The sequence below is a fragment of the Lutra lutra genome, chromosome 1 (genome assembly GCF_902655055.1).
Source record: "Lutra lutra chromosome 1, mLutLut1.2, whole genome shotgun sequence".
In the NCBI taxonomy this organism is placed as follows: Eukaryota; Metazoa; Chordata; class Mammalia; order Carnivora; family Mustelidae; genus Lutra; species Lutra lutra.
The window spans coordinates 182,291,068-182,867,783 of NC_062278.1; the positions used below are offsets into that span (position 1 = coordinate 182,291,068).

The 576,716-nt window shown below is 42.9% G+C and overlaps 1 protein-coding gene and 5 long non-coding RNA genes across 11 annotated transcripts; 3 read left to right on the forward strand and 3 right to left on the reverse strand.

The window, feature by feature from the left end:
• Nucleotides 1-65,178: 65,178 nt before the first annotated feature.
• On the reverse strand, nucleotides 65,179-83,534 carry LOC125088991 (uncharacterized). Of its 4 annotated transcripts, none has more exons than XR_007123830.1 (4): nucleotides 83,232-83,534; nucleotides 82,245-82,318; nucleotides 79,968-80,081; nucleotides 65,179-65,432 (listed from the first exon to the last, which is right to left on the reverse strand). It is a non-coding gene; the product is annotated as an uncharacterized LOC125088991 (long non-coding RNA). The 4 variants fall into 4 exon arrangements; XR_007123829.1 differs by lacking the exon at nucleotides 65,179-65,432 and adding an exon at nucleotides 77,446-77,547; XR_007123828.1 differs by lacking the exon at nucleotides 79,968-80,081.
• Nucleotides 83,535-83,613: 79 nt separating this feature from the next.
• On the forward strand, nucleotides 83,614-85,817 carry LOC125089084 (uncharacterized). Its single transcript, XR_007123856.1, has 3 exons — nucleotides 83,614-83,673; nucleotides 85,113-85,201; nucleotides 85,653-85,817. It is a non-coding gene; the product is annotated as an uncharacterized LOC125089084 (long non-coding RNA).
• Nucleotides 85,818-211,863: 126,046 nt separating this feature from the next.
• PDZRN3 (PDZ domain containing ring finger 3) lies at nucleotides 211,864-457,953 on the forward strand. Of its 2 annotated transcripts, XM_047746711.1 has the most exons (10): nucleotides 211,864-212,720; nucleotides 227,572-227,658; nucleotides 233,630-233,737; nucleotides 437,258-437,505; nucleotides 440,278-440,365; nucleotides 450,372-450,470; nucleotides 451,820-451,882; nucleotides 453,488-453,589; nucleotides 454,787-454,903; nucleotides 455,438-457,953. In XM_047746711.1, exons 1-10 carry the CDS (start codon nucleotides 211,998-212,000, stop codon nucleotides 457,004-457,006), a joined length of 3,204 nt encoding a protein of 1,067 aa, XP_047602667.1. In that variant the 5' UTR covers nucleotides 211,864-211,997; the 3' UTR covers nucleotides 457,007-457,953. The 2 variants fall into 2 exon arrangements, with proteins under 2 accessions (XP_047602667.1, XP_047602672.1); XM_047746716.1 differs by lacking the exons at nucleotides 211,864-212,720; nucleotides 227,572-227,658; nucleotides 233,630-233,737 and adding an exon at nucleotides 409,346-409,526.
• Nucleotides 365,531-387,313, reverse strand: LOC125109638 (uncharacterized). Its single transcript, XR_007130316.1, has 3 exons — nucleotides 387,164-387,313; nucleotides 371,366-371,592; nucleotides 365,531-365,737 (listed from the first exon to the last, which is right to left on the reverse strand). It is a non-coding gene; the product is annotated as an uncharacterized LOC125109638 (long non-coding RNA).
• On the reverse strand, nucleotides 450,516-453,389 carry LOC125109634 (uncharacterized). The gene is made up of 2 exons (XR_007130314.1): nucleotides 451,488-453,389; nucleotides 450,516-450,907 (listed from the first exon to the last, which is right to left on the reverse strand). It is a non-coding gene; the product is annotated as an uncharacterized LOC125109634 (long non-coding RNA).
• Nucleotides 457,954-513,261: 55,308 nt separating the features above from the next.
• Nucleotides 513,262-516,664, forward strand: LOC125109623 (uncharacterized). Of its 2 annotated transcripts, none has more exons than XR_007130309.1 (3): nucleotides 513,262-513,444; nucleotides 514,686-514,758; nucleotides 516,384-516,664. It is a non-coding gene; the product is annotated as an uncharacterized LOC125109623 (long non-coding RNA). The 2 variants fall into 2 exon arrangements; XR_007130312.1 differs by having other exon boundaries at nucleotides 516,387-516,664.
• The last annotated feature ends 60,052 nt before the right edge of the window (nucleotides 516,665-576,716 follow it).

Genomic DNA, 576,716 nt, shown 5'->3' on the forward strand with positions numbered 1-576,716 from the left:
TGAATTTCTTTTGTGCTCTGGTACGGAAATATCACCATCTGGCACCCTGTGTTCCATTTAGCAAATAATAATTTAACAAAGTCATAACAGAAAGGGAGAGCAGAGAAAGTGCAATTCAGATGCCAAAGACTTTCTCCAACAGCCTGATCCCCTCTCGTGTTCTCCCTAGGATTTTCTTCACATCCCCTTTCCAAGCAAATGAGAAGGAAGACTTTGAGACATCCTTTCACAGAGAGAAGAAATGGACGGAATGAGGGAGAGACTGGAATTTCTTACTTGGCTTAGGCAATGGACTTGAGATTTCTTTGTTCTTCCTGCTCAAAGGAGAAGAAATTTGGGAGAAGATGGCTTTGTCATTTAATACTCACAATTTAAGCTAGTTGGCTGTTAAGTCACCCAAGAGGGCTGCCTGCTGGCCAAGAGACTGGTGCAGCTTGAGAGTGTAGGCTGGGCCACCTGGAGTAGTAGCTCAAGAGGCAGGGAAAAGGGTTCAAGCCTGAATCTGACTCAAGAATCAGCATGCTGGTCTCCAGTACCAGCTGAACTCTTCATTACTGAGCGACTTGGGTAAAACACTTGTTTTTTTCTGAGCCTTAATTTCCCCATTTGTAGAAAAGGATAATTTTTACCATCTGTAGAAAGGGAAAGACTTCATAGGATTTATATAAGGAATATACAAGATAGTGAAGAAAGATGTTTAACGTAATGCTTAGCATGAAGTGAAAGCATATTTAATGATAGTAAATTAATGTAACCATTGATTTTTTTTTCCTTCTGCTTCATCCCAGATCTTTATCAAAGTTGGATTCTTTTTTTTTTTTTTAAAGATTTATTTATTTATTTATTTGATAGAGAGATCACAAGTAGACGGAGAGGCAGGCAGAGAGAGAGAGAGAAGGAAGCAGGCTTCTTGCTGAGCAGAGAGCCCGATGCGGGACTCGATCCCAGGACCCTGAGATCATGACCTGAGCCGAAGGCAGCGGCTTAACCCACTGAGCCACCAGGCGCCCCTCAAAGTTGGATTCTTTTTTTTTTTTTTTTGATTTTTTTTTAAAAGATTTTATTTATTTATTTGACAGAGAGAGATCACAAGTAGACAGAGAGGCAGGCAGAGAGAGAGAGAGAGAGAGAGAGAGGGAAGCAGGCTCCCTGCTGATCCCAGGACTCGATCCCAGGACCCTGAGATCATGACCTGAGCCGAAGGCAGCGGCTTAACCCACTGAGCCACCCAGGCGCCCTCAAAGTTGGATTCTTGAACCTTCTTTCTCTTCCTTCTCATCCCTGGCTCCCTGAAAATGGCTAATTTATCCAGTACCCAGCTGAGGTTCAGGGTTCCAATCTTTCCCATTGTATTGTATCCTATTACAGTTTAATTGGCTCTGCCTGCCTCTGCAAACAAAGGGTAAACAAAGTTTCGTACTGTAAATATTCTCCTCCAACTTCTTAACATAGCCTAAATCATGTGATAAGAAGGAACTTAGGGAACTTGCAAAAGCCAGAAGTATAACAAACCCTAGTGTAAAGAAAACACAAGACATTTGAAGTGTCTAAGATGCATACTTCATAAATATACTAAGAGACTGAAGATGCAAACATAAAATGGCAGGCCATATATCATCATCATCATCATCCTCATCCTCATCATCTCATGCACAGTCTGCAGCAACCAGCCCAGGAAACCAACCACAGTAACCAGCCCAGGAAATTAGCTGGCTATATATAATTCAGACTTGGAGTAATCAGACTGCTGTCTCTAAGAACAACCCAGAAAGCCAAGCAAAGCCCTTTTAACGTTGGCCCAAAGTGGTCAGAATTTAATTATCATCATCACTCTTTGTTATAACTGGCAATTTCCCTAACGTTTACCCCAGCTTACAAGTTAGGATCAATCAGAAAAAGCAGAACCTGCACCCCCAACCAATAACCTGGGATGCCCCACTTCAAGTTAGACTGGCTAACCAGCCTCCAGCCAGGGCACACTTAAAACTTTCCCCTTTTTCCATTATGAAGCTTTCCTCCCTACACCTCTGTCTGCCTTTGAGTCTGCCAAAACACAGCAGTGGTGGCTGACTCTCCTGTTATAGCAGTTCTGAATAAATAACCTCTGCTTGTTCTCATTTGGGTGGTCTTTGTTTATTTCCCACAATATTTAAGTGTAAGATCTGTTTTCAATTTTATCTTAATGAAATCTGGTTACATGTTAGGCTCTTGCTATATGGTTATCCAGCATCGTGGCCAGTCTTGCTGTGGGGTACCACAGAGGTTTAATCGCTGGCATCTCAAAAGCACCCAAAGTAAAACATGGCGCAGTGAAAAATAAGTCCAGGCCCAGGGTACCTGACTGGAAGCAATTAAAACTTTAAGAACCTCTAAAAGTGAATGAGGGCTTCCTCTGTGCAATCAGTCTAGGTCAGCTCTACAAGGATGACCTGGTTGATCTGCAAGATAATTAGAAGTATCATCTTAAAATTAATTATATAGATGAACCACTGACCCACTGACATCATCACAAATGGTCAACTCATTTCCTCTGTTTTCATACTCTCCAGAAAGCCCAAATGTGTTAGGAATTCCCAAACTTCCAGCAACATTTTTTGGGACTGTTTTTCTCTAACCTATACATACATCGACTTTTAAAAAAGAATGCAAAGATAGGCCTACATAATCTTTAATAGATAATTTTAGCCTACTAAGGAATTTTCAACTCCTTTCCCTTAAATAATAGTCTCTCTCTCTTTTTTTTTTTTAATTGAAACCCTAAGGAATTAAGTTGTTTCCAAGTGTTGAGTGATAGGGATGGTTGGGGAATAGGGAGAATGGAGTACCAGTCATACAGTGAAATATAGAAGAGAACTGTTCTTAAATTTTATTTTAAATGTCTTTTGACAATAATCTCCCCGTGCTATAGAGCCAACTTGTGTTGCTCAAGGATGAGCATCTTTGTCTCATCAATAAGTCTTTAACTCCAACAGAGGAACCATGAAACCAGAAATAGCAATAATCAACAATCCACTAGATTGTTACTAGATACTCCAATCCACTAGAGTTTAGAGTCCAAAATAAGACCAGCTTGTCTTAGATACTGGTCTCATATATTAGAGTATCTTATCTATGTGTACAAAGAGAGATTTCAACTCGCTCCATTAGCAGCCTCCATGTGTGCTTAGTAAGGGGTGTCAGTAAGCTTGGTTTCCAGCTAAGATCACCTCCCACTCATTCTTCAGATCTCAGCATGATGATCACTTCCTTCAAGAATCCTTACCCCCTCCCCAGCAGTTCTCATCCCCCTATTATGTTTTTCTTCCTCTCTTTCTCCCTTACTTTGCATAGTTTCAATTGGGCATTTCTAGTGTAATTGTTTCTTAAACATGTGTTTCCCTAATCTATAAACTTCATCAGGGTAGGGACCTAGTACAGTTTTGCTTATTTTTCCGCAGTGCCAAGTTTACAGAAGAAACTTGACTGTGGCTTGAGTGAATAAATGTATTAATGATTGACAAACATGGATGGGAAGGTGGAATGGTAAAACAAAGAGGATTAGATTTTTCTGCTCAAAAAAGCAAGAATTCAGAAGTTAATACAAACAGAAGAGCATTTAGGGCATGGTTCCCAGGTAATGGGTAAAAATGGTGGATGGACAACACGGCAGCTGGTATGAGCATGCAATGGAGGCCATGATGGTTGGTGAAGCCCCTTAAAAGATAGTAATAGCTAATGGTCAGTTTTTAGGTTATTTCCTAGCTATAAATGATGGAAGGTCATATTTGCTATAAATACAGTCTTCAGTCAGTGCTACCCAGTGAGAATGAAAAGCACAGAGTCCCGGGAAGAACTGAGGGTAAACCTCAGGATAAACATTGGATAAATGCCTGTTCTCATAACCCCCAAGTATACTAGAAGGAGATGGCCAGGGCTGACACCAAGCTAGAAAGTGCTGGTACCACTTGTTAAATAAAACATATATTGTTATGTATTACTTGTTTAAATACAAAATTACTTTCATGCTGGTTAGTTGAACTACCACCATTGGCCCCTTTCTCAGGATCTCTTAGAGTGTTTGAACCCCTTTCTAGTCCAGCAGTCTCTGAGTTAACACCAAGTACAGTAGAGTGCCTCCAGGACAGGCATCAGTTCTGACTGGCTAGTGTCTGGGCCACACTAGTTGTTAAGTATCTTGAGTATCTCTCTAGAAGTTGGCATTTGCAATGAGAAGGGAAAAACTGCATTCTGGGTTTTTTTTTTTTCCAAGGTTAGGGCAAAACTCAGCCTTAAAAAACAGAACATTAGTCAGTGTTTTAGATATTCCCACAATTTCTTCACTTGTTCAATTTTTAGAAATATTGTTCATCAATGTGATCTGATTACACTCCCTGCTCCCCGCCATCTGTGAAGTTTCTATTTCTCAATACCCTCATCATATGTTGATTCAAACCTTGTAAATGCATGTTCATAGCAGCTTCATGCATAATGGTCCCAAAAAGGAAGTAACACAGATATCCATGGACAGGTGAATAAATAAATGGGAGGAACCATGTTAAAAGAATTACATTTGATTTTTGATGCCCCTTTATCATTAATCACATAACCTCCTCAAGCACTAAATTTACACCTATAGGAAACTACCAAACCTGTTTGCAAGGTGGGGGTAGTACTGTATATTCCCACCAACACATATGAAAGGCCAAGTGGTGCCATATTATAGTATTTGATGATGATAGACTTTTAATTCTTGCCATTCTGATGAGCACATTATAGTGTCTCTTTGGGTTTTAGGTTGGATTTCCAATGATGAATAATTATGTAGAATACTTTTTAATGTGCTTATTATTCATTTATACACTCAAATTCTCTTTTTTTTTAAAGTTGGGTTCTTTGTCGTCTTGTTGTGGAATTGTGGGAATTCGTTATACATCCTAGATACAAATCTTTTGTCAGATATATGTATTGGGAATATTTTATCCCAGCCTGTGGTTTCCCTTTTCATGTTTTCAAGATGTCCTTTGAAGAGTGGAAGTTTTCACCTTTTGATTAAATCTCACTTCATCTTTTTTCTTTTATAATTATCAATGTTTGAGTTAGGCATATGGTTTTCATGGAAGTGTTAGTCTCAGAGACAATTATAAAGTGTTTATACTAACCTTATGCTAAAGAAATAAATTCATAGATTCCATAAGCTCAGTGACTCCCGTTCAGGATAAAGAAAATTACACTGGGACATATAGTTCAGTATCAAGCTTTTGAAAACAAAACAAAACAAAACAAATGATGAAGGCACACAAAGAAGACTCACTATTTTCAAAGAAGCAACCAGTCTAAGAACTGAGTTTTCAAAAGAAGCCATGGTATGTAAAAGAAAATGGCATCTCTAGCACAAAGGTCATGAGGAGGATAAAAGGAATAAAATGCTCTTAAATTTCTTGCATCATTGGGAAAATGACACAAGTACTAATTTAAGGCAAATTGTTACAAATCAAGCATGCATACTCAAAACCAGTAAAAGAATTCTAAAAGAATGCATAATTGAAAGCTGATAAAGAGAAAAATTAAAAAAAAAAAAACTTCAGTATATCAAAAAACAAAGCTAACAGAAAATAGCAGGATCAAAACCACAGATGGACAACAAAGCACACCGTAGCTAATGTAAAATACTATTTCGGTCTGTCCAAGTATGTCACCGTAGCCCCCAATCCACCATCCATCAGATGGGGTGCACTCATTTCAACTAGTAAATAAATACTTTTTTAATGCTGAATGTGTGAAAAAGTGCTCCTCTTTTCCAACTACTAATTTGTACATTTCACGGCGAGAGGTCAAGACTAGCATAACCAGCATAACCAAACTTTCCTGCCAGTATTTATTTAAAACCGTTGATGACAAATAAAACAAGAGAGGGTGGAACAGCACGAACACATTGCTTTCATTAGTTCCCACTAGACGATGCTGCAGTAACAAGTAGCCCCCTACATCTTAATGGTTTAGAAACATGAAGGCTCATTTCTCACTCAAGTGACACAAGAATGGCAGTCCACATAAACTCTCCTCCATGCGTTCTTCATTTGTGAGACCAGCTGAATAAGCACCCCTTCTCTGAGGCACTTTCTGTCTTAGAGCAGGACAGGGAGAGTGATTGTAGAACTAGCCAATAATTCAGAGCTGCTGCTCCAGAATAGCACAGGTCACGTGTACTTACATTTCTTTGGCCAAAGCAAATCTCATGGCCAAAGTTGATACCAACCTTGGGTCATGAGTCTCATCTAGGAGGGACAGGCCGTTGAGAGTGCTCTCAGAGGAATGGGTCTAGGAGGAGGAACAGTATTTAGACAAGTACTACAATCTAGCACATACATCCTATCTCCTAACCATTATATTTTTGTTTTAACATCTTCTAACCATTTTTTGGAGATTGTATCAAAACATGTAGGTTTATCTGATTGAATTGCTTTTTCTCTAAGACTGAGACTAATTTGACACAATTTTCTATCCCCTGTTTTAATATTATAATCTGATTATATATACTACATTTTATTTCCTCCTTATCGGTAAAATTAAGATACATCTGTATAAATACATATAAATACATATGATTTTCTGTGTAAATATATGTTCCCTAAAAGATGTTCTTGAACAAAGGTGTCTATTAATCAGTATTATTTTAAAATTGAGAAATACCCATTTTATTTATCACTTCTAAGCCATGTGTACTGAAGCAGACATACTTTCCTATTTTTCACAAGAGCTATTGCTCCTGGTGGTAATTCATCATGACTGGGTGAGAGCAGAGAAGTTCTCATCTGAAATTTTATATTTTCCACATAGTAGATGAATAAATAGAATAGATTCAAGACATGGACTACATCATAGAGAAAAATTTTACAAGCCAGTGTTTAACTGAAAGGGTTGAAAATAGACACATCCTTTTTAGTAATTTACCATTAGGAGGTTAAAACAGACTTCAAGAGAATGAGAATGAAAACATCAAACACCTCTGCAATTCTCTGCTCAGATTTCCCAGGTAATTGCCACCCATGGCATCATAATCCAAGTAGATGAATGAGGAGGAAGGAAATGACTAAGCACCGGTAATAGTATCTTCTACATATGCCTTGCTTTGTAGTTTACAAAGCAATTTCCCATTGGTCACGTGATTCTAACATGCACACCACCTTGTTATAAGCAGTACTGGTGTTATCCCAAGCATAGATACTAGTAAAAGCAGACTCTGAGACATTAAATCACTTGCCCAAGGTTCCACTGCATTTTAGAGGCAGAGATCGAACTTGACCACATGTCTCTGTGCCCTGCCCAATGATTTTCAAATTTTGTGTGCCTGAGAATCAACAGAGGATTTTGTTAAAAATGTGTGTTCTTCTAACTACCTTCCGGAACTTCTAATTTAATTTTTCTGGAGTGGTGCCTGGAAATTAACATTTTTTCAGTAGGTTCACAGGTGAGTCTGGTGTAGAATGAACCCATTTTTCCCAGCATTGAGCAAGGTGTGAGGGGATAGGAGAAATCTGTAGGCAGCATTTAAAATTGAATATTCATCACTGGCCTAATGAGAAAAAACTTAGCCTACTCCTTGTAGTGATATCACTGGTAACTTTAACTGGCATAGTAGTTACTAGAGAACAAACAGCATTGGTATATTTTCAAAAAGTAATTTGGCTTAGAATACCATTCAACTCAATCCCATTCAAGCTTTATGAACAACTGATTTGATTGTGCCTGAGCACAATCTTATTATCTAATAATAGTAATAGGGCATTGTGCAAGGATTGTACCCTGTCATTCGTTTAGAACAACTTTAATACTATTTAACTCACAGCCTCAACAGGATGACACTGTTGATGGATGTTACCAAATATTATTTCCTCTATCTACCAATGCGCATTATAGGCAGTTGAGTGCTTGTATTTTATAGATTGGATTTTCTTTTTATTTAGTTGTTCTACTATCACTTTGAACATCAATACTTGCAAAGTAGAATTTGTGGAGAACGGATAAATGTTTAACCAGTGAAGTCAAGAATTGTGTTGTAGGAAGACTTTTTTTTTTTTTTTTTTTTTACATTTTAGTCAGGTCCATATCAAAGGACAGTCTCTTGGAGAATGATGACCTGGTGGTTTCCTCACAAAGTCAATAGGGATCTTTCATGTCACCATGAATTTAATACTTTCTGTTGTGTTTTCCTTTGCAATCTCTTTAATTGGATTACGTTCAAGGACATATGGCCTCTTGTCTTTTGATTCTGTTGAAGAGTTCATTTCCCAACTTTGACATTGAGCTCCGGAGTTTCAACAGCAATGAGTCAGAAATATCCATATCAGAATCATCATTAATCCTTACCAGACAGAAGCAGTTGTGTTTCCAACTGACCTTCAGCGAACTCTTTAGAAGTGGGATTTACCCGTTTATGAATGTTTTTGGAGGTGAAGACAAGGTGAAGCAAGGTGGGAGCCACAATTTTAAGGAGTTAGAACCCAAATCCCAGAGCCACTAGACCAGTTCTAGAGGATATATTTGTTTCTGCCGCAGGTTATGAGAACAGTCACTTCCAGGTTGAATGCCACCCAAGAGTGCAGTAGGGCATGTGGTTATCCAGCATCCAAATTTCAGCCCTTCTCTGTCCTCTCCCCCCTGGATGAGCTCATTTCTTCCTGATTTCAATTATCACCTCAATGCCTCAGTGTAGATGACTCATGGATTCATTCAGTCACCCAGCAGGTACTGAATTCCCACTGCTGTAATAACTGTCATCATCATAGCTTGCATGTATTGACTTTACACCATTGCCAGATGCTGTGCTAACCCTCTGTGTGCCTTGAGATGGGAATGGAGTGTGGTGGTGAAGATGGTATAGGCTCTGGAGGCCAGCTGCCCGAGCTCCTTTAATTTTGGACAAAGTATTCCATTCCCTGTGGCTCCACTTCCCTCTCTAAAATGGGTATGAAAATACGATATACTCAGAGAGTACAGACCCTTGTTTCTTTTTGTTTAAAATTAAAAGATTTCTTGTAAGACATTTAACATAGCACTTTACTCTAGTACTAAACTTTCAATCAACAGTACTTTTAATAAATTATCACTACCAATATATCTTATTTTTCTATAATAACACAACATTCCTAAAATACAGTTATCACTTAATCTGCTTTAGAACCACATCTGTGTTTTTAATCATTATGATAAGGACCTCTCTGATTTATGACCTCGGGTAGTGATACATTGTTAGAAAAGCGACCAGTCCCTGACCTCTGGTTTATATATATGCAAGACAGAAGACTAAGGATAACAGTGATGACAGAAACGGATGTCAAGAGAACTCAGAATTCCCATTGTATACAGCCTTGTTCTCCTCACCCAATTTCCAAGTATTTACAGAGTCACAGAATACCAGAGCTGAAAAGACAGTGAACACCAGAGCAGAGCTGTAGTCACAGTAAAATGTTCCATTTACAACCAAGGGCATTCACCAGAGAGGGGTTAAGGGACGTGGCAACAGTCACAGAGTGGGACATGGGTATGGTTTCTGAGTCTTTGCTCTACTGCCCACAGTAATATTTCACCCTTTAAATGTGCTACCATCCCCATTTTCCACCCTTTCAAAACGTAAGCTTTCCACTCGACATATGGATTACCTATTGGCTACTGTAGGGAAGGCTCCATTTTTGACAAAAATTCTTTTGGTGTGGTGTATACCCTACATTGCAGTTCACCAGAACTACACATTGCTGCGATCCTTAATATTTCCCAGACAGAAGCTGCTACGTTCATTGGCAGCTAGTCCCCCGTGGAACCCACCATGTCGCAAATGCTCTGAAAGGGAAGGGAAGGCTTTGAAGCAAAATGGGAGGAGGGATTCTTTTTTTTTTTTTTTTTTTTTTTAAGAGTCAGTTAGAACCAAAACTCAAAGTTGTTGATCTAGTTCTATAAGGAATTGTTTTGTTACTGCTGCAAGATAGGAGAGACTCATCCCTTCATCTCCGGTCCATCAGGAAATCCTGCTGGTTTATAACATATCCAGAATCGGAACATTCTCACCAGGTCTACTGCTATTATCCTGTTGTAAGCCAGGACCGTTTCTTACTCATTTCGGAGTAGGAGCCTCCTACCCAGGTAGACTCCCTTTACTTGTGTTCCCTAGAGTGTTGCTCACAAAATACAGATTCCACAAAGAACTGGCAAAGTGATAGTTTTAAAGCACAAGTCAGATTATGCCCTTTCTATATAGGAAGGCCGTGGCTTCCACTGGACTCAGAGGAAAACTCAGCTCCTTCATCATGGCCTTGAGCTTTACTCCGCCTGGTTCCCGCTCCTTTTTGCCCTTGGCCCCATCTCCTGTTTCTCCATTCATTCCGCTTCAGCCACACTGCCCTCTTGAATTCCATGAAATCCTAGGGCTTTTGCCTCCATTGTTTTTCCGTCTGGAACAGTCCTCACTGAACTATTGGAGTGGCTCACTCTCTCACTTCCATCTGGTCTTTGCTCAGAGGTCCCCTTTCCAAGCCTACCTGGATTGCCATGTTAAATATTGTAACGTGGCCCTGCACCTATGCATGCACACAGACACATGCATGTACACACACACACACACACACACACATGCACACACCAGCACATAGACACGCATTCTGATTCCTTCTAATTATGGTACTCTTTTCCATAGTGTCTGCCCCAGGCTGGGACATCTTTTAGAGTTAAAGGGGTTGCTGGGGATAATTATGCCGAGACAGTAGGACTAAAGTGAGTCTGCCTGGGGCAGAGACATAGATTGACCCGCACCTAAAGTGCTCTGATTTTCCTCCCTTAACATTCATTGCCTTTTGACAGACAATAATGTTTACATATTTATTTTGTGTATGAGTTATTGCCTTTGTCCTCGTCTTAGAACATATGCTTCATGCAGACAAGGATGTTGGCCTCTTTTATTGATTGATGTATTATGAGTACTCAAAATAGTGCCTGGTCTCCTGGCACATAGTAGGTTCCCAGTAAGAATTTGCTGAATTGAAGAAATTAACAATAAGGGGAAATCAAAAATGATCTCACCAGCTCCTTCAAACTTTCAGCATGAGATGAATTTGTCCCTTCAGTTCTAGCAAAAAATGATTTTAAAAACGTGAATGCGATATTTATGCAAACTCAAAATTTTAATCAGAGTGATAAAATTATAGATTTGGATACTGGGTCTGGGAGAGATACTAATATATGATCTGACTCTCAATCCCTTCTTTGAAAAGAACAAAGGTTTATTTACATCGACGATTCCAAATTATTGTCTTGTTCTCCATCATTAAATGTCTCAGACTTGCTCCTCTTCCTCTTCACAAAGCCCAGGTGGAAATTTCTTCCTCAAACTTGGCAGTTTTCTCACCTTTTACTGCCCTGAGAACAAGTCAGGCCCACCATACAATGCTCCTTCCTCCCTCGTAATATTCTTTCTGTATCTTGTACATGGCCTGGAATTGCACATGTCTCATCACATACATCCTGTCTCATCAGTTTCCTGCTTCTTGGCTTCTATCTTCTTTCTCCCGGTGTCTTTCAGTGAACCATACATTTTTAGAGGCAGATGCTCTAACTTAATCATGTTGGGCTTCTCAGCAACCAGTACAGTACCTAGCATACGTTGAGCACCGTCTTTGTACTTAAATTGACAGGAATTAAATTGGATTTGATTCAGTGATAACTGTATCTTTCATTAACCACTCCACCTAACCGAACAGCCCAGTATAAATGTAACATTCCAGTCGAACTGTAACATTTTACAACAGTGCCATATCAAAGGCCTTTCTGACTTGTCATTTTCACTTAACTAATTTTGTCTTAGTTTCTCAGCTTCCACCTGACTCTGCTCGAAGCTTTAGATGATCTTTAAACCCTAGTTTCTGTATTTGAGATGGCTGCTGTTTTCCTTGTAACATTGCAAATCAATCTAAACTCAGTTTTCATTTACTAGTGTATAAAATAATATTAAAAATGAGTCCGAAGCTATCACATCCAATCTGTGTCAACACGAAATCTTCTGCAATTGTATTCTTTACAAGTTTCCGCACATATAGATATTCTTGAAACACATCTCCTAATTCTATGGTTTGTTGTCTGATCCTCTAATATTTTGATGGCTGTTGGCCAAGTTCTTTTTGACTCTGTTTCTGAACAATTTGTCCATTACTGCTTATATTTTCTGCTTCTGAGATACTCACCATATTTCATCCTGAAATGCTTTTACCCTATGCATAGTACCTTTCATCTATGCTTAACTTGGATCATACTCAACTTCTACTGTACACTTAGCCTGAAACCAGTTCCTTTTCATACCTCCAAGTCTGCTTTGGATTTTAATCTTTTAACAGTGGAATGCCTAGGAGTAACTAAAATACAGCACAGCATCTAAGCAGGGCTCCCAGATTTGCTATCAGGTGTCAGATGTCTTCTGTTTTGCCCTCCACAAATTCATGCCTGGAGCCTTTTTCCATGAAATCGTCCACTATGAATTGGTGATATTATCTGTTATTTAAAAATCTCCCCCCACTTTTCTCTTGATGGTTCGAAAATACGTAGCACTTCCCCCGCCATCCTTCCCCAGCATGTTTCTTCTGTTCAGTCTAGAATCAGGCAATTCATATGACAGGTACGCTTGATTTAAAGTGTGCTGACTCCCCTCTCCACCAACAACTCCAGATTCTATCCCCCTTAAGTCACCATTCCAACCGGAGGAGAAATAGACAAACATTACTGAAAATCGCAAAGAACAATTTCTCACCAGGTTGAGTATATCACAGGAATGATCTTCACAAAGCCCAAAAGTCACCAGGGGTCTGTTGGAAATCGTTGCAAGAGTCAAGCCCTCACAATTACCAGAAATTCAAGCTGCCTTATGTATGTGTGGAAAAGATCTGTAACATACTTGCTCTCTGAAGCACCTTAAGGGTAACATCCTGTTCACTTTTCGCCTAGATGATATCTGTATTTCAGCAAATGTCAGCAAGTCCACATACTTTGGCAGAACAAATGTTATTTTTCCTTTCATAACTGTCCTAAGAGGAATTGTGCAATCCTATACATTATCGCACAGAGCTCTCGTTGGCACATGGCCAAGGCAAAATACTCTTCTCCAGAGGAGGCAAATTGTGAATTAGGTTCATTGCTGGCAAATTGCTTTTTGTGTTCAGTTTAATTTAGTTTTCATGATTTTTCCTGAGGGCTCATCCGGCCTTGCTCAACTAACTGGTTTAACAGATCAGCTTAAGTTCAGAAACCCTCATTGTTTCCAAGATGTCAAAATGTCTTCTTATTCAGTTCCTGATTAGGACAAGTGAGAGTAACAAACCTTTTACAGGTGTTAAATTCTCCAAGACAGGTACTGTTTAGAAAACGGCTGGTGGGTGGAGGAGGAGATGGATTTCAATAAATTATACCAGGCATAATTGTACTCAAACTCAGAGGGGAGACAAAGAAGGAGGAAGGGGGAGGAGGAAGCGGGTTTTCACTTAAAATGAAAGTTACATTCTCTGGACAATGACTTCTTTAAAAATGTGTTGGACAATCCATGAATAGCAACAGTTTTACAACAGTGAACATCGAGGATCTACGTTCGAAATGAAAGAATGGGAATTTATTCAGGACTCAGGACCCAGAGGTTCAAGGAATTCTGTTTCTGATCATACAACTGACTGGAACAGTCAGCTGTGAATACACTCAAGATCCCAGATTGTTTCCATTAACGAAATATTGTTGGAATAACACCGTTAACAGATTCTAATAATAAACCTGAGGGATGTTTTAGTTATAGTTACAGCTACATAGAACACAGACACACAGAGAGTAGTTGAAATGAGGTGGGAATTCATATTTTACACCAAAGAATTCTAGGAGTAGATAGTCCAGTATTGACAGGATAACTCCCTACTCACCGAGCTTGTCCCATTTTTATGTTCTGTGATGCTATTATGTGGCTTCACTTCCCAGTGACACTCTGTGGTCAGAAATGGCGTTTGTTGCACCAGCCCTTATCCCTTATATTTACTTCCCAGGCATGAAGAAGAGGGAAAAGCAAAAGATGAACATCTCCTAGTTGGGTCCTCTGTCCTTGAAGAAATTTCCTAGGAGAAACATGTTACTGCTTAACTGTTTAAACACACTACTGACAAGATGCGAATCAGGTCTTTTTTGTCACCCTCACCCAAAATGGTGGTCCAGCCACTGAAAAATACAAAGAGAGTAGGTCTTGTTTAGGAAGCTTCAGTCAGTCAAGTAAAATTTTCATGAAACTGGAGAGGAAATCCTGTGAAGAAACCTGTTGGCCTCTTTTATCCATAATCTTAAATCTTCATAAATATTTAACAAATGGTTTTCTTCATGCAAATAGTTACTTGGTTCTTTTTATTTTTGTGATAAAATCATCCCAGTTACAAGGTGAATGATGTCACACAAGGTGACATTTTGCCGGCTTCTTGTAAAGCAGTGGTTTTGTCCTCAGCACAGGTCATGAGATTTGACAGGACATGAGAAAGCTCATCTGACCAAAATCACCCATAAAATATGACCTGAAATGTCTGCCATGAAAGCCACTCCTTCTGAATGGAGACGCTGTGCTTCCAAAAGATCTTTCTTTAAAATATATGTTATCTAAGACCAAATAACTGACACGCCATTCAGTATCCATTCATCTATTTCTCTGTATTAGTTTCCCGAATAAGTTTCATCATGGAAAGTAGAAAGCAAGGCTCTGAGAGAACAGAACTGAGTTAGATACATATACATTTTCACGAGGTGGTTATGGAAAATTCTGAGTCCAGGGGAGCTCCTTTATAGTCATAGTGGGCTTGTTGTGAGGCCGCTAGTTTATGTAGAAAAAAAGAGAGAAATTTGGGAGAGTGCCCCTTAAAAAAGAGAGCATGTAGTCAGAATTCTATAACTAACCTTGAATAAATGAATGAATGAAATAAAATACATGCACAGGATAAATTCTCAGTGTATCTTTCCAGATGACTGTTGTAAAAATGCATGAGTAGATGAACATAGGAATATATCCTCAAAGATGAATTTTATCCATGAAAATACTTTTATTTTTTTGTGCTCTTGCTGTTGCTAATATTGGAAGTTTTTTTTTTCTTTAGGATTTTATTTATTTATTTGACAGAGATTACAAGTAGACAGAGAGAGAGAGAGGAGGAAGCAGGCTCCCTGCTGAGCAGAGAGCCCGATGTGGGGCTCGATCCCAGGACCCCAGCATCATGACCTGAGCTGAAGGCAGCAGTTTTAACCCACTGAGCCACCCAGGCACCCCTGGAAGTTTTTATAATAGCCAGTTTTAGATGTAACAGAAAAAGAGTATGTGTGGTCTCCATAGCCAGCCTTGAGGGTTACTCATTATGGTGACTATCAGAGTACCAAATACAGCAGGAACACTCAGAACCACACATCCCATGCCATGCCAGGCCCTGCAGAGTGCCAAAGAGGCTCCCAGAGAAGTACCTGCTGGGCTCTTAGTGTCACCTTAACATGGAATTAGTTCCTCCAGCCCTGAAGCAAAGAGCTTCGAAATAGAAGCAATCCCTACAAGAGGATTAATGGATACAGATTTGCCTCACTTGGCCATGATCAGATGAGTAAACCCAACAACTTCACCTTAATTCTGTACCATATCACAACTTTAAGTATGCCTTTCTTGCCTGGTGTGATTAAGAATACCAGCTATTTGTTTCAGGAAAATGTGAATTCAAATGCTGCATCTCTTCCCCTTTCTAGTTGCAAGGGCTTAAGCAAATTACTTAACTGCCTTAAGCCTCAGTTTGCCCATTTTTCAAAATGGGAAAAATGCAGTTGCCTACCTTGCAAGTAATTGTGAGATTGAGGCTTAGTGACGTCAGGCACTGTGATTATTTGCTGGGGCCTTAGGGGGACTGTATTAAAGCTCTCCAGAGAAACAGAATAATCAGGCAAAATAGGGAGACAGAGGCACTGACAGAAATCAAGAATAGAGAGATAATTATATTAAGGAACTGGGGTCACACATTTGTGGGCACTAACAAGCATTAAATCCATAAGGCAAGCTAGCAGGCTGGAGATTAAGATTTGATGTGGCCTTGAGTCTGAAGCCTGGAAATTTTGGACAGGTTTCCATGTTGCCATCTTGAGGCAAAATTGCTTCTTCTGGGAAATTTAGCCATTGCTGTTATGGACAGCAACTGATAAGATGAGACCCACCCAATTATGGAGGCTGCTCTGCTTTACATAAAATCAAGTGATTTAAATGCTAATCACATCTAAAAATATTTTTGTAGGAAACTGTAGACTGGTGTTGAGAAAACAAAAAACTGAGTAACATAACCTAGCCAAGTTGGCACATTAGAATTAACCATCATAGGGACCTCATAAATATCATCCCCTTCCCCACCTGGATTCTGAACAAATAAATAAGACAACTGAATTGCAAGTTGGAAAATCCAACTGTAACTTCTATGGCAGACAAAGGCGAGGATGGGAGATGGGTTTCATACTTGCAGGTAAAGGTAAGTGTGTGCAGTGGAATTAGTCACTCCAACCTGCCACTCTCTGCCAAGTAGGTGAACACAAACAGCCCAGGGAGTGCTGCCTGCTGAGATGTACAGCAGGGTGGGGGCTGGAAAGAACTCCCATTTCTCCTATCCAGTTCACACCTAAAAACACAAGAAGGAAGATGGAGTTTTTCCTCTGCCAAGTTTCCAATCAGGTAAGCCCCTCCACCTCCCCGAACAGAGACAGCCAAGCAGCAGAGGGGTCAGAACGTTCCGCCAACTACACGCCCTACACAGGAAGGAACTCTTAAGAGTCAAGCAGAATCATGTCACCTCCCAGCACCCTCCTCTCTTCACCCCCACCATCTCTTTTTTTAAATGATGGAATTATGCTGTCTCTATTTACTAACTTAAAAATTCAGTCTATCTACTTACTAACTTAAAAATTCAGTCTATGAAATTAAACGTCTAGAGGATTCCATTTGGAGATTTGGAAAACTTAAGGAAGCTGGACCCCAGACATATCCAGAGCCCGGTAGAATCTTGTATTCTACCAACTGTGCATTTACACCACGAGCCACTGGTTTGTGTCTCTACCCTGCCACCATCCACAAGGACTTTAGTTGCAGACCAGCTGGGGTTTAAAATGTCAGGTCTGCTTTGGATCCGATGACCCCTCCAGACCAAATTCCCGATCATGTAGGAAAAATGGCTTTGTCCCTTCATAAAAACCCTCTGAGTCTCAGCCAACTTGATGCAAACGGCCTCTGACACGCTCAAGGCAAGTGGAAAGCCAGGATCTATGGGGGATCCTAAAGAGTGTCGTTTGTTTTTTTTTTTTTTTTTTTTTTTAAGATTTTATTTATTTATTTGACAGAGAGAGATCACAAGTAGATGGAGAGGCAGGCAGAGAGAGAGAGAGGGAAGCAGGATCTCTGCCGAGCAGAGAACCCGATGCGGGACTCGATCCCAGGACCCTGAGATCATGACCTGAGCTGAAGGCAGCGGCTTAACCCACTGAGCCACCCAGGCGCCCAAGAGTGTCGTTTTTAAAAACTAACCCTTCCTTTCTCTGTAAAGAAATCTGGGTGCTGAAATCTGGTGTGCTGACCTCATCTCTCTCCCCCTGGCCCAGAAGCCAGGGTTGCTCACTTCCAGTCGGCTTGAAGCAGCTTGCCTGGGCAGGACCGGTGTCCTACCGAGTATCAGTCAGAGCTCAGGAGGGGAACAGTGCTAGTAAGAGGCAGATGAAAAATTCAAGTGATTTTTGGCTGGTAGTTGGGTTCAATATGAGGGTCCAGTCGGCAGCCTAGGAGCAGTGTGATGGTGCCCCACGGAGAGGTGGTAGCAGGGATCTCCGCCCCAGCTCCTTACTTGGAAACCAGCAGAAACCGGCCAGGTTTGGTGTTTGTGTGAAATCTGGAGGAGCCCAGGGAGTTGATGTTAGAACCAAGCATCAGCCTGGTTTGGGATGCTGTATAGAACCAAGGAAAGAACACAAGATTTGTACCCTATTCTCTCATTAAGCAGCTGTGAGATCTTCAGCAAATTACATCACCTCTTGGGAAACTTCTTAACCTATCTAGGGCCACATTTTGATGTTAACTCTAAAACTACCGTTTTGCAGCAAACTTTTCGCTGGCAGGAGAAATGGCATGCTAGAGTAGAGCTAGTTTTGGGTATGGTTTAAATTTGAGATCTGCCTTATGTCCTGTGTGACCTTGGACCGTTGTTTAACTTCTGTAAGCCTCAGAGAAACAAGCAGAATCACCTCACAGGGCAGTGGCTGGAGAATTAAATAAAATAATAAAGCACTTAATAGTCTCCCAAAGACTTGCTTTCTTGTCCTTCTGTGTATTTCCTGGAGACAGACATTTCGGGAACTGAGTTTCAGATTTGGGGTACAGATAAACCCTCTTTGAACTTCTTGATTTTTTTTTTCTTGCCTATGCCAAGTATCTTATATTCTCCCTCTGCTTGTCCAGGGAAATCGCAAGATCTGTGGCTAAAAAGAAAGAGGAAAAGGAGAACGAGAGAAAGTAACCTGCTTGATTTCCTCGAGTCAATTCGTTCTCTGGTTCTTAGAGGAGCCTTGAGGTAGATACGACTAAGGGTTGTAATGTTTCCTGAGCTACCCAGCAGCTCTCGGAAGCCGCGGCGGCTCCCCGGCCCACAGGGTCCACTTCTGACTGCTGCACGAGGGTACCAAACAGATCAGCGAGGCTGCTGGGTGCTTGGAATGGAGTTCAGCCTCATCAAGAAACACCAAGGAGGGGGTGCCTGGGTGGCTCGGTGGGTTAAAGCCTCTTCCTTCGGCTCAGGTCATGATCCCAGGGTCCTGAGATCGAGCCCCGCATCGGGCTCTCTGCTTAGCAGGAAGCCTGCTTCCTCCTCCCTCTCTGCCTGCTTGTGATCTCTGTCTATCAAATAAATAAATAAAATCTTTTAAAAAAATTAAAAAAAAAAAAAAAAAAAAAAAAAGAAACACCAAGGAGGCCCAGAGCCCCAGCCAGGGAGTGGTTTTCTATCCAAGCAGGTCGTAACCTAAGAACATTTTATGCCAAAAACAAGCTCAAATCAAGTGATAGTGATACTGGTCAGCAGGGCAAGAATTATTGTGAGCGGGTTTTTGTTTGTTTGTTTGTCTTTTAAAGAAATGGAAGAGTTGGGGCATCCGCACGTTAATCCGTGTAAGCATACTTTTAAAAATATCGAAATACCATATTTCTTGAGTGTTTAATTGGCACAAGGAGCTTTTCATGCCTAGCACAGTGAGTTCCCGGTTGTTAGGTGAGGAAATTGAGTCTCAGGGTTGGCGACTAGCAAAATCACACAGCTACCTGTAAGCCTATTCTTCTGGAATTACTAAGAGGTACCCCCTCCAGAAATGGCAGCTGCCACTGATGGGGACATTGGACTGGGCACATACTAAGTTCATTGAATGTAATCATCTCCACAAACCTGTAGGCAGCTATCCTTACTTCAAGCTGAGGAAATGGAGGCTCAGATATGCAGCCCAATTCCCCAGGGGTGCACGGTAAAAAAAATCCTGTGAACTGAATCCAGGACAAAAGCTTGACAGCTATCTCCACAGGATCCCCTGAACCTCCCATAGCACTTTGCGGCCTGTGTGTTTCTCAGACACAGAGTGCTTTGTCACTTTAGAAAGGCTGTCCATAGGACTCCCTAAGCAAGCTAGCTGTCCCAGGAACCACAGGCCCCTGCTCACGACCCAGGGTAAGTTTTTGCAACTAAGCTAACAGAAGGAACCAGCGGGGCTCACTTGATATTCCATGGCCTCTGCCTTATGCACACACTGTAGGAGGACACCTCCCTGACCCCTTGAAGTTGGGTGGGCCACGTGACTCGTGCTGACCAATGAGCTACGAGCAGTGGCATTTCTCTTTCAGGCCAAAGCATTTGTCAGTGTGGGACCGCCTAGAACTCTCTCTTGCTTTTGGGTTGGGAACATTTGCGTTGGTAGCTATTTGTCGGTTTGGATCCCCGAATGACTGTGATAGTGGAGCTCCCGTCCCAACACTGACACACAAAGAGCATGAGCAAGCATGAAACATGTGTTACTCTAAGCTGTAGTGATTTGGCTGTTTAAAAAAAAAAAGACAAAACAAAACAACCCCACAACCATCCTGACTGACATGGAACCAGATCCAAAGTAGTTTTGTAAACCTTTCAAGGGACTCGGCAGGTGCCAGAACTCTTGGCATCCAAAACCATAAACTCAAGTGTTATGGTGAGCAGGTAGGACAGGGTAACTAAGTGAAGCAGCTGAGCTTATGGTAATAGAAAGTGGGAGTGACTGGGTCAAGCTGGTGGGCACACACCAGTGAAATGTGGGCCCTGTCTAACCACATGGCTTGCAGTTTCTGAGAAGCCAGTGGGATGTTTGTGATTTTTTCATAATGGAGAAAACACAGAATATGCTGTGGCCTAAGTTCACTGTACTGTTTCCCATCCCCTTAGCCTCATGTTCACAAGCAGGCTCCCATCTGTCACCCATAACCTCAAGACAGTTCTGCAAGTTATGTGCTCGGTGATGTTGGGCATGTCCTTGTAGTCCTTAGCAGTCCCATCCATAAAATGGGCTCAGCGAGAGAAAATTATTCACTCTTGATATTTCTCAATGCTTCTGCCCAACAAAATCTCATACACACTCAGATGCAACCTGGAACTTGCATGTTTCCATTTCCAGTGATGCTGTAAGATTTAACCACTGACCCCCTTCTCTACATAGCAGATCCATAAAATCAGGGTGAAGGATCTCTGGGCTCTGTCATGCCACAATTTTCTTCCATCTAAAAAGATGTGTCACTTTAACAGAAGGCATGAGGTAGTTTCTCCCTACTAGAGATCCTCAGCATCTCTTCTTCCCCTAAGAGAAACCCCGGCTTTGATGTTGTAGTTGACCGTGATCACACAGAAGGATGTCTCCAGGGGGGCACAGATCTTGTTGTGAGGTTCAAAATGGGATGATGTCTCTCACCCTGATACATCATAATGTGTCTGATCAGAGGAACCCCTAATATGTGATTGCATGCATATTTTTTCTGGTTTGTGATTTCCAGGTTCTAATTTAATTCCAATGGTTTGAATTTAGTTATCTTTGGCCTCCTTTAGCTTTATAATCCAAACCATGAAGGCAATGCTGCTTTTAAAAATGATCTCTCAGACTCTCTTCCAGTGCTGATGATGGGTGGTTTCCATTGAAAGTCTTTGTAATAAATCTTTTCCTGTGGTCACATTGTCTACTCTGGCCTGTAACTCTTAAAAATCCATCCAGACAGGCCTGCAGATGCATTTAAAAAAAAAATTGTAATATTTGTGGGGCCAGGAGTGAGAAATTGCCAATGTGTGTATGAAATAAATAGAACAAACTTTTGTTCCTGGTGGGCTCTGATGTCTCTCCCATTTTGATAGTGTGTGTGGGTAATGCTTCCATCAGTAGCACCTTTTACTGCCTGTCTTTAGTAAAGAAGGATTCCCACCCCATTTATCAGGATCCTGAGTATATGAAACTATTTTCCTCTGGAAAGCCCTTGATGTGGTTAGAATGAGACTGAAACTTCCATTAGACAATCATCCAGTTGAAATAAAATTTACCATAAAGGGCAACCCTAACATGAAATCTTTATATGTACCAAAGAGGTCTTAATTTGAAACAAATTTAAAAAAACTCAAAATGTAATATTAAATTGTCAGGAAACAGGTCCAAGGCCATGTGATAAATTGTTCACAACCCAAATGTTAAAGCTTGAAAGAGAAAAATGAATAGAATTTTTAATTTTTCTGAAATTAAGTCAAGCGAGGTAGCTACCCTGAGATGCTAGAAATTTCTGGAAGTAATCTGTTTCTTTTTAACTATCCTCCCAACTTTATATAATCAGCCTATCGAGACAATCTGTCCTTTCTCCTTACTCATGTTCTTGGAATGTGTGTTCATTTCAACAAATATTTAATGGCCTAGTGGGCCTTCTATGTGCAAAATAACTTACAGGGTCCTGTAGGGACTACCAAATAAGGAACTCAAAATTGAAGGAAGCAGTTTCCTAAAGGTGATTAATAGGCTAGGGATGTCTGCTCTAAAATACATGTTCCCTGGCCCTATCCCAAGCCAACAAAATCAGAATTTCCAGGAATCAAAGCAAGGGACTATATTTTATCCATATTCATCAGTGAAACTGATACAGAGCAGGTTTGGGTCCTACATAGGTCAGGACCTCTCTGTTGCAAGTGACAGTTACCTAGTTCCAGCTGGCTTAAAGCAAAAAGGGAACCTGTCCATTCTAGTAAATAAAAAGTCCAACAAGAGTGATGGCTTTAGGCACAGCTGGATCCAAGTGCTCAAGCAACATCACCAGAGATTGAGTGGCTCTTCCATCTGTCAACTCTTTTCCTGTGCATTGGCTTTATTCTTAAGCACAACCTAAAGCACCATAGGATGTAGTCATCATAGTAGTACGAGTAGAGGACTTCTTACTATGTTCTAGGCACTGTACTTTAACTATTTTGTCTACTTTAGTCTTTATAATGATGGTAAGAGGTAGGGAACTATCTCCATTTAACCCATGAAGAGAGAAGGATTCACACACATGTAGTGACTTATCCAAAATTGCCCAGTTACCAAAAGAGATGGAGAGAATTAAGCCCAAGGTTGTCTGGTTATAGCTCCCACTTTCTTACCCTGTCTTACACTTGAAGGTAGACTAGGCCAAGGATAAGTAAAATACTGAAAGGAAAATAGGTGTCCGAAGGAAAAGAGAGGCAGGAGAGTATAATTCAGAGGGCAGTTTTTCTTTATACTCATAAACTGCCTCACACGCTCTTAGCTCTCTGAAGATTAAGTTTTAATAGGCCCAGGAGTCTGCATTTTGGGTATTTCCCCAGTTGATTTGATACACACCTTAAAACTACAAAAATTTTGTGAGTAATTCATCACAGCTTACAGATCTGCTGAAACACTTGAATCCATGGACGGCATGTGCAGGACTATTGGAAAACTTCTGTTTCAGCAAGCGAGGTCTGGGGAATCATCCACAAAAAGGCAGAGAAAATTATTCCAGGGACCTCAGAGGCAGAAGGCTAACAAAATCTTTATGGTCCTAGCCGATAGGAGGTTAGAAGGCTTGCACTGGTGGTTTCACTAGAGGGAAAAAAAGATGTAACTCATGGAAACAAGATTTAATATTAAAAAGGATATGAAACATGAAGATAGCTGTTTAAAAAAAATACAACAGGGCGCCTGGGTGGCTCAGTGGGTTAAGCCGCTGCCTTCGGCTCAGGTCATGATCCCAGGGTCCTGGGATCAAGTCCCGCATCGGGCTCGCTGCTCAGCAGGAAGCCTGCTTCCCTTCCTCTCTCTCTGCCTGCCTCTCTGCCTACTTGTGATCTCTCTCTGTCAAATAAATAAATAAAATCTTTAAAAAAAATAAAAAATAAATAAAAAAAATACAACAGGGTGACAATGAGTCCCAGATTTCTAACTTGGCTTGTCCTAAGAAACTGGTAAATTATGGACTCCATGAACCGTGCCTCCTGGCGTTCCCACCTAATGTTACTCGGGGCTCGGTTTTATGACTTGATTTCATTAGTGGGATGTTAGCCAGCACGACTGAGCAGAGCTCTGCATACTGGGGCTTGTCCTATTGGAATGCTACCTTGAGACTGCCATGCTGTGAGGAAGCGCAGGTTGGCCATGTGGACGTAAACCAAGATTCCCAATGAACGACCCCAGCCAATCCCAGCCTCCCATGTGTGACCCACATGTGTGACCCTAAAAAAGATTAGTAGAGTCACTCAATCGCTGCGCAGAAATCTAAAAACCGATAAGTCATCGTGATTTTAGCCCTAGTGTTAGGTCAGCTCATTATGCAGCTATTGGTAATGGAAACTAACCAGAATGTATTCTTGTTCACAGTATAACCCATGGTTTAGTGATTGTGCTTCCCTCTCCCCTGGCCGCCAGAAACCTCAGAGTGTGCGTTACTATGTTTCCTTAGACCAGGATTCCTCATTAGAATTTGTTCATCTCTCTCTCTCTCTCTCTCAGGTATTGTCTTTTTTATTTGATTCATCGTATTGTATCAATTGTTTCCTTTTCTTTTTTTTTTTTTAAGATTTTATTTATTTGAGAGAGAGAGAGCATGAGCAGGGTGAAGGGCCGAGGAAGAGGGTTAAGCAGGCTCCCCACTGAGCAAGGAGCCCAACATGGGGCTTGATACCAGAACCCTGGGATCATGACCTGAGACAAGGCAGCCGCTTAACAGACTGAACCACCAAGCCACCCCTAGTTGTTTTGTTTTAAACTGACTGAAATTACTCTTAAAATAGTCAAGGTAAATATAAAATAAAGGCATGTGGTGGATATGTTGAAGAATGACTGATGAGGGAGAAATCACGGTGATTGACTACTATTATAAAAAAATGAGTTCAACAAAATATTAACATATTTTCTGAGTCAGGCCCTGTTTTAGAAGATGTGCAAGCAAACTATAGTCAAATTCTCCAAACAACTGAGAGTAAGCCCTGCAATCACCCATTTTATGGATGAATAAACTGAGGCATGAAATTTTTTTTCTTGTCCATTGTCTCACAGAGAGTGTCCAATCTAGGGTGTGAGCTCAGACCTCCCCATCTTCAGAGTCCTCAGTCATAAGTGTTCTACAACACATTCATCAGAGTCCAATGCTTTCTCTATTGTGTGGAGCCTATTGGACTGTTGTATGTGAAATTTAAAGAGAGAGGAAACTATCTTCGAAGTACTTTTTAATCTATGAGTTGTCACCAGATTGCCAAGTACCTCATAAGGAGCCAAAAGAGAGAGAGAGAGAGAAAAGAAAAGAAAGGAAAGTTGGAGACTAAGATTCTTTTGCCCGAATTGGACAAGCCCTGCATTGAAAAGAATATTAATGTTTCTACATTTAAAACAGAAACTCAAGCCCAGCTTCTGATCCCACATTGCACTTCTCAAAGCCAGTCCACTCATTGCATTTTGTCCTTTGCTAGATGCATGTTCTTTCAAATGTGTATTCTCAGACAAATTGAGTACTTTTGTAGGAGTCTATCTGAAACATTTCCAAAAAGCAAAGCTGTTTTATAAATACACGGTGTTACAGCATGCCAAGTGGTCCTCAAACGTTGTACAGCCCAGTCACACCTTGATAACCTTAAAGCACTCAAGAGCCAGAAATATCCTTTGATATGTTGACTGAACAAATGTTTCCAAATATTCTGCTTGTTCTGCCCTTTGGCTCATTGAGCGATAGTATCACCAACTTTGCCTGAAAAGTAGAGCTTATGGCATACTTTAAATGCATTATTGAACTTAGATATTAAGCTTTTATTTTTAAGTGACTGCAAAATGGAGAGCAAGAGTATTGATTCTGATGACTGAGGATTTTGAATATTAGCTAAAACCGCAAGGTTAAACGAACCTACCATGCATGCCAAATGTGGACTGCATTTACTGTGCGTGCCAAATGTGGACACATTTAAGCCTCGAAAGGATAATTTTTGCTCTTGGATGGTCAATTGAGAAGGAAAGAAACACAATTTTCGAACGTGTCTTATGGAACTGTGTCATTGAACTCTATATTGGAAAGGTAAAATGTAATTCAGAATTTTACAATTTTTGGTTTTTACTTTATAAACTGGAAGTTCAGAATTTTAAGATTCTGTTTATTTTTAACTAAAAAATTGACAACAGCACTGAACAACTGAAAGTTACATTTGTCAATTTAAACAGCCCCAAACTGTTATTTCATTGCATTTACAGATTGCCCTTTCAAGGGAGAAGTGTCACCCCTAGAACATTCTTATTCCTGTGTTCTTTACGTACCTCCTTTCCAAAGACAGGAGACTGGCCAAGGTGACCCTGTGAGACCCATTCTGTCTGATTCCAAACTTCAGTCCAAAAGACTGGCTTCCAAGTCCCCTGAAGGCACTTTGAACTTAAACAACCCAGAGAGGTGAGAAGCTGCTCTGTTCTCATGCATCCCTAACAAGGAGATCCTCACAGGGTAGCCAGGCCTGCTAAGCCGACCCCTACCCTTTCTGCCCCATGTGAGTGCTGATCCAGGTCAGCTCAACCTCTCTGGCTTCCTCCAGGCTACAAGTGACAGCCATCATTTCATGAGGACAGTGCTCTTCTCAAATCCTAAATGACAAACACACTGACAAAAATCTTTAGTAGAGTTCTGTTAAATGCTCACTCTTACTGTAGTGCAAGAACAAAGTCTTTACTACCATAACATAGCACAAATAAAACACTACCCCTGGTTTGTAATTCACCATCTGGCCACCTAAGTAATGGCCAGTCTCCTGATCTGAGTGCTGGTAGTGGGAAGTAGACTTTTCCCAATTTCCCTCTCTGTTGTTTGTCATCCTCCCTTCCCCATTTTTGCTCTGGCACCAATACTTTTCAATCACCAAGGATAGAGAGACAAAATTTTGTTGAGAAGCGTGTTCCTTTTTTCCAAGGATAAGAGAATTCAAGAGAAAAGAAAAACCATCCTGTCCTTATTTTTAAAGAATGCTTCCCTACTCCCTATGTTGAGAAAAGAGCAATTTCTTATATCACTGAGGAACAAATATAGGAAAAGTTAAGTAATTCCCTAAGGTTGCCGACAGCTTTTTCTCCCATCCTAGAATTCAAGCCACAACAAAGAGCCACTTCAAAGTGCCCATGCTACAGAGTTCTCAAATTTTAGTTAATAATAAGGTTTCTGCCTACCCTGAGTCCAGTGGGTACCAGAAAACTTTTCTGTAAATGAAATAAAGATCCCATTTTAAATATATGTTCCTCCCCATGCCCCCCAAAATATAATTTACTTTAAAATATCATATTTGAAGAGAAAACAAAGATAGCCCCCTAGACTTGATTGTTTTTCCTACATGGTTTCGGGAACTGGTGGCTTCATTCAAACCCAGAGAATCTTTTGAAATTTTGCAGTATAAGCAAAGTCATTGACTCTTGGGGAACTTTTTCTTCTAAAACGACAGCTATTGTTTTCAGGGTAAAGTGTTTAGACCAGGGTGACGGCCCACTAAAATTGCTGTGGGGTATAACTCGGCTAAGCTTTAAAGCCAAACAAAAAAATCTGAACATCCAGGTGCTAGTGAAATGACAGATGCTGAAACTGCAGTAGTTTTAAATCTTAATGGCAAAAGTAATTAAACAGAAAGGTGACCAGCAAACTTAGGAAAGGGTCAGAGATAAGATATAAATAATTCCTTCCAGCTGCAATCTGGCTCTCAGAAAAGCTGATACTATTTTTATCTCCAAAGGAAGAACATTTTTTTCTTCCTATAAACTTGTTCTTTTTATCCTCAATTGTGGATATGATAGCTTTCTCTGGGTTGAAGAGAAAGGAAAATAAAAACTTACCAATTGATCTCACAGCTCAATTTTCCTTCAAGGGTCACTTAAAATTGGAAGCATTTCATCGGACCCATCAGAGAGTGTGGGCAAGTTGAGAAGTCCAAAACCCAACCACTTCTCTGGAACTAAATGGAAAGATACTATTGTTGAGCCTCTCTGAGGGGAATGAACATTTTTCAATTGTTTGGAATGATGTAGCCACATAAATGGCTTCTTTAATCCCCTTATTTTCTCCCTATCCAGAACCCTCCAGAACCCATCCACAACCCCCATTCCACCACCACCATTTCCAACACAACCCCCACCATCCCTGCTGCAGACCCTGAGTAGGGGGGCTGCTACAGTGAGGACAGAGTCACCTGGAGAAAACCATGTAGAAGATTATGCAAAGGTCTAGGTATAAAGCCCAGTTCTGCCTTCTCCTAGCCCTGTAATATCAGTGAGGTCACTTTCTGAGCCTTGTTTTCTTAAGGAGAAGTACAAAGGTGGTTTGTGAATGGGGAGACTATCCCTGCTAACCTTGGGCTGTTGAGAGGCTTCACTCCCATAACCCATGTAAAGCTTCTGGCATGGCCCGAGACAATAAGAAGGATTTAAGGTTGGCTCCTGATCAGAGCCCCTCTCCCTACTCAGTTACTACCTCCACTTTGATCAATCCCAGCAGCACCAAAGTACATTTAAGAGGGAACATGGGAGAAAAGACGAGAGGCAACAGGAGGATGAAGGCAAATCCAGAAACCTCCAAGTATTCAACACTCTGCCCTCTTTTCACACTCTTGTCAACAAGAGCAAACAGTGGGCATACCACCAATAGCAACTTACATTTATTGAGCACTTAGTATATTTCTGGCCCTGCATGGGAACTATTCACAAGAGATACCATTGCTCATTCAGCACATGTAATATGAAGTTGTTGACAGTCCTGTCCACTCTTCATTTCAAATTCCATTTTCTATTTAAATTCTGGAATCTCTTTGCTTCTCATACTTGGAACATTAGTGTTTGGACCAGAGGCCAGGACCTGACACACTTACTCCTAAGATGTTCACTATTGGTAGATTTTGTTCATTGTTGCAGCCTGTTGAATTCCATCTGCATTCTGGCCCTACCACTGATACTCGCTGTAACCCTTGCCTTATGCCACTCACAGGTTCATGAAGTGTAACTTCTGAATGGTTGCCCATGTCCGTAATAAAGCAGACTTCTGCCTATGGTTCATACAGCTGCTCTTTAGCCCACCAAGAGGACTTTTTTCTTTCTTCTTATCTTCACTGAATTTGGGGGGATAATTTCCACAACATACTCTAATTATAGCAGTTGTCTGGGAAAACCAACCACATGGCTCCTAGAACTCTTCGGGCCATCAAGCAGCTATAGCCTCTGCCTGACAGAAGAGACCCACTCCCCCATGAGAAATCATGTGCAGTGTACCCACTCTCAGGGGGCGATAGGGCACCATCAAATCCAGCTGGTTCTTATCTGGTCAGCCCGGAGGGAGCTCTCAGATCCACATATGAAAAATTCTCCAACCAAAAAAAAAAAAAAAAAAAAAAGTAAATAAAAAAATAAGAAAGAAAAAGTTGGAATTCTAGTGGATTTTTTTGGCGCCTTAAGAGAGGGGCCAAAATTTCTGCTCTCTTCCTTCCTTACACTCTCCTGGGTAGGAGGAGGAGCCTGATCATTTTTTCCTTTGGTTCCCCTCTTGAGAGTCTCTTCTTTCTTCTCAGGTCTGTGATAGTATAGACCAGCCTCAGCTCTCCCTCTTGGGAAGAATCAGCCAGCATTCTTCCTTTTGCTTCCCTCCTTGGCTTTCTCTTTGGGCAATCCCTCTTCTCTGTGGCAAGTGTCATTAGTTTCTGAACTCTATACAGGTATTAATGTTAGCAATTAGGGGAAAAATCAGGATTATTTGGAATACCTCAAATCATAAATTGTTATTAAATATATCCAGCATTCTTGATATACATAACTCATTATTAGGAATTATTAGGAATACCAAAAAATTGTCTAATAACAATTTAGCAGAAATCACAACAAACTATAGTCTAGATTGGATACCCAAATGCTAGAAAATACTGGGGACATTACTGGGGAATTTTAAATGCGAACACTCTACTCATCTGGTAAGATGAACAGCTCTACAAAGAAGTGTGTGTAGAAATTGACAATTTAAAGATCTTTTTCTTCCCAAACTTATTTCTTTGAATACCAATCACAGGTTTACAAGAGAGGATATCAAGGGAATAATCTTAGCATTCACCTTATTTATCAAAAGAATGTACCATTTGCAGGAGAGAATGCCACGAACATGTATTTGTAACATGGCCCGGCTACAAGCAAAACCAGTACGATTGTGACTCCTTCTTTCCTCCTCACCCCATCCCAGTTACTAGAAACATTGACTTTGACCTTCAACTCTGCATGAACTTTTCCTACTCTTGCTTTCTTCTTGACATCACTGGATTCCTTTGTAGAGTAATGTCTCTAAGTGATGCCATTATTTTATTCTTAGAATTATGATACATTTTTCTATTTTCCTGACTTTTTAAATTCTTTTTTCTCAGGATGTGAGATTCAAGAACAACAACAAAAAGAAATTTCTTTTTCAAGAAATGCCAGGAAGGAATCTCTACATGCGAACTGTTATTTTAATGGTTATCTATTATTTTGGCATAACTAGGAATATCTTTTCCACTCTTATGGAAGTAGCACCTTCATTTTCGTTTGTGGATCTTCCCTGGCTGTACTCTGGGGCCTCAATTCCCCTGGTAGCAAGAGATCTACATTATTCTCTCTAATGGCTGCAGGTTGCTCATTGACTATGTGTACATGGTGTAGCTCACTGGTCCCTTATTCAGAGCCATTTAGCAGTTGTTATTTGTGGGCACGGAGCTCTGCTAAGATGATAAAGACAGAATCAAAAGATAGTTGATGTTGTGTCTACTCATTGGAAAAAACAAGATTATAGGAGTTTCACTGGCTCCATTTTTCCCAACGTCCCAGTCACTTAGTTGGGACATTCTAATAATTTATTAATTTTCCTTGGTGTACCAATAATTCCTTTGCTTGGGACCAAGAACACCGATTCAACTGGCAAATAAAACAGACTCCAGAACTATTTGCTTGGGCCAAAGTATTTGATCAAATGGCCCATACCATGTCCATTCAGGACATGAGGCTACCTCTCTTACTTTGGGATTCACAACTTTTTGCTGCCTACATACACTTGGCCTGGAATAGGCTTATCTTACTAATAATCATCTGATTAGATTTCCAGGGTTTGGTGTGAGACTTAAGAGAATGAGTCAAAAAACATCCACCAAACCACATATCTTTGGTTCTAGATCTAAGAGTAAATTTTTGCCCAGGCAACAGGAAATTCTTCCTAGGCCTAAGGGGCCTTTTCTAAAGAAATATGTTTTTTAAGATTTTATTATTTATTTGACAGAGAGAGAAAGGAGAACACAAGCAGGGGAGCCCAATGCAGGACTCGATTCAAGGACCGTGGGATAATGACCTGAGCCAAAGGCAGATGATTAACAAACTGAGGCACCCAAGCACCCAAGAAATACTTTCTTTGGTGCACCAAGTATTTTCTCTTAAAATAATTTTTTAATTAACCTATTAATTAAAATGTATGGATTTCACTTTTTTAAAATCTAGATTTCCATTTTCTTTTAAATGGCTAAAAATATCAAGAAATAACCTGTGTTTCTAAATGACAGTCCTTTAAATGGGTCACACATTCTCACTGAGCCCAACACTATGCACTAAGCTTTGCTTTTCTGCATTTATCTGCCCAACCTCTATTGGTGACTGAGTTTGTAACATCTGCTCTGTATGATCTAGCCAAACTCAGTAGAGAACTCAAGTTTGAGGCCAAATCCTCCTCTACATATGCAATTCCCTGTGCATCTAAAAGGGTAGTAGGTGGCCAACTGAGGAGAGGATTCAAAAATATAGTAATGGGGAGCCAAATGAACTTTTGATCTTTCTTATATCCAACAGGTGGTTATTGGTTGGGGTAGAAGATAAGTTGCTAAAACAGAGAAACAAAGCAGGACCAACCACATCAATACAGTAGCTCAAACAAAACAGGTTTCTTTTTCTTGAAATATTACAGAGGCAGCCATAGTTTTCCTTTTCCTTGAGAGAAAGGATGTCTCTGTCCTCCTCTCATGTGATTTCTCACCCACCTGATTAAAGATGGCTCACACTCCACATCCAAGATCCAGCTCATGAGATGGGGGAAGAGAAAAATTCAGAGGAAACAAATTGCATTTAAGGAAGTGTCTCAGAAGGCACACCCTACTGCTCCTGCTCTCACTCTCTTGGTGAGAACCTACCCTCTGCTGTAAGGCCTTTGGGAAAAACACTGGAAATCAGAAAGAGCTTTCTTCTTAGAGAACACACTCACACACGTGCAAACACCACTACCACCACAGCCAGAGGCATCTGTCCATAGGCTTTGAATAGTCCTTATTTTTTTTTTTTTTTAACCAAACAGCAACAGACAAAAATGAGGAAAGTATCTTCCTATCAACTGGATTAGACACCAAATTTTGGCTTTCGATACCTCATTCTCGTTCTTCCTATTCATTCACCTAATAGGTAAGACTTCTATTTCTAACAGCATGGAAATTACACATTTTCTGAAATGCTTAGAGTGGAAGAAGTCCCTCCTCATCTGATTTTTATCTATTTTTTTAAAAACCTTTCTTAAACACACACACACACACACATACACAATACAAAACCCATACTCTGTGTGTGTGTGTGTGTGTGTGTGTGTGTGTGTGTGTGTGTGTGTAGTGAATACCACATCTATTAGGGAAGAGGTCAGAGAAAAGTATAGTCACACAGTGGTCTCTCCTTATGGGTTCTCCAAATCTTTGATCAGAGTTGCTCAGCAGTCGCTTGGATCATCTGGTTTTTCATCCAATAGGAGACTTGCATCTGCCATTTATTTCTCATGACTTTAAGGCTACCCCCTAGGGTGATCATTCCACCAGGAACGTTTTAAGAAACTTTGCAGTTAAAGCCACATTTTAAGATGGCTCAAAAAAAATCTCTATTATTCACAGGGAGCCATAGCTTTCATGTATTTTTCAAATTTTATACTAGTGCCAGAAACTTCATTTCATAGCCCCAATATATTGGAGCAGTAAAATCACTGCTGCTCTAGGTAAAGCGGGAGTCAGTGGCCGTGAACTCCAGCTACTGACCCTTCCTGTTATGCCTCACAAAAATCCTTGAAGTCTCTTTGAGGAGCCCACTATCCCTTTGTGAATACTGTGTGAAAACCATATTTGACGGATCTTTGTCCATAGCCTGAGGTTCAAGATGGAAGAAATAAGGGAAAGACATCCAGGAAAATGTGAGCCTTTTCTATGTAACAGCAGAGTAATCTGCCAATTCTCTTAGTTCATGAGAGTAGAAGAACGTGGCCAGCTCAGGCATTGTGGGGACAAAGCAGTGGTGTGTTGTTAATAGACTCACGCAGTTTTTCGTGCCAGACTCGCTTGTACTCACAGCCCTCCTCTGACTTGCATCCTTTTAAAATGTGAAGCAGATGCTGTTTTGGGATCTAGTGGGATCATCACAGCTTATTAAATGAGAAACCATGGGAAGCTCAGGTTCCCCATCTGTAGAAGAACAAGGTGGCTGCTTTCTCTGCCCCGGAACAGTCTTGCCCCCTTGCTTCTGTGACTTCACCAGAGAGGCCTCTCTGACCACCCACCTGTCCTTCTGGCATTCTCTGTTCCCTTACTCTGCCTTCTTTTTCTCCACAGTGCTTCTCACTACCTGACATCATGTGTATTTATTTGTTTCTCATCTCTCCCTGTACCAGAATTCAATTTCAGGAGAGCAGAATTATTATTTTGTTCTGTTTGCTGCTCTCCCCCTGGAGTCCAGGGGAGTTTTTGGCATTTAGTAGGTGGGCAGTAAAATGAGTTAGTTGTTGGGTACCTGGGTGGCTCAATGGGTTAAAGCCTCTGCCTTCGGGGGCACCTGGGTGGCTCAGTGCATTAAGCCTCTACCATCGGCTCAGGTCATGATCCCAGCATCCTGGGATCGAGCCCGCATCAGGCTCTCTGCTCAGCAGGGAGCCTGCTTCCCCTTATCTCTCTCTCTCTGCCTGACTCTCTGCCTACTTGTGATCTCTCTCTCTGTCAAATAAATAAATAAAATTAAAAAAAAAAAAAGCCTCTGCCTTTGGCTCAGGTCATGATCCTGGGTCCTGGGATCAAGCCCCGCATCAGTCTCTCTGCTTAGAGAGCCTGCTTCCCTTCCTCTCTCTCCGCCTGCCTCTCTGCCTACTTGTGATCTCTGTCTGTCGAATAAATAAATAAAATCTTTTTAAAAAAATGAGTTAGTTGTTGAATGAATCATGAGATTGTTGCAGAAAAGAAAAAAAAATACATGTAAAATGTTCCACATGGTACCTGGCACACAGAAGGGCCTCAGTGCAAATCAGTTATTTGACTTTCCTCACCACATGGAGACTCTAAAGATGAAGATTGACTACATGATTTCATCCCCTGCTTCCCTTCTTGCTGGATCACTTCAATCTGTTTCCCAAGTTACAGCAAGGACCGCCACAACAAAAGGAGGCACATCCACACGGTAGGTATTACATTCCAGTTGTGCTCAAGTCAGCACAAGAAGTGAAACATCACATACAGTTTGAATTACCCTTGAAGATTCATTAGGAAGACCTTCTTTGCAAGTCCAACCAGCCAGGTTTTCCTCCAGCATCTCACCGGAGTAATGAGTCTTTGGTTGATTATCACATGGAATATTTGGCTTGTACTAGGGCCTATGATGTTCCAAAAACAATAATAAAAATTTAAACCCTGATAACATTTAACACTGGTCTCTTTTAACACCAGGATGTTACTCAGCAAGGTGAGATTCTAATGACATGGGGGGGGGGGGGGGGTTCCTGGGGTCTGAAACCAAATGTAGATAAAAACTCCCATTTTCTCAAAGGTACACCACACATGCCCTTAACAGACTGGAAGGTGGACCAAAATTATCATCACTGATTCATTTCTGTGTTTCTTCCATCTTGACCCTTATCTCCCTCTACGCCCTCTGTCCCCTCCCCCATTTCCTTTCTCCTATGTATACAGCTGAAATATTATGAGTTAAAGGTATGCGTTTACCAAATCACTAGTAGTGACAAAAGACTGTTATGCTCAGAACATTTTCTAGTTGGAAGGATCTTTAGAAGACATCCAGTTTTTTTTGTTTTTGTTTTGTTTTGTTTGTTTTTACACAAGGTATACAAGAAAAGTGGAAATAATTTGTCTAAAATCAATGAGTTGTGGTTCTGGAACCCAGTTCTGTGACCCCCTGGTCCAGTGACTTTTCTCCATCTTATTTATCTGCCCCCTAGTGTATTACATGGAACCCTTCTCCCTGTCCTACTCCTGAAACTACTCACCAGAAGGGTTGTAGCCACCCTGACTTCCCTCCTTTCCTGGCTCAGGATCCTTGATGCAGGGGGCATGCTTCTTCCCCCATGCCTCCTCCAGTCCCTTGTCCCTTCCTCACTGCTCCAGGAGTCCATTGGATTTCCACAAAGCCTCTGGAGCCCTCACTCGCTGCTCTGTAATTGGGCTGGTGCCCACCTCCTCCATCGCCTGGCAGCTACTGTAATTCTTGGTGGGAACCATCATTTATGAAGCCTCTGGCATGGGAATCATGACAACATAGGGCATCAGAGCCTAATATTTTCTTTCTGAGTCACGTTGAGCAGAGGCAACTTCCTCACACAAAGATCAGAAAATACATCCAGACAGACAGCATGAATGAATAATGAAGAGGACTTAGAGACTCCAACAGTATAAACAGGACTGCATTTTTTAAATAATAAGCATTCGCATATGATGCCAGATGATTCTTGTAGATTAGATTGTGGCTCTGAATGACCTCACATTGCACTTATGCCCCGAGGCAGGTTTTGACGTGGTGAGACATTACACAGAACAAGTTTGCTGCCATAGAACCAACAGAGTTCTAGAAACTGACCACTTAGAGGTTGGACTCTTCTTTGTGTTTTGATGAATGGTTTCGGGCTGGTTTCCCAATGATCGAGCACAAAGCCACCACTGCCATTAGGGCACCTCCTCTCCATCTACCCCTTTGTTCACTCTCTCACATCACACACACACACATGCATGCATAACCACACTCAATGCTCCTTTCAGAAATAAATATGGGCATCTCATTTCCTCTTCATCCAGCCTTGCTCTTTTACATATTCTCAAGGGCTGTGGCTATGGAGAAAATTGTAGAAACCAAGGTGGAAGTGCCTTGGGGGCAAGGTTAAATTGGAGCAGTGCTGTCCATGTACTTGTCCACGGTCATTTGGTGGAGTGGGGCAGTATTTACCCACTGCTCTCTGCCTTCAGAGTTCTCTTTGCTTTTGATTCCTACTTGTGATCTTAAGTCTCTCCACATGTTTCCCAGACTCTCCCCCACGCTTCACCATTCTATTCATTCAAGTGGGAAGAGTGAGGGAGAAGAGAAGGGAAAAAAAATTGTATAAAATTTCTAAATGTCCAACCCTTCCTTCAATCTTTGGGCTAATGCCTGAGGTAACAATTTTAATAGCCTTTGAAGTTGTAAGTGGGTTTGAGTATATTTTAGTGGGTGCCTTTACAGTCTGACTGATGACATTTGTTAACATAGTTTTGCTCCAGTGGTTTCTTCTCCTAGCAGTGGGATTGGAAAACCTTAATACATGAGGGTATTGAATAATAAGTGGATAGTAATCAGTGGGGACATGGAATGGTGCCCAAATCAACAGTGTGTTATTTTTAGAGCATTCTCATGATAGGATTCATCTTAAAAGCATTTCTAAGTGTTAGGATCTAAAACTATCACCATGATTTACTGAAGACATGGAGAACACATGTGACTCTTGTTTTGAAAATGACAGTATGTGGATACCATTGTTTGCTTTTTCCCCCTTTCAGTTTCTTACAAAATTGGTGGGCATAACCAAAAGACCAACATAAATTCTCACTGGTACCCTGCTGTCCATGTTCAAAGACTGGGAGTATTTGGTGTAGATGATCTATGTACCAAGGTGATATTCTAACAGAGACAAATTATGTTCAAACATCTGAAAGTCATCATTTCTATGCATATGCAGGCATTTTGAGAAAAATCTACAAGAGGATCAAAAACAAGATTAAACCACATCTGTTTGGATTTAAACAACATTGTCTATGTAGTTCAAAGTTGTTTCCTTTTGTATAAAAAAAAAAACCTGCCCAGCTGTTTTTTATCTTAAATTCTTAGCCTTTATCAAAGGAGTGTTTTCATTGGCTAGCCAATGTTATTTCTAAAAGTTGAACTAGTTAGGAAAGGGGGTTAAGAAAAAGAAAATATGCTTTATTCATCTTGGTTCTAATCCCCAGAGCCCTTTTTTGGCTCTGGCAGAAAACTAACGCAGGGGTTCAGTTCAATTCTAGATAGAAACGCTATATCTACTGTGTGTCATCATGTCATAAATTAGGTGTTCCATCGTTTTCTACACGTAATTGATTACAATTGACACTGATAAGAAACATGAAACAAAAAGTGAATCCTCAGAGGCATGAATTGTTTAATAAATAAACAACTGACTGTGGGGGTGCTCTGGGCGTTGGGATGAGAAAGGGAATGTGCTCGAAAGCCGCCACCTATCAGAGGATGGTCTTACTTAAGAGCGATGTGGGTGGAGAGAGAGACTGCACCGGTAGTGTGTTTCTTTTGGACGTCTGACACATTTATAACATTACAATATCACATCTGGTGATAAAGTCTTCCTATTTCATGAGGAATAAGCAGGCTCCACTATGATGTGCCACTAGATGGTTCGTTGGGAATGAAACTTGAAAGCAAAAAATAAGAATGAATCAAAGGAATATGGTATGACAACCCAACCACTCTAAGTAATCACTTAGCTGCTTTGTGGTTAGAAAATTCTTCATGTAATGTCCAGCTGTTTTTACCAGGTTGACTAGACAGCATAACACAGACGGGTTTCCACAGAAACGCACACAAATGGACTCTATTGTACTCTCTATGACCCGTTTATCAACAGTCAAAAGGTAACTTGAAGGAGGATATCGTTGAAAAGACAGATTTTCATCGTAGGATTTATAATCAGTTCTCCTTGAGGCACACCAGAAGTGTTCTTCCTTATCAAACACAACCAGTTGTAAAGTTTTTCATCATAGTTCATGTCAAAGAAGCAGTTTCACTCTTCCTTAGTTTTGTTTACCATAAAAACATATTTTTGAGACTGAATAAATAAATATGAAGCCCTGGGCATAAGTGCAAAATCCATTGCATTTTCTCCTTCATCGGCTTTTAGCCACTTCTTGTTTCCTTAATATATTCAAAATCCCCAGTGGAGCTCCAGGCTTGGGCTCTAGGATCCTACAGCCTGGCTTCAGACCTGACTTTTGCCACTGACTAGCTAAACAATTTTGGCTACTTCACCTCAGTTTCCTTATCTACCCCATGGAGGTAAAAACACGACTAATCTCATCAAATCACTGGAAAGATTAAAGGAGAAAAGACATGCAAAGCACCTGATGCAGTGCCTAGTCATAACAGTTGCTGGAAGCATTTGTGTCACTGTTATTCTTCGGGCTGTTCTAAACCATCTCTCCTTTCCTCTTTTCCTCACCCCCTGCTGCCCCACCCCATTGCTCCCCTGAGAGCTCAGATCATAAGCCAGGTTCCCACATGGAACACGCAGGTGAAATGATCTTGCTGCTTGCATCTTAAGATCGCTCCCTATGTTCACCTCTCTCTGTTCCTTAGCTACTTCTGGAAAAGTCATGCTCTCCCTTTCTGAGAGTAACTCTTCCATCTCTAAAGAGAGCACATGACACGTGCCAAGTGTGAGCCAGAGGCAATCACCTCTCGGCGAGAAAGGCCGCCATGACTGGGCGGTGCCAACCACCCTCGATTACAGAAAGGAGAGGGACAGAAAGGGTGTTTCATGTATGCCACCAAGACCTCCAGTCTTGGTCCTGGCCCTTCTTTCCTCTGAGATCTGACTTCGTCATGTGTCATCCTTCTCAATCACATTTTCCATGCCTCTGTCTTGGGAATCAGTGAAACAACATCAGAATAGGCCTACCTGCGACTCTGTCGCATTCCATGCCCCCCCACCCCCGAGACTTCTGCTCAGTTATTCTCGGTCAGCACCTCCTATTCAACAACCTTCACAGCTCCTATTACTGACAGAAAAAATAAGCCACTCTTTTTAAAGCTGCTGGCGGGGGAGGCGGGGTGAGAATCAGAGTTTTACAGCCTTATCGTAGAAGAAAAATGTTAAAGTCTTTTTAAAAGTAGATAGAATTATGAGGATTTCTGTGTCAGACACTATGCTAAATGCTTTGCTCATTCTCTCAATCTTCACATGCATTCTGTGAGATAGGTCTTATTATTGTCTCCATTTAATTAATTAATAAGGAAGCTCAGGCTTGGAGAGATTAACCTTGCTCAGGGATTCATGGTGCAACATATTGCTGTTTGATCATTTAGTGTGTTTCTTGTCTCCTGCACTGCTCCTCACACCCACATACATCTTGGGACCAGAGAAAACCCACTCAGTGCAGAGTAGGTGCCTGGTCAGTTCCTTTAAATCAAATGGGCCAAACATATCCCTTAGCAGTCAGAAAGTTCAGCTGCATGGCTTCTCAGCGCATCTCTGATCTTCAAAGCTTACATTCCATCGGCCTTTTACTTCTCAAAGCATCTTTGCATGCTTATTTTGTCCTCAAAACAAGTGTATAATCCAGCCTGAATGGTCCCATTTTGTGGATATGGAAAATAAAGGACAGGATGGCCAACGCCATACAGCAACAAAGTCCCTGTGCTAGAAAATGGACACAAGATTCTCCCAACTTAACCAAAAACTTTTTAAAAGATTTTAAAGATTTTATTTATTTATTTGTAAGACAGAGATCAAAGGTAGGCAGGGAGACAGGCGGGGCGGGGGCGGGGAGCAGGCTCCCTGCTGAGCAGAGAGCCCGATGACCTGAGGCTCGATCCCAGGATGGTGAGACCATGACCCGAGCTGAAGGCAGAGGCTTAACCCACTGAGCCACCCAGAAGGCCCAAGCCAAAATTTTCTTAAGTTCAAGCTTTAATCCCATCTCTGGAGATGCCTGGAACAAGAGCTCAGAAGCTGCCAGAAGTTGGGGAGGTCCGTTATTTCCAAGTCAAACAGCCACTGAAGTCATTAGTGCGAGAGTGTCCGCCCCCAGCATGTGGCTTGTCTGCCCACTTCTTGCCTGGGAGGTGATTTGAGGACAGATTCTCAGCTTCACAGTGAATGTCCTGGTTTTCCTGAATTTATTTCACAACCATCCTGGATGTTATTTCAACACAGTTTATCTTCCTACACAGTAATATATCCCTTTATAATTTCAAGGCAGATCCGACCTGGACTGGGGCTTTTGAGGCTTCTGGACAAAGGTGGCACTGAGGCTTATTCAGGGATTTGAATTTCAAATGGGCAGAAGAGGGCTTGGCAAAATGCCTTCCCCTGGGAGGTTGGATGGAACTGCCAGCAAAGGAACATTAATACTGCTTCTTTGTTGGCCTGATCTTCATCCAGAGAAAGAACAAGGAAGCACAAAGGTGTTTCTCAAAGCGGTAACAGGTAATTCAACGGTTTTCAGAGAGTATTTTTTGTCTCTTGGTTCTAGAAAGGTGTGGTTAAGGAGATCTTCAAAAGAGAAATAAGGAAAAAGCCAGCCAGCTCAATCTCTGGTCTGGCCAGCTTTGGAACAAGGAAGCAGCTGAAAGATTTTGTTGGTCATTCAGATTTAGTTTTCTGCGCAGAAGGTTGACTCAGAGTTGGTTAGTTGGTTCTGTTCCAGTACTGGTTTTGAATCTTCTGTTCATGGGGCTTCTATATTTATGTTGCACATTTGCGGCAAGTATAGTCTTTCATTGACATCCGTCAACCAGCGTACCTTGTCCCCAGAACATAGATCTTCCATTCCTTCACAGAAAATGTTCTGTGAGCATCATGTTTGACAAGAAACAACAGGAATTGATTTTGAGCCATCAATCACTTTTTCCCTGTAGCTGATAAACTTTTGAGTTTGTGTAAAAAACAAAACCCAAAAATCTGAAGTTTGGTACCATCCCCATATCTTCTCAAGGCTGGCTCCTTTTTTCACTCTGATCCTGTCAAACTGTACCTCCTCCAATAGACTTTCCTTCCAATGTAAATTCCAAAATCACTTCATAAATAAGAAGTTCTGTTCAGATATGATAATGGTGGTGAGGTTTGTATAAAAGGAAAAAAATGGTTATTTATTTTGGAAATACATTGTGAAATATTTATAAGTGAAATAATGAGGCAGAATTGGTGGAGACAGAGAGGAAATGGGATTGACCATGGATTGGCAGTATTGAAGGAGGCTAGGGTTACATGGGGGTTGTTTTCCTATTCTCTCTACTTTGTGTGTTTGAATTTTTCCATAACAAAGAAATCTGAAAATAATTTTTTTAAAGATTTTATTTATTTATTTGACAGAGAGAGATCACAAGTAGACGGAGAGGCAGGCAGAGAGAGAGAGAGAGGGAAGCAGGCTCCCTGCTGAGCAGAGAGCCTGATGCGGGACTCAATCCCAGGACCCTGAGATCATGACCTGAGCAGAAGGCAGCGGCTTAACCCACTGAGCCACCCAGGCGCCCTGAAAATAATTTTTAAATGAATATAAAGTACTCTCCCCTCAGTCCCACTACCTACAATAGCTTTCCCTGCTTTGCTTTGTCCTACCACCTAGATCTCAGAGGTGATCTTCTCAAAGTATCATTGGTTTACTTCACCATCCCCCACCAGAATATAAGCTCCATGAAGTCAAACATCTGATCTGAATTATTCATGTCTTAGTAAGAGCACACATGATGAAACATTCTATATGTTTCTATAGAAACAATCTATAATCTACATAGATTTATATCTCATATAGTGCTCTAACCAGAAGACCTGGGGCAATTTTCGCAACTTACTGCATTTGTTTGTTTGTTTGTTTGTTTACCTTCCACATGGAGATAATTTCTCTTCTTCAGGAATATTGTGTGCACTGGATAAATAAACCAAAAGGGTCAGAAGAGTTTTCAGTTTCTAGCCTTTTAGCAAATTAACATCTTTTAGTTTTTTCTTTGTTTTCTGTTTGAGGTATTAGTTGATAATTACAATTTATTCATCTCAACCATTTGGGAAGATTGGGCAGTTAAAGGTTTTTCTCTTCGCATTTTTCTTAAGATTTTATTTATTTATTTGAATGAGAGAGAGAACAAGTAGGGGGAGCAGAGGAGGGACAGAGGAAAAGGGAGAAGTAGACTCCCTGCTGAGTAGGGATTCCCTATGCAGGGCTTGATCCCAGAACTCTGGAATCACGACCTGAGCCAAAGGCAGACACTTAATAGACTGAGCCACCCACGTGGCTCTTTTCTCTTCACTTTTTAAACTGAGAAAGCAAAAAGTCTAATTTTGGCTTTACCAGTTCTGACCCGATCTATAAAATTCTTTTTGCTGATTTCGCCTGCAAAATGGAAAACCAGAGCACGTGAATTGGTGTAATCATTAAGATGAGAGAGAGAAAAAATATTTGGAACCCCGTATAAATGCCCAGCCAAATTTTATAGAAATCCCAAACACATTTGAAATATTCAGCAGTTCTCCTAAGGCCTGATGACAGACTTGATGGTCTTAATTTTTCTCTAATATGTAATTCTCTGTTATAGTACTCTACAAAATGCTGCAGCATATCATTAATGCTTACAAATGTCATAAAAGTACACAGAGCAGAAAACCTCCCAGCTAGAGAAATTTTACAATCTGCAGATAGAGGCAGTTAAGTTTAATCTAGGGAGCTGGAAGGGGGGGAAAAAAAAAGCCAGAATGGGTGGGTATCTTGTAGAGAATGTTCCTACTTGTTCTTTTGAAGTGGGAAGAGAGTATTTAAGAATTGACAATGTTTGACTGTAGAGGAATATGCAAAATAAAGTCCAAAAAGTACTCCTGGTAAAGGGAAAAAGAAACAGGAATAAGGGGATGGAATTCTGAATAAAAAACAAAAAACAAAACCCTGTGTTGAAAATGGTAGAGGAACAAAATAGGGAAATAATGTGCCTGCAAAAAAAAAAATTTGAAGGCAAATCTTGGTTTGAAATTGTTGGAAATAAAAGAAAAATTAGCAAGGTGAAAATGTGGGAAGCTATATAACATGGACCACCAGATGCATTAGAATATGAATAAAAGTATGATCTCAGGATTGAAAATAATCTGAGCTGCTAGAAGTCTGTGATGGTTCTTTCTAGAGTTAAAGAGTAAATGTATTTCAGTTGTTGAAATCAATCAGTGAACCAACAAATATTTAGTGAGAACCCGCTGCAGGTCAGTCACTGAGGATATACAAAGGCAAGGCAGACTGATGGAGTCCCTGCCCTCACAGCATTTATAGTCAATGAGAAAGGCCAAGTATTAATTAAGACCAGTATCTCCAGAAAATGAACTGAATGAGGGTAAATCAGCAAAATAACTGGTCAGGTAGTCTCAGCACTTAATAAAGAGGTCTATCCAATCTAGGGCGGTAGGGAAACGTATAGGAGAGCCACAGACAAGTCAGTGCCATTTATTCAAGTTTGAGCTGAATGATTGAGAATTGGCTAGGTTACCAACAGGGGAAGGTTTTCTACAAATAGCAAATAGCTTGTACAAGGGCCCTGAGGCAGGAGAAAGCAGGTTGAATGTGTAAACTGAGAAAAGTTCAATATAGATACAGTGGAAAGAAATTGGGGGAAAAGTAGCTAAGATGAGTCAGGAGGAGTAGGTAGGAGTCAGAGCATACAGGGTCTCGTGGAACATTTAGAACAATTGTTCTGTGAGCAACAAGAAGTTACTGGAAGTGAGACCAGAGAAAACATAATGACTCTTGTTGTGAGAGTCATCCCGTAATGACGTGAATTACAGTGGAAATGTGCTAGAAAACAGACCATTTAGACACATTGGTCAAGACATCCAGATACCTCCAGAACTACAGAATTCTGAGAACTCTTTGTGCCCTGTGATTGAAGAGTCGCAGTGTATCCTGCCAAAGGGAACACAAACATACACAAACACACAAGAACAAAACTCTGGAGATCATCTCTGGAAAACAGACAAAATAATTCCAAACCACATCTAAGGCTCAAGTGCTCAAGAAGAGATGTCGAATGGGTCGGGCCAACCCACCCAGAGGCTTATTGGGCAATTGCAGTGAATAGCTCCGAGTGGAAGAAACATCCGAAAGGTTGGCCTCTCCCCAAAGTGCCGCAAATGGGAGTGGTAGACTACCACCCCTGGAAATTCCGGCTTGTGGTCAGTTGTGTAGGAACCTGTTTAGCATATCTTACGCAGGTTCCACCCATTTGCTCAAGACGAAAACCTGGGAATCCTTCTACTTTCTCGATCCTTCCTCCTCTATTCCACACACCGAATCTTTCAGCAAAGTATTTGTTATCCTTACTTCCAAAATATCTTGACTGTGTCTCTAGTGATACAACCTTGAGGAGAGCCACTAACATTTCTGGCCTTGATGACTAATATAACATCCTAGTCCTTTGCCATCCATTCTCCAGGTAGGAGATGATGATCCTGCAACCTTAGATATGGTCACTTTCCTGCTCAATATTCTTCAGTGGTTTCCTCCCACACTTAGAAGAAAATCATTCTTTTTTCTGGACTATAAAGCTCTGAATGATCTGGCCTTCTGCCTACCTTTCCAACCTTATTACACAGCTTCCAATGTTCTCTCAAACTAGCCTGGATTCAATTCCTTAATGTGTTGAACTCATGATATGCTAGAAATATGCTAGAAAACAGGCCATTTGGACACATTGGCCAAGACTCAGAACCACAGAACAGTGTGTGGGACAAGGGTCTTCTGTGTCATCTGGGAGGTTATAGGAAATGCAAATTCTCAGGTTCTACTGCTGACTTACCAAATCGGGATTTTGGGGGGTGCAATCCAGACATTTATGTTCTAACAAGCTCTCCATGTGATTTTTTTTTTTTTTTTTTTTTTGAGTGCTCAAGTCTGAGAGCCACTACTCTAAAGATTTCTGTTTCCTGGGCCTGAAATACTCCATGCTTTCAGGGGAGAGTTCACCAAAAACCAAAATAGCAAAGGTTGAAAATGTAGAAATGTATTTCTTTTTTACCAAAAAATCTTCGTAGGTAAAATGGGGCTGAAACAGGATCACCAAGTACTCATACTCCTACTATTTTTCTTACTGCTTCACCATTCCTAGCCTCTGTTCTCAAGTTCACATCACGATTCAAGAGATCTCCCCTGGTTCCAGCCATCATCACTTCATTCTAGGCACCTCAAAAGAGAGAAAGGAAAAGGTGATGACCTTCCCCTTAAAGATACTTCCCGGAAGTTGCACACATCACTTCCCTTTGCACCTCTTTGACCAGAATCTTCCTTACATCGTTACACCAACTACAAGGAAGGCTCTCAGGTTTATTCTGAGTGGTCTCTCTGCCCACCCACACTTTGGGATTATACTGCTAAGGAAGAAGGGAGGAACACATACTGGGAATAATTTTGAGACCTCGCTGCATCTCCCACTCTACTTATTCTTTCACTTACACGTGTCCTTCTCAAAAAGCCTAGCCACTGGGATGGCGTGAACCCCATTCCATTGTTTTCTCTCACTGCACACAAATAATTCCCTTTCGCCTCACAATAAAATTTGTACTTATGTCCGTGGCTCATGAGTGGCTTATGAGTGGCTCCTCTAGTAGACTGTAAAAACCACATGTATTTTATTCAACATGTCATCTAGCACCTAATACACAAACCTTGTACATAGCAGGCCCACAGTCAATGTTAGCTGAATGAATGAATGAAGAAACAAAATAATCCTTCCATTGCAGATTGAAAGTGTTGTGTGGGGAAGGACAAGAGCCACCAGAGAAGAACTTGTGCCTGCCCCTGCCATCTGGCCTGGCACTCACTCAAGTTAGGGGACTTCTAGTTCCAGCAACATAGATACAAAATCCCATCTCTGCTATAAACCTATTTACTCTCAACCAGTGTGATAGAAGCTAGGAAAGAAAAAAAAAAAAATCATGGCAGAGAGAAAGCTCAAATGCCGTAACAATAAATCTAAATATATTAGTAATCACATTTAAAAAGATGAGTACAATTTGCCAGTTTCCTTGCACAAGGTCTTACATGTAGATTAAAATAAAACTCATAGCTTACAAGAGGAACATGTAGAACAGAACATTTGAAACTAAAGCAATATACAAATACATAGAAAACCAATATTAATCCAAAATAGCTTTTATAGAAAATACAAATATCGCATTATATAGATAAGAATAAAAGAATAAATAGAGTAAACAAGGATGTTATGTAATGGCAAAAAAGGAAGATGGAATTATTCTGAGCCTACACATACCTAGCAGAATCTCAGAATGTAAGTCAAAAATTAATAGAAGGAAAAAGAAAAATAATCCAGTCCACAATCAATAAGGGAGATCTAACACATCTGCTTTAGAAAGCATTCTATCAAAAGCTGAAAATTAATAAAGATATAAATGCTATGAACAGAATTAACAAGTTTGATGTGATGCCTGTTTAGCACTCCACCCAACAATATTACTTTTGTTTTTCTTTGAAAATATGTGCAACATAGATTTTTAAAAATTCAACATATATGAGGCCACAAATATTGCAGAAACTAAGTCATAAAGATATCAAAGGATCAAATACAGATCACACAGACTGTATTCTCAGACAAGAATACAATAAAATTAGAACTTAAGAAAACAGGATTAAGAAAAAAAAAAAAACAGGACAGTCACATACCCAAATAAACACATTTAGAGATGATAAAACATCCCTCTGTTAGCAATTAGCAAAAGAAGAGAGCAAAAGAAAATTACTTAGAAATAACTGGCCAAAATCTCCATATCTATAATGGAGTCAAAGCTCTACTTGGAGGGAGATGTACCACCTTAAAAACATGTATCAAAAAAAATAAAAATGAAAGGCCAATGAGCGGTGTTCACCTCAAAAAGCTGGGGGTAAAGAAAGGAATAACAAAGAAAAGCAAGCAGCGGGGCGCCTGGGTGGCTCAGTGGTTAAAGCCTCTGCCTTCAGCTCAGGTCATGATCCCAGGGTCCTGGGATCGAGCCTCACATTGGGCTCTCTGCTCAGCGGGGAGACTGCCTCCTCCTCTCTCTGCCTGCTTCTCTGCCTACTTGTGATCTGTCTGTCAAATTAAAAAAAAAAAGAAGAAGAAAAAAAGAAAAGCAAGCAGCTAGAAAGAAACAATGAATATAAGAGCAAAACTTAAGGATTAATTCTTCTAAAAAACAAATACTAAGGAGGATGAGCCCAACCTAGTTCTAGCCCCTTGAGACGCTAATAAAATGACAAAACTCTAAGAGAAGAGACTCTTGATCAATGTGATGAATGAATGATCGGCCAACAGGTGAGCTGACTTTCATGAGTATAAGGAAAGGGATGGGATCACATAGGTAAGAAAGTGGCCCAGTGCCTGCAACTCAGTAGGAACCCAGTGAATATCACTTTGTTTTCTCAATAAACTAAGACATGAATTAGAATGAAGTGTTAATGGACAAGGACAATTCAGTGCAGTGCTTTCAAAATGCAGAGGACTTATTAAAGAACAAATCTTAAGTGCAATCCTTGTATGTAAAATGAAAATAACAGAAGGACTCTGAATAAAAGTGATGGCAGAGGCAACCCCTTGGTCACGATGTCCCACTGGCCATTTGAACACTTCTAGAGAATTCCTAGGACCGCTAGATGCCGGTTTCAAAACCAAGAATTTCATTTATTGCCTAATTCAACAGATCTCTTTTGAGAGCGCCCCCTCCCACCCCCACCAAGCCCAAAGCACTCTGGTCTGCAGGGCCTTCCTGTGTGAAGCAAGGAGCGGTTCACATGATGCGGATTTAAAGGAGACCAGTTGCAGGATCCCTCTTTAGACCCCATGAGCCTTCTGGTTTACAAGAAGTAGAAAGCTATCTCCTCCCTCATCCTTCTTATAGCAAAATGCAAGCCTGGACTACATCCACCATCATCGGTGTTTCTGTTAAGGTTTTTGATTGCCAGGTAAGAGAAAACTCTGGCCAATAGCCATTGAAATCCTTGATTGGAAGAATATGGATAATTCACCAAATCTGTGGAAGAGATGAACAACGATGCACAGGGAAAGATAGGAACCAGGACAGTTCTAGCTTTTGGACAGTAGACATCAAAGAGAGTTTATTCAGACAGGTGCTGCAATGAGATGAATCAAACTCCGAAACCCATCTTTCATGTGTCTCTACTTGAGATGCACTTTCCAACAGAGAGACTTCAGTGGGCCCAGCCTCTGAGGAGACGACCTTCCTTTTGTGTGACCCTTGCTTTGATCTTTGATACTCAGCTCTCTGCAGCTTTCTAGAACCGGTCCATGTTCTAAGTCTAGGCCCTAGCTTCCTGCTAAGTCTGTCAAGCTCTGGTATTCCTTAGATAAGTTCCCCTCCTTTGTTAGGATAACTATAGTCAGGGTCTGTTGCTTACAAAAGAAATCCTGACTAATGGAAAGGGCCTTTGTTCAAGGGGTTGTGGATAGTTAATGTCCGTATCTTTGCAAGACTGGGTACATCACAACATTGGTACAATAGGCTAGAATCTTATCAACAGATTAAGGTTTTAAGCTAAAAATAGTAGAGGTTATGGACTTACCCTGACTAAAAACCTCTAAAGGGAAGGAACCTTTGGCAAAACCCAAGAGCAAAGCTGTAATTTCTGTTATTGGTTTCTGTTGTATATTTGGACCCAACTCTGTCTTCTGAGTGAATGGTTTTCATTGATTACAATTGTCGTCTTCTTGCCTCTAATTATAAAATCTTGAAATCAAAGCAGAGGGGCCTGCAGTAAACCTCTTTCCCTGCCAAAGTGAGTTTGTCAAAACAGCAGACAAAACAGAACTCAATTTGATCATCCCAGGAGAATGGAACTTAGAAAACCTTTGCCAAAAATATTTTCAGAGCAAGGCTTCAATCAGAAGGTGCCTTTTATCTTTGGAGACATCAGTAAGCTGACCTTAAGAAAATGTAGCTGTGCTCTCTCTAGCTTCAAATGTGTGGGAACCAGACGTATGTCTCCATATGCCAAGATTTTTATTACTGAACTAACCCAAACCCCTCAAAGAACATCGTAAATTCATAGTAACGTGTCCATGGAGACTTCTACCCAGTGAACGTGTGGGAAAATACAAATATTGTCGAGGCCAGTGTTTGCCAAACAACATCTGAGAGACCATTAGTGACCCAGGCAAGGGCCTGCATGGCTTTTTCCTCAGTCGGTCCTTGAATTTCTACATTTATCAAACCAACTCTACATATAGAAAGTTAGCCCCAAGGGAGTCACTTCCTGAGAAAGAACAGAGCCCCACAAATCTAGAAGGTGTCTATCTTAAGAGAGATAATGAAAACCATGGCTTTGGGGAATCAGAAAAAAAAGTCTGCAATATCTTTGGAAATCATATGGATTCATCCTTAAGGCGCTTTACCCTAAAATATATGCCAGGAAGTGGCCATCTGATAAATAGCACTGGGGATCTGGCCAATAAACATGAAAAGTTACTCAACCTCCTTAGTCTTCAGGGAAATGCAAATTAAAATCACAGTAGGATAGCACTACACCCACTAGAATGGCTAAGTTAAAAAGACTAACCATACCACACACTGCAGAGCATGGAGGAACTGGAACTTTCATAAACTGCAGGTAGAAACTTAAATCGCCTTAACAATTTTGGAAAACTGTTGGCATTATCCATTAAAGTTCAATATATAACACACTCTACGACCTGCAATTTGACTCTTAGGTATATTTTCAACAAATTTATTCACACAAGAAACATGAATGAGAATATCTTTAGCAATATGATTTGTAATTGCCATAATATGACCTGAGAATAATCAAATTGTCCATTAGGTATAAAAGATAAATAGATCTATGCAGTCGAAACTATCCAGCAATGCAAATGAACAGGCTACAAATGACGTCGATGAATTTTAGGATCCTAATATTGAGTTAAGGAGGCCAGACAAGAGAATGTGTATGACATTATTCCATTTATACAAAGTTGAACCAGGTATGAGCACTATGGTGTTAGTTATCTCTGGATGGCAGTTACCTCTGGGGAGGAAGGAAGAATTTTTTTTTAATATTTTATTTATTTATTTGACACAGAGAGATCACAAGTAGGCAGAGAGGCAGGCAGGGGTGGGGGAGCAGGCTCCCCGCTGAGCAGAGAGCCTTACATGGGACTCCATCCCAGGACCCTGAGATCATGACCTGAGCTGAAGGCAGAGGCTTAACCCACTGAGTGACCTGGGTGCCCCGGAAGGAAGAATATTGATTGGAAAGGGCCAGAGGGGAATCTTCTGGGCTATCCAGTGCTCTAAGTCCTTGATGAGTGGGAGTTCAATGAATACCCTGTGATAACTTACTAAGCTCTGTGTTTATGGCTTGGACACTTTTCTGTATACAGACACTCCAAAATAAAAGTTCTAGGGGCAGCTGGGTGGCTCAGTTGGTTAAGTGACCAACTCTTGATTTCAGCTCAGGTCATGATGTGAGGGTTGTGAGATCAAGCCCTGCCTCCCGCTCTGTGCTCAGTGGGGAGTCTGCTGAGGATTCCCTCTCTCCCTCTGCCTCCCCACCCCTCCCATCCACCACCTCAAATAAATAAATAAATCCTTTTTTAAAAGTTCTTAAAAAGTTAGTACTAGAAAGCACTGGAATAAGTATTTTTCCAGGCTTCAGCCGGAAGAGAGGCATGGTGGTTGAACTCTGAACAATCAGCTCCAGATTTGTGGCTCCCTAGCCTCACTTTCCTCAAATGTAAAGTAAAGCCTAAGAATCCCTAACTCAGAGGATTGCCTGAGGCTTTCAAATGTCCTGTTATCTGCCTGTTATCATTTTTCTGAGCCCTTCCTCCAACCCCTTTACCCCAGATAATTCCTACTTGTGCTTAAGAACAAGCGTGGTCATTTGCTTTAGTAGGATGGTGATTGCTATGCATTAATGATACGATTGACGATGCTGTCCTCTCCACATCACGGTGGCTTTGGTCAGAGTACCTGCTTCCATACAACAGATGATGATTCACACTGACAAAAACCAAAAAGATTTCTTAAAAGACGAATAAGAGGCTCCAGCATCACTGGAAAAGCTGGTGAATTTGGAGAAAAGAAAGCAGCAAAAAATAAATAAAAGTAGCTGAAACTCTGCTTCTGAGGGATTTTGATGCGGACAGTGCCAACCCCATCACTGCCACCATCAGAGAAATAATGTGCCGTGTCTCCTCCTTGAGGCAGAACTGACTCAAAATCTAGCAAGGTGTTATCTGATTGGCAAAACTTGTGTCGCAAGGCCGTAACGTAGCCGCAAGTGCTGCTGGGAAAAAAATACCCAGCGTTTTTAGTTTTTAGAGTTAGATGGGGTCTTTGCTCCTTCCAGAGCGATAAGGCATTTCTCCATAGAGAAAGCAAGTCGAATGCTAAGAGGCCAAAATGAATTGCAGAAGTTAAACACACCATGTTTCTTTGTTTACTTTTCTGACTTCCCCCAAAGGCAGCAAGTATCTGTAAGGCCAGGAACCATATCCACCTTGTATCATTTCATCTTTGCCCTCAGCAAAATGCCCAACACGGAGTAGACCCTGAGTAGACATTATTGAACAAATGAATAACTAATAGAGTAGTTATAAAATGTGTAACATAGGGCGCCTGGGTTGCTCAGTGGGTTAAGCCGCTGCCTTCGGCTCAGGTCATGATCTCGGGGTCATGGGATCGAGTCCCACATCGGGCTCTCTGCTCAGCAGGGAGCCTGCTTCTCTCTCTCTCTCTCTCTCTCTCTCTCTCTCTGCCTGCCTCTCCGTCTACTTGTGATCTCTCTCTGTCAAATAAATAAATAAAATCTTTAAAAAAAAATGTGTAACATAGTATGTAGTGTACAATATATGCAAGATATTGTAAGATAAAACAGTGGGTCCTTTGAAGATAGGGACCATTTCTTATTCTGTTTTGTGTCCCTATTAATGCATCAAATAGTATGGGCTCGATATTTGTTGAATGAATAAGTTAATGAATTAATGAATCCGTGTCAATGCAACTCTTCTCTGGTAGGGTATATCCAAGTTGCTGTTTAGAGCAAAGATTGGTTAGAAGCTCCAAGATTAAGCAATGACCCAGTGAAACAGCTAGATCCTGGAGGACAGAGATCAGAGGATGGTCTTCCTACCAGCAGTTACTACAAGTCCATTGAAATTCATATGTATATGTATAATCTGTAAAGCAAAGTTAGTATAAGTGCTTCTTTTCCTTTCTTCATCTATTTCTCCAGGCTCATATCGCTTCCCTTACTTCCAACTGCCTCGACATGCAGGGGCAGTGTGATTCTTACTATAAAATCATCAGATAGAGTCTAGATCCCTCTGCAGAGAATCAAACTCCTTGAACATCAAAATTCCATTTCCATATTGCCTTTTGGGCATTTATGGCTGATGAAAATGAGTATGGGTTAATCTCTCCGCATTGGTTATAACCGGAATTTTCTTCAAGATTTTTTTTTTTTTTTTTTTTTTTGCTTACCAGTATCTGACTCAGATCTATCACCAAATCCCAAAGTTTGCCCTAACTGCCTATCTTCAGGTATAGCCATCAACACTGATCTAGAAACAGACTTGTGGCAGGGAAGAAGAAATTCTGTAAGACCTGACTGTGGTCTGTGATGATGGGTAATCCCATCAGAATGCAGCCTGATACAGTCATTCATCAGGAGTGAGAATGTGAATCAGAGAAAAGCCAGCTGAAACTATTACCGGCTTGTACCAGCAGGCAATTCAGCTCAATGAGGAAGAACTGAAAACCCCAGGGGGCTATATTTATTTGCAAACAAAAAGGAAAAAAAAATGTGAAGGATGGTGATTTTTTCCTTCAAGTTTACAATAATTCTGAAGCTGTTTTTCAGGTATAAGGCTAAGAAATAAATTTAAAAAAAAAAATAGATAACTGGGATCCTACAGCATCTGGAATGTTTGTTCACATCTTGAAATACCAGCTAACTGCGATGATCACCAGTAGATGGCAGCATTACCCCCACCATTTTGCTCTTCAACTGTCAAACTCCAAGGCTATCAACATTCGAAAGTTAACAATCACAAATTGCTCACCAGCTGCCCAATTTGTTGGCTGTTGTAACCTTTCTTTTATGATACCCTCCTCTTTTAAAAGAAATCTATTTAGCCAATCTATCCTTTAAATGTGTGCACGGTACTAAGATACATTAAGAATAAGCCAACTTTTTTTTTTTCTTTCTTTCCATTGCCTTTTCTAGAAGCAAGTCTTTGCATGTCTAATTGTATGGAGACAATTAACTATTCTATAAAATGTTGCCTCCTCCTATCTTGTATATACAACCACTTACATACAAATTTACTCACCAAGTACCAAAGCCCTGCCCAATGGAATCAGAAAAAATGGGGGGGGGGGGTATTTTAAGCACATTGTGGTTCCGATCCTGGCTATATCCCTTAACTTCGCTGAACCACATTTTGCTGTTGTTTTGTTTTGTTTTGTTGTGTATAAAGATGAAACTATTAGAGTTAGTAATATCTGCCTGGCAGGATTATTGTCATAAGTATACACAGTAATTGAGTTCAGCAAACGGGGACCGAGCCCTTACTGTGTGCCAGGCACAGGGGATAAGTAATACATTGTTTTTATCATCAAGAAGATCACGGTCTACAGTGTGCTGTCCAATACAGTATCCACTAACCATGTGTAGCTATTTACATTTAAATTAAGTAAAATTAAGTAAAATTAAAAATTCAGTTCCTCAAGGGCACCAGTCACTTCATGTGACTAGTAGTCACCATACTGGATATTGCAGGTGTAGAATATTTCCATCACCGCAGAAAATTCTATCGGACAACGGCGGTCTGGAAGGCTAAGCAGACTCATAGAGGTTGATAATCCTTTTGAACAGCACTACCAGACATCAATACACAAAACAGGGAAGTGAAACTGTGGAGCAAAGACCTCTTTCCAATGATGTCAAAGAAGATGGAGAAAGAGAGGGATGGAGACCAAGATAGATATCCTTTTCATGTAAGTCTTTGCATAAAAGATGATGCTCCAGGAGTAGTCGGAGGAGTATCAAGGTTCTTTCGGGAAGACTTGAGGGGCGGAGGAAAGGTCCCGGAAGAGGCAGATCATGTACAAAGGCTCTAAGGAAGACAAAAAAAGCCACAAATATGCCTTGGGAATTCAAGCTGTTCTGTGTTATGGAAAGATAAAGACTGAGGGGCAAAGGAAGTGACATAGGAGGGGATGACACCAAGGAGGGGGCCTTCCCCACTCAATTTCGAGTGTTTACAGTGAACACTTCAGATGGCTTAGGTTTCTCTCCCCAGTGTACGAGAAAGAACTACCGCCCTTGTTTCTACAGCTGAGCTCGGGGAGAGGCAGCAAAGAGAGAGGGAAAGGTTCCTGACTGATTCTTTCCACCACTGCATCCGAGTGGAAAATGAAAGTAACTCCTCTTCCAGTCCTGTACAGCACCTCCCAGAACGAGGCTGCTTTGCTCACGTATTCCTCCGACTGTGAGAACAATCCACGAACCATGTCGCCGCTAATACCGCTGCCCCCACCAGTGCCCATGGACATGCCTCCCCCCGAGTGACTGTGGAATGCCTGCTACCAAGGTTAAAACATACTCAGGCCTCTCAGGAGTCCTAGCTTTGAACCAATCTCCAACTTTTTGTGGTTACAGTTCATCGTTGGTTGGCAAAAATGTGACTTCCTGGTTTTAAGATAAAAGACTTGGGGTGGGCGTGGGGAGAAGACTAAAAACTCTACTTGACATCAAATGGCTCTTGCAACATAGTTGAATGAGCAAAGCAGAGACGAATCCTAATCACCCTGATTACAGTTCTGAATTTGTACACACTTGTAGAATTTCAGAAGGAGGAGGTTTGCTGGAAATATGTTTGGGGTTTCACTAGCAGCTGGACATTTGGGAAAGACTTGGGGGTTTATGCTGATCTGCAGCACAGAGCTGGGAGAGAAGGGCCATGATCCCGGGGAGGAGGAGACAGAAGAGGAAAAGAAAAAGGCCGTTGTAATGGATGTTCCAAAAATCACAGAGATGAGGTGGGGCTGGTGGGGGAGGGATTGGCCGAGCTCTTCATGAGGTTTTATTTAAGTTTGAATAGAGATAATCAGTTCTGCTGTTTATTTCCATACCAAATTCTCAGGGGCCAGAACTCTGTCACATTCCTAACACAGATAATTTTAGCAGCAATCTTTCTGGAATAGAAAATGTGCCAAAGACACTTCCTGCTAAAGAGTTTCCAGGGGAATCCAGAAGAGCCTATCCTGGGCTCCTAGAAGCAAGACAGCTTTCCTTCTCCCTCTGGGTGGCCAATTATTCCTGTGACAACACCTCATACTTTTCATGTGATGGCATTTGACCAAGGAGAACCCGGAGCAGGATAAATGCTCACCCACCTGACACTCAATCTCTATCTCTCTATCAGCCCAATTAGAAACGTGGGGGAGGGGAGCTAGCACCAGGGAGCACCTCTAAAACCTTGTTTTCATGATGAGGAGGCAATAAGCGTGGTTTTTTAAAAGCATAGGGTTTTGGCATTAGGCACCAAGCTGTAGAACACTAGTTGGGCAACTTGGACACGTGACTTTTCTCAATTTCTTCATCCATAATATCTGAAATCTCATAAGGTTGATCTCATAGTGTCTGTTTTGAAATACTGTGAGCTGTGGTTTCTGTCATGATGATGTCACACACAGACTGATTAGCATAGTACGGGGCCCAAAGGGATTGTTGCTCTCTTCTCATCCAGGGATTTATTTTCAGTTTCCTTAAGAACAAATGATGTATACAGCTCCCCCTTTTTTTTTTTTTAATTGTGCCAAGATCACTTAACATGAGATCTACCTTCTTCACAGGTCTTAAAGTGTACAATACAGCAGTGTTAACAGGCACGGTGCAGATCTCTAGAACCTAGTCATCTTACATAATTGAAACTTTTTTTTAAAAAGATTTTATTTATTTGACAGAAATCACAAGTAGGCAGAGAGGTAGGTAGAGAGGAGGGTGGGAAGCAGGCTCCCTGCTGAGCAGAGAGCCCAATGCGGGGCTCGATCCCAGGACCCTAGGGTCATGACCTGAGCTGAAGACAGAGGCTTTAACCCACTGAGCCACCCAGGTGCCCCCCATAATTGAAACTTTAAAGCAGTTGAGTAGCTACCCTCCATTTCCCCTCCCTGGGACCCTTGGAAAGCTCCATTCTATTCTCTACACTCAACTACTTTGTGTTTCTCGTATAAATGGCATCATGCAGGGGCACCTGGGTAGCTCAACTGGTTAGGCATCTGCCTTTTGCTCAGGTCATGGTCTTGGTGTCCTAGGATCAAGCTCTCCTTCAAGCCCTACACTGGGCTCCCTGCTTAGTTGGGGGCAGGGGAAGTGGTCTGGTTCTCCCTCTCCATCTGTTCTTCCCCAGCACTCATGCTCTCTTTCTTGCTCTCTGAAATAAATAAATAGAAATCTTTTTTTAAAATGCAGTATTTTTCCTCTGATTTGCCTATTTCACTTAGCATAAGGTCCTCAAATTTCAACCATCCTATTGCATGTGGAAGGAGATCCTTTCTGAAGCCTAAATAATATACCTGTGTGTATATCCCATTTTCTTTATCCATTTACCCACCAGTGGACATTTAGGTTGTCTCCATATTCTGGCTTTTGTGAATTATGCTGCAGTCAATTTGGGAGTATAAATATCTCCTCAAGATGCCAATTTCAGGGGTGCCTGGGTGGCTCAGTGGGTTAAGCCTCTGTCTTCGGCTCAGGTCATGCATGATCCCTGCGTCCTGGGATGGAGCCCCACATCGGGCTCTCTGCTCAGAGGGGAGCCTGCTTCCTCCTCTCTCTCTGCCTGTCTCTTTGCCTACTTGTGATCTGTGTCTGTCAAATAAATAAATAAAATTTTAAAAAGAAGAAATGTCTGTTCAATTCCTTTGCCCAGTTTTTAAGTAGCTTATTTGTTTTTTGGTAATGAGTTGAGTTTCTTGTATATTTTGGGTATTAATTCCTTATCATATATATTGTTTGCAAATATTTTCTCCAGTCTGTACGTTGCTTTATCACTTTGTTGTTTCCATCAGGCTTTTTAGTTGATCTATTCCCAGTTGTCTGTTTTTTCTTTTGTTGTCTTTGCTTTTGGTGTCATATATGAAAAACCATCGCCAAGGTCAATGCCATGAATCTTTTCCCCTATGTTTTCTTCTAGTAGTTGCATAATTTCAATTCTTATGCTTGAATCTTTAATCCCTTTTAGTTGGTTTTTGTCTATCATGTAAGATAATTTTTTGCATATGGTTATCTGGTTTTTCCATTACCATTTGATGAAGGTACCCAGCCTCAAATTTAACTTTTAGGGAGGGAAAGATTCCTCATTGTCAACTTCAAGGCTAACATCGTTGTCCTGTAACTTTCCATTATTAGTCTACAATCATTCATTAAAATTCTTCTTAAACTTATTATTCAACCCATTATCACCTCACAGGTTCATTTCATACCTGTGTTATCTGGCAAGGGATACAGCACTCTCTTTCGCTGGAGTCAGTATGCTTTTCTTAAGCTGTGAATGGATTCTCAACAGAGGAGAGAGGTAAGGCCTTGAGAAAGGGGTTGCATGTTCACCCTGGCTCTGTGTCCTCACAGCCCACCCTTCCAATTTGGAAATGATCCAATTGTTATTGGTGTTTATACTCTTTCCTTATATGGAGGGCTCCTCCCCTATTCCTTATTTACTTTCCCTTCTCTTGCCCTTATCCAGAGCAGCACCTATTCTGTGAGAACATTTTTTCTCTAACCTACAAATTGGGTGGAAATTTTCCAGGAGGAGATGTCTACTTCTGCACAGTGGGAGAGCAGCCCTCAGAACTCAGGTCTGGATGTGGCCATTCCTGCCAACCTAGCCCAGGCTATGTGCTCACTTTCTTTCCTGTGTTTGGTTGTACCATGCCAAACCCCCTACAACAATACCTAACAATGCCAAAAAGAGGAAAAGAAAAAAAAAATCTGTTAAGAAACTGAATCTTCTTCCCTTTACACTAAATTTAACAAGAATGTTTAACCACTTACTTAGCACCTTGAAAGCCAAATTGGGAAGATAACAAAGGATTGTCATAACTTCAGGTGTGCCTGGGTGGCTCAGATGGTTAAGTGTCTGCCTTTGGCTCATGTCACAATCCCAGAGCCCCAGAACAGAGTCCCATGTCGGGCTCCCCGCTCAGCAGGGAGTCTGCTTCTCCCTCTGACCCTCCTGTGTCTCCTGCTCACTCTCTCTTAAATAATTTTTTAAAATGTTTTAATAAATAAATTCTTTTAAAAAAAGGATTGTCATAACTACCATTCTTAAGAAGCATTTGAGCTGTCCTCTGAGGTTGACGATTATATGGGGAATCCTCAGGCTTAGAGCAGGGATCTCAAATTCAAGTGCTTATAGGAGTCCAGCATATAATGTAAATGAGGGAAGCAAGAGAATATAAGAAATGTTTTTACATAATTCTGTTTTCATTCTTAATTCTACTTTTGACAGCAAGTGTATTGATTAAAGACCACTGCTACTAGCTCTAAGTGTTGACTAGTAAGAAGTCACCAAGATCTGTGTGGAAAACTGAAGAGGGCATACACTATTAAAGATAGCAGTCCTGGGGCGCCTGGGTGGCTCAGTGGGTTAAGCCTCTGCCTTCAGCTCAGGTCATGATCTCAGGGTCCTGGGATCGAGCCCCACATCGGGCTCTCTGCTCATCAGGGAGCCTGCTTCCCCCCCTCTCTCTGCCTGCCTCTCTGCCTACTTGTGATCTCTCTCTCTCTCTCTCTCTGTCAAATAAATAAATAAATAAAATCTTTAAAAAAAAAAAAAAAGCTAGCAGGCCCTCCTCATCTCCAGCTTATTCCTGGTCTCTCTGTGAAAATGGGAGCTGGGTGCTTCAGTTTTTCAAGAGAAGCCAGAAGTCTCAGATTTTTATGTTAAACCTTCTAATTTTTGAATATTGACAAGTGAACTAATCAATGCAATTAGAAGTCAGGCTATTGGGTTCCATTATGTAAAAAGTATAAGTAGAACTTGGGGATGCTGGTAATGTTCTGTTTCTTGATCTTGGTGCTAATGACATAGGTGTGGTCTTTATGAAAATTCATGGACTCGGGCACTTGCATATGTGCTTTTCTGTGTAGGTTATACTTTAATGAAAAGTTTTTAAATGTGTTGGCTGGTACTTTAATTTTTAGAAGAATTTTCAAACATTATCTGGGCCAACATCATGTAGGCCAAATAATGCCCATCTGTGGGCTGAATTAAGCCCTCAAAGTCGCTGTTTATATTCTTTAGGTTAGAGAACTTAGAAAGGGGGAAATAATTCTAAGTTTCCTAGGACTTATTCAAAGGCAGGGGAGGAAGGAAAAGGTCAGACAAGGCTGCAGCATGCATAGACGTATTTCCAGGGCACTGTGGCCTGCTGTGGCCCAAGTACCCACAGAGAGCAGTCCATATCATGGAGGTCACACCCTTGTCACCCTCACCTGCAAGAGCCTATCTTCATTTGACTTGCCTGTTGGTTCCCCTGGTCTACCATTATTGGGGCCTCCAATTCTTGCTTCACTGAGTCTCCCCTTGTGGAAATTCAGGTCTCATGTTTCCTCTCATTGAAATGAAAGCAGCACCTTGCAACCTAAGCTTTAGTACAAAATGAAGGTAATACGAGAGAGCAGAAAATAGACAAGCTTTGAAGTCAGACAAAACAGAGTTCAAAGATGGCCCTGACCCCAACTAGTGAGGATTTGGCCCTAAGTTTTTGTTTTCTCATATAAGTAACACTGACATGAATTCCTGTTCCCTAAAGGTGAGAAGTGTCTAAGTAGATACCTAGCAGAGCAGTGTTTCTCAAACTTTAATATGCAGGAGACTTTCCCCAGGAATCTTAGAAAATGGAGATTGACTAGGATTATGGTGGGATCTGAGATGATGGATTTCTGGCAAGTTCCAAATAGTCCAATGCTACCAGTCCCAGAACCACACTTTGAGTAGCAAGGTTATAGAGTGAGTGCTTGATCATTGTACTTCATCGGTACTGGATCCCCACTCCCACCTTCCATAGAAACATAAACTCCCCACGAGGACTGTGAGATGGGAAGTTGGAGGTGCTGTTATAGATACTGATGTTGTTTGCTTGGCATGTGTTTCCAGTAATTTCTGAGCCCCTGGTTTCCTTTGCAATGCTGACAAGAGACTCAAAGTCTCCTCCATGATGACGTTCACAGGGAGAAACAGGGAGTCCCTTCAACCCGTGGCAGTGGTGAACAGGGCTCCTGAATTAGGAAATGAGACAAGAAGAGTTAAATGTGTTCCTCTCTAGGAGACTTCTCTTTGTTTCCTCAAGATGACTTCCAAATTTGCTGGTTTGTTTTTTCATCCAAATGTTTTATTCCATGAATAGCCTAACAATATAAATGTGTTTCAAGTGCATGAATAAACAACATAATAATAAAAAGCACATGACTTTCCCAAGAATTTATCCCTGCAGTTCTGAGTTAACCAAAAGACAGCAACTTTCACTTTGGGGGAAGGGAATAAGGACAAGTTTCAAATGTGCTTAAGAGACTCAGAGAGGAGAGGAAACAGGAGGGAACGAAAGAAATATTGGCCTGCACTCCTCGTCTGTTCCCCAGAACTTTTTTGGAGGATTGGGGAGGAAAAGGGAAGCTATTACAGAAGAGATAAAGTGGCAAGAAAACACACATCTGGTTTTGTACTGGTTTTAGAGACAGGAAGAAGAATACATTTTCCCTAGGAATATGAGAAAGAGCACAAGGTTTGGAATCAGGCACAGTCTGGAACAAACTGGCGTCATCCCTTTTCACACTGCACACTGTTTCCTCAGCTGAGTCTAAGTTTCTTCATCTGTAACACAGGGCGTCAAATATCTACCCTACTGAATTTTTCTCAGAAGATACTAAAAATCACACGTGGGAAGTACATTGCTCAGTAACCACTTAGCTTAATTGTGTTCAGTAAATAGGTGTTTACCACCTTCCTTCTCTAGGGGACTGAAGCTATAGACCCTGAGGCCAGAAAGAACACCATACCTTAATTCCCCTGACCCAGCTAAGTCATCAGGCCATTTGTTTTGATAGGCGGATATTCTACCTAAAGATGGAAGACAATTCATGAGATGTGTCCAAAAGAGCACTGCCATCAGTTTTGCTCAGTATCTACTTCCATCCCAGTGGTCAAGCAGTCTCTCCTTCAAGCCCCACTTACCCAGCCCTTACTGATGTCCCAGCCCACATGCCTCTGACACTGTCAGGTTGCCAGCCTAAGATCTAGGTTTAATTGACTCACTAGCTGTAGGAACCTAGGCATATCACTTAAGTCTACTGGGTCTCAGTTTCTCCATCTGTAAAACAGGGAGACAATGAATATAAAATGAGGCATTAGCTCAGCGCCTGACGCATGGAAGGCACTTTGCCATGTTAGTTGTTATTGTTGTTGGTGGTGTTATTTACACTGTTTGTGGGTGAGGAAATTGTCATTCTAGGTGAATGAGTGATGAAGCCAATCTTTTAAATTTGCCAGTTGTGTGGAGGAAAAGGAGGCTCCAAAATGCAGAATAAAAGGTGTCTGAACCAATAAAAAAAATGTTTAAATTAGCTGACTCAAAGCCCATGGTCGTTGCACAGCAACAAGCTGCTAAGCACCAAAAGAAGGCACAGAAAAGTTTAAGAACAGATGCAGCCTTATATGTGCTTGCAGGTGCCCAGGCATCAGTGAATCCTGGATGTAGCAGAGTGCTGTGAATGACAACCGCAACCCCTGCTTGGTTAATTACCTGTCAGTGTCAATGGCTACTTTTCTATCCTGTCAGTTTTCCCCTATGCAAGGACTTCCAAGTACCCCCACCTATAAGCCCTCAGACTTGTTCTGCTTTAGTAGTTTCTCTCTCCAAATGAAAGATAAGAAAGTCACCTGAATAAGGCAAGATGAAACCCCATAAATACCAGAGGTAATGTAATGAATTATTTGATATTACTTGATCATCATATTTGTTTAACTGGCGTCTCTGCTCACGATCTAAGTATTCGTTGGTTTCTTTGGATTTGGACTTTCCACCTTCTATTTCAGGGTCTTGGAACTGCAAGACCCTTATCTAATGTGCTTCTTGCCCTTTGTTTCCTTGACCCAGCTCTGAGGGTCTCCTGATTTCAGGTTTCCCTACCTTTGTGGCTTTGACTCCTCCCATGATTCCTTGAAACCTGCCTCAGTTTTCCCAGCACCAGCCCTTCAAGCTGCATTCACAATTCATTGCAATAGAAACTCTGTATCTTCTTTAAGGCCAGTGTCCTATGCCTTGATTAAAAATTTCTCTCTGAGTAAGAAAACTGCTATAGTGATTCTGTGCTTACAATCTGACCTTCCTACTATTTAATGAGAAAGTACAATACTAAGTGAAAGGGAAGTGATAGTAGGTAAAACAGAGGCACAAAGATTAGTGCTTTTGCTTTATAGTTGATTACCTAGCCCTGTGGCTTAAACTTTCTCACTCTTTTGTTTTTCCAGCAACTTCCCCTTCTTCATGACCTCTAAAGAGTATCTTAGGAGCCCATTGAATCTCTCTTGTCCTCTTTCTATATTTACTCCCTAGGTAAGGGAGCCTCACTTTTAAATACCTCTGTCCTCTGTGTCTCCCAAATGCATCTCTCCACCCCAGGCCTCCCCTTGCACTATGGACTTACACAACCACCCACCACCTAATCCATCACTCCAGTGTCCAACAGATACCATACACTGAGCAGGTCCAAGCAAACTCTTCTCCTCCAGTCTTTTCTGTCTTACTTAAAGCATCTCTACCCTTCCCTTTATTCTTCCTACATAACACAGTTCTTAGGTACAGCAAATCTTATGGGTTCTACCTTCAAAATACATTTAGAATCCAACCCCAGTATTAATCACCATCAGTTCTTCCCAAGACTGTTGCAATAGTTTCTCTATTGGTCTTCTGTTCCACCTCTGTTGCCTGGCAGTCCTTTCTCAATAGAGCAGCCAGAGAGAGCCTAGTAATTCAGAGCATGGTGCTCCTCTTGTTGCCCATTGCTTTCAGTGTAAACCCGACATCCTCATGATGGCCTGCAGGTCCTATGTGATCAGGCTCTCCCAACCTTGTCTTATTTCCCCCTCCTCCTTTCACACATCTCCCTGATACATTGGCCCTTCAGCTGTCCCCAAGCATACCAAATATTCTACCCCAACCCAGGGCCTCTGTACTTACCCTTCCCTCTGCCTAAAATACCTTCCCCCAAATATCTGCATGGATCATCCCACATTTCATTCATGGATCTGTGCACATGTTCATGCTACCATAAGGCCTTTTCTGGTCACCATATCTACAGTGTCACCCACATTCCTTAGCCCCATCATTCCTATCTAGCCCTTACTTCCTTGGTCTCTCCTGATACTTGTCACCACCAGCCTTATCATACACTGATAGATTTATTTATCATCTACTTTCCCAAACTGACTCAACACTCATATACACATACTCCACAAGCACAGGCACTTTGTCACTGTGTCCCCAGAGCCCCACTAGTTACTGGCATATTGTCAATATTTAATAAATAACTGCTGAATGAATAAACATTATTAATAGCCTCTCTCATTTTCTCTGTGAGTCTAGGTAGTTCACCTAGAATGAGTTCATTCTAGAACTCATATTAGGAGCCATGCCTTTTAAAAAAATATTTTAGTTTTATCCAAAGGACACAGCAACATAGAAACCTGCATATGACCCTGCCTTCCTGCTGATCCAGGCCCATCTCAAAGCCACCTCTACAGGACTAGCTCTTTAAAATGTCTATGTTTTCACATCTTTCATATTGTATTATTCCAAATTATTTCAGTTGCCAGTTACAGAAACCCAGTCCAAATTGTCATAAGGTTAAGGAAGAAAAATGGAGGTGGGGGTTTATTAGTAGAACTGAAAGTCACAGTTCAAGAATAGTTGGAGAAATGTGCTGGAAGGGTTTTTCAGGGATGCACCTCTTTCCTTCTGTTGCCTTTGCTTTCCTCTGTCTGGTGTGATTCAGACTGATGTTCCCCAAGTAGGGCTAAAGATGGTCATCAGTATCCCTAAGCTTCTATTCTACCAAGTTAGCAACCTCAGCATCAGAGCTCACCTTAGATAGGTTCAGCGCCACCCAGATTGAATGGCCTAGGAGAGTTTGGGGTTTCGTCAGGAAAAGTCAGCTTGCTGAAGTTAAAGTAACAAAGTGGGGTTGCTGAGCAGATGAAAAGCGTGTGTTCAGTACACTGATTTCTCCTCAAATTCTTATCTTCTAGCACCTCTGTCCTAACCCTGAAATACCTAAGGACGGAGAGGAGGGCTTGCTTCTGTGTATCTCCAAGATCCCATGGGGGGACACACTTGGAATAAACAAGCAGGAAATGTTTGTAAGAGTGACAGAATCACCCCAAAGCCAAGAAGCTCAACACTGAGGGGTGATGTGTTTTTAAGTATTTTCCATCCCAGAAAAATTTGAATTTCCTTTCAGAGTCTCCGTTTCCTTATTTGAACAAGTCCCCTCGATCCCTGCCTCCTTCCTTGCATGGAGTCTGCTAAAATCTTACTGCATTAGCTATCTCTTGCTGTGTAACAAATCAACCCAGGACTGAACAGCCTGAGAGCAACTGCATTTTTCATCTCATAATTGCCATAAGTGAGAAATCAGAGTCCTCTGATGGTGTTGAAGGTATCTGCCAAAACCTCCAGTCATGTCAAAGCTCTGCCAGGGAGATGTCTACTTTCCAGATGACTCACGTGGTTTTTTGCAAAATTCAGTCACTTACTGTCTTTTGGACTGTGGGTCTTAGTTCCCTGTGAGCCAATAGCTCACAGGGAGGCCTCCTCCAGTTCCTTGTCCTTTGAGCCCCTCCATGATGCTACTCACACAATGGCAGCTGATTTCCTCAGAGTGAGAGGGAAAGAGCAGAGTGCCAGCAAGATGAAAGTTACCGTCTTTTGTCATGACAAAAGGAGGTCATGACATCCGTCATCCCTTTTGCCATATTCTGTTTTTTAGAGCGAAGTGCTAGGTTTAGCCTGTACTCAAGGGAGTTAATTACATGAGGGCACAAATAGGAGGAATATTTGGGGATAATGGCAGGCTATCAAAAATGCAAGACACTGTTGTGTCCCCTGCAGTTAGCCCCAGTAGTTTTTCATGTGATGACAGTTCCAACACTGACTGACTGACTGCACAGTGCCTCACTGTGACAGGCTTCTGAGGCCTCGTGGACTCAGTGGGAAAGAGTACCATCATCGATTAGTGATGTCTGCCATGGGTGAGACATGGGGGAACGGAAGCCTAAATCCACATAATGCTGAGCCCCATTCTAACAGCGTCGAAGCAAGCTTGCCCTGACCTAATAGACATAACAATTTCTCTCTGGCACCAATCAGAAGAAATGATGCGCTGGTGAAAATTCACCTATCTGATAGCTGAGGCTGAATCTGCTCTAGTCAAATAACACAGCTTGAGTTACTGCGAACAACCGATGCCTTGTCTTACTGGCTTTTTTTTTTTTTTTAAACATATGCCCACATCCATACTGAGCCATTCTGTTCATTTGCATCCAGTTTCCCACTACAAACATGTTTAAGAAGTGGAGGAAGGCATATTTGTTCTGCTTTTTGGTTTGGTTTTAAGGGTTGGGTGAGGAGCTTGGCCTGGTGGCTGTGATCGGTCCCAGAGTTCCAGGGTTCCAAACGGGTGTCACGATGGCAGGTAACCAAGTCTCCCCATTCTCAGAACTGGTAACTGTAAAGCCTGGACCTGTGGGTAAAGCAACAGAGAGAACACAATCACATTTCGCATGGTACTTTCTCTTCCTCGAAAGAACTAGCAACATGTTTGGTAAATGGAAAAAAACAATAAATAAAATGAAACAAGTCTGATTAAAAACATGTTTGTAAACGCTCCTTTCTTTTTCACTTAAGCAAGAGACTAGAGCTGGTTTCCTTTGACTTTACCCCAGAATAAGTGTGTTTGGAATAATGCAATAAATGGGAGAGAAAGAGCAAGTGTCTCTTGCCTTAAAATATTAAATGATGTTCCCAAAATGAAAATACTGCTCTATTCACTGAATGTTACGGCAACAGGGTTGTGTTTCACAAACTTCTTTAGAAGGCCTGTTGGCTAAATTTAGTATTGCCGTGTCCTTCCTTCTTTCCTTCCTTCCTTCGGTTCCTCTCCTTCCTTCCTTTTTTTTCCTTCTTTCTTTTCAACCCAGTTGTATTCAAGGCTTGGGAGTTGACAGTGGAGTCCACAAAATGCAAAACAAAGAACCAAGACCAAAATAAGTTGTATGTGTGCTTTATTTGAGAGTTTATTTTTGTCCCTTCTCTTTGGATTGCTCTGTGTGCCGTGAGGGAACCAGAGCTACCCTGAGACTGAAATTTGCTGAGAGAAGGAAATCTCCACTCCCAAACTCCTCCAAGGCCCTCCAGGAAACCAGTCTTCCCGGGGTTCACATGTTCGTATGGCCACATGTCAAACTCAATCTGTTACAGGGCGTACAACCCCCCAAATCAGCATCTCAGGAAATGTAGCCTACATCCTGTGGCCATCTGGAGCCGGCTTCACCGAGACGTCTGTTTTTCACCGGGGAAGTTGCAGAAAGGGTTAATCAATCACTGTGCCAGTTCAAACACCAAGCTCCCTCCTACCTCCTACTCGCAGCCGCTCTCCCTCCCCAGCCCCAGAGCCGGCTGAACGAGGCCCCACATCAAAGCTGGAAACTCGAAGCAAATGTGCCAAAAGCCCAAATGGAAGTGGTGGAATTGGAGATGCCTTTATTAAGTGTCACTTCTTAATCCAGCCCCCAACCAGGCGGAGGCGACGACTGTCACACCCAAAGCAGGATTTAGACACGCTGGGTTGGGTGGAGAGTAGGGCTCCCCAGCGAGATTTCCAGTTCCCCCCTGAAAGTTGTTTCTTTAATAACTCACCTTGAGAATGTGGCTGGACCAAATGACAGCAGCGCCGCCTCGACGGGGTTCCAGAACAAGCTATGCCCTGGTGCCCTCCCATGGACTCCCTCGGAGACGTGAGGGCGGTCAGTCTGCTCTTCCTTCTTGAACATTTCTTTGAATTGGACACAGATGATAATGCCTCCACTGTTGCATAGGTCCTCTGAGAAACTGAGGCTGGTGGGTTCTGTTACCTTTCTTGTCCTGGTTCTTTACCCTGTAGTGAGAACATTGTCATTATCCCTTAGGGTCATGAACAGGCGTGGTTACACTTCCACTTTCCCCATCTCTTGCAAATGGGGGCTTCGCAGTCAGATGGGCTTGAGTGAAAAATCATAGCTGTGGTGCGGTGTGCCTGCAGGGTTCACTTTTCCTGGTCTCCACTCTACCCTCTGTAAAATGGGGACAAATCAGCATTCCTTGAGGAATCTGAGTTGCTGAGAAGATTCGTGAGAAAATGCGTGTGAAGGCTCAGGACAGCACTGGCCTGTTAATAAACACTCTATGTAGCTGCTTCGTGACTGTTGTCGATCACATATTCATTCAGCAAACATTCTCCAGATGCCCTCTCTGTGCTAGACACTGGCTTAGGCACTGGTGGCAGTGATGAACAAAATAGGCAAGATCTCGGTTTCCACGGAGTGTGTGATCTCATCAACAGAGAATTTAAAGCACACGAATGAGTAGACAAGAACACGTAGAGGCTACTGTGATAAAGTCCTGAGGCTGTCACATGGAGACTAGAAGCTCTGGAAAGTTCCTCTGAAGAGGAAAGGACTGAGTCCAAGATCTGAGTCTCAGGAGACACGAGGCATGTGAGTATTCCAAGCAGAGGCCATGATTCAGGACAGAGCTTGGCATGTAATCTGTGGACAGAAAGAAGGCTGATGTTCTCAGAGCACAGGGAGAAGGACGTGGCAGTGGCCTTATTTCTGTACAAATTTGAAGTGTTCACAGGACTCAAGGAGTAATTTTGTACTTCACTCCCTACCCCCCTTCCTTCTCAAATCTGCCCGTCTGTCACTCAGGACAAGGGCAGAGTTCCTTGATCCATCCCTCTGCCGCCCAGAAGCCCCCTCTGGCATTCATAAAGGCACAGATTGTTTCCAAGAGAAATGCAGAACCTCAGAGCCAAGCAGCTTTGAAATCTCTGGAGGGAACTTCACACACATGCCAAAGAAGGCAAAGTAGAAACATATCTTTTTTTTTTTTTCTCCTTTCCCAGAAGTAAAATGGACATTGTGACTGTTACAATACACGGTGACTGAAATCTCAGCTTCATTCTCTTTGGTTTTTCATGCCTGCTACAAAGGGCTAAACATCCAATTACTATCTGCGTCGCTTTTCTGTGAGGTTCTGTGTGTTCTGACAGAGAGAACACGCCATGAGGAATTGTGTCCCACGACTGGCTTTTCAGCTCTGCACCTTCATCGCTGTGTGACCCTAGTTAATTTACTGACCATCTCTGAGCAAAGCCTCTCTTTCTTCATCTGCAAACTAGAGATCTTAATATTTGTGCTGTAAGAATTCCGTTAGACTTAGTAGGCAGAGCACTTAACATTGGTCCTGGCAACAGGTAGGGACCCTGAGCGAGGAGGCATCTGAGCAGAAGTAACAGTAATGTAAGTCCCTCGCTCAGGGCACAGCAAAGTGCTGCCCATGTGCCAAATGAGGACTACCACAGTTTTTATAAATAAAGTTTTATTGGAACACAGCCTCACCTCCTTGTGAATCCTTTGTCTGCCACTGCTTTCCTGCTACAACAGCTGAGTTAAGTAGTTACAACAGAGGCCATAGAGGGCCCACAGAGCCCAACTTACTCTCTGGCCCTTCGCAGAAAAAGTTTGCCCATCTTTGCTCTTGACTCCAAATGTCGATGCCTTTTCTAGTGTTTTGAGATGCCTGAAACTTTGTTCCGTGTCACAAGTTGTCTTGTGTTCTCTGTCGTGACTTGCTCATGGCAGGCAGTTACTACAGTGATTCGTTTGAATTACACACACACACACACACACACACACACACACACCCCTATTTACCAATCTTGGTGTTGCTCAGCCTTTTATTCTTCCCAGAGAGCCTTTCCTTCTGTTGCATATTCTTTTTTTTTTTTTTTTTTTTTTTTCAGACCCTTTCGGCCCCTTTATCTGTGTGGGGCGGACAGATGCTGTAGGTTTGCAGTCACCCACGTCACCTTTGCCCTTTGCCGGATCTCATGTTCCTGGGTTGAGCAGACCCTGCTGACCAGCCGGCGCCTGTGCCTTCTATCCTACCCTCTCCGCCCCTCCCCCGCAGGTGTCAAACTGTGGAAGTGGCTATTGAGACCTTCTAAATGTCCCCAAGCAAGAATTGCAAATAATAGACCAGCCAGTAGGGGTCAGATGGTGGGATGCTAAGCCAAGCAGCCGGGACTGTGCTATCTATCTTACTCTACCACCCCTCACCCCCTCCTCCTCCTAACTCCATGTCCTGCCACTTTAGCTTGGCTTCTTCCAGCCTAGACCCCCTGGCCTCCTTCCAGTTCCTCAGTCACCCGCAGTCACTTGCTCTAGCTGTTCCCAGTTGGAGTACCTTCCCTCAGACAGGGGACCTTCTCTCATGAAACTTCTCCTTGAGTGCTGCCCTGACCACCACACTGAATACTTCAACCAGCCAGCCCTAGGAACATTCCTGCTGGATCTCCCAGGGGAGCTTGAGTTCTCCCATAGCATTTCTGACCTTCTGCCATACTCTACTGCGTGCTTATTATGCTCATTGTTTATCACTGATCTCCCCCATCATAGTCCCCAAGAGCAGGGATCGTGATGTGTTTTGCTCCTTGCTCTATTCCAATCGAGCCCAGAACTTACGTATTTACTGATTTACCAAACACACTGCACTTATTCTGTGCCTGACACTGTTCTAACCTCTTTAAACATACCTACTTACTTATTTAGAGCTCTTACAGAGCTCTTAATGGTGGGTACTCAATAAATCATCGCAGAATTGGGAGACTAGAGAGAGACAGCAATGGTTCTGGAGTCAGACAGAGTGACATCCCCGCCTGCGCTCTTGACACATTCCTGCTGTGTAACCCTGGGCAAGTCACTTGAACTCTCTGAACATCAGTTCTTTTTCGCTGAGAAAAGAGAAATGAGAATTCTCATTCGAAGAGTTGATGGGAGGGTTAAAGAGGACGTTGTTGGAAAGGTCTTGGTATCATTTGTGGCACAGAGAATGAGCTAATGGTGGTAGCACTTTGGTAGTGATGGTGCCGTGTCACTAAGCAGTCTTGAACTGCCAGGCAGGCCGTGATTTCTTGTTTCTATCACCATCCCTCTTTCTGCAAAGAGCAGCAAGACTTATTAGGATCATCCATAAATGTCAGTTCTTCAAGCCAAATTAAGGAAGGAATTGGAAAAATTTTCTTGGGTGAAGTTTCCTTGAAATTATGGGAACTATTTCAAAAATTTCAGTTCTAGTAGCTTTCGTGTGTGTGTGATATTGTGGTAAGAACACTTAACATGAGATCTACCCTTTTAACAAATTTTTAAGTGTGTAATACAATTATTAACTGTAGGTACAATGTTGTACAGCAGATCTCTAGAACTGGGTGACTTTGTATAACTATAACTTTCTACCTATTGAAAAGTTCTACCCCATTTCCTCCTCCCCACAGCCCCTAGAGACCACCATTCCACTCTCTGCTTCTAGGAGTGTGATGATTTTAAATACATCGTATAAGTATTTGTATTTGAGATACTGCATCTAAGCGTTACAGTGTTTATCTTTCTGTGACTGATTTTCCCACTTAGCATGAGGTCCTCCAGGTTAGTCCCTGAAGCCTTGGGTGGCAGGATTTCCTTCTCTGTTAAGGATGAATAATATTCCACTGTATGTATGCTGCCTTTTTTCATACCCTCAAAGAAAACCTAAGAATGAGTAATTTAAATTTAAAAATGGACTTATTTAGCTATTCAACAACCATTTTGTGTATTTATTGAACACCTGATGTGAGCTAAAAGCTTTGTCCCAGAAATTGAGGACACATGGTAATTACTCTACTTTGGGTAACCACTATCCTACAGGTCACACTGGTATAGTGACGATGGATGGGCTAACCACATGATAAGTGTTCTGATGAGGAAATACAGACCCAACAGACATGCGCATCTCCTGTGGTTAGTGGCCACCGATCGCTATCTTTCAAGTCCCAGATACTGTGCTGTACACTGACGGGTGTTCATATTGACGGTGTACCTGTGATGTACTTTCTATCATTATTCACTTTTTGTAGGGAGCAAATGAAGTTTAAAGAGGTTAAACTGTCCGAGACCAGTTAGTAAGAGACAGAGGCAGGAATTAAACTCCAAGCTCAAGCTCTTTAACCAGGCATAGATCAGTAAGTGGCTGACACTAGTTCTTCCTACGTATAGTTGACGGGCACTTTCGGAGTTCATTGCCTTTTTAGAATGTGTTTTCTCATCTGTACCACTGTAAGACCATTAGAAGAAGTACAAAAGACAATAAACAGAAAGTCATGAGCTAAGACCTAGCCCATGGTTTGCAATAAATGTTAGTTCTCATCCCTCTTTCTTCTTAAATAACTTTTTGATTGTAGAGTCCTAAGTGGATGTAAAAACATATACACCAAATAATTACATTAATAACAGCTAATATCAGTGAAGTATTCCCTATGTGCAAGGCACGGTGTGAAATTCTTCTCATGGATGAACTTACTGTTATCAGCACAATAACCTTTTGGGTAGTTGCTATTATTATTATCTCTTTCTGCGAAGGAGACAGAGGCACAGAGATACTAGATAAATCTCCCAAGGTCACAGAACTCTTACAGGGCAGACCAGGATTTAGTCCCTGGTGGTCTGGTTCCAGAGCCTGCTCTTAACCATTCTGTCATCTAAATGCCATCCAGAAAAGGGTGGAAGATACCCTTAGAAGTGGTTACTGGTGGTAGTGGTACCACCATTTTTAAGATTCTAAAAACCTAGGTGATTTACTTGTTCTCAAAATAATGCAATAGTATTTATACATTTATTTTCACACTGGATAGATTTTTCTGCATCATTAGCCTCATGTAGCTGATGGTCCCATACATTTCCCTTGTAACATCAGTCAATCTCATGATAAGGTCTGCATTATTTTTCTTAGAATGTACTCCTCTCACCCCTCTCCCCCCACCCCACCACCATCAGCTAGCTCAGCATTGGTACACAACCAAGTACTGTAAATGGGCCCCCAGATCATTTCAGCAAGCTTGCAACACCTCCCAACATTTGTAATAGAGCTCGTGATTTAATTTTGGAATGAAAGATTGGGAAGCTCTCTCCATACTGCTACTCCCCAAAGCCACTCAGATATTTCTATGTCATTAACTAAAAGTCATGTCCACTTTCTCAATGATTCTGTCCAACTCAATAAAGCATGTCATCCAAATTACAGAAAATACTTTCCATTCTCCCACAGGATTACCCCAAAAAGACTTAAAGACAAGGAAGGAGGAAGGGAAGTCATTCCTTTGTGCTCCTTTTCAGAGTTGCAAACCTCAATCAGGGCCCCCAAAACTTGAGTTACCTCATCTGGACGCCGCTTTGCAAATCAATTGGTCCTTTCTCGGGCAATGAAATATTTGCTAACTTCTTCTAATGAGTGTGGTTTTGCAGACTGTAATTTCTCCGCAGCTACATTGCCAGGGCAGGTTTCAACAGAAATATGCAAACAATAAAGCACGACAGGGCACGCAGAGTTGGGTCATAAAATGCACGTCCCCTGTGTGCTGTGAGGCAAGATGCCAGCGGCCTTGTGCCCTCAGCCACCTGTGTGCGATTCCAGCCGATCATCTGTGACTCACTGGAGGCTGATCAGACTGTTTCTGTCCCGAGGCCATTTTATTATAACATTCGGTTGTGAATTTCATTAAGTTTTACAGTCCGACACGTGTGTGTTTATAACAAAAGCTATCTCCCCTTGTGGGATGACATTGGTTTTTATAAAACAAAAATTAAATCCAAATCTAAGCTTACGGAGGTTTAGAAAAATGTGTGTGAAAAACAATAGGAGATAAATTGTCAGCATTGACCAGCATGAAATGTAAATCAGTGTCCAGGGGGAGACTTCAAGAGCCATTTCTGGCATCACTCACGATGCCGTAGGAAACGTAGATGGGGACGTCATGGAGGCGTGCTCTATGGGCCACTGAGTAGCTGGATACTGAACCCAGCCAGGGTCAAGAAACACCCAAGGAGGAAAATACAGAATTTTGCCCAGGCAGCCAAAATAGCAGTATTTCATTCTTCATTACAGAAGCGGGCAGATCTGAGTTACCCTCTCCCTCAGTGCTAAGGGAGAGTCAGGGATCCCTGCCTTTGAGCTTCGCGCCCTTCTCAGGGTGATGCTGATTCAGGGGAGGCACAGGGACCCATTAGATACTGTGTTTCCCCTCTCTGTCTCATGGTACAAAACAGTTAGGCCTCAAACCCTCTAAGAATGGCCATATCTTATATTTGGGTGAATTGTTGAGTTCAGGAGCTGGCAAATGTTCCTGGTCGGAAGCCAGTATACATAGAGTAAATATATTGAGCTTTCCTGGCCCTACGGTCTCTGCCCTTAGTCCTCAACTCCGCTCCTATAGTCCAGAAGTGGGGATAATACATACATGGAGGAACATGATGAGGTTTTAAGAAGGATTTTTTTCTTTAACTGAAATTTGTATTTTATTTATTTTCACACATTACAGAACATTATTTTCTTTTTTAAATGAAAGCATGGAAAAATTTGAAAACCATCCTTAGGTTACAGATTTGGTCCATACAAAAATAGATTTGGCCTATGGGCCATGGTTCGCTGATCCCTGATCCCTGATCTATCAGAACCCCTGGGGTGGACGTGGGAGATTGCTACTGGGTAAACTGGCCAGCTTTGCTCCTTTGCTTCAGTAAGTCTACTTCTCCAGTGGGCTGGAACAGAAACCTTCAAGAGGTCAAAAGCCAGTGGCAACTTTCTCATTGACATTCGGATATTTAATAGTATACTCAACCTGGTGCAGGTGGGTGGTACAGTCAGATAAGCGACTGACTCTTGATTTCAGCTCAGGTAGTGACTTCAGGCCCATGAGATCAACTCCTGCGTGGGGTTCTGCCCTCAGTGTGGCATCTGCTCGAGATTCTTTCTCCCTCTTCTTCACTCATGCTCTCTCTCTCTTTCTAAAATAGATAAATAAATCTTTAAAACATAATATACCCAACCAAAATTTTTGTGGATTTTTGTGGAGATCACTAAGTATATTTACTTTTGACTTTTATAAAGGTAGTTAATAACCATTGTTACCTCACCTGATCTCTAGCACGATCTATTTCTCCCTGCCTATGTGGTCCAAAGCCCTATTCCACAAACCTTAAGAAGAGATACAGTTGCTACAACTGAAATCAAGTTAGGGCAAATTCTCTTGTTCAGCCAGTAGTCACTCCTCTCCCCACTCCAAGGGAGAGGTAGTCTCCCCTCACCCCACCCCCTTCTTTGATGTTAGGTTTGACCAGATGACTTAATTTGGCCAGTGGAGGAAGAAAGGTGGCAGTTCAGGCATAGGCCATGCGAGGAATGGCATGTTCCCATCAGCCCTTCAGGAGTTTCTGAGCTCCTGTATGAGATGATTATGCCCCGAAGAGCAGCCGTCCCTTCAGCTTGACCCCAGCATGTGAGACCCTGGAGTCAGCCTCACTTTGACTGACAGCCTTGAGCAGGGCCACCCCAGCTGACCCACAGACTCAGCCAGAAGCAGGGCTGTACCCGCCAAGCCACAGTCCAGGGAGCCAGAAATGAATGCTTACGGTTGCATGTCCCTGAGATTCGGAGTGGTTTGTTTTGCAGCATAATTAAGGCAATAGCTGACTAAAACACAAGTTAATGGCAGAGCTGAGACAAAACCCCAAATTTCCTAAACCCAACCTGCTTTACTTGCCATTTAACTAGAAGGAAAATAAATTCACAGAAGACAGCTCCTGGCTGTAGGATATCTTGTTGGTGTGGCCTCACAGTCACCATTTCCAGAACAAGACAGATCGGGTATTTGTGGGGTGAAATTATTGACGAACCCTATTCTGTGTCAAGCCCTTGAGCTCGCCTGGCATGTGTGCCACTCCTCAACCACGTCCCGATGCCCATGCTCTTGGCTTCTTTCGTGTCGCCCCTCCTCCTTTATATAATTGTTGTATTTCTTTTTCTTTCTTTCTCTCTTTGTTTTGACTGCCAGCAAAGCTTGGCACACTGTGATAAAGAAACCTCTTTTTGTTTATCTTGAAAATGGATGTGAGAGAAAAAGATCATGTCTCTAAGTGGAAAGGCAGTGTTAGAGAGAGAGAAGGAACATACCCTTAAATTACTAAAGAATGATTCAAGTCGCATCAGAGGGCACAAAAGAAGCCCTTGGGAAGACTAATGAAATTGGGGGTGTCTAGAAGTTTCCGTGCTCATATGCACATCTTCCATCTGTCCAGAACCAGCTCACTTCGTGCTCTTGAAAAGTTGTAAATTTGGTGCTAAGCTCGATTTAATGATTGGCCTAAATAGGGTCGATATTTAGCACAGAGGTTGTATACTTGAGAAGGACAATTCAGAAGAAGAGAAAATGGATTCAGTGAACTGCCCTATTTTCCCCTGTTGTCATTAATAATTTTCCCTGGGCACAGTGGTTTAAGAGGATAACATGTCTAGGAAACCATTTGGGTTTTTCCCTGTTGGTTCTGTAGCCATTAAAATCATTTTAAAAAACAATTTCAAAGGGGTGCCTGAGTGGCTCAGTCAGTTAAGCATCTGCCTTCAGTTCAGGTCATGATCCCAGGGTCCTGGGATGGAGTCCATTGTCAGGCTCCCCACTCAGCAAGGAGTCTGCTTCTCCCTCTTTTTCTGTGTGCTGCTCTCCCTGCTTGTGATCTCTTTCTCCCTGACAAATAAATAAATAAAATATTTTTAAAATAATAATAAATAATAAAAACAATTTCAAAAACTAAGTATGTTCCCTTTATTTTTTTTAATTTAATTTTTTTCAGTGTTCCAAAATTTATGTTTATGCACCACACCCAGTGCTCCGTGCAATACATGCCCTCCTTAATACCCACCACCAGGCTCACCCAACCCCCCATCCACCTCCCCTCCAAAACCCTCAGTTTGTTTCTCAGAGTCCACAGTCTCTCATGGTTTGTCTCCCTCTCCTGTTTCCCCCAACTCACTTCTCCTCTCCATCTCCCAATGTCCTCCATGTTATTCCTTATGCTCCACAAGTAAGTGAAACCATATGATAATTGACTCTCTCTGCTTGACTTATTTCACTCAGCATAATCTCTTCTAGTCCCGTACATGTTGATACAAAACATTCTTTCTGATGGAGACAATATTCCATAGTATATATGGACCATATCTTCTTTATACATTCGTCCATTGAAGGGCATCTTGGTTCTTTCCACAGTTTGGCTACTGTGACCATTGCTGCTATGAAGATTGGGGTACAGATGGACCTTCTGTTCACTACATCTGTATCTTTGGGGTAAATATCCAGTAGTGCAATTGCAGGGTCATATGGTAGCTCTATTTTTAATTTCTTAAGGAATCTCCACACTGTTTTCCAAAGTGGCTACACTAACTTGCATTCCCACCAATAGTGTAAGAGGTTTGCCCTTTTTCCACATCCTCTCCAACACTTGTTGTTTACTATCTTGTTAATTTTGGCCATTCTAGCTGGTGTAAGGTGGTATCTCAATGTGGTTTTGATTTGAATCTCCCTGATGGCTAGTGATGATGAACATTTTTTCATATATCTGTTAGCCACTTGTATGTCTTCATTGGAGAAGTGTCTGTTCATGTCTTTTGCCCATTTTTGATGTGATTAACTGTTTTGTGTGTGTTGAGTTTGAGGGCCTCTTTGTAGATCTTGGATATCAGCCCTATGCCTGTGTGTCATTTGCAAACATCTTCTCCCATTCCATGGGTTGCCTTTTTGTTTTGTTGACTGTTTTCTTTGCTGTGCAGAAGCTTTTGATCTTGATGAGTTCCCAAAAGTTCATTTTTGCTTTTATTTCCTTTGCCTTTGGAGACATATTTTGAAAGAAGTTCCTGTGGCTGATGTCAAAGAGGTTACTGCCTATGTGCTCCTCTAGGATTTTGATAGATTCCTGCCTCATGTTGAGGTCTTTTATCCATTTTGAGTTTATCTTTGTGTATGGTGTAAGAGAATGTTGGAGTTTCATTCTTCTATACATAGCTGTCCAATTTTCCCAGCACCAATTATTGAAGAGACTGTCGTTTTTCCACTGTATATTTTTTCTTGCTTTGTCGAAGATTATTTGACCATAGAGTTGAGGGTCCATATCTGGGCTTTCTACTCTGTTCCACCAGTCTATGTGTCTGTTTTTGTGCCAGTACCATGCTGTCTTGATGATCACAGCTTTGTAGTAAAACTTGAAATCAGGCAGGTGATGCCCCCAGTTTTGCTTTTCTTTTTCAACTTTTCCTTAGCAATTTGGGGTCTTTTCTGTTTCCATGCAAGTTTTAGGATTGTTTGTTCCAGCTCTTTGAAAAATGCTGGTGGAATTTTGATTAGGATGGCATTGAAAGTATAGATTGCTCTAGGCAATATAGACATTTTAACAATGTTTATTCTTCTGATCCATGAGCATGGAATGCTTTTCCATATTTTTGTGTCTTCTTCAATTTCTTTCATGAGTGTTCTGTAGTTCCTTGAGTACAGATCCTTTACCTCTTTGGTTAGGTTTATTCCCAGGTATCTTATGATGACATGATACTTTATATGGAAAACCCAAAAGACTCCACACCCAAACTACTAGAACTTATACAGCAATTCAATAATGTGGCAGTATACAAAATCAATGTGGCAGGATCGAAAATTGAACAGAAATCGGTTGTTTTCTTATACTCTAACAATGGAAAAATAGGGAAATTAGAGAATCAATTCCATTTACTATAGTATTAGTATATTCCCTTTAGATTGCTACCAGTTTCCTAGAAGCATCAATAAAGAGCCATAAATAGGGGTCCTTCTAGACCACTAATAAATGGAAAGATAAAAGCCAGAAAAGCATCTGTAAAGCAAAGTTATGCTTTGAGCATAGTGTAACTCAGCACTGTAAGAAAAGAGCAATCTTGAAAATTAATGGTCTCCTTCATCATAAGTAAAAATGGGTCAAGTCTGCTGACTTTCCTGTGGAAGTAAGAAATTATTCATGCAATGTGATCAATTGTCCTCAGTACGACAATAAGGGCAGGTAATGTACTGGGTCAAATATTGGGACCTCAAATAAAAGAAAAATGGTGGTTTTTAAGCCTGGCGTTTTTTGTTTGTTGTTTGGCTGGTTTTTTGCTTTTTTTTCACTTTTTCTTTAGTTTTTTAAAGATTTTATTTATTTATTTATTTGACAGACAGAGATCACAAGTAGGCAGAGAGGCAGGCAGGGAGAGAGAGGAGGAAGCAGGCTCTCTGAGGAGCAGAGAGCCCAACGCGGGGCTCGATCCCAGAACCCTGTGATCACAACCCTAGCTGAAGGCAGAGGCCTTAACCCACCGAGCCACCCAGGTGCACCTCACTTTTGCTTTAAAAAATCACCAAAGTAAAGATGAGGCAAGCAACCCCATAGCCATTATTGACATCAAAATGAGATTAAGGCAAAGCAAAATCATTGGTGTGTTCTTGTTGGTTGTGCCTGACACCCAGGTTCTGGGGGGTGGGGGGCAAGTGAAGCCCCAGTTCTCCCACAGTCCCCGACCATGCTGCACTCCCTGGTGTGACTTACACCGATGAGCGCAAAGGGAGGTTTACCTTTTCCTAATTCACACAGACACCCTCTAACATCACTAAGTCAAGCATCTGCCGTAGGGGGTGCCATTTTCCTATTCACACAAACGCTCTAATGTGGGCTAGTGGCCTCCCAAGCCAAAGCAAAGTGATTGCCAAATACTACATTTGAGCAACAAATAATACTTAGAATTCTCACCGGTATTGTCAGCATGGCAAAAAATCACGGAAGTGTTCATGAAATTGTGTTTTAATTCTGGGCCTTGTCCAACAATATCATGGAGTTCTGTCAACTGAGCAATAGCATTCTTGCTTTTCATCCACATGGTTTTGCTCTGTGGATGCCATAGTTTGCTGGCTGAGAAAAGACTGGGCCCAGGATTAGTGACTGACGAAATGGTCCTTTGGAAGAACCTACCGAATATGACTAAGCCCATCTAGTTACACTGCTGGTTTATTCATTAGGAACCGGTGTATCTCTTTTAAGCCCAACCCAGATGAGCTTTTAGTTATGGGATGTTAAAGGAGTCCCAAATACTGGTAGTGGGATTTCTTATATGTTCTTGAAGATTCATTCAGGTTTACTCAAACTCTTCCTTACCATATCCATAGTCTGGTAGTTTTCTATTTAAATTTTCTCATTGGAATAACTTAACTCAATGGAATATTTCAAATGCAATACAATTAAATGTGATATAACATTTCTTAAGGGCAATTTTACTTAAAATAAGGCCTGGAAATACTAGATCCTTTTGAACCGGCAGTTCTTGGCAACCTCTTGGCCATGTCTCCTTTCATAATACTCATCTTCATTCAGTCCTTTGTTCTAGAATTTTCCTTCCTGTCTCCAAGTCTCTACACCTACTATTCTTTCTCCCTGAGATCCTCTTCCTTTCTGTCTTCCCCTAATTATTTCCTGTTCATCCTTCACATCCCAGCTCCAGTATGACTTCTTCAGTGAAATCTTGCATGACTTCCCTAAATTATTCTTTCTGCATTTGATTCATAGCCTGTGTCTTCCATAAGTAGGTCAACAAATCTGTATCTCCAGAACCTCAACCAGGGCCCATCACTGAGGAAACATTCACCAGTTGTTAGGATCTAAGTGTTTTGTGTCTACCCCACAAATCACGTGTTGGAACTCTACCCCTCAATGTGATATTATGGGGAGGTGAGCCCTTCGGGAGTTAATTAAGTCTGATGAGGTCTTTAGGGCCTTCCTTACAGAAAGAGGGAAAGATACAAGAGCTGGCTTGCTCTCTCTCTCTCTCTCTGTCATGTGAGGACACAGAGAGAGGCCAGCTGTCTGCAAGTCTAGAAGGAAACTCTCACCGGGAACTGAAGCTGCCACTACCTTTCTTTGGAACTTGCCAGTCTCCAAAACTGGGAAATAAATATCTGCATTTTAAGTCCCCCAGCCTGGTATTTTGCTACAGTAGCCCAAGCAGATTCAGACAGCAACCATTCATTGACGGACAGATGAATGAAAGGGTGAGAGGAAGAGGTAGAGAAGGGAAAATTTATCTGAAGGAAATAACCAGATACCTGTTTAGGATTTAGCCACCAGGATAAGATGAGACCAGTAATGATGAGAGCACCAGGCAGGAAACCAGTACTTTTCACATGAGTATTCTACATGCCTCCACCAGAAACACCCTGCTGTTAGAGGGATGGCCTCAGCATATTGTTAGACACATGAAAAAGGTTGGAAGGCAGTATTTACTGCATGGATCGCACTTTCTTTTAAGAAAAGTATAATAGAACAACACAAATGTGCACAATAATCTAGAACAAGGACTAGAAGCCATCAACACATTAAGAATAGCTGTCTCGGGATGGTATAAATCTGGACAATTCCTTTCTTTTCTTTTGCTCACCCATATTTTCTCATTTCTCCACAATTAGCATGTGCCACTTATGGGCACCATATGTTGCTTTCCTCCCACACAGGCTCCATTTTCCCCTCATGTCTACTTTGAGGCAGCCTCAGTAGCTTTTTGTGTTCTCCAAAAAAGAATCTGCTTAAACTGTGAGCACTGGAGAGCAATGTAAATTCTGTGGAAGTTTTTCAGTGAGACAAAGAGGATGCTTCTACCTCAGAGCCCACCGTGATGATCTCAAAAAGGTCCCCACAAGACAGTCTCTCCTATCCAGGCTCTTTTCTAAGTACCCAGTGGGTTTCCCTCTTTCTCATCCCACCCCCACCCTCGTGTGGCTTCTCAATCTCTCTTGGCCCCTTGCCTCCACTGCAGCTTCTGATTCTTATAAATGTAAAGTCACTTCCTTCTTCTGCATGAAAACTTGTCCCGGCCCCACACTTGCTCCACCTCCACAGCTGGTTGAATGTAACTTCTCAGCAAAGGCCACATTTCCTCAGTTAAAAAAATCCTCAAACCAGCTGCTGAGAAGACACAATTTCATCCATGTTTTTATGCATAAACAATAAAATTTAAACCATAATTATATAAAGATGAAAAGGTTTGTGTGTGATTTATCATTTTCCCACAGAGTACTCTATCACTTCCTAGTGAAGACCACTGCTAGCCTTTAAAGCAGAAAGATTTCAATGAAGAACAGAAGTATAGACCACAGCCTGATCCAAGATTTTGCTGATCTTTCAGGAACATGATCCACTACACATTGGTCTAGTTATCAAATTTCCCATCATCCTCTAGACATTGGTTTTCAGATTCTCCAAGCTGGTAGAACTTTCAAAAATCTTCTTGGTGGAATTATAGGGCATCTTAAAGGGCTTGGCACAAATACAAAAAATAAATCTACCAGAACTCCATTTTCTTTCAGAAGTCCCTACTGTTGAGCCTTAAGAAATTCACAGGACCCCGTATAAAGCCACAGTTCTTAGTAATTGACCAGAAACTAGAAAGGGGCTGAGAATGGCCAAGTTCTAAAGCATTTTCCAATCATTCTAATGCTAATTCACCCAGTTTCCATCCAGAGCTCCCATATATAGCTGAAGTCAGAATTCCTTTCCTTGTTGTAAATAATCAGATGTAACCTTTGTCAGTTTTCAGTAAAAGCAGCTTTCTCTTAACTATAATACGCCAGGTCCTGTGCTAAAGTTAGCATGCATCCTCCCTTCCAGTTCTCCCAATAATCCTTTCCACATTGTACAGATGCCATTCCTGTCACTATTTTATTGGATAGCTAGGGGTTAAATGACCTATATAAATTCCCATAGACAGTGGAGGTTGTGCTTGAAGCAGTGGCTGACATCAAATCTACACTCCTAACTCTTTGAAACATTCCTGCTTCCCCTATAAATTTAAATCTTCTCTGCCTTCATTGTAGCATATAGCTAGAGAGAATTACATGATGTCCTTAGAACAGATGCACTAATATTATATTTGCAAAGAAAGGTTTTCTGTTGCTCTGGCCCACTTATTTTTTTAAGTGACCCCTATTAGATAGCAGTTAAACATCTGTGTTCCCAGATGGTTGGGAAGAACATCATGTGTGTTTCAGCCCCTGACACTGGAACTCCTAGAAACCAAGGAGAGTAAATTCAAGGACTGTTATTATGGAATATATTAATATATCATTCCAAAGTCATGGTCTTCTGAAATTAAAATTGTCATATCCTGTATCTGGTAGAATGTGTGTATACCTACACAAGAGCATAAAATTGTAATTTTCCCAAAAAATTGTTAAAAAGCATATAATAGTGCTCTATCCTTTCTTAACTCTGTAAGCTCAAAAATCTTTAAAATTATTTGTCCTTTAGAATCTGCTGTTAAAACATATAAAGAAAGAATGTACAATTTGTTCTACAAGATAGAATTTTATGAATACAAAACTTCTTACCTTTTCATATAAACATGTAGGCATTTTCTTCCAGGTCAGACTCCATTAACCCTCATGATGTCTTCATACAAGAACTATTTGTAATTCAGCAAAAGACAAAACAAAGTTTTGATGAAAGTGGTAATACTTTGGGGTTTCATTTTGCAAGTACAAACTCAAGGATAAAATTTAAAGAGTATCCTAGTTACTATCCAAAATCTTGACTCCCACTATGAAATATTATTGTCTCACACAGAAATAAAGTACAGAGGGGGGAATTTTTTGACTCACCAGTCTTTCTAATTTTTCTTATATGTGTGCTTATGGTATCAAAAATTAGATATCCAGAGGTACTTCTTTAGCCCTGCCATCCATCCAATTCGAGTTCCAATTTTGGTTCCACTGGACACTAGCTGTGTGACCTTGTGCAAGTTCTATAACCTCAGCTGCTATGCTTATAAAATAAGTATTATAGAGTTAAAGCATGGATGAGATGGGATAATATTTGCAAAGGTCTAATGTCCAGCAGACTGCCCAGCACACAGTAGGTATGTAATGCATAGTCACTGTCATGATTGTGATCATTTCCAACCTTCCTCTAGCCACTTCTCAAAATCTTATTGCCCTCTGTGAATGCAAATCCACTAGTCCTACCCTCATCCTACCACTATGGGATACACAAAGTTCTGGTCATTAACAGCCACAATCCTCAACATGGTATTGTTTAATGAGCCCTTTGGGTCTTCCTTGGCACTCTAAATTTTCTACTACCCACCTAACTCTTGGGCTGAAAATGCTATCTTGGGAAGATCTTTCACATCATGCAAATTTCTGAGATACTACCTAATACTAAGTCCTTATTTTATATTACCTAACTCTCATAAGGCAAGGATTGTTGAGAAAGAACAACACAATACAGATAAGTTTTGATGAGAGAAAAGGACAGGGAAAAGAACTTAGCAAAGTTGGAGTCAAGGGAACACATGTCGGAGGGATCAGCACGCCTACCATTTTTTATGTAACAGAAGAGGTCCCTTGTTTCCTACCTCACCAGTTCAGTGGCTGGTTGTGAGCACCCTTCCATTCACAGTCTGGCTCCCCTTCCAATGCTCAGTCACCAGGACCGAGTCCACATCCATTTTCCCCAACACATACACACCAGACCTCATGAACAATTGTATATTATATTCTCTAGCCCCTTAGAGTAGTACTTTCTGAAATTGTTCACGTGCATGAAAACTGCTTATAGACCTTGTTAAGATGCAGGTTCAGTTTCAGGAGGTCTAGGGTGGGGCCTGAGGTCCTGAATTTCTAACCACCTCCCACGTGATGCTGATGCAATAATGAGGAAAAGAACTCTGAGCTTCCAGATCACTTTCCTGGTGACCTCATGAGTTCTGACAACAAGCCGGTGCAAAGGGAAGGCATGTATTTCATCTCTGTTTCACAGGTGAGGAGGATAAGGTGCATGGCAGTTAGATGCCCTCTGAAAGTCAGGTGGGCAGACATTCAGTCTGAAGCCAGCATTCTTCCAGCAGCACAGTGTGGCCCTCACTTTGATTCTCAGGGCCTTAAGTGTCATTACTGACTTCAGATCAACTCACAAATACATCTTGGAGGAAAGCGAGTGAACGGTGTAGCTAGCTGACTTTTCTCTCTCGTGTTCCTAGATCTGTTATCTATTCCATCTTGCCCGCCTGTTGTCACACTATGCCTCTTGTCCGCTCATAATCTTCACTTTGTGAAAGCATATGGCACAGATGGGCCACTTCACAAACAAATACTAACTGATCTTTCATTTGGGCAAGGCACTGAGTGATGATCTAGGGACAACAGGATAAGATGTGTCCCTGCCCTCAAAGAGCTTTCATGATATCAAAGTCCGACGTCTATGCCAATCGCTAAAGTAAAAGGCAAGCCATGGCAGCACGAGACATGATGTGACAAAAAGAATAAGGGAAGTGAAATGAAAGCGCCAAGAAGAGAGCCATTCGTTTCTGGAGCAGATCAGGGGAGATTCTTCTGGAGACTGTATTTGTGGGTTGACCTTTAAACTAAAGCAGGATTTCGACATGTGGGAAAAAATGTGGAGGAGGAGGAGGAGAAAGAAAAGACAGATTGCAGGCATGAGTAAAGGCTCACTGGAAGATTTTCTCGTTTGAAATGGTTAGTCTCCCTTGCTTCCACTTGTCCATCAGGCTTGTCCATCTGTAACAAAGTCCACAGGAAACGCAATACCTTTCCTCTAAGGTACTGGTGGCAGAGTGTAGTCTGGTATCACTCCCCCTCGAAATGGAACCCGTCCAGATTCCCACATCTCATTCTTCCTGAGTCCAATCCACCTCAGGAGAAGTATTACTTTTCAAGAAGGGACTTAGAGGCTCAGATAACAAATCTCTCATTGGTGAGTCATGTTCTTCTTGGCAATCCAGCAGCCCATGGATATTTCCTTTCCAGCCTCTTTCTTTTCCAATCATCCCTAATGGAAACATTGCCTCATGCCTTCCTTTGCCAAATCCTCTGGCTCACCTGATGCCCAACTTCCGGGATTTCTTGCTTGAATTCAATTTCTGTCTCCCATAAACAAATCACCCAGGCTATCTTCCTTGAGCTATTTGGGTACTAAGCATAGAAGATGGTACTAAGTTATTGCAAGACAATCTTTACTTTTAACATTTTTGGGCTATCCAGTTTAGAAACTAGCAATAAAGAAGGTGAGACAGGCAAAGCACTAGGCAAACAGTATATGGTCAATACATATTAACTGTTGTTGATATTACTGGTTTCCATTTACCAACATGGTTTTGATGAGACCCAACTTCAAGTCGTTTTTCATTTTGCTTAACAAGTGTTCCTTTTTGTGAATTCTCTCCTGATATCTACTTTCAGGAATGTGGAACATTCTAAACAATCTCTGTTATTTCAAAAAGTTGCCTGAACCAATCCCATGTGAAGAAGAAATCCTCAAGAAATAATAGGTGTGTCTGCTTTGAAAGAAAAGGTTCCAGCCTTGTAAATATTGCCCCAGCATCCTTTACCACAACCATTGTTAAAATTTCAAATTACCCCTGACTAGCAACTCTTTAAAATATTCCTATGTGGGGCACCTGGGTGGCTCAGTGGGTTAAGCCTCTGCCTTCAACTCAGGTCATGATCTAGGAACCTGGGATCGAGCCCCACATTGAGCTCTCTGCTCAGCAGGGAGCCTGCTTCCCCCCCCCCCCTCTGCCTGCCTCTCTGCCTACTTCTGGTCTCTTTCTCTGTCAGATGCATAAATAAAATCTTAATAAATAAATAAATAAATAAATAAATAAAATATTCCTATGTTATCTTCAGCAAAGTCTCTCCTTGCCAACATTTTATAAGCTCTTTAAATGAGGGAGAAATCATAGCTACCATCCCTATGGTGAAGTCTTCCTTCCTCTACAGAAAGCATCTGCCAGTTTACCAGAAGTCACTTCCCATCCTTGGAACTCACATCTCAGAATGACGTATAATGTACATGTATTTAGTAGAGAGAAGGTCTATCTGAAATAAGGAAATGTGTATTTTAGGAAGAGTAAGTGTAATCCTATTACTTTGAAATAAAAGTAGCAAAAAATTTATTAAACTACCACTATGTTGACAAGTTAAAATTTCTAATTAGTATGCTAATTTGTAAATTGAGGTCTCTAAAGTGCCCATATTTGAGGTAATCTTGTAGTTGGAAAAGTTTTTCTATTTTTTGACTACCATATTCTTTTTTTTTTTAATGTTTATACATTTATTTGAGAGAGGAAGAGAGAATGTAAGTAGGAAGGGCAGAGAGAGAGAGAGAGGGAGAGAGAATCCCAAGCAGATTCCATGCAAAGCACAGAGCCTGGCACAGGGCTCAATCCCATGACCCTGAGACCAGGGCCTGAGCAGAAACCAAGAATTCAACGACGCTTAACTGCACCACCCAGGCACCCCATGACTACCATATTCTTTTACTGAAAACCTCACAGTTGTTCAGATCAAACAGAATCTTAAATTAGAAGCTATGAAAATAAATATCTTTCTTTCTTATTGGTATTATGTTAATTATGAATAAGTATGAAAATCAATACATTTTTAAGAAAGTAATCTTCAGTTCTTCTCTTTAAGGAAATGCTCCATGAACATATTAGTATACCTCCTTTTTAGTTTATATATATTTTTGCATAATTGAGTTCATATTTGTAATTATTATCATTATAGCATTTTCCACTTAACTAAATTTCTTGGAAAAACTTCATTTCACTAACTATATAGTATTTTTAAATGCTTATGTCTAAACATTTGTACATTCTCTTATTAGTTTATATATGTATTGTTTCTAGTTTTATATTGTAGATAATTCTATAATAAACACTTGTATATAAATTGTTATCTGTACTCTTATATACTGAAGAGAGATTCTTAGAAGTGAACTTATCCAATCAAAAGTACATTTTTTTAACTTGTCATTTTGTCCTAGTTTTAAACTTACAGGTGAGATGGAAGGGAAGTACAAAATAATCCCTTACATGCCTTTACTTAGATTTCCCACATTTTAACATTTCACCACATTTGCTTTACGAATCTCTCTCCCCACCTTCTCTCCCTGTCCCCCTCTCCATTTCCCTAACCCTCTCTTTTTCCCTTTTCCTTTCCCTTCTGCCTTCCCCTCTTTCCTCCAAGCTCTCTTCTCTCCCATTTAAGAGTAACTCGCAGACATGATACATGTTAACACCTAAATGCTTCTGTGTATATTTCCTAAAATTACAGATATTCTCCTATAGAAGCACATATAAAAATCTGATAGAAAATTAACATTGGTGGTATATATTGTCTAATTTAAAGAATTTTTTTTTAATTTATTTGACAGACAGATTACAAGTAGGCAGAGAGGCAGGCAGAGAGAGACAGGAGGAGGAGGCAGACTCCCTGCTGAGCAGAGAGCCCGATGCGGGACTCGATCCAGGACCCTGAGATCATGACCTGAGCCGAAGGCAGAGGCTTTAACCACTGAGCCACCCAGGTGCCCTAATTTAAAGAATTTATGCAGATTTCTCCAATTGTCCTACTAATGGTCTTTCTAGCAAATAAAATCCTGGATCATACATTTTCTTCAGTTGTCATAAGCCTCTGGCTTTCTGTAATCTAAAACAATGCCTCGGGTTGCCTGGATGGCTCAGTCGGTTAAGCGTGGGACTTTAGTTTCGCTGAGGTTGCAGGCTCAGGTCCTGATCTTAAGTCCTGAGATGGTGCCCTGCATAAGGCTCTGCGTTCCACAGGGAGTCTGCTGGAGAGTCTCTCCCTCTACCCCTCTCCCACTTGCTTGCACGTGTGCATGGGCTCTCTCTTTCTCAAATAAATAAAACCTTTAAAACAATTCCTCAACTGCTCTTCATCTTTCACAGTATTGATATCTTTAAAGAATAAAGGCCCATGGTGTTGTAAAATGTCCTTCACTCCAGATCGCTCAAATATTTCCTACCAAGTGGTTTCAGGTTATGCATTTGCCGCAGGAATACTGTAGCTGGGGTGCTCAGAGCATCATATCATAAACCCTGATGTGGGTTTGTCTCATTACTCAGGATGTCAACTTTGACCCTTTGGTTAGAGTGGTGTCTGCTATGTTTCTCATTTGTGAGGATACATTTTTTTCTCCTTCGTAATTAATACATATTTTGTAAAACTAGGGAAATATTTATTACTCATCAAACTTTGACCCATTGGTTTTAGCACCTGTTGACTGTTTTAGGTTGAATTCATTGTTACTGAGATAGTTGCCATATGGTGGTTTTCTTTTTTTTTTTTTTTTTTTTTTTTAGTTGAATATTTTTTTTTAATTTTTTTATTTTTTCAGCATAACAGTATTCATTATTTTTGCACCACACCCAGTGCTCCATGCAATCTGTGCCCTCTACAATACCCACCACCTGGTGCCCCCAACCTCCCACCCCCCACCCCTTCAAAATTCTCAGATCGTTTTTCAGAGTCCATAGTCTCTCATGGTTCACCTCCCCTTCCAATTTCCCTCAACTCCCTTCTCCTCTCCATCTCCCCTTGTCCTCCATGCTATTTGTTATGCTCCACAAATAAGTGAAACCTTTATGGTGGTTTTCTGATGCCATCCTTCCTTCTGCATTTCTCAGTTATAGTCTCCTAGAAGGAGAACCCTTCCTTTTCCTTAACTAATTATAGCTATATGGACTCATGGTTTCCTATTTTATTTAATTGGTCATAGTCTATTATTATCTCTACTTTGATACTCCAAGTGTTCCAGATTTAGTTAGTGGGAGTTCCTTTATGTTGATACCCATGTCCTTTTGGCATACTCCCATAAATCTTTGAACACTTCTTACTTTCAGACATAGCATGAAGTTCCAAGTCTATATTGTTTTTTATTCATTTTTGTTTGTTGCTTCTCCCCTAGAATCAGCTATTTCTCCAAGGGGTCTTAGTTCCTTTTAGGGGAAAATGGCATTTTGAGACCAAAATAGGAATTCATGTGGCCACCAAAGTGTATTCATTCTAGACTCTTTCAACCTACAGAGCTGGAAAATACAAATTTGTATATCCATACATTCTCATGTATATGTGCATATATGTACTTGTATCCATCTCTAGAACTGTATCCATAGCTATATATGTTAAAAATAATGAGTGTTACATGACCTACTATTGGAATGACTGTCAATTCCAATTTAACAGAATAAGATTTATTCTGATTTTTGCCCTTTTTGTATTTGTAACTCTCTTCTCCAAAATCTTAACTATTGCTCCTACTATCTGCTGTCTGTTTGCTCATCTGTTCATCCTAGTTTACACAGAAAGTAGTTTCAAAATTGCTATCCCATAACTCTGTGGAAAAAAAGAAAATCTATTAAGGGCAGGCCGATCCTTATTAATCAACCTGAGGATCACTAGTCCAAATAAAATGTTCAAAAAAAATGCAAACTTTTCACAAATCTCAATATATATCATCAAATCATTTTCTACAGTTACCAGCAGTGATTAAGAGTAAATGACTGAAAGTGGCTTACCGTTGGGTAATGTATGTGTATAATGAATGTAGCCATTCACACCCACATAAAAACCAAAACAAGTGTACTGAGTCAGTTAAAAAAATGTTACTATCATTAATTGTATTTTTTTATTCCTCTTGCAAGGTATTATTGGAGGAAAAATGATTTTGAAACCCCAAATGTTTTCTGTGAACTGGCTCTGGAGTTAATACCACAGAATTTTACCAAGTACTGAGGAGACCAAACCGTGGGCAGTGCCTCTGGGACGGGGATGTGAGGAAGCAAGTTGGGGTGAAGCTGAGGACGTACAAGACTCTTGTGCACACATACACAATTACCAAAGGAACCATCTTTGCTCCTTCCCCCTACCACCAAGCTCCAGGCTATGTGTTTTGGCATTTGTATAGCCCTTGCCCTGAAAATTCACTTTAATCTGAAATTACTGAATTGAAATGTGGGGCTAGAAGCCAGGCCAACTGTGCTGTGATTTGCCACCTACTCCAATGCCCCTTCAGGAAAGCCATTCAATAATTCAGAGAAAACCAATGCTATTCAAAAGTCCTATGGCTCTTACAAGCTGAGTAATAAATATTAAGTGAAATCACAGGTATATGAGAACCAGATTCAGAATTCAAGTAGAGGATTCATATATGCTTGGGTAATCCCCTGGGTTTCTTCAAAAGGACTACCAAGATTCATAAATTAAATGAGATGCACTCAATTCTCCTTAATTTACTTATATTTACATAGACTGCTCCATGATAAAGCTTCCTGGCTTCCTGGCCATTCCCAAACCAAGACTATACCCTACACATTTTCAAGTGTGAATTCTATAGTAAACCATATCTCAAAAACAAAACAACTAGTTCCTAAAACCCTTCCAATGATAAAAACATTGGAACTGATCTTTATAACATGGGTATGATATGCCAAGCACCAGGAGGCAGAGCCTCTTGTTATTTCCACTTAACACATCAGGAAACTGTGGCTCAACGAAGAAAAAATACCCAAGAACATGCAGGTGATAAGTGGACAAACCAGAACTGAAACCCACCTCTTTTCCTTTCCAAAATCCAGGATTTTAACCCACACACCACAACTCCAGTGAAGACATACAAGGTGCATCCTGCTGTTGTCATGGCAAATCAACATAGTGGCCCATCAGAACAAGGCTTTGCAATGGCAATGATTCAGTCACTCAAGTAAGTATTTTGGTTGACATTATAATGAATAATTATCTTGGCTGATGGTTTGGGGCTTTTTGAGAGTTCATTTATGTCTTCACAGAATTAATCACTTAACTGACCAGACTAACTGATTCAACCAATAAGTTCGGCATCATGAAAACATACTGCCTGAACTGAGATTCACAATATGAAGTTATAGGATATGTTGAACTGCCAAAAAGTACAATAAAATAAAATAAGATGGAGTTCGGGGCTATGGATTTATATTGAAGACAGTGATAGTCATTATACTGGTCTAGAACAGTGCTTCTCTCACATTAATGTTCATACATATTACCTGGGATGCGGCTGGCATACAGATTCTGACTTGGTAGACCTGGGTGGGGCATGAGATTCTTTGTCTCTAACCTACCTCTAGGTAATCCCAATGCTGCTGATCCATGGACCACACTCTGAACAGCAAAGTTCTAGTGTTGCTCCCCAAGCCACCCCACCATGAGGGTTATCTGAAGCCCCTTTGAAAATTGCACATCACCAGGATCTACCCCATCCTGCTGACTCAAAATCCCTGAGTCCAAGAAAGCTAAATGTCTGTTGGGCATACAAAGTGACTTCCATCCTCAGAAATCTGGTCTAGATGACTCTAAAAACCAAATGTGGGACTCTCCTATACTACGAATATGCAGGAACAATGATTCATTTTAAAACCTAAGTCTTTCAATATGTTGCATCAACTGATCTATGCTATTTATGCTTAGTGATTTGTGAAGCTCTCATTGTTTAATGAGCTATATGTATATTAGGCCGTCTTAGTAACATGAGCCCTGTCTGTCTCAAAGACCCAGCTATAAAACTTCACTAGGAAATGGATTAAGGCTGACAGATACTATACATATGCATACTTGAGGTTGGTATGTATGTATGGCTAGGGTTGTATGCGTACAAGAATGTTGGTTATTCAGTGGTTAAAACTGGAGGGGGAGACAGAAAAGAGCAAGCACAAAAGTTATAAGACTTTACAGCATATACATTTACAAAACTATAAATATTAGTAATATTTGACTCTTTGAAACAGTTTTAATACAGTTAGCCAATCCTGTCAGAGTTGTGCCAGATTCTCCTTGTTTCAATAATATATTTAAATGTCCATCTTATAATTAACAAACTGACACATAAATGTACACACACACACGCACACATATGATGGTGGCAAGGAATGTTTTCTAGAAAACCGGAGAGCGTGTTTGTCTAAGTTGTTGTTTAGGGCTCCCCTACTTAGCTCTGGACCAATTTCCCAACCCCAAGGAACCCCATCCTTATAAAATAAAATTGTTGAAATTAACAAAATTATCTGTATTCGATTATTTAAGTTCTACATATACTATTATTAACTATATTCTTCAGCCTTCTGAGACAAGGGAAAAAATACTTTCTGGTATGTAAGTTCAAAGAAATGGACCTCTTACCAGACGTGAGCAGTTGTCTTGGGAATGCAGATTTATGAAAATTGATAGCCTGTCTTTGTCTGGCAAAACAAAGTGCCTTTCTTTCCTACTTTGTTTTCTCTCTGTGTAACAGAGACCAATTTTTTTCCTTTTTTATTTTCTGAGGTGGGCGGGTGGTGGGATGTGAATTTTTAAATTAAACATACCTCTCAAAACTCCTTTGAGCCCAGAAGAAAAAGATGTTGACCTTCAAGTTCAAGCTGAAATGAAGACTGAAAGCAAATAAGTTGGGGTAGAAGGAGACAGATGTTCAGATTGTATGTTTAAATTGATGATGAGTAAACAGGTTATTATAAACAAAGCCAGACAGCTGGATATGGTTAGAGAGTGTTTATTAAAAAAAAAAAAAAAGTCAAATAAATAAAATATAACTTCTCTTTTTAAAAATAAGAACATAGGAAAATGCTGAAGAAAATAGTACTGTTCTATTTTGGTATCAGGGAGGCAGTATCCAGGATTTTATATTTTTTTCATTTCCATAAATTGTGTTTATAGTGTGTTGCACTTACCTAGGCTTACTTAGCATATGCTAAAAATAATGAGAACTTTTCATCTCCTGGGACATGTCACATGTTCCCCCAGTTACCCTGCTTTCAGTTTCAGGGCAGTGAGCAGGACCACTAAAAAGGTAAACGAGCAGCTGAGATAACACTACAAATTCAAAACGTCACTTGAACATACCCATTCAATAAGGAGACAAAGGGGCCATGATGGCCTTTTTTCCGTGCCCTAAAAATCTGGAAAGCAACTGGGTTTTCTATCACACTTTTGGGGGTTTGAACAGCATCCAGACATCTGTAAGACGTGTATTTTTAATCACATCTGACTTTCACTCCCAAGCCTTGTGTACCAAAACTTGAAACCACCTACAAGTCTGTAAAGAAACCCCCGCCCCCAAACATGTGAAGTTTCCAAAAGCATTTGTTCCCAATTTCCACAGTTTGGGTTAGAGTACTTCCATAGGGCTCCCTGACTCTTGGAAAACTGGAAACCTGGCTTGATTTGGCTATGTTTCTGTTAGCTACCCCGTTCCCAAGAGGCTTGCTGTAACTCTCTTTCTCATCTGAGTAATTTTTTTTTCCATGTGCCTGGAATGAGAGAATAATTTTACAACTAAATAAGGAAAACATTTATTGAGCATTTATTAGGTATCAAAGTCAGGAAAGCTTGGTGGATAATATTGTGTCTGCTGTCACTGAGCTTATTGTCTCTAGTTGAGAAAGAAGACACAGGCAGGTGAAATGGTCAATAACAATCAAAGATGAAAATGACTATATGGAAAAGAACACAAGACAAAGTTATGTTGACTACTATTGCCAAAGGATGGAGTATAAAAATGGCAGAGAGAGCATTAAGAAAGAGATGCCAAATGAGCAAAGGATTTTAAGAGGTTGACCAGATGTACCAATTTGGCTGTATTGTGCTATCATATTGGCTTCTTTCATTTATGAAAGTGTCCCAGTTTGCATGAGAAATTACATGGTCACACCCTGTTTATAGAAGAGATACAAGGAAGAGAGAGTAGGGAGGATATTCCAGAAGGAAGTAAATGAAGATTATGAGCAAGATCAAAGAGAAAAGAACATATTGGTATTGTGCCAAAGCTCAGTGAGTAAAGCAGTATGTGTGGCAATAACAGAAAAGCACAATTGCTACCAATCCACTACTTCATAAAGTTATACAAAAGAACATTCTGGTACACAATAGAATAAACAGAAAATAGAAATAGGAAAGAAAAAAGATTCATAACTGCCTCTGATTTCTCCCACCCAGTGTTCACCATTAATGTTTGGTTGGATATGATCTGAGAGATTTCTTTTTCTATGCAGATGTCATCCAAAATATGGCACCATGTCATCCATATTTATCTCAAATATGCCTTACTCAACTTCTACATTATGAATATCTGCCTGTGTCAATAGATTTATTTTGTCTTTGATAATTGTTTCATAAAGTTCCGTTATACAGATGAATTGTGATATCTTAGACAAGTTCCTAGGTAGGGTATTTGGGACCTTCAGACTATAATTTTTTGCTAGTTGAAAACAGCATTGCAGTGAATATTCTTATAGAAAATCTGTGTGTAGTTACCTGATTACTCTCATATAATACATAATTAGACACAATTTCTAAGTAGATTTTTTTCCCCCGAATCTCTAAATTCACAATGGAGAAGCTGAATCAACCAGGCCATTCATCTGTCGTCATTTTGTCCCCAGCTGACCAGAAACAATAATTTTGCCCACTCTCTGACTTTTCTCCATTCTCATTACAGCCGTCTTAGTGTGAGGTATTGTGATAGCCTCTTCATTTATCTTATTTCCTCCACTCTAGCTCTGACCAAAATATTCTCCACAATGCAGAAAAACAAGTTGTTTGAAAACATTGCCCAGGTTATGCCATTCCTCTGCCTAAAACCTCTTAGTTTGTTCCAGTGAAACTCACAACCTAAGCTCTCTAGCATGATGCTACATGACCCAACCTGTTCCAGTCTCCTGCCCCAAGCCCATTGCCTATTACACTTCAGCCCCTGTGGCCACCTTCAAGTTCCTAAAGCAAGCCAAACTCTTTCCTGCTTCTGGATCTTCACGTATCTGTTCCTGAAATACTCTTTTCCTGTATAGCTTTGCTCAAATTATAATTGCACTAATTTGTTTCTAACTAGCTTTTGTTCAACCTTTTTCAGTAGACAGTAAATTCTATGGTGACGCTAATGAAATTAGTTTTGTGGTTTTTTTTTCACTGCTGATGTGGAGGTCCCCCTAATAAGGTTGATTGGCATATAATAGGTACTCCGTAACTAATAGAGAGGTCAATAGATGATGAATGATATCAGTGGCCCCAGACCCAAAGAGCTGCCCCGAAATAAGACTGTGTCTTCCATTTTTTTTTTTTTTCAGCATGGCATTCTAAAAAAATCTAGCTAATTGTAGTACGTATGTAAGCATTGTTGGTATGAGATGACAAACGCCAGGAGAGGAAGGGCCTGGAAATAGACTAATGTTATCAGTAAACTACCTAGAATCTGGCATCTTAGATACTCCTTTAGCCCTATGCATGGGCCATTTGTTGGCTGAAAGCCAAGCCAAGGCCAAAATTGAAGCAGGCAGTCAGAACACTACCAGCATGACTTTGAGAAGGAAAGAAACCCTCTGTAATCAGAAGTTACCCTAGGGGCTGGGATGAGTGACACAACACAGCCGGCTCAGGATGACCAACAGGATTAGCTGGGTCAAGGCATCAGCCAGCCAAAGCAGCCGCGACAGGCCCAACAGATGCCAAGGAGTGATCGTGTGTCACCTCTGCGCATCCCCATCTGTTCGTTCGGCTGACCCTAGAGCTGGCCCCAGCTTTTTTTCCGAACTCCCAGGCAGCTGGGATCCGAGGAAAATGAGTATCATGCAAGAGTGTTTAGCAATTGTGTGTCTGATGTGTGCTCATAAGTCATGGAAATGACCAAGGCGAGGTGTCAGCTTACAGTTTCTGCATGCTTCTTACTACAAAGGCTATCCTCCACAGTCAGGGAGAAGGGAGATGGTGGATGGCAGAAATCTCTGCACAGGTAATTTAGGGGATAAACAAATCAGAGGAAGCTGGCCAGAAGTCTGTCTTGAGCTGTGCCTTCACGATACTGCAGGCTCACTTAGACTGAGAGAGATCTCCTTGGGCCCAAGGGCTCTGGATTTTGAGTGGTAGCTTAAAATTGACCCCCTGCAGTTGTACTTCTGTGTGACCCTCTTAACTTTGCTGAGTTTCAGTTCCCTCATCTGCACAATGGGAATCACAGCCCCTCACAGCTCTAGGGGGAGGACTAAATGACACAAAAAAAACAGCTCAGTGCATGGAAAGTTCTGATAAATAATAGTTGATTTTATTAATGTTGATACAAGGTTTAGAAAGAAATTAGAGAATCTTCCCCAAATTCCCGAGGTTTTGGAATCCTCCTGTAATGTTAGTTTTCCCTGCGTCTCATCTAGTCTAAGATATTCTCTCAGATCTTCCCTGGTCAGATACTTTAGTGTCCTTTTCTATCTCATAATGAATGCTGACCTTGATTGATTGCTAATGGCTGCCTAGAGTGAAAAGGGTATGCTGTGATCCATTGGCAATGTCTGTCTCAGGATGAGCAGAGGTGACCTGAGTTTCTGATATTTGCTATCCATGAAGAGCTGGCACCAATATGATATGAAATTTCTACTACCAAGACAGTTTACCCTTCTTCCTGAGGTTATTTCTGGCCTTGGCAGGAAGCACTTACCTCTCTACCTTACCCAAACATTACTGTATGGCCTAGGTTCCCTCTTCTAGATGACCCTACCCCCATTCCCAACAAGAAAAGTGTAAAACAACCATATGCTACCAAATGCATTTTTCTTTTCCAGCATCTCTTTGATTCTCTTTCATGAATCTGAGTCATCTCTCCACACCCACCAGCGATCCCAGCTGAAATTACTGTTTTCTATAGCACTTCAACTTTTCATATCCTCAGGACCTGCTTTCTATCTGATTCAGAAGTCTTTGGAGGGTGGGGGGCACCCAAGCCTTCTCTCCCGCACGGAATTCTTGTTGAAATGTACTTTCTCCTCCACATCAAAGTCCATTGGAAACACAGAAACCTCAGCCCGTCAGGGGTTAGATACATATATAAATACATCCATCAAATTCTCAAACCCTGGTCTTTATCAAGAGTAACTCTTTTATAGGGGCATGAGAGCACATTTCATAAGGCTGCTGGCATAATCAGTGGCCTCACACCCCGCAGGGGTGACGATGGGCATTCTCCTCGACATTGCCCCGCTGTCCCTGCTGTCCATGCTGCGGTCTGTGTGCTCTCAAGGCCTGCGCGCCCCATTCCTAACCATTGCTCAGTCGAGGTTGGTTTAAGGAACTCTTACTGAGTAGCCACAGAATCTGTGCTCAGCAGGATGCAGGCCACAGGTTCTGCAGCAAAGGAAATTCCATTGCAGAGGCAACGTCAGCCAGCCCCAGAAGAGCCAGCTTCCTGGGCCAGAAAGCTGAGCTGACAGACAGATCCGAGGAAGCTCCCTGCAGCAGGAAAACTCTGGCAGCGTTTCCTTTCCCGACTCTTGCCTCAGTCAGGGAAAAAAGACCCAAATCATTATGTCTACAGGACGATTCTCGAAGCTTGATTCAAAGGGAACAGGAAGGGAGAGGGGGAAGCATCTTGTTTACAATACAGGTTCCCACCTACCGGCCAGACCTGTGATCCTAGTTATCCCTTAGGTCAGAACCTAGGAATCTGAATTTCACCTACACATGCTCACGTGGGGAGGCATACATAGGCTGCGATGCTTCGGCACAGGAAGGTTTTGAACTGCAAAGAAAGAGTTAACTGGTCAACTCTAGAACTACCTTGCTCTTCACAGACCAGTGAAGAAATGTGTTGCTTGATTGCTGAGTAGAACAAAGTTTCATAGCCCCGACTTCCCAGAGGCAGGAAATATTTTCAGCTCTTATTCGTCCCATGACAGCTCTTTTGTTGTGGGGGCTCTGCTGTCCACATGCAAGCTCTGCACCAGTCTCAATATGCAAGTTAAGTTTCTCCATCTACTGTCATCTTCTTGGATGGATACATTCCATCGCAACATCTGGTGCTGATAAGACCCAGTGGGAAAAACAGATTTAAATCATATCAGTGACAGTCCCTCTTGAAGCTTAGGAGATTGAGAATGCCATGCTCTTTTTTTTTCCCCCACTTGTAGTTATTTTGTACCTGCCTTTGTTTTACTTCTGGTTCCTTTTGGTTGCAAATGACAGAATTTCCTGAGATGAGTTTAAGAAAGAAAGAAAAAGAAGGAAGGAAGGAAGAAGGGAGTATGGAGGGTTATAAGGTGCCAAGGGTAGTTTTTGCAAGAAGGTGGAGAATACAAGCAGGCTACCCAGGGATCTAAAACCAGGATCTTGGCAAACATCGGTAACCATAGCAGACGTGGTTGACTCTCTGCCCAGCATTCTCCTTGCCCTACCTTCTTCAGAGAGTCCCAACTCCCCTCCACACCCACCATTTCCCTGCAGGGCTCAGCAGTCTACAGAAGATCCGCCCAGCTCACACTGTTGAATTGAGAGGTCCAAACCACTGACTCCCCTAGCAGATTTATAGGATTTGTAGTATCCCCTGTACTTACCATGAAATGAAATTCAGGGCTACATATTTTATAAATTCAGTCTAATTCCCTAACTGCCATGTAAAAAACACATAGAAGCTTCATTTAATAAAGTTATATGCATTTCAATCAGAAAACGCCTAGCCTGACTCCAATAAGTATATAATAACAAGTGGGAAGATTGTGCTCGAGGGAAGATATAGTCTGAATCTGAAAACTTTTGAGTATACACTAGGGTTTCTCAACCTTGGCACTGTGGACACTTGGGGCTCTATAATTATTTGTTGTGGGGAATGCCCTACTAGATGTCAGACCTTCACTCCACTTTCCAGGCAACCAAAAAGGACTCCAGTCATTGCCAGTGGGTGGTGGGAACAATCAGGTCTGGTTGGGAGCCACTGGCATAGACTGGATATAAGGTGTGGGTTGTTTTTTTTTTTTGGTTTTTTTTTTTGGTAACTCCAATACAAATAACAGTGCAGTTGTCAGTGATGTGATTTTTCTGAAGTGGTAACCACTTCCTAGTAAAGTTCCAACTAAGCGTATGGTAAGGCCTCCCCTCATTTCACCCAATGGCTGCACGAAACAAGGCTCTATGTTTATATGTAAATTGGAGTCATTTAATACAAATAATTAGAAACAAGGACATTTCCATTTGCATATCAGGGAAAAATAAAAATGCTTTGGGAACCAATCTGGCAGTTCTTTAAAATCTTAAACATAGAGTTACCATATGACCCAGCAATTCCACTCCTAGTTATATTCCCAGGAGAAATGCAAACATGTTCCTAAGCAAACATGTGCTTTGCAAAAACTGGGGCATGAATGCCCAAAGTGTTATTCATGACAGTCCCAAAGTGGAAAGAACTCCAGTGGCCATCAACTCATGAATGCATGAATAAAATGTGGTATATCCATACAATGCAGTAGTATTTGCACTAAAGAGAAATGAAGCTCCAATACATGCCACAATGGGGTATGAACCTTGAAAACATGCCAAGAAGCCAGTCGCCAAAAGTCACATATTGTTTCGTTCTATTTGTAGGAAGTGCCCAGAATAGGCAATCTATGGAGACAGAAGTAGATTAGGTATTGTGTGTGTTGAGAGGGTGAGGGGAGGCTGATTGCTGTGGGAGTCTATTTGCCACAGAGAGAGGCAATGGAAACATTCTAAAATTGATTGTGATTAGAGCTGCAAAGTTTTAAATAATCTAAAAAAATAGATTGTATATTTTATATAGGTGAGTGCTATAGCATATGAATTATAGCTCAATAAGGCTGTTATTTTTAAAAAAGATTTACTAATTTATTTTAGAGAATGAGCACAAGCAAGGGAAGGAGCAGAGAAAGAAGGAGAGAGAGAATCTCAGACTCTGTGAGGGGCCCAATCTTATGACCCTGATCTCATGACGTCAAGATCATGACCTGAGCTGAAACCAAGAGTCAGTAGCTCAATTGACTGAGCCATCCAGGTACCCCTCCATAATGTTGTTATTTTTTTGAAAGTCCTACAGGTAAGAGGGCAGTTCATTATTATATGATTCTGTATTGCAGTTCCCTTGCCCTCCATAAGACATTTAGCTTCTCATCTACTTGTTTCCCCAAATCATTGTGAGGAAAATAACAGCCTCTGCAATGTCCTCACGGGGCTAGTTTCAGCCCAGTGGAAAACCATGGACCACTGGTCTAAGCAATTTGCATAAATGAATTCTTCCTTGCCAGAGATTGGTTCAGGAATTCAGACTTAAACCAATCAGTAAATGTTTTTGGTGGTCTCACAACCTTGTTGGCCCGATCAGACCATAGGAACCCTTTTATCCAATGGTTTGGGGCAGAATCTGGTTTTCTCTCTCTGACTGCACTTGAGCAAAGACACCCATACTCTTAATCGTCTCTGACAGCCATCTTGAGATGGCGAGTGGAACCAGCTGTAGAATGAAGCCAGCGGTGTGGGTAGAGGGTGGAGAGAAAGAATCTGGGACTGTTGCTAAACCATTAATTAACCTGTCCTAAATCCTAGCTTACCTTTTGATTTTCTGTTCTGTGAAATAATACATTTCCTTATCATTTGGACCATTTAGAGGCCTCTTTCCTATGAAATAGGAACCAAAGTGGACAGAGGACAGGGAAAGAGATATGCTACTGCCCTAATACAAGCTGAGATCCCAGGACCTCTGTCCCTTCCTGGGAAGATTTCCAGCTCTGTCCAAGAAGTGCAGAAAGTGGCATCAACCATGTCCTCAAGGGAAGGAAGATACTAGTGAGTGCCCCAGCTAGGAGGACTGGGTTCAAGGAAATTGGAAATTGCAGAACAATTGGTTGACCAATAGGCTGACTAGAGGACCAAGGTGAATGGAAGAGCTGAAGAAAACATATTCAGCTGCTAGGATACTCAGAGTTCATCTCTGCCATTTCTGGAGATGGATAATAGCTTGTAGCTATTCTGAAGCTTGCCTTTTATTTATTTAAACAAAAAAGTTGACTTATGACCTTTTATTGATGTGTCCAATATCTGAAGTCTTTATAATGGTGTTTTTGCTTTTTATCGTTTCTGCTGGTTCTCACTCTTGGTGCCTTGTTTCCCTATGTGCTTGATCATTTTTAACCGTACGTTGGTCATTGTTCTTAAAAAGTGTTTGTAGGGATTCTGTGTGACTTAAGTGGAAGATGCCAGGCTCCCCAATCATCTGAATGTCCTCAGCCACATACTTAGATACATAATCAGTCCAGGATACCTTTAACTTCCTGAGTTGAGACAACAATAGACTTTGTGACTGAGGAATGTATCATCAGCATGAGTAGCTGTATTCCCACTGTGACTATGCACGGATTCCACACATGCATAAATCTAAGTGCTCCAGATGTTATCACACTTAAACTTCACAGAAACCTCATGATGCAGCTCTTGCCATTACTCCCCTAGTACAGAGAGAAAGCTAGGGCACAATGCACTAAGAAATTCTGAAACCCACGGCCCTATAGCCAGCTAATGGCAGAGAAACTGAAGTCTTGTAAAGCCCAATACTCCAGAGCCCACAAAGATAGTGAGTACTTAACAAATGCATGTTGATGATAGTTATCCAGGCCAAGGTATTATTCTTATGAGTTTAAAAAAGGAAATGGAAAAAAAGATACAGGTTCCGCTGGATTTAGGTTTTGAGATGAAGTCCTCCAATCTCTGCTTCCCACCATACACTATGTGGATGGATTTTGTGTGCCTGTAAGTGAGACATCCAGCAAGATGTGGAGAGGCAGTCAAATGTTATACATAGAACAGCAGGCCCGGGCCATGTTCCAAAGAGAGTAGACCTCTGAGAATCACAAATATACCACTGAATTCACAACTAAAATGTAAAAATAGCTTTCAGGAGGAGAGAAAGTTTTGCAGAGGAGTGTCAGTAACAGCCTGGATAAGTTATGTGGGAATAAAAATGGACAGAAACTTCGTGGCGCTGCAGGCTAATGCTAGGTCAGCAAATAAATATGCACCGAGGATTCCCAAGTGTGACTTTCTGCAGAAGCTCATTAGTCTGCTTCTCTGCTGAGATTCTCACTTACCCATGGGCCCATGCCCTCAGTTGCTCCAGAGGGTGCCAAGGCAGGTCGTTAAGCCACTGGGCCAGGTCAGCCAAGGCACTGTTGCTGCCTTAGGTCTGGCCTTCCTCCTTGTTCACCCAGATGATTGGAATTGATTCCAGACAGGACTCCAACCTCTAGCTGATGGCAAGCTCTTTCAGGACAGGGACTATTGATCTTTTCATCCTTAATCCTCAGCACAGTGATGACAGAATTACCCACTGGCTCAGGTCACAATTACCTCTTAATCGTCTACTCTCTGCCTCTCGTTAATGACATAATGGTGAACAAAATCTCCGTGGTCCTTGTTCTCGTGGGGTACATGGTCTAGAAAGGGGCATAGAGTAGTCAAATAATAAAAGCCAAGTGCATAATTACAAAGCCTAATGAATGTTTTAAAGGAAAGGAATCAGGACATTGAGAATATGATCTTTGCTAGGGGCTCAGGGGAAGCTATCAATGAAAAGTGACATTTGACCTGAGGTCCAAAAGATATATAATTTAATTAACTTAAGAGAAAAATATTTCAGATGAAGGGCACTATACCTGCAAAGGCCCTGTGGTCAACGAAGGGGAGGCACAGAGTAGTTGATCAATAAAAGTTGGTTATATGAATGAATGGGTGCCTCAAAATAAGAACTGGCATCTCTTAGATGTTTCCCATCATGCTGTGTATTATTCTAAGAGCTTAATGCATATCAACTCATTTAACTTCCACAACAGAGGCACTTGGGGGCTCAGTCAGTTAAGTGTCTGCCTTTAGCTCAGTTCATGATCCTAGAGTCCTGGGATTAAGCCCCACATTGGGCTCCCTGCTCAGCGGAGAGCCTGCTTCTCTCTCTCCCTCTGCCTGCCACTCTGCCTACTTATGCTACCTCTCCATCAAATAAATAAATAAATTCTTAAAAAAATATAAAAACACTTCCACAACAACCTTATGTGGTAAGTAGTATTATTATAATATTATATAATAAGTAGTAGTATTGTCTCCATTGGATAAATGAGGAAACAGAATTATAGAGAAAATATCTAACTTGCCCACAGTTACACAATTAACAAACTGTGCCACTGAGATTTGAAACCCAAGAATCTGGATGAAGTAGAAAACCACTGCTTTCTTGGTAGTCCGCAAAATCACTGCAATCATATATGTCATTAAGTGGAACAAACAGGATGAGCTGAAATAGTGAACATCAGTTCTAAAATTTGGTCTGTAAAATTCAGAAGCGAAGTCCTTGGAAAGATGTGAGCAACTCTAAGGAATATGGAATAGACGGAAGAGTACAGTGGAATTCAAGAGAGAGTAAGGCCCTCTAAAATCAGTTAAAAATCCGCTTTAAAAAAATGTTAAAAAACTGTGTAAATTCACAATGAAAGGTAGAGAAAACAGTAAAACAAAAATATCATTAACTAAATCAAAGGAAAATGTAAAAATTAGAATATTAGCACACTCAGCATTATTTCCTCTGAATATTCTTTCTTATATATGCATACTTTAAATATCATAAACACCATTTCTTGCTGTATTTCCACCCCCCTTCTGCAATCTGTGAATGGACTCCCGTGATCTTTGTCTCTAGGTGGAAAATACATTGGGAATTTGGAAACCCTGGAAAGCCCCTCATAGCTTCACAGTAATGAGTAGCCATGAGCCCTACTGGGAAATCCATTCTGGATGAGCGTTAGGAGTATTTCCTCTCTAATGTTCACAGATGAATGAATCCAAAATCCAGGTGAATCTCTAAAGTTGCGGGCCCAGGTGGGCAGACAGGCAATGACTTTGACATTGTCAGTCACCTGCTCAACACATCCAACATGACTTGTTATACCCCAGGATCCTGCAAGTAAGGTTTGCCCTTGCATTGTTCCCTTGATGTTTTTTAGCAAGTTGAACATTCTAGGGTACTTGAGGCTGCTAGTTTCCTTTAAATCTTTTCTCTCTCTCTCTCCCCTTTCCCTTCCTGTCCCTCCCTCTCTCTCATTTCCTCTATCTTCTTTGTCCCCTCCTCCTTTCTCTCACGTGTCCCTCCTGCTCTTTGGCTCTGTCTCTATTTTTTTCTTTCCTTCGATTCTCTGCCCCTCTTGGCCACTCTTAAGAGCAAACACTGGCAGGCAGTGAATCATTTTTGCGCCCACTGTGAGAATGTTTACAACATATTGAAAACTCAGTCTGTGGTTTAACATCGTGTATATTTTCAGAAGACCTGACTGGTGTCCAAAGGCAGTGTATGGCTGTGAAACCCACAGAGGGCTCTATGGATAGGAACAATGCCTCGGGATGCCGTCCCAGCTCTACACACTCCCACTGCCTCAACGATCGCGCCATACGTGTAGCACCAAAAGGATAAAGCTGCTGATCAGGTTTATTTCCTAACAATGCTGATTTCATGACCAGTGGCTCAAAGCCTTAAAAGAAGAAATTTAAAACTAGCTACATAGGACCAAAAATTCTAAGAAAACTCTATCTGTGGCCTAATTAAATTATTCCTCCTTCCCACCCAACGAAGCGACCCCCAAATGTTTTAGATACATGTACTGTTCCTTTAGAAGACAGCTAATCTTGAATATATTTTACCATGAAATATGAACATAGTAATTACAGAATTTTCCATTCAATGTCCCCTATCATATTCCTAGCATATTGGATTCTCTTGGAATAGCATTTAACTGTTTTCATATGGGCTTCAGCCGACATCCTAGAACATTTGAAATAGCCAATAACTTCACTGCACCAAAACTTAGTCAAATGCTTTCTCTTTTTTTTTTCTTTCTTTCTTTCTTTTTTTTTTCCCCCCCACAACTCCAAGTTTTAAAATAAGATTAAGGCCAACCTAATTTTCTAAGCACCTCCTGCAGATTTATCGGCTGATAGCAAGTCTGAGAGGTATTCAAGCCAATTAAACTGGCTCTCACAGTTTTGCTCAGTGGATAACTATGAGGTAGAAGTGTCTGGGAGGTCTTTTTTTTTTTTTTTTTTAATCTGGGGCTGAAATCAGAGGGAGCCTTGCAGCCGGATTGCTGTTTGTCGGGGTGGTAAAGACACAGCCCAGTGGTGTTCATCAGAAACTGTCCTAGGCAACAGCCCTACATGAACAGACAGAAACCTGAAGCAGAGCCACTCCGGCAGTGGTCAGTGGACAGAGAGGGGCCAAAATGGGGCTGGCCTGCTTTCTCAGATCAAGGCTAACCTTCCACGGAGGTTTCCATTTTTGGTGCTACAGTAAATCCTTGTTTTATGAGTGACTTCTATTGTCTAGGTGTTCCACTGGCTCACGGTAAGCAACACTGGGCCTGTTGTTCCCATTCATGGGGAGATGCTGGAATTTCAACAACACGGAGGGTGAGCCAGCCCCAGGAGTTATAGCCTCGTTTAACTGGATTTGGAAAACTAGTTCAGCGAGGCTACAACGCCCTTGGTCTTAGACCAGCTGTTTGCTTTTTGTTTTTGTTTTTGTTTCCCCTCTGTCTGGAATATAAGCTGACTCCCTTTGGGAAATGAAAAGGATAAGAAAAAGGAGAGGGCCCAGTACATTGTGGGGATGTATTTGTATTGGCACAAGTCTTATCTTTAACAAAGAATGTCTTCAAAGTACCCAGCATTTACTACCGGCCCTGGCCCCTATATACTAGCCTTGCCTGTTGGGGTCTGACTTCAGCCCTACGACCATGGTCCTCAAGCTCCACAGGACACTGGAATTGCCAGGAGGGTTTGTTAAAACACAGATTGCAGCCTCACCCCCAGGGCTGCTAATCCAGCAGTTCCAGGCGGGACCTGAGAATGTCCCTTTCTAATAAATGCCCAGATGGTGCTGGTGCTTCTGGTCTGAGGCAGACATGGCAAGAACCTACTACATGAGACAGTGAGTTCCTTGTGGGTAAGAATTTTCTCATTCATCCCTGTCTCCATAGCATCTTGTCCTGTGTCTGGCACAAGTATAAATTATTAACTGAATCTATTCATTTAACTAGGATTTATTCAGGTATCTACTGTTCTAGATACTTAGGGAGTCTACTTGACGAAGATGTTTCTCATGCCTAGAGAGTTTCCGTCCTCGTAGGCCGGTCAGGGAAATAACACATTTATTAAATGATTTCACTGCGAAGTGCTGTGATGAAAATTAAGGCAGGACAAAAGGAGAGAGAGTGGTGGGGGCGGAAGTAGCTTTAGGTTGGGTGTCAGGGAAGGCCTCTCTGAGGAGGAGTAGATGTTTGCAGAAAAATGAATGAAATAAGTGAGCAAGTCATACAAAGATCTTGTGAAGGAAGGTTTCAGGTGGAGAGTACAGCAAGTACAGTGGCCCTGAGGCAGAAGTAGGCTTGGCTCTTCAAGACAGAGCAAGAAGTCCAGAGTGATAACAGTGGAGTTAAAGGAACAATAGTAGTAGATGGCAAGATCAGAAAGGTAACAGGAAGGCTCAGCTTGAGTCTTAAAAGCGATGGTAGGGAGTGTGGATTTTATTCTCAGTTTGTTGGAATGGCAATAAAAGGTTTGGTTCAGGAAGCACTATTACAATTTTATTTTAAAGGACATCCTGAAGGAAATAATAGAATCAAGGAGGCCAGAGAGAGGCTACTGCAATAATCCATGCATAGAATAATAACTTAGACTAGGATGTTGGTAAAAAATAAGACAAGAAGCAATGAGATTTGGGATCTATTTTGCCGGTAGGTCCAACTGTAATTGTTGGTGGATTGAGGTCTGAAGAAAGGAAGAAATCAATCATGACTCATAGTTACATTTTTTTAAGTGAATGCGGATGGCATTTACTGAGGTAGGAAAGAGTGAGACTTGATTTGTTCTGTTTGGGGCAAGTCTTATGCTGCCATGAGACATTCAAGGGAAGATGTTGAGTGACTACTTGAGTCGAGTTTAGGAGAGGGTCCATGTTGGAATAAATATTGGGGATCATCAGTACAGAGATGGTTCCAAAGCCATAATCAGTCAGGAGTGCATGCAGAGAGAAAAGAAAGAGGATCAAAGCCTGAATCCTGCAGCATTAACATTTGCAGGATGGGAGGAAAAGGAGGAGCCTTAGCTACGTGTTTCAAGAAGGAAGAGATGGGGGGTGCCTGGGTAGCTCAGTGGGTTAGGCCACTGTCTTCAGCTCGGGTCATCGTCTCGGGGTCCTGGGATCAAGCCCCGTGTCAGGCTCTCTGCTCAGCGGGGAGCCTGCTTCCCCCTCTCTCTCTGCCTACTTGTGATCTGTCTCTCTCTGTCAAATAAATAAATAAATTTTAAAAAAAAGAAGGAAGAGATGGTCTACTGTGTCCAGTATTGTTAAGTAATCAAGTAAGACAAAGACTGAGAATTAACCATTGGATTTGGCAAAAAGGAGGTCCTTGACAAGAGCAATTTCAGTGAAGGGGTGAGGATGAAAACCCAACTAAAATGGGTTAAGGAAGAATGAATTATATGTGAAGAAGGGAAGACAGTAAGTCCAATGAGCATTTTTTATAAAAGAAACTCAGAAATGGGGAAGTAGCATAAAATGGATATATAGACTTAAGAGGGTTTCTAAGGAAGGGAAATTGTTCCTTTCCTTTCGAAGGAGATCGAGAAGGACCTCCTCCTCAATCCAAGAGAAAAGGAGAAATTGAGTATGTAGGAAGGAGCTGATTCACCTCCAGGAAAGAAATGCTTGAACAGGTGAAAAGGAAGGATCCCAGGGTGCAGGTAGTGGGTTAGACAAATAGAACCAGAAGCGCACATCGAGAATGAGAGCACAGATACAGCACATGTTTAGAAGCAAGTGAGAAATGGGAGTTCCTTTCCACCCTGACACTGGGGAAAAATGAAAGTTTATTGAGCATGGAAGAGTCATCTAGATAAGTAAAAGAATAAGGAAATCTAACCAGGTTGCTGAACTATACTTCACATTTGTGGTTATGAATGTAATGTGAATCCCATCAGTAGAGTTATATGCTTCCCTGCTGGGGTCCAAGCTTGGAGGAGGCAGAGGGTTAGCTTTGAGATATAACCAGGGTTGAAGTGAATCAGGTCAGGGGCAAGGAATTTGAAGATGTATGCAAGGGAGTAATGATAATAATAGACCATGGAGTTTTACTGGGTAGGCAGGAAAGAAGGTGAACTGGATCTACTGGATCATTGGCAGGATAAAGCCACAGATGTCACCTCTGCAAACATACAGAGTTGGGTGGTCAGTTCATTCGTACAAGAAATGAAATGAGGCAGTTCATATATGATACATACCAAAAGAATGGTTCCAACATTATGTATACCATAGAGTGACACAGAAGAAAGAGGTCATTGTGAATGAGACAGACCCTCAATGTAATTCATCAAAAATTTCCTGAGGATCTTCTATGTACTAGGCTCAGTCTCCTCTGATTGGGAGGTATCAGTGAGCAAAATGCAAAGATCCCTGACTTCCTGGTGCTTATATTCTGGATAGACAACAAACCATAGACATAAACATAGGTAAAACAAAGCATTCATTAGAAGATCATGGATACTACCGAAATAGAAAAGCAGGGAAGAGAAAAGAGACTGGACATTGCTTGAGGTTAGGTTGGGCCTCACTGAGAAGGTGACATCTGAGTGAACCCATGAAGGACCTGAGAGAATTAACTGTGCAAATATCTGGGGGAAGAGCATTCTTGGCAAAGGGACCAAAGTCAAAGCAAAAGCCCTCAGTGTACCTACTAGGATGCTCTAGTGATAGCAGAGGTCACTGTAGTTGGAGTGGAACTAATAAGGGTGAGAATAGAAACAGGCCAGGTCAGAGAGGTGATGGTGCGAAAGCAGGGAGGTAGAGCAGATCTCATCAGGTCTTTCTGGCCTTTTTGCGCACTTGACCTATTACATTCATGAAATGGGATTCTTTGCAGAGTCTCATAGAGGAAGGGCCTCTTCTTTTATTTTTTTAAATTTTTTTATTTTTTATAGACATATAGTATATTTTTATCCCCAGGGGTACAGGTCTGTGAATCACCAGGTTTACACACTTCAGAGCCCTCACCATAGCACATACCCTACCCAGTGTCCATACCCTCATCCCCACAACCCCCCTCCCCCCATCAACCCTCAGTTTGTTTTGTGAGATTAAGAGTCACTTATGGTTTGTCTCCCTCCCAATCCCATCTCGTTTCATTTATTCTTCTACCCTCTTAACCCCCCATGTTGCATCTCCATTTCCTCATATCAGGGAGATCATATGATAGTTGTCTTTCTCTGATTGACTTATTTCGCTAAGCATGATACCCTCTAGTACCATCCACGTCGTCGCAAATGGCAAGATTTCATTTTTTTGGTGGCTGCATAGTATTCCATTGTGTATATATACCACGTCTTCTTTATCCATTCATCTGTTGATGGACATCTAGGTTCTTTCCATAGTTTGGCTATTGTGGACATTACTGCTATAAACATTCGGGTGCACGTGCCCCTTTGGATCACTACGTTTGTATCTTTAGGGTAAATACCCAGTAGTGCAATTGCTGGGTCATAGGGTAGTTCTATTTTCAACATTTTGAGGAACCTCCATGCTGTTTTCCAGAGTGGTTGCACCAGCTTGCATTCCCACCAACAGTGTAGGAGGGTTCCCCTCTCTCCGCATCCTCGCCAGCATCTGTCATTTCTTGACTTGTTAATTTTAGCCATTCTGACTGTGTGAGGTGATAGCTCATTGTGGTTTTGATTTGTATTTCCCTGATGCCGAGTGATATGGAGCACTTTTTCATGTGTCTGTTGGCCATCTGGATATCTTCTTTGCAGAAATGTCTGTTCTTGTCTTCTGCCCATTTCTTGATTGGATTATTTGTTCTTTGGGTGTTGAGTTTGCTAAGTTCTTTATAGATTTTGGACACTAGCCCTTTATCTGATATGTCGTTTGCAAATATCTTCTCCCATTCTGTCAGTTGTCTTTTGGTTTTGCTAACTGTTTACTTTGCTGTGGAAAAGTTTTTGATCTTGATAAAATCCCAATAGTTCATTTTTGCCCTTGCTTCCCTTGCCTTTGGCAATGTTCCTAGGACGATGTTGCTGCGGCTGAGGTCGAAGAGGTTGCTGCCTGTGTTCTCCTCAAGGATTTTGATGGATTCCTTTATCACATTGAGGTCCTTCCTCCATTTTGAGTCTATTTTCGTGTGTGGTGTAAGGAAATGGTCCAATTTCATTTTTCTGCATGTGGCTGTCCAATTTTCCCAACACCATTTATTGAAGAGGCTGTCTTTTTTCCACTGGACATTCTTTCCTGCTTTGTCGAAGATTAGTTGACCATAGAGTTGAGGGTCTATTTCTGGGCTCTCTATTCTGTTCCATTGATCTATGTGTCTGTTTTTGTGCCAGTACCATGCTGTCTTGATGATGACAGCTTTGTAATAGAGCTTGAAGTCCGGAATTGTGATGCCACCAACTTTGGCTTTCTTTTTCAATATTCCTTTGGCTACTCGAGGTCTTTTCTGGTTCCATATAAATTTTAGGAGTATTTGTTCCATTTCTTTAAAAAAAAATGGATGGTATTTTGATAGGAATTGCATTAAATATGTAGATTGCTTTAGGTAGCATAGACATTTTCACAATATCTGTTCTTCCAATCCAGGAGCATGGAACATTTTTCCATTTCTTTGTGTCTTCCTCAATTTCTTTCAAGAGTACTTTATACTTTTCTGAGTATAGATTCTTAGTCTCTTTGGTTAGATTTATTCCTAGGTATCTTATAGTTTTGGGTGCAATTGTAAATGGGATTGACTCCTTGATTTCTCTTTCTTCTGTCTTGCTGTTGGTGTAGAGAAATGCAACTGATTTCTGTGCATTGATTTTATATCCTGACACTTCACTGAATTCCTGTACAAGTTCTAGCAGTTTTGGAGTGGAGTCTTTTGGGTTTTCCACATATAGTATCATATCATCTGCGAAGAGTGATAGTTTGACTTCTTCTTTGCCAATTTGGATGCCTTTAATTTCTTTTTGTTGTCTGGTTGCTGAGGCTAGGACTTCTAGTACTGTGTTGAATAGCAGTGGTGATAATGGACATCCCTGCCGTGTTCCTGACCTTAGCGGAAAAGCTTTCAGTTTTTCTCCATTGAGAATATTTGCGGTGGGTTTTTCATAGATGGCTTTGATAATATTGAGGTATGTGCCGTCTATCCCTACACTTTGAAGAGTTTTGATCAGGAAGGGATGCTGTACTTTGTCAAATGCTTTTTCAGCATCTATGGAGAGTATCATATGGTTCTTGTTCTTTCTTTTATTAATGTGTTGTATCACATTGATTGATTTGCGGATGTTGAACCAACCTTGCAGCCCTGGAATAAATCCCACTTGGTCGTGGTGAATAATCCTTTTAATGTACTGTTGAATCCTATTGGCTAGTATTTTGGTGAGAATTTTTGCATCTGTGTTCATCAAGGATATTGGTCTGTAGTTCTCTTTTTTGATGGGATCCTTGTCTGGTTTTGGGATCAAGGTGATGCTGGCCTCATAAAATGAGTTTGGAAGTTTTCCTTCCATTTCTATTTTTTGGAACAGTTTCAGGAGAATAGGAATTAGTTCTTCTTTAAATGTTTGGTAGAATTCCCCCGGGAAGCTGTCTGGCCGTGGGCTTTTGTTTGTTTGGAGATTTTTGATGACTGTTTCAGTCTCCTTACTGGTTATGGGTCTGTTGAGGCTTTCTATTTCTTCCTGGTTCAGTTGTGGTAGTTTATATGTCTCTAGGAATTCATCCATTTCTTCCAGATTGTCAAATTTGTTGGCGTAGAGTTGCTCATAGTATGTTCTTATAATTGTTTGTATTTCTTTGGTGTTCTTTGTGATCTCTCCTCTTTCATTCATGATTTTATTTATTTGGGTCCTTTCTCTTTTCTTTTTGATAAGTCTGGCCAGGGGTTTATCAATCTTATTAATTTTTTCAAAGAACCAGCTCCTAGTTTCGTTGATTTGCTCTATTTTTTTTTTGTTCTCTTTCATTGATTTCTGCTCTGATCTTTTTTTTTTTTTAAGATTTTTTTTTTTTTTGAGAGACAGAGATCACAAGTAGGCAGAGAGGCAGGCAGAGAGAGAGGGGAAAGCAGGCTCCCCGCTGAGGAGAGAGCCCGATGCGGGGCTCGATCCCAGGACCCTGGGATCATGACCTGAGCCGAAGGCAGAGGCTTTAACCCACTGAGCCACCCAGGCGCCCCTCTGCTCTGATCTTTATGATTTCTCTTCTCCTGCTGGGTTTAGGCTTTCTTTCTTGTTCTTTCTCCACCTCCTTTAGGTGTAGGGTTAGGTTGTGTACCTGAGACCTTTCTGGTTTCTTGAGAAAGGCTTGTATCACTATATATTTTCCTCTCAGGACTGCCTTTGCTGTGTCCCACAGATTTTGAACCATTGTGTTTTCATTATCTTATGTTTCCATGAATTTTTTTCAATTCCTCTTTAATTTCCAGGTTGACCCATTCATTCTTTAAAAGGATGCTGTTTAGCCTCCATGTATTTTTGTTCTTTCCAAATTTCCTCTTGTGATTGAGTTCTAGCTTCAGAGCATTGCGGTCTGAAAATATGCAGGGAATGATCCCAATCTTTTGATATCGGTTGAGACCTGATTTAGGACCCAGGATGTGATCTATTCTGGAGAATGTTCCATGTGCACTAGAGAAGAATATGTATTCTGTTGCTTTGGGATGAAATGTTCTGAATATATCTGTGATGTCCATCTGTTCCAGTGTGTCATTTAAGGCCTTTATTTCCTTGTTGATCTTTTGCTTGGATGATCTGTCCATTTCAGTGAAGGGAGTGTTGAAGTCCCCTACTATTATTGTATGATTGTTGTGTGTTTCTTTGATTTTGTTATTAATTGGTTTATATAATTGGCTGCTCCAACATTAGGGGCATAGATATTTAAAATCGTTACATCTTCTTGTTGGACAGATCCTTTAAGTATGATATAGTGTCCGTCCTCATCTCTTATTATAGTCTTTGGCTTAAAATCTAATTGATCTGATATAAGGATTGCCACCCCTGCTTTTTTCTGATGTCCATTAGCATGGTAAATTGTTTTCTACCCCCTCACTTTAAATCTGGAGGTGTCTTCGGGTCTAAAATGAGTTTCTTGTAGGCAACATATAGATGGGTTTTGTTTTTTTATCCATTCTGATACCCTGTGTCTTTTGACTGGGGCATTTAGCCCATTAACATTCAGGGTAACTATTGAGAGATATGAATTTAGTGCCATTGTATTGCCTGTACGGTGACTGTTACTCTTTATTGTCTCTGTTCCTTTCTGATCTACTACTTTTAGGGTCTCTCTTTGCTTAGAGGACCCCTTTCAATATTTCCTGTAGAGCTGGTTTGGTGTTTGCAAATTCTTTCAGTTTTTGTTTGTCCTGGAAGCTTTTTTTTTTTTTTTAAGATTTTATTTATTTATTTGACAGAGAGATCACAAGTAGGCAGAGAGGCAAGCAGAGAGAGAGGTGGAGGCAGGCTCCCTGCTGAGCAGAGAGCCCGATGAGGGGCTCCATCCCAGGACCCTGAGATCATGACCTGAGCTGAAGGCAGAGGATTAACCCACTGAGCCACCCAGGCGCCCTGTCCTAGAAGCTTTTAATCTCTCCTTCTATTTTCAATGATAGCCTAGCTGGATATAGTATTCTTGGCTGCATGTTTTTCTTGTTTAGTACTCTGAATATATCATGCCAGCTCTTTCTGGCCTGCCAGGTCTCTGTGGATAAGTCTGCTGCCAATCTAATATTTTTACCATTGTATGTTACAGACTTCTTGTCCCGGGCTGCTTTCAGGATCTTCTCTTTGTCACTAAGACTTGTAAATTTTACTATTAGGTGACGGGGTGTGGACCTATTCTTGTTGATTTTGAGGGGGGTTCTCTGCACCTCCTGGATTTTGATGCTTGTTCCATTTGCCATTTTAGGGAAATTCTCTCCAATAATTATCTCCAATATACCTTCTGCTCCCCTCTCTCTTTCTTCTTCTTCTGGAATCCCAATTATTCTAATGTTGTTTCGTCTTATGGTGTCACTTATCTCTCAAATTCTCCCCTCATGGTCCAGTAGTTGTTTGTCCCTCTTTTGCTCAGCTTCTTTATTCTCTGTCATTTGGTCTATATCGCTAATTCTTTCTTCTGCCTCATTTATCCTAGCAGTGAGAGCCTCCATTTTTGATTGCACCTCATTAATAGCTTTTTTTATTTCAACTTGGTTAGATTTTAGTTCTTTTATTTCTCCAGAGAGGGCTTTTATATCTCCCGAGAGGTTTTCTCTAATATCTTCCATGCCTTTTTTGGGCCCGGCTAGAACCTTGAGAATCATCATTCTGAACTCTAGATCTGACATATTACCAATGTCTGTATTGATTAGGTCCCTAGCCTTCGGTACTGCCTCTTTTTCTTTTTTTTGTTGTGAATTTTTCCACCTTGTCATTTTGTCCAGATAAGAGTATATATGAAGGAGCAAGTAAAATACTAAAAGGGTGGCAAAGACCCCAGGAAAATACGCTTTAACCAAATCAGAAGAGATCCCAAATCGTGGGGGGGAGAAAGGGGATAAAAAGAGGTTCAGAAAAAAAAGAAAGAAACAATTAAAAAAAGAAAACAAATAAATAAAAAATATAAAAAAGAAAAAATATATATATTAGATAAACTAGTTAAAAACGTTAAAAAAGAAAAGGGCAAAGGTTAAAAAATATTTAGCAGAAGAAGAAAAAAATTGAAAAAAAATTAAATTAACTGCAAGACTAAAAAATCATGGGGAGAAAGCTATGAGTTCCGTGCATTGCTTTCTCCTCCTCTGGAATTCCGTTGCTCTCCTTGGTATTGAACCTGCACTCCTTGGTAGGTGAAATTGGTCCTGGCTAGATTTCTTGTTCATCTTCTGGGGGAGGGGCCTGTTGTAGTGAATCTCAAGTGTCTTTGCCCAGGTGGAATTGCACCGCCCTTACCAGGGGCCGGGCTGAGTAATCAGCTCAGGTTTGCTTTCAGGAGCTTTTGTTCCCTGATTGCTTTCCGTAGAGTTCCGGAGGATGGGAATGAAAATGGCAGCCTCCTGGTCTCTGGCCCAGAGGAGCCAAGAGCTGGGGACCCCACTCCTCAGTGCACCCTCAGAGAAGAGGGGCCTCTTATAATGTGCATTTGAAAGGACACACTAACTGCTGGGTAAAGGAGAGGGGGTAGATGGTAAGAGCCGAGGAAGGTGAAACTGTTAGAAGGCTCCTGCTGTAATTCAGGAGTGAGATGCTGGGAGCTTGGGCCTGAGGATTAACCATGAGAACATCCAGATTGAGCCAGATTCCGGACATGTTTGAAAAATAAAGCCAATAGGATCTCCCCATCATGGAGGCCATTAGCTTTAAGAAATGGACAGGATTAGTTGTTAGAGAAAGAAAAAATGAAACATAAGGCAAAGTCAAGAGATAGAAAACACCATGAACTGGCAGGCCATAGTGAAGGGAACATTTCTTTGGAGTAGAGAACAGATATAGGGAAGGAGGGGAATGTTGGCTTGGGGTTAGGTGTCAGATGAATTTGGTGTGGGTTAAGTATTTCAGACTTCATGTTTAATGGGAGATATTGAAATATCTTGAGGGTAAGAGTAACATCATAGAATTATGGATTAGGGAAGTAAATTGGACCCTGGTAGGCACTGTGGTAGCATCTCTCACAGATGTTCTAATGACATGAGTATATAAACCAAAGTAATAGCAGGATTATGTAAGGGTAGGGAGAACAGATTTTAGCAACAGACAAAGATGGGCAGGATGCTGGCCTCATCCTATTTGCATGGTCAAATTATTGGCCATGGTCAAATTATTGGCCTCTATGGGTCCCCTTTGGCTAATCTGTAAAGTAGTGATAACCATACCTAATTCAAAGGGTTACTGTGGACATTAAATGATACAGTGAGTATTAAATTTATAATCCAAAACCCGGTATAGAGTAAATACCCCCAAAATCACTTGTGACTGTTGTTAATAGTTTTAATTTCAAATGGATGAAAGGAATTAATAAAGTTCAAAAAAACAAGGGAAATAGAAAATCACCATCAGAACACCACGGCAATAGTTCTTGCTTGTAAGACCCAATGATGAATGCTAAAATCGGTGGGAAAAAAATTAGGATAAATCATGTATTTCTATAGCCTCAAAGCATTTTCTCTAAGACACTTATTAATTTCAAGGGGAAAAGGAGTAACTTTACAGTGGCAAAACCCAGAAGACATATGATCCATGTAGTAAGGATGGACATTCCCATTGTCATAGACTGGAGGAAACTAAGAAGATATTACAACTCAGTGCAATGTGAAATCCTACAACTGAAAAGAAGGGAAGAAGGTTATATTTGAATAAAGCCTGTAGTTTAGTTAATGGTATTGTACTAATGTTAATTTCTTAGCTTTCATAAGTGTGTGATTGTTGTATAAATATTAATATTAGGGGAAGCTGGGTGATAGGTGTAGAGAAATCCTCAATACTATTTTTCAACTTTTCTGTAAAACTAAATGTATTTTTAAAAATAATTATAGTTTTTGGGGCTCCTGGGTGGCTCAGTGGGTTAAAGCCTCTGCCTTCAGCTTGGGTCATGGTCCCGGGATCCTGGGATCGAGCCCCACATCGGGCTGTCTGCTCGGCGGGGAGCCTGCTTCCTCCTCTCTCTCTGCCTGCCTCTCTGCCTACTTGTGATCTCTCTCTCTGTCAAATAGATGAAATCTTTAAAAAAAAATAATTATAGTTTGTTTTTTTTTTTAAATGGGGCACCTGGCTGGCTCTGTGGGTTAAGCCTCTGCCTTCGGCTCAGGTCGTGGTCTCGGGGTCCTGGGATTGAGCCCCACATCAGGCTCTCTGCTCAGCGGGAAGCCTGCTTCCCCCTCTCTCTCTGCCTGCCTCTCTGCCTACTTGTCATGTCTCTGTCAAATAAATAAATAAAATCTTTAAGAAAAAAAAAGGGGTTTTAAAAAAATAATAATTATTATAAAACATAAGTGGGAGAAGCTGCCTTTAAAGGGCATCATGAAAAGAGGTATCACCAGTACTTGCTGATTGGTTAGCTTTGAAGATTAAAGGGGTAGGTGGTGACTCAAATCTACCTTGAAGATTGTTAGAGACATTGGGTCCAGAATTGGGAAAAGCCATTAATGAGGGCCCACTTATGTGAGTTTAAGTGTATGTCAGCGGGTGTGGGCATGGGCATAGCATGTGAGTATATTAGTTAAGGTTCTCTGGAGAAATAAAACCAATAGAAAACAATAGGATATATTTGTGGAGAGAGAGAGAGCGCGATTATAAAGAATTGGCTCAATTGGTAAGTCTGAAAAGTCCAGACGCAGAGGATCCCATGGTATAATTCCTGCCTGAGTCTGAAGGCCTGAGAACCAAGGGAGCTGATGGTGTAAGTTCCAGTCTGAGTCCAAATCCAAAGGCAGGATATGACTGATGTCCCACCTCAAAGAATAGAGAGAAAGAATCAATTCCTACTGAGCCTTTTATTTTATTTAGGCTTTCAACAGATGATTGAGGGATACACAGCCACACCGGGGATGGCAATCTGCTTTACCATCCAGAAATACCCTCACAGATACCACCCAGATTAATGTTTAACCAAATATCTGGGGACCCCCATGATCCAGTCAACTTGACACATAGAACTAGCCATCACAGTGAGTATATATGTATGTGAGTATGTGTGCATGTGTGTATTGAAAGCGGGGGAGGTAATCACTTCCATTCTAGACATGTGTGCTAGTGTGTCTTCTAGGCAGCAAGATAATGAAAGTATGAGGTAAGAACACAGAAGATGCAGGGCAGAGAAAAGCAGGATAGGGGTAAACTGCAGAGAATCTTCGAAGACAAATGTAGAGACAAGATCTCTAACAAGGGGATTTAGAAAGGTATGAGGAGACCTTGGTGGATAATTGAATATTAGTGACTTTCTGTATAAAAATGAGAGAACATTCAGAGAATGGCCGAGATGAGGTCACAGAAGGAGAAAAAGTATCAAGATTGTAGAGCATTGTAGGCACAAAGAGAGGAGACTGCTTCAAGGTCAAGACAACCTTGACCAATGCCGTGTCAGATCAGGTAGAAAAAAGATGGAGAAGAAGTCAGAAGAGTTGATGAGTAAAAGGCAAATGGTGATTTTTGAGGAGACCAGTTCATCAGACCAAAATAGACAGAGGCCAGCAGGGTAAATGGGGAGTGACCAGAGAGGTGGCTTCTAGATCTGGAAGCCATAAGCATGATCCTAAGTAGATCTTCCAATTTTAAAAGGAACTAGGAAATCTGATTTTCTTTCACCCTCTTGTTGAGTAAGTATTTGAGTGCCTACTGTGTGCTCAGAGCAGCAGATAAACAACAAACAAGAAAAACATGACCACTGCCTTTGGAAAGCTTCAATCCCAGTATATTCTGCCCCCTGGCATTCAGGTTTCTCAAAAGATATGCCAACACAGCAAGCTTTGAATTTTCTTTCTGGAAGAGCTTGAGAAAGACTCTGGAGGAATTAGCAATAATAGATCTTTTTTTAACACAGTGCTAATATTGTGGTTGACATGACAGTAACACATATTACGAGATCCAAGCTTTGAACATTTGATCCACAGGTCAATTTTCTAGATGCAACTTGTTTTGCTCCTGAATTTGAGGAAATCTGCTCTTTTGTTCTCCACTAAAAGCAAAGCCCATGACACTATGCTTAGTCTGACCAGATTTCCAAATTTCCCATCATGAACTTTATGAGTAATACTCTTTCTTTGAAAACTTCACTCATAAATTGCTGAGTTTAATTTTACAAATAACAATGAACTTGCATAGTAAGACAACAAAATGTGTTCTTTTTTATAGCAGACAATTTACAGTTCTCAATTTTATCTTGTTTTATAAGACAGAATTTATACCTCATTCAACTAGAATAAATACATTTTACTTCTCATGCTAAGATGACAAAATGCTTAAGCAAGAGCAAGGAATATTCAACTGTAAGGTAGGTCTTGATTCACATAAGCAAGGTGTATATATCTTCAAGGGAAACACCTTGTCTATTTGTGGGACCTTAATATGTTAAGTTGAACATCTAGGAAGAGAAGATCTAAAATTAGTTTATCACTTTCCTAAAGTCCCCGAAGGCTTTTAAATGCTGCTGTATTGTGTTCTAAAATCTCAGTAATAAAGAGCCCAAGAAGTCATGTTACGAGTTCATGTTGCTCTGCACGAAATCTACAAACCTAATGGAAATGAGAAACTCCAGTGTTATCAAGAAAGGATATCTCATCTCCTATACATTTCCAAGGACAAATCAACAGCTTTTAGAAATGCTGGCCTACTACTACTTACGACCTATAACCTGATTTCAGTCAAGTTATATAACCTCTCTGAGCCTCAGTTTCCTTAACTATAACACAGGAATGGCATACTATTTCTTATTTCTTATGGTTGTTGGACTATTTGAGGTTATTTATAGCACAGTCATAGCACATAATAAATTGTCAAATAATAATTACTTTTATTACTTTCCCTTAAAAAGATTTGACCAATTTGTTATATTTATTCATCCTTTGGTCCTTACCAACAGAACCCTAAGCAATGAATCTAGCTGAAGAAACATTTCACACATACTCCCTTATACATAGAAACATCCAATGAGATAAATGCAGAAATACTGGACAGGGGCAATTGGACTAGCCCTTTTGGCCTTGCTCTTCTCTTTGCTTCTACTCAGCAAGTTGACACAATGGCTGGAACTCCAGCAGCCACCTAGTGACTTAAGGATGGAAGTTATACTTCAAAGCTGGCAGAGAAAAAAGGGGGATAGCCAGATCCACAACAATTCTATGGATCTCCCATACCATCCCTAGACAACTATTATCAATGACTTTTTTTTTTTTCTTAAAAATTTTATTTATTTATTTGACAAAGAGAGAACATGAGCACAAGTAGGGGGAGCTGCAGAGGGACAGGGAGAAGCAAGCACCCCACTGAGCAGAGAGCCTGATGTGGGGCTCAATCCCAGAACTCTGGGATCATGACCTGAGCCAAAGGTAGATGCCTAACTGACTGAGCCACCCAGGCGCCCCAATAATGATCTTTTAGAGATCTTTTATTTTTCCTCCTGGTGCTTTTTTAATTTAATTTTTTAAATTTAAATTCAATTAACCAACACATAGTACATCATTAGTTTCAGATGTAGTGTTCAGCAATTCATCAGTTGTGTATAACACCTGGTGCTTATCACATCATGTTCCTTCCTTAATGCCCAATACCCAGTTATCTCATCCCCCCACCAAGTTCCCCTTTAGCAGCCCTGTTTTCTCCCCATGGTTGAGGCCCTCATGGTTTGTCTCCCTCTCTGATTTCTTCCCATTAAGTTTTCCCTCCCTTCCCTTATATCCTTTGCACTATTTCTACATTCCACATAAGAGTGAAACCATATAATAATTGTCTTTCTCGGGGCGCCTGGGTGGCTCAGTGGGTTAGGCCGCTGCCTTCGGCTCGGGTCATGATCTCAGGGTCCTGGGATCGAGTCCCGCATCGGGCTCTCTGCTCAGCAGGGAGCCTGCTTCCCTCTCTCTCTCTCTCTCTCTCTCTCTGCCTGCCTCTCCGTCTACTTGTGATCTCTCTGTCAAATAAATAAATAAAATCTTTAAAAAAAAAATAATTGTCTTTCTCAGTTGACTTATTTCATTTAGCATAATACCCTCCACTTCCATCCATGTTAATATAAAAGGTAAGTATTCATCCTTTCTGATGGCTGAGTAATATTCCACCATATATATTATATACCAAATCTTCTTTATCCATTAATCTGTTGAAGAGCATCTCAGCTCCTTCCACAGTTCGGCTTTGTGGACATTGCTGCTATGAACATTGAGGTGCAGGTGTCCTTTCATTTCACTACATCTGTATCTTTGGGGTAAATTCCTAGTAGTGAAATTGCTGGGTCATAGGATAGCTCTATTTTGAACCTCCATACTGTTTTCCAGAGTGGCTGCATCAGCTTGCATTCCTACCAACAGTGTAGGAGGGTTCTCCTTTCTCCAAATCCTCTCCAACACTTGTTGTTTATTGTCTTATTAATTTTGGCCATTCTAGCTGGTGTAAGGTGGTATCTCAATGTGGTTTTGATTTGAATTTCCTTGATGGCTAGTGATGATGAACATTTTTTTCATGTGTCTGTTAGCCATTTATTTGTATGTCTTCTTTGGCGAAGTGTTTGTTCATGTCTTTTGTCATTGTAAGTGCAGTAATAAATGGTAAGCTGAAGGAGTCTCAGTGTCAGATTGAGAAGCAGAAAGGGTGGGAACCATGATGAACTGAAGGGCACCTGCCATCTCTAAAAGAGGAACCTCCTTTCTTGGCTCCAGCAACTATTTCCATGCATGTTTTCAAGAAAAGCGGGAACTAATATTTTTGTGAGAAACACCCTGACTTTTACATTTTTCTAAAATTCTGTGTGATTCAAAGAAATAAAACACCTTAGTTGACCCAAATATGCCCAGCCTACAACTGAGCCCTAATGAAAAGCCAGAACTATAGAAGCACAGAGGAGGAGTAAAATTGAGAATATAGTCATTGAATGTGTTCATTCATGTAGCAAGTGTCTATTAGGTAGTCTTCCTATGTGCCCAGCACTATGCTAAGCACTAGATCTGAATGAAAAACCAAGAATAAAGGGAGGAGATGGTAAGGGATTATTAAATCCAGCAAAAACTTTGAAATCTAATGGGAAGGAAATTATAAAATCTGTTGGAAAGAAGACTTTAAAAATCCAGGAAAGGAGGCAAAAAATTAAAGGAGAGTTAAGAGTGAAATGATTGGTAAATGTGTAGCCTTCTTCCCAAATGGAAGGTGTGTGGCCAGGCTACAAGTATTTTCACCCTATGGTACTCACACTCTCCCATGAGGAATAGGACTGACTGTGTGACCAACAGGATATTGCAGAAATAATGAGTGTAACTTCCAAAGCTAGGTCATAAAAGGTGCTCTATCTTCTAGTCTTCTGTCTTGTTCTCTGTTAGACCACTCACTCTAGGGATAGCCAGCTGTCATGCCACGAGAACCCTCAAGAAGCCCCATGGACAGGTCCACGTGCTGAGGGGCTGAGGTCCCCTGGGAACTGAGCCCTCCTGGAAATCATCACAAGAGGGGCCATTTTGACAGTGAAGCTTCTAGCATCAGTCAAAACTTTCAGATGACTGCTACCCCAGGTGCAACAAGAGTCTATGGGATGGAAACACCCAGCTGAGCACTCCTGAATTCCTGACCTACAGAAACTGAGCCAATAAATGTTATTTTAATCTATTCAGCTTTGGGGTAACTTGTTATGCAGCAGTAGGTAAATTACACAGTAGGAAAAGTAGAGCCTTTGAGTATAAATCACCCATCCAAAAAAAAAAAAGAGAGAGAGAGAGAAAGTTCAGGTCAGGGAGAGAGTGTTAGAAGAAAAGAGTGTAATGGTAAAAAGCATGGCCTTTTGAAATAAGTCAGACATGAATTCGAAACCCAGCACCCAAAACCATCAGTGCAATGTCATCAGACAAATATTTAACATATCTAAGCTTCTGTTCCTCCTTTTATCTGTGTTCTCAGAATAATAATAACTACTTCATATAGTTGTTGTAATGATTAAAAGGCAGAATGGCCATGAAATATCTGCTTGGCACATGGTAAACACTAGATAGGCTTATGTTATTACTGTTAGTGATCATATCATTGAAGGCAAATGTCACATACTCGTCAGAGCTGGCATTGCCAATCTTTTCAGGGAAAAAGAGTACCATTTTTATCTCTCTCTCCTATTTTCTTCTTTCTTTCTGTCATTCTGAAATACATCAGAATCTTGATTAACTTCTTTAAAAATTTATTTAGTGATGTAGCCTTACTGTCTACAATTTTTTTCATTTTATTTTATTTTCACTGTTCCAGAATTCATTGCTTATGCACCACACCCAGTGCACCATGCAATACGTGCCCTCCATAATACCCACCACCAGGCTCACCCAACCTTCTACCCTCCTCCCTTCCAAAACCTTCAGTTTGAGTAAACTGAGCTCTGTGTATCCAGAACATTCCAAGGAATCAAAGTATAGAATATAAAGTGAAGCAATAGATCTGGGAAGAACATATTTGAAGAGAAATTAAAATTGTTTCAAGAAAATGATACTTCTTTTTTCCCTTTTGAGCAGTGTAGACCTCATGCTTAGAATGCACATAAAACCTTATCTCACTGAGGGCAGATGGCTAATGTCAGTTCCGTGTTTATTACTTTGAAGACAGTAAATTTCTTCAACAAGAGCTACTATACACTAAGTCATATTTTTAAAGTTTTCATGGTCTTGGTCTCATTTATAAAAGCAACTCATTTATAAATGGATGGATGGATGGATGAATAAATGAGGGAAATAATTTTAAGCAAAGTAAGTTAGCTTCAGTGGAATAAAACTTTTTTTTCCTTTTTTTCACATTAATGATATATGACCTACCCAAAGAATAGGACCTAATCCTTGCACGGTCAGCAACAAGTCACCACAAGCAAGAATTAAAGTTTGTTGTTACTAAAGATTGACAAAGTTTACACACTGGTTGTCAGATGTCGCTATTTTTCTTGGTGTAGATGTTGGTAGCATTTGAAGTGTTTCTCCTGTTTGCTCTTTTCTCTCCAGGCAATCAACACGCTCTTGAAATAAAATAATTACATTCCCTTCAGAGTGGTTCAATGGTTGGACCAACCTGATCTAGTTAATTAGTTAATAAAAGGGTCTAAACCAGAAACCTAGTCTCTTGCTCCCAAACTTAGTAGGGATTTTTTTTCTACAATACCAAGTATTTTAATGACTTTCTTAACTTGTGTCACCAAGTCAGCCATCTTCCCCTTCCACACATCCTGGTCATTCACAACATTTTCCTCTTACTCAAAAACCTGCACTGGCTCCCTTTTGCCACCCCTGTCAATCCCAAATACTGTTACCTATCTTGCTGCTCTTCTCTTACACAATTAACTGATTTTCCAAATGCTCTTCAAAATTGACTTTCACACCAAGCAAGACTGCTGTCTTGAGGCAAATAGATCTCCTAACAGGGACCATGCCGATATACTCTAGTCTGCGTGCTTCTTATGCCTCAGTGCCCTGCTGTCCCTTCCCCTGATTTTTTTTTAAAGATTTTATTTATTTATTTGACAGAGAGAGAGATCACAAGTAGGCAGAGAGGCAGGCAGAGAGAGAGGGGGAAGCAGGCTCCCTGCTGAACAGAGAGCCCGATGTGGGGCTCGATCTCAGGACCCTGAGATCATGACCTGAGCTGAAGGCAGCAGCTTAATCCACTGAGCCACCCAGGTGCCCCCCTTCCCCTGATTTTGAAATCTTTATAATCCCTCTGAGGAAATTCCACTTCCTCTATGACACCTTCCTCAACTCCTCCAGCTTGTCTAGCTTTCCACAGGCTAGGACTCCTCCCGTTGTGCTCAAAATCGGCACCTTTCAGTTCAGAATTTGCTGTTTCAGTGGGACCCCCACATACCCATTTGGCATCCTTCTCCACCTGCTCTGTGCACCTGGAGGCTGACCTGTTTGGTCACTGTCAGTGGTTCTCAAGGTGTAATGCCAGACTGCAGCAGCAGACTTCTCTGAAAACCTACTGAATCAGAGACTCTGGGGAGAGGCCCCAGCACTCTGTGTTTTAGGAAGCCCTCCGGTGTTTTGGACACAGGCTAGAGGTTGAGAACCCCTGTTCTACAGCCCCAGCTCTCCTCTTCTTTGCCTTTGCATTTGGGTTAGGTCAATGTGTGACCCTAGCAAGAAGGAGAAACTATTGAAATATTGGGACCATTCTGGCAGGTTCCCTATCCCTGGTACACACCTTTGAAGCCTCTTTTTTTAACTTCACTAAGCCTTCTTTTGTTTATCTTACCATCCTGTTTAACCATCCATTCTCTTCCGGGACCCTGATTGCTATACCATCCATATAATTCTATAATCAATATAAATTAAATGTCCCAGGTATACTCTTTTCCTTGCCTTCCTGCCTCCCGTCCCCTAAACTGTTGACCAATGAAGTCCAGGGTTTTTCTTAATTATTTTTTCAGAACCCTAGACTTCTTAGGTAACATGTAATAGAAGCAGAATAATGGTCTCATGAAGATGTCCATATCCTCACCTCCGAAACCTTAGATATGCTTCTTCCATGACAAAAAAGACTTTGCTGATGTGGTTAAGTTAAGGATCTTGCCATGGAGAGATTATTAGGACTTATCCCAAGGGGCCTAATCTAATCATATGGCTCCTCCTAAAAGGGAGGCCAAGAGTCCAACGTCGAAGCAGATATGGCAAAGAAAGCAGAGGTCCGAGAGAGTGGGACAGAGAGCCTTGAAGCTGCTCTGCTGTTGGCTTTGAGGGTGGAAAAAGGGAGAATGAGCCAAGGAAGGCAGCAGCCTGTAGCAGTGGAAAAGGCAAGGAAACAGAGTCTCCCCTGGAGCCTCCAGAAGGAATGTAGCCCTGCAAATACCTTGACTAGAGTCTGGTAGGGTTCATTATAGACTATGACTTCCAGGACCAGAAGAGAATAAATCCATGTTGTTCTGAGCCACTAAGTCTATTGTACTTGGTCACAGCAGCACTAGGAAAGTAACACAAATGGCTTGGAGAAAAGGGGTGTCTTGATCAAATATGTTTGGGAACTCTAGCATACTGTACCCTGAGAAATATTGCACCAAAGAACCATTTCAAAATTCTTGAAACCTACTGCATCCCACACTTTTCTCTAGGAAGACTATTAATATTCCACAGGCTGGTAGTGGTAGTAGTAATGGCACATAACATCTGTGGATTGCTCTACATTCCAGACACCGTGCTACATGCTTTCAATATCAATTATCCAATAGTCTAAAGAGGTCATTGTTTCTATTACTCTTAATTTGCAAAGTGTGTAAACTGAGGTTCAGAAAGGTTGTGAATTTGGTTCACGGTCACGCGGCTCATACGTGGTAGACCTCAGATCCACAACATTACCTAACTCTAATGCCCATGTTCTCAGTGTTCCATTCTATCTTCCTAGTCTTGGGAAATACTGAATAGACCCAGGCTACCTTCTGGCTTAAGTGAAAACCCTAATGCGTGATGCCCAACATCTTTACCATTACTAAATGTACCCCTGCTGATAGTTTAAAATAGTCCATGTTAATGCCATTGCCAATTATCATGGCCTTGTGAGAATGGAAACCTATTTCAGTCTGGTTTGAAATCAGCTAGACCACTGGTGTGTGTATAAAGTTGAGGCAACGTCTTTCTGTGAAGGAACGGCTTTCTGATATAAAGCAGCTGAAGTGTACAGATGTGCCATGGCCACAAAGGACTAGTACATTTAAATATAACTCGGTAGAGAGCCTCCATTCAGAAGTCACGAGCCTGTCAGCATTTTCCTGATTTGCCCATAAAAATTAATTATTGGCTGAAAGTAGCAAGAAAGTCTCAGAATGTTAGGTGGATAACGTTTTTGCAGGTTATCTTAATAGTACATAATGTTAGGGGAATTTACGGAAGAGAGAAGCTCATACAACAGAGTTAAAAGAATTTTTATTTCTAAATAAGGAATCATCATTTCAAATAGTCTTCATAGGACCTTGTGCTTTAATTTTCTAAAGATTTATTTATTTGAGAGAGAGAGAGCATGAGACAGAGAGAGATCAGAGCAGGCAGGAGGAGTAGAGGGAGAAGCAGGCTCTCCACTAAGCAGGGAGCCTGATGCGGGGCTCGATCCCAGGACCTTGGGATCATGATCTGAACTGAAGGCAGGTGCTTAAGTGACTGAGCCACCCAGGTGCCTGGACCTTGTGCTTTAGATGTGTGTTTTAGTAGATACATATGCTGTTTACTGGAATATTTTACTGAGAGGAGCTTTAATTTCTTTTGTGATTACTACAGAAAAAGTTTGTGCCTCTAATTCTTCTAAATAATTTTTCTGTCTTTGTTAGTCTGTATGTTAAATATTGTGGATTACCTTAACATCTGTAAGTTCTCATGAACACTAAGCAAACTTTAAGTTTGTCACTCTATTTTAATAATTTTAATTTTTAATTTAATTTAATTTAATTTAATTAATAATAATTAATTTTTATGCAAATTTATACTAAGAGACTTTAAAAGGAAAAACTCCTACCTGATTTATAATTCTTTATCCCCAAAATAAGTAAGTCTAAATACAATTTTTTAGTTTTGGAACAGAAGCAAGACACTGGGAGGAAATCTGAACATGGTCTGGAGTTTAGCTCCTCATAACGCATTTATGTTCGTTTCCTGGTTTTGACAAATGTCCTGTGGTTATGTAAGATGTTAATGTTAGTAGAAATTGGATAAAGGATATATAGGAACACTGTACTATCTGACAACTTTTTTTAACTCCCAAATTATCCCCCCAAAAAACGTTTATTTTTAAAATTAGAGAATGTCACTCATGTCCAGTCAAATGAGTCTGATAACCCATGTGCTGACAAGAGTTCAAAGGACATTGGAGTGCTAGCATTTCACTCTTCCCAACTCCACAGCCTCGTTTAGACACCAAACATCTAAATATGTGTTTAGCCAGGAAAACAGAGCCAATGAGCAAAGCAATAAAAGGTCCTGTGGTTGATGCTTCTAAGACTGATGGCTGGTTTGTTTAACCAAATTCTTTTAACTTGACCCACATCCTCAGTGATGAGCTGACTCTTTGCGGGTGCCACAGGGTACCATTCAAAATAAACACAAAACTCAACCTCAAAAGGTCACCTCATGGCCCATATAGATCTGACCACTTGGAACTTATTTCTCTTCTATTTCTCCATTTAGATTGGGTGCCCTTCTGGAACAGGAGCCACCGCTGAACCCCACCTGTCACCTCACAGAGTGGATGCTCAAACACGATTTGATAATGGGTGAGTCAATGAATTAACTAGCTGGTAATTATATACAAAGAGGCTTGCAGGATGTAAAGAAAGGATTGGATAACTCTGAATAGGCAGTGAAAACAGAGCTCTGGGACCCATATGTATATTTTTCAATCAATTAGACAACAAAATTCCCAGTCGCCTGAGTCATAAATGTGAATTCAGAACTGAATCAGCCCAGGCACAAAGAATATGAGGGATAACTCTCTCCTTAGGAATTAAATCATTCAAACCAATCCCTGACAAAATGAGGGTAAAGAACAATACTCCCACAGTAAAACATGACCCCACATAGTCAAACATTTATTGGACAGATCATTTTTAAGACCCAGGGACTCAACACTGAATAAAATAAACAGGAGCTTTTGCCTCATGAGGCTCCCAATCTGAGAGTAAACAAGGGACATAAGTAAATAAAATGACTACAGGTGGGTGGGTGTCCCTCCATAGCATCAGGTCCGAGGAGGGAGATGCCTCGGGATTTGAAGTCTCACATCCCGGGCAGGCGTCATGAACTGACGGAACTTGGGTGTTGGCAGGGCGATGGTAAGCATTATAAGTAAAATGATAGGGAAGCTCTTTATTAACCAAAAGCCCTCTAGAAAGTCCTGGAATGCGATGTATTTGTTCATGTCAGTGTTTCCCCAGTCATTCATTTATCATACTTTCACTGGGCACCTACTTTTGCCAGACACGGTCACAGAGACGCAAAGATAAAGGGAACGTCAACACGCCTCTCAAGGAGTCCACAGGCCAGAACAAGAGACAGCAAAGGGTTTCAGTGAAGGCCAGAATGCAAATGTTTTTAAGCTTCATGGGCCATTAAGGGTCTTTGTTGCATATGCTTCTGTCTTGTTTGTTTTTGTAAAACTTGGTGGATATAAATGTTACCATTCTTAACTCGACGAAAACAGCCTACTGGCCCATGTGACCTACGTCGCAAACTGCTGATCTGGAAGCCTGACAGAATAACAACTATGCAGCACAATCCATGCTGAAATTCAGGGCTGGGTTGTCCATATTGGCTACTTTCTGATGTCATTCTCTGCGAAAAGTCCTGTGCGTTAGCCTCCGCGTCTCACCCCATTTTCTCCATGGAAAACTGTGAGGGCAAGTGTAGGAGAGGTAACGTCATCGGCTTCCTCCTTCTTTCTCATTGTCCAACCCCTGTTGGTTTGAAGTAGCGATATGACTGGGCTAAATACTTCTTTCTCAGGCTTCTTTGTATAAGAAGTGGCCTTACTGGCCAATAGTCTGTGACCAAAATGCCACTTGGGTTTCTGGATAAATTTTTGTTTTCCTAATGAAAGAAGATGCTATCCATTGCCCCTTGTTCCTGTTTACACTGGTATCTGGAGAGACAGCAGCCATCTTGGCACCAAAAGGCAGCCAGAATGTGAATCCCTTGACCCTTTTATCAGATAGGCTATCCTTTAGATCACTGAGGCTCTGAGCCAACAAGTGTGACCAAAAATGCGCTCTCCAAACACCGTTACATATTTTGTAGGCCACTTTCAATTGGGTTTTCTGTCACTAATTGCTAAAAGCATTCTTGGTTAAGTAAGTTCAGTCATCTACAAAACATACCCCACAGCATTTTTAACAACACTGACATGAGGAGTGAGGTCCCTGGGCTCTTTTATCATCATTGCCATCTTCCTCATCATTACCCCCACCATTAATATTTATTGAACATTCACCTGTATTATTTTATTACCTTACTATTTATCAGTTCTTCTCTAATTTATTATATAATTATTATTTAATAACCAAACCAATATTCAATAATATTAAATTATTATTCAATAACCAAAGTATCTATCAGTTATCTATGTATTGTGTAGTATCACAACAGCGCTGAGGCAGAAGTTATTACTATCACTCCTTTGAGATGAAGAACCTGAGTCATCTGTTCACAATCTCATGGCCGGGCAAGGATTTGGAACAGTCTGACTCCTGAGGCCTTGAACTTAACCCCTGCATTTCATTTCTTCAACTCTGTCACCCATCAGTCAACACAAATAATAAGTAGAAAGCTTCAGTCCTGGAGTCAGCTTATTCAGTGTGTGGCTTTAGACCCAGTGACCGCGGTTCTCAGACAAATCCCAGAAATAAGCCTCAGCCTTTGAAACTAGCAAAGTCGAACAAGCCTGTCACTTAGTTTCCTTTTTCTCCCCAGCATTAGAAATTACTGTCAGTGGGAACATGCAGTTTTCCTGAAGGTGACAGCTCAAGTAGTTTGGTATTTGAAAATTACTGTTATTCGTTTTAGCATGTGAGTGATTTCTTCCAGCCTCATGGTTTGCAGAATTTTTCTGAATCTTTTAACTAATGATGAGATGACATATTTTGTTTTCAATGTTCCTCCAAGATTCTATCCCTAGTAAGACACCTGAATTTTAAACATCTTTATTGAAAAAATAAGCCCTTGATATAGTCTTCCTGCATTTTTATCCTCTTTATTTTGATGCTACAAGGTTGGTCATAAAGCTGAAAGAAAGAAATTGAAAGTCATTAATATTCATTTTTTTCATACATTAAATAATCAGTGTTCTGAAGAATCTGGCAGGTAGGTTGGTCTGAGGGCTAATCTTTTGTTTAACTCTTGGGGGACGATTATCCTTGTCATATGAAAACAAAGAGAATGTTAATTTATGCAGCTTTACATGGGGCTAGGGCACAAAGATGTAAAATAAATAATACTCCTGATAAACATCATCATCATCATAGCAAAGTTTCAGATGCAGTCCCAGGTAGTAATATAAACAGTTGATAACTTATCTCTCTTTTATTATGATAAAATACAGGTAATATATAATTCATCATCGGAACCATTTTTAAATATTCAGTACAGTTCATTGTCACTGAGTACATTATCATGCACAACCATTATCAGCACCCATTTCCAGAAGTTTTTCATCTTCCCAAAGTGAAACTCTGTACTATTAAAATCAAATTCCCCATTCCTCACTCCGCCAACCCCTGGCAAGCACCAGTCCACTTTTCTTTCTCTGTGAACCTGGCTACTCTAGGATCCTCATGTAAGAGGAAGCCTATAGTATTTGTCCTTTTGTGCCTGGCTTATTTCAACTAGCCTCATATCCTCATATCCTCAAGGTTCATCTACGTTGAAATATGTGCCAAAATTCACTTGCTTTTTAAGGCTGAATAACAATTATTGTGTGTACACACCATTTTGTCAGTCATCTGTTTATTAGTGGACACTTGGGTTGCTTTTACCTTTTGGCTATTGGGAATAATGCTTTGAAGGTATGAAAATGCCTAAGTCCCTGAAAATCAATTATTTTGAGCATATACTCAGAACCAGAATTACTGGACCATATTATAATTCTATGTGTAATTCGTTTATAAACCGCCATACTGTTTTCCACAGCACTTGCACATTGTACATTCCCCACAACAGTGTACAAGAGTTCCAATTTTTCCATATCCTTGTCAATACTTACTTTTTTGGTTTTTTCTTTTTCTATAATATCCATCTTAATAGGTGTGAGGTGTGAGGGGTTATTTTTATCTCCATTTTATAAGTGAGAAAATGAGACACACAGAGATAATATAGCCTGCCTGAGATGGCATATTTATTATGCAGGATGGGGATTCACACCCGGTAGATGGTGGTCCAGAGGCCACACTGTTCTCCATTGACTTTTTAAAAACAAGAGCGGCCATCATTTAATGAGCATTATTATGTGCCACTCATGACACTAAGCATTTTACGTGAATTATTTCATCTAATCCTCACAAGTAACCTGAAAGTACATTCTTATTGTCTTGACTTTTCTCACAAGGAGTATGGAAAGATGTTAAGTATATTGTCCAGATTTACTAAGCTAGTAAATGACACAGGTGGGATATGAACCCATTTCTCTCATCCAGGACTTGAGCAATTGATCTCTATCTCAAATTTAATTTTAGGTAAGTGATCATCCTGTTAAATTCTCTATCTTTCTTGTGTACCCTCTATAGAGAGATTTTCCCCTCCTTACAGTTAATAAAAGTCCTTCAAATTGTATTTCGTAGTGATATGGATCTGTTCATTGTCTCAGAAAGGCTTATGCTGGCATTTGAATGCAATTCCTCACGGCTTTCTGATGAGCTCAGTAAGTTGAAACATGCACACCTAACGTAACATTCCTTCCCAGGTAGAGTAAGTTGGCAGGACCTGACCTTCCATGGAATCTGTGACTCTTAAAAAGCCTGTCACTTATCTCTTACTCCCTCCTAGTTACCTAGTTTTTGTTCTAAAGATATTTTCTTCTGACTGGTCATGCTGACAAAATAAATAAATAAATAAATAAATAAATAAATAAATAAATAAATTTCTCACAGCCTGTCTCGCTAACTCCTTCCTCAACCCATTGTCATGTCTTTGAAGCAGATGAGCAAATTTTACCATCTGTACTCTTTGCTATGCCCCAAGACCAATGCTTTGGTGTCCTTCAGGAAGTCTGCTAACTCTTTCCAACTATTAGTGACCTGGCTTTGTCATACATGAGTCCCAAAGAAGTGGGAAATGCTATTCAGAATAATGGGACATAAGCATGGTTGAGCGGTTATGAGCACAGACTTTGGCATTCACTCAGCCTAGGTTCAAATCTACTCAACCACTTAATAGATGTTTTATTTTGGGTGAGCTATTTTAACATCAGCTTCTCCATCTATAAAGCCTGGATAAAAAAAGTCTCTGTGTCATAAAATTTTAAAAGGATAAATGAGATCATATTCATTAAAAAAAAAAACATAATATTTGGCAAATAGTAAGCTCTCTATAAATGTTAGCTGTTCTGTTAAATCTCACCAACTAGATGATAGCATCCCAAGGGTAGAAATTAATTCATAGTGACATACCCAGCATAGAACCTTATACATAGTGGATGATCAAGAAAAATTGGGGGATGATGATTTCTCATCATTTTGATGGGCTAGCCATGACATTTCCAATATTGTGACTCCAGAATCACAAGTTTCAAGACTAAGAACTTGAAGGACAAGGGCAAGGAGGGCAAAGAGGCTAGGGGAAGCAGGCACAGGAGGCAGGCGCACACAGGAATTTCAGAAGTCATCATCCTGTGAGATCCAACCTTAAGGAGTGCTCACACTTGATGTAAGAATGAGTTGGCTGGAGTCTCTGTGTGAAGAGACAGATTGTTGAGCAAGGAGCTGCATGTCTGCATGTCTAAACCATTCCAGCATCTTGCCCACCTGAGGAGTTGTCCTGACTCTTCTCCCCAGTGATTATTCTGCTTTTCCACACCCACACGCTGGGAAATTTCTCCTCTCTAGGACATCCTAGGCCAAATCAGCTCCATTTGTACTCTGAATGCTGTCAGACCTGGGAGCATTTTGCTTGTAATTGGAATGTTGCAGGGTTGTACTAGAAAGCCTGCCCAACACTTACATCACTGCTGGAATTTGAACTCTATTTCTTTACTTGCTGTTCTAGAACTGAGCTTCCTAGTCTAGTAGCCACCATACACAAGTACCTATTTAATGTAAATTAATTAAAATTCAATAAAATTTAAAATTCAGTTCCATTAGCCATATGGCAAGAGCTCAATCACCATATCTCGCTAGTGACTATTGTATTGAATGGAACAGACACAGAACACTGAGGACATCACAGAAAGTCTTATTGGAGAATTGCTCTAGAAAATAAGATCAAGCATCATGAAACAAGTCATTCTCTTGAAAAATTGTCATAGTTACATGAGAAGCAGGGGGAGCTCTCATTTCTCACGTATACTATGGTTATTTTGTAACATGTTATGAATTCTTTGCTCTACGACCTATCAAAGAAAGTGTGGACTCTAATTCCCTTTTTCTTGAATATGGACCAACTTAGTGACTTACTTCTATTGAACAGAATGAGATGGATCTGATACTGTGGAATTTTGGAGCCTATGTTAGAAAAAAATGATAGAGCTTCTGCTTCTCTCTCTCTCTCTCTCTCTCTCTCTCTTTCTCTCTCTCTCTCCTGTTATGCTACCTCTTGGAATCCAGCCGCCATGCTATGAGGAATCCCAGACCACATGAAGAGGCTACATGTAGGTGCTCTGGCCAGCAGTTCTCACCACAGCCCCAACTGACAACCTGCTTATACTCCAGACGTGGGGTCCTCTGCAGACTTAAGCCTTTGGGCTGCCACCATTAATATTAGGTAGAGCAAAGACAAGATATTCTCACTATAGCCTATAGATACCTGAGCCCAATGATGTTTTGTTTTAAGCCACTATATTTGCAGTGCTTCACTGTACATAAATAAAAATTTGAAAATAAATATTCTCAAAAAGTAGTACATTTTATGTGAAGCATCGTTATTGAATGCAGTCATAATGAAAAGATGTTAGAAGAACCATAAGAATCACTCTCTCCAGTACCTAATTGAAACATCAATGGTGAGAACATGAGACGAACCAAAAGAGTATGAAAATGATAATGCACTTTTGGGAATGATAACTGTTGGGTGCCTGGAAGGCTCAGTCGGTTAAGCCTTCTGCCTTCAGCTCAGGTTATGATCCCAGGGTTGTAGGATCGAGTCCCACATGGGGCTCCCTCCTCAATGGGAAGTCCATTTCTCCTTCTACTCTTCCCTACTGCTTGTGCTCTTGCTCTCTCTCATGTTCTCTCTCTCTGAAATAGATAAATAAAATCTCTAAATGAGCAAAAAAAGAAATGATAACTGTCCTCACCATCCAACGACAGAAACTGCACCTTCCTCCAGTCCCACTCTCAGGGACTAAAAACATGGCAACATTTTTGTACTTGCCCCTCACAACTTTTGGATTGTTGTCCACTCTGCAGTTCTATGCAGGGGTTGTAATCTGGCTGGTAGAGGACTTTTCTCAGTATTATACCTGCATAGAGCCCTTGATGCTTTGAATAATATTATGTGTGTTCATTTGAACAAAATGATAACTACTACTAAGATGCTTTGGTTCTTAATTTACATAAAATTGGGGAAATGTTCACTGTCCATGTAAAAATTATGCTTCTTTCTCTGCTTTAATTTTGATTCATTTTCTATTTCCCCACAAGTGGCCCCTAAAAAAAAAATAGACTTATGTTCATGTAGCTCATCTGGAAGTGTAGGATGAAGAGATAAACACAGGGAAATGAATGAGACTAAATACCCGGATGTGTCACTGACAATCCTAACAAATGCTAGGGAAGTCTGGGTGCTTCATGCCATGGGGCTTTCAGAGAAGCTGGACGAAATGTGTCTCAGGTCCATCCACCCTGAAGGAATGACAGAAGCAGCACTGACCAGGGCTCCTCTTCTCTGTGGATCAATTATTGCCCCACGCACTGTGCCTGCGTGGGTACCACATGGATTTCCAAGAGCATCCCACGCCATAGCAGGAAAGCGATTCTAGAACAGAAAGCAGGAGGCATGCACTGGAAGCCCAAAAGAAAGCATTTTGGCAGTGGCTGAAGCATCGGTGGAACCGCGGCTTACGGCAGATTGGCCAAAATAAGAGGGGAAGATAAGAACAGATAAGAAGTTCTCAGGTGACACACACACTGTGTGCGATAGAATTTACCCTTTGAACCACCCAGCTCTGTGGTTACTCTCTCACTTCAAATAATTACCCGGTTTCTTTAAAGTGGCAGCCACCACAATCTCTGCAAAGACTTAATGCAAGGGTGGGGGCGAACCCGCCAAATGACAGCTGCGGCCAGCCCTGAGGCCAGAATCTCTATTCCATAGACCTCTTTCCACCAGCCGTTCTGGATACCCTTCCCCCTTGGCTAGCACTCCAGCTGGGATGTTTTTCTAGTAATGACTCAAATATCCACCTTCAGAAGGTCTGAGCCCCGTAGTTTCCTTCTAGCCCCTGTGAGACTGGTTATTGCTCTTTCCCATAAGCTATTATCAACAGGTATGGAAACATACAGAGACACCCCGAATGAATGCACTGGGTTTCAAGCTTACTTCTCACTGCCCCCATTATGGAGCAGCACCTCCAGCCTCTCATGGTGAGAAGAGTCAATTATACTGACTGTGACGGTGATTCTTTCCTCTGCCTTCTGGCCTCCTGTCATGAGAAATTGCAAGTTACCCACACCTCAGTTAGATAACTGAGTTATCTGAACACACTTCAACTAGCTGATCCTTTGAGAGAACTGTATCTTTTGCTACACATAATTTACAGAGGAAGCATGAGAAATAAATGCATCCAACGATATAATGTGGTTTGAGAAGAATGGATGTTCAGGCAGAGATGACCTGCTTTATTTAAGATGGCTTTCAGCATAGTGAGCAGACATAAATAGCATCCCTTGGCACTCTCCACGTAGGAAAGTATACTGGTGTATTTTACAATAATTATCCACACCAAGAATTGCAATAGAAACCCATCATAGCAGATGCCTGGTTTTGCACTGCATCTCATTAGGATGGCTTGCTTCCTATTCTCATCAGAGCTGCAGTGGACAATTCTACGCACCATGGGCTGGTAGCGGACACTCACCTCAAGAGCATGGCCACACCTTATATCCTGCCTTAGCAGCTTCTGGCTCTGCTGGACTCTACTGGACTCAAGGCAAGCCCAGTCTCTAAGTGTGGGGAAGTTAATGCCCCCGGGGTCTCTGTCACCCAAAAAGGAATGAGAGCTAGTAGATAAATGTTCCAGCTTCCCATCTTTGGAGTAAACAATTCTGGGAAGCATTCCACATGTATCTCAGCTGTTCCAGCACAATCAATGTCCCATTTCCAAAAGTGACAGCCTCAATGACTGCTGTTGGCTTTTGTTCCTTCCCTGTTTTATCCTCCTCATTCCCTCATTCTTGATCTTGGATCTTGGGATCACCTCCTACATAAACTTATGTTTATTTCAGAAAAAGATATTTATCAGGAATAAATAGGGGGATTTCATTGATAAATAGGTCAATTCTCTAAGAACACTGAACATGATAAACATGTAGGCATCCAACAACAGTGTCAAACATGTGGGGCAAAAACTGATAGCAGGGGCGCCTGGGTGGCTCAGTGGGTTAAGCCGCTGCCTTCGGCTCAGGTCATGATCCCAGGTCCTGGGTTCGAGCCCCACATCAGGCTTTCTGCTCAGCAGGGAGCCTGCTTCCTCCTCTCTCTCTGCCTGCCTCTCTGCCTACTTGTGATTTCTCTCTGTCAAATAAATAAATAAAATCTTTAAAAAAAAAAAACTGATAGCACTGCAAAGATAAATAATGAAATCAACTATTATGGTTAAAGACTTTGATACCCTCTTTTGGTAATCGATAGATTAAGCAGGCAGGAATTTGCGGATCTGACCAGCACTCCCAGTCTACTCAATCCAACTGACACCTATAGAATGCTCCACCCAAAAACAGCAGGATACACATTCTTTACAATCTGGAATGGAACATTCACCAAGGAAAACCACATTCTGAGCCATAAAACCAAATCTTTTTTTTTTTTAAAGATTTTATTTATTTATTTGACAGAGAGAAATCACAAGTAAGCAGAGAGGCAGGCAGAGAGAGAGGAGGAAGCAGGCTCCCTGCTGAGCAGAAAGCCCAATGCGGGGCTCGAACCCAGGACCCGGGATCATGACCTGAGCTGAAGGCAGCGGCTTAACCCACTGAACCACCCAGGCGCCCCCATAAAACCAAATCTTCACAAATTTATATTCTCAGATTACAATAGAATTAAAAAATAACAAAACCCCCAAATACTTGAAAATTAAATAACTCACTTCTAAATAACACATGGTTGGAAAAAAAAAGTCTCATAAGAAAGTCTAAAATATTTTAAGCTAAGGAAAAGTGAAAATATAACTAATTAAAATTTGTGGAGCTCAGTAAAGGTCATGCTTAGAAATTCATGGCATTCAATGCATATATTAGAAAAATAGAATCATCTAAAAACTAGTAATTTAAGTATTCATATTAGGCAATTAGAGAAAGAAGAACAATCCAAGCCAAAATGAAGCAGAAAAAAAGAAGTAACAAAATCTAGAGAAATCAATGAAATTGAAAACCAGAAATAGTAGAGAGAGTCCACAAAACCAAAAGCTGATTCTTTGAAAAGATCAAACAAGTTGACAACCTTCTAGCTAGGCTAACCAAGAGAAAAAGAAAAAAGATACACATTTCTGATATCACAAACAAACAAACAAAAAATCTCTACTGATCCCATGGACATTAAAGGTATAATCAAAGAATATATGAACAACTCTCTGCCCACAAATTTAATTACTTGCAGCAATAAACCAATTCTTCAAAAAGCACAAACTACTAAAATTCACACAAGCCATAAAAGATAATCTGAATAGGCTCTTATTTATTATAGTAATTAAATTAATAATTAATAAAAAACCACTAAGCTCAGTTGGTTTCACTAATAAACTCTCACAAAACTGTAAAGAAGAAATGATACAAATATTCCACAGTCTCTTCCAGAAAATAGAAACAGAAAACTGTCCAACTCATTCTAGGATGCCAGTATTACTCCAACACCCAAAAAAGATAAAGACATCGCAGCAAAGGAAAATTATAGATCAATATCCTCAACAAAAATATTGCACGTAAAATCCAATAATATAGAAAATCATACAAAATTACCAAATGGGATTTATTCCAGATGCACAAGATTGGCTCAACATTCAAAAATCAGTTAATCTAATCCATATCTAGGGACTACGGAAGAGAGATACGATCATAGCAATTTATGCAGAAAAAGCATTTGCAAAATCCAGCACTTCTTCATAATAAAAACTCAGCAAACTAAGATGAGTGGGGAACTTCCTCCACTAGATATAGAATATCTATCAAAGAACTCTAGACTAACATGGTTACCTTCTCTCTAAGATTAGGAACATGCATGGCAAGGATGTCCCTTTTCAGTGCTCTTATTCAGGTATGCTAGAAGCTCTACCTAGTGCTCTAAGAAAGGAAAATGAAGCGTATTCAGTTTGGGAAAAAATAAAGCTGTCTTTGTTCACAGATGACATGATTGTCTATGTAGAAAATCCCGAAGAATTGAAAAACAAAACAAACAAACAATAATAAAAACAAAACCTCCCAAAACAAACAAGTGAGCATAGGAATATTGGAGGATACAAGTTTCGTATACAAAAATCAGTTGTTTTCCTATATACCAGCAATGAACAATAAGAATCCAAAGGGTTTTTTTTAATTACCATGTATGATAGCATAAAAAATAAAATAATTAGATATAAATCTAACAAAATATGTACAGGATCTATATGTGGAAAAGTATAAAACTCTAATTTTAAAAAATCAAAGAAGATATAAATAAATGGAGAAATATTCTGTGTTCATGGATTAGAAAACTCAATAGTCTTAAAATGTCAATTCACCTCAACATGATGTAGGGATTCAACAAAACCCAATCAAGAGCCTAGCACACTGATGTGTAGATATCAACAAAATTATACTAAACTATATATATAAAGACAAAAGACCTAGAATAGCCAACACAATATTGGAGAATAAATACACAAATTTAAGACATACTACCAAATTTCAAGACTTACTAAAAAACTATCATCACCAAAAAGCATGACATTATGAAAAGACACATGGTTGAATGGAACAGAAAGAGAGCCCAGAAATTGATTCACACAAATATAGCCAACTGATCTTTGACCAAGGTATATAGACAACTCCATGGAAAAAGAAGAGTGTTTTCAACAAATAACACTGGAACAACTAGATCCATAAGCAAAAAAAAATTTTTTTTAATTAAAAATCGATCCAGATGCTGATTTTATGCCTTCCATAAAACTTAACTCAAAATGGATCATATAGCTAAATTTAAATGCAAAGCTATAAAATTTCTAGATCAAAATATAGGGAGAAAATCTCTAGTGATTTTTGGGTTTGACAATGAGTTTTTAGATATAACACTGGAAGCATGATCCATAGGGAAAAAATTGGTAAAATGGACTTTATAAAAATTAAAACCTTCTGCCCTGTGAAAGACACTATTAAGAAAATCAAAGTCAAGTCACGGCCTAGGAGAAAATATTTACAAAAGCCGTATCTGATAAAGGGCTTGTGTTCTTAAAACTTAACAGAAAGGAACACAACAACTCAATTAAAAAAAAAATCAGAAAACGTGAACAGAGGCCTCACAAAAGAAAATATATGTGGTAAATAAGATATATATGATAAATGAGCATATGGAAAGATTTATTAGGAAAAAAGTTTCATTGGGGAATTACAAATTAAAACAATGATGAGATATCACTATACACCAATTAGAATGGCAAATTTTTTTTTTTAATTTATAACATCAAATGCTGACAAGAATGCGGAACAAGATCTCTCACTCATTGCTGGTAGAAACGCCAAATAATACAGCCACTTTGGAAAACAGTTTGGCATTTTCCTAGAAAGCTTAACATAGTGTTAGCATAAAATTCATCAATCATCTCCTAGGTACCCACCTGATTTGAAAACTTACATTTTCACAAAAACTGCCTGTGAGCATTTACAGCAACTTTATTCATAGCTACTAAAAAACTGTAAGCAGCCAAAATATCCTTTAGTAGGTAATATATTCACCAACTGTGGTACATTCATATAATAGAATATTAGCATTAAATGCATATATTTGAAATTTGCATGTATTTTGTAAAATGCATCTACTTGTCCTATTAAATCAGGAAGGAAGGAAGGAAGGTAGGAAGGAAGGAAGGAAGGAAAATGAATGACTCTTAAATGCATATTGTGTGTAAATGCACCATATTCTATGACTCCAATGAAATGACTTTCTGGAAAAAGCAAAACTGAGCAATGGGAAAAAGATCAGTGGTTACCAAGGGCTTGGTGAAAAGGTCAGGGTTGAAAGGAGGAAGCATCAAGGAGTTACAAGATGGTGAAACTATTCTGTATGATCCTGTGATGGTGGATACATGATACTATGTTTGTCAAAGCCCATTAAGCTTTACAGTACAAAGAATCAACCATAATGTATGCAAATTTTCAAGAAATTATTTAGGAGATTGGAGATCCCAGGACAGAATACAGAATGTGATGAAGCAATCTGACAGCATTACAAATGTATGAGAAGATCTCTCTAAAGAGGGTTGGAGAAAAAGGTGCTGACTTAACTTTGGAAATGTACAGGATCTGTAAGTTCATCATAAAGAAGAAAAGAGAATGGGTACAGAAACACTCTACGCTAGTAATAAAGTTGATTAACATAGGAGTGTAGGTTAACAATTCTGGTACCATCAAACATGTATATTGAAACTGAATAAGTAAATGGATGGTGGGTAGTGGAAGCTATCTGTTATTGTTGAATTGGAATTTACAAATAGGAGGAAAGAAGAGGCAAGAATGACCTGTGTGATAATGGATTGGTATTGGAGACATTAGTATGAACTCATGTTTGGCTCACTTTACATACAGAAAGTTGCACACAGAAATAATTATACATATGTACATATGTAGAAGTTACTAAGCACACATATATTTCCTCACTCTGTCAGCTAGGAGTGCATAGAAGCAACAGTACCAGGGTAGCAATGAGCTCACCCAGGGTCCAGATACTGATTTCTACTACCATTCTCCAATAAAAAGGAGCTCGAGCTCCTTAGAGAAATGACTGATTCAAGAACTAGACAGAAGATATACAAGATAAGCCTAGAGAACCTTGTAGTGCCAGGAAGTGAGAAGTACTAAAAAACAAACAAACAAACAAACAGCAACACATACCCAGCACATGGGTGAAGCCATGTCAAGGACATAACAGGAGCTAATTGAAAGAGCTGTCAGTGACCAAACCTGGAATAACTTGAGCAAATGATAAGAAAAAGGAGTGCTGGATTGCAACTCAAAGTATGAAATAAGTATCCATGAATTCAAACTGATACAAGTAAATGGTTGAATGCATTTAAAAAAGAAAAAGAAAAAAAAAAAAAACCTCCTGTGTAGAAGAATTCCAAATGCTTCATGCAGATGTTCTCCTCTCAAGGAGATGGAGCATCATTTCCCACTCCATACGTGTGTGCTCCACATACTGACTCCCTTCCCCAGACTGCAGTATGGAAAGGATGACAAAAGAGGGGCCCACCTAACAAATACGACCTCATCCAGGAGATCAAGGTCAATATCAATAGTGATCTGCCATGTGGTAGTGTGTACTCTTGATATAATGTGAAGAACATGGCACCGAACCTCTGTGGTCTTCCTCTCAGAACTACATAAGGGCAGTCTAATCATGAAGAAAACATCAGACAAATCCCAACTGAGGGACATTCTACAAAATACTTAACCAGTACTCCTCAAAACTGTCAAGGTTGTCAAAAATCAGGAAAGTCAGGGGTCCTTGGGTGGCTCAGTTGATTAACTGTCCCACCCTTGCTTTTGGCTCAGGTCATGATCTCAGGGTCCTGGGATTGAGCCCTGTGAGGAGTCTCAATGGGGAGTCTGCTTGAGATTTTCTCTCTCCCTCTGCCCATCCCCAACTCAAAAATAAATAAATAAATCTTAAAAAAAAAAAAAAAAAAGGAAAGTCAGAAACACTGACCCAGCCCAGTGGAGGACAAGGAGACATGAAGACTAAATGCAATGTGCTGTCTTGGATGGGATCCTGGAACAGAAAAAGAACATTAGGTTAAAAGAAAAACCCAAGTGTCAATATTGGTTCATTCATTGCAGCAAATGTACCATGCTAATGTAAGATTTAGGGGAAACTGTGAGGTATATGGAGATTCTCATGCTATTTTCATAATTTTTTTAATAAATCTAAAACTGTGCTTAAAAAAACAGTTTGTGTTTTTAAAAATCTATTTTTTTGATAAAATATAAAATATTTTCAGTTTTATTTCAATTCCCGTTAACACACAGGGTTAAAGTAGTTTCAGGTATACAATATAGTCATTCAGTCCCTCCAGACCTCACCTGGTTCTCATCACAGGTGCACTCCTTAATCCCCATCACTGATTTCACCCATCTTTCCACCCACCTCCCCTCTGGTAATCATCAGTACATTCTCTATAGTTAATAGTCTGTCTCTTGGGGCACCTGGGTGGCTCAGTGGGTTAAGCCGCTGCCTTCGGCTCAGGTCATGATCTCAGGGTCCTGGGATCGAGCCCCGCATCGGGCTCTCTGCTCAGCAGGGAGCCTGCTTCCTCCTCTCTCTCTGCCTGCCTCTCTGCCTGCTTATGATCTCTGTCTGTCAAATAACTAAATAAATAAAATATTTAAAAAAAAATAGTCTGTCTCTTGGTTTGCTTCTCTTTCTCTTTTTCCCTTTGCTCATCTGTTTTGTTTCTTTTCTTTTCTTTTAATGTTTAGTTAGCCTCCATATAGTACATCATCAGTTGGAGGCAACCCACAGAATGGGAGAAGCTATTTGCAAATGACATTACAGACAAAGGGCTGGTATCCAAGACCTATAAAGAACTTCTCAAACTCAATACCCCAAAAAAACAAACAATTCAGTCAATAAATGGACAGAAGACATGAACAGACACTTCTCCAAAGAAGACATACAAATAGCTAACAGACACATGAAAAAATGTTCAACATCATTAGCCATCAGGGAAATACAAATCAAAACCACAATGAGATACCACCTTACACCCGTTAGAATGGCAAAAATTGACAAGGTAAGAAATAACAAATGTTGGAGAGGTTGTGAAGAAAGAGGAACCCTCTTACAATATTGGTGGGAATGCAAACTGGTACAGCCACTTTAAAAAACAGTGTGGAGATTCCTCAAAAAAACTAAAAATAGAGCTATCTTATGACCCAGCAATTGCACTACTGGATAGTTACCCCAGAGATACAGATGTAGTGAAAAGAAGGGGCACCTGCTCTGCAATTTTCATAGCAGCAAAGTCCACAGTAACCAAACTGTGGAAAGAGCCAAGGTGCCCTTCAACAGATGAATGGATAAAGAAGATATAGTTCATAAATACAATGGAATATTACTCAGCCATCAGAAATGATGAATACCTACTATTTGCATTGACATGGATGGAACTGGAGGGGATTATGCTAAGTGAAATAAGTCAAGCAGAGAAAGACAAATATCATGTGGTTTCACTCATAAGTGGAACAAAATGAATAGCTCAGAAGACCATAGGAGAAGGGAGGGAAAGCTGAAGGCGGGGGGTGGGGGGTGGATCAGAGAGGGAGACAAACCATTGAGAGACTATGGACTCTGGGAACCAAACTGAGTGTTGTGGGGTGGGGGGGAGGTGAAGGGATGGGGTAGCTAGGTATTAAGATAGGGCATGTATTGTGATGAGCCCTGGGTGTTATACACAACTAATGAATCATTGAACACTACATCAAAAAAATCCATTTCTTAACAGAGCAAATGGAAGGCAACAAACTGAGTAGAAGCAGCACAGTATGGAGTAGGGGTGGGAGGTCTGGGCAAGGGGAGAGAAGCATGGGACTCTGAAGGCCCTGCTCTATTTTGAGATCTTTTCCTATTTGGTGGCATGACTTCTTAGAATCTCAGTTTTCCTCACTCATTATCATAATAGTAGTTAACATTTTAGTACAATTCACAAGATCAAGAATCCTCTCTGGTAAATCATTGTATCCCCAGTGCCAAGAACGGTATTACTATCTCACAAATATTCAATTATTTCTCATTGAGTGAATGAATGATGGAGGGAAGGAAGAAGGGAATGGAGGAAGGGAGAGAGGGAGGTCGGGAGGGAGGAACAGTGGTCTGTGCTCTCTATTACTTTAGGGGAGATACTCAGTAATGCATGTTGTATGGAATATTGTTCTTCCACATTGGACAGCTAGGACACAGTGGCTTAGAGAATTTCTATTTCTTGCCCACACACAAACAGAAAGTGACATAGGCAAGTTCATACCAAGCCATCTGGCCCCAAATCCCCACTCACTTAACCCATACCTTCCGGGGCCCTTAATTTCCCAATGCAAGAGCAACTTGAAAGGAATCTGCCCTTTCTCACTCTTCTGCTGCATGGCTCCCCTGCCCTGATGGAGTCACACTAGAGCATTTCTGGGGCCCCTTCTATGGGAACAATTACAGGATTCCATAGAACAGAATCTTCTCTTCCAAGACTCACCCCCGCCTAGCTCTGTTTTTGTTTGCTCCCCACCCTGTACTATTTATCTCCATCTGAACTTTGCTTAGATAAAAGCACCTCATCCATAATTTTTCTTTCTCAGGATCCTGCAGGGGAGACAGAGACAAAGATAAATGTCTGACCTCCACATTCATTTTTATGATAACAATAATCTTGTCCTGCCACACAGAGGCCCCAGCCTACTCAGCGGGTCCAACTTTGAAGAATAATGGGGGCGTGGAAGGCAACAGAACAGAGACCTTTCCCTTTAAACATCATGATGATAAAAAGCTACTCAGCCCAGATAGCATCAGACAGCTCCAGCCCAAGGAAGGTCTCTGCGCTGGAGTTCCTGGTTCATGTCGTTGTTGTTTTACCCCTAAGTTCAGACCTAATTGTAAGATAATGACTTTAGAGCAAGATAAAACTCGGGGAGAATGTCAGATTGTGGAGAAGAAAGCTTTTATTTAAATTAAACATCTTTGATGGTAGAAAAAAATAGGGCATATGTCAATTACTATTTTATAGAAATCATCTAATTGCTAAATCCCTCCTTAAGCACAGCACAATTTTTTGTTTTTGTTTTTGGAAGAGGAAAGAGCAAAGATGAGTTCTTTTCATTAAAGATTCCAATCCGTCATCTTGTGTATTTTAAAATAAACCGATGTTTCAGTAAAAAAACAAAAAAGCAAAACAAAAAAACCCTGGGCTTTCAATATACTACCCAAGATAAAATCTTGCCTTCTGCACTGCATAGCCACTTGAATTTTTTTTAAATGCTTTTACAGTTTTTAGAGAAATTATAAGCTCCACACATTTTTTTCCTGAGTAATAAAACAGGGGGATATGTTTGCAAGTCATAATGTTCCATAAATGGCTCCAAATTTACGGTTGCACTATAAACTATATTAGGCGATCCAAACCTAGTTTGTTGCATTCACTAGTGCTTTCAGAGTCTATAAATTAGAGAGGTAAGCCATGTAAACAGCAAATGAACAGTCACGAAATCACCCTAGGACAAGATGCACACGCTGACTTTTCAGAACATTCTGTGTTTCTCCGCTCTCAGGCATTTCTAAATAAATCATCGGCGGAATGGAATCAAGACTCCCTTTCTTAAAAGACACCCCGCAGGCAAATCGACACTGATGTCACATTCCAACCAAGTAAAACGAGGATGACTAAGGTGATCCATATGGTGAAGGTTCATCATGTGACACCTGCCCTGTCATCAAGGGGCAATTCTGTCTTCCTGTCAGAACCCTTCTTTTCAAAAGGTCCAAGGCTGCCTTGCAGAAATTGCTACAGATCCAATAATGATAGATGCTATTACTGTTATTATTATTTATTAAAATCTCACAAGGTCTAGAAACTACGATATGCACAACAGATCAATTATTCAAGCTATCCTCACAATCCTATGAGAATTATTATATAGGGAAACTGAGGCTCGGAGGCTAATTACTCGGGTTATCTGATCTCGAACAAAACAGCTTAGTCTCCCTGCACCCAAAGCCAAGGTATTAGTCAACCACAAAACTGTTATTCTGAGACAAAACTCAGTCCTTTTGAGCATAAGCAGATGATAAAATGTCCTGAGTCAGCTTGATGTGCATTTTTTTCAGTCATTGTGAATCCGGTTTATCAAAAATAAGAGCAATAGTAATAAAAAGGAGGGGGAAAGAGTCATCGCTTTTTTGAGAGGTTACTTTGTGCAAAGCGCTGTGCTAGGCACCACACATGCCGGATTTTACTGGGTCTTTATCACAGCTCTGAGAAGGAGACCCATGCTCACCCCATTTTGCAGGTGAGACACCTGAGGCTTGGAGAGATACAGAAACCTTTCCTGGGTCATGTGACTAAGCGAGCCAGTGTGGTTCTATAAACAAGAATCACCTTTCCTAATGCTGAGTGAAATAAGTCAAGCAGAGAGAGTCAATTATCATATGGTTTCACTTATTTGTGGAGCATAACAAATAGCATGGAGGACAAGGGGAGATGGAGAGGAGAAGGGAGTTGAGGGAAATTGGAAGGGGAGGTGAACCATGAGAGACTATGGACTCTGAAAAACGATCTGAGAATTTTGAAGGGGTGGGGGGTGGGAGGTTGGGGGCACCAGGTGGTGGGTATTGTAGAGGGCACGGATTGCATGGAGCACTGGGTGTGGTGCAAAAATAATGAATACTGTTATGCTGAAAAAATAAAAAAATTTAAAAAAAGAATCACCTTTCCTTTTACTGAGAGCCCGCTGTCCTGGGTTTTGTTTTGTTTTCTTTCAAATACTAATCAAAAGCTGCAGAATCTCACCTTTCAAATAACCACGGCCACAAGTGTCCATTTTCCTTTCTCTCATCCTGCCTGTAATGAACATTTGTTGTTTTTGTCTCTCCAAGAGGCCTTCACCCTTTTTCTAGTATTGGAAAGTGGTTCTTGTTTACAGAGTAACACTGGCCTGCTTCTCAGTCCACGTCTCAGAAAGTCGAACTTGACTTCAGTGCTTAGATTCAGCCTTGTTTAAACTTAATTTGCTTAGCATTTCTGTTACATGAGCCAGCTAACCCCCTAGGCTTAACTTAAGCCAGTTTGTCTAGGTTTTGTCTCTTGCAAGCAACATAGACCTGAGCTTTCCCAAGCCTCAATTTCAAGTTCAAGTCACAGTTTTTATAGAAAGATTGAAATTACTTGCCATCCCTATCCCACTCTGACTTCCTGTGTCCTCCTCAACATTTCAAATAAATGAGCACTAGAGCAGGTGTTTTTCATAGAAGGGATCACATTCATTGGTTTGCATAGTTTTTGAAACATCTCAGATACAGACAACACTTTCCCATTAGCCACATCAAGACAAAACCTCCAACGTTGCTTTTCTTCTTCCCATTGTTGATAACCAGATATCTTACACCTGTCTCTGCCTGCCAAATCCTCCTTATTGTTCTGAGGATTAAGGCCTGGCATATGGAGTGTGCTCAGTATTGATAGCTACGATGCTTGTAAGCACTCTTCTCAAATGATGGAAAGGCGGCCAAGGAGAAGAAGTAGGCATGTGTGTATATTTATGACACAAAATAAAAACAACAGATAAAAGTCATGTAGGCAGGCATAACTGTCTAAGAAATATAACTTTGAGCAATCATATTTTTAATAAACTCCTCTAAATGATTTTGAAATATAGAAAACCATAGCAAAGTTTAAGACCCAATGACTGAACATACTGAACATACAAGGGAAGAGACGGATGATAAACCCTACACTTGCGTTAATCAATATTAAGATACATTATGGAATCCTCAATGCCACCTTTAAGCTAATGGCTCCCGAGTTAACATCAGCAGGTCAAAAGTCTCCTCTAAAGTTCAGATTCATATATTCAACTTCCTGCTTGACATGATTTGAATAGCCATCTCAAATAGAAGTTTTGATTTCATCATCCACACCCCCAAGTCTCCAGTCTTCCCTGCCCTGGTTAAGAATGCCATTATTGACCTATTTGTTCAGGCCAGAAATCTTTGACTCTTCTCTTTCCCTCACACCCACATCCAGTCCAACAGCAAGTCCTCCCATAGTACCTTTAATCAGTCTACTCCTTGAACCTTCATGGCAGCTACTCTATTCCAGGCTGCCATCATGTCCTACGGACAGCCTCAAGGGCCTGCTGACTATCTTCTCTGTTTCCTCTCTTACCCACTGGAATCAATCCTCTACTCAGAATGCAAAGTAAACTTGGAAAAATTACAAATCAGATGCTTTTTCTCTTGTGTCTAACCCATTAGCTTCCCACCACAGACTTAGAATAAAACCCAAAGTCATTCACTTGGTCTACACAGACCTACACACTCTGCCCACTTCTCTTCCTGATGCCATTTTCTGTCAGTGTCCTCATCCAACACACATCCTCTACTCTGGACACCCTGAGCTCTTATCCCTCGAACAAACCAAGTTCATTCCTGGACTTCCGGGCCTTTCTATTTCTTCCCTCTTTCTGGAAATCAGCTCCCCAGTTACTTTAACTACCTCCCTTTCTTCAAGGGAGGTTTTTGGGTTTTATTCTAAGTCTATGGTTTGTTCACCCCTGCCTCTCCCATGCCTTGGAGAGATCTCCTCATAGCAAAACCCAATAAACATTTGTTGAGTTAGTTAGTGAACCAAGTGTCATTTTCAGCCCCAGAGCTCCCCTTTTTACCCCACACCTTTGGGAAACACACCACTCACCTGGAATTTCCCCACAGATTGAGGTGTTAATCTTAGTTAGAGAGACAAATACGTAGGTCTCACACGTAGTGAGCATTACTCAGTGGCAGGTATTAAGCCCAGCTCTTGACCAGCAAGATCTCATTAATTCTCAGGACAATACTATGAGGAACTTAATTATAATTGTCCGCATTGTAGTGATGAGGAAGCTGAGATTTTTAAAAGAAAAACTTTCCTGAAGGCTTAGAATTGGAAGAGTCAGACTTGATCCCAAGTGTGCTGCCCTCCTTTATCCCCAGCACACTCAGCAAGCTTCTCAGCATCGGGGCGGTGGGGGGGGGGGGACGGACAAAAAGTTACTTCCTACTTTTTAAACTCTTGCTATCTTGTTTTGTTCTTAATGAAAACATGCCAAAATAGGGTGAAAAAAATATGGACTATTTTAAATGTGTTCACTTAGCAAAGTTATGCTTCTAATATACAAAACACACACCCACAACTCACAATGAGGTGTAGCATTACTATTTACAAGGTGAAAATGGGATTATTAAAAAGAAAGTGGTAGTTAACAGTGAACTACAGTTGGGAAAAGGCAGTGACAAGACACACAAAAAATAGCATCTTCTTTGAATCTTGTCACTGTTCCTCTAGGACCTATGCACAACCTCATTTGGCAGTAATAATTTGAGGCCCCTCATGATGGGGCACCGGCATGCTGGGGCACAGGTGGAGGAGAGCTGGTTAGCTAACCAGCTCTCCTTCACCTGCCCCCCACCTTCTCCTGATGCTGAGGAGAACTTAACCAGGAAGTCCAGAGCCACGGGGGCCAAACATTGATCTGTGGGTTTAGAATCCCCACTGATTGAGAATCCCCACTAAAGAGGCCTTCCGTACTAGTGTAACCACACAATCCAAACATGGGACACACATGTACCATTTCAACTGCATTACAGGACAGAGGGGATTTATTCTTCTGAGTTTCCACTTGCTCAGCCATAAAGCCAAGCCCAGACGACCAAAACTGATTCACACTTTGGTCACACCCGTTTCTTTTTCAGCTAGGGAAATGCTGAGAGTAAATGTTTTAGGGTTTGCCTGCATTCTGACTCACACATTTCAGAATTTTCTTTTGCTTTTCTGTTTGGATCTTCTTTAAAGCAGAATTAGGAGTCAAAATTAGGTGCTGTCTTTGACTACATAGGTTTCATACTGCACAACTGGGGGGCGGAGTCACCATTCATGGAGACCACAGTGGGATCAACAGCATTGGTTTTGATGTCTGGGTGTCTTGTAAGCTCTCTGAAGCCTCTTTTTTTTTTTTTTTTTTTTTTTTTGCTTGTAAATTAAAGATAAAACCTGCCTTATTTACTTCCTAACGTTGTTTGAGGGTAAAATGAGGTAATAGAGGTAAACATATCTTGTGAATTGCAAAGGTCAGTAGATTGTGTGAAGCATGGATGGGGTGGGGAGGAGGGAGAACTCCGTTGTTAAAAATGGCGCCATTACTTCGTCTGTAGGATGCAGCGTGTCTAGCTATCCTGTAACTCATTCATGGGAATCTGTGTTCAGGCCATAAACAAACCGACTGAATTACAGGTCTTATACCATCCCCTCAAAAAAAAAAAAAAAAAAGTGCTAGTAAAATAAAATAACATAAGCTTGGGGTTTATTTTTGTTGTTTCGTTTTGTTACAGTGATGCTGTTTAAACATTCCGTTAAATGGCAAACTGGGGACGCCTGGGTGGCTCAGTTGGTTAAGTGGCTGCCTTCGGCTCAGGTCATGATCCCAGCGTCCTGGGATCGAGTCCCGCATCGGGCTCCTTGCTCAGCGGGGAGCCTGCTTCTCCCTCTGCCTCTGCCTGCCACTCTGTCTGCCTGTGCTCGCTCTCTCCGACAAATAAATAAATAAAATTAAAAAAAAAAATGGCAAACTGAAGTCCAAGGTTATCTTTGAGCAGGTAAGTCCATAACCACATAAGCTGAATCTAAAGTTTTAATCAAGGAGATGTCTCTTTCAATCAGATTTTGGTACAGTCAAATAAATGTTGTTTTCAGAATACATTTGATGAAATGGATATACTAATCAGGAGAAAAGTAAAATAGCCAAGCAAATCAGACATTCCATCTTAGCGGAGGCACGACCAACCCAGAAGCAACAATAAAGTCCTGCCAACAAACCTGATGTTATCACTAGGGAACCAGAAATTTCTTGAGCCATGTTTTGACGTTCCTTATGGAAAAAAGACCAGTGGGATGTACCCAGGAAATGAGTCTAATACAAGGCTTTGGCTATCTGCATGGTTTTTGAAAATCAAACTGCTCTAAAATGAGATGGAGACAATCACACTCTGGGTTGCCTTCATTTAGTATTTTCAATTAGTAAAAGAGTAGACAATTTCAGCTGCTTAGAGTTCTCCACTCAATAAAAGCAATTAGCAGTTACATTATTTTTTTAATTGATCTTCATTCATTAGTGCCAAATGAGAGAAATAATTGGGCTCTAATTACCCTGGCATCTGAGTAAGTAGTAGTATAATTTTCCATTTGGCTCCAAAGTATTCTCAATAATTAAGTCATGTCTCTCCTGCTATCTAATTTATTTAAGAACCTAAAAGAAGTGAAAGAGTAGGAAAAAAATAAAAACAACACTTATATATAATAATATATAATAATATATAATATATTGGTTATTATATATCAATAATCAACCCTTATTGATATGCAGCTTCCTTCACATATGCAGCTTCAGTTTGGTTTTAATCAGAACTGAGATGTAGTGCCAAGTTCAGAGAGAAAGGAGGCAAATAGCAAACTAGCCATAGGAAGAATTCTCCTGCATTACTTATTTGTGATGAAAATTCAGAGCTTAAAATTGTTGCATGCTAAGATGGACAGAAAAATAGAAACCAACCCACGGCATGCCTGGGTGTTTTTGTTTTGATTAACGTCAATTTGATTACTATCCAATCCCTTTAGAAACCTAGATAAAGATGTAATACTAATAATTATGATAGTTATTAACTTCTATTTATATAACCTTTATAGGTTTCAAAATACTTTAAAGTACATGATCTCATAGGAACCAGAAAGGAAGCATAGCTCCATGCTTAACATGCCAGCCCTGGGGTAGTACTGCCTGGGTTGCAATCTAGACTCCCCCATTTCCTAGCTTAGTACAACCTATTGCAAATTAGTTCATCTCCCTGTGGCTCATTTTCTTCATCTGTAAAATTGAGATGATAATAGCATCTCCCTCGTCGAGTGGTTACAAAGAACACATTCACTAATATATATGTAAATACTTAGAATGTTGGTGTATACTTCAGCTCACCGTAAGTGGTAGCTAATGGGTGAGGATTTCAGAAAAATTATAAACCCAAAGTCAAATAACATGGGATAGAAAAAGAGTTGGCAAACTCTAGCCCATGGACCTAATATGGCTCATTGTCTACTTTTGTATGTTTCACAAGCTAAGAATGGTTTTACGTTTTTTGAAAACTGAAAAGAATAATTAGTGACATGTGAAATTATATGAAATTCAAATTTCAGCATCTAAAAATAAGGTTTTATTGGAACAGAGCCACACACATCATTTGTGTATTGTTAATGGCCATACCACAATGGCAGAGCTAAAATAGTTGTGATAGAGACCTGTGATAGAGTCCTGCAAAGCCAAGAGTATTTACTGTCTGGTCCTTTACAGAAAAAGTTTACTAATCCCTGGTATCAATGTTAAAGTAAGCATCAAGATCAGAACCCCCACATGGTACATTAAGGATGAGGGGAAGAGAAATCAATTTCTAGGAAGAAGGAATTAGAGCACTATTTTAGAGTTAGTCAGACCTGGTTGGAATCCTAGTCCTATACATCTGTGTAACCTTGGACAAATCACTTAAACCTGTTGGTGTCTCCCCCCTTCATCTGGGAATAGATTATAATAACAATGCTACCTTTCTCACAAGATTGTTTTAAGGACTAACTTAGGTAGCATATTTAAAACACTGAATATCTGGAAAGTATTCCTAGGTGGAGGATGACATAGAAACAGAAAATACAAAATGAAGTTCAGGAATTGAGATTTAGAGAACCAAGTCAGAGTTCAGGAGAGATGGAGGTCCCAGTTAGGAGGGATGGGAAAGGGTCATCTTCAAGGGTGTAAACTGAGCCCAACTAAGGACAGGGAGACAGAATTCACCTGGACATGCCTCACAGTGTGACCTCCACCCTAGGCCTGAAGCTATTTCCCCACTCGGGTGTGATATGTGGTTACAGCTATTTCTATGCTCCATGTTTTTCTCCAAGGCTGTAGTCAAGACAAGGAGCCTATAGAGCGGGGTGGAAGAAGTGGATGTGTCTGGTTAGTTTTGAGGCAACAATGAGACATTCAAGGGTACTTGAGCAGCAAACAACTGAACTAAGGAATGGAGACAGAGCTCTCTCTTGAAAGCTACTGGGAGAATAGCAGTAGTTGAAGTTTTCAAGGATAAGATAAGATCAAAGAAGAACATATGGAGAAGGAAGGCGGGAAGCCAAGAACAGAACTAGGACAGACATGGTTGTCTACTTAAAAGCCATTTCCAGCGTCTTGTTGCATTGCTTCCTCCCACCATAGAGTCTGTAAAGCCAAATGCTCATCTAGCTGACTTAGTCACAAAACTCCCAAGTTTGAAGGTTTGAAACCCAGTCAAACTAGTTTTAATTAAAATGGGAAATGTACCCTAAGAACACAAGGCCATTTCAGGAATTCAAGGACAAAAAGAGCCAGATTTTACAATGGACTCTGTTTGGAAGTTGATTCGGTTCACTAAGTAGAACTCTTCATTTCCTGAGTTCTGAATCAATTGAGAAATACTGTCGAAGATTCAACAAATAGGAGGCCATTTCAACTTTTGTTCACTCCTATGTTTTGGAACCTAATACAGCATCCACCACATGGCAGGTACTGAGTATATAGTCACCGAATTTAAATGAGTGAATAAATGAGTAAAGAGGTTTATGTTTCTCACTCCACTCAAAAAATACCTTTAATATAAAAGAATAAAGCCCAAATGATTGAATTTCAAGAACCAAAGGCAAACAATAAGCACAGTAAAATCTATTGCCCATTCTACTCTACTTTCATAGCATGTATCATAATGTTTAATATAATATTTTTATTAATGTGTTGTCTCACAAGATAATAAAGGTCACAAGGGTAGGAGTTCTGTCTGTTTTGATCATTATTTGGCACAGAATTAACAAGAAATTTCTATAAAGGGGAAGAGAGTGTTTTCATCATTGCAAGTTGTACAGTGTCTGTCACAACTATACAGTGTCCCTGTTGTAACACAGAAGTAGTTGTAGACCATATGTAATGAATACGCATGGCTGTGTTCCAATAAAACTTTATTTGTGGGGCACCTGGGTGGCTCAGTCAGTTAAGTGTCTGCCTTTAGCTCAGGTCATGATCCCAGAGTCCTGGGATCATTGAGCCCAGGCTAGGCTCCCTGCTCAGCAGGGAATCTGTTTCTCCCTCTCCCTCTGCCCTTCCCCTCCTTCTCATGGGCTAGTGCACAAACACACTCTATCTCTCTCAAATAAATAAACGAAATCCCCCCCCCCCAAAAAAAAAAAAGTTTACTGCAAAGACAGTAGGCAGGACATATTTGGCTCACGGGACACAGTTTGCTGACCCCTAATTTTGCATATACTTGGCATTCAATAAATAATGAACAAATATCCTGTATCGACTCAGTATCAGCTCAGGGTGATCTCATGTTGCCTGTGCCCTACAGACCTCTGTGTAGATGACATCATTCCCTTCCCCCTCTGCTGCAAATGCCATCAGGTTTTATCCACTTGATCTGGTGGTCAGTTGAGAACCAGCAGGAATTGAGTAGGACAGACAGGATGAAAAAAAAATGTTTTTTAAGAAAAGAAGAAGAGTTGGAGGTTCTAGTTTTAGATTTAGAATTAAAGCAAAACCAATCTGTCTCAACTATTGTGGCCCACATATGAGAAAGTTGCATAACTGATTTTATGAAAAGACTACTTGAGTTTTGAGGTCCAAAAGGCCTGAGTTTAAGTTCCTCTTCTGTTACTCCCTGGCTTTGTGACATGATGCAGTGCTTTCCCATGTCAGTTACCTGGTCTGTAAAATGGAGATCATGAAGCCTTAGTAACAATGCAGTTATCAGGATTAGATAGTGTGTGTAAATGTTTAGATCGGTTCATGATTAAAAAAAAAAAAACATGCTCAGCAAATATTATCTTTGTTAGTGCTTATTCTATTATGGCTTTTACTCAGTTTTGAAACTGTTTCACAAAATAGATTTGTTCTTCTCCCAAAGATCTATAAAATGGCATTTGGCCCTAACCAACTTTCATGAAAAATTCAAGACCTTTTCACAATATACACATTTCCTTTGACATCACTACACAATGCAGAACATGTGTGTAGTTACAAAGGAGAAAAAAAGGCTTTGTGGCATAAATTATTGATATGTTTTGGAGCATATGCAAAATGAGACACGGGGGAGGGAAATAAAGTGAATAAGGAGATGAATTTGAAAGAAACTCGATTTACAGGCACAATTAAATCCCTATGAAATAATCCCAGCCAAATAACAGTAATTTAAACAGGCTGACTATAAATTAGAGAAAATTGAGTTCACTAAAATTGTTTATTGGCAAGAGTGGAGGTGGTTATTCCAAAGCCGTATACCTCATGTTACCCTCCGTAAACGACTGGGTTTATCTTTAATGTGAAAATAATGTTGATGTAATTCAGCATATCTTATTGGAGAACAGAAAGAATATTTGCCTTTTGAGTGTTTTGTAGAAGCAAGCCAAATACCAAATTCTAAGAAAATAAACCATCATTTGGTTAACCCCCCTTCCTTGTGCATGTGCACACACACACACACACACACACACACACTTTACCCTTGTAATTAATGCATTACACTGTTTCCTGCGAGTATCTCAAGCTATAGAATTTCTCAATTAACACAGCTTCCTGTGAGGAGATGATATGTAATCCTTGCAGGGGTCCTCAAGTATACTCTCACTTCCCTTCCAGTTGTACATTTCATCTATCCTTAAAAACAAATTTCAAACTTGAACCATAGAAAGTGCTTCTCCCTAAGTAGACATTTCCTCCAAGTTGAGAACAGGTGGATTTTACCAAAATAAATGGATTTGCAAATAAAAACAGAATTACTAGTCTTACCATATTTGGAATATCATTCATCTCAGTTTTGCTTCACCTTTTTTTCCTTCTTTCCCATCACTCCTGGAATCTAAGTGGCAATACAGTGAGATGCTCCTATCATTTCTTAACCTGAATTTTTGAGAAATAGGATTGCTTCCAACAAGACAGGGTGTATGAGAAATTAGCAGAAAGGAGCAGAACCAAGTCTCTTTCTACTCCCTGAATCCTAACAGCTCAGAGCTCATGTACAGAAAGCCTGTCTCATAATGATTTTGATACACATCAAGTTCCCTTCTGACTTTTGAAAGTTTTGGATGCATTTTAAATTTGCAGGCTTCCTAAACACAGCAAGTCCTTGACTACAAAACTAATTTTTATTTTACTACTCATTGATGGGACTGTCTTGCCCACAGAAACGGGACCTCAAACTTAAGTGGTGGTCAACAGAATATAAATTAATGAAACAGATCAGATATTTCCACATTAAATGCAGAGAAGTGTTCTCTACGTCTACAAAGAAATACACTGTTTCCTATCTCTCTGGAAAGATGTGGTCATCTCTCCTTTGTTTTCACATTTCTGAGTCATGGACGCAGAGGACTGTTTCTTCACTCTGCGTGAAGCACTTGCACAAGCTCTGTGACAAATGGCGGCCTGCACTGTGGTGTGGGAAAGACAGGGATGAACAGTCGGCTTGGTGGTGAGCGGGAGAATGGAGAGCCACACCCTAAGACAGTGGCTGCTGGGCAACATGGTAAATAGGGAAACAGGAAGGTTTGTTCCTTACTTAGAATGGTACCTGGCACCAAGTAATCATTCTACAAATATTAGCTGCCATTATCATTATTATTGTTATCATTGTCATCAGTTTGAAATGGGTGGAGTTGGGCATGAAAATTAGCCCTGAGTTGGGTCAGTAGTTAGTGACTGAGTTGGATTACAAAAGTGGTTTATTCATTTTTGTTTGTCCATTCATGCCTCAAGCTTTTTGTTCTTTGATTCCTTCTTCTCATTTTCTCTCTCTTGCTAGTCTGTGTCCAGAGGCTCAACCTAAAGGTCTCCTTTTGATCTGTCCCTCCCCCAGCTAGAATCCAAGCTCCTCACAGCCCATTTAACCCTCAGTATGCTGGAGCAGGCTTGAGAGTAGCAGTTGCTACAGTTGGGGAATTTTCTAAGCCAGTTGTTAAACATCCCAGTTATTAAATTTAAACTTAGGATTAAACAAATTTTATTAAAAGCAAAGGTTATGCACCTCCTAATTATTTTACTACATTTTATTACTCTCTGTGTTCTTGAGGTTACTTAGGAGTATCTTATCTGAATGATGGAACTACTACATAATGATGGATGACTACATGTCTCTTCCCAACTATATGTTCAGTGATTTCAGGTTGGCAGCTTGAAATTGGCCATAATGTGTATATTTACACTGCGGAAATCAGCAAATACTGCTAATCAGTGCTTCCTCCAAGTACACACCCCATAGTCTGGTGTGAAATATTTACAGCACAGCATTGATTTTCGTCTTCTTCTGAACTCTTATCAAAATTTTTCTTCATCTGTACCTCTTTTGGGACACCAGGTTCTCCTATCATTACAGATAATTGGTTATAAATCATAAAACTTCTTTTAGATTGTCTGTTCCTGAGGACAGAATAGAATTTTAGTATATGCGCTGCTGAAGCAAGCACGAGGGCAGAATAGATATACTGTTCATGTTTATATTGTTCAAAACATCTTGCACAGTGTATATTCCATATTTACTTATAAATGGAATTAGTTAAAAGTCACAACTTAGCTCTGGGAAGAGGAAATCAAGCATCACGTTTAAGTAAAATATAATATACTCTTCTCGTGCATGGACCAACTTAGAACACAGAGAGTTTGCTACAAGGAGGCCATCCAGGAGCTTATAACCAGAGAAGGAATCCGTGGAACAAGGTGAAGGGTTTCCATCTGTTCAGTGGTGCTATGGATGGACAATGGCAGAAGGACATCAAATTTAGACATCGTTAGTTTAGGGATACTCTGATAATACTGGCATCCTTTTTTCTTCTTCTCTTGGGACAAAGAATTCTCCTTCACAAATCTCTTCTGCTTCCTCAGAAAATTCTTTTGAGTCTTTCCAGTAATTTGGTATACAGCTTGTCAGAATAGTGCTACAGTGATCTTCTACACCAGTCTTGAGTATTTCAGATGTCAAATAATTTCTTTCTGCCCACCCACACTATTTCTAAGGGCAACCACCCCTGTGGAGAGTCATTGTTGCCCTCATGGCCCTGGCTTCTCCCAAAAGACCTCATTTCCTCAGCTGATGGGCTCAGGGATGGATAGCTGCACAATAGGCTAGCCAGTGACACACCAAATGTGAAAATGTTGGCAAGTCATGTCATTTCTCTTAGGGATTCCATCTGGGAAATGTGGAGAGGTTGAGCCCATTAGAATTGGTAACTGAAACAGCACCACAAAGGGGCTACAAAGTTAGAACTGGTGCCACAGCTAGGGGAAGCCACATTAGAAAATGGCAGAATTTTTGAAAAAGCAGAAAAAGCATTTGGTGGCTAAAGGGACTTCCAGCAAATAGAGGAAGACAGAGACTATGAGAGACATGGTGATTGTTGCCAGGTCATACAGCTATTTTAGTTACTTGTTTAGCCGTTATATTTCATACTTTTAGATACAGAAAATAAAAGTAATTTTTATCTAAGGTCACAAATAGCAAATAGTTTGACTTCTCAATCCTAGATCAATCATTTACTAAAAAGCCTGAATTTAGCTTCTAATTCTCACACTAAGCTCTGAGCAGACATTTTCATCATTCAGTTTAGAATGATTGAGTCTAATACTTATACGTGCATTTTGCAAGAGCCCATTACAAAATGCTATTCAATGATATTGGTAATCAGTTTCCTTTCAAAAGTCAAAAAGGAATCAGTGACATTTGTCATGTGAAATCCAAATTAAATGTCCACGAAACAAACTTAATATTTTTTTAAAAGGATCTAGGATATAATTTTGGCCAACTATAGCCATCTTGGATTCTTGTACACACAGAAAATAGGAAACTAGTTTAAATACAGAGACATGGTTAAATAAATTAATCCCATTATGGAAATTATGCAAAAAATTATGAGGACAAGACAAAAAAATATAAAAAGTGGAATTTCTTCAATGAAGCTAGAAAGAAATTTAACATAGAGTGCCAGATTTTCCTAACAATATCAAAAATCAAATATTGCAAGAACTTTACTTTGGCTTTCAGTGAGTTGTATAATAAAAGATACACAACCCAATTAACCCAAGTTCTTAAAGAATTTCCAAATTTACTAATAAAAACCAAGTCAAGCCAAAAAATAAATAAGCAAATAAAACTTGTGCAAATATTGCTCAACTGTTTATATCTATCAAAGAATAACTTCACCTAGACATGAAATTAGTTTCTACCATGATGGACAGTGTTCCAGGTATATTGGGTTAAAAATCTGAAGTTAATGGAACAAAAAACAGATGATTCCTTTATTGCTTTGCTCCACTCTTGGATTCATATTGAAGCTATTTGTGCTCAGTTTCCTAAAGCAGGCTTTATGGAAAATATCATGGGTGTAATTGCACAGTGTGTGTTCTTAAGATGTACATTGGTTATTTTGAAATAAACTCTACCTCCAACATGGGGCTTGAACTCACAACCCCAAGATCAAGAGTCACAGGCTCCACTGACTGAGTCAGCCAGGCACCCCTCATGGGTGTAATTGTTAAAAATTATTCAATATGGGTCACCTAGTTGGCTCAGTCATTTAGATGTCTGACTCTAGACCTCACCTCAGGTCTTGATCTCAGGGTTTTAAGTTCAGGCCCCACATTGGCTCCCTGCTGCACATGGAGTCTACTTTAAAAAAAATTAACCGGGGCGCCTGGGTGGCTCAGTGGGTTAAGCCGCTGCCTTCCGCTCGGGTCATGATCTCAGGGTCCTGGGATCGAGTCCCACATCGGGCTCTCTGCTCGGCGGGAAGCCTGCTTCCTCCTTTCTCTCTCTCTGCCTGTCTCTCCGTCTACTTGTGATCTCTCTCTGTCAAATAAATAAATAAAATCTTAAAAAAAAATTAACCAATGTTTGTGCAAATTCTAGGAATCATCACACTTACAGAACTGTTGATGAGAATAGAAGACAATGATTTTAATTATGTTGTGTGCTTTGCCAACACACATTGCTTGAGTCATGGAACAGTTTTAAAAGATATAACTCCCAACTCAAGATTTTCTTGAAACAAAATGAATCCTTCCCACATATTCAGTAATCAAAACCAAAAAATGGCAAAAAATGATTTCTATTTTTCATCACTATTGCTCTACATATGAACAAATAAATTTGAAATTTTAAAAAGCTTATTTGTATCAACTGCTGTTGTTGGATAAAATAGTTTATGGATGTCAATCACATCCAGTTGATAGAATTTTTCTCAGGTCCACATTGAACATCCACAGACATAAATCACATTCTGGGCCATAAATAACACCTTAACACATTTAAAAGAATATACACATCATTCATTCTCAGACCACAGTGGAATTAAACTAGAAATAAACAACAGAAAGATAACTTGAAAATCCCAATATATGTGGCTAGTAAACAACTTACTTCTAAATAACACATGGGTCAAAGAAGAAATCTCAAGAGAAGTTTTAAATGTTTTGAACTAATGAAAGTAAAATTACAACTTAACAAAATGGGTGGGATACAGCAAAAGCAGTGCTTAAAGAAAAAATTCATAGCACTTAATGCATGTATTATAAAGGAAGAAAGTTCTAAAATCAATAATCTAAGTTTCTCCCTTGGGAAACTAGAAAAAAGAAGAGCAAATTAAATCGAAATTAAGTAGAATAAAAAACATAGTAAAAATTAGAACAGAAACCAATGAGATTGAAAAAAAGAAATAGAATCAACAAAACCAAAAGCTAGTTCTTTGTAAAGATCAATAAAATCAATGAAATCCCTAGCAAGACTAACAAAGGAAAATAGAGGGCACAAATTACTGATATCAGAAAAAAAGAGGCATCACTACTGATCCCATGGAAATTAAAAGAATAATAGTGGAATAATATGAGCAGCTCAATGCCCATAAATGTGATAACCTAGATGAAATGAACCTACTGCTTGAAAGACACAATCTGCCAAAATTCACACAAGAAGAAATTGATTACATAAATATGCCTATATTTACTAAAGAAATTAAATCAATAACTAATAACCTCTCAAACCAGGCCCAGAAGGGTTCCCTGGTGAATTCTTTTTTTTTTTTAAGATTTTATTTATTTTAGAGCGATCAAAAGCAATCACAGAGGGAGAGGGATCACAGAAGCAGAGGGAGAAGCAGACTCACTGCTTAGCAGATCGCCTGATGTGGGGCTCCATCCCAGGACACCGAGATCATGACCTGAGGCAAAGGCAGCCACTTAACAGACTGAGCTACACAGGTGCCCCTCCCTGGTGAATTCTATCAAACAGTTAAGGAATGAATTATACCAGTTCTCTATGGTTTCTTTCAGAGGAGGGAAGCAGTGGGAATACTCCCTAATTTATTCTATTAGGTCAGCATCACCTTAATGTCAAAACAAGACAAAGACACTACAAGACAACTAGAGACTCATAAACATAATGCAAAAATTCTCAACAAAAATATCACCAAATAGAATCCAAGGAAGTATTAAAAATTTATACACCATGATCAAGTGGGATTTATCCCAAGACAGTTAATCAATGAATATAATCATCTTATTAATGGACTAAAAAAAAAAATCACATGGTTATATCAAGAGACACAGAAAAAGCATTTGACAAAATCCAACACACAATCATGATAATAACTCTCAGTAAACTAGAAATAGAGGGGAATATTCTCAACTAGATAAAGACACTGTATAAGCCTATAGTTAGTAGCATACTTGGTGGTGAGAAAGTTGAAGCTTTCCCTCTAAAATCAGGAACAAGGAAATAAAGTCCCCCTTCACTGCTTCTCTTCAACATTATACTGGAAAAATCCTTGCTAATGCAGTACGGCAAGTAAAAGAAATAAAATGTATACAGGTTGAGAAGGAAAACATAAAACTTTGCTTGCAGATGGTATAATCTATGTAGAAAATCTGAAAGAATTAACAAAAAAAACTTCCTGGAACTAATGAGTGATTATAACGGGTTTGCAGCATACAAGGGGTAATATACAAAAGTCCATTGTTTTCCTAGATAACAACAATAAACAAGTGAAACTTGAAAATAAAAACACAATACCATTTACATTAGTACCCCAAAATGAAATACTTAGATGTAAATGTAACAACATATATTCAGGAACTCAATGAGGAAATCTACAAAACTCTGATCAACAAGATCAAAGAAGAACTAAATCAATTAAGAGATATTCCATGTTCATGGATGGGAAAACTCAGTATTGTGAAGATGCCAGTTTTCACCCTCATCTGCATACTCAATCACAATTAAAATCCCAACATGTTAATTTATGGATATTAACAAACATATTCTAAAATTTATACGGAGAGACAAAAGACCCAGAATAACCAACACAATATTGAAAAAGAGCAATGTTGGAGGTCTGATGTTACCTGACTTCAAGACTTACTATAAAGCTACAGTAGTCATGACAGGTGGTACTTTTTTTATTGAGATAAATTGACACATAACTTTATATTAGTTTCAGGTATAAAACATAGTGATTCAGTATTTGTGTATTTTGTGAAACAATCACCATAATGAGTCCAGTACCATACCTAAAGAATTTTTTTCTTCTGATGAGGACTTTTAAGATTTACTCTCAGCAACTTTTAAATATGCAATACAGTGTTTTTTAACTTTAGTCACCATGCTGCACATTATATCCCCATGACTTATTTAATTTTTACCTGGTTGTTTGTATCCTTTGACCCTCTTTACCCATTTTACTCCCACCCACCCTAATCCCCCTTCAGCCACATATCTATCCTTTGAATCAATGAGCTTGTTTTTGTTGTTTGTTTTATTTTTTAGATTCCATATATTAGTGATCTCATATGTACTTGTCTTTGATTTCATTTAGGATAATGCTCTCAAGGTCCATTCATATTGTCACAAATTGCAAGATTTTATTCTTTTTTATGGCTGAATAGTATTCAAGTGTGTGTGTGTGTGTGTGTGTGTGTGTGTGTGTGTGTGTGAACATCTTTATTCATCCACTTACAGACACTTAGGTTGTTTCCAGATCTTGGCTATTGTACATAATAGAGTGAACATGGGAATGCATATATCTTTTCAAATTACTACTTTTGTTTTCTTCAGATAAATCCCAGAAATAAGATTGCTGGATCATATAGCAGTTCTACTTTTATTTTTTGGGTAAATTTCATACTGTTTTCTATAGTGACTATACCAATTTCCATTTCCACCAATAGTACACAAGAGTTCCTTTTTCTCCACATCCTCACAAATGTTTGTTATTTCTTTTCTGCATATACAATAGCTATTGTGCCAAGCATGATTGTAATATCTCATTATGGTTTTTATTTTCATTTCACTGATAATTAGCAATATTGACCATCTTTTCATGTGCCTGTTATCCATCTATATGTCTTCTTTGGAAAAAATGTCTATTCAGATCCACTGCTTAATATTAAATCACATTGTTTGGGAGTTTTTGTTGTTGTTGTTGTTGTTGTTATTCAGTTGTATTAGTTCTTTATATATTAACCCTCTATCAGATATAGGATTTACAAATATTTTCTTCCAGTCCATAGATTGCCTTTCATTTTGTTGATGATTTCCTTTGCTGTGAAAAGATGTTTAGTTTGATGTAGTCCCACTTGTTTATTTTTGCTTTAGTTGCATTTGCTTTTAATCAGATTTAAAAAAAAAAATCATTACGAAGACTGGTATCAAGGAGCTTACCATTTTTGTTTCCTTTTAGGATTTTTTTTGGTTTTGCATGTGGCTGTCCAGTTTTCCCAACAGCATTTATTGACTAGATTGTCCTTCCCCTATTGTATATTCTTGCCTCCTTTATCAAAAATTATTTTGCTATGTATGTGTGAGTTTATTTTTGGGCTCTTTGTTCTGTTCCATTGATTTATGTGTCTGTTTTGTGCCAATACTACACTGTTTTGATTACTTTAGCTGGATTGCTTTAACTATTTGTGGTCTTTTGTGGTCTCGTTGAAATTTTAAGATTATGTGTTCACTTTCTGTTAAAAGGCCACTGGAATTTTGATAAGGATTGCACTAAATCTGTATATTGCTTTGGGTAATATAGATATTTTAACAATATTCTTCCAATACATAAGCATGGAATACCTTTCCATGTATTTGCATGTTCTTTGGTTTTCTCATCATTGTCATAGTTTTCAGTGTACAGGTCTCTCACCTCCTTGGCTAAATTTATTTCTGGATATTATATTCCTTTGATGAATTTGTAAAGGGTATTGTTTCTTTATTTTTTTTTCTGATATTTTGTTGTTAGTGTGTAGAAACACAACTGAATTTTGTGCATTGATTCTATATCCTGAAACTTTTTTGAATTCCTTTGTTAGCTTTAAAAATTTGGGAGTTTGGGTTTTTTTTTTTTTTTTAAGATGGAGTCTCTAGAGTTTTCTACATGTAATATCATATCATCTGCAAATAGTGGCAATTCTATTTCTTCCTGTCCAATTTGGATGCCTTTTATTTCTTTTTCTTGCCTAATTGCTTTGGCTTAACACAGTGTGGTATTGCTGGAATCTCTCTATATAAAATATAGTATTCAGAAATAGACCCACATAAATATAGTCAACTGAATTTTGATAAAGGAGCAAAGGCAATGTAATAGAGCAAAGATGATCTCCTCAACCAATGGTGCTAGAACAGCTGGACATCCACATGCAAAAATAATTAATCTAAACACATTCCTTACACCCTTCAAAAAAATTACTCAAAATGGATCAGAGATTTATTTTTTTAATTTTTTTAAAGATTTTATTTATTTATTTGACAGACAGAGATCACAAGTAGGCAGAGAGGCAGGCAGAGAGAGAGGAGGAAGCAGGCTCCCTGCTGAGCAGAGAGCCCGATGTGGGGCTTGATCCCAGGACTCTGAGATCATGACCTGAGCCGAAGGCAGAGGCTTTAACCCACTGAGCCACCCAGGCACCCCTGGATCAGAGATTTAAACATAAAAAGCAAAACTATAAAACTCCCAGAAGATAATATAGGAGAAAATCTAGATGATCTTGGGTATGATGGTACCTTTTTAGATATAACACCAAAGACATGATCCATAAAAGAAATAATTTATAAACTAGACTGCATTAAATTTAAAAACTTCTACTCTGTCAAAAACAATCTTAAGAGAATTAGAAGATAAGACACAGTCTAGGAAAATATATTTGCAAAAGACATATCTATTATCCAAAATATGCACAGAACTGACAAAATTCAATAATAAAACAACAAACAACCTGATTTTTTAAAAAAGTTGTATTTAGTTAGTTAGTTCATTATGAGAGAGAGAGCAGTGGGGAAGGACAAAGGGTGAGGGAGAGAGAGAATCTCAAGCAGACTCCCCTGATGGAGCCTGGTGGGGGGCTCATGACTTGAGATCATGACCTGAGCTGAAACCAGGAGTCAGGGGCTTAACTGACTGAGGCCCCACCCCTTTCCCCCAGTGCCCCAGCAAACAACCTGACTTTTAAAATATGCCAAAGAACTTCACTAACACCTCATCAAAAATATACAAATAATAAATAGACCAAATGGCAAATCTAAAAAGATGTTCCACATCAGTATGTAATCAGGGAAATTAAAACCATAAGAAGATATCTCCACATGCCTATTTAAATGGTCAAATTCTGGAACACTGATAAGATCAAATGCTAGTATGGATGTGGAGCAACAGGAATTCTCATGCATTGCTGGTGGAAATGCAAAATGGTACAGCCACTGTGGAAGATAGTTTGGCACTTTCTTCCAAAACTAAACATGCTTTTACCATACAATCCAGCAATTACAGTTCTTAATATTTACCCAGAGGAGTTGAAAAGCTATGTCAACACAAAACCCTGTACACAGATGTTAACAGCAGATTTATTCATAATTGCCAAGATTTAGAAGTAACCAAAATGGTCTTCAGTGGGTGAATGGATAAATAAACTGTGGTATAGCCAGATGATAATACATTATTTACTGCTAAAAAGAAATAAGCTATCCAGCCATGAAAAGACATGGAGGAAACTTAAGTGCATATTACTATGTGAAATAAACGAAATTGAGAAGGCTTATTTCACATACAGTATGTACTGTCTAATTGCAACTATATGACATTCTGAAAAAGGTAAAACGGGGGCACCTGAGTGACTCAATGGGTTAAGTGTCGGCCTTCAGCTCAACTCATGATGCTGGAGTCCTAGGATCGAGCCCTATATCAGACTCCCTGCTCAGTGGCAAGCCTAATTTTCCCTCTGCTTCCTTCTCTTCCTCTCCCCCTCCCCCAGTTCATGCTTGGTGTCTCTCTCTCTCTCTCTCCCATTCTCAAATAAATAAAGTCATAAAGAAAGACAAGACAAAACGGTGGAAACAGTGAAAAGATTAAGAGTTACCAAGTGTGGGGTGAGGGAGAGATGAATAGGCAGAGCACGGAGGATTTTTAAGGACAGTGAAAATACTCTGTAGGATATAATGTTGGTTATATTGCCCAAACCCATTGAATATACAAAGCAAAGAGTGAATGCTCAGGTAAACTATGGACTCTGCACGATGACCATGTTAATATCCTTGGTTAAAAAATGTACCATTCTGGAATGAAAAATTCGAGGAGGAGTCAAGACGGCGGAGAAGTAGCAGGCTGAGACTACTTCAGGTAGTGGGAGATCAGCTAAATAGCTTATCTAAAGATTGCAAACACCTACAAATCCAACAGGAGATCGAAGAGAAGAAGAACAGCAATTCTAGAAACAGAAAATCAACCACTATCTGAAAGGAAGGACTGGCGGAGAAGTGAATCCAAAGCGACTGGAAAGGGGGAGGGGCCGGCTCCCGGCGAGCGGCGGAGCAACGGAGCACAAAATCAGGACTTTTAAGTCTGTTCAGCTGAGGGACATCACTCCAGAGGCTTAACTGGGGTGAAGCCCAGGCGGGGTCAGCGCGGCCTCAGGTCCCGCAGGGTCGCAGAAGGATCGGGGGTGTCTGAGTGTCGCAGAGCTTATCGGTATTAGAATGGGGAAGCCGGCTACAGAGACAGAGCCGAGGAGTGACTCTCAGCTCGGGGTTGCCTTGAACAGGTCGCAGGCTCGGTCAGCTCGGAGCGTGGCCGGAGGCCAGGGTGGCAGGAGTCATTGGGCGCTGTTCTCTGAGGGCGCACTGAGGAGTGAGGCCCTGGGCTCTCGGCTCCTCCAGGCTGGAGACTGGAGGCCGCCATCTTCATTCCCGTCCTCCGGAACTCTATGGAAAGTGCTCAGGGAACAAAAGCTCCCGAAAGCAAACCCAGCAAACACGAGCGGATTACTCAGCCCGGCCCCAGGTAAGGGGCCCCTTACAGGCCCCTCCCCCAGAAGATCAACGGGAAACCCAGCCAGGACCAAGTTCACCTACCAAGGAGTGCAGTTTCAATACCAAGGAGAGCGGAAGAATTCCAGAGGAGAAGAAAGCAAAGCACGGAACTCATGGCTTTCTCCCCATGATTTTTTAGCCTTGCAGTTAATTTAATTTTTTTTTCAATTTTTTTTTCTTTTTCTCTTCTTCTGCTAAATTTTTTAAACTTTTACCGTTTTCTTTTTTAACGTTTTTTAAATAGTTTATCTAATATATATATATTTTTTCCTCTTTTTATATTTTTTCTTTAAAGGCTTTCTTTTTTTAATAGTTTCTTTTTTTTTTCTTTTTTCTTTCTGAACCCCTTTTTATCCCCTTTCTCCCCCCTCACGATTTGGGATCTCTTCTGATTTGGCTAAAGCATATTTTCCTGGGGTTGTTGCCACCCTTTTAGTATTTTACTTGCTCTTTCATATACTCTTATCTGGACAAAATGACAAGGCGGAAAAATTCACAACAATAAAAAGAACAAGAAGCAGTACCAAAGGCTAGGGACCTAATCAATACAGACATTGGTAATATGTCAGATCTAGAGTTCAGAATGACGATTCTCAAGGTTCTAGCCAGGCTCGAAAAAGGCATGGAAGATATTAAAGCAACCCTCTCGGGAGATATAAAAGCCCTTTCTGGAGAAATAAAAGAACTAAAATCTAACCAAGTTGAAATCAAAAAAGCTATTAATGAGGTGCAATCAAAAATGGAGGCTCTCACTGCAAGGATAAATGAGGCAGAAGAAAGAATTAGTGATATAGAAGACCAAATGACAGAGAATAAAGAAGCTGAGCAAAAGAGGGACAAACAGCTACTGGACCACGAGGGGAGAATTCGAGAGATAAGTGACACCATAAGACGAAGCAACATTAGAATAATTGGGATTCCAGAAGAAGAGGAAACAGAGAGGGGAGCAGAAGGTATGTTGGAGAGAATTATTGGAGAGAATTTCCCCAATATGGCAAAGTGAACAAGCATCAAAATCCAGGAGGTTCAGAGAACCCCCCTCAAGATCAATAAGAATAGGTCCACACCCCGTCACCTAATAGTAAAATTGACAAGTCTTAGTGACAAAGAAAAGATCCTGAAAGCAGCCCGGGAAAAGAAGTCTGTAACGTACAATGGTAAAAATATTAGATTGGCAGCAGACTTATCCACAGATACCTGGCAGGCCAGAAAGAGCTGGCATGATATATTCAGAGTACTAAACGAGAAAAACATGCAGCCAAGAATACTATATCCAGCTAGGCTATCATTAAAAATAGAAGGAGAGATTAAAAGCTTCCAGGACAAACAAAAACTGAAAGAATTTGCAAATACCAAACCAGCTCTACAGGAAATATTGAAAGGGGTCCTCTAAGCAAAGAGAGACCCTAAAAGTAGCAGATCAGAAAGAAACAGAGACAATATACAATAACAGTCACCTTACAGGCAATACAATGGCACTAAATTCATATCTCTCAATACTTACCCTGAATGTTAATGGGCTAAATGCCCCTATCAAAAGACACAAGGTATCAGAAAGGATAAAAAAAACAAAACCCATCTATATGTTGCCTACAAGAAACTCATCTTAAACCCGAAGACACCTCCAGGTTTAAAGTGAGGGGGTGGAAAAGAATTTACCATGCTAATGGACATCAGAAGAAAGCAGGAGTGGCAATCCTTATATCAGATCAATTAGATATTAAGCCAAAGACTATAATAAGAGATGAGGACGGACACTATATCATACTCAAAGGAACTGTCCAACAAGAAGATCTAACAATTTTAAATATCTATGCCCCTAACGTGGGAGCAGCCAACTATATAAACCAATTAATAACAAAATCAAAGAAACACATCGACAATAATACAATAATAGTAGGGGATTTTAACACTCCCCTCACTGAAATGGACAGATCATCCAAGCAAAAGATCAACAAGGAAATCAAGGCCTTAAATGACACACTGGACCAGATGGACATCACAGATATATTCAGAACATTTCATCCCAAAGCAACAGAATACACATTCTTCTCTAGTGCACATGGAACATTCTCCAGAATAGATCACATACTTGGTCCTAAATCAGGTCTCAACCGTTATCAAAAGATTGGGATCATTCCCTGCATATTTTCAGACCACAATGCTCTGAAGCTAGAACTCAATCACAAGAGGAAATTTGGAAAGAACCCAAATACATGGAGACTAAACAGCATCCTTCTAAAGAATGAATGGGTCAACCAGGAAATTAAAGAAGAATTGAAAAAATTCATGGAAACAAATGATAATGAAAACACAACGTTTCAAAATCTCTGGGACACAACAAAGGCAGTCCTGAGAGGAAAATATATAGCGGTACAAGCCTTTCTCAAGAAACCAGAAAGGTCTCAGGTACACAACCTAACCCTACACCTAAAGGAGCTGGAGAAAGAACAAGAAAGAAACCCTAAACCCAGCAGGAGAAGAGAAATCATAAAGATCAGAGCAGAAATCAATGAAATAGAAGCCAAAAAAACAATAGAACAAATCAACGAAACTAGGAGCTGGTTCTTTGAAAGAATTAATAAGATTGATAAACCCCTGGCCAGACTTACCAAAAAGAAAAGAGAAAGGACCCAAATAAATAAAATCATGAATGAAAGAGGAGAGATCACAACGAACACCAAAGAAATACAGACAATTATAAGAACATACTATGAACAACTCTACGCCAACAAATTTGACAATCTGGAAGAAATGGATGCATTCCTAGAGACATATAAACTACCACAACTGAACCAGGAAGAAATAGAAAGCCTCAACAGACCCATAAGCAGTAAGGAGATTGAAACAGTCATCAAAAATCTCCAAACAAACAAAAGCCCAGGGCCAGACGGCTTCCCGGGGGAATTCTACCAAACATTTAAAGAAGAACTAATTCCTATTCTCCTGAAACTGTTCCAAAAAATAGAAATGGAAGGAAAACTTCCAAACTCATTTTATGAGGCCAGCATCACCTTGATCCCAAAACCTGACAAGGATCCCATCAAAAAAGAGAACTACAGACCAATATCCTTGATGAACACAGATGCAAAAATTCTCACCAAAATACTAGCCAATAGGATTCAACAGTACATTAAAAGGCTTATTCACCACGACCAAGTGGGATTTATTCCAGGGCTGCAAGGTTGGTTCAACATCCGCAAATCAATCAATGTGATACAACATATTAATAAAAGGGAAAGAACAAGAACCATATGATACTCTCCATAGATGCTGAAAAAGCATTTGACAAAGTACATCATCCCTTGCTGATCAAAACTCTTCAAAGTGTAGGGATAGACGGCACATACCTCAATATTATCAAAGCCATCTATGAAAAACCCACCGCAAATATCATTCTCAATGGAGAAAAACTGAAAGCTTTTCTGCTAAGGTCAGGAACACGGCAGGGATGTCTGTTATCACCACTGCTATTCAACATAGTACTAGAAGTCCTAGCCTCAGCAATCAGACAACAAAAGGAAATTAAAGGCATCCAAATCGGCAAAGAAGAAGTCAAACTATCACTCTTCGCAGATGATATGATACTATATGTGGAAAACCCAAAAGACTCCACTCCAAAACTGCTAGAACTTGTACAGGAATTCAGTGAAGTGTCAGGAGATAAAATCAATGCACAGAAATCAGTTGCATTTCTCTACACCAACAACAAGACAGAAGAAAAAGAAATTAAGGAGTCCATCCCATGTACAATTGCACCCAAAACTATAAGATACCTAGGAATAAACCTAACCAAAGAGACTAAGAATCTATACTCAGAAAACTATAAAGTACTCATGAAAGAAATTGAGGAAGACACAAAGAAATGGAAAAATGTTCCATGCTCCTGGATTGGAAGAACAGATATTGTGAAAATGTCTATGCTACCTAAAGCAATCTACATATTTAATGCAATTCCTATCAATGTACCATCCATTTTTTTCAAAGAAATGGAACAAATAATCCTAAAATGTATATGGAACCAGAAAAGACCTCGAATAGCCAAAGGAATATTGAAAAAGAAAGCCAAAGTTGGTGGCATCACAATTCCGGACTTCAAGCTCTATTACAAAGCTGTCATCGTCAAGACAGCATGGTACTGGCACAAAAACAGACACATAGATCAATGGAACAGAATAGAGAGCCCAGAAATAGTCCCTCAACTCTATGGTCAACTCATCTTCGACAAAGCAGGAAAGAATGTCCAATGGAAAAAAGACAGCCTCTTCAATAAATGGTGTTGGGAAAATTGGACAGCCACATGCAGAAAAATGAAATTGGATCATTTCCTTACACCACACATGAAAATAGACTCAAAATGGATGAAGGATCTCAATGTGAGAAAGGAATCCATCAAAATCCTCGAGGAGAACACAGGCAGCAACCTCTTCGACCTCAGCCGCAGCAACATCTTCCTAGGAACATCACCAAAGGCAAGGGAAGCAAGGGCAAAAATGAACTTTTGGAATTTTATCAAGATCAAAATCTTTTGCACAGCAAAGGAAACAGTGAACAAAACCAAAAGACAACTGACAGAATGGGAGAAGATATTTGCAAATGACATATCAGATAAAGGGCTAGTGTCCAAAATCTATAAAGAACTTAGCAAACTCAACACCCAAAGAACAAATAATCCAATCAAGAAATGGGCAGAGGACATGAACAGACATTTTTACAAAGAAGACATCCAGATGGCCAACAGACACATGAAAAAGTGCTCCACATCACTCGGCATCAGGGAAATACAAATCAAAACCACCATGAGATATCACCTCACACCAGTCAGAATGGCTAAAATTAACAAGTCAGGAAATGACAGATGCTGGCGAGGATGCGGAGAAAGGGGAACCCTCCTACACTGTTGGTGGGAATGCAAGCTGGTGCAACCACTCTGGAAAACAGCATGGAGGTTCCTCAAAATTTTGAAAATAGAACTACCCTATGACCCAGCAATTGCACTGCTGGGTATTTACCCTAAAGATACAAATCTAGTGATCCGAAGGGGCATGTGCACCCGAATGTTTATAGCAGCAAGTCTACAATAGCCAAACTATGGAAAGAATCTAGATGTCCATCAATAGACGAATGGATAAAGAAGAAGTGGTATATATACACAATGGAATACTATGCAGCCATCAAAAGAAATGAAATCTTGCCTTTTGCAACGACGTGGATGGAACTAGAGGGTATCATGCTTAGTGAAATAAGTCAATCGGAGAAAGACAACTATCATATGATCTCCCTGATATGAGGGAGAGGAGATGCAACATGGGGGGTTGAGGGGGTAGGAGAAGAGTAAATGAAACAAGATGGGATTGGGAGGGAGACAAACCATAAGTGACTCTTAATCTCACAAAACAAACTGAGGGTTGATGATGGGGGGAGGGGGGTTGGGAGAGGGGGGGTGGGGTTATGGATATTGGGGAGGGTATGTGCTATGGTGAGTGCTGTGAAGTGTGTAAACCTGGCGATTCGCAGACCTGTACCCCTGGGGATAAAAATATATGTTTATAAAAAATAAAATTAAAAAAAAAAAAAAGAAAAAATGTACCATTCTGTTGAATGCTCAAAATGATGGAGGCTATGCATATGTTGGGGCAGATGGTCTATAGGAAATTTCAGTACCTTCTTCTCAGTTTTGTTGTAAACCTAAAACTACTTTTAAAAAGACTTTATATACAGGAGTGCCTGGGTGGCTCATTCAGGTAAGCATCACCTCCTGATTTGGGCTCAGGTCATGATCTCAAGGTCATGAGATCAAGCCCTGCATCAGGCTCTGCACTCAGCAGGAAGTCTGCTTGAAGATGCTCTACCCCTCCCCCTGCTCTCTGTCTCTCTTAAGGAATTAAATAAATCTTTTTAAAAAGTCTTTATATACAAAAAAGCTTATGACAAAGCTAAACAATTATGAGAATTTATGTTAAAATGTAAACTTCTCATAATACACACCAGTAATAATGATTTTATACATTTTCTAACATGAATCAATCTGCAGAAAATATTAAAATTGGTAGCTTTATATAAATGGACTATAAAAACTATAAAATATTGAAGATATTTGTTGATATTAAAAAGTGAGTGTTGCTTTCAACTTATGTTATACCTTTTTGGATTTGACAAAGAGTGGCAAATTTACTTAATTTGAATGCATGTAAGTCTGAATTCGATATACTTTTATTTCAAAGTCAAATCAATTCTAAAAGAAATGAACCCGTTGTGTCCATCTGGATGCAAATATTAAGGGAAATCATTTTTTTGATATTCAATTCAGTTATTAGAAAATGTTTAGATATGTTTGGAACAATTTAGAAGAATCTACTTTTTCAACAGCAAATTTGATGAAACCTGAATATAGATCAAGAATTTCCAATAAAAATATAATACCTAAATTGAGACGTGCTTTAAGGTATACACCAAATTCAAACTCTTGGAATGAAAAAAATATGAAGCATCTAATTAATCATTTTTATATCAGTTATACATTGATATGATAGTAATGTAGCTATATATGAATAAATGAATGAACTATTAAAGTTAACTTCACCTATTTGCTTTTACTTTTTCAAGCATGGCTCCCAGAGTCTTTAGAGTGGGAGACTCTATTTCTGTGGGACAGGGTTACTCTAGATATATGACACCTTCACATCAACATTTGATGCATTTACTGTCTTATTTTTTCAGTTATTAAGAAAGCATTAAGATACTCAAAATTTAAATTATAATTTCTATTTTTTTTTTTTTTTGCTGAGGAATTTCACAAAATTTCAGCTTGAACATGTGGAATATTCTATCTTGATTTGAATTTATTTTTGAAATCAATTTGATTTGAAATTACTTTGATTATTTTGATTCAATATTCATTATTTTGGAATATTTCATTTATCTTACCTGACCAAGCAAATCAGCAACTTGGACTGTCCTATAGCTGAAAACTAAATGAGAGATACAGAATATTTTGAAAGGTTTTCCCTTTTTTTTTAATTGTGGCAAAATATACGTAACATAAAAATTTTCATTTCAACCATTTTTAACTATATAGTTCTGTGGCATTAAATACATTCACACTGTGATGTAACTATCACCACCATCCATCTCCAGAGCTTTTCATCTTCCCAAACTGAAACTCTGGATCCTTTAAATACTAACTCTTCATTCCCACCTCTCCCCGCTCTGCTGTCAGCCTCTGACAATCATCATCATTCTACTTTCCATCCCTATGGATATAACTACTCTAGATAATTCCTATGAGTGAACTCGCAGAGTCTTTGTCTTTTTGTGTCCCTGAAAGTTTTAGTTGAATCTTCCAGTAATATATTTCAGAGTTGATCCCAAATCCCATTCCCAGGGGAACATTAACTATGCAGAAGAAAGGACGAAAAAATTTTCCTCTGTAAACGTTTCGAGGTGGTCAGTTTCCATGAAAGTTCTTTTGCCTAAGGGAAAATTACATTTAAATCAGGTAAATGCTTGCAGCTCTGCAGGGAAATGAAGGTAATATTAGAATAATCTATAAAGGACGGAAGGAAATCATTCATGAGACCTGTGATAATTCTGTACAATATGTAGCTCACTTGGCCTTTCATAATTGTGTTTTAATGCTTGGAATATATTTGCTTGCTTGATAGAAGAGACAAGTCAAAAAGTGAAATTCTATGGCATCTCTAACATTTAGAGTACTGAAGTTCAAATCATTCCCAGGATGAACATGTGTTGCCATCATACTACAGACATCAGTGTTTTCTGCTACGAAGAATGACAGATGGATGGCTGGATGGATTAGATCAGATATTAGTTTATATAAAATACAATGTAAGCCGTGGGCTATTCACATTTTTTCACCCATTTTTCCCCCCCAGGAGTAAAGTCAAATATTTTAAAATGTATCAACAACCAACTCCTTCTGTAATTATACGTTTTCTTGACTCTCCAATAATTGTTTACATAATCTGTGCCTGTAAACACTTAAATGCGAGTTTATGTGTTTATAAACAACTGAAAAATGAAGGGACAATGGACCAGTGTGAGGAAAATCAATAAGCCTCTAATTAAATCCCTCTGGAAAGACATCTTGCTTTGCCTTGGAGGTTCACCAGAGGGTAAAAGAATTCTTTTTTTTTTTTTTTTTTTTTTTTTTTTTAATGGGGGTGAAGGTGAAATGATAGGGAAATATACTGAACTGAGTTGCAAATTAGTACCCAAAAAATCCCATTAAACAATTGAAAATGTAGAAATAAAGAAAAAAAAAGGAAGTGGCTCTTGGTATTGACAAATTGGGGAACTAGAAAAACATTAGTATTTTATTGATATTTTACAGTTGACAGTAAGGCTGGGGGGAGGGTGTCTGTGACTTGCCCAGGGCCATAGCTGGTGCTAGAGTGGGGCCCCAAGCCAGTCCTATTCTTTTTCGCTCCATCCCACATTGTATCCAGCCCACATCTGTTCCTGCAAAACAAACAGAGCTTTCATTTATTTTTCCCTTCATAAATGCAGGAAGTATCTGCATTTCCAAAGAAAATATTTGTGTATCTTTAAAGTGGATTCTAAGACCAATTGAATACACAAATTAAAACAAACAAATATATTGGCCTGTTGGCCAATGCCTTTCTGAGGCCCCAGTATTGCTTTACACATGAAAACAGGCTAAAAGGTTTCAGTCTGATGAAAGACCAATTCATTCAATGGTGTTATCTTGTTTTTGAAGGGCGTTATGCTCTACCATTTCTTTTTCGTTCATTTCATCAAATGGAGATGCTGTCTTAGCAAAAACCCAGCACAACAAAGCAGAATGCAAGAGGTAGAAGTAATTGGAAAACCTTAAAGTTGTGTTTCAGTTATTTCTGAAGGAAAACAGGGAGGTGGACAGTGAGCATTTTTAGGGTCTTAGTTTCAGTTCCACATGGTATGGTAGATTTGTTAACCCAAAATGTCAGCACGGACTTGGAGAACCATTTTTCATTTAAGAATAGCCAACCTAGCTTTCTTTTTTCATTTTAATGGAGGAAACACAAAAGCGTCTCATGGAGCCACTATGAAAGAAAGCTCATTATCTCAAGACCATGTGACATCCTCAGCTCCATAACCATACTAAGCTAAAGAAATTAAAGAAAAATAATGGTAGCTCCATGCACTTCATAAACATGATTAAAGTCGATGTAGGTGGGTATAAAATAAGCTTGGGTCTCTGAGGTTTCTAAATTTGAAATGACTGTTGACTTTGCGGCTATGAGGACTTGTAGCCCTAATATCTTCCCCAAAGTCATGTTGATTAATTGGTTAATGTAAATTCCAAGGAGTCTCATTAGTTAGATTAAAGAAATAGCAGTAGGTCATGTTGACTTTAAAATTAATTATGGAATTTAATCATCAGTAACAACCATGAAATTCATCTTTGTAATATTTTCCACAGGCCAAAGAAAATAAAACATAGTAAACAAGAAACCACCATAAATATTTAAATGCTGCCCTCTCTAGTCTAGACAATATTGGAGCTCTAAAAAGACCATTTAACTGGTGTTTGGGTGGTTTCCTTCTGCTGTTTCTGCTTAAGAAGCTTGTACTGAGGTATCCAGTCCAACATTAGCCTCTTCATTCATTGCCTGCCACCAAATCAAGACAAAGGACCGCCATCAGTAATTGCTGTCAACAGCAGCTTGGGACCACAGTTGCAAGTTAGGCTCTTCCTCTGCCCCACACACTAGAATTGCTGCTGGGCGACCTGGGTCAGCCTGAAACCTGCTCTGCAGAGCTCTCATTCAGCTGGATCATTAGACTCCAGGCCCAAAATCTGTCAGGGTCAGTGCCAAAAATCTTGTGTACAACATACTCCTCCCACCAGCATGGTTCCTGAGCATTTTCCTCACTTCACAAGAAGCCACCTTGCTGATGGCAGAAGTATGTAACAACAACATATTTTTTTGTTAAACTTTAGCCTTATTGGCTCTGCCATCACAAATGGATCTCAATTCGAATTCTTTCCGGGACCTGGGATATTCCATTTATATAATCTATCCCATTCCATGATCATCTCTCACCTAGATACTAGAATGATATCCTTTCTTACTAGTCTTTTTGCTTCCGTTCTTCCTCCCCTTTACTTGTGATCTATTCTTGTTCAGCAGAAGAAAAATCTCTTCAGAATATAAATCAGAGTTCATCAATGTTTTAGCCACCCCCCTCCACTTTAATGGTGTCCTTAACAATATCTACAGTAGCCCCCCTAATATCCATCCAGAGCCAGCTACAAAACATGAGACCCAATGCAAAATGAAAATGTAGTGCCACTGTTCAGAATTATTAAAAATTTCAAGAGGGCGACAGAAGAGTAAAAAAAAAAGCAGTGTGGGGCCCTTTCTAAGCATGGGATCTTGAGCAACTGCATGGTGACATGACTGTGAAACAGGCCACGTCTCCACCACCACCATTACCAACTTCCTGACCTATCACATCCTTTTGGCAACCAGTACACTGGAGTGCTGAATCCTGCTTTGAAAACAGAGCTGCACAGATAGCTTCCATCACTGCAGAGTAGTTGAGTTTCTGAACACACCTTCCTGGCATTTTTCCCTTCCCGTAGTCACGGTCTTTAAGCACTTTGGAATGCTAGAAGAGCCTCGGAGATAACACCTTCAACCACATGGGAAAACAAAGAAAAATAGGAGTATCTCACTCCATATTTTTCTAGTATATACACAAGGGAATATAATTTATAGTATCAAAACAAGTTCTGTGGTGTTTACCTTTAAACAAGAAAAGAGCAAAATGACCCACAGAAGAAAAAGAAGGAAGCTACATATACAGAGGTTGGACTGGCCAACCCAAGTTGCTGATAATAGCATATCTACCAGCATCTAAAGCCCTTTTCTTGGCTTGGCCCTGCTTCCTGCTTTACAGGAGTTTGTCTCATGTTGAGGTCAATTTAACACTTCCTTGAACATGTTTTTTTTAAATAAAAATAATAATAAGAATTGTGATTTTTATCAACCTCCTCTCATGTACCCAGCAATGTATTAAGTGTTATACCATCACAAATACACATTCAGGGGAGCACCATTATACTGACTTTATAGATTAAAAAAATAAAGTTTAAAGAAGTTAAGAAATTTGACCAAGAAACAGTGCTGCAGCCAAACCCAGGACAGCTGGGTTCCCAGGTCTGAGTTCTTTTCTATACCATGTAGTACTTTCCACGTTAAACATTTCTAAAAGTATGGCCAATGTACTACCTGCCTCCAGATCACCTAGACTCTTGTTTAAAATATAGAGAGCCTCAGCTAACACTTAGAGAATTGGATTCCCCATGGTTGGGTCATAGGACTGTGTGTGTGTGTGTGTGTGTGTGTGTGTGTGTGTGTGTTAGCAAGTCCAAGGTGAATGTTATGCATAGTAATTTGAGAATTGCTGCTCCAAGCATTTTCCTTCTTCATTGGTTTTCTGGAAGAATCTTACCACTCATCTGTTGGCCTAGGAGTGCCCTAGTACTTCTTCTACCTTAGCTAAATAATGTGATAGAACTTAGCAAGGTATAGTGTGTGCCAGTAGGGCTCTGCAATTCAATACAATACACAGAAAATAAAGTTAAACAATCTCATACAACAAAACCCAAAGCATATCATTTTCCCGCACATGATTTAAAACAAGATTTTCAAGGCAGGGTCCTTAATGCTACAATATCCCCTTTGCATGTACCTCCATGCATAGAAGGGCATTTGTTATATAACACATGTGACATTTCACCGTGCAGCAGAGAGCTCTGACAATCTTCAGCCACACAGAAGACTGGACCAGAGAGGATAACATGAAACAGGCTCTGAGATAAGAGTCATCTCTAACCTGAGGGTCATTCACAAGATGGCATGATCAGCATCAAATTCCATAGGTTATCCTGAGCTTAACTGCATTTTGAGATCCTGCCACTAGAGATTACAAAGTCTTACTAGGTAACCCCTCCACCGATGTTTTCCTTCCCCTCATTCATATTTTGCTGTGGAGTCCCAGCTCATATGTACTTCCCAAACACCAGGTCATGATGTCACATTATTGAAACTGCATTCTGATTTAATTAATTATATCATTTCACGTAAACATTCACCTTGTAGTTTCACTGGGGTCTTATCTTCTAGGGTAACATATACTGGTTTTATCTCCACTCTTAATAGCAAAAGATGAAAAGGAGGGAGAGGCCAGTTTATGGGAATAATCATCTGCTTTGTGAGGTCAGCAAAGAAAGAGGAAATAATGGAATCTGGCCCCAGGATGTTTAAAAAGTAGTATGGAAGACAAAACACTGCCCCATAAAGCATCTTACAGCAAAGATCATGAGCTTCGCCTTGTGAGGCCAGAATTCGTCCAAGTACAAATAATACATAGGCAGGAGAGAAGCATTATCAAGTTTACATTTTCCAATTAGCATTCAGAGCATCAAAGCTGTGAGGAGATGTGAAATCCCTTGCACGCTTATGGAGCAGAGCTGAGGACTGAGATGAAATCATCATGTCTCTCTGCAGGGGACACTCTCACTTTCCAAGGCCTTTGTTTAGAATCCTCTTTGCCACAATTCAGCAAATCTCTCTCCCTCCCAGGCGCTGTGCTGTAACATACATGCTCCAGCCGGAAAATGCCTCTTGTCACAGCTGAGCTTTTCTTATCTCTAGGAGGATTGAAGCCAGAGTACCCTCCAATGGCTCCGAGACTGTTCAAGAGTACCAGAAATTTAGCTTGATCAGACCTCTGGAGTGGGGAACTGTCAAAGAGAGAAGAAAAGTATCTGCTCACAGTCCTGTGTCCCCTGTGTCCCCTAAGCACTCACTCTCGAGTTCAGCTGTTCACTCCTGCCTTATTCCATTAGAGATTAATTATGGCTACAGTCACTTTCCTTTGAGGATCAAGGACTGGTTTGGGGAAAAGAGACCTTTAATCACTTCTCAAAGGCCTCTTCACGTGCCTTAAAGAGACCTGGATTTGGAAGACCGAAAAATTGTAGTTCAATGAGTTTGGTATCTGCTGAAAATGTTTTTGAACAGAAGATGAAAGGCATTTGCTTTCCTCAAATATATAAACACAATAAATGTCAATATGAAAGATTAATGGGAAAGGCATGAACACTTATCATGGCGTAGGATGTAGGAATCCAAAATAACACTACCGGCCATCAGACAACATGCCAGGTACCTCGGTGGACCGACCATGGCCTAAAGAGCAAAGATACATACTATCTTTGTATGGTAAAATGTCTTTATTTTATTTTAATATGGTGGAGTGAATTTAATTCCAGTCAAAAGAACAGTAGTGCTAAGAAGTTTTGTTTGGCATCTAAGTAAATCTGTAAAAAGGTGAAGGACACGCACCCAGCAGGCATAGATCATTAATACATTCTTCCCAGAATATCACTGCTCTGCATGGTTTCCACAGAAGAAGCTGAAGTTATGTAAATAACATTACTCTAAATCCCTCACCAGAGGTATTCATATAAAGTCTTTATTGTAGCTATCTCCATGACCATGACCATGTAGAGTAGAGATATTGCATTGTTGACGATCAGATAATGTAAATTACATTTGCTCTGAAATAGCACTGGTTGTTGCTTTTGAAGCCAGCCAAGGTCAAATTTGAAAGATGGAGAACATATGCCCCTATGGCTTCGGAACTAGATTGCTGTCTGCTTAAAACCTGAATTCCTTGAAGTTATCCAGAAGACTGATGGTAATGGGAAAAATCCCACATACCCTTGCTTGTAAAGTACTTAGATGTACTTGCTCCGGGAGGTGTGCGGCATTATTTCACCTGGTGCGACTGAAACTGGAAAATAAGGTATCTGACGTGTGCCAGGAAAACAGACACCGAGCTAACAAGCAGGCATCCATTGGCACTTGGGAAGACCCAAAGGGCCACTAAAATAATACCTTTAATTTGTGTTGTGCTTCATATGCAAAGAATTTCATATGCATTTTTCTTTTGTAATCTCAGTTAATCTGGTAACAAACGTGCGAGTGACACGGAGTTAAGAGTTTTTTTTAGAAGACAGAATCCAGATTCCAGGCTATGGAGGAGACACAGCGATGGATTATTATCTAACAAGATTAAGTGTCATGAAGTAAGTGTAAAGACCAAACAGTCAGCTGTGTCAGGGTGAGGAGGGAGATTTAAGAGCTGACGGAAGCACTGATGGAGACAACTCAAGGGTCTTGGCTGACAAGAAGCTGAGTTAGAGTCATTCATGACCGTGGCAGGAGAAAATGTACATTCCACCCCTGCCTTTGTTACTAGGGTCTGAAATGAGGAAAATGGCATCCCACTCTACTATACTTAGAGTATTGAATTTCATTGTGGGTCCCTTACTTGTAGGCTTTCTCTGTGCCAGGCACTGTGCTAAACCCTTTCTGTATATCACCCTATTTAAACTTCAAACAACCCATGAGGGATCACTGTTATTATACCTCTTTCACACCTTAGGAAACAGGTTAGAGAGTGAAACGGGCATCCACCCATGTGCCTGCCCATTATCCATTCCACCTTCTTTCTTTCTTTGGTAACTGTCTCTCCACCATTATGTACAGTCTTGTCAAACATCAGCCCAATTCCAGGCCAAAGGGTGGAAATGTGAATCAAAACAAACCCATAGCATTACCACGTCCAAGTACTTGACTTGTGAATGCAGTAGAACAAGGAAACAAAATGGTGATGTTGGTAAAACCCAACATCAGTACTCTGAAGAAGTGGCCCTACCACTTTGGTCCTCAGGCTCTTTCTATTTCTGAATTTTTCAGGGCCTGATTATTTTTCATCTGATCTCTCAGCCAATTCATATAATTCTAATAAGTTTGTGTTTTTATTGTTTAAGCTAGCCAGTTGCTATTGCTTATTACCAAAGAACATTAAGCGCCTTGTCAATGTGAACAAGTCATTAGTGGTCAGGTCAACAAATCAAGGTAAAAAAAAGTCACTGAAAACTTTCAGACTGACTCCAGAACCACACAGTTACCTGCTACACTGGTCCAGCTCCAGTCCCTGTGAGAGGAGAGCTGACACACCAAATGGAGGAGAGAAAGGGGGAACCAAAAGGAACGGGGATCGGAAACCATGTGTAGATCACTGATGGAATGAGATTGTTTATTCTGGAGGATGATTTGCTTGGAGATAATTAAATATCTTCAAATGACTGGAGGATAGTTGTTTGGAAAAAAGAGTAAAGATGGCATTAGTCCTTTACTCATTCACTCTTTTCATAGCACAATTTTATTGAAACATGTGAGGTTACAGAAGGGAATAAATGCAAAACCTGTGCTCTTCTGGGGCTTGAAAGGTAGTTAGGGATTATGGACAATAAAACATTTTGGAAATAATTATATCGAATGTCAGGAGATGATAAACACTATGAAGATAGTCAAAGCTGGGGGTGAAGAGTGGTTGTGATATTTGAGACTGAGTGGTCAGAGAAGTCCTCTCTGAAGTGGCAACACTTGAGCAGAGATCAGCATGAAGCAAAGGAACCAACCACGGGATACCTAAAGAAAGAGCATTCCAGGCAGGGGGAATAGCAGATTCAAAGGCCTTGGTTCTTTAAGGGATGTCCAGAAGTAAGTAGAGAGCAGTGACTGAAGGAGAAAGAGGCAGGAGAATATGAGAGGAAGGAAGAGACCAGGTCATGTTGAGCCTTGTGTGACTACAGTATGGGTCAGTTGGGAAGCTGTCAGCAAGTTTTGACCAAGAGAGGATCATGGTAGAATATATTTTGAAAGAGCATCCCCCTTGGGTGCCATGTGGGCAACAGATAAAGGCAGGCAAACATGAGAGCATGGGAATCAGTTAGGAAATGACTGCAGTAGTCTCTGCTAAGGAACAATGGTGGCTCATTGGGTGGCAGAAGAAGAGATGAAAGTCATAACGCTCAGCATAAATTTAATGGTAGATCTGATGGTGTTCACTGATATTTTGTAGAGTGAGTATAAGAGAAAGACAAGAGTAAAGGATGACTCTCAGATTTTTGGCCTCAGCAACTGGGTGAGTGAAGATGCCACTTACTCTATGGCCATGGTAGGGCTGAAATAGGACTGATGGTAGATGGATTGGGATGCTAGGTAAATGAGGACTTTCCATTAGTTGTATTTGGCAAAGGAAGGAATGAATATCTTTACAGATGATGAGTTATCCACACAGGAGGCTCCCACAGGTAAGCCACATGACCATTTCATGGGGACTTTATAGGGGGATTTGAATGCTAGTAAAGGGGTAAAACTATATGATCTGAAAGGGTACTTCCAATCATGAAATTATGTCAACCATGTGGTTTAGGGAATTAATAAGTAACTCATTACCTATTATTGTTCACATCTGTAGAATACAAATTTGTACTTGATTTCTTTCAAACTTGGGCACATTGGGGAGAGCGAATGTTGATATATCCATCCCATGACATGTTGTTTATTACTTCAGCCGAAGGCAATCCCTTTTCGAAGTTAGAACATCCTGGGAAGAAAGCAAAGTGTAGCTTGTTATTGTTTCTCTGTCCTTTTCTTTGCTAAGGGCAAAGCTGGAAAATTCTGTGCATCTCTGTAGTCTGGTAAGGTAGCAGACCGTAAAAGTGATGGCTGAGATCCAGTTACATTTTGTTCCTTATGTTGGCCATCCTTGGAACTAAAAGAGATTTTAAAAGGAGTTCCAGACACACCAACGGGAAGAAATAAAAGCCAGGCTTGCTGACTTTTTATTTTTTGTAAGAGAAATAATTCCTATAAATTCAAGGAAAGGCCACCTAGGTTCTGTGAGGCACATTTAGAACTGATTCCACATTTCCAGGTGGCATGAAGATTCCAAACTCTTTGTGTCCCCCAGATTTGATCATGTTCCCAAGTCCACAGCTCTCTAGACATGCTCCATGTGCCACTCTCAGCAGAGGAGGCCTGGGACAAATCCCAAAGTAGAAATTGTTCTCAGTCCTATCCCATTTATATCAAGGTGTAGAGGAAATCAAGGGGGAAACGTACGCTGTATTCATTTTATTTTTATCTTGGCTGTCCCTATCTTCCCTTGCTTGTTTCCAGGAAGATGGTTCCCTTTTCCTCACCAAGACCAACCTGACAGCTTGTATTTATCTGGGCTTGACTCCAATAGGAACTTGCTTCTCTAATCACCTGCTCTTTCTGTCTCCTTCCCATTCCGTTTAGCTACTATTGAACACCTTTGAACCCTTATGCCTATCACTGGGCTGAGGCGTGTTAACAGGAAAGACAGCTCTCCGCTCCCACTGAGCACTCTTTGTTCTGATCTGTGGAGAAGGGATTCCTGCTTCAATGTGTGATCTCTAAGTGTGAAGCTCTTTCCAGTTCTTTGTAGTGTTAAGGCTGGACACCCCAGTGGCAATGGTCCTTTATGTAGCAGAGCACCACTGAGACATTTTGGAAATGCAGAGGAAAGTCTAGACATGAGTTAAGAGTAAGAGAGGAAGAGCTCACCTGCTTGTTATGGATAATTCACCAAAATTTGTGAGCAGCTCTGACTGTCTGCTGGGGAGGGCATTATGACCAGCAAGAAAATTCTCTGGGGATGCCTGGGTGGCTCAGTTGGTTAGGCAGCTGCCTTCGGCTCAGGTCATGATCCCAGCGTCCTGGGATCAAGTCCCACATCGGGGTCCTTGCTCGTCAGGGAGCCTGCTTCTCCCTCTGCCTCTGCCTGCCATTCTGTCTGCCTGTGCTAGCTCTCTCTCCCTCTCTCTCTGACAAATAAATAAATAAAATCTTTAAAAAAAAAAGAAAGAAAATTCTCTGGAGTGAAGAGTGGTCAATAAGATTGTAGAGAGTTCTAATGCTGAATCTGGAATCGTATCTGGCTATTGCCTGTGATTATCCAAAAATTCATTCAATCTCTACTGTTTTTCATAACATTTCTGTTCACAGTGCCTTGGGGGAAGGAAGGAAAAATAATTCAGTCCAGAAAAGAGGTGTGAGAGAGAATGACACTCCCAAAAGACAAGATGAGGGGCCATGCAAAGACAAAGCAGAGAAAGGCTAGTGGGGACTGACCCAGCAGCTCTTGTGGGCATCAGTGAAATCCCTCCTTTCGATTTGAATTGATTTGAAAGTGGACGGAAGATTGCATTACCTGGGGAATGCAAAAAATAGTAAGATATTGGTCCCAACTCCTCTGAGAGATTAATATCCTCCCTCTCTTGCATACCTACCCTACTTCATTTTCTACTTCTATTAATAACTCCTTTATCTTTGTGCAGCATTTATACCTGTATACATTTCCCTATACTACTATGTCATGAGTTCTCTGAAAGTGCGATTTTTCATTTATTCAGCAAACTTTATTAAACGCTTATTGTATACTAGGCATGGGGAGAGCCTCTGGTCATACAAAGATAAAAAAGACATGAACTATGGATTTATTCTTGTTGAGTTCTTGATATGGAAAAACCAAGGGAATAAGAGAGAGATGTTTTCCCTTCATGTCTCTGTGTGCCTTGGAAGAAGCCAGGCTCATAACAAATATTTAACAAATATCTATGTTGACAAGGGACATAAATTAGGCTATCAAAACACCCAAGAGAAGAAACCACTGGAAAGAAAGAAATCTATCTAAGTTACTGGATGACATGAGAATGAATGCACTTGCTTCTATTCTTTGGAATTATATGGATAGTAGAGACTACTTTGTGTAAGAAGGTCGGTCTGTGTATGTTTTATACTTTCTTGATATTGCTTCAATATTTCATGAGACAAGAGCTCATTCTCATTTCATCTCCAGCTATTACCCCCAAGAGCTCAAAAAAATGTGCTTTCCACATGCAATTTAAAGAATCCAAGACAACAATGAAAATTAAAAGTTAAAAACCATGCATAGAATAGATGACACAATGCTACCAAATCACTGAAAATTCAATAAAGAAAATTGGACAGAATTCTTTCTTAATACTGTTACTTGGCTTCATCTGAAAAAGTTTGACTCATATTTTTAATAAAACTTTTTTCCCCCCCTCTTGCTGGTTTAATTCTAGGCTTCCAACACTTTCAAATGTTTTAAACCAGATGAACAGTGTATGGTCAGAAAGGAATGCTGGATGCAAGAAAAAACATGGCACATGGCAAAAAAAAAATATTAATGTAGCCACAATGATTCTGGATAAAAATAAGCAGAGCAGAAATGTAGGTCATTGTCTGTGATCCCTGGGGAAACTCCCAGGAGAGATTCCGGTCCGGTGACGGGAGATGCAGTAGGACTTGAGTGTAAATATACATTATGGTCCAGTTCCCCAACCCTGTACACAAGTCAAGATTTTGGTTACAAACAATGGAAACATCTCTGGTTAGCCTAGTTAGAGAAGAAATTTATTGGAAGGATATCGGGTAGCTCATGAATCAAAGAAGACAGAGATCCAGCTCAGGCAAGAACCAGGAGAAGGCCAAGTCTAGCCACAGGAATGATGCAGTTAGTTAGTGTTCCACCAAGGCCAATGTCACTACCCCTGAAGCCATTGCCACACATGGCTCCCTCCATGGCCCTGGGGTCTGAGTGCTGCAGCAAATATTTGCTACCTAACCCCAAGCCTTTGTGTCATTCTACCAAGATTCAAAGTCCTGGGCTTCAGCACTGGATGGTCAGTGCTGCCAGGGAGCAGGAGAGGAAATACACACCCTACCTTCTTGGCTTTTGTAGTGAGAAGTGGGCCTTGCTTTGCTCCTATCTTGGGAATCCCCCCATAATAGAATATTCAGATATCATGCATCCAGAATGGCAGAAGGGCACTCCCTCTGGCCAGTAGGCAGCGGCCAGGGCTGGGATTGTGTCAGAGAAAGGGCAGAAGTTCAGCCAGAGATGCTTCCTCAAGATGGAGGTTGAAGCTGCATGGGCAATAGCTGAGAAATGGGGAGAAGTGGTTTCCTGATGGGGCTAAATAAACAATCAGGAAAGATGTGATCAGAGACCAGTGGGTCACAACCCACTGGTTGAGGCCGAAGTCTGGAGACAGGTAAGCAGTGCTCGTGCACAGTGCTTCTGCTGCTCACAGATATTGGGAGAGGTAGTAGATCCTGATGGTTAAAAGGGCAGAAACAAGCTATTGCCCGATCCCCTTTGTTCTCCCCAAATGCCCACCATCTACCTGCCAGCTGGTCAGTGTTTCCCAAATCATGGTCCATGTACCACTAGTGCATGAGAGGTGATTTTTAGGTGGTTGTTGAGTAAACTTTTTTTCACGATTATGCATTTATTTTAAGTGCATTCATGGATGAGAAGGCAACATTCATTTACTCTGTGCCAGCCTCCAGTCGAAGTCCTTTACACAGTTCAAGTTCATTTAATCCTCCCCCAAATCCAAGAAGGTGACCATTATCATTACTACCTATATTTTACAGATGATAAAAGGGAAGTCCCATGAGATAAAGTAACATGCTTAGGGTCATGGGGCTATTAAGGGAGGGAGGGTGGATTTATACCTGGACCGTCGGGCTCCAGAGTCCTTGCCCTTTTACACAACTACTGGAGCATTTTTAAACGAGGACCCTAATTTCACCTTTCTTCTTTCTAGTGAGCGTGTATGTTTCTGCTCCCAGCAACCTGGAGAGAGTAACAATGGCTAACATTCCATAGTGTGTGGCATGTCAGGTACCTTTCCAAGGGATGTGTCTGTAATAAACTCATAACTAGGAATCAAAGGCTTTTATTATCCCCATTTCACAGCCACAGAAACTGAGGCATTAAGAAATTAAATTCCTTTCCCAAAGTTACCCACTTAGTAAGAGGCAGAGCTAGGGTCAGAATCCTGTCTATGCCCTTGACTACTTCCTACATTGCCTCACTACATTGCTGTCTGAGACACAGGTACCACTATTAACCATGTTAGAGATGAAAAAGGTGCAGCTCAGAGAAGGAACTTCTCCTGGGTCAGGAGTTAGCCAGCTTTTCCTTGAAAGGACCGGAGAGTATGTGCTTTTGGCTTTATAGGCCTGAGTCTCTGCCATGATTGGGTACTGTGTTCTTGTAGGGCAGAAGCAGTCAAAGCCTAAACAAGTGGGAGTGGCTGTGTTTCCATAAAACCTTAGGTACAGGCACTGAAATCAGAATTTCATATAACTTTCCTATGACAGGATTCAAATTCTTCTGTTTTTCAGCCATTTAAATGTGTAAAATCTATTCTTAGTTCATGGGTAATCCCAAAGCAGAAAGCAGACAGGATTTCTACATACCCTAGTTTGCTAGCCTAGGCTGAATTGTGTCTGTGTCCAAGCTTCCACTTGGAGAGAAGGGACAAGCCCAAGACTACTCCAGTGACAGCTGTCTCCTGGCCTGTGGCATCCCTGCGGGTCAACTGTTGACAGTCAGCAAAGTTGGAGCAATGTGGTGGATGGAAAAGGAGACAAACCATACCAGTTCTGCAAAGAAACTTGTATGTTTCCAGCTAGATAGAATCCAAAAGTAATGCTTTTACAGCATATTTGATAAAACATCCTCTGTCCCAAAAATTCTGCAGCTGTTTTGTTTTGTTTTGTTTCAGGATCTCGATGAAATGAATAGTTTTAAACTATGGCTTGCATTTTCCCCTTTACCCCAAAGAAAATAAAACTGTAAAGGCATGACTTTCCCCGAGAGGGCTCTTTGCCCAGTCAGCCATGTCTTCTAAAGGGTTTGACTTATTGAAAAATAGAAACCACTCATGGTTGTAAAACCAGTGAACCTCTTTCCTTTATTTAACCTACTGCCCTTGAAAATGTACTTTTTTATGGTTCGCACGTGATCCAACTCAGCCCGCTCTCAGCTATCCTTTCGCATGAGTTATGTGGAGAAGCACTTCAAAGAGAAACGAGAAAGGCTGCATTAGTACAAAGTAGCGGTGTACTCAAATCTAATCTCAACTCAGAACTGAACCCTACTGCCAAGGACAATAGTCTATGATTGAGACAGGAATTTCCTAGTGAATGCTCTGTTCATGTTGACTCTTCCTTTAATCCTTTTACCATTTATGCATTCACAAGTTCTTGGAAGGCTTTGTCCGCCCTCCGGCTACAAGAGCCTCCTTTGCCTTCCTGAAGTAGAAGTACCTGGGAATTCCTGCACCCCAGCCCCTGGGGGGGGGGGGGTGCAGCTCCCAACCAATGACTGATGGGTGTGGGGCTTCACCTCTGACATGAGACTTGATGTGTCCAGAACTCCCCCAGGGGCCTGGGTCACCACCAGTGAGTGCGTGATACGGCATCCTTGTTTGACTTTCTTCTCTTCCCTGTTTCACAGTGCATCCTTCCTTTCCTTTCCTCTGGAAGCACTCCCTAGTGAATCACTTTCACACAAATGCTCATCCAAAGCTCCTTTTCTGGGAGAGCCTGAGCCATGGGGCAACAGCAGGCTCCTTAAAGTTCTGCCTTCCAATAAACTTTGATACTGAATCCCTGACTTTGCATTGCTCCACAGAGTTTTCCAAATGCTTCTGGAGCATGTTCTATATGATCCCCCCAAGTAATATGATCCCATCATACAGGCGAGGAAACTGAGGCTCAGAGAAGTAAGCAACTTGCCCCGAGTCTCACTGATAGGACATGACAGAGACTTCCGCATCTGTGAGAGTAGCACACAAGTAACCTGTCACCAGCTTACTGTTGATGGAGTTATGACCATTATTTCAAATTAAATGTTAATAGGATATTTTCTCAGGTAAGAGTATAGTCTCTTTTGGGGGACAAGGGTAAAGAGCTGTGTTTGAAACCTGATGTATTTCAAGTGCTGGGATAAAGGCTACGGATACCCCGTGAGCTTTCATAAAACTTAACTTTTAGCAGGGGGATGAGCAAGTAAAGAGAAACTCATTATAATGGTTATATCGCTCTGAATAAAATAAACAAGGACATGCGAAAGGGAACCTTAGAACTGAGTCTCTCCAGATCAGAGAAAGCCTGCTGAGGAGGGGACTTTTAAATAGAGAACGAAGGGTGAATAGAGAGGAGAGAAGCAAAAAGCTGAGAAAATGTGCTCCAGGATCCTGAGAGCCACCCTTGGTTTGAAAAGGTAGAATTGAGAAATTGGGGTGATTGTCTTGGCAAACAGAGAAGATGGTGAAATTTGAGGTCAAACTCACGTCTGCCAATAGGTGCTTAATAAAAATAACTACCATTTCTCTGGCCTGTCCCTTTGTCTGAAATAGTCAGCATTTGCCCTAGTTTTGAAGGGTCCTCTGGAGAAGCTCAAGGGGTTTGCTTTGGCTCCACGTCCACGGTTAACTGGGAGAAGAAATGCATTTATTAGCAGTGGCCAGCCATTAGACTGACTCTTAACAAGCCAGCCTTAACACCATGGGCATTATTCATGGCTCTGGGCCAGGCAAAGTAGCACTAGGACTGGTCATCAGTCCCCTCCCCTCAATGCTATACCTCATGCTATGCTGTGGGGCATCAATTTCCTTACCTGTGATATGTGGATGTAGGACTAAGCCAATGGTTCACAGTATTTTTAATGATGGAGACCCAATCCACATTTTAAAAAAATTTTTGATGTACATAAATTAATAGAGTTATATAAATTTTAAAAATTATATCCTCACATCACTCAAAATTCCCAAAAATAGTCATTTTAACATTTGGTGATAATTACATTCAATATTTCTCTATGTGTATAAGGAAAAGAGGAAGACAGGACAGCAGGAAGGGGGGAAAAATGGAGGTAATGAAAGGAAGGAAGGAGGGAGGAATGAAGAGTAAGAGGAAAAAAGAAACATTATGAGTTAAAAGACAATCCTGAAGATGGTGAAGCAAGGAGAGTGCCTGTGCGGGAGGGAGGGGCAGAAGGAGAAGGAGAAACAGACTCCCTGTTGAGCAGGGAGTCCTGAGAGGTTGTGGGGGGAGGCTCAATCTCAGGACCTTGGGATCACAACCTAAACCCTTGAGCCCTGAGCTGAAGGCAGATGCTTAACGGACTGAGTCACCCAGGGCCCCCACCTTCTATTGTCTTGATCGTCTTAACACCTCTTCTTCGAATCTTCGTATCTCTTATTTGAAATATTTTCTTAGATTATCTTGTATATAAGTCCTCAGAGGTTGTTTCTGTCATCTTTTGTATATTTCCTCTTCTTCTCTTTATATGGGGATACCTAGGTACATAATATAGTTTTTCTTGTTTGTATTACTTTTTCATTTTTCCAGTTTTTATGTGTAAGCTCCATGTGGATCTTTTTCTTATGACTCATCTTTGGATGAGTCACATAACTTGCTGAAGGCAGTGGGGAGTGGTATAAGTAAATTAGCATTGAAACAATGTGTAGTTTCCATTCAAGTTTATGGTCTATGATACTTTCTCGCCAAATCGATAATTTTTTTATTTCCTGAGAACGCATCTCCTCATTTTCAGTAGCCCCCAAATTAGAACTTTGCACCATGAAAGCCTTAATAAGGGTCAATTTTTAACATTAAAAAAAAAAAAAAGAGTCGGGCGGAATGCTAGGGACTAGGCCTGTACAAATTGCCAGGACCTGGTGGTCTGGAGGTAGAACTGGAGAAATTTTCACATAAAGAATCCATGGATTAAGAAAATACCTAAAGACCAAAAAAGCCTATCTGAATTTACTAACATTATAAGTGTACTTGTGTTTGGGTACACACAGTAGCATGTGCAAACATTTGACAAAGATGATGGTCTTTACTGATGTGAGGGCCATCAAGAAAAGATCCTTGATTAGGAGGAGCAATCAAGAATACTATTTTGGAAATGAACATTTGAGATGTTTCTGAGTGTCGTGGTAAGTACACCAGGAAATAACGTGGTTCGTGCGGGGCACCCAGGAGAAACCGGACAGGGCTGTGCAAAAGCTATTTCGAGTCCTATGAGCAAAGGAGTCAACAGAGAAAGACTAAAGAAAGGAGCCCAGTGCATCTTAGCCATTTTATTAGTTAAAACTCCATAGCGCACATGTTGCAAATCATTAGATATTGTCACATTGGCCTTGTTTTTACTGACTTTCGACTCTCCTGGTCACCCACGACAGAAAGCCTGCTCAACTTATATTAAGCAAAAAAGAAATTACTGGCTCAAACATGCTTAAGGCCAAGAATCGGTATGTTTTCAGGCCCAGATGGATCCCGAAGGTCGTATGCATCACCAGGATGCTGTCACACATATTTCTTAGCCTTCTTTTCCTCTGTGTTGGCTTCCTTCCAGGCTAAAGAGAGTGTATTCATTGCAATAGTCCTAGAAAAATTAATGGATTTCCTCTGATTGTATTACCTCAATGTCCTAGTCTATTTGGGCTACTACAACAAATACCACAGACTGGGTGACCCATAAACAACATTGATTTCTCACATTTCTGGAGACTGGGAAGTCCAAGATCATGGTGTGAGTAGATCTGGTGTCTGAGCAGGGCCCACTTCCTGGATGCCATTATTTTGCTATCCCCTCATATGTTGGAAGGGGCAAGGGAGCTTTGTGGGGCCTCTTCTATGATGGCACTAATCCCACCCATGAGAGCTCTGCCCTTATGACCTAATTACTTCCCAAGTACCCTATTTCCTAATACTATCACATATATGAATTTCTGGGGGGAGGGTACACAAACATTCAGTCTATAGTACTTGTTTCATGTGCCCACCTTATGTCAGTCACTACACCCAGAATATGCTTACTGGCCATGTTGGGTTCCATGCCCATCCCTAAATCCAAGAGATGTGCATTATACATTGCCCTGAAAACAGGGGGTATACAGTAGCTCAGAGGAAAAATCAGAATGCCACTTTCAGAAGAGGATGTCAGTGCTGCACCAGGAAAAGCAATAGCCATGCTTAGAGATCACTTCTGTCTCCAAAATACACTGACTACATATAGATGTCTGATATGTCCATTTGTCCCATCAGACAATCAACCTAAAAGTTGACTTACCTTTAGTAGGTGGCCACATGTGTCAAACCGTAGAGGTAATCATGGGTAGGGATGAGGGTGGACCAATGAAGGATGACCCCAAAATTCAGAGGTCAAAATTAAAAGGTCAAATTCTTAACCTCCAAAGTAAGGATATAAGCAGGTAGATGCAGGGGAAGTCAGATATGAAGGTAACGGTTACGGAAATGGTCAGTCTCAGGATTTTATTTTTTTTTATTTTTTTTTTAAAGATTTTTTATTTATTTATTTGACAGAGAGAGATCACAAGTAGACGGAGAGGCAGGCAGAGAGAGAGAGAGAGGGAAGCAGGCTTCTTGCTGAGCAGAGAGCCCGATGTGGGACTCGATCCCAGGACCCTGAGATCATGACCTGAGCCGAAGGCAGCGGCTTAACCCACTGAGCCACCCAGGCGCCCCAGTCTCAGGATTTTAAAAGGAACGGGGTGACATGACGTGTATAAGGTCACCTTTACAGCTTTCCCTTGCCCCCAAGGCCAGTGGGTGAGAATTCTATCAGGGATGGGGACCTGGGCCCTGATAAAAAAACAAACAAAAAAACCTTTAAATGTAAGTATCACAAAGGATAAGTTTAACACAAACCCATTTCTTACATGGGTCTTACAGACCCATTTCTAAGCTTCGTGGGAAAGGGTGTGGAGATAGGTGAAATATTTGTAGCTCAAAAAAATGGAGCCTGACCCAGCTTCTGTGTGGGCGCGACAGCCTAGAAACCACAATTGTGGTAATAAGTCTTAACCAGCCTAAGTCCTATTCAAAAATGCTAAATCAAACCCAGGTCCAGACTGCAGCTTGCAAGTGGCACACACAGAGTAATTAGGCTTGTGTACTCGCTATTGTCTTTCTTCTGAGCCTGTCGTATGAAAACATACAGCCAGAACCACAGGGGGCTGTAACTGGGCACCATGTCTATGTTTTAATTCCATGCACTTTCCCTTTCTCCACTAAAGCACAAAGTACAGAGCAGAGAGAAAAGCCGAGGGTTTGTTTCCACGTGTCTGGGAACATTTTGTAGGCACTAACTTCAGCAAAGAGATTTCTTCGTCTTTATGGTTTCAGGAATTGGCATATCCAAGGTGGATTCCCAAACTTTGAAAACGCAAGAGCTGAGGAAAGGTAAGAAAGTCAGAAGTTTAAAAGAGGTTTTTATGCTTGTTTCCCAAGAAGAAGAAGACCTCATCTCTGCTTGGTTTTCTGCGCAGAGGTTGGGGGGAATATGCAGAGGAAGGAAGCCTAGAAGCGGGGAAAGGAGGCTTCAGATCAGAGACTGTGGCTCTTCGTATATGACCTTGCAGAAGTCACTTAATTACTCTGGGTTTCAAACCACCTGGAAAATTCATAAAAGACAAGCTGGCTTAGAAAGCCAGACACTCAACTGAATAAAGTGTGAGTGAAGAAAATGAGAGAAACAATTTCAGGCCAAAAGAAAAAGAAGTTAATGATTTTTTTTTTTACAGTAAATATGTCTTTTCTCTTCTCCTGTTATTAATTTGAAATAATTTAATCATCAGAACACCTTTCAGAGTTTGAAATATTATGAATGTCATCTGCTGTGCATTCACATTTCGAACTTTGTTTGCTTCATTTGAAGGGAAGAGGATAGAGGACAAACGGATTTAAATAATAGTTACGTCTAATGAGTCATGTTTGAATGAATTTTGTCTGCAAATTATGGAGATGTTATTTTTTGGAGCTGTGATTCATTTTCCATTGACTTATGCTATTGGGGGGTTCTTTTTTTTTAATCTCATTAGAGCAACAAGGGGCAATTTTTGTTGTTTAAGGCAAAGAAAGAAGTTATATGAGTTCAGATAATATGATGAATATAAGGAAGAAGACCTAAAAATTATGAGGGCATAATCACAATACAAGTTTATTTCCTACTTACAGAAGTGTCCTGTGGGAGTGTTGACCGTCAGCTTCCCTCACTTCTAAATGGTGATGGAGAGACCTAGATTCCTTCCATCTCCAAGTTCATTCCTCCTCAGAGTTGATTCCCTTGTGAGTCCAGCTAGAGGGAGGGGAAAAAAGAACATGTAGGAGGCATGCCTGCCTCTTAAAAATGTTGGCTCTGAAGTGACACAGGCCAGTTCCGCTCACACTCCATTAGTGAATGAATGTGAGTGACACGGGACATCTCAATGCAAGCACTGTTCCAAGTGTGACAGCTGGCTGTGCACCCATGTCCAAGCCATATCATCGTGGCGTGGATGGGAAAATGGATTTGGGGTGGACGCCAGCATTGGCTACCTCAAGATTCTTCAGTGTTCCTACTGTGTGGGATCCTTGGGACCTCACCCTACAGCATGGTGAGTTTAGGGTCTGGCATCAAGCACCCAGGAGTCTGAAATTCTGCTTGGTCACTCACAAGTCCACAGGAAGTCTTGGGTAAATCAGGATCTCCATTTTCTCATCTGTCAAATGGGGGTAATAGTATCTACCCCATCAGGGTTGTTATCAGGACTAAATAAAGTAATTCACACATTCTTTACTAAACTTTTGTCACAGAGTAAGTACAAAGTAAATGGTAGAAACCATTATCACGACCCAACTAAGGATAAAATGCCTGGATGCATAGTTCTGCTTAGTGTGTTAACTTATATCTTGAGATGCTGTGATGCATTGTGCTTATTCTTATCTTCCCAGCCCATCCTCACTCCTATGTGATTCACAATTCATCCTGTCCTCTCCTATTCCAAGATTTTTCTTAGCCATTTTGTCTACCTTCCATCCATATATCCATGACCCTACACAACTTTCAGAGAAGAGAAGGGAGAGAGAGGAGGAAGCCTAAAGATTTCTTGAGTAAGATACAAAGGTTCTGGAGCGGTGCGGGGGTGGGGTGGTGTGCAGGTGGTATTTTGTGGTGCGTATAAGCATGGGCACGAGTTTGCAAACATGCGTTTGTGGGTACATGCATGCACATAGTGAAGCATGAGGGAAGTGCAAGTGTCAAGGTGTGAGGGGACTGCTCACCCTGTGTACTCCTAGAAAGATACTCTGTCCCTTACAATGTCTGCCTGGGGCTCCCTCACATGTTTAGATCAAGGTAAAGGGGTGAAGTCCCATGTGGCCTGGTTAACAGAGCATAGTCACTGTGTGTCCCATACACCAGCCTGTCATCTCAAGGGGGTCTGTGACCTGTCTTAGGGATTCTAGGAAAGACTGACTGAATGGATCATAGAAATAGTGAATATTCATCGAACCTCTGCCATGTGCAAGGCACCGTGCTCCTCAGTCCAGCACACCTTTAGATAAGCGGTACTAGACCCATTTAAAAGCTAAGGAAACCAAGGCTCAGGGATTATATGACTGTTCTCAGACATCCTAGCGTCCTAAAAACTGGTGGAACTAAGTCTTATGACCAGATTTGTTGCAAAAGACATTTCCTTTGGTCTAGTGGTCAAATATCTCTGGCAACCATTATACACATGTGCACACAACTAGTGGGTGTTCTAGTAAGAGAGGACAAGGAGGGTACCTTTATTTCAAACAGTATTTAGGTTCACTTACAGAATGCTAAGGATCTTGAGAAAAAGATGGGAAGGTCCTTTGAAGCTGCAGAAGTCTAAAGAGTGGGATTGAGAGAGAAGACAAACTCTGAATAGAGAGAAAAATATAAAGGAATTAAGTAGACCACACACATCTCTCTTAATGGCTTGTGCTCGGGGAGCATCTAGATCTAGCTGAATGTTCAGCCTCTTCGCTTGGACAGTTGGAGGGGCTGGAGAGTGTAGGGGGCACATACTTCTCTGGATGTGAATTTAAGATGTGATTGTAGGGATTATCTTTAACTTTACTTAAAAGAGTATAGTGCAGGGTTAATAAATCATATCACACACAACTTCGCAGGCCAAAAAGTACAGGGTTAACATGCAAGCAATTGCAAAACCAAAGGCAAAGTACAAATCCATATGCTGCTCTGAAATGCAGAAACGGACTAACTTTAGCAGATGTTTTGGCTGCTATGGAAGGAAGGCAGGTCCCCTGGTTTATGAGAATTCTGGGGCTGGGAAGTAAGGAGACCCCATTTCTCCCTGGCTGCTTCTTGCTTATCTTATAACCAGCAATATGGACTCCGTTCCCCCAGTCAGGACCATGGCAAGACTCTTGTTTGTCTCCTCGACCAATTCTAGTCCCTGGTTTTCCCTGCAAAATTACAACGTCCCATGAGGAAGCCAGTTAGCAACCATTTCTTTATTTATGATGTGTGTCTATGAAGGGTAAACAGTGTATCAGTAAGTACAATATTGCTGTCTAGGAAAACTACAGGGGACTATCTGAGCATTATTTAGTGGGAGGATAAGTGGAGGGTCCTAAGGAAATGATGTTGAAGCTGACACATGAAAGCGAAGTAGGAGATAACTGTGTGAGGAATGGGTCAGAACATTTCCGCTAGAGAGAACACTACGAGTGAGTCCTGAGCAGTGGGGGAGAGGTTCTGGAAGGTTTAAGGAGAGAGAGAGATGCTTGACATAGCTGGTGAAGTTGCTCTAAAACACTGCTTCTCAACCAGGAGTAATTCCATCCCTCAGCAGATATCTGGCGATGTCTGAAGATAGTTACAGTCGTCACACTTGGGGAGTGAATGCTATTGGCATCTAATGGGCAGATGCTGGGGATTCTGCTTAGCATCCTACGATGGCCAACCCAGCACCCTAAAACAAGGAACTGTCCTACCCAAAATGTCAGTAATGCTCAGGTTGAAGAACTCTTCAGTAGAAGATCCTAATACAAAGGTTTAAACAAAAGATTTTATTTTATTTTTTGTACTGATTAACCCAGACACACTGATTCGACTGATGTGACCAGCTCTATAATGCCATGAAGCTAGGCCCCCTTCTCTCTTGTTGCTCTGTTTCCCCATAGGGCACAGGTTGGCAAAGTTCTCTATAAAGGACTGGAGTGGCAATATTCTGTCTTTGTAGGTCATATGGTCTCTGTCATAACTTCTCAACTCTGACACTGCAGTATGAAAGCAGCCACAGACAATGCCGAAGTCAATTGATGTGACTATGTTCCAATCTAACTTTATTGACATAATCGTGACAGGCTGGGTTTGGCCTGTGGGATACACTTTGGATATTCCCCTGGTCCTACTTGCTTAATCTGCATGCCAACCAGTAGGAGGAGGAGATATGGGGGGCAAGCTTATTTTCTTCTGAGGGACAACATCACTTCTTCTCATGTTCTATTGTCTAGAACTAAGAAAGACTAGAAATGTAGTTCTTGCCTGGATAGCCTTGGGCCCTGGGGAAATTCAGCCTTTTTTTGTTTTGTTTTTGTTTTGTTTTGTTTTTAAACACAAGAGGGAATGGATACCAGGGGACAATTGGCAATGTCTTCAATTGCTGAAGAACAGAACTAAGAGAGAAGCACAAAATGAGGCTGGCAAGAGAGGCAGGGTGAGATCATGCCCAGCCTGAGAAGTGAAATATAGGGTTACAATTCTTCTCTTAAAAGACAGAGGAAACTGTTGAATGGTTATAAGCAGCAGTGGTTCAGAATCATTTTTCCATTTTAAAAAGAGCACTCTGGCAGTGATATGGAAATGGAAAGGGGCATGGTGGGATGCAGAGACACAACTTAGGAAAATATTGCTGTCACCCAAGTAGGGGAGATGGGGATTAAGATGAGGATGGTGGCAAAGACGAAGTAAATGGGTGGGAAAGAGATTTAGAGGGGAGAATCTATGGCTCCCTACAACTCACACTCCCTTTTTAAAATAGAAAAAAAGCAGTTCGATGGTTCCTTTTTTAAACAATGAAAAGCAAACTTGATCACTGTTTTCGTTCGGATCTAACCCCAGCCAGCCCGTGTCTACTACTTTCCTCTTTATCTTCCAGGGCTCAAATGCCCATTGTTAAACTTCTTCTCTGGGGAAAAGCCATCCCGGGTCTCCCAAGATGAGCCTCTGGGCTGCAGTGACTCAGAATGTGGACACAGAGTTCACAAATCCCAGTTGTAATGAGTGGGCAACTCTAGTGCTTTACATAAGCAAAGCAAGGAAGCGGCATGTGTTTTGAGACTGACTGGCACCAAAGGAGACAAAAGCCTACAGTATAATTATGCCAAGCATATAATATGATGCAATCGGTTACTGTCTCCAATATGCCCCACAGTACAGCACAAGGGCTTAGAATAGTACAATGCTCCAGAGCTGTGTGTCTGTGCCATTGGAAGTCTGAGAAAGCCATGGCACCTTCTCGTCTGTCAGTCAACAGTGTCATGGGCATTTATTGAGCATCTACTGTATACCAGGGACTGTGTTCCATCTTGGGCATATAGAAGTGAGAATAAGACATGTCTGACCTTATGATTTCTTCAGTTAAATAGCTCTCTAGTTTCTGCCTAAATCCTTGTAAACAGAGGATGAACAAATATCTCACTGGTTTATTTGAAATGGGTTCCCAGTAATGAGGGCATCTTCACTGGCAATCTCAGTTAGAGGTTCTGGAAAAGATCCTTTGGCTTTTGCACTTAACATGGTGGACACATTTATCTTTGAAAGACAGTGTCCTCCAGTAATTCCCTTTTAAGGAATTGCCTTAATGACTGTTGGCACTATTTTTTTTCTAAAGTAAGAGGACCTCACATTCTTCTGATGTTCATTTGTTTTCAGGGTTGTTAAAATTGTTATGGGGACCAACTGGCTGATTCAGAGAATAATAAATAACTCCAAGACAGCGTTCATACGTAGTTCCAATATGGCGCCTTTTTTCTTCTAATTCCTTTCTGGTGAAGTTTGTCAGCAGACTGCTTTTGAGTATTACTCCCTCCATCACCCCATATCCATAGTCTGTGTACAAGTGCATTAGGATCCTTGCATTCCAGGGATCTGGGGCAGAGAATCTGGGCCCAGTTTGTAGATGATAACTTTAGGAAGCATGGGCAATGCCGGTTTACTAGAATGTTTCCTTCCTTATAGTCATTAAGTTAGTCCTACTGTTATTTAGCAGGATAGATACCTGGCACTGTGCCAAGGCCTTTCCATAGGCTTCCTGATTTAAATGGTATGCCACTACATCTACATCAACCCTGTGAAACAGGCACTCGTAATGTCTCCCTTTCACAGAGAAGGACTGCAGTGAGTGACTTGCAAAGGTTGTACAGTCAGTAAGTGGAAGAACCAAAATCTGAACATAGGTTTTTCTGACTCCCAAGTTTATGATACTTTACTGTCCCCTTTGTTACAAGTATCAAGATTAATTGAACATCTATTTATTATAAAACCCATATCAGTCTGTTTCACCCTGATGGACTTAATGGGTTCAAGTTGAGCTGATTTTTGTCTTGCCCAAATGGCAGTGCATTCATAAAGGAGAGCAGTAGGCACACTAAGGCCTGTGGGTCAAAGCCAGCCCTTTTGAAAATAGAGTTTTATTGGAATAGAACCACAGCCATTCATTTACATATTTTATCCAGCTGCTTTTGTGTTACACCATTACAGCTGAAGAGTTGTGACAGAGATGACATGGTCAACAGCGCCACAGGTATTTACTCCCTGGTTCTTTACAGAAAAAGCTTGCCAAGCCCCAATATGGAGCACAATCACATGTATTGTTCCTTCGATGAAATTCTCTCTACTGAGTAAAATGGTGTTATTCACTGACTTAGGCTCAGTGTGACCGTTAAATTTGTATGTATATATTATTTAATTCAATACATTTTTATCAACTGCCGCATAACAAAAAGGTCGGAAGCCTGTCTGTGGGAGATTTGGGCATGAAAAATAAAAGGTACCTTTCTCAGTGAAAGTGTGCAGTGTGGATCTTCTTGCGGCTTTTTTCCCAAAAGGCCCTTTTAAATTTTTGCGACAGTAGTCCTCCTCCCTTGTCCTCAGTTTCTGTCTCTGTGGTTTCTGTTACCCATGGTCAGCAGTGCTCATGGAAGCCAAGAATCCTCCTTCTGATGCCGGGTCATGTCCGTAGTAGCCTGACGCTACGTCACAACACCTACATCACTCACCTCGCGGCACGTCATCATGTAGGCATTTCATCCTCTCATATCTTCACAAGAGGGGAGAGTAGAAGACGATATTTCGAGGGAGACAGAGACCACATACCTGTAACTTCTACTATAATATATTGTTATCATTGTTCTGTTTTATTAGATAGTGTTAATGTCTAACTGTGCCTAATCTGTAAATTAGACTTTATCATAGGTCTGTATGTATAGGAAAAAAACATAATTTTTATAGGTTTAGGACCAGTCTTGGTTTCAGGCATCCGGGGGTGGGTCTTGGAATGCACCCCCCTCAGATGAGGGGGGGCCTACTCTATCTGGAGTTGTGTGCAATTCTTAGACCATCACCCACAATTCCATTCACAAACTGGGTAGTTCCTGTCTTGCTAGTTAAGTACTGCCCTTCTGGAAATAACAGACACAAAGCATGTATTACAGAAGTTGGAAACACACTTTCACTTATCTCCTACAGTTGAAAGAATCATCAGAAACTTTGTAGTTCTGGAATAGGAAGAACACCCATCCAAGCCAGCTCTCTCCAAGCTCTCCAATGGCAGCTTTATCTTCATCTTTAAGCTTACACAATCCATGGATAAATTATAAGTTACTGTGGAGATTCCCACCAATGACAAACTGACTCACTGTCCTCCGAGTTCTTTCATCTTTTTGGATTCAACTTCTAAGGCTCTGTGTATTCTGTCAAGATGGAGTGTGCTATTTGCCAAAATTACAGAGATTCCGCCAGCGTGCGGACACATTTTCCATTTTACCTGTATAGAAAAATGTTCCCATTGCTGAAGTTTTTTCCATGATTGCTTTTTGCCCCTGTAGCAAGCAGCTCATGGTCAGCTTTGTGAAATGTTTCATGTCTGTTCCTGTGCAGCCATGAAAATAGAATGAAAGGTTGAAGTGACTTTTGTTTGTTAAAATATAACAAACGATTATCCTAGAAACACCATACCATTGTAGGACTATTTTCAGTAATGTTTTGTTTTAGCTTTTTCATTGCCAAGTGCCTGGTTGATCTGGGTACCAAAACCACAGTTTCAGGACAAGATTTCAAAGAATGGTAATGTCACATTTCTCTTGGTTGGCTGACATCTCAAAAATGTTCTGCCTGAAGTCCTCCCAGATGAAAAGATTATTCTTTTGTTATAAAAATGATAAAAAGGAAAGGCAAGGAAAAAAAAATCCTAAACAATGGACAACTCTCTCTTTTTTGGTGGGGGGAGGGCTGAGGGGAACAACTCTCTTTTTAAATATAATCAAATAGAATTTACCTGAAAAGCAAATGTGTGTTCTACATTAGATAGGGGGTAGTGGCGGGGGGGGGGGGGGAGCACGGGTGGTGCATTCTGGAAATCATTAGCTTGAGAGTTACAACTCTACATCTTTTGAGCTTAGTTGATGCCAGTGTTAAAGTGGTTACATTTTGCTATTAAAAAGGCCCCCATAGATAAAACAATGAGCACAACTCTGGCTATTTGAGGCACAAGGTGACAAAGGAAAGTGATAGCATACTTCGGGGTTTGCTTGTCAAATCTACCAGCAGTGGTTGGTACATGAAAGCATCCCCATGGAGTGGGCTGTATTAGAGTATGAGCCGTCATGCTTGCAAACAGAAAGTCCTAATGCTGCTCCCCTCCCCCGCCTAAAATAATAACTTAGCACCTGTGTAAAGTCTTCAGAGGTTTCTACATATAAAAATTAGTTAATTAGCAATTATTACCATATGTTAGGTGAGCACAGATTATTATTATCATAATTTTACAGACAGGATAAATGAGAGTGATGGAGAAGGTGCCAGGAGAAAAATTACAATTAATGAGTTCCTAGATCATAGGCCTAACCTGTAAGGAGGTTAAAGAGCTTGCTTATTTTAAGGAACACACTGTAAAGTGAAAAATACTGGAAAAGCAGATTTTCTGAGTTAAAAATGTCCTATTAGTGAAACGAGTGCTGGGGCTCTGGCTCTTATTTATGAATATTTCCTTTTATGATTTTTTTCATCTTCCCATACACCTGTGACAACTGAGCCATCTTAAAAATAAGATCCCCATTAAAAATAATGGGGATTCCCTGTGCTCAAAAGGACTCACTGTTCAGATCACTTTCTTTTCTTTTCTCCTTAGGAATAGTCAAGGGTCTCTGAGGTTTCAGAGACCTGAAAAGTGTTTTTGGGCCAGTAAATATTTGGGTAAGTTACATAGCCAATCACCATGTTTTATGAGTGTCCAATGTGAGCCAAACACTGTCCTAGGTCTTGGGGATATCCAGCACTGACCAACATGACAGGCATCTTTTCAACTTTAAAAGTTTAAATTTGGGGCGCCTGGGTGGCTCAGTAGGTTAAAGCCTCTGCTTTCGGCTCAAATCATGGTCCCGGGGTCCTGGGATCGAGCCCCGCATCAGGCTCTCTGCTCGGCGGGGAGCCTGCTTCCTCCTCTCTCTCTCTGCCTGCCTCTCTGCCTACTTGTGATCTCTGTCTGTCAAATGAAATGAATAAAATCTTAAAAAAAAAAAAAAAGTTTAAATTTGACTTTAGGAACTGTACCTTCATGTGAATCACTGAAGGGAGAGGGTCCATTGTTTTATGAAGTCATTCTGAATGTATTAAAAATATTACATGGCCTCATGTGTATTTGGTTTCTCTTCATAGGTGCTGCTGCAAGGCAAGGTATAGCTGATAAACATGAGGGAGTCTGACTGGTGTTTTTGAAATTCATTCCAAGACAATGGGTATATAGACAATGCTTTGTCACCCCTCCCCCCACCCAGGGTGAGTGATGACTCCTGTAATAAGGCTATAGTAGGCATAAATTTTTTGCCATTCCAACATCACTATATCCCCTGCCTTCTTTTCTTGTGGCCTGGGTGTAGTTGTCCCCACTCCCTGGTTCAGGAATGGACAGAGGACCTAAGGCAGGCCAAGTGTCAAGCCTTGGAAATGTATTGGAACTACAGGGAAAAGAATGTTCTCTCTGCTGGGGTTGCTATGCAAACCTGGGCTGCAGGGGTTCTTTGTCTAATCATGTGAGGAGAGCCTGCCTAAAGAGAAGGCCAGTCCAGGGGAAAGCAGAGTAGATTCTTTATACATTCATGTGAGTACCTGGATTCAGCTACACCTGAAGCCATTTTTACCACCTGAAATTTCCAATGATATGGCCTTGGCTTTTTTATTTTTATTTGTTACTTTTCTTTTAAAATCCCTGAGTCACTTTGAATTGAGTTTTAGGAACTTGAAGGTAAAAGGAGTTCTAATGCAATTCAAATCAATGATTTTTTTTTTAAATACAGCTTTTGGTATGGATGAGAAAATAGAAAGTAGATTTTACAAAGATATAGATAATACTTTAATAGATATAATTTTGAAAAAAGTTTATGCATATATAGAGAGACACATGCAGAATGCTCTCTGTATATCTGATATACATCATGCCCTTCTTCCTTATCAACAGATCTCTATTCATATTTTTATATTTTTAAGACACCTTTATTGAATACTCAGTATATGAGATACACTTCACAAACCAGAAAATTCACCCTTTTAAAGTGTATAATTCAGTGGCTTTTAGTACTTGCACAAAGTTATGTAACCATCTGTGTGATTAATTTTAGAACACTTTCATCACCTCGAAAAGAAATCCCATACCCATCCCATGTCTCCACCTCTCAGCTTCTGACAAGCACTCATCTAATTTGTCTCTCTATAAGTTCTCTATAAATGGAATCACACAATATGTAGCCTTTTGTGTTAGGCTTCCCTCATTCAGAATAATGTTTTCAATGTCAATCCATGTTATAGCATGAATCAGTAATTTGTTCCTTTTTATGGTGACTGATATTCTAAGTGGATATACCAATTTTGCTTACATATTCATCAACTGATGGATATTTGGTCTGTTTAAACTTTATGACTCTCAAAATAATGCTGCCACAAACATTCACATGCAAGTTTATGTTTCCAGTTCTCTTGGTTATTACCTAGGAGTAGAACTTCTGGGTCATCTGGTCACCCGATGTTTAATATTTTGAGTAACTGCCAAACTACTTTCCAAAGCAGCTGTCCCATTTTACAAACCCACAGCAATTATGAGGGTTTTCTACATATCTTTGTCTACACTTCTTATTGTCTTTTTGACAGTAGCCATCCTAGTCGATGTTAAATGATATCTCCTTTTAAGACCCTGTGATATACCAGGAAGCAATGTGCCTTCATGAAAGAATTTATTTCATAAGTCTTTACACAAAGGGATTGTTGCTGAGATGTAAGATAACATACTTGGACAGGCTTCCCAGAAAGGTCATAAAGAAGGCTAAATTAGGAGGGGTAATTTTTGGTCCACCCTTCTTTCCTTCATTTTTCCTCCTGGACTGGTTGGGTTCTCCAGTGAACATCCTGGTCCATGAAGTGAGCAGAAAGGATTGTCCCTACTGATGGTAGACCAGGAATATTAAAGAATCCTAAGTCCTTGATGACTTGGAAGCCATGGTATCAGCCTTATGCTACTAACTATGGATCATACTTTTTCATTTGAGGGACAGAGAAATTTCTTGCTTTTAGACTTCGTGGTTATATTGATGTTCTATCTTCTTCAGCTAAACTTAATCTTTTTCTCTCCTTTATGTATGTGTATACACATATGTATTTATGCACATACATACACACACATGTATAGATTGGCTAGATGCACACAAAACCTATTTCTTCTTCCACCTGAGAACACACCTAGACCACATTTTCCAGAATCCCTATTAGTGTGGTCCCGTGACTGAATTACAGTGGCTAAAACGTGGGTGGGAGATCTTCTCTTCTTTTCTTCCCATCTGCTGAATGGGGCAGGTCTGAGGAGAGGGCTTAAAGCAGGGCAAAGCCAGTAGATGGAAGGAACCTGGACCCTGAATGACCACATGGATATCTATATACGAGGGCAAGAGTAAGAAAAACATTCTTTGGTGTTAGGTCTTAGAAAATTTGGAGCTTGCTTACCCCAATTGAATTGCATACACATCCACATTTACATAAAATCCCAGGCTTTACCTAAGGTTACTCAGTGATCCAGCCTAACACTCATCTCCGGACTTGTAGTCCAATCCTTTCTCTGCTGTACTGGGTTACAAAGGTAAGTGGGCATCTGTGACTATAGTATGTTTCATCACATGTCATGTATTTAGAAGGTCATCTAATTTCTTCGAGTTTTCATTTCCCCACTTTCTAATGAGTATTTTGGACTGGATAAGATACCTGATACATTTGTTTTAGTATGAGAACTGCTGGTGATTTCATTCAGCTGGCAAATTTGGGGACCCTATGAACTCTCTAAGGTAAGAGCTAGGGCCTGTGTCCTTTTTCATATGTCTTGTCATCTATGTTCTCTACGTGATAGTGGATCAGTATCTGTGGGATAAGAGAGGAGCTCCTGTCTAGCTCCAAATGTCTACGATGTCACAAGTCTGGGATCACACTTGTCACACATACACACACCCACCTTGTCTGTATCAAAGCTGCTCAGTTCACAACCAGACAGTGATCCAGCTCTTCCTGTTGGAGCTGGTTTTTCAAAATTCAGAATAGATTTTGTTGTCGGAATAATTTCTAAACGATGATAGGCCCCAGAAGCCTATTTAACCCACACTGTGATACAGATACCTCATATAGCAGCATCAGTCTGTGCTTACGGTTTTAGAAGCAGAAACTTACATGGAGTGGCAAAAGGGAGCAGTTCAACATTTAAGTCTCCACTAAGTGTGAAATGCATGGGAGAGAATGTGCACATGGTGGCCTTCTCTAGAATAGAACAGGGTAGGGAGAGACGGGACATCAATCAAGCTGTGCCCCTGTGCTGCCCAAAACCTCTCTGTGCCACCCACCACTCTCAACGTCCTTTCAAACCCTTTAGTCTGCATACCCTGCCAGCCCTGAATGTTTGGATCCTACCCATTTCTTTGCCCTTACTTGATTTTTCCCCCTTTATCACCCCGTTTTAAGTTCTAGGCAAGCTCCATCTACCTTGAATAAACTACCTGCTTGACTCCCTCTGGACCTCTGCACTCTCTGTTGCTTCTGCCTGGAATGTTCTGCTGTCTATTACCAGCTCATTCTTGCCCTTGAAGCAACAACTCACCTTTCCTCTCATCAGGGTTCCCTATTTACAAGGGGCACCTCTAATTTCTCTCTGGCGTATTCGCTTCTTGTATAGTCTTTGTTGTTGTTTTGTTTTATTTGTTTTTTTGTAAGTCTCTTTACCAGTGCTTCACACACGTTGAGTGTATACATACCATGTGGGGATATTGTTAAAATGCAGATTCTCAGGCAGCACATATCCAGGGTGAAGCTTGAGATGGTGTAGTCCCAGCAAGCTTCCGGGTGATGTCCAAGCTTCTGAACAACACTTTGATCAGCACTGCTGTAGGGAACTTCCGTCGCCCCATTATTATGTCAGTATGGAGTCTGTGTATTGATACTTGCCTCTCTGCACGCTGGAATGAGGGCTCAGTAAGGCAGCATTGCCCGTCTGGTTCACCCCATCCCAGTGCCACGAAAGCAGCATCCTCGCATACAGTAGCTACTAGCTAACTATTAGGTAAATTAAGATATTCCAAGTGTGACGAATGTTACATAAGTCAAAGTACCTGGTGCTGTAGAAGCTGATCCCATCTGGAGGGATAGGGCAGGAGGCCTCACCACTGTGCAGAACCAGACTTTTGCACAAATTTGTAAGAAGCCTCTTTGTAGCTCCTCCTATTCTCTGGCCATTGCCCCCACTGTGGTAGCTCACCCTGACTTACCCAAATTTCCAAGCCACCAGGATAAAAAATTACCTAGTCTTCTACTTACTAAAGGCCAAAGGAAACACTGAGGCCCCCAGGATGGCTGACATCACCTGTGTGAGGAGGCAAGCAATTTTCTGCTTGAGGTGTGTCACACATGTTTGCCTGTGACGAATACGTCTTACTACTCTCTGGTGGTATTGCTACTTGGTATTTGGTTTATTAATTGGATGGTGCTATTTCAGCTGGTAGAGTATAAGTATTTAAGCCTTGAGAAGCTGCCAAAAAAAAAAAAAAGCAAAACACTTGACATTTTACTTTCCCTTGTACTGAACCCACACATTATTTAAAGCCTAGGGAAAGCTAAAGGTTGATAGGGGAAGAAAGAGGTAAGAAATGTCAGGGGCATGGAGGGATTTTCTACATCATTTGTAAGTGTAATGACTGCTGAGGAGTTAGGGGTCCTGCAGGAGGCAGCATAATGCTCATGGAGGTTAATATGAGGGTTCTGGAATCCTTCTGTCTATATTCTTAACTGCTGCTTTGATAACTTACATAATCTCTGTAAACCTCGGTTTCTCATCTGCAAACTGCAGCTAAGGACACACATAGTTGGTGGTGTGCTGTGAGGCTTAATGAGAGAGACAAAGGTCCAGTAGTGAGCACAATGCTTGGCATGGAGGACCAGCTCAAGAAAGGGCAGATATTATCATCTTCTGATGAAATACAATAGAAAAGACAATTAGAACAAAATTTAAAGCCAGAGTGATGGCGAACATAGCATTTCCATTAGGCTTTCACTTTCACTTAGAAAGTGCTGAATCAGACTATAGAAGGAAGGGGTGATGGCAGAGATGGTAGATGCCAATAGGAAACCTTTGCAAGGTGACCAAACCACCCGTCCCCGAGGAATCATCTGCTTATAAACATTTAGCTGCTTCTGTGACCATTGAATAAGACCCTAATCCATATCAGAAAAACTAGCTACTTTTCTTAGAGGGCCTGCCAGACCAGTGCCAAACATTCACTTTCCGACCCTGTGTAAATTCATGTTTAGGAGTGTGCTGCCTCAACTTTCCAATTTAACAGCCCTCTCTCACTGTGCTGCACTCACTAGGTCATTCTACAGTTAGCAGAGGACATGGGATGCTAGTTCTTGCCTGACTTCAGCAATTAATGAAAGGCCACTGCAAACCAGTGGTTCTCAATCTAGGTCAATTTTGACCCCAAGGGACATTGGCGATATTTGGTTGTCATATCTGGGGGGTGAGGGGGGGTGAAGCTGCCACTGGCATCTACTGGAGAGTAACCAGAGATGCCGCTGAACACAGTACCATGCCCAGAACAAGCCCCCACCACAAGGTGGAGAAGTATTGCCATTCACTGTATTTTTTTTTCTTTTTTAACCTTTCTGGTTCTCAGTTCCCTTGTTAAATTTAGCCACTAAATAATATATATGACCCGACAACTCTGACATTCTAGGAGGGTTGGTTGTCTTTTTTTTTCTGACCTTCATTATTTTTTATTCTAAAATTAACCAGTGAGGAGTGGCTCAGACAGACTTTGCTTTTGCCTAAAGAGACCGAGCCACATTATGCTATAGCTTCTTTGTTGCCTCCACTGTAGCATTTCATCAACCACCTCTCTGTGTGCTGCTGGGGGTGGGGGTGGTGGGTGGCTCCTAAAAGAAGCTGACACCCTGAGCAAGCACTCATTTCCCATTTATGGTGTATGATGAGCTTTCCCTGTTTCTCAAAACCAGTTTGGTTTGAAGATTATCCCCCTGTTGACACTAGCCCACCCTGTGAAACTGACAAGCCCACACACCTTTGTTGAAAGAATGCATTTCTTACTCATTATCTGAGAACCTGTGAGCCACTTAATAAATATACTGATGGAGGATTCCTGGCACATGCTTATCTGAACAAAGGCCAATTATATTCCACCCCATGTACTATCAAAGAAATGCATTAATCGATTAAAGCAATGAAAAGAAAGCCTCTACCACAAATAGACAACAAATGCCACCAACACTGATTTAAGAACCTGTCCAGTGACCTCAATAATGCACTGAAAAATCTAGTCAGTGACAGCTTTTTAAAGGTCAGTTCAAAACAAGTAATCCTGTGGACATCAAGGCAATCCTTTCACTCTGGTGAAGCAGTTAAATAGTGAAGGTCAACGGGGCTTTAGCAGCCAGATAAAGGAGAGAAGTAAAAGCAATTAGACAAAATGGATGCTGTAATCCCACTTTCTAGACCTCAGAGCCACACTAAACACAGAGATCCAACTTTTCCACTTTGCTCTTCAGAAACTGGCAGCAGAGTCCACATGAGAATTCCATAGCTTGGTTTCTTTCTTACTGGTGCTAACTACATGGTTTTTTTGTTTGTTTTGTTTTTTGTTTTTGTTTTTGTTTTTTTCAAGCAATGTCTACAGCCTTGGGAGAGAAAAAAAAGAAATCACCAAATCCATGGATGATGCTGTATATTTATCATCTAAATTGAGATCCCTAAGTATTCCTTCAACACACAGAAGTATTGCTGAAAATTACAAGACTTACTTCGCTGCTTGAAAAGTTGCCTTAGAGTGGAAGAAAAATGTGCAGGTTCATGGATGGCCACTTTCCAATCAAGTGGAGGTACACGGATCGGGGCATCAGCCTTTTTTGGGAGCTCTTTTAACATGTGGATTCTCAGGCCCCGCCCCAGACCTACTCGATCAGAATCCACATCACATTAAAATTTGAGAAACACTATTGTAGGAGATCTTACAGGACGATTTTTTTTTCCTTCTTCCAACCTTAGTTTCCCCGATTGGAAAATGGAATATACACAAAGGAAAAAACAAAACAAAACAAACAAACAAACAAACAAAAAACTAAACTAAACTAAAGGAACACAATTCACAGGATTGGGGAAGGGCGGTGGGTGGGTAATGGGGAACTTCTTTAAGATCTCTACTTGTGAGATTTTTCATGTTGTAGGGCCAGCGTATATTCTTTTGTAATGCAGTAAAAATAATTTTTAAATGGCGCTAATACTCTCACAGCATTGTGCTGATGATTTTTAAAGGGACCGATTTAGAAGCGCGGACACTTCACAAGTGTTAGTGAAGTGGACCAACCAGCACTCCAGCCTCTCCCAACCCGACAGCCTAAGAGCAGCCCTAGTCCCCGCAATTCGCCCCTGTAGATTTGCCCTCCGGTCCCGGCAACCTTGGGTTGACCAAACGCTGGGGTCCGCCGAACCTCTGATCGGAACTGTAGTTGCAGGAGCGTTCCACAGGCTCTGTAACTTTCCCTGGAATGAAATAAATAAACACCGTAAGTGCCGAGATAGCGGGCCTCAAAATATTTTTCGTTCTCTGCAATCATTCAAGAAAAGAGAGGGCGGGGGAGGAGAATAAAATGTCGGGATCTGTCCGGGAAAGGGCTCCGGGACAACTCGTCTGGGCCACTGCAGCAGCCTCGGTTCCAGACTTAGTGAGCTTTTCTCGGCTTGTGTGGGTATCTTATAGCGAAAACTTCAAGAGAGCAGTCGCCGGGTAGAAGCGCTCAGGCTGACGTCCTGGGCGGGCCAGTCCGCTCGGCGAGCCTCTGGGTCTCCCCATCCTCCTCTGCCTCCCAGCCTCCTCCTCGTTGCAGGGGGCGGGCAGGAGGCAGCCGAGGCAGGATGTGCGTGCGCACGCGCTCGCGCATATACGGCTGGAGGAGTCCTGTTCCTCGGGCATTTTCCGAGGAAGTCTGGAGCAATTAGGCTCAGTCCGGGGAGAGCGAGCGAGCGTGCGGGCGGCGCAGCCGGCGTGTCTGGGCTGCCTCGCAGGGAGGGAGGGGGCGGCCGGCCGCCCGGCGGCGACCCCGGGCCCCGGCCGCCACCATGGGCTTCGAGCTGGACCGCTTCGACGGCGACGTGGACCCGGATCTGAAGTGTGCGCTGTGCCACAAGGTCTTGGAGGACCCGCTGACCACGCCGTGCGGCCACGTCTTCTGCGCCGGCTGCGTGTTGCCCTGGGTGGTGCAGGAGGGCAGCTGTCCGGCGCGCTGCCGCGGTCGCCTGTCGGCCAAGGAGCTCAACCACGTCCTGCCGCTCAAGCGCCTCATCCTCAAGCTGGACATCAAGTGTGCGCACGCGGCGCGCGGCTGCAACCGGGTGGTCAAGCTGCAGCAGCTGCCCGAGCACCTCGAGCGCTGCGACTTCGCGCCCGCGCGCTGCCGCCACGCGGGCTGCGGCCAGGTGCTCCTGCGGCGCGACGTGGAGGCGCACATGCGCGACGCGTGCGACGCGCGGCCGGTGGGTCGCTGCCAAGAGGGCTGCGGGCTGCCCCTGACGCACGGCGAGCAGCGCGCGGGCGGCCACTGCTGCGCGCGGGCCCTGCGGGCGCACAACGCAGCGCTGCAGGCCCGCCTGGGCGCCCTGCACAAGGCGCTCAAGAAGGAGGCGCTGCGCGCGGGTAAGCGCGAGAAGTCGCTGGTGGCGCAGCTGGCCGCGGCGCAGCTGGAGCTGCAGATGACCGCCCTGCGCTACCAGAAGAAGTTCACCGAATACAGCGCGCGTCTTGACTCGCTCAGCCGCTGCGTGGCCTCGCCGCCCGGCGGCAAGGTAGGCTCCTGCCACCAGCCCCGACCCCCCGCGGGGTCCCCTGGGTACCCCGGGCGCCTCCCGTTCCCTTGGGGCCCGGGATGCCTGGAACTTCCCACGAGCATCCCTACCTCCTCCTTTTCCCACTGCTTACCAGCCGTATCACCATGAGCAGGTCCTTGAAGCAGTTTAAGCTTGGAAACTATGGTCCCTAAGGTTTAGGCACGCAGGATGTAAAGTAGCTACAGCAGAGCTTCCAGGGGTCTGGAAGGACTAAAAAGAACCCACAGTCAGCGTAGAGTAAGAGTGAGCAGCGCCGCTCCGAAGTCAGAATGGTGCCCAAAGGTTTTAATGTTCAGATAAGCTAGGTGATCTTGGGGTAGTTGCTTGACCTCTGTTAAGGCTGAAAAGTTGCTTTATACACGTGGCAGACAGGATGAGATACTGACAGACAGGGTGAACTATATCTATGCATCCCTAGGAATTCCAGAAAGAGTAAACGAAACACACAGTTCTGAGTAAGTTCAGAAGGCTGCCAGAAGGCAGGCCCCTGGAGTCAAAGCTGGCTTTAGATGCGGGCTTTGCTGCCAGCTAGCTGGCTGACCTTGAACAAACAGTTTAGCCTCTCTAAAGTTAGAAACTGGTCCCTAGAGATGTGACATGAGGCTGGGGGGAGGCGGGTGTGGGGAACACAGCCATGCACTGCCTGTGGCGTTCATCCGGGGATTCCAGAAAAAAAAGGAAGCTCCGCCAAATATAAACTAAGAATTGAGAGCAAGTCCTGTGGAATCGGAACTGTTTTAGAATTTAGGCTTTTTTTTTTTTTTTTTTTTTGTTAGCCAGCGGGTGAGTGAGTGAGTGACAGTGTGGCTTATGCTCCATGTGCCTCAGTTTCCCTAAATGTAGAATAGGTAGTTGTCAGCCTTCAGGGAGAGAGTATGTTAAAAAGACCTGGCACTGTGAGAGAGTGAATGCTCCATAAATGTTGCCTGCAGTCATCTTTAACATCTACCCCTGGGCCATCTGGTGCTGGTCCTTGGTGTAATTATAATGGCCACTACTCTGGAAGGCTTATTTTGCTCTAGGCCTTATGCTAAGTACTTTCAGTTGTTTCCTTCTTAATCAAGTGGGGCAGGTGTGATGCTTTTCATTTTGTAGATGAAAAAAACAAGCTCCAGTTGACATTCAGTGGTGCCTGGGTCCTAGCTTTTCCGTGTCAGAATTGTGTTCTGAACCCTCCTGCCTTGGTCTCTCCAGCCCCAGGGCTTTTTTTTTTTTTTTTTTCCATTTAAGATTGTATTTATTTATTTGAGAGAGAGAGCAAGCAAGTGAGAGAAGAGCGAACACAAGTAGGGAGGGGCAGAGAGGGAGAAGCGGACACCCTGCTGAGTGGGGAGCTGACATAGGGCTCCATTCCAGGACCCCCAGATGGTCCTCTGAGCCGGAGGCTGATGCTTAACCGATGCTTAACCGACTGAGCCACCCAGGCGCCTCACCAGCCCCAGGTCTTAAGCACTATTGTGTTGTGTCTCGGTGTAACCGCAAGTCCCATTTTTTTTTTTTTTTTTTTTTTGAGTGTTTATTATGTGCCAGCAAATGTGGGATCCACTTTACAGGCATTATCTGTTTAATCCTTTGAGGAGGAGGAGGCAGGCTCAGCGCCGTCATAGAACTGGTCCAGAGTTATACTGTGACTCGGGACAGAGTGGAGATTCAGGTTCACATCAAGAGTTATCCACCTTGGGATGTATGGACACTGTGTGCCCCATTAGTCTTTGTTGTAGGAGGCTCTCTTCTGGATTGTACCGTGTTGAGCAGCATCTCTAGCCTCTACCCAGTAGATACCAGTAGGACTCCCATCCTGCCTCCAAGATGTGACAACTAAAAATGTCTTCAAACATTACCAAGTGTTCTCTGAGGTTGGGGTGTGGATGTGTCAAACTGCCTGTTGCAAACCAGGGTTTCCCTGCTTGCAAAGTCCACACTTGAGACAAATGCGGAGGAGCACCGTGCTTCTCTGTGGTTGACTATCCCCTGTGGCTGCCTTGGAGTAGAGCATATTTGCCCCAGGGGCCCCCAGGGGCCTGTATCTGCTTTGCCTCTCGCTGAGCTCTCCCAACCCCCCCTTCCATACGTGCACACCAGGCCTGTGAGTTTCCCTGTCTCCCCACCCCCCTCATTCTGGCCCACTGGCCTGTCAGCTGCAGTCTCAGCAGCCGGCCAGCTCTGGGCGAAGGGCAAATATTTACAACTTGGAGGCTCACCCAGGACCGCACAGCATACAAAAGACTGGTGTGAGCCTGCGAGTCACCAAAACAGAGGGCAAAGCTTGGTTTTTTAGCAGGCGCCGCGTTTGGGGCAAAGGAGTTCCTGAGATTTTCTTGTTTATGCTGTCACGCGGGCTTCCTGCGTAGTTTTAAGTGACGCTTATTTATAAATAAGCCATTCACTACCCCAGAGTTTATACATCATTCATTGTTAAGCTAGTTTATTATTTCTTCTTGCCTCTCTGTTTTCTTTCTGGAGTGTTTGGGTAAACCCTCTCTCAGAACCCAAAATATGATACTTGAATCTGAACTGTGGATTTGAAGCTGTGAGGGGAGGGGGGATAATCAAGGGTGTTAAGTGTAGGGACAAGATGTTGCTTTTTGAGCTTACAGAGAGAGTTCCCTTCTGGAGTTGGAGCCCTCCTTGGAATTCTGTGCACCTCAGCGCTAGTCTCAAGGACAGCCAAGAATGGTCTGGCCTGCAGTCTGCTAGAGTTCCTTTCTCTGGCTTCAGACCCTGGCTGGCCTCAGCTGAGGCCTTAGGGAAGCTTGTGGCTCTCGCCCTAAAGTTAACCCTCCGTGGCCCTTGCTGAAGGCTTTTGCTGTTCCTGTATCAGCCAGAAAACCCTCTCCCACTGCGAGCTGTTTAAGAACTTGTTTATTTCATTGGGCTGACTTTCTGCTCCTGCTGGGTACTGTTTATTCTCTTCCAAAAGGCAGAAGGATTTATATTGCTTGGAAACTCTCATGCACAACACTTTTTTTTTTTTTTTTGTAATAAGTCCTAATGTTTATCTCTCTGTTAGAAGCTGAAGTAAGATAAGAAATACTCAGAAGAGTTTTCAATACCATCTCTTAAAGTCCTAGACCTTGTTTCAGAAAATGATCTGGCATGCTTTATTTATTTATTTATTTATTTTGATCTGGCATTATTTAAATTATCTTAACTTTCAGGTTTTTGACACTAGTTGAGTACGGAGGGTTTGTCTGTTCTGTACCTCCATACACTTTGTGTCTCCGGGGCTGTGCTTCTCAAACCTACCTCCCTGTGATCAGAATCACCCAGAGAACTTGTTAAAACCCAGGATTCCTGAGGCTTGCTCCTACAGCTGTTGATCCATCACAGCTGGTCTGGAGTTGGCATTTCCCAAGCTCCCAGGTGATGCTGGTCTGCCTATCACCTGGAGTAGTTACTTAGTTGGATTCAGGTATGGACGGAGACAAACAGGTATTGGTTTCCTCCTTTTAAGAAAGACCAGGGTAGGGGCACCTGGGTGGCTCAGCAGGTTAAAGCCTCTGCCTTCAGCTCAGCTCAGGTCGTGGTCTCGGGGTCCTGGGATCGAGCCCCACATTGGGCTCTCTGCTCAGCAGGGAGCCTGCTTCCCTCCTCTCTCTCTGCCTGCCTCTCTGTCTACTTGTGATCTCTCTCTCTGTCAAATAAATAAATTAAAAAAAAAGAAAGAAAGACCAGGGTAAAGTCCTAGAACCCAGATGGCCTCGCAGTTATACAGTAGGTAACCACAGCCTGACAGGCGTCTTGAACCACTAGGAAGCCACGTCTGGGCACTGGCAGACTTGGTGATGGGATGCTTGAGTAAGTTGAAGAGCTTTATTGCTTGCCTGTTTTCCCACCCTGACCCTCCCCCCCCCCCCCCCCCCCCCCCCCCCCCCCCCCCGCCGATTCTGAGAGCAAAAGCATTTCACAGCGGACTTCTCTGGCTTTCTGAGGAAGGGACACTTGTGAACATTTCTTGGAGATGTTGAAAAACCGGAGAAGCCTTGTCCTCGATCCCTTCTGCTGTTTTACTTCTGCATCCAGCCCATCAATAAGTCTTATTGATTTTACCCCCAAAGCACTTCTTGTACCTTTGCCCTCCTCTCCATCCCCATCCAGTGGTCACCATGGTGCAAACCAAAGTTTCCCAACTCTGCCTATTAACGTTTCGGGCCAGATAGTTCTTGTGTGCACGTTGTGTTGGGGGGACGGTCTTCCTGGTTTCATGGATGTTTAGCAGCATGCCTGGCCCCTGCCTGCTAGATGCCAGTAGTACTTCCCAAGTCGTGACAGTCTCGGAGTTCTCCAGACACTGCCGGCTGTCACCTGGGGAACAAAATCGGCCTTGGTCTTAGCCACCATCATCTTTTGCCTGGATCACCACTGCTTCCACGATGCACCTTTTCGATCCCCTAAAATGACCTAGCACCAGGAATCATCTCTTCAAAATGTCAATCTGATTGTACTTTATTTTTGTAAAAGATTTTGCTTATTTATTTGACAGAGACAGTAAGAGGGGGAACAGAAGCAAGGGCAGTAAGAGAGGGAGAGGCAGGCTTCCTGCTGAGCAGGGAGCCTGATGCGGGGCTGGATCCCCAGACCCTGGGATCGTGACCTGAGCCAAAGGCAGACACTTAAGGGTCACCCAGGTGCCCCTTGATAGCACTTTAACTTCTTAAACCCTGCATTTGCCTTTCAGTTTCTGTTGCATGGCTATAAGGTCCAGTGTGCTCTGGATCCTGCCAGCCTCCCCCTGTCTGCTTGTATTCCTTGTCTCTTCCCAGCTTCAGTGGGTTCTGGCAGTTCCATGAATATGCCCCAAAGCTCCTTTTTGCCTGCCACCCACTTCTGCACCCACCTTTGCACTCGCTCTTTTCTCTACTTGCAACAGTCTTCCCAGCTAATCACTAGGTAATCTGCAAGTTTTCCAACTCTTCCCTCCTAACCCCTGCTTTTATGTCAGCACTTAAAGTTGGTTCATCACTAGATAACCTTTCCATCCTTTCCATCCGAGCTCAAGCATCACCACCTCCACGAAGCCCTATGTGATCTCCCAGACCAGGTCTGGTGCCCTGAGATGTTCACATTGGTACTCCTCCTGCGTGGCATTCATCACAGCTGTAACTGAGTAATTGGAAGGGCTCTTTATTGTGTCTCCCCAGGAGGGAGCATGTCCATCTTCTTCAGGGCTGTGTTCTGAGCATCAGATTGATGTACACTGTAAACTCTCAGTATGTGTTTGTTCAGTGGGTGAACTCAAAATTGGAATGACTGTCTTGTCAGCCATCACAGCTTTTCAGATTGCTAACCAACACTGCACTTGTATTGAAAAAGAATGTGTTTTTCGGTGACACCCCCCCCCCCCCCCAGTTAACAAAATTGTTCCCAGGTTTTTGGGAGGCATTCTTTTTGTTCTACTAGATCCACCCAGATCAAATTGTATCAAGCACCAAATCCCAGAAACGATTTTGTCCATTTCAGAACTCCTGGAGGTAAGTAAATCTAATAGACAATTGTATCAAAAGGCGTTCCAGATGTCCAAACACTTTGAAATGTATCTATCAGAGTGTTAACCTTTCAGTATATTTTCTGTTTCTGGAAAGCTTCAGCAAATAACCATTTCATAGTGCCTCTAACAAAACAGCCAAGTTCAGCTAAAGGGAATTGTGGGCTGTCAATCCATTTCATTTAAGTGTTATAAAGAAAATTAAGATTTGGTTTACAGTGTGTTTGCTGGATTAAATGGATTTGGATTACACTGGATTAAATGATTATAACAACTTTTGAGTTAAGAATTCTGATGATAGGTATTTTTAAGTGGTTCTTTCTGCACTTGGAAGTGTTGCTTGCTTCTCTAAAAATGTTAGATGCCTAAGAATCTGTAAGGCAGTTATGTGTTAGACTGTAGACCAAGAAATATTACTTAGGATGCTTTGTGTAAGCACATATATGAGCTTCTCCATCGTTTTCATCAGGTCGAGCTCCTTTTTTTTGGTAAAAGGCGCAGATGATAAGACAGATTAGATAAAAACTAGTTTAAAGCCAAAAGTTCCACAGATTCTAATATAAGCCTGGGATTTGAACCCAGCGGCTGACTCCAGGGTTATACACCATTACCATTATAAGAAAAGCATTTTCTCCTGAGGCCGTGTTTCCTGTGAGGTCTCATACGTGTTTCTAGAGGACTGTTATTATATGCAAACCCTGTGTTAATTGGAGGTGAAGGCACATCATTTTATTTCATCCTCAGAAAGACCCTGTGGGGGTAGGTACCCACAAAGCATTACCTTCCATATTACAGATGGAGAAGCAGAGGTTTGGAAAAGTAATCCCCCAGCACCTTCCTTTGGCTCCATTTAGTTGGTCTGATGGCTTCTGGTCCGTGCTGATGAAGTATGTTCTTCTCATGCCCTAACTCCCGTTCTCATAGTTCTGGTGTAGAACATACAAAATATAATACAGATCCTATGAAAGAGATTTCAACAAAAACAGATAATTAAAGACGTAGTATCCTGGGTGGAATAGTGACTCATTTCTCTAATTTTCATGCTCATGATTTAGAGAGTGGTTGATGTCAGGAAGAAAGTGCAGTCCTTCTTTATGTATTCTTGCAGTTTAGCCCCTCACATTCTAATGCACAATGTGCCGGACGTCATGATAGGCACCTGTGGATACAAAGGTCAACTTGAACAGCTTTAAACCATGGGATCAATCAGACATGCACTTGAGTCTTTGAAAACACAAGTCTTACTGTTCTTTGTTCACTGAAGCTTTCTAGATGTGGATTAGCTTCTGTCCCCCCGAACTAATGGGGTCCTAATAAGCCTGTTCCAATAAAGAAGGGAAGTGGTATAACATAATGATTAGTTTTGCAAAGAAAATAACTAACAGATGGACACAGGCATCCATCTTTCTCACCCATTCCATATATATATTCGCAGGGAACCTGGGGGACAGAGACACCAAGCAGGCTGTGTGTGACTGAGCCCAGCAGCAGCTTCTTCCCCGGGAATGGGGAGGGATGAACTGTTTTGTAAGCATTGGTTATGCAGAAATGAGTCTTAGGCAGAGAGGCCACCCTTAGACTTTTTATAGAAGCTATTGTCAGGTGTCCTGTGTCTCTGCTGTACACAGATCAGATACAGTCCTTTCCGGATGTGGGTCACGGTTGGTTGTAGGCCTTGTGTAAACAGGCAGGCTTCCGAGTACCCTGAATCGAGTTGGTGCTTGGTATGTGGTTACTATCCAGACCCTGGAGTCAGTGATAATAGGATTCATGTGTTTCCTCTGTCTCATTGTTGAGGGCCTCTTGTGACCTCCTGTAAGCCGTAATTGTCTTCTCTTACCTCTTAAACGGGATAATATGTAGGCTGATAGAGCTGGTTTTGGGTTAAACCAGATGATGTATTTTAAGTGCACAGTAAGACTTAACAAGCATTTATTGAACATCTATTAAGCGCCTGGCACCTGTAGGTTTTATAGATTTTCTTTAAATAAGGTGCTTAAGAAACGTTAGAAATCTGAAGTGGTGTAACGGAGAAGATGGACGGGGGCTCTTGCTCACAGGGCCACAGTTTTGTTGTGAGCCTCATGCTGCCCTGAATGACCAGTTCTAGTGGTAGGGACTGGGTGAACGAGGAAGGTGCAGGTCAGTGGCACTGTCTGGGTAGCAGCCCTGGACTGGGAAGGAGCAGGTCAAAGCTCGTGAACAACATGAAGACTAAGGGATTGTTGGGTGTATTTGTATCTGTCTCTCCCTAACACTGACAAGGCTCAAAAGAGGGGGGCCAGGCAGATCACCTGCCTTCCTGTAAGCAAGAACTTACAATGTTATACCTGGGAAGCCTTGGGTGCATTCACATTTGGGAAGGAAAATGCTTCAGAGTGGGTCATGGATTGACTATTGGCATTTCAAAGCCTGAAGTACCCCATACTTCATCAAATGGAAATGTGCAAATGTGGTAGTACTTTAAGTAAGATTGTTCTTGCTTGTTTTTTGGTGAAGCCTTGCTTGTGGAAGGTCATCAGGAAAGAGATGAGTTGATGATAAAAATTAGAGAAATAAACTTGAAATCAAACTCCTGGGAATAGAGAAATAGGTATTTTGGGATTTCTCAAATTATTTAAACAGCCACAGACTGAAAAATGCATACATATTTTTTTGGTCTAGGGAATACTTCTGTTCCACTGGTTTTCAAAAATAACTTGTTTGGCTTATGGATGAGTTTATTTATATGCTGAATATTTATATTCTGGAGGTAGAATGACTCTGGAAAAGCTGTTTCTTTGTTCCTTTCTGTTTCTCCATGCCCTTTGCCTCTTCCTCTTTGCACCACCTATCTTGGGACAGATACATACCACTAACACTTCCACTGGCTATCCCAACCATTTTCAGCTCATTTGTGTCAACCCCGTGACTGCCTTCGGTTTGAGGCTTGAAGAGTTTCCTCTGCTGTTCTTCCTCCAAGAATATCCCTTCTTTAGAACTGGAGTTTGAATTCTCTGGAGGGGAGGAGGTTGACCCAAGCCACCTCACCACAAGAAACATGAATTGAATAACAAAGAGGAAAAAAACATTTTAGTGTAGGGAGTGAAGACACCCTCATCTCTTCTGTATGGAGGTTCCCGAAGTTCCCGCAGCCGGCTCTGCCTCCTGGTCTCCCAGCCCCCTCCGCTGCTGCACACTTTTGTGCTATCTTGTCGCTAGCCTACAGACAGAGCTGTTTCCCAGCTGCGTGACTCTCGGAGAGCTTTGCATAATCTGAGGCTGAGAGGTGTCCCGTCACCCCAGATACACAGACTAGCGGTCAGTCAATTACAGTTCTCAGAACCCGCTGGGCAGCTTTCCAGTCCAGCCAGTTCTCGGCTGTGAGTCCCACAACAGCAGTAATTGGGGAACACCCAACATGGGGCGGAAAGGAGTGTTTAGAAAGAATTCACATTGACAGTGGCATGGATGGGCTCTGGGGGCCACCACACAGATGGCACGCATCCAAGCTTCCAAGGCCAGAGAGTTGGGAGGAGGACGGTGACAGAGCCATACTAAGAGGAAAAAGGACCTTGCCTGTAGAGGACAATTCATGTTCTTGGACATTTAAAAAAGGAATACAACAGAAACAACAACAAAACCCAGCCACTGTGTAAGATGACTTTGACAAAGTACATTTGATTTTTGCCTTTTCCACCGTGACTTTCATTTTCCCCCCAAATTCTTGTCCACTTAGCCCTTGAGTTGAAAATAAGTTTTGATCTCATACGTACTTGTTTGAATATGATAGCAAAGCTTATTTTCAGAGCCATCAACTATTGTGTTCCTGTGCGTTGAGCTTCCATTTCTGCTCGTGACTTACTGGGATAAGTACTGCGCACTGTTCATGCCGTTATTTAGGGTGTGGTGGCCCACGTCTCCTTCTCCAAGGCTGAGACATCTCTGTTTTTTCTCAATTCTAAACACTTCCCAAAGAGACCCTGTACTGCAGCAAGGGCCCAGCTATGAACTTGCTTCTGGGGTGGAGGCTGGGGAACTTCCAGCCTCACCCTGAGGAGACCGGGCTGTCACTGGACTCCAGAAATTTCCTTTTCCATCTGCCACCCAGCTTTTGGTGAGAGGTCTCTGTCTCCTGAAGGGAAGAGACACCTGCCATCAGGGAAGAGCAGGAGAATAGGGAGAGCACAAAGGAGAGCTGCCAAGGAGGTGCCGTCCCCTCTCCATTTCGGTTGTTGTCGACTGTCCTCTACTCTTCACCTTTTCTTCCCAGCCCATCAGAGCACTGATGTGGTGGGACGCAGAGCAGTCCAGTGCCTTGGCAATCCCCAAACACCCTTAGCTCCCCATCTCCCAGCTGCTTCTAGCTTTGCTCTCTCGATCCAAGTCGACAGATCCTTGGGCTTACTGTTGTTCCTATGCTGTTGGGAGCCAACACCTGCTCCCCCATCCTCTTTGTTCCCATGGCCCCCTACCTCAGGCCTGGGTGTGTCATTTTTTTTTTTTTAAAGAATTTATTTATTTGACAGAGAGAGATCATAAGTAGGCAGAGAGGCAGGCAGAGAGAGAGAGAGGGAAGCAGGCTCCATGCTGAGCAGAGAGCCCGATGCGGGGCTTGATCCGAGAACCCTGAGATCATGACCTGAGCTGAAGGAAGAGGCTTAAACCACTGAGCCACCCAGGTGCCCCCTGGGTGTGTCATTTGTCTGATTTCCCCTCCTCATCCCTGTTTCTCAGCAGGACAATATCCTTTACCTGTTCTAGCTCTGCTCCGCTGACGGTCTGGGCTGAGCTGCTCCCACTGTGGTCTTGTCTCCTGCTGCCCTTTCTAGAATAAGAACTGTCTATTGGCACTTAATCATCCATCTTAGAATGTGCCACTCTTTCTCCAGACTTTGAGGGAGGAAAAAAAAAAAAGACACATAAATGGAAGGAGCTCCCATCAGATGGCCAGATGGTACAATGGATATATAATAATCCTATTTTACTTAACTTCAGGCCCCTGCTCTCCCAGACTTGCTTGAGTTAGACTAAGTTAATTTGGGATTAGACATTTTTTATGGCTTGGATTTTGTGGCAGGGTCATTTTTGTGCTTAAAGAGTGTCATGGCCTCAGCTGAGCTGCAGGAATGTGTCCACCAGACACTGTGCTCTGTTTGTATTTTGAGCACTTCTGTTGGCCAGGCACTGTGCTGAGGCCCTTGTCAGCGACTCTCTATCTCATTCAGGCTTCTTCATAACCCTGTGATATGAGGAGAAACCATTATTATCCCCATTCTGTGGATGAGGAAACTCAACTAAGGTTCTGACCCTGGAGTCCCAAGATCTTAACCATTACCTCATTCCTGTGTAGGGGGGAGCGTAATACTCTTATGATACCCTTCACGGCATAATAGACACTCTTAATCCCTGCCACTATTATTACACAGTCCAGAGGAACCTTGCTTAAAACTCTAATTACAAAACTAATTAGATGTCTAATCCTTCATGACATTTTAATGTGAAGGCTCAGTCTTGTGAGGCAAAGGGATTTTAGGATATGGGGCCAGAATGTACCCACAGAGTACAAAGAGCATGGACGTTGGAGTCCCGTGGACCTTCATTCCTGGCTCTCCCTCCTTGCAGCTGTGTGATCTTAAGCAAATGTTTTGGAACCTCAGTTTCTCAGGTGTAGAGCCTGGATACAATGCCTGCTTTAAAAAGCTGATGTTTGAGATAATCCTTTATTGATGTGAGTTTGAGCTCTTCCCCTTCTTTGTTTTACTTCATCAGGCCATTGGGAAAATTTCAAAGCATGGGTTATGACAAACTACCAAAACAGATCAATATTGGTTAAATCTCCTTTAGATGAAAGAGCCGCTCATTAACATCTTCTCTGTCAAAAATAAGCAAAGGAGCATCGATGTGAGCCTTCGCCCTTGTTCCATATTTACGTCTCTTTAATTGGTGGAGTATAATTTAATGAGAATTATTTAAATGCTCTTTATCCTGATGCATTTTCAGCTCAGGAATAGGTTAAATGATAAACAGGAATTAATGTTCACATGTTAAATATGCTGTGCAAAAGTCCAGTGATTAAATTCTCTATTCATGTTTTTTTTCTGAAGAATTAGAAATTAGGGTAGTTAAGGTTGCTTTCAGGGGAGGAGAATGGAAAGGGAAAGCCGGAAGCAAGTTCATGGTGTCTGAGGAAAAGTTAGATGGAGAAATGAAAGGAATTTAGCCTCGGCAGAGCTTTTCTTTTCTCCTGTTACTGCTCCCAGCATCGTGTGTTGAATCTTCCATGTGGTAGTTCACTACTGCAAATCAGTCCTCAAATAGGCAAGGGCACCTAAAGCCTGTTGTAACCCTCCTGGACAGCAGACTTTGTCAAGATGCTTGCAGAAATGAGAGCACTCCTTCTTTCTTTCCAGTGATTGTGACAGGCAAGGAGGTGTAGATGGTCAACCTGATTGTTCAGAACGTTATTTGCAAATAGCTGTTGGCCTAAGGAATGGTGTGTCTCGGGCATTGTCTCACTTCTTCCTAGAGAGAGATCTCTGAGGCTGGGTACAGACTTGGTGGTGTCCGGGCATCTCAGGTTGGGTCTTTGGGAGAGAAATAGTTCAGTGAATAGTTGGGAGTTTTGTTTTGACATCAGTTTCCTGAGTAAGACATCCTATCATGAGTTCCTTTAAGGAACTTTTTGGAACTCCAACAGTTGAACCATCTTGAGAAGGACCTAAGATACTGCTAGGCTCTGTGGCATTCTTTTCTACATTCCACATGAAAAGGGAGTGGTGCGGAAGAGTAAGTGGGGTCCAGAATCAGAGAGCATGGGTCTACATCCTGGTGTGACCTCTTACTAGCTCTTCCCACCTGTATCTTGAGGGTGGTATTCATGCGAGGTGATGAAATTGGTGGGATTTATTAAAGAAAATAAAGCAGTTACATGTTTAATATCATTTCTGGTACATAATAAGCTGCCAATAAATGTTAGCTGTTATCACTGTTAATGCAGTATACAATTTCTTTGTTTCTCTTTCGTTTTTAGAAAGAATAAGTGGTTATCACACAGTAGATTTAAAACTGCCCTGGAAAATTTGTCCGCATGTTCTAGTCCATGCATCATTGCAGATTGTCAGACTGGAGGTATCTGCCTTGGATTACCGAGTAACTGTGCAATTTCTATCATTAATTATGAAAGCCAGAAATGTAGCTGTGTATGATAACTCACTCAAATTCCAGTGTATTTCTAACTTTTCCACCCCTCTAAACATAGCAGGCCAAGAAACGGACTTACCAAGATTATCCTTTCCCAAGGCAAAGAGATATGAACTCTTTGAGTTTGTGAATGCTTACGTTTACATTTCAAAGCTATCAGGTTGATCCTGAGTGTTTATTCTGTTCCAGCAGCTTGACAGTTGCTGCCTGTTAACTGGTGCAGGTCAAATTAATCAGATCGATACCATTGACACACAGATGCTCTGGATGGCGATGCTGTGGATTGGAAATATTTTTTGAAAAATCAGTACGTTATTATAGAAGCCTTGTTGCTTTTGGTGAGGTGCAGTAGCTTGAAAGAGACATGTTCTCTTTATATTAAAATACTCTATGTATCAAATAAGTGAGCTTGTGGAAATGAATATTTTGTTTCATCGTTCTTAGAAGACACCTAGTTCTTTCATTAAAGACTTTTTTTCTCTCTCTCTTTTTTTTTAAGATTTTATTTATTTGACAGAGTGAGAGCACACAAGCAGGGGGAGTGGCAGGCAGAGGGAGAGGGAGAAACAGACTCCCCGCTGAACAGGGAGCCCCATGTGGGACTCGTTCCCAGGACCCCAAGATCACGACCTGAGCTGAAAGCAGATGCTTAACCAACTGGGCCACCCAGGCACCCCAAGACTGTCTTTTTTTAATGAAAAATTGTCATTGTTGTTTTTACAAGCCTTTAACAATGGATGCTTAGGGTTATGTAACATTTTTGAAATTTTAACAAATTTCAAATATTTTTATTTCTGCTGTGCACTAGTCATGAGACACAGTTGTGGTTACTAAGAACTTTAAGCATGGAGGTAATTTTACGTATTGAGGCCTGTTGGTCATCTACTTGTATTATTTTCTTTTTCTTTTGGTTCTGCTGGGCATCCGTCTGCTGCCAGCGTTTGGCAGTGAACCCTCCCTCAGTCCATGGCGCGATGCTGCAGGAAAGCTGTTGGCGCTGGCTGTCAGAAAGCCTGGTTTCCCTTGCCAGTGTGGCTGGGGCAGATCCTCGAATCCGTGCCCTTCACATGGGGTCGTTTCTTTCCACAGGAAAAGTAGGAGGAAAAGGTTTCATCAGGAGGCCGTAAACATAAGAATAAAATCTATTTTCGGATGAGCTGTTAGGGTTGGTTAATGGAGTATTTCACATTTTCTAAAAATGCAGCATTTAAGTAATACCGTGTTTATGCAGAAACCGTGAGCGAAGCGTTTGCGAGTGTCTGCGGTCCGCACCTGCGTCCTTCCGGTCTTCGGAAACCCTTCCGAGGTGCTCCGGGAGCTGACGGTGCCTGTCAGAGCTTGGTTAGAGGCCGCGTACACAGAAAGGGAAATCTACTTTTACTCACGTGTCTGTTCCTTGAGTGTTAGCCGAGGTGCCGAGGCATCTGTGTCCCTCGCGGCTGTGGAGCGTGGCCTGTGCGAGCTGCCTGGGTGGCCTCTGCTTGCGTGACTTCAAGGGGCTCACGCCGACCAGCCCCCTCTGAACAGAGTGTTTTCTGTTAAACAGCCCGGCATCTCCGATGGCCTGGACAGTAATGACTTTGTGAACCGGCCCCTCTCCCCCTCTCAGAAAGATGCAGGCTCCGTTTCCCCTCCACGTTTGCGTCGGCCTTTCCACGGCCTGCTCTCCCCTCAAGCCTCCCACACACAGATGACTCTTGGCAAGGCTTCATGCGCTCAGACTTCCGAGAGCGCTGCTCCTTGAACCTTCCGTGACAGAACACGAATGCTGCTGTTGAGAACTTGAGGAGCAAACAGTAAGTCGCTGTCTAGACAGCCGGCGTGCGATGGGCCGGTCGGAGGAGGGATGCGTGTGCAGACGGCGGAGTCGCTGGTAGGCGATGTTCATCAGGCGTGCGTGGACGCCGCCAGACATTCTCACGTGGGCACCGCAGGGAGCGGCGGGGTCTACGCATGTCCGTAACCTCCTCGGCACGGGACACTGTTTCAGCTGGGGCCCTAGAAGTTTCCTTGCTTAAACTGCCCGAGAGACAGAGCAGTTTGAAGGATGACCTAAGAGTCCTTGAGTCCACTTAGGTAGAGAGAAAATTGCCACCATCGATTCCCTGTTGGTAAAATTTTGAACTCATTTGTTCCCTGCAGGGTGAAGAAACCAAAAGTCTGACTCTTGTCCTACATCGGGACTCTGGCTCCCTGGGATTCAATATTATCGGTGGCCGGCCGTGTGTGGTATGTTGATTACTAAAATGTGCTTTTCCTTGCCCTGCTGCAGCGGGAGGAGGGGTCAAGGTTGGGCAGGGTGGGGGGGGGTGGGGTAGTGAGGGGTAGGAAACCTTGCTTACCTCATTCTGCTTTCTGTAATTAGAGAGTTCATTGTTTATCTAACATCTTCATCCTCAGGGATTTTTATTTAGCTGTGGTCTCCTAAAATAGCATTGTCCTAGAGATACAACAGCTTATCTGAACTGTTTAGGTTTGGGGGGGGGCATGTCTGGTGGTGGAGCCGTGGAGCTGCAGGAAGCTGTGGCAGATGCGTGCACTTAGAACTGAGCAACGGAGCTGGAGCGTGGGCTCTGGGACCGGAAGTCGGAGCTGGGGCTCCGCTTGGTCAGCTCTTCCTTAGACAGAGACGACTCCCTCATTCGTGGGCTGTCGCAGCATCCCTTTGCTTTTTCTCCCCCTGCAGCTCTTTTGTCCACCCCATTCATCATTAGCTCCTCCTCCGGGAAGGAGAGGCCAAGATTCAGACCAGTCAGTTGAACGGGGAGGAGCATGTCCGCGGAAAGGACCCTAGGGATGGGACGTGGCAAGGGGCATGTTGCAAGATTTCACCTTTCACGCCAGCTTATCTGAATGGGCATCATCTCTTGCTTCTGTCTCTGGCAGATCATTTCCTTGTTTGTTACCTTCAAAGGACAACAGTAGTCCAAGGGAAATTGGATTCCTTCATGCAACAAATAAGTGTTGAGTAGGGGCTGTTTGGGAGGAGCTGGAAGACACTTTGGAGCCCAGGGACACTGGGTCTCTGTGGTCATTGAGTTTATGTCCTGGTGGAGACATTAGGCAAGAAACAAGTAAATGTCACAGTTACAGATTGGGAAATGTGATGCAGCAGAAAAATGGTAGGATGGCAGATAGTAGGTGCCAAGGAGCAAGGGGCATCACTGGCCAGGGGGATCAGGAATGCGAGGAGGAAATACTAAGCTGAGTCTTAAAAGATAAGGAGATGCCAGGCATCCAGATGTGGTTAAACTCTGTGTCTGGATCTGGCTCACCCCTGGGTAGGAGGTATCCTGGGGCAGGGCCATGTGAGCTGTATTCTGAAGGATGAGTAGGAGTTTGCTAGATCAGAGGCCCATATACGATGTTTCTTTAAGCACGCTTAACTGTAAAAAAAAAAAAAAAAAAAGTGAGCTTATTTAGTTAGTTCTAGATTATATATTTGCTGCTGAACTAATTCTATGTGACTTGTAAAAGTTTCATGCAAAACGGAGCATTTTAAATGATGAAATTAAAACATGAGTGTGAATACAGTTTTTCTTACGTCCTTTCGTCGTGCCAGTGCCCTGCATTGCACAGGCCCACCTGGGGAGAGCACTGAGCTAGAAGAAAGTGAACAGGCCCAGGGCAGCCCGCGTGAAGCCTGGAATAGCCCTGGAGTTGGCAGCTGGGGGAGCTGCAAAGAGTACAGCACCGCAGGAGTCGCGGGGCGGGCAGGAGGAGGTCAGGAGACCTGGAGAAGATGGGGGAGTGAGCGTGAGGAGGAGTAGCCAAAGGCAGAGTTTTGAAAACACACATTTTATTGTAAGAAATGATAGCTTAGGGATAGGCAATGCACAGTCATCAGTAAGTGATGGACTGATGTATTATCTGCCCTATAAAACTTAGCTACAGGAGGGAACCATTGAGACAGTGAGATTAAACTGTGAGAAGAAAGGGATGGGGCGGGGGTACCCCCAGTTTGCTGAGCCCCAGGGATGGGCACACAGGGTGGTTTGTTGCATTGTCTCACTGAAATTCTTAAGACACTGTAGAATTTATGTCCTGTTGCTTCCTTTTCTTTTTCCTCGTTTGCCAGTTGGCTGAGCAACCAGGCAGCATGTGATGGTGCTGGTCTGCTGGTATCCTGGCTGTGGGGGGCAGGGGTGGGTGGGGGCACGTGCTCCAGCAAAGGGGAGGGATGAGGGAGCGGACTGGGACTTGGATGTCTGAGTAGATGGTCCCAGGAAACCACAGGACTGGCACCGGTCTGTGTTCCCCAGCTTACCCCCAGAACGTGTTGTAGCACGTGCTTTGCTTTACCACTGAGCATGAGTAACAGAGGCTTTCCTTCATTTGGCTTCATAATTATTTAACCTCCTCTCCCCACTGTTACCAGTTTTAGGAAGTGACTTCAGCAAACCCAGATGCACTTTACTGTTAGTTGTCGCAGAAACTTCCGAGGCTGAAAGGACGCAAACCAGGAAGGTCCCTTCTCTGCCTCACCAGAGTGTGTATAGGAAAAAGGAGCCCAATGTTTGAAAAATGCTTAAAATGGGACTCCTGGGTGGCTCAGGTCATGATCCCAGGCTCCTGGGATCAAGTCCCATGTCAGGCTTCCTGCCCAGCAGGGAGCCTGCTTCTCCCTCTGGCTACTCCTCTTGCTTGTGTGTTCTCGTTCTCTCTCTCTCTCTGACAAATAAATAAAAAATTTTAAAAAATGCTTGAAATGGAGAGGCATGCCTTGTGTCTTTGGTGATGGTTGGAGAACTTACTACGTGTTTGTTTTCTGTCCTTCCCGGGAAATGAAAAGACACTCCCAGCCTCATTGGAATATGGTGCTTTCTTGTGCTTATCAAAGTACATGTTTTAGGTTATTTTTTTTCTCCTTTAAAAGGCTGATTGCAAGCCAGAGTGAATTTTGTAGCTTTCGTAAGTGTTCTCAGTTCATGTGTTCTTTTTGCAAGAACTACATGCATGTCCCTTGGAGGAAAGTCTAATTCCATATGCATGTGGTTGCAATAGTGTTGTTTTTTTGTCTTTTTAAACTTGTCCTGATTAGCAGAAGTCACATAATGAACCCTAAATGTATTCTGAACTGTTGCCTGGAAATCTGGCAGGTCATTGAGAACATGCTAAAAAGCCAAGATGAGCAACAATGCACACTCATTGTTAGTACTGGAAGTAGAATGCGGTACACATGACATGTGTGTTTCCCAACGATTTCTTGTGTTAGGAGCTTGGTTGGGTTGTGACATAGGCCCAGCCCTGGCGGGCGCTGACATAAAGCTTTTCATTGCTTGATACACTGCTCTTAGTAAAACCACATCATTCATTCATTCATTCTTAAGTTTCTAAAGAGACGGCGTCGAGTTTGGCGTATCAGACCTTTCACTTCAGCCTTTGGCACATACACTTCATTGTCAGGTACCCCTGGGATGAAAACAATCCCTTTTATTTTTCCTTTTCTCAAGCCAGCAAAACAAAACAAATCCCAAGCCTTGTTAGTTCACCTTGATAAATAGCTCTGACTTAAAATGTATTAGGAGGGGAGCCAAACAAACTAAGGAGCAGGGAGACGTCTTTTAAGAGACACTGAGTTAGTGTCTAGTCTAGTTATCTATCTATAAGTCTAGTTATCCAGGATGGAACTGATTTGGCTTTCTCTGATTTGGGGCTCTCTGTATTTCGTTTGCATTCTGTTTCTACCTCCTACCACTGTCTTAATTTAACCTGAATTTTGCTCTTTGTTTTTGCCTGTTCCTCTGTTTTTCTTTTTTTTGCTTGAACTTACTTGCTCTCCTAAGAAGAATTACTTGTGCATGATGTAGTATTCTGCAAAACAAACCAAGCCAAAAATCCCCTCCCCCTTCTCCGGCTTCCTCTCCAGCCAAGAAATGCAAAGCAATTAATTCAGAGTAAGCGCACGGATCTCTTTTCTTTGGGTATATTGACATCACCTCTTAGGGAATTCAAGATTGTCCATAAATCCTCTGTGGTCCATTGAGGCTCTTTGGGTTTGTCCAGAGGAATATTCCATAGCCTGGAATGTGGAACTTTTGAATTCATGTGTATTTTGTAGATGGCGCTTAGAGCTTATGTAAGGGAGTTGACCTGTCCTCCGTTTGAAATTGACCTATGCTACTTTTTAGCTATGTGCCCTCAAACAAGTTGCTTAACCTCTCTGTCTTGGGTTTTTCATCTATGAAATGGGTAAAAATAAAGTATTAATGTTTGTGGATATTGTGAGGATGAAACGGGACACAGAGTGCCCACTACCTACGTAGTATACATTCAGTAAATAGAAGCTGTTGCACACAGCTGTGTACTTCTGTTTGAGCAATGCATGTAGGGTGATCCACGAATGCCCCGGGATGAGTGCATTAATAAGGCCGCTGTGAGAGACAAAGGAGGCAGGGAGAAATTCAGACAGTGAAGGGTTAGTGTGTGGTGGGCCAGTTCAGGGTGCTGTGATGCTGGGCAGGGCTGCCTTTTGAGGATAGTTGATCTAGTACAGCACCCACATCCTCCCTGACCCTTCTCTCTCGGGAGAGTGTTGATAGAATCCAGATGGCAGTTTAGAGACCTATCTTTGTCATGGGGGGATTAATGTTGGGAAGAACAGTTAATGCTCATTTTAGGTTGTGATTTTGGTTTCTTTTGAATCCTATTTATAACATTATAGAGTGTGCGTGTGTCTTTGAGAGAAAGGGGGGAGGGGGGAGGGAGGGAGAGAGAGAAGAGGTACGGAATGTGCGTTTTCTCACCCTTAGCCGTCTCTCTTGCACTGGAAAGGGTTGATCAAACCACATTTAAAGTCATCCCTTTTCTCTTTAGAATATAGGGTTTTCTTTTTCTGTTTAAAGAGAAAAATTGGGGGCACGTGGGTGGGCTCAGTGGGTTAAAGCCTCTGCCTTCAGCTCAGGTCATGATCCCAGGGTCCTGGGATCGAGCCCCGCATCGGGCTCTCTGCTCAGCGGGGAGCCTGCTTCCTCCTCTCTCTCTCTCTCTCTGCCTCTCTGCCTACTTGTGATCTCTGTCAAAAAAAAAAAAAATAAAGAGAAAAATTTTATATTTTCATAGTCACTTCTTAGCAAATGGAGTTTATATGTATTTCTATGTATGGAAATTACTGTTAAAATAGATCTTCTAATGGCATTAATGGCGAAGAATTTACTATGATCGTAAGATTTGGAGTTTTTCTGGAAGATCCTGAAATTACTTTTCAAATGCTTTTGTTTGGCAACAATACATGCTTGTGCCATTTAACTTACAAATCCATCTGTTCATCACCAGAAACTTAATCCACACACTTGGATAGAATTCATCCCAGTGCTGTTTGGAAAGAAGTTCATGAACAAGCTGTGAGGGTTTTTTTTTATGGGTTTGTTGAACCTTTTGATTTTAAATAAAGGAAGGAGTTTGAGCAGTGAGCCGTTGCCTTTCCCAGAAAGTTTCGGTACAGACTTTGAAAGATCTAAAGCAATTTCAGATTGGAGATGAGAATTTATTAGGCTTGGGGGGTGGTGGTGAGCTTTTCTGGTGTAAATCTGAACACATATAAAACACCTATTTTCGCAGTCAGATTATTGGCTATTTAAAAGTTTGAATAGTACTCTGAGCTGGGGAGCTAGTACTCTGAGCTGGGAAGACACTCTAATGAGCTATCAGTGCATAATTTGGCAGCATCCATCCAATCTATGTATCCTTGAACTTGATGTTTCCATTACTAGGGATTTGCTCCAGATACATACTGCAAAGGATATTTTGTAGTACAGGTAGGAAGGTATTGGAGACCGCATTGCCTCTGGACTTAAGTGAAAGAGGCAAGATAAGATGCACAGGGTGGGGAGAGCGTACTCTGTGCACACGCATACCATCTGTGTGCATGAGAAAGGATCAGAGACATGTTTAGGAAAGTGATCTATGAAAAATGTTTCGCAAAGGATAAGTAAACTGCAGATAGGAACTACATGGGGAAAAGGACCCTGGGTAGGGGGTGGCAGTGACTTCTTTTAAATACCTTTTGGTATGGTTTGAGGTATTTTACCATGTGTATATGTTAATTTTAGATTGAAACAGAAATTAGGGGTAACAGATGGGCCTTCACCCCACTGCCACTTTTGACATGACCAGGAGTCCATTGCAGTGTAAGAGTGTAAGCTTTATTTTCATGACCAAGTTAATGCCTAGCATTCATGTGTGTTTTTTTAACCCACAGGACAACCAAGATGGATCATCCACTGAAGGAATCTTTGTATCCAAAATAGTTGACAGCGGGCCGGCAGCCAAGGACGGAGGCCTGCAAATTCATGACAGGATTATTGAGGTATGTGAACGCTGGCTAGTGTCTTTTAATAGGCCAAATGCCATCGCGTCTTCGTCTCGTTGGGTGCAAGATGTTTGCTCGGGAAGGGAGGCCTAAGCTGGTGGATGGCTGGTCAAGAGAACTCTCCCGTTGTGTGGGACGATGGAGAGCGCTGATTGCCTCGGTGTTAAGATTTGTTTATGTTAAATATAGAGAAGCCAGATTATGAGTGGCATGTTCGCAATTTGGCTGAATTCCCGAGGCCTTGCATCTGTTTTGTATGCTTCAGTTAGAGCTCTGTGCGAAAGCCGTTGGAGAGTTGTGTGTTAGTTAGAACCAGATGAACAAACCTCTGTTGGGCACATTGTGTCGGCGTTCGCGTCGTTCACCAGGCGAAAATCGGGGGCCGCTCTGGAGGTCTGCTCGCGTCTTCCCGGCTCATGGCACACAGTTGTTGCTACAGATGGATGCACTGTTCTCTCTGCTGGGTTTGTCTGTCATGTGGAGTACGAGGTGACTGTCCGGGGATGTGTGGGCAGAGGTCGACGGTCAGGATCGTCACTCCCATCGCCCCGAATTCTTCATTTTCAGGTCTTCGCGGAGCATTTTAAGCCTTTATAGAGCAGGTTCATGGATTTGCTCTGGGGGGAGGAAGACCTCTCGCCTCACCACCCAGCGCACTGGGATAGGGTCACACAGCGTCCTCGGATGCCCCAGGTTGCCCAAAGGGCAAGAATTATTCGTTGCCTCATGGTATGGGCTCTTGGTGCAAAGTTGGACACAATGGGCTCCTTTTTGCCGACCCTTTTGACTGCTCTTTTGATGGGTCAGTACATGGATAAGTTGTCAGGTCTCCTGTGAGGAAGAAATAAGATAGGAGAGTGCAGGATGGTATGTTGAATCCCACAAGAAAGGCCCCCCCAGGCCATAGCCACGATAGGGCAAGTTAGAGGGGGAACCGGAAAAACCGCCCTGACGCTGCTGACGCTGGCTGAAACACATCAGCAGGGCGTCTGTATTTCTTGAGTGTTTTCGTGGTCTGTTTCCAAACCTTGGATCGAGTGGGAACTCGGACAGTGAGATAAGCTATATGCCAAGTTCACATAAGCCACTGGAGGTTGGCCACATGCTTCTCCCGGGGAAGGGAGCCTGGAAGACAGAGAACAAAGTCTCGCCTTCCCAGTCTTGTTTGGATGAATTTCACGATGTGCAAAGCAGTACACTTGAGGAGCATTTATATCCTCGGGAAAACATACAGTTCAACCTCACAGGGAATGCAAACTGAACATGTTAGGGTCTAAGATTCATTCTTCTGAGGGAGCAGGTATGTTGTGGTAACGGACATATGAAAAGGATGCTTGATTTTGTTTTCAGGACATTATTAATATTGTTACATCCCCATTGACTTTTCAAAGCATTCTGAAACTTGGAGCTCTTTCTACTGCCTGTTTTGGGGTCCCTCTTTGTACTTCCCAGGTCAGGGAAGTGGATTTTCCATAACAGGAATTTGCTTGTGTAAGAGCACTTTCTTAAGAGCTCAAAGGCATACTTACTTTTTTTTTTCTTTCTTTCTTTCTTTTTTTTTTTTTTTAAAGAGAGAATACATTTTCTGAGGCTATTGTTCAGAAAGATAAGTATAGCTTCCGTTGCCAAGGGTTTGGGGGAACAGCCAGTTTCTCTAAGTAATGGAATTTCATTGCTCTTATGTTTTGCAAATGAGAAATCTACAGCTGGGCAGGATTTTCTCTTGGCAAAGGGGGGAATCCGTATTTGAATTGTGGAGGACGGTTTCTGGTAAGTCACATTCCTCTTTTGGATAGTATGTAAAATATTAATCACAGCCCCGTGTTGAGATGGAAAAGAAGGGTGAGCACAATAGAGCAACAATATATGTGTCACTGCAATTGACACACTGTGCCCTTTTTGGTTAAATCCTGATCTCTTTTGACAGGATACAGTGATTCCCATGACTGAAAAATATATACCCTGGTTCACCTCGTCTCTGTCGGAGCTCATTACCAGGCATGAATTTGATTATTTTAAGTGTGCCTGTGTTTCATCACAAAGGAGAGTCAGGCACTTTCTAGTTTTCCACCATATTTCTTCCTTTTCAGGGGAGTGGGCAGACGACCGCAAGATCTCCACTGTAAGAACCTTTATTTTTGCAGGAGGGTGCTTTTATCTTAAACTGATGGAGACTCACTGAGTCTGGCCCTTAGTGCAGCATCTTTAGCAGTTCCTCTGCTCCTACTCCTCTCTCTGCCCTGAGACCGGAGTGGTGGTCCCCCCCACCCCATCTCAGAGGCAGGCCCTCTCCCTTCATTTTTTTTGTGACAGTTATTTTCTCAGGGCCACCCATCCTGCAATGAAATGAAATTTGTAAGTAATATTTACACACACACACACACACACACACACACACACACACCTAATTGTAAGCTCTCTATCAGCCATAATAGAAAAATAAAAGGAAGGTAATTGATAATAAAATACATCCTCAGGATGTAAACGGACGGGCACAGCGACATTGGAAGACCCCATGATGCTGCAGGTGCTTGTGCCTCCTTGTAGACTGAACACGAGGTCCCCGCTGTCAGGGCTGCCAGCGCAGGTGGGTGGTGCTGGGGACTCGGAGCCCTGGGGTCATGTGATTTGGTTTCCTGCACTGGTGAGCAGGCTGTGGTTAAGTTTTGGCACTGCGAAGTACAGTCTTATTGTGATTTGCCCACGTGTGTGTGTGTGTGTGTGTGTGTGTGTGTGTGTGTGTGTGTGTATTTTTAAAATTGTGTTAAAATAAAAAAATTGTGCTAAAATATACATAACATAAAATTTAACCACTTTTAATCTTACTTTTCTGTGGCACTAAGTATGTTCACATTGTCGTACAACTGTCACCACCATCCATCTCCAGAACTTTCTCATCTTCCTACAGTGGAGCTGTGCCCCTTAAACAACCCACCACCTCTCTAGCCCCACCTCTTCGAGGCCACCATTTTGCTTTCTGTTTCTATGCACTTGACCGCTCTAGATACCCCATGTAAGAGGAATCATACAGTCTTTGTCTTTTTGCATCTGGCTCATTTCATCCAGCAGGATTCCCCCTCCAGGTTCGTCCATATTGGAAGATGCATCAGAATTACCTCTTCTTTCAGACTCAGTACTGTGCCACTCTGTGTATAGATGCATGTATTGCATTTTGTTTCTCTCTCTGTCCATTGACAGACACGCTTGGTTTACTCCCACCTTTTGACTGTTGTGAATAGTACTGCTGTGAACAGGGTGTACATTCTGTATATATTTAAACTGGGGGGGGAAAAAAAGGAAGAACCCTTAGTGTTTAAATGTAATGGAGAGTTAGGTTCTCCACTCAGATAATTCTAAAGCATTTGTTATTTTACCTTCCTGACTTTCTGGCAGAATATGTGGAAGTCGCAGTAGAAACATAATAATTGTGCAGTGCCTGGGACTCTGCGCATTGTGGGACTTCTAGCATCTCTGGTCCCCACCCTGATTATGCCCATGAGTGCCCCCACCGATTTCCAGCATGCTCTCAGGACATGAAGGGGGTACCAGGGAGAATCCCTGGATTAGATCTTAGTCCAACACTTAGGGTGTAAGGTGGGCTACTCAGAGCAGAGTTGTCAGCATTCCCCTGTTCCGGCCTGACTGCTTGGATTCCATCTCCGGGGGCTCTAAAGGCCTGATAAGAAAGGCTGAGCTGGCCCAGGCTGGAAATCTTGGGCCCCTCGGATCAAGTGTCCTCTCAGCCCACATGGTTGCAACTTTGGAGTATGGCTGATGGTTTCTGTTGACACCTCCTGTCCCCATCTGCCCTGGATAGGGACAGACAAACAGTTGTGCCCACCCTTCCTCACATCTGACACTGAGATATAGCAACTTCTAACTTAGCATTTGTTTCTGATTTTTTTTTTTTTTTTTTTTTTTTGCATATGTGTCTTCTCCCTGTATGCACTAATGAGCTGCCTCAGGCCCTTTTCATAACTTCTGACCTCACCTTTAGTTACATATACTCAAACCTTATTTAGAAAACTTAATTTCTCCATTGTACTTTTTGTACTCGTTCTAAACCATAAATGCCCCAGTGGTTCTAGTTTTTCTGTCTCCGAGCCTCACCTGCTTTCTGAATTCCCTTTTGAAGGCAAGGCAATGGTCGTATACCTCAGTACCACCAGATTTCTCAGAGGAACTATGCTTTTCTTCTTTGTAATAGCTTGAAACCTTTGGAAAAAATCTTCCCAGTGCCCCCTGAGTGTGCATTAACCAACGTAAACAGGTTTCATCACAAATATAATGCTTGTTTCTGTAACCTTTAGAGTCTACTCTGGACCAATCACATTTTCCCCAATTCTACTGTAAGTGATTTCAAGAAACCAAAAGGTGGAAAAATCACATATAGTTGACATTATTTTCAAAAATCCCTTTGGGATGTCCCATGTGGGCAGCATACATCTCTCCCTAAGTCCATCCAGCTGGTTTCCCCAGCACTGGAGCATCCCGCCGTCTCCTCGGCTGACTACCATGTGAGGCATTTGACTTCTTATGCAAATACCGCATTTGGGTGAAATGCTCATGCCAAGAAAAGCACAGAAGAACCAAAGCCTACTAAGAAACTAGCGAATTCACTTGGAGACATGTGTGATCGATATGTTCATTTCTTTCCTCACTCAGGTTTTTTTAGCCACATGGCTGATCTAGCAGGTATGTGGCCTTATGATGTAACTCACTGAAACTCTTAAACCTCTGTAGAGGACATCCGCAGGATGTGCCTTTTTTTTTTTTTTTTTTTTTTTTTTTGCCAGTTTTCAGGTTTCTGAAGTTGGAGAACTGAGCTTGTGGCTGCATTCTACGAGGCTCCCATTTGGTAGTAAGTGTGCTTCTGTAACAGTTGCTGGATTAAATGAATGTCCTGTTGTTCTCTGAGAGAGCAGATGTGATGGGGTACAGTGAAGGGGTGGGGGGTTGCTGAGAACCATTATTTTGTACAGTCTTCTGTGAAAAGTGTTCTTGGTGGAAGCGTCGGGATTTGAAGGCCCAGCGTTGTGGTCACGGAGCTGTGAAACCTCAGTGGCTTTGGTGTAAACCAGTTACTCTGTTGTGTTTGCTGTGGGTTTAGTTAGCCTGTCATTGCTGATAAGGCTGGGTTATGGGATTGGCAAGAAAGGTTTAACAGTACCTTCCCTTCCAGAGCCAGACTCTGATAGAACAAAATGAGGTTTCACCATTTGTTACTGTTAGAAGTTACTGTTCTGAGACACACAAAAACTGCAAAATGGGCTATGAATTCATCTGATGAAGCATTTATTTAAAAAAAGAAAACTTAGGTTTATAAAGATTCTCTTTTTTTTCCTATTAACTTTTTTGACATAATTTCAGACTTGTATAAATGAATTCCTATATCATCTGTATCCAGATTCCCCAGATACTTACATCTATTACATTGACTTGAATCCCCTTCACTCTTAATTCCTAAATACATCAGTGTGTGTGTGTTTTTTTAGCAATAGGACATTCTCTTACATAACCGCAGCACATTTATCTAAGCCAGGAAATTACCATTTGTGGAGCCCTGTTATCTACCGAAATTATTCAGATTTCACTAATAATCCCTATGATGTCCATTACAAGTGAGAGGAAATCCCAGATCACAGATTTTATTTACTTGTCGTGTTTCTTTAATATCTCTTACTTTAGTATCTCTTACTTTAGTATCTCTTACTTACTTACTTTAGTATCTCTTACTTTAGTATCTCTTACTTGATAGCACTTAGTTTCTGTCCTGCATGCTACTCGTATTTGGAAGAACACAAACCAGGTCTCTTGTAGTGTGTCTCTCAATTTGGTTTTGTCTGTTGCTCAGGAGTGTGGATTTAGGTGGCACCTTTTGAGCAAGGGTACCATGGAAGTGATCATGTGGCTTTCTCAGCATGCCCTGTTGGGAGTCATGTGATGTCAATTTGTCCCTTCATTGGTGACATTAATTTGGACTGCTTGGTCCAAGTCCTATCTGCCAGACTTCTCCACTCACTATCAAGTTAATTTTTCCTCCTTTACCTTATATCTTATGGGGGATATTTTGAGGCCATGTGAATATCCTGCTGTTCCTCAAACTTGAAAATACTGGTTTTAGCATCCATTTATGGTTTTTACTTGAATTGATTATTATTAAGACAGTGGACAAATGGTGATTTTCTAACTGCATTCCTCTGTGTTTATTAGTTGGCTTTCCACTATAAGAAAGGGTATTCTTTCCCCCCTATTTTTATCTGCCTTTTTATCTGCATTGATCCATTCATTTCATCCGTCCATCTCAGTATGGACGTATAGATTCTTATAATTTGGTTGTCCCGTGGGCCAGTTTTGGCCAGACAGAGCCCTTTAAAAGATGGTACCTATATCCTTTTGATGTGTTCCCATCATTTTTTGAGTACTTTCTTTCTGTTACTACAGGATGTTTCTGCTTCATTCTGTACTTGTCTTGCCCCAGTTGTGGCATCAGCTACTTTTCCAAGCAGCTCAGGCTGCATTTGGTGAGGTATAGTGTTTGGAACCATATTGGGGTGCTAGGCTGATCATTATGATTGTGGTTTCATTGCTTTTTTAATTAATTTTTTGAGAGAGTGCACATGCACGAGCGTGTAAACTGAGGTGGTGGGGCGGGGAGAAGGAGAGAGAGAATCTCAAGGAGACTCCCCGCAGAGTGGGGAGCCCAGTGCAAGGCTCAGTCTCATGACCTGGAGAGCATGACCAGAGCTGAAACCAAGAGTCAGACACTTAACCAACTGAGCTACCCAGGCCCCCTGGGTTTCATTACTTCTATGCACTCTCAGTAGATAGAGCTGGAAAATGTAAATATGCACATATCAACACACACACACACAGTGTCATCATCATCAACATTAATACCTCTGCATTTATTTCTTTATTCATTCTTCTTTATATATTTGAAAACTATGCCTTTATCAGTATCTCTAGTTCCATTCCAAGTCAGCATGGCTAATTCTATTCTTCCTCTTTAAATATTTATAACTCTTAAGAGAGTCCCTTTGGAAGTAGTGATGAATGTACTCTTTTTCCTTTGACTCAAATCTCTGACCTTTGCTTCGATGTTGTCAGTGAATTAAAAATTGTTGATGAAAATTGTTTAAAATCTTTATTATTTTGGTTTGATTTTGGAGAAAAAAATTTGCTATAAACTAGATGATTGGGTAATGTATTTTTTTAAGTGTAAGAAAAGCTGAGTATTTCTTGTGTAATTGTATACAGGAAATTACTACTACTAAACAGGCACAGATAGACACAAGCCCTTTCTGGGCACTGTTAGAAATAAACACATGAGCTTTTCCTGGTGTCTTTTGCAGTGACTGATACCCACTGACCATGTTCAACAGAGGAGAGGAGGGAATCCTGGGGCATTTATTTTCTTAGAACTAAAACCTATTCATGTCAATTTGAAATTTCTAACTATTGCCTCATTTACCTAAATAATGTTTTGATGAAGGAGACTTGGTATCATCTAATCCATATTGCAAAGACTCTTTGTTACCTGCAAAAATAACCTGGTTTTAGAGACAACTTAATAGTATGGATTCCAACTCTCCATTTCCAGAGACAGAGATGAGAGTTTTATTTTACATACCAATTTTGATGGATACACAATGTTAAACCCTGGATTGTCATGTGGAAAGGTTTTGATGTCCTGTCTGGATTGGATGGAGATGAGTGTGGTGGTCATTTTTATTTTTTAAGATTTTTTTTTAAGTAATCTCCACACCTAATGTGGGGCTCAAACTTACAACCCCAAAACCAAGAGTCGCACACGCTAACAACTGAGCCAGATAGGAGCCTGAGTGTGGTGGTCATTTAATGATAGTTGCCATCAGCTCAGAGAGGAGAGGGATGAGGTATTTGCTAGAATGGATCCCCTTAAGGGACGTTTTTGGAGTGACTGTATTATCATTTGCAAGTCATGACTCTGATTTCATTGGCATTGAATGTACTCAGTTATCATGTATCAGTCAGTCTTTTTGGTCTTCACATGTAAAATAAAGCAAACACACACACACACACACACATACACACATACATACATACATATATGTACACACACATATATATGTGTATATATATATATATATTTTTCTCCTCCTGCCTTTGTGTTTAATTTTTTCCTCCTGCCTCTGTGTTTAATTTTCATCTTACTTAATGGCCTATATTACAGCAATGGAAGATCCTGGCAAAATGATTTAAGGTACCTCTAAAATGCAGCTGGTTCTTTTAGTTCTAGAAGGTACATATTGAGGTGGAAAAAGCCCCAAGATTTAGATCAAGACACCCAAGTTAACTTGAACCCAAGTTCAAGTCCCTACCCAGGTACCTACTCTGTGGTCTCAGTATCCTCAGTGCTGAGCCTTGACTTCTTCATTTCTAAAGTGGAAGAGCATTACTGGCTCCCTTACCTGTCACACTCTGCAGGTGGATCAAGGAGATAATATAGATCAGGGATTTTGCTGTTAAGTATAAATGTGAAAAATTGGCTTTTTTTTTTTAATTAAAACTCTAGCATCTGACACAAGAACTTAATACCAAATCTAAGGATAGATGTCAGCAAAAATAATTTTGAGAGGCACCTGGGTGGCTCAGTGGGTTAAAGCCTCTGCCTTCGGCTCAGGTCATGATTCCAGGGTCCTGGGATGGAGCCCCGCATCGGGCTCTCTGCTCAGCAGGGAGTCTGCTTTTCCCCTCTCCACTCCCCCTGCTTGTGTTCCCTCTCTCACTGTGTCTCTCTCTGTCAAGTAAATAAATAAAATCTTTAAAAAATAATAATTTAGGGGGCACCTGGGTGGCTCAGTGGGTGAAAGCCTCTGCCTTCGGCTCAGGTCATGGTCCCAGGGTCCTGGGATCGAGCCCCGGATTGGGCTCTGCTCAGCGGGGAGCCTTCTTCCTCTTCTCTCTCTGCCTGTCTCTCTGCCTACTTGTGATCTCTGTCTGTCAAATAAATAAATAATCTTAAAAATAATAATTTTTGAGATCTGTTTTCCTCTTGTTCCGTGTTTTAGCAAGAATGTAGTGTTGCTGCTGTAGGATTATTAAGAAAACTCTGATCTATTTCAGGGAGTCATCCTCTCCAGAATTAACACTATGACCAATTAAAGCCAAATATACCACCTTAAATCCCTGCCTTTAAAAAAAATTCTGTATTCATTGTTTCTAGAGACTATACTGATGTATTGACTTTGTTAATGTTTATTAGTGTTGTTGTTATTGTCTCATTATTTTGCTGTTAAAATTAGCTTTTCAAAAAAAAAAAAAAAAAAACAGGTTTCAGTGAACATCTTTGTAACAGATATCGCTGTACACCAGCCAGATAAACATACAGATCAAGAATGGGACATATGGCATGACGCAATTTGTGTGTTTTAAAGGCATTTATATATATTAGTCTTTTCATAGGAAAAATACTCTGAGCTAATAAACATTTTATAGTTATTACAGTAATTTTGTGGGGTGGGATTATGGGCAGTAAGTTTGAATTTCTGAAGTCACATTTCTGTAATGTTGGAATTCTCCAAAGTGAGTATTATTTTTATAATCCATAAAAAAGCAAAGGTGAAAAGTGTGATGAGTTAGAAGTTTCTGCTGAGTTTTAAGTGTCACAAGGCTAACTGCTGCTTGTATGTTTCCTTTAAAAGGTTAGTTGACATTCTCAGGGAGCCCAGCTGGCTCAGTGGGTTGAGTGTCTAACTCTTGACTCAGGTCGTGATCTCAGGGTCCTGAGATGGAGCCTCACCTTGGGCTCCCCGCTCAGTGGGGAGTCTGCTTGAGATTCTCTCTCTCCCTGTCCCCCCCACCCCGTTCCAGTGCTCTCGCTCGCTCGCTCTGAGTAAATCTTCAAATAAATAAAAACAAAACATGATGTGACATTCTCATTTCTGAAAGCTCACAGCATCTGCCTCAGGCCTGGAGATGGGTGAACAGCTAGCTTTAGGCTGAAACTCTGGGAACAGGGCATTGGCTGCTACACACACCCCCCCCCCCCCGCCCTGTCCCAGCTCAGATGAATCAAAGTTCACTTCCTTTGACACCGTGTTTGGCTCCACAGAAGGTTTCAGTCTATCCCTCATGGCCATTTCTTAATAAAAAGACTTAATTGGATCATTTACAAAGCATTTTAAAATCAAGAATATATTAGAAGGGACTAGTGTCCCCATTAATTTTTTTGAATACAGATTAGGTTAAAAAGGCAAATTTTTGGTCATTTCCCAAGGATGACAAAGCAAAACCACAAACCCTTGACAAACAGTACGGATAAGGGGCGCCTGGGTGGCTCAGTGGGTTAAGCCTCTGCCTTTGGCTCAGATCATAATCTCAGGGTCCTGGGATCCAGCCTCTCAGTGGGGAGCCTGCTACCCCTTCTCTCTCTACCTGCCTGTCTGCCTACATGTGATCTCTTTCTCTCTGTCAAATAAATAAAATCTTAAAAAACATTACAGATAAGATGCATTTTTGGGGTGCCCAGGTGGCTCAGTCAGTTGAGTGTCTCACTCTTGATTTCAACTCAGGTCATGGTCTCAGGGTCCTGGGGTGAAGCCCCCCACGTCAGTCTCTGTGCTTAGTGGGGAGGTTGCTTGAGATTCCTTTCCCTCTCTCTCTGCCCCTCCCCACCACACGTGCTCTCTCTCTCTCAAATCTTTTTTTAAAAGATGCATTTTATAGTCGCTCATCTTTACACATGGTATCTAGACGCTTACCTTTAAGTATGGGGGTTTTGGGGACAATTTTATTAAAAATTTTTGTTTTTCTGTCTTTATAAGAAAGGCAAGATGAGTGTGGTTATACTGTTAGTGAATTTGAAAGGTATATTGGGATGGTCAGACATAAGTGGTAAGCTGAAATGTGGGGCATTTGCTTCCTGAGAGGCACTGGGGGACTCTTCAAAGCAACAGTTTAATATGATTTTGGAGATAAAAAGTAAGCACAGTGCCTGTAGATTAGGGTGCTGTGAACAGGAGGAGGGAGTGTTGAGTTAGAAATTGTCAGTGCAAATTGCAAATGAGAAGACTTGGGGCAGTTTGGTGGCTGTGAGCACTGCTCTGCCACTTTCACTGGGGATTCTGAATGCCCCGGGGTGGGAAGCGGCAACAGCCCGGCTTCCCCTAATGATGATTAATGGTCCCCAGGAGTCTCACAGAGGAGACCAGCTGGTACGGAGCTCGTCTGTCTGCCCTTGCCACACAGAGTTCCACGGGGCTCCAAGGAGACCTTTGCCTCTTACCCTGTCTTTGTCTGTTTGGATACCCATTTGAACTCCAGAGAGTGTGTCCCACCCCCTTTCTCCTGAGGGTGGCACTCCCTGCTGCCTTTTTGGCTCTTCTGATTCTCTTAATTTCCATCTCTCATCACTTCCTCTTTCCTCCTGGTCCTAGTGAGTCATTTGACAGCTCTCCGGGATCAGGAGAACTGAAAGCGTGAGTGTTGGTTTTACATCTGCTCTTCCACCTCCCAAAAGAGACATTCCAGTCCATTTTAAAATATGCCATATATATATATATATATATATATATATATATATATTTATTGTGTGTGTGTATACAAATATATATATACACACACACACACACACATATATATAGTTTTTCAACATTTGGGAAAACTCGGGAACAGAATCCGTTTTGGCAGTCTCTAATCAAAGAAGGCAGTTCTTACTCTTTTCATAGAATGATTGTTGCTGAGAAATACTATGTCTCTGGACACACTGATTTGAGAAATCATTAGCTAGACTCCTAAAACTTCTATCTAAAAAGTTACTAGGTGTTTATTTAAACATTTGGGAGAAAAGTGATTATATAGAGTGATCTATGGATTGTGACTTACTAAAAATCTTCATGTCCTATGAGTTTTGGGGATAACAGTGAAGAGAAACCACTAGCCAGCATGTTTGCTTTTTGGATGTGTGCTGAGTTCTTCCTAGCCTGTGAAAGGTCAGGATCCTCTCCTTTAGAAGCTAAAATGTGGTCGCTGGCTCTAGGGTGTTTACTCATGAGACCAGTGTTTGGAGCAAGATGTCTGACACTAGGGTTTTAAGATAGCTGGGGAGTGTCTAGAATGGCTAAGAGTCACAGACTCTGGAATCAGTTCCACCATTACCTACTGTTGGCTTTGAAAGTAAAACTGCCATTTTTCCAGCCAAAGAGGGGTTTATCTGGGAATAGTAGAGAATTCGAATCTGGGGCAAGCAGGCTCTGGAAAAACCATAGGCAAGACCAAAAAGCAAAAGAGAGGAATTCATTTTATGGAATAGAAGGAGGAACTTGGTAAGTGTTGTTTTGAGCTTAAGTCTCTTTTAGAGGGAAGCAGGAATTCTTGGTGGTGATGGTGTCTTATTGGCTGAGTCGCAGGGGCAGTTGATTTCTTATAGGAGATATAACATACATATTTCCCTGTTGGGATTCTTCTTATAGAGTTCTGTAACTGACAGTTCTTTTAGTAACTGATACTGGGTAGTGCAGCTCTCCCTACCTCTCCCAGCCTCTCCTTCTAGCATCTCAAGTCCACTCTGGTGAAGTTTCCCTATATTAATTTTCATACTACCCTCGTGACCTTGGGCAAGCTCATTCCTGGCACTGCTTTTTTTCTGTTAGATGTGGACACAGTTACAGATATTACAAGGTTGCTGTAATAAAGAAAATAATGTATGTGTCTGAATACTATAAATTTGGCCCGAGAATAAACACTCGCCAGGTGGTTCGCTTTGCCGGGTTCTTTCCTGTAGCTCTGTAGAGGCTGGCCTAGAGGGACCTATCAGTGAGCGCGTGCTTTGATGATGACAGTTCTACGGCATAGTTTTGTGACCCTGAAATTACAGTTGTGAGTAGATCATTTTAATTTGTCTTAGAGTTCTTTTTTAAATTAGTGACCCTTGGAATCTGAACTGAGAAAGAGCTGTCACTTCCTAAAGCTATAGAAATCGCAATAATTGATCAATCAAAAATAATTCTTAATTTACATCATAGTGTGAACAACATGGTAATTCATTGCATATGTGCTGACTTCAGTGTTCTAAAAATACCGTAAAACAATTGCATGGTTAAGATCAGCTATTTTTAAAATGCCAGACGAGAATAAGATTTCCATTTTTATATTGACTCACAAAGAATATTGGGATTTTCTTAAAATCGTGAAGAGTCTCTATGACTACATCTTCCTTTAAGATTGCAAGTTATGTTAAAAGTCCAGTGGTGCCCAGTGAAGAAAAAGAGGCTTTTTTTGACAAGTAATTTTACCTCTCTTTGCTTTATTTAGGTACCTGAAAGATCTTGAAAATATTTGTGCAGTGTTGATAGCTCTCTTTTGGGGGCCTAGCATTATATTTGTCACTAGGAAATGGATAAAATTACAGTATTCTTTGTACTAGATATTATATTTTACATTATTATAAAATGACATGTTTGTGTTTTCTGTTGTCTGAAACCATTTTTTATAGAGTCTTAGCTTTAAAAAATTTTTTTTTCTTAAATGAGAAACTTTCATAGATTACGGATGATTATTGCTTATTATATTTGCGATTTCCTTGGTGTTTATGAGCGATTCTAAACATTTCAAAGAGGAAAGAGTGCATTTGTATTGTGCTCATTGTAAAGGTGAAGATGTTGAAAGTTGAGAGAATTTCTTAGTGTGGCAGATTTGGGAAAGAAAAATGGGGACAGGGGACATTTTCAGAATTTTCTCTTGAGACTTCGTAAGCATATTTTGTAATTATTGCCTTTTCTGAATTACTTTGCCCTCTCCCGTGATTAGCACAGGACCCTCCATGTATTAGGTTTTGGACATAGGTTTGAATCGATGTATGTGTTTAGTCGTGGATAAGAACATGGAAGGAGGACCTAAATCCAGCTATGGGTCACATGGGTCACTTGTGAGATTTTGCTTTTCTTTTGTTTGAATCACTCCTTGGAGACCCAAGACCAATTGAATGGAGTTCTAAGCTGTTTTTTTTTTAATACAATCCCCATTTAGTAACCTTTGTTTATAATTTGTAAGAAATGAAGGGGGAATCCGGTAGGCAGACGGTATTATGTAGAGGCAAAAAAATCTTTGTTTTGCCAGAGTGTCTTAATTACCTATGAACTCTACTCATAGGTAAATGTAGGTTACTCTTCCTGATACACTCAGTCTTATAAGTGAAATGTAACAAGTCTCATCTGCTGAACTCCTTAGATTTAATAGTACATACAGGGAATTATACTAATTCAGAGAGAAGAGGACAAGAAAGAAGTGGTTACTTCTTTTGAAATCTTTCCCTTTCCTCTTTAGTTTTTTTGACAGTTAAGTATATAGAAGTGTCCGTTCTTTTTTTGCCATAATTAGAACATTAAAGACATTCAGTGGGAGCTGTTGGTAGCCTTTCCTTAGAGTTGATCCTAGTTCGAAGTGAACTTGTAAAACTTGAAACAGAGATTTAAGGAGAGAAAAATCTGGTAAGCTTCCTTTCCTTCCAAATCCATTTATTCCAGTTTCGATTAAGCGTGATGCATGGGAGAGATACAAGCCAGAGGGTATAAAAACAACGTCCTCTGACTTCCCTGAAGCACCAGCCATTAAACTTTTATACAAATATGCAAGCGAGGAAGTTAGTCCTTGTGATGTACCATGAAGCGGGGGAGAGATTCTCCGCTCATCCACAGAAAATCAGAGCGGTGGATGGTCCGTTGAGCCTGCTCCGCATTTCATGCTGAGCAGTAGCCGAAGCAAGAGTTTCTCAAACTGTAGTCCTCTACCACCTGCTCAGTTTTTGCCCTCTATGCACCACCTGTTTTTGTTAAATACTTAACATTTTTCTAAAAGCAACAGACTTTTGTGTAACTTAAATTTACTCTGAAAGGAAACTGAGCCATGATTGTGGAAAGTCATTTTCAGGTGCTGTAAAGATAGCAGTGAAAATAAAAACAATAGAAGGGTAGAGTTGGTGAATTTCAGCTTGTACTTTTGCTGGCTGATCACAGTTCGTGAGCCTTGCTTTCTCTTTAAGAATGAAATTATTCTATGGGATTTCTCAGGATGATGACGGGGAGCAAGCCCTGGGAGAGACTTGGGGTGCTGGAGTCTTCATCTGAGTCTCGGTTAATGAGGGTACACATGCTGCAAAAATACATCAGGATATTCACTTCCGGTTTGTTCACTCCCTGTGTGTATGTTACACCTAGACAGTTGTATTTCTAAAAATGTTATGAACATTTAAGCCCCAAATGAATCTGTCCCCTAGGTGGAAGCACATCGGCTAGAGATGGGCAACAGAATGGTTTGCTTGTGATGTCAGTGCAGGTCTTTGAATAGCATAGTCCCAAGAACCACCTACAGTCGTGTCACCTGCCCCTGACTTCATAATGGCCTAAGTAGGCAGGAGCCAGTCTGAGCTGACCGCTTTGTGTAGCTACTGAATTGTGTTTGGTCTCCAAAATCTCCTCATTGCTCAACCAGAATCCACCAACGGAGAAGGATGATGCCATCACTGATAAAGAATCTCTGAGGCAAAAAGGTAAATACTAGTGTCATAGGGTCCAACCCAGGGAATCCACTTTGGATTGACTTTTGTGTGGATTTATACATTTTCTGAAAAACTGTGCTATCATTATGCATTCTTTTTTTTTTTTAAGATTTTATTTATTTATTTGACAGAGATCACAAGTAGGCAGAAAGGCAGGCAGAGAGAGGGAGGAGGAAGCAGGCTCCTTGCTGAGCAGAGAGCCCGATGTGGGGCTCGATCCCAGGACCCTGCGATCATGACCCGAGCCAAAAGCAGAGGCTTTAACCCACTGAGCCACCCAGCTGCCCCTCATTATGCATTCTAATTCCAGCTCTCTGTAGTGTGCTCATTTGTCAATTGGGGCAACCCAGACATGGAAGAACTGTTCGAGCTCTGGAATGAATAAGTCATGGGGATAAAAGGATAGAATGGGCACCCCGGGGGGGCTCAGTCGGCTAAGCACCTGACTCTTGGTTTCAGCTCAGGTCATGGTCTCAGGGTCATGAGATCAAGCCCCACGTCAGGCTCCACGCTTAGTGTGGACTCTGCCAGGGGTTTTCTCTCTCTTTCTCCCTCTGCCCTGCCCTTCTGCTCACTCTCTCTCTCTCTCTCTCCAAAATAAATCTTTAGGGAAAAAAAAGGTAGAGCATAGGAAGTACAGTCCGTGGTCTTGACGCAGGGTTGTGTGGTGGCAGGGTAGCTGTTCTCGTGGGGGGCCAGCATCATGTACAGACTCCTCAGAAAATCACTGTCCTGTAAACCTGCAACTAATGTAACATTGTGTGTCACCTACACTTCGTTAAAAAAAAAGAAAACAAAAAACCAAACCTGCTGGAACAGCTCCTTGTGCTAGACTGCTTTTCCAGAGACCTACGGTTTGAAATAGGCTTTACATACAAGCCCGGGGGGGGTGCTTGCAAATGGGACTGTGTCCTTTTTCCTACGTACAAAAATTGAACAAGTGTTGAGGAGAGAGACTTACCCTCACTGCATGCAGCAGTCTGGTATTTCTATTTCATTCTTTTCTTTATTAAGGCTCATTGCTGCCCCCTTAGATGATTTCATGACTCACTAAAAGGCAGTGGCCAGCAGTTCCAAAGTGTTCTGCATGGGAGGACAGAGCTGAGCCTTCCGTGTTGACAGCAGGTGTCCTTCTCTGACACTATACTCTGGAGTCTGTCAGATTTGCTGAGGGCCTAAGCCCCAGCCCCTTGCTGAAAGAATGGCTCAAATATGATACTAGAATATGACTTGTCTTTGCAAAAATAAGTCTCATTCCCTGTCAGTTTTCCACTTAGGAACTTCTTGCCTGAGGCCAAGTTCACGGGCTCCATATGTTACCAGATGCCTGCTTGGGTCATCACGGACTTGCCACAAAGGGACCTCAGCTAAGCCTTCAGAAGCCTAACTTGTGTCTAAGAGTGGGGCTTTCGTGTGCAGGGTCATTTCTTCTCTCGTTGAGGGCGTTTGTCACTGTCTAATGTTTGATGTGGCCGCTCTGCATGGCATGTGTTGTCTTTGCCTCCCAGGATCTGTGGGGAAGTCTGTAAGGTGTACCTAGGCAGACTCCTGAATCCTGCATCTGTTTGTACTGGTGAGGTGTCCCTGTGAGACTTGCAGTTCATTAGGAAGGGACCAAGGAGGGTCCTGTGTGAGTACAAGCTCCTGAGAGGCAGGGACACATCGCTTGGGCTGTGTATTTGCCATGCTCCTGGGTCCTCGCACTGTGCTGCTGGAAAGGATTTGATCTGTAACTATCTGTTGCTGGGCTTGGAAATAGATTTTCAAGTCACGTGATCACCTTCTGAGGGTGAAACTGCAATGGGAGGTCTAACATTAGAAGCATTAAAGGCAGGTGACAGTGTGTCACGAGGTCTTGGGGACATTCGATACTTCCACACCGCCTCCTGCAGACAGGTGGAAACTGCCAGCTGTCCGTCCAGGAATAGCAGTGGCTTAAAATAGACCTCACTCACAGTGCCAGGGGCAGATTTAGGAGTAGGGAGTTCCTTTATTTGGAAGCAAGGGAGTAAATTGGCCTGCTGGAGAAAAGTCATGAGGAAGTCCTATTCTTGCTCTTTCTTTAAAAAAAAAAAAAAAAAAAAAAAAAAAAAAAAAAAGGTTCCATAAGAGAATCAAGAGTTCAGTTTTTTTTCAAATATTTTATTTATTTATTTGACAGACAGAGATCACAAGTAGGCAGAGAGGCAGGCAGAGAGAGAGGAGGAAGCAGGCTCCCTGCCGAGCAGAGAGCCCGATGCGGGGCTCTCTCCCAGGACCCTGGGATCATGACCTGAGCTGAAGGCAGAGGCTTTAACCCACTGAGCCACCCAGGCGCCCCAGATTTTTTTTTAAGCAGTCGTGCTTTTTGCTTATGAAACCACAGGACTTGCTGTCATGTTCAGAAATTACGTGACCCTGGTTGCCTCTGTCTTCTCTCTCTTTGACCTCGATCTTGTCTTCCTATAGGATCCTGTTTGAGCAACATAGAATCGACAGTAACTTCCAGCCAGTTCTGGAAGATGCCTCCAGATGCCTTGTCTTTCAAGTGTGCCGTTTTCTTAGATCAAAGTTTAGCCACTATTGTTGCCATGGAATTTTCATACATGTTCCAGGAAATTATTCCTTTGCCACAAGTGCTTGATTAAGCCAGCTTGTCAGTGAAGCAGGAAACCCCAGTAGAATTTTCTGAGGACTTCTCTGGAGGGGAGTATAACTGCAGCATTAAGGGAGGGCCTTGGGAAAGGGTCTTCACTGCTCCTCAACCCCAGTCCACACCCCAGGAGGGATCTGATGAGGGAAGGGTTGTTTGAAACCCATTGAAGTAAACAGATCTCTCTAACCTTTCCACCGTTACCTTTCTTCTGGAACACTGGAGATTTATGTTCTTGTGCTGAAGTAGCAAGGAATGGGTGACAGGCTGAAAACAGATGAATGTCCTCATAGAATGAATAACAAGCTAAAAACAATGTAAATGCTACTATAAGTGAAGACCTCAGAAGTTTCTTAATAGAAATTTCCCGCTGTGTTTCCTAATAACGTTTGCTAAGGGAAACTTAAAAACGTGAATTCCTGTGTTTCAGAATGCTAAGCCTAATGAGATAGAGCAGCTACCTTGTGTTTTCCTTTAAACGCTGGAGCCAAGGAAAGAAGCTAATTTGGGTAGAGCTGAGCTTTGCTTGTACGTTTCTGTGCCAGCCCACTTCACCCCAAAATGTTACCTCTCTCACATTCAGAGTTTACTTTGGAAAACAAAACAAAACAAAACAAAAAAAAACAACTTTGTTGTTAAAGATTTCAAAAAGGGGAGATCAAACAGGGATAAAGCAGTTTCTCTTTTCTTTCGCGATGGGGGATGGCAGAATTCACCCAAATGTACATTTTTTTTTAAGATTTTATTTATTTTATTTGACAGATAGAGATCACAAGTAGGCAGAGAGGCAGGCAGAGAGAGAGAGGAGGAAGCAGGCTCCCTGCCGAGCAGAGAGACTGATGCAGGGCTTGATCCCAGGACCCTGGGATCATGACCTGAGCCGAAGGCAGAGGCTTTAATCCACGAGCCACCCAGGCGCCCCCCAAATGTACATTTTTAAAAGGAAGTGATGTCTGTTACAGAAGTTGAAGGGAGAGCGGTAAACAAGCTTTGTGCATAACGAGCCACTTCTGTTAACATTTGGTGATTTTTTAATGCATTTCACGTAATATTTTGCTTGGCTTCATTACCCAGATGAGAGTGCCCTGTATTAGTAATAGGCTGCAGTATACTGTTTGCATTTCCTTTGGAGAAACTGCTATGAAACGTTGTGGTTTAAGGACGTCCCATAAGTAATACTAGGAACTAACCTGGAATAACTTGACTGTAGAGGGATCGAAAGAAGTGTTTCAAGGCACTTCAAGAAAACAAATACCAGGTGGTTTTATTCGTAATAATTTTTTTTTCTTTTTCTTCTAAATCCTTTTCATTTATTTTCTTATATACACACACACCATTAAATAGAACATCCAGTTAAGAAATAAAACTTGCTGACTTTTGCTAGGAATGCAGTCATTGCCTTAATTGAGCAAAGCATGTGTAGCACTCAAGTTCAGCTCCAGAGTGAGAGGGGGTGTGAGAAAACAGTACCATCTTTCCCGGGAGGAAGCGGCTCTTTTTTCTCTTAGTTCTCTCTTACTTCCTTCGAACCCCTTGGCGCCCAAAGTTCACTAGTGATCACGGAAAACTCTCCTCTAACAGGGAGGCCAGATCCCATTTCTTACAAGCAATAAAACAAACTCTCTGGTTGTCAATGGCCTGGTTTCTTTTTTTTTTTTTTCCTTCTTTTTCTTCTTTCCTTCTCCCCCCCTCACTGCACCAGACAGAGGAAATGTTGTAGCCTTGCTAGCGAGAGGAAAGAGCTGCCTCATCACTGGAAGTGAGAACATAAAGCTCATGGTTGATGGGTTAATGTTACTGAGCACCCACAAGACAGGGCCAGCACTTGAGGTCTGTTAGATCTTGAGGGAAACAGAAATGCCATTTTGGTTTAATTGCAGTGAGTCCTAAAAGTGGTGGGAGACACCTTGTTCAAAGTTCCTGGCTTCTGGAGACTGGAAAGAAGTTATTTGTTTCATGACATTAGGGTCACCTGTATGTTTAATAAGCTGATCATGGAGTTCTCATGATCAGAGCCTGACGTGGGGCCATTTATTCCATTATAAGGTAATGAGATATTCACTGTCTGAGCCACCCACCTTCGAGGCAGGTGCCATTGGTGACCCGGTGATGGACTGTGGTTCAGGTGAGTCCGGCCCTTGAGGCCACCTTGTCCTATTTCACTTGTGGCATTATCTCCCTGCTGTGGCTGAAACTTAGTTTCCAGTGCTGGAAGTGCTTGTGGGAAAGGAAGAGCTCCTGGCCGAATGGGGTCCTTGCAGAACATAACTGGCTGGCTACATGGGGAGAGGTGGGTGGAGAGTGCTGAATATCCTCAGGGGACTGGTTTGCGATGTCCAGGTGAATGCATTCATATGTGGCCACATGAAAAGGCCTGGGAACCGGCGCTGAGAAAATTGACTACTGGCTCGAGGCTGTTGTAGCTGTGTGGTTGATCAGTTATTACATGGTCTACACAGATGTTCCTGCAGAAGAGCTACTTCCCTGAAACCTATCCATAACCACAGCATTGAGCAACAGTGTCCATAGTGGATAGGAGTAACTAGCTGCGTGGGTTTGGATCCCAGCTCTGATACTATTAGCTTTGTAGCCTTGGGCAAGTTCCTTAACTTCTCTGGACCTTCATATTCTTGTTTGAAAAATGAGGATGATGGCCTTTATCTCGAAATTTCTGTGTGTGGGTTAAATGAGTGAATATATCTCAAGGTTGTAGAAGCTCTTAGAAGCGTTCTTAATGCGAGGTGAGTACTCAGTGATATCACTTTTACATCATTCTTACTGAGAGTTTCCATTTGTTGAGTACCTGTTGTGTGGCTGCGAGTGACTTTGGTTATCCTGATGAATTTTGTGTCATTCACACAGCCCTGCATTAGCAGATGGCCTTGTTCCCACTTTACAGCAGATACCGTTGAGACTCAGCTAAGTGCCTTACCTGAGGTCTCACAGCTGACAGTTGAGGATGACAGGATCCAAGTCCCCATCTGGCTCTGTCACATTTCTGTCTAATCAGACCCCATGCTAGTGGAAACATGTTGAAGCCCCATTAAGTGGAAAGCATATTAAAAAACAACATATATGGTGCATATATATATATATATATATATATATATGTATATGTATACACACACACATATATAAAATGTATATTCTATATGGATATTATATGTAAAGTATTTGTATTTTGTTTAAAATATATTTTAGTTTAGGTATGGAGAATAATGGAAATTTGCATACAAGTTGTCAGCAGTGGCCTACCATGGAGGGTGGAAGGGGGTGGATTCTGAAATTTTTTTATTATAATATTTAGTTCTCTTTCTTTCTTTTTTTTTTTTCTTTCTTTCTTTTAAAAAAACCCTCTTATTGAGCACTTGGATGGCTTAGTCAGTTAAGCATTTGCCTTCAGCTCAGGCCATGATCCTGGGGTCCTGGGATCGAGCCCCATTTTGGCCTCCCTGCTCAGCAAGGAGTCTGCTCCTCCCTCTGCTGCTCCCCCAGCTTGTGCTCTCTCTCGCTCACTCTCTCTCAAGTAAATCTTAAAAAAACCTCTTATTGAGTACACTATCACCCAAACTGTAAAGTTATGTGCAGGTGCTCAAATCACTGAAACAATGAAGTTTTAAAATGAAAAAGACAGTTTTCTGCCTACCCTCCTTTCCTTTTCCTCCTCTTTTCCTTGAGGTAAGCAGTGTTTCTGCCTGGCACACATCCTTCCACAACCTTCTGCATAATTATGTAAAAATAGAAATGTACACACACATATGGGATGTTAGATTTTTCTTTTTTAGATCATTATCCTTACACCAATGGAATCCTACTGTACTCCTATTTTATTAAACCTTTAACAGTGCATCATGCACATACCACCAAGAGATACAGATTTAAGACATCGGTTTTAATAAATGCATGCAATTTCAAAATACTAATGTAACCCCAGCTGATTCTACGACACATGTATTGATACATCCTTCAATTATTTTGCAGTTTTTGCCTCTGCCAACTGTCCTGTAATAATGTCCCTATATAGATTTCCTTTGGTCCTAGAGCTTGGACTCCCAACAACTATATACAGTATACATTCATATAATTTTTGCAATTTTACTTTCTACACTGAGCAGATACTTCTTTATAATCAGAAATAAAATTTCAAGGAAAATAAATAGAACTAGATTTTCACACATTCACACCCCCACATAGACATACTGCTCTGACTCCAGAGCCAGTGTGAAAGACTTCTCTTCCAAAAGCAGAGTCACATTTATTCCAAGACTAATGTCACATTGTTGGGTGTTCATCATTGGGTTTCTGTGGTAAAAGAAAACACGTCAGGACATATGATTATGGCACAGAGAGTGTTTTTATTTTAAAATTTGGGGGAAATTGGCAAACATACTGAGCAAACCATCAGTTCTCTTTGGCTACTCAGCTACTCTAAGAAAGCTACACACACACACACACACACACACACACACATTCTTTGTATGAAGAAGAATCCCTAAGTTACATTGCTTCTGCTTTTGCAATGGCTGTTTTATACATGGGAGTATGTTTGCACCTTGAAAATTTATTCTTAGTTAAACCTCATACTCCAGAATTTATCCTCCCTTTCCCCCAGAAAAGGGCATTTTACTGAAATACAAACAGTTGCTGGTTGCTTCTGGGCTGTTATGTGGAAACTGTTGACCGGATCCTGTAAAGGCGGCTGTATTGTATTTCAGAATTAGTTTGAGGTAAACTTTACTGTTATGCAGAAAGGTTTAGTTCAAACCACTCTCTGGAAAAAATAACAATTATAGGACATAGTCACATAGTGGGTATTACCAAACCACTAGTACAGTATATGAGGAGGTCCGTATGCATTTTTTGTAGTCAGGATGAAGTAAAAGTCCTATTTTGAGATGTAGGCTGGATGTCAGCATATTGCCTCACAGGTGAAACGGCCACAGAAAAGGCCCTGGTGTTACTTGAGTAACTAAACCTTTTGGCTGGAGTCCAGGGAGGCCTTCTCCTTTTTGTGTGGAGTTCCCGTCGTGGCGAATAGTGACATCACAGGCTCATTGTGAGTCAGTGGTGAGCAGGACATGGGGCAAAAGGAATGGCGGGTGCTCTCAGCTCAGGAGGAGGAAGAGGAGCCAATATGCTGATGTGTTGGTCTACTTTAGCCAGCGAGCTATGTGGGCCGATTGCACCAAGGAAGAGGACTGTGTGAGCTCTCATCTCAGTGACTCTTTGTGGTTTGGAGGAGACAGATCCTGCAATAAAGGCTCTGATGAGAGTTTTGGATCTCCTTGCCAAAAATATGCATATTCTCCTATTCTCTCCTTCCTTCGCTCTCCCATGCGTGCGATCACACAATTTCACAGGACTCAGCCTCCTTGGAACCCATCCATGAACTTGTTAAGAATTTTTAAGTTTGCAGGGTCCTAGACAAAGCTCTGAAAATCATTATTTTCCCCTCTGTCACGACCAGCTCAGTCCTAACATGGGCTTCCCATTTTCCAACTGGATAAATGAGCATCCGTGGGAACACTTCATGGACTATAGACTTTGAGGGTATAAGGTACCAAATAACATGGGAAACCAATAGATGCTCATTTGGGGAGACAGGTAGGACCTTCCTTTCTTGGAATAAATTCATCTGGAGTCCTTGCTTCTCTGGCGGGGGGGTTGAAACTCATGACTTTTTCTGTATAGGTCTCAGGAAGCTTAGTGTAAGTGCAAATCCCTCCCCCCAACCCCCACCCCCACAGTAAACTTATTCCCTACTAATAGTGTAGACCCCATGGAGCAAATACTCTACCTGACATTCAGGGTTGTTGAGATCACAGGAATAGTTTAAAACTACCAGGAGGTCCAAGAACAGCGATGGCAGTGACGATTTATGAAATAACCTCTGAGTTGTTCTCTTATTATAGTCAGATCGTCAATGGCAGGCTTCTCCTCTTGGAGTGTCCGCCACTCTGATGCAGGGGAAATTTTCAGCATGCCTCCTTCAGAAAGGCAGGATCTGCACTTGAGAGTCTGTCATTTACAGATTTGGGCGAGTTCTCCATACCTAGTTACCTTCATTTTCTCCTCTGAAAAATGAAGGTAATGGTAGTACAGTTAAAAATAAGCTTGCAGGGGTGCCTGGGTGGCTCAGTGGGTTAAGCCACTGCCTTCGGCTCAGGTCATGATCTCAGGGTTCTGGGATCGAGTCCCGCATCGGGCTCTCTGCTCAGCAGGGAGCCTGCTTCCTTTCCCCTCTCTCTGCCTGCCTCTCTGCCTACTTGTGATCTCTGTCTGTCAAATAAATAAACAAAATCTTTAAAAAAAAAAATTAAAAAAAAAAAAGCTTGCAGGCCGTCAGTAAACAGAGAAGAAGTGCTTGCATAGGCCTTAGCACGCGCGTCCAATGTGCTGAGTAACTGGAAGTGTGAATTGACTATTTATTATTATCCAGCAATAGCCGTCTATTGGTCTCTGACCCCGTGGAATGGGCCTTCCACATTCAGTGTGCCTTGGAAGATTTCTGTCTTTGGATAGGCTTCAGGTGTTACAGAGGTAATATTCAAAATCCAGGGGCCAGGGGCTGGCTGAGAAGAACTGGGTTTAACCATGTAGCTTTCTTTGTTCACCAACAAAGAGCCCATGAAATCATTGGACACCACTCCTGAATGAAGAAAGATTCTGTCGCAAAATCTCCAGGTCATTCACCGAAGTATTAATGTGCCTCCTGTCCAACCAGAAGGAGCAGGAAGTGACGAGGGGACGGCAGGTTCCTCATCAGTCGCCAAAGCAAACTTAGATTCTTGGCTGCTATTAATTTATCTTTCAAATAAGGGGGGAAATCCTCTGGATCCTTACTGACTTGACAGAGTTTAAACACTTCACACATCAGTCCTTCTCTCTCTCTCTCTCTAAGCTGCTTTGTGGCTTTTTATTTTATTATTATTATTTTTTTGTAACTTGTTCTCTCTCCCTGTTACCTAAATATTTTCCTCCAAAACAAGTCTTAAATTTCTTTGTCCTGTATGAAATGGGAGTACTTAGAGTAACTAACACTACATCGTAGTAATGGAGGACTATATCATGCAAGATCCCAGGAGTAAACAGATAGCACCCCTAACGGAGGGTAAATCCAAAGAGGTAAGTTCAAGGATTATTTTCAAGGGTATGAGAAGAATGTTGGACAGGAGTTGGCAGATTTCTCTGTAAAGAGCCAAGTTGTAAATATTTTCAGGTTTGGGGGCCATATGGCCTCTGTTTCAGTTACTTCGCTGTTCAAGTGCAGAAAGCAGACATAGACATCAACATAATGAATGAGTATGGCTTCGGATAAAACTTTATCAAACAAAATAGGTTTTGTGCAGGATCTGGCTCCTGGACCCCTGGTGTAGGGGGGCATACCGGTGGGGCAGTATCCTGTGCGAGGAGCACTGCTGTGACCTAGTTTGGCCTGCAGTGCAGAGCAGGAAGGACTTACCAGAACCTGGAAAGAGGGGTTCCTGTGGAGAGGGCTTCCCAGATTGGAGCTGTTTCCCTGGAAGGACACTGCTATCAAGAGACTACCCCACAAGGAGGGGCAAATACCCAGGCCTCATTTGTCCTCTCTTTCTTGCTTCCCTTCTGGTGTGCCCCATTGACCTAAGCCAGCAGAGCAGAGGGAACACATCGACCAGTTCTGTAGAGTGTCCTCCCAGGGATCAAAGAGTAGGGTGGGAAAAAAGGAAGCTGTCTGACCTGAAACACTAATGAGCCTGGATTTCCCCACTTCCAGTGGGGGCTCTGTAAACATGTTTTTCCTGTTGTTGCTTATTAATCCTAGTCATCATAAACATCTAGATGTTTGATTACATGGAGGGTTTATGTGCATTCTTTCAGTTTACAGTCTGAAGAGTAAAGGAATTAAGGCAGTAGGAACAGAACCTTCTACAGAGATCCCTTTGGTGCAGAAGTTAGTCATATAATAGACTGACATTCCTTGGGTCAGTCAGGCTCTCTTCCACATTGTTCTTTCTGTAAGGTTACTTTTGGAAGTCATTATACTAAGCTGTCAGCTGGGTTTTGAAAGTAGGGGAAGCCCTATTTGCTTGAATGAATGAATGGAAGGATGGATGGATGAATATTGACCTTTTTTAATAGAATGAGTCACCAACCATGCATAAGAGAATGACTCAATTTGAGGAAAGTACTAATTTAAACCTGTCCCAAAACATAGCATCACACTGTGGATCAAAGTAGGGTCAGGGAAAGCGAATGTCTTTGATAAGTTTGCAATCCGTACTAATAGAGGTCTTAAAAATAAGTATCTTTAGAGTCCATGTTGTGCTTGGTTTATCCTCACTGTTTTTTATTCTTTATAATTCAGTTTCTTGATTCTTTGTCTAGAAATTCTGCTTATCTTGAGGACTTTGACTGCTTTATAGCTCTCATAGCTATCACTCAATGCATACTAACCCACACCAACAAGAGAGTGAGTCCGTAATGTCTCACTTTTGCAGGACACAGGATAGTTTTTGGTTTCTGTTGACAAACGTAGTTAGGGAGTTGAATTAAGCAGAATTTTAAAAGGCAAAATGTCGGTGATTTCAGCAGGTACTTCAGGGGACTTCGTGTTTGGTGCTGTAGCTTGTATTCTGACAAGCAAATGGACTTGAGAAGATAAATTTCATGGCCTCTGGCGGGGTCCTAGAATTTGACTTGCATCACCCCAGAAACTTCTTTCTCTACATTTTTGTAGTTTGGATCACGTACTCATTTTTATATTCCAAAACAGGTACATGAAAAGCCGCTGCTAAAACATTACATCTGTGGCACTGAGGTTTGGTACGCTGCCACCCGGAGAGGTCCCCAGTTGTCTTCACTGGGACTGGCAGTGGGGGCAACACATAGCTCGGGGCTTGAGGATGTCTGGCTCAGCCAGTATCCCTTACTGTGGTGGGTGATGGTCCTTTACATCAGCTTTAGTTTTCAATGAAGATGGGTATCACTGCTCCTGAGGTTTTTCAACCACATTATTTTAATGGGAGTCAACATAGACTTGGTTTTCTAGTCCTTAACCCTAGAAGAGCTCACCTCCCCAGTTCTCGGGGAGGAAGGGTAAAGGAAAGATTCTGGCAGAAGAGGGGCCATTCTCTAGCCCAGGGTGTGTACTTGAGTGCATGTACGTGTCATTTCTTCTGAAGGACATATTCTTCCTTGCAAAATGACAGCAACATAACAGTGATTTCATTGGGGTTTCCTCCCCTTCTCTTACCTCCCTTCTTCATCCTACTGCTCCTTTCCTTTCTTTCTGTAATATTTCATCCTGACTTTGAGATTACATGACCCTTTAAGGGTTTTTGGCAGTCAGACATACTTTTGTAGAGAGGGTTACCGCTCAGTTATTATACAGAAATTGATTTTGAGTGACATAATTGGAGAGCTGTGGAAGCATTCTGATGATCCTGGGATATTAGTCTGTTCAGTCTCCTGCTTGTAGAATGAGAAGACAGAGACACATAGCACTGAAGGACGTGTTCCCACCCATCATCAGGTGGCAGAGCTGGGCCTGGGAGGAGGCTTATTTGCCGCGGTGTACTTCACACAATGCAGTGCCTGGTCTTGTCAAATGCTTTTCTGTTTCTTTGTTCTGAACTTTTTCTTAAAAAGCGTTAAGCTTCTGTAAGCCCTTTGTCTTTTAAACACACATCTCATTTTGGCCCAGCTGTAAACATTATCGAGTTTAATGATGAGTTTTCTGTTTGACTTGACTGCCCTTTCTCAAGTTTGTCCTTGAGAATATCACCGTATTAGATGTCTGGGAGCAAAAGATGAGATGCATGTTCTAGGCGAGACTTTTTCCTGTGTAGAGCTTCGCTGTACTGGACACAGATGTCCAAAGAAAATTTGCCTAGGAAGTGGGATCCCCAAGCACTCTTGAAGGTGTAATGTGTTACCCTAGAGTGGCTCATGCTGGGGTTGCTTTTCCAGAACATTGTGGGCACCTTTGTAATCTGTGAACAGTACACATACTGTCCTTGTTCTGTAGTTGTTAGTGAGCTTTCTTAAGGCTTAGCTGTGTAATTATAAACCCGTTTTTTCCTTTTAAGTACAGTATAATGCCGTTTGTGTTCATTGTTTTTATAGGCAATCATGTTGAATTACAGAAGCACTCGTATTCTCAAGAAAGGTGAAATCCTTCAGAGCTGGGAGATTTTCTGTATATTAACTTCTTAGCTTTTCTTTTTTAAACCATGACGTTGCTCTCTCGTACCACACTTCAAAGGAGAGATCTCTTACTGCAGGACTTTAGTGAACTGAAAGGCATAAAACTCAGTTACACCTGACGGCAAGCCCTAGTACAACATGTGTTGTAAATAAAGCAATTGTTTAGCACAGGACTGGACAGCCAGAGAGAGAAATGGGCTAGAGGAAGGGAAAAACTTGAACTGGTTTTGAAAATGGCCTTCTTGTCTTTGAGGCAGAGTTGGGATTCGCTGCTGCCTTTTGGCTATTTTGCAGTCATGGAATGTGCTCATCTGACTGCACTCATTGATTTCATTTCTGTTTTTAAAGAAGTGCTGGGGAAGGAGAGTGAGCTGAGAAGGCCTTCTTAGCTGTCCAGGCTCACGCTGCCTAATTAGCATGGTCAAGTACTCTGTTCAGTTTTCTAAGCTTTATGGAGCTTTAGCCAAGAAGCCACTTCTGTCCTGGGGCAGGTTTTCTTGATGCTGAGATTAGCAGTCAAGAGGCTGGAAGAGAGGGAGTTAGAATGTACTTGGAGGGCAGCCTTTAGCTCCAGAAGGTAATTAACATTGGACATTTTGTTCTCTTTATAGGCTAAGTGTCAAATATCGGACAGGGCTATCCCCAGCTTGTTAATCCTGGCAACTGTTACTTCTCTCTGATGCTAGAATACAGAGTATTTGCCCATTTAATTTTAAGCCTTCTTGCCTTCCCCCGTCCACTCATGTCTAGAGGGTGTACTAAGAATCTAGCTACATATTGTTCCTGGTAGCCGAAAGTGTGTGTTTGTGACAAGGCCTTCTGTGGAAATGCCCTTCTGTATTTACTGCCTTTTTTTAAAGCATTACAGCCTGAGTTACTCTTAGGACCCAGTGTGGTAATGACTCATTTGTATGGGAGGTCGATTTTACATTATTTTGCCTATTTACAGGGCTTTATAAGGTATTGTTGGAGGGCTTGTATAGCTTTGGAAGAATGAACATGGCCCATAACATTTGCATTTGACTGTTGAATAGGAGGTTACTCTCTGTAAAGGGTCCTATAGGGAGTGCTTTTGGCTTTGGGGCCATATAGTCTCTATTGCAACAATTCAGCATAGACATCTGAGTGTAAAAATAGCCATAGACCACATGTAAACAGATAAACTGTTATTACGTAAAACTTTATTTAAAAAAAATGGGAGTGAGCCAAATTTAGTTTGCTGGCTCTGGTTTGCTAATCTCTGCTAGAAAATACTCCTTCTGATACATAGATCTGGCTTTGCGGCTAGATTTCATCTTCGAGGCCATTGCCCCTCAGTTTCCCCGTGGTTCTCCCAGTCACCTACATTCCATTGTCACTTGCTACACCTCGTCTTAAAAACAGTTCATCCTGGGGTGCATCATAGATGCTCTGTTGTTCCCAGGCAACAGAAGGCCCTAGAGATCATGCCTAGCTATCAGCTCTGGGGGCTTCTACTACCAGCGTTGGTCACCTTAGGACCTCAGAGAGGCCTTTGGGGACAGCAAAACTGATCAGCATTTATACAAGCCAACCCTGGTTTCCAGCCAACTATCAACAAGCTCTGTATCTTGCTCTAGGATTTGAGATAAGCCATAGTTTCTGCAGCACACTGTGAGATACAAAACGAGAGCCCAAAACCCCCCTTTTGCTAATGAGCTTGTGGCATTTTCTTAGTTTATTTGAAGTCTCCAGCCGGAAAGCTCTAGAAACTATCTTCTCAAAACTCCAGAAGTTTTCCCAAGTTACCTGTTAAACTACTGATCTTTATCTCCAAGTGTTTTTTACATACATACATACGTGTGTGTGTGTGTGTGTATGTGTGTGTGTTTAGTTTTCCCAAATATGGGAAGGAATCTGGATTTTTAAAAAATTTTTATTTTTTTATTGTGTTATTTTAGTCACCATAAAATACATCATTATTTTTTTGATGCAGTGTTCCCAGAGTCATTGTTTATGTACCACACCCAGTGCTGCCTGCACTCCATGCACTCCATGCCCTCCTTAATACCCACCACCAGGCTCACCCATCCCACCCCCACCCCATCCCCTCTAAAACCCTCAGTTTATTTCTTGGAGTCCACAGTCTCTCATGGTTTGTCAGAATCTGCATTTTTATTAGAAAGTTGGGGGGAGGGTACTTGTGCAAAATCAAGATGCTGCTGCTTTGGCTGACCTCTCTTGGGTTGGTCTGATTATTTGCGGTCTTGGGACAGCTGTGCTCCTTTTCAGCACTGCTGTCTCCCTGCTCACAGGACTCAGGTGTGCCTGGACCTGGAAGCAACCAACAGTGGTCGAACGAGATGCTCCGTGACAGCCGGAATGCATAGTGTGATTTATGGGGGTGGTTCACACGGAGATCGCCAGATAGCTTGAGTCCCGACATCCACATGAGGCCTGGAGGCCTGTGGCAGAAAAGTACACTGGACAGGAGCAGAGGGAAACCAGTGATATTTTAAGCATTGTGATGAATCAGTCCAGGACTTGCTTTCTTTTTTCTCTCATGGAACAGAACACAGCATTGGATTTCCACATAACTGAGTTAGTAACTAGCAGTTTGATACATTGGAAGAGCTAAAATTTTTGAAAGAGACCTAAGAGAGGAAGAGAATCCGTCCACGTGACCACACATTAAACAGGTCAACACTTAGGAAACACATAGCTGGGAGCCAACAGATTTGATGTTTTATTTATATTTTTTTTTTACCAAGCTTGAAAAGAGAGCATGACTGGAGAGACTTGAACCCCAGCTACTTCACTCCACCCAGCTTACCTGTGAGAGGAAGACGTTAAATGAAGTGATTTTTAAGATGTCTCGTCAAAATTCTGTTGACACCAAATTAATTTTCTTTTTAAGATTTTATTTATTTAACACAGAGAGAGATATCACAGGTAGGCAGAGAGGCAGGCAGAGAGAGAGGGAGGAAGCAGGCTCCCCACTGAGCAGAGAGCCCGATGCCAGGCCTGATCCCAGGACCCTGAGATCATGACCTGAGCTGAAGGCAGAAGCTTTAACCCATTGAGCCGCCCAGGCACCCCCGAATTAATTTTCTGAGGACAGTCATGGTGTGTCCCTTGTGCTGAGTACAACATTGCCCATGACGCTTTCACCAAACCCAACCCTGTCTTCCCCTCTTTGTCCTGACCCGTCAGTCCAGGGGTTGCCCAAAACCCTGCGAGAGAGGAAGCTACGTTGCCGTCTTTACCAAGCAGAACTGGGAAAGCATCTGGGACTGTATCAGCTTTCAGAGCACAGCTTCTGCTCTTGGGGTTCTGAGCAGCCACCTTAGAAGTGAACCCCAGGAGCAGGGTCTGCTGATGAGCTAGGCCCCACCTGCTCCACGGAGATGGATGGAGTTCTCCAGGCTCTTCTCCAGGGGTAGGGCTCTCCCTCCGGCAGCTCTGGCTTTGATTGAAAAGGTATGCGGCCCTGTGGAGCTGACTTCAACCACATGACATTGGTCTTTGAAAAATGTCCTTCAGCACAGCCCCCGTGGAACGTGTTTACTTAGGGATTTTGGCCCCTGCTTGGAAGCGAGCACGTCGCTTGAGCTGGATTGCCTCTCACGGAAGGCATGTGCTTTGAATGCGTCTTCCACTCATATGCCTAAGGATTTATAACGAAAACAGAGTCGTTCCTGAATAAAAGGACATCCATGTAGAAAGCAGTAATGGTTGATGCTATCTGTTTTTTAAGATAAGGATTTTGTCACAAGGGCAAGATTTATGGTGGGAATACTGAGTAGTGGTCCTGTGGCAGGTGATAAATCACTTTTCTCACCACTGGTTATTGAGAAGAAAGGAATACAGAGACCTTTTTTTTAAAATAGGAAAAGCAGAAGTATGCCAGAGCATGTAGTTTACAGATGTGATAGAACAGTTGCAGTAGAACTGAAATTGTGGGGGTGTGTGGTGTTGAATGAAATGTTTTCATTTCATTACGAGGACAGCTTTTATAAACATGCAACTTTTCTGATACAGAATCTTAGGGTGAAAAACTCAGTCCATCCTTCGGACAGAGTCAAATGAGGTTTTTTAATGGAGGGTTTTCACGCACCTTGAACACATAGCCGTGGAGATAGTAGAACCCAGGACCTTTATCTTCTCTTGACTTCCTGCACAGATTTTCTTAGCAGTGCCCACAGCCAGGGAGATCAGCAGAAATAGGCACAGATTCATTTATAGGATGTTAAGGGTGAGAACAAAGGAAGTACCTTGAGAGACTTTGGAGGAACATGAGTCCCAGAGGGGAGTTGAGCTTGGGGTCGTCTACCCTGAGTATGTTCACCCCTCCCCATCCTCCTCCTCTATTCTCAGTGCCTGGGAAATGGTCCCATTGCCACTTGGGCAGGTTGGGGTGGGGGGGGGGCCCTCCTGGCCTCCTCCAATGCTTTCTTGTGGAGAGGAAGGCTCTGCCCCTTGATTAGTCAAAGACTCGCCTTTGAGGAAACCCAAAGCTAGACAGCTGGCCAACTGGAGTGGTAGATTTTCTTACAGAGGATTTATGCTCTTCTAGAGGGCTCTGCTAAAGCACAGGCCATCAGTAGGTGAGGTGTGGCTTCACAGCTTTAGTTATATAATGGGGCATCTGGGGACAGATATGGTAGGATGAGAGGACTCCATTGCCACCCAGTGTGAGATCAACCATGAATTCATGTCCAAGCATCTTATTCATGTGCTGCTTTTCCTTTGTGATGAACACAACAAATGAAATATCCCTGAAATTATTGACCTACCATTTCATGGTCTTCAGTTTGTTAACGTCTCAGATGTCTTTGAGATGGTATGCTCTATGCGTTAGTCAATCAGTATTTGCTTGTTTGTTCATTCATGTGTTTGTGTGTGCATTCATTCATTCAAGAAATACTTAAGGCCTTGTGCATCCCAGTTACTGCCTTCAATGCCAGTACGAAGCAGCAGAGACAGGAGCCCTCTCCTGATGGGCTTATTATCCTAGTAGGGCAGAGCTGGCAGTAAGCCAAACCAAAGATATACTGTGTCAGCCGGTCAGTGAGTGCCTGGAAGGAAATGAAGCAGGAGGTGGGGACCAGAAGTGATAGAAGGCTAACAGAGCATTCATTATGTTCTCTGCAACTCTCAGGTGTCAGCGTCTCCCAACCTTGTCCACCTGTTACCCTGACAACAGCTCTCTAAGGGGCTGAGCAAGATCCTCAACCCCCCCCCCCCATTTATAGATGAGGAGACCAAGGCACAATGTTTAAGAGAAAACCAAGATGACATAGGGGGTGGATGTCGTATTGCCCACATCCCCTGCCCCCAACCCCTTGATCCCTCGTCTTGACAGCTGCTGCCCCCAGCCCAGCCCAGCCCTTGGCCCATGCGACCAGGCGAAGCGTCAGTGGGTATCTCTCTAAATTTGCGACTCAAAGGTGCGGTGCTAAGTACTAAGAAGGAAAGAAACGAACTCAGGTACTGCTTGGAGACGTCCCCGAGTAGTGAAGAGGGTACCTCGGAACACTGTGCCACTGTACTGGGAATGTCCCGGGAGCCCTGAGTACGGTGGGCCTTGGGACGTTGTGCTGAGGTGGCGTCTGTCCCAGGGCCGGGATGCTGATGGCAGTGGCAGTGGTGCTGGACTTCTCAGAGAACTCGCTGAGGCGCTGAACTGCTACCAGGGAACGACGAGCAAGGCATTTGGTGCAGTGGGAACCGTCCGAGTAGAATCCAGAGTCTTGGAAGAACGTGACCTCCAAGAGGAAGGGCTCTGTACTGTTACACAGGAGTCCTACGTGCGGCCCTGCCCTCTGCTCCTCCTCACAGAAGGTCCTTATCCTGCTTGTCTTGATGTTCACCTGAGGTGGTCCCGTGTGAAACTCAGTCTTCATTTCCCGCAACATGCATCAGCGTCCTCTTACTCATCTCTAGGGACTAAGATTTTTATGAAGGACCTTCAGAAATCTTGTTACTCCCCATGATGCAAGGAGAGCTGGAGATTCAAACCTAACTGACCAGGTGAGGCAGCGTGATGACAAAGGGCCTGTGGTTTGGAGCCCCATGAATCTGATTCTTTCAGCCGCAGTGCCTTCATTGGGCAAGTTCACTGACTTCTTAGGGGCTCAGTTCCTTCCTCTGGAAATGGAATAACGAGACCTACATCCTGAGGGTTTAGGAGCTAAGGAGGAAATGCATCTATGCTCCCTGCTTTCCACTGCCTTTCCCTTGCTGCTCTGTAGATCTGTTAAAAACTGTAGGTCTGGCTTACCTTTGTCCAAGAGAAACAGTTTTCAGCACACAGGGCTTAGGGTTCAGTACTTAGGGACATGCTTGTCATTTGTTTCAGTGACAGGACTGTAGTTGCCTCTTGGTGATTGTTTAATTTTTATGTAATCATGTGGCAAATATCACGTATTTATAGCTGGGGCTATAAAGAGAGTACGCCACAGAAAGGGCCTGGTTTTCTGCCAGCAAATTCCAAGCTGCCTTTGCTGCCATGTGCTCCCATATCATCTGAGTGGCCCAGGAATCCTCCCTGCACTCTTCCTTGGCCTTTCTCACTTGGGTCACTATTTCGAAGGCAGTTTTGCAGAGTAATTTTGTCAGTTGTTATGGCACTGACGTGCTTTTGCCAAATGCTGCAAGAGAGCCGTTCTCCGCTGTGAAGTGGAAGGAGTCCTGTGGACCTTCAGGTATCTCAGGATCCAAAGCTTCTCAAGTCAAAACTCGTTTTAATTTCCTGCTTCCAGAGATGCAGTATGAAACAGGAGACAGCAACGAGGGCTTATTTTTAGAGCAGCTGAAGCCTTGTGTTTTCCAGGGGAAGGTGACTCGTAAGGGCACTTTACCATTGGTAGGGCTTTTAACTTTGAATGTCAAAAGAGGAGGACTCTGTCGTCACAATCAGCTGCAGGTAGAAAGGCAGGTTAGTGATGATCTGCGCCTTTTACAAGCAAGACCGCTGAGGTGGTTTGTGGCTTGGGTGCCAGAGGCTGTTTCTTTTCAACTCCTAGTTTCACATGACTGTTCCCTGGGTTGGCTCCTCTTTCTCTCTGAGATCACAGCTGGTATGTCACCTGTCAAAGAGACCTTGATTAATTCTCCCATTGGAGGTAAAACTGCCTTCCCCACCCCCACCCCCCGTTTCCTTTAGCCCCTTCCTTATTCCCTGATTAGCATTAGCCTCAAGCTTTAATTTTATTTCCTAAAATAAAATTTTAGGGTTTTTATAAGCATTTATTATTTAATATTATCTCCACCATTAAAACATACACTCCATGAGCACAGGCCCCTGTCTTTGTACCTGCTGCCCTACTGTGGTGCCCAGTACACTTGGGGCCCCTTTGTTGCTATTTAAGCAATGAAGGTAGTAGCTGAAGTTTGAAAAGTCTAAGCCGTTCATTGAAAGTTTAAAAGGCAGAAAGCAGTCTGGTGGAAGATTGATGTGAGGTATAAGCATGGTTATAAAAACGTTTTCATCAGTGAACCAGATTTATACTTCTAATATGTGTAGAGTTCTCTGAATTTTGTCTGCCAGATAAATAAGACTAGTTTGGTTTGTTTGTGTATGTATGTATGTATGTATTTATATTAATCTTATTAAATTATCAGAACATGTGTGTAAGTTGGGGAGAGGGAAGGGCAGAGGGAGAAGTAGAGAGAGAATCCCAAGCGACCTCCACACTGAGTGTGAAGCCTGATACAGGGCTTTCTCTTAGAACCCTGAGATCACGACCTGAGCTGAAATCAAGAGTCGATGCTTAACCAATCTGAGCGACCCAGGTGCCCCTTGGCTTTTGTTTTGTTTTGTTTTTAATTAAATGGACTCTGAGTAAGAAATAGTTTCAGTGTTCGTGTAAAATTGATAAAAAAAATTTTTTAATGCCCTGAGGAAATTTTAACCCCTGGGGAATTCTTTAAAAACTTGGAAACCCGGGCCATAATTTTTGGACTGTGATTTCTAGGAACAGTCATACCTGGCATTTGCTGATGGATGTTGTAGTTGTAGTCACTTTAAAAAAAAATCTTTTTATCTCATATCCATATGCAGTTTAGAAGGTTTGTTCCTAAAACCTCATTTCACAGGTTGCAGAGTCTAGCACATGGGGATGTTGAAGACATTGTTCACTTGATAAGCAAGTGTCTGCACACATCACAGGTGAGCTGTGGAAGCTGTGTCCTCAGCAGTCAGTGTCTATGCTGTTCAAGCGAAAAATTGTTCCTTTCACATCTTGCCATTTGTGGTAAGGCAGATCAGCCCGTTTCTGTATGCTATTTGGAGTTGACATCTAATGAACAACTAGATTTTTCTCTAATGATTTTCCATGGGTCTAGTTCTATTATTTTAGGTCTTTTTAGCCATATGTAATGGAGCTTTGAAAACACATTCATAGGGACAAGGACTGGGTGATTCCCAGATCAGTGAGCTGAGCAGGTCAGTGACTTTGTCAAAGACTCAGGCTCTTCTTGGTCATCCTTACCATGCCAGCTTAGTTTTCCTCATGGTCACAAGAGGGCTGCCACAGGTCCTTGCCTCACATCTAGTTGAGACAGCCTCCAGAGACAGCAACAAGACATTATTTCTTTGTCTCTTTCTGTGAGTGTGAGAGATGCTTTCCTAGAAGTCCTAGGACAGACTGAACCTTCCTATTGGCTTGTTAGACAGAATGGGTCACACCCCAACTCAGTGATGAGACAGAATTTACTATGATTGGTGTGGCCCCATTAGGATTCATTCATTGTGCTGTCACAGGAAAGGTCAGAAAGAACCAGGTGGGCAGTAAGTGGTCACTCCCCTTCCAGGCTTCTCCTCCTGGGATTCCCGCTTCATAAATGTGTTCATTGCCCTCAGATAAGGAGCATTTTATGAAATTGGAACAAAGGGACAGTTCTTTGGTGGGGAATTCCCACATAGATTCAGATTTTCCTTCTGGGAATTTTGTGATAAAGCCATTTGTTCAGTATTTTATGAAATGAAGGCTGTACTCACAGGTCATGGGAATCTTCTGATAAGATTATCAAATCACATTTTAGTCTCAGTGTGGTAAGTGAGCATGACTGCTTATCAGTTGAGATTTTCTGCATTCCTCGTGTTAAAGAAGAGATGTCATTTTGTGTATACCAGGAAAGGAAATTGATTTGAGAAAGTCCAGCTACAAAGTTGAAAACCAAACCATCCCTCCTCCTTTCTCTCATGACCAGAATATGAAACGTAAGTTAAAATTGTCAAGCCATCATCATGTGGCATCTGGAAATTTCAAGCTTGGAGTACTTTCCCCTTTTCCCTAATTAGGCTAATACTTTGAACATTTTGGCTGTCCATTGTTTGACCTTCATAAAGCGAGACACGTATTGGGTTTATTTTTACTTTGCTCAGATGTCATTTATTTCTTTGACATGAAAATTCTTGCCTCACAGGATAAGCTGCAGAAAATGGTTTGAGGGATGAAGACAAACCTGGCTTTTATAACAGGGATGTTTGTCACTGGAAACAAAGTTTATAACAAGCAGCATTGTTTGGAAACTTGTAGGATTTGTCCTGTCTTCCTAGGGTATTACAGAAGCTGAAATCAGCATACAGGTTTATCAGTTTTATTTTTTTAATATAGCATTTTTTATTCGTTTTATTAACCACAAATCACATTCTATTTAAAAAAGTAATGTATAATATATTACTGGTTTCAGAGGTAGAGGTCAGTGACTCATCAGTCTTCTAAAACACCCAGTGCTCATTACATCATGTGCCCTCCTTAATGTCCATCACCCACTTACCCCATCCCTTATCCCCCTCCCCTCCAGCAACCCTCAGTTTGTTTCCTATGCTTAAGACCTCTTACATAAGAGTTTGTCTCCGTCTCTGGTTTCATCTTGTTTTATTTTTTCCTCTCTTCCCTTGTGATCCTCTGTCTTGTTTCTTAAATTCCACATATGAGTGAGAATCTTAGGATAATCATCATCCCTGATTGACTTATTTCACTTAGCATAATATCTTCTGGTTCTATCCATATTGTTGCAAATGGCAAGATTTCGTTTTTTAATGGCTGAGTAATATTCCGTTGCGTATATCTACCATATATTTTTTATCCATTCTTCTGTCAGTGGACCTGTGGGCTCTTTCCATAGTTTGGCCATTGTGGACTTTGTTGCTATCAACATTGGTGTGCAGGTGCCCCTTTGGATCACTACATCTGTATCTTTGTCAGAACCCAGTAGTGCAATTGCTGGGTCATACGGTAGCTCTATTTTCAACTTTTTTTTTTTAAGATTTTATTTATTTATTTGACAGACTGAGATTACAAGTAGGCAGAGAGGCAGTCAGAGAGAGGAAGAAGCAGGCTCCCTGCTGAGCAGAGAGCCCAATGTGGGGCTCGATCCAGGAACCCTGGGATCATGACCCACTTTAACCCACTTTAACCCTGAGCCACCCAGGCACTCCTATTTTCAACTTTTTGAGGAACCTCCATGTTGTTTTCCAGAGTGGCTGCACCAGCTTGCATTCCCACCAGCAGTGTAGGAGGGTTCCCTGTTCTTGCCAACGTCTGTCGTTTCCAGACTTGTTAATTTTAGCCATTCTGACTGGTGTGAGGTGGTATCTCATTGTGGTCTTGATTTGTATTTCCCTGATGACAAGTGATGTGGAGTATTTTTTCATGTTGTGTGTTGACCATTTGGGTGTTTTCTTTGGAGCAATGTCTATTCATGTCTTCTGCCCATTGCTTGACTAAATTATTTGTTCTTTGGATGTTGAGCTTGATAAGTTCTTTATAGACCTTGGATACTAGCTCTTTATCTGATAAGACATTTGCAAATATCTTCTCACATTCTAATGGTTGTCTTTTGGTTTTGTCAACTGTTTCCTTTGCTGTGCAAAAGCTTTTTTTTTTTTTTTTTTACAGACTATGCCTCCTATTGGTTACAGCTGTTTTTTTGGTTTTTTTTTTTTTTTAAAGATTTTATTTATTTATTTGACAGAGAGAAATCACAAGTAGGCAGAGAGGCAGGCAGAGAGAGAGGAGGAAGCAGGCTCCCCGCTGAGCAGAAAGCCCGATGTGGGGCCTGAACCCAGGACCTGGGATCATGACCTGAGCCGAAGGCAGGGGCTTAACCCACTGAGCCACCCAGGCGCCCCTGTGCAAAAGCTTTTTATCTTGAGGAAGTCCCAATAGTTCATTTTGCCTTTGTTTACCTTGTCTTTAGAGACATGTCTAGCAAGAAGTTGCTGCGGCTGAGATCCTCTAGGATTTTTTTAAAATATTTTATTTATTTATGACAAAGAGAGATAGCAAGAGCAGAACACAAGCACAGGGGAGCTGGAAAGGGAGAAGCAGGTTCCCTGCTGAGCAGAGAGCCTGATGTAGGGCTCAGTCCGAGGACCCTGAGATCATAACCTGAGCCGAAGGTAGACGCTTAGTCTGAGCCACCCAGGTGCCCCTCTCCTCTAGGATTTTGATGGATTCCTGTCTCACATTTAGATCTTACATCCATTTTGAGTCTTTTTCTGTGTATGGTATAAGGAATGGTCCACTTTCATTCTTCTGCATGTGGCTATTCAATTTTCCCAATACCATTTGTTGAAGAAACTGTCTTTTTAAGAACGTCAGTTGAAGAATAATCATTGGACATTCTTTCCTGCTCTGTTGAAGATGAGTTGACCATAGTGCTGAGGGTCCATTTCTGGGTTCTCTATTCTGTTCCATTGGTCTATGTGTCAGCTTTATTCTTAGACAGTATTTGGAAACATGAACTCCCAGTTCATCCAGATTTTCCTCTTTTCATATGAGGAAACGTGGGCCTAGAGAGATTATTGGTGGATTCATTTCCTTTAGCCCCAGAGAATGCACAGCACGTACAGAATTGTATGGCACTGTGCATATAGTTACTGTAACAATTCTATATTTAGATAACTTTGATGTTGTGAAAGTCACAATTGGTAGTGGCAGTAATAGTGATGATGAGAATAATAAAAATCATAGGCTGGCACTCCCTGATGTTTACTGAGCACTTAATGTGTGCTAGGCAGCATGCTTAGACCTCAACGGCATCTTCACGATTCCCGTATAGTAGTCCCCATTTTAAAGATGACGAAAGGGAAGTGGAGTTGTTAGACTTGCCCGGTTGCACACAGCTGGTCAGGAGGAGGGCCAGGATTCCAGCCCATGTTTGGCTGACTGCAGACCCTAGGATCTTAACGATGAGGCTTGCCACTGATCCCAGCAGGGGACTGGTGGTGGTTGTGACCCTTAGAAGGAAGGTTCCCAGTTGGCATCAGGAGTGACCTGGAAGAGTGAGCAGCCCTAGGGAGGACTGGTTCATCCAGGGCATGGGCTACTGCATGGAACAGGAAACAGCTAGAACTCCCTCTTCAACTCAACAGAGGAAGAGCAAGGGACAAAAGAAGCCTCAGAGTGTTGGGCCTTGGAAAGAGAAGTTGGTACAGGTGCTGGAGGGAGCTGATGGAACGCAGATGGCGCTGGAGTTGTGGTCACCACTCCCCATGACACACACCCCAAATTGAGGCCATATGGCTACTGCTGAGAAGAGACCCAGATGCCGGCTTAGATAACAGGTGGGGCTAGGCCACATGGACAGATGGGGAAGACAACAGCCAAAGCCCCACAAGGCAGGCAGGCAAAGTCTCAGGATGACAGAAAACTCAACTCAGATGGGAAAAGAGAATTTTAGAGACGTGACAGTCTCTGGTCTGCAACTCTAAATCACTCAGCAGGCACTGCCAGGCCTAGGACTGGAGATTTGGGATGTAGCATTGCACAGGTTTGGCTCGAGAAGGCATGGCTCAGGAAGCAAGACCCAGAGCCAGAAGAGGGCAGAACATCCAACATTGCAGAGGCTCGACCTCTGAACCAGTAACCACACTCAGGACAGCCCAAAGCCCAGGGAACAATGTGCGTGTTCCTGAGAGTGCATGTCGTGATCATAATGACATCAATACCAATGACAGGTCACACCAAGGTTGGGAGCCCGCGCCCTGGAGGTGAACTGCCTCAAGAACCAGCGCCTGCATCTTCTTGCCGTGTTACCTTCTAGTACATTGCTTTCTCTCTCTGGGCCGCCTTTGCCTCTTAGGTAAATTTGGGATAATAATAATACTTCATAGATTTACAGCAGGAGTCAGTCTTTTCTACAAAGGAACAAATGGTGAATATCTTTGGCCTTGGGGGCCATATGGCCTTAGGGTCTTTGTTGAGATTCTCCCATGCTGCTGTAAGTTGGTGGAAAATTCAGGCATTTGAAGATCTATTATTTGTCATAGAAAATTTGCAGAAAAGTCCACAGTTAGGCAAGTGGCCCTTGGCTTTATAAATGAAATTGCATAAAATGATAGCTATACATTTATGTTAGACTTCGGACTCCCCATTGTCAACACAGTCAAATGCAAAGAATGGCTAACTTTTTTTTTAAATACAGGGTTTTAGGCTGGGTAGATGTGATAATACAAGGCCCATTCTTTCTGCACGTCTGCCAGGCTTCCTCCTAAATACTGCTTTTGATTTCTCTAGCTCGTCTACCCTTTTTTTTTTTTTTTTTGCATAGAAAATATAATTTGGCAAGTTGCAGCCCATCGTTAAATGAGTACCACCAGAAAGTCTGCAACTGTGTTTCTCATTTACAAGGAAAAGGGTTAAGCTGACTTAGAGATGTTGTATGTTGCCAGTAACACTTAGAGGAGATGCACTTCATTTTTAAGGTGAGAAACAACTGAGAAACAAGTCCTGGAACCTTTTTTGGTAAAGAATTCACTTCCCCTCTCCTCAGATTAAAAAGGAAAAGAAGTAAAAGAAAGTGCAAAAAGCCATATTATGAGCTGTCTATTCAGGCTCTGATTTGGGATAAGAAATGCCCGTATATATCCATCATGCCCCTCATTCTGTAAATTTCAGACACTGTTAAATGAAATGAAAGCCAGGAAGAGTAAATGCCCTGCCTAAAAGGGGCACCGACCTCGGTGAATACAGGTTTGGGGTTGGACAATAATTTTGTAATCGTGTTCTGTAAAAGCAAAGTGAGGTCTGAGTAATGACATACTTTGTAGTTTTCAGGGAATGGGGCCTTTTTTGTTTAATTTTTCAAAGGGACTCTGGAAAGCATCTCTAATTTCAATCTAATGGAACACCTCCTAACATCAGGGGTTGGTGGGGTCAGGGTTTTAGAGGAGTCGCATCCCATGGTCTTGTAACAGAGCGTTCTTATGCCCTCTGCATAGCAGACATCCATAGGTTTCTTTCATTAGTTTTGACTCTGATTATTATGAGGAAGTTCTCGTGATTTATCCGTCTGGCGTTATTTCACCAAGCATCCATTAGTTCCTATTACTGCGGTCCATTCTCCTCTGAATGTGAATGCCGTGAAGACTCCCACTTTCCTGTGCTGGTTTAGATATTAGAAACCAACTCAGATGAGAAGATTTATTTATGATGCTGGCAGTGAGGTTTGGCATGCAGAGTGGGTCTTATTGAAAGTGATTAAGTTCACATGGCTACCTCAAGAAAACAAGACAGCTTTTCCAGCATAAAAGATGATTTGGGTTTTTCTGTCCTATTAATGGTACCAAGTTGTAATGATTTGTTTAAAATTGCACTAAGAGGGCTCCTGGGTGGCTCCGTTGGTTAACAAACTGCCTTCAGCTCAGGTCATGATCCCAGAGTCCCGGGATCGAGTCCCGTATCCGTCTCCCAGCTTCACGGGGAGTCTGCTTCACCCTCTGACCTTCTCCCCTCTCATGCGCTCTCTCTCACTGTCTCTCTCTCTCAAATTAAGTAAATAAAATCTTTAAAAAATACAATAAAATTGCACTAGGAAATAAGTAACTTTTTAAAAAGATTTTATTTATTTAACAGAGACATAGCGAGAGAGGGAACACAAGCAGGGGGAGCGGGGGAGGGAGAAGCAGGCTTCCTTCCCAATGTGTGGGTCGATCCCAGGACTCTGGGATCATGACCTGAGTCGAAGGCAGATGTTTATCAACTGAGCCACCCAGGCGCCCCTAGAATTGTTTTTTTGTTTGTTTGTTTGTTTGTTTTAAAATCTGGTCCAGGAATGGAGACTTAGTACCTTATGTATTCAGGTTGAAATTTTGCAAACATGGGCCTCTCAAAATCTAGACACGTGCCGATTCAAAGACTGATTGCGGCATCCTTTCCTGTGTCCCATCAGGTGAAACATGTTATTTCTCAGAAGTAGTTTAGTATTTTTCTCATATATTACCAGTATCCTGACAGGTGAATGGACTCGTAATGCGAGATGCTAAGAAACGAAGCTCCCCCGCTCAGGCGTCTCCATGTTGGGTGTCCTTGTGGAGTTTCCATTGGTGAAGAGGACAGACAACATCCACTGTCTGGGATGCCCTTAGCCTCTGCAGCCCAGCGGTCACTGCTGGGTGCCGCAGCCTCTCCTTCTCTAGAAATTCTGAGTAATTAGAGCAAGAAGGCTCGTTCCATCAGAACCACTGGACAAAAAAAGCACTTGCTCTGGTCACAGCAATGGTAAAAAGGAAGAAGGTGTGGTGTTTGTCTAAGGGGAAGCCCTGTTTCATGAAAGGTAGAAAACTTTCAGAATATTTGCTACTTCACTTGAAAAGAACTCCACAAAAGCAATTTAGTGGATGTGAAAACAAAACATTATCCAGCTCACGGATCAACTGAATCTCATCCAAAACACGTATTTTATTCAAGGATCCAGTTAACCAGTGCGAAGTGTAAAGAGTTCCTAAGGGCAGGTAAGATAAGAAAGTTATCGTATGAAGCTTATTATCTGTATCCCTGTAGAGGACTTTTATAGGCTACTGGATGAATTCACTTACTTTTCAAATGGTTTCCCCAGAGGAGCTATTTACATAATTGTTTGTGCTCTTCCTCCTACTCTCCCTGTTGCTCTCTGACAAACATCATTTAGATCTAGCTGATAGATTCAAGTAGCACAGATGGGCCAGACCCACTCCATGCATGTGAGCCATGACTCTGGTTTACCTTCGTTTGGAGTGAGGGGGCTTTCTGGACCAAGGATCGTTAAATCTTAATAATACAGTGTTCCCCACCGTGAGTGATGGTCAGCCCTGGCTGTACTAACCCAGAAACACCCCTGTTCTAAAGCCTTCGTCTCTATCCACTTAATCTGATGCTGACGCCAAGGGACCCATCTGCCATAGACCATGTTCCATCCCAAGAAGATGGGAGGAGGAGCAGAGTTTACAAAGCTGCATATAAAACTCGTTCAAATGGATAGGTTGGGTATTTCCAGGTACGGAGCAAAATGTATCTGACATGCCATTAGGCAGGTATGTTGAAGTGATTTCCCACTTTGCCTGCCATGTGTACCGCGACGCAGGTTTTCTTACGGCATGTCCTGTTTCTCAATAGGAAGGAATAGGACCCCTGCAAAAATGAAGTTCACAGAATATGTGTAAATTGCCCAGTGTAGTCGTTAACGCCTAAAAAGGACTCTACAACGTGTTTTTCTTGTCTTTGAGATTGTAAGAGAAAAGGTCTTAAGGTTTTACGTGACAGATTTTCAAGCCTTCTGCATTAGAGGCATGTTACTACTCATGGATCGCCGGGTACCTGGAGAGCAGGCACTGTCTGGTGCAGACTCTGTCCCCTGCGAAGATGGAAGTTTGAATGTTCACCGTGCTGATCAGATCGAGTCAGGGATGGTGCGCGGGGCTGCTGCTTCCACCTTGGCAGAACATACTGGAGGTGATTTATAAGTGCACTGCCTGCTCACATGTGCTCTGTGAGTGTAAATATTGATTCTAAGGAAGAACTAAGATAATGCTGTGGTGGGGGACATCTCCTAGTCAGTTGGAGTTTTGTTTTATTTTAATGGCACACATATGGAAACTGTATTCCAGCCTTGGCCAGACTTCATTCAGATACCAGCGTCAGCTCTTCTACCCATATTGGTATTTTTTTTTCTTTAAATTTTTTTTTCTTCTTGCCTGGGTGGCTCAGTCCATTAAGCATCTGCCTTCAGCTCAGGTCATGATCCCAGGGTCCCAGGATTGAGTCCCACATCGGGCTCCTTGCTCAGCAAGGAGCCTGCTTCTCTCTCTGCCTCTGCCTGCCTCTCTGCCTGCTTGTGCCCTCTCTCTCTCTCTCTCTTCTCTCTCTGAAAAGTAAATAAATAAAACCTTTTAAAAATCTAAAAAAAAATAGCTTTACTTACATCCATTCTTTCTACGTGTAAACTAATTTTAAAAAGAAATAATCCTCCATCAATAAATAAGCAAATCAAATAAGAAATAATCCTTGCCTTGTTTAAGTGGGAAATTATTATATGCAGTAACTCGAAGGTAGCTTTAATGTGCAGAGGAGATAGTCTTCAGATTAGCTGATGGCTCCACGTCTAAAGCCTGCAGCCCTTGTGCAGAAGGGAGAAGAATGACACGTGAGGGCAAGATGTTTAAGAGGGATTCACACCCATCAGAGAGGTTCTACTTAGTACAAACTCCGTAGACAAATTCTGAAGGCTTATATTTCTATGTTCAGCTAGCCAGCATTCGTTTTTATGTAGTGTTCAGCGATTCATTAGTTGCATATAACACCGAGTGGTCATCACAACATGTGCCCTCCTTAATGCCCATCACTCTGTTACCCCATCCCCCCAGCACCCTCCCTTCTGTAACCTTCAGTTTATTTCCCAGAGTCCAGAGTTTCTCATGGCTTGTCTCCCTCTCTGATTTCATCCCATTCAGTTTTCCCTCCCTTCCCCTATGATCCTCTGTGCTATTCCTTATGTTCCACATATGAGTGAAACCATATGATAATTCTCTTTCTCTGCTTGATTTATTTCAGTTAGTATAATCCCTTCCAGTCCCATCCACGTCAATGGAATTGGTAGGTATTCATCCTTTCTGATGGCTGAGTAATATCCCATTGTATATATGAACCACATCGTTATCCATTCATCTGTTGAAGGACATCTCAAACCTTCCATGGTTTGGCTCTTGTGGACATTGCTGCTATGAACACGGGGGTGCATATGGCCCTTCTTTCCACTACATCTGTATCTTTGGGGTAAATACCTAGTAGTGCAATTGTTGGGTTGTAGGGTAGCTCTATATTTAACGTCTTAAGGCATCTCCATACTGTTTTCCAGAGTGGTTGTACCAGCTTGCATTCCCATTGAATCTATTAAATCCAAACCCACTGAAAGAAATGAGCCAGAGAATGGCCATTCACAGCATCTGGCTTCTTGTGGTTACCTGTTTGTCCTGATTGCTTGGTGTACCTATGGGCGTCTTGAAGATAGCAACCCTGTCTTAGACACTCCTGGAACATTTTTCTTGTATTGTCCCCCTAATGATGTGCAGTTAGTGGACACCGTCATCACTTACTGGGCCTCGGTCTTCCCAGACAAAGCAGTCCCATGTCCTTGGGAGCATTTTTTGTTGTCTTGCATAGGGTATCAAATAATGCGGACCTCAGGAGTTCCTGGTTTCTGGGGTCAGTGATGAAATTCGCAGGTTTCTGAGAGTACATGTTTGAAAAGGCTACTTGTAAAGCTTCCATAGCATATTTTAAGTAAAGCTTTTAGCCTCCTCCCCACTTGCATTTGCATTTGGAAGGGTCTAAGAAGCTAACAGTGTTTGCCTTGGACTGGATTCACTATAGGCTTGGAGTCACCTGCTTCTCCCCTGACCTTACTATCCGTCCTGGGGACCCAGCCCCTGACCGATGGAGGGAGCCTGGACAGGAAAATGAATAGGAAGGACAGTTTGCATGTTCACACTTCTGGCCCTTGGTGTTCGGTGTGCTTGGGATGGGGCAAAAGCCAGTGAAGAATGAATCATTTCATTCATTTTTATCTACTTTTCTGTTTTGATTGAGTAGATACTTTAGAACTTACCAAATTTTAACATAATGATATTTTTGAACCATTAGAGTGATACTAATGTCTTACAAAGACCTCTAGTATACTGTGCAAAAAAATAAAATACTGTGCAAAAAATAGAATATTTATGCTAGTATTTAGTCCTTTTTAAAAAATTATCTGTCTGCTAGCTTTGTGGATACACTCCTGGAGGTTTTCCCCCCTACATATTTCCCCCCTACATACCCTTACATACATTTCCCCCCTACATATTCCCCCTTACAAAACAAAACACTTTTCCCTTCCAGTATAGTGCTAGCCAAGAGTTTTAGTTTCATTATATAAAAATAACTGGTTATACTACAGTGGTTTATTTTTAGAAGCAGAGTTTCTATATATGATTATTCATTAAAAAATATAGTAAAAATAAAAGCATTTTTTCGATTTTGTGAAAATAATGCATTTTTATTTCATAGAACATACAGAAGATTATGTGAAACCAACTAGAGATAACCAGTGTTAATGTTTTGGTGTTTCTTCTACTCTTACTTTTATACATTGGGGAAACATATTGCATTAAACCTTTTAAGTTTGCAAAATTTCATATTTCCATTTTTTGTCTTTAAGTTGAACAAAACTCACTGATTAGAATTAGCAAAATGATTTGAAATGATGACGCCTGAAAATATTAATACATTGCCTGCCTTTGTGAATCATTACAACAGTCTCCTGTATCTTTAAACATTTTTTCAGAAATATGTTAATCAAAAGACACAAGATATGACATTTAAATATTTAAATATTAAATGGAAGAAAATAGCCAGACAGCTGGATTAAGAATGTTGAGATACATCCCAGACTTGAAATTGGCTTTTATTTTCAGCCACTAGTTTGATTACATAGTTTTGTAAATATGAGGCCTTGGATTTAAAGTGTGTCATTATTAATCTAAATTAGGAATAAAGAATAACCATATTGAATTTTATTTCCACCACAGAAAGGAAGGATTCAAATCATAAGATGAGAAATTGTCCTAGAAATCCAACTTTCTGACTTAAAACTAGTGATCAGTTTCCAGGCAGAGATAATTCAGATTTTATTAACTTGAAGCAGCTGTTGCCTTTAATGCAGTACTTTTTTTTTTTTTCTGGAAATGGAAAAGGTCTTATAAAATAAAGAATACTTGTGTTGTTTTTTTTTTGAAAGCAGCTGGCTTCCCATCGTTGAGCTGTTTTTGAATTGAGAAAGCCCAGGCTCTGGATGTTTTTCTTGTAAAGGAGCTAGGAGGGAGGGGAGAGGTGGTTCTGTCCATCCTTTGCAAGGTCCAGCCACAGCCGTGTGGGGGCCATAGGAATGAAGGACAGACCCCTCCTTCCTCTGCCTTTTCTATATTTCCTTCAACAGCAGGCCTGCTGCTGTGCGGCTCTCTGTCCCAACCCTGCCCACAGGGCCTCAGTAATGTGAGAAGCAGGCTAGTACAGCAATCTCTCAGGCCTTGTTGGGGGGAAGGCAAGAAGGTGGTGGCGTTCTGGGGGCAGCAGAGGGAGAGGGAGGCTGTTCCCTGGTCAGGTGCACATAACTCCAGGTTAGCAGTGGCATTCTGCACTGGGCGCTTGGAGTCACTGCCCCCAACATCCTCCAGCGGGACAAACAGGGAAGACCCTTGGGGCTGGAAGCTACTTCCCTTCCTGGACTGCTTCTAGAAACTTCCAGGAGTCCTCTGTCCATAGAAGAGAAGCTTGGGTGTCCTTTCTTCAGAGTTGCCTTTAATTTCTGGCATGAACTCGTCTCCCAAACACTGGGTAGTTTTTCTGACATGGTTTATAGTTAATAGTAGTATTGGATTTAGTGAATGTCTTCTTCCTCCTGTTTTACTCATCATTTTATCCTCAGCACCAGGCACTGTGTCTGGCCCACAGGAAGCTCTTGGGAAATAGTGAAGGAAAAAAAAAAAGAGGCTTTTTTGGACAAGTAATTTTACCTCTCTTTGCTTTATTTAGGTACCTGAAAGATCTTGAAAATATTTGTGCAGTGTTGATAGCTCTCCTTTGGGGGCCTAGCATTATATTTGTCACTAGGAAATGGATAAAATTACAGTATTCTTTGTACTAGATATTATATTTTACATTATTATAAAATGACATGTTTGTGTTTTCTGTTGTCTGAAACCATTTTTTATAGAGTCTTAGCTTTTAAAGTTTTTTTTTCTTAAATGAAAAACATTCATAGATTACAGATGATTATTGCTTATTATATTTGTGATTTCCTTGGTGTTTATGAGCGATTCTAAAAATTTCAAAGAGGAAAGTGCATTTGTATTGTGCTCATTGTAAAGGTGAAGATGTTGAAAGTTGAGAGAATTTCTTAGAGTGGCAGATTTGGGAAAGAAAAATGGGGACAGAATTTTCTCTTGAGACTTCGTAAGCATATTTTGTAATTATTGCCTTTTCTGAATTACTTTGCCCTCTCCTGTGATTAGCACACGACCCTCCATGTATTAGGTTTTGGACATAGGTTTGAATCGATGTATGTGTTTAGTCATGGGTAAGAACATGGAAGGAGGACCTAAATCCAGCTATGAACAGTCTTGTGTTTTACACAATAGCGGCTTTAAATTCAGGAGTAGAGGACCAAAGTTACCCTTGGTGCCTCCCTGCCATCTTTCCATATCCCGAAGCTTGTGCTTTCCATAGTTTCCCCTTTGCCTGCCATGTAAATGCAGTGTATGTTTCCTGTCAGCTTTATCTTTCCAAAGCTGTGGACTCTGAGATGTGGCATTGACTCAGACTCCAGTAATGTGGAAGTTGTAGGCCATCCTGCTGGACCAAGTCTGAAGATGATCCCTTGTTTCTCATAAGGAAAGGGTATGCCAAGGAGAACGATAGTTGTTACAAAATGTCAGCGGGAAAATTTTAATTACTTAGGAGAATAGAACTATTCGGAACATCCTGAACTGTAGGAAACTCTGCAAATGAAGGTTCTCCCTGTGGGTTTGTGGATTCAGACTTGGCTCTGAGTTTCGATAACCACTGCAGCTGTTCAGTTTTGTTGTTTTACTCTGGAAACAAAGGTGCTCCTTCTGAAACTTCTCCATGGCCTCATAGTCCTCATTGCTTTGTGGTCCCAAGGGACATGGCTAGAATTTTAGGAACCACTGCTTGTTATGGGGAAATAAAGTAGTGGCTCTAAAATGTTCCTTTAAAATGTCAGTGATTATGGTATAATTATCTTCCCCGAAAGAAAAAAAATAATTACTGGCTCTGATTCAAAAAATAACAACACTTTGGCTATAAATCCCTAATTGCTTCTAAAAAGCAAAAACAGACATGTTTAATTTTTCTATCCCCTCTGCAACTTATCTGCTTTGTCTAGTGATTAAAGCAGGCGACAGCCAGTTAGGCCTGTTGGAATCTGGTCCTTTCCCTGCCTCTGAGGGCTTTGGCTGGCCCTCACAACGTGCTTGGCCCTGTTCAATGCATCAGTAGAGAAAACTGCTCTCCCTACCATGTAGCCATCTGCAAAGATTCATTCTACAGAGAAATCACTAAGAAACTGATGATGTTGGTGTGAATGACAGTATGGTCACTGCCTTATCACGATTAGTGACTGTGGATGGGAATTCTGGAATTTGTCTTACTTCTTTCTCTTAACCTTTATGTTTTGAAGGTCTTTCAGGTTGGGATGTGTAGAACATGACTCCAGTTTTTGAAACCATTGCCTGGTTTTCCATGGAATAGCCATATCTCTGTGGATGTCCATTGAGACTGTTTCTAATTTTTCCCTGTTACAAACTATGCTGCCGACCGTGCTCACGGGAGCCACCACGATGGCGGTAACAACAGCAGCAACGATTAACAGACATTTACGAGGTGCTTCCTTATGCATTGTTGTTGTCATTGTTGGTGTGTTGGTTTTACTCCTCATCACAATCCTGTGAGATAGGTATTCTCATTACTCGTATTTTACACTGGAGTAAAATGAGGTCCAGAGATGTGTTCGAACTTGACAACCACAACAGAGCTACTAGGTTTCAGAGCTGCCGTATGAATTCAGGTAGAACTTTGTAGGTGTATATAAAACTGTTAAAATATGAGTTCCCCTTTCTTGGTTCTGCCTCCTGCCCAGATGGTGGCCATTAGTCACACCTGGACCTGGGCACTGCCTTCTTCCATATCAGAGCTGCCTGTGTTCTTCAGCTAGCAGCGCTGTGCTGATGATGCCCAGACTTCCAGCTCCCTTTGCCTCTGCTTTGCTTTTCCAGCTGCCAGTGAGACACTGGCTAACACTTGTAGGTTTCTTATTCCTCAACCTCCATTCTCTGTCATTCTTGTCTCCGCTAGGCCCACCTCCCCCACCGCCCTGGTCAGGATGAACTTTCCTGTCATTCTGTCATGCAGATTTCAGTATCCCTCCCCATCCTTGCCTGTGCCCTTTTCATTGACCAAATCCTACCTGTCCTTTGCCAGAGCTCAAGATCATCTCCTCCCTGTTACCTTTACCAGTTAACCATCCCCACCTATATTGACATTTCTGATGTTTAAGGATGTGAGTTGTGGTGTCACAGTGTCTGGGGTGAAATACTGGATCTGGGCTGTTTAGCTTCGCTGGCCTTTAGCTTTTTCATCTATAAAATGGGAATAATAGTTCTTCGATCATATAACTAAAGAATAAACAAGGCGATTTTGTAAAAAATGTTACTTTTTCATTATTATCTTACAGTCTCAAAACCCTTCTCCCTCTTTAAGGTCATAACCTAGCCTTTGCTTATTCTAGTTCAGGTGTTCATTTTGCCTCTTTACATTATGGTGGCGAGGGTCATCTGATACTGGTCTGTCGGCCAGAGAATCCAGCCAGGGTGGGAGCAGATCGTAGGTGCTGTGCATTCCCGAGCAGAGCGTTGCCGAGAATGAGAGCATCATGAGGCTGAGCAGCTGTGCTCCGTTTATCCACGAGCGAAAACATTCACCTACATTCTGGAGAGCTGTTTTCCAAACACCACATTTCAGTATCTTCAGATTCCAAACAGTTTATTAATCACACTTCTTCCAGTCAGTGGCACGATTTTCCCTGGGCAGGTACTCTGTAGGCAGACATCTCACTCAGTCCAATTAGAATTTGCTGAGTAACACAAACAGTGATGTCTCTTAGTGGTATGTTTTATATAATCTTGCTTGGTTTTGGCAGAATCTACTTGATTAAAAAATAAACTGTCCTTTTAAAGGTTATTTTAGACATATGCACATACACACAGAGAGCCTGTGTACATACCCTGTAAATATCTGCTCTTTGTAGTTCATATTCCTCCCAGGGGAGAAAATAATTTTATAGGGTCATGAGGAATTAAGTGAGATAATTGTGTGAATTCCTCATGAACCTACTGCCTAGATCTAGTTATTATCCTATTAAAACTAGACATTAGGACACTTCATGGGGACGGAGCAAGTTTTGAGTGGTAAAAAAGGTACCTGGGTAACGATTTCCTCATTGCTAATAGAGGGAAGAGTTACTCTAGTTACATAGCTATGTAGAGTTGTATAGCTACTCCAGTTGTATAGCACTTACTGTGTTCAGGGACTGTTCTAAGGTATGGAGCGAGACATGCACCTGTTTGTTCCTTTCATTCTCATAAGAAATCCACGAAGCAGTGTTCAGGTGAGGAAGCTGAGCTCCAGAGAAGATGAGTAACTTAGGGGCCGGAAGAAGGTGCTAGAGAAAAATGTCAGAAAATAAATGTGCCCCAGATGACTGGGGTCTTTGCCTTTATAAAACTGACCCTGAGCTCAAGTAGAGAAGACTGTCCACAGAGAAGGAGAGAGAGGCAGTAAAAGGGACTGGAAGACCGTAGGCGTCAATTGCTTGGACGTGGGTGTGTCTTTTGGCCCAGCCACCTTTTAGAAATGTGGCTGTAAGGGATGTACTAACCTTCTCTGGGCCTCAGGTTCTTCACTGGTACTTTAAGGGAAAGGTAATTGCCATTGTGTTGCTATGAAAAATAAATACGACAATGTGTAACAAAAGGTTTAGTAGTTGACTGCTTCAAGGGGCTAGCTTCCAAAAATATGTCCCTTACCACTTTCTGGACCATCTCTGTGGGCTTCTAATATTGCAGGGAGGAAAATAATCATGTGAGTTTCAAATTTAGCCAAGGAAACCTGGAACAATTGGAGCCATTACTTACACTCAACATACAGTTCATGATTTTTGCTGCATTGGCTTTTCTTTGCCTCCTCTTTCTCCTTTTCCTCTTGCTGCATTGAAGTTTGCTTCAGTAACCATCTCTAGAGAAATAGAAACATTGTCTTACCAAGGCACAGTGGAAGGGACAAAGTGAAACAGCTGAAACTTGGTGAATCCATAATTTTGGAAAATAATTTAAAAACAGGGTTTCTTTGTAGTTTGTACACTATAGACTATATTTTTTGTAGACTATATTTGTAGACTGTATTTTTGTAGACTATTTGTAGACTATATATATATATATATATATATATATTTTTTTTTTTTTTTTTTTTTTTTTTTTTTTTGCAAGAGTGGTCCATTTTGTGTATGGGTTTTGTTGTGCTTCCTTTTCTTCAGCTTATTTTTCATCAGGTAATATACTCAGGATTTAAATAAACTCCAGTTCCATGAATAGTGACTAAAACACAGATGTGGGCCTACTCTAAAGAGTGTTGACGTTTTGCCATAATGGCTTGAAACTTTTTTAAGGGGGTAAATACTGTGGAGGAGAGATCCTACCCTTTTCCCCGGCTCTGGTTGATCCCATTCCTTCCCTCCTGAGATATAAAAAGAAGGTTGTGATTTTGGTGTATGACTTTGCTATCTCTGTGCATTTTTAAAGACTATCTTCAGAATTAAGACAGATGTTTTCTTAGAGGGCAGGTTAGAGGGATGGGGTGTCTGGCTGATGGACATTGGGGAGGGGATGTGCTGTGGTGGGCGCTGTGAATTGTTTAAGACTGATGATTCACAGACCTGTACCCCTGAAACAAATAATACATTCTATGATAATTAATATAAAGATGTTTTCTTAGATTAAAATTCATACATGAAAAACAAATTCCTTCCTTCCCTACAGTAATCCTCAAGTAAGTAACATAACTACCCCCATTTTGCAGATGCTGAGACCGAAGCTTCAGAAAGTAAGAATGATCTCACTAAGGTTACAGAACTCCTAAGGGGAGCAGCCAGGGGAGGAAGCGGCTGGTTTGCCTTCAGAATCGGCTCTAAGCGCCGTGTTGTGGCTGTTTCTCTTCCTTGTGGGCTGTGGAGGTCAGGTGAACAGAAGCTACAGCGGAATCTAGAGCGAACAGCCTATAGTGGTGAGCTGACAGTCCGCAGTCCGCAGATAGAGGGTTTAGTGGGACGGGATGCTCAGTGTGGAATTTAGGGCACTGACAGAGCAGAAGTGTGCCTCTGAGCCTGTGAGTAAAGAACCAGAAGACAGAAATGTGACTGTTGAGAGCAGGGCTTCCCAAGCATGATCTTATTTGACATGAGTTTGAAGTGAGGTAGACATCCCAGTCCACAGATGGGGACGCAGAGTCCGAACAGGGGGCTCCTTGCCTCGGTTGTGCCCAGCCTTCCTCGAGGACTGTGAGGCAGGCTGCTGGAAGTGGTGCGTCCTGCCATACCTGGCCTGTGGGAAGGTGAGGGTGCGGCCACCCCTGCACTCCGTTGCCTGAGACCCCGAGAGCCAGACCTGCCCTGCACAGAGCGGTGGGGCAGGGAGGTCAAGCTGGCTTCCCTGGCTGGGCCTGGGTTCCGGTTGCCCTAGAACCGATGTGAATGCCATGGCACTCGTTATCCACCCCAGACATGAACTGTGATGCTGACGGATGCAGAGGAGCACACCGCCGTTCTCAAGAGCAGCCACGGCTCTTCTGGACTATTCAGCTAGAACTTGCTTTCAGATACTCTCAAAATAAGCACTAAACAGAGGGGTTTTGCAACATTCTGCTTCTGCGGAGCAGGGACCCTTTGGAGCGTCCATGTCCACATGACCCTTGTGCTGACCAGTGCTGGTTTCCGAGGTGGGCCCAGATGCTGCCTGTTTTTTCTGGAACACTAACTAAGGCATCCCCCTCCTAATCCCCATCACTGGATTTCTTGGCATTTCTTTCTACTGCACAGATCGCAGATTGGATAGTAGAGAAGGGCCTGTTGGGGTGGAAGCCGCAGTCTGTAGGTCGGCCTTTATGCTTAGAATGTAGGACTTCATCCGAAATCACGATGTTGCTTTGGGGTCGCCACTTGTAGTGTTGGCGATGTCTGCTGCGGTGAGATTTAGCTGGAAGTGGAGCAAGGCGGCACTCCTCCCCACCAGCAGTGGTTTCCAGTTGTGACGGCACACTCAATCAGCTCAGGAATGTGTAAGGAAAGGCTGAAGCCCAGGCCTCACCTTCAGAGAATTCTGGTTCAATCGGTCCAGGGTGGGACCAGGTACTGAGAGGCTGAAAGGCTCCCCAGGTATTTACAAGGTACAGCCAGGACTAAGAACCAGTGCCATTGAGCAGTGATTGTCAAGTGTGAGTGTGCAGCAGAATCTCCCGCAGGTCTTGTTGGAATACAGGCACCGGCCCTCACCCTCAGAACTTCAGGTTTAGTCAGTGGGAGGTGGGCCTGAGGTTCTGCATTTCTACCTAGTTCCCAAGTGATGCTGATGGAGTAGTCCTGGGAACTCATTTTAAGGACCACAGGCCTAGAAGGATCTTTCCAATAGCTTTACATGACTCTACGAGAGAGGAGAAAAAAAAAAGGAATGCTAACACAAATACCTAGTGTTGCTTTTAATAGAACAAGTGCTTTAGGCACAAGTGTTAAAATATTACACCTCCCCATTCCTAGACAAGTTGGGTCGTAAGCTTTTTTTCTTTAAATCGGTTAAATCCTAACTGGCAGAGAGCTAGAGACCCAGGACCCAAAAGAACTGGATGGGAGGATGCTTAGAGTTAAAAAGAGAAGAAAATGTTGCCAGGGTCTACGGAATTGTTAGGCTAGCAAATGAGCTGTGGATGCGAGAGCTTTACTGAGACACCTAGCTTGGAAACAGATGAGTGGCAACACTTAACAGTGCCCTGGGCAGCATGAAATGTGGCACAGTAATGCAAAGATGAATTAAAACAAACAAACAAACAAACATGGGATTTAGCCCCCAAAAGAGGACAGTTTAACTGCAAAACGTATAGTCTATGACTAAGCATATGTATTTCTTATTTAAAAGGACACCCTAAATTTCTTTTTATCCGACTCTCGGAACTTCTCCTAGTCCCCTTTCATTCTCCACATTTTCCTTGGTCGTTTAGTGAAAAACCCCTTACGAAGTGTCAAAAGTTCTGGGATGCCATCTCTGCCCTCTGCCCTGTCCCAGGAGTCCTCTCGCTGCCCTGCTGCCCGTCTGTCTTCGCCTGACCTTTATGCAAGAGCGAGCTTGTAAAAGCAGCAATTCTGTGTCCCATCCTTGTGGCCTTCCAGGATTGGGCTTTGAACCCAAGCCGTGGCGCAGCTTGACTCACTCTTCCTTCTTGCCATGCGGCTTCTCTTGAGTCAAGTGCCCAGCGCTAGCTGATAGAGAAGAAAAGAGCCCATTCTGTCCATCTGACAGACCCTTAATTAATAGTAATCATGAACACTGAAGTCATGCACTGGCGCGGCATTCACCATTGTTGTCTTAGCTGTTCCTGCACTTGACAAACAGAGCACCCCTTATTCTGCAATTACATGAAAAATAATGACATCGTTTCAGTCTTAAGGAAGGAAATGTTCCAGTGGAACCACTGGTTGATTGAGCTCAACATTATGATCAACAAAGTGATTGTGCCTGTGTTCAGGGGCGAGAAGAGATAGGCCACCAAGCATGTGACTTCTCAAAAGAAACAGGGCTTGAGAGGGGATGGTCCCCCCAACAGCCGGCTAGCTTTGTGTTTGAATGGAGGGGCAGGTGCCTTTCTCCATACCCTTCTCCCTCTCTTCTGCCACTCCGAGTTCTTGCTCATCCGTTCTTGGAGCTATCTTTCTCATGTTGGCTTGTTTGCCATTTCTTTGTATGACTTCCAGCATCTGCTTTCCTGCTTTTTGTGTTATATTTTGTCTTTCTGCTTTGCTGAGAATCAATTTTTCTTGACTTAGACACGCTGGCTTTCTGACATGTGAAATTAAAACAGTCGATCTAATTTTTAGCCAAAACAGGTGTTGAGTGGTTGACCCTATCAAGTGGCTCACTCCAGAAACCTCGTTTACTCTGAGCTTCTTTATTACCTCCTCATAATTCATTAGCTTAATAAAACGCATGTGTGAAAGGGCAGGGGGTAGAAACCGCAGCTCTGTGGTGTGTGGATATCAGCCTGCTCCCTCCCCTGCCCCCACCCCAGGGATTTGGGAGGGTTGAGCTTGACAGTGGGAAGGTCCAGCCTCCAGAATGTGGTGCTCCGAAGAACCTCAAATTAGTGCATGCCCCAGAGAAGGAGTCCTTCTTTGCTTTGGCACATTGGGTATGCCCCTCTTACGGAAACACCACCCGCCTTCCCTTTAGTGGAATCCTAGGGACATAAAAGTTTTTATATGTATTACTTTATGGTTCCCTACAGCCCCAAAATATCCAGTATTTTTTGGCCTCTTACAGAGAATTTTCAGGTCCTCAAACATCATCAAAGAAAGCCCCAGACCCAGGTCCTCAAGTTTAGGTATGTCATACTTCCTCTCACTGGCATCCTAGGTTGGCTGGTGGCTACCAAAGGCCCATAGAGGATGGGGTGGGGTGATTATTATCCTCGTCTTAATTTAGGTTTAGCAAATGTCTGAAGCTTTCCCCACCCTTCACATTTTCGCCAGAGCCCAGACTCATCTTGTGGAGCATTCCCCCCACCTCTTCATTCCTAAACCCCTGTGTATTATAAAGGAAATGAAATCCATATGTTTCTGATTCATTTACATGTAGCTCATCAAAATGTAGTTTTGTAAGAGCTCTTTGGTGTCCAAGAAGCATTTGGAGCCTTTTTATGAGACTTTTAAACACCTCCCTCCCTTTCCCCTTAGAACCAGGAAGTTGGGACTTGCCAAGAGTAAATAAAATCAAATTTCAGGGTTGACTCTGTCTCTAGTCTGACCCACCAAACTTGAGCAGACTCACAGCTTCAGCAAGAACAGAAAAGACTCTCTTTACCCCTTTTAAGGTGGCACAGAAGTGGCACTAATCCTACTTAAACCCTGCATGACCGTGAATTTGGTCTGGTCCTTAGTTTTTCTTGGAGACAGCCGACTGACTCCACACAGCTCAGCCTCTTCCCTCTGGCCCACTGGGGAGTAGATGCCTGCTGCAGAAGCTCAGAGGAGTGGTTCCTTGCACTGTTTCCCACCTCTGTCCACGAGAAGGTCACTAATTTAAATCTTGATGCCTTTGCCAGCCATGGATTCCTAGCAGGGCTCTCCTTTGCACAGTGACTTCTGTTTTGCTGGGAGGGAGACCGAGGCACCCACGGCTATAAACCAGGCTTTAGGGCAGCATTGCTGTCATTTAATGACCTTTTTGAGTGCTTTTCTTCATCAAGAAAGGCTTACAAGCTTTGCGAAAGAAACTATTGCCATTAAGACTCTAGAACAAGCACAGAAATGAAAGTCATCCACTCGTTCAGATGTGACATTGATGCTAAGGTTGGGTCTGGAGAAGTGTGCTTGGTCTTCCTGTACTTAGAATTTGATGAAGTCCTGGGTTAGCTTCAACATGAAGATGATGCCATTATGTTTGTATATACATTGTGTGTGTGTGTGTGTCTGTGTGTGTGTGTGGGTGAGTGTGTGTGTAAGAAGGGGCCATTCTCAGTGGAAATTTTAAAATACTTCCCAGCAACTGTAAAATGTTTTAGGCAAGTTAGAAGAGTCTGAATTAGGTCTTAGGCAACCTTAAAGTCTGAGCACACCAACCAAGAATCCCACAGCAGGGAGAAATCCGTGACCAGACAGACATGCATTAAAGCTGTGCCATCACTGGCCAGAGGACATGGCAGCGGGGTGCTTGGTTCATATGGTTAGTGAGAAGCTCTTATATGACCCAATGCGATGGCTGTGAGTCAGTTGCAAAAATGATTTCAAAGGGCTTGAAGTTTGCCTGATAGACAGCGAGGACCATTGGCTCCATGAGCGGTAGGTGAGATTTCCTTCATTGTACATTGCCTCCTACTGGTCCTTCCTGTCCGGTAATACAGGCCTCCTCAGGTTAACAGATGATCAAGCACTCTATTATCTATTTAATTCCCCCCTCAGTCTGGAGTAACTTTAATTTCTAGTGGAGAAATAGAAGTTGAGCTACATCCATTGAATTCTGGCCAGTGTGATTCATTGATTGATTTATTCCTTCAGCAAATACTGAGGGCTTTCCCTGTGCCCAGCCTTATGCTAGGGGCTGGGAAATGTGTCTAGGACAGAGAGTTTTTCCCTTCACACAGCTTCTGTTCCTGTGGATATGTGTAGCTCACATTCTAGTGCTCACATGGGGCGTCACAGAGCCAGGTGCTGAACTTGGGCGAGAAGGAGGTGATGATTTTCCTCTCTACTCACACCATGGCTGACTTCCTTCAGAATGTCCCTTCCACCACCATGTGGAAAAAAATGCCATAGCACCCAGCAAAACCTCCATGCTAAAATTGAAGACTTTGAGGGAAAAAGCATTTTTATCAGAATTTTGGTATAGCCAAGAATTTTAAAGATCCAAGATCTTTAAAGGTCTTCCAACATGTTATGAGTAATTTCTAGTTGAGGATATCTCAAGGACTAGAACTTCAGGGGTGAGCCATATGGAATCTCTCTCTTTTTTTTTTTTTTTAAGATTTTATTCATTTATTTGACAGAGATCACAAGTAGGCAGTGAGGCAGGCAGAGAGAGAGGAGGAAGCAGGCTTCCCGCTGAGCAGAGAGCCTGATACCCGGCTCAATCCCAGGACCCTGGGACCTTGACCTGAGCCAAAGGCAGAGGCTTTAACCCACTGAGCCACCCAGGCACCCTTGGAATCTCTTTTTGTTATAGGTCACAATGATAAAATATTGGCAATTCCTTATGGTTTTGTCTGATAGATTTTCTTCCTCTTAGTACCTCATATATAATAAAGACTTAATAAACGTAAGCAAAATTGCTTTACATGTCCTAGGCACTGAGGCATTTCTGAGCAGTCTAAACTATTTGCTCTTTGTCCATTTTGCACTTTTTGTGTGTAGCTAAGTTGTAGAACATTTTTATTAGAACTTACTACTCATCACCTTCATAGCAGTAGCTAATAGGATTTTTCACAGTGCAATCCTCTTTCCTCCAAAGGATTTCTTAAATTCTCTGATCCTCTGATTATGATCTTACCAAGAAGGATGTTACTGGTATCACCTCTTATCACCAGTTAAGGTGTTAATGAGAGGAGTCCTGAAGGCACAGGGGATAAAGCAGGTGCATATTCAGCCCTATTAGCCCTGGGGAACTTCAGCTTACCTACTCCCTGGGACCTGTCCCGAGATACCAGGTGTTTGGCTAATGAGCCCAGAGGGGCTCAGTGGATGTGAGTTGTTATTTTTATTACTACTATTAAATGTCAGTGTAGTCAGTGATGATTGCAATAGCATTGTATGGTGTCTGATGGGAGCTACACTGGTGGTGAGCAGCGCATAATGTATAAACTTGTGGAATCACTATATTGTACACTCGAAACTAATGTAACACTGTGTATCATCTGTACTCAGAATTTAAAAAACAAATGTCAGTATAGGTAGGCATGCTGTAAAATGAACAGGATATCTAAGCGGATTAAAAAAATTTTCCCTTGAAAATGGTTTTTGTTGTTATTTGTATACATTTGTGTAAGTATTCGGAGGTGGGGAATACATGTGGAGATTTTGATGAAAAAGTACAGTCTTGGGCTCTGTTCATATCAAATCTCATGCCCATTATGCAATCTGTAAAGAAACATGCCATGGGTTGGTGGCTGGCATGTAATAAACCTAGAAAATGTGTTTAAGAGTAACTCCAGCATATATTTCCTTCCTTCTCAAAATAAAATAAAGTACCTGATTTTATGAGATTTTTCTTAGACTCTTTCAGAAGCCATCCTACTAACTATTCTTTCCAGGAGAAAATCCAGGTAGTGGAGATTGCCGGCGGTCCTTGGAAAAAGTAGTGAAACTGGGTGTGTTGGCACCATGGCGTGGTGGTACCTTTGCACGTCTGTCTTTCTCTGCAGTAACCTTCAGTGTACTGTTCAGATCGACATAACAGTTTAAGGAGTGACTGACTGCTTCAGTCACTAGAGCATGTGACTTGATCTGTGTCCTGAGTTCAAGCCCACCTTCAGGCATAGAGCCTGCTTAACATCAATCAGTAAGTAAAGGCAACAAATATATGTAACAGTTTAAGATACATTGTTAAATAAAAAGCAAGGTTTAAAGCATAGGTGTCCTGTGGTCTCACCTGTGTAAAATAACAACCCCCCTGGGGGTAAGTTGTGCCCAGAACAATTTGAAGAAACCCACAGGTAATTGCAGTGGAGAAAGGCGTTGGGTAAGCACAGGAAACTTGAACTTGTTGATGGTACATGTTTTATTCTTCCAGGTTTTTTTGGATAATGAGCATGTATTTATTTGGATAGTAACAATTTAAAGTGCTGAATCCGAGAGAGGCAAGTGATGTTTTCTTTCCAGTGTGCTTGTTAACGTACAGTTTTAATAGTCTGTTCGAGATGTTAAAGCACGAGATAGCCTGTGTTTCAGCCCCAGGGACGGACTGTGCTGAGCTCACTCCCTCCAGTGAACTTCATTTTGAAGTAAAATCGTTGGGCCGGTTTTGTGAAAGCATGCCTGTGGTGTGTGTCATTGCCAGCTGCATGGAGAGCTATCCCTGGGAGTAACTGTGGAAGAGGCAGGAGCCCAAAGGAAGACTGAATCCTTTATCTATTAGGAATGCCTCTATTTTTAGGTTTTAGTTAAGACTGAAAAAAAAAAAAAAAGGAAGGGAGGGAGGGTGGGAGGAAGGAAGGAAGGAAACAAACAAACAAACCCATATGGCCAAATCACATATGCAAGCATGTGAGAGTAGATTTAATGAATGAGCTGCCCATGGTGTTTTCAGCACGATTCCATTTTGCCTAGTTTGTACGAAAGGGAACCCCCTCATCTCTCAGACACCACCCCGTCTCACTGTAGGAGCTGCCCTTGGGGTTCTGAGGAGCGGGTGAGCCAGTCAAGGTGGATAAGGCAGTTCTGTTGAGGGCCGTTGGAAGATGCCATCTCCTAGGTACCCACCTCACAGTGCTGACTTCTCAGCTGCGGGGCTCTGGGTTATCCTGCCTGATGAACTTGGATCCTGGGACCCCTCTTGGCTCTGGATGCTGTCTCAGCAAGTGGCTGCTTCATTGTATTTGAAACAATGAAAGGTTGGAGACCTTGACATTCTTCTGTAGATGTCATGTTGACCATTTTAAAGCTGTCCGTGGATATAAGCTTTGTGTATTTGCAATAAAACAGGTAAAATATGAATTCAAGAGTAAAACTTGAAGGACCTGAAGTGCCAGATGCTTGTAATGCCCATAGCAGAAAGGCACCATTTGTCATGACTGACTCCACTCTTGAAGGTGACATGTTTTGGGTTCATGAAGTACAATTTTGACGACATCCCCTGTAACTGTGTGAAGTTAATATGTGTGTTTTCTCATACAGTGATTGTCAACAAGTGGGTCTTAGAATGATCTTTTATTGCACCTTGGTCCATGTGAATGATTTGTTTAGGTTTAACTTACAAATCTTCTAGAAAAATCCATTGCTAACGATTCACTGATACAGAGTGATTGGGCTGGGTTGATGTGGTAGTGGGGGAGGGCCTTTGTTCTTAGCAACACAAACATACCCCGGCACTGCTGACCTGCTGCTTTCTGGTCATCCAGAGAGACCAGTAAAATATGTCTGCTGATTCCTCTTGTGCTCTACATTTCTCTGTCCATAATTATTTAATCATGCCATCAAAGTGGGAATTTTCTTGTGTACTTTCCTCCCATGTCATTTATAGAACTTTGAAGACCTGCCTCAACATTGACCCCATTGTTCATAGTTCCCTCTCCAGAGAAACTGCAGATTACTCTTATCTTCTGTTTGTTTTCCCCCCACAAGTTTAGTTTCTGATGACATCTCTTTCATCAGAGCCCTAGAATATTTCCAAAGAGTTTTCAAAAATTAGTCACTCGGGTACTACTCTTTTAATATCCTACTCTGTTGAAAATATGTCAAGCACCCAAATGTTTCTAGAATTTACAGAATTTTAGATGGTTTCAGAATGGTGGGAGAGGAAAATAAAATCAGATGTGGCCGCTACACCCTGGGCTTAATGACCTATGAAATGTTTTGAACTGAACTCCACAGTGTAAATACTCAGTGTTTGAAATGGCTACATTAGCCACTTAGGGGAAATCAGTGTGGGTTTGGAGACACCTGGCAAGACTTTGTGGCAAAGGTGGGACTTGAACAGATGGTTATTAGGGCTCTCAAAAAAAACAAAACAAAACAAAAACTCTCAGTTTAAGTCCTTAAGTCCAGAGTGTGTGCATCAGATAACAGAAGAAAGACTGGAAGGAAAGTAACAGAATGCCAGCCCAGTGGCAATGCCATATTGATCTAGAGCCTGAGCCCTGAGCCAGAACACCCAGCTCTTCCTTTTACTGGCCCTTGGACCATGGATCGTGTAACTAAAAGTTGCGATATCTCTCTTTCTGCCTTGGTTTCCTTATTTGTTAAAAAAAAATCATTTTGGTACATAACTCATAGGCTTAGGTGGATTAAATGAATTCATCTATGTAAAGAATTTAGACCACTGTCTTCTGGCTTACAGTCAGTACTCAGTAAGTATTAGCTAAATTGGGCATATTTGAATGGTGAAATTATGGGAAATTACAGTTTGTTCTTCATAGTCTTAAATTTCTTAATATTTTCGACAGTGAACATGTGCCTTTGATAATCAGAAGAAAAGTATTTTTTTAAAGTAGGATCTCTTAGTAGGTTTTAAAAATGTACGCACCACAGGTGAGTCACACTTAGGTGACTGCAAAGCCATTTAGAGTATATTTTCATGAGGTGAGGCAACATTTTTGCTGACATTCAACTCAAATGCCTTATTAACCTCCATAAATGGAATTTATAAAGTTTATCACAAGTTCCCAGAACCTCTTTGCTCCTCAGGATGAGTTAGCATCAGGATAGACTGGTCCGTGACCCCTATGCTAGTAATGGCAAAGCGCCTTTCAAGATTTGGGTAAATAGGTGTCTTGGAAGGTAATTTAATTAACTGCAATTGTTTCCAAAAAATAATAGTTTTTGAACCACCTCAGAGTAACTATCACCAAATTGTAGCATCCAATCATTTATATACCTTTGAGCTCTATCATTTGTAAGATAGCATATGTACCCAAATGTAGACCAATTTCAGCATCTCCCCAAAGAGAAGAATAAAGAACAGCTTTTCTCCTGTGTTGTTTTAGGAGGGGCCACCTCATTATATAAACTTTTATAGATACAGATGAAACAGTCAAGTGTTAATTCATAACGTACAATGTTTTAACTCCATATTTAGGATCTCAGATAAGTCACACATAAAATAATGTCTCTCTTTTTATTTAAAGATTTATTTATTTAGTAAGAGGGAGGGTGAGTGGGGGTTGGGCAAAGAGAGAGGGAGACATGCAGATTCTCTGCTGAGGGGGGAGCCTGACCTCAGGCTCCATCCCAGGACTCTGAGATCGTGACCTGAGCTGAAACCAAGAGTTGGCTGCTGGACCGACTGGGGCACCCAGGCACCCCCAGAGTAACGTCTTATCATATTTTATAAAACTGCTTCATTAAAACTTCCCTTGCATGTTTAATACCAGTGTCTTTGTCCTCTCCTGAGAGCTGCTTTTCTCATCCTGCCGTTTTCCAGAACATACCGTCTGCGTTTTTGTCTAAGTGGTTGGAGGCACAGTACTTCTTGAATCATCTCGATCACAGGACCTTTCATTGCAAACCATAAATCCTTATCCGGGCAGCCTTTCAACGTACTTTCCCATTCACCCTATGAAAGTGCATTTGTGCTTTCCACAATTAACCATTTATTGATTGCTTTCAAAATTATTCTTTGAAAGACTGATTCCCAGTGAATCTGACTTAGAATTACATCTAGAGAGACACCCACCAGGAGTAAATAGTAAGTCTCTGTCATTTTTTTTTTTTGCCTCTGGTTTCAGTTACCTCTTGCCATGTACAAAACCATGTCCATGTCTGTTGCTTAAAACAACAGTGACATATAATTCCTCATGGTTCTGTAGATCGTGTGGGCTGTTCTTCTACTAATCTCACTTGGATTGTCCTGATGGCCGCACTTACAAGCCTAGCAGCTGGTGCTGGGTGTTGATGTATCCCTCTTTCTGTGTAGTCTTTCCTGCTCAAGGAGGTAACGCAGGCTTTTTGATGGGCGGTCTCAGAGCATCAAGAGAGAAGAGTAAAACGTGCAAGGTCTTAAGACCTCACTCAGAAGTCACCTGCTGTCACTTCTCTGACATTCTCTTGGACAGATTTGCACCAAGGAACTCGATTCTACCTCTTGATGAGAGGAGCAACAGAGAATCTGTGGCCTTTCTTGGACCACCACAACCTCTTTTTTTAACTGATTGTCTATAGTGAGATCTATAAGCATTCCAAACATCCCTTGGTTAAAATGTATTCAAGCTACCCTATCTTCCCTAAATGTCACTTCCATAAATATGTTGTGGTTCAAAACTAAGTCGTTAGGAGAATGACCTGTAATGTGAAAACCTTTTTAAAGGCTCAAACAGGAGTGGACTGCCTCCTCTGAGAAATAATTACCTGACGTTCTATTTTAATAGATACGGTTAAGTCAGTGAAGTCTTCCCTGCCCTTGAAGAAATACAAGTTCCTGGCCAGCCTTGAAGGACAAGGGCAGACTTGGGGAAGTGGTGGTGCTCCCTTAGAGGGTGGGAGTAGGACAGAGCTGTATACTACTCCAGTCAAAGCCCATGGGGCTATTGTAAAATTAACATTTATTTAGGAATATGCTTTTTTTTTTTTTTAAATCAAGAAAGGCTTTTGTCCAGTATGTGTCTTTGCATAAGCCATTAATGTAAGGAACTTGTGAGACACCTTAAGAAACACAGCCCTCTGGATGAGGAGATCCACCATATCCCTGTGATTAGTGAACCTCTCCTGTGCCTCTGCTGGGCGGCCATGCGGGCTTAATGACCAGGTCTCAGAGCTTGCCTTTACCTACATCATCGTGAAAGATTAAAACCAGATGAAAAATCTGGTGTTCTTTGCAAGAGAAAAGTGGATGCGAAACGAGGCTTGCACAATCCTTAAGTGCTTTCTGTTGCCAAGGGTTAACTGTGTTGCCTCACATAAGGAGAGACCATGAAACTACTTGGAATGAGTGGTAGCATCAGGAAACCACAAAAGAAAGGGCTCGACGTCATAAGTGCATTTTTAAAATGCACAGGACACCGTGTTAAAGTCAGTCTGCAGTTTTTGAATTATGCTTCCCGTAAAAGTACATCAGGTAAATATGTGTAATTGGAGTCCCTGGTGTTCTGGCTAAGCTCATTTTAAAGAACCTCAAAAAACTAGATTGCCTTTTTTGAGGAGTATTATTTTGATTTGAAAAAGGCTCTTCTCTACGGGTGAGACAGTGCACAAAACTGAGAGAAAGGGAGACCGCTCATTGTGCTTGAAGTATGTGTGAAGTGTACATGTTCTGGGCCAGGAAATGAAATCTCTGCTTTCATTCAGAAGCAATTAAAGGATGTCTTTGTGGCTGCTGGAAAACAGATGGAAGACTGCTGGAAGTCTAAAGTATAAAATGAAGGTGGAAAATTACAGTAGAATACATCGCTGCATATCCTAGATCTTAATGTGACAGACAGCCCAGTCCTGGGACAAGTGAACGCACTTTGTGCACCTCTAGTTGTAAACAGTGCTTTGTGGATTCCACGTGGCCACCCCACTCAAGATTTGATAGAGCGTTAGAGAGTCACTTTGGTCCCAAAGCCCCAGTGGTGAAGTGAATGGTGCTATTGAACATGACTTAGGAGACACAGTTTCCTTAATCACCTAACTGTAATTCAGTGACTGGAAGGAGGGTCCTGTGTGTAGAGTGCCACATGTGGTCTTCAGATGTCCCTGTCCTTAAATCCCCCATGGTGGCAGGTACTATACAAGGAGAACATGAAAGAAAGGCCTCCTATGTCTCTTAGGTAATAGTTGGATCCTGTTGACCATTCTTTAACTAGTATTGTCCCGATTCGGTAGTGCTCCCTAAAAGACTGAAAGTCAAGACTGTTGCCTGGGGCTTGTTGATGGCCAAGTATCAACCTATTCCCAAGTATTCAGCAGTTCTGCATCGTAGATTAAAGCCATCTGGTCAGTTAAGGCAAATTTATCACTGCATTGGAGTAGACTAAGTGCTATAACAAATAATCCCCCAAATTCAGAGGTCCCACATAATAAGTATTCATCACTTGCTCCAGTTGAGGGCCAGACATGGTTCAGTAAGGGCTTGTGGTCTGTCCTTCACCAGGAACCCACCTTCTCTGGGTCTTCTGAATCTCTTCACTTGGAAAGCCAGTGAAGATCTGCAGGAGAAGTTTCTTTCTCCTGGGCTTGGAAGTGATGCAGATCACTTCTGCTCCTGTTCTGTTGGCCAGAACTCTAGTGCCATGACCTCAGCAACCTGTTTGGAGAGGCTGCATGGAACAGTGCAGTGTCTGTGAACACTTGGGGGTATGGGTCCTCACCTTTCAGTGGAGGACCAGAGGAGAGGGGAATCGCCCTCTCACATGTGGTTACAATAGGGGGCCTTGCCAGTGGACCTAGAATGACTAGGTCCAATAAAAAAGGCTTGCAACGTGGAAGAAATTCTCTGCAAGTGTAGCATGTCTCTTAGAGTGGTCAAGACCACTGTGTACTTCTACACCCGGTAAAATAGTGCCCCTTGGTCATATTTCCCTCCGGGTCCATTTCCTCTCTGGTCTCTGATGCAGTGGTTCTTCAGCGTGGGAAACATGTCCCTCTGGAGAACTTGCCACTGTGGGGGACTTAAGGATGAGGACATCTGAAGACCACGTGTGGCATTCTAGACACGGGACCCTCCTTCCAGTCTCTAAATTATGGATATTGGCTTAAAGAAACCTTTGTCTCTTAAAATAAGTGCTCAGTGTTCAGGATTCGAAGCAGCTGGAAATCTTTGCAAAGGTTTCAGATGTGTGTCTGAGTATTTCTTCACTGGGCACCACACATGCTCCAGAATGACACACATACCTGTCATGCCAGCAAAGCCACATCCTCAGTGTCGGCCCCAGGAGAAGGGATGGCTGGGCAGTTGGGGCGGGCTCTGCACCACCGCCAGTTTTCTGCTGGAGAGCCAGCTGTGGGAATCTTCCCTGTACTTCCATCTGGTCAGCCCTGACCATTGAAGGGACTCTCGTAGAATTTGATAAGGAACACTGAATCTTTAGATCGTATTAATCAGTCAACTTAACGAAACCTTCACCATCTCTTGGATATACATTTGGTACCTGTGAGTCATTAAATAGAACAGATGCCATGATCTGTCAAAAATGGCTGGTGTAACCTGGCTATTCAGAGACCTGTACCCCTGGGGATAAAAATATATATTTATAAAAAATAAAATTAAAAAAAAAATGGCTGGTGTGCCCTACGGGGACACAGACATTTGTATTGATTACTGTGATGAAAAGTTGTAGCCCAAACAAAGAAATTACAGTAACATTTCTTTGGGGTTTTTCTTGAGTCAACTCAGCATCACAAAAAGATTCTGGCTTTTGTATCAATCACGTTTCTTAAATCGTGTGTGTGCATTTAAGGGAGCCTGTCTAGATCGTATCACATTTTCTTTTTACATTGATGTTACAGTATATATAATTATGGAAAACCCCAGATTCATATCCTTGTAAATCCTTCCCTTACCTGCAGTTAAATCCTCAGCTGAGGTTACTTCGGGGCATACCTGGAGTTTGCGTTGCCTGTTTGTACAGCGTCCCACACATGTTGGGGGCCTCAGAAACCCCATTCTGGAGTTGGCTTCAAGGTACACAGTACGTGCCAGGTCCACACCACATGTAGCAACAGATGACATGGAGGACAGTTTAGGAAATGGACGTTATGAAATGTGCGATGACTCTAATTATGGGCCTATATGGACCTTGATTTGTTTTTACTCTGCCGTCTGCCCATGTGAATTGTCAAGTGAAACTTTCACAAGATACTCTGTCCCCAAAAAGCCAGTTCTATGGATGTGTGTCTGCTTTTATCTTGCCCGGCACCTTTGCTTTCTCTTCAGATATTAGGAGTAAGGAGAGGGGGTCCATGATTTGGCCTTGCCATTAGCAGGCCAGTTAGTCTCCATTCAAGTGTAGAGAGTGGAGACCTTGCTTACTGTTAGGGAAGTACCAGTTCTTTGTTTACTTGTTTAATGACAGCATAGAGTGTGAGGAAATGAACAATCATTGCAAATTGACCATCAGAGTATCATCCTGCTTAGGCTAAGTCCTACAGAACTAACATCTTCTGAAAAGCTCAGCTGCTTGCAGCAACGGTTTGTTTCTTGCTCTTGCTATGTTGTCCATCCTGGGTCAGCAGCAGCCCTGTTCCATGTGCTCAGCCTTCTAGAACCTAGGCTGAAGGAGTGACCCTCTAGCTGGGACATTTCTGTCTGTAGGCAGAAAGAGAAGACAACATGGAGGAACCAGGTAATGGTCTCAGATCTTCTGCTCAGAAGGGAGCATGCTCCCTCCTAGCCACGTTTCACTGCTAAGGGATTTGATCAAGTCTGACATGACCAGCACAGGGAAGGATAATCCCCCCACAGGGAAGGGCAGCAAATATTCTGAGCGATAGTTTAGCCCACTGCACTTGGCATGGTGACATTGATTTTCTCAGTGCTGTCCTTGGTGAATGAGAAGTGTTTTGTAGTAGTTGGGGTTGATTGAATGATACACTATTAGAAACACAGAAAGGGAATCCCCACTCTTTTCTAATCCTCATTACCATAAAGATGATCAAGAGTCTTCAGTGTCCAAAGGTGTTACCTACAAGATGTAAGGAAAAGACCAGGCAATGTGGGACAAGTGTGGCAAAATGCGAGCCCACAGGGGAGGTAGGGCTGCCTGGCCAAGGCCAGGGGCCTTCTGCTATCAGGTTCACGAACTCCTTGTAAATCTTGACCCACAATTTTCTGAACCTACTGAGATCTGATCACTTTGGTCTTTCTTACTTCCTCTATACATCTTCCTTACCAAGAACGTGCCATCCCATGAGGTGAATGGAACGAGTCTGTTCCTTTCAACAGCACTCTTTTAAGAGTCAGTATATTAACACATGGAAGATGCAGTTGAGTAGCTGCAGCATTCACCTCCGAAGACGTGGAGGTGTCTGAGTGGAACATAGAAGAATGGAATCTGAGCCTCCACCGGAGTCTTGACTGCAGGTAGGAAAATATCGTTGCCCCGCCAGTGGAATTAGCTTGGCTGCAGAATGAAGCCGAGTGTGAGATTCATTCACTCACTGATCCAGCCATTCATTACTGTATGGCAGATGCTGTTGTAGGTAATGGCACGGGAAGCTGCAGGGACACTGGGACACCCAGGAACCCTGCTTTCAGGCACTGACATTCTGGTGGGTGTGGTCATTAATGATCTAGCATCTGTTCACTTGTATATTCATTAGTTACATACAAAAGATAATGCATTGATTAATTATTAGATCCTGAGGACTTGGCAATTAAGGAAACGGGCAGCGGTCCCGCTCTCATGGACCTGCCATTCTAGCGGTGGAGAGGTAGAATATAAATTAGCGGGTCAGTACGCAAGATGTGCAGTGATGCTGGGCTAGGATAAAAAGTAAAGGGAAGGAAGGAAGGGCGTTTGATCAGTGGGGAGTAAGGACAAGGGACTGCGTGTGCTGCTTGGTATGGAGTGTTCGGGTGAGGTCTCCCTGAAGGGGTCGCAAGGGAGCAGAGACCCAGAGGCAATGACTGTCATATTCGTGAAAGGTATTCCAGAGTGAGGGGACAAAGAATACAACGTGGAAGCCCTGCCAGTACCATCCCTCGCTGATGTTTTTGCTTACCTCTGTCCTGGGCTGCTCACCTGGTCTCTTACACCTTCATAAGACCCTCCTGCTTCTAATGCAAAGGTATCTGGTGACTTTCACACAGACAGCGATGGTGGGGGTGTGTGGATGTCTGGTGGATATTGTGTCTGCAGCATACGCCGCTGAGATGACACTGGTGGGCTATTTCTGCTCCTTCAAGTACACTGGACTGCAGCCCCACAGGATGCCAGGCTATTTTTTTTTAAATAAAAAATTGTCCTTGGAGATCATAATACATTGGATAGAGGTTTTTTTCAATTTTTTTTCTTTGCATTTGTAGTTGGAAATGGGTTGATAAGCAGTTAAAAACTCCTGTGGTTGTGCAGCGCTGTAAATAATTTGAAACTTGTTCTTGAATGGGTTAGTGTGAGAGGGAAGATCTGGAAGTTCTGTGAGCAAGTGTGTCCTTCACAATGGCTCTGTTGTCAGATGAAATTAAGGCAAATAAAAATCACAACTGGCCGTTGCACTAATTTTGGATTTGGTTGCTTTTGCTTTAATTTCTGCCAAAAATAAGCATTAGGAAAATATGGAAAGTTGCTTAAGTTAATTAAGAAAGAGTGCTGGATGAAGTTATTGGACTTCTTTTGTAAAAATACTGCATTTGATGTTGAACCTTTTTTCTTGCTTTGATGTTGAAATAATAAGATTAAAATCAACTTTTTTTTTTTTTTTAAGTAATCTCTACACCCATTGTGGGGCTCAAACTCACAATCCCAAGACCAAGAGTTGCATGCCCTATTCACTGAGCCAGCGGGTGCCCACAAATCAACTTGTCAACAAGGTAAAACCTATAGATACAAGAAAGAATCAGTGAGTGAAATCTCCTGAAAATGTTTGTCTTACTCTCTAAAAATTATTCTTATTATTTTTAAGAGCCATTCTGCTTGCAAATACAGTTAGTGGCCAGATTGATGGCATCTCCCAGCAGGTGGCACATCCCACCGGAGGGCTGAATCATACATTGGAAATGTGGTCGAAGACACTCTTTTCTCACTTCCGAAATGACCCCATTGGACTACTGAGCTCAGAACAACAGACTTGGCAGTGCATACCCTAGCAGGTCACACAGAGATCCATTAAGGCTACCTTCCCCAGGACCTAAGAGGACCCTCCTGCCAGGTCAGCTTTGTGCTGTTACTGTTTCTAGGTGCAGGTCCTGTGGTTTGTGGGAAAGCTGGTAGAGTTTAAAGTTGAGACTCCAGTTCAAATCCTGATGCTGCCTGGCTGGGAAAATTTAAAGACAAGGGCTTCCCTCTCCTAAGTGTCTTTCTTCTTTTTCATCTTTCCAGCTAGAATGGTAATATTACAGTTTGTAATAAGAATCAAAAGGAGATGGTGCATGGAAAGCACTTAGCCTGGTACCTAGGACGTGATGGTATTTATTATTGGTTCTTTACAAACACTAGGGAGATGGGAGTTGTGACCCAGGTTTCCTTGCTTTTGGGGGGCGGGTCATTTCCACGACTGGCATCCCACAAGCTGCATGTCACTAAGAGAGATGTTTGGTCCACTTATCACTGTGTCTAAAAATGTTTGGAATTTGATGCCAACATCAAATTGAGAGGAGATTCTTACAGAGAAGCCTAGGTTTCTGGCTTTATTAGAAAATTGAGACTGTCTGGCCATATGACCCTTGCTGTGCTCCTCCCTGCATAACCAGCAGTGAGTGGGAGCTGAGAGATGGTGGCTTCGCTTAGGAGGAGATGAGATACGCGGACCACCCCTCCCTCCTTCATGTTTCTGCCTGCTTCTTGAGGGCACCTAAAGGGTTAACAGTACCCAGTCCAGACGTTTGGCTGACTGGACTCCATGAGCAGATGTGTCTGTGTTGTATGTCACTGACACTTTTGGAGGCTACAGATGGGCTTTGAGATGTGTCTGGCTCTGAGGAAGGAAGGAAATGCCTTGTGCACCTTCTTGTGGCTGAAAAACAGGTGCCTCCTTCCAGGGAGGCTGTCCGTTTGAGTAAAAATGCAGTTTGGGCAGCAACTCATCAGTAGTAGTGTCTGGGAAAGGGTTTGGGGCTGGGGTTGGGAAGGAGGATCAGCTCCTACAACCAGCCCTTGAGTGGGGTGACAGTACACACCCAAGTCAGTCAAGCATCATCACACAGGCAAACTTGGTAATGGTAGAGGTCATGAGTGGGGAGAATTATTGTGATGCCATCAGCTGAATAGGGAATATGGCTTAGGATGGAGAAGGCAGGATTCAGTCGATTCAAAACAAACAGGATAATTCACTATCAAGCATGATCTGGAACAGATCAGCCCTCTCAATTTGAGTCAGTTAGTTAAGAATTGTGTAGGACCAGATAGATTCGCAGGTGTACCAGAGAGGAGGAAAATGGAGGGATGGACAAATGGCAGAAGGGAAGTGGGCGGTGCAGGTTTCCATTTATGGAATGAATAAGTCACAGGGACAGAAGGTACATCATTGGGAATACAGTCAATGGTATTGTGATAGTGTTGTATGGGGACAGAGGGTAGCTATGTTTGTGGTGAGCCCAGCATAACATAGAGACTTGAGGCATCGCTGTGCTGTTTACCTGGAACTAATGTAACATTGTGTGTCAAATGTACCTTAATAAAAATTACAGTCTCATTATAATCTTTTGGATTTCGCCAGCTTTATCTTCAAAGCTTTATACTTTTCTGGCCTTCCTCACAACCTGCTAAACTTATCACAGTTAAGTGACAAGAGAGTTGTCCATTGACCTACTTGTCCATTCAGTGAATTTGTGATGTCTCTTCCTTAGAATTCCAAAGTTTTGGGGTACCTGGGTGGCTCAGATGTTTAAGCTTCTGACTTTGATGCAGCGGGCTCCCTGCTCAGTGGGGAGTCTGCTTGTCCCTCTCTCGTAGCCCCCCCGGCTGCTTGTCCTTCCTCACTCTCTCTCACTTTCTCATTCTCTCACTCTCTCTCTCTCAAATAAAATCTTAAAAGAATTTCAGAATTTTGATTGATTATGTTTTGAAGTACATCAGAAATAAATATAAACTGAAGATATCTCTGATTTTCTCCCTAAGAAAGAAATTCAAGACTTATGGCTTAAATTTTTGTAAAAAAATTTGATCTCTGTTATTTAGGAGGCATGTTCTACTTCGAATGACATCTACAATTCTGTAGGCCATTTGGGTCTTCTACTTGACCTAGATTTAGTATAGCCTGGTACGCTGAGACCTTTTAACAAGATCACTTTGATTACTTTGACTTTTTTTTTTTTAACTCTCAAGGAACCAAGAATCACCTTGGTTTTCATAAAATGTAAGTACATTGGCATGGATCTTGAGGGTATTAATAAGCAGTTCTCGAATAGCATTCATTTCTGTGCAAGATTTTCTAGGGAACCGATACATAATTGTGGTTTTGTCCTTTGGTAGTCGTCTTAGGTAACCACTTAATTTTTATTGCATAAGTATGAAGTCATAAAATGTGTCTACACCGTGCTCAGTAAAAGAACCAGACCTCTCTTGACATCTTTGTCGCCCCTGTTCCAGCCTACCACTGTCGACTTCAGGCTGGTGGGGAGCACAATGGAATAGAACCACCGCGGTGGCGCCAAAATGTGCCTGCCAGAGTGGGAAGGGGTTATGTGTTCTGTGGCTTTGCCATGAGCTTTTTGTAGCGGTTATCAGCTGAAGGAATGAAGTAAACAGGTAGGGAGTAAAGTCACGTTAATAATGTTGATGATGTTGACGGCAGTCTTGTACAGAGTGCTCACGTGTCACATGCACTGTTCAGAGGGCTTGCTGGGCATTATTCGTTGAATTCCCACCACCACTTTACAAGGAAGGGATTCTTCTCCCCTGTTGACAGGTGAGGAGCTTGAGGCACAGGCTGATGAAATGACTTCCCCCAATTAGGGCAGTTAGTGAAATGGCAGAGAATTTAGACCATCTAGTCTGGCTAATGTTCTGAACTCCTGCGGTCCCCTTTATAAGAGGAGCTGGTGAAAGTTCTCTTCTTTTTGGAGAACTCGTAAGTCCATCAAGACGATCTAGTTCTACCCGCCCCCCTTATTTCAAAAAGGAGTTCTTAATTTCCTTGTCATCCCCTTGAAGACAAGCACTGTCCTACTGTTCCTTATCTTTGCTGTTCCCTGGAGCCCCCTCGCGTAACAGAGTGTGTTGCTGATGGAGTCAGTATTTGCTGGCTTGACTTGGAAATGGGTGATCTGGGCTCTGTCTGGGAGCAGTGAGGCAGGAAGAGCACCAGGGCACCAGAGGCAGCAAATGCAAATGGCCAGGGGTATAAAGTAACAGGCGGGGTAGGGTTTTTGAGGGTCCAAAAGAGCATGTAGCACAGACCACGGGCCTGCCATCTGCACCGGGTGTCCGGGTGCCCTGGGCTTACTTCCCTGTTAATTCTTTGGAAGAGCAGATTGAGGTACACACACCGAGGGGCAGAGGTAGAGGTCGGATAACTTCTACAGTCTCTGCCTTAAAGGTCTTGAATAAGGCTGCTCCAAGCAGCCCCTCGAGGTCATATTTTTGAGGTTGCCAAGTTCAGGTTTAATGGAATAATGAATAAAGCCCAAGTGATGTAGGAAGACTGTGTGTAAATTTCTTTCCAGCAGAGGTGCTTAATTTTTATTTGCACTCACGGACCTCAGTCCCAGGTATTTGCTCCCCAGCCCTAGCCATGGGGACATAAAACAAAAGCCTCTTAAATGTGTTTGAATATATATTACTTGTATATTGCTCTTGCCAGAGTTCTTTTGGTGACCATACATTGCTCAGCAAGTTTTATCCCTGTTTTGGTTAGATGTTTCTAGCAGGGTTTTTTAAATAATCCCTATTAGCTGTTTGTTTCAAAAAAGTTCTTGACACTAAAAATACCCATTTTTCCTTGTGTCTGTCTCCCTTTCTCCCGCTGCAAAAGGCAGTGATACACAGACCTCTGTGTCAGATACAAAATCCAGTTAGAGAACCCAGTTGGATGGGAAACATTCCTGATTCCATTTCATTAGCCTGTAAAAATGCTTCATTTTGTTACTCCGTTTTATTTTAATCGCCATTACATGGCAGTGTTGGGATACCAACATCATTAGTAATGCAGCCAAAAATAGAGTGAAGAATGATGTTTAGTGTGTAAATCAGCAGAAGTTGGAATTATCTATGTAACTTCATGATTGCATATAAAAGATCTTCAGCTTCTGGAGTCCTGTGTTTATTTCCAACAGTTTCCTCGAGTTTCTGATCTTGGGCTGGAATGGGGCCACATTCTCTTCTTGTGGCATCATTCTGATTTGAGCAGAGCTATACTGTGTATTTCATGACTTGTCTAATCCTTAGCGATCATTCCTTGCCCATTGCCCTCTTGCCCATTGAAACACTTTGTTTTTTGTTTTTTTTCTCTACAGTGGTAGTCTTCAAACTCCTTAGCAAGCTTTCCTGCCCTTCAGAAGGGAAGCCGTTTGGTTTAACCTTTCGGCACACTGAATAAAACAGCACTGGGCCTTTGCAGGATTAACCAGCAGAGTTTTAAACCAGCTGCTCAAGCATGCCCGTTTCTCAGGCAGGTGGTCTAGACCAGGAGGAATCCAAGGTGACTGACCATGTCAATAATAAGGAGCGATCTTGCCTGCAGCCTTTCCAGCCTGTGGTGGGCAGCCCTTGACCTCACAGCCCCTCTGCCCATTGATCTTGACCTTCATAGCACTGAGTGATTTGTCCAGGTTTCTTGTGTCTGGACACAAGCCAGGGCGCTTTGGGCAGTGCCTGGAATCTGTGCTCATGAATGGAGCCTTACTTATCAGCTTATCACGGGGAAGTGTTTTTTACATTTTTCCCAATCCAAGTAAATAAGGGTTTATTTCCATTATTTGGTTTTTAGGTCATGTGGTCTTTCTGGGTAGTCCAGGACAAGGCATGAAGTGTGATTGTTTTAGGATTCCCCTTGTATTCTTGGAACAGTGCTAGCCCCTATTGACCAGAGTTCTGGTAAATGAATCTTTCTAATATTGGGAGTGGGCAAATTCTATTAATAATTAGTTGGACTACTTCAAATAGCTCAAAGAAAAATAGCTACTTCCCCTGAAACAACTTTATTCATTAGTTTGAGAATTCTTTTTTTTTTTTAAGAGGGGGAGGGGGAGAAGGGGGGCAGGGGAGGACAGAGGGAGAGGAAGAAAAAGAATTTCAAGCAGGCTCCACACCCAGCATAGGGCCTGAGGCAGGGCTGGATCTCACAAGCCTGAGATCATGACCTGAGCTGCAACCAAGAGTCAGATGCTTAACTGACTGAGCCACCCCATCAGTTTGAGAATTCTAAGAATAGGTCAGAATGTATGATTTTTTTTTTCCCATGCTATAGGTTTAAGAATTGGAAGTGGCCAGGTTGGCAGATTCTAGTTCGGATGGGATTTTTGATTTTTCATATTGTATCATAAGACAATGTAGAAAGGCACAGGGAGAATGGCCTAATACAGTACCTGTTGTAAATCCAAGGATCTCAGCATTCTAACTACCCTATAACTTGAAAGCAAAATAGTTGTTTCTAATGGATTTTATTTTTTTCTCCTCATGGACTCTTAGTTGATGAGATCTAGGATAAGTATAGCTTATGGCCTTAAAAATCATTTACTGGTTTATATCCCCTGGAGAGGATGAAGAAATAGGTAACAGAAATTACACTTTTTTTGAGGACCTAGTTAATGCCAGTCCCTGTGGGAAACAATTCTTCCATCTATTCCCTCCTTTCATCTCTATTATCCCCATTTCACAGATGGGAAAAACCAAGGTTCAAAGGGCTTATGGGACAGCACAGGAGAACATCCACATCATACCATATTCATAATCAAATATACATTGTTTTATGTCTATAGATTTGTTCTTACTTGCTTTGTTTTTGATTGTTCCTACCCTCAACAGGTTGGTGTGGAAACTCTCAGGAGATGTACTGGAAATAATGCCCTGAGTTGAGGCTGGTGGGGCTGGGACTCCAGAACTGGTAGTTTCTAGAGTGTTGTGAGAGATCAGAGAAGGCATTGATAATCTCTCTAATTCCGTCTCTGACGTGGATGTAGAAACACTTCATGAGTTGTTGCAAGAATACTCAGATATATTAGAATGTATTGCTTTAGTAAGTATTTGAGCACGTTTTTGTATGTCACCTGTGCCTGGTACTAGGTATACAGTGGTGAATAATAATAGTGTTCCCTTACAAAGTGCTTCCTGTGTGCCAGGGGTCATTTTAAGTGCTTTACCTCTATTACCACATTTGAATTTAACCATAGAAGACAGGAATGTAGGTGTTATTAACCCTATCTCCACCTAAGATGTTGAAACCACTGCCCAGAGAAGTTACGTGACTTACTGAGCTCACACAGCCTGTGCGTAGTGGAGCTAGGTAGGAACCCAGCAGTCCACCTCTAAAACCTGCATTCTAATTGTGACATTGTAGTGTCTGTGCTCTGCTGGCACTGAGGGTCCCTGCACCCCCCGCCTCCCGAGGAAGCTCAGAATCCAGTGGGGAAAGGATAGAACATAAGCAAACACGAAGAACACGAGAGTGGCACTCTGTGCTGAGTGCTAGGAACAGAGGAGCTGGAGAGATGAAAGGGCCAGGCACGTGGAGCTCAGTGAGGCTGGTGAATCTGGCCAGGCTTCTCGGGGTCGGTGACATTCGAGCTGAGATCTGGTAGAATTACATTTGGCCAGGATATCAGCCGGGAGCAGAGGGCTTCAGCAGAGGGGACGGGATGTGGTGTATAAGCCCAGAGCCAGGAAGAGTCTCTGTACCAGGGGGTCCCGTAAAGTAGCTGCTCAAAATGACAGAACATGGTTACCGAGAAAGAATACTTAGATCTTAAAAACTACTCACAATCAGTAGAAGAAAGATTCTGCAGCTGCTCCTGGGGTTGTCGTGTTTTCTCTCTTTTATTACATATGTTCAAATGTATAAGCATGAAAGAGATTTCGACTTTTTATGAACGCCTTTAACTGGCCACATGTCACCGTCCCCTCCCCTCTTCCAGATGCGAGAGAACAGAAGGAGAAGGACAAGTTTTGAAGTTCTGCCTCCACATATTTCCTTAGTGGTCTTTTATGGGGCTTGGTTCCTTAGAAATCTGACATGTATTCATTAAAAATGATGTTCTTTTGCCTTTATATACATTCTTTAAAAAAAAAAAAAAGATTTAACGGAGTCTTAATTCTGAGCAAGAAAGTCCTCAAAAGAGCATAGTAATTATAAATGCTGAAACACACAAGGCATAAAATTAATGAATGCTAATTTATTTGCTCTGTTTTTCACAGAGCAGCATCAGGCAGACCACCAAAAATGTTTCCTGAAAAATCTTTCTGTGAGTACCTACCCGCGCCTTTTGATTCTGCCGCAAGAGGCAACATTTCTTTTTTAAACAAATCACATGTCTCTTGTCCCTCTTGGGGTACATTTTACCTCCTGAGCTACACCAGCTAGTTTCCCCAAATGTAAAGTAGAATTATGTTCACTTTTAATTTCCATGACTGGTTAACCATGGCACTAACCCTTGCTATTCCTTTATAAATCGCAATTAATTAAACTAGAGCTTGCCAGTGACAACATACCCTTCTAAATATAGATTTGGGCTCTGTGGTCCTGTCCAGGAAAAAAAAAAAATCCCTTTTATTAGAAATTGCTGATCTCACATCAAAGCAGTATGAGAAGATCAAGTTCTCTTTCATTTTTAATAAAGGGGCTTTCTGATCTCCCAGGGCACACCTGACCACACTGCAGCCAGCCCCAGCAGCTGTGATGAGTGGCCTATGGAGGTCACAACCTACTTGCAAAGGTCACTGCTTTTTCTGGACCTGCTGTGTCTTGTGCGGCTAATTTGTGAATCAGGTGGAACTATACATCTCCCTGTGATTTCCTTTAGGCTGCTAGCACTAATATCCATCAGTGCAGTTGTTAAGGATTTTTTAAAGCCTGATTTTGAATATCTTTGGGAGAAAGGAGTTTTGTGTTACAGGAAGGGAAAATATGTACATGGCTTCTATTTTTTACTTAAATTTCTGTGTGTTTTTTTTTTCCCCCGCAAATCTGCAAGGTAGACTGTCTTCTAGTCTCCAAAAACCTTGGATACATTTGCAACCTTAACTGTAAAAGGGTTGGTAGTCTTCAGTTGCCTTTTCTCCCTTCTGCAGGATTATAAATTAAATGAAAAGTGAGCCCTTCTAATCTAAAATGTTTCCCCAACACCAGAATGCAAGTTTGCTGTGAACAGAAAGGTTCCTGGGAAGGCTAAGTGTGGCCTCTGGTATCTATCAGCGTGTAAGAAATATTTCACAGTCCTGAACCTATTCCTTCCTGATTTGTAAATCCAAAGAATCGACTCCTAGTCTTTGTCCCTCCTTTTACAGGACACGTTGGATCTTTCGCCAGGGTCTCCATGAATGTGCTCCCTGCCTGTTCGTTTCCTGCTGCTTTTCCAAAGCCGCCTGCTTCCTTTCTGCCAGTTGCATCTGCTCAGGCCTAAATGAAAGCAGCTTCCAGAAAGCACTGGCCAGCGTCTGAGCAATGGGAGGGCTGTGTGTTATTCTGGTGTGTGATACTGAGGTGGAGGTTTGTTTGAAGCTCTTCCATCCCTCTAGTTATGCTGTCAGATTTCTCTTCAGACCATTAACCAACTGTTCCGCTTTTGTGGTCCTGTTTTTCACTTACTTGAAGTGTTATGATCCATATTTTTTCATGACATTCCTTTATGCCCCTCAGTAACACACTGTATTTTTCTGCAGAGAATTATTACACATTTCTTTTGCTGTTTGGTGTTTTATGTTTACGTATGTGTCTGTGTGTACATGTGTGTATGTGTACATATGTGTATATATGCATATGTCTATAGCTATTGTACTGGGTGACTAAATAGTTTTATAGTTCATTATAAGGCTTTCTGAGGAAGTCTATCATGTTATTTCTAGATCAAGAGAACTTTCTCTTTCAAATATCTCTTACCATTTTTTTTCTTGTCATATTTCATTGGCTGGAATATCTTTATCATAAGACTCTAATGTTTTATTTAGACACTCATCCTTAAGGTTCGAGTGAATTGGGTGCCTGGGTGGCTCAGTGGGTTAAGCCTCTGCCTTCAGCTCAGGTCATGATCTCAGGGTCCTGGGATCGAGCCCCGCATCAGGCTCTCTACTCAGTGGGGAGCCTGCTTCCTCCTCTCTCTTTGCCTGCCTCTGTGCCTCCTTGTGATCTCTGTCTGTCAAATAAAATCTTAAAAAAAAAAAAGGTTCGAGTGAATTCATAGTTATGTCCTAGAGCAATAATTCAACTTTCATCATTAGACATAATAAAAGCTGTAGTCTAATACAAGTAATTCATTTCATTTATTTTTTAAAGACCTATCTGTTTATTTTAGAGGGAGAAATGAGCAGGGGGAGGAGCAGAGGGAGAGGGAGAGAATCCTCAAGAATGGGGAGCTTGACACTGGGCTTGATCATAGGACCCCAAGATCATGACCTAAGCCAAAACCATGAGTCGGACTTAACCGACTGAACCACCTAGGCACCCCATAAGTAATTCATTTTAGAGGGGAATATCAACGAGCTTGTATCAAAGTGAAATAGTCCTCTAAAGACAATGAAGAAAATTAGAGTAGTTTCATTAAGCAAATGCTTACTTACTAGACGTCAGGTGTAAGCTTAAGAGGTAAAAATGCATTGTACCATTTGATTCTTAGAACAACCTTCTGAGAAAAAAGTCTTATGATGCCCATTATACTGCCAAGGAGACTGAAGCTTAGGAAGTAGTAACCTGTCAGACCTTCTTCTAGAATGGTGAGAAGTACAAGCTCTTATGGGCCCAGAGTCTGCTGCTTTACTCCACTAGGATGTATTGATGATTGTGCCCCATGGTGGGCAAAAATGTCTTTTGTTTTCATGTCAGTGATTAGAAAGTCTTAAAGAACTCTACTCGTGAGGAAGATTATATTCTGATAAATATCTCATGTTAATCTCATTTTGTGTTCCTTGATAGTAGGGGTCAGCAGACCTTTTCCATAAAGGGTAAAAAAAAAAATATTATAGGTGTTTTGGGCCATGCTATTTCTGTCACATCTACTCAACAGTATTAATAGAGCCCTGGAGCACCTGGGTGGCTCAGTCAGTTAAGCTTCTGCCTTCAGTTTAGGTCATGACCCCAGGATCCTGGGATCAAGCCCCCACATCCTTGCTCAGGGGGGAGCCTGCTTCTCCCTCTGTCTGCCACTCCCCCTGCTTGATCGCTCTCTCTCTGCCAAATAAATATATAAAAAAATACTGACAGAGCCCTAAAGTAACTGTCAATAATACAGAACTGAATGGATGTGGTTGTGTTCCTATAAAACTTTATTGATGGACACAAACATTTCTTTTTTTTTTTTAAGGTTTTATTTATTCATTTGACAGAGATCAAGTAGGCAGAGAAGCAGGCAGAGAGGGAGGGGGAAGCAGGCTCCCTGCTGAGCAGAGAGCCCGATGTGGGGCTCGATCCCAGGACCCAGAGATCATGACCCAAAGCCAAAGGCAGAGGCTTTAACCCACTGAGCCACCCAGGTGCCCCTGGATCTACAAACATTTCATGTAATTTCACACATCACCCCAAAAAATTCTTTTTCTGGTCATTTCAAACCTCATAAGCCTTCCCACAACAGCCACACAGCCAAAATTTACTCAGGAGGCTACAGCTTATTAGCACACTCAAGTCTTAGAACTTCAGCCAATGGAAAGGTGTGCCCATTGACCGGCACATCTACAAATCATCCTTCCCGTGACACTGATTGAACAGGTATTTCGGGGACTGACAACTGCACGGCAGCCCCAGCTTGGGCAGTAAGGATACAGAAGATGATTAAAATAACCTTTGTTTTCCAAGGGTTTACAGCCTCCTTAGAGAGAGGGGTAGCAGGGTAGAAGTGGTAAAACATAAACAATTGCGACACAAGGTGAAACATAGACTCAGAGCAGAGTGTGCGCAAGCTCCTGGTGAATTACTGGTTCTCTGTAATCTCAGACCCTCTAGAACTGCCTCCCTTCCCCCTCAGTGTCTTGCAGGGGATAAAGTCTTTTGGGAGAGATTCACAAGTTTTTAGGTCATCTGATGGAATTCCTGAGCCCACACTGCTGTGCTGGAGACGACTCAGACACCGCAGAACAGTGAGTAAACCAGCATCTTTTTAATCCAGTGCTATCTGCCCACCACCCACTCCTCCCAAATGCACATTTTTAGTCCCTCTGAAACTTGGTGAAGCTTTGCTCAGCTGATCTTGCTCCTCAAAAATGAGAATGAGTGGGGGGGGGGTTGTGACCGGCCCTGGAAAAGGTGTCCAGAAGCATGAAGTCTTACATCAGGCTATGTAGCAGGGATGGGGCCAGTGGCACTGCAGGCACACTGACCAGTTTAAAGAGCCTACCAGCAGCAGAACACTCCCCAGGGACAGAGCACTTGGGCAAAGCTTCCCTGTGCTTGTCTCCCCCACCCTTTTTTTTTTTTTTTCCTTGCTGACATGTCTTTCTTGAATTAAACTCTTGACTCTCCCATGCCAGTAGTTCTTTGGTTGTGTGTCTGCTGGTTTTTTCCAGTCTCCAACTTTCAAACCAGGTGCAACCCACTTTTCTACCAGCCTCTGTGCTTCTTAAATGTAGAGCTTCTGCAGGCCCAGTCCTTAACACCCTTCTTTTCCAGTGTTTATGCATTCCTCTCGACTGATCTTATCCTCACTTGTGGTTTCACTACCATCTGGGTGCTGATGGCTTTCAGATCAATATCCCCAGCCAGACCTGTCCCCTGGCTTTGTGTGTCTTCCTCCAGCTATCTTGCCATGAAGCTCATCTCTTCTTCTGCAAGACCTGTTTGCCTCTACTCTGCCTCCATTTCCTTCTCTCTATCTCTCTATCTCTCAATCTCTCTCTCTCTCTCAATCTCTTTGTACTTAACTTGCAAGTTTCTGATAGTCTTTCTTTTCCTTTATCGTATTCTTCTGCTAATATAGACCCAAGTATCTGGTAGCCTGAATTTGAAGGTTGGCTATAAGGGCAACTTGAATTCCATTCAAGGTGTCTTTTACTTTAATTCACTCATGATGCAGCTTGTAAATGGCCCCAAGGATATACACACAATAGAGTGGCTACAGGTAGCTCCCCCCTGCCTCTCTCCTACCTGATGCCAGTGATAGCTTCTCAAATACAAATTATGTATTCCTTCTGCTAAAAAAACTTTCTATGGGTTCCCTCTGCTTTAAAAACTGCCAGGTATAGAATGCAGGTTTTGCACTGCACAGCCCTGGGAGGCATCATTCTCATCATAATCTGTATGAAGAGTGCCTCCTTCGGTTGTTCAGTGCATAGCATGTTTTACTGTACATGGCAGCTCGGGCGCACGGGGTCCAGCAACAGCTACGCTTGAAATTTTGACCCACCACGATAGCCGATACAACTTTCTCCCCAAATGCCAGTCCCAGAGTTTCTGTCTCAGTAGGTCTAGAGTTGGGTCTGAACATACATGTTTCTGTCAAGCTCCCAGGTGATGTGATGCTGCTGATGCAGGGGCCACACTTTGAGAACCTCTGATATAGACATAGCTTGAGATGACAGAACTTTTTCTCTTACAACATTTTACTCACTTAAAGACTTTAGAACGCGTCTACATGTAAGCTACCTAATCCAATTTTGTAAGAGCTAGAGTTATCTGTGTTTTATAAAAACAAATGATCAAATGATTGCATTTACCCATTTCTTATCAACATTGAACTGTACAAGTGGCACATGAGCACATTTTTCTTGAAAATCTTTGAAAAATTACAGATCTGTCCAAAGTCCCTTTTGATTTCCCCTCATCCCTGCCCCAGAAATCTCTTACCAGTTGGTAAGACTCCATTAGATTCCATTCTGCATTTACTGGTAGAATATACACATACTGGGGTGGTCCCCCTCCACGTACCATGAATCACATAATAGTGGGTCTTCTGGCCTGCAACTTGCTGTTTTTTTTTTTTTTTTTTTTTCGGCAGTGTTGGACATTCTCTCCATTCTGGTGCACGGGGATTTTGCTGACTCTTGATTGCCTCTCATTTCTATTGCCTTCTTTTCCACCCCGCTCTCTGCCAGGGACCCAAACAACAGTCCAATGCTCTTGAGCTTCTAAGTGGGTTTGGCCATGGGAGTGCTATGCAGGATATCAGGGTGAGAGGAGGGAAAATATAAGTTGGGGGATCATGTCTCACCTTCTCTCTGAGAGGTTATCTCAGGTTGGCTATGGCTGTAGAGGGAAGCTTACTACTCAAGGCACACTCTGGAGGAAGTGGGCCCAGACATGGTAACAGCCCACTCCTCTTGGTCCTGTGGTCCTCCTCCCATACCTGTTATGTAAGTCAGCCCTGTTTATGTTAAATATATCATCTGTTTCCTTACTACAGAAGTATACCTCACTTTAAGTTGGCACGCATGTGTATAGTGAGATATACATAGAATATGAAAGTAACCATCTTAACCATTTTTTTCATGTTTTCTTTTTGTGGTAGAATGAGTGTATAACACAATATACGTTTTAGGTGTACAAAATTATAATTTGAGATCGATATTCATGATAATGTGATTACCTCCAAAATTCTTGTTACCATTCATCACCATACACTTGGCCACCTTGGCCCATTTCACCTGAACTTCCAACCCCCTTCCTCTCTGGTAACCACTTATCTGTTCTTTGCATCTATGAGTTTGTTTTTGTTTTGTTTTTGTTCACTTATAGGTAAAATCATACTGTTTATGTCTTTCTCTAATAATTTCACTTAACATTATATCATCAAGTACTATCCGTGTTTTCACAAATGGCAAGATTTCATTCTTCCTTGTGGCCATGTTTCTCTATCCATGGCATTCAGGGCGTCGCCATATCTTAGCTACTGTAACCAATGCTGCTGTGAACATTGGGGAACAGATATCTTTTTGAATTAGTATTTCTATATTTTTCAGGTAAATATCAAAGAGTAGAATAGCTGGATCATATGGTAGTTTTTTATTCTTAATATTTTGAGCAATCTCCATGAACTGTTTTCTAGAGTGGTTGTACCAATTTCCATTCCCACCAGCAGAGCACAAAGGTTCCCTTTTCTCCACGTCCTCCCCAGTGCTTGTTATTTCTTTTTGATGATAGTCAGTCCAACCAGTATGAACTGATACCTCACTGTGGTTTTGAATTGCATTTCCTTGATAATTAGTGATTTTGAATAGCATTTCATGTGCCTATTTGCCATCTATCAGTCTTCTTTAGGAAAAAGTCTATTGAGATCCTCTGCCCATTTTTGAATTAGGTTATCTTGGGCCTTAAGTATGAATTTGTTACACATCTTGGATGTTAACCCCTCTTGGGTACATAATAGGCAAATACCTTCTCTCAGGAGGTTACTTTTCATTTTGATGATGACTTTCTTGCCATGCTAAAGCTTTTTAGCTGTAGTCCCATTTGTTCTTATTTTCTTTTGTTTCCCTTGCCTTTGGAGTCAGATCCACAAAAACATCACTAAGACTTATATCAGGTACTGCTTATGTTTTTCTTTTAGGAATTTTATGGTTGCAGGTCTTATATTCAAGTCTTTAATCCATTTGGACTTAATTTTTAAGTATGGTCTAAGATAGTTCTCTGGTTTCTTTCTTTTGCATGTGGTTGTCCAGTTTTCCCAGCACCATTCATTGAGGAGGCTATCCTTTTTCTGTTGGTTCCTTTGTTGTAAATTAATTGTATATGTGCAACTTTATTTCTGGACTCTTGATTCTACCCTATTGATCTGCAGGTCTGTTTTTAATGCCAGTACTGTATGTACTGTTTTGACTACTATAGCTTTGTAATATAGTTTGAAGTCAAGGTACATGATACCTCCAGCTTTTTTCTTTCTTTAAGATCACTTTGGTTATTCAGGATCTTTCTGTGGTTTTACACAAATTTTAGAATTATTCCAGTTCTGTCAGAATGCCATTGGAATTTTGATAGAGATTGCATTGAATCTGTGATGGCTTTGTGTAGTATGAACATTTTAACACTATTGATTCTTCTGATCTATGAACATCAAGTATCTTTCCACTAATTTGTGTCTTTAGTTTCCTTCATCAGTGTCTGATAGTTTTTGGTATATATAGGTCTTTCACTTATTTGGTTAAATTTATTCCTAGTCATTCTATTCTTTTTAATACAGTTGTAAATGGGCTTGTTTTCTTCATTTCTCTTCTGATAGTTTATTGTTAGTGTATAGAAACACCACTGATTTCTGTAGATTGATTTGTGTCCTGCAGCCGTACTGAATTTGTGTATTCTAACAGTTTTTTGGTGGAATCTTTAGCATTTTCTGTATAAAGTGTCATCTGCAAATAGCAACAGTTTTACTTCTTCCTTTCCACTTTGTATGCCTTTTATTTCTTTTTCTTGCCTGATTGCTGTGGACTTCCAACATTATGATGAATAAAGGCAACAAGAATTGGCATTCTTAACTTGTTCCTGATCTAAGAAGAAAAGTTTTTAGATTTTCACTCTTGCATATGATGTTAGCTGTGAATTGGTTGTATACAGCCTTTATTATCTTCGAGTATTTTCCCTCTCTGTCTGCTTTGTTGAGAGTTTTTATCATAAATGGATGTTGGGTTTTGTCAAATGATTTTTCTCCATCTATTAAGGTGATTGTATGATTTTGATCCTTCATTTTGTTAATGTGGTGTATCATGTTGGTTGATTTGAAGATGTTTGCAAATCAACATTTGCAGATGTTGAACCATTCTTGCATCCCTAGAATAAATCCTATTTGAGCATATTGTTTAATTAATTAATTAATTAATTAGAGACACAGAGAGAGAGCCCGCATGAGCTGGGCTAGGGGAGAGGCACAGGGAGAAGCACACTCCTGCTGAGCAGGAAGCCAGAGTCAGAGCTCCACCCCAGGACCCTGAGATCATGACCTGAGCCAAAGTCAGACACTTAACTGACTGAGCCACCTGGGCATCACATTATATAATGCTTTTAATATATTGTTGAATAAAGTTTGCTATTATTTTGTTGGGTATTTTTGCATCTGTATTCATTAAGTATATTAGCCTGTAATTTTCTTGTTTTGTAGTATCCTTGCCTGGTTTGTATCAGGATAATGCTGGCCTCGTAAAATGAGTTTGGAAGCATTCCCTCTTCTTCAGTTTTTCGGCATTTTTGAGAAGGATGGATATTGAATGTTTGGTAGAATTCACTAGTGAAGCCATCTAGTCCTAGACTTTTGTTTGTTGGGAAATTGTCAATTACTGATTCAGTGTCCTTACTAATAAGTGTCTGTTGAGATTTCCTGTTTCTTCATGATTTAGTCCTGAAGATTATATATTTTTAGGAGTTCATCCATTTCTTCTAGTTGTCTAATTTATTGGCATGTAATTGTTTATAATAGTCTCGATGATCCTTTTTATTACTGTAGTATCAATTGTAATCTTTCTTTTTTCATTTATTTTATTTGAGCTCTCTTACTTCTTGGTTAGTCCTTCTAAGGTTTGTCAGTTTTATTATCTTTTCAAAAAGTCAATTTCATTGATTTTTTTTGTTTTTTGTAGGGCTTTTGGGAGGGTTTTTTGGTTTTTTTTTTTTTTTTTTAGTTTCTGTGTCATTTATTTACACTCTCATCTTTATCATTTCCTTCCTTCTAACTTTGGGCTGTATTCTTCTTTCTCTAATTCCTTAAGGGCAAAGTTAAACTGTTTGAGATCTTTCTTGTTTCTTGAGGTATTCCTGTATAGCTACGAACTTTCCTTTTTTGAACCACTTTTGTTGCAACCCATTAAGTTTGGCATGTTGTATTTCTGTTTCCATTTGTCTCAATGTATTTTTAAAATTTTTTCCTAGATTTCTTTAGTGACGCATTGGTTGTTCAGTAACATGTTGTTTAATCTCCTCATTTTGATGGTTTTTCCAGTTTTATTTTTGTAATTGATTTCTAATTTCATACCATTGTGCTCTGAGAAGATGCTTGTTATGAGTTCAGTCTTGAATTTAATGAGAATTATTCTGTGGCCAACCTTTGATCTGTCCTGGAGAATGTTCCATGTGTACTTGAGAAAAATGCATATTCTGCTGCTTTTTGATGGAATGTTTTGCGTGCATCTATTAAATCCATATGGTCTAATATGTTGTTTGAAGTCCGTGTTCTTTTACTGATATTCTGTCTGGATGATCTGTCTACTGGTGAAAATGGGGTGTTAAAGTCCCTTGCTATTACTATGTTGCTGTCACTTTCTCCCTTTATGTCCATTAATACTTCTTTTATATCCTGGTGCTCCTGTGTTGGGTCGTATATATTTATAAATGTTATATATCCTTGCTGGATTGATTCCTTTGTCATTATGTATTGTCTTTGTGTTTCCTTGCAGTCTTTGTTTAAAGTCTGTTTTGACTGCTATGAATATAGTCACACCAGCTTTCTTTGAATTTCCATTTGCATGGAATATTTTCGTCCATCCCTTCACTGTCAGTCTATTTACTTACTCCTGAAGTAAGTTTCTCGTAGGCAGCGTGTAGATAGATCTTGTTTTTTACCCACTCAGCCACATTGTGTCTTTTGAATGTAGTGTTTAGTTGATTTATATTTAAAGTGATTATTGATAGGTATGTATTTATTTCCATTTCGTTAATTGTTTTCTGGCTGTTTCTGAGTTTCTCTCTGTTCCTTTCTTCTTTTTCTCTCTTCCCTTGTACTTCATTGGCTTTTTTTAGTGTTATGTTTAGATTCCTTTTTCATTATCTTTTGGGTACTTGCTATGAGTTTTTGCTTTGCGGTTACTATTACATCCACATACAGCCTCCCATGTATATAGCTGCCAGTCTGTTTTAAGCTAACAGCAACATAAATTTGAGCACATTCCAGAATCTTATATTTTTACTCCCCCCCCACATTTTGTATTTTTAATAGCACATATTACATATTTTTATTTTATGCCTACTTTAATTATTGTAGTTTTAGTTAATTTTATTATTTCTGTCTTTTTTAACCTTCATACTTTCTTTATAAATGATTGACTCATTCTACCTTTACTATATATTTACCTTTTTCAGTGATATTTTTACTTTTTTATGGTTTCATTGTTTCATTTTTTATGGTTTCATTGTTGTGGTTAATGTTATTTCTTTTCAGCTCATAGAAGCTCATAGAAGTCTCTTTAACATTTATTTAAGCCTGGTTTAGTGAAGATGAACTCCTCAAGCTTTTGCTTATCTGGAAAACTCTTGATCTCCCTTTTCAATTCTAAATGATAACCTTGCCAGGTAGAGAATTCTGGGTTAGAAATTTTGTCCCTCAGCTCTCTGAGTACGTTCTGCCACCCCCTTCTGGTTTGCAAGGTTTCTGCTAAGCAATATGCTGATGGCCTTTTGGAGTTTCCCTTCTACATAAGACTTAATCAGGTTTGGGTTTTTTGTGGGCTTTTTTTTTTCTGTTTTGTTTTTTGGTTTTTTTCCTGCTTTTAAGATTGTCTCTTATCTTGAACTTTTGCCATTTTAATTCTGATGTGTATTGGTATAGATATCTTGGGTTCATTTTATTTGAGACTCTATGCTTCCTGCACCAGGTGTCTGTTACCTTTTAAGTTAGGGAAGTTTTCTGCTTTTATATTTTAAATAAGTTTTCTGGCTCTTTTTCTTTCTCTTCTCCATCTGGGACATCTATAATGTGAATATTGTTTTATTTGGTATTGCCCTAGTGTTCCCTTAAGGAAACTTCTCCTTTCAGAATGTTTTTTCGCTTGGTACTCTGTTTGGGTAACGTCCACCACTCCATTTCCCAGTTTGCTGATATATTCTCCCGCTTCATCCAGGCTGCTCTTGAGCCCCGCTAGCATATTTTTCCATCCAGTTACTGTATTCTTCAGCTTTGTAACTTCTGTTGCTTTTTTCTTTTTTCTGTCTCTGTTAAAGACTTCACTGTGTTTTTCCATTGTTCTGCCAAGTTTGGTGAGCATCTTTATGACTGTTCCCTTGAACTGTTGATCAGATAAGTTGCTTATCTTCAATTCATTAATTTTTTTGGTCTTCCTTTGTCTCTTCATTTTTCCTGACTTGATTTGTTTGTTTCTTTGTATTAAGTGAAGAAGCTGGTTCTCCCAGGCTTGAAGGTGTGTTTCATTCTTTTGTCTTTGTAGTGCCTTAGGGGGAGTAATAGCCTTCCAGCATTGTCTTTGCAATGGTTTCAGTCCTATAGGTCCAGAAATGCAAGCCCCTGTGGCCAGCAAGGCCAGATACTCAAGGTTGTCCTCTGTGAGCTGCAGGAACCTCCTGGGTCTCAGGGGCTGGGGCATTCCTGCTCATGGGGTCTAAGAGGGTGGAGGCCACGGTAGCCTGGGGGGACAGAGGCAGCAGGTTGAGCAAAGGTGCTCGTTGTGGCAGAGTGGGAGACAGGTGGCTGAGCCAGGTCTGGTCGATTATAGGGCATTGTGGGGGTGAAGCAGGTGGCCCTAGGCAGGTAGATGGAAAACATCAAAATAACATCTGCCCACACTGTGGTAACAAGGAAGAAGAGGAGTTAAAAAAAAAAAAAATGGTGATCACTAGCACCTCTGTCCTGGGACAAAGCTTCCTCTGACCCCTGCCCCTTTAGTGCACTTCCTAGGACTAAACTACCTATCTTCCTCACACACAGCCAGAGGAATGGAGTCTCAGTTTCGTGCAGCCCTCTGGCTTTCCTGTATATTAGCCCATCCGGTTTTCAAAGCCAGTAGCTGTGGAGGCACACTCTTCTGGTGCAGGTGTCCATGGGCTGGAGTGCCTGATGTAGGCAGGGCACACACCCCTCCTCAAAGGAGCTGTGCATTTGTGATATACCTCCCTCTTGTGGGACACGGTACCAGGGATAGGAGTGGGGTCCTGGCCAGACTGCTTTTCTGCTCCTCTTATGGGTCTGGATGTGGCTTTTTTCTTTTTTCTTTTTTTTTTTTTTTTTGCCTGTGTGTGTGTGTGTGTGTGTGTGTTGTGGAAGAGCTGTTCTGTAGTCTTGGATAAGATTGTTCTATATGGAGCTGTAACGTTGTTGTGTCCTTGGGAGGAGGTGAGCCTTAGGACCTTCCTATGCCATCAACCCGAGCCCTCTCCCCTGGTGTTAATGATTTTTAAGGTGCAATGCAGTGGTATTAAGTACATTCACATTGTTATGCCCCCACCACCACTATCCATCTCCAGAACTTTCTCATTGTTCCAAACTGAAACTCTGCTCACTAAACAGTTCCCTTTTCTTCCTTCCCTGCAGCCCCTGGCAGCCGCTGTTCTCCTTTGTGTCTCTCTGAGTGTAACTGCTCTGGCACTTCTAGAAGTGGAATCGTACAACGTTTGTCCTTTTCTGACTGGATTATTTCAGTGAGCATAATGTCCTCAAGGTTATCTATGTTGCGTTGTATGTTGGAATGTCCTTCTTTTTTTTTTTTTTTAAGATTTATTTATTTATTTGACAGAGAGATCACAAGTAGGCAGAGAGGCAGGCAGAGAGAGAGTGGGGGAAGCAGGCTCCCTGCTGAGCAGAGAGCCTGATGTGGGGCTTGATCCCAGGACCCTGGGATCATGACCCGAGCTGAAGGCAGAGGCTTTAACCCACTGAGCCACCCAGGCGCCCCTCCTTCTTTTTTAAGACTGAGTAATACTCCTTTTACATCTCTACCCACTTTTGTTTATTCACCTGCCCATGAATGCTGAAATTCTTTCAACTTTCGACTGTTGTGAATAATGCTGCTGCTGTGACAATGGGTCTCCAAATATTTCTCCAAGACCCTGCTTTTTATACTTTTGGGTGTATAGCCAGGAGTGGAATTAATAGATCATACAGCATTTCTATTTTTAATTTTTCGAGAATACGCCATGTTGTTTTCATCTCTTATTATTTATATTGTTTACTTTGACCCAAAAGACTAAAACTCTTGGAGTTGCTATATCTGCCTGGTATCCCACATCTAAGAAACTTATTTTAGTCATGTCTATGAGGTCACCTGCTTTTGTTTATACCCATTTGTAATTTCAAGCTGGTAAATGTTTTGGTCCACAAAATATATTAACAAAATGCATTGCAGAAACTCTGCATCATCCTGCCTGTGAAATATGAAGCCAGTTTTCAAAGCAGATGTGTAAATTACAGATATGGATTCAATTATATGGCATACCGAATATTTTGATTGCCATGGCTACACATTCTACGAATACTCTCTTAAGGTTCTTCTGTGTCATTTTGGGAGTATTCTCTTGAATGTACCTCAGTTGCCCAGTCTGTCCAGGCTTTTAAAGAGCTTGCAGCATCCTTTTGGGCCTAACCCTAACTGTGCTATTAAGTGTGGGGGCGTTTGGTGGCTTATCTAACACCTTATTCTTCTGTCACTAAGTGTTAGGTGACAAAAGTAAAAGCATGTTCTGCAGTGGTCAAGATGAGAATTCTTTTCATCTAGAAAGAAGACCTGTGTGGAAAATCCTTGGTAGACCAGGGTTATAAAATTTTAAAGAGCTATAATTTTCTTGGAGTTGTATTATAACTTTCCCCAAAGTTAGTCACATGTGAATTATTTTACATAATAACAGGTAACATTAATAAGTACTCACTGTAGCCCAAGCACTTAGCTCTTGGATTTCAATGCCTGATCTTATTACTTTAATAACACTGAAAGATAATAGAATCATCATCACTTTCATTTACCAGATAAGAAAATTGATATTCAGAGAGGTTAACGCAGTTACTCACAGTCACGGCGGGGGTAAATGGAGGACACATAATGTAAGCCTGGGTCTTTCCACCTCATTACACTTTCTGTTCTTCCACCCATAGCTGTGTGCAATAGGATAAACACACACACATAGACACGTATACAGACACACACACGGACACTTACACATAGACACACACACACCCTCCCCCTAGACACTTGGACTGCTTCAACCCCCACTTTATGGTGGCCAATGAACACTCCCCCTCAGATATTAAATAAAATAAGTATTTTGGTTTTCTCCATGGTAGTGGAATTTGAGGAACCAGGATGGATGGAAGTTCTGCTTGAACGCCAGTATGGCTGTGATTACTGCTCAGCTCAGCAACTTGAACTCAGTATGCCATTGTTTGAAGTGTTTCCTGGACTTGGAAGAACCCTCAGTGCTGTAGTCTGTAGGCAGATGATCCCAGCAAGCAGCACAGCAGGACCATAAATGGATTTGCAGAGTTCTGCTCCAGAAGGTTTGGGCAGGGGTCCAGAAGTTTTTGTACAGCAGCAAGTATAGACCTCTTTCTGGAGTGTTTGTTTTAAACATCAGACTTCAAGGATAAGTTTGCCCAGGGATGACTTTCCATTTTTCATTGACACCTATGGATAGGTCTGAATCTGAATTTTTTTTTCTTTGCCCTATATACCCAGAAGTCATAAGGAAAAATATTGATAATTGGACTGTACAAAATTCAGAAGTCACATATAGAGGCAAAACTATAATAAAAATTAAACCAGCAGAAGCAGACAAGGGGCTGCTTTCCTGCTTTCCTAATATGCTCCTACCTGTCAACAGGGAAAAGACAAATAGAAAGTTAGCCAAGAATAGAAAGTTAGCCAATAGAAAAGTTAGCCAAGAATACCATCAGTAAATGCATGAAAAGGTGGTTGACTTCGTTCATAATTGCGATGATGTTGGCAAAGCTAGACCAATCTGATCATAGGCAGCATTGATCAGTGCGTTGACATAGACATCCTCATAAACTGTTGGTAGGAGTTTAAATTTGTGCGGCTTTTGGTAATATCTATTAAAATTAGAATGTGCTTTCTGGCTCATAAATTTCTATTATTAGGCTAGGACAAAATCACAAGAGGATGGCCAGATACATGCACGTGCATACATGCACGCATGCGTGGGCAGGCGAGGACGCTGCTTAGAACATTATGCAACGGAAAACGAGCACCACCACAAGATGTCCCTTCCTCCTGAATTAGAAACACAGCTGCTGATTAAGTGACAATACATCTTCCGTGGGCTGCCCTGTTGAATAAAGTACCTCCACCGGGTCAGTAAAGAACACCTAGGCGTCTGTCATCTTTAGAGCCCTTCTGTGTCACTCAGCTAATGAGTATTTAAAGGGTAAACTCTTTTCTGGGTGGCTGGGTATTTTTCATGCAGGGATACAGTATTGGCGGTGGGGGGGGAGGCGTTGCTTCACAATCAGATCAATTAAATATAAATCTTTTTTTTTTAAGATTTTATGTATTTATTTGACAGACAGAGATCACAAGTAGAGAGGCAGGCAGAGAGAGAGGAGGAAGCAGGCCCCCCCGCTAAGCAGAGACCCCCCCCCCCGACGCAGGGCTTGATCCCAGGACCCTGGGACCATGACCTGAGCCAAAGGCAGAGGCTTTAGCCCCTTGAGCCACCCAGGCACCCCTTACATATGTCTTTTATCCCTTTCTTACTTGCAGTCTACCATAGTTTGTTTGCTGTCTGTAAAATGGGTTTATGAATAACCTCTTGCTTATAGAGGTGTTAAAGGTTAAATGAGAGAATGCCGGTGAAATGCTTATCTTCCCACCTAGCATCCGTCAAGCCTTTGCTGGTACCTGTCATTTCTGTTGGACTATAAATGCACACATTTATTCCAAGAGCATGTGCAGTTCTCCCTGGATGAAAACCAGGCAGCTCAAGTGGTTGATTGTTGGGGTTCTGACAGTTAGGTGGGTTACCAGACCCCTCTTTGCTGATGAACAGGAAAGCATGCAAAAGGACCAGAACTCAGGACTTTTGGCTAGTTACCTGCCTTGGGGTGCAAAATACAAAGGATCCGTATGTGTTGGTTGAAGTTTCTTAGGTCAGATATTGACAGAAATTGTTAGAATGTGATTATAGTTATGTATTCGTGATCCTCATGGCTCAAATCAAGACCAGAGAATTTGCTCAGATAGAAAAGTCATAAGTAAAACTCAGGACAACCACCTCGTTTCCTCAACCATACCAGTCTTCCATATTACCCTTCTGCTATGTTTTTTTCCAAAGAAAATCTTGATAGAAGGATACTTCATCGTTACACACATGCACAATACTCTGTGTAATCCTTTTGCCTATATCTGCCTTTTGCCCTCAGGCCTGCCCCAATGAAAGAGTAGTTTGGGGTCATCTCAGACTTTTCAATGCATTAATTCCAACTTGAACTAAATAGGATAAACAGACCCCAGACCTCATATCGTGGAGACTCAGCTTTTCAGTCTTTTTTATAATCTGCCTTTCAGCATGATCAAAGCAGCATCCCCTCCCCCATCCCACGAGTGCCCTTTGATTGTCTTGCTTATCCCAACTGAAGGTGATTATTCATTTGCATCCCTAATCACCCTCTTCAATGTATTGTTCCTAAAATTAGATCAAGTACCCCTAAATGATTCCCTTGTGTTTGCCAAAGGCAGCCTGACCCTTTAAATATGGGAGGCCGGTCTGTGCAAGTGCTAACCAGAAGGTCCCAGAAAGTTTTGTATACAGAAACAAATGAGATTCTTCTAGTCAGTCCTTTACTTTAGACATCATCTCCTCAGTGAGCCTAAATTTTGTGCGGCGTCTGTTTTCAAGAGTGATAAAAATTAGTTCATTCGGGAATAAGAAACTCCACTATTACCAATTACCTTTCAACTGTGGGTCAAAATATTTTCGTTTAGTGGGAAAGCAATATTGATTTGATGGATTTTTGCAGTAAGGGTTCAGGGATCTGAGAAAATTGCAGGAGCTTCACTCTTGTGTCTTAGTTCCTGGATGTGAAATGTCTTGGTTTGAGGCTGGGCAAGGTGACACCTTTCATTGAGTTTCAGCTCTGTGGAGGCGGAGGAAGGAAACAGTGGCTGTTTCTCTGCGGACCTGTGAATGTGAACAGGTTTGCTTTTCAGGGGCGCTGGTTAAACAACTTCTTAACTGGCCAGGATCCAGCACATTATTCATTAACCTGAGGCTGAGCGTCTGCTGCCTGGTGTATTCAGAATTAGTTTATCATTACCTTTAACTACTGCCTTTTATGGTTCCGAAGAGCTTCTATGAAATCTCTTATCACCGCCCAGCCTAACCTTCATTAACCAGGGGCCGGCACGCTGATGATTCTTAGCGGGACCAGGGTAAGCGGTTTATGGTCAACTGAGGAATTTTTAATCACAGCTGCTTCCAGAAAAATAGGAAGGACCAGCAGCTCACTCATTGCCGTCTCTGGACCATGCTCACAAGTTTATATACTTGTGACCTACTTTCCCACTTAACTCTTGGTAACCCTGGGTCTCTGCATTTTCTTTTTGACTTTGGAGGACTCAGGGTTGGTGGAGTAGAGTCAGGGCACCCTGGCAGGCAGCCTGGGCTTGAGGCTTCCTCCACTGCCTCTTAAGAGTTCCATTTCAGTGCCCCTCGTGTTAGCTCTGCTCCCAGCCAGGCTACCACTCCCTGCAGTCTGCCCTGGAACCTGGAACCTGACCTTAGTCATTTCCCTAGATGTTTTCCAGCACTGCACTCTCTCCTGGGTTGACAAACTGTCTCTATAAACTGCTCTGAAGAAGGCCCTTCTTTTCCTCCTTGTAAGGGTGTGTGTGTGTGTGTGTGTGTGTGTGTGTGTGTGTGTGTGTGTGTGACATTTTCATTTTTCTCATTATCAAAGTACATACTAAATAAATGAAAGCAATACTTGTCCTCCACATAGTGGAAAATCTGGAAGAGTTAGAAACTAGGAATAAAAAGCTTTTAAAAATCTGATTTTCAACATGCAAGCTGAGCCAGTTTTCATTTCAGTGTCTAAAAACAGCTTTTTAAAACGTTTTAAAGGGCTCAACATGTTCAAGTTATGTGTAAGGGTGAAAGTCTGGCTATGAGGCCTGAAGTTTGCATTTCCCCTATAGCTGAAGGTTGAATAATCAATTTATTAAAGCTTTTCTAAGCCTCCAGAAGGATTTGTCTGGGTCTTATTTATTCTAATAGGCAAGTTAGGGAAACTTAGGTTTAATTTATACTTCAATTCAGCATTTTAAAAAATCTTTTTAGAAAACAAGCATGATTTGGGCTTTATTTATGGGGCAGAGAGCTGTCCCCCCTCAAAAAAAAAAAAAAAAAACCAACCCACAACACTGAAATTCCCTTGTGACGCTATTAAAGGCCTTCCTTGGGTTTTATGTTTCTAGGATATTGTCCACATAAATATATGCAGCGTTCAAAGAATGTGGATGACTGGTAGCGTGTATGTTTTAGCCTTCTGAACCAAGGGTTGATGAAACTGGTTGAAGAGTGTTTTACTGAAACAAGACAAATATTTACGAACAATTCAGAATCCCCTGTTTTGAAATGTAAAGTGTGGTCCGAGTGGAGCCCAGAGTTCCAGGTGTTTCCTGTCTGCATTTGGAATGTTCAGCGGCTGCTCTGGTCTGCCCCAGCTTTAATAAGAAACTAAGAATCACGCAGCTTCCCCACTAATGCCTGAATGGCGGAAAGTGCTCCCAGCAACATACGTGATTTAATGAGCACAAAGCCGTCTTGAGATACGTATGTATGGGTGTATTCTGATCTATTACATTTGTCACTTAATTAAAGAAAAAACAAACTTGTTTACAGAAGGAGTGTGTTAACTCCTACAAACTTCTCAGCTTCTGCTTCTTAAACACAGGCGTACTAATCAGAGGTTTGCTTTCTGGCTTCGCCAGCTTCTGTGTTGCTACAGTCCCTGGTTTCTGTGAAATAGAAATATTATGTATTCGCCCAGACAGTTGGAAGCCGTTCGTATAAATACCGGCCGTTGTGATTTAACTGTCAGCCCGAAAGGCCTCTGCTTTGGAAGGGCTTCTTTTAAAACTGAGCACAATGAGATGTCTGTTTGAGATGCGGCTGCTGAGCCTCAGCCCAAAAGCATGGATTTGTTTTCCCTTTGCCAGCAGAACGGCTCTGGACAGCATGCCGTGCTTTGTCCGCTGGTGCTGTGGGTGGTAGCTGGGGCGGTGAGAAAGGCTGCCCTTTTCTCCTTCCATCTCCTGATCCCACCCCAGGCTAGACACCCTGAAGACCTGATTTCAGCATGAGACCTACAGCCATGTCCTTTCCTTAAGGAGCAGAGGGAAACGGAGAAGGGAAAATCTTGCCCCACGAAGGATGTCCAGACACGCAAGCAAGCCCAAGTGTGGACTGCAACCAGGGTTGGAAGCGGATCCGGGGATACCTAGGGTTGGGGAGGCAGTGGCTTGGAAAGGAGGGCCATTTCTCTAGCTTAGACAGGAAGTCCTGAGGGAATAGTTGGTACCTGCTTCCTGCTTTGGCCCTTCTTTTCTCGGTGGCTGGAGCCTTCTCCATAGGCTTCATTCTCCCTAATGGTGAGCCTGCAGGAGACCATGCAAAGACAAGGACTTGCTTATTCATGTTCTTTCTAGAAGTAAGGGATGGGAGAAAAAATAGAGAAAAGGAGAAATGAAGTCGTCCATATTCCTGCCCTCTCAAAAGTAGCCACTGTGACCATGTTGCCACATTTGCTTTCCGTGGCCTTTTTTCTTTCTCTGTTTATGTATTAAAAGGTAACAGCTGACTATCCTTCTCTTCACAGTTTAACTTTAGAACTGTAAAATGTTACTTATAGAAGTAAAGCCCTCCTTGGATCATAACCCTTTCCACTCCCGTGCTAGACCCCTCTCCGCCCAGCCCTTACTGTGAACTCGATATGTGTTCTGTCTGTCTGTATTTTCTGCTTATGGTCCTTTTAATTATCCTTCTGGTTCAGGCTCCTTCATAGAACACCCACTTTCTTCCTCTCCCCATTATTGGATTTCTAGGTTGTTTGCACACATTTTGCTTTTCCAAGCGATGCTGCTGTTGAGTTTCCTTGCACATTCCCCCTTGTGCTTTGGCGCTACCCAGTTCTGGTAGTGCTGGTTCTTGGGCACAACGTTGTATGCAAGAGCACTAACTTCACGTCCATCGCCCCCAACTGTATTTCCTATGGTTGTGCTTGATTTCTGGCCAAACCGATTAATCCACAGGGAAATAGACGGAAGAGACAGGAGGCAGAAAGAATGCAGTAGGAATCCTGTTGAATCCTCACGCTACAAAGACGGTTTCTGAGCAGGCGGCACACTGAGTCGGTGCTTTCCTGATTGTCACCATCCTTGCCTCAGATAGGAAACATTTGTTTGGGGGCCTCTCCTCTCCGCCCCCAACCCCGGGTGTACAACAAATGAATCAGGGCAGAAGAGACAAATGGCTTTTTGTCCGTTGCTGCTTCTTTAAAGATCATCTGTTGTTTTCAAAACATTTGCAACTATTGCTTTCAAGGAAAGGTGGCAGGAGGCCCCTGGGGTCCCCAGGTGGAAACATTTGTAGCCCTTTTCAGAGACATGCTAGGGAAGTGCTCCCGGTGCCAGGACCAAGGGCAGGAAGTTGTCTGTCTGGTATTTACTCAGGCGTCTTCTGGGAAGAATTGATGACTCAGTTGGAGCTGAAGTTGCCGCCTGCGATTACTGAGGAGGTTAGGAAAGAGGATGTTTTTCCTCCCAAGGCCTGAAAGCCCGAGACCCTAATTTAAAATGACATTTTGGTGTGTCTCTTCCCAGGAGACGCTTCTGCCTTCCAGGGCTCAAAGACTTCTCTGTCAGTAAGTTAATAAATATTGACAGGACGCCCCGTTGAGCCATAGCAGTGTGAGATCCAGAAGGATGACTGGTCACCATCTCCTTCAACTCCTTGGCTTTTAGAGACGAGGAAGCTGAGGCGGGAGGACGTAAATGAACAGCCAAGTCTGCAGATGGTAGAGAAAAGAGGGGACAAAGCAGAAGGTAGACAGCCAGCCTTTTCGTCCTTCCAAGGGCAGGGACCCCTGCGTGGCTCGGTGTCCCACTGGAGCCACCCTCCGAGCCTACCTAGCACGGTCTCTTGGTAGGTGTTCGGTGACCGTGTCAGCCCGGGATCCTCCCATCCCAGGGTGGCGGCTTTCCAGCCTGAACGTGAAGGCAAAGGCACTTCCTCATGGGGGTCTTGGAAAGTAAGAAAGGAAAAGTCAAACACGTGAAAAATGTAAATAGCAGAGGAAGCCTGTGTGTTTTTAAAATTATTATTTATATCTTGCTTCCTTCCACAAAGGATTTAAGGCATCTTATGAGCATTAAGGCCCCATAGCCGAGCCCTCGTGAGGCAGTGAGGGAGCGATCGCCAGCCACGCAAGGGGTACGGGTAACAGACGGTGAGTGCGGGAGTTGGGTGCAGTCGTCTTGGCCTCTGCAGAACGTTCTTGTGTCCGTCCGTCTGAACCGCGGTCGTGATATATAAATAGACCCTCAGAGGGACGCAACAGGCTCTGTTGTCAGAGGTTCGTTTATTTATTTTCTTTTGGAGGAGGAAGCCTTGGTTATGGCTAGGGAAGTGGACAGCAGAGAGAAAAATACTTCTCCAACTTCTCAGCTTTGTCTGCCATTCCCTTCCCTTTCTCACACGTGTAGCAGAAAGCCTTTTATCCATACATTTCCAAAGACCTTAGAAAGATCCTGCTTACGTTAGCCATTAAAATTTAAAACAAGTCTTACCTGGGAGCTAGCTCTCTACGGTGACTTAAAGGGCGCACATTAGAGGCTTCTTGGCTTCAGGATGGAAAACTGTTCGCTCCTCTGTCGCCCCCTGGTGGTCCCAGGGGTCACCGACGGTCCAGGAAGAGGAGCTGCGGATCTGGTCCTGCTGAGGCAGGCACCACCATCCACCCGTCCGCCTGACCTGTGGCTCAGATGTGAACCATGATGGCTGAACTCTGTATGGAGAAACTTCGGTTGGTCTTTCTTCTCTGGCTCACATGGTTTTCTTCTGCTTCTCTGCTGCTGTCCCCAGTGTTCTAGACGTGACTCCAGACTGATTTTATGCACAAGGCCTTGATAGCCAAAGAAAGGGCAGCCTTCCTGGGCAACGGATCTGCCCCAGGCCTTCCTTATTCAAGGCTGCACAGTGAGAAGGGTTGTGTGCAGGGGGTTACATGCAGGTCAGCTGGGCTGTACGCCCATGAGGCAGAGAGGTGTCTTCAAGGAAGTTTCTAGTCGATAGCCATGGGTGTTGTGAGGAATGGAGAACAGGGTGGTAGGAGCTGTGTCTTAATTACAGAATTTAAGTCCGACTTAGGAGCACTAATACCTGAGCACCCCTTCCTGTGTACAGTCCTAGAGATTGGTGATTGCCTCGTTCCAGTCCATCTTTTCTTGGCCAAGTGGTCACCTGCCAACAGTCATTTCTCATTTGGCTGATTCTCATTAGAGCTGACATCACTGAACTCCATAACTTCCCCAAGTTACTGAACTGATACGGTCTCGTTTCTCAAAGCATTGAGACAGAGAAGTCTGATTGATATTCTCTCTCCCTTTCCCTCTGCCCCTGTCATCCAGCAGTGTGGAGGAAGAAACCCATTACTCCTTTATACCTTATTTGTACCTTCTGGTGGGTATCTGTGTAGGTGTGTGTACACCTAAGTGCATTAGAGAAAATGAAAACACAGACACCGTTTAAATTTTCTTGAGAGAGCACTGGGGGTGGGGGCAGCTAGGGGCAGAGGGAAAGGGAGAGAGAATATCAATCAGGCTTCATGCCCAGCATGAAGCCCCATGCAGGGCTCAATCTCATGACCCTAAGATCATGACCTGAGCTGAAATTAAGAGTCAGACATTCAACCAACTGAGCCACCCAGGCGCCCCTACACACACACAGTTTTAAAAGAGATCATATTTTTCCTGATGTCTTGTAGCCTGTTCCTACTTAGGGTACCATAACGATACCCTTTGTCATTGGATAGTTCAGGCCTCAGGGCTTTTTGATGGCTCTGTAGTAGACTTGGGGCTGTGTTGTAATTTATCTGGCTATTGTTGTTGCCATTTTTGCATTATAAACGATGCTATGTTGAAGGTCCTTATCTGTAAATCTTCAGTCCGTTTATGCATTTTTCCTAAGTTTCTAGAATTGGAACATTTGTCACCTTATTGTGACCCTCAGAAGGTGGGGGCCACTGCTTTCCCATAGGTAATATCAGGCCTGTGGATCTTCTCCCTGCCCCTTACTAGTTCTGGGGTATTTTTAACCTTTACTCTGTTGATAAGTGGGAAAAAAAGGCACCTTGTTATTTAAATTAGTACTTGTTTACATATAGAGTTGGACCTTGTTTCTCTTACTCATTAGCCGGTTGTATTTCCTCTTTGGTGCAAGTCTTGTAACCTTCCCATGTTTTGGTTGATAGGTTCATCTTCTGTCTTACACAGAAGAGCTTCATTTATATTAGCGATACCAACATTTTCATCTTTTCTTGTAAACATTGACTCCCATGTGTTTTGCCTTTTCTTGAGATTCAAACAGTACAAATAAACCATCTTTAATAAACATTGCTTGTTTAATAAATATACTAAATGCAGTGAGTTTCAAGCTTCAAAGATGTGAACAATTATATAGAATATCTTCCACAAAATGGACTGTTTGAAAAGTCTTATGTCTGTTGTTTGTCTGATAGAATATGTTTTGGCTGATACAGTTAATCAGTGGTCTGCAATTTTTGTTTGGGAGTTTTTTGTGCAATATTGTATCTACCTAGTTCATTGTGGCTCAGTTCTCTTAAAACCAACAGTCACAAACCTGACATAGTGAAGAAAGTTGCATGAATGACATTCTTTGACCTTTTTTTAAAGGATTTATTTATTTATTTGAGAGAGAGCAAGCACGCTTAGGAGGAAGGGGTAGAGGGAAAGGGAGAGAGAGAGAATCTCCAGCAGACTCCACACATAGCCCGATTCAGGGCTTGATCTCACGACCCTGAGATCAGGACCTGAGGTGAAACCAAGAGTCGGACACTCAACCCACTGTGCCACCAAGGCACCCCAGAGGTATGGCTTAGTTCTTAAATCAAAAGAACAAAATCTTTGCTTTCAGTTCTGTGTTCTCATAGTTGTCTATTCCAAATTTGCCTCTGTAGGGTGTGGAGAGATCATGGAATAGGAATGGGTTTGGGCTGTAATCAGAAACTTGATGAAATGCCATTTCTAAAGAGCCAAAAGCACTTGTTGGAGTTGCTACAAAACCCATTCCCTCCGTGTCACAAGCATTGCATAGAAACGTTGTTTTGTTTTTTTCCGTGCTTATTTTGAGTGACGTTCCCAGAGGTCTCTCTGTATATTTCTCCATATACCGATCAGTCATGTTGTGGATCCATATCTGAAAAACTAAATTGTCATTACTCTTAAATTACCATGTGCATACACATACATGGCCCCCAAATGGTTATCTTTATATATGAAATCTGATAACTTACATGGGTATGGATCCACTTAATAATAAACAGCATACTGTGGGGATGGGGGCAGTGGTTTGTAGTTCTAGTGAGTTGTTGAGTCAGAGCATTACTTCATTCCTTGAAAATGAAGGGCTCAGAAGACAGAGTCATTATAAAATACGTCGGATCTGTAATCACCAACTAATAATGATTTGGCAGATGCAGCCTCCATTAATAATGGCTGCCCAGGAAGGAGCGTTCAGATGCACGCCAGGCTCTGACGGAGCCCACTAGTGTGGCTGAGATGTTGATTCCAGAAAAATAACACTCTCTATTTGGAATCAGGAAAGTTGTCATGGAGATGAAAATCTTCCTGGTACCATAAAACCCCGCTTGTCATCTGACTGGAGCCCCGTATTTGCACAGGTGGTTTTCCTAGCCCAGAAAGGCTGAGGAAAAACAAATCTCTTCTTCCTGAATGGCGCCTTTATGTGTCCAAAAGAATATGTTTCCTTTCTTCAGCCCCTCAATTAATGACCCATTATCAGCTAATTAAATCACATGTAAATTTTATGTGAATTCATTTGTTACACAACACTGGTTAACTAACCCCATATTCCTGTGTGTTTAACCATATACGTGTTCTCATTAGTGGTGCGAATGAGGTGCACTGGTTGGTCATCCAGGGAAAACAAGAATGTACCTACAAAAGACAGATACACATACACAGCCAGTAGTGTACTATGAATGTCTGCTTAATAAAGAAGGGCAGAAGTATGAATAAATGAGCGTCTGGCACATACAGTGTGATTTGGGGGATGCCGTATTTGCATTTCTGTTCAAAAAACGAGTAATACGCTGGGATTCCTGTTTCACTGAATTACGTTTCAGACGTGCGGTCATATACGTAACACAGAAACACATCTGTCCAAGTTCTCTCCCTTCCCCCCTTGCTTTCCTGCCTGCGTGTCAGAGAGCAGAACTTGATCTATGTATAAAGTTTACATAAAAGCTTTAATTGTAGGTTTTTTTTAATTTCCATCTGTGATGCCTTTCTGCCCCAAAGAAGTTCAAAGCTTTTACCAAGTTTCTTGAGACAGACTCATGGTTGCACCAAGACAGTTGAGTTCAGACACTGTAAATGCTGTGTTATATATTTGGAAATGTACTTGTATTCTGTCATTTAAGACTTTGTAGAGTGCCTAGGGAAAAGCATTAGATGATGTCCTCTATAATCAAAAAGTACCAAACTAAGTAATAGATGGTCTTTTCATTATTTGTTAGGCGAAGCTGAAGAGACCACAATGGGAATGCTCTTTGGAATGAAGCATTATGGATAAAAGTTTGATTTAAAATGAATAAATTGCTTTTTTTTGAAGCCCAATATTTAAACTATGAAATCATACTTCCTTGAGGTTTAAAAATAGTTACCCATGTGTAATGTTAGAACTTGGTTATGCATTCCCAGATGTTTAACCCACCTGTCACTTGTAAATGGAACTCCCATCAGATTTATGACCTCAGTAGAATCTTCTAGGTAAATAATGTACGACTTAGACATTTGCTTTTAAAAGTAGCACCTAATAGAAACAATTCTGAAGGAACCATTAAAATCTAGAATTAGCCTATAAAGAAAACACAGCTATCCAAAACTTGCTTAGTTTCTTTCTAAAAGACTGAAATACCAAAATTCTTAGAGATGACAGTTTTTGTTTATAATAAAACTGAGATCAAGAACACTTTGAAATAAAAATGCCTTTATCTAAAGCAAAACTAGCTGTTAGTTTAATGTTTTCTGACCAGTAGTACCCATATAGCCAACCCCAATAATGCAACATCACAAGTGTGTTTGCATCTCTTTTGTCCATAGGAAGAATTTCACTTTTTCTTATTTATGTTAAAAGCCTCTGAGAGACGGTCCTCTGCAAAGATCCCTTGTGTGTAGAACGTTGGCATAGCTATGCCAGAAGGTGGCGCTCTGATACCATACCTCTTGGTCATTCTTTCTGGCTGAAGAGAGGCTCAAGCCCCGCTTCTGTAAGACATCACACAGCTCATCTTTAGAAATACCTGGACCCTCGAGGGACTTGCCTTACATCTGGCCATTTAACATCCTTGACCGAGCTGTATGTTGAAAGTTGTCACTTCTTACAGTTGACTGGCTTCATGATGCCAGTTCCCGAACATAACATACCACAAAATAGGAACTCCTACCAAGCAGCGTTACTTAAGTGTGTGTGGTGGGGGAGGGAGAACCATTCTCATAAAAGATCATTCAGAAAGGTGGATATTAAATATAACCTTGAATGAATGTTGAAAAAAAATAATTATACTTATTGACGGCCTAAACTTAAAGAATACAAAGTCTCTTCCTTTCCCTTCTCAGATGTAGCTGACAATCCCCCGTCTTATGGGAAGTCGTTTATTTAGACACTGAAGAACGCCATTATGGAAGTGGAATCTTCTCTATAAAAACCTATCATTTGGGCAGCAACCAGGTTATAATTTTGACTGAAAACATATTTCCTTCAGACAAAAGGTTTTACGCTTGATTCTGTGCGTCATGACTCAGCCAAGATGCATGTGTGGTAGCACGTGATTTTCTCTCCTGTTGCCTACTACCGTGTTTTTCCTCTTTCCTTAATAACATGACTCTTAGAAAAGGGTCTCATTTGCTCTAAAAGCTGGAGATAATTCAAGGAGCTTCATTTTTCTGACAGCTTGTTTTAGAGTTTAGATGACCGTGTCAGCCACTTTGTTTCCACCAAATATGGAGGCAGAGGGTCAAATTTAACATGGTTTCCCTTTGACACCCTATAGCCTCCTCTCTGCCCAACACTGTTTGTGCTTTTTCCGTAATAGGCACACAATGGATTTGTTTTAAGTGAATCATTGCTAGGTTAGAAGTGGGAGAGACTGAATGTTGAAGGAATGGTTAAGAGTCTTCTGCAGTCATTGGGGTGAATGATGGTGACCCATACAGAAAAGTGGAGAGAAGTTGGAGATGGGATGGATAAGCCCTGCGTGGGAGGCAGATTCCACAGAACCTAGGAATAAACAAGAGCGTATTTATTAACAGTGACTGGGGCCCTTAGTAAAGGGCATCATCTCTGACATCCACTTCCCAATTGAGAGTAGAAAGGACTTGGAAAGATGCCCTTAGCTCAGGAGGGCAGTTGGCATGAATTTAATCAGAGATGAGAATCAAGTGGAGAAATTGGTTTGCTTGTTAAGAACCCCAGACCAAACCATGGCGGCTGTGGTTTTGTGTTTGGATTTTGCAACTGGAATCAAGTTCATGAAGTCATACCAGAATTTCAGCAAGAGTTTATAATAACCTGTCCAAATAGTTCCGAAGGTTACACGATCTCTGAATCACCTATCTGGACTTGGTAGGGAGGGAGAAGGGTATGTGGATTTCATAAGGAATGTATGGCACTGGGCCTGCTCTGGAGAAAATTGGAATCTGTCTTGGGAGACCAGACTTGCACAAAGGAGGCAAAATGCAGCCGTACTAAAGAAGAAGAAACAAACAGGGCTCAAATGAGCAGAAGGCTTGATGGAGGGACTCACACTGGCTGCAGTGTATAGGTTAGGCATCACGGAGAAATCAGAGCTTTAAGACGGACAGATTAAGAGAGAAAGAGTGGAGCTTTCTTAAGAAGGCGTGGCTCTGGTGGACAAAGGCACATATGGCGTGGTATATACCTGGAGGGGGTTTAAAGCAGACAGTCTTGGGTGGAAGTGGGAGCTGACAGGTGGGCTTGAAGCTGGGTTACTGAGTTGCCAAAATAAAAGGATGAAGAACTTGCCCTTAATCCAGTCTACAACAAGAACCATTGTTGGGTGGGGGCAAAGCTTGTTGAGACCGTGTTTTAGGAGGATTCCTTGGGCAATGACCCTGGAATAGACTGGGGCCATGGCTCTTAGCATTCAGCAGGCCTGGTAATTCAGCTCCGAGATACTCAGGGCCCAAAGTGAAATGCGACATACCTCACTTGGAAAACAGGGTGGAGGACGGAGATAAAAAAGAAGTGTAAAAGGCCAAGTTCAAGTTCAATCTTAAGAACAGATTTTTTTTTTTTTTTTTTTTCTAAAAAAGCAACGAAGGCTTCCTCTGCTACTCTTTGAAACCCCCATTCCTATGGAGGCAGGGTTTTTTCCAAACAAAAGAAATCTGACAGTTAATATTGAGAACAATGATACTTGGCAGTATCCATTAGGTTTTCTCCATGGTGGACTCTGTCTAGGACTGAACATGCATTAAGCCGTGTAATCATCACAGCAACATAGAGGTAGGTGCTGTCATTACCCTCATTTTACAGGCAAGGAATTTGCAGTGTGGGGAGATTCTGTAATATACCCAAGAAGATGCAGCTGCAGTCAGTAGCAAACCTTGGTGTGAGCCCCCTAGCACCCTCAGATTCCCGACTCCCTCTGGTAATTCAACAGAAGACCGCTGTGCCCTTGCTTCTCCCACTCCTCCTCCAAGCCCAGACCTTTGGCATTTTGGAGGATGCCACAATGTTGATATTTCTGTGGTTTCTTAACCACCTATGGGTCCTTCAATTAGGGTAGTTCCAGAAAATCCAAGGGCTTGTAGTCATCCATATCCAGAGCATGGACCCGAGAGCCTTGTACTAACCGTAGTAGATGGGCTGGACAGCGTCATGATTCAGGTGCTGAGCTGGTGTGAGGACTCACCAGGGAGACTATGGCAGGTCAGGTCTGAGGGCCTGGGAGGGTGGCTCGTGCACGGCCCCGGCCTAGGCTTTGTGATCTGAAGGCAAACTTTGTGAGACTGGCGACTCCCATCCTTCCCACAGTGCACGTCTTTTCCATAGCAGGGCCTGGAAGCATGACGGGAACCTGGTCTGTGTTGAAAGGATTAAGTCAGGAAGCATGCTTTTGGTGGGTGACTGAAAAAGGTCTAGGAAAGTCAGATTGTTACTGAGCATGAGAACACACCACTTTGTCATTTGTTCCTTTCCTGTGGTGCGGCTGGGATTCGCCTAGCTTCAGCGCATCTTCCCCACACGGGAGCTGAGCTGGCCTCCCAGGATGCCAGGATGGTGCCACCTCTGCTTTTCCCTCCAAAAACAGCAGCAAGTCTGACCAGGGAGACTCCCAGCCACCGGCTGGCCTCACCCTGTCTGCGCTGTAAGGGCAGCTTGCCTAGGAGTACTGGAGATCTGGAACTGTTACCCTCCTCTCTCGGTACCGCTGCTGTAAAAAGATAGGTTATGACGAAGAGCAATTATTCATTGTGTCAGGGGGAACATTAAAACAAAAAAGTGCGGGGCACCTGGGTGTCTCAGTGGGTTAAAGCCTCTGCCTTCGGCTCAGGTCATGGTCCCAGGGTCCTGGGATCGAGCCCCACATTGGGCTCTCTGTTCAGCAGGGAGCTGCTTCCCCCTCTCTCTCTGCCTGCCTCTCTGCCTACTTGTGATCTCTCTCTGTCAAATAAATAAATAAAACCTTTAAAAACAACAACAACAACAACAAAGTGGGAAAATTACTCAAGCACTCATTCTCCCACTTTCCACATAGGTATCTAGGTTTTTGTAAAACCTTTTGAATCAAAGTGGTTTTGAAACTCTTGTGTCCTTTTTGGAGGCCCAGATCCCAGTGGTAGCTTTAGTGCAGTGTCCAGGTGCCCTTACGAGACTAACCCCTGACCCCTACACCTACCCCAGCTGCCGGGGCCAGGACCTTTTCGAGTTAGTCAGGATGCAGTGTGGGGTCACCCATGCATGGAGCCTAAACAAGGGAATAGTGGTGCCAGGAGGCTGGAGGAAAGGGGAGGGTCTAGGAGGTATTTTCAAGTGGAATGACAGGCCGTGATGATATTTACCACATCTGGAAAATGAGGGGGAAAGGGTGAGTTTTTGTGTCCATGTAGGGCAGAGGCAAGTATAAACTGGGTGCCTGACCTTAGCGTCTCCCCGGGAAGTTCAGAAAGAGCAGCTCCCACCCTAGAGGGGAGGAAGGAGTTGGAACCATGCAGACTCCCTGCAGACTCCTGCCCATGCTCTCACTCCGAGTCTTCCCTGCTCCTACTGCCCTTTCCAGTCTGTCTTCCGGAATCAACCTGTCACACTCTCAGGGAAGGATGGGAGATTCCTGGGGCTCTTGATGCCTCCTGAGAGTGTTTGAGCCCCTGCTGGAGGCCCAGCACTGTGCTGGCTTACAAGGTTCTATGGCCCAGCTGCATGTGAGTGTTCTCTCTGTCCTTCTGTTCCTAAGATCAAGTCCATTCCCATGCAACACCACCCTTGTAAATCTACCTAGGGGGTAGTTGAAACAAGATTTAAACTGAGTTGGTAACTATTTAAGCTGGGTGATGGATACGTAGCATTTCATTATATTATCTCTCTACTTGTATAGATAGTTGAGTTTTTCCATAATAAAAAGCATTAGTGAGGGATGCCTGGGTGTCTCAGTCCATTAAGTGTCTGCCTTCAGCTCCGATCATGATCCCAGAGTCCTGGGATCGAGCCCCACATCGGACTCCTTGCTCAGCAGGGAGCCTCCATCTCTCTCTGCCATTCCCCATGCTCGTGCCCTCTCTCCCTTTCTCTCTCTAACAAATAAGTTGAAAATATTAAAAAAAAAAATCATGAGTGATCATCCTTTAACGCTTGAGCCTTTTAGATTTGCGGTTTTCTTAAAGCTGGATACGCCTATAATATCAGCAGTGATGATGAGGCATTTGCTTTAGAAAAGCAGCTGAATGTACCAAAAATTTGATCATTCATCTTCAGAATGATTTTCATATATTTCCTCACTCTTGATAAATAACCCTAAGAAAAGTAGGCCTGAAATCCCACCGAAGCAGTGTCGACATTTACCTAACAGTTTCCCTGTCAGACACGTGTGCTATTGCTTTCCAAACATACTTTTCCCCCTCCTAAGTATAAAAAGCAAACCAGAATAGGGAAGTAAATATTCCTTAATGGCCACATTTAAATTAATCATATGCTTCCTTAAAGAAAGCAGAATAAAAGCTCTACACCCAAATACTCAGTGGTATCTACCCAATTATTTTGAAGCTTGGAAAATAAGGCCCAGAGTGTATATTAGTCACATCGTAACACTGTAGTCACCATATAATTTAGTTCATACACTTGTGAATCTAAAAACCTTAAAATTGCTTAATGATTCTGTTGTGCACTGTGGCAAATATGGGGGGAGGGGAAGTATATTTGGTAATGCTCACCAAGTTGTTGATTATATAATAAAGCCTCCCTGTTACATGTTAATTTTGGGGAAAGATAGGCTGTTTATTAAAGTTTGAAGTAAAATGTTTTTAAAATCATATAGGGTTTTTGAGTCTGTATCCTAATTTAACTTTTCAATTAACTTTTAAAATAGCTGAATAGACATCTTTGTTGAGAAAATCTGAATGTGGATGGCTGTTAGATTAAATTAAGGAATCATTATTGTGTTGTGTGTGGTAATGGCATGGTAGGTTGTTTTTTTTTTTTTTAACCCCTCTTTGAGGTACAATTATGAAGTCATTAAGTAGAACATGACATGGTCTATGTGATTTTTTTTTTTTAAGATTTTATTTTGAAAGAGGGAAAGCACCTGTGTGTATGAGCAGGTAGAGGGGCAGAGAGGAGAGAGAGCATCTCCAGCAGACTCTGTGCTAAGTGCACAGCTTGACGCAGGCCACAGAGCCTAACACAGGGTTTGCTCTCACAGCCCAGAGATCATGACCTGAGCCAAAATCAAGAGTCAGATGGTTAACCAACTCAGCCATCCAGGCACCCCTATGACTTTTTTTTTCTTTTTAATTATTTTTTAAAGATTTTATTTATTTATTTGACAGACAGAGATCACAAGTAGGCAGAGAGGCAGGCAGGGAGAGAGAGGAGGAAGCAGGCTCTCTGCAGAGAGCCCGACGTGGGGCTCGATCCCAGGACCCTGGGATCATGACCTGAGCCAAAGGCAGAGGCTTTAACCCACTGAGCTACCACGCACCCCATCTCCCTATGACTTTCTTAAAAAGATGCCAGGAAATAGGAAAAATGAGAGTGGGTCAATGAATTCACAGCGACAAAGAAGTTGCTAATAGTTCCAGTTGTGTGTTGGGTACCTGGACTTCATTAGGTTATTCTCTCTGCGTTTATGTATGTGTCAAGATTTCCACAATAAACTGCTAATAACATATCAAAGGATATATAGAAAAATTGGAATATATACCCCTGGAGAAATGAAATGGGATAATTGCTCAAGAGGCATCCCTAGTCTGGAGATTGTTGGTAAGAGTGGTGGGTCTGTGGGTATTTCATTCACTATTCTTTGTAGCACATTCGCTGCATATAGGTGTATTACTTTGTATATATCATACATTCCATTTTAAAAATAAAGTTCCTCGGGACGCCTGGGTGGTTCAGTTGGTTAAGCAGCTGCCTTCAGCTCAGGTCATGATCCCACCGTCCTGGGATCGAGTCCCACATCGGGCTCCTTGCTCGGCAGGGAGCCTGCTTCTCCCTCTGCCTCTGCCTGCCATTCTGTCTGCCTGTGCTCGCTCTCTCTCCCTCTCTCTCTGACAAATAAATAAATAAAATCTTTAAAAAATAAATAAATAAAAATAAAAATAAAAATGAAGTTCCTCTTTGTGGAACAGTTACATTGTTTCAAATACAGAGCTCGACTGTGACTTAGTGTGTTTTGGACTATATGCTGACATCAGCAGTCCTTATAATTTATACATCATCAAAGAACAGGCATAATACACGATGCTGGAATTCTTGGGTTGGGGGAGAACAGGGTCTCTAGTTGTGTAAAACATAACTGTTGAGTACTAGCTATGGTTTCTGTCTTAACTGGGCAGCCTTCCTAAGTATACAACAGTTTTTGGAAAGCAAAAAAAAAAAAAATAATAATAATCAAACTCTTTAAAAATGGAAAAAAACAACTTTGGTTTATGACAGTTTTTCTTTGGAGCCATAGTTTTGTTTGTTGTCCACCTTGTGTGTGTGTGTGTGTGTGTGTGTGTAATAACTACCCGCCTGAAAAAATGAGTGTGAATCAGCCCAAGAGAAATCCTTGACTATTTTTATAAAAGAGGGTTTGTACCTGGATGTTCATTACAATGTTGTTTCTAGGAAGAAAAAAAAAGACTCAGAAACATTCCAATCAAACAACAGCAGAATAAAGTATGGAATTTAAAATAATGAGACAAAGAGTTGTTTGGCAGCATTTGTGGAAAGACACGTACATACCAAGCAGTATAGACATAGAAGGAAAAAGATCTGGGAGGCACATCCCTGTCAGGGGACACTGGTTTCTTCTTGGAAATGGAGATGAATGGAGGAATTTTGACTAAGTCAGCCATGTTTAAATTTTTCACAAGCAAAATGTTTCCTTGTATTATTTGGGCAATTAAAAATTAAGTGAAAGGTAAGATACCTGCTACGTACATCTTCCTATCGAAAGGAGCTCTCTGTTTGTAAAGTGACTTTTTTTTTTTTCAATTTAATTAGTTTTGTAATGTTGGATTTCTTTTCTTTTTGGTTTGTGAGAAGTAAGCTTTGGCTTATATTGTGGCTTGCTGAAGAACCAAAAACCATATTCTTCATTAAGAAAAAAGAAGTTAAAGTCTTTAGATATTGTCTTTTGGCTTTGAAGGAACTAAATAAATACATGGGGTTACATAAGTGTCTTTAAAATAATGCAGAAGAGAAAGGTCATAGGTGGGCAAAAATTACTTTATAAATTAAGGTTCTTAAAGTAACTAAAGGATTATGTCCAAAACCAACAGCTCTTAAATATTTGATTTCAATGAATTCAATTCATAAGCAGTTGCCATGAAACTTTTGCAAATACTATTTCATAGGTTAAAAATAGTTCCCTTTATAAGTGTTATATGAGGTATTTGAATTAGTTTATTGCTGTTTTGGATGAGAGCAAGTGACTTAACATAAGGTAGACACAGATTTTGTTCACACCTCTTCCGGGAGTAGCTGTCTGCAAATGTGTCAGGACTGTCCTGCTCTGAGCTTCACAGTTAATGAAGGGAAAGTGAGTTATTTTAGGGAATGGTTAGATTTGGACATGTGGTCAAAATCAGTTGTCTAATGAGTCATGTCAGAAGCTAGGAATACACAGATAAAGAAAATAGCCTTTTACCCTTTAATTCTCTAATTTGATCTTTTGGTTTACAGTAAGAAAACCTTAGTATGCATTTAAGGTATTTAGCTAAAAGTCAAGTGGTGCCCAGTGAAGAAAGATGATCGTGGTCAGGATTCTTGAGAACGCATGTGTCAAAACCTCAGGTTAGCCTCAGCAGTAAACAAAACAAAGGACACATGGCAGTTCATTGGCTCCTGAAATGGAAAAACACAGGCTCAACTAGCTCCAACTCTTTAACTCTTCTCATCCAGCATAGCTCTCTTCGCATTCTTAGCTGTGCCTAACTCTGGCTGGTTTCGTTTTGGGCTGCACTCTTCCCACAAGGTGGTAAACATGGCTCCTAGCATCTGTAAGATTGATCCCACCAGCGCAGCACTCCCAGGGTAAAAGCAAGGTCTCTTCTTGACCATTTCAGCAAAAATCTAACAACAGTCTCTCACTGTGCCAGTTCAAGTGTGTACCATCCTTTAACCAATGACTTATGCCAGCAGTTTGTAGCCATCTTATTGGCCAGGCCAGAGGCACGTGCTCATCTCTGGAACTAGTGATGGGGTCAAGTTCAGCCGAACCATGTTGAAAGAAGGAGGGAGGGATGGTTGCCTAAGGGGAAATAAGGAGCTCTTTGCCAAGTAGGGATCAGGGATAGGCAGAAAGAGTGATATGTTGCAGAATGACCAGGTATTTGAGCCTGCAGTCTGTGTGGTTTTTGACAAGGGCTCCAGTTATGTGTGCGCGCGCGTGCAAACACAGGCACATGCACCTGCGTAGACATCCTTCTCATCTATTCATCTACTAGGGTGCTGTTTCGAGTGGTGGATGTTGAGTCATGAGTCCTGCTCTTTCAGGTTTAGAGATGCTTCTGAGATGGTACACGATCTCCCGCCTTACAGTTTCAGAGTCAGTCATAGGCGCCCCATGGATGAGGTCATGCATATTGTCATTGTCTCTCCTACCAGCTGTTTTCTTCTGTAACGTAGCAGGACGCTCTGCCATCACACCTGCCCTCCCGTTTCCATGGGGCCACTCAGAAAGACACTAGAACATGAGACCACAGAAGAGACCTTGGGCATCACACGGGTCACTGAGGCTCCACCTGGGCCTTTGGGAGCCTTCAGCTCCAGGAGAGGTCCCTCTGGGGTGCTAGAAGAAGCTACAGAATAAAAAGGGAAAGCCAAAGAGATAGGAGCCCCCGACTTACCCTCTTTCTTTCCCTGCCTACAGATTTCAGTTTGCGTAAAATCATAGACGAGAAATCTTTGCCAAGTTTTAAGTAAAAAAAGAAAGGGCAGTGCTTATTTTTGTGGATTCCCAGAAAGACCAGATGGCTTAGAGCCTGAGTACCAGCCCACTCCCTCCAGCACGCCTCCATTCTTAAGTATGCCTCGCCTTTCCACCTTGCTGTAGGATCCCTTCCAGATGCACCTCCTCGGTCCCCTGTTGCTGAGAACAGCACCGTGCACGTAGGCACTCGGCGAATGGCCTCCACTTGGGCTTTGGACAGGTGGTCAATCTCGCGGTTTCCAGAGCACGTTTGCGACCAGGGTCATAAACACAAGCACCTCCAAGGGCCAGGGAGGCACAGGGCAAGTGTGTGAGGTGGGACACCGTGAGGGGCTCGCGGGCACACAGCCTGGCTTCGGACAGACAGAAGCCACAACCCAGAGCCAGCCAGCGATGGCCATGAAGACACACAAGCCCGCTCCTGCTGGAGCCTCTACGTTTCTGCAAGAGAAGACAGCAAGCCAAGATTTTCTGTGAATCATTTTATTTTTGGGTTGGAAACCAATTTACAAGTTTCAGAGACCCCTTTCATTGGTGTCCAGGCCTGCTAGCACCCAGGAAGGGGATTCCAGGATTAGAGAATGCAAAGATTTCTTCACTGCTGGCTCTCCGACTCTTAAGGACGGCTCATCACAGCAGTGTGTGGGTCTTTCTCATGGGGAGAGGAGGTCTGGAGAAGCATGTGGTGGAAGCAGAGGTTCCCAGATCCATCCATGAGCCACAGAGCACCCGGAGAGATGGGATGCTGGCCCTCCGGTCTAATTGAGACCTTTCCACACGAGCATCTTCTGTTCCTCCCGGTGACTGGAGGAACTGTCAAGACACTGGTAGGAACTGGAGGACACTGGCAGTGTCCTCGCCTGAATTAACAACTCCCTTCTCTTACTACCTCACACTCACAGTTCTAAATCTGTCTGAGCAACTGGCGTGGAGCCAGGCGGCAGCATCAGTCCTCGTCCTCACACGTGGCTGCAGGAGGCCAGTCTGTGGCAGGTGGGGCCAGCTCCGAGCCCAGGATCGGGGGGTGAACAGCATCAGACATCAGGCTTCCCCTCGTTGCCTTTTTCTCTGTAGGAGAGGTTGGGAAAGGAGCTGCTGGTGCCCCATTGAGTCATTTATAGGCTAATCTTCATGCAGTCCCTGGAGGAGGAGTGACATGGGCCACAGGAATTCATCCTAAGCACCCCGGAGAGAATTTCAGTGATTTAAAACACGCATCCCTGTACCGCGAGCGGGAGCCCCCTGCGTGGAGTAGAGACACTGCCGGCAGGCCAGGAGGTCGTGGCATGGGAACATCTAGGAAACAGGACTGCTGGGAATCGTAGCCGCCTACCTGAGCCTTCCTGCAGCTTGCTGAACTGACCCTGACCTTGGAGGGTTTGCCTGGCAGGGTTTTACTGGCTCCTAGTTTCAGTCTGAGACAGGAAAGAGAGAGCGGCCCCTGTGCATCTGGGGACAGCTGTGCCCGTGCTCATGTCTGGCCAGGGAGCCCTCAGAGTCTGCTTTCTTTGGCAACATGTTGGGCGCCGTCGCTTCAGTTCCCTTGGAGTTCACAGCCCCTGCCTGTGCTTTTTCTTTAAGGCAAGGGTTCCGTGGCAGCAGGCCTGCCCAAGAAGCAGGCCTTCCCCAGAAAAGGTCATTTTCATCTGAATGTATCCTCATGTCAGCCTTTTCTCCTTAGCTAGAATTTCCTGCTGATTCAGCAGGAGGGAAGAGTAACCCCATGCCCCCCAGTTTTATCCTGCATGCATCTGAATTTATAGTTGGAGAACTGATGAAGACTCAAACCTTGGTTGGGCCACAGGTACATACGTGGCTGTGAGGGTTTTGCCTGCATTAGCCGCTCTGGGGGTTATGAGTGCCCGTGCCCTGGAAGCAAGCATCACTCTTGGCAACGAACGATAGGAGAGGCTCGGAGTGTTTCTCAGCTGGGCCACATGTGATCTGAAAACCTTTAGGATGTACTGGTTATACCTGAAGAACAAGAATCCTGACGAGGCCCAGCATTTCCTCTCCCCTTGGTGGCCTTAAGGGGACTTGGGATTTCGTGTGCAGGAGTGAGAGGCGGTCTCTGACATGGGATGGTGGGTGCTATTTCAACCATGCTGAGCCCTCCAGGCTGTGCTGGGCTCTCCCTTTCCATGGAGTGGGGAAAGCAGGCCTTACCGCTGAGCAGGGAGAGGCATGCCCTCGAGCAGGGCTGCAGGGGTGCGGGGACCTGAAGATGGACTTAGCCGTTGAGACAAAAACAATGTCTTCAAGGTTCTGCAGGGCAGGTTGTGGCAATTAAAATGAGTTCATCAGCGGGTTTTTCGTCAATCCATAGGTTCACAGATGAAGAGATGGGATGAGGAGTAACGTGGCTTGATTCCACAACCTATTCATGAGATCCCATCCACGCTTTATAATCACATCTGGGGGTTTAGATACCCCAGGAACATTCTGCGCCATCGCCGCCCTGGGTGCCTGCGGGAACACCGGGAGCTGCCAGCCAGCCCAGCCAGGACAACCTCGGGTGGCACAGTTAGTCCTCAGCCGTGCCACCCCCAGAGAGCCCTCCTCCCACCCCTGGAAACTACTTCTGACAGAAGAGGGTAGAGGGTTTGATTGAGCAGAGGTTGAGTATCTCCTCTGCTGGGGCTGGGCTACAGTGGTGAGCAGGTTCAGCCTCCTGGTTTGGAGGGGCCGGTGTAGAGCGAAAACACAGGGCCCCACGGTTTGAGAAAACTGAAGAGAGGGTCATTTAAAGGCACAAAAATATATGCCATTTGGGGGCCATGGGGTGGCTCAGTGGGTTAAGCAGCCATTCTTGATTTCAGCTCAGGTCATGACCCTCAGGGTCCTGGGATCCAGTCCTGAGTTGGGCTTCGCACTCAGTGTGGAGTTGGCCTGAGATCCTCTCTCCCTCTGCCCCTACCCCAGCTCACATGCGCATGAGTGTGTGTGTGTATGCTCTCTCTAAGATGAATACCTTCCCTGCTTGCATGTGCTTGCACTCTCTCTCTCTCAAATAAATCATTAAAAATATATATGTATATTGGGGCACCTGGGTGGCTCAGTGGGTTAAAGCCTCTGCCTTCGGCTCAGGTCATGATCCCAGGGTCTAGGAATTGAGCCCCACATTGGGCTGTCTGCTCCGCGGGGAGCCTGCTTCCTCTTCTCTCTCTCTCTGCCTGCCTCTCTGCCTACTTGGGATCACTGTCTGTCAAATAAATAAATAAAATCTTTAAAAAAAAAAAAATATATATATATATATATGTATGTATGTTGCATTGCCATCATATATATATGATGGCCATATACATATATATATTTTTTTTCTTTTTTTGCATGCCTTTTGCTTTTCTCCCATGGTCTGTCTACCTGCCTTGGTGTTTTATTTGCTGTTTGATGTGTTCCTTCAGGCATGGAGCTACACACAGGACACATGCAAATGCAGACCCTCACAGGCTCCTGGGGGGCCCTCCCTGCATGCTGGCGCACACACAACCACCACTGGGTCCTCCTCCTGCCACTCACCTCCCCAACGCCCTGTCCCCCCACTGGGCAAGGGAAGGTATCTCCCCATCTCGTGGGCCTGCAGCCCTAAGCCCCCACTGACAGGTGATCCACAAGGGAATTGGAACCAGTGTGCCAAGATGTGGTAGGCCTACCAGACATAATGGGGAATGGCAAGCCCAGGGAGGCAGGCCACTACCGTGTCCCACCCCTAGGTGTCACAGTCACATACACCTGACTCAAACCCTCCCCAGGCCCAGCCCACATCAAGGCTGGAGGTCAGCAGCAGAGGCAGGGAGGAGGGGGCCAGCAGGTCTCAGAGCAACTCATTGTGAGCCAAGCCTTCAGCACATACTGTGTTGTCTTACCCAGTTTCATTTTTGAAACACAAATTCAAAGATAAAAATTATTAAGGCTTTCAAGATAGAGCATTAAGCCCCAAATATGGGGAAGCACCCTCATGAGTAAATGAAGCTAGTCCTACAGGTTAAAAAGAGATAGGATGATATCCATCCACCCTCCCATGTCCAGTGAATATAATTCCTATTAAAGTAAGGAAGAATAAGACCAAGGCAAAGAAAAACCAAAAAGGTGACAGACTACTAGAGATGGTAAGCAGGTGGCTTTTTAGATAATGGGTTATTTAAACAAAGACCAAGCTATGATAAGGTGGCAATTAAGGCAAGAGTTGGGAAGAAGGTTGTTCTAGCCAGGACAGATAGCACATGCAAAGGCCCTGAGGCCATAAAGGTCCTTGGCTTATTGGAGGAACTGAAAGTAACTGGCTGTGGCCTGAGGAATGACAAGGAGAGCAGCATGGGAGAAAGTGGAAAAGATTGATAGAGAATCGATAGAGGTATTTGGGGACAGGCTAAGTTTAGTTCCTCATAGCCACCTTTTCCTTAAATCATACATGTGTCTTTGTACACCTCATCCTCTTTGGTTAATTTCAGCCCAAGAGGCTCAGCTTTTTCACCCCAAGGAAACTTGTAGGAGAAAATTTAGACTTCTATTCATTTCCCTCAAAGGGGGATTTGATGTAGAAGCTAGTGGACCTGTGCTGGCACATGACTTGGCAATTAATCTAAAAATCAGACAACACTTGGTGCCTTGCATTTGCCCTCATGAAATATAAAAGCCTAATGCCTCGATCACAACCTTATTGAAAAGCGCTTATCTAAAATTGGAGGAAATCAGCCTGTAGTAGGTGTATGATGTGTTTTTTCCTGCATGCTGCTGTGAGATAAGAAAATGGTTTCTGGGCTTCTCAAGAGGCGATGTTTCTGGGAGGCTTTGTCCTGTTGAGAAATAGCCTCAAAGTTGAGTACTTTAAATAATGAGCAGTTAAAGCCTCACAAGGGGCAGTGAGGGAGAAATCACTGAGAAGGTCACATGGGTTCCAAAAGTTCTCTGCACTTAGGTCAGATAGCAACACAAAAATTATTGGCTTACGCAAGAACCATTTTTAGACCTTCACAGAAATTCAAGATTGTAAATGTTTTAACTACTTAATGGTGGTGGCCCATTTGTTCTGAATTAAAAGAAAAAAAAAAGTTTCTTTTCAGCCAAAGGAGGCTTGAAGGTCAGGAGAGGAGAGAGCTCTGATATGTCTCAGTTTCAGTGGTAATTAGGTGGGATCAGGTAATTGTGACGTCTTCCATCTTGTGTAGTATAATGAACTGATTAGTTTACCTCCCAGAAAACACAGAAAGGGAGGACACCCTTCTCTTGGGAGTTGTGCAGACAGTTTTGGTCCCTCTCCTCCATTTTATTATGTAAGGATTTACTGTATTGATGTTATTTTTCTAGGGGTAAAAAAAATCTTTTTTTTTGTCTCCTTTGTATTTTTTTCATTTTTTTAAAGGTTTATTTATTTTTGAGAGAAAGTGAGAACAGGGTGAGGGAGAGAGGGAATTCTCAAGCTGATTCCCTGCCAAGAGCAGACCCCAATGTGGGGCTCCATCCCCGGACCCTGAGATCACGACCTGAGCTGAAATCAAGAGTTGGCTGCTTAACCGACTGAGCCACCCAGGTGCTCTGTATCTTATTTTTATTTTATTTATTTATTTATTTTTTTAAATTTAAATTTTATTATTATTACTTTTTTAAACATATAATATATTTTTATCCCCAGGGGTACAGGTCTGTGAATCGCCAGGTTTACACATGTCACAGCACTCACCATAGCACATACCCTCCCCAATGTCCATAACCCCACCCCCCTCTCCCAACCCTCCTCCCCCCATCAACCCTCAGTTTGTTTTGTGAGATTAAGAGTCACTTATGGTTTGTCTCCCTCCCAATCCCATCTTGTTTCATTTACTCTTCTCCTACCCCTTAGCCCCCCATGTTGCATCTTCTCTCCCTCATATCAGGGAGATCATATGATAGTTGTCTTTCTCCGATTGACTTATTTCACTAAGCATGATACCCTCTAGTTCCATCCACGTTATTGCAATTGGCAAGATTTCACTTCTTTTGATGGCTGCATAGTATTCCATTGTGTATATATACCACATCTTCTTTATCCATTCATCTGTTGATGGACATCTAGGTTCTTTCCATAGTTTGGCTATTGTAGACATTGCTGCTATAAACATTCGGGTGCACGTGCCCCTTCGGATCACTACGTTTGTATCTTTAGGATAAATACCCAGCAGTGCAATTGCTGGGTCATAGGGTAGTTCTATTTTCAACATTTTGAGGAACCTCCATGCTGTTTTCCAGAGTGGTTGCACCAACTTGCATTCCCACCAACAGTGTAGGAGGGTTCCCCTCTCTCCGCATCCTCGCCAGCATCTGTCATTTCCTGACTTGTTAATTTTCGCCATTCTGACTGGTGTGAGGTGATATCTCATGGTGGTTTTGATTTGTATTTCCCTGATGCCGAGTGATATGGAGCACTTTTTCATGTGTCTGTTGGCCATCTGGATGTCTTCTTTGCAGAAATGTCTGTTCATGTCCTCTGCCCATTTCTTGATTGGATTCTTTGTTCTTTGGGTGTTGAGTTTGCTAAGTTCTTTATACATTTTGGACACTAGCCCTCTATCTGATATGTCATTTGCAAAGATCTTCTCCCATTCTGTCAGTTGTCTTTTGGTTTTGTTCACTGTTTCCTTTGCTGTGCAAAAGCTTTTGATCTTGATAAAATCCCAATAGTTCATTTTTGCCCTTGCTTCCCTTGCCTTTGGCGATGTTCCTTGGAAGATGTTGCTGCAGCTGAGGTCGAAGAGGTTGCTGCCTGTGTTCTCCTCAAGGATGTTGATGGATTCCTTTCTCACATTGAGGTCCTTCATCCACTTGGAGTCTATTTTCGTGTGTGGTGTAAGGAAATGATCCAATTTCATTTTTCTGCAAGTGGCTGTCCAATTTTCCCAACACCATTTATTGAAGAGGCTGTCTTTGTTCCATTGGACATTCTTTCCTGCTTTGTCGAAGATGAGTTGACCATAGAATTGAGGGTCTATTTCTGGGCTCTCTATTCTGTTCCACTGATCTATGTGTCTGTTTTTGTGCCAGTACCATGCTGTCTTGATGATGACAGCTTTGTAATAGAGCTTGAAGTCCGGAATTGTGATGCCACCAACTTTGGCTTTCTTTTTCAATATTCCTTTGACTATTCGAGGTCTTTTCTGGTTCCATATAAATTTTAGGATTATTTGTTCCATTTCTTTGAAAAAAAATGGTTGGTACTTTGATAGGAATTGCATTAAATGTGTAGATTGCTTTAGGTAGCATAGACATTCTCACTATATTTATTCTTCCAATCCAGGAGCATGGAACATTTTTCCATTTCTTTGTGTCTTCCTCAATTTCTTTCATGAGTACTTTATAGTTTTCTGTGTATAGATTCTTAGTCTCTTTGGTTAGGTTTATTCCTAGGTATCTTATAGTTTTGGGTGCATTTGTAAATGGGATGGACTCCTTAATTTCTCTTTCTTCTGTCTTGTTGGTGTATAGAAATGCAACTGATTTCTGTGCATTGATTTTATATCCTGACACTTTACTGAATTCCTGTACAAGTTCTAGCAGTTTTGGAGTGGAGTCTTTTGGGTTTTCCACATAGAGTATCATATCATCTGCGAAGAGTGATAGTTTGACTTCTTCTTTGCCAATATGGATGCCTTTAATTTCCTTTTGTTGTCTGATTGCTGAGGCTAGGACTTCTAGTACTATGTTGAATAGCAGTGGTGATAACGGACATCCCTGCCATGTTCCTGACCTTAGCGGAAAAGCTTTCAGTTTTTCTCCATTGAGAATATTTGCGGTGGGTTTTTCATAGATGGCTTTGATAATATTGAGGTATGTGCCCTCTATCCCTACACTTTGAAGAGTTTTGATCAGGAAGGGATGCTCTACTTTGTCAAATGCTTTTTCAGCATCTATGGAGAGTATCATATGGTTCTTGTTCTTTCTTTTATTAATGTGTTGTATCACATTGATTGATTTGCGGATGTTGAACCAACCTTGCAGCCCTGGAATAAATCCCACTTGGTCGTGGTGAATAATCCTTTTAATGTACTGTTGAATCCTATTGGCTAGTATTTTGGTGAGAATTTTTGCATCTGTGTTCATCAAGGATATTGGTCTGTAGTTCTCTTTTTTGATGGGATCCTTGTCTGGTTTTGGGATCAAGGTGATGCTGGCCTCATAAGATGAGTTTGGAAGTTTTCCTTCCATTTCTATTTTTTGGAACAGTTTCAGGAGAATAGGAATTAGTTCTTCTTTAAATGTTTGGTAGAATTCCCCCGGGAAGCTGTCTGGCCGTGGGCTTTTGTTTGTTTGGAGATTTTTGATGACTGTTTCAATCTCCTTACTGGTTATGGGTCTGTTGAGGCTTTCTATTTCTTCCTGGTTCAGTTGTGGTAGTTTATATGTCTCTAGGAATTCATCCATTTCTTCCAGATTGTCAAATTTGTTGGCGTAGAGTTGCTCATAGTATGTTCTTATAATTGTCTGTACTTCTTTGGTGTTAGTTGTGATCTCTCCTCTTTCATTCATGATTTTATTTATTTGGGTCCTTTCTCTTTTCTTTTTGATAAGTCTGGCCAGGGGTTTATCAATCTTATTAATTCTTTCAAAGAACCAGCTCCTAGTTTTGTTGATTTGTTCTATTGTTTTTTTGGTTTCTATTTCATTGATTTCTGCTCTGATTTTTATGATTTTTCTTCTCCTGCTGGGTTTAGGCTTTCTTTCTTGTTCTTTCTCCAGCTCCTTCAGGTGTAGGGTTAGGTTGTGTACCTGAAACCTTTCTTGTTTCTTGAGAAAGGCTTGTACCGCTATATATTTTCCTCTCAGGACTGCCTTTGTTGTGTCCCATAGATTTTGAACCGTTGTGTTTTCATTATCATTTGTTTCCATGAATTTTTTCAATTCTTCTTTAATTTCCTGGTTGACCCATTCATTCTTTAGAAGGATGCTGTTTGGTCTCCATATATTTGGGTTCTTTCCAAATTTCCTCTTGTGATTGAGTTCTAGCTTCAGAGCGTTGTGGTCTGAAAATATGCAGGGAATGATCCCAATCTTTTGATACCGGTTGAGACCTGATTTAGGACCGAGGATATGATCTATTCTGGAGAATGTTCCATGTGCACTAGAGAAGAATGTGTATTCTGTTGCTTTGGGATGAAATGTTCTGAATATATCTGTGATGTCCATCTGGTCCAGTGTGTCATTTAAGGCCTTGATTTCCTTGTTGATCTTTTGCTTGGATGATCTGTCCATTTCAGTGAGGGGAGTTTTAAAGTCCCCTACTATTATTGTATTACTGTTGATGTGTTTCTTTGATTTTGTTATTAATTGGTTTATAGAGTTGGCTGCTCCCACGTTAGGGGCGTAGATATTTAAAATTGTTAGATCTTCTTGTTGGACAGTTCCTTTGAGTATGATATAGTGTCCTTCCTCATCTCTTGTTATAGTCTTTGGCTTACAATCTAATTGATCTGATATAAGGATTGCCACTCCTGCTTTCTTCTGATGTCCATTAGCATGGTAAATTCTTTTCCACCCCCTCACTTTAAACCTGGAGGTGTCTTCGGTTTTAAAATGAGTTTCTTGTAGGCAACATATAGATGGGTTTTGCTTTTTTTATCCATTCTGATACCCTGTGTCTTTTGATTGGGGCATTTAGCCCATTAACATTCAGGGTAACTATTGAGAGAGATGAATTTAGTGCCATTGTATTGCCTGTAAGGTGACTGTTATTGTATATTGTCTCTGTTCCTTTCTGATCTACTACTTTTAGGGTCTCTCTTTGCTTAGAGGACCCCTTTCAATATTTCCTGTAGAGCTGATTTGGTGTTTGCAAATTCTTTCAGTTTTTGTTTGTCCTGGAAGCTTTTAATCTCTCCTTCTATTTTCAATGATAGCCTAGCTGGATATAGTATTCTTGGCTGCATGTTTTTCTCGTTAAGTGCTCTGAATATATCATGCCAGCTCTTTCTGGCCTGCCAGGTCTCTGTGGATAAGTCTGCTGCCAATCTAATATTTTTACCATTGTACGTTACAGACTTCTTTTCCCGGGCTGCTTTCAGGATTTTCTCTTTGTCACTAAGACTTGTAAATTTTACTATTAGGTGACGGGGTGTAGACCTATTCTTATTGATTTTGAGGGGGGTTCTCTGAACTTCCTGGATTTTGATGCTTGTTCCCTTTGCCATATTGGGGAAATTCTCTCCAATAATTCTCTCCAGTATACCTTCTGCTCCCCTCTCTGTTTCCTCTTCTTCTGGAATCCCAATTATTCTAATGTTGTTTCGTCTTATGGTGTCACTTATCTGTCGAATTCTCCCCTCATGGTCCAGTAGCTGTTTTTCCCTCTTTTGCTCAGCTTCTTTATTCTCTGTCATTTGGCCTTCTATATCACTAATTCTTTCTTCTGCCTCATTTATCCTAGCAGTGAGAGCCTCCATTTTTTATTGTCCCTCATTAATAGCTTTTTTGATTTCCACTTGGTTAGATTTTAGTTCTTTTATTTCTCCAGAAAGGGCTTTTATATCTTCCGAGAGGGTTTCTCTAATATCTTCCATGCCTTTTTCGAGCCCGGCTAGAACCTTGAGAATCATCATTCTAAACTCTTGATCTGACCTATTACCAGTGTCTGTATTGATTAGGTCCCTAGCCTTTGGTACTGCCTCTTGTTCTTTTTTTTGTTGTGAATTTTTCCGCCTTGTCATTTTGTCCAGATAAGAGTATATGAAGGAGCGAGTAAAATACTAGAAGGATGGCAACAACCCCAGGAAAATATGCTTTAACCAAATCAGAAGAGATCCCAAATCATGAGGGGGGAGAAAGGGGATTAAAAAGAGGTTCAGAAAGACAAAAAAATAAATAAATAAATAAAAATGAAACAATTAAAAGAAGAAAGTGAATAAAGAAAAAATATAAAAAGGAAAAAATATATTAGATAAACTAGTTAAAAAACGTTAAAAAAGAGAAGGGTAGGGGCGCCTGGGTGGCTCAGTGGGTTAAGCCGCTGCCTTCGGCTCGGGTCATGATCTCAGGGTCCTGGGATCGAGCCCCGCGTCGGGCTCTCTGCTCAGCGGGGAGCCTGTTTCCTCTTCTCTCTCTGCCTGCCTCTCTGCCTACTTGTGATTTCTCTCTGTCAGATAAATAAATAAAATCTTTAAAAAAAAAAAAAGAGAAGGGTAAAAGTTTAAAAAAGTTTAGCAGAAGAAGAGGAAAAAAATTGGAAAAGGAAAAAAATTGAAAAAGGAAAAAAAAATTAACTGCAAGGCTAAAGAATCATGGGGAGAAAGCCATGAGCTCCGGCTTTGCTTTCTCCTCCTCTGGAATTCCGCCGCTCTCCTTGGTATTGAAACTGCACTCCTTGGTAGGTGAACTTGGTCCTGGCTGGGTTTCTCGTTGATCTTCTGGGGGAGGGGCCTGTTGTAGTGATTCTCAAGCGTCTTTGCCCCAGGCGGAGTTGCACCGCCCTTACCCGGGGCCGCGCTGAGTAATCCGCTCGGGTTCGCTTTGGGGAGCTTTTGTTCCCTGAGCGCTTTCCGTAGAGTTCCAGAGGACGGGAATGAAGATGGCGGCCTCCCGGTGTCCGGCCTAGAGGAGCCGAGAGCCCGGGGCCTCACTCCTCAGTGCGCCCTCAGAGAACAGCGCCCAATGACTCCCGTCACCCTGGCCTCTGGCCGCGCTCCGAGCTGACCAAGCCTGTGACCGGTTCAAGGTAACCCCGAGCTTAGCGCTTACTCCTCGGCTCTGTCTCTGTAGCCGGCTTCCCCGTTCTAATACCTGTGAGCTCTGCGACACTCAGACACCCCCGATCCTTCTGTGACCCTGTGGGACCTGAGGCCACGCTGACCCCGTGCGGTCTTCACCCCGGTTAAGCCTCTGGAGCCATGTCCCTCAGCGGAACAGACTTTTAAAAGTCCTGATTTTGTGCTCTGTTGCTCCGCTGCTCGCCGGGAGCCGGCCCCTCCCCCCGCGGTCTATCTTCCCGTCGCTTTGGATTCACTTCTCCGCCAGTCCTATCTTGCAGAAAGTGGTTGATTTTCTGTTTCTAGAATTGCTGTTCTTCTTCTCTTCACTCTCCCATTGGATTTGTAGGTGTTTGCAATCTTTAGATAAGCTATTTAGCTGATCTCCCGCTACCTGAAGTAGTCTCACCCTGCTACTTCTCCGCCATCTTGACTCTTCTCCCCTGTATCTTATTTTTAAAGAAGAACTTGGCCATCTGATGATAAGATACAGAATTAAGTACTAAGTGCCATCAAGTGCCTTGAATTTCAAAACCTAAAACTGTTTCTTAGGAAACATCTAAGTTTGCAGATACAGAAGCTAATAAAAAATGGTACAGCAAGTCGACATTCAGATCACTTCCATTTAGAAATCGATATCAGTCAATTTTTATCATATTCACTAAAGAACTCCTCAAACTCAACACACACATAACAGATAATCATATCAAAAAATGGGCAGAAGATATGAACAGACACTTCTCCAATGAAGACATACAAATGGCTATCAGACACATGAAAAAATGTTCATCATCACTAGCCATCAGGGAGATTCAAATTAAAACCACATTGAGATACCACCTTACACCAGTTAGAATGGCCAAAATTAGCAAGACAGGAAACAACATGTGTTGGAGAGGATGTGGAGAAAGGGGAACCCTCTTACACTGTTGGTGGGAATGCAAGTTGGTGCAGCCACTTTGGAGAACAGTGTGGAGATTCCTTAAGAAATTAAAAATAGAGCTTCCCTATGACCCTGCAATCACTTTAAAAATCCATTTGATTTCCATGTAAATAGGACATTTTGAGTATTTATATGTTTAACCAGTTTATTGGTGGTAGGGAGTAGTATAAAATACAATGAACATAAACTTTGGAGGAAAAGAGATTTTCATTCCATGGGGTAGATTTACCTTAGAATAGACTATAGGTTTAAGGATTTTTCTAAAGCTAATTTATTAATATCTTTCCAATACTTTAAAAATATTCAGTTTTTCTGATATGAAATTAAACGTTTGACCTCTGGCATGTCTGATAATAAGGTTTAAGTGTCATTTCTACCAGTCAGCTGCCGGCAGCTTCACAAATAATCACAACACAAATATCTATCAGCTCTGCCTCCCAGCTTGGCCAACTGAGGAAATTTTCGTGGACTGGATAAATTAAATATTTGGCTTCTTTGTTTCTCTTCTTTGTTTCTTTTTGTTGTGGCAGAATCTGAATAGCTTCACATTTACCATTTCATCTATTTTAAAATGTACGATTTGGCGGCATTAATGACATTGACAAGGTTGTACAACCATCCCCACTGACGGTACCCGAAACGTTTTCACTGTCCCAAACAGAAACTGTAACCGCTAAGCCAGTGTGTGGCTTTTTTTGTCTGTTGGTTTAATGGGGTTGTTTTCAGGGTTTGAAAAATCATATTGGTTGGCTGAACGATCATTTTTCTCCCAGTCTCCTCTCCAGCCCTGCCAGCTCTAAAGCCATGGAAATTCCCAGCTGTGTACTTGTGACTGGATTGGAATCCCACCCCTCCCATCCATGGGCTCTTACACAGGCCATAGAATTTGGAGTTATTGCCCATTGAAGCCGGATTCAAGCTGTTGACCTAAAAGTGAGCCATTTGCAGCCACTGGCATCTCCCCGACCCCAGTGTCTGGTAGTGAGTTGATTTTTCCAGTTCCCTGGCCACACCCGTCCATCCTTGCCCTGTGCTGTTTCCCAGCTCCCTGTCAGCTTGATCCACTTATTTCCTCTGATGAAGATGAAGTTTTTTTTTGCACAAAAGCTGCTCAGCCACATCCCTTGCTGTGTGTTGGCAAGGGCCCTGGTAATAGCTTTAAAATTCACTTAAAGAAATTAGAAACAAGGAGTCATGTGCCATCATTGCCAGACACATTGTTAATTACTTGATAAAGATGCTGCATGGGCTGCCTTGTGGTTGTAATTATAGGTTTTTATCAAGTTTGCGTCACCTGTAAGTTTTTCCAAATTTCTTTTTAAACATTAGGAGCAGAGATGGGTAGATCAACACACATCAGATTACCTACTAATTTTCCCAAAGTTGACTTATTTAATTGTCATCTTTTGCATGCTAACCACATTTCTTACAGTGCCTGTGTTCAAAACAAAACAAAACAAACAAAAAAAACCCCCAAAACACCAAACTAACCATTTTTCATGATCTTACCTTTTAAAATGAGCATTTCCTGCTACCAGTAAGTTTGGACTTGACAGAGATCTCATTCAGGAAGTTGTTGGAAGAATGAGATACCACCATCTATCCTGAAGCTAGGTCTTAATTCTTTGTAAGGCAAACTGTATTTGACTTCGAAGCTCCCAGACATATAGTAACCAAACAGTGGTAGGAAAACTCCTTCTACTGTGAATGGTCTGAGGTAGGAACTCGATCCGAACTCCTGAAATGTCCTTCTGTCATTGGTTCAGAATCTGTAATGGCCTCATTCTACAAAGATATAAAGAGGATTTGAGGAATGTATTTCCTATCCCATCATGTTGATGAGGTTAAAAATTAATTTAATTTAATTTTTAACGATTAATTCAATAATTCTTCGTTATCCTTACTTTACGAGTTCAGAGAACTGAGACCAGAGAAAGTCATGCTTATTTGCATCACTCAGGTATATTTGTTGGAAAATGGAGGAAAGGAAGAAAGATTAGGATGTATGCCCTTTCTGGCTTCATTTTAAGGTTAAATTCACTCTATGCCCTTTCTGGCTTCATTTTAAGGTTAAAATCACTCCTCCTGTTGTAATCTAATTGCACTTTTTGCAGGAGAATGTTTGCTCTCCCTCTTCCTAGGTGCCCCCCATTCTATGCCACAGAAGTCCAAGCCTCCTTTACAACCAGCTTCTCAGACTTGAATATGCAAACCCATCGCGGAGAAACTCGCTAAAGCGCAGATTCTGATTCGTTTACTCTGGAGAGAGAGGCCTGAGATTCTGCATTTTTAACAAGTCCATGCGTGATGCTAATGCGCCTGGCCTGGAGACCCCACTGGGCATAGCAAGGCTCCGGGTTTCACTCCTTTCCCAGGCCACCTTTTCCTCCCCATGATGGCACTGCCTCATCTCTCTCTCTCTCTCTCTCTCTCTTTGACTGTCATCTTGGAAAGAACATCTGAAAGTCATCTTGAAAGACCATTCTGTCCCTGCTTTCTTTTTTGACTTTCTGTGTCACAACCTGGCTTCTTTCCCTAGCTCTGTCCTGAAGCTCTCGCAGCAGATGACACCGTAGGACTTTTCTGCCATCACACCCACCAAGCACTGACGGTTCTTTCCCTGGGTCTTGAGGCATTGGACCAACCACCCCCCAAGCTCCTCTGACCTCAACTCTCTCCTGCACACTCTGGGCAGTCCTGACTTAGGCGACTCCAAGTCAACCATTGTTCTCCAGAACCCAGATCTGTACCCTGTCTTTCGGGACATCTCTGCTCAAATGTCAGTGTACCTCAAGCCTAAGGTTTATAAGCCACAGTCCTGCTTTCCCTCTTACCTCCCAAGTCTTACTTGATGTCCTCCTTATCCACCCACAGTCACTCAAGCTAGAAACTTTGGAAATGTTCTGGACTCTCCCTCTTCACTCACCTGTCAGTGCCTGCCAGTTCTAACTTCCGGTTATTATCTCTCCTATCCATCCCCTCCTCTGCATTTCCACCACAGATTTCCCATCACTTTTGCCAGGATTGTTATACCTCTTTCCTTAGTCCCTACCTTAGTCCATTTTCTCCTTCCTGTAATCTTTTTGCTACACTCTCTCCAGGAGTCAAAATTCTTCTAAAACTGTGCTGCGGTACATTTTTTCCTTATGGAGGCAAGTTCTTCTGGCCGCTATATTGTTCCCATTACTTAGCCTCATCCCCAAGGCCCTTCCCAGCCTCTCCCAGCCCACTCACCTCTCTAGTCGCCTCCAACCAAAGCTTGCCACACCAGCCATCCTGTGTGCAGATCCATCCAGGAGTGCCATGGTCCTGTGCCTCTGTGTCTACTGTCCCCTCCATCTGGGACACCCTTCCTGGCATTGTCAGCGAAACCCAACTCATCTTTTAATGGGGTTGTACTTGTCATTCCTACAAAACGGACAAAGAAAATTGACGTTCTGTCCATCCTCTGAAAACAAATCAGGGAAAAAGCAAAAGCAGAGAGTGTTTCACTGCTAATTCTGAAGCAGAGTTTACTGATACCATCAGTGGACTTTTTTCCCACACTAAATTCTTGATTAGGCTGTGGTTCTAAGAAAGCAGGACCAAATGCTTAGTAGACAGTTATATTCCTAGCTTCTTGCTAAATCCTTCCACATTGTTTTTCTATAAGGCTCTGTGTTGTGAACAACACAATCAACCAGCTAAGCGACCTCACTTTATAGCACATGCAGTAAACTTACATCCCCTCCACATTCGCCCTTTAAAAGAATAGGCATATATTTGCCTAAGCACAGTGCAGCCACGGTACCCAGACAAGAGATAGTGACAGGAAGCCAGAAAGAGCCTTATCATAGCCGTCATCATAACAACTGGTGAGCTAAAAAAAATAAATTTCTCCTCTTCTGGAAGCTCATCAGTGTTGGTGAGCTCAGGACACATTTCTTCCCCGGGACAACTGACAGCACTGTGAAGACATCATTGACAGAGCACCCTGGGCGCAAAAGTGTGCCCAGCCGAAATGCTTTATGTTAACTGCTGTTTCTCGCATCCTCGTTCTGTTGACTTTGCAGGCAGGGAGAGTGAGTTCAAAAAAGGCACGTCTTTATGGCTTCATACGGACCGCTTCAGAATAAAGCTCTTCACTTAGGTATTTCTTGGTGACTTTCTCCCTTCTGTGTGCTTGGGTCAGCCGCTCAGGTGTCTGGTGTATCTATAACAACCATAATAATCATTTCTTCTCTAATCACCTTCTCTGAAGTAGAGGGAAAATTTCATCTTCTACTCTGGATTATAAAGCAAAGGCAAGGTATGCATGTTTGTTCTCTAATGCACAAGAACAGTTGACTTTACTTATAACAAAATAGGAAACCATCAGCAGCAGTTCCCTAAGCCCTCTGGTGTCCAGGGATCAGTCATGCTGGCCGTAGTGAGGAAAGTCGGAGTGAGGTTGGATACTTAGGAGTGCCCCAGGGTGAGTATGATGGTTTCTGGATCTACCCAGCAGAAAGACTGGAAGTGTTCTGTCCTCAGAAACCATGTAAGTTCAAGATCCATCAAAGGCTGTATTACTGTCTAGGGGTGTCTGACAACTCTGGGTCCTTTCATAGTTGAGGGGCGTCCCAGACAGCCCTGTGGGCGCCTCATTCCCTGCATTGTCTTTAGGTACTCGGTTGAACTTGCTCAAGGCAATCCCAAAATAGACCAGAGCTTTCTCTTAGTACATTCCAAGGGTATGTTAGGGTGTATGATGTTTCAGAAAAGTTGAAGACTGTCAGTGTCACTTTTAGGAACCAGGTAATAAATGTCTGCTTTAGCCATTCTGACACAACCTAGTGGAATGGCAGCCAAATAGAAGAGGGTTTGTCTGTCTCAAGGCCACTGTTGAAGACGATGAGCATTTGTGACTCTCCATTGGGTTGCTCTCCAGTGAGCTCATCTCCATTTGCCTTTCCTTGGGCTTTCCTCTGAAGAGGAGTCCAGGGCTCTGAGATCCCATGTTGCAAATCAAAACGGTGTTTTCCCTTTGAAATAGATTTGTAACAGTCTAATGAACTAGAATCCTGTGATGGTATTAATGTAATTGCTCTTGAGATAAATTATGAGTTCACTACAATTAAACAGACACAATTCTGTGAATAGAGAACTTCAGAAGGGAACAGCTGACTCTTTCATCTTTTGGCCCATCCCTGCATCAGATGTGATTAATCACTCACTGCCTTCTTACCCTTGGAGCCCCCCCTCCCCTATCCCGTCCTCCCGCCACATCCACCCCTGCGGCTCCAGAGACTTCACAGTGTCACTCCAGGCAGCCACTGCCCATCAGTCAGAGGCACCCTTTGTGTTGAAACAATTTGCCATGCTTGGATAATGGGAAGGATGTCCCATTACCCATCCTGGGATGGAGGACACCTGTGTTCAATCTAGATGCTTCTACTCACAGCTCTGTGGTTTTGCTCATCTTTTTCACTTTTCTTGGACCTTTCTGTCCCTCTTCTATAAAGTGAGGGAGGTGGATTAGAGAATCTCTGATGTCCCTTATATTTGTAAAATTGCACTATAAATTCCATGAACAACCCGTTCATAAATTTGAATATTTTGTTTTATTTCTTTTTCAGGGGTAGAAGTAAGAAGGAGTGGTTTGCGTCCCATGAACTCAGTGGGTTTCCATATGTCCAGCTCATGGTCTTCTAGGAGATAGATGCCTATCATCAGACCTTTTTATTAAGTATAATAAATTGTATTATCTCCATTTTTCATTATTTTAAGGTTAAGAGGAGAGATTATTCTCCAAAGTGCTACACTCCTAGATGGGCACTGTGACCCGTTTACCCTCTGACACATCTCATCACCATACACAGTCCTCGTGGCAAAGGGCTCGGAAGCCTGGAAGGATAAATTAGGTATGCCCATATAGGTGAAGAGCACAAATTCCGGGGTCAGGACAGAATGGGCCAGGTCCCACCTCTGTCATTTATTAGACTTTCATGGCCTTGGACAAGTCATTTACCCAAATGCTAATTCCTGGCTGTAAATTCAGAATAATGCAAGTACTAATGTACAACATTGTTAGAGTTACATGAACTCATGCATATAAATAGTCTGTAACTGTATGAAAGCAAAGTGTGGAGGCTGCTTGTCCTGTTACTGTCCTGGGGCAGAAGCTGTTGCAGGACATGTAGTTTGGAAAGCCGTACATACACAGCAGCAGGAGCCGCTATAAATATACTGAATTGGGAGCAGAGGTGTGGGTCCAACAGCACTTTCTGAGCCTGAAACATCATCTGGTTGCCACTGAGGGTGCGGATCAAGGAAGGGAAGGTACTCCCTCCTCGGTGTGGTGTGGTAAGTGGTAGAAATACCTGTGCCTCTTGTCAGGGAGCCAAGGGCTGTTGCAGAAGCAAGCGTGGACTGTGTGGGGAGCAGATTAAGGAGGAGGTCCCAGGAGTTCTTTCTAAGTCAGACTTGAAGAGCTGACTAGAGACCATGTCCAAGAAAGAACAAAGCAGAGCCTGCTTTCAGCGTGGTTTACCAGAGAGCTAGACAGACCAGCTTCAGGAAGCCTTTCCCAGCAGAGAAACCCACGTGTGCAGAGGACAAGAGGTTCGATAACCTGCTCACCTGCATCTTTACCTGACACCATTTCGGTGGGGGCAGACTGTAAAGGGTCCTGTGGGTTTCTCAGCAGCGGGACACCGCATCACCAAGGGCTCCCCTGCGTGCTGCACTCTGAGAGCCGTGAACTCTGCTGGACTTTATAACCTGTGGGCCACAGTTTTGACCACAGTGACTTCAGCGGTGGCTGATCTCGGGCTGGCTGGCCTTCATGCCCCACTGGTGTCAGGATCAGGGTGCTCTCCGACAGGCAGTCACAGCAGCCAAGGGCAGACACAGTTTGTCTCGTGAGCAGGAGTATTAATAGAGTTATTAATAGTTAGACCCTGGCTGCAGGTCTTACCCTAAGGATGGTGGTTTGAACTTCTCTGTAATTGGATTGCCCCCAGTAAAATCACATTACAAACCCAAGGGTTTATTGGAACACCTGGTGCCAGCATCTGTATTGGAAACTGTATTCCAGTGCACTGCCGGGACCCTTGCAAATAACCTGATTTCCTTCTCTTCCTCCCATCGTCTGCCCCTCCTACTCAGTCTGTCTCTCTCGCTTTGCCAGATCACACGACATGGAGCCCTATATGACTGTGGCTGGCGGTTTGTTGGTTGGTTGTTTTAAAACGGATACAAGAGAGTCTACAACATTTGTGGAGACAGAATGAGTCTGGAGCATGGGCATGGGGCTGGTTGCTGGGCCTGCTTCATCCATCTGATCAGACGGTCTGAGAAGGGGGAACAGGAAAAGTCTGGGGCCTTTCAGAGATGCTCTTATTGCAAAGACCGCTCTGAAGCCCTTCCCGGTGGCCACGCTGCTAGGCATCAGCTTCTCGGGCGGAGCTCCCCTGTGGATGTTGGGTTGGAGCAATTCCGACGGGGGCCTGCCCGGGGCTCCCGCTGGCTGGTGGCTAACTCTGGTAGGTGTTCTCGGGGAGTTACAGGGACATGGCCAGCCAAATGACAGTGGAAAAGGAACTTGGGCGGTCGACTGTGGGCAAGTGTATACAGGCAAAAAGCGTCTCCTTGGGGTTTGGTTCTACTAATGCTGCCTTCACAATTTGAAAACACCAATGAACAGGAGGAATTGAACTTTCCTCCTCATGGGCTGAAAGAGAATGGATGCTCTCAGTGGCAGTTTTCTTTGAAGTTGCTGGGTTACTTTGATAAATGATGACGATGTCATAAAGAAATGAGTTCGCAAAAAGCCAGTGCCTTTTATCAGGCTTCCTAACCTCAGAGGAGGAGAGAATTCTTCAAGGTAGAATAGGATTCAAGCCACATTTGTTAGTTTCCCACCCCATAAGTGCTCGTGATACGTCCATCTCAGGAGTGAACAGATGTTCATTCAGCCCTGAATTGTGTAGAACCCAAGGTTCTACTCCAAAGAGGAAAGCTGTATGTTGATTAATCAACTGTATGAGACTTGGTCAAGATGTGTTTTTAAATAGTATCAGCATGTAGTTTCTGTTATTTCTCATTAATTTCATAGAGTATCTTAAAGAGATGATAACCCCACCTGGGATGTACTCCAGGCAAAAAGCAACATGCGTCAGAGGGCTGGACCTCTCTTTGACTGTTTTTAATTCTACAGCTAGGACGGAAGCTACCAACAGAAACTTCCATTAGTGTCCCTGCAGGTTCAGGATTCAGCCCGAGTAATGCACACACACCTTTCTCTTACTTGATTTCATCTTAAAGATGGGCACACATTTACTGACTCATGGCAGCATTTAGCCGGTTTCAGGCTCAGATATCCTCGGTATTCAACAATTCTTATACCAAATAAAAATCCTGATTTTCTTATAGGCTCTTTTGGGTTTTTGTTTTTGTTTTTGTTTTTTAGCATTTGGGAATAGTGTTGGCTCTGTTAGTATCCCATGCAAAGAGGATTTTAATCCAAGACCATAGATAATCCAGGAATTATTTACTTTTTATCATGTGTGTTTCATTTTGTTCACTGAATTCTGCGCTATCCAAGAAGCTTCCTGATTTTAGAACACAAGCCTTGGAACCAGAAACACTTGGAGTCAAACTCTTTGCTGCTTCCCTGTTGTGTGATCTAGAGCAGAGCACTTGCTCTTGCAAAACCTTGATTTTCTCCTCTACTGGGAGCATGAATAGTCTTGAGAGCTAACATTTAGAAAGTCCTGACTGTGTGCCTTCTAAGTGCTTTATATGTCATCTCATCCTCCTACAACCCTGCGAAGGAGCACTGGGAATCCTAGGACCTGCTCAGTATGGTGTGTGATGGATTAAGTGAGATAGTTCATGAGAAACATCGCACGTGCTGTCTGGTACGTTACAAGAACTCCGATATGTGGGGTCAGCAGTGGTTGTGGTAGCTGTCAGTGGCTGTGTGACAAATAATCCCCCAATGTACTGCTTCTACAAAAACTACAATTTGCTGTCCTACCGTTTCTGAAGGTCAGGAATCTGGGGAAAACTTACCTGAGTTGTCCGGGTTCATTGTCTCTCGTGAGCTTGGAAATGCTGTCCACCTGGACGGTGGCGCTCTGAAGGCTCGACTGAGGATCTGTGTTGACGCGGTTTACTCACCACGACTGGCCGTTGCCAAGGCTGCTTCGGGTCTCCACTGGCCATTGGTGTGAGGCCTCGAGTTGCTCAGCATGTGGGCTTTTCCGAAGGGCTGCTCAGGCTGTGTCCACGGGCTTCCCCTGCCAGGGCAAATGATCAGCAAGAGAAAGAAAGAGACTGAGCAAAAGACAGAAAGGGCAGGGTCTTTTATAACCTGATGTCGGAAATGACATACCGTTGCTTCTGCCCTACCTGGCTGGTCACACAAACCAACCCTGGCACAGTGTGGGAGGGGAGAACACAGGGTGTGAATACCGGAAGGCAGCATGAGGGTGCCATCGTGGAGGCTGATATTTGTGCCACGGTGGTGTTCGTGCTCTGTTTCTGAGTAAGGTGAAGCATGTACCAAGCCGTGAAGGGGGGATGCTGACCAGAGACCCTAGGAAGACTTCTCCAGAATTAAGGATGTACCACTGAAAACCCACTAGCCTGAGCACTTGGTATGAGTCTACTTGGTAGGGTCAATGCAACTACCATGTGTGTGTGTGGGGGGGGGGAGTATTTTCTTGACTTCTTATTTGCACACCCAGAGATGGTGCCAAATACTGTGTTTGCCCTCTGCCATTCGTTCACCCTTGCTTTTATTTTAATATTCTGGTACATATTTTTTGATTTCCCTCCACCGCAGGCATGGCTCATCTTATAGTCCGTTCTCAAAGTATATAGCAACCCCTAGCTAAAGGTTCATTTCATTACAAACTGGCTGAAGGCAGTGAATTTATATTCAATCACCAGTCTGAGTGTTTTCCCCCAATTTTCTGGGGACGGATTCACTGCAATATTCCCTTAAATGGATTTTTTGGCCTTTCTCTCAGGCCTGCATTTGACATTTTCTCAAGAATGTTTATTTTTTAATTTACAACTTTGAGAGGTTTATTTTATGAGATGGGTTTTATGCAACAAAATATAATGGGTTCAGGGGTGGGGGAACCCTGTGAATTTGAAATTGACTGCCATGAGGAGGAATTATTCATTTCATTTGTGGGAGAAAAATGACAGCTCACATGAAAGTAGAAAGGTTTCAGGTCTCAATTCACAGACGGAACAAATCGCCTTTCATAAGTCAGCACGCTTGGCGTTTTGTATTTGCTGTAAATATCTATTTGTGAGGCTTTTGGAAGGACGTGATTAGGATGGGAGCTCTCACTAGAGGATTTTCGCAGGGTCCACTCGGCCAAAGGGGCCTTTTGAATTAAAACAAAAGAAAATGAAGGCTCTTGCCTCATCAGAGCTCGGAATCGGATGAGCATGTCTTTATTCTCTTTCTTCTTCCTAGGACTAGTGATCCCTTCTGTTTTTCAAAAAGAAAATGCTTGGGTACTTGATGCCTGGGCTCACTCATTTTAATCATATAATGGTGAAATATTAACTTATCAAAGTGTTGGAAGCTTTAATAACCATTCTGCCCCAACTCTTTGAGCAGAAAGGGCTAGAAAATTCACCATGCTCCCATTTTCACCCGAACGCCCCCATACCACTCCATTAATTTCCAGGCATCGCCCTTCATTAGCGACCCCGTGGCTGAAGGACTGTGTTATGAGGCTACAGGGTCATGAACTGCACCATCTACCCCTTGGTTCATTTCACAGCTTGCTCCTTTCTTAATGCCTTACGGCTCATTTTTCCCCCTTCACTTGGCAAGAGGGACTGTTCCCAGGGCCTGAAATGGATGGGAATCCCACTGGTCCTCTTTTGTTTAATGCCTCTCTATTCTCTGAGCTTAGAAGTGTATACTGTCACTGTAATAGTAGCACTCGCTCTGCACTCTCACCATAAATGAAGCTTAGATTGCAAGGAAGTTACGGATCTACAGTGTTTTTAATGTAGGTGTTTTTCTTGCCACATCCATTTTTAAATGAAGATGGAGCACAAGACAGTGACCTAAGTGTTCATCAGATTTACTCTAATATGTAAACCCTGTGGTGGAAGAAGACGGTATTTGTCGAGTTTAATCTGCTATACCTTTTTAAATAAATAAGGTAATTATGAGATGTGGGTATATTTTCCCCACTGAATGTCATTCACAGCAGTCTGCTTTAGAAACCCTGTGTGTATAAAATTAACTTCCAAAGCTGATAGAGCCAGGGAGAGGGCCCACCTACTAAGCACTGGGATTTCTCCCATCTGTCTGGATGATGAACTGTGTTACCTTTGACCTTTTCCTTTGGTGATTGGCAGGCTGGGGAAGACTACAGCTACTTTGACAAGTGCCTACTAAGGTGACTGTGGGAGCAGAAATAAATTTATGTTTTCCCATAAAAGAGGTGCTAGGTGCATAAAGGAACTATTGAGAGACATTGAGGGAGGGTTAAGGACATAAACTCTAGAGCCAGGCAGGTTTGGGTTTGAATCAAGGCTCTCCTGCTTACTAGGTGTGTGATTAGTATGTTAGTTATTGTTATTTAACAAATTACCTCCAAACCTAGTAGTTTAAAACAACAAATGTTAATTCTGCTGTATGGTTTCTGAATGTCAGGAATCTGAAGTGGTTAAGGGCTGAGTAGTTCTGATTCAGGGTTTCTCCTATGGGTATACTCGGGTTGTGGACTGGGGCAGCAGTCCTGTGAGGCAGGTCAGGGCTGGGGTCCCACCTCCAAGTTTACTCCCATGGCTATTGGCCTCAGAGACTCTACCATGGTGAAGGTCTGCTCATGACACTATATCTGGCTTCCTTGAGAGCAAGAGCAAATGAGCAAATGCCCAAGGTGAAGGAAGCCTTTGTATCTTTTCATAGCTAATCTTAGAAGTGGCATTCAGTCACTTCTGCTGTATTCCATTAGTCACCCAGACCAGCCTCGATATATTGTAGGAGAGGACAAGACTGTGAACACCAGACTGGGCCCATTGGGAGCCATCTTGGAGGCCAGCTACCACAACCAGGCAAGCCGCCTCACTTCTCTGAGCCTCCATTTCTTCATCTGTAAAATAAGGAAATAATACTTCAGTGGCTTCATAGTGAAGATTGAATTTGAATCAACATACCTTATCTGAATCCTAATAAACTCTCAGTATTATTTTATCATCATGATCATAGTTGTCAGTATCTACCCTCTACCTTTCTATAGTGTTTAAATGGGCCTGTATAACACCAATTCCTGTTTTCTTTTTCTCCTTGTCATTAATGATCCCCCCACTTCCTTGAATTTCACCCTCTTTCTTGACTGCCCAATGAGAATCCATCAGAATGTCAGTACCTAAAGTCACATGGGTAACCCTACTGAGTTTTCTCTGCTGCCAGCACACAGAGGATATGGTGAGTGGTAGAAATGGCGAAGAATCTGCATGCAGTAGTAGCCGTTGAAAGCTCATTAAAAAGAGTTGAGAAAATAAACATTTCCTATAAAAGAGTTTTTGACCAGAGCGCTAATACTGGAGTTTGGTAGAAAGAGGACAAACGGGCCTATGAAGAACGTAAGAGTGGAAAGCTGTAGAACATGGCTTCCCTTACTAAATAGAGACCACCTCTATTTATGCACCCCATTAGAAATCAGATATGATCTTAGGAACTTTCTCTTGTAATAAAGCTCATGTGCCCACATCCAGGTTTGCTTCGATTTTTAGAGGGCTTCCCGGCTCCCATCCATTCACCCCAGGTTAATCAACTGAACCTATAGGAAAAGAACAAGAATACCTAAAGGCCAACACACTATGTCAAGTTTTAATGCATATTTTAACCTAATGTGAATGGCAATTTGGTGTTCCTTAGTACACATCCAACAATTGTTCATACACCCACACATACTAGCCTTCCGGTGGTTTTGACGATTTCCTCGCCACTGTAGCTCTCTGAATGATGCCAGCTACCCATAATTTGTTTTTCTCAGCCATGATGTAATCATTAAGTTGCCGTAATGAAGATTGAAGGTTTAATAATGGGAAGTGTTACAAATTCCAATTTAATCATTCCTAAATTGATTAGTGACTTTCCCCAAATGCCTGGCCGTGGAAAAACAGAGGTTCTAAGAGAGACAAAGTGCTGTGGTCCAAGTTTGATAAATGGCGCTTTGGTGTAGCTGTAATTGTGTTATTGAATTTACTCATCTTCCAAATGATGTTTGCATTGTCTCAGCCATGTGTGGAGGGCCAGAGAAAGGTCATTAGAAGCTTCAGACCGAGGGCATGTGTGGGTTACGGTGGTTCTGAGCAGTAACATCGAGCTTAGTCAATTAAAAGAAACACCCAGTGCAAGATGTCCAGAGCCTCTTGCCACAGAACAGTCAGTGGCAAAATCCCAAAGGCCTATTTAAAAGAATCTGAAGATTCTGTAAGTAAATGTCTGCTCTTGGCCTGGGGCTCTTTAGCCCCTGACAAATGACACGGGGGAGCCTCCACGAGCGGATTTGCAGAAGAGAACACCTATAAACAAATGCGGCGCGGACAGCCCGAACAAAGCCAGAAGTGCCGTAATTAGATGACGGCCCAGGCCTGGCTCACCGAGGAGATGAGCGGTGGTGTTTTCTGCCTTGATTTACTAATGCCAGATGTGAACTTTTTAACTCTCCGCAAATAGGTTTTCCTCTGTCCTGGTCATCTTCAAGACAGCAGATCGGTGCTATACTTCAGTTCAAAAAAGATTGAGAAAAGTTTTTGTTGCTGTTTTAGTTTCCCACGGCCCACTCATTTATCCCTGTCTTTGCCCACATTTCAGATGGACATGAATATTAATGCCACTGGCGTTTCTGTGTGTAATAAATATCCCTCCTTTTTTCTCTAAACGTATTTACATCATACAAATGTTAATGGAACTATATAGTAGAAACTTGAAGATGTTAGTTTTACAAATCCATTAGAATTCATGTGAATAAACATTCTAAACCTTCGCGGTAAAGCCGGGAGGCCATTTTGCCTGGGACCTAGAAAAGACATGCCTTGAGGAGGTGGATGGAAGACAGGCCGACGGGGGCCCAGCTGCCAGTTGGCATGGGTGAGGGCCCTGTCATTACATGGCAGTAAGCCAAAAAATGCATATGGCGGGCACAACTCAGTGGACAAGCCACCTCAGACAACTCAGCCTGCTTTCCACTCCTGCAAATACAGTATTCTAGAACCCCCTGAAAACATGCCATATGCCTTTTCCCAAGTCTGCTTATGGATTAGGTTATAAAATAGGAACTGTGTTAGTTTCCTAGGGCTGCCATAACATTCGTTTTCCTCACCCATGAAGTCACAAACTCAGTGACTTAAAGAGAAAGTTATCATCTCAATGTTTTACAGGCTGGAAGTCTAAAAACAGGGTGTTGGCAATGCCATGCTCCCTCTGAAGGTGAGAGGGAAATTCCCTCTTGCCTCTTTCTAGCTTCTGAGGGGTCATCAGTCTTTGATGTTCTGTCTTCACCTGGTCTTCTTCCGATATTTCTTCCCATCTGTGTCTAAATTCTTCCTTTTTTAAGGACACCAGCCATATTGGATCAGGGCCCCACCCTGATGACTTCATTATAACTTGAGGATCTCTGTAAAGACCCTGTTTCCAAATAAAGAAACAGTCCCTTCTGAGGGACTTGGGCTTAGGAATTCGACATATAACGTGTTCTGGGGGAGACATTTCAACCCATTACAAATACTAAGTTCAAAAATTGAAAACCAGCATCTAAATTCCTTCTTGTGACTTAGGTCAATTTGCAGTGTGTTTCTCCTGTTGGCATGAAAGCTTAATTTTCTGAATACTTAGAGGGAGAAAAAGAGTAAGAATACAAAAGTAATACAAAAGAAAAAGAATAGCATGTACTAAGAGTGGACCCTAAAAATGTCAGGTTTTGACTGGTTGGTTGGGTAACTGACTCATAGGGTCTTGGGTTCTGAATTTAGGCCTGCATTAACCAGCTCAGATGGCTTCAGCTCCTGGTTGTAGATTTCTTCCAGCCCTGGCTGGCTTCTCTAGATAGATGTGCCATTGTTGCCAGAAGGGCTTGTCAGAGAACATACGAGTATCTCCCTCCCATTCCAGACTGGCATCCATGGGAGAGGAGAATGGGGCTTTGGAGAGTTACAGTCCTAGATTCAAGATCCTGCCACTATCTTTTACTGGCTGAATGACCTTGATCATATTACTCTATTTCCTGAGCCTTTGTTCCCTCGTTCATACAAATCAGAGTTTTAAGTTCAAATGAGATGGTGTGAGCAAAGTACCTAACCCATAGCACGGGCTTAATAAAAAGTCAGTTCTTCAAAGTGGCCCCTGCTTTGTGGAGTCCCAGAGCATGCTGGTATCATTGTAATAATCATGAACACCGCACTTCGTAGTTTACAAAGCAGTTTTATTTATTATTACATTTAATTTCTGTCTATTGGATTGAGCGACTCTATAAAAATAATAAATGCTTCTTTTTAATTATTCACAACTGGTGGCCATAACTGTGGCTCTTTCTGTGTTAAATATTTTTTAATTATTTTTTTTTTAAGGAAACAGCTACTGTTAGTAATCTCAGAGTTGATATCGTCCTCCAATGGAGTCGGTCTCAGCTGAAGGCAATTTTGCCAGTGGGGACTATTTTGGCCATGTATGGAAGCATTTCTGGTTGTCACAGCTGGGGTCAGGGGTCCTGGTGGCGTCTGGCAGGTAGAGGCCATGGGTTGCTAAACATCATACAAAGCACAGGACAGTGTCTACAAACCTAGAATCATCTGGCCTAAGACGTCAGTAGTGCCAGGGTTGGGGAACCCTGCCTTAAGGTCCCAAGTGCTCACCTTCATTCATCGAATACACTCAGAAAATGGATCTTTGTTGTTTTTGTTTTTGTTTTTTTTATTCCAACCTGCAAAGAAAACTATTTAAATCAGAAGCAATATTTTCTAATGTTACAAAAAGGAAAAAGTTAAAAAAAAAAAAAAACCAACAGCTTAAGTCAATAAGCATTTGATGAATACACATCCCTATCGTATTGTGTTGCTGATAAGTGACAGCTGTGGAAAGACCCAGCACTCAGGCCAGGCTCCAGCATTCAATGGCTCAAGCTCTTAGGTGCCCTCACCGTCACAGCCGTGGCCCAGTGAACCGGCACACAGCACTGGGCACTTTCACTCAGAGCTGACCAGAGGGTAGAGCTGTCCCCAAGAACAAGGCTGCCCCGACATGGTGGCATCCTAGATCACTCCAAATAACGTGCCCCCCAAAATACCAAAGAACTGGTGGCTGGAGTTGCTCAGACTTAATGTATGTTGAAGTGCTGAATCTGGTGGGTGTGTTTTGTTTTGTTTTGTTTTCCCTGAAAGAAGATAGCTGTGTTGTAGAATCCGAATGCCTGGTAATAATCATATTAATCATAGGAACCAGGCATGTGCCTAAAGTTGCTGTGCATTTTGATTGAGTCTCACAGCAGCGCTTTCGAGGGAAATACTGATTCACCCATTTCAGAGTCAAGACTCTGAGAGCAGGGGATGAGCCCAGGTGAACGCAGCTGCTCGTGGCAAAGCCAGGGATAAATCTAACACGGCTGCCTCCTGTCCCCCAGCTTAACTCCTGGTTCATATTTCCATCGGTCAGCATGGTGAGAAAGTTTGGGAGGGAGGTGCCTTGAATAATTGAAGACCATTGCCTGTGTTCGAGTTGAACGTAAAGTATTTGGCATCTAATTTGATCTCTCCCCATGGTCACGATGCCTCTTGGGTATAATCCTGGAAAACTTTGTTTGCCTTCTGTAGCCCCACAGATAGGATTTGTGTTCACCAACCATCAGGTGTTCTCATAGGCACTCAAGAGTTTTCCTATAGGCGTGGACCTCATCTCTGTCATTCCCAAATATGCTTGAAGTGACTCAGAGGAAGATACATTTGAGTGATTGTGTTTTTCAGGGAGTAGGGAGATAAGAGGTGCTTAAAACAACACAAATTTATTATCTCACAGAAGTCTGCACTGTGTCCTGCTGGGTTAGAATCAAGGTGTTAGCAGAGATATCTTCCTTTCTGGAGGCTCAAGAGAAAGATCCATTTCCTGGCCTTTTCCAGCATTTGCAGGCTGTCTGCATTCCTGGGTTCGTGGCTTCTCCTCTGTCTTCCAGGCCCACAACGTTACATTTCTCCATAGTCACATCATTCTCTGCTTCTCTCTTCTTCTTTTTTTTTTTTTTTTTTTTTTTGGTTGCAGTAAAATACACATAAATTTTGCCATTTTTACCATTTTTTAAGCATGCAACGTTCAGTAGTGCTAAAAATATTTACATTGTAGTACAACCAATCGACAGAAGTTTTCATCTTGCAAAACTGAAACTCTGTGCCCAGTAAACTCTGTTCCCTTCTGCCCTCACCCCTGGCAACCAGTACTACTTCTTTTGTGTATGAATTTGACTACTTGAGATACTTCAAACAAGTGGAATCATAGAATATTTGTCTTTCTGTGACTTGCTGATTTCATCTAGCATTACTAACTGTTTTAAGTGAAAATTTTCTCTAATTTCTGGGAATGGAGAATCAGTGATGTTTGTCATAGAAGAAGAAATAATTGTAAAAATGAATTACAGTGAAATTCCATTATTAGATGTTAGCTGGGTTCTAGTGTCCTTTGGGCACTCTGACTTCCTGCCTTGCTTTTAGATTAGCACATACTAGCCAGGTACAAAAGCTGTATCAGCACCAAACTGAGATTCCCTCTTTTTCATATTGGAGACTCAGACTAGCAAGACAATGGAGAGAGTAAAACTCTCTTTTGTTACGTGATTCAGTGTTAATTCAAAGCCTGTGTTTATACTAATTGAAAATAGCTCAGGTGCTACTGGGAATCACCAGTGTAGCACATCCCAGAAAGAAAGAAGAAATGGACAGGAACGCACAAATAGTTTCCCCAGAGAAGCAAATGTTGTTGCTGGAGAACGTGGAGCGTCTGTGCTGTTGAGTGCACTGAAACAGAAGAGTGGCTTTGCCGTCCTTCTTTCCTTCACCGGGGCAGGTTCTCATTGATTGTCAATTATGTGTCACCAGGTGGTAACAAAAAGCAGTTTAATTCCCCATGAAAATTAGGACTTGCCCTGACTCTGTGCCTTTCCTGCTAGTACCTGGTGCCTGTGAATGCTCATAAACCCCTTCCTGGAATCCCCTTGAGATCGCCAACCTAAAAATGAATCTCCAGTCCATGCATGCACCATCTCTGCAGCTGGGCGCAGATGTACCCTCAGACGAGGTCTGACAACAGTGTCTGGATGAGAGCTACAGACAATGAACAGTGTCTAACTTAGCGGCAAATCCAGGGTGAATTCCTAGGGATCCATTTTTGCCCATCTTTGGAATCTACCCAATGCCTTACCAAGAAGGAATGAAATGATGCTCAGGAGACAGGGGGAGAAAAATCCTTGTTCTTTTCCTGAAAAGCTGTTGTACGTTTCTGTTCTGCTTTTTATGTACTAGAGTATTCTTTCTTGCATTCCTTTGTTAAAATCTAGTTAAAAAAGAATCCAGAGGGGCACCTGGGTGGCTCAGTGAGTTGAAGCCTCTGCCTTCAGCTCAGGTCATGATCCCAGGGTTCTGGGATCGAGCCCCGCATGAGGCTCTCTGCTCAGCAGGGAGCCTGCTTCCTCCTCTCTGTCTGCCTGCCTCTCTGACTACTTGTAATCTCTGTCTATCAAATAAATAAATAAAATGTTTAAAAAAATTTAAAAAGAATCCAGAGACTTCATTGGGGGGTATATAGAGTTTTTAAAATTTTTTTTAAAGATTTATTTATTAGGGAGAGAGAGCATGTGCATGCACTGGCACCCATGAACGGGGGAGGGGCAGAGGGAGAAGCAGACTCCCTGCTTCACAGGGGTTCCCAGCTCAGGGCTAGCTCCCAGGACCCTGGGATCATCACCTGAGCCAAAGGCAGACATTTAACTACCTGAGTCACCTGGGCGCCCGGGGTATATGGTTTTAAACAAGAATTCTGTTAAGATCACAAGTTTTTGGATTCCCATTAAGGCAATTGGGCCTTCCCTAAAAATTCATTCTAAAGTTTCTGTGTGTTTAGGGAAGGGATGAAGATAAGCTAAGACCCGTCTCTAGGTCCTGTGCACTCACACTGTGAACCAGCCCTACCCCCCACTTTAATGGACTCACTAAGGATTCTCTCCTGGGTCTGAATCCTCGCCTGGAGGGCCCTAGGCATGACCACATATCATTAATGAAGCCTGGTGTTCTAGGTGAGGTTTTTGTTGTCATTGTATCAACACCTCTCTGGGACACAACTACCCTGAGTGGCTTACCTTTCATTGCTATTATTTCTTGTTGCTTTTTTTCTTATGATCGCAGATATACTGTTGCCCTAAAAGAACTCCAGGTGCTTTTACTCCCTTTTATCACATTCTCTTATAGTCTTATCCAGTGAAAACTGTTTGCTTGGGGAGAGAAGGAACTTTTGTTGGTCATTTTAGATAGAATACCATATGTCAGATTTGTAAAATCTTGTTAACATTGTGTTTTCTTCGCTTGAGAATTACCCTCTAGTAGGGGAAAATGGAACTGCCAATTACAGCAGCCTCCTGCTGTGAAAAAACTGGTGTTATATTCCCAGACATCAGGCTGTGCAAGGAGAGAGCCCCCAGTTGCCTTTTGCTTTCTTGCCTGATAGACAAAGCTTTAGAGTAAAGCGTAATTAGCTTGACTGACAATCAGGAAAATACAGTCTTCAGTATCTGTTTTTATTTTAAGGTCGTCTTGTTTTGGAGACCCAAAGCCAAAGCCACTTTACAATTCATTCCTTGATGTAAAATTCAGCCAAATTGGACCGCCAGAATTTGTTTAAAATGTTCAGTGTGTATTTCAAAAGAAAGATAAATGAATCTGTGTAGTGACCGAAGAAACTTCTAGTGTATCGGACTGTAACTATTAGAGAAGAAACCATAAATCCCGGTGGCAGGAGAGCTAGTAAATTTTTTTAAGCTGACTCCTTTGGGGGGAATTTGGATCCTACACTAAGTTCTTAATTTTATCGGGACGGAGGTATTGCAAAAAGAAAATCGTTTCTCTGGCACTAAACACAAATAATATCCAACAATAATTGTGACTTCCCAGTAGCCGCTCTCTGACCCTCACACCCAGCTGGCGTCATCCTGGGGAAGTCCAGTGGCATGGTTTTGTTCTTCAACTCTGGTCCTTTCAGAGGTATTTTTTAGCAAATTAGAAAGGGATACTTTGTTTAATTAGGGTTTTGTTTTCCAAATCCCCTCAGATTCGGTAGCCCGGAACCACCTGTCCTAGTGGATGTTCATACCCTCTACCCTCTGCCCCCTCATACTTCATACCCTCTACCCCCGGCCCCCCGCCTGAGGAAGTGGATTTTTTTTTGCCATAGGGGATGCTGGATCTGAGGGGAGGGAAGAGACATGGGTAGGAAGAGCGGTTTCAAGATGCAGAAACTAAAAATACATGAAAGAAAGTATCTTTCATTTTTCATGAAATAGTTACTGAGTATCTCCTAAGTACCAGCTGCCAGGCTAGCCTCTGTGGGGAAAGCAGTCAGTGCTACACCAGTTCTCTGTGGATACTCTATTACAATGTAATTAAGATTCATCATGTGACAGTTCCATGACCCGAGGACCACTTAGAACCTTGTGATCAGGGGTCTCTCAAAACCTAGCAAAGCAGAATGTGGGTTTCAGATTAAAAAGAAAGAGAGACCCCCTTTTCTATTTTTTAGGTTTTACATCCACTTACGATAAAAGTCTTTATATGCCATATAGATACGATATGTACAGTAAGTAGTTGCACATGAATGGTACATTGGCTCCCTGAGCTACTAGCTGGGTTGTCCTCGGGACAAAACCTCTTGACGCTGAGTAACCAGTAAGCTCCCAAATACTGTTCCATATGGTAGTCTCAGAGGTCTGCTTCTAAGTGTTGTTAGATCTTTCCTTCCCAAGTCTGACAGAGTAAGGTAGAGCCTGCTTGAGGTCACAATGCAGTGAGCCCCAGGAGAACAGGAATTCTGCCACTGCTACCCCAATAAGATAACGAGTTCTTCCTGAGGCTTGCCTTTTCCCTTCGCATGTGTGCACATCTGTCTTGCCAGGCTAGGACTTGATCCTTTCCTTTCTCTCTGCCATTTCCTTTCCGTCCTTGGTGATCCAAACCAGGACAGACCAGTGCATGCAGGATGTGTAATACTTAGTCCCTCCCTCGAAGCCTCTCATTTTCATTTGCAGAAGCATGACCAGTAAAAGCTTATGGCAAAAGCATATTGAAAAAGTTAAATGTGATAATGGAGGCCAAGTGTACCTGGTATCTGGTGGTGGCCACTGCTTTTGTTAATTGAGAGAATGGGACAGGACTTCCAACACCACAGGCAGAGGGATCAGAAGGCCAAGTGAAGGCTTGGTTTTCTCTCGACATGCCATTATACCCAACCTAAAATGCTTGAGACTTTTTGTGACATTATACAATAGGATAAAAACTTCTAGCCCTTAAATGGAATCAAGTTCCTTTTTAAGGGTTCACAAGCTATGTGACACTTCTGTGACAAAATTATGATTTGACACTTCTAGAGCAAAATTACCATCCAAACTGTTCGAGCTGATTACCCCTATGTTGGAACTACAGACTTCCATGGTCAAAAAAAATGTGAGCACGTAGAACAGCATCACTGCAGATTCATAATGCCTTTGACATCTTGCTTTTCATATCATTAAACGAATGCACATCACCATTTACACTCAAGCAAAGATGATATACAGCATTGATGCGTAACATGAAAGATGAAACCTTGATTTTTTTCCTTGTTAATGAATATTGAGCAAATAAATAGAGCATTTCAGGATCCTGGAATCTATGGGATTCTGTGTATTTATTTTCTTCATTACTCTAGCCACAATGTCACCCAGGAGTATCTCAGAGATGACAACCAGGCAATTAAAGACGAGTCTGTCCAGGCTCTGGCCCTGCTAGAGTGAATTATGGCCCTCTCCGTGGCCGCCCCATGGCTGAACCCCTGTCCTCAGGGAAGCTCAAGCCATAGATGACGTGGCCATTGCCGTGACATGTACTTTCTCACATGTGTGCACATGTCTGTGCTCTGACATCTGCTGTCCATAGAACCATCCAAATGAGTTAATATTATCTTCAGGTCTTTCTGAGAAAGCAAGCCAGTAATCCATGGGGGGAAATTTTGCATTTCTTTTCCTGATGACCACAAGAACTTTAACTTGTGTTTGGGGGTACAGAGGCAGAGACAGTGTCTCTAAACCGATGCGTAAAACAGACTACCTACTTTTTTGACGTAAACACATTTGTGGGCATCAGTGCTTTGTACATTGATGAGATGAGTTTCACTAACATGATCTCGCTGGTGTTTATAAAACAAAGTGGGGCAAGTGTCCAGAGGATTCCTCTAAAGATTTCTGGGTTCTCCACATTTACAGTACCTATCATGAGTTCATATAGCTTCCTGAGTTACCTGTAGAATTGGCCAGGAATGGCTGCGACATGCTACAGATACAAGTGTGCACAGAGCCGAGGCCTGACCAATGGGTAGCTCTATTCAAGCTTGGCTGTTTTTACTGAAATAAATCATTGGGTCAGGATTTTCAGTCATTTCCTAGCATGATTAGACAAGACGCTGTACTGGTCTCTCTCAGCGGCTTCATTCTGAGGCCACTTTGATACATGTTATAATGAGCGCTAGGATGTGTAACATGAATCCCTATAGTCATGGGTAGTCCATAGATAAACTGTGTTAAATTCATTTGTTGAGTGAAAATAAACATTGTTGATTTCTTTCTTTGTTCTTGATCAGCTAAGAAAACTCGGGAAGAGTGTGTTTATATCACATTCAATGTTAAACTTTTCATTTAGAAAACATGATATCGGGACGCCTGAGTGGCTCAGTTGGTTAAGCAGCTGCCTTCGGCTCAGGTCATGATCCTGGCTTCCTGGGATCGAGTCCCACATCGGGCTCCTTGCTTGGCAGGGAGCCTGCTTCTCCCTCTGCCTCTGCCTGCCACTCTGTCTGCCTGTGCTCACTCTCGCTTCTCTCTCTATGACAAATAAATAAATAAAATCTTTAAAAAAAAAAAAAAAGAAAACATGATATCATAAAGAAAATGATTGGGATACATTTGCCAGGTACATAATATGCTCCCTGAAGAGAATTTTTAAATTTCTTAATTCATAGAAAACCTGTGGTTTTCAGTGCATTGTTAAGATGAATCACGATTTGAGGCCTCAGACAGTTGGTCCCATTTATTTTGTTCTTAATGACCCCGACAGATAAGGAGCTAGTTAGCTTGTTGATTGGGTCTGTAATGACCTTTAGCCATCACGATGGAAAAGAAAGCTCCTTCCCTTGGAGGATACAACTCACGACACAGGCACTAAGGATCACTGGAGAGAATGTTAGCATTATGGTAGATCATTATTTTCCCAATCATTATTCTCTCACTGATTGGTAGTTTTTTTCAGTGGGATTATTTTGCTCATTTTCGTTTGCTGTTAGTTTCCCAAACCAGCAAACTTTTGGTTGCCTAAAACACCAACAAAAAAATCCCCACAATGTCTGTTTGAGAGTTCTAATAACGGATGGATCCTACCATCTTCCCTGCACATTATCATCTACCTTCTTCACTTGAAACGGGTAACACACTGCGCTCTCATGGGAAGGCCATGCCTGGACTCACAGAGACAGACACACGGATGTGATTCCTGACTACCACATATAATCAGGCTGACCTTGGGCAGCTTGCTTAATTGCTCGAGTTCCAGGTTCCCCACCTATGAACTAGGAATAAAAGAGAGTGCATGGGGCACCTGGGTGGCTCAGTTGGTTAAAACCTCTGCCTTCAGCTCAGGTCTTGATCCCAGGGTCCTGGGATCGAGCCCCACATCGGGCTCTCTGCTCAGCAGGGAGTCTGCTTCCCCCTCTCTCTCTCTGCCTGCCTCTCTGCCCACTTGTGATCTCTGTCAATTAAATAAATAAATATATAATCTTTAAAAAAAGGAGAGTGAGAGTGCGTAAGTCTTAAAGCTCTTCTGAGAATCGAGATCATGCAGCCAAGGCTTCTAACACCGTGTTTGGTGTATGATAGGAGTTCTGTAAATTCTGCTTTGCCATTAAAACCTCAAATATGCAGAATGTTGGGAGACAATTAAATGGAAAAAAGGATTCACGAATATCTGTGCTGAGACACAGCATTCAGGCATAGGGAGTTACCTGACCCTGTAAGAGCAACATTTGAGTGTGGGAGAAAGCACCACTAAGAGGCCATCAGTCCCTGAAAGACAGGTGTTGACATCAGACCTGGGAGTGGTCAGTAAGGACCATCACTGCAGGCACCGTAGTAGAGCGCGCCCACTGGGACCACCCAGGTCCCTCCCGTTCCTCTGATCCTGTCCATAAGGAAAGCAAACCCGCCCGAAATAAACTGCAGCCAATAGATGAGGGCCACATTTGGAGGCTGCACTATGTTTAGAGTCCTTCATGGGAGAAGAAAGATAAAAAGTAGGGCAGCGGGAGGCGGGGGGTAGGGGGCTGGCCAGGGCAGAGCATGTCTTTCCCCATTGATAACCAGCCTCTAGGTCTCTGTACCGGAGTGCCTTTCCAGCTTCCATGGCAGGTCTGCTGCCGCCTGTCCTGGTCCACTTTCCCGGGGTGGTCGGCATGGGCTAACAGGATAACGGGAACCACTGCCCGCAGGACGGGGCCTTATGGAGAGGTTAGTGGAAGCCCAGGCCCACATCATACCCCCACTGGGTTCTCACCTGAGTCACACAGTCATGCACTGGGGCCTTTCTTCACCAAACACATAGTGTCTCTTCATCAACACCCTTTCCCTGTTCCTGAGTCTTGGCAGCTCTCGGACTGTGAGCTAAAGCTGAAGTGTATTCCCCTCCCCACTTCCGCAGAAGACTTTTCTGAAATAAACATTTTGTTGTAGTATATCAGGACACATATAATTTCAATGTTAATATATGTGTTCCATGATTTCCCTTTTTAATTTGCCCATGTCAACGATGGGGAGACCATCCTCTCAAAATCAACAGAAGAAATCCATGACAGAGAAATCAGGTCTTTCATTATATTATCTCTTTGGCTGGATTTTACATCTTCCTCAGTGGTGGTGGGTGGGTGGGTGGTCGGTCAGAGCTATCTTTAAAGGAATTGACCCAACTTATCAAAGGACCGATAAAAGGGTGCCCTTTTTCTTCCATGTCTATGTGGAAGTGTTATTTGGTTGGGGACCTAGTCTCTTTCCTGTCTATCAGTAATTTATTGTTGCAGAAAAAAAGGTCAACAACATCTGTTTCAAACTCAAAAATATGGCCATTTATTTAAAAATCTTAGCAGTACTTACAGCTGATAGTTCCTTAAATATATGATTTTTTTACCAGTAGACATTGTGCTATTTTGTGTCAAACCTTTCTTCTACTTTAAATGTAAGCCTTAATTGCATCTTAAAAGGATAAAATTGGTTTACTCATTCAGTACTTTATCAGGATGAGAAGAGCTAAAATGAAAGCTGCTCTGATATCAGGGTTGAACAAGTAAATATTTGCCAATTCTAGGCAAGTCTTATCATCTCACCTTAATTCACCAGTGGAGAGGGTATCACCATGATACCAAGAGGCACACAAGCGTACATGTACACACACACACACGCACACACACACACACACACACACTTTCTCCCTCTTAGATACCCAAGAAGGCAACGTATATCTGAATCTAAATTGCATGGACAATATATTGGATTTCTACCTTAACACCATTCTAAGGAACCAGAGACCATCTTCTGACTACTGGTAATTTAGTTTTAAATGTATTTCTCCCTACGACTACTGCAACTGGTTTTTAAGAAGCTCAGAAGAAACAGTTATTATTTATGCAGGGTTTGTGCTCCCTCTGCTGGTTCTGTAATTAACTAATAAGTCTAATTCCCATAACTATGCTGATGTCATCAGTTATTTTTGTGCCTGGACATGGAATTACCCAAATCAGCATGTTCTGTTCAAACATCATCAGGAAAATTAGCAGGGGGCCAGAGGAAGACAGTTAGCCTCATGAAGAAAGTAAAGAAAACGTACATTTTGATTTGTATGAATTTGTGTCTGAAAAACGTAAATGCAGTTTTATGCTTTGGTTGCTCAGTGCTGGAGAAAAGTGACCCATCATTGGTAAAAGTGGGATATTACATCCCACCTTCTCAGCGGGCTCTGGAAATAAATAAGGCATCTTCATCATTGGAACAAGATTTATTATGATATGTTTTACAGGTGAGAAAAATAGAAGCCCAGAAATGATATATGCCTTGCCTAGTGGAAGCCGATCTGGGGGTAAGAAAGTAGATTTCTATGGCACAGAGAGGCAAGTGTCTTGGTTTCCTGGGTCTGCAATGTTTTTCTTTACACGTGTGGAGATAGTAGTGTCGCTGTTCCATAATGTTAACACGGCACCTGGAGGCATTAAGAACTCAGGCTCTAGATTTGGATCAACTGAGGTTTCACTCTGGTTCCAGCAGTTCCTGTGTGATTCTGAGTAGGTTCCCTAACCTTTTCATCCTCACCTTTCTTGTCTACAAACTGGAAAGACAATCCTAGGCAAGTGTTTTACCTCATGGAGTTATCATACGGATTAAACTAAGTAATGTCTGGTGCGGAATGATGCTTAAAATACCAGTGGTGGTGATCTGAGAATAGTCTTTGGTCATCCCTCGTGGTGATTGTTTCCTCGACATGAAAACAGCTGCTTTTCCCAATCATAAGAACTTCAGTTTATTATGAAAATAAATTTGGGGAAGGGAACTCCGAAATGGTGAGGGTCCAGTTTGCTAGAAAGGTGTGGGCACTTCTAGACAAACAGCTTGACCTAGGAGTTGCAACATTGGATGGACCTCTAGGAGGAATCAGCTGGTGCCCCGAGTGTAGAGTGTAGAAATTCAAGACAAATTTCCTAGGGATGATAAGCCAATCAGACCGAAACATCAAAATTTAAGTAATGTTTTATGATAATAATAATGCAGAGACTTCAGATCAGCTGCTAACCCAGTACACAGAGAAGAGATTTGAATAAACATTCTCTGGACGTAATGTGTTCATTTATTCACTCATTGTTTCATCCACCTATGTAGTTCTGTGTAAAATAATGCAGCACTTTGCGTGCTTGTTCCAGAACCTCCTGTTTCTCAATTAGCACCGTGTTCTAGCCGTCTCCCCATGGCAGTAAAGGTAGATCTTCCTTATGGTCATGGTCAGTATTATTCTTGGCCCACTAGGTCCTTAGCATTTATAGATACTACTCCACCCAGCTTAATGACTGTGTTCTCAGATAATGCAGATTAATTCCAGTAACCACCTGAGCAACGCAAGCAGAAGAGGCAAATCTGGAGTGAGGATCCATGTCATCCTCAAAGGGAGACATCAGCAGCTCTCAGACTACCCACATCAGCCCATTTCTGTTCTTTCAAGGGAGAGTTTGTTTGGAGGCTCGTTGATGTCGCAATGGAGTGCCCTGCTCAGGTGAGCGTAGGGAGGGGGTTATTGTCAATGGGCTTTGGGGGTGAGAGAGGGAGGCAGCTGGAGACTGAGAGAGTCACTGCCTCTGCCTGCTCGGAGGTTGTCTGGGCTCTCGAATTCTCCGGTTCTTGGAGATTTGGCTGAGAACCCTTGCATCTGTGTCCATACATGTAATTTCAGCCATGTGTGTGAACCTCTTCTGAAACATACCTGCCTGTGACACAAAGCCGGGCTTACCATCCTGCCCAAGGAACGCTGTATCCCTATTTGTTTTCAAGCTGGTTTAAAAATAGAGAGCGTTGTGCTAGAAGAGCTTGCTGTGATCTGATTATTTAACTATAATTTGTACCTGTACTTTTCACAGTCCCTGGCTGCCCTCTGCCATCAAAATATTTGGAATTTAGTCTTTAAACAGTGTAGGCCACTTGGGTTGTTGATTTTAAACATGCTAGAGGTTTTATAATGGTTATTTTTGTTGGCCAACACTGACCACTCTGCAAATGACCTGTTGATGTTGGACAAGGATAAGAGGCACTGAGCACAATGCAGGAGATGGAAAGAGATCAAAAGGAAGGAGCGTGTTCGCTTAGCAACAGTGCTCCGTGGGTTAGCGTGGAGATCAATTGTCTGTGCATGTGAGGTTTGCAGAGTTGCGTTATTTGGCCCGTTGCAGGGATTAGGTGTTCTCTTTGGGGAAATTCAGGAGTTTCTCAAACTGTGTATTTGATTACAGTATCAATGTTGTTGACTTTGTAAAATCATTGTGGATCATATAAAATTACACATAAATTTATATATATATATATATATACATGCATATATGTGTGTAAGTATGTATGTGTGTGTGTATCTAGTTGAGGCAAGAAGGAAACAACTTTATGTATATTAAAATGAGTGTTTCTGTGAAGTCAGTCCCATTTCTGCCGGCCGCTCAAGAATTCACAGTGAGTCCATTCATAGGCCTGCCTGCTGGCAGAGGACGTAGCATACTTTGTCCCAACTGTTTTCTCTCATCACTGTACTCCTTGGCTTTCATTTATTCAGTCTCGAGAGTGTCCGTGTGTTCGTCGCCCATTTCCGGTGTCACTTCTCACCGTGTATAAGTCAGATAGGAGACAAGAGAACATGCGTGTTTGACAGCTGCCCAATAAATTATACAGAAGAACAAGTTAAGGACAACTGCAGAGGACTGGGGGGGGAAAACAACCCACCAGCTATGTGGCTGGTTGAAAAGAATTTCCTTTGGAAAGCTTGTGTTGTTGACAGCAGTTGTTACTTCATGAATAACTTATAAAATTATTCAACCGTACCCTCTTAGTTGAAGCGTTCGCTTGGTTTGCCCGGGGGGGGGGGGGCGTTGGGGGAGCAGCCCTGAAGTCACTCAGAACTTGAAACCAAGTGAACTTTGGTAGCCAGAAAGAGAGCTGAGAGGACACGTGTGCGCCTTGGCACTCCCAGGAGTAATGCATGAGTCACAGCAGTGCGGGGGTGGCAGTGGGACTGTGCGGGAAGCCCGGCCCAGCCACAGCCATTAGGCCTCCCGTTCGGTTCCCTGGAGGAGCACGGGGTTCCTGGCTCAGAGCCAGCTCTTCTGGGCAGTAAGGCAGAAGCAGATTTAACAGGAACATCCAAGTGTATCTTCCCCCGTCAGTCTGCAGGACTCTGTGTGGCCAGTAGTTTGTGGCTTCTTGGCAGAAGATAAACAAATGACCGTCACCCCATCAGAGGCAGAGAAAAGAAATGTGTCTGTGGCCCAGTCTAACTCCCCGCACCTCCCCTCCTTCCACCCCACCGCACCTCTGCCTGAGACCCCACCGTTGACCCACCATATTGACTCAGCCTTTGTGTTAGTCATGGGTCCCGCCCCGACCCCAGGCGAGCATATTTGTGGGGTGATGTGGTGATGAAGGATTCATTCTGCAGCCATGAGGCCATTTGTCCTCCTCACGTGGGAATCAGGCTTGCTGCTGCGGCCTCAGCTATGTTCGAACCATTGGGCAAACTGGCCCATTAAAAAAAAAAAAAATCCAATAAACATGGCAGCGTGTGTCTTCCATTCGCTATAGCCAAGACCTGATCGTGTTTGGCTCTCACCGTTTTCTCCCTGTGTTCACTGTTCATACGAGCAGTGGCTTTCTGTTACTTACGAGAACCAACTTCCCACTCAGCCACACGAGCAGAGTTCTCTTTAAATCTGTCCGCAGGGCTGTGCGTGTGTGATGAGAAGCCAGAGTGTCTGTGGGATTGAGCAGAGGGAAAGCCAATGACCTAATGTGGTAGTAAATGACGACAGCGAGAGTGAGAGTTACCTGGCGTAAGCAAGCTGGTAGTTGTCTTAAGCAAGGGGAAGTGCTGTTTTAACGCAAGTGGGCAGATGTGCTGGGGAAGGAAACGTGTTCACCTAACCCAGTCGCCTTTAGATAGGTAGTTGGCAGCTCAGCCCCTCTTTGAAACCAATTTAACTTTGGTATTTCTCTCCCATTTGTTTACTCTCCTTCGTGATCTTGTTTGGCACGTCTTTGCACCATGACCAAAGTGACAGATTTTAGTCTCTGTTGGATTAATCACTGTGTTCTTTGATCCATGGCATGTGTTCCCCACAGACATTTAAAGTCAACATACTCAACATTTGTGGTCTGGAGGTTCAAAGTTGTTAGCCAAGCTGATAGACTGGTTTGGGCATTTGCATCCAAAAGACTCTTGCTCCTCCTCTCTCTCTCTCTCTCTCTCTCTCTCTCTCTCTCACACACACACACACACACACACACATGCACTCACACACATCCACTCCCAACAACACAAATATTGACTGTACCAATCATTCATTAGCAGTAAAAATTTGAGAGCAATTATTTTTTTACTGCGCTTGCCCTGAAAGACACCATTAATTACCTTATTGCCTGTGGACTGGAGCCAGTTTCGGTGTCCCCGGAGTCTACTCCCCACCCGAAGAAGGATTTGCAGCTCCAGGGAACACGGCACAGGACATCGTGTGGCAGGCAGCGCACGGAAGTTGTGTGTTGACTTCTGAAGTGAGACATCAAGACGTTCCCTGCCTCGGTATTGGATTCCTCCCTGTGTGGACCTCTCAGTCAGGCCTGGCAGTGACGGTAGATGTCCCCGACGGCCAAGACTCCAAGTGGAGGTGGGCGTTTGTGGATTTGGCATTATGTCAGCTTCTTGGTTTTTCTGTGTGTTTTGTTTTGTTTTAAGAGCATGAGAAAGGTTTCAAGTCATCCTAGAAATAATTATCAGGGGGAAGGACATTGTTGACCATCAACTTGGGGGGTCGATGAACCAAGGTTCCTGATGGGTGGCATCAGCCCATCTTTCCCCAGGAGATTTTAGTTGTGATGTTTCACAGATGGTTGTGACCCAGGTCACATACTCTTAATGCTGCTGGGTGGTTTTCCTCCTTCTCCTAGTCTCCTTAGTAGAAGTACATGAATGCCTTCTGAAATGTAAACCTGTGCCCTGAAAGAAAATGGCCATGAATTTCTTCTCAATCTAGAAAGCACTACAAGCCATTCGTAAAGTATCTATTTATTTATTAGAAGTGGGCTGTTCCTTTATTAAAAATGTATTGATCATACGAGTGGTATGGCCTCTCTCCCCACCAAACGGAAATGAACTGCGACTTATTAATGTGTCTGATTACATGGTAGGGCCTCAGTATCTGGTGGTTGAATTCATCAGCCTGAGTCTAGCTGTTCCACACCACTTGTTTTCAGAAAGCGTGTGAAATATGATCCTAGTCTGAGCCTACAGTGTCCCCCATTTTTAAAGCTAACTTGAAATAGCTGAGTAGTAAGTTAAACAAGAGCTTGAGGATGTCCTCTGGGTTCTCTAGGGTAAAGGGGAATTGCAGGGGAGAACATTTATGGGATACGGGGCATCTCAATCCAGCTTGGAGGACTGTGGGATGGATCCACAGCGTGAGAGGCCAGGCTCAGGTTAGAATTTGGGAAATCGTTTCTGAAAGCCATGGCCATTGGAGCTCACAGCAGAACTGCGTTGCATTGTTTCCTTCCTTGGAAGATTTTTAAATTTTTAAAATGTGAACGGAGAGTGAAGGAAAAGGCCTCGTGGGTTCAGTGCCAAACTTCCTCATGTTACCACCTTCTGGAAGAGCAGCCCGCGGGTTGTCCTGCCCGGCTGCTGCTGGTTGGAAGTGTGAACCGGAGTCACCACGAGGGAGCCAGTTTTGGTTTCTGAGCCAACTGCCTTCTCCACGGAAAGCATTTGTTAGAACGGGTGCTTCTTATACCCCAGACTGAGGTTATTTTTTTAGCCAGGGAAAGCCAATATGCGGAAGGGAATAATGGATTCTTTCACAGACTGTGCCATAAGAACAAAAGTCCAGGTTGCCACTTACTATAGTTTAAATGATCGATTCTAGTTTGCTTTGATTAAATTACATATTCAATTATTTTTGTTTGAAATTAAAAGCTTGATTATATTACCGAATGCTATGTAATTTTATACACGCCATTCACTTATTTAACAATGAGGCACAGAGTGTGATTAACAATGTGGCTGCCAGTGGGAAGAGGCAAAATAATTATTTTTTCAATATACAAGTCCTCATCATGATTCAGAAATCAATATGCATCCGTGGAGGGTTTGTTCTCGCCGTGGATTATGGACTTCAGGGTGGCCTCCCCTCATTTCCCTATGAATGTAAAACCTGGAGATTTTGGCTGGCCAGGCCAGTTTTTATTTCTCTCTCTCTCTTTTTTAAAGACTGATGTTTAACTACAACCACTGGGACCTAAATCAGAGCATCCAGTGCCCAAATATGAATATTAATCAGACGCCAGGCCACGGAGCCCCTCTCTGAGTTTGACAGTTTAAAGGATCAGTTAGTTAATTAGAAGATGACATGGCACGCCAGGTCCCAAGGCTCTGTCCTGCCTTCTGTCTCCTCTTTTCATTTTCCTTTTTGACAAGTTGGATTACATCATTACTTGTAGTTTCACTTGTTATCCCCACCGTGAAATAAGAATATTTTAAGCTTTAATTATCCGTGATTTCTTCCTGCTCTCTCTCTCTCTCAAAGACCAGGCTTCAGTAAAACTCAAACACACAAGCAGAGGTTCAAAAGCCCAGGAACATCATCAGCCTTGTGACCCCAGCCATGCCGTACATGGCATCGTCAAGAGAAACTGAACCTGCTTAATAGGTACTGGAAGCTGGTAGTGGTGGTGGAGGTGATTAGCTTGAAATAGGAAGATGCCCGTTGGGACTTTGATGTCACATCACAGTCAGCGTGCTCCTGCTAGCACTTGGGGACCTCCTGCGTGGAAAATGGGTGGGTGCCCAGGTCTGCTGAACCATCGCCCCTTTGGGCAGGGCTTAGGAATCTGCATTTAACCAACCCACAACCTTGCCTACCCAGTAATGGGGGATTTCTGGTGCACCCTAAAGTCTGAGTGATTCTGTTCTAAATGTTTTGGCGTTTTTCTTGACATGATACTTTTCAGAAGGCAAAGTTGGCATGTGGTTCCTAGAGGAGCCTCATTCCCAGGAGGGGGAACGAAGTCCAGACCCATGTCCAGTTCTTCACGGTGAAGCTTTTTCTGATGTCCCAAGTGGAGTTAACTCTTTCCCCTGTTCTTCCCACACCACTCCTCCTGCAGCTATCAGAGCACATCTGAAGTCAGTGGTGCCGTTCAGTCTGTGTGTCTTTGAGCCTTAAGGACACTGAGCCACTCAGGAGAAGCAAGAGAGCCTTAGTGTCCTCCCTGACAGACATTAATGATGAGACTTTAAATAAGAACGAACTGAAATCTTCTGTTTCCTGGGAGTGCTATGAGCCAGCCCTGGTACCGAGTAATTCAGAAAAGCTCTCTCAGTGGTTTTCTCAACAGTCCTGTGTGCTTCAGTGAGGACACGGACACTCAGGCAGAAACAAGCCAAGTCCTGGGGGCTGAGCAGCATTCCAGAGTCGGCAGTCTGAGCCCCAGTCCCTGACTCTTCTCCCCTCTCTGCAAAACCTCGCGCAGTGGGTGCTTATTTACAGGTGATGAAAAGAAAGGATATTTTTAAATGTCAGAGGACATTTCTCAGATGCCGCACCTCCATTGACAGGAGTACACACGGAAGAGAGGTGGGGAGCAGAGAATTTAGATCTGCTCATACTTTACTGACTCCTGGAAAGGCTGGGACTTTGGGATGTGTCCACATTCATTTAGAAGCCAGGAGGAAGAAGAAACACATGCATGAGACCCTGGAGGGATCCACGGACAGCGGGAATGTATGCTACCAGGAGGAGTTCAGAAGGACTAGATGGTTACCAGGGTCAGACCGGAGAGGGAAAGCAGGGCCAGTGGTGGCAATTTGCTTGGGGCGGGGGGCAGGGGCGGCGGGAAGCATCAGCATAGTGGCCAAAAGCTGGGCTCACATCCCAGCTCTGCCCGTAAGCAGCTGGGTGGCCATGGCCACAAGGCCGCCCCCGTGTTTCTGGGCTGCAATTCCTTTTTCTCCCAAGTTGGTAGAGGTAAAGCTTGGACCATGGGCCTCGGTGTCCTCCTGCTTAGATAGGTTGAATCGAGGACTTACAGAAGGCTCTTGGTTGTGACATTCGAGAGGTCCTTGTGATCCTCATGGTGAGAGGTGTTTATCTGTACGAGGGACAGATCATAAGGACAAACCAAATCGCATGGGGTCGAGGTGAGAAAGAAGAGGGGGTATCCTCTTGTAGACGCCTCTGTCAAGAAGTGTGGCAGTGAGCAGTGGGCGGAGGAGGAGGTTGGGGCCCCACAGATTTGAGAGTCTTCAGGATGAGGAAACCTCTGTAGGCCTGGTGGTTTCCAGAGGAAGGGCAGACAGCTGGGGCTGGGTCAGAGAGCACAGTGGGAGGGATTGTAGCAAGACCGTCTCTGTGAGTCTAGAAAACCTGAGTTCAGAGGGAGAGAGGCCCCCATTCCCTGTAGACAATGGAGGAGCCAAACAACGGCAGTGGGATAGAGCCAGGAAGTGCACAGAGTTTGTTTCTCCACCGACATGGAGAACTTGGGGCCAGGGAATGAATAGGGAGACAGATGCATGGATTGCATAGACACACATGTTTTCATGAGGTTCCTAGAAGCAGTGATGGCTTAGCCAATGTCAGTCTGAACCAATGAGGAGTCCTCCTGTCCTGGGTTCAGAAGGGCACGAGAAAGCTGGGAGTGAAGGTGGGAATAAAGGAAAGAGGAGAGGCAGGAACTGGGGGTGAAATGGTGCCTCATTGTCCATTGTTCCGTGCACCCTGGTCAGCGCTTCTTCCTCCAGGCAGGGAACTTCCCTGTCACCAGGAGCAGGCCGGATGGCACGTATGTTAGTGCCCATGCCTGCCGTGCCTTTAGGGGTGCGGCTGCAGAGAGCCCGAAGGGATCGTGCAGCGAGTACTTGGTCAATATCAAGTCACTCTGTTTTTCAGTTCTTAGATTGTGTCCCGTCATTCTAAGGGGATTTTTTCCCAGTTAAGATACTAACAGATTGAGGTGCCTGGGTGGCTCAGTGGATTAAGCCTCTGCCTTCGGCTCAGATCATGATCTCAGGGTCCTGGGATTAAGCCCTGCATCGGGCTCTCTGCTCAGCAGGGAGCCTGCTTCCGCCTCTCTCTCTGCCTGCCTCTCTGCCTACTTGTGATCTCTGTCAAATAAGTAAATAAAATATTTACCAAAAAAAAAAAAGATACTAACAGATTAAAGGTTCTTACAAGACAGTGCATATATTTGACCATGTGGTTCGTCAGGCACTTTTCCCCTTGATAACTTGACTGGTCTGTGAGCCGCCAAGTGGCAGAGAACTAGCAGTCCTTGGCGTCCACGGTACAGTTAATAAGTCAGCGTGCGTGGCGGGTGAAGGGGACAGTGGCGTGGTGTGCTCAAGCAGAGCTGTGAGGGGACACACTCTGTCTACATGACCATGTATTTGCTGCTCTTCCTGTAACGAAATGCCTCTCTCCAAGGTAGGTCTTGGTAGAGGGACTCAGGAAGAAGACAGGCAGAACTCAGGGGGCTAACGGGGAGAGGGGGGGCTTCGGGGCAGAAGGTGGAAACTGAAAGAAGATGCCATTAGCGTTCCCGGGTTCATCCCATAAAATAAATCATGGTTTCAGAATACCCATTTCCTGGTCTTCTTGTTGATCTATCCAGCGTAGCTCTGCCTACCCCACGGTAGATAAAAGATGTGGAGGTCCCAGGCCTCTAAACATTTGGACGCCCATTAACAGGTTCTACACCTTGGTATCTCTGGATATTACTGTCTCGCTTCAGTAAGCCCACTAATATCAGATATATCCTATCAGAGACTATTTTAAATCACTTCAATTTTCTCTGCCCTTGGGCTCTGCCCATAAGACCAGAATCTGAAGTGGATGAGTGTGGCCTGTGATCTAGTGTTTTACTCCCCCCCCCCCCATTTGTATTACAGGCAACTTCATTAGCTTTTGGATGCCTATAGATCAGTTTCAGAGACGAAGTACAATGTCAGATAGTTTTTACCCAGTTCTCAAGTATATCGTTGTTATATTTTCCCAGAGAAGTGTTAAGAAAAATTAGTATAGCCCTTTGTGAGAGCATTTTTCTCTTAAAACAAGTCATTGGTCATAATACTGTTTGCTTAGTTATTCTCCGAAGTGCTGTTTTATATCGAAAGTAAATCCAGGATAGAAGCTTGATAAGTAATGTAGCATACAACCTGAGCAGCGTAAGTGAATTACGAAGCCCTACTTTGCCATGTTGTTGTTCTTCCTCAAATACGTCTCTTCGTCACTACTTTTTCATCTTCTGAGTGATTTTAAAATAGCGAATTAGCTTCCTGTTAGTGCCCAAGTCATCCATCCAGCTCGTGCTTTTCCTGTATCACAGATTCCTTCACACAGGAACAGTCCAGGATCCTGTGGCTCGATTACGGATCGTTGGGAAAAAAACAATCTATGGCAGGGGTGTGACCCAGATCCTTGAGCCTGGCCGAGACCGAAACACAGAAGCTGCGTTTCACTGACCCACTTTTGGCAGTAGTTCAGCCTGGCATCTGCCAAAACAAAGGACCACGAGATTTGCCCATCAGCACACCCAGTTCTGAATTCAGATCTGGGCTCTTTCTTACTACTTCCTGCCTGTACCCTGTGTCACCCTCTCGCCATTTTCTACTCTCCCACCTTCATGCCCACAAAGACAACAGTCCCAGATCACCACCTCAGACATGGCTTCTGTCCTACCATTTCTTTGCCTTCGAGACCACCATCCTCCTGGACATCCTTCCATGGTCCAAGGACCCAGCTCCAACTGCAACCAGCAAGTTCTCCCTCACGCTATTTCGCACGCATTGTTCTCTCTGGGTTGTTATTCCGATGTCCAAATTCCCTCTGTCTTGCAACAGCCAGATCAGACCCTGCCTCCTCCACAGAGGCTGTCTGAATTACAGCAGACCCAGAAGCATGGCCCCAGGGGGCTTTGTGATCACTCTTTCGTGGGGGGGGTCATCAGGACCAGTGGCCCCCGTTGTCTTCAGCCTCTGTTCTCTGCAACTCAGACTTCCTGTTGCCCCCTTTATAGTTCAATCCCATCTTCCACAGGGAGTGATCTGCTCTCTGGGTATAAAGACAAGGTTGTACAATTTTTCTGGGTCTGCTCCGTGGGTAGGATGTACAGTTCAGATGCTCGGTAAATACTTGCTTATTGATGAATCACAGTAACAAAGCCATTTATTGGTCATAGAACACTGTGGCATTTCTGCCTTAGGAAATTGTAGCTTTTCCCAGAGGAGGAAGAAGCTGGTCACAGTCACCATTCTGTCCCCAACACTGAACATTTGCCAGTTTAAATGGTTTGGAAGACCGAAAGGCATGGCCCCAAGAAACCAGCACACACCTGATGGCAGCAGGTGCGGTAGGAGCACCTAGGATCTAGAGATGAATTTGGAGGGGTGAAGTTGGACTTGGCTTTAATATAAATGGGATTTAAAAGCTTGGAGTTCAAATTGGGAGAAGCCGAGTGTGCAGAGGGCATCCTACTTAGAGCCAACAGGCTCAATGAAAGTGCAGGGAAGGCTGACAAAACAGGCATGGGAAAGGTCATGTTGGGGCTGAAATTCAGTGCCAAGTAGACGTTCATTCCAAAAACAGGTTAAACATGGTGGCATATAGTCGTTTGTGTGGGATGGGAATGGACCTCTTTTCTCATTTTCCATTCATGATTATTTTTAATAATAATTTTTATACATTGTAGGTGATCATGGTTTCCCATTTACAGGAGGCATAAAAGTTTTTTGTTTTTTGTTTTTTTTTTTTCTCAAATAAAACCAAGTGAGTAGCTTTAGAGGAAAATACAAAGTAAATAGTGTTGGGGCCATATGTCAAAATGGAAAGACTCCCCTTCCCCCCGTGGAAAGTTGCTGCAGAGAAGCTGCCTAGGCACAGGACCACAGGATTGTTGGAGCCTGACCCGGTGGGAAGCCATCGGTGAATTTGGCAAGAGCTGCCATAGTCCCAGGAGAGCCGGAAGTCAGACACAGGGCAGCTCTTCCGTGAGGGCTAGAATTTTATGTTCCTTGTTTATCACTACACAACAGTGTCTGGCTCATTGCGGGCAATTAATGAGAAGGTGTGAATCAGCATGTGGTAGGTCTGAAGCGAGGCTTTTCTTTCCACCCGTGGCACGGACTCGGGCTGCTGCTTTCCTCCCACCGTGGCTGGCTGGAGCTGGGGAGCTGGGAGCAGCCTGGTTCCCACGCCCCCTCCTGAGTGAGCTCACGGGACCTGTGTTGGTGGAGGAGGGAGGCAGGCTACGGAGCGGCCAGCCTGTGGGCTCCAGTGGGGGTCTCCCAACCAGTCTCTCACGCTTTCTTTGTATATTACCAGCGCAATAGGGCCCTGGGCACCCTGGTGTCCTCCGGTGTAAACCGGTCCATGAGGATGCCTGGGAGGGAGCTGGGGACCACAAACCCCCAGCCCCATCTCAAGAGGACAGTCTTTACTCTGCTTCTGTTTGCCACACATGTGTCAGATTTGGGGGATTGATCAAAAGATGTCCACAAAATACACATTTTAGGTGAGAGTTCCTGATTGTGTTTTTACTTAGCCCCGATCCAAAATTCTGAAGAGTCTGCATGGGTCCAGCACGCAGTCTGTGACCTCTGAGGTAATGAAATGAAGTCCTGTCTCTTCCTTTGCCCAAGGTTTTGTCACATTCAGTTGTCCCTTTATGTGTTTTTTTTTTTTTTTTGCCTGCTATTTTAGTGATTTCTCTGAATCTACAGTAACACAGTTGGTGCCCTTTTCATGTGTCCTGTAGCCTGAGTTCCAGATCTCTCCCCCTTTCCTCTTGCCGAATGTCCTTCATCTTGGCCGTTTGGTCCTGTCACTTGCTTTCTTTCTCTGTCATCCGAATTCAGGCTTCACACAGTTAAGCCTGGCTTAAGCCACCAGGACTTTGAAAGATGTGCTTGCCCCCATCATAATTCCCCCAAATCCTAGCCTGACGCCCTCTCCAACTATCTTCCCTTCTCCTCAGCTTCTGTGCTCACTCATCTGTCTTTGTCACATCTCTTCCTCTTCCGTCTCTCCCTGCCTAGACTCCAGGCCTGGAATCTTCTTTCCTGCTGTCAGGAATCCCATATCCTGTGGTTGGAACAGACCCACATGGTTCTCAGCCAGCCTGAGATAACCCCCAGCACTTCTAGAAGCCTGGCCAGGGTCACAGAGCTACAGAATCCGTCCTCCCCTCATGCCATTCAGAATATAGCCTTTGAGGGGTCTGTCATATGTAAGCGGGCACAGTGCCTTGGGGAGGACTGGACACATTTCACATCCCCTGGACTCAGGAGGGACACCTGGGATCGGGCTGCTGGGTGGTTGAAATATCAAAAAGAAAAAAGCTATCCAGCATGAGATAGGAATACATCACAGTTGCAGCAAGCATGCCTTGTCCTCTTGGGCAGGCCAGTGAGTTACAGATTTTGTGTGTTGAACAGGATCATCACGGGTACATTGTGTGGCTTATAGATTTTTTTTCTGTAGCAGTGCCTGCCACTTCCCAACAAGGACCTGGCATTCAGAGCCTCTCTGCATACAGTATTCCTGATGAACCTGTAAGGTGGTGGAAGGGAACTGGACACACAGCAGCTCGTGGGCTTGGGGTTATGCAGTCTGAATCCAAATCTCATCTCCACTCTTACTGGCCATGGGCTCTTGGGTCAGTGGCTCTGCCTGCCCACCCGCCCGTTTCCTCCTACGTGACTTGGGGAGAAGAGCAAGCACTGCCTCCTCGTGCTGTCTGTATCAAAGAACTCTTTGTTCACTCGGTCAGCGTCTGGTTGGCAAATTTTGGTTCCCAGGCCAAATCCAGCCCACAGCCCGTTTATATACAACCTGCACTGGAAGAATGTTTTCTACATTTTAAAGTGGTTCTAGAGGTGCCCGGGTGGTGCAGTTAGTTAAGCATTTGACTCTTGGTTTCGGCTTAGGTCGTGATCGCACAGGTCATGAGATTGAGCCCCGCATTGGGCTCCACTCTCGGCAGGGAGTCTGCTTGAAAAAGTCTCCCCCTCTATGCCCCCTCACTAAAATAAATAAATCTTGAAAAAATTAATGAAATAATAAAATGGTTCTATAAGTTTCTATATACTATTCTCAGTTTGGCCTCTTGGCCGACAAAATGTAAACTATTTACTGTCTGGCCCTTTGTGGTAAAAGTTTGCCACCCTCTGCACCCCCTGCACCCACTGCTGGAAGGGCTTTGGGGCCCCTGGTGTGTCACTTGCCTTTCGTCTGGTTGCACACCCGTGGGCTGTGTTCTAAGAACCTTCATAGGCCTTCTCTTTAGTGAGTCCTCTCTCCAGAGTCCCGGTTTGGGGGGCTGGGTGCCACACGTGGGGAAACCACGATCCCGGGAGACTGTGAGTTTCCTTCCTACAGCCTGTGAGTTCTTCTGGATTGGACTGAGTTGACCATTAGTCTCCCTTCCCCCATGTGGGGCCAGTAGGTGTGTTCCGTCTTCTCTGGGAGGAACTCACATGCATGTAGAGAAGATTTGGATGTTGTTCTAGGCATTCCAGGGGTCCTAGAGATGACTTAGTCAAGAGTCCGCCCTCCAGGAACCTCAACTATAGTTGGGGAAACTGAGGCATGCACTTACTCCCAACAATAAGACGCACTGGCACCACCCCAAACACAATGTGCTTTGGGGCCTTTGAGGAAGAAATGCATCTACAGGGGCATCCCAGGACTGCAAGCCCATCAGAAAACTTGAATTTTCTGTTGGAAGCTGAGGGCCCTTGGAGCTCTTCCCCACTGGCTGCCTTCACCCAAAATGTTCATATTCCAGCCGCCCCGTGACAGATCCCCGTGGCTCTGGCTGCATCCTTGTCCAGTGGTTTTGTGGTTCGTGAGGTAGCTCTTGGGGCCTGGTGCTCATCTGACTGTGTGGCATTTGAAGGGCAGCTGTCCCGCTGCCTCCGCCCACCTCAGGGCTCAGTGGTGCCTCCGCTCCTGATTGCTTGCAGTGGAAGCAGCGGGCTGTGGGGCTCAGGCAGCCAGGGTGTTCACTGGGCACCTGGAGCCCAGAGGACATGCCCGAAGGACGGCAGCACCTCAGTCAAAAGGAGAAACATCCTTTCATGTGTAGAAATAAGAGTGGAAGTCCTCAGCAGATATTCTGAACTTATGTAGCTTTTCAGAACCAAACCACTCAAGGCTGCTGGGAAACGTTTCTCCAACCCCCACCCCCACCCCCCTCCGCTGTGTTGCTCGTGTGTTCTGACATCCTGGCAGTTGCTTTTCTTCTTTGCAACAATGATGTGCTCCTCATCCACACCTGGCTTTCCAGGAGTTCTTCCTCCTTGTTCAGGGATTAGTTCGAGAACTCACTACGTGTGATTCAGACAGGCCTTGGGAGTGTCACCCTGACAAAGGAGACAGTTCACTAGAAGTTACTAACCCGCTTGCTCAACAGATTATGAGTTGAATCTCTGGCATGACGTGGATGGGAGGCCTGTAGGAGTAGCTTTTGTCCCGCACAAGTAGCATCTTGGTCCCTTTGGGTTGTTCAACAAAGTGGCATCGTCCCAGGTTAGGGTACCAGCGTGCTTGGGGGAGGGCTGGCTTCCAAGTCACAGATTGGGCTGTATTATCACACTGCAGAAAGGACTAGAAGCTCTGTGGGGTCTCTTTTTTAAGAACACTGAGGGCTCCACTCTCATCACCTCAGCACTTCCCAAGGGCCTGACCTCCTAATACCCATCACACTGGACATTAGGATGTCGGTGTATTAATTGGGGAGGGGACACAAACATCCAGACCAGAGCCAGCACAAAAAAATGCTTTTCGCAGGTTTACGGCCTTAATCTCCTTGTGAGTGTTGCACTCTATGTCCATTTTGGTCACCGTTGTGTTCTCAGAACTCAGGAAACTGCCTCATAGTGAGTGAACACTCAGTGAATATCAGATACCGAATTTATTTATGAGAGACTGATTGAGTACCTGGGGTTGGGGGGCAGGGGTGGGCCTCCAAAGCTGCATTTGTCCTGGTCTTCTCCAGGGCCCCCTCCAGGGAGGAAGGGAGTGTTGGAAACACAGAAGGACCACGCAGTGTGAAGCTTGCCAGAAAGAAGGCAGCAGAAGAGGTGGGGAGACTTGAGGGCCACACCTAAGGCTGCAGAGTTTGGGCAGTGCAAGCCGACAGCCTGCCGTGTGGATGGACATGAGGCGTGAAGGACCCTGACGCAGGAAGCACTGCTGGATGATAGAGGACAGAAGAGGCCGGGCAGAGCTGGAGGGGTCAGGTCCACAAGCTTGGGCACTTGGACTCTGTCTGGAGGTTGGTGGTTTATCCGCCATGTGTGTGGGGTGGGGGGATGATTCTAGCTGCATGGTAGAGTAGGAAGGACTTGAAATGAGAGCAAGAGTCAAACCAGGAAGAAACAAGTTAATGAGCCCGCAGGATCCTGAAAAAAGCTGAAAATGCTTAAGGAAACACCAAGTCGGTGGGCGGGGCTCTCAGAGATTGAAGGGAGGTGGGACTGACTCCATAACTCTCTCGTGCTGGTCCCCGCCGAGACTCCAGTTCTCAACATGAACTTGGCTCCATCACCCCACCTCTTTTTTGTCATCGCTCTTCCCAGGATGTTCTTCTGTAGTTTGATGACCCCTGTGCCCCTCATACATGGGGAACAACAGGAAGGTCAGATGACAGGTATCAGACAAAACGGGCACCCCAGTCTGGGTGCCAGAATAGTATGCCTGAATCAGAGAGATGCTTCCACAATTAAGCAAACATAAGTTCTTGTCTCCATGTGCTACTCTTGCAGCATCCTTGATGTCTTAAGGAAGTTCAAAGAATGATGATAGAGGCTCTTCCCCGGGCACCTCCGGCCCTTACTATATGTGCCTCTTCTGTGTGTCTCTCTCTGTGTGTTCCTCGGTGACCCTTCTTGGCACTGGATTTTTCATTACCACAAAGGCAGGAAGAGGCAGGCGTCTGATGGCCCAGAACCCCCGAGAGGCGTGCTCTGGGCTCTCACGAGCTCATTAGGCACTTTCTGATGATGTGATTACGAACTCGAAAAGGACATCCAGCATCTTCCTCAAACAATGTGTGTCTTTGTGCTGCCTGGAGTTTTTCATTTTTCCTGGGACAGCTGTTTTCTCAAAAACAGTTCTGTAGTAAATAACTTCCTGTCACTATGGTCCGTGCCCCTCTGATCGGCCTTGGTGTGGAGCCCAGGACAGATGAGCCTCCTTTGACACAGTTGTGTTTCTTACTCTGTGGGAGCAACGTTTTGAAAATGAAACTATTCTCGGTGTACTAGATGATTTTGCAAAGGAAAGTGTATTTTTTTTTTAAGATTTTATTTATTTATTTGAGAGAGAGACAGTGAGAGAGAGCATGAGCGAGGAGAAGGTCAGAGAGAGAAGCAGACTCCCCGCGGAGCCGGGAGCCCAATGCGGGACTCGATCCCGGGACTCCAGGATCATGACCTGAGCCGAAGGCAGTCGTCCAACCAACTGAGCCACCCAGGTGTCCCAGGAAAGTGTATTTTTAAGGCAGATCATCAGTTTGGTAAGTCTTGTTTTAGGCATAATGGGTACAAGTGTTTTCTCATTCTTGAGTCCAAATAATGGTAATTAATCGTAAGAATGGAAGACCAGCCATAAGTTGAATTTGAATTAGTATTCTCTCCACTTTTCTCCCCACCCCGAAGCATGGGGTTCTTAGACACCAGCTCACCGCCATCCGTGTCTTCTGAGAGTGGTGATTCTCACGGATCACGCAGGCACCTGGGGCGGGTCCTCCGTACTGTTTTACAGAGTCCATGAGGTCGAACTGTGTTCCTAAAAACATCAAGATCTTATTTTTTTCTATTATTCTTGTTCTTTTAGGAACGTACAGTGCAGTAGAGTTTTCTAGAAGCCCCCCTATCACATAACAGAAATGATTGAATGCAGAAGCAAAAGGCCAGCTGTCTTCAATTAAGCTAGACATAGAGGGCTTTGTGAAAATGTAAAACAATGCCATTCTTCCCAAAAAATTCTTTTTATTTTGGAAAATATGGTAATGTTTCATAAAAATGTTATTTATGTTAATACATAGTGGGTTTGTTGTTGCTATTTTAAATGAACGAAGGAATAAATATTTTCGTATTTCTGTTTCTAACATGATCAACGTCGATAGGTATAGCCCAAATAAAGACCAGCTCTTCAACTTTCTCAGTAGTTTTTTAAGAATGTGAAGGACGCCTAAGAGCCAAAAGTTGGAGAAACTTTTTCGCAGTGCAGGGCGGTATGTGGTAAAACTCTCCTGGCTTGGGAATGAGATTTGAAGTTTTCCAACAAAGACTAAAGGGATTTGCCTAAGTTCCCTATCCCTTTAGCAGGAGCCCATTTCTACATTTATCTGTGGATATGCAGGAAAAACGTGCATATAAGCTAGTGTGAAATGCAAAACCTTCTCAAAAAAATCCAGTCCACCCCCTCGGGTAGGAGTTTGGGAGACGTCATTCAACCAGAGGACGTGTGTTTCCCCAGCCCCTTCACAGGGCTGGCCCGCAGGGCAATGCAGACACCTTTCCTGCCCTCGGGAAGCCGGCATCCCTGTTTAAGGAGACTTGAGTAACAGATAAGCATAAATGAACAGGAAGACTGAGGAAATGAATGGAATGATACCACACAGTCATTTGGAGGATAGAGAAATAGATTCACACAAGGTGGCCAGCAAAGGCTTTTTGAACGGGACTTGGTTTGAGCTGAGACGGGGCTGCTGGGTGGCTAGGAAGGAGAAGGGGGTGCAGTCTGGAGGAGGGAATCCTGAGGAGAGACACAGCTTGGTGGGAATAAAGGTGAGCCCCAGAGCCCTAGGAGATGATGGTATAGAGAAACTGATGGGCAAGGACCAGATTTCCTAGGTCATTGGAGGTCTAGTGAAGAAAGTGATTTTAATCCAACTGTGATGAGAGGTCATTGTGGGGTTTTCAGGCAAGTGGAAGAAGTGATCCTGTCTCTGCTTTATGAAGATGGACCTGGCAACCTTGTAGAGTGGGAGCCCATGGGTGGGCAGGAGAGGAAGCACCAAGTGCATCGGAGGCTCTTAGTGTCATCCATCTGGAGTGGATGGCACGCCAGGGATGATAAACAGAAGTGGACAGAACTGAAATCTCACTTGGAATCAAAGAGAGCAGACTTACAGAGGGGGGAAGGCTCTGGGGACTGGGGCAGCGAACAAGCATGACTTCCAGCTTTGGCTTGACAGCCTGTGTTTTCTCACGAGGCTGCAACAAAAGTCTGCAAGGTAGGTAGGTAGTTGTAGAGCTATTTAAGGATTAGGAAACCGAGCTCCCAGTAACCTGCTCATGGATCCATAGGGCCCTTCCCAGCATCAGGGCAAGTCAGAGGTCACTGCCACTGCCCAGCCCCATCTGTGGCTTCTTTTCCCTGGTGGCATGCTCTAGCCGGGATAGGGACACCAGGTGTGGGTCTGAGATGAAGATTCCCTCCTCCCCCTCCAGCAAGCCAGAGCTATGAGTTGATCTGTGACAAGTTGTCATGCCTCATCTTCTGGGTCTGAGAAATGGGACCAGATGTATCTGCTGGCCACCAGCCCAAGTGGGATTTTATTTACAGGTTTACTCACATCACAGGTGTGTCTGGGCTCCTAGAGAAAGGGAGCATTATTCTTCAGGCCCTGTTATGCCTCTTGGCAAGACGTGGGAGTCCTCCTGAGAGACAGTTCAACCTTCATAAAATCGAGGGGGGTGTGAAGGTTTGGAAGCAGTTGTGAGAATTTTATACCTCAGTGATTTGCGTTGAAACAATAGTACCTGTGCATTTCGTTTAGGCGGTGGGGCGATGATTTGAAAACAGCAGGTTTTTGTTTTGAAAGCCATCCGTCAGACTTAGTGGGTCAGAGGCTGAATAAAGGGAGACAAGAGGCAAGGCAGCAAGAAAAAAAATTCTTAAATGCTCTGGGTCATCGCAGCTCCCCGCTTTCGTGACACACAGCACAGATCAGAGCTATGACGGTCTAGGTGGCCATGGGATTATCAGATCCAGACCCATAGTAGCCGGTGACAGTTAGCTGAACGGCATGGGCTCTGAGGTATCTGGAGCATCTCCTAGCTCCAGAAATGGTATTAGGCTGGTTGCTTCTCTTCCTTCCAGTTAGCTGGGCAGCCCTTTAAGAAATAACTTTCTGTTTTGGGAACTGCGAATGCACTTTAGCGGTGATTATCTGCTTCCTCACCTTTAGGGGAAACTGTCTCCTTACAACCCCCCGGTGACTTTGCCTACACACACATAGTTCTTGCAATTTAAATTTTTATATTTTATTCATATGGGGCACATTTTTCCTGCAACTTGGTAAAGAGCTAAATATTATATGAATATCATTCAAAACATGTGCCTTCCATAAAACTTGTTTATATGCCATCATTATCCGCAGCATTAAATACATTTTATATCATCAAAAATTTTATGATATATTTAAAAATGAATTTCTACTTAGCTTAAATGCATTAGGGATCATCCTAAGAGACCTTGCTAAAAATGCAGTCCTATTTATTTGTAACTGCCAGAAAATGGCTTACAAAATTGTTAGTGTCTTTTATTATTCCCTACCACTGGAGCACTTGCTTGTTAATTAGAGAAATTTCAACTGTCATAGTTGGCAATTATAGCTTCTGTATCATTGTCTGTTATGAATAGTCAATGAGAGCTGATTAATATGCATGAGCAGCAGTATATATACCGTGTGCATCGGACCACAATCCAGCTGCCAGAGTCCCTCAGAGGAGGGAGTGGTGTGTGTGTGTGCGTGTGTGTCTGTGTGTGTGTGCGTGCGAGTGTCTGGGTGTGCGCGTGTGTGCATGCTGCGAGGCAAGGAGGGGAAGCGTGGATGGGGAGAGAGTTGTTTTCAGCCTTAGAGAGCAACGCCAATGTGAAGTGTAGCAGCCGTCCGATGCACCTGAGGCTCTCTGAGGATCCCTTCATGCCTGCACGCAGGACGCTGCTGTTCCCGGGTGCTGGCAAGTCCTGAAGCCTTCCTCGGACGTTCCTCTAAACATGGGATGCAGTTTGTGCAGCCTGCAGAAGCAAGAGGAGCAGTACAAATTGCTCTATGAAGTTTGTCAGGTAACGCGTTGCCTTTTATTCTGTGGGCATGGACCGGCACTCACCTGGCAGAGTGTAACTTCTCGGAAAGGAATTGGGGCTGGGGGCGTGTGTCTGTGTTCTGAACGAGACGGCTTCTCTGACTCGCCCATACATCCTCTGTTCGGTCTCCTCCGTGCTTTCCCTCCCAGTGGCACTTAGGGGCCAGCATTTGAATACTTAAATAGATGCTGACAGTCACAAAGTACGTTTCCATCAGTCATGCCACAAAGCTCCTTTACAACTGACCGCTCTCTGGAGTGTCAGCGACTGTCTTAGGAAGGGTCAGAGCGTGGTCACCCTTTGAACAAGTTGGAGAAGACGGGGATGATGATTGATGCGTGTGTGGTTTTGTCTCTGTTTACAAATAGTTCCGAGGCGCGCCTTTCAGTAGAGCACAGGCGTCTACCGCAGACTCAATACTTTCAGCAGCGCCTTGTCCTGGGACGTGTGGTTCTGATTTATGCTTCACACTTGCCATTTCTGTACCTCGCCCTGTGAAAATTTTAAGAGCTTCAAGAGCAAGTGGCTTGATCTTGGGTGCTGTCATCCACGGCAGATGACTTCTCGAAACTTCTACATCATGAGTGACGTGAAAATTCAGTCGAGATGAGATGGGACAGTTAAGGCATAACCCAGAGAACTTGCCTAACATTTGTGTTGAGTGTTTTATTTTTAAGTATTCAAGTTTTATCCTGAACTGTGAGGTTTTTCGACTGTCGTTGGTAATCTAACTTGACAGTTAAGTGTTTTCTCCTTAAATCATTCTAACTCCTTCCAGTTTTTCTTCGTTAATCAAAAAAATTAGAATCCTATTAAAAATGGGGTTTTTTTTTCAGTTAGAATGACAGAAAAAGGTCGTTATGGTAAGGAAACAAAGGTATTTGTTCCTTAATTTATCACAGTGAATGGGGGTATATTAATATATTCTCTAAAGAGCCAGACAGCTTAAAAAAAGAATTTGATTAGCCCTCACTTGGGTACCATTTTTGCACAAGCCACCAGAGGGCGCATAGCATTAAAAAGACACAGTGTAGCAAGGCTGCTTCTGTGCGTTGGCTGCCTCTGTGGACAGCCTCAGGATAGAGGGACCCTGGGTAAAGAAAAGATGTGTGCGCACGCATATGTGTCTTTTCTCCACTGAAGCACAGAGAATGTCAGAACAAACCTTTTGGGGCTTGGTCATTCCCCACCTCCCTAGCCCCTGGCAGCCGCCCCTGTACAGAGCGCACATCTCTTACAAAAACAAGCATCTTAAATCGGTGTTTGACATACACTTTTGACCTATGACTTCACGCTTCGCAGTTTGCCGGACTTCTGTCCTTTGAAAGCAGTCTTGGGTTGCACATTGGAAGCCTGGGCTAAATTTAGTGCCACTGGCAGTGGAGGGCTGGCCTCCATCCTTTGTGTGGTCATGTGGTGATATTGTCATCTACATTGTGCCAGGTTATCATGTGCGATGAGCACTGAGCCCCCCCCTCCTCCGTGAGTGAGGCATTCAGAACCAGAACAGAACAACAGAACCATCACCAAGGTGGTTGTGTGGCAGACATGCACTACTGTGTATATAATACAGTGCATAAAAATAGAGTCTTAATAACTTGCTGGGCTTTTTTTCTTTTAACTATCAGTGCACAGAAATATCACTTAGTATTCATTGTCATAGATGTGTTTAATTACACTGGTACCCTCCAAAATGTGGTCACCCTACCTGGTCTCCTGCAGATCTGTGTTAACTCGGGCTTTATTCATCTGGATTAGGTAGGCTCTTTCCCAGTAGCCCCCACCCCCACCCCCAAAAGAAAGAGCCTGGATTCTGTTTGTTTGTTTTTACTAGGTGAATTTATGTGGAAATATTTCTGGCCAAAGCATCATGCAGTAAATTGCTGATAAATGACTTCCATCTGGAATACACTTTGTCAGCAATTTAGGAAGCCATGCAGATTTATTTTCAGGAAACTCAAACTACTTTTCGGACCCATTACCCTTGTGCCAACTAAGTAAAATCCCCTTTCTCCTATTCTTTGGGAGTCCTGAACCGTAGCATAAAGGAATTCACAAAACACTTGCAGGAATTAATAACTGCATTCCCCTTCTTATTATGCAAAGCCTTATTAAAAGCAGAGAAATTAAGGTTTCCATAAATTACCATTCCAGAAGGTCCAGTATGTCTGGCTTTGGTAAGCCCTCGTAACAGCAGCACAAAGAGGATCAAATATTCTGGGGCTCAGACTTTATCCTTCCCTCATCCAGAGATAATTCAAAGAGATGCTCTTCATTAGGGCCTTTGGCAAGCTGCCTACAATTTCTTTTTGGGGCTGCTGTGAGCTTAATGATGCAGAACAATGGCTTTGCCTCCTGTTGCACACATACCTTATTGTACCTTTAATCACATTAGAAAAACACCAGCAACACAGGAAGTTGCCTGGCTGTCAGACAGCGCTGCTAGAAGTGCACACATAGCAGCGATTCCCACCACACAGTATCCCCAGGTGTCTGGGGATCTCCGGAATATTTCCTGGGGGGTATGGGGCGAGCCTCCTGCCCACCCTGGAGGTGTCAGATCAGCCCAGGTATAGCAGTCTTCGTGCTTTCCTTGTAACTGTAGCGTCCTGGGGAGCATCAAGACAGGACCTGTGCCTGTGGGACATCTAACATTTAAGTTAGCGAGTGCTTCCTGCTTTGGAAAACCAGCCCATCTCGGGAGACCACTCAGAAGCACTGCTGAAGCATAAAGACAGAAGCAAGAAAAGAAGATGCTCTAAGGTTATCAAGGGGCACAGTCTTCTGCTTGGACAAATTCACTGCCCAGAAGATCTCACGAGCAGGGGGTGATGGGGTGGGGAGCCTGACAGCTTTGGAGCTATGGCCAGAACCTAGCTGAGGCTGGTCCCCTGGCTATAGGGAAGGGGTTTGGGAGCAGTGTTGGCAGGGCTGGAGAAGTCTGTGGCTCCGCTGGCTTGGTGCCCAGGACCCCATCACCAGCCAGGCATCAGCCATCCCCCCAGCTGCGTCCTTTCAGGACAAGGGAAAGGCCAGCGTGTGGATGCTTAGAAGAGAGTTTTCAGATAGAGGCTGGGGGAAGGGAAAAGGAATAATACACCAGACAGTATCACTCATTCCCTCCGCCTCTCCTAAGGTCGACCAGATGCTCTTTGTAGAATAGTGACCTTGGTTCACTTGATTGGGTCATAAGAAAGTAATACTGTTTGGAACTTGGGCTTCAAACTGAAATTTTAATAATGAGTACGTTCACTTGCACTGTACACACGGTTTCAAGATGGAGAGGAGAACATAGGAATTGCAGTGATGGCCATTGTGGGCACCACAGCATTATTGGGCACTTACTTTGCACCCGTGCTGACTGCACATTTCTCTGTCAGATCCTCACAGCAGCACCAAGAGGTGGGTCATACTGTTAACCAATTTTGGAGATAAATCGAGACACAAAGGAATTAGGAATGGGGGTGGCAGCAATGCCTGTGCTGGGATTCCAAAGTCTGAATTCTTCTCTTACACAAATCATTTTTTATCAAAACCAGTAAGGAGATGCCTGTATTATATGGGACACCTAGATAAATTTTTAAAAAATCATTCTGAAGTTTGTGGAGTGAACAGGGAGGCCCTGTATTCTCCAACAGGGCCATGTGCTGCTTGGCCTCCCCGTCAGCCTGGGAGCACTTGGGTCTGTTCTCCTACAAATGAGAGGACTTGAGACAGGGTCTCGGGTCCCTCATGCCAGGGGAGAATGGTGGACGGAGAGAAAAGTGTTCAGGAGGAATGCAGCATTCCCACCCACTTCCCAGGCCGTTCTAAGAGTGGTTCATTTGAGAGTGGTTCATGTTCTTTTGCATCTCACGGTAACAACAAATAGGAGGAATCTCTGCCTTTTATGCTCCCTAAAGTTGTTGATTTGGGGAACCAGCCAGCTCGTGGTATGATAAAGCATGGACAGAGCTAATGGTGATTAATTGGATGAACTAAACTTGACCTCCATATGGAAGTGTTGCACGTGGTTTAGTTTTCCTGTGAGAGTGTGTCTGCTTAAACAACCTATCAGTTCCCAAAACGTTATTATTAGAAGCAGCTTTGTAATCTGAATTAGTTGAGGTGTGGAAAAAGAAAGCCCATCTCTTCCTGCCTTAATGGCATGGCACCGTCTGTGGCCGAAAGGATCCCTTTTTTTTTCACGGGAGGCATTTATCCATCACTTAGGCTTGTTTTTTCCTTCAGTCAACAGTGGACCATCAAACACTTTGATGTCGATGAAGCAGTGAAAAGGAAAGGCTTAGGGTCTGAGCAGGGCTGACTCCCCTTTCTACCGATCTCTTCTTTAGGTACAACATATTTGGTGACCGTATTGGTGGTTTCTTGCTCTCCTCTTAGGACTGAAGTTAGTTGGCCACCACCCCAGCTCAGGTGACTTTGTGAGTGTGCCCATGAGTCCCTGCACACCGCCGTATCCCTGCACTGAGCCCCCATGAGGTCCTGTGCACCACCATACCCCTTCCCTGAGCCCTCCCTCGAGGCTCTGCTCATCATTCTTTTCCTTGTTTCGGTACTAATCTGTTAATTCGGCCTCCTCGGTTACACTGTGAAATCCTGGGCGGCCTAGTCACCATCTGTACCCTCCGCATGTGATCACTTGAACACACTGAATTTTGTACGTGTCGGTAGGGCACGAGGAGCAAGAAAAGAAACAAGGGTGCTAGTTAGGAACCCAGAACAAGCTGTTGGAAGAGATGCCTGTGCTTCATCCAAAGAGGGGCCAACGGAGAACACAGGGGATACGAGACATTGCGTTTCCATTCATTTGGCCAATGTGTTTACCCAACCAACCCCATGCTGAGTACCGAATTTCCCACTCCCTACTCACTGGCTCCCCAGTGCCCCGGAGATAAAACTTCCTTCACTGCGGCTTGCAGGGGCCTGTGTGCTCTGGCCTCTTTCTCCCCTCCAGCAAGCCACCTGCCGCGAGCCCATCATACATCCACTCTGGTCCTTACCGGTTTCTTGCAGCACTCAGACCCCACGTGACTGCTTCTGTCTTCACACCTTAGACTAGCCATTCCTCTCCACCTGAAACATAGCTTACCAGCTCATCCTTGAGGACTCGGCTCAGATATCTCTCTTCCCCAGCGATCTTCCCTGATCTGAGAAGTTCCCCTCCCCCCACCCATGTTGACCTCTCTGCGCACAGTTTCTTTCTTTTAAGTAGCACTTATCATAATTCATGTACTTACTAACTTGTCCATTGTTTCCAGCTCGTAGTCCCCAGGAAAATGTCAGCCCCATGAAGGTGGGGACTTTGTCTTATTCTCTGTGACACCCCAGGTCCTGACATATAACTAGTAAACTATTCAGGACATGTTTACCAAATTAACTTCTGAATGAGGAATGTATTAAGTAGGTCCCACTTTGGTCCAGGCAGGCTTTTAGCAATGACGAATGAGTCTGCATCCTGGGATTCTAATGGCTTCCATAGATTCAGCTGCATATCGCCATGAGGCAGGTGGTACGCAGCCACAGGGGAGACGACTGCCCCTCTCTCTCTGCTCCTGTGACATGCCTGCCGTGGCTGGTAGAAAGAAACATATGGAATAGTGAAAAAATGTAGCTTTAATAAATGACTTCTCTTGCACTCATTAATAATGCAGGGAGAGGTCATGGCTGCACTGGGGGCGGAGGAGAGCAGGCACAAAAGAATGCCATCCGCAGGTCCAGAGGCATGCCAGAGCCAAAAGAACCCCCCTGCCTTGTCTGCCCAGTGTGGGATGCAACAAGGAGCACAGCCTTCACTCTCTAAAGCTCATGAAGCCGGGCTGCTAGCAACATTACCCTCTGTAGCGTGGCAGGTGTCATAACATTGGTGAAATGTCATCGGATTCTGCTGCCTAACGGCGAGTGCTGCGCTGGCGAAAGTCAGGCATGAATTTGTCTACTTCCGATGCCCTGCTTTCCTATTTCTTCATCAAGGGCATATTGAGTGGTGTGTGTTTGTTGGTTAACTTTGGGGAGAGGGCCCCTTTTCCAGTCTACTGGCCACCTGCTTGGCAGGATAACTTTTTTTTTTTTTCAAAACCATTTTATTATACCCATCAGTCTACAGTACAGAATATGCTGGAATTATGCAGAAGTGGAAGGAAGTTCTTGGCATCAATGTTCAGTTGTGGGAGTATAAGGATCTCAATCTGAGAGGCGGTGAGGATCAAGGGGTGCTTTCCCGACAGTCTCCAAAAGTTTCTTCTAAGTCATTCATTCTCAGAGTATGGTCTTGGAGCAGCAGCATCACTATCACGTAGGAACTCGTTAGAAATACAGACACTCTAGCCACAGTCCAGACCTACTGAGCTCCAGCCCCTGTGCCGGGCGCCAGCAGTCTGTGTTGAACAAGGTGTCCAGGGGAGTCTGATGCTTACTCAAGTTTCAGCACCTCTGTTCCAGGTTCAGCCTAAAATATCAGAAGAGGGAGGACTCTCCAATTACCTAAGCTTTGGGGCAGATTTTCTCCATTCTTCCTTGGAAGGAAGAAGCGGCAGGACACACTCCTATCTCAGACACTTCCATTTAGATCAAAATGTAACCATCTGTTGGTGAATACAAAATAGCAGTCGTTTTATTCTGGCGAAGCAGGGCTTTTTTCAAGTAAGTTGTTCTATAATATCTAGTTTACAAGTGGGGAAATGAAGGTTAGTGAAGCTTTGCCTAGTAAAGACATATAGGCACATGCGGACACATACACATGTACACGTGTGTACGTGTGTGTGTATCTTCTGCCAATTAACCTTCAATTTTCTTCAACCGGTGTCGCTTTCAGAATCACCCCAGATTCCAGAATTTTCCAGCATCTTCTTAAGTCATACACCCTCCTTCTCGTATAAATGCTCCCTTTTCTGTAGTCAGTGGGAAATTCATTTAAAGTAATTCCCAAGGGGCGCCTGGGTGGCTCAGTGGGTTAAAGCCTCTGCCTTTGGCTTGGGTCATGATCCCAGGGTCCTGGGATCGAGCCCTGCATCGGGCGCTCTGCTCAGCGGGGAGCCTGCTTCCTCCTCTCTCTCTGCCTGCCTCTCTGCCTACTTGTGATCTGTCAAATAAATAAATAAAAACCTTTAAAAATTTAAAAAAAAAAAGTAATTCCCAAGAACACAAATGAGGTACACAGAATCCTCCTGCCCGAAGAGAATGTGTGTTTAGAAAGACCTTGTTAGCCAAACGAATCCTCGTTTGCAGAATCGTGGGTGAGTAAGTGGAGCAGGGAGCTCCTTCTGATGGTGAGCTGGGTGGCCATCACTATGCTGCTGGCTCACGATTTACAGACCCTGCTTCTGGAACATGTTCAGGTTGCAGGACGCAGTCCAGCTGTCTCTGTTGGGGAAACAGTACCACTGACCGATCCTTAGGAACTGTCTTAGTGTACATTCTGATGTGTTATGCCAGAGGAGAAACACTTCTAGCAGTCTTAATAAGTATTGCCTGATTATCCCCCAGATAAGCCTCTTTGTGTAACACCACCGGCAACTAAGTGTCTGTCTCACCTTTTCTCCCTTTCCCATACTCACTGGGCATTAAAGGCATTCTCACTTTTTTTCTATTTGGTAGGAAAAGGGGGTGGGAGAGGACTGCACTCTCAACTGTAACTTGCATTCCTACACCAGTTTCAAGGCACGAAGTTCCTCTAGGGCACTGGTTCGCAAACTGGAACATGAAGCAGCATCTCCTGGAGGCAGTATGAAAGCACTGAGTCCCCTGCCCCAGCCCCGGTTTAGATGCTGCTGGTCTGAGAACCACTGCTATGAGAGATATGTGGTTACATATGGATGGATGGACGGATGGACGGGTAGACAGGTGGGTGGATGGATGGATGGACAGACAGGTGGGTGGATGGGTGGATGATGGACGGATGGTTGGATGGATGGGTGGATTGACGGACAGACGGACGTGTGGATGGTTGGTTGGATGGATGGTTGGATGGATGGACAAACTGACAGACAAAAAGATGGACAAAAGGACAGGAGGGAGGGAAGGAAGGCGGGCTTTAAGGTGAATGCTTCTTGATTTTACTAATGCCAGACTGTCATGGTAGAAGGGTTCTTGCTGCTTCACTTCCCTGTCAGTACTTGGTATCATTTGGCTCCTTAATTTTTACAATGCTGTGAATACAAAGAGGTTTCTCACTATGGTTTAAATTTGCTGTGCTCTTGATTATTAATGAAATAGAGTGTTTTATTTTTGATGTATATATTGACCATATTCGAGTGTGTGTGCGCGCACGTGTGTGTGTGTGTGTGTGTGTGTGTGTGTGTGTGTGTGTACAGTGCCTGTACAGGTGTTCACCCCCGGTTCTCTATTGGATTTTTCATCTTTTTTCCTTTGGTTCATAGGATTTTTTAAAGCATTATCTGGATACCAGTCCTGTATCAGGTACGACTTCCAGACCTTTTCTCCCAGTCTGTGGCTTGTCTTTGCCTTCTCTTTATGATGTGTTCCAGTGAACCAAATCCCTTCATTGAACATAGTCAAATATATCAGTCTTTTTTTATGGTTTGTGCTTTCAGTCTCTGTGAGGAAGTATATTTTCTACTCTGAAGCTCTAACACTGCTATCCTATATTTTCTTCCAAAAGCTTTATATAACTTTCGCCTTCCACGGAAGGCTATAAGGCGGGAGCTGACTTTGTTTTAGGATGGATCTCCTTGTACCAATGGAGAAAAGCCCATCTCTTCTGAATCAAAGGGCAGTGCCAGTTTCCCTTTGTGTTTGGGGCTGTTTCTGGCCTTTCTTTTCTGGTCCATCAAGAGTCTCCCTGCACCAAAATCACACTAAGGGTGTCTGTTTTTTTGTACTATAGTTATCTAGAAACACTAGTCCCCCTGGGAGAAGGTCCTTCTCTGGTGCCGTCTTCTTGTGGTCTTCTTGGCATTCTGTCTGTCCACAGACATGGATGTTCAGTTTGTCAAAGTGACATATTGGTAGTGCTCTTTTCTCAAAAGGGGGGATGGGCTTACAAGTATGCAGCATAGCATTCTTTATAATTATATGCCTTTTAATGTATACAGTACATTATTTTATTTTAATAAAATTTATTTTATTAAAATTTATTTACTTATTTATTTATTTATTTTAATAAAATAAAAATATTAAGAAGAGCCCCAAGAAGAAATATCATATATTATAAAAAGCTTCTCCCCTCCCCCAAATTCTGAAGGAAAGTACATCAGTAATAGTAATGATGGGGAGGAAAATGTTGGTTGGCTCTCAAGGTCTTTAAAAAGTATTAAAATACTGCCTTATTTTTTCCTTAAGAAAAAACATTCTTCATGTGCGCAAGAATTCTCTCACCCTCTACCATTTGTTGTAGCAGAAGACAGCTGTAGGACCACCATTATAACTTGGATCTTTACAAAAACATTGCTCAAGAGTTGGCATGTTTGCATGTCTGTATATAAAGAAGTCTTAAGCAAAAATGTTTTCTGTTTTTGTGAACAAAAAAATGCATAAGCCATATAATGGAGACAGACATTCTTCACAGCATTAAACCAATGAGAACAGAGTTAATTTGTCAGACGTCTGGGAAAATAAGTTTCCTCCCAGTGTGTTAAGCAGTGTCCCACAGCTCAGATGAGTTCCTGCTTTACCATACATGACCATTCTTTATTCCCCTCCTGTGCCCAAAAGTGTCCCTGGTGGGGCACATAGCATTAGAAGTGACATGTATTCTAATAAGAGGAAACTCTAAGTAATTAACAGGAACCGACGTTCCTTTATCAAGCCCCTGTTTACTGTTTGGGGGATCTGGAAAACCTAGGGAGAAACTGCCCTCTTTCAGCACAGTATTTCCACAGGCATTAGGAGAGGAAGATCTGTGTGTGTCGTTCCCCCCCCCCCCCCCCCCACCGAATCACAATGGTATTTCACACCTGGGATTCTCTTTTTATCTAGTTAGGAAATGCCCGGGTGGGCGTGAATGACTTTTATCTCCTACCCTCTCCCTGTTGGATACCAGCTACCACTTGTTGCACTGACCAGCATGAATCCCTGTGTTCCCCATGCATTATGGAACCGTAGCCTGTAGCGCCTGTTTCCAGGGGCCCAGGGTTTTCTCCTTTTCCATTGTCACTCTAGCAACTTTCTAAGCCTAAAATTTGGAGTATAAGCTCAGGTATCTAGAAACTTCCCAGGCATTGATGTTTGAGTTGTTAGGCATGTCTGTCTAATCGCTCCCCCAACCAATGGAAGGTTCTGGTGTGGTTCTTCCCCGGAGTGGAATTGAGAGCAAGTACCTGTTCCCCCTTACAGTGCAGGGAGGGGGCAAGCCTCAGGGAGAAGGCACGGTGAAGAGCTAGCACATCTTTTTCTCAGTTGGCCGTCAAGGTTTAGAAGCAGCTGTCCTCCATACCCAGCCACAGTTAAGAAACGTCCAGAGAAAGGAAGAAGCCATTCCAGCATTGTGTTCTCTGTCCAGGGAAGGCTAGACAGACACATTCCAGTGATTTGGATTTCTGTGCTAATAGTGATGATAAGTCACCATGAGCTGCAGTGCTCATGGTCCGTAGATGCGTGTTAGACACAGAGCTCATGTGATTCTAACACAGCCCCTTGGAGCACAGCTCTTATTGTTACGTCCATCTTATAGACGGGACAACTGGGGGTCAGTTAGAGAAGCAGATTGATGTGCCTGGGATCACACAGCTCCCATGGGGCAGAGCCAGGGTCCTAGAACAGGACTGTTGGTCTCCAGGACATGTCTGAACAGCGTCCCCAGCATTGTACTAAATATCTGGCACCATGATAGTCCAGTGTCCCTGTCCGGGGGGCTCACGTTCTGGGATGGCAGGAGGTCAGAAATTAAATCTTACGTTAATGAGCATATGACTGTGTTATAAGGTAAGCTTGAAGGAATTTGGATCTGCCACAGAAGTATTGTCAAAAGTGTGGACCAGGAAACTGTGCTCTGTTTTCTCCTATATCAAAGGGAAGTTTAAAAAAAAAAAAAAAAGAGTTCCACAGCTATGGGGGTTACATGGTGTATTGGTGTGACACGTCCCTCCAGGGAGGTTCATCTTACTGTCTTACTAAAGCAGGAGAGGAGTCCCATCCGCGAGTTATCCCAGTGGTGAGTCACCCTCTTGTGGTCCAAAGGCCAGTGTTTACTGAGTGCTGGCTTGGTTCACTGGGCCATGTGTCAAGGGAAAGACTAAAGGCAGCCTGTGCTCACAGCACTCACATCCTGGCCCCCGACGCCGTGCTGTTAACTATTACATGTTGTCCGACAAGCCAGTTACGGCTCTGGGGACCAAGGGAGAAAGCCAGCATTCCTAGAGGAGGCGGCGGCAACCAGGCCTCCAGAGTTGGGTGTAAAAGGGGTCATCATCATGCTGGAAGGTCTTTGAGAGGTAGGTCAAGGGACGGCAGTGGCTCCAGAAAGGGCAACTTGTGTGGACCTCATTGGCCACCACTGTTGCTAAGTCATTTCTTAGAAAGGAGCAGTGGCAAACAGGGCTTTTGAAAGAAGTATGAAAGGCCAAGACTCCCCAAGAATTATAACGCAAAGGTGAATACACAGTATGTTGGGAAGAAATGCTCAGATTCTATCATTTGTTCCATGTGTTATTTCTTGAACACCTCTACTATGCCAAGGAGGGGAGCCACTGGCGGTGATGCAGGGGTTACAACACCGACAAAGTTACGAGCCTCCCGTTCTTACTCCCTGGAGGTGGAAGGGGTTGGACACTGCCAAGTTATCACACAGGTGAACACACACCAGTAAGAAGCCCTGCAGGCGGCCAGTGCCAAGCCCCAGGGGCCGCTTGTTCAGGGGTGAGGATCCAATCCTGGTAGCCGGGCTGGGCTTCCTAACCATCTGAGCCCACAGCAGTCAGCATGAGCCAGGCAGAAGCTCGAGGACAGAAAGAGGCCTGGAGCTCTAGGAAGAGCATTTCATGGACGATACCTCCCCGGGCATATGTTTCCTGTACTCTCGCGCATCCCAAGAGGGTTCACCTTCTGGGCTGCTGTCCCAAGCTAGACCCTTACTTGCTGAGTGAAAGCAGATGAAATGCTTTGAAAGTATGAAGCAAGTTCTGTGTAGATGGGGGTAGGACTACGCCAAATATTTAAATAAAGAAATGCTTTGGAAAGGCATCACTAATGTTAATCATAGCCTCTCCAAACTAAACAAACTAATGAAAGAGACAGGGAAGATATGTTGTTCAATAACAGATTTTTAAAACATATAGGGTTAGACATTCATAAAAATAAAGGGAGCCTGTGCTACCCAGATAGAGTGTGTGCACAAAGCCTAGGATGGCAGCTAGAAGGAGTAGACAGCCAGAAATTTCCTCTGGAGACACATACAGAGGATGTTGCCAATGGAAAACGCATATTTTGGTGAGCGCATCTATGAGGCAAGATGAAATGAGGTCAGAATAAAAGCTCCCAGAGCTTCAGACTCTCAGTTTCTAACTCAACTAAGAAAAGGTTTAAAGGAAAAAAAGCCCTGACCCAAACAAAAGTAGGGGGAAGAAATCTTACTGTTGCCTCCAGCATCTAAAGAAAAACACTGTGTCCCATTGCTGTGCTCTGCCATTCCATGATGGGGGTCCCTGTTTTTGCTGCCGGTGGTCTGATTTTTTTTTTTCTCAGACCCACGCAACACTTTGCTGAAACGTAGCCGCAAGTGCATTTCCACTCAGCTGGGCACACTTGCTAACTATACTGGAGGGAAAGAACTAGAGAGCGCACCCCAGTCCTCTCCTTCTTCCCTCTGACAACTTCACTCTTTCAGAAATTTGTTGTTAGATTCTTTTTCTGGCTTTACTTTTGACATAATCAAAATCATGTATACGTATTTCTCTCTCTCTCTCCCTCTCCTTCTGTCTCTCTGCTCCCATCCCTCCCTCCTTCCCTGTCTCTCTCTCTCTCTCTCTCCTCCCCAAAATCCCCACCTCCCTCCCTCTTTGTGTGTGTGTGTGTGTGTGTGTGTGTGTGTGTGTGTGTGTCCCCTTCCTTCCCTCCCTACTTTTCTCTCTCTCTGGAAAACCCCTACATTTCCTCATATTCTAATTGCATTATCAAGTGTTGTGTTTGGATCATTAATTCCTTCCCAGATGATTTGCTCCTGGTAGGTTTCTAGCAAATTCTACCCATGTCTAATAAATCATCTTAGAAAATGCTGCAGGTTCTTCTCTGTCATAGGGATGAGAGTCCACATGCTAATTCCTGTGCCCTGCAAACGGTTTTATCCTCCTTCCTCTCAGCAAAACAACCCTGTTAGCTTCTTCCTTAAAACTCACTAACAACTTGACAGCAGAAGAGAGACTCCATAGTTGTGCTTTGGCCAAACCTCTCACTGGAGTATTCCACAGCTCACCTCACTGAGACACACTCAAGGTTATTTTGTCATCTAAACAAAGTTCTCCAAGTGGCCACAGGCAAGGGATCCTTCTCCTCTGTGTCCCCTGCTGGAGCCGAGAGTCAGGCAGATGACCCACTCCCCGGACGTGATGCTTCTCTGTACCCAAAACTGAGACCAAGAAAAGGAAGTCAAGAAGTTTTAACAGTTGAGCGTTTTTATGAGGTGAAAGATGTGGGGGCATAGTTCTTCCTCTCACCATTTGGCAGAATATTGGGAGCAGGGGGATTGTGGAATTGTGTGTAGAAAGGCTAAGTTCATACTTTCCATAAGCATCTCTTATTTTTTATTTCCATTAGGATCAACAAACTTATCATGGGCCTTCTGTATCCTGGGAGTCCTGTGCAGCTCATTCTTGTAATTACTCTGCCATTCTCATTGCCCAGAATTTAATCACCAAAAAAAGCGAAGATCAATTATGATAATGTGGGCATATTTTAAAGCCCTCAGTGTCTGTGAAGTTGAGAGGAAGAGTCATTTTATTCCCTATTTTAGAGGTGATAAATATCCCAGGATGTCATCATTATTCTTTTGGTGCCATTTATAAATCACATTTATAAATCTTTGAGGAAGAAGTACCACCTTAAGTTTATTTTTGATTCATAAAGGTTCTAAATCTTACCGATTTCTGTTCCTTCCACACCTCCAGAGGCCATCATTCCTGTTCACTTACATTGGTTCTGCTTTCAAAGCCAGTATTTCCAGAGTTCTGCATTAATGTCTCACATTGATCATTTGGTAACTCCATACTCCTGCGGAGAGAACTTGACGAGAATGTATATAATCTCTTGATACAAAGTTGTCTCTGGTTGCAAGGGAAGGTATCTGCAAACTGTGATTCTTTTGGCAATTCACTAGAGATCTATCTAGGTTCCTTACTGCATTTAAACACTCCCAAACGGAATATTCTTATACATAGGACAGATGAAGTAGGAGCTGGTAGGATGAAGTGCTTTGTCTTTTAGAAATTGTATTTAAATTTAGAAATCTATCTCAACCCAGCAGGAGAGAGACATATTTTTTCCTCTAACCAAAATTTTCCTGAACAAATCGAGCAACAGTTTGCAATTAAAAATAGAGAATTTTGTCACAGTTCGGGACAAAACAAGAGGTTAGTTTTTGTGCTTTAAGCACATCGATTAGATAAGCAATGAATTGTTCTTGTTTTGTTGCAGTGAATTTATATCTCACACACACACACACACACACACACACACACTGTCCCTCTCCAAAATGAGTCTGTTGCTACAAGTTAGGAAAATAAAATCCAGAGCTTGTCCACCCAGTCTGAGGATGCTTGCATAGCAAGGGCCATCCTGCTAACTGCAGACTTCAATTCTGCAATTTTCCTCCTGGGGATAATTAAGAGGGAAAAGAAGATCAGGAAAAATTTTCATTGCTGAAAATTTCATGCTGAAAATTGCCCATCATAATATGACTTTGAAATGTTGACATCCAATAAAGTTTAAAAATCTGGGAATCGTATAATTAGATATGGTTTACAACAGCTTTAGAACACCAACCATATGGGAAGCTCATGTGCAGAGCAAGGGTCTTCCCCTGCTGAAGCAGAGGACTCTGCGTCCCATTTTGCAGAAAGAGTTGTTGAAATATAAGATTGAGTGGCTTTTTTAACCCGTTGGCACAATAAACCATTCTTGGGCCTATAATCTAAGCTCATTATGGTATTCTAGCCAAAGAATAGACATGTAGGATTCCAGAGCCATAGGAAGCAGAGGCTCCAACAAAATGGTAGCTTCCACTAGATGGGAACAACAGGTGGTGACACAATGCCCTCACCATGCACTTGGGAGGGAGCCCCAAGAAGGGCCATGATTTAGAACCCAGGACATTACAGGAAGTCTGTAGTAGGACAAGGAAAATTCTTGAGAAGCCTAGGACCTGCTTGGATCCTTATTCATTTCATGTTTTTGAAATTTGCTACTTGGATGTGTTTTGCCATGATATTCACACCTCGAGTGATTTATCTTAGCAAAGCAGGCTCTTTTGGAGTTAAGAAACCAAGTTCAGGCTCCCCAAACTACATTTAATCGTTCTGTGACCTTTAGACATGTCACTTACCCTCTTGAGTCTCAACTTCCTATGAAAATGGAAATAACTCAAAGGGTGGTCCTAAATCTTTCTTTGTTGTCCTTGGGCCACTGCAGATACCTGTTACCTAGTCTCTGCCACTGCAGTCTTCACACAGCAGCCAGGTGCTAGGGTCATGTTTCTAAGAGGCAAACCTGAACATGTACCCTCTTTGGTTAGGTCTCCACCTCCCCCTTTTTAGTTGCCTCAGAGTCAGAGTCCTTTCTGTGGCCTCCAGTGGTCAATGTGATCTGTACCTGCCCACCCTTCCAGTCCTATCACATAACAGTCTATATTCCACCTGTTCTCATGCAGTTGTGCCAGGTTTCTTCCAGCCACAGGACCTTTGCACATGCTCCTCCTTCTGTCTGGACTATGCCCTTCTCCCTTTCCACCCATGTAAATCCTGTCCATTCTGCTGATTTATGCTTGACATCTCTTCCTCAGAGGATTCCCCCCTCATCCCAGTACTGGCCTCCTTTCCAAACCCAGGCAGGTTCTCTTTCCTTCTCTCAGTTATAGGATCATTAGCTCTGTCTTCTTCACCAGACTATGAACTTAATGGGTGGCTCTCATTTCTGGTTTTCTCGCCAGTGCACTGGCAACCCCAAGCAGGATACCAGGCACATGGTCATCTCCAGTATTTATTAGATCAATAAGCACATGAATGAGTGATTGAATATAAAATGATTAAGCATAGTGCATGGTACATAGAAAATATTCTGAATTAATGATGACGTCTGATATTTCTAGGAAGTAAAAAGTAGGATCCCTAACATCAAAGGGCTTTTTAGTCTTTCAGTTGTATTTCAAATCCCAGCCATACTTTCTGGTTTTTCTCTGGTGTGGATCTTTTAAAAATTCTATTTAGTAAATTAGAAGTGTTTGAGATGATATATAATAATTTATTGAGGAAGATAATTGTGGACAAGCCAACTAATGATTATTTTATGTGAAAACAAAAGAAAAATTAGCCCATTCTCTCAACATCTGGTGCCAGTTTCATTTTCATGCTTGGACTAGGCCCTTCTCAATGGACTTTGCTTTAACTGCTAAGACCACAAGGCAGTCATTTACAACATTTTCTTTAAGGATTCTATCCCAGTCATTTTCATGGAAATTTTACTACTAGCTTGCAGGGCAGAAGCAAAAAATTAGTTTTTATCTAAGTCCTATATGTCGTAATTTTATTTCTTGGAAGAAAACAGAAAACAAAAAAGGTTCCAAAGCACAGTTGAAGTGACATAAAAACTTGAGACACAGATCCACAAGAGCCAGGAAATTCTGTCAAGTGCATGACTTTAGCTTTCATTTGTCCTGGCATGCATCGGATTGTTTACTGACATTGGTGTTATATAAAGATAGTAAGGAAATTTCATTGTCTTATCAAGAGGAATAAGTAAGACAGAGGTCATTAAGGTCAGTGAGCTTCTTGCAAAATTTGTTCTCTTGGCCTGGCTTCTATAAGATTCATGGGCTTCAATATGCCTGGTGCTACTGGTTTTCTTATTACCGCTCAAGAGTTTTCTGTTTTAACACAAGACTCACATTACATTCCGCCTAGTTGGACCATTTTAAATGGTGTCCCATCACTGGGTTTCACAAAATGCCTCAGGACATGTGTAGGACAAACATGCTAAAATTTGAAGGGACAGCTTCGTAAGAAAAGAAAAAGAAAAGAAATGAGAAAAGAAAATAGATTCCTCTGCCTTCATCTTCTCTGCAGATAAGTAGGAAGGGGTGGGTGAGTGGAAACTTGTGTTTTCTCACTCTGCTTGGTAAACATGTCCCATGACCAAGGTGAGTTTCTGGGAAAGGTCAGCTGGCTTAGCCACATTGGGTCCGTGTGGCCCAGCTCACCTATTCGCCCAAGGCACCAACAGCAAATGTCTTTCTTGGGTGAGGAACTTTGAAGAACTTGACTTCCTCATGAGAGCTTTGAGTTTCCCCTCTGAGGCTCACTCGCCCCCCGTGTGATGATGACTCTTGTTCATTCCGCTCTCCCATCCTGTTTCCACCTCATCTTACCTCTGGGCTGGGGTCAGACAACAGTGCTCCAGCTACGCAACTCTGTGGTAAGAGGGATAGAACATATGCTTGAACTTGGGCAGACGTGGTTTAAGTCCCATATTTACTGCTTATGAGCTGCATTATTTCAGATGCTGCTTTTAGCAACTTGGGCTTTTATTTTCTCATCTGTAAACATGGAAAACACCTCTGACCTCACCAGTGACCTTATTGAGAGGATGGGATGGGCTCACGCATAGAAAGCATTTAGCACAGGGCCTGGCCCAAAGCAGCATGCACTGCAAGTAGTTCAGAATACCAGATCCTTGAGATGGACACTAGGATCCCTCTACAAATCCGTCTGTGTCTTTCCCATAGACATGAGTGTGACATAAAATCTTTTTTATTGATGTTCTTTTTTATTTAAGATTTTATTATTTGACAGGGAGAGACACAGTGAGAGAGAGAACACAAGCAGAGGGAATGGGAGAGGGAGAAGCAGGCTTCCTGCCAAGCAGGGAGCCCAATGCAGGGCTCGATCCCAGGATGCTGGGATCATGACCTGAGCCGAAGGCAGATGCTTAACAACTGAGCCACCCAGGCGCCCCTTTATTGATGTTCTTATATAATTTATTTGCACTAAAGTTTTTTACTGAAATTTGATAACTGGAATGTTACAGAACCACATGGGGACTGGTATCTCCTGTGAAAAGTGCTGACCCTGAGCCAGACTTTCTTCACATTGAATCTTCACAACTCCATTCACAGATGAGGCACAGGGAGAACGTGTCTGAGTTTGCAGGGTTATGACAATGGCTGGCATTCAGCACTATGCTGAGAGCTTTACTTTGCACTGTTAAGTGGTTACAGAAACCCTAGGAGGTAACTGCTTTAATATCCTCCATTTTCAGTGGGGGACACTGAGGCACACAGAGGTAGAGTAATTTACCCGGTCTCACATGTGGTGAATGATAGAACAGAGATTCAGACCCATGTGTGTCTCACCCCAGAGCCCAGACAGTGGTCACTCTTACCCACTGTTACTGAGCTTTGCGGTCACCACTTTCTCAGTGGGACATAGAGCCTGGCACTTAGTGGGTTCCCCCAATAAATTTTCAAATGAATGAAGATAAAAGATACCTGATATTTATTGAGCATGCACTCTGTGGGGACCCAAACACTAATGACTTTCTATGTGTGGCCTAATGAATTTGAATAACAAACCAATGAGTTAGGTCCTCCTGTTGACCCATTTTCCAGATAAGAAACCTGAGACACCAGGAGGTTGACTTGCTCAAGACGATATAACACGGAAGTGACACAGCTCACATTTAAACTGAGGAGGCTAGACCCTGTGTAGAACTCCTTCCTGTTCTTATGCACCTCCATGCTGTCTCCGTTAGGATCCTGTTTGAAACTTTGGCATCCATGGTTACGTGAAACATCATTAAACACTTCTTTTTACATCATATTTTAATTTCAGCATGACAATGATTGTTTTCATGGAGGAGTCTTCCTACATGTCCTTTTCTCTGATGATGAGAGGCTGGAGGGTAGAGTTTTATCCTAATCACTGCCCTCATCTTTGAGGAAAACAGCTAACAAATTTACAAGGTCTGTTTATGAGACCGATACGAAGGTTACACCAGGGAGATGGAAATGACATAGTAAAGTGGTTTTCATAAGGCCTTGGGTGTGATGCTTGCAAAAACGGAACCACGCCTTTCTCCTTTGAGTGGTGGCCGTATTGCTCTGATAGTAGAGGGTAAGGCCAATATGGATCATTAAATGCAATAAAATGGACCTGTAAAAAGAAACACGGCTAGCTCTGAACTGCATCTGCCAATCCAAGTTAGAAGCCACTGGCCACTTGAATCCAAGGTCTGCAGATACACAAATGCTTGCTGGCCTCCCGATTTCGTCAGCCAGATAAAGGTCATTTTACACCATCTCCCTCACGGGAGATCAGCTGAGTACATAGACGTGCCGTGCTTAGAATAGTGGCCGGCGTGGAGGGAGCACAGGACCACTGTTGACATGATGATGGCCAGAGTGCCCCAAACTCCACGTTACTTCCGCTCTTCTGGGCTCTCATCAGATGGCGAGGTGAGCAACGGAGCCCGGAAAGATAATGCCTGCTCTCCCGGATGCTGCAGCATGGTGGTACTAGGGGAAGAAACCTTTTTCCAACCCTTTTGGGGTAGGGCTGGGGTAGCTGAGCCACCACGTAGTCCCCTCTGCGTGTCCAGAGGCACGGTCGTCACGTGCATCCATGACACCTCCTCCTGACCCGGTGACAGCCCCAAGTGGGACCATGGCCAGTCCTTCAGGCACTTCAGTGGGGATTAGAAAAAAGCTCCCTTTTCTCTGAGCCCACCCACCCGCTCCCCTCCTTGTCTGGGCACCTTGCTCACAGCTTAGTCTGCACAACCCTAAGCAGGGACCCAGGAGAGAGACAGGGTATGAGGGAGGAGGGCAGGGGGATAGGGAAGGGGAAAAATTTTTGCATTTTCACATGTTCTGATTTTCTGTGAGGTCTGTAACTTTGGTCTTTCTTGTCTCCTTCCCCTATATGGGAGGTTCCGTGTTTTCACTTGAAGTGGTCCCACCTTGTCTCCTATAATACAGAACCCACAGAGGACAGGAAAGCTTGGGTACAGCCACCCTGGTCTTTGAGGATCCATGACCTTTCTGAGCCTCACGTTTTACATTCTCCAAAAAAAAACAGAGGATACTTTACCCTTGACATCACGTCGGTCCTTCCGAGAATGATGCCACGTACATTTTATACTGAAAATGCTTCTCACTAAATATGTGCATATGTATATGAAAAACACAAAAGGCATATTGTATTTTCCTTTGACATGCGGAAATTCTAAAGGAAACTCAACCAGATTTGTATGTAGCTTAGCTAAGCATAGACGACCACAGAGCAGAAGATGTTGAATTTTGGTTTAAGAATAGAAAGGAGCATGAAATGGTAGCAGATGTGCCCAGTGGGGGGATGCAACTGTCTACAAACGAGTGAAGAGGTCACTCCGGTGGCCTGCTGGCAAGTCTGCTGCCTTCCAGCTGCTGTGCTGAGGTCCGGGTGTGCAGGGAGCGAAAGGCACCATTCATGCTCTCGTGGAGTTCAGAGCCTGGTGAGAAAATAGAGGCAAGAAAAGTAACTATGTGATTGCATATCAAGAAAATGCTGTGAATTCTACTTGGTGACATCTCATTGTTTGAATTAACATCACTAAACTCATGTGTGGAAGTGGACAACAGGCAGATGGTTGGACCATAAGGGCTGGTGGGGGTTCTTCCAGATGAGCATAAAGAATAAGAGAAGGGCAAGGATGGTTGGAGGTATTTGGAAGAATGTCTCCCAGGAGTTAATAGTGATGGGCTGTGGAATATAATTTGCCATTTTTAACTGGCTTTAAACCTGAAACCATCCCATGCTGCAGGGGCATGAAAGATAGGACTAGAGAAGACACGTTCCAAAGAACTAAGGAGTCCTAGAAAGGAGGGAGATTTAGCGATAGAAACACCTTCTTTCCAAGTACTCGACACTGCGCTTTCCTATAACAGGTTGAGTTGCCTCTTTAAATTATCACCTTTAAGATGATGTAAAAATGTCCATGTTAATAAGTTGCTGAGTGGTTCAGATATGCCATAGTTTAATGGACATTTGGATGTGTTCACTTAAAATGGGACTTCGGCGTGATGACATCAAGGCTCCCGAAAAGAGAGAAACAAAACATTGTCAATTAAGGTAGATTTTTTTTTTTAACCTTTAGGACTAATACTACCTTTAGAAAAACTAAGAACATAGGTGACTTTTCACCTCTCTTTCTTTAGGACTTGTTATCCATTTTATTATTCAGAGGCTATCACCAGGAATATTCTCCATTTAGGAAAAAAAAAGTAAGGGATTTTAAAATGCGAGATACTTAAGTTAGACATAAGGAAGGGTCCTCTAACAGGAAAACTACCTAGACTGTAAGTTCAGTTGTTCAAGTGACTCAGAATGTAGTAAGTCAGGGGTGGGGGATGGGGAGGAATCTTCCAGTTACAGAAATACCAAACCCAGGGAATTAACATCAGGATGCATTTAGAAATTACTGTGGACAAACTCTAGTGTGGTCCATGCTAGAAATCAAATGTGCTCCTTCAGATTTAAGTTTTTACATCATAGGAACTGAGATCTACAAATCTCCAGAAGGGTAATCTATTTATACATGACCTCACAGAGGAAGTGAGTGCTTTCCACAGAAATACATTAATTTAAATACCATTTGTTTATGAAGACTCCTCTTCCTTCTTATTAAACATAATGTCTACATGTTAGACATTATCCCTTTATCCAGCCTAGAGCAGACTATATATTTGAACTAAATGAAAACACACAAGAAGTTTTCTCAATGAAAAAAAAAAATGTTTTTTGCTTCAACCCAAATCAGAGCTTGAAACCTTTTACTTTTTGGTATTGTAGTTTATTATTGTCTGTTGGTTCCAGTGGGATCTAAGTTTTAATTAGTTCGACAACATAGGTGTGATATTTTACAGAATGAAATCCCTGCCCCTGTATTTAATTAAATGAACCCTATAAAAGTTGTGTTTTAGCCAGGGGCATAATTGAGAGTAGGCTGGATTTAAAATTGCATTAGCGCTTTCCATTGGGGTCACTGGTACACGCGGTGGAGAGGGAGGTGACTGCGGTACCTCAAACCTCAGAAACCACATTCTTCCCAAAAATAGATACATATTTTCTAACTTAGAGACAGCATTGTATGTCTTTTCCAAATATTACATATTCAGGTATCCTGAACCGCTCACCATTGAGTTGGAGGGCACCCTTCAAGCTTTATGGGAGCATCTTTTGGAAGGCGACACTAAAGATACAGGACAGGACTTGCACTGATGGCATTTCTAGGTACACAGCAGTAGTCTGGCTTCTCTCTGGGCTATGGGCTCATTTTGTGTGCCAGCATGTGTAGTCTCTGGGAGCAAACCGGCCACCTCAGCAGGTCACATCCTTCACCAGGTGTCCTGGGAAAATGCCGTCCACGACACATTCCTTGTGGTCGTTTCTTGAGTGGCTCACACATGCTGGGGCCTCGTTTTTAATTCTCCCGAGTAGCGTCCTGTCTAAATAACCCCAGCAAATACTTTCTAGGGTATCAAATGACTACAAGGTGGACTGAGGGGTTGTCCGTGAGATCTGCCCCCAAGTAGAAAATCCCCCCCCACCCCCGTCTTGCATCACCTCTCAGGGCCGTGGAAAAGACCGTCACAGGTGCCTCATACAGAGAGCAGCAAGCACGTTAGCCCAGCCTCATCGGAACCAGGCAGGGATCATTCCATGCCCACAGAGTAATTGTCTTGTCTCAGGAGAACTTACGCTGAAGGACCTCTCGAGGGTTCCTTAGTGTCATGTCATGTTTGTGGCCGCGATGTTTGCCATGAGACAGACTGATTGGATTTTCACCATAATTGCACCTAAGTCCCGAGGGGCCAGCCGGAGCCTTAGGTGAATAACTTAAGCCTTTAATTTATAATAAAGATAAAGTTTGCAATCAGCATTTCTGGTTCCAAAACATTCCATTTACTTGGTTTTAGAGCTGCATAAACTGTTTTAAAAGCAATCTGCTCAATTGGGCGAGTTAATGATATTTAATGTGACCGGGCCAAACGTCACCGGATGAGCACTGCGGCACATTCCCTCTGTAATTGCAGCCATCATCACGGCCGCACCGTGTAATGTAGCTGTAATGCTAATCCCGGGAATAAAGGCTGTCATTCTCGGGTGGCTGACAGCGCACCGGCGTCATCCCCTCGCAAAGGCTCTCAGGGATGTGATTCCAAGATGACAGTGTAATAAGTGTTATGTGCACAAGGTAATTCAAAACAAATTTGGCTGCAAAAATGGATCGTCTAGGATGGTAAACTCCCACATTGTCTCCTTGTCCTTTAAGAGAATGTAATGATCCCTAAAATACCCTGTCAAAAAGCTTGTGTGGGTCAAGTCTTACAAAATTTATCTCTTACCCGCCCCCCCCAAACCCTCACTGGAGAATCCCAGCTTGAGGACTCTAGGATATTAACGTGCATGTTGGTAGTCCAGGAACAGGAGATGGGCAGGGAGCTCCTGGATACACAAATGTTTCTTAAGACTACCTAATTAGGCTGCATTTTGCTTCTTTGATTTATAGATTATTTTCTCCTGGGAAAATGTGACTGTTCTGGTATAGGATCCCCATTAGCCCTGGTATCTTAGTAAATTTCTTATTATTTGCATGTTAGTCACTCTAAGTAGATTATCTTGTTAAACTTCATAATAACCTTAATAGGCACAACACTGTAATTACATTATTTTGTGGATGGGGTAAGTGAGACTCGGAATAGTCGAGCTGTTCAAAGCCCACAGTCAGGATTCCAGCCCTGCCCTTCTTTTCACCCGTGCAGACCTGTGCTTTCCATCCCTGAGCTGTAACTTAAGGAAGGAGGAGCTCACCTAGATGGTGCCCAGGCTTCAAGGGAACTGTGTTTGATTCACATACACATATGATACTGAGCTTCTGAAGTTGTTCTCATGGGCACAGGTGTCAGAAATGCCTTTCTGGGGAACCCTGCATGGCAGTGACATCCTGGAGTGGGAAAAGAGGTCATTTCGTGGTCACCCCAACATTCCAGGCCTTCCTTGGGTTTGCTGCCCTCTTTCTTCACTCTAGGCAGTAGCGATGCGATGGGTGTCGTTGCATCAACACCTTCGAATAATACCAACAACGGGACGGATTCAGAAAAGCCTTCTTGTGTTTTGGAATTCTGTGCATAGAGACACAGGGCTGCTCTTTGCCCCCGTGAATCCTCTTAGCCTAGACTGATTCAGGTAGGTCCGTTGCGTGTCTTTTTCTGGGTACCATTTAAACATCTGCTCCGTCTCATAGCATTGATTTATAAAATCTACCTAAGTAATAGGTAGTAACATTCCTGCCTAATTTTACAGTACATCTCTATAATAGTTACACCTACTGGGATGTTTTGGGCTGCAAGCAGTGAAGATTGAAGTTAAAATGGTTGATGTATAAGGAATTCAGTACTGAATATGAGAAGAAATTTGGTGTTCAGAGGTGTTCTAAGCTTGGTTAGTTCGTTTGCTCAGTGCAACCATCAGAGACCCTAGCTGCCCAGTTTTTCTGCTCCGAATCCCTCAGTATGTTGTTAATTTGGCCCCAGAGATTGGCTCTCAACATGATCCCAACATACTCCCAGGCGTCCAGGCAGCACATGCAGATGATTTGCCCAGAGGCAGCAGGGGGCCATCCCTACCTGTTTTAAAAACAAACAAAACTTCAAAAGCTCCCTAGCAGATTCTTCATGGTCTCCTACCAGCCAGAAGTGTGTTGCATGCCCATGCCTAAATCCATCACTAAGGGAACAAGAGCACCGTAATAAGCCAAAGTTAATCAGACCCACACTGGCAGGCTCCCCGGGAGGGAAAGCTCTCTGATCTGATGGAAGTAAAACAAAATCCCATCTTCCTGAGCTGAGAGGAAGGTGAGGCAAGGAAGGCTGTCTGTCAACCAGGTAGCTAACACTGTCTGGTGTTGCATCTAGAAGACCTGATTGTACATGTAAAAAGTTGACTCCTAGGATGGGTTCTTCTTTAGATGCAACTAGAAGGATCCTGAAAGAAAATCTCATGTTCACTCCCTTTTGGCAAAAGCCCTGGTATTTATGTATGAATAGAGAAACCACAGGTTATAAGATCTTACAGGATGCATTCAAAAGTCTTCATGTCTGAGGGTGCCCGGGTGACCCAGTCAATCATCTGTCTTCTGCTCAGGTCATGATCTCCAGGTGCTGGGGTGGAGCCCTGAGTCAAGTGGGGCTCCCTGCTCAGCAGGGCATCTGTTTCTCCCTCAGCCCCTTCCTCTGCCCATGCTCACTCTCTTTCTCAAATACATAAAAACTTAGGGGAAAAAAGTCTTCACGTGATAGTTAGTTGGGAGTAATACTGCCTCCGGTACAAGCCATCCCTGGTGACCACCGAGGGCAGGAGACAGCTGGGCTAGCTGGCAGTGGCCACGCCCACATCTCCTAGCGTGCTGTCTGTGGCGTTAATCTAACCCAGGGACAGTCTGACTCTCACACTGCACATTCCTGTAGTATTTGACCCTTGGCGTCAGGCAGTAATGGAAAATAGGGCTCAGAGAGTTCTGCCAGAGCATGAATCTCACAGATCTCCAAGTCGCTGTTCAACCAAGCCCCCCTCCCCTTCCCTCCCAACCCAGGCCCCGAGTACTCTGGGCTCTGAGCAAGGAGGAGGCCAAGGTGGTCCGCTGGTTTGGAAACTGGAAAGAATTCCTTTGTGTCTGTTTGTCCTCTTCTCAAAGGAGAGGGGGGAAGACAGTTGTGAGGTTCAACCCTGGCGTCCCCAGTCCTCCTGGGCAGAGGATGGAAGAGTTCCGTGTTTTCAGCCATTCCCCTACTTCCTGGCGCACTCGAGTCATTTCCTAGCCCAGAGTTCTTGTTCTACCCAAGTCCCTAGTGTTGCAAGTAAATTACTTAAGTAGATTGACTCCAGATCATTAATAATCTCCGCCGGCGCGATGCACTTGGGCTTCATTACAAGGAAAGAGTCTCACATCTATTCTTCAACCCAGCAGTTGTTTACAAGATCCGCGGTCCTGAGAGTTCTTGTCCCTGCAGGGCCGGAGTGGAGGGGCTTAGCAAAAATAGAAAACAGCTGCCTGATCAATACTCGTGTTTTGCTTGGACAAAGAGAAACCGACGTGCTCTCTGCCTCAGAGGTGGGACCTAATTGTCATTGTGCTTTGAAGTACAAGATACTGGGGGGTTAGGGGGAGGAAGCGTATGCCGGACAGGAAAAGGTTCAGTGTTCATTTTGACATTTGTAAATAAATACTAAAAACATGCCTATTGTAACAGTGGAGTATCAGTCTAAGAGATTTATGGTCAGGAACCCCTATGTGAAGTGACACGAGCTTGTGAGTGTTGCTGTCCGGAGATTTGAGAAGTTCAGGAAGTTTTGCAGAGGTACAGCCCACAGAGTATGGTTCCTGTACGATCACTTTGTATCTGACTTTACAAAGCAAGCCGACCCCCTGGGAAATAATACTAAACTGTGAGCCGGGGACCATTTCTGCAGTGTAGTCGCTAGACTTTACCAAACTCCCGGAACATAACATCCTAGTCCTTCTCTGTGGGGGACGGGAGGAGGACGAGGTAAATTCATGAGTTGGACTAAGAGGTTTCTTGGAATGACTTCATTTTCTAGAAGTAAGGTTCTGGCTTCTGTTTTCTCTTGTGTAAGCTGTGCTAAAGATAGCCACGTTGAGTTAGCGGAGTGGATGCCGCATCCCGGATTCTTGCCAATGGTATAAAGTTGTGACCCACCGCTAACGAGCTGTGTGGGCTCATGTGGGGAATCTGCAGTTGTTAGAGGAGGGAGATGAGCATAACATTGGCTCTGCCAGCTTCCCGGACTGTGTTGAGGGAAGTGTTAAGTGGTAGCTTTGGGTCAGTCCTGCGGTGGACTGTGGACACGCTGTAAGTAAAGGCACGGGGGATGCGGCGGTGCCTCAAGCTGTACACAGTGGGAAACAAGACCGTATGAAGCTAGCGATGGTTCCCCACATGTCGGCCAGAATGCCAGCCGTCCGTGCACCACGTTGACACCTGCCATGTCCATCTATTGCCCGGATTATCATTTACTTAATATATTAGATTGACTTTGAAAAAAAGAAAAAAAAAGCAATTTATTTAAAAAGGAAACTTCACATCACTTCCGTAAAAGCAAAGCTAATGTCACCTGATATAATAGACCCCATTAAAGCATAACAATGTAATTAATTTCTAGTTAGCTATTATTGGCTGATAAAGGCTCTGAGCCCAGAGGCTGCTCTTTTCTCTCACGGGCAAGATTAGCAGGTGATGATACCGTGTGAAAGACATTCCAGTAGGAAGCCAAGACTTCCCCACTGTGAGATTTATCATTTGATGCCAGATCTGTATCCCTCCAAACTCATTCCCATCCCACCAGGCATTCCTTAGGAAAGAAACCTAAAACAGGGAGAATTGGAATTCTCTGACACCGTCAAGTTCTTCATTTTAGCTTGCTTACACGGGGTGCAGTCTTTCCAGCTTCTGCTTGACTATAATCCTCTCTCACCCTAAATATGTTTTTCCACAGGTCAACGGTAAAGACTTATCCAGGGCGACTCATGACCAGGCTGTGGAAGCTTTCAAGACCGCCAAAGAGCCCATTGTGGTACAGGTGTTGAGGAGGACGCCTCGGACCAAAATGTTCACGCCTCCGTCAGAGTCGCAGCTGGTAGACACAGGAACCCAGACTGACATCACCTTCGAGCACATCATGGCGCTCACCAAGATGTCCTCTCCTACCCCACCTGTGCTGGATCCCTATCTCCTGCCAGAGGAGTAAGTCACATGGTCCTGTGGCACTAACCCGTTAAGAACGGTAAAGAAGTGCAGTGAAGTTGTTTTCTTCCCTTCCATGTGGTGGAAAACATGAGCGGGTCTTACAATTTTCCTCCAAGTTGCTCATGTTTAACTTTATTGTTTATAGAGGCAATCAATTGAGTCCTGCTCAAAACCGCCCTGACATATTAATTACTTTATTATAGCCCTGGAGCGGAGTTATTCAAATTATATTCTAAAAACGAAATTACTTACAAATGTCGTAAAAGTTATTTCAGACTAAAATTTAATCACCGCAAATGGCAATGTGAAGGTTTTGTGTTCTAACTAGAGGGAATGCTGATGGTTCTCTTAAACAGACAACAAAGTGAGTCGGGAGTATAAAGAGAGCCCTGAAGGGTGTGCCTTCTGCTTTCTTGGGTCTCGTTTCAAACCTGGATCCATGTTAATAAGCCCACACGTGCCTCATATAAATACCACATTTACCGATTAACTAACAGCTGCGATCCGGCATCCCGAATGAATTACTTTACACATGACTCTCCTCTTACCTTACTTCCTGCCAGAGAGAGAGAGAGAGGAGCTCGGAGCCTTCAAGTCAGATGAAACTGATGTTTGAACTGATAACTAGCTGGGCAGCTGGGACAATTTACTTTATCCCCATTTTAATATAAGAAAAGTGGTGATAGCACCCAGTGTGTAGGAGTTGGGCTAGAGGAAGTAATGTGTGGGAAGTTCTCAGCATGACATATGGTAAGCACTCAGGAGGGAGTAGAATCGTTCATTGAGTTAGTGAGATGAAACATCTAGAGAAAAAATGAAGAGCGAGAAATTTTCTGAGAGAGACCACTTCTGAGAAGATGTCTGCTTTATCGTAGAGCTCATAGTGTGTGATTTTGCCTGTGTGAGGACGGGATGTCTACTTCCCCACCTGAGTCTCTCTAGGTGATGGGAGAGTCACTCCTGGGTCTTCCTGTCTTGCTCCGCTTCCGATCATTGACGTGATGCTTTATTTCCAAGGGCATCTTATCCCTCCTAGGGCGAACGTCTGGGTGCTACATGTTGGGTTTCAGATAGTAGCTCAATAGCTGGAGTGAGCCCACATTCCCTGTGGTTCCTCCAGATTCCGGACAGAGACTTGCCTTTCATCCCATGGTGTTACCCACTGACTGTCACAGGAACCCAGGGCTAATTCCCCAGGCCTGACAGAGTAATTTCAGCTGCAGCTGACAGTGGGGATGGGGGACGAGGGGTTCCCCTCTCTGGCATCCGTGCTCAGCGTGCACGGGAGTGTGCACAGATGACGGCCCCTTCCGTGCGGTGGGGAAGTGCATAGGCACCCCTTCTCCTTAGCTGAAGTTGGCAGCGACTGAAAGTCAGGTCTGTCTAACCTCAGCTCCCAGCGCTTAGCCACACGACTCTTCTGTGGCCTCCCAGTTGCTCCTGGGAAAGCATCGCCTGATTCACTGAACACAATCATTCAAGCCAACCCTTTGGCTTTATAGAGCAAAACTGCCTCTCAGTATTGATGAGGGCTTTGTAGCCACTCCTGCCTCTCAGATGTTGAACTGTCACCGTGATGGGCCTTTTAGAAGCCAAACCCTTAATTTCCTCTTCAGTCTAGTTAACATGACATGACTTACCCCCCTGGGGCAACTTGAGAAATGTCAGTAGAGTCCAGAGGTCAGGCCTCTCCAGGTTCTGGCCCGAAGGTCAGAGCAGGGCAAGAGCGTACATCAGGACGGAAAGGGAGGTGTTAATAGGATGCTTGAAAGCCCAGGCCTTCCAGCGGCATCCTCAGTACTACAAGCCCCTTAAGTGCTGGCAGGATATTTACGGATAGGTCCAGAGAATTGAAAGCCAGTCCTTGTTTGGCCATTCGTGTCTGATCTGGTATTTCAAAACTAAGTGCCCGGGAGGGAAGACCAAAGCCCATTGATTTCTGTGCTGACCTTTGAGGACAAGATGCTTTGAGTCCCCAGGCAACTGTCAGGCTGAAGCCTTCCCGCCATGTCTGGCCCCTCTCAGAGCTGCTCACCAAGCCTGTTACCATCCCCACTGCCACGGCTCCTGGAGGTCCCAAAGAGGCCGTGGCTTCTGGAAACAGGTTTTCACATATGTTGTCCCAGAGAGACTCAAGCTTCCATCCTCTGAGCAGTGGTGTGTATGCATGTCAGCTCCAATACGGGTGCATTTCACATGTGCACATAGGTACATTCGTTCATTCATTATGTACACGTATGTGCGTACTCAGGTTTCATGTCAAACCTGCCTTGTCATGGGACAACCACAGAAGTTTGGAAAGACACTGTCCTAGATGACAGCCTCATAGTTTTGGTCCCAGCCCTTTGGACTGGACTCAGTGGCCAGCACATATCTTGGAGTATTGCCTGAAGTCCAGCCTTTTCTCCCCAAAGACAAAATGGAACAGTGAAGCAATAAACAGGAGAGAGGCGCGTGTCTGCTGCCTAGACACTGAGTGAGACAGGAGGCCTGTTGGCTCATGGGACTGGTCGGTGGGAGGATGGTCACTGGGAGCAGTAGAGGCAATGCCACTGTCCCCTGCATCTTCTCTGAGGAGGATGGAAGCGTTCAGTAGGGGAGGTCCTGTGCTGCTGAGAAGCATGGTCAGAACAGGGGGACTTGGGCAAGACAGTGCCCTGGCCCTGAGAATAGAGGCGGCATGACAGCAGGCCCGGCGAGGTTGGGGGAGAAAGAAAGCAGCAACCTTCAGCCATAAGCAGGCCATAAAGGTGTCTCTTCTGTTCTCAGGCATCCCTCGGCCCATGAGTACTGTGACCCCAGTGACTACATTGGCGGCATCCATCAGGAAATGGACAGGGAGGAGCTGGAGTTGGAGGTAAGGACGTCCTTGTCTCCATTTAGGAGTCGTTGCTAAGACTAACAAGGTCTCTATGAGCATACACGTAGTTCATGGATGTTAATGAAAGAGCCACTATGGGTGGATTTCTTTCAGAAGAACCACTTTGAGTCATGCCATTTAAAGGCATAATTTGGCTTTTCTTCCCTGCCTCTTTTTTCCCTTCTGTTCCCCTTTCAAAACAGAACGTAACAGTCTGACCCCAAAGCAGAAACGTAGGGGTTTTCTTTAAATTAAAATCACTTGAAAGATAGGGTAGCGAGTCCTTTTGTGGATCTGTGAACTGAGGTTCTCTCCTCTCATCAGGCTCTAAACTCCATCCGTTCTTGTAACTGCAGGGGGCTCCCCGACCTTTTCTCCTCTTAAAGTCATGGCCACTTTGACTCAAAGGCGAGAATAGGTGGATAATTAGAGTGGGTGCTTGCCCACACCAACACAAAAGGGCTTACCCGATGGTTTCTAACATTGAGCTTGAAAAAAATTCGGTAATCCAAAACTCTGCTTAAGTTGAGGCCATATCTGACTCAGATATGATTCTAGGTGATGTCTGAGGTCACACTAGCCTCTAAGGGCTTTTAAATTTATTCTTATTCAAGTATAACTAAGATACGGTGTTGCATTAGTTTCAGGTGTCCAACAGTGTGACTCAGCAGTCCTGTAGGTTACTCAGGGCCCCTCTGAGAAGTGCACTCCTTGTCCCCGTCACCTGTTTCACACAGCCCCTGGCCCACCTCCTTTAGTAGACCTCCGTTTACAGAGTTCCAGCTCTCATTTGTCTTTTAATAAGAGAGATGGAAAATAGAGCAAAGTCACCTTTCAAGATGTGCTTATTTATACTTCTGGGCCAACACTGGTTCCTGTATTCCACTGTGTTTTTGAAAAATATAAGAGTTTTTTCAGAACTGACTTTATAGACTAGGATAATTGGGGACCTTTGGAAAGATTCCTGATGTCAAGGGTAGGCCCTGTGGCTCCATCAGAAGGCCAGCCGGGAAAAGTCCAGTAACATCTTACTCAACCGTGGCTGCCCGCTGTGCTGTCCGGCCCATCCCACCGACATGCGTGAGGCTGACGGGTTGCTGTGAGTGGAGTAGGTTGGGGGGCAGTGACGGAGGCGGGAGATGAGTGGAAGGTGGTCGTGATCCTGGAACTCTCCTTTACAGTTTCCAAGGGGTTTTGTGCCAGAAGAGAGGACAGGGATCAGTTGGCTGCTCCCTACAGCCTGACACAGACCGATCGGTGTACTTGGCAATAGAGCCATGATGGACTCAGAGGCATTGTTTGGAAAATCTGAATTTCCCGCTAAATGCCTATGGTCACTGTGGAACGGTGGTCATTGTGACTCAAAACTGCGGCCGTCCCTGCACACTGTCTGCCATAGACTGCAGTATTGGCCTCCCACTGATTGATGTTGTGTGAAATGTAGCCTTGTGCCCTTCCGAAAACCAGCAATTCTGCCTATTATTTACAATTTCTCAGCTCCCCAACTTCAGGGCTAGTTCATGGAGCAGCCAGTGCCTCCCCCAGGTCTCTAGTTCTTAACATGTTAACTAACACACAGTATGTGCAAATGGGGTTCCACATCAACTGTGTTTGAGAAGTGTCTGAGTGAACCACAGTGAACAGATTTGGGTTCCAGAGGACTTCTCAGTCCTGGATATGTTCAAGGGCATGGTAAATGTCCTATGAAGGGGAACAGATACAATAGACAAAATTACCTCAACATTTTTTTTTTTTTTTTGATCGAACAACTTCTCTTTGGCCAACTACATCTTAGCATTTCCTGGGTCTAGAGTTCTCTGGAATAGGGCTTTATAAGAAGAAGGTTATTTAATAATAGTTATAAGACAAGACTACATTTTGATGATCAATGTAACTGTGATAAAGTCAAAGTCTTTAAAAAGCTATAAAATATCTCAGGAGCTAGATTTTTAGAGTCTGAGTGACCTCTGAATAACACAGGGGTTAGGAGGGCTGACCCCCTGTGCAGTCAGAAATCCATGTCTAACTTCAGACTGTCCAAAAATTTAACTATTAGCCTACCGTTGACCAGAAGCCTTACCGATGACATAGACAGTTAACACACACTTTATCCTTACAGTCGGGTAAGCCAGAGAAAAGAAAATAAGAAAAAATACATTTTCAGTATTATATTTATAAAACAATCCACATGTAAGTGGACCCATGTGGTTAAAACCCATGTTGTTCAAGGGTTGGCTGTATGGTGTAGACTTGGTAAGTCATGGACACTTTGTTAAGCTCGACTCCATACTAGTGATCTATTTTAGTGTCTAATGCCTCAGAGAACCTGACGGAACCTAGGGTTTCTTCCTGGAAAAATGCTTATGTCTAAAAGAGCTTGCAGATGCTTTCTGGAAGGTCACAGAGCTCCCACAGTATCTGCCCCATTTGACCCATTCTGCCCTACATTTTTTTTTCTTGTATCTGAATACCACAAGATCACTGTTTGCTTTCTGTTCTGCTTTAACCCAACTCAACTCATTGTAACTAAGGTGAATTTATTTTAAAGGCAATGCACTATGACTGCCTCAGACAGAAAATTAGCATCAACTGCCATAAAGAAAAGGTTCTACACAGTACATACAGTGGCCCCCAGGCAATGTTACCAAATCCTGGTGTGCATCATTGATGGGGCCCAGTGAGGCCTGGGGGGCCTGGGGCCGGTTCACCCCAGCCCACCTCTCTTACTCAGGAGATCAGCTAGTGTTAAAGAAGTGTTTAGACTAGCCCAGACGGCAGAGTCCATCTTCCTAAAGGTGGTAACCTTCTCAGCATGAACTGCCTTGCTTTTGGTAGAAGGCACTCTAAAACAGTTCCCTAGAATCTTGCTTCTCCAAATGTGGTGCCAGGACTGGCACAGCATCCCCTGGGAGATGGCAGGAAATGCAGTCTTGGCCCTCAGACCTGCTGAGTCAGAATCTGCATTTTTAACAAGATCCCCAGGTGTCTCGGTGCACACTCAAGTTGGAGGGGCCCCACCTAGAAGTAAAAAAATCCAAGTTTCCATTTGCTCAGGGGGCAAAGCAGCAAGGCTTTGGTTGTGCATTCCATTCTGTATAGACTTCTTTCTTTTCATGAGCAAAAAGCAGAGACAAGCGACCCAAATATTTGGAAAATCAGTTGAGTGTTTTATTTTTTTTGCAATGCAAACAAAGTGAAATTTGATAGTAAAAAGTGCCTGTTCCAAAAAGGTCTCTCTGCAATTTTCCCTGAAACCTGTTTTCTTTTCTTTTCTTTTTTTGCTGAGTGTTTTACATTAGACCTTTGATGCCATGAGACTTTACGTCCATGATTATTTTCATTTCGACTTGCCCATTTGCACTAATCATCTGTTGCACAGAATACACTGGAGCTGGAAATGCAAAATCAGGAAGTCACCACCCTGCTTGCCTTTAAGGAGCTCACGTCCCTCGCAGTTCCTAAGCCCTTAGGATTATTAGACAGGAGGCTCGCCATCTCCTAAGAAAGCCAAAATATGGTCATGGGTGCACGCCAAGTGGGAAGGTTGCTTTCCCCTCTGGACTTTTGTCCTTAGCTGAGATGTCACCAGGTTATTTTTGTTAAGTAAGCACATCTCACAAAGTGAACCTGGTGGTTTGGGATAAGAGGCCCATCCTGAGTCCTGTGGTAAGGGCGTGGAGTCTTCCGGAAGCTCAGTGTGGCCCCTTCCCGGGAGGCACTCTCCCGTAGAGAACAGTGTACCTCCAATGCTTTGCCCCATTGCAGAGGCACGTCCTTGGATGGTAGTCTGGTCAGCTCCCAGATGCTCAAACGAACCTCAGTGCCAAGAACGGAGTTTCTAAAGCAGACCCAGTTTTTAGGGAGGTTGGCACGTACCTGTCATCCATGCTTCTCACCAGGTTTCATAGAGCAGTCCACACTCTGTCTCTGCTACGTTCCATCCTCTTCTATCCCCTGCCCCCGACTCTGGGGTTAGATTACAAAAAGAGCAGCGTGTTTTGAGTTAGGGGGTCAGTCTCAACACACCACCCGTCGTCCAAGTTGGATGAGATCAACATCCATACCTTTTGAAAAATAACTTGTTCCGTGGATACTATATAGGAGGAAAATATATGAGTGTGTTGGGATATTATAGAAGCAAATGCACAGAGAAAAACAGATGTTCTGTCTTTTAAAGCACACAAAATGATCGTATTTAGGTAAGTGTCAAATCCCTGTTATTGTGAAACTGTGTAAAGCTAAAAGGATTATACCCAAGTATGCCCAAGGGTTGAGCAGCCACATAATTACCCATAAATTTTCAGGTACTGAACACCTGCTCTAGATCTTCCTGGAGGCAATTAAGAAGGAAAATAGATGTTTGAAGAAGGCTTTTTCCTTAATCTAGCATGTTAATTTCCCAGTCGGTTTATCAGTAGCCCCCCTCACTTCCAAGCTGTGAAACTACCCTCACCTATGTTGTGTTCTAATGATGTCATTTTGGGGTGAGAAAAGAGAAGAAAAGCTACAGTTTCAACAGGGAGACTAAAATGACCTCCAAACTGGGTTTCATCAAGTAACCGAAGTAGATCACTAGGGAATTGGGATTATGCTGGAGGCGATGCAGGACATCCCAGCCAATCGATCCACTTGTCTTCAGCCTTTCAGGCGCAGCTCAAGAACTCCTCCAGGAAGCCTTCCCTGGTCAGCCCTGCCCTCATGGAGTTGGCCTCCTCACCTAGTCCCAGTACATTTGGCACTTGCCTGTTCTTTGCGCTACCGTCTGCACACCAGGACCTTCTGCCTGCTCTGCTCTCTGGCCTCCCCGCCTAGAACAGAAGTTCCATGAGAGCTGGGCTCTCATCCAGCTCATTCGTGGCTCCACTCCTCGTGCCTAGGATACTCGGCACATGGCAGACACCCCGTAAACATTTGTGGAGTGGAGGAATAAATGCCTTACCTTATCTCCAGTGAAGGTTCTCAAAGGGAAGTGCAGCCTCTCTAGAGACAGCTCTGCGTTGCATGTAGCCCGCCCCATGCATAGACCCATAGACAATGGAAATGATTTAAAGATGTTGGCACAGCAGTTCTGAACCGATAAGGTAGAGGTATGCTGCAGTGACCCGTCTTCCTGGTGTGGGATAAGCCACTGAAATTAGTCTTTGGGATCCCCTCTGATTAAAGTGGCTGACGTTGAAACAGAAAGCTTGAATCACCCAGGTGGAATGGCCCCATTAATTCTCTTAATTGGGCTATCGTTTCAATTTCATCTGAAATGTCAGGCTTAGCAGTTCATTTTTATCCAAGAGTCCATCTAGACCAGTAAGCAACAGGACACCAGTGGTAGGGGAGCTATAATCCAGATAATGCTAATACATTATTCATACCGGTTTGATTAATGGTCTTCTTTGAAATCTTATCTCCATCATCACAGACAGATATATATTGATAACCTCTAAGCTTTCAGTGATGTGCTCAGTTGGGTAAGACTCTGCCTTTAGCTTTGAGGCAGAATGCAATGTTGAGAATTGACAAGCCAGCCAGTGAGTTTGGAGAATTGTCTGCTCAGGCCCCCAAATATACCATATCTGGTTGGGAAATTGTAGAATAGCTGAGATGTTTCAGAGAAGTGAAGTGACTTTCCCAAGGTCGCCTGGCTTGCTCATGGCCCAGCCAAGATGGTTGTTCATGTGGACTTTTTTTTTTCTGCCTTGGAATTGCAAGCTCCTTCATTCAATTCTGAGGCACCTACTGTGCACACTACATTAGGCTTTTCTTTACTTCAAAACTCATGATTCAACTATTGCCTTAATATAATCTTGATGAGCAACCAAGGTAAAACTCAGATTTACACACAGCTAGGACAGTAGCAGTTTTTACAGTATTGTTTTCCAAGAGCTTCTGAAAACCTTTTATGGCTCACTCTTTGCCTAACTATGAGCATCTAGGCTCATTCTCCAATGTTGAACTGTCCCTTGGAAATTGAGTGACCAGAGCTAAGTTGTACCATCTGCCTTCTAAGTGAAGCTTTTCTGGTGTTTGTGTAGTGTTCCTCAGAAGATCCAGGTAACACAAGGAGACGTTCTAGGCCAAGCCACCCTTCCTAATATCAATGTCAAGAACATACCTGGAGTAAACCTTTCCTTTCCTTTCCCACCACTGAGAAATGTAATACCAGCATAAGTCTATCCTGTACCACTCATCATTTTTAAAACTAGACCACTTCTAAGATAGAAAGTTATTTCCAGAGGACTACTCCCTAAACTAGAATTACACTCCCCTTCTTGAATCTGTTCTAAAAGTCAAGTCCTAAAGTTTGCTTCACAGCCAACTGGAATTGTGAGTGGAAAAGAAAGCTTTAACATACTCAGGGCAAGCATAGTAAGAGTTGGTTCCTCCTGTGCTCTGCCCTCTCATGGGGTGTGTGTGTGTGTGTGTGTGTGTGTGTGTGCGCGCGCGCGCGCACACACACACACACACGTGTGTTTGATGCCAGAGCCAGCTTCTCATCCATGTCAAGGATGGAATTCAGCTTTTGTAGTATTTAAGTCAAATCTGACCAAAGTGAAAATGTGATTGTAGCCACGACAGTCTGTCCTGGGAGGATTTGCAATGGGATTTAAAGGCTAAATGCAATGTTGGCTAAATCTCTGTGCTGTAGGTAGGAGCCCTGCACTCTCAGAGTATTGCTAACTGGGAATAGATCTGGTAATGAAAACCTCTCGTCTCCCATGCACAAATGTGGAAATGTTGACCATCATGTATTATGTGTCATTTCCAGCAGTGTGTTGGAAATCTATTATTGATTTGCTAATCACTTATGAGGTTAATAGCAGCATATAAAAATGTGTTCAAGGACAGCATAAGGGATTATCCATGATTCAGGTATCAGAAATTCAGGTGAAACTATTTTAAAGCAACACTTTAGGATGTATTCCTTTCCAGCCTGACATCTTGTTCTAAGAAAGTTTCCTCCCTGGTTTTAAAAGATTTGTTGAAAGGAACTGGCAGATTCAGAAGAGTAAAGTACAGGGGAAAAAAGCCTCCCACCAATAACAGCATGAACTGATGTCCACATTTATAGCTTCATAGTTCTCCAACTATCTGTCAGTCAAAATCCTGACCAAAAAATAGAGTAGAAATGCTGTTCAAGCTAGGTTTTTTGTTTTTTTTTTTAAATCATTTACCCAACACTTGAGACAGCAGATTGTCTACATTTTGGAAACCAAGCCAAATGAATGTAATCCTTTTTTATGTAGCAGACCTTCAGCTATCCCATTCCTTAAGAGCCTTCCTTTTTCTGTCTTGAATAATCCTAGTACATTATGCTGTTCTTTTCCAAGACAACGATTTCCAGACTTTTCACTTTCCTAGGTTTTCAGATGGAGCCCTCACTTCTAGATGTGTGTTGGAGAGCTGTGCTTCTCAGACGCTCTATACTGAAAAACCAGGAGGACCAACCAGCTTCAGTGTGTCACTGATACGTGGTTCTACCATGTGGCACGCTATATAGCTCATCCTGTATAAACTTTGCCACTTGAGCCAGCACCTGAACCAACACACACTTCGGTCAGGAAGCCAAGCTTGCTCATCTTGTTCTTGGGTATTATGACAATATCCAAATGCTCTAGTAGTTTCTAAATCCTTCCCTCAGTTTCTGCACTTATTCCTTAAAATCACACTTGGAAGCTCACTCTGGGTTCTAGAATAAAGCCCAGTGGAACTTTGAAATCCATTATGCTTAGAAACTCACCTTGGTGGCCAGTTGCTCAGAAAAAAGCTGTAACTCATATCACCATTTGTGCTTCTGTTAAAAGGACTATCACAGCATTTATTGTCTTTCTCATTTTCCTTCCTCCAGCCTTTCCTGTTCTCTCCCTCTCTCTGCTTTGGTTGCCCATGGACCCGTTCCCGAACCATCTGGCGTCTGCCATGATAGCACAGCGCTCGGTGGCAGCATTTGCCTATAGTTGTGCAGTTGGACCCAAACAAACCATCATGAAATTCCACTGACACACATTAACTGTGATAAGGGCCAAAACGGAAAAAGTCTTTCCTTCTAACCAGACCCAAAGGAAGTGTAACCTGAGACAGAGATGTGGGCTTGTGTTTGAAACGTAAGAGGAGGATGTGTGACTGGTAATATTATGTGAGGTATGCAAATGGGTTACTCCAAACTATTTGGAAAGAATCGGCCCTTGTAGTTACATGTGACCTTCAAACTCCTGCTTCCTCCCTTACTGTGCTGCTCAGTCCAGTTCTCAAAACAGGAGGAAAGACATTTCCATCCAACTGAAGTATCAGAAATTAATGGGATTTCGTTTAATGAAAATTTGCCATATTGCTAAAGCTATAATTAGGAAGTCAGTGAATTAATTAACATATCAATATTCAGAAAACAAAGTTACTTTATTGGGGAAGGGGCATGTGTGAGATATAACCCCTCTGCTACACGCAAGTGCTGGGACTTGAGGCAGGTAAACATACCTGCAGTAATTATTTTACTACCGTTTCCTATTAACTCTGGGCCAAGTACTGTGCTGAAGCTGTCCACGTGTCTTACCTCACTGAGTCTTCCCCCACCCGAGGCAGCAGAATGGCATTGCCTAGTGAGGAGACAGGCTTAGATACAGCCACAGGCCCATGATGGAGGTACCAGAAAATGTAGCTTTGGGATCTGAACCCAGGTCTTCCTGTCTTCACAGCCCCAACCCTTCACCATCACATTACTCTCCATACATCTGCCAGAAAGACTGCCGAAAGGAATCTGTCCCATCAGGGCAGTCCTCACTTAAATCTTTTTCATGGGTTCCCACAATGGCAAAGTAAGATCTGGGCTTCTCATGCTGGCCTGTGGAGGGGGTCCTCCTGACCTGGTCTGGCCTCATGCCTGGCCATGCTCAGCCCACCTCTCTCCACTTTGCACATAGGGCTTTGGCATTTGGCCCAGGACATTTGCACCTGCTGTTCCTCCACCTTGAAAGTGTCCACGGTGTTGGGACCTTGCCTTTCACAGGGGAGGTTTCAGGAAGTATCTGCTTTGAACTTCCCCACAAGGACGACTGCATTCTTACCACCCACCAAGAATACTGTGGAGAGAGGAAGTGGTCCCCAGAGACCATGGTTTCCGAGACCCAGTCTCTCAGCACCTCCCCCCTCCCAGCTGGTGAGCAGGCGACGTAAAAACCAGACCGGGAGACCTGCTGGAGACCTTCTCAGGCAGCCCTTCAGACAGGCCTCAGCTTAGCGCTGCAGAATCTCACAGGGGCAGTTGGCAGTGTGGCAGAGGGGACAACTTGGCTGGTTGATACTTTCAGAAAACCCAGAACTTCCTCCCAAGACTCCAGCAATTTTCGGAGTTCTGACTTCATTCTGCCGCATAGACTAACTGGCAAATACAGTGGTGTTCCCTGTGCTCATGTGTCTCGCATTTGGGCTCACTTTGCTTTTATCTTATTTAATTTGCAGTAATAGCGGCTGAAACTAATTTCTCGACTGTAAATATCACAGCTGTTGTGGAAAGCATTAATTGCACACTATCACGTTACCCTCCTTTCTTGGATCAATTTATGTGTAATCTGTTTGCAAGTTCTATTACTGTGAATATTAAGGGAACGCAATGTGAAATAATCTAACCGAACACATTGGAAACATTTGTACTGAAATGGCTGGATGGTTTGGGGTATGGAAATAGTCTCGTTTGTGGCAGACGTTGAAAGAAGGCTTTTTAAAAGCCCAACCCCAGAAGTCTTGACACTGAGTGAAATATAGGTTATTTTTCTTTTGGGGGATCAATAAAATAACTATTTTCAAAATGACTTTATATTGACTGAAAGGTCAGATATGCCGTGGGCATTGATCCTGTGTCCATAATCACTTTTTGTTTAGTAAGTTAACCACTCTATACAGTCAAATACAAAGAAACCCAGTTCATCATTGAAACAAAGTATTTCTAAAGCATTTGACCCCTCCCAGCTCTCCCTGCCTGCTGGAAGCTCACTGCAGTGGCCTTTTCTTTGTCTAGGAAGTGGATCTCTACAGAATGAACAGCCAGGACAAGCTGGGCCTCACCGTGTGCTACCGGACAGATGATGAAGATGACCTTGGGATTTACATAAGTGAGGTACGAAGGCTGAGCATTTATAAGTATCATCCCAAGACCAGAGGAGGTGTTTGGGTTTTGCTTTATTGGGCTTTTTCCTGTTACATGTTAACCAGCCTTCACTCTGGCTCATTGACAAGTCTTTGGAAAGACCCAAATGTCTTTCTCCCCTTCATCACATAGACCGTGAAGTTACATCTTTACATGGGGGTTAAGTTCAAATGTCAGTCAGCATATAAGGCGAAATTACACTTGAGAAGCCTGCAAATCGGCCAAAAAATGGAGCCGTTTACACGGTTTTGTGTGTTCAACCCCGAGGGGACAGCAATTCACATTTCCTTTCTCATGTCCATTAAATGGGATGGTGGATGGAATCATTTACACTTTTTAAAGTATTTCTTTATTTTTTCCTTTTTGTTGACTGTGTATATCGCTGCACTCATGTAAGTTAAATATGACTGCAATGGACAGAGATGGAAGCTATTGTGATCTTTTTTTTTTTTTTAAAGATTTTATTTATGTATTTGACAGAGATCACAAGTAGGTGGAAAGGCAAGCGGAGAGAGAGGGGGAAGCAGGCTCCCCGCTGAGCAGAGAGCCCAATGTGGGGCTCAATCCCAGGACCCTGGGATCATGACCTGAGCTGAAGGCAGAGGCTTTAACCCACTGAGCCACCCAGGCGCCCCTATTGTGATCTTTTTAGAGAAGACAATGCGGTGTGATACAACATAGATACTTAACCCGAGGGTCCCATCCACACGAGCACAGACACTCAGTTTTGTCAGGACATGAAACCTCTCTCTGTGGGATGAGCCAAGGGATGTGTTTACTAGGCTTAATAGTTATCCCTTTGGGTGTACTTTATTCACCAAGCTTAAGATGGTCCACCATTCCTGAATTTGGGGGGATTTTTCCCATACTTCATCCCACTTGTCTCAATTATATTTCATTTTTTAAAGTTACTTTCCAAAATGGAACGATTTAGGAAAATAATCAAGGTAGGGTCGCTCATCAGCATAGGCGTAGGGTCTGGTTTACCTTGTTCTGCATCACACTTTGGTTTTCATTTCGGTGCCTGCGATGAACGTGAGCTGTGCCTCTCCATCCCTCAGGTCGGCAGGGTCTGTGCACACCACCCTGTCACAAGGAGGCCATGCAGGGATCCAAGTGCCCGCCCAGGAAAGGCTTGGAAACAGATTAATCCACGTTTGCCTCTCCTTGCATGACACCAAGTCTTGTTTATTTCTGTGCAAAACAAAAACAGGGATAAGCAGGACTGCGTGTCAGACAGCCTTTGAGAAGTGCTGCTGTTTATTCTCATATGTGTCTTCAGTATCCACTCCATGCTGACCTGTCCGTGTGTGTTTCAGATCGACCCTAACAGCATTGCGGCCAAGGATGGGCGCATCCGAGAAGGAGACCGCATCGTCCAGGTAGGTCAGCCTTCCATCAGAGGCCTCGTCCCTGCCTGTCCCTGACGAGCACATTTTATGGATGATGATAGTGGCTTTAGGGTTGAAAGTGCAGAAGACATTAAAGAACAAGGATCACCAAGTCAGATGTACAGGGAGGCCAGAAGTTAAATTAATGAGTGAAGCAAAGACCCTGCAAAGTGACACGCACCAGGGAGTGGTAAGGCCTAGGACAATTGGACAGCGCTGCCCCAGCACCTTACAGAAGACGCACCTTATTGCCTTCCATTCTTTCTGCAGGGCCCAGCACAGCACTGCCAGGGCCCAAGTCAAGCCAATAGTCTGCAACTTGTGAACCAGAATAATTCTCATTTTTTATTTCTCTAAGGAGTTATTCTGGACCACGAATGTCAAGTTTGGTCTTGTCCTTAAAATAGGAACATCTTTGGAAAATTTAGTAAAATTGTTGGAGAAGCCTTTTAAATTTCATGACTTGACATTTAGAAGGGCTTCTGAGGATAGTTTCTTTACCTGAAGCCCTGTTGCTCTTTGGAGTCCAAATGAGACTGCTTGTTCCAGCTACAGTCTTCTTTAATCTCCCAGAAATGGAGATCGTTTGGTCCACTGTGTCCACAAGGCTTAGCTTCTACCTCCCCTCATTCCTATCTTACCATTTGTGTTCCACTGTGTTTGTATCTGCCATGACTTACTGCACTGTGAGTCATTTATCTTCCCTTTTTCCACTGCTTCGTCTGCATTTCCCCAGATTTCAACCCCAACCTCAGCTGCTTAACGACCATTCGCTGGTGAAGTAACCCATACCTTCATTCCTAAATGCTCTGACTCATCAGCAGTCCCACCACTTGGGGATGCTGTCCTTTTCCTTTAGCTTTTACTACGGGGCACGGAAGTCCTGGGTTCCAGACATGGCCCTGCCTACCTCCACGGGTCACTGGGTTCATTCACCCCAACCAGTAGGGTCACCCCCTCTGTTGCCTCTTGGTTCACTGGCCTGTGTTGGATGGAAGGGTCCCCTCCCTGCTCTTGAGACCATTCCTCTGTGCCCTGGAGCAATTTGTGAGGGTCCCTCCTGCTAAACTTTTTGTCCAACCTAACGAAGTTCAAGTGACAAACTGGGCACACAGACCACCACGTATAATGCCATTTCCTTGTTTGCCCTCAACTTCCATAATGGTCACATGAGACCTGCTGCTGCTTTTTCTCCCCTATTATCTGAAAATGCCTATAATAATGCATTAGTATATTCCCTTTATGTTCCTGCCTGAGTATTATGTCTGATTAAATTGCTCAGATGTTCCCTCTTCACAACATGGTGATTTTTCTCAGTCTGCCTTCTGGAGTCTCAGCCACTTATGTTCACATAGTTTCCACATTAGTTGCCTTGTACACCTGTCACGGCTGACTGATAGACCAGTCTGAGCAAGGCCTTTCCTTCGGAAAATGAGCATTCTTTGCAAGCTCCATGGAAGTTCTCTGCTCCAGCTGTGACGGCTTGACACACGGAGGCCTGGAACAGTATAGAATGATTTTGTTATGATCTCATTATACTATTGTCCACCCCTCCATTGCCTCCTCACCCTTTTTTTTTTTTTTTTTTTTTTTAAGATTAATGGGATAGAGGTACAGAACCGTGAAGAGGCTGTGGCTCTCCTAACCAGTGAAGAAAACAAGAACTTTTCCTTGCTGATTGCAAGACCTGAACTCCAGGTGGGTCCGCTTCCTGCATGAGAAGCTGGGTCTGTGTTGCTGCAACCAAAAACCCAAGTCCACGGCACTGTAGACCACTGCCCAAGTATTGGGTCTGAATTTGAAGGCACTTTGTACACCCTGAAAAAGTCGTCTCACTTGATATGACCTAAAATCTGTTTTATGTTTTAACCGTTTAAGGAGGGCACTGACATCCAGCCTGACATCACACTGTAGGCCCAGCAGGCTCATTAGCGTAGGAATGGTCATGAAGAAGAAAACAAGGGAGAGCCAAGGTCATAACCATCTAGATGTTGGCATTTGCAAAGCCTGACAGGTGTTCCAGCCAGGGTCAGTGCGGACCTCATCTCCAGCTGCAGAGTGGAGGGAAGGTATAGCACAGTAGCTGTGGCTAATAATAGTGCATTGCTGCTAAATCTTTGATGAGAGAGTAAATCTCAGGTGATCTCATCACACACATACACACACACACACAGATTTTCCTCTGTGAGGAAATGCTATGTTAATGAGCTTGACTCTAGGAATTACCTATGTTGATGTATATTCAGTCATCACCATGTATCTCTTAAACATAAAATACAACTTTTATTTTAAAAAATGAAAGCACCATTGCTCAGAAAACCTTTTCTCAGTGTCTGGCTTTGGGGGCCATATAGCCTCTGGTGCCATCACTAGACTCTACTACAGTAGCACAGAAGTGGCTGCAGACAGTCCACGGGCGGCAGGCCACATCTGACCCCTGAGTAGTCTGCGCTAGGAAGACTTGGGCGTGATCAAAGCGAGGGGTTTTGCCCCAGACAGGTAGTTAGCAGAACCACGTTCTGTGTTGAAAGGAACGCTTCCAGCACCGCAAATAGTTTGTCTTCAGGGCCTGCTAAACCCATGTGTGGGCCAGCCAGCAGGGGCAGGGCTAGCTGTCCAGGACCCCTCCTAGGTGGCCTGCTTCCCTGAAAGTAGCCCCTGTGGATGCAGGAGCATCCCCTGGAGAAAAGACAGCGGTGGCCAGCAGAGACTTTCCTAGGGTGGAAGGGCTCTTGACCATGAAGGAGGCCAAACAACAGGCACACTGCGTTTTCAGGCCTCCCAGAGAGAGCCTAAGAAGTCTTTGACCCCAAGTTAATGTCCTTTCTTTTAAAAAGTAAATGAAAGCAAAAGGAATCCTGTCTGAGGCCGGTGTGGGCTGCTCTCTCTCTGCAGCTGGACGAGGGCTGGATGGACGATGACCGCAATGACTTCCTGGACCAGCTGCACATGGACATGCTGGAGGAGCAGCACCATCAGGCCATGCAGTTCACCGCTGGTGTGCTGCAGCAGGTGACACCCCCCCACCGCCGTGCCTTCCCCTCTGCACACCAGCACAGCCCAAGCCGATATCCTCCCCCACCCAGGGAGTGGGGCTGGGCTCTGAAAGCACAGTAGTCATGCTGAGGTCCAGCTGACGAGCTATCTGCTTGGAAAACACCTGAGCCAGCTTTAACACACATTAGGAAGCATGAAGTCATGTTTTCAAAAGTAGAACAATTCCGTCGGTGTAGCCTGAGCTTCTTAGAGCTCTGTAGCCCTATTCTGTGCCACCTCTGTGGTCAGGGTCCTGAAAACGCACTGCTGAGTGGTAAGGCCCTCTGTGCCTCCTGCTCCCCATTCACTAATACCCTCGTCTTACAGGTGGGAGAACTGAGGAGGTGTTTAGCCCGGGTGGGTCTGCCTGATGGCGAGGTACGGAGAGCATCCGCGGCCCCTCAGCCTTAGAGACGCAGAGCCTGCCCCGACCAGCAGCCCTTGTCCTGCAGGGCTCGTGGCCGCTGCGGTCCGCACCTCCCTCACCGTGGCCGTTTGTTCTTGTTCCAGAAGAAGCACGAAGAAGACGGGGGGACCACCGATACAGCCACCATCCTGTCCAACCAGCACGAGAAGGACAGCGGCGTGGGACGCACCGATGAGAGCACGCGCAACGACGAGAGCTCGGAGCAGGAGAACAATGGCGACGACGCCACCGCCTTGTCCACCCCGCTGGCTGGGCAGAGGAAGCTCACGTGCAGCCAGGACACCCTGGGCAGCGGCGACCTGCCCTTCAGCAACGAGTCCTTCCTGTCGGCCGACTGCGTCGACGCCGACTACCTGGGCATCCCAGTGGACGAATGCGAGCGTTTCCGCGAGCTCCTGGAGCTCAAGTGCCAGGCCAAGAGCAGCAGCCCCTACAGCCTGTACTACGCCAGCAGCCCCCTGGACGCCAGCAAGAGCGACCCCGAGAGCGTGGACAAGGAGCTGGAGCTGCTGAACGAGGAGCTGCGCAGCATCGAGCTGGAGTGCCTGAGCATCGTGCGGGCGCACAAGATGCAGCAGCTCCGCGAGCAGTACCGCGAGTCTTGGATGCTGCACCACAGCGGCTTCCGCAACTACAACACCAGCGTGGACGTCCGCCGCCACGAGCTGTCGGACATCACCGAGCTCCCCGAGAAATCCGACAAGGACAGCTCGAGCGCCTACAACACGGGCGAGAGCTGCCGCAGCACCCCGCTCACCTTGGAAATATCCCCAGACAACTCCCTGAGGAGAGTGGCGGAGGGCGGCGGCTGCGCGGGCGGCGAGGGGGCGGCGGGGAGCGCGGAGGCCTACGGGCCGTGCTCCCGGAACCTGCTCTCCATCACCGAAGATCCGGAGGCGGGCGGCGCCAGCTACAGCCCGCCGCCGCCCCGAGAGCTGGAGTCCAGCCCGGCCCCGGAGAGCAGGGAGCGGAGGCCCAGCGACGACGGCGGCAGCCCTGGCCCGAGCCCCAAGCTGGGCGGCTCCTACCTGCCGCCCTTCCCGCACTCGCCCTACAAACACGCGCACATCCCGGCGCACGCACAGCACTACCAGAGCTACATGCAGCTGATCCAGCAGAAGTCGGCCGTGGAGTACGCGCAGAGCCAGATGAGCCTGGTGAGCATGTGCAAGGACCTACACTCGGCCGGCGCGGCCGAGGCCCGCATGGAGTGGAAGGTCAAGGTCCGCAGCGACGGCACGCGCTACATCACCAAGCGGCCGGTGCGCGACCGCCTGCTGCGGGAGCGCGCGCTCAAGATCCGCGAGGAGCGCAGCGGCATGACCACCGACGACGACGCGGTGAGCGAGCTGAAGCTGGGCCGCTACTGGAGCAAAGAGGAGCGCAAGCAGCACGTGGTGAAGGCCAAGGAGCAGCGGCGCCGGAGGGAGTTCATGATGCAGAGCCGGCTCGACTGCCTAAAGGAGCAGCAGGGGGCCGACGACAGGAAGGAGATGAACATCCTCGAACTGAGCCACAAAAAGATGATGAAGAAGAGGAACAAAAAGATCTTTGACAATTGGATGACAATCCAAGAACTCCTAACCCACGGCACAAAGTCCCCAGATGGTACAAGAGTATACAATTCCTTCTTGTCCGTGACGACTGTATAATTGTCCCTCCCGCGTGGTGTACATACGACAGAACGCTACCGGTGGGGTAGAAATTCCTGCCTCGTTCAATGCGGCAAGTTTTTGTATATAAGATAAATACGGTCATCCTGTTTATAGTCACGACTGGCCAACGCTGCAACTCACTCTGGGTGTCGATAGCTCTATTTTAAGCGGAGAAAACCACCCTTAACTGTCTTGGAAGGCAATGGTTACAAGCAGAGCTTTTTTTCAAATAGCAATTGTACTTTTTTACTTGCTACCTTTTACATAAAGTGTTTAAATTTCAAAAAGATCTTTTATTAAGCATACTTTCACAGAATAATTTGTTTAAACTATATTCATATAAAAAAGTTAAACACGCTTTTTTTTTCCTGCCGAAAACACAAATACAACCGCCAGTGTGTATTTTTAACAGAACCCTATTTTATAATGTTACTTTGTTAAATGTGTTTCATATGAGTGACCATTAATATATAATTTAGGTCAAGGCTTCAACTCAAAACTCCCAAACTGTGTGGTTTAGGATTTAATACACATAACCAAACCAGCAGTGTTTAGAGTTGGGATACACATTTAAACAAACATTTTTTTTTTTTCCTGGTGAAAGTTCCCAAGAGCGTAAAGGTTTTACCAGAAAGCAAAATATCATGCAGCTTTATGGAAGTTTAAAGCATGTTTGCAAATATTGCAGCCCGATGGAAGAATTTGCATGTAAAGGAAAGTTGTGGATGGAGGTGGTTTGTGGAATTTTAAGTGCTCATTGTAGTAAACCTTTGCTTTGTAGATTTGAAGGGACAGAGTTTTACAAGCAAGCTCATGAAATCATGATTAGTTACAAACACTAAGTAAAATGAAGTTAAAATAAATTATTATTTTCTATTTGATATGTTTGGAAGTGATTCCTCATTTTTGCAGTGTTGCTTATAAAATAAAAGCCTTTCACAGTGTTTCTTTCTTTTTCCCATTATATTATCTACTATCTTGGGAATATTTGACTCTTTCAAATCATCCAGTACCTTCATTCTGCCCAAAACCCAAAGACCTAAAACAAATGTCTGTCAGTTAAGAAGAGGGAATAAAACTCATCACTGAATCCTGCATTCTGACTGCTGTCTTGCAGAAAGCCTCAAGCCTGGCCCGGTTACCCTGTAAGCAAGAATGAGAAGGAGCAAGTTTATCAATCAGGGTCACATTTACAATGAAATCTCTCTGGTTTATTGCAGCCATTACTGCCTGCCGATAAAACAACTCTGGGTGGCTAGACCCAACTTCCCATTTCTGCAAACTATCTCATATTTTCACAGAATAACCTAGGTCACCAAAGGGAGCAGGTTTTTAAAACTGGTATCTTCCAGAATCCCAACCACTGAGCCACAAAAAGATGATGGATCTTAAATAATGAATTTGCTACAAATGGTTCCCTGGTTATAGTTGACACCAATTGCAACTGTAAGACTTACTGAAAACACAAAATAAAAATAGGATTAGGAAGGGAGTCCATTTCATTTGCCATGTTGCCAGACATCTAGTTTACACACTGATCTGACTAAAAATGTGATTGAAGTGACCAGCTGGTTAGACATCTCACAGATAACTCCCCTCTATGCTCCTCCAACCAAAATTCCTCCTTGGGGGCTAAAATCTTGAAGCTAACTCTTAGTCGCACTTACAATAATTTAGTGAAGGAAAGACATTGAAGTGTATAAGATGTCTGTTCATTCCCTCTTCCAGACCAGGCACTACAAAGACAATTAAATCTGCTGCATTACTCTCATCAGCCCTCCAAAGACAAGTTTTCTCAAAAGGTGGACTAACAGGGCCATGGTTTTCCAATATTCTCCCAAGTTCACCCGCCAGCAGAAGTGGTCCTCGGTTCCCAGAAGCAGCTCATCTATAGCGCTCTTGCCTCACACCATTTTTCACTGTTTCACAAAGAACAAACATGGCTGCGAGACACATGGAAATATGTGGGTTTCTGTGGGGAAATAGCTTTCCTCCCCTGGTGTGTTCTCACGGAAGTCAGAGGTACGTATGTAGCCACAGGAACAAAGAGCTCTAGCCTCAACAGTCATGTGCCATGAGAGTGAAGCTGAGGAGCTTCTCACCAGAGCTCCCCTCCCGCCTCCAAATGAGGGGTCAGCCAGTGCCACTTAATGAAAAAGTGCAGGGAAATGGAAAGCAGCATACATTTAAATCCAATTCTAGATCGTACAATTACAACTTATATTTTAAATCACTTTATCATATAAATACATTTGGTCATAATTTGCAATGTGAGAAGAAGTTTCCAAATCTAATTTGGCAAATCAACTCCGAAAAGAAATTCTGGAAGACACCCCAGAAATCGTCACTTTATCCACCAGCAAGAGGCTCACGGAGACAAACGTAGCTCATTCAATAAACAAAGGGGGATCTGAATTCAGAGCCCACCTCCCGTTCCCACAGCTCTTAATGCCACGGCCGCAGGGGAGAGGTAGCTGTCATATCCACAGTTCGTTCAGATGCACGTGACCATGTGCCCTCAACCAAAAAATAAACACATTTCACCAGTGGATTCCCTGGAGTGACCATAAGCCAGGAGACATGAATCTGCCATTTCTTCAGTGAGTCTGAGCTCCCAAGTGCCTCTCGGTGTAGGCATTTCCGAGCCGGTGGGTACATGGAGGGATTTTCCTGGGTCATGGTGACAAGAGACAATTTACAACTTTTGCTCTCACTGGCGTAAAACCCTGGCTCCTGTGTAAACAGAACTTCCGCTGTAGCCGACAGGCCGCCCTCCTGCCTCAGCTGCTAATACTCTGATTTCCTTGGCCCAGAGAAGAATCTGATGGAAGCCAAGGATTCTCCTCACCGAAAAACCTAGTAAGTTGTGTATCATTTGGAGGCCTTCTGTGCCCACAAAGTCCATTCGTGTTCCTCCCCTGTAGTTACAAAAACCTCAACCTGAGACCAAGTGAACTGGACAATCATATGGATTTATTTTGCAAGCTGCTTTTAGTCACCTCTGACGGCACTGTTTGATCGGGGCACCCGTTTTTAATATCGAGGAATAAACATCTGCTCCCTTATAACCATGTTGCTGATGGCAATTAAAATCCAACCAACCACTAGCACCCATACTCCCCCAGTCATCGTGCTGATGGTTATTCCTCTCCTAGCTGAATACATCTCAGGGCTACAAGGACAGATCCCCACTTCTCCCTAGCAGCCACTCCACTGGCTGGATAACTCAAGTTTAAACAATACTTTCAAAATTCACAGGGAAAGAAATGAGAGTTCATGGATGATTCCGTGCTCCCATACCATCCAATACAGGAGCCACTAGCCCTAGCGGGTTGTTAAAATATGGCTAGCCTCAACTGAAATGTTCTGAGAAAATGAATTTAAAAGATACCCCCCAAAAAAGGACGTAAAATATTTCAATTTTCATGCATGTTGAAATGATAATATTTCACATATGTTGGGTTAAAGAAAATACTTTTAATTTTATCTCTTTTCACTTTAATGTGGCTCCTAGAAACATTTGGTTACGCATGTGCCACATATTCTATTTCTATCCTGTAGCACTGATAGAGACTCTCAACCACACGTGTGCAAAGCCACCCCGCCATCTCACCCCATCAGTGGGGTGCTTCAGCATGGCGGTGGCCTCAGCCATGCTTTAAACTCCGGTGATGCAATCCGCCTAGATGAGTGTAGAGAGGGGCTTTGAATTTGCACCCAGGGGATGCCAAACCCTTCACCTGTCACCACTGTGCCTCCATCCGCTTCTCAAGAAGTCACTTACAGTCTGTTCAAGTTCTGCCATTACTTGTAACATAGTCATGATTGCAATAAAAGAAACTGCTTCAAAATGATGGGCGTTTTGCTCCGTTCTCTTTGAGTTTTAAATTACAGGGTATTCTAATTCTCCTGGCAAGAACATAGGACAGACGACACATAAAAATTTAGGAATTTGGGGCACAAATTAAGCTTTTCATCTTTTAAATGATAAACGGGAGATTCCCAAGTCAAAAGAAGCACAAATGTGATGAGAGGACGGCACACATTGCCTGGGGAATACCAGTTGGAGAACTAATTAGTATTATAAACTGAAGTATGAAAATTTACCAAATAATTATCTCCTCGTAGCCTTAGAAGCAGGTTACAGGTTACTTGTTAGCGAAATTGCCTAAAACCAAGGAAGCAAACACAGTTGCACCATAAGCAAATGCAGCTCCCAGTTTTATTCGTTTCCCAATTGTTTTAAGCGCGTTCAGATTTCTGCAGAGCAGCAACTAATTAAAAAGAAATCACTAAAACCCGAGATAAGATGCAAGAATTCTCATGGCAAATGCTGTAGTCTTCAATTTTGATTAAATGTGAATTCCCTAAAGCAGTTACGAAACAGAGTATGGTTCTTTGGGTTTCATTCAGATGGGTTTTCCTGCTTAAATGATCCATTTTGCCCAGCTTCCAGTTTCAGCTAATCCTGAAAGAGCGCGGTCGGCGGGGTCATGTGATTTGCCAGTAACGTGGTTTTGCCTCGCAGTGGTAGAAAGCTGACCTCCGTGCACTCAGCTGCTTTTTAAAATGAAAAATGGGCTATTAAGGGCTCTTACTTTGGTGGGGCTACGCAGAATTAGGCTGGCTCACCGGTTTAGTGAGTCTTGCCAAAACCCTCAGAAACCAAATGAAACCTCCCTAAATGAAAATCTATTAGGATTAGGTTGAACCATGTGTTTAGTCCTCCTCCTCATCCACCACCCCAGATGTGATGGGTTGGACTTAACACTTCTACCTCCGAGGAGCTGTTACCAGCCCCGTGCCCCAGGAGCTACATCATGACCCAGCATGGATGTGTTCAGCCAGCACTTTTCTGGGTCCCCAGGGTTAAGGCCACAGTGAGTTCTCCTAAAGCTCACAGTCTAGTGGAAAAGAAAATAATAATCCAGTCATCACACAAATATTTAAAAACAAAACGTCAGCATGATTAGAGTTGGGGGAGGATTGGTAGATGGGAGAGCTAATGCCACAGAGTTCAAGGTGGGTCTCCCAAAAAAGTAACGGTTGAGCTCAAAGCCAATGGATTACTGTGAGTTAACTAGGAAAAGGAAGTGGTTATATCCCAGGCAGTGGAAACAACATATGCAAAGGTCCTAAGGTGGGAGAGACGTGGCTTATTTAATTTAAACAAATTAACAACAACAACAACAACAAAGAAAGCCATGTAGCTTGTGCTCAGAATGCAGTGGAGAAGAGGGTATGTAATTAAGACTGGAGAGGTAGCAAAGAACCCAGTTCTCCACTCGACCATAAAGACCCATTCCCAGTGGCCAATACTTACTGAGCACCGAACATGTGCTGGAATTTATACTGAATGGTTATGTGTGCTAACTTGTTTAAGCATAAACAGCCTATGAGATGGGTGGGAGTGTTGTCCTCTCCCCTGCTCAAAGTAAAAGAGCTGGTACAGGGTGAAGGGGAAAGGTAAAACCAGTTCTTTCCAACCACCCTTTCTTTTTTCTTAAGGGACTGTAGTTTTATCACCAAATACCCTGAACTGACAACCAGATAAAGTGGTCAATGACAATGAAGCAAAACCTGTGGATCGCTGTGCTTGGAAATAGCATTTCCATGACAGAGAGCTCATAGATTTTCCCTGCAAGACATGCTCATATTTCAGCAAGTGCCAGATGCTTGTTCGCATCTTAGCTGGAGCTTACACAACAGCAGTGTATTTCCTACAGGTCTGGAGGGCGAAAGTGTGAGATCAGTGTAATCAGGTTCTGGTGACAACTCTCTTCCTGGCTTGTAGATAGCTGTCTCCCCATCGTGGGGAGAGCAGCAAGCTCTGGTCTCTTTCTCTTCTTATATAGACACTAAACTTATAATAAACTTACAATAACATATATATATATATACATATATATATATATATATATAGGCTTTTTATAAGTTTATTTTATATATATATATTTTATATATAAATATTATATATATATTTATTATATAAATATATTATTTATTATATATATAATAATAAATAAAATATATTTATTATTATATAAAATATTTATATATATAAAATATATATTTTATATATATATATATATAAAATAAACTTATAAAAACTTATAATAAACCCTCACGATTTCATCTAACCTTAATTAACTCCCAAAGGCCTCATCTCCATATACCCATACACTGGGGGTTAGGGCTTCAACAGGCATGAACTCAGGGGTGGGGAGAGGCACACGACACTTAGTTGGTAAGTATCAATGTGACCTCTGTTGATCGCTGTGTGCCCTTCTCCAGTGCAGGTATAAATCTGTCCGTAACCCTGTTGCTTCTCATTTCTATACTCCTGCAGATGATAAACTTAACAAGCTTAGTCCATTCACTTCTGCAGAGTTGACCAGTGGTAAGAACACAACTCCCTTTCCAAGTCTGCCTTTTCCATCACCCATCATGAACATACAGATCAAGGGCTAAGAAAAAGCGAGTTTCCTCCTTCCTTCCTTCCCGGCTAAAAACCCGGCCTCCCAGGTCTTACCACCGTCTGGAGATAAAGAACCTGGCCTGATGAAATGGTCCCACTGAGTGTATAATGAAGAAGGCAATTTAAGTAGTTTTAGGGCCACACAGCTGCTCTGATTAGCCAGCCTTTAGAAACACCTCTCCTGAATTGTGACCCGCTGTGTGAACCAACAGGATGACTCCGTGTCAGAGGGCAGTTTCCCAACCCCTGCTGCCAGTCATTCCGCTCTTCCTTCTGTAAGTGATCCCAAAGGTGTCCTGAGCTGAAGCTGCAAGTTTCCAAAGACACTGAACATCCACCTCCATCACGCAGTTTCTCAGCGCTGATGAGCTAGAAGCACGGGAGCTAAATACATCCTAATTAAATATAATGTAAGCCTTTCCCCTTTCTGAGAAGTAGGCATTTAAGACAAGGAACATGGGGTTTGCAAATGCCTCGCATTTACCCAGAATAAACAAAACCCGCCCATGTGGTTGTAGAGCAGCGTCTTGGGGAGAAGGGTATTGGATCTAATGAAAAAATAATGAGTTTCTAAGAGTTACCTTCACCATGACCTGAGCCTCGTTACAAGCACTGAGGGACTTGGTTACCTTAAGAACATGGTATGCTCTTATGCCCTCTGTCTACATTCCAAGTCAACATTCTGAGGAGTACTTTGGTGAGGAGGCTTATATTTGAACAGTGTTTTGTATTCAACTTTTCAATCTTCTGACTCTTTTTGATGAAGCCTTTTCAGGAATGCTAACTGCTTCTATTTTCTACTCCCTTAACCCTCCTGCTTTTCCCGCCTCTGCACCAAAGTCACTTCCTTAATATCCACCCAAGGTGTCATGACCTGATTTCCTTAAGAACAGTTTATACACCAGGCTTGGAATTCGTTCCTTCAATTAACATCAAGCATAATTCCAAAAGAAGCATAGAGTTGTACGATGAGAGCCAAGGCCATATATAAATGTGTTTCTTAAAATGCACAAAAGCTCATGAATACTCAGCTCATATAAAAAGGAAAGACCTGCACATACGATGGATCCACTACCAAACACAATGGACATGTTCAAGATCTCGCCCCAGGGTGAGCCAGGACACCTGCCTCTCAGAGCAACGCTTTGGGAGATGTCGGCAGACAAACCCCTAAAACAAGTAGCCACTAACTTATATCATGACAGATGCTTCCCTGTTATCTATCTTGAACACAGAGATCCCGTTAAAACTCCAAAGTACAAAATTTTGCATATAATTCAGGGGATTCACAAAATGATGTACTGTCTTAAACAAAGTCATGACAAATACTGACTTGCTCTCCTCATCCAGACAACCTCATGTCCTCCTCGTGAACTTGGATTTGACAATGTATTCTTAGATGGGATACCAAATGCATGAACAACGAAGCACAAAATGGATACATTGGGCTTCGTAAAATTAAAAACTTTGTGCATTAAAGGACATTATTAAGAGAGTGAAAGGATAAAGAATTGGAGAAAATACTTGCAAATCATATGTCTGAATAGGGTTTATTATCCAGGGTATAGAAAGATCTCCAACCATATGGGGTTGGGGGTCCACCTTAAACCAACTCAATGACAAAAAAAGAACCCGATTTAAAAATGGGCAAGGAGGGGCGCCTGGGTGGCTCAGTGGGTTAAGCCGCTGCCTTCGGCTCAGGTCATGATCCCAGGTCCTGGGTTCGAGCCCCACATCGGCTTTCTGCTCAGCAGGGAGCCTGCTTCCTCCTCTCTCTCTGCCTGCCTCTCTGCTTGCTTGTGATTTCTCTCTGTCAAATAAATAAATAAAATCTTTAAAAAAAAAATGGACAAGGACTTTAGTAGATAGTTCTCCACAGAACAGGTACAGATGGCCAATAAGCACATGCAAAGATGCTCAACCTCACTAATCATTAGGGAAATGCAAATCAAAACCACAAGGAGATACAACCTCCTATCTGCTAAAATGACTACTATCAAAACCAAAACCAAACAGAAGAAATCAGAATACATACATTACTGGTGGAAATGTAAAATGGTGCAGCCATTCTGGAAAAACAGTTGGTGGTTCCTCAAAAAACTCTATATACAGAATTACCACATGATCCAGGAATTTCATTTCTGGATAGAAAACCAAAAAGACTGAAAGCCAGGACTTGAAAAAGTTAACATTCATAGAAGTAATATTATTCATAACAGCCAAAAGATGGAAACAACACAAGTGTCCATTAAAACAAAATGGGGTATAATCATGCAGCAGAATATTATTTAGCCATGAAAAAAGAATGGCGATCTGATAAATGTCACAATATGGATGAATGTTGAAAACATTATGCTAAGTGAAATAAGCCAAACATAAAGAGACAAATATAATGTCACTCCAGTTATATGAAATATATAAAATAGATAAATTCACAGAGACAGAAAATCAAAATGTGGTTACAAAGGACCAGAGGAGAGAGGTGCAAAATTATTGCTTAATGTGTACAGAGTATTCTGTTTAGAGTGATGGAAAAGTTTTGGAAACAGATAATGGTGATGGATGTACAACATTAGGAATGTAATTAATGCACTGAATTATGTAGTTAAAATCACTGAAATGGTAAATTTTATGACGTGTGTATCTGTGTAATCACAATTATAATCACAACTAAAAAATAATTCACGTCTTCCGTCAAGCCAAATTACCTTTGGCTTCTTGAGAGCATTGACTGTTGTAAGCATTGTTGAGATCTATGTGTATTTCCTCAATCAGAAAACAAATACATATACCGATTTTTATTTATTCGAGTTCACACTTTTTGCAAAAGCACTATTAGACACCAGGTGAGTTCTGATCTGAGGTAGCATGGATCCAAGGCAAAATGAGGCCAGTGCCCCTTCATGTGAGCTAAGGATACTTTTATTAATTGAGGTGCTGAGGGAATAAGTTTTACCAATATCTCCTGGGCTTGTGGACTGCTCACGCCTGGGCAGGGACTCATGCCTACCTCGGTGTTACAGATCAAATACTTGTACCTCTTAAATTTCATGTGTTGAAATCTAGCCCCCCAAGGTGGAGTTAATAGGATGTGGGCCCTCCGCGAGCTGATTAGCTCATGAAAACAGAGCCCTCCTGGATGGGATTCGTGCTCTTACAAAAGAGACCCCAGAGAGCTCCCTCCCCACTTCTGCCAAGCGAGGATACCGTAAGAAGACAGCCAAGTACAACACAGAAGAGGGCCTTCACTAGAACTCAGCCACGCTGGTCCCCTGATCTAGGACTTCCAGCCTCCACCATGTGAGAAATAAATCTCTCCTCTTTTTAAGCCACCCAGGCTTTGGTATTTTTTTTAACAGCAGTCAGAATAGGCTAAGATGTTTTGAAATGAACAATTGAAAATGGTCCGAAATACCAAAACATTCTTTCGAATACTTCTTAAGGTGCCTAGCTGTAAGTTACAAAGACACTTTGGGCTCCACCGTTACTGGCAGGGGATGAGGGTCTATCTCCAGGCATGAAATAAAGTTGGTTGGCTTGCCTCTTGTTGCTCTCATGAGATTACACAGCACAGAATTCTCTCTAGTCTAGAAAACCTAGGCACTGAGACGGCTCCCAGCAAGAATGACCTCACTGCCCAGATTCTAGGAGCTCTTTTTAAAAGATTGCTGAGAAGCTTAAGTGCCACGGGGTCTCCGATTGCAAAATCGTTCTTCCTAGCACTCATTCCATATTTGGGGACACCCACCATTACATAATCTCCACCTGTCTGTCTCTCACTCTTATCTCTTACACACTCACCTACTCTGTAATCTCACCACACATCATAAATCATTGTTTTCGCTGAAATAATCGGACTGAACACATGAAGTTCTCACTGGGGAACAGAGACGCTAACTCAGGTTCTCCTTGTCCCTCCTGCCAAGATTTCTCATGCATAGTGGAAGTGGCTGGATTAAGGGGGTATACACAGGAAGGAAGAGCAAAGAGAGCTTTTTTCTTGCTGCCTACTGGCCTTTCCTCCTTCAGCTATCTACAGAGCACCTACTATGTGCTGGTCACTCTGCTAGGGCCCACAGCTACGCTGGAGACAAGGCAGAGATGATCCCCCCTCAAAGAAACTCAAGGAAACAAATAAAGACTATCAAATCTTGATAAGCAAACAGGCACAGGTCTGAGAGGAGAATTACCCACAAGACCAGTGGTTCTCACAGTGGGGTCCCTGCATCAGCAGCCCCAGCATCACCTGGAGTATTGCTAGAAATGTAAATTCTGGGGTCCCACCAAGACTGGCTGATTCACACGCTCAAGAGCCAAGGTATCTGTGTTACAAGCCCTCCAAATGACTCCATCAGGCACATGCTGAAGTTTGGTGAACACTGCAAACAAGCATGGGTTTTGACCATTTGGGTGTTTTGGTTATTTACCTCTAATCCTCAGAGCAGTCCCTGGACATACAGGGCAGTCTGTAAAATATGGCAAACACATGAACCACTGGGTTTCTTTACTTTTTTTTTTTTTAAGATTTTATTTATTTATTTGACAGATAGAGATCACAAGTAGGCAGAGAGGCAGGCAGAGAGAGAGGAGGAAGCAGGCTCCCTGCTGAGCAGAGACCCCGATGCGGGGCTCGATCCCAGAACCCTGGGATCATGAACCTGAGCCGAAGGCAGAGGCTTAACCCACTGAGCCACCCAGGTGCCCCTGGGTTTCTTTACTTTAAGTAAGTTCTTAATACTTTAAGCTGGGTTGTCAGAGAAGATCTAAGTATTTGACCTGAGACCTAAAGTTCGATCCAGACTCAGCCATGTAAAGAGTGTGGGCAAGAAGGTTCTAAGCGAACTGTGAGAACCAAGTGCCAAAGTCCTGGGGTAGGAAAAAAACTTCCTTCAAAACCAGACCGTCTGACAAGCCATGCTGTGCAGGTCAAGAGTCCCATCTCTGACTCTGGGATCCAGACTCTTACCTCTCCAAGGAACGTAAGACTAGGTCTCTTCTGAGCTTCACCCGCAGATGAAAAACCTGACCCCTCTGCAGGCATGACCACCTTTCTAGTTGGGTGTGCACGCAAAGCCCACCACACAGCACCAAACTGCAGACAAGGCCTTTGTTGACAGAGCCTGCCCTGTTGTCCTATCAGAATGACCTCTCAGTGACCCTGGACAAAAAGGCTCCCAGGTGTCCCCCAGAAAGCCAGGCTGGAGAACTGGGTAGTGTGCAGCAGCTACGACTTTCAACAGTACATTCTGAAGCTCGTCCTGTCCTCATCATTTCCACCACCAAGAAAGCACATGCCAACACACATTTCAGATGGCATCATAAGCAGGGCAGCAAGTGAGAGAAAGCAGTGACAAATATGACTGCAGTGACTCAAGCTGCCAGGAGCCAGGGGAAGGCGTTGGGACAAGTCAACGTGGATACTTCATCATCAATACCCAGCCGAGTTCCAACTGTGGCAGCACACAAAGCCGGCAGCCAGGGAGACACGGAAGAGGGAGCTCCCCTCCTTCCCTGCAGCGCTTACCTTCATCAGCAAAAAAAGATGTAAGTTTGGCTCTAATTATGCCCACCGGGAAAATTATTTTGATGTTATTTTTTAATGTTAAAAATTAATGGAATATTAAAAGATACTTTTTAAAATTTAAGAAGTAAAAAAAAATTGTTTTGGATGTCTTTAAGGTACCCACAATTTTGTCACTTAGAGCAGAAGCTTAGATTTCAGACTTCAGGTGAGGGGTCAGCAAACTTTTTACAGATCAGATAGTAAATATTTTAGTATCTATGGGTCAAGAGACAAAATCAAGAATGTTAACTGGATACTTATATAGGAGAAAAAATGTGGCACCTGACTGGCTCATTTGGTAGAGCATGTGACTCTTGATCTCGGAGTCATAAGTTCAAGCCCCACTCTGGGCATGAGCTTATATTTGGGAAAAAAAAGAAGAAGAAGAAGACGGAGGAGGAGGAGGAGGAGATGAGGAAAAGGAAGAAGAAGAAGAGAGAAAACAAATTTCCATTATTTTTTATTGATGAATTTCCAAGTATGTAAGTGTTACTGTTAGTAGTATAGGCCTACTAATGAGAAGAATGCAAGGATGGTGGGACATTTTGCTTACTTAGGGTTCAAAGTTAGTGCTCCTGTCATCACATTGATTCCAAATGTTTACGGTAAAAACCATTCTTAATTCATGGGCCATACAACAAGAGGTGCAGGCTGGATTTGGCTCATGGGCCATAGGTTCCTAACTCCTAGCTTAGGCCAGGCACTGGTCAGGGTTCTCCAGAGAAACTGATCCAATGGAATATAAGTATGTATGTTTGTGCCCATTTGTGTGCACACATATGTATGAATGGGGGTGGGTACTGATTAGAAGGAATGGGCTCACATGGTTGTTGGAGGCAAGCAAATCCCGAGATCTGCAGGGTGAGTGGGCAAGTGGAGACCCACGAGGGCAGGTGGTTTGGTTCATGTCCAAAGGCTGACAAGTTGAGACCCAGGAATTTCTACTGTTTCAGTTCAAGTCTGAAAGCAGGAGACAAGCTAATGATTTGATACAAAGGCCATTAGGCAAGAAGAACTCTCTTACTGGAGGACAGTGAGCCTTTTTGTTCTACCTAGGAGTTCAACAAATTGGACAAGGCCCCACCTCCATTGGTAAGAGCAATCTGCTTTATTCAATCTGCCAACTCTAATGCTAATATCACCCAAAAGTGCTCTCACAGAAGTGCCCAGAATAACGTTTGACCAAATTTCTGAGGACCTCATGGCCTACCCAGTCAAGAGGACACGTAAAATTAATCATCACCATGCACACTTGCAGACTCCTCTTGCAGAGCCATGCCTCTTTCTCCTTCCCTGCAGTCCCAGCTGCCAACAAGCCACAAGCGTCCTGGCAAACTGCTTCCCTCAGACTGTGAGGGTGGGAGCAGCCTTCCATATACCAGCACGGGCACAGCCCCCGGATGAGGAGGAGGGGTGAGGAGGATGAGGCAGCTCTGGTTCTGAGGTGTTCTGAGGTGGACCTGAGGTGTCCCTAGAGATGCCCGCAGTGCCTGCAGCCCAGCCATTCTCAGGCATGCCCCTGCCTTGACATTCTCTGAGGGACCATTTCTCCCCTCCCTGAGCGCCCCATCTTTTAATTCCTCGTAGAAAAACAACTTCCTCTGTAGGTAGTGTTTACAGACATTTCTTTAGGCCCTTTTCTTTTTTTACTTTTACCCAGTGCAAGCTCTTCTAGACTTCCTGCCGTAAGTGTTGTAAGAGACTCCCTCAACAAGCCACCAGCATGTTCTACGGGATGGCCTGGCTGGGATGAAGCAAATGCATTTGCCCTTGATTTTTATACATGGCCTCTGCCTACCTCCCTGGTGTTGGATTCCCCTTGGGGGAAGGAGTCCTCTTTGGGAAGGGAAAGGCATTCTCTGAGCCTTGGATGGCACTATTTGGTTTCAGGCTGAGGCCCAGAGCCAGTCTCTCCTGGTTCTGACCAGAGGCAGCTCTTGCTGAGGTCATGACCATTTGATACAGACCTTGGCCAGCACCCAGAAGGTACACGCAAGAGGGAACCCCTCAGGGGGCTGTAGAGTGTGGGTGGTTTGGGCTTGGTCTTTTTACATTCCTTCTACGTTTATTAGTTGCCATTTCCTGCAATGCAACCCTCCCTCATTTTATTCCATTGAGCTAATAATTTTTTTAATTCAATGTTATATAAATAATAACTATCATTATTTTTTTTTTACCCTCTTAACCATTTTTAGGTGTGCAGATCAGTGTCAGGTATGTTCACGGATCTCCAGAACTTTTTTCATCTGTAACACTGGAACTCGATAACCATTAAGCAAGAACGTGCCTTGCCACCCCCCTTCTCCAACGCAGGGCCTGTTAACTCCCTCTTCCACTTTCTGTCTCTAGTTGAGGTACTTCATTAAAATGAATCCTACAGCATTTATCTTTTTGAGACTATGTTATTTCACTTAATATAATGTCTTCAAGATTCATCTAGATTATAGGATAGGTCAGAATTTCCTTCTTTTTAAAGGCTGAACAATATTCCATTGTACATATACATCACATGGTCTTAATCCATTTATCTGTCAACAGACAGTGGAGTTGCTTCTGCCTCTTGGTCCTTGGGAACAGCGCTGCTGTGAACATGGGTATGCTAATCTCTCTCTGAGGTCTTGCTTTCAATTCTCTCAGATGTATATCCAGAAGTGGACTTGCTCAGTCCTATCATAGTTATAGTGTTAATTATTTGAGGAAAACCACCACACTGTTTTCCACAGCAGTTGTACAATCTTAAAATCCCACCACAGTGCTGGAGGGCTCCAATTCATCCACAACCTCCCCAAAAGCTTGTTGTCTGTCTGGTTGATGGTGGCCATCTCAATGGGGTGAGGTGACACCTCAGTGTGGTTTTGATTTATGTGTCTTTACCAGTATGGACTGTGGCCCCATCTCCCATCTCTGTGATTTCTTGGTCTTCAGCACTCTGAATTTATCCTTATCTGTGATTTAGGATGTTAATACTTACACCAATCACTCATCCATTCGTTAGAGAGATATATGCTGAACGCTTATGGTAGGTTAAATGTTATTTGATGGGCTAAGGCTACCATGTGAACAAAACAGAAAACAAATCCTTGCCCTCTTGGAGCTTACCTTCCAATGTGGAGAAACTGACAAGAAACAACAAAGGAAATCATAGAATGCCTTTGATGACATGTGCTTCAGAGGAAAATAAAGCAAGAAAGGAGTAAGGTAGGGAGATACTGTCATTTTGAACAGGGTGGTCAACAAAGGCCTCATTGATGTGTGTCATCTGAATGGAGCTAAGAATGGGGAGGGAGGACTATGTGGGTATGGGATGAGTGGTGGGCACTCCAGGCAGAGGAGACACCAAATGCAATGGAAAGTTTAAGGAACAGCAAGAACACATGTAGGGCTGGAGCAGGAAAGCGAGAGGGAAGGGACTGGAGATTCTGTCAGAGAGATGAAGGCAGGTGCTGGGAGTCCAAGCAGGAGTCCAAGGGAAGTGGAATGTTTCTATAAGCAATTAATGAGACAATTTATATAAACTTGCCTGATGCTCTATAAGCATTAAACAAAGGAAAGATACAAATGTTTGCTGTTCCTGCTGCTGTATAAACTATAGCCTCCCACAGGTGGTGGTGAGGTAACGTCTACAGCCCCCTTACTTCCACTTTCCATCAGGAGTGGTGGATGCCATGGTATCATCACTACTCTGGTGCTCCCTAACACTCAATGTTATGGGTTGAACTGGGTCCCCTCCCCCAAATTCATAGGTTGAAGTCTTAACCCCTGGCACTTCAGAATGTGACTTTATTTAAAGACAGGGTCTTTATAGAGGTAATCAAGTTACAGTGAGGTGGGCTCTAATGCAGTCTGACTGATGTCCTCATGAAAAGGAGAAATCTGGAGTTAAACACAAACACAGGAGAACACCTTGTGAAGAGGAAGGCAGAGAGAAATCCAACACATCTACAAGTCAAAGAATGCCAAAGATGGCCAGCCAGCCACCAGAAGCGAGGAAATGGCCATGGGATAGACTTTCTCCCACAGCTCTCAGAAGCAGCCAAATCTACCTACATCTTGATCTTTGAAGAGTTAGCCTAAACAGTGAGAGAATAAATATCCATTCTTTAAACCACTCGGGCTGTAGCACTTTGTCATACCAGCCCTAGTGAACTAGCACACTCAAGCATACAACAGGGGCAAAATGCCTACCTGGGTTTCACTTTATCAGAGTGTTTCCTAACACTCTTGGTTTCTTCCAAATAGGTTCACTGCCTGCTTTTTTCTGAGTAGCTGTTACAAAAATAAAATCAGACCCAGTCTCAAAAGAGGCAAGTACATCACTACCCCGGGTCAGCAAGTGGGAGGAAGAGGAGGTAAAGACAGATTCCCAATGAAAGAAGAACAACAAGGCACAGGAGATCATAGATTTCAGGAGCCAGAAGAGCCACTTGACTTCCAGCCTGCCCCTGGAGCTCCTAGAAAGGTAGGGGGCTGAAGCTAGAGGAGGTTATGCTCCCCTCACCGCTGGTCCTGGAAGCCTAAGTCCACTACAAAAAGGCCTAAGAAGCTAGGCTGAGAAGATGTGTCACAGAACCCCAAAGGGTGCATGCAATGTGGTAGGGAAGGAGGGAGAATCAGTGAACCTCCACAAAGAGAACTCATGCAGTCACCCCTTGGCTAGGTAATTGGTGGTAAATGTCAAATGCTTTTCTTACAAATAGAAGCTACAATTAGGATTCAATTCTGCTCAAAGGGTCAACAGCACAATCTAGAGTATTTTCCAGGGACAGATGCTAAGAAGTGTTATAACACAGTCATTTGCAAAAAAAAAAAAAAAAGTTATTCACAAAAGTGGTGGTTTAAACTCTGTGGAAACAGTTTGTTGACTACAGGATGTTTTAGTGACTTTGATACGATAGGGGACTTTATGAGTCTCCAAAAAAAGAAAGAAATACAATCTACAAAGACACCAGTTTTATTTCACTGCAATCTTTTCTTTCTCTTCTTATATTTCCTTTCACAATACCCAATCAATCACATTTCTGAGAATAACTCACTAAGAAACATAATTGGGAACTGCTGGTAATAAACTTTGAATTATGGATAATTTTAGAGATACCCACAGAAGAGAAAGTCGTCAGCCGGCCAATATTGAGTTGGCCAGAGCCAAGGCTCATAGCACCTTGCAAAGAAAGAAAAAAGGTGTCACTGTCATTTTCTTTTAATAAGTCAGTCTCTCTCTGGGGTAGAAGTCGCTGGAATTTACCAGAACCATCTTCCAGCTCTCCTGCACCCAAGAATCAAACTATCATTTAAAGAATTGTTAGACAGTAAAGCCAAGCAATTACTTGAAGGAGAAAAACTCAAAAAAGCTTAAAATGTGATTAGCTTCTGATAAGAGCATGGCATTGAGGTGACCATAAATTGTTGATAACAGCATTAAGTAGGTGTGTCAGTTGGTGCAATAGGGTCAGAAAGCAAATGGAAACAGAACTCTTTCTTATTAGTTCACTAAAGATCCCTTCCAGCCTGGGGCACAGAGATAAGGGTCTCTACCTGGAAGTCTCAACAAGACAGTGACAGGGGTTTTATCAGGGCCTTAGGTCATGCAGTCTTAGAATTACAGAGAAGGAAGTGGGTTCAGCCTAACCTTCTGTCTCTAAAGTTAAAGAAATGCAGCCTAGTGGAGCTCGGTGGTACTGAAGGTCACACAGAGGGTTCTTGGGCAACCAAGATTTCGAAAGAGCAGGGCCTTTTACTTACACCCCAGTGCTTTTACCTCTCCACCATCTTTTCTTGATTGTGGTCCCCAAGGGTGTAAAAGTCAATTAAATTCAAGGAGAACCTGTCAGATGTCTGGTAGCAGGTACATACTAAGAGAATAGCAATAACAATTTTTCAACATTTACTGAACACCTAAGATGTACCAGTTATTGAGCTAAAATTTGAATCTCAGCTGGCTCTTAGACTACCCTCTGAGATATGTGCCTTTGCACTGGCAAGGATATCAACCTTCACCAAGGCTCAATGATACATTCAAGTCCCACTCAGAGCTGGGGTGCACCCTCAGGGCTCACTGCAGAACCAACGCTCTTTGCCACTATCTATCTACATGCCCTGCTGAGTACTCATGACCTTGAAGGCACCACTTGAAATAAACCAGTAAATGCCTTTTAGGACCGCCTTTCCCATTTAAGGATAGTCCTAAAACCAACAGTGTGAGAGTAACCTCATGAGGTCACTTTGCCTCAGCCCTGGGTCTCAGCAAGAGACCACATACACCATCCCCCAAACAGTTCCTTTCTTTTTCTCATGCCTGAATGAGAGCAAATTTTACAGTTTCTTACACAAGAAATAGAGTGGCTTAAACCCACAGTAAATTTTTGTCTTATAGTTTTGGAAGCCAAAAGTTTTAAATCAGGGTGTTGGCAGGGCCATGCCCCCTCGGCAGGTGCTAAGGATGGGTCTGCTTCATGTGTCTCTCTCAGATGCTGAGGCTCATGAGCTCCTTGGCTCATAGACGCATCAACCAGTCCTGAGTCCAACAGCACAGGACCGACTTCCCCTTGTCTTCCCTATGTACATGTCTGTCTCTGTGTCCAAGCTTCCTGTTTATAAGGACACCTGTCCTATGGGATTAGGGCCCACCCTGGGAATCCCACTTTAATTGAATTACCTCTGTAAAGACCAGCTCTCTAAATAAGGTCTTATTTTGAGGTATTGGTTTCCTGGGGGACATAATTCAGCTCATAACAGTATTCATGAGTCAAATATGGCCTTGTGATGTAGAGAAGCCAACCAGATAGAATTTTAATATCAATAAGAATATGTATGATTTTAAGTGCAGGGGTCAATCAAGTTCAAGAATTTTAAAGGTCAGAGAACTGCAAACTCCAACAGAGTCTGAGTGGATGTGTAGGATCAGTAGCCTGGGTTATGGAGACCTTGGTATAGACTAACAAACATACAGATTGTGCTAATCAGGTACATGGATATGAATCTAACTCCCATTCCAGCTGGTAATTCTGGTTACTGGGGAAGTTCAGGAACCTGAGAAATGAGTTCACATTTGGTTGGAGAAAGACAGACCCCCAGTTTTTGAAATAGCATCTGTTACCTGGGTAAGCACCTTTTAAATAAAGACTTAGAATTAAGTAAAGGAATGTCTGTGAGTAACAAACTCATATGATTTTTTTTTTACATTAGAAAATCTGTGCTTATTTTCTTATAGAATTTTGTGAGAGAAATAAGTTGGAGTTAATCAAACACCCTTAGAAACTCCTGTCTAAGATACACACTTGATTAACGCAAGCTTGCAATTGTGATCTCCTTTAAAACAGGATTGTAAGAGTTCAGAGATTTTAAGACTCACCATATTGACATAAGCTTAGTTTATGAGAGTTATAAGAATTGCCTGAGTACTTAGAAAGTTTTGAAAACTCATTCAATGTCCACAATAGCCAATATATGGAAAGAACCCAGATGTCCATCAACAGATGAATGGGTAAAAAAGATGTGGTATATACAGACGATGGAATATTAGCCATCAAAAAAATGAAATCTTGCCACTTGCAACAACGTGGATGGAACTAGAGGGTATTGTGCTAAGTAAAATAAAAGTCAATTAGAGAAAGACAATTATCTTGTGATTTCACTCATACACGGAATTTAAGAAACAAAACAGAGGATCATAGAGGAAGGGAGGGAAAAATAAGACAAGACAAAATCAGAAAGGGAAACAAAACGTAAGAGACTTTTAACCATAGGAAACAGACTTAGGGTTGCTGGAGGCAAGGGGAGTGCTGGGATGGGGTAATTAGGTGATGGGCATTAAAAAGGTATGTGATGCAATGAGCACTGGGTGTTATATACAACTGATGAATCAGTAAACTCTACCTCTGAAACTAATAAGATATTGTATGTTAATTAATTGAATTTAAATAAAATAAAATAAAAAGAACCAAACACTCGAAAAGAGCCAAAAAAAAAAAAAAAAGAAAACTCATACAACTGAATAAAATGAAATTCTTAAAAAGGAAATTGAATACAGTCAGCTAATAAATTAAGTTTAAAATGTTTAAAAAGGTTTACTTAACTAAGTTTAATAAAGGAGCTCAAATAGTAAACAAAATCTCCTTTAATGAGCTTGCTAAAATGTGAGATTTATAAATAGGATAATGAGATTTAGAATTTGGAATTAAAAAGTGTGAGGAAAAGTTAAAGCGTAATTTTAATAAATTGAGCATTTAAAAAAAAAACAAAACTACTGAATAGTTTCTAGGCCCTCCAGGATGTCATAAAACTCACATTATTGCAAAGAAACAAACTCCCTAAGCCCAAAGATCAGCACAGAAATAATAGGAAACTCTTGTTTTTTGGAGTGTGTGTGTGTGTGTGTGTGTGTGTGTGTGTTTTCCTTTTCATTTGCGTCCTTTCTTACTCACTTGCCTCACGTCAGTCTAATGAGCAGAAGGACTATACCCTTTGCTGGATACCCTGGGAGGCTAGAGAATCTGCAGTCACCCCACCGCATGCTTTCAATTTGGGATTGGGGGTCACCCCGCTGCCTCCCAATGAAGTGACCTTTCTCCTAGTCTTGCCAGGCTGGAGGCGACCTTGGCCTGTATTTCCCACCTCAGGACCCACGGGAGGCGCAGGCTGGGCTGAGTGGCCTGGCTCCCATCACACTGGCTGCTGGTGAGGAAGTCAGCGAGAAAGCTCGTTTGCTCCCCGGCTCTCTGCAGTGAGTGCCTGTGTTGGCAGCATTCTGGGCCCAAATGACACAGAAGCGCCCTGGCTCTAACCGAAGGGCCACATGAGTGGCAATTCCAAGCCCTGACTCATGTGCCCTCAAGAAAGGTCAGCCCACAGCCTGCGTCTCGTACACAGCTCTTGTGATGTCTGAGCAACTGTCAGGGGAGAGGTAAAAACTGGTTGACTTTAAGCCTCGAAGAGAGGGGATTAATCCTAACAAATGGGGTGAGGCGGGGGCTTTGGATAATGACGGGAACGCATTGATGGTGTGTCTCTGCACACCGAGGCGCACTCTTTATGGCCCTGCTAGGGCAAGGATAAACCACAGGCCCCATAATAGCTCCCTCCGAAGGGTTATGATAATCCTAACTGTTGTCTGAGCTGAGCAAGTAACAGTGAAAATGGATGAAAAGTATATGTTTATGTCCTTCCTATTAAATCCAGAGCTATAAACACAAGGCACTAAAGTTGATAGCAGCACTGACAAATGCCTCCTTTGGAAGAGCACCAAGAAGGTTAAAACAACAAAGAAAAAGGCAACAGCTCTTGGTCCTGAGCTTCTCACCCAGCTTTCTCCCTGCCCCTGCCGGTTCCTCCCCCTACATTCAGTTTAACTTCAAAAATATGCCGCAGGTGTGGAAGGAGGATGTGCGAGAGCAGATCTTTCTCTTTCCAGGCTGGGAGTTTTGCTCTGAGGTGACCTTGGAGCCAGTCCTGAGTCCAGACACTGCCCACCCCCCCAAGTGCCACCCACATGTCCTCCAATAATATTCTGCTCTTTTAGCTAAAGGGGAAACCCCTGTTGGGCCCTGAGAGCTCCGAAGTGAGCATATAATTTAGAATTTCCCTGAGATTCTCAGAGAAAATATCCAGCACTGGGATGAAGATGAGACAGATGAAACACACACCTGGGGTGCAAAATAGAAGGGGGTAGTGAAAAACCAGTAATAAGGATAAATAACATTTTAATGCACTCCTTTTTAAACATTAGAAGCATCAGGGGTGCCTGGTGGCTCAGTCATTAAGCATCTGCCTTCGGCTCAGGTCATGACCCCAGGGTCCTGAGATCCAGCCCAGGAGCCTGATGCCGAGCCCTGCTCGGCAGGAAGCCCGCTTCTCCCTCTCCCACTCCCCCTGCCTATCTATGTTCCCTCTTTCGTGGTGTCTCTCTCTGTCAAATAAATAAATAAAATCTTTAAAAAAAAAAAAAAAAAACAGAAGCACCAAACTACAGTCCTGGTGTTGGTCACCTGCTTTTGTAAATAAAGTTTTATTGGAAGTTCAGGGCCAGGATTAGGGTAAAGCAAGTGAGGCGGAGTGGTATAATTACAGGGTCACATCCTGGCTTTATTGGAAAATTCAGTATTTTGTTCATCATGGATTTTGATGTTTTAAAAATATCGAAGTACTATTTATCTTGATTACTGAGCTCTTGGCACCCCCTTAAATTCACCCCAAGTGAGTACCTCGTACTATTTTATCCTGGTCCCAGCCCTGCAAAGCTCACCTCCCAATTTGTCTACAGTTTTCCCAGAACTTGTTATTACTCTTACTGTTTACAGACACTCTTCTAAGGACTCTGTTAATACATGTATTCTCTCATTGAATTCCCCATTGCATGTTTAAGTGGAGGCCCAGAGAAGTCAAGTAACCTGCCCTCAGTCACACAGCTTGTCAAGTAGAGAAGCTGTGATTTGCCGCAGAGCTCAGCCACCACTCCCTTCTCCCTCCCTGATTCTCTTTTTTGGAGGGGCGGTCTCCTCTTTTCCATTTGTAAATGTAGTCTGTCCACTTTCTCAGCACACGGTGATTTCTTAATCCAATTTACCCAGGCTTTATACTGATAAGTTATTTCTACCATCAGACACAGATGGCTTTATAGGAGACCAGCCAGCTAAGTGCACTGCAATAAAACTTGTTTTCCTAACCAGCTAGATTGCTTTACGTGATGAGATAAATATTGTGCTAAGAGCAACTCCCAGCCCATCTCGGGGAGGGAGCTGTTGCCCCACTTGGGCTGGCTAGGAATGTACCCCCCCCAACCCCGCCCCAGCAGAGGCTCCTTTCCCTTGTGCAAACACAGATATTCTTGCTCGCCCAGCAGGCCCTGAGGTCTGGACGTGCCCCCTCACCCTCTTGCCGGTGGCCCCATCCTCTGCTCTCTCCTTGAGCAGTTGCCACAGACACCCTCTACTCTTCCAACTCCTGCTTCTCTTCTGGAGAAGGAAGGATGCCAGTGATCAGCTCCGCGTGGTAATTACAGGTGGCGCCGTAAGCCCATTAGGATGAACTATGGTTCTCGTCCTCACTGCTAACATTTATCAGGGCCCTGGCAGGCGGGAAACAGGCTGTCCCCCTTCTCCCCATGCCCAGGGCTCACATATACTACATGACCGAACAGGCTCCCACGACAGCATTGCTCCAAGTGCGGTCAGCAGACACCCCCAACAGATCGCAGGTGACCCAAGAGAAGGCGATGGACTGAGCCGCTTGGACTCCCGTGACGGCAAGGCCAGGGAACCTGGGCCTATAACAAGAACCCCAGGCTGCATGTGTGCATCTCCACTGGGAAACCCGTTCTCATCACCCCCATTCAAAGAGGGAGGCTTGGAGATGTTGTGTCATCTGTCTAATGTCAAATCTAGATGGGGTGGAGTCCCCTGGGTCCCAGCTCTGTCTGACCCCAAAGCTCGAGCTCTTCACCCCGGCTCCATGGAAGCTTGCATTTTTATTTCTGCTCAGCCTGTCCCTTGTCACAGTCACCAATACCATCCTGAAATGTTCTCAGTTTTGTGGGAGTCACCGTAAAAGAATCATGGCCCAGGTGAATGATTATCTTGTGTTTCCTGGAAAGAAGAACCTGAGAAAAGGCATTGGGGACAGGGGATTTATTTGGGAAGTGATCTCAGAAAACAGGAGAGACTGGGCAGGGAGAGTGAGGCACAGGGGAAGAGAAGGCCAGGGTAAGGGAGAATCTGCCACTGGTACTCCTATGAGCACTGGGGGCTCCGAGCTCCTGAGACCTCCTGAGCAGATGGCATGCCTCCCAGAAGCATCTGGAAAAGTGGGAGGGCTAGGACATTCCACTCCCACCTCCCTTTGGTTTAAAGGATGCACGAACCTCCAGGGGCACGAAAACACATACACACCATGTGCATGCATACTTATAGACGCAGCTGGCTGCTGGGTATGCCAGCCGAATGAGCCCCCATGGGAAGGCCCTGGGGCACAATGAAGAGATGGGTACACTCGGGGTGGAGTGTGTGGCTCAAGGTGAACCTGAACTTCCACAGAACAGCCCTCATGGCTTTGTCTGCAACCGGAAGCAGGTTGAGGGGATGTGATTTGGGGACCAGAGTTCCCTGCTACCCTGATGGACTGAATTCATCACCGTTCCCATCAATCAAGAAGATAGCACGGGGAGATGACACAGCATGTTGAATAACCCACAAATCATGCTAGGACGTGCTTGGCAAACGGACGCTTTGCGATGGGAGACAAACTAAGGATGACCACCTTTAACGAACTCCCAAGCCGACGGCATCTCTCTGGTATGTTTCGTTCCCCAGTATTTCCCTGGCTCTCTCACACCTTCTCCTCCTTCTCCAACCCCACCCCTCCCCCAAACCTCACACCTCCCTCCTTTTCGCCCTGTGCCCAGAGCCAAGGTCCTTGCTGGTACTTCAGGAAGAAGCTGGAAACAGGAAGTCGAGAACTTCACCGCCACGCCCATCAGCTGATCTGCGTGCAGACCCCCATCTCTACTCATGATTTCTGTTCTAGTCAGGGAAATGTTGTTATTCCTGAAAATAAACGTGTCCTCAGGATGCTTCCCCTTCCTTGGAGCTCAGGCCCGTCCCTTCCCATGTCAATGGCACCCTGCTACTGGATCATTCCCGAAAGCAGACACACTTGGAGAGCAGTTCTCACCCTTAAAAAAAAGCAAAAAACAAAAACCTCCTGCTTAACCCCAGGACCCACAACAGACACCAGAGCATTCCCCAGCTCCTTTTCTCACCAGTGGTCTCATTCTCTGTCACACTGTTTCCACTTCCTCAAAACCGGTTCCCTTTTTCACAGACTTGACTGGACAGTTGTCCCCTAAAGTGAAGCCACACCTCAGCATGACTGGGGACCCTCATGCTAACCAGGCCAGAGAACCCATCCCTGACCTCATTATTCCCAGTCTCTTGGCACCTTTCAGGGTACCTGGTCGTGCTCTCCTCAAAACCCTCTCTTGACTTCCAGCCCACCGTGGTCTCTGGTCTCTCTGACCTGAGAGCTGCCACTCAGGGTCCTAATGTGGTTCTGTCCCCTGGACTTCCAATCTATCCACACCACCCACAGGACGGCAGCAGAAAATCGGGGTTCCCTCATGATCTCTGTCTAGTCAATTTCAACTACTTCCTACAATTTTAAACATCACCAACAGGCTGCTGGCTCCCAACTTTTACCTCTCAACACTTAATGTCCCCATGTGACTATGGAAGACACCCGAATCTCAAAATCAGTGCACCCCGGGGACTGGTTAAGGCCCTAGGTCTTGACCTGCCCGGCGCTTGCGTGAGTGTATTCACTTGACAAAAATTCATCACTGATGTTGGTTGTGCTTTTCTGTCTATAGTTTATACTATAATAAAAAGTGTATTTTTCTTAATTCACATTCCAGAACCATTCTCTCAATTGCTTTTTTCTGTAAACGTGTTCCTTATATTCTTCCAAAGAAACCCCAAATCCCAACATTATTCTTGATTATTGTCTGTCCACATCCAGTCCAACGGTAAGTCCTGCACTCTCTGTGGTCAAAACAACTTAGCCCGGCCTCGCCACCCGCTCAGGCCGTCAGCACCCCTCCTCGAGTTACAGTTTCTCACAGGCCTTGTGGAGTCCATCCTAGCCCCTATCTTCCATCCTGCTCCAGATGGAGCAGCCAGAGTGAGCAGACAAAAGCTATAACTGAATCACGCCATATCCCCTACTCTCCACTCACGGATGACAGCTTCCTGAGCCCAACCACCCATCCTTCTGAAGTTTCTTGACACCATCAGTTTCCACCTCCAGGCCTGTGCTCTAACTGCCTCTGCTCTTTGTGTTGCCCTGTCCTTTGGCACTGCCGGTCCCCGTGGTCAATCAGAGATTGGGCGAAATGTCCTCTTTTCACAGAGGCTTACCCCGACCGCCCAACCTAAACTGTCCCCTCATAACTTTCCAGCACTCATCTATTTTATTTTCCACAGAGCACTTAAGACCACCTGACAAGGTTTCTATTCTGTCTCCCTCCACTGTCTAGTGATTTCCCCCAAAGCAGAGATATCTGTTAGCCTCTGCATCTCCCTACCCCTTTTTAAAACAATGCCTGGCCATATGGCACATGTTTAATAAATACATGTTGAAGGGCACCTTCAACAGTTGGTTAAGCATCCGACTCTATTGGTTTCGGGCTCAGGTCATGACCTCGCAGTCTTGGGATCAAGCCCCACACTGGGCTCAGAGCTCAGCGCGGAGTCTGCTTTGGATTCTTTCTCCCCTCCCCGCTTCTTCTCTCAAATAAATATAATCTTAAATATATAGAGAAATATATATAAATATAAAATATACATAAATATATATAATATATAAATATATATAAGTATAAAAATATAAATATAAAATATATATATAACGTATATAGAGAAAAAGAAATGAATTTGCACAATGCCTCATCAAAATGCACAGAGCCTAATGAAAATATTTACCTAGTCAATCAATCTCTCTATCTCTAGAAATACATGTCACTCCCACTTTTCTGTTACATTCCTTAGAGATCTAGGGACCTTATGATAAATTAGCAAAGAGTCAATGAGACTTCTGGAAAGCACCAATGAAACTCATGCAGTTATTTCTGTTCCTTCCAAAATCTCCCTAGAAAGGTACAAAAAGCTATGAACTCACAAGGACAAAAACAACAGAATATAAGATGTCAATAGTTGAAAGAAAACAACACAATTATTCTCGACACAGAAAGCTTGGACCTAAAAGTGTATGGCTTATGGGAGAAGCAACAAGGATGCCGGTTTGTAACGCTGAGCCCCAGAAAGATTTAGGAACTGAGGCACCAGTTATCTCCAAAGGAAGGAGCCATGGAGGAGGCTCAAAGATCGTGAAAAGGACAGTGAGACTTCCAGAGAACCATCCTCAACACCTCACTGCTAGGCTAGGACCCGTTCTGACCCCCAAGAGTTAATGGGATTTTTATATCTGAGATATCAAACAGACATGTTTTCCAATCATGAAATCTCAAGGCACAACAAAGACTCCAGTATGGCACTGAACAGAAAATAGGAATGCAGCAAAAGTCTGCACACCGATAATGAGATCCCTGTCCTTTCTGTCTGCTGTGGCTCCTAGAATCAGCCTGGGAACTGAGTTTACACTTCCCAAGATAGGAGACCACAGGGTTCCTGAGTTGAGAAACTGATTGACCCAAGAGAAAGAAAACTTCCAGACACCACCATCTTAGGATTGTTGAGACAAAATTGTTGTGATCTGGTTTCCTCGCAGTGAAGCCACCGATCTCTTCCCACCAAACACACACTCTAAACACACATGCACACCCCCATAAGTCGCACACTCCAGATATACACACTCCCCAAATACACAAATACATCCCCACCCCCCACACACATATCACAAGGACATATATACACACACACATCCTCAACACACATACACCAAACATACACATGTATCATGTGAACACAGAGAGAAATACAAAACACTTACCTCAACACACACACGTATCTCAAGCACATCCATACAAACGCCCCAAACACACCCGCTCAGCTTAAGAGCAGCTATTTCCATTTCTTAAAATATGAATGAGCAATCAAAGACAACCAGCTTCTTGAATAAGTCTTTAAAAATAAAACAAGTACCAAAACAAACAGAGCGGGTATGGGGCTGAGAGCCGGGGGTGGGAGGAAGAACTCAGAAGAAACAAAGTGCAGAAAGCAGAATTAAATTTCCAAATGCCATAATCACAGTACTTAGAGAGTTAGATAGAGAGAAAGGATATTATATTCATGAAAAAAAAAAACAGAATTCTATAGAAGGAAACATTTTGAGAATAGTAAAGAATATCTAGGAACTTAAAATAGGATACAAAAAATCAGTTCAGGAAATGGAAGAAACAGCTGAGTGCTACAAATGAAGAGGGCAAAGACTTCCTGAGATTCATCTGCACACATACACACACACACACACACACAACACACAAGCGCGCGTGCACACATGCACGCAGCTAAGGACTTTCTCACGCACAAATGTATGCATATATGCATACAAACATATGCATACCACCAGCAAAAGATCAAAAATCAGCATTAGACTTCTCAACAGCAAACCTGAAAGTTAAAAGGCAATAGAACAAGACCTCAAATTCTCTGAGAAATAATAACATCCAACCCAGAATGACACACTCAAACCCAGTGTTAATCTAATGTAACAATAAAACATCTATATTTTTGGCAATGTGAAGTATTCATATTGTTTGTGTTCCATATGGCAGGATACTAAGGGATGGACGACACTGAGATGAGCGAGTAAACCAAGAATAACTTCCAACGGATCCAGGAAGGAGAATACCGATCACAAGAGAAAAAGAAATCCGTGGAAGAGCATTGGGCAGGGGTCTGCCAGGCCAACCAGCTCAGCTTGGTACAGAGCGGGGGCTCTCAGGAAATAAAACTGATGGTTTATCTCATGGGCTGATCTATACTGAAAATGGCCTTGGGGTTTTATCAGCGTGTTTGAGAGAAACTTATCAACAAGTACCCAGAAAGCTGAACAATTAACAATAAATAACCAAAGTAATTACTATCTCCAGGTTGTACAGGAAAGCAAGCGTTGACTGTATCATTCATTCCCTGACTCAGCAGTCAATGATATCTGCATAATAAGAATAGTAAGAGTACAGAACAGTAATTGGACCAAAAATTATGATGTAAGAAAGATCGAAGGATGAGGAAACGGGAAGCTTATGTGTGGGTTTGTGTCTGTGTGGGAGAATATTTAAGAAAATAAGCCTATCATCTCCCATTTTAGGAAGCCTGCAAATAGTCTAAAATACATAAGCCAAGAAAAAAAACAATGTAATTCTGTTTCTTAAAAATGAGAAGTAGCCATCATGAAAAACAGCTAGAAAGGACCAAAGTACTTTGCCTCCAGAAAGGGAAACCCAGGAACAGGAAAGTGACTTCTGCTGTACACTTACTACTTCAGTAATATTAAAAATTAAATTAAAAAAAGAACAAACCAAAATATGAAGGAGGCCTAGCAAGGGAAGGCATATCATCACTGTGAGGTAGAGAGCTGGACCCACCACAGATAAGCTTTCCTGAGAAGAGGCCAAGAATGAAGAAATCTAAGTAGATAAAATGGGGTTTAAGCGAATAAAACTCAGTGTCCTCACTTATCATGCTTGCCTCTTGCCATATCATCAAAACAGGAAAAACAGCAGGTCACATCCATCAAGGGCTACCCAGAAAAAGACGATGGTGTTAAGCAGTTTTCTAACATTAGCTAATTCCATTCTCAAAGAACCCTAAGACAGAACAAGGTTCTCTCATTTTCCTACTTTCCAATGAGTAAACCAAGACCCAGAAAGGATAAATAAGGGATCCAAGGCCCGATGCGATTCCCTCTTGTGTCTGAATGAGAGAGGAATGAGGAGAAGCCATGTGTATCTCCTTTTCTGTCTTTCCAAAATAAGTAAATAAACAAATGGCCAAAGACAGGCAAATTTTAAAATGTTGGGAAACGTGGGGAAAGATCTAGCTGATGGAGACTGAAGCCAACTCAGAGTAGAGGGTGCATGGGGAAGGGGAGGGGGAAGAACATGCTAAAACAACAAAAACCAAGGCTGCTTAAAGCCAAGCACAAATCTGTCCACTCATTAAGGTGGAAATTGCCAAGCTTGAAGTATTTATAAATCACCCCAAACTAATCACCCATTTAAGGACAATCCCATAAAAAAAATAAAAGGGACCACAGCAGGCTGCTCTTGAGAGATAAATGGCTTTGCAGGCTCATCTGGATATGTAAATTTGAGGATATCAGCAGGCCCTTTCTGGATGATAACTTGGTTTATTTTAGAGGTGACAGCACATTGGGAAACACAGCTGAAGACCTGGGGAGAATTCTGAATACCTGGGGTGAGCTATGTATCAAAGAAGTTCTTGGGTAGCTTTTCTAAGAAACTTGTATGCCGTGGGCACAGTAGAGCAGGTGGGCAGTCCCGGGACTCAGCCTGGGGACTGGCACTACAATGCAGTCAGTGAAACTAGGGACTCTGAAAGCCATGACTGAGACAGCTCCTTTCCTCTATCATGGTTCATTTATTTCATTTCATTGTTTTATTTATGACTCTCTCACATTTTTCAATGCCACTGTCCTACTAATGCGGGGTAGAGAGTTGTAATATTTTTAGGAATGGCTAGAAGTGTCCGTGTTAATGAGTTTCTTCCCTTTTCTAATGGGAAAACAGAGACCTACTGTAGTGGGTTGAATGGTAGTCCCCAAATGTTATGTCCACGTCCTTGCTCCCAAACGTGTGAATGTGACTGCATTTGAAGAGAGCCTTTGAAGCTAGAATTAAGGGTCTCAGGATGAGATCATCAGAGATTATCTGGGTGGGACCTGAATCTAGTAAGCATCCTTATAAGAGACAGAGAGAAGACACAGAAGACAAAAAGGCTGTGAGAAGATGGAGGCACACAGTGGAGGGACACTGTCCTAAGACAAAGACTGTCTGGAGCCACCAGAAGGAGGAAGAAGCAAGGCAAGTTTCTCCCTGAAACACTTTGGAGAGGGTGTGGCCCTGAGGACACCTTGATTTTAGACTTCCAGCCTCCAGAACTGTAAAAGAATATATTTCTTCTGTTTTAAACCACCCAGTTTGTGGTAGAATTTCAAGCTCAGAACTACTGGTCAAGGTCCTAGAAATGAGGAAATGAGATTCTAGAAATGAGGATTCTAGAAATGAGGAAAATGAGGAATAGAAAGTGGCATGGCCTTCTAAAAGTCACAGATCCTTGGTGATGGAGAATTGATCTGTAGGACTCTGTGCAAGTTAACCTATCAACCCTCAGTATTCTTGTCTAGAAGATGGTGAGAACAACACCTGCCCAGTAAAGTTGTCAGGGTTATCAAATGCAAGAAAGAATGTAAAACTACATCACATTGCCTGATCCAAAATAACTGATGACCATATCATAACTTGAATCCACCCTCTTATCCTTGGTCTATTAGAAGAGCCATTTCTTGGAACACCAATCCACCTCACACTTCATTCCAAAACTTTTTAAAAACCCCCTTTTCAAAAATATAATCCTAAGAGTTTAATTTGGTTTATTTCTAGGCTCTTGATTCTCTTCTATCAGTCAATATGTCCATTTTTATGCCAGTGCCATATTGTTTTGATTACTACAACATTGTAGTACACTTTCAAATCAGAAAGTGTGCAAATTCCAGCTTTGTTCTTTTTTTCTTGAGACTGCTTTAGCTATTCAGGGTCTTTGTATTCTATGTGAATTTTGAAATTGCTTTTTCTATATTTGTGAGAAATGCCATTGAAATTCTGGTAGAAACTGCATTCAATCTATAACTCTACAAATCTATAAATTTATAAATGTAGTATGACCATTTTAATAATAATAATTCTTCAGGTCCATGAACATAGTCTATCTTTCCATTTATCTGTGTCTCCTTCAATTTCTTTCATCGATATCTTTGTTTTCAGTATATAGATCTTTTACCTTCTTGTTTAAATTTATTCCCAGGGAGATTGTGGTGAAAAAAACATGGAAACATGTCCCATAATCTACCAGAATTATATATCATGATGTTTCCTCAGCAAAAGACTTTTCCTGGGGGACTTGGAAGCCGATTGAGGTGACAAAATCTAGAAAGTGCTAATCCATATTTAGTTGGAAATGAGCTGGCAGGCATAAACCATTTTTTCATATCTTGTAAAATGAGATCATTCTTTAATTCCATGAAAGTAGATACCTCTACCCTCTGATCTCCTTTATAGGACAAGGTAGGTTGCATTAATGTACCATTTCCTGCTGTGCGGAACATGGTCCCTCTGGTTAGGGGATAAAATAGTATTAAATTTAGAAACACAACAAAGAGGTTCTGGTCCAAGATGGCAACCTAGGAAGACCCTGAATTTACCCTCTCCACAGATCACACCAATTTAAACCTATTTAAAGAGCAAGTCTTCCTGAAGGAAGAACTGAGGGCTAATTGAACAGCTTCTGCAGGGTGCCTGGGTGGCTCAGTCAGTTACACCCTGCCTGTGGCTCAGGTCAGGATGCCATGGTTCCCTGCTGGGAGCCCCTATTGGATTTCCTGCTCAATGGGGAGCCTGCTTCTCCCTCTGCAGCTCCCTCTGCTTGTTCTTGTTCTCTTTCTCTCTGTCAACTAACTAAATAAAATCTTTAAAAAAGAACAGCTTCTGCATAACAAAGGACAGAATGACAAAAAAAAAAAAACAGTAAGAGAGATGGAGAGACAAAAGGAACCCTCACACCCAATGTTGCAAACTGCAGTAGAAAAGAATAATACTGACGGATGAGGGGCAAATTCTTCTGTCCTTGGGCACATTAAAAAAAAAAAAAAAAAGCTGTGGTTTAGAAGAGCAACTAACATATCAAAGAGACAACACTAGAACTCAGCCAAATGGCAGAGGAGTTGCTGGAACCCCCCCCAAAGTCAGAGGGACTGGCCAGCAATATGGCGGATGCTCCCCCAGCCCCACTTGTACCTTGCAAGCGCGGACCAAAACAGTGTCCAGACCCCACGGCCAGCTTATTGCTTTGGCTGCAACCAGGCACAGAAAAATGTTGCAATTTAAAGAGAAACTAGCATATAAAAAGGCCACCGCTAGAACTCTGCCAGATGCTGCTGGAAGTCTATCTGGGAGGAAGGGCCTGGCTGACATGGTCCATGCTCCCTTCTCCACTGCACAGACCAGCACAGGGTTCAGTCACCATAACTGGCCAATTGTCTCAGTGAGCCCTAGGTCACTAGCCCATACCAGCCCCAGCCATGCCACCAAGGCAGCCACAGGACGCCCACAGTTAGCACTCATGACAGCCACAAGCCTTCATGCCAAGGTGACACAGGTGCCAAGCACCCCCAAACATTCCAGGGTCATACTACTTCAGCTTCAGATGGCTTGCTAAGGCAGCAGAAAAATTAATTGAGGAAATAATAGCTGAAAACTTACCTAATCAAGAGATATAAAAAGACATCCAGCTTCAAGAAGCATAAAACGGTCCAAACAAAATGAACCCAGGGAAGTCCACGTCAAAACACATGATAATTAAAATGTCAGAGATTAAAGATAAAGAGAGAATTCCAAAAGCAACAAGAGACAAGTAAAACGTTATGTACAAGCGAAACTCTATAAAGGTATCAGCTGATTTCTCAGCAGATTCTGCAGGCCAGAAGGGGCTAGCATGCTATATTCAAAGTGCTGAAAGGAAGACTACTCTCCCCAGCAAGGTCATCATTCAGATTGGAAGGAGAGAGAAAGAATCTCCCAGACAAAGAAAAGATAAAGGAATTTATGACCAATGAACCAGCCTTACAAGAAATGTTAAAGGAACCTCTTTAAGTGGAAACAAAATGGTCATAATTAGCTATAAGAAAATTATACACAAAACAATATAAAGTATGACAATATATACATAAAGTATGGGGAAAGGAGTAAAAAAAAGTTATTTTAGTATGTGTTTGAACTTAAGGGACCAACAACTTAATATAGAATATAGACTGCTGTATATTTAGGAAGTAATATATGAACCTCATGAAAATCACAAACCCAAAACCTATAACAGAGATACAAAAAATAAAAAGAAACCCAAATAACACCAAGGAAACAAGGCTCACAAAGAAAGAAAGCAAGGAGAACAGAGAACTATTTAAAACAACAACAACAACAGAAAACAATTAACAAAATGGCAATAAGCACATACCTATTAATAAATATTTTAAATGCAAATGGTCTAACTGCTGCAGCCAAAGACATAGAGTGGCAGATAAAAAACCCATCTGTATGCTGTTTACAAGAGACTCACCTAAGACCTAAAGACATATACAACCAAAAGAAAAAGGTTGGAAAAACATTTACCATGCAAACAGCAGTGGGAAAAAAAGCCAGGTTAGCAATACTTACATCAGACAAAATGTATTTTAGAACAAAGATTAACAAGGGCACCTGTGTGGCTCAGTCCGTTAGTAGCTGCCTTCGGCTCAGGTCATGATCCCAGGGTCCTGGGACTGAGTCCCCCATCCAGTTCCCTGCTCAGCAGGGAGTTGGCTTCTCCCTTTGTCCTTCCTTCCAGTCATTCTCTCAATCTCTCTCTCTCAAATAAAAACATAAAATCTTAAAAAAAAAAAATCAAAGACTAATGACAAAAAAAAGTCATTACATAATGATAGAGATCAATCTAATAAGAGGATATAATAATTATAAATATCTATGCTCCCAGCATCAGAACACCTAAATACATAAAGCAAATACTAACAGACATAAAGGGAAAAATGTATGGTAACCCAGTAATAGTAGGGGACTTTAACACTCCAATTACATCAATGGATATATCATCCAGGCAGAAAATGAGCAAGCAAACAGCGCCTTTAAACATCACATTAGGCCAGATAGACGTAACAGATAAATACAGAACATTTCATCCCAAAACAACAGAATACACATTCTTTTCACACACAGAGCGTTGTCCAGAAGAGATCACATGTTAAGACACAAAACAAGTCTCAATAAGTTTAAGAAGACTGAAATCCTACTATGCAACTTTTCAACTGTAACAGTAAGAAACTAGGAATTAATCATAAGGAAAAAAAGAAAAAAGAAAAAACACAAATATGTGGAGGTGAAACCACACGCTACAAAATAACCAATGGGTCAATGAAAAAAATCAAAGGATACATGGAGACAAATGAAAATAAAAGCACAATGGTCCCAAATCTTTGGGATGAAGCAAAGACAATTCTGAGGGAAATATGTAGTAAAACAGGCCTTCCTCAAGAAACAAAAAATAACTCAAACAATTTAAACTTACACCTAAAGGGACTAGAGAAAGAACAAATAAAGATCAAAGTGAGTAGAAGTCAGGAAATAATAAAAAGAACAGAAAGAAATGGCATAGAGATTCAGTTTATAAACATATATATATAAACAATGAAACCAAGAGCTGGTTCTTTGAAAAAGGAAATGATAATTGATAAACTCCTAGCCAGACTCATCAGACAGAGAGAGAGAGAGAGAGGACCCAAATAAATAAAATCAGAAGAAAAATGGAAGTAATAACTGACACCACAGAATGACAAAGGATTATAACAGTATATGATGTAAAATTATATGACAACCAACTGTAGAACCAATGCATAAATTCCTGGAATCATACAATCTTCCAAAACTAGTCAGGAAGAAATAGAAAATCTGAGCAGACCCATTACTAGTAACAAAACTGAATCGGTAATCAAAATATCACCACAAAATAAAAGTCTAGGCCCAGAGAGATTCACAGGTAAGTTCTACTGGACATTTAAAGAAGAGTTAATACCTATTCTCCTAAAACCATTCCAAAACATGAAAGAAAAAGGAAACCTTCCAAATACATTAAATGAAGCCAGCACTACCTTGATACCAAAACCAGACACAGACACCATGAGAAAGAGAGAGAGAAGAAGGAAGAAAGGAAGAAACAAACTGTAAGCAGAGAACCACCTGGGTTGCTTAGTCGGTTAAGCTCAGTCTGACCCTTGATTTTGGCTCAGGTCATGATCTCAGGGTCATGAAATTGAGACCTTCATCTGGCTCTGGCAAATTCTGCTTGAGATTCTCTGCCTCTCCCTCTGCCCCTACCCTGCCCTCTCTAAAATAAATAAATCTTGGGGTGCTTTGGTGACATAGTTAAGTGTCCAACTCTTGGTTTGGGCTCATGTAGTGATCTCAGGACCGTGAGACTGAACCCCACATCCTGCTCCATGCTCTGCTTGGAATCTGCCCAATTCTCTCTTTCCCTCTACCCTGCCCTCTCTCCCCCCACCTCTGGAATAAATAAATAAATATTTTTTAAAGAATTAAAAAAATAAATCCTAAAAGAATGGGCGGAGGAATGGAGGAGATATTTTTCCAAAGAAGGCACACAGGGAAATGCAAATTGAAATCACAATGAAATACCACTCCTCACTTGTCAGAATAGCTAAAATAAAAAAAGAAGGAAGTGTTGATGAGGATGTAGAGAAAAAGGAACCCCTGTGCACTGTTAGTGTTAATGTAAACTGGTAGGGCCAAGGCAGAAACAGTACATACTTTCCTCAAAAAAATTAAAAATAGAAATTCTATATGATGCAATAATTCTACTAGTGGGCACTTAACCCAAAGAAACAAAAACGCTAATTCAAAAAGATACATGTACCCCTGTGTATTGCAGCAGTATTTACAATAACCAAGATATGGAAGTGACCCAAGTGTCCAGCCCCAGTTGCGTGGATCAAGATGATGTGGTACGTGTACAATGGGATGCTGCACGTTCATTAGAAGAAGATGAGGTGTTGCTGTTCATGACAACATGGATCAACCTAGAGGGTATTCTGCTAAGTGAAGTAAGTCAGACTGAGAACAACAAATACCATAGGAGTTCACTCACATGTGGAATCTAAAAAACAAAATGAATGAATAAACAAACAAGAAACAGAATCAGACTGATAAATCCAGAGAACAAAGTGATGGTTGCCAGAGAGGAGAGTGGGGAGGGGATGGACAAAACATGTGAAGGGGAGTAGGAGACACAGGCTTCCAGTTATTGAATGAGTAAGTCACACACACACAGACACACACACACACAGACACACACGAATATATATGTAATAGTAAAAGCACAGAGAATAGAGTCAATGATATGATAATAGCATTGTAAGGTGACAGAGGGTAGCTAGACCTGCAGTGAGCTTAGTATAACTTAGAGATGTTGAATCTCTGTGCTTTATATCTGACATCAACGTAGCATTGTGTGTCAACTCTATTCGAATAAAACATAGATACACACACAGAGAATGCTATTTCTTCAATTTTCTTTCTGTTCTTCTGAAGAAAAACACTCAGATTGGCACGAATGGGTCCTTAACCTTTCTATAATGCTTATAATTCTTTGCTCTAATAGATGGCAGGCCTTGAACTCAGTCTTCAGATAAAAGTAGTTAAGTACAATTGAAAGTCAATATTTGATTTTTTTAAAAGATTTTATTTATCTATTTGACAGAAGTAGGCAGAGAGGCAGGCAGAGAGAGAGAGAGGAGGAAGCAGGCTCCCCACTGAGCAGAGAGACCAATGCAGGGCTCGATCCCAGGACCCTGGGATCATGACCTGAGCCGAAGACAAAGGCTTTAACCCACTGAGCCACCCAGGTGCCCCAATATTTGATTTTTTAAAGATTTTATTAATTTATTTGAAGAGAGAAAGAGAGAGCGAGAAATGGAACACAGGCAAGGGGAATGGGAGAGGGGGAAGCAGGCCTCTCGATGAGTAGAGAGCCCGATGGGGGGCTCGATTGCAGGACCCTGGGATCATGACCTGAGCCCAAGGCAGATGCTTAACAACTGAGCCACCCAGGCACCCCAATATTTGATTTTCATAGCATGGCACATACTCTCACAGTTACTGCTTCTTTATGGCAATTAATTCCTATTTTCCATTAATAGTTCCAAATTGGAGTTTTCTTACTATGTATGCTAATTTAGGTTTTAAAGGGGCTTTTTATTTTTAAAATACTAAATAAATAATAGCATAGCTAGCAAGGGAATATGAAGAAAAAAATGAAATAGGAATGACTCAGGTTTGGAGGAGCGTGTGTGGGATCTTCTGTAAAGAGGGCAAAAGCAGGATTTTTTAAGGAGGGTTTAAGTGGCCTCCTCCTCCAGCCTGAAGGCTTCTAAGTTCCTCAGGGACCAAGGAGGGGGTTTTTAGTTGGGCCCAGGCAGAGGTGGAGGATAAAACTAGAAACATGCACGCTTTTCAAAGAATTAAGGAAGAATTTAGATCAAGACCTAAAATTCCTACTGACATACAAGGTACTTTGGAGAAAATGGAAAGGCATAAAACAACCTCAGCAGGTAAACTCAGGTCAGCACCAGATGGGAAGTTCAGCCCCACCTGTCCTCAGACCTAACACATTCAGTCAGTTCACAACCCGCACCATCACACCCAGTGCCTCTGCCCAGTGCAAGCTGAATTCATTTGGTTGTAGAGCAGGATCGTGGATGGAGGAAGTCACGATAAGACCAAGCTATCTTCACTGCCCATGAACTCAGCAGAGCTGGAGCTGGGTATTCAGTTTAACTTATAAATTATCCCACACAGGGGCGCCTGGGTGGTTCAGTGCGTTAAGCATCTGCCTTTGGCTCAGGTCATGATCTCAGGGTCCTGGGATCGAGCCACGCATGGGGTTCTCTGCTTAGCGGGGAGCCTTTCCCCCGCCCCCTCTCTGCCTGCTTCTCTGCCTACTTGTGATCTCTCTCTCTGTCAAATAAATAAACTCTTTAAAAAAAAATTATCCCACACAACACTGTGGGGGCGCTTTTGCACTTAGGGCAGAAATGGCAAATACGTTTGATTTCTGAATACCCGTGGATAGGCATCGGCTCTCTGTAACTCTTCTTAAGAAGTTTGGTGGGACTCATCTTCTGCCGTGGGCTTGGGATCAGGGAGGGGCACCCCTGGGCTTGGTACCTGCAGCCCCATGACAGCCGTGTCATGTCCCAGCTCGCAGTGGGGGAAGCCAAAGACTGACCATTAAGGAGGAGCCCAGATCTACCAAACCTCTTTATCAATCCCCTGCCCAATTCTTGGGGAGTTTTGTCCTTCAGCCCAAATGTCACATCCTCACCTAGTTTCCTGAGTCTGAAAGGAAACTTCCTTCATCCCAGCCTCCATCACCTAGGTCCCAGTGACTAGAAACGACAGTGGATAATTTTCTATCTTTCCCCCTTGACCTTGGTTTTAACCTGTATCCAGGGAGAGAAGTCAAGGTGAGAATTCTAAGGCATTCTAAACACAGACGTGGTCCCACAGACTTAAGACAATTTCAAATAGCCAATGCCAACCTGAACTTAGATATGAAAAAAAAACCTACATCCCCACTTTCATGGACATCTAATTAAAATTGGACGTATCCTTCAATTATAAATAAAGGTAATAATCACCTGGCACTTTGCCATTCATAGAAATGGCAAATATTTTCATATCATGTCATACTTATTACAGATATATCAAATATTATTTATATAAATTCCTAATTTGCTAGACCCACTACTAATCATGGTTATTTAATATAATAATAAAGAACTACATTTATTACTGTATCACAGGTTTGGTTTTTTTAGCTTTTGATAACCATCAGCACTACTGGTTTCTTTTGTGAACCTATGGTATCTATTTAGTAATTCTAAAATATATTTTGAGAAGGGAGCCTAAAGCTTCACCAGATGGCTAATGGGGTCCACAGTGTTCAATAGGGTAAGAACCATCTATCGATGCTTTAGACTGTAAGGGCCTTGGCTCCAGAGCAAAGCCCAGACCCCATGCACTTTTGAACCCCACCCTCCTGCACTCAGCACAATGCACATAACAGATGCTCAATAAAGAGTTCCTGATAAAAGGCTCACCATCTCTCCACCAATGGCATAGAATGAGGTTTTCACTACTGAGCCACAGGAGAAAGGTTACACTTTAGAGACAGAGGGATCTAACTGGGTTTTTTCAGTTATGTCTGTGCCTGAAAGAATGAACCACTTCTATGACCTCTCTCCACCCTTCAGGGTCCCAAGCTCATCCCAAATTGCTCATCTGTGCCCACACTCACACTGTGCCCACTTTGGTGTGTCTGGCAGTATCTGCTCTCCCTCCATTAACAAGACTCATTATGGGGCACCTGGATGGCTCAGTTGGTTGAGTGTCAGACTCTTGATTTTGCCGGGGTAGCGATCCCGGGGTCGTGGGGTCAAGTCTCGCATTGGGCTCCATGCTCAATGTGGAGTCTGCTTGTCGCTCTCCCATCCCCTCTGCCCCTCCCCAACACACAGGCATTCACTCCCTCTCTAATAAATACAATCTAAAAAAAAAAAAAAAAAACGATGTGTTTTGATGTCTGTGTTAAAGATGTGCAGTTGTGTTCCTCACTGCAAACTACAGTGAGGACTACACCCTGGTAGTGATCCTGGGGGTAATGGCTGGACACATGTGACATGCTCTGTTCCCTCCAGAAAGCATGCGAACTGCCACTAGCCCTCACTCCCAGCCATCATGTTGCAAATGTCCCCATGGCGATCTTCCCTTAATTATGGCGATCTTCCCTTAATTTTTGGCTGCCTCCCACGTTCAGCTCCTCATCTTGTCTCTGAAGATAAAACTGAGCTACTTCATGGCTTGGAAAATACTGAGAGGACCAATCAGATCCCTAAATTTGACTGTGAGAGGGAAGGGTTTGCAAAAATCATTTTCTCCTGCCATGGGAGCAGACAGAACCCGGGAGAAGCTTCCCTGCTGTTTGTAGCAGGAAGCAAGTAACAGCCTCATTCTGAATGTGCTCTGCTCCTCTCTACAAATTTCCTTCTTAATTTAGGATTACTTTGATTGGCTAATGAGATGTCTGAAGCACAAGATTAGTTGATTCAAACCATAACCACAGCTGTGCTTGCCTCTCAACAGGCTTTACTGCCAGCACCAAAAATATAGCCTTTCTCCACAATAAACACTTTTTATAATACCAATAAGACCACTCCAGGGAGCATTGTTATCATGAAATAATCATGGCCCTGTGGGACTTAGGGAGCCTGGCTCATGCTTCATGCCTCATAATGCTGGAGCAAGGAGGGGAACAAGAAAGGGCAGAGGTAAGCGGTAATTATATCCAAACAAGGACACCCCTTATTGTGTCTTTTTTGTTTAAAGCTTTAGATACCTCGGCTGAGCACATGTGCGTGTAAATCTGACCAGGTTGGACAGCTGTGACTTTCTTGCACACAGCCATCTGCATTCATGTATTTTTAATGGACCATTCCAGTCTGTCAACCTGCAAACAAAACTTGGGTTAGGTTTTGAATCCTGGTCAAGAATACTGAATTTTGGCCCTTCGTCAGGGCTCCTCACCAGCTGAGTACTCCAGCAAGAATTATTTTAAGAATTATAGTTGTGAGCAAAACAAGAGAAACATTGTATCCTACATCGTGCATTCACAAAAGCAGCTGTGACAATGGACGGATGTGGGAGAGTCTCCAGGGTTTGTGTTTCAGTCCATTGGACTTGATTTGGGCTGGCTTTGATTACATGTAAAGTGCCCTCCCCACTTGCTATGTATAGTTTTGGATACCATGGCGAATTAACCAGGTTTATGCAGCAGACAGTGGCACAGGTAGTTCATATCTGCAAAATGACAGCCAAAAGCAAAGAGGGATTCTTGTGAAAATTGCTGAAGGCTGTCTGGCTTCCAAAATAATATGGCACGGGTGTGTATTAGTCAACATTCGGTTGGCGATGACTCAGGGAATGGAAGCGATTGCAAAAATGACTTCTGAACTTAATTAGATTTTATCTACAAATTCTATTGCTGGAGAAGCAAAGAATAACATATTTCCTTCCGGAGCACGTGAACTTTGGATGTGTAGATTGTCAAAGGTAACTTTCAAAAGTTAAGGCGATCTTGTAACTTAAATAGACTGAGGGCTTTGCTTTCTCCTAACAGCCAAACCATCCCATGATTGAAGAAGTGAGGCTGGTGGTTTGTTTTTGTGGTGGTTGCTACTTAACATTAGTTAGTACACAGAAGATTCTAAATATGGCTTGAGTGTGAGGGTGGGTGTGATCATTTTTCCTCCAGTTGAAACACATACACACAATCCAAAAAAAAAAAAACCAAAAAACCAAAAAAACACCAAAGTTATTTGAGGCAATTGTGCTCTTTTTCTAGTCTTTAACATTACAATTGCCCCTTGAACAACTCAGAGGCCGGGGTGCTGACTCCCCATACAGTTGAAAATCCATGTGTAACTTCTGACTTCCCCAAAGCTTAACTACTGATAGCTTTTGCTATCACTGGAAGCCTTACTAATAACATCAATAGTCAATTAACATGTATTTTGTTCTTTATGTATATTAGGACTATAGTCTTTTTTTTTTTTTAAGATTTTATTTATTCATTTGAGAGAGTGAGAGTAAGTGAGAGAGAGAAACAGACTCCCTAGTGAGCAGGGAGCCCAACACAAAGACTCAAACTCCGGAATCATGACCTGAGCCAAAGGCAGTCACTTAACCGACTGAGCCACCCATGTGCCCCAACAGATTATATTCTTAGATTCAAGTAAGCGAGAGAAGAGAAAATGCCAATAAGTAGGTCATAAGCAGGAGAAAAGACATGTATAGGACCGAACGGTATTTATTGAAAAATTCCTGCATAAGAATGGACTCACGCAGTTCAAACCCATGTCGTTCGAGGGCCAACTGTATTTAAAATGGTATCCGTCATCTTCTCCAGGGTCAAATTGGACTCTGAGAGACCCCAAAAATTATTTCTCAAGAATGTGGACACGGTCCATCAAAAGGAAAGTCGCAACACCACCAGGAGCCCCCATTCCAAACCCCAACTCTCCTCCTAAAAAATATCACCACCATTTTTTTGTCTCCCTAGGACAATATTCTCACTCAGCAAATCTCTCTTGTCTTTAAAGCTCCACTGAAATAGTTCCTTGTCCTAAGAAGACAGGAGCAAGATTATCTTGATCTTTCGACAATGTTGATTCAACCAATTCAGCATTTGCAGGAGACTGGATGTTCCCCTATTTTAATTTCATCAGGCCGAAATTGTTATAAAATGTCCTCCTGTGAAAGAATATTCCATTTTAATAATGATTTCTCTTAAGAAAAAGAAACATACACATGTCAACATGACACTCAGGGACCACAATGTGTCTTCCTAATACAATAATAGCCATAGGTTTATGAACCATTCGATGAAACAGCCAAAGGAGAAATTAGATCATTTGGCTCTGGTCGCTGAATGTAATAGATCTCCCCTCAGTTAAGATTGCTGGGAACAGGCCGAAATGATTAATGGAAAAGCTTGATGGTGTAAAAACTGCTTAATGTAAGCACCCAATATGGCATGCAAACCAAACTAAAACAACCATAAATATTTTAGGCACCTTATAAAGATTTAAGAATATTTATTCCACATATAAATCCTCTGTGTAGTATCAGCGAAAGCCTGGAGTCCAGAGGTCTGAGGGCCTGAAATGCGATGTGGCGGATGAGGGCTGCATGCCCTCTCCTTTCTGTTTGCATTTTCCTGTGATGATTAAACCAAATTAACTGGCTAACTGCTTCCAAAATGACGCAAAGCTCCCGAGAGCGCCCTTTCTTTTAAAGTTCTGTCGACACTTACTGTTCCAAGAAACCTAATCTCCGAAGCCTTGTGATAAGATCTGAGGTTGCTGGGGGCACTCGGGGTCCCCTTAGTCATTTTATTTCACATTTCAAGTCTTCTACACCCTTGCTTAATGCAGTGTGGTTTGGGGTTAGCTCCTGTGGCATAGCCAGGAGGCTGGTTGGAAATGCAGATTCCGGGGGTTAGCTTACAATTTATTTGCATGCACATTCAAGTTAGAGAAACCCTGTGTTATGCCATTATCATGGCTCTCCTCCTTCCTCCCTGCTCTGTCCCCTAACTCCAGCTGGGCTCCTCGGAGCACAGTTAAAAGTGTGGTTAGTCCTTGTTAAAATGTCTATACTGCCCAGAGCAATCCATACTTTCAATGCCATCCTGATCAAAATTCCACCGGCAATTTTCAAAGTGCTAGAACAAACAATCCTAAAATTTGTATGGAACCAGAAAAAACCCAAATCACTAAGGAAATGTCAAAAAAGAAAAACAAAGCTGTGGGCATCATGTTGCCTCATTTCAAGCTTTATTACAAAGCTGTGATCACCAAGACAGCATGGGACTGGCACAAAAACAGACACATAAACCAATGGAACAGAGTAGACAGCCCAGATATGGGCCCTCAACTCTACGGTTAAATAATCTTCGACAAAGTAGGAAAAAATAAACAGTGGAAAAAAGACAGTCTCTTCAATAAGTGGGGCTGGGAAAATTGGACAGCTATGTATAGAAGAATGAAACTCAACCATTCTCTTACAACACGTACAAAGATAAACTCAAAATGGATGAAAGACCTCAACATGAGATAGGAATCCATCAAAATCCTAGAGGAGAACAAAAACAGTAACCTCTTCAACATGGCCACAGCAACTTCTTTCAACACACGTCTCCAAAGGCAAAAGAAAGAAAAGCGAAAATGAACTTCTGGGACTTCATCAAGATAAAAATCTTCTGCACAGCAAAGGAAAAAGTCAATAAAACAAAGAGGCAACCCACGGAATGGGAGAAGATATTCGCAAATGACACTACAGACAAAGGGCTGATATCCAAGATCTATAAAGAACTCAAACTCAACACTCAAAAAACAGATAATCATGTCAAAAAATGGGCAGAAGATATGAACAGACACTTCTCCAAAGGAGACATACAAATGGCTAACAGACACATGAAAAAATGTTCATCGTCATTAGCCATCAGGGAGATTCAAATCAAAATCACATGAGATAACATCTTACACCAGTTAAAATGGCCAAAATTAATAAGACAGGAAACAAATGTTGGAGAGGATGTGGAGAAAGGGGAAACTTCTTATACTGTTGGTAGGAATGCAAGTTGGTGCAGCCACTTTGGAAAACAGTGTGGAGATTCCTCAAAAAATAAAATTCGAGCTACTCTATGACCCTGCAATTGCACTACTGGGTATTTACTCCAAAGGTACAGATGTAGTGAAAAGGAGGGCCATATGTACCCCAATGTTCATAGCAACAGTGTCCACAATTGCCAAACTGTGGAAAGAGCCAAGATCCCCTTCAACAGATGAATGGATAAAGATGTGTCCAGGGGTACCTGGGTGGCTCAGAGGATTATACTCTGCCTTCAACTCAGGTCATGGTCTTGGGGTCCTGGGATCAAGCCCTGCATCAGGCTCTCTGCTCAGTGGGGAGCCTGCTCCCACCCGCCCCCCGCCTGCCTCTCTGCCTACTTGTGATCTCTGTGTCAAATAAATAAATAAAATCTTAAAAAAAAAAAAAAAAAGATGTGGTCCATATACACCATGGAATATTATGCAGCCATCAGAAAGGATGAATACCCAACTTTTGTATCAACATGGACAGGACTGAAGGAGATTATGCTGAGTGAAATAGGTCAAACAGAGGGAGTCAAGTATGATATGGTTTCACTTACTCGTGGAACATAAGGAATAACATGGAGGACATTAGGAAAAGGAGAGGAGAATTGAGTTGGGGGAAATCAGAGGGGGAGACAAACCATGAGAGACTGTGGACTATGAGAAACAAACTGAGGGTTTTGGAGGGGAGAGGCTGGGGACCTGGGTAGGCCTGGTGGTGGGTATTATGAAGGGCACATATTGCATGGAGCACTGGGTGTGGTGCATGAACAATGAATCTTAGAACACTGAAAAAATTTAAAAAGAGAGAGAAAAAGTGCGGTTAGCGAGAAAGCAGCGTGCCCCTGAAGAGCCGGGTGATCTTAGCTGACTCAGCCTCGCTGACCCTCATGTTTTCTCATTTGAAGATAAGGAGAACTACTAAGGACAATTTCAAGGCAATGTGGCCGGATTCCCTTACATCAAGCAAGCCCAGAGAGAAGACAAGTTAGAGGCCACAATGCTTTAGTTGGCCTAGTGGAAGATATTACGCACTGTCATGTCAGCCAAACAGCCTCTGTGAGAGCATCCATGGTTGTGGCACTAACAGGGACCCAGGAGTGACTTTGCCCTTAATTCATCCCCTCTCAGACCCCCCCAAAGCCCCCACTAAAAATAAAGTAAGATCTAAATACAAACTTCTTGTGCCAATACTCCTTCAGAGCAATCCTCTTTTCAACCACATTATTGTCCCTAAATCCCTATGGCATAGAGATGCTGCAGCCCCTGTGATGTGGGCAAACCCTTCAGTGATTGGGTAAGTTTCCACTTCAGCCAGAAACATTCTTCCCTACCCCCAAAACACCCCTTCATTAGCTCAAGTCCTACTGATACTCTTAGGTGTTGATTAAATACACCTTCCTCTGGAAGGCCCTTGATTAAGTATCCCTCAGAGCTGTCTCTAGATCCTTTATTATAATGTTCTTCACATGTTTGGAAACTTACGTACTTGTCCATGTGTCTCTCTTAATCAATGACAAAATTTAAGATGGTAGGGACCATATCCAATCTTATTCAATTTGTATATACTGGAGCCTGATGCAGTGCCTGGCACATAGTAGGTCTTCAGTTAAAATCTGTTCAGATTTGGGGCGCCTGGGTGGCTCAGTGGGTTAATAAGCCTCTGCCTTCGGCTCAGGTCATGATCTCAGGGTCCTGGGATCGAGTCCCGCATCGGGCTCTCTGCTTGGCAGAGAGCCTGCTTTCTCCTCTCTCTCTCTCTCTGTCTGCCTCTCTGCCTACTTGTGATCTCTCTCTGTCAAATAAATAAATAAAATATTTTTTAAAAAAATCTGTTCAGATTTTATTTAGCCATTCAATCAATAATTACTACTGAGGGCCTACTGTGTGCTGGGCAGAGCTTCAGGCAAACTAGATACAGCTATGACTAAAACCAACCAAGTCCTTTCTATAATGGAGCTTTCATTTTGAGTGGTCAAAGATAGACCAAAAAAAAACTAACCATCAAGTAAAAATACAACGTGTCTGGATATGACAAAATGCTTAAGAAAAAAAAATGGCACAGAGCCACAAGACAAAGAGTGATTGTGGGGTGAGGGATTTCTACTTTAGGAAAGGTGATTGTGAGAGGGCTCTCTGAGAAGGCAATATTTGAGCAAAGCTCTGAATAAAGTGGAAAATACAGCCATGAAGATCTCTATGGGAAGAATGTTCTAGAAGACGGGAAGAGCTATTGCAATGGCTAAGGTTGACACACATCTGGTACATTCAAGGAATCACAAGGAGCCAGTGTGCTGGCGTGGAATGAGGTGAGATAGGTGACAAGGTCAGAAGGGTACAGGTAGGGAGAACAGATCACGAAGGCCCCGTAGGCCACTGGAACCATCAAAGAGTTTGACCAGGGGCAGCATGACCTGTCGTAGGTGGTGTAAGATCCCTCTGGCTACCACGGGGAGAGAAGACTATGGAGAACAAGGATGGATACATAGAATGTCATTGAAATTCAGCCTATGGAAGAAGTCGGCCTTTGATCTGCCCTCTCTGGGGGAAAGAAACATGTAAACAAATAATTAAAACATGGCAAAGCAATGGTACAAATAGGAACCATTGATTCTGACTAAGCACAGTAACTGTCATTTATCACTCTCTGAATATGTGTCTCGTGTTCGTCACTCATTCTATGATTTATTATTCCAAAGGACCCTACAAAGCAGGAGGCATTATCCACAGGTCAGCAGTCTGCAATCACCACCCCATTTCCCAGCACCCCCAGCTGTCAACGGCATAAAGATAAACTGAGGCCCCAAAAGGTAAAGCAATTTGCTGGGAATCAAGCTCATTATAAGTGGCAGAGCTGGGGTTTAAAGCCAGGCAGCCCGACTCGAGAGCAGGGCTCTGAACAAGGATAGGATGTTGCCTCCAAATGTCTTCCTTGTAGGCATCTGGGCTTCCAGTCTCTGGTCTGAGGAAGCAGACACACGACCAAGGAAGATACAAAGCCCTCTCAAAAAAGTAAACACAGATTTACGATGCTGACAGTGGTTGTAAAAGCAGAAATGGGCTTTAATGAGCTAAGAATTCTTTTAGCCTCAGAAAGTGATTTGTATCCTTCCCAGTTCCATGGTCCCAAATCACAAAAATCATTTTTTCCCAGTCTCCCACAAATTGCCTGATCTCCTATATCTTATTTTCCATACAGACCCAGGAGGCCTTTCTCTTCTTAAAATTCAGATCTAGTGCTTCTTCAAGTGTCTGCCCTTTCCTTTAGGTTTTGCCCTCCAAGGAATGCTGACTGTGGTTTTGCAAACTGGAAGGACAGGCTGACAGACAGCCACCAACAGCAGAGATTGCACATGCCCAGGCCTCATGCCATCTCTCTCCCCTCCTTTCTGCACAGCACACATCCCTCATGGATACCAGTGCCCTCCACCAGCCCTTCATGAGATGTCATGGTGCTTTGCACAGCACCTCATGCTTAGGCATGACCAGCAAAGTAAGCCAATTTGCCATCTTTGAAGCAACCATCTTTCCCAGGCTTTGGTTATGAAAAGCCTGGATCACCTCACTCTCGGACATTCTTTGAAATGTCCATCAGTGCTCTTTGCTCAGGCATCATGGGGGAATACAGATATCTGGGAGAACACAAGCAGTGAGGGGAAAGGGTCCTGAGCTGGTGGGGTCTCCTCAAGGAGGAGAGTCAAGAATCTTGAATCACGCCAGGGTGGCAAGTTCTCCTAACCACGCGGACAAGAGAGGAAGAGGACCAGATTGAGGGGGCAGCACGGGAAATGGGGGAGGCTTAGGCAGGGCTTCTCCAGCTGTGGGTCATGAAATCATGAAATACTCCTGCCTCTCTCATTGAGTTGTGAGCAAAGACTAATCAAGCATGACAAAATAAGGTCCACAAAAGTCTCTATTTAAGGATTAAATGAGGATGATAGAAAAAAAGGCTACTAGTTCTTCACCTCAATATCTTCTCTCCCCTTCTTTTTTACTAATAGAACCTCTCAATTTTGGCAGGGGCAGGGCTGCTTTGAATCAAGACAGTATCTCTCGATCTCCCTGGCAGCTTGATACAACCAAGTGTATGAAACCAAGTGTTGGCCGGTCTTCCGTAAGCAGAAGTGTCATGAGTCACTTCTTGAAAGCTGACTGGAAAGGAAGAGGCTATGGGCAGACCCTTTTTTGCTTTTTTCTTCTCTGCTGACCACCCTGGGACCAGGCTGGGCTGATATTCCAGCAGCAATTTTGGACGATGAGGCAGACAAGTGCAGAATAGCAGGCTGAAAGGAAGCTGAGTCCCCACGGATTCTGACTACAGGAGCAGTCCTAGATGCCTACACCCCAGGTCTTTATATACAGAGGAGAGAAATCAATTTCAATCTTATTTAAATCACTGTTGCATTGGGTCATCCTTCATTTGTAGCTGAACCTTGAAGTTAAATATTAAAGGTGCTTGAGAAATCCCAGAAGCCCAGGGGCCATTCTGGAGAAAAGGGTGGCCCAAGGAATGAGACGGGCTCACAAGGTTTGTGGAACATTAGAAACTCAGGAAGTGCTCCTATATACCAGGTTCAGAGAGTCCCATGTGTGTGTCAGAGCCTGACCACAGAGACGGCTGATGGTGGTGGAGGTTTTAGGAGCAATAATCACCATCCCTCAACCCTGGATCTTCTGTGTCCCATGAAGGCTAGATCCAACCTCCACTCCTTTCACTTAGGCCTTGCTGATGGAAGTAAGAAGAAACCCTTTTTAGAAAACACTATGAAGGCCACAAGGAAGGGTGCTGTCTGACGCTTGGGTCCTAGAGCTTGTAGCTTCATAATTGGCTGTTCACAACATCGAGCGACTCACCACAACATACGGCTGTTGGATCAATAGGTTTATGTTATGAGCGATGCTTTAAAACTTTGCTAACACACACACACACACACACACACACACACACACACACATATACGCAAACAGGTCTCAGAAGGATTCCGAATATGTGTAAACATGAGTATTTATAAACTGATTTGAATACCTAACGAACGTCGAAGGAAGTCCTTATATAAAAATGTTTTAGACTGAGAAGACAGACATTTTTCAAATGACTCCTGATCAGCCATCAGGAAAAATAAACTAACCTGGCATCTTTGAGTAGATTCATGAAGGAAATTAATTTGTAGTCCACAGGGAATTCGTTTTATGCACCCCCAAATGTGTTGTGTCAAAAGAATCAATAAAGATGAATGATTTCTAGATGAACATCCCAACATAATACATTAGAGTGCATTGGGCATTTGCATTTTCTGAAGAGGTAAATAATGCAATCAGGGTGAACAGTAGTCCAAGACAATTCTCTACCCTCCAGAGAAGCCAAGGTACAGAAGCAGAATGAGAAGACCTCACTCACGCTATTCAGACCGAAACTTTGGCCCAATCTGTTGGTCTTACCCATGACTCCTGGCTTCTAAATTTTGGAGGCATTTGGAAGTCATGAAATTAACTGCCCACACCCTCCCCAGCAGAAAATATGAGCAAATTGTAATGCAAAGGGAAGCTTCTAAAAAAATTCATCATTGTGAAGGGCAGAAGGGAGAAGAAGGGCATTTCCTATGGGCTGCACAATTTATGGTCGTGATCTTACTTAGCCATTATAATATCCTTAGCAGGCAGATACTGTTCTCCCTGCATTACGGATGAGAAGTGAGTGTGAAACAGGAAGCTCCCTTACAAGGTGTCACTGGTGAACACCTCCAGAGCTACCAGGGCCTAGAGCAGGACTGTCCAGTAAAAATCTAATGTGAGCCATGTAGGCAATTTAAAACATTTTAGTAGCCACATTAAAAAAGTAAGAACTGGCGAAGTTCATGCTATTACTGTATTTGATGGTATTTGAAACATTATCATCTCAAGATGTAATTAATATAAAAATTATCGAGATATTTCACATTTTTTCTGTATTAAATCTTTGAACTCTGGTGTGTTTTACATTTATACCACAACTTAATCCTGACTAGCCACACTTCAAGTGCTCAAGAGCCATGCATGGCTGGTGGCTACCATACTCAACAACAGAGACTCACACTCAAAATTGCTACCTACCATTTTATTTACACATGGAGCACTGAGCTTGAATTTTATAGACTTTTTATAGACTTACAAATTTTAAATACCTGGTCAAACCTTAGAGGGTTGACCATATTTAATATTGCCAAGCCCATCAGTGTGCTTAGACAGTCATGCTGTCGTGCTTAGACATCCAAGCAGCCTTGGATCTCGGTGGCTTTTGCAACAACCGACTTTTATTTCCTCGCCATGCAACACACCCAATACAAATTTCCTGCCACTCTACTCCACACAGTCTTCACCCTGAGACCAGGCAGATGGAACAGGTCATCCCTTGTGGAAGAAGGGAGAGAAATAATGGAAGAAGACATACTGTCTCTTAAAAATTCTGGTAGGAAATGATACACTTGGCCAACGAAGCAGACTGCATGGGGGAGCTGGATGTCTTAGGGGCCAAAGGGAGGTGACATATAGTTCTCCTCCTCAGAGGAGTAACAAACACTCTGAATAACCACCCAGCCTACACCTCCAAGAGAGGACTTAAGAAAATATTAAAAACATCTCTTATCATTGTGGTAATGATATTTTAACACCCAAAAGTAGGAAGGACAGAGCCTACATTATTCTTACTTTCTTGTCTCACCAGAAATCGGGGACATCGCACCCTCTCCAATAGGCAGTGGTTATAAGTGGGAGATCGCTGATCTCTGTAGTGACCCCATCTCATCTGCTCTGCCCCATGTCCTAAGCCCTATGGTTCCCAAACAGTCTATATATTCCATGTCTTCTAAAATCCATGTAATTTTGTATGCATCAAGTAATAGTTATTTCTAATAGTGGTTTACCCAGATACTTGCACTGTATACTTTTTCATATTTCTGTATTATTTATATATATTTTATGTAAATATTTATATTTGTGTGTACATATATATTTTGTATTATTTCTGAACTATTTTAGCCATTAGTAAAAATAAACAAATATCTAAATACTTAGCTTAGTTTGCAGTGGACCAGTGATGGGGATCAGGGATTGGGGGTTTCTTCCAAGTGTGAGTGAAGAAGATAGCCTCCTATATACTTAGGGGTACTATGAAACCCATATTCATATACTTTTATGTTTTGCTTTAGAATGTGGTTTAGGACTTAGGGGATTACACAGGTATAAGTTCCTCAAAGGATCCAAGCTGACCCAGAGGAATCATTCCAATAGCTCACTAAGGGGAGTAAAAAACCGGCCTTTTCCTTCCAAAGCAAATGTGGGTCACAAATAACACACCCAGCAAATATTACACCAGTAATACTGAGATGGCGGTTTCTCTTCAACAGATAGATTACAAAGCCTCAAACTTCCAGTTACAGTTCAATAAAGCCCTCCTGAAATCAAAAGGCATTTTCCACTCTCCAAGAAAAGAAAAGAAAAGAAAAAAGTATGACCAAAAGTCATAGTACCTTGTATAGCCCCAGGAAACAGGCAGAACTTTATTAATCTTTAGATTAATATTTGGTCACCTTATAAAAAAGTGGCTACCCTGGGTCTCTCAAATTAGATCTCTAAAGAAAAAAAAATATCTTAAGTAATAAATAAATATCTAAACAAATAAATGCCACAGGCTCAAAGCCCCACAATTCACAGGAACAATTTTATTGCCCTTTTTACTGTTCTTGATATCGCGAAAGTTTACAATTAATAGCCAGCAACATGAAAGAAGAAGAAGATAGGGAAAAGGTTTATTGCTTTAGAAACAGGGCGCTCCCTCTCAGCTCTGTAACGATGCTTCTTTCTCAGTGTCACTGAATAAGGGAGGCAGAATAAAACATGTTCTTAATGTGGGTGCCATGCATTTCGACAGGGATAAGCTGATGTGTGGTGGAGGAGGGTGTTGACGGTGCTCCCTAAAGCAATTACTGCCAATGACAGACCGCGTAAATTTCAGATTGCCTCCGAGCAGGATAAAAAATGTGCCGAGGGGCATCTGAGTTTGAATTAAGACAATCAAAATGCCAAAGGGAAAAGAATATCTAAGGTTAAAATAAAAGCCTGATCCAGAGGATTGTGAATTCTTTTTTGTTCTTTTTTTTTCCCCTTACACAGACTTGATTTCAGATTTATCTCTAGTTCGTCCATGTGTTTCAACAAACACATGCCAGGAACTAAAAACCCTGATCAAAGTAAGAAATAGTATCCCCTTTTTTAAAAAAAAAAAAAATCCAAATAACTCAGTATTCATTAAAGCAGGGCATGTTCTAATCTTACTACATATTAATAGCATTATAAACAACACCTGACTAGGATTTGTGTTAATTTTATATTCTTGATAATTGGATCAGGGCAGAATTCATGCTGCTTTTTATGACATTCACAATAACACACACACACACACACACACACACACACACACACACACACACAAGATGTTGCAGGGCTGTTTCTGAGTTATTTAGAAAATAAGCCATTTGGGCACATACTGAAAGGACAACTTACAAAGTATTTTCCCTTATGATAAGTGTTTTTCTTTTTATTCCTTCTGTGGTTCTTTGGCCACTAAGGCTTGGGCATCAAGTCTACTGGGGAAGGAAAGGCAGTCTATCCCACAGCATTGAAGTCCACGGAGCAGGGGGACACCCAGACATAAGAAGGAAGAAAAGCAGGACAAAGACTGAAGACCTCCAAGACCCTGATTTTCTCCTTCCTCCCCCAAAAGGGCTGGACTGAAAGAAGGAGGTGGCAGAAATGTTGGGCCCAGCACCCTGCATGCCATAGAAATGTGGGGAGACCCACCTTTCTGAGACAAGTGTTTAGGGTGGGATGAAGGCAAATAGGGTAAAAGATATGGGTCTAGGGTCCTCCTCTGTGGCAGATCAGGAGAGAGGAAGGTATCTCATGACCAGAAGGCATGAGCAAGTCTGTAGTCAGCAGCAGCAGGGAATCAGTGCAAGCCAAGACCGAACCAGCACAGGCATGGGACAGTGACTGCCAACTTGATTCCTGGGCCGTGTCCGCATACCACAGTAGGACACATTCATCTCCAACGGTCAGCACAAACAAGAGTCACCTCCTTCTTCCTGTCCTCCTCTGAGGTTACTAACCTTCTTAATCAGACACCACCCAGGGAGAGGAGAATGAAGAAGAGGGAATCAGCATTTATGCAAAAGAGACAGTCCACCTGAAAACAGCTGTCTTAAACAGGAAGGGTCTGAGTTACCTTTACTTGGCAAGTTTAAGTTTCTCTCCCTTACTAGGACGAGGGCGTGGCTTGTCTTCCAACTTTCTCAGCAGCAGAATCCTTATTTTCAGCTGTGTATGCTGCCAACCAACCACAAGATTATACCACCACCACCCCTGCAGTCACAGGTGACCGTGTCTCAGCCAGTAAGATGGAAATAGAAATACTCTGTGGCACTCCCATAAAATCTCTTCAAAGGGTATGAGCAGAGACTTCTCTCCTTCCTCTATTTTGTTGCTAGGAGCTTGGCTGTGATGTCTGGTATCCCAGCAACCATTTTGGTCCATGAGTCAATGGCCACACTCTAAGGAAGGAGAACAAATAGCTAGGAACAGCCAGGATCCCTGACGACTTTGTGGTACTACCATATCAGCCCTAAACCTTCCATCTCGGACTTCTTTTTCACATGAAAAAAAAAAAAAGTTAACTTAATCTCCTTTCACTCTCCTTCATTATCCTATCACCCATTGCGACTGTATACAGTTGAGAAAGTTTGATAAAGTGGCTTGTGAGCAATATGCAAGAAATAAGTGAGAAAAATATAGTATTTTACACACCTAAGATACAACATATCCCTATATAACACATATTTCTATAAAATATATATAAAATATATTGCCAGCTACACATATATTTATTTTGCTATATTTTCTGATATGTTGGTAGCAATTAGTGAGGTGTATATAGAGTAGGGGCCAAAGTCTATTTTTTAAAAAACTGTTAAAAATTATCCTCACAGGTAAATGCAGACATTTGGGGGAAAACTGATTTGATCTGCTTGTCTTAAAAGGATGACAAACTGTTTGACAGATTGTCCCAATATAATAGAAACATAAATCAACTTTCAATAATTCTATGCATTTGTGACCTATGACAGAACCTGAAAGCCTGCCCCCATGAACACATTTCTCTTGCCCTCCCCCATCGTAGCCTAAGATAAAGGTGTGCAAAGGGTTCAGAGCAACTCCAGTCACATCATGACTGTTTCAAAACTGCATTTGGACACTTCTGTATACATGCATGAGACTGATAGCACACATTTCAGAATCTGCCCAGGCCTTTTAAAACTCAAATGTATGTTGCAGAAAGGGGCTTAACAGTTAGCAAAATAGGAGCTATTTCCCCAGAGCTACCAAATCAAATTGTGGCCAACATATTGCTAGTTATTTGGAATTATTTATGTTCCTGTGAGAATAAAGAATCTAAGGTGAGGATTTTTTTTATCCTAATGATAAATACGCAGAGACCATAAAACCTCCTGTTAGCTGGCATAAACAATTGTATTAAAGAGAAACCTTGTAAATTTCAAAAGCCAACGAACAAGATGTAGAAAATTGCCTGCGTTTATGGTGCCATTTATCAAAAGACTTCCATAAGTGTTAGAAACTTATGTGTGTGCTCTGATGGCAAAAATTCACATTGGACCTAAAATGAAACAAAATTCTCCTTTAAAAAAAAAAAAATCACAACATCAACTCCAGCCCATTAAGACGGAGTTAAAACAGGCTAGATCCGTGCCTCTGTTATTAAATGACTTGCAAGAACATCAAAACCTCATCGCTTACCCAGGAAGGAAGAGAAACGAGAAAAAAATTTACCTGATTAGACTTGAAAAAATGCTGAGCAGCTAGTTTGCAATATTGCATTAAAAATAAATATGCCTTCCCTTCCTGAGTCTTACTTGCATTTCCACCAGAGCCACACGGAGCCTTAGTTTTAAAAGCTAAATTTCAGGAATTCAAAGCTTGGCTGGAGGAAAACTCTTAAATGGGGGTCACTATTAGGAAAAAATAACAGTACTCAGGAAGAAAAGCCAAATGTCAACTTAAGCGGTCACCTGTGGGGTGATGTGGCCACAGTGCCTGCCTCACTTGTCCTGAGGGCACAGGCAACAAGGTGTCACACATGTGCACTTTCCACATCCCACAGGGCAGGGATTTATGTGATTTCATTCATTGCATTATCCCATCCAGCAACCAGAACACCGCCTGGCACATCGCAGATGCTCCAAAAATATGTGTTAAACAAATAAAGGAACAGAAATAGAACAGAAATTGCTCAGAGGAGGCAGACAGCATGGTTTTGTAGTAAGATGCCCCGTACTTCTCAGTGTGACAGAATTTGGCGGTTAAAGATGTCACTTCCAGCTACACATGCGCTACCACTGAAACATCAGGTACAACGCTGAGCTTCCCTATGCCGCAGGCCTCACCCCTGCAAAATGGGGAATAATAAGAGGTCGGGTGTGGAGGATTAAATGCCAAGATGTATGTAAATCTCTTAGCACAGTGGTTCTCAATGAGGGGGATTTTTGCCTCCCCAGGGACAGGTAGCAATGTCTTGCGACATTTTCAGGTATCACAAATGGGAAAGAGTTGCTATTGGCATCTAGTGAACGGAGGCCAAGGATACTGCTCCAGATTCTAAAATGCTCATGACAGCCCTTCACAGCACAGAATTTTCCAGCCACAGACGTCATCAGTGTCCTCATCTGTAAACCCTTCCATCGCACACCACCTGATCAGAGCAAGGACTTCGTAAGTACTTAATATAGTCAAGTGACTGAACTGTACAAGGCAAAAAGAACATGGCACCTGTTGGTAAGTTTGGCTACTTCTTTTCTGAAGCTCAGATGAGTATCGTCTTGGTCCATCCTGGCCTCGTCTCATCAACCCCCGTCTCAGTTCAGCATTGGGAACACAATAGCCTCTAGGGTCCCTGGTGCACTAACCCCTTGGCTTTTTGTTGAAAAATCCTTGTACTTTTCCCTGCTGGTTTTAGAGAAAGATGTGCCTGGGGCACAGTGGTCTAGCCTGGAGAGGCACAGGGCAGGATTTTAAATGGGTTCTTTGAAAGACCAACTTCAGAGCAAGAAGTACTGAGGAAACTGGGGCCCTTCCTGCAAAGAGTCTGCACAGTCTTTGCATAGAAACCTTGATATTTCCCAGTTTCAATACAAAAGAATTTTAAAGAATAGCTTGTTCGCACTCCTAAGTAGGAATAAGGATGCTCCAACTATGACAGTCCACGGACTTGAAGGAGGCAAACTTGACCACACGTAAGAAGCCCTGTTCTCTGGGACATGAGCCAGCTCATGGAACTCCATGGTGGATACACACTGCCTATCCAAGGCAGAATGGGTCAAATGTTTACCCTCTGAAAACCTTCCTAATGTTCTCATTTCCCCTAATTATAACCACTCACATTAGCCCTCCCGAAGTCAACAAGTGAATTTCATAACTCTGGAGACGGAGTATCCAAGTGCTCCTAAGCCCCTTGTGTACGAGCTGAGACCTGAGGTCTTGGGCTAGTGACCTCCCATCTCGGGGCTTCCCTGACTGCTCCTCTAGGAGACTGCTTCATTCTTGGATTCAGCAGTGGCTTCCTGGATCCTCGGCATCAGCTAAGCCCTGGGGGAGATGGCAGCAACATGGCGGTGAGGCAGCAGATATGGTCCCTACCTTCATGAAGCTTCTAATGGCTAATACTAATGGAGGGGTGGGGCGGGGTAGCGGGTTCACAACAAAGCAGAAGGAAAGCAGGTAGAAGTGCTGGAAATTGCAGGGATCATCACAGTATCTATTCCATAGGGTTATTGGGTGGGATTGAATGAGATAATACACGTCAAGGCCTTAGTGGAAAAGCTGGCCCCTGGGCCACACTCAATTAACTCTAACTATTATTATGAGTAATTATTGCTAGCTTCTCGCCCATTATTGAAACAAAGTATATTGCTGGTGAGATCACGTTCCCCTTGCCTTCTTCACTTATTGCCCAGGAAAGCATCTCACTGAAACCAAAGATGGTATACGAACTCCTGGAGCCTTGGAGGGTGGTGGTGAAGAGCCCAGGTGGGCGCTGAGGATGACAGGACTAAAATCACAGCCCTGCTCTGCATCCGCTGTGTGATCCCGGGCAAATGATGGAGCTTCTCCCAGACTCAGCTTTCTTGTTTGGGGAATGGGAATAATAATGAGGGTACAAGAAGTTTTATAAGCATTTAATGAAACGATGCACATAAAGCATTTAGCCCTGGTGCCTGATACCTGGTGAGCTCTGGGTACACAGAATTTTCCTTATAAAGTATAAAATTAGCATAGTCCAATCTCTCTCCGAAAACACTTGGGACATGCACTTTTTAAAAAAAATCTCTCCGGGTTCCCTTCATCTAATTCTCCAACTTCACATCCTGTTACACAAGCTTTCTCAAAACTGTGCTGGCCGCCCCTCTTCCCTCTCATACTGGGGGACCCAGGGCCTCATGGACTCTGCTATCCTTTGGTTGCTGCATGGTCCCTGTGGCCCACGGGGAGATGAACAGCTGTCACGAAATGAAGCCTGTCCCTAACTGCGATACCCTCAGGATGAATGACAGGGTGTGGGATGAGTGTGGGGACCCTTTCAAGAACAGATTTTTGTATGAAGATTTTAAGAAGCTGTATGACTGCACCGGGGTTAACCTCTCTTGACAATGCCCTAAGAGGATGTCTGACAGCTGTGAGCTGTGCCTGTGGGTGTGCAACACACATGCACACACACACACACACACACACACACACAGCCTTCCTTGCCCCTGCCCGCAGAGTTCCTCCACAGGCTCCCCAAACCCAAAGACAAATAAGCCAAGATTTAGGGAACTACAAATATCCCAGAAAACAAAGACCTATGGGGGACTGTCTTTCAACCCAGACATCACAACTGCCTGATTTTTTATCATCTGTCATGGGTAGATGATTTGAAAGCAGACTTGGTGGACATTGTGAATACGACTGGCTTAAATCAAGCACCATACATCAAGTCCTCTGTTCAATGCAGAGACCTTTAAAATCAGGGATGCTGAGACATTTTCCTCGAGAGCCAAGGGCCACTGAATTTAGCTCTTGTTGCTATTTTTGTTGGTTCATGGGTGGCTTTAAAGGCAAAAATCCCCTGCCCACGCCAGTCAGCATAAACCCCACCTGCCCTCAGCCTCTGGGGCCAGAGCCGGCCCACCACCTGCTCTGGTTGGCACCCAGTTTGGGCTCAGCAGGCATCAGGCCATCTTACAAACAAAATTTCAACCTAGACAGAGGAACAGGAAGAAAAGAAACCTACAACGAGCTGGTAAACAGAATAGGAAAACGCATCCCCATTGACTGCAATGGGTAGGAGTCCTATCGTGGGTCTGTGCCTGCAGCTGCAGGGATACAAGGCTGAAAGATGTAAATTGATGTATGAGAGCAAAGGAGAGCCCCTCCCACCTGAGCCCTGAACAGGAACAGCCTGATGCGAACTCCCGCCGAGAGAGCCCCTACCAGGGAAACTGGCATTCTCTTATCTCCTAAACGCAACTCAGAAGCAGATTTTCTCTAAGTGTGCGTGCATGTATGTGTGTGTGTGTGTGTGTGTGTGTGTTTGTGTGTTGAGAAAGGTGGGGGAGAGGGCTGGGATGACCTGTCTGCTGCTAATCCTCTTCTACCATTTCTTCATCTCGCAGCAGAGCTCACACTCTGACCTGGAGACGCTACTTCGAGGAATTCATAAAGATACACAGACAAGGATAATGGCTAACATACTGCTGCTAAAAAAAGAACGAAAAGGAACCTGAAATACCCATCAATAGAATGGGTACATACATAAAAATGCTACAGAGCTATTCTACAAAGTTGATGTGCATCCATACAGATTAATATGGAATGGTATCAATAAGAAAGTAAAAAAGCCACAATTCTCCAGGTGATATGAGCCTATTAGCATATGCATGCGTGCATTTGCATGTGTATACAATTATTGATAAATGACAACAGTCTGGAAGACAGTGCATCAAACTGTTAATAGTGTTTATTTCAAGCAGGTGGGATTGGGGGTGCTTCATACTTTCTTCTTCTAGTTGGTGTTATCTAGGTTTTTGGGTTTTTTTTTTTAATGAACATTTATAATCCCCAGCAAAGTTTGTTCCTTTCTTAGGGAACGTAAGAAAGGAGAACAAGTATTTGAGTAAATGCAGCACATTTTGCCTGGTAGAGCAAAGCTCAGGGAATATGACTGGGCCCCAGTTTGGTCAGGGTAAGCCTGACTGTTGTTTCCCGGATTGACGGAGACACATCTGAACAGCTCTCCTCTTTCATTCCCAAGACTTCTGCTAATAATAAATGACTGCTGACGGGCATTAGCAGTTTAGAAGTGGATGGGAGAAGGCAATGTGCAGAGTTAACAGACCCTTTCTGTGGTTTCTGGAAAGCTCCCCGATCCACAGGGGTGCCTGCCACCTTCCTGCACCATCAAATCATCATGTTGATTCAACTGGGAGTAGACACCTGCCATCTGACCCAAGATGGACCAGTCAGCTTCCCTCTCCTGGGAGCTTGGAATTTGGACAAAAAAGGAAAATCAGTTTGTGTTACAGGCTTCATCACATCCCCTCCAAAATTCATGTGCCAGTGTTCTAACTCCCAGTACCTCAGAAGGTGACCTTATCTGGAAATGGGATTACTGCAGACAGAATTAATTAAGATGAGGTTTAATGGGTGGGCCTTAATGCAACTTGTATCCTTATGAAAAATGGAAATGTGGACAGAAAGACATCACGCACAGTAAGAACACCAAGTTACAGTGGAAGCAGAGGTCAAAGGACATTTCTACGTGCCATGGCACACAAAAGTCACCAGCAAGCCACCAGAATGCAAGAGAGAGGGATAGGAGTGTCCTTCAGAGTCCTTTGAGGAGCCAATCCTGCAGACGCCTTGATTTGGGACTTCTAGCCTCCAGAACTGTGAGACAGTACCTTTCTATTGTTCAAGCTATCAAGTTTGTGGTCATAGCCAACTAACTAGTCTCTTTCAGGTGTCTGAAACTATAATACATGAGCTCAGAAGATGGGCCCATGACACATGTGGCCAGTGGGAGAGTCAGTCCCCTGGCAGAAGCAGACACAAGAGGTACAGGGGAACCCACAAGTGCTTTCTAAGCCTGTTTCTGGCCCCTTCCTGAGGTTTTGGTTCCCCTTGTACCCGAACTGAATCCTATCGTTCTGCTTGAGCTATTTCCAGGAGATTTCTGTTTCAGCAACAAATATTTATAAATCTCGAATCTCTAATCCCACAATAATGGTAATGGAGCAGACCCACTAACACAGAGAATTCAATTAAAGTTTGTTGAATTAGGGAATAAATATGCAAATGGATGTATGTAAGACAAACCGATCAGTAGCCACAAATTCAAGAAGAGGATGGTTGATTTAAAATTCACGAAGACATCCAGGCAGAACAAGTCATTTCCTAGAAAGAGGAAGGGGAGAAGGAGGCAGCACTTTGTGCCACAACTAGGTAACACCAGGCAAAGTACTCTGCTTTGGCTCTGAACCAAGGGTCAGAAGAAAATGGCGCCAATCTGTTCTTCTGCTCTGCCTAATGGCCTTTGGTAAAAGTCACCCCACCCTGTTCTTCTCCCTTCAACCGCATGATTTTGGTAGAGTTTCCAAAAACACTACTCACTTGTCCTTACCCTGGTGGTGGTCCCCTGGACAGGCTGGGCCAGTCCAAGGTCCCACACCTCCCTTTCCTGGCCACACTGATCATTTCAGGAAAGATCCATGACCCAAGACCGGGCAAGAGAATCTTTTCCTGAGCACTGTAAGCCCTCAGCTGCCTCTTCTGAAATTCCAGCATCACAGAAGGAAAAGGAGGAACAGACAAACACTTAATGGTTTTGATATTCCTGAATCCTGGCATCCAGAGGCCAGTAGACCACAGCTTTTCCCACCATGTTCTTAGAAGAGAAAATGAACTTTCCTTTTGTTCAAGTTAGCTCAGGTTGGGTTTCTGTCATTTACAAAGCCCTGATCTCTACAGAGGACACAAAACTTCATTCATACCAAGAATGAGGAATGGTACCCTAGACGTGGAGCAAGGTGCCCCACCATCTGAGAAGCCTCCAAATGAAGAGCACTCCCCTGTGTTACCACACAGGTTGGCATTTCTGAACGTGGCCACCCGTGAAATGGGCAGTGAGTCAGGATCACCCTATAATAGCACTCCAGGGGTTTGCCTGCAGGCCAACCTGACCATTCGCACTTTTCAAGCATCTGAGCCCAAGAGCTACAGATCAGGGAGGTCAGGAGACAGTAACTGGGAGACAGGCAACAGAGACAGATAAGAGCAGAACCCCAGTAACATGAGGGCTCTGGTGTCGAGGAGAAGACACAAGCTCCCGACAGAGCATCTTCTAGGATCTCTGTTGAGAGAAACAATACAGCCATGAGAGCAGGCTTAGGCTCAAATCTGGGTAATACCATTTCCAGATGTTTCACCTCTCTGAGACTCCATTTCCTTATCTGTATAATAGGAGACAAATGTTGACGTCAAAGGGTGTCATGGGAATTAGATGAAATAACGGTATATAATGAGTAAAGCATTTCACACCAGGGAGAAAAGGGTTTTCAATAAATGGTCTTGGAATAACAGGGTAGCCATCAGAAATATACAAAGAAGGAGTGGGTGGCTCACTCATTTAAGCATCTGACTCTTGATTTCAGCTCAGGTCATGATCTCGGGATCCTGGGATTGAACTCTGTGTCGGACTCTGTGCTTAGCAGGGAGTCTGCTTGAGGAATCTCTCTCTCTCTCTCTTTCTCTCCCCCTCCATCCTTCTGCCCCTCCCCAGATCACACTCTCTTCCTAATATAAATTAATGCATCTTTAAAAGAAGAAAGAGAAAGTACAAAGAAATATACATACCTGGGACACCTGGGTGGCTCAGTGGGTTAAAGCCTCTGCCTTCGGCTCAGGTCGTGATCCCAGAGGTCCTGATGGCTCTCTGCTTGGCAGGGAGCCTGCTTCCCCTCTCTGCTTCCCCTGCCTCTCTGCCTACTTGTGATCTCTGTCTGTCAAATAAATAAAATCTTTAAAAATATATATATACACATACCTAGATCATACACCAAATAAACCACAATGGATCAAAGATGGAAATATGAAAATAAAGCCAAAGAAGTCCTGGGGAGGGGCGCCTGGGTGGCTCAGTTGGTTGTGTCTACCTTCACCTCAGGTCATGATCCCAGAGTCCTCGGGTCCAGCCCAACATCAGGCTCCTGCTCAGCAGGGAGTTTGCTTCTCCCTCTCCCTCTGCCTCTGCCTCTCTCCCTTCTTGTACTCTCTCTCTCTCAAATAAATAAATAAATGAAATCTTTCAGGGAAAAAAGGGGGGGAATTGGAAGGGAGTTTTTATAATGTCACAATGGGAGACACCTTTCTGATAACAGCACAAGACACAAAAGGTTGACAAATTCAGTCATGTACAATATTTTTTAATTAGCATGAAAAAACCACTTATGCAAAGCGAAAGACTGATGAGCTGAGGAGAATCACGGGCAAAATGCTAACTTCTCTCATAAATAAGAACTTCCAGAAACTGAAGTCAAAGACACAATCTGAAACAGAAAAAAATATAAACACAAAAGGCAAATGACCGAACAGAGACAAAGATACTCATTCATGCTAAGAGACATGTCCATTGTCATATACAAAGATGTCAGTGTTTACCTAGTATATTGGCAACAATGCAAAAGTTGGGTAACCCACGGTGCATTGTGGAGCAGATATACAGCTACAGGCCGTGGAAACAGATGTCACCATCACACAGGGCTCCGTGGCATCATCTACCAAAACCACAGAGGCACATACCTGTTGATGTGGCAAATTATACTTCTCGCAGTTTATCCTACAGATATAGCTGTGACGGAAAATGACTTCTACGCAAGGTTTCTCATCAGGGCATTACTTGTATTTGCAAACAAACGGAAACAAATTTTAATGGCTTTTTCTAGACGACTGAACAAATTTTGTAATCTAAACAATGGATGGGATATAATGCTGTCTTCCCCAAGATAAGCAAACCAAAAATGGGTTCTTTTATGTTCTGGCCTGGAAAGAACTCTAAGTATCTTGTTAAGTGAAAATATTAAGGGGTACAGAATGCTCCCACTTGTGTTTTGTTTTTTTTAAAGATTTTATTTATTTATTTGACAGACAGAGATCACAAGTAGGCAGAGAGGCAGGCAGAGAGAGAGGAAGGGAAGCAGGCTCCCTGCTGAGCAGAGAGCCCAATGCGGGGCTCGATCCCAGGACCCTGGGATCATGACCTGAGCCGAAGGCAGAGGCTTTAACCCACTGAGCCACCCAGGCGCCCCTCCACTTGTGTTTTAAAAACAAAAACAAACACAGAAAGATAAGGGTGAAGGGTATCTGGAAGGACACACAGAAACCATTAATAATACTGTTCTCCAGCACACAGTTTCCACTGATGCTTTTTCTCAATTGTGATTCTATTATTTATTCAAAAACTAATTTTAAAACAAACAACAAAAAAGGGGCTCCTGGGTGTCTCGGTTGGTTAAGTATGGGACTCTTGGTTTCAGCTCAGGCCATGATCTCAGGGGCATGAAACTGAGCCCTGAGTCAGGCTCCTTACTCAGCATGGAGTCTGCTTGGGATCCTTCCCTCTCCCTCCGCTCCTCCCGGCTCTCTAACAAACAAATCGAAGAAAAAGAAGAAGAAGGAGGAGGAGGAGGAGGAAGAGAAGAAGAAGAAGAAGAAGAAGAAGAAGAAGAAGAAGAAGAAGAAGAAGAAGAAGAAGAAGAAGACGAAGAAGAAGAAGAAGAAGAAGAAGAAGAAGAAGAAGAAGAAGAAGAAGAAGAAGAAGAAGAAGAAGAAGAAGAAGAAGACGACGACGAAGAAGAAGAAGAAAGGGGGCAGGGGGAGGGGGAGGGGAAGAGGTAATAGATGAACAACTCTTAGCACAGTACCTGGCATGTAATAAGCTCTCAGCAACTATTAGTGTTTTTTGTTAATTATTTATCTCTACCATTGTCATTACTAGAGCTCCTTGCTGCATTCTCCTTGAAGGCCCTGGCATCACGGGACCTAGAGGAATGTTCTACCTTCCTCACACTGTCTTCTTCACAGGAACGTACCCCAAGCCTCCCTACCCCTCCTCTGCTGGTGACGTCACCTGGAAGAGGAGGACTGCATTCTTGGCAAGCTGAGGGAGCACTCCAGCTATAAAAGCCCCACTCAGGGATGCAGATGAGCCCAAGAAGATGAAATGCAGATTCCTGGGTTCTTGGCCACACAAAGGCACCTCTGCCCCCTTCCGGCCCCGAATGATCTATCGGTCCCTATGTGATGTGCATCTCTGCCACCATACCCACTATCCTCTGCACACAGGGTATGTCCTTAGGGAACTCCCGGCAACATGGTGGTGGGGGGAGGGGATCAATGACTGTCCACTTGGGGCCCATGTTCTGTGAGGGAGACCGCAATGCTAGTCCCCACAGCACTCTTCCTGTGGATACCCAGCGCTGCACTCCTACAGGCGCGTGGCTGTCAGGTCATACCAACGACATGTATGCAAGGGCATTTTGCCATTTTACAATTCTGTGCCTTTACAGGGTCTTATCACTGCAAGCTCCTACAGGACAGAAATCGCATCTTCCTTGTCTTCTCTCTCCCCTGGAGGATGCAGCATGGGTCCGAGTATGCAACAGTGGCCCAATACATGCCAAATCGATGAATGAAAGCAGAGGGAGTCGGTGATGCACATTTGGGCCAGCTGGCTAGTTGAAAGCTCTTTCCAGTGTTTTATCTGGCTAGAACATTAAAACAAGCGATTCCTAGGACTTTTCAGGACAATGTTACATCCTTTATGCATACCCACTGATTCACAGGTTTATGGTACTTAGAAATAGGGAAGGAAAACACAGACACACTTTTCCCTTGAATGTAATGTCATCTTCTAGTCAACATCTCATCCATTGCCTCCCCTTTATAAGTTCTTGAAGGGGGTGCCTGCATTCTCTCTTCCCTATCTTACTCCCACTCACATCTCAAACCACTCCCAGATGGTTTCTGCTCCCACCAAGATGTAATTACTCTTGTCAAGGTCACCAAACCCATCTGTTACCAAATCCGGGGGACACTTTCCAGAACCGTTCTCTTTCGGCCTCCTAGCAGCAAGCTATTCATAACCCATATCCTCCTCTCCAACCCATCTTTCTTATTCTGACCTCCCTCCCCCACCTCTCTGACAATCCTCTATTTTGCACATTTCTTTTCATAAATGCTATATCCTCAAGATCCTGTTCTAGATCTTGTCTCCTTCTGGGGCAATTCCATCAATACTCATCAATTCAGTTACCCTTTATCTACTGCCAATTTGTAGGTCCTACTTTCCCTGTTTAGCTTGCATCTCTTGCATCCTAAAGCCTGCTGGATACCCCCTCTTAGACATCACACCTCAAACTCAGTATGCCCCAACCTGCCTTCATTCTCTCTCCCTGCAAACCTGTCCTAGTCCCGTGGTCCCAAACTCAGTAAATGATTCCATCTTCCACCCAATGGCCTAAGACTCCATTGCTTCTTTCTTTCCCCGACCCCATCAACAATCAGTCATCATGCCCTGTGGGTTCTAGCTCCTAAATGTGTCTTCAGTCCATCTATGTATCTCCTTCTGCCCCATCTACCACTACCCTAGTCCCAAATGCTGTCCTCTCCCCCTCAGCCCTGTGCACTGGCCTCCAGGATGTCAGATAGTGCCTCCCTCCAAATCTATTCACCATCAGAGCGACTGTTCTGAAGTAAAAATCTGCCCAGCAATCATTACCCCCTGGACTCCTTTCTCAACTTCACTCCCTATATATAAAAGGCTGCCATGTTAGTCAGGACATGGGGCCAGCTTTCTTGACAGACTAAAACACGGTGGCTTAAAACAAGAAAAAAAGCTTCATTTCTCTCTCAGTAAAAGGAGAAAGTGGCCAGTGGTGCAAGAACATGAGTGGTTTTGCTGTATGAAGCTGTCAGAGTCCAGGCACTTGAAGCCCTGACCTCCCTCAAGCTTTGGTCTCCTCAGCACTTCTGAGCCTGCCTACAATATCCATGTCCCTATCTCAGCCCATCAGTGGGAAGCAGAGAAGAAGTGGAAGAAGAGGATAGCGCCTTTGTTTTAAAGACATGACCATAGGGAAAGAGAAGGAAATCTGAAGAGGGAGAAATCAGAGACGGAGAGGAGCCTTGAGAGACTACGGACCCCGGGGAACAAAGTGAGGGTTTCAGAGGAGAGGGCGGTCGGGGGAGGGTGTAACAAGGTGATGGGTATTAAGGAAGGCATGAGTTGTAAGGAGCCTGGGTGTTTTATGTAACTAATGCATCACTGGACACTACATCAAAAACTAAGATGTACTATACAATGGCTAACTGAACATTAAAAAAATAAATAAACCTTAAAAAATATTAAAAATAAAGAATGACCCGGGGTTTGCACACACCACCTCTGTGCACCTCCCGTGGGTTACTACTTTGTAGCACGACGGTTCCAGCTGCAAGCAAGCCTAAGACATGGGGCCATTAGCCCAGATAAAAGTAGCAGTCATGAGCACTACTGATTCACCTCCCAACCATTTCCCAAATCGGTGCCCTGCACCACCTCGGACCTCAGCTCATGCCGTATCTCCATGGGATGGGGCAGCAAGCCTCCGCGCTCGGCTCCCTGCTTTCAGTCTTACACCCACTCATTCTATCTGATCACAATGATACTTGTCGTAAGACCTTTCGATGGCCCCACACCGTCATCAAGATTTGTTCCCCTGCAAATGGCAGAAATCCAATTCACAGTGACTTGAACGAGAGAGGGGAGTTTTCTGGCTCCTGTGACGGAGGAGACGGTCTTGTCAGGCTCGCTCTGAGCATGGCCAGTGGCTCATGGATCCAAGGGAAATGAGAGCACTTAATCTTCCTCACCCTTGGGCTTTGTTATCCTCCTAGTCAATGACATTCCCAAGCAGCCTCTGGGGGAACCTCAGCATCTCCAACTTATGCCTTCCACTTAGCAACCCCAGCAAAGTAAAACAAACCCAAAATGGTCATGGTTGCTTATAAACGCAATGACAGTCTAAGGTCTGATGCTTACTGTCTTTGATGAGCTGGACTCAAGACTCCTGTTCGCATGGCCCGGACCACATTACACCCCCACAGCCACGCCTGCATCACGTGCCTTCTAACCATAGCCGGGGTGGGGGGAGGTCCATCTCTCTTAAACAACACTGATTGAATTTGGGAGAATAAGCTCCCCAGAGGAATGAAGGGATACCCTTAAAAGTAAAGAGGATGAATGAAAACAGGCACAAACAATAAATGCTCATGATATGCTCCATCATTTTATGGAGCGTCCGTGAGTTTTGGTATGGGAAACAGACCTTTTTAAATTTGCTTTTATTTGTATCTGTCTTCAGTCCATCCATATCCTGATAATATTCATTCACTGGCTGTTTATTAATTTCAACTGTCTGTGGTTTGTAAGGGCGCATGCACACGTGCACACGTGCACACACACACACACATGCACACACACATACACATACGCCCCTCCACATTTCTCAAGCTGTCCCTGTGACTGTTCCTTCACTTCTCCACCTGCATTACTCCTCCTCGCCTTTTGAGATTCCATGTGGACACATCTCCTGCCACCAATCCTTAGAGAAGCCCCAGGCTAGGAGAAAGGTAGGTTCACTCTATTCCCACAACGCTCAACGCAGAGGACAGAGATGGCACTGAACATATTACTTTGAAATTAGGCATTTTTGCACGTGTGCCCTACTGGGGGATATTACAGATCCATTCTCCTGATCCCCACTCCGTCCTTCTTCCCCTAGGAGAGTTTGGGATGACTTCTGCCAGCCTCCTCTGCAGCTGGATAGAAATTCAACTCTGTGTGTTCACCGCACGCAGGGAAACTCTGGAAGGCACGAGTGAGGCAGAGGTCATCTCCCCGTCTTTGTTATCAAGGACTGAGACAAATGAGGCTTTTGTACAACAACATTTGCCATGCATTCTCCACTCTTCAAGTGTCAAGAGGGTATTGAGATGGCAGTGTGGTGACAATGGGTTCCTGGTACCTCCTGTCAGCGGACTGGGCCGTCCCTCAGAGGTGCTCAGAGAATCACTCCTTTGACACTTCCTGGGATTTTCTAAGCATCAGATTTCCGGCATTAAATCTCCCCATGCTTAAAATACCCAGGGTGATTTCTTTTTCTTGCGCTGATCCTGATTGATCATTTCTCGATGGAATTGTCTTATTCCTATTTGCACACTCAGTGCCTAAAACAGTATCTGGCAGCAGGTGCTCAATAAATATTTCTTGAAAGCTAATGAAATTAAAATATATGTGTAATTTCTTGGCAACACGAGATTTATTAGTATGACAGATCATCCAAGCATGTCTGCTCGCCTACGTTTAGCTTTCAAACCCAGATCTTGGTACCAGACATCCCGCTGTTTGAGAAAACAACACGACTACGTCTGATAAAAGAAATCCAAAACCTCCAAGGGACAAAGGGCACCTTTCCTTATACAAACAGTGACCCAGGGTTCACGTGCGCACAGGCTCGGATAACAAACAGTGGCATCATTAACAAAAGAAAATTCTATGATCCTGACATGGTCTAGTGATTTAGCACCCGCAGGTAACTTTTACTCTGAATCTTAATTTACTACCCACTGGTGACCCTTGTGTAAAAATCGGAACAGGGAAGATTTGATCTTGCATGTAAATTTTATGTTTTGTCTGCTGGCAGATTTATGATTTGGGTTGTGCCCAACGCATTCAATGAGGGAGAGCCACATAATGGTCATACGTGTCATCACCCAGCACATTAAGCTGCCGTACAATATCCCAGATTACAGTAGTACATTGCAAAGCATGGCCATTTGAAGGTAATTCATTCCAAATTCAACTTGGATTGCTTTTCCTCTCAAACTGACAGCAGGCTATACAACAAGCCCACTGATGTGTGTCTCCAACCTAAAAATAAATTTTATACTTTTAGAGCCGTAGACAAAGAAGTCAGGATATTCAATTCATTAAAAAAAAATAACAATAATATTCTTTTGTGAGATCACTTGCCCCAAACAAAAGGAAACAGAGAAATGTCACAGAGGCAATTGAACAGAGCAATTAAGAGAATAGATGTTCAGGTCAGATGGATCTGGGATGTTAGCTCTCTGGCTCCCAGGCAACGCCTAGAAGCCTCAGCTGCTTCAAGCCTACGGTGCACTCGCCCTCAGGCTTGTTACGAACACTTAGGCAATGCATGCCTGATGCCTAACACAGCACAAGGACTCAGAGCCGTGCTGGTTACTAATTTTTTCTGCCTAGTCAATTTCTCCTCCAACTTTATTTTATCAAATAGCAACTAATGGCAAAGAAGAATACATTGTTTGCTTAAAGAAGAATACATTGTTTGCTTAAAGAATAATACATTTGTGTGCTTATATAGCTTTTCCAAGAACCAAAAATTGTAGTAATTCATGAAGAGTTCTGGAATTTCTTTGAGGTCTTGTATTTTATTTTTAAGCATAAGGTGTATTACTTGGTAATGTATCTGTACTAGCTTTAATTTAACATGTGTGGTTGAAACTGATCAATATCAGAGATGCCGGTTATGTGGGTATGTTCATAGGTTCAAAATCTGAGTTGCTTAGTCAGGATATGTGTGTACTCTTCTCTCTCATGTGTGTCTATGTGTGGAGGGGGGGGTGTATGTTATACTTCAATAAAAAACTTATTTAAAAGGACTCCAGGAAAATACAACGGGTTTATCCTAGAGCTCTGAGTAAACCCTGGCACGCTGCCCCAAACCCCTAGGGTAGCCCTCCCTTGTTTGCAAAGCATGTCACAGAGGAAGCAAAATCCACACTGAAGTGACAGTATTACTAGGGAAATAAGGAAGGCTTCTCCACGTGATCGAGGACGCGGTGGAGCCAGGAGTTTGTCACAGCAGATGTGAACTTGTGCTGATTGCCAATTTCCAAACGCTCATTTGGAAGCCCACAGTTCAGGCAATTAGGGCTGACTCTAGGCTGTGTTTGAAATACAGGAGGGGTTTTTTTTTTTTTTTTTGGTTTTTTTTTTTTAAACCAAAAACTCATCATCCACAACCATTGATGCAATGTGCTAGTTCATTTTTTCCAGTGACTGACCTTTAAGTGTCCAATTACAAAGTTTTATTATTTCCACCCCCTTTTTGCCATTACCCCCTTGGGAAGGAGAGAAATCAGAAGCCAATAGGAGTGCAGAATCTGAGGCTGGAATTGGATTGGAAATTGCAATTATAAAATCCCTAAACCCAAACACCAAAAACAGATTTCCAAGGGCAACATTAAAGTCAGGAGCACAGACATTCAGGCTTAAATTTGATTTTATAAAATTCCTGGGAAGATGATTCATAACATTACTATGAGGGCACACAGCTACATGACTTCTAAGACTCTCTCTACCTTTAAAATGTATATAAATACACTGATCTTGAAATAATGCCTACTCCACCACATCCCAAATGGGTTCCATTTATCAATTTAAAAAAGGCAGGGAGAGGGTAAAGGTCATGTGAAATACATTTGACAAACCCTACACCTTACCTTCTACTCCCAGAGCTTCGTAAGACTTATTAAAGGCTCTGAGAAGTCCTGCAGCCAGCAAATATGTTTAATTGTACGCAACCCCGAGCTTCCCCAATTTACCTGACCAAACATGTCACACCACAGAAAATCCTCTAAAAATTGGGGAAGTGCCAAGTTCACACTGGTGAGCTGTCTGGTTGTCATATTCAGGATGGAACTCCTCAAGCAGGATGTTGGTGCACTGGCCTTCAGGCCTCATGTGGCCATTAGCCATGTGTCCTACAGCTCTCTGGAGTTTTGAATTTATACTTCCAAATTTTCTATGACACAAACTCTTCAGGGCTCCTTTGGCCAACAGCAGTGACACTATGTTTCCACAGTCCCACAGGGACCGGAGCTGTCAAGGACCGTGACTAACAGTGATGCCATATGTGGTTGAAACGGAGAAACATTGAACTGCAAAGAGGATATATATCTGCACGAATGCAACGGAGAATGTTCTTGCCTCTGCCACTCTCCACTTCCCTTTCTTTTTGTTCTTGCTCATTTTTTTAAAAGATTTTATTTATTTATTTGACAGAGATCACAAGCAGGCAGAGAGAGAGGAAGGGAAGCAGGCTCCCCACTGAGCAGAGAGCCCAACACAAGGCTCGATCCCAGGACCCTGGGATCATTACCTGAGCCAAAGGCAGAGGCTTTAACCCACTGAGCCACCCAGGTGCCCCTCTTGCTCGTCTTCTAAACATTCCTCTTTCTCCCCTCTCCTCACGTGACCTTCCTTCTCTTTAGCTGGTACCTCTTGACCCATGCAGAAGGTGGCAAACTTTTGCTTTACAGGGATTAGAAAGTCATTATTTTAGACTTTGCAAGGCCAACTGGTCCCTGTCAGAACCACTCAGTTCTGCCACCGTATGGCAAAAGCCACATAATATGCGAATAATAGGAGGGCAGCTGTGCCCCAATAAAACTTTATTGACGAAAATAGGCGGAGGGCCAGATTCAGCCCATGTGCTATAAAACTACATGGAAACCAATCTTTAACCTAGGCTTTATTTGATGACGTTAAGGAATTCAAGCATGGTTTTCTTTTTACTTCTTCAATGACATTGCCCATTTCTGGTTGCAAATCTACCCCCTTCCCCCCAATGGTAATACTCTTCTGTAAATCTTAGTCTCATTTCAAAGCTGATTTCTCCCTCCATCAGGGAACATTCCCAAACTACCCCCAGCCACCCACCATGACTTGGCCTTTCCCCTGACCCTCACAAGGCAGTGGGGCTCAGCAGAAAGTACAGGACTGCCTGCTCTGCCTTGCCTTAGAACGGGTTTCTAAATATTTTGTCTTCTGTTTCAGACGCATACTCTCTCCTCTTTGGAGCCCCGAGCCCTATCTGTACACACCGAACAGTTTTCTTACAGCAGATTCAGATGTCTGCAGAATTCCGTCTGTCCCTTTTTTAAATGGAGATGAATATTTATAGGAATAAATACAAATCACAAAAACTGAAGCTGGTTTTGGCATGAGGTGCTTAGTGAGCATTTTCTGGGGACGGATGCAAGGTGTGTGTGCATGGGGGTGGGGGGGCGGCTGGCAGGCAGAGGAGTTTCACATGAGATGGAAAGAAATCTTGACGGGAAGCCGTTCTAAGGATATAAAGGCCCTTTCTCTCTCACGCCTCAAAACAGATGTCCTACTTATACATCCATAGTACGAGCACCAGAGCTTTCAAGAAATGCCGTCTAAATTTATTCAAACAGGGACTCAGAAATAACTCCTAAGAAGCAATGCCTTCAAAGGAAAAGGAAAGGCGCTCACCTTGCGAGACCATCAAAACTATTCCCACGGAAGCCTCGTGAGCCTCCCCTTATCTGACATGAAAGGAGCAGGGCCTGCTGCTGGCCCGGCGGGATTGGAATCCTCTGGTTCCAGCAAGAGAAAGTATTACCAAGACCTGCTTCAGCATGCGGCTTGAAAGGCACGTAAACGGAATACGTCTTGGCCCGCTTGGTTTTGAACTAAATCTTCTCCTCCCGCCCTGATGTAAATGAGATCATTACTGAGGCTCGCTTAGCAGGGATGGATGGGAGTCGGGGGCGCCCGAGGGTGGGGGCGGCAGCGGCTCTCAAAGGCTCTCTGGGGCCAACCTGAAGCAGGCGGGTAGAGTCATCGAGAGCCACAACCCGAACTGTTGGACACATGGTGATGAACCTTCCCGTAAAAGTGCCATAGCCCTGAGATGGTGTTAAGAGCGGTACTGAGGGGCATGTCTGCCTCCAGCTTTCTGCGTAATGGAGAGAAAGTCACAGACTCTCTCTGTCCTCTATTTCCATCACCTGTCAAATGCGGGCAATGGCAGTCTGCAAGGTTGTGTTCATAGAGGTCAAGTGCCTACAACCGTGTCTCTTGATGACTCAGTGTCCTCGTTTATAAAAGAAGTCATGATGACATCTGTTGCAAAGGGTTGTTACTGACTCAGTGTCAGCGCCCAGAACAGTGCCTAGCACATGGCACAGGTCACGGAAGGATTCCCTATGAGGACGGGCGAGGATAAACAGGCAGGTAATTGTGCAGTGATGAACAGCGGAGGCGGGCCGGCTTGCCTTAGTCAGTGACCAGACTGCATGTACTTGGGCTGTGCAAGTCACACGGTTTCTGCTGCGACCACTCCCCTCTGCTGTGGGAGAGCCACGAGTCTCAGACACTCGTAAGGAGTGCTGGAGGCTTTGTGACAGTAAAACTTAGCTTACGGACACCAACATGCAAAGTCCATATAACTGTCACCTATTACAAAATGTCACTCTTCTTTGGATGTTCTAAAACCCACTTCTAAAATATGAAAACAACTCTTCAATCCTGAGTCCTACCCCAGAACAGACAGGCACTGAATTTGGCCTCTGGGCCATAGTTTGCCGATCATTGATTAAGAGTGACTACTCCGGAGTGATCCCTGTTACGTGACATTGAGTAAGAGAACCCTTCTAAGCCTCTCAAGTTTGATGATCATACCACCTATAGCTGAGAGTTGCTGGAAAGATGAAATGACCTAATGCTTCAGAAGAATGTATCATGAGGCCAGGTACATATTAAGTGCTCAGTAAGTGTCAGCTCTCATTATGAACAGACCCATTAATCATATCTAACCGAGCTGTAGGACTACCTTCTTGGGAGCAAAACCAATGCACCTGCCTCTTCACAAGACCTAGACAGAGACCCTGCCAGGAATTCAGTATGTCCTATGTTGCGGACACTGACCACCAGCCTTGGCATTGACACTTGATCCCCCCTGAATGAAAGCAATCTGGAGGGGGGTGTCCATGAACTGTAACCCCCTACTTCAGAAAGTATAGAAGTGATCAGTTACAAAATACCTGGCCCATGTCCCCAACAGATAGTACAGACAATCACTGGGGACATTCACAGTCTGCAGGTAATGAAGAAACCACTAGAGCACCCGACCCTTCTGTTCCTCCTTTCCTTGGGGTGACTTGGAATTCCCAAAACACTGAACTGTGCACATTCCACTCAAAACATCAAACAGCCTCATCAGCCAGATCCCCTTTCTGTCTTTTTGAGAACGTCTACTCTGGCTGGTTCTTTGGATAAGATCATTTTAGGCTGGTGTGTTGTTCTTATGGTCATTGTTTCTTTGTTTCATTCATAGGATTGAGGAGACCAGTGAACGTGACTGCATACAAACCTGACAACTTCCCCGACAACTTCAGGAGCTCAGGCAGTCTCATCCTTTACTATCCTGACCAAACTTCAGTGTCAGACAGAAAAATTCTAGACCTTTCCAAAAAAAGGAAACCTTTCTACATTCAACTCTACTATGTCAAACTGAGCTGAGATTACAATGGTTAGCCAGTCCGAGGAGGTAGAAGGGAAAGCCTTGTTTGTGGAAATAGGGACCATGAATTTGCCTCATTGGAAAAAGATGGCAGAGAGCGATTACTTGCAAACACATCAGCAGAGGACAGTTAAGAGAGCCACTGTAGATTCTGAGAGAGGCTGGGGGCCCATCCAATAATCTCTCTTCTCCACAAAGCCACTCCAGGAAGTGATCACAGCAATAGGGAACAGAAGTGATGCTAGATATGGACAAGTGACATCTCCAGATCTGGCACAGAATGTGGACAAACTCTAGCTTTTTCCTCTTCCTTCTTTCTTTTCTCCCTCCCTCCCTTCCTCCCTTTATTTCTCTTTCTTTCTTTTCTTCCTTCCTTCCTTTCTTTCTTATCTTCCTGTTTTGCTATAGCTACTGTGGAAAATACTGTGCAGTTTCTTCAAAAAATTAAAACTAGAATGACCATATGACCCAGCATTTCTACTTTTGGATATTTACCCAAAAGAAACAAACAAAAGCACTATCCCAAAGAGCCATTTGTACCCTCATGTTCATTGCACCATTACTTACAATAGCCAAGACATAGAAACAGTCTAAGGGTCTACCAATAGTTCAGTGGATAAAGAAAATGTGTTATATATTCACAACAGAATACTACTGAGCCATAACTTAAGAAAAAAAAAAAAAAGGAAATCCTGTCATGTGCAACATGGATGGACTTTGACGGCATTCTGCTAAGTGAAGAAAGTCAGAAGAAAGACAAATATTGTATGATCTCAATTGCATGTGAAATCTAAAATACAAAACCCTTCGTAAATATAGAGAGTCGACTGGTATTTGCCAGAGGCTGGGGAATGACATGGGCGAAGCGGGGACAAGGGTCCAAATTGCCATTTATAAGATAAAAGTCTTGGGGATGTTCAGCATGGTGAAGAAGCAAAACAGACCTTACTTCTTCAGTTCACCTGTCCTATGTGCGTCCTTTGCAACAGTCCTCTCCAGGCAAGCAGCCTCCCAGTCCCTCCCTGACTCCCGCCCATGCCACGCTCCACAGTCCTGCGGGGAGGGCAGTTCCAGAGAACCTCTATGGTTCCATGCGGTCTGAGGGCCTCCAGCGCCCCGGGATGCAGCAGCCAGCACCTCCTGGGGTCCCAGAACACGCTCTCAGCCACTAAAGGGCTGCTCAGCCCAGCGAGAGCTGCCAGCACGGCCCCATATGTGGCAGGACCCCCGTGAATCCTGACAGTTGTGATGGGATGGACAGGTGTCTGATTAGAAGTCACATGGCCGTTATATACCAGGCCACATCTGAGCACCCCTCAAATGATGATGGGAGGAAAACAAACAGGAGACAAAGCAGATTGCTGCTCTCTCCGGCAGGGCAGCGCTCACGTCATTCATTAAGCTAAAGCTTCATTTGGACCCGTTTGGAACCTGAGACAATTATTACAGAGCAATTGCCCATCACTTGCCTTCTGATTTAAAGATGCCTTTCTGCCAGAATGGAAGAATCCAGGGCTTCACAAGCAACAAGAGCACATTGAAAAGTCGTGCTTTTACCCAATATAGCTCTGGATCCTGTTTCATTATTTAGCTGGGAAGAAAGAAAATGTTTTAAAGAGTCACTTTCTGTACAACAGCAGAGACTTGGAAGCAATTTAACGTCCAGTAATATGGAAGTGATTCAGAGAACTATTTACAACACCGTGAAAGGCCAAGATGAGGTTAAGAGGAACAAGGAAAAGCTACACCAATGCTAAAGAAAAATCTCTAGGACATCCTGTTAAGTAAAAAGAAAATTAAAAGTGAAAACAACAAACAAGTTTAAGAACAAGAGATTCTAACAAAACAGTGGGAATGTGCTCTTGGCCCTGAGCCATGTACTTCAAAGCAGTTAAGACGGTAAACTGTATGTGTACTTTTACTGCAACTTAAAAGATGTTCTCAATATGTCTATAAAAACAAAACTGTGCATTTTCCTCCTTCTCACTTGAGCATAGGGAAGTATAGACAAACATCATCAGAGTCAGACACTGACCTCCAGGGAGGGGCCTAGAATTGAGGGGAAGAATAGCGTAAAATTCAGCTTTGGTATAGCATTCTATGAATGTCTTATGACAAGAACATGGTCCTGTATATTGTAGTTCATAAATAATTTAAATAAAATCTGCAAGTAAGCCTCAGTCTCTTCTCTAAAATGAGGATATTGAACTAGGTCAGCAATTCACCTTTTCCCCCTATAGTGACAAGCCATGATATTGTAAGATTTGTGTCTGTGAATTACTATAATTACTAGGCATGGTTAAAACAGATCTCGTACAATTTCTCAACTTAACTTAAAAACATTTTTTAGTTAGGGGTGCCTGGGTGTCTCAGTTAGTTAAGCAGCTGACTCTTGGTTTCAGCTCAGGTTATGATCTCAGGGTCCTGAGATGGAGTCCCACTTTGGGGCTCAGTGGAGAGTCTGCTTGGGGATTCTCCTCTGCCTCTCCCCGGACTCCCCTGCAGATGCTCGCATGCGCTCTCTTTCACTCTCCATCTCTCAAATAAATAAATAAATCTTAAAAAAAAAAAACAACACTTTTTTTTTTAGTTAGCAAATATTTATTCCAAGTGCTTCACAAATACCAGCTCATTTAATTATCAACAAACACCATGAGGTAGGGCTATCATTATCCCCCACTTCACAGATGAGGAAAAGCACAGAGAGATTAAGGAACTTATCCAAAGTCCCACAGCTGACAAGTAAGGCAACTAGGATTCCAATTCAGGCACCTCCAAGTCCATACTCTTTAAACACTGCTCTGGGCTGCCTCTCTTTCCATCACCTACTCGCCTCCTTTCTGTTCATCACATCTATCTAGTTCATTCCCACATCAGGCCTTTTGCACTTGCCATTCACTCTTCTGGTGAAACTCTTCTCCAGATCTTTACGTGGCACAGTCTTTCTAATATTTAGGTTTCAGTTTAAATGCTGACTTCCTAGAAGACCTGAAATGGCTTTTCTGCCATCTTTGTAAAATTATTTCTTGTTTGTTAATAATCCCCTCGCCATTTTATTTTCTATTTCTCCTAATACATTATATGCTTCATGGGGTTAGGAACCCTGCCTTGCTCACCACTTGTCTCAACTCCCACTTCCATGCCTAAAACAGAGCACGTGCTTGGTAAGCGGGGGATGGATGGATGCATGAATGGATGGATGGACGGACGGAGAGATGACAAGTGGATGAACAGATAGATGGATGGCTGATGAGTAGAGAGACAGATGATGGGTAAATGGATGGATGGACAGACAGCTGGAAAGATGGAAGGAAACATTTAAGTTTTAATGAATTTACCTCTACTCCTTTTATCCCACTCAAAACCATTAGCAGGATTCAGGTGAGAGAGATGTTATTACAGAGATAACCCTGAAATCATTAATTTCCTTTTAAAAATAATTTATAACTGCATGGCTTGGATACATTATAAGGATCCATTCACTTGGAGCACAGCTCACAAAGGGTAGAGACAACCATTAACGGGAAAACGATCTCTGACTAACGTTTCAGTTGATGTGTGAGAAGAAAACATCTGCCTACTTTGAAGGCCAATGATACCACTATGCACTGCCCCAGTAGCACTCGGAGGGTGAGGATTCAGACGGTCGGGATGAAACAGAACCCTCAGCTGCTCGGGGGTCCAGAGGAGCGACTGAGCAGCACCCAGGGGCCAGGTGATCGTAGGGCACTGCCAAGGGCTGTAAGCAAACACAGTATAAACAGAGGGATCCCTCCTCTGGCCCCATGCTATCTGGGCTCTTTCATCAGGCTCTTTTGAATTCTTTGCTCTCCAGGAAAATAAGAGAAAATATCCCATAGCCTGTCTCAGATATTAGGAAGCCAAACAAGCAATCTCTACAAGTAAAATATGAGATATTGAGCGAGGCTTCCTGGAGCAGCCAGCTCCCGCATGTAAGTAATTTTAAGAGGATGGAATTGATTTCTGACCTTATGCCTTGGTGTATTTGTAAGCATTTTTATTTGATGAAAAACAGTCAGAATAAAGGGCAGTTTGATTTTTCAAGATCTGTAAAGTATAGACAGGGATAACAGGGGGTAACTTGCATATTACCCTGCGAATGGACAACAGAACGTTCTGGGTAGAGCAAGCAAAATATGAAATCAAATTCAGCAAAAGCCCTCCTTTCATTTTTTTTTTAACCCAGTGTATTTCAGCCTTGGTTGGATGAACTCAAGACAGGCAGCTTTGTTCAATAAGCACAGTTCTGCTACATTTTCTCATTTCCTCATGTGGAAGCCCTTAGGCAGACCTGAACATTATCTAACTCGAACATGATCTAACTCAGAAAAAATATTCCCGGTTTCATCAAGAGATGGGTCTCCTGTTCCTCTGGGAGTGAGACGTGAAGGCTCCTGGATCCTACTGAAAGAGGATTGGAGACAGAGACTTCCACACCAACCTCACAGATGGCGTGTAAGGGACTCAGGCTGTGAAGGGAGGTTGTCCTTCTGCAGCCCAAGCATGGCTCGAAAGCCTCACTTCCCCAGGGCTTACTCAGGGACACAACGTGATTTTAGACTCATTAACAAGGACATGCATCTAGAAAGATTAATTAAACAGGCAGCAGACATAACAAGAGTCCATTCTCCCCTACCCACCACCACCACCACCACCACCACATAGAGCACACACGTTTCTGTGCGATTTGCATACACGGAGGCTGGATCCACCCTCTTCTAGCTCAATGACCTTACAGAAACGTAGACACCAAACATACTTTGCTTAAATGGGACCGAGAAAGAGAGATCACAAGCAATTATACGACTTAAAGACCCATGATTAAGTCTGTAATAAGACTTGGCTTCCATTTCAAAGGTCCGTCTCAATGTTTCATAATTAAGGAGCGATGAGCCTGATAGACATGGGGCAGTCAGACATAAACAGAAATTGGGCATTTCATGCCATCTCTACCCCATTGTAAATAACTCAAGGGTGGAACAAGGCAGGAGGCATTACCAATACGGCTGGAGGTGGGGGAAAGCCAGCTTAGTGCCTTCAATGCCAGGGAAGTTATTTGAAGACAGTTGAACCCTAGGAAAAATCAGCCTTTCAGGGTGCCAAGCCCTCAGACACTTGGGTTTATCAAAGAAGTACCAATCACATAACATACCTGAAACAGCCTAGAGGTAACTTTAGCTTTCACACCTGAGATTTGGGGAAATTCTGAAGCTCTTGTACCTTTGCCAAAAGCAGAAAACTCATTACTGGCAGCTTTGTGCTCTGTCTGAATACACAGTTTCTCATGGGACTGTCTGATCCCCTTTCCTACCAACGGCTCGGCTGTGTGTCCCCGACAGTCCCAGCCCGCACAGTGGGCATCAGGAGAGACCAAAGCATCATCTCAAAGGCAGGTGGCTGGGCATCAGGTCCAACACTGCATCAACAGAATTCTTCTGTGATACATCCTCTGGTTGATACTCCTAATCAGGGATACCTATCATTTGAAGAGAAATTTTTGCTATTTTGCTCGGGAGAGAGATTCTTCTCCATCCAAGGAGTCCATCAAAGCCCGCTACAGTTCACACATCTCAATTCATGCATCTCAGTGAAATGTACAGAAAGAATGGCTTGTTTGATTAACTAAAGGTCCCACTATGCTGGGTGATATTTTTCTAGGTCAGCACGGTAAGTAAGTAGCCCTCATGCTTCAGAATCAGAACCTACAAAGCCTGTACACCCTACTGAGACCTTCTCTTGGTTGCCAATGGAAAAATAGTCATAACACACGGTTAGAATAATATACTATATGCATCATGAATGAGTACCAGAGATCACAAAAACAAATGCAGAGGGAAAGGCCTGAATGGAAGCCAACTTGAGGATAGAATCTAGTAATTTATCAAATTCTGTTGACACGACTTCATGACATAGTGCTCACCAGCATCTGCCCGGACCTGCCTGGACCACCCATCTTCCTCCATGCTCCCAGAATTAACCTAATAAGACCCAGCTCTATTCATACACCTTTAATGGCCCCAAATGGATTAAACAGAAAGCCAAAAACTGGGTGTACATTTAGGACATTCCGTGTTCAGAATGTAGCCTACTTGTTCGGCCCCACCTCTCAATGAGGTGTACCCATCCTCTAACCCCGAGCCCCACAAGCCTTCAGGTGCTGTGCCTTCTGTCAGGGATTCTCCATTTCAGGCTCCCAGCAGTGCTTTGAGGCGGCGGGGAGGAGGCTGGGCGGTGTCACTACAGCTGTCTTAGAGCTGAGGAAACGGAGTCGGGAGAGGTTTTGTAACTGGCCCAAAGTTACACAGGCAGTAAGCAGAAGGACAACAATTTGAAACCAAGTCTGCCTGATTCCAACACATCTGTTCTTTCCCATATACTGTGTCAGTGGATCAGTAACTGTCGGGCCTCTTGAGAAGTGCGTGGGGTTGTAAGGGGACAACTCAAGAACGTCATACAGAACTATCCTACAGGAGCCGGGCAGGAGAATATCTTTCTTTCCCAGAAATAAAGGCAATCAGGAATGAAGAAATAATCGTGTTGGTGCCAGGAAGTGGTTGGAAGAGGCACGTGAACCCCCACATTATTCCTTCCCATGAACTCCTAAAATTTTCAATAAAAAGGGATGCTCACCAACTGTTTTGTGGAAACCAAGGAAGGGGCTGGGCTTTGTTCTGATGGTAACAAGTGTGGCGTCAAAGCGGCATGCACAGATGGGGAGGCATAGAGGCAGAAGGACACAGGCAGAAATTGGTGGTAGGGGGGGCACACAGGGCTATTCCAGAAATTGGCACACGTGGAGCCAGATCCCTAAGAGGCAGGGGAGTTTTCCAGCTTTTTCCTCTAATGAAGCACTGAGCTCCAACACGTTCCAGAACCTCTCCTGTATCCAGTTTTATCCCCACCCACCTTTACTTCTGTCCCCCTTCCTCAGGGGAGCCCCTACCCCAAAGGAGTACTCTGCCCCCAGCACCCAGGATCCCCTCCCACCTCCTACCAAAACCTCCGTGCAGGAAAAGCTCTGACAAACTCATTGACCTCCAGGAATAAAAGCAACTCCTTGCTCAAATCATTACCCCTCCAGGGCTCAGATTTTCATTTTTCAAGCAAAAAGGAAAGGATCCATGGAAATGGAATTCCAGGCAACAAGAAACAAGTCAGAAGCTTTTCTAAAGGCTCAGAAATCCGACAAAGGCTAATTATGACATCCCTGATTTTTAAGACAGTTTAATGAAATTAGGATTTTGAGGAAAGCTGTCAAAGACACACAAGGAAATACCAAAATATAAGTTGTCATGTGCTCTTAGATGGATACTACATGATTGTCTTTCCTTAAATGGCGGCTCCTTTGGCTCTGGTAAAACAGAATCCATGCCAAAGTGAATGTTCTACAGCTTTGAAAAAGAAAGCTATAAGGATGTATGGAGACACACACAAAGGTATGTACCAAGCGAAAAGCAAAGCTATGGAATAGCAAAGACTCTGTATTCCTTTTTGTTGTTTAAATTAAGATGTACATGTGTATGCATCACTGGCACACTATGTGGTTGTTAACTGGCATTCTTTCTCCCCTTTTTCTGGAATCACAAACTCCCTCTTCTTTGAGTTGAGGTGGTCCTGGGCTTCACATTCCCCAACAACAATTCCTCCACCTGGTACAGATAAGGAGGTGATCCCGGTCTGTCCCGTTACTGTCCCCCTGTCCACGGAGATTGGCCTGATCAGAGCCAGTCACCATCCTTCTCTGGGACTGATGTCCAGGTCCCCAGATAAAGAAGTTTTTCTCTCCACCAGAGCGGCTGCCCTGGTGAGGTAGGACTGGGGGGATGTGGGTGAGCATCGTTCCCACCAAGGGAAGGAGAGCAGTCTGCAGAGGACTGGCAAGGAGAGAGAAGGACTAGATGATGGAGAAGGAGAAAGGGAGAAGAGGAGGAGGAGAGAAGGTTCCCAGCGGACCCCAGGATCCAATCAGGAATCCATCCATGTCCGCTCGCTAACTTCCCAGGAACATGGCTATTCCACTCGTGGCTGAAGCTTGTGTGGGTTTGCTTTCAGTCATGTGCAAATTAAAGAGCTCTCCCAAATACCGTGGATATATACCTGTGGGCTTCTGGATGTCTCCATCTCCAAATCCAAAACACAGCCAAGCGATTTAACAGTACTTATATGTGATCATCTATGATTGTGATTAACGTGGGGTGGGAAGGGCCAATTTAATCATTTTAACTTAAGTACTGATACTATTGATGGGTTTTGTTGTTTTTTCTTTTTTTTCAGTGAGAATATGGGTTTGGATTTTTTTTGGTTTGTGTTTTTCAAAAAAATTTCTGCCTCCAATTAAGATGGAATCTGTGTTCGCTCTCGGAGTAGGAGCCTTGAAGTACCCTGCAGGTAGCAGAATCTGCAAGTGGCAAACTCACGAGTGCCGTGTGAAATAACACCGCTGGTACCTACACTCATTCAGTGCATTGTATAGCGAGCCACTGCCAAATGGAATCTTCCAGAAACTTAATTTAGCCCTCCTTCATCTTTACTGTTTGTGCTAAAATGTTCTTCCTCCATGTAATCGTCACTTTGGGCACCAGAAATGTAGGATTTCCTTACCAACTCCCGCTTGCTTCTTTATCATTTGAACAAACCCCAAATTATACTCCCATTTTCTCTCTTTCTGCCAACCAAGAACACCAAGTCACCTCCAAGGAATACAGAACAACATGGCCAGATTCTGTCAGATTAAAATATGAGACAAATTAACCCTCATTAAGAGAATGCACCTGCAACACTGCCTACCAACTGTGAAAAAGCAACTGGCCGCATCCCTGAGTCCATATTGTCTTCACCCCTCATTAAGCAACCCCCCCGCCAGATTTTGCTGAGCAGCCGCTGCCGTGAGAGGCGTGATGGTAAGCAGCTCCGGCTGGACCCCATGGAGGGGTTCTGTAGGCAAGTTGGGACTATTTTGTCTATTCCAAGTACATGTGTACGGGACGCACAAGGAGATTTGATTTTAGAAACCAATTTTTACTTTCTAGAGGGAAAAAAAAAAAAGAGTTCACATTTTTAAAGGATGTAGTTATGGTCTGGTTTATTCCAGGACTTTGAAAGCAAAGGTTCTTTCTGGATCAGTTTCCTTTCTGATGCCTTTTATTGCTCAGTGCCTCAGGTGGCCGCAGAACCAGACGTTGCCAAAGTTCAAGGAAGGTCTCGTTTTCTGCCTCAGAATGCTACTTTTTTTCCTTTCTCACTGAAGAGATCCTGAGTAAAAAGTAAACTGTTCCTGATGTCATTTTTTTGAGAAAAATAATGCTAATGGGAAGTCTCCATGCACAGCAGCATTTTGAAGATGCCCCACACCCTTGATTCGTTTAACTTTAATAAGAAGACAGGGGTCAAGGTCATTAGCTGTGCTCCCCAAGGTCTCCTGGCCAGAAACAGGTGAAGCCAGTTGTGTCTGATTGCAGAATCCACATCTGTAATCACAATGCCATGGCACAGAGGGGCGCGAACCACACCCCACAGGCCAAAGCCCAGCCTGCCACCTGTTTCTACACATACCTGTCTCCTTGGCGCACAGCCAGGCGGTTCACACATGTCCTCTGGAGGGCTGCTTTCGCGGTGCAATAGAAAAGTCAAGCGACTGCAAAGCCAAACCTGTCTTCTCTCTGACCATTTACCAGTAAATAAATGTTCACCAACCTCACACGGTTTAATGTCCTGGCCCATGAGAAGAATAGAGCTCAACTCGGTATCGGGGGAGACCAAAATGGCCAACTGATCATGTTCATTGTCTGAAAGAACTTATCCAGTTGGCGGATGCCATGTCCAGGGAGCAGACTTCTGTGCCGCGATGACCCAGCCTTATCTGACCAGCCCTGCTCTCCTATGGGCTGCACTGTGGCCCCTGACAAGCAAGAAGGCTCCTGCTTACTGGCATCAAGACCTCAAAGGTAAGAAGGCCAATGAGTTCATTGTGAACCAGACTCACATCTCCTTCCCTCATCCGTCACTGCCCCCCAGCAATCTCCTCCTATACAAGCCCGAGAATGTGGGTTGAGCAAAACCCATGCTTTATGTGGAATGCACTCACAGGTGTTCCAAAGATTATCTGCCATGTTTTCCCTGACAGCCCTTTACGGGGGTTGGGAAGGCTTCGAGGACAGAAATGCCAAGCTACAGAAGGGCAGGAAAGGGCCACATGTGCTAGAGGATATGCTTCCAAAATCTTATTTGAGAGTGTGCCATTAGAAATCCATGTCAGGACATAAAAACGGTCCACTGAAAAAACGATCAAGCTTTCACGGTCTAATTGTGACGAAAGTGAATCAAAATATGGCTTATAGTTGTTGTCATTTTTCATTATACAAGAGAATCATATTCCTTTCCCTCCAAGACCAGCAACTTATCTTCTGGAAATCCATATTTTTTAAAAAAGACTAGTTGCTCACATAGCCGTTCTCCCTTCCTAAGATATTCAGTGAGCACTTGCTATGTGCCTGTCTATGTTCTAAGTGTATGTATGAGCTATGATGATCCCTGGGCTTATAGAGCTTCCATTCTAGTTGGGAAGACGTGTAAATAAGTAAAATAAATGGGAATATTTTAGGTAGAGGTAAATGCTATGAAAGAAACAATAGATGAAACAAACAATGTGTCATGATGGGAGGATGATTTTAGGCAAGAAACACAGAGGCAGATACCTACTATATGCCAGAAAAATGCAGGAAGCTTTAGGGAAGGAGTAGGAAGTGCTGGCCAGAGAGGAAGGGCTGTCAATCATCCATCCACATAGAGGGGTTCCAGGCAACAAAACTAGAGTCGTCTTGGGAGGACAGAAAGGATTTTCAGGAACTACATCAAGACCCAAGGATGACCATTTCAATATCCAACAGTGGTGAGATAATTAAATTATGGTATAATTTAGGGGCATCTGGGTGGCTCAGTCAGTTAAGTGGCTGCTTTCAGCTCAGGACATGATCCCAGGGTCCTGGGTTCAAGCCCCACATGGGGCTCCCTGCTCAGCGGGGAGTCTGCTTCTCCCTCTGCCCCTCCCCTGTGCATGCTCTCTTTCTCTCTCTCTCAAATAAATAAAATCTTTAAGAAATAAAGTAAAAGATGGCATAATTTGAAAGTTGTTTTGAAAGATTATATAATGAAATGGGGAATCGTTCCTAATATACTATATTGGAAAGGTCATTTCTAAAGCAGTCTTTGTGATGGCTGACTGTATGCGTGAACCTGACTGGGCCATGGGGTGTCCAGAGAGTTGGTTAAACATTATTCTGAGTGTGTTGGGAAGGTGTCTTCCGGATGACATTACACTTGAATTAGACAGAGTAAAGCAAATGATCCTCCCCAAAATGGATGACTCCATCCAAGGCGCTGAAGGCCCGACTAGAACAGAAAGGCCGATCTTTGAGAGCGAGAAGGAGCTTCTGCCTGACTGACCCGAGCTGGGATATCAATCTTTTCCTGTCTTCGGTTGGAAACTGAATCATGGGCTCTTCTTGGGTAGCGAGCCTGCTGGCCTTGAGACTTGAACTGTACCATTCACTCTGCTGGGTCTCCAGCTGGAAGTCCCCCTTGGGGACTTCTCATCTTCTGTAATGGTGTGAGCCAATTCCTTAGAAGTCTCCTCTCTCGCGCTCTAGACAAATAGATATGTATCCTTATCCATATATATACCAAGATCTCTCTATACGTGGGTACAAATGCACATATACACTATTGATTCTGTTCCTCTTGAAAACCCTGACTAGTACAGTACAATAGGACTTTTTTTTTTAGAAATGTATGTATACACAGAAAAAACTGTCCATTAAATATTAACTGAGGTTGTAACTGAGGAATGAAATTAGATGATTAACACTATTTTGATGCTTTTCTGCATTTCCCAGATGCTGTACTATAATAGATAGGCGCACACACACAATTTAGGACACTTGAAGGAAAATGTGGAATTTTCCAGTCTCTTGGGCAAAGCTATCCATGAACACTAGGGATATAATAGAAACAGGCTACCCCGCCTTGGGCCCGTGGACTCACTTCATTCCCCCGCCTGGCACCGATTCCCCACTCCCCAGCCAACCTTCTGGGTGAGCTCTGTCTTCCCACATAGCTCTTCCAAGAGGGAGAGAGGTTGGTAACCATCCAGGCGTGAGTATTCCACCAAAATAAATACATTAATAGTCTGGTTCTGGGGCATCAGCCATGAAAACTTGGGCAGACTGAATCCTTCCCTGAAAGATGGATACGGTTACAACAGTATGGACAGTCCCCCATCTGAAACCACGTGACTGAAGGCCAGACCATGAACCAAAGAAAGCTTTACTTGTGCTAATTAAGCCTCTCAGTAGATATTTGCCACACATCAGGTTTTACACAATTCCTCAAGAATCATCTGCCAGATAGTGACATTTCCCTCTCTCATTTCTACAGTGAACTCATTCAGGAGTCCATAGGTGTTCATCAATTTGGGGCTTTCAGCCCACTGTTCCTTCCCCAGCCCATCAAACCACACTCCACACTCACCTACATTCAATCTTCCATGATCCAAAATTGCTAAACACTAGGCTTCCCAATAGATTCACATAATAAAAATAATAGTCCTAAAATGTCCTATAGCAAGCCTAGTCAGCTGGTAGGCGGGTACCGGCATCCCCATTGTATGGATGAGAACACGGAGACCTGGAAAGCTGACTGGTCCATGGTCACATGGCTTGTAAATGGCAGAGTCAGGGCTGGCCTGTGTTCTAATGCATTACTCCAACTCCAGAGCACCATCTACCGGAGCCCACCAGAACATTCTACCGGAACGTTCTCTTAGTCCATGCTGCTTCTCCACCCTCAACTGCCCCTCTTAGCCTCCCTCATACCTAACGCTGACACCAACTCTGCAAGGTATGACACACAAAGTATCAGAAGAACGATTTCATGCTTTTGAGCTCATTCCTCTGGCCCAGGAGTTGTACCTTAATTACCTAAACTCAGACAGGTGAGGTAAATAAAGGAAGCAGGAGGTTTATGACAAGAACATGGTCTGTGGGAAATTGAGGACGAAATGCTGTCTACATGGTGAAGTCTGTGTCTACATCCACTGTCAGAGGGCTGCAAACTCTGGCCTGTGGGCCAAATCCAGCACGCCACCTGTTATGGTATGGCCCATGAACTAAGAACAATTTTTAGATTTTTAAACGCTTTTATTTTAAATCGTTATCTAAATAACTTGTTTTTTGTCTCTTGACCCACAAAGCCTAAAATATTCACTGTCTGTCCCTTTACAGAAAAAGTTGGACAAATCTTGCTTTATAGTGTCCCTTAGCCTTCCGAACTAGACACATATCCACCTGCAGAACCAAAGTCAATAAGTAGATCTGTCTACGAAAACTCTCCAAGTCATTTATGAAGAATGTGGTCATTCAGTCTGAAAAAAGCTACAAACTCTGTGATTCCAACCATAGGGCATTCCAAACTATGGCGACAGTAGGAAGATCAGTGATCTTCAAGAGTTGTGGGGAAGAGACACACAGGCAGAGCATGGAGGGTTTTTAGGGCAGTAAAAATACTCTGTACGATATACTATAATGGCTATATGGATGGATACGTGCCATTGTCCTTTTGTCCAAGCCCACCAAACACAAAACACCAAGAGTGAACCCTAATGTCAACCCTGGACTTTGGATCATGATGGAGGTCAACACAGATTCAGTAACTGTAACAACCATACCACTCTCATGGGGGATGTTGCAATGAGAGGCTACACATGTGTGAGGGTAGGGATAAATGGAAAACCTCCATACTTTCTTCTCCATTTTGTTGCAAAGCTAATACTGCTCAAAAAAAAAAAAATTAAGAAAAAATATGACTCTTGCCCCGCTTATGCAGTAGGTTTGCAGAACACAGTGCTTTTAGGGACAGCGACCTAGCGAGCATGGACGTTGTGACGTCGGCAGATGGGTACATATGAAACCACACTCCCCTTTCATTTGCAGGGCAGACAAAGCCAACCAATTGTGGCACGCCTTCTTGCTGAGGTCAAGAATGATGTCTGAACCCTACTCAATACAGCACTTTACACATCTACCACCAATACATCAGAGTTATCTGAAGAAAGAAACCCGCCTAGTGAAATCAGTCAGACAGAGACAGACAAATACCGTATGAGCTCACTCACAAGTGGCATCTAAAAAGACACACACACACAACAAAATAAAACAACAGCAAAGACTCACAGGGACAGAGAACAAATTGGTGGTTACCAGAGGCAGGGGTTAAGGGGTGGGAAAGTGGGTGAAGGGGGACAAAAGTAGGAACATCTAGTTGGAAGATCAGTACGTTCCCAGGATTTAATGCACAGATGGAGACTATGGTTAACAACGCTGTATTGTATGTTTGAAGGTTGCTGAGACACTAGATCTTAAAAGTTCTTGTCACAAGAATAAAAAACATGTAACTATGAAGTAATGGATCTGAACTGAACTTGGGGTGGTGATCATTCCACAATACCTACTTACATCACATCGTTATGTTGTCTACCTGAAACTTATGCACTGCTCTATGTCAATTACGTCTCAGTAACACTGAAAGGGAAAAAAAAAACAAACAAACCTGCCATCTTGCATTGTGACCTTGGAGCAAGTATTTTTTTTTAAGATTTTATTTATTTATTTGAGAGAAAGAGAGAGAGCACAAGAGCGGGATGAGAGGCAGAGAGAGAAGCAGACTCCCCACTGAGCAGAGAGTTGGAGCAAGTATTTGAGAGATGTTTTGAGTGCTCTTAGCTACTTTCCTCCCTTGGATCCCACAACGGAGGCTCAGGTCCACACTTGAGGACCAGAGCTGGTTTGATTTTCATGGCATTTACTTCAGAGAGGGCAGAAAGTGGCTTTCCTTGTCCCGGAGTGATTCTCCAACATATGGCTGTACTGCAGGTCTGAGGACTGAAGCCCCCCTGAAAATCTCTGTGTATGGAAATTTTCTGTGGTGAGCTAAGACTTCAGAGAGACACTAGTATTTTTGTTTAAAATCCCTTTCCTTTTTTTTCCCCTTTCACTTTCCAAAAACACTGAAGCATCCTCAAGGAAAGCCTTCCAAGCCCTGGGCACAATGGTCATCTACGTTCCGTAAACACTTGAGGCCTCTCCAAGTCAGGACAAACGATAAAATAGTCCAAATGCATTTGAATCATTAACCAGGTTCCAGTTTTCCCATTTTTCTTCTACCCTTCTGTCCCCCAGCGACCACCCCCTTCCCTCAGAATCCTCCACAAACCCAATATGCCTTCCCACCCCCTCAACCACACACTTTATTATTATCTTAGGGTCAATACCTTTATAAACGTGCCTTTGACTGGTTTTTCGTAGATAACTTGAGGGCAGTTCTTCTTCACAAGCAATAAACATACCCCAGCCTGGGATGTTATCAAGACGAAAGTAATTACAAAGTCCTGAGCTCAACTGCCTGCGAGAGCCGGCATCCCTTATTATTGCTGAAGTCTTTGAACGGGAGGACCTGGCTTTATGCAACCATCAATCTCATACTTTTCTTATTTCAAAAGAGGCTTCACCCTTAAAGCATACACTCTAAGAAATTATTTGGTTTTGCAAGCAATTCTTGATCACATATTAATATTTTTCTGTAGGCACCTTAGGGGATCCGCCGTTATTTACTGGCCCTACCTTTGTTAGTTACCCTAACGATTCACTTTCTCACACAGTGTGCTTTTGGGGGGGGGGGTGCCCCAGCCCCTCCACCCAGATCTGAAGCTAATTGGTTGATAAAGGCTATTCTAGCAATGCCAAGTTCAGTCAGTTTCAAACAATGAAAGAAACTAAGCATACGAGGGCTATGAGCCTAACCTATCTGTGAGGCATATGCACCAGCCAGATTTTGCTGATTCTTGTGTCCATGGAGAAGAGAAGGCCATCAATGCCACGTTAGTGGAGAGCTGTAGGAATGTCTATGAGCTTTATGCTGATGTTGGGAGGTGAGATCCGACCCTTCCAGAAGAATATGTCCTCAAAAGAACCGAGCACAGGTTGAAATCACGCTCACTTGGGACACCTTAAGACAAGTTTCAGTAATCTGTCAACAACACAGACCTGTGGGGGGTGAGCCACCACTCCGCCATTTTCCAGCTGTGTGGCGGTAGCCAAGTCAGCGAAACTCCCTGAGCCATGGGTATTTCACCTAAACTTGGGGATAAGGAAGAGATAAGACACGTAAAGACTCAGGAAGCATTCCACAGCAACAGAGGAGATGGGGGCCCCTTTGTCCTACAAACAAGAGGGTTAGAGCAGATTATCTTCAAGTCTGTAGCTCCAGTATTCAATTGGTCCAGTTCCTAGAACAAGGGCTAAGGAGACCAGTGAAAATAACTTCTGCTTAGAACTCAGGAGCTCTGGGCCCCAAATCAAAGCCAGTTCAGTTCAGTCCCTCTGGCAAGTGACTCCTGCCGACCAAGCCTAGGAAACTTCTAGAGCACTGTATCACCTCTTAGACTATCACCTACATGATAGGGATAAACATGCCATCCCTACATGTACCCGGGATAAACACTTAACATGGTGACTTATTTATTCTCTATGATAACCAGAGAGCACCAGTGTTATTATCTCCCTCATTTTACAGATAAGGAACTAAAGCAAAGAGAGAATTAATTACTCTGCAGACAGCAAAAAGGGCAGAGGGGGTAGTAAGTGGCAGAAATAGCACATGTGCCATTAAACAAAGAAGAGATGAGCTAGATGGACGAAGGAGTCACCTTTACATGGGCTGCTCAAGGCGTGGCTTTCTGAGGGAGGGTTATCGGAGCTGGGGCCCGAAGGACAGAAGCAGCCAGGCATGCAAGGATCTCCCAATCCAGGGAGAAGATACTATGTGAATTCCCCCAAGCACAGAGGAGATGGCTCGAAGGCCGTGTTTCTCAAATGCTATGTGCATCAGAGCATCTGGAGGGCTCGTTCAATGCACATCATTAGGCCTCGCCCCAGAAAGTTTACTTTGGTGGCTCTGGAGTGGGCCTGGGAATTGTCATGTCTAAAACATTCCCAGATGACGCCGGTGCAGCTGAGCTGGAATCCACACTTTGGGAACCACTGCTCTGGAAAAGGAGCCTTCCAGCTTTTTATATAAAGAGCCAGACAGTAAATATTTTTCACTTTGCAGACCATCAAGTCTCTGTTGCGACCCCTCGCTTCTGCTGTTGGATCATGAACGTAGCCAGAGACAATATGTAAACAAAGGAGCATGGCTCTGTTCCAATAAAACTTTATTTACAAAAATAAATAGCAGGATCCATTAGGCGTCATGGGCCACAGCTTGCCAGCCACTGTTCTAAGTGAATCAAGAGCTACCTATAAATCTGCCTTTGACTCTTTCCGGAACAGAAAGCCAAGAAAGCCCCTATGCCATGAGCCTCTGCTAGAAACCACTGCACTTTCCCACTCTTTGTGGTCAGCCGTTTATGTCTTGGATTAGAAGCCATACACCTGGGAAGGTGTCCCAGACCTCCACGGGGCAGGGAAGTTGCCCCTCCTCCGTGTGTCTCTGGCGCTACTCCCCTGCTCTGTCAGAGCACAGAGTCCCGTGTGATGTACATGACTGCGTGGTCCTAGTTCTATCAGAAGGGGGCCAAATCTATCACCTTCAAACCCCAGTCCGGTGCCCACTACGGAGCCTGCCAGATAACCACCGGGAGTGTCACTTATTGAATGACTGAGTCTTTCATTTTCCCCTTTTCAAGAGTGATTCCCAGTGGCCCCGAGCTGTACTCATCCCATCCTAATCAGTAGGGTTCACTTGGGAAACTTGTTAAAATGCACATTCTGATTCATCCAGGCTGGGGAAGGACCTGAGACTCAGCATTTCTTTTTTTTTTTTTTAAGATTTTATTTATTTATTTGACAGGCAGAGATCACAAGTAGGCAGAGAGGCAGGCAGAGTGAAAGGGGGAAGCAGGCTCCCCGCCAAGCAGAGAGCCCAATGCGGGACTCGATCCCAGGACTCCGGGATCATGACCCGAGCCGAAGGCAGAGGTTTTAACCCACTGAGCCACCCAGGCGCCCGAGACTCTGCATTTCTAACGAGCTCCTAGGAGATGCCAAGGCCCCTGGACCATGGACCACACTTCACGTGAGGAGCACTTACAATTACAGAATAAAGGATCTCTCCAGAGCTACGATGTAAGGGGAGGCCCTTGAATCACTCTCTCCAGTGCTTTGGTGCAGAAACCCAGGACGTGCTCTGTAGCTTCCTGATGGATGTTGAAAGAACCCGCACTTCAAATCCAACAAGCGGACCGTACTTTACAAACCTCACTGTATTTCCTGTTATTTTAACTATCACTGTAACTAAGCTCAAAAGACTTACCACACACCACTTGCTTTGGCACACTGGGTGTGCTCTGATTTTCAGCGGCCTCAACCTACTCTGGTGCCCTTGAAATTCTTCTCTCAGACACAGGGATGCCACAGACTGAAATCACAAGAGTCTTATTAAGTTCGTGAGTCTCCCATGCCAAGCTTTGTCAAGAAACAGACCATTTTCAGCATATGCTAAATGCATGGTGTTCTTTGGCTTCTGACCACTGACCTCTCGAGGACAGCCCCAAACCCCATCAAAAATCAACATGGAATGACAGAGGCTTAGAACTGGCAGGGATCCTGTATTTATCTGCTCCAAACCCAGCCACTAAATGAAAGAGCTAAACTCAGAGAGAGAAAGCAACTTTCCTAGGGCCACACAGCAAGCTCAAAGCAGGAGCTAGAATGAGTGTCTCCTGAATTATGAGCTGGAGATGTCATTTCTGGTAATGACTCTCCCATGGTGTGGTGCATGGCCAGCCCTGGTCCATGTTCTCATCGTGCTCTGTGATGAGATATGTACAGAAATTGAGTGAAGATGTTTAGAAAGTCTTACAGCAGGTTGACATTGCTGATATTGAAGCAGAGATCTGTGGTCTTGTCTCTGAATGTGGGGTCTTGCCATTTCCCCAGTCAGGCATGTGCCACAAGCTACATCATTATCCATACAGAGTGGGACCACAATGAGTTAGAAATTTGAAGAAGGGGAAAACAAAACAAAACAAAACAAAAATCTGGTCCTCCCCTCTCGCTTCTCGTTTGAGGGGCAGTGGTCTATATACCCCAAACCTCTCTCGTGGCATGACCACAGACCCATGGCAGTGCCCCAATTCACAGTTTAATTTAAAAGCATAAACTATGTTAGTTATTGGTTGGAAATCTCTCAGTAATAACACTCTGGCCACTGCCCAGGACAAACCTTCTCACTGGTAGGGAGGGACTACAATCTGGTAGCTAAGAACCTGAGCTTTGGAAGGGTCCAACTGTGGCCCGTCCTGGTGCCGCCATATTCCTCACCATATGACCTCAGTCACATTCCTAAGTCTTAACCCTTGGTTTGCCTGTCTGCAAATTGGGAGTAAGAGTAGTGCCCACTGCCTGTACGGCTGTTCTGAGAAGTAAAACAAACAACAAGAAGGATGTACGTAAAGAGCCTCCTCCAGCATCTAGCACACACATACGACCCTTGTGCTGAATCTGATTCGTGCAGTGGGTAGGAACGTAGCTGCTAGAGGCTGTTTGCTTGCAGTGTAATCCCAGCTTTACCAGCTACTAAATGGGTGACATGAGTGAGGCAAGCCATTTGCCTCCCTTACCTTTGCATCTCTTCATCTGCAAAATGTCATGGGCTCTAGGAGGATGCTGGAAGGATTACACAAAATAACCATGAGAAGCATTCAGCATGGGGCCCAGCAGCCAGCAAACACGGAGGTACAATGTAAGAGGGCCTGTCTCTTACCACCATCACAGCCACTCTGAAAAGAATTTGCCCCAGAAAGAGTTCATACATGATAGCTGATGTGTGTCAATTCCTGGGCATTCCTTTCAGTTGTAGGATTAAAAGTTGATTAAGAAATCAAAGGCAAAATCCAACCCCAGGGGACCATGTAAGTTAACTCTCACCTGAACCGAGCGAGAACCACGTGTTACCCAAAAACAGACTTCAAACCATTTTACCACTTCTTGCTGCCTGTTTCTGTTAGGGTTCTGAAATGATTCCATTTACTTACAAATGAGATTATCTGTAGCTCGAACTTGCCAAGAATTAAGAAACTAGGTTATATGGTGTGACATTAATTTCTCTTCTGGTGTGGTCAGGAGTAGGCCACAGGGCATCTGCCCGGCCGCCACGAGCCATTTGGCAGCGTTTCCTTGGGCGGTTTGGCCTTGTCCGGCTCTGGCCCCACTGGGCAGGGCCGAGCAGATGGAGGCACACTTCACAGAGGGCCCGGCTGGCTCTCCATCACCGAGGTAGTGAGCTCCGGCCTGCAGCGAACCACGCTGTGTGCCTTGTCACATGACCGAGATAAACAGCAACAAAAAACACCACACACTGAGCATTTGAGGAGCGAGCAGAGAAACCCCCAGATGCTGATCCGTGGGCAGCATCCACAATGGAGGGCAGAGGGAGGCAGAGAACCAACTCTCCACCTTCCTCACCAACATGAGACGGGGGCAAAGCAGCAGAGAGAGAGAGATGGCTTTTCTGGAGTTTCTGTCTCACCCTGGAAAAGGGTCTAACAGTAACTGGGTAAGGGAGGCAGAAACCTCAGGCGGCAGAGTGGAGCAAACGGCAAAGATGGGGCACACACTTCAATCTCCTCTAACGGAAGGAGTGACATCAGCTCTCTGGGCGGGTGGCCTTCTGGGAATGTCGCTGAGTGGACACAGGAGAAAAAGTGGAATTGTTGCCCAAAATCACCACTGGCAGTGATGCTACCATTTGTCCTGCCTACAGCAGGGACCGGAAAAGAACACTAGATGAGCTCCCAGCTGGTAACGCACGGGCCTGTCCTGCTGTGTTCAGGGGAAACAGAGTGCGAGGCTGCTCTGTCTACTATAGTAGCCACTGACCACACGTGGCTCTTTAACTTCAAAGTAATCTTGCAACAACAGGGATGGACCTAGAAAGTATAATACTAACTGAAATCAGTCAGCTAGGAAAAGATAAATACCATAGGATCTCACTCGTATGTGGAATTTAAGAAACCAGAGAACAAAGGGGGAGAAAGAGACAAACCAAAACACAGGCTCTTAGCTCTAGAGAACAAACAGATGGCTACCAGAGGGGATGGGGGTAGGGGATGGGTGAATTAGGTGATGGGGATTAAGGAGTGCACTTACCCTAATGAGCACTGCGTAGTGTACAGAATTGGTGAATCACTGTGCTATACACCTGAAATTCATGTAACCATGGGTGTTAACTGCACTGGAATTAAAATAAAATTTTTAATGGGAATAATTTAAAAATAAAAAATAATTTATCTAATAAAAATACTTTTTAAAAAAATTCTTAAATTCAAATGGCTCTAAATTGAATTAAAAATTCATTTCCTTGGTTGCTCTAGCCACATTTCAAGAGCTCGATAACCTCACGTAATTAGTGGCTACCCGATTAGTGCTAAAACAGCGTTTTCATCATTGCAGAAAGTTTAATAGGATAGCGCTGGTCTAAAAATAACAGGGTAGGTTGTGTATACAAGTCAATGAATAGGACCAAATAAAGATACTTCATGCTGGTGAAATCACATTGAAACAAGCAGAGCTCTACGCTGCTGCTAAGAAGGTAAATTTGATACGTTCCTAGAGTATAACTTGACAATATGTATCCTAAAAAGAGCCTTAAAGCAGTCTTATTAGTTGGCCCAGTCTTTCTGCACGAAGGAGGTAATCAAAGAACTGATCCCCAAATTTATGGTTTTCATCCAGCAATATTGACTGAATAATTACTTTTCGTAGAAAAAAGAAATCATATAAATATGCAGTATCAGGGGAATAAAAAATAGATTTCATCACATAATAGACTACAATGCTACTGGTGAAAATGGAATTTCTAAAAACCAGTAACATAAAGGACATGACTGACCTAAGTTAAGAAAAAGATAGCAACGTGCCTATATAGCCCTACAGTATTTTCAAAATTGCACGTACAGATATAAAGGAAAGAAAATACACTGAACCATTAACAGAGGCTATCTCTGGTTGATGGACTCGTGAACAGTTATTTACATTTCTTCCTATTTCCCTGAAAACTAACACTGCATCTCTATCGCACCTTCACCGATGCTCACGATGTGTTGGGTACAATTCAGAGGCTTATGTGTGTTCACACCTCTAATCCTCATGGCACGCTATCAGGTAAATTCTATCCCCAGCTGGGAAACAGTAATAAAGGGGCAAGGGAAGTCCCAGAGGTCACACAGGGACAGGGCAGATGAGCCAGGATGTGGAAGCAGACACTTGGATCCAGAATCCAGTGTCTCAAACTTTAAGCGGCCATCACGAGTCCAACTTTCAGCTGAGAAACTGTAAAATGACGCACATAGGTAACACAGCCATTAACCAGCAGGGCTAAAATTCGAGCAGAGCCTCGCAGACTGTTTCCATGTTGCCGGCCTCAGAAGAGGGAGGGTCCAAGCCAGGAATATGATTGAGGTCTACAAAACAAGCCAGTTTGCCTTTCTGGCACTCCGGAACATACAAGCTTGCACCCCCACACTGCATCAAAACTCAGTTTTCACGGAGCACTTTACCTGCAAGCCTTCACACGAAGCCCTTTGCAAATACCATCTTGTTTAATCCACAAAACAACCCTCAAAAAGTTGCCACTATTCTCATTTTAGAGTGAGGAAGCCGGAGCTCAGAAAGCTAACAATTCAAGATCCCAGGGCTGCAAATAGGAAAACCCACGATTCGTACTTAGGCTGTGGACTGCAACACCTTCGTTCTTTGCTGGGTCAGAAAACAACTCTGTAATTTTTTTTTTCCTTTAATATTTTATTTATTCATTTGACAGACAGAGATCACAAGTAGGCAGAGAGGCAGGCAGAGAGAGAGGAAGGGAAGCAGGCTCCCTGCTGAGCAGAGAGCCCGATGCAGGCCTCGATCCCAGGACCCCGGGACCATGACCTGAGCCAAAGGCAGAGGCTTTAACCCACTGAGCCACCCAGGTGCCCCTGTAATTTCTATTTCAGAAGGACACCTTTGAGAGTGAAAGGGAAGCTAATAATTATTCCAGGAAAAAGAGGCTTTTTCCACCCTGCTTCTGTCCCACGTAACCCACTGCCGCTAGGAAATGTAGCTTCTCCATGATCTTGTTCTCCACTGTGAAGGTCACTGGGCCGGCCTTTGCACGCACTGTGGGCCTCCAGCATGGGCTAGAATGACAACACTGTTGTAAATTCCCAGGTAGGTGTCACACGACAAATTATAGATGCTTGCTTCTTGGTGCTCTCAAAGTATATACCAGCATGTGATAGCCTGAACTAGAACTGGGGGCTGATTTGGATATCCCAGAGCAGAATGAGTGAGATAAACTCAGGCCCTTTGGATTTCATGGGCAGCTGGTGGAAGGTTCTGCCTTCAGCTACCGGGATTTGTTGTTACTCTTGTCAATGAGAACAAAGACAAGACTGGGTCAATTTTGCCCACTTCCCAGCGCCAACGCCGGCCATGATTCATCATCACATGGTTCCCTGCACACTTCCTCAAACAGTACTTTGAGGAGGCGGCTGGTAGTGGGGGCAGATTCTGCTGATCTACAGATCTGATTTGCTGCACTGTCCCTGGGGGGCGGCACCCTCCAGAACGCACCCACTGCTGGATGGAGCCCCCAGACCCGATCTACCAGTGCATCGCTAGGGATGACCCAGGAGTGAACTGACTCCACGAACCATTGAACAGACCCCCTAAAAACCTAGAGCATCAGCCAACTAATGAGGCTTGGGGCCGTCATCAGTTCACTGGAAAAATGACATCTTCCTGGAGGCTGACACTGGCTTCTCCATCATCCTGAAAACAGAAGGCTTGAAGGAGGGCCAGACACCTGGGCCTGGAGGCACCTGTCACAGCAACGAAATCACAGAGCAGTGTTTACAGGCGAGACAGATGAGGACACAGAGGTAGAAGGCCTAGTTCTCCCATCATCTTGTTGTGCGTCCTAGGACAGTTCCTTTAAACTCTGTAAGTCCCAGTTTCCCCATCTGTAAAAGGGGTAAAATGATTAAAACTCACCTACAGGGTTTTGTGAGGATTCAATGAGGTAATACATGAAAAGGGCTTAGCACCGCATTCAGCTTATAGTAAGGGTTTAAGAACTGTTAGCAGTGACAAAGAATTATTACCTCAACAGTGACACAAAATCCAATTATAATAACTAGTATATATTAATAGAATTAATATGTAACATATTACCAAAAGTATAGCAGTCACAATGATGGTTACTATTATATATTGCTTTTTTCCCCTAAGATTTTATGTATTTATTTGAGAGAGAGACAGAGAGAGAACACAAGCAAGAGGGAGGGGCAGAGGCAGAGGGAGAAGCAGACTCCCTGCTGAGCAGGAAGCCTAGTTGGGGGCTCCATCCTAGAACCCTGGGATCAGGACCTGAGCTAAAGGCAGATACTTAACCGACTAAGCCACCCAGGTGCCCCCATATATTGTTAATATTATATCACATCTCAAATGAGAACTACCTGCTAAATATGTTGCCTAAAATTAAGGAGTTAGAATGGAATAAAACAGAATAAAATTACAGTGAAAATATACCAAGAATAAGGTTCTGGATTCCCAGGTCAAAGCATCGCTCATGGAAAAACACCTCCAGATGTTGATGTTCTTATAAACATCACCTTTGGACATGAGCTGAGTTTAGCAGGAGGCTGTGAAGGGGAGGGGAATCAAAGCTCCAGGACAGCATCTGAAAGAACACTGGTAGTCAGCCGAAGTCTGGTTCAGATCCTGAATCCCAACTGAGAACGGAGTCAGAGAGCTCCCTAAGCACGTCGGTATCTGATGATGGACAAAATTAGTTCTTTCTCACTAAGAACCATTCAACCTAATGTCTTCATAAACATTTAATTGTTCCACTCTTTGCCCCAGAGCTTTGGGCAAATTTTTCAGCAAAAACGAGCAAGAGTGGCTTGGAAAACTGTTTAATAGGACCTAAAGAGAGTAACAGTCTCAATTTTTGCTTTGCCCCTCTCTTCGTCCCCAGGAATACCGCTGAGCTAAAGGGTAGGAGCGCCACCCTCAGAACTCTTTCTTTCGATCCCTGACAGATTCACAAACATCGTCGTCCTCCTTGTCTTCTTTAGTTCACTTTATATTTGGTGGTTTCTCACCCGTCTTCCTCTCGCTCCCGAAACCAGAGTAATCATTCGCAGACACGATGAGGGAGCCTGCTACGTTGTTGCTCAACTTGTGCAATTCACACAAGACCCTTGAAACTCTGGAGCCAGAAATAAAAGGGGAGGCGTGTCCCATGAATCACTGCCCGCCCACACAAAATCGATACCACCCAGGCGGTAACCCAGCACCGAGAGCCATTTTCCCTTCTGAGAGGGAAGCAGTAGTTACAGTTTCAGCTAATATAACATGTGAATGACAACTTAGTAAAATCGAGAGACTTGATGACTTCCAGCCATCATTCAAGCGCTGGGCTGTAATTCACCGTATTACTGCCCAGAGTTCAATACTCAGTTACGGTGTCTCATCAGTCCTGCTCTACCCACATCCCCCAGCTCTCTCCTGCCCTCCCTACGTTTGACAATCTTCCCATTCTGCTTCTAAAGTCCTTGGGGTGGGGGTAGGGGGAGGTGGGCCGGAGGGGATAGAGCATAACAAGCAACTTTTGCCTCCAATTCTGACCACAACAGGCAATGCCTCTATTCCAGGGCTCCTCTGGGCTCTCCTTTTCTTCTCTCTTCAAATCGGTCTGTATATAAGCAGTGCCTAGCTTTCCTGAAAGCAGGGTCATAAACTCAAATCCTAGCCAGTACCAGATGGCCAGCTTCCACGGGGGAAGCGAACCAAATGGAGACTCTTGTTTTGAGAAACCCTGTTCCAGGCCCCTCCTCACCACTCTTCTGCAGAGCACACCACAAAGACCCAGGAGTCGCTCTCAGCACCAGAGCTTGCCATCTATTTTGCGGTTGGCTTTCTCCACTTGCTTCCCGTCTCGTTTGCACAGAAAACAACACAGTGGGGCTCTTCTCAGGTTTACGGGAGACCTACTGATCAGTACCTACTGCCTGGCTGCTGAACTTCAAAAACAAACAAACAAACAAACAAACAAAAAAACAAAACCAAAAACCAGGGACTTCGTCAGCTCCTACAATTAGAGGAACTGAGATTTGAATAGCAGCCAGTAAATTTTCCTGCATTATTGATTTTCACTAAGGGTGTGACACATTGTATTTTCTTGAATCGAGTGGAGATACTTGTTTTCTTAGCAGAGGCTCAATCGATGTTCCTTCTGCCATCAGTCAAAGGGCAGCGGTCAATCTGGGCTGCGAGGCACAAGACCCATTCAATAAAATGCACCCAGAGGGTGCAGAAGCCAGTTCCGGCTTTTCCTGCTCAGTGTCCCCGACTCTATCCAGAAAAATTCAAAAATTAATTTTCTTCCCCCTCTAAATTACCTCTTTCTTTATTCTTGTACACCTGCTCTGTACCAGGGAGAGCAGGGGTTGTTGGTGGACCATATCCCATCGGTGAGTGAAAATCTTAAGAATAGGTTTATTTGTGACTTTTCCTTTTTGATTCATTGTCTGTTACCTCCCTCCAGAAATGGCAAGAATTCCTTTGAATTAGAAAACCTAGAAGAGACAACATGCTCATGTGGAGAAGCCAATCAGCCTCAGATGGAGGAGAGAGGCCGACAAGAGGCATATCCTGGGGTGATGGACGTATACTAAGAAATCGCTCAGAATTGAAACACTGAAAAAAATTAACTAATTGCTGAAGCGTGCCCCCCCTCCCCGCCACAAACATACATACCTGAATTCCCTAGGAGAGGATGATGCTCCATGAAAATAGTCTGATTGGGTCCAAAGTTTCAGGAGGGACCCATTCCTACAACACTGTCCAAAGAACTTCCTGCCCTGAATGTCCAATCCCCATGCTATCAAATATAATATTCGGTATTAATAGCTACAGGATGCTATTTGGCGTATAGAATGTGGCTAGTCCAAAGGAGAATTTTAAGCTGAACTTTAGATTTTATACTTAAAGTGAACTTTAAGTTTTATCTCATTCTATTTCATTTTATTTAAATGGCCCCAGTGGTGAGGGGCTACCATATTGGACAGTGTAGATCTACAATAAAGAAGTGTCTATTTAGAAATTCCCACCCAAGTCTCTTTTCCATGATAGTAACATCATCAACAGAAATGGGCTAAGAGCAGCTGTCAGCAAGAACCAATGTGTTCAAAGCTATTAGCCCTTGTTGACACCGAAGATACACATTTTAACCATCTAAAAATACTCCTGCGTCACTTTGCATTGGGGCATTGCCACAAGACAGGCAACTGTTGGTGTTGTCGTGTGGCCAGCAAGTACAAATTGTTCCCCCTTCTCTAGTTATTGAGTTAGGAACAGATCCAAGTGCAACAAGCCTTGCCCCACTGTGTCCTCCTGCTGGGGTCAAGGGCTTCTGGAGAAGATTTATGAGTTTCATGTGTCCAGAGCCAGGGAAGGTCTTCTGAGGACATGAGCATCATCGGATGGCAGCATCACTCTTCCTTCCATCAGGAAGCCAGTGGGATTTGGCTAATCCAGCTGGTTACGCAGCATCTCCTCCCTTTCCTCTTCCACTCTGTGGGTCTACTCAGCAAAGAATAAACAGGTGGTCCAAGTGCGGATTAATCTTGCTTCTCTCCTCAAATTTTTATGCTGAAGATGTTGAGCAAAATCAATTTTACCCACATTCCCATCCATTAAACAAAGAAAGCACTTGCTTAATCACTTGCTTAGGTCTGGATGCCCCAGTCCTGGTTTTCTCAATTCTCTTGACTCTACTTTCTCCTGATAGTTCCATCATAGTTTTCTTTAAAATCAATTTAACTTCCTAACCTAAATCTGTTTGCATGAGAGACTTTATACCACTACATGAAAGAAAATACACAGATCTGATGTCCTAGTTACCGAGATTCTACACATTAACAGCTTTTAAATTATATGTATGCCCAATACCTTCTCACTGATCTTGCAAGTAAGAGTGGTTACTTTTGGGACAATCCTGCCAATTATCCTGAAATTTAAGGATAATTATTTGAGACACACAACTGCTTTTCACCTTCATTTTCATTTTGGAATGTGCACTCTGCACCACTTTGTATGAATGGGATAAAATGCCACAAATGCAAGGAGATTAGGGAGTTGCATTGATTATGGAAAACTTCTCCGTGCTTAAGGAAGAGAATTATCTGACCCTTCCCAGCGCTACCTCCCTGCTCCAGAACACAGACTTCGGTCAACCCTGCCTTTTCCTCCTCAAGAAGCTGAACCTTCCAGGTGCCATTTAAACTCCCTGGAAAGGGCGCCTGGGTGGCTCAGTGGGTTAAGCCGCTGCCTTCGGCTCAGGTCATGATCTCAGGGTCCTGGGATCGAGGCCCGCATCGGGCTCTCTGCTCAGCAGGGAGCCTGCTTCCCTCTCTCTCTCTCTCTCTGCCTGCCTCTCCGTCTACTTGTGATCTCTCTCTGTCAAATAAATAAATAAAATCTTTGAAAAAAAAATAAACTCCCTGGAAGATCACACTTCAAGCTTGGATGCCTCATTCTGGACATACGATGCCCTTCACTTCGAGGCAGGTCTGACCTCCGTGATGCTAACAGCCAGTCTGTGCACCGCCCCTCACAAGCCATCATCGCGAATGGCGCCCTTGCCTAATTTTACTACTCTTTCTGAAAAAATTACTCTGGAGATTAGCCTATAAACCTTCCATATAAAATGGCAATTATCAATTACTGACCCTTCCACAGCCCCACCCCTCAGGAAGGCAATGGTGTAAAGGACCACAGAGCCACTTAATCACCCTTGTCATACTTCTCTGTGAAATGCAATGCAGCTGCTGCTTTGGTCTGGCCCCTCCCACCATTGTCTGATCTTAACTGTGACTGATGGGCGGTGAGTGAGAAGTCAACCAGGCTCAAGAGAGGATATGATTGGCCTGTGGCCTCCAAGGTCGCCAAATGTAGTCTTAACGCCTAGGAAAGCCTATGTCTGGGCTGCCAGTCCCTTACAGTAATAGTCACAGGACAGAGTAGGTACCTGTAGGTCGTAATTTGAAGGGTTCATTTATTTATACATTCTTTCAATAAATCTATTTATGTACTTCTACCTCGCAAGCCCCTGGAGCAGCAGTGAGCAAGCGAGGCAAGGTCCCCGCCCTCGAGAAGTTGATTTCTACCTGACAGTCAGATGACATGCAAGTAATCAACTAAATAACCCAGATATTAAAATCTCATCAGGGCTATGAAGATGGTAGATGGGCAAATATGAGAACTTAATGGGGGATGCAAGGTAGGAAAGGGCCTGTTAGAACAGTTCCACCGCCAATGAAAAAGATGGTGGCTTTGTTCAGAATTAGAAAGGGCCCCCCCCTTACTCTGCACATTTAACACCAACTGCTAGAAAACTGTCACAGCATGTGTACACAAATCTGTGATGACCAAAAATAAAGGGGTCCCTAGAATTGTGTGGTCCTTAACCAGCACACATCTAAGCAGTGGCCACCGTATTTCACAGCATGGCCCAGGAAGGGATGTTTGAGCTGCGGCTTGAGGGACAGAAGGAGACAGCAGTGCCAGGGTAGGGGATGAGCATCCCAGCCAGGGAGGACAAGCATGAGGCCCAGGCACAGGGACAGGTGTGGCCTGCTGGAAGAACACAAGAGAAGCCCAAGAGCTTGTGTGTAGGTGAGGTCGTAGGATAGAATGAGTGAGGGGGGAGCAGGCCTGCCTGGACTTTAGGGGTGTGGTACAGAGTTCAGACTTTATCTTAAACATCGGAAGGTAAATGAGGGGTGTTAAGCAGAGAAATGCCGTGAGATCATCTGACTGGTATTTTTCAAACAGACTCAGCTTCTGGGTGGAGACTCTATTCTAGGGCTGAAGACTGGAAGCCAGGAAATGGGATTTACGCCAAGTCCGTGGTTCTCACCTCTGGCTGCACATTAGAATCCCTCAAGAAACATTTTAAAAATAGTGATACCCTGGCCCCACCCAGGGAGACCAAGTTGGCTGCTGTGGGGGATCACTATTTTTAAATGCTCCCCAGGGCTGGGATGGGATGCCTGGGTGGCTCAGATGGTTAAGCGTCTGCCTTCAGCTCAGGTCATGACCTCAGGGTCCTGGGATCAAGTCCCTGTCCAGGCTCCTTGCTTGCAGGGAGCCTGCTTCTCCCCCTGCTTGTGTTCACTCACTCTCTCTCTCTCTGACAAATGAATCAATAAAATCTTAAAAAAAAAAAAAAAAGGCTCCACAAGTAATTCTAAGGTGTAGCGAGGGATAAGAACCACCGCCCTCCAGGAAATGCCATGACACTGTAGAAGTCTACACAGTGGCTCTCCATGCACACTCTCTGAACTGGAAGCATCACTATTACCTAGGAATGCATTAGAAATGCACCTTCCTGCACCCCACCCAGGACCTGCTGAATCAGAAACGGGGGGAGGGGCCAGGCAATCTGTTTTAACAAGCCTTTCAGGTGATCCTGAAGCCTCTGATGTTGGAGAACCTTGGGCCTAAAAGATAACATTTTAAAAATGTGAAAATATTCCAAAGCCAGAATTCCTAGTACTGAAGAAAATTAGTAATTCTGCCATAAGAAGTAATACTATTGCAGAGGATTACAGAATTAAACAATAATGATAATACTGCTCCCCATGTACAAAAACAGAATGAGTTTTCACCCCCAGAATGTACGCCCGAAATGGTTTTTCCGGTAGTGGTAATGAATTCCCAGTGCTCTACCCGCACTCCCCAGGAGAAACTCAAGCCCTAGATCTGCCAGACGGCTGGATAATGGCCAATGAGCAAGGGACTGCTTTTCCATAATGCCACACTCTTACAAAACGCTTTCATCTACGTCACCTCATTTGTACATTGTAGCAACTCCACAAGGTAAATTCTGTTCCCATTTCGCAGGTAGAGAAACCAAGAATCAGATAGCTTGAGAAACTTACAGAAGGTCACACAGCCTGAAATTAATTCTGTCTACTTTAAGCTTTCCACCCTACATTTTTCCCCATGCCATCCAGCAATGAGACTCACCTGAGCGAAGTATTTGAAATGGCTACTTAAAACGCTTTAGAGTGAATGGGCATCCAAATCCTAGCTTCCTGCCAATCTGATGGGCCACTGCCAGTACCACCTAAGGACAGACATCCCTTTGTGTAGAAGGAAAGAGGCCTGGCAGCATCTGCAGGCGGTTCTGGGGAGCGGGGAGGCAGGATGGCAATCCTGTCTGGTGCCTCCCCGGGTTCTCAGCCCAGGAGCACATTAGTGTCACCTGGGAAGCTTACAAACCACAGTGCCAGCCGCCCCCTCCCCCATGGCATCCTAACTTCACTGCTCCAGGCTGAGGTCCAGATGTCATTATCTATGAAAAGCCGCATGTGTGACTTCTCTGCGCAGCCCCAGGTTTGAACCATTAACTTCAGAGGGAGCGGTGTCAGGGTAGAAATGCAGGGGTTGTTTTCTGGAACAATCTTGCAAAGCTCTGGGCACACACTAGGTTACTCACAAAGTCACTTGCAAGGAACTTTAGGAGCCCTTCGTTCCCTACCCCACCCCAGCCTTGGGACCATGTGAACGAAGGCAGCAATAGGGAACGAAGGTGCGGAGAAGCAGGAGAGAGAATTCGGTGCACAGAAAAGCAGCTCAGAGCAGCAGCAGCACCTGGTGTGGCTGGACCAATCCCCTGCCGTGGCGCCCCGTAGTCACCAAGCCCTGAAGGAGAGTGGGACACAGTGAGGAAGCTGGCCCAGAACAACAGAGAGGTGCTTTGAGCACTCATCATAACGGCCCCCTCTGCCCTGGGGCCTCCCAGAATTCACAGCTAGGGCTCCCGTGGGAGGGAGCGGACAGGTGAGGATCAATGGCGTTAGGTTAGCAGTGGTGTTCTGTTGAGCAAAACCTCCGAACGCACTCAAGGCTGCATTCTTCTGCGCCCCCGTCCGATCGCTAGGCTTCCTTCTCCACCCAGCATCCCCCAGTCTCCACTTCTAACCGCACAAAATGCGCAAAAAACTACCCCTGATGACAAGCAATCAGTCCCCTGGTGCAGGGCCTATGGGGGTGGCCGGGAAAAAGGCATCCCAGGGAGACCCGCCTCCAAGCAGAAATAACAACAGATACCCCGCTGAAAAGCACCCCCACCCCAACCCCCTGCCCTCCCCCGCCCTTGGAAACCAATTTTCCTTAATTGCGGGGGGACCTCATCAGGAGAGGCTTTCCCGGTGCTCAGTGCCTTGACTGAGGCAAGTAACAACAACTGTGCTCCACGGGAGGATTAACTGAAAGCTTGGGACTCCAGGGGACATCAGAGGTGCTAATAAGAAAAGTTTGGATGGCGCGGGTCGCTCCGGAATCCGGGAAGAGATGCCGTCTTTATCGTGGCCACTTACAGGAAAGGAGGCCCAAGGCAGCATTTCTACATGTAATTACGCTCTCATCCCAACCCTGCTACTAAGGGAACATGAGCTTTACTGCGCCGCTCACCGCCGGTTTTCATTTTACCGCACACGCGAACTCATATTCCACCAGGAAGATGAAAGATTGCAGGTTCCGAGGCTGCCAGACATTTGCGCTGGCGAATTTAGCGAGGCTCCTAAATCATGACGGAAGCACAACTTCCAATATCTCTCCCCTCGTTTTCAAGTTTTCTAATATCTCCCCTGCTCCTGTGGTATCTTGGAGCAATCACGCTAATAGGAACAATTTAATGGAGTCCTGGGGAGTCAGGAGTTGGGAGGATTAAATTTCAACACTTAGCGTCTTATCGTAGAGAAACACCCTTTCTCAGTAGATGCCCTGGATTCCAGACGTCCTCGTTTCTTTCTCAGAAGAACCAGCAGCACCTGATCAGGACTGAGGAATTAGAAATATGGTTACTGCTCCTTTAATCTCAGTTCCCATCAAGGATGGGCTGAGGGCAAGAGAATGCTAATAAAAAATTAGGAGGGACCACCAGCCTGGAAAGACTAGAGTCATTTTTCTCCACACTCAGAAATCCAGTCTTTTTTTTTTTTTTTTAAGATTTTGTTTATTTATTTATCTGACAGAGAGAGAGAGATCACAAGTAGGCAGAGAGGCAGACAGAGAGAGGGGGGGAAGCAGGCTCCCTGCTGAGCAGAGAGCCCGATGTGGGGCTTGATCCCAGGACCCTGAGATCATGACCTGGGCCAAAGGCAGAGGCTTAACCCACTGAGCCACCCAGTTGCCCCTAGAAATCCAGTCTTCTTCCCTGCCCTCTCTAACCACCCACCAAGTAACTCCAGCTAAAAGCCTGGAGACTGTCCTACCATCCTCCCTCTTCCACACACCCCCACGCATCTGGCCTATAAGCAAATTCCCTCAAAGCTGTAACATTTCTTTTTAATAAACTCTCTACTTTCTAGTATTGGTACTTTGCTGTGGTTTAGACCCTCTTCATCTCCTGGCTATATTTGTTTATTCAAATATTTGAGGAGCTGCTACTATGTACCAGGCTTATGGGCTGGGATCACAGGGGCTCACATGCTCTCACGGGAAAAAAAAAAAACAAAACAAACAAACATTAAATAAGTATCCCAATCAATGTTTAATAACCTATGTAATAAATGCTACCCAAAGAAGTGCCATTTGAATTGGAAATGGGCGTAAGTGCTTCTGAGGTTTAACTGTTGAACCATACATTATCTGACATTTTTAGAACACAGAGAAGCCCAGCTTCTGGTATAAAGAGGTACCTGTGGAACCGAGGGGTCCAGCACATAACAACTATAAACTCTGGACAACACATGCACACATATGTGCACACAAAAGAACCTGAAGGTATGAAGCATGAAAAGCAGACATTCTGGAGGGTCGTCAAAACTTGGAAGAAAAGTACAAGTTACTTGTCTCTACAACTTGCAGCCTGAAGACGAGCTGGAGTTAGCACATGGGGCAGCTATGACTCTGAAAGAAAAATGCCACTCTTTGGGGGCGCCTGGGTGGCTCAGTCGGTTACATGTCTGCTTTGGCTCAAGTAATGATCCCAGGGTCCTGGGATCAAGGCCTGCAACAGGCTCCTTGCTCAGTGGGGACATCTGTTTGTCCCTCTCCCTCTGCCTGCCGCTCCCCCTACTTGTGTGCACACTCTCTCTTTCTCTCTCTCTCTCTCTCTCTCTCCCTGAAAAATAAATAAATCAAATCTTAAAGAAAAATACCACTCTTTTGGACCCAAAGCACAGGAGGACAGGGTTTGGAGCTAGCACAGTCACTGGAAAGCAAGGAGAGAAGCCTAGAGTAGAGAAAGCCAAAGAGGGAGAAGTCCAGTTTCTACATACAGTCTTGGTCCACATGTCTGGCAGACCGGAACTCAACATGCATAGAGCAGATTTCAAAGCAGCCCAGCTAACGATAAAAGAACAGAACTGAAATTTGACCTACTGTTCAGATGTAAGAGTTACTCTGAGTTCCACTCAGTTAGGTGTCTGGTATAATAAGAACACCAAGACCCTGCAGAAGAATATAATGGAATCCAGAGTTTCTACAAGGTAACATCACAATATCCAGGATCTAATCCAAAATTACTCAGTATGCAAGGAACTGGGGCTGTGAGCCAATTGCCAGAGTAGAGGCAATAAATGGAGGCCAATCCTGAGATGACCCAGACATTGGAACTTGAAACAACTATTCTATGTTCAATAAAGAAGAAATTTTATCATAATGAATGAGAAACGGAAACTACAAAAAAGAAAAAAGAGAGAGAGAGAGAAACTCCAATGGCAATTCTCAAACTGAAAATTAAAATATGTGAAATTTAAGTTAATGGATGGGCTTACTGGAAGAATGGAGATGGCAGAGGAAAGAATTAGCGAAATTACAGCTAACTCAAAAGAAATGATGCAATCTAAAGCATATAGAGAAAAACAATTATGGAAAATATACAGAGCCTCATGGGATTTTGGTTTGATACCATATGGACTAGTTTTTAGACAACCACAATCCTGGAAGGAAGATAAACAGAAAAAAAAATACTTGAATATAAAACACCCCAAATTTCCTTAATTTGGTTAAAATCATATGTTCATAGGTTCACAAAGCTACATAAACCCCCATAGGATAAATACGAAGAAAACAATGCCTAGCCCTTCATAGTCAAAGCACTGAGAGCCAAAAATTGAACAGAAAATGTTAAAAGCAGCTAGAGAAAAACAACACATTACACACGGGGGAACAAACATTTAAATTATCACAGATTTCTCATCAGAAACTATGGAGACAAGAAGATAGTGGAATAACATCTGTAAAATCCTGAAGATAACCTTGTCAAGAGAATTCTTTATTTAACCAAAATGTCCTCTGGGGGTGCCTGGCTGGCTCAGTTGGTAGAGCGTGCCACTCTTAATCCCAGGGTCGTGAGTTTAAGCTCCACGTTGGGTGTAGAGATTACTTAGAAAAATAAAAAGTAATGTGCTAAAATATCTTTCAGAATGAAGTCAAAATCAAAACATTTTTAAAAATATATTTTATCCATTTTTTTGAGAGTATGCATGTGAGTGATCACAGGAGTGGGGGGAGTGTTAGTGGGAGAGGGAGAAGCAGACTCCCTGCTGAGCAAGGAATCCAATGTGGGCTGGTGCCCGGACCCTGAACCACCCAAGGGCCCCATTTTTCCAAAATAAAAACATTTTTAAATCAAAGAAACCTGGGGCAACTGGATTGTTCAATAGGTTAAGCATCTGACTCGATTTCAGCTCAGGTTATGATCTTATGGTTGTGAGATCAAGCCCTGTGTCTGGCTCCATATTGAGCCTGGAGCCTGTTTAAGATTCTCTCTCTCTCTCCCCCACTCTGGCCCTCCCTTTTACCCTCTCTCCCTCCCTCTCTAAAAAAAAAGGAAAGAAAGAAAACTAAGAGAATCTGTCACCTTCAGACCTTAACTTCAAGAAATGCTAAAGGAAGATTTTTAGGCTAAAGGGAGATAATTTTTCAAAATCAAAATAAAATGTTTTATTCCTAAAATTTCTAGTGATTCAAATACTATCAAAAAAATTACATTAAATGAGGTGTGAGGTATTAATGTTTGTCAAACAGGGACACTAACTTTAAAAGATCAAGGACCACCACTCTCAACAGAAGTCATAAAACAAGAGTGAAATGACCAAGGTATGGTCTAGCCATACGCAATTGCATATTATTTAGAGCGTAAAAGGGTCCTCATGAACGGTTTTTTGTAACTTAGAAAAATATCTGTTACAAACTCAATAAAAGTGTATCTGTAAAATCCAAAGATATTCATAGCCTTTGATGTAACTTTTTTTGTCCTGGAATCTATCTTAAAGAAACAGAAAATCACACCAAGAATAATGCATAACAATGTTCATCATTGTGTTATTTTTTCCATCAAAGTCCAAAAACTGGATGGAACCTCTTTCAGTTATAGACTTGTTAAATACACGCTACAATTTTAAAATTCACTGTTGTACAAGCAGTAAAACTAGTTTTAAAGATTAATGGAGGGTTCCTAGGTGACAGTTAAGTGTCTGCATTTGGCTTAGGTCATAATCCCAGGACTCTGAGATCTAGTCCCACGTTGGGCTCCCTGCTCCATGGGGAGTCTGCTTCTCCCTCTGCCCCTTCCCCCACTTGTTTCTCTCTCTCTCTCAAATAAGTAAAATCTTAAAAAAATAAAGATGAATGGCAAAAATAATTTTTATTGCAAAAAGGACATTTACAATCCCATGAAAAAAATACTATGAAGCCTAAAGCACACATAGGTGATTATGTATGGGTCGTTTCTCACTGGCAAATGTAATTTTTTTCTTTATATTTTTTGTTTTCTAAATTATTTTAATAAATAACTGGAGAAATTTGGATATACAGTATGATCTAAGTTATATTTTGATATGCATAGAAAAGGACTGCTAGAAGAAAATTCCCTAACATGGGAATCATCCATGGGGACACTCTTTTCTTCAGTCCAATCTGGTAGTTTTATACCCATATATGGTCTGTGATACTTTCTTGCTTCCTGAAGAGAGGAAGAAGCTCTATAACTTGATGGTTAAGGATACAGGCTCTGGATACAGATTGGCTGGGTTGGAAGCTCAGCTCTGGCATTTTTTTCTAGTTAATCTCTCTCGGCCTCATCTACAATATCCTGACTCTTTGGGTTGGTAGGAAGATTAATGAGTTAATTTTTGTAAGACGTTCAGAATAGTGCCAGGCATTCAGTGTTCTTTAATAGTGTGTTAAATAAAAACTAAATAGAAAATTATCCTAAGGATACAAGCAGATTAAAATGTTCACTAAAACATGATTTTAATAGGAATGAAAGGAGAAATTGCCAACAAGAGATTATTTAGAATGGCAGAACGAGGAGGAGCACGAACTCTGGGAGCAACCTGCCAGGATTCAAGTCCCATCCCTGCCATTCACGAGCTGGGAGGCACGGAACAAGCAACTTCATGTCTCTAGGCCTCTGTCTTCTCATCAATGAAATGGAGAAAATAAGAGTACTACTACAGAGGTGTTGAAGGGCTAAAGAGAACGGTGTTTATTAAATGCCCCCAAAACAGTGCCTGATGTACAGTAAGCATTACATTCAGTGTTTCCTCTTGTGGGGGACGTTGATGCAGTGGTGATGGGACATCTACGTATGATCGTTGTGTGTCTTCCACATACTGCTGAGGGGAAGATGTCAAGGCTTGCTGCCTCCGTTGGAGCCCTCCACAGACCTGAGGAGATGAATGAGAACTGTATCCACCTGGAAGGGGAATGTGGGGTGCATTTTGTAACACAGTGGAGATGAGGTAGTAGGATCCCATTCATGTAAAATAAAAATTAAAAAATGGACATTTATGGGGCACCTGCATGCCTCAGTGGGTCGAAGCCTCTGCCTTCGGCTCGGGTCGTGGTCCCAGGGTCCTGGGATTGAGCCCCACGTCAGGCTCTCTGCTCAGCAGGGAGCCTGCTTCCCTTCCTCTCTCTCTCTCTGCCTGCCTGTCTGCCTACTTGTGATCTCTGTCAAATAAATAAAATCTTTTTAAAAAATGGACATTTATATTTCTAAGTGTCCATCCATGTTAAGCTCTATCAGGATAGTGGGCTTGGGATGCTATCATTCTCTCTTCTGAACTTTTCTACAGAACCCTTCTCGTCCCATCCCCCAGAATATACCTTCTTGTATAAAAGCAATAAAGCGGGGCTCCTGGGTGGCTCAGTGGGTTAAAGCCTCTGCCTTCGGCTCAGGTCATGATCCCAGGGTCCTGGGATCGAGCCCCGCATCGGGCTCTCTGCTCAGCAGGGAACCTCTTTCCCCCTCTCTCTCTGCCTGCCTCTCTGTTTACTTGTGATCTCTGTCTGTCAAATAAATAAATAAAGTATTTTAAAAATAAAAAATAAAAGCAATAAAGCCTTGTGTGCATCATGGATCTGCCTATCGACCAAAATAGAAACAAATAGAGAATTTGGTGGATGACATTCCATCTCTGTATATATGTGGATGCAAGGCTCAGGAGGGAAGAAACTCAAACATTTATATACAAAAATGAATAATTCCTATCCTTGGGCCCAAGCATTATTACAGGCTATGTCCACAGCTTTCTGTATTAATGAGAATGGTTCTCTTAAAAAAAAAGGTTTTAGAGGGGGGGGGGTGGGAGGTTGGGGGAGCCAGGTGGTGGGTATCACGGAGGGCACGTATTGCATGGAGCACTGGGTGTGGTGCATAAACAATGAATTCTGTTACACTGAAAAGAAATAAATTTAAAAAAAAAACTTCTTTAGATTTTGAAAGAGAGGAAAAGAAAATACACTGAGTGGTTGTCTTTGGCGGTAATATTATGGGCATTTCTTATTTTCTTATATTTTCCTATAATGAATGCATGCTACTTTAATACTCACAATATACTATATATAGCTAAACCCTACATGGTTCATCTACAACCTTACAGTCGAAAATAACAAGGACGATTAAAAGTTACATTTATGGAAACACTTTACAGGTGAAAAGGATAGTTCCCCACATTCTCTCCCCTCCCCCTCTCCCAAAGCAAAGCCAGCAAGTGAAGCGTGTGTTTCCAGCAGACAGCTCAATTTTATCAGTTAGCAAGGTACATGCCCCTGGCAGATTCACCGCATTAAGCTTCGGCCATAGTTTAAAGTTTAGGAAACCTCATTTCCTAGTTGCTGGTCTGTCACACTCCCAGCTTCCCTTAGGAATGCTCTAGGAGGTGACTGTTTTATTTAAAGATTATTTTTATTTTTATATTCCTAGCCATGTTACGCTCAAACATTATCATGGTTAGAGCCGAGTGGTGAAGGCACATGGACACACACACACACACACACACACACATACAGGCCAGAGTGGAGAAATAAAACCAGATATTAAATACATATCATACCCTCCAGACTGTCAGACTAGGACACGTGTACCAGCCCACAATCTCCAATGTGTTAAAATAATTTAATTGGGTATTTCATGGCACATTTTGCATTATTATGGCTCCCTTTGGATGCAACAAATGATTTGCTTCAGTAATAGAGTCCCAAGTAGTAGCATTATGTGATTAAGTAAGTGAGAACATCAACCATTAAATTCAGTTCAGTCATGCTTACATCCATCTTATTTCTTTTTTATAATTTAAATTTTCCTGCTGGTATATATTCACCTGAGACTATTTTTAAGTAACCTGTTTATGAGAGTTTCTCATCTTACTTTTCAACCAATTACTGCTGCACTGGGAGCTTGAGAACTGCAATCTGATTCTCCTTTGTTAAGTAGATTGACCATCAGGTTAGAAGGCAGAAGAGTACAGTCTTCAATGTCCACATTTCAACGTCTCTCCAAAAGGTTTCAGATGGCTTGTTTTGTGGGCCTCATAAGCACTACTAGGTTATTGGGCTTGAACACTCAATTAGAACTCCCAGTCATTAAGCATGGTCTTGGCCTCTCTACCTATGAAATTCAACGGTGTACAGGAGGCTAAAGGAAATCATGGTGAAAAGTTTTAAAACAGCTAGAAAATTCTAGATGAATGGTTCTTAATTTTGCTGGACCATTGTCTCCCTTGAGGATGTTTGAGCATTGTAGGCCCTCTCCCCAAAGCAGTGAACACACACGAAACTAATTTTACGTGCTATTTAACAGTCCACACATGCACATCCCACCCAGTAGTTCATAGAACTTAATATCAGATCCTTTCTCTCGAGCAGTGGTTCTCAACCAGGGGCTGTTTCATCCTGCAGAGGACATCTAGCAAACATCTGGACTTAGTGGTGTTTGCCATAGCTGAAAGGTCTGGGTGCTAGTAGGATATAGTGTATAGAGGCCAAGAGTGCTGCTAAACCTCCTACAATCCTCAGGAGACTTCCCCACATGGAAAACCATCTGACCCAAACATCATTTATGCCATGGCTGAGAAAAGTTGATCTACACAGTAGGCCAAAAATCCATATGGAATACTGAGACCCAGCTCCATATGGGAATATACCCAGGAAGACTAAACAAAAATCATAGGGAAATTCATACCATTTTGCCTTAATTCATTCACTGAATCAATTATTTATTCAACACACTTCTAAACATCAATGTTGTGCCCAGTGTCATTGCAGTCACAGGGATTCCATCAGTGAAGAGGACAGAGTCCCTGCCTTCTGCAGAAGGTAGTCATTAGAAATAAAGTCAGCTATGCAAATATCCAATTTAATGAAACAGTGCTATCAGTTAGGAATGAGTTCAGCTGTATGCTTAATACTTTTTTTTAAAGATTTTTATTTATTTATTTGACAGATCACAAGTAGACAGAGAGGCAGGCAGAGGGAGAGGGAGAAGCAGGCTCCCCGCTGAGCAGAGAGCCCGATGCAGGGCTCGATCCCAGGACCCTGGGATCATGACCTGAGTGGAAGGCAGAGGCTTTAACCCACTGAGCCACCCAGGCACCCTTGTATGCTTAATACTTTAATCAAACTGGGATTTGACTTAACCAGGTCTGTTTTCATGTAGAAACAAATACAAGGGTAGGCAGTCCCAGACAAAGGACTGCCTGTGTGACAAAGACCACAGAAAACTGCCTCTCTTTGGACAACTGCTGCTCTCCTGCCCTGCCATCCTTCATGTTTTGCCTCCCTTCTGTTAGCTGCTGCTCAAATCTGAATGCCAAGCAGAGGAGACAGAGTAAAGGACAAGGGCAAAGCAGTGTACAGATCAGTCAGGTCAGACTCTCTTAAATGGAAATGATTATCAAGAAAACTGTTAATCAAGATAAAGAGTCTGGGGCGCCTGGGTGGCTCAGTGGGTTGGGCCGCTGCCGTCGGCTCAGGTCATGATCCCAGGTCCTGGGTTCGAGCCCCACATCGGGCTTTCTGCTCAGCAGGGAGCCTGCTTCCTCCTCTCTCTCTGCCTGCCTCTCTGCCTACTTGTGATTTCTCTCTGTCAAATAAATAAATAAAATCTTTAAAAAAAAAAAAAGATAAAGAGTCATACTGATATGAATATATTAATAGTGGGAAATCTTAATACGTCACTCTCAGTAATAGACAGATCATCCAAGCAGAAACAAGAGCATTGAATGACACATTGGACCAGATGGACCTCATAGGTATATACAGAACATTCCACCCTAAAATAACAGAATACTCATTCTTCTCAAGTGCACATGGAACCTTCTCCAGAATAGATCACATACTGGGTCACAAATCAGGGCTCAACCAATACCAAAAGACTGAGATCATTCCCTATGTATTCTCAGATCACAATGCTTTGAAACTGGAGCTCAACCACAAGAAAAAGTTCAGAAGGAATTCAAACACCTGGAAGTTAAAGACAACCTTGCTTAAGAATGCTTGGATCAGGGGGGCCTGAGTGGCTCAGTGGGTTAAGAATGCTTGGATCAGGGGCGCCTGGGTGGCTCAGTGGGTTAAAGCCTCTGCCTTTGGCTCGGGTCATGATCCCAGGGTCCTGGGATTGAGCCCCGCATCGGGCTCTCTGCTCAGCAGGGAGCCTGCTTCCTCCTCTCTCTCTGCTTGACTCTCTGCCTATTTGTGATCTCTGTCTGTAAAATAAATAAATAAAATCTTAAAAAGATAAAATAAAATTTAAAAAAAAGAATGCTTGGATCAACCAGGAAATCAAAGAAGAACTTAAACAACTCCTGGAAACCAATGAGAATGAAGACACTTCAGTCTAAAACCTATGGGATACAGCAAAGGCGGTCCTAAGGGGGAAATACATAGCCACCGAAGCCTCCCTCAAAAAAATTGAAAAATCCAGGGGCGCCTGGGTGGCTCAGTGGGTTAATCCGCTGCCTTCGGCTCAGGTCATGATCCCAGGTCCTGGGTTCGAGCCCCACATCGGGCTTTCTGCTCAGCAGGGAGCCTGCTTCCTCCTCTCTCTCTGCCTGCCTCTCTGCTTACTTGTGATTTCTCTCTGTCAAATAAATAAATAAAATCTTTAAAAAAAAATTGAAAAATCCAGAATTCACCAGCTGTCTTTACACCTTAAAGAACTGGAGAATCGACAACAAATTAAGCCAACTCCACATAAGAAGTGAAATAATCAAGATTAGAGCGGAGATCAATGAGACAGAAACTAGAGATACAGTAGAATGCATCAATGAAACTAGAAGCTGGTTTTTTGAAAGAATCAGTAAGATTGATAAACCATTGACCAAAATAATCCAAAAGAAAAGAGAGAAGACCCAAATTAATAAAAGTATGAAGGAAAAGGGAGAGATCACAACTAACACCAAAGAAATAGAAACAATCATCAGAAATTATTATCAACAGTTATATGCTAAAAAATTAAGCAACCTAGATAAAATGGATGCATTCCTGGAAAACTATAAACTTCCAAAACTGAATCAGGAAGAAATTGACAACCTGAATAGACCAATACCTAGTAATGAGATTGAAGCAGTGATCAAAAACCTCCCAAAAAACAAGAGCCCAAGACCTGACAGATTCCCTGGGGAATTCTACCAAACTTTCAAAGAAGAAATAATACCTATTCTCCTGAAGCTGTTTCAAAAAATTGAAGCAGAAGGAAAACTTCCAGACTCTTTTTATGAAGCTAGCATTACCCTGGTCCCCAAACCAGGCAAAGATCCCACCAAAAAGGAGAATTTCAGACCAATATACCTGATGAATATGGATGCTAAGATTCTCAACAAGATCCTAGCTAATAGGATCCAACAGCACACTAAAAAGATTATCCACCATGACCAGGTGGGATTTATCTCTGGGTTGCAAGGGTGGTTCAACATTCACAAATCAATGTGATAGAACAAATCAATAAGGGAAGAGGGAAGAACCACATGGTCCTCTCAATTAATACAGAAAAGGCATTTGACAAAATCCAGCATCCATTCCTGACTAAAACACTTCGAAGTATAGGGAGAGAGGGAACATTCCTCAACTTCATAAAATCCATCTATGAAAACCCCATAGTGAATATCATCCTCAATGGGAAAAAGCTGACAGCCTTCCCTTTGAGATCAGGAACATGACAAGGATGCCCACTCTCACCACTCTTGTTCAACATAGTATTAGAAGTCCTAGCAACAGCAATCAGAAAACAAAGAGAAATAAAAGGTATTAAAATTGGCAGTGAAGAAGTCAAACTCTCTCTCTTCTCAGATGACATGATACTCTATATGGAAAACCCAAAAGACTCCAGCCCCAAACTACTAGAACTCATACAGCAATTCAGTAATGTGGCAGGATACAAAATCGATGTACAGAAATCAGTTGCTTTCTTATACACTAACAAATAAAGTACAGAAAGGGAAATAAGAGAATCAATTCCATTTACTATAGCACCAAGAATCATAAGATACCTGGGAATAAACCTAACCAAAGAGGTAAAGGATCTGTACTTGAGGAACTACAGAATACTCATGAAAGAAATTGAAGAAGACACAAAAAGATGGAAGACCATTCCATGCTCATGGATCAGAAGAATAAATATTGTTAAAATGTCTATACTGCCTAGAGCAATCTATACTTTCAATGCCATTCCAATCAAAATTTCATTGGCATTTTTCAAAGAGCTGGAGCAAACAATGCTAAAATTTGTATGGAATCAGAAGAGACCCCAAATTGCTAAGGAAATGTTGAAAAAGAAAAACAAAACTGGGGTCATCATGTTGCCCGATTTCAAGCTTCACTACAGAGCTGTGATCACCAAGACAGCATGGTACTGGGATAAAAACAGACACATAGACCAGTGGAACAGAGTAGAGAGCCCAGATATGGGCTCAACTCTATGGTCAAATAATCTTCGACAAAGCAGGAAAAAATATACAGTGGAAAAAAGACAGTCTCTTCAATAAATGGTGCTGGGAAAATTGGACAGCTATGTGTAGAAGAATGAAACTCAACCATTCTCTTACCCCATACACAAAGATAAACTCAAAATGGATAAAAGACCTCAACATGAGGCAGGAACCCATTAGAATCC

Bases quoted from the DNA above. Each gene is read 5' to 3' on its own strand.
- PDZRN3 (XM_047746711.1), top strand. From the start codon at position 211,998: ATGGGCTTCGAGCTGGACCGCTTCGACGGCGACGTGGACCCGGATCTG. The intron at 233,738-437,257 runs GTATGTGAACGC...GTTTTTCCACAG, and splicing joins TTCATGACAGGATTATTGAG to GTCAACGGTAAAGACTTATC. The intron at 451,883-453,487 runs GTAGGTCAGCCT...TTTTTTTTTAAG, and splicing joins AAGGAGACCGCATCGTCCAG to ATTAATGGGATAGAGGTACA.